This window comes from Homo sapiens, chromosome 10 (genome assembly GCF_000001405.40).
Source record: "Homo sapiens chromosome 10, GRCh38.p14 Primary Assembly".
In the NCBI taxonomy this organism is placed as follows: Eukaryota; Metazoa; Chordata; class Mammalia; order Primates; family Hominidae; genus Homo; species Homo sapiens.
In genome coordinates, this window is record NC_000010.11 from 74,813,095 (window position 1) to 75,378,712 (window position 565,618).

The 565,618-nt window shown below is 44.0% G+C and overlaps 8 protein-coding genes, 2 long non-coding RNA genes, 1 other non-coding gene and 4 pseudogenes across 68 annotated transcripts in view, besides 58 other annotated features; 6 read left to right on the forward strand and 9 right to left on the reverse strand.

Moving 5' to 3' along the window:
- Positions 11,632-11,681: a silencer, noted in NCBI's record as "silent region_2500". NCBI's record gives its function as "represses an Ori minimal core promoter by ATAC-STARR-seq in GM12878 lymphoblastoid cells {active_cell/tissue: GM12878}" and the evidence as "EXISTENCE:reporter gene assay evidence [ECO:0000049][PMID:35858748]".
- Positions 11,813-12,584: an enhancer, noted in NCBI's record as "H3K27ac-H3K4me1 hESC enhancer chr10:76584665-76585436 (GRCh37/hg19 assembly coordinates)". NCBI's record gives its function as "activates a minimal SCP1, AML or CMV promoter by ChIP-STARR-seq in primed H9 embryonic stem cells {active_cell/tissue: H9 hESC(primed)}" and the evidence as "EXISTENCE:reporter gene assay evidence [ECO:0000049][PMID:30033119]".
- Positions 11,842-219,530, forward strand: KAT6B (lysine acetyltransferase 6B). 35 transcript variants are annotated; one of them, XM_047424912.1, is made up of 18 exons: positions 11,842-12,266; positions 25,589-25,689; positions 29,506-30,384; positions 146,876-146,984; positions 156,566-156,681; positions 156,926-157,007; positions 159,413-159,545; positions 162,305-163,236; positions 164,222-164,343; positions 166,130-166,245; positions 168,693-168,834; positions 171,986-172,147; positions 175,925-176,018; positions 207,488-207,719; positions 208,032-208,191; positions 208,787-209,137; positions 211,864-212,155; positions 215,395-219,530. In XM_047424912.1, the coding sequence occupies exons 3-18, from the start codon at positions 29,764-29,766 to the stop codon at positions 217,950-217,952; spliced, it is 6,222 nt and encodes a 2,073-aa protein (XP_047280868.1). In that variant the 5' UTR covers positions 11,842-12,266; positions 25,589-25,689; positions 29,506-29,763; the 3' UTR covers positions 217,953-219,530. The 35 variants fall into 35 exon arrangements, with proteins under 35 accessions (XP_047280868.1, XP_047280875.1, XP_047280883.1 ...); XM_047424919.1 differs by having other exon boundaries at positions 162,305-162,687; XM_047424927.1 differs by having other exon boundaries at positions 162,305-162,360.
- Positions 12,192-12,361: a silencer, noted in NCBI's record as "silent region_2501". NCBI's record gives its function as "represses an Ori minimal core promoter by ATAC-STARR-seq in GM12878 lymphoblastoid cells {active_cell/tissue: GM12878}" and the evidence as "EXISTENCE:reporter gene assay evidence [ECO:0000049][PMID:35858748]".
- Positions 12,472-12,571: a silencer, noted in NCBI's record as "silent region_2502". NCBI's record gives its function as "represses an Ori minimal core promoter by ATAC-STARR-seq in GM12878 lymphoblastoid cells {active_cell/tissue: GM12878}" and the evidence as "EXISTENCE:reporter gene assay evidence [ECO:0000049][PMID:35858748]".
- Positions 12,585-13,356: an enhancer, noted in NCBI's record as "NANOG-H3K27ac hESC enhancer chr10:76585437-76586208 (GRCh37/hg19 assembly coordinates)". NCBI's record gives its function as "activates a minimal SCP1, AML or CMV promoter by ChIP-STARR-seq in naive H9 embryonic stem cells {active_cell/tissue: H9 hESC(naive)}" and the evidence as "EXISTENCE:reporter gene assay evidence [ECO:0000049][PMID:30033119]".
- Positions 12,682-12,881: a silencer, noted in NCBI's record as "silent region_2503". NCBI's record gives its function as "represses an Ori minimal core promoter by ATAC-STARR-seq in GM12878 lymphoblastoid cells {active_cell/tissue: GM12878}" and the evidence as "EXISTENCE:reporter gene assay evidence [ECO:0000049][PMID:35858748]".
- Positions 13,572-13,971: a silencer, noted in NCBI's record as "silent region_2504". NCBI's record gives its function as "represses an Ori minimal core promoter by ATAC-STARR-seq in GM12878 lymphoblastoid cells {active_cell/tissue: GM12878}" and the evidence as "EXISTENCE:reporter gene assay evidence [ECO:0000049][PMID:35858748]".
- Positions 42,976-43,186: a silencer, noted in NCBI's record as "fragment chr10:76615828-76616038 (GRCh37/hg19 assembly coordinates)". NCBI's record gives its function as "represses an EF-1alpha promoter that drives an FKBP-Casp9 reporter gene in an ReSE screen in K562 erythroleukemia cells {active_cell/tissue: K562}" and the evidence as "EXISTENCE:reporter gene assay evidence [ECO:0000049][PMID:32094911]".
- Positions 57,357-57,591: a silencer, noted in NCBI's record as "fragment chr10:76630209-76630443 (GRCh37/hg19 assembly coordinates)". NCBI's record gives its function as "represses an EF-1alpha promoter that drives an FKBP-Casp9 reporter gene in an ReSE screen in K562 erythroleukemia cells {active_cell/tissue: K562}" and the evidence as "EXISTENCE:reporter gene assay evidence [ECO:0000049][PMID:32094911]".
- Positions 58,811-58,880: an enhancer, noted in NCBI's record as "active region_3600". NCBI's record gives its function as "activates an Ori minimal core promoter by ATAC-STARR-seq in GM12878 lymphoblastoid cells {active_cell/tissue: GM12878}" and the evidence as "EXISTENCE:reporter gene assay evidence [ECO:0000049][PMID:35858748]".
- Positions 58,891-59,020: an enhancer, noted in NCBI's record as "active region_3601". NCBI's record gives its function as "activates an Ori minimal core promoter by ATAC-STARR-seq in GM12878 lymphoblastoid cells {active_cell/tissue: GM12878}" and the evidence as "EXISTENCE:reporter gene assay evidence [ECO:0000049][PMID:35858748]".
- Positions 94,223-94,423: a silencer, noted in NCBI's record as "peak1019 fragment used in MPRA reporter construct". NCBI's record gives its function as "represses an SCP1 promoter by STARR-seq MPRAs in K562 erythroleukemia cells {active_cell/tissue: K562}" and the evidence as "EXISTENCE:reporter gene assay evidence [ECO:0000049][PMID:32103011]".
- Positions 169,460-169,509: an enhancer, noted in NCBI's record as "active region_3602". NCBI's record gives its function as "activates an Ori minimal core promoter by ATAC-STARR-seq in GM12878 lymphoblastoid cells {active_cell/tissue: GM12878}" and the evidence as "EXISTENCE:reporter gene assay evidence [ECO:0000049][PMID:35858748]".
- Positions 203,802-203,969: a silencer, noted in NCBI's record as "fragment chr10:76776654-76776821 (GRCh37/hg19 assembly coordinates)". NCBI's record gives its function as "represses an EF-1alpha promoter that drives an FKBP-Casp9 reporter gene in an ReSE screen in K562 erythroleukemia cells {active_cell/tissue: K562}" and the evidence as "EXISTENCE:reporter gene assay evidence [ECO:0000049][PMID:32094911]".
- On the forward strand, positions 208,639-208,697 carry SNORD172 (small nucleolar RNA, C/D box 172). The gene has a single exon (NR_145812.1). It is a non-coding gene; the product is annotated as a small nucleolar RNA, C/D box 172 (small nucleolar RNA).
- Positions 209,296-209,405: a silencer, noted in NCBI's record as "silent region_2505". NCBI's record gives its function as "represses an Ori minimal core promoter by ATAC-STARR-seq in GM12878 lymphoblastoid cells {active_cell/tissue: GM12878}" and the evidence as "EXISTENCE:reporter gene assay evidence [ECO:0000049][PMID:35858748]".
- Positions 217,031-217,530: an enhancer, noted in NCBI's record as "H3K4me1 hESC enhancer chr10:76789883-76790382 (GRCh37/hg19 assembly coordinates)". NCBI's record gives its function as "activates a minimal SCP1, AML or CMV promoter by ChIP-STARR-seq in naive H9 embryonic stem cells {active_cell/tissue: H9 hESC(naive)}" and the evidence as "EXISTENCE:reporter gene assay evidence [ECO:0000049][PMID:30033119]".
- Positions 220,151-220,200: an enhancer, noted in NCBI's record as "active region_3603". NCBI's record gives its function as "activates an Ori minimal core promoter by ATAC-STARR-seq in GM12878 lymphoblastoid cells {active_cell/tissue: GM12878}" and the evidence as "EXISTENCE:reporter gene assay evidence [ECO:0000049][PMID:35858748]".
- Positions 223,066-223,225: an enhancer, noted in NCBI's record as "active region_3604". NCBI's record gives its function as "activates an Ori minimal core promoter by ATAC-STARR-seq in GM12878 lymphoblastoid cells {active_cell/tissue: GM12878}" and the evidence as "EXISTENCE:reporter gene assay evidence [ECO:0000049][PMID:35858748]".
- On the reverse strand, positions 224,378-260,548 carry DUSP29 (dual specificity phosphatase 29). Of its 3 annotated transcripts, NM_001384909.1 has the most exons (5): positions 260,475-260,548; positions 260,008-260,139; positions 245,221-245,454; positions 230,703-230,923; positions 224,378-224,983 (listed from the first exon to the last, which is right to left on the reverse strand). In NM_001384909.1, the coding sequence occupies exons 3-5, from the start codon at positions 245,418-245,420 to the stop codon at positions 224,742-224,744; spliced, it is 663 nt and encodes a 220-aa protein (NP_001371838.1). In that variant the 5' UTR covers positions 245,421-245,454; positions 260,008-260,139; positions 260,475-260,548; the 3' UTR covers positions 224,378-224,741. The 3 variants fall into 3 exon arrangements, with proteins under 3 accessions (NP_001371838.1, NP_001003892.1, XP_016871665.1); NM_001003892.3 differs by lacking the exon at positions 260,008-260,139; XM_017016176.2 differs by lacking the exons at positions 224,378-224,983; positions 230,703-230,923; positions 260,008-260,139 and adding an exon at positions 230,955-231,728.
- Positions 230,752-230,941: an enhancer, noted in NCBI's record as "active region_3605". NCBI's record gives its function as "activates an Ori minimal core promoter by ATAC-STARR-seq in GM12878 lymphoblastoid cells {active_cell/tissue: GM12878}" and the evidence as "EXISTENCE:reporter gene assay evidence [ECO:0000049][PMID:35858748]".
- Positions 231,082-231,191: an enhancer, noted in NCBI's record as "active region_3606". NCBI's record gives its function as "activates an Ori minimal core promoter by ATAC-STARR-seq in GM12878 lymphoblastoid cells {active_cell/tissue: GM12878}" and the evidence as "EXISTENCE:reporter gene assay evidence [ECO:0000049][PMID:35858748]".
- Positions 245,127-245,678: an enhancer, noted in NCBI's record as "H3K4me1 hESC enhancer chr10:76817979-76818530 (GRCh37/hg19 assembly coordinates)". NCBI's record gives its function as "activates a minimal SCP1, AML or CMV promoter by ChIP-STARR-seq in primed H9 embryonic stem cells {active_cell/tissue: H9 hESC(primed)}" and the evidence as "EXISTENCE:reporter gene assay evidence [ECO:0000049][PMID:30033119]".
- Positions 256,287-256,786: an enhancer, noted in NCBI's record as "H3K4me1 hESC enhancer chr10:76829139-76829638 (GRCh37/hg19 assembly coordinates)". NCBI's record gives its function as "activates a minimal SCP1, AML or CMV promoter by ChIP-STARR-seq in naive H9 embryonic stem cells {active_cell/tissue: H9 hESC(naive)}" and the evidence as "EXISTENCE:reporter gene assay evidence [ECO:0000049][PMID:30033119]".
- Positions 263,171-263,754: an enhancer, noted in NCBI's record as "OCT4-NANOG hESC enhancer chr10:76836023-76836606 (GRCh37/hg19 assembly coordinates)". NCBI's record gives its function as "activates a minimal SCP1, AML or CMV promoter by ChIP-STARR-seq in naive H9 embryonic stem cells {active_cell/tissue: H9 hESC(naive)}" and the evidence as "EXISTENCE:reporter gene assay evidence [ECO:0000049][PMID:30033119]".
- Positions 266,300-266,861: an enhancer, noted in NCBI's record as "NANOG-H3K4me1 hESC enhancer chr10:76839152-76839713 (GRCh37/hg19 assembly coordinates)". NCBI's record gives its function as "activates a minimal SCP1, AML or CMV promoter by ChIP-STARR-seq in naive and primed H9 embryonic stem cells {active_cell/tissue: H9 hESC(naive and primed)}" and the evidence as "EXISTENCE:reporter gene assay evidence [ECO:0000049][PMID:30033119]".
- Positions 266,862-267,422: an enhancer, noted in NCBI's record as "NANOG-H3K4me1 hESC enhancer chr10:76839714-76840274 (GRCh37/hg19 assembly coordinates)". NCBI's record gives its function as "activates a minimal SCP1, AML or CMV promoter by ChIP-STARR-seq in naive and primed H9 embryonic stem cells {active_cell/tissue: H9 hESC(naive and primed)}" and the evidence as "EXISTENCE:reporter gene assay evidence [ECO:0000049][PMID:30033119]".
- Positions 269,250-269,750: an enhancer, noted in NCBI's record as "H3K4me1 hESC enhancer chr10:76842102-76842602 (GRCh37/hg19 assembly coordinates)". NCBI's record gives its function as "activates a minimal SCP1, AML or CMV promoter by ChIP-STARR-seq in primed H9 embryonic stem cells {active_cell/tissue: H9 hESC(primed)}" and the evidence as "EXISTENCE:reporter gene assay evidence [ECO:0000049][PMID:30033119]".
- Positions 271,758-272,258: an enhancer, noted in NCBI's record as "H3K4me1 hESC enhancer chr10:76844610-76845110 (GRCh37/hg19 assembly coordinates)". NCBI's record gives its function as "activates a minimal SCP1, AML or CMV promoter by ChIP-STARR-seq in naive H9 embryonic stem cells {active_cell/tissue: H9 hESC(naive)}" and the evidence as "EXISTENCE:reporter gene assay evidence [ECO:0000049][PMID:30033119]".
- On the reverse strand, positions 275,938-276,676 carry PPIAP13 (peptidylprolyl isomerase A pseudogene 13; annotated as a pseudogene).
- DUSP13B (dual specificity phosphatase 13B) lies at positions 281,340-296,097 on the reverse strand. Of its 6 annotated transcripts, NM_001320842.2 has the most exons (7): positions 295,915-296,097; positions 294,898-295,115; positions 290,800-291,003; positions 288,773-288,867; positions 284,618-284,791; positions 282,481-282,701; positions 281,342-281,784 (listed from the first exon to the last, which is right to left on the reverse strand). In NM_001320842.2, exons 3-7 carry the CDS (start codon positions 290,980-290,982, stop codon positions 281,582-281,584), a joined length of 876 nt encoding a protein of 291 aa, NP_001307771.1. In that variant the 5' UTR covers positions 290,983-291,003; positions 294,898-295,115; positions 295,915-296,097; the 3' UTR covers positions 281,342-281,581. The 6 variants fall into 6 exon arrangements, with proteins under 6 accessions (NP_057448.3, NP_001307771.1, NP_001007274.1 ...); NM_001007273.2 differs by lacking the exon at positions 294,898-295,115; NM_001320843.2 differs by lacking the exons at positions 290,800-291,003; positions 294,898-295,115.
- Positions 286,499-369,029, forward strand: SAMD8 (sterile alpha motif domain containing 8). 7 transcript variants are annotated; one of them, XM_011539312.4, is made up of 6 exons: positions 286,499-286,634; positions 337,420-338,012; positions 351,551-351,646; positions 355,447-355,564; positions 362,972-363,122; positions 363,294-369,029. In XM_011539312.4, the coding sequence occupies exons 2-6, from the start codon at positions 337,435-337,437 to the stop codon at positions 363,596-363,598; spliced, it is 1,248 nt and encodes a 415-aa protein (XP_011537614.1). In that variant the 5' UTR covers positions 286,499-286,634; positions 337,420-337,434; the 3' UTR covers positions 363,599-369,029. The 7 variants fall into 7 exon arrangements, with proteins under 7 accessions (XP_011537614.1, XP_005269598.1, NP_001167627.1 ...); XM_005269541.6 differs by lacking the exon at positions 286,499-286,634 and adding an exon at positions 298,562-298,684; NM_001174156.2 differs by lacking the exon at positions 286,499-286,634 and adding an exon at positions 298,562-298,628.
- Positions 290,348-291,192: an enhancer, noted in NCBI's record as "H3K27ac-H3K4me1 hESC enhancer chr10:76863200-76864044 (GRCh37/hg19 assembly coordinates)". NCBI's record gives its function as "activates a minimal SCP1, AML or CMV promoter by ChIP-STARR-seq in primed H9 embryonic stem cells {active_cell/tissue: H9 hESC(primed)}" and the evidence as "EXISTENCE:reporter gene assay evidence [ECO:0000049][PMID:30033119]".
- Positions 291,193-292,037: an enhancer, noted in NCBI's record as "H3K27ac-H3K4me1 hESC enhancer chr10:76864045-76864889 (GRCh37/hg19 assembly coordinates)". NCBI's record gives its function as "activates a minimal SCP1, AML or CMV promoter by ChIP-STARR-seq in primed H9 embryonic stem cells {active_cell/tissue: H9 hESC(primed)}" and the evidence as "EXISTENCE:reporter gene assay evidence [ECO:0000049][PMID:30033119]".
- DUSP13A (dual specificity phosphatase 13A) lies at positions 292,575-296,063 on the reverse strand. The gene is made up of 3 exons (NM_001007271.3): positions 295,915-296,063; positions 294,898-295,115; positions 292,575-292,774 (listed from the first exon to the last, which is right to left on the reverse strand). The coding sequence occupies exons 1-3, from the start codon at positions 296,061-296,063 to the stop codon at positions 292,575-292,577; spliced, it is 567 nt and encodes a 188-aa protein (NP_001007272.1).
- Positions 292,883-293,726: an enhancer, noted in NCBI's record as "OCT4-NANOG-H3K27ac-H3K4me1 hESC enhancer chr10:76865735-76866578 (GRCh37/hg19 assembly coordinates)". NCBI's record gives its function as "activates a minimal SCP1, AML or CMV promoter by ChIP-STARR-seq in primed H9 embryonic stem cells {active_cell/tissue: H9 hESC(primed)}" and the evidence as "EXISTENCE:reporter gene assay evidence [ECO:0000049][PMID:30033119]".
- Positions 293,448-293,497: an enhancer, noted in NCBI's record as "active region_3607". NCBI's record gives its function as "activates an Ori minimal core promoter by ATAC-STARR-seq in GM12878 lymphoblastoid cells {active_cell/tissue: GM12878}" and the evidence as "EXISTENCE:reporter gene assay evidence [ECO:0000049][PMID:35858748]".
- Positions 297,372-298,321: an enhancer, noted in NCBI's record as "H3K27ac hESC enhancer chr10:76870224-76871173 (GRCh37/hg19 assembly coordinates)". NCBI's record gives its function as "activates a minimal SCP1, AML or CMV promoter by ChIP-STARR-seq in naive and primed H9 embryonic stem cells {active_cell/tissue: H9 hESC(naive and primed)}" and the evidence as "EXISTENCE:reporter gene assay evidence [ECO:0000049][PMID:30033119]".
- Positions 298,309-298,648: a silencer, noted in NCBI's record as "silent region_2506". NCBI's record gives its function as "represses an Ori minimal core promoter by ATAC-STARR-seq in GM12878 lymphoblastoid cells {active_cell/tissue: GM12878}" and the evidence as "EXISTENCE:reporter gene assay evidence [ECO:0000049][PMID:35858748]".
- Positions 298,309-299,270: a biological region, named in NCBI's record as "H3K27ac hESC enhancer GRCh37_chr10:76871174-76872122".
- Positions 298,322-299,270: an enhancer, noted in NCBI's record as "H3K27ac hESC enhancer chr10:76871174-76872122 (GRCh37/hg19 assembly coordinates)". NCBI's record gives its function as "activates a minimal SCP1, AML or CMV promoter by ChIP-STARR-seq in naive H9 embryonic stem cells {active_cell/tissue: H9 hESC(naive)}" and the evidence as "EXISTENCE:reporter gene assay evidence [ECO:0000049][PMID:30033119]".
- On the reverse strand, positions 306,549-310,605 carry LOC124902460 (uncharacterized). Its single transcript, XR_007062202.1, has 3 exons — positions 310,557-310,605; positions 310,173-310,307; positions 306,549-306,622 (listed from the first exon to the last, which is right to left on the reverse strand). It is a non-coding gene; the product is annotated as an uncharacterized LOC124902460 (long non-coding RNA).
- Positions 312,522-312,777, forward strand: RPS26P42 (ribosomal protein S26 pseudogene 42; annotated as a pseudogene).
- Positions 325,898-326,065: a silencer, noted in NCBI's record as "fragment chr10:76898750-76898917 (GRCh37/hg19 assembly coordinates)". NCBI's record gives its function as "represses an EF-1alpha promoter that drives an FKBP-Casp9 reporter gene in an ReSE screen in K562 erythroleukemia cells {active_cell/tissue: K562}" and the evidence as "EXISTENCE:reporter gene assay evidence [ECO:0000049][PMID:32094911]".
- Positions 328,593-329,092: an enhancer, noted in NCBI's record as "H3K4me1 hESC enhancer chr10:76901445-76901944 (GRCh37/hg19 assembly coordinates)". NCBI's record gives its function as "activates a minimal SCP1, AML or CMV promoter by ChIP-STARR-seq in primed H9 embryonic stem cells {active_cell/tissue: H9 hESC(primed)}" and the evidence as "EXISTENCE:reporter gene assay evidence [ECO:0000049][PMID:30033119]".
- Positions 380,776-380,976: a silencer, noted in NCBI's record as "peak1024 fragment used in MPRA reporter construct". NCBI's record gives its function as "represses an SCP1 promoter by STARR-seq MPRAs in K562 erythroleukemia cells {active_cell/tissue: K562}" and the evidence as "EXISTENCE:reporter gene assay evidence [ECO:0000049][PMID:32103011]".
- Positions 393,963-394,712: an enhancer, noted in NCBI's record as "OCT4-NANOG-H3K4me1 hESC enhancer chr10:76966815-76967564 (GRCh37/hg19 assembly coordinates)". NCBI's record gives its function as "activates a minimal SCP1, AML or CMV promoter by ChIP-STARR-seq in naive H9 embryonic stem cells {active_cell/tissue: H9 hESC(naive)}" and the evidence as "EXISTENCE:reporter gene assay evidence [ECO:0000049][PMID:30033119]".
- Positions 394,877-395,171: a silencer, noted in NCBI's record as "tiled region #10124; K562 Repressive non-DNase unmatched - State 6:EnhF". NCBI's record gives its function as "represses a minimal TATA promoter and a strong SV40 promoter by Sharpr-MPRA in K562 cells {active_cell/tissue: K562}" and the evidence as "EXISTENCE:reporter gene assay evidence [ECO:0000049][PMID:27701403]".
- Positions 397,025-397,606: an enhancer, noted in NCBI's record as "NANOG-H3K27ac-H3K4me1 hESC enhancer chr10:76969877-76970458 (GRCh37/hg19 assembly coordinates)". NCBI's record gives its function as "activates a minimal SCP1, AML or CMV promoter by ChIP-STARR-seq in primed H9 embryonic stem cells {active_cell/tissue: H9 hESC(primed)}" and the evidence as "EXISTENCE:reporter gene assay evidence [ECO:0000049][PMID:30033119]".
- Positions 397,025-397,631: a biological region, named in NCBI's record as "Sharpr-MPRA regulatory region 7934".
- On the forward strand, positions 397,076-418,354 carry VDAC2 (voltage dependent anion channel 2). 8 transcript variants are annotated; one of them, NM_001184783.3, is made up of 12 exons: positions 397,076-397,118; positions 397,448-397,844; positions 398,040-398,095; positions 398,388-398,565; positions 399,136-399,204; positions 400,927-400,976; positions 405,969-406,121; positions 406,210-406,262; positions 407,649-407,876; positions 409,158-409,308; positions 416,550-416,607; positions 417,804-418,354. In NM_001184783.3, the coding sequence occupies exons 4-12, from the start codon at positions 398,490-398,492 to the stop codon at positions 417,893-417,895; spliced, it is 930 nt and encodes a 309-aa protein (NP_001171712.1). In that variant the 5' UTR covers positions 397,076-397,118; positions 397,448-397,844; positions 398,040-398,095; positions 398,388-398,489; the 3' UTR covers positions 417,896-418,354. The 8 variants fall into 8 exon arrangements, with proteins under 8 accessions (NP_001171712.1, NP_001311016.1, NP_001311019.1 ...); NM_001324087.2 differs by lacking the exon at positions 398,388-398,565 and adding an exon at positions 404,794-404,897; NM_001324090.2 differs by lacking the exon at positions 398,388-398,565 and adding an exon at positions 404,852-404,897.
- Positions 397,276-397,585: a silencer, noted in NCBI's record as "silent region_2507". NCBI's record gives its function as "represses an Ori minimal core promoter by ATAC-STARR-seq in GM12878 lymphoblastoid cells {active_cell/tissue: GM12878}" and the evidence as "EXISTENCE:reporter gene assay evidence [ECO:0000049][PMID:35858748]".
- Positions 397,337-397,631: an enhancer, noted in NCBI's record as "tiled region #7934; HepG2 Activating DNase unmatched - State 1:Tss, and K562 Activating DNase unmatched - State 1:Tss". NCBI's record gives its function as "activates a minimal TATA promoter and a strong SV40 promoter by Sharpr-MPRA in HepG2 and K562 cells {active_cell/tissue: HepG2 | K562}" and the evidence as "EXISTENCE:reporter gene assay evidence [ECO:0000049][PMID:27701403]".
- Positions 397,606-397,975: a silencer, noted in NCBI's record as "silent region_2508". NCBI's record gives its function as "represses an Ori minimal core promoter by ATAC-STARR-seq in GM12878 lymphoblastoid cells {active_cell/tissue: GM12878}" and the evidence as "EXISTENCE:reporter gene assay evidence [ECO:0000049][PMID:35858748]".
- Positions 409,357-410,112: an enhancer, noted in NCBI's record as "H3K27ac-H3K4me1 hESC enhancer chr10:76982209-76982964 (GRCh37/hg19 assembly coordinates)". NCBI's record gives its function as "activates a minimal SCP1, AML or CMV promoter by ChIP-STARR-seq in naive H9 embryonic stem cells {active_cell/tissue: H9 hESC(naive)}" and the evidence as "EXISTENCE:reporter gene assay evidence [ECO:0000049][PMID:30033119]".
- Positions 410,867-411,622: an enhancer, noted in NCBI's record as "NANOG-H3K27ac hESC enhancer chr10:76983719-76984474 (GRCh37/hg19 assembly coordinates)". NCBI's record gives its function as "activates a minimal SCP1, AML or CMV promoter by ChIP-STARR-seq in naive H9 embryonic stem cells {active_cell/tissue: H9 hESC(naive)}" and the evidence as "EXISTENCE:reporter gene assay evidence [ECO:0000049][PMID:30033119]".
- Positions 413,133-413,886: an enhancer, noted in NCBI's record as "NANOG-H3K27ac hESC enhancer chr10:76985985-76986738 (GRCh37/hg19 assembly coordinates)". NCBI's record gives its function as "activates a minimal SCP1, AML or CMV promoter by ChIP-STARR-seq in primed H9 embryonic stem cells {active_cell/tissue: H9 hESC(primed)}" and the evidence as "EXISTENCE:reporter gene assay evidence [ECO:0000049][PMID:30033119]".
- Positions 418,355-420,546: 2,192 nt separating the features above from the next.
- On the reverse strand, positions 420,547-422,863 carry COMTD1 (catechol-O-methyltransferase domain containing 1). Its single transcript, NM_144589.4, has 7 exons — positions 422,741-422,863; positions 422,522-422,649; positions 422,173-422,278; positions 421,966-422,084; positions 421,844-421,898; positions 421,516-421,649; positions 420,547-421,131 (listed from the first exon to the last, which is right to left on the reverse strand). Exons 1-7 carry the CDS (start codon positions 422,832-422,834, stop codon positions 420,979-420,981), a joined length of 789 nt encoding a protein of 262 aa, NP_653190.2. The 5' UTR covers positions 422,835-422,863; the 3' UTR covers positions 420,547-420,978.
- Positions 420,812-420,961: an enhancer, noted in NCBI's record as "active region_3608". NCBI's record gives its function as "activates an Ori minimal core promoter by ATAC-STARR-seq in GM12878 lymphoblastoid cells {active_cell/tissue: GM12878}" and the evidence as "EXISTENCE:reporter gene assay evidence [ECO:0000049][PMID:35858748]".
- Positions 421,092-421,271: a silencer, noted in NCBI's record as "silent region_2509". NCBI's record gives its function as "represses an Ori minimal core promoter by ATAC-STARR-seq in GM12878 lymphoblastoid cells {active_cell/tissue: GM12878}" and the evidence as "EXISTENCE:reporter gene assay evidence [ECO:0000049][PMID:35858748]".
- Positions 421,592-421,821: a silencer, noted in NCBI's record as "silent region_2510". NCBI's record gives its function as "represses an Ori minimal core promoter by ATAC-STARR-seq in GM12878 lymphoblastoid cells {active_cell/tissue: GM12878}" and the evidence as "EXISTENCE:reporter gene assay evidence [ECO:0000049][PMID:35858748]".
- Positions 421,982-422,271: a silencer, noted in NCBI's record as "silent region_2511". NCBI's record gives its function as "represses an Ori minimal core promoter by ATAC-STARR-seq in GM12878 lymphoblastoid cells {active_cell/tissue: GM12878}" and the evidence as "EXISTENCE:reporter gene assay evidence [ECO:0000049][PMID:35858748]".
- Positions 422,402-422,481: a silencer, noted in NCBI's record as "silent region_2512". NCBI's record gives its function as "represses an Ori minimal core promoter by ATAC-STARR-seq in GM12878 lymphoblastoid cells {active_cell/tissue: GM12878}" and the evidence as "EXISTENCE:reporter gene assay evidence [ECO:0000049][PMID:35858748]".
- Positions 422,642-422,781: a silencer, noted in NCBI's record as "silent region_2513". NCBI's record gives its function as "represses an Ori minimal core promoter by ATAC-STARR-seq in GM12878 lymphoblastoid cells {active_cell/tissue: GM12878}" and the evidence as "EXISTENCE:reporter gene assay evidence [ECO:0000049][PMID:35858748]".
- Positions 422,817-423,111: a silencer, noted in NCBI's record as "tiled region #13796; K562 Repressive DNase unmatched - State 1:Tss". NCBI's record gives its function as "represses a minimal TATA promoter and a strong SV40 promoter by Sharpr-MPRA in K562 cells {active_cell/tissue: K562}" and the evidence as "EXISTENCE:reporter gene assay evidence [ECO:0000049][PMID:27701403]".
- Positions 448,346-449,993: an enhancer, noted in NCBI's record as "VISTA enhancer hs1437". NCBI's record gives its function as "enhancer in: limb[4/4]" and the evidence as "EXISTENCE:transgenic organism evidence [ECO:0001131][PMID:17130149]".
- On the reverse strand, positions 456,106-456,500 carry RPL39P25 (ribosomal protein L39 pseudogene 25; annotated as a pseudogene).
- On the reverse strand, positions 462,042-463,442 carry HMGA1P5 (high mobility group AT-hook 1 pseudogene 5; annotated as a pseudogene).
- Positions 466,631-565,618, reverse strand: part of ZNF503 (zinc finger protein 503) — a 122,192-nt gene continuing 23,204 nt past the window's right edge. The window contains exons 2-4 of the transcript NR_120651.2: positions 470,179-470,289; positions 466,964-467,026; positions 466,631-466,817 (exon numbers count right to left, since the gene is read on the reverse strand). The gene's annotated coding sequence lies outside the window, so the exon portion shown is untranslated. The remainder of the gene's footprint in view (positions 466,818-466,963; positions 467,027-470,178; positions 470,290-565,618) is intronic.
- Positions 481,990-482,099: a silencer, noted in NCBI's record as "silent region_2514". NCBI's record gives its function as "represses an Ori minimal core promoter by ATAC-STARR-seq in GM12878 lymphoblastoid cells {active_cell/tissue: GM12878}" and the evidence as "EXISTENCE:reporter gene assay evidence [ECO:0000049][PMID:35858748]".
- Positions 482,120-482,169: a silencer, noted in NCBI's record as "silent region_2515". NCBI's record gives its function as "represses an Ori minimal core promoter by ATAC-STARR-seq in GM12878 lymphoblastoid cells {active_cell/tissue: GM12878}" and the evidence as "EXISTENCE:reporter gene assay evidence [ECO:0000049][PMID:35858748]".
- Positions 483,289-548,584, forward strand: ZNF503-AS1 (ZNF503 antisense RNA 1). Of its 4 annotated transcripts, none has more exons than NR_038226.1 (4): positions 483,289-483,557; positions 485,858-485,980; positions 545,416-545,613; positions 547,527-548,584. It is a non-coding gene; the product is annotated as a ZNF503 antisense RNA 1 (long non-coding RNA). The 4 variants fall into 4 exon arrangements; NR_038225.1 differs by lacking the exon at positions 485,858-485,980 and adding an exon at positions 545,845-545,955; NR_038223.1 differs by lacking the exon at positions 485,858-485,980 and having other exon boundaries at positions 545,416-545,955.

The following is a 565,618-nucleotide window of genomic DNA, read 5'->3' on the forward strand; positions in this document are numbered from 1 at the left end:
CTGGTCTCGAACTCCTGAGCTCCAGCAATCCTCCTGCCTCGGCCTCCCAAAGTGCTGGGATTACAGGCATGGGCCACCGCGCCAGGTAAACTGTTGATTCTTAATAAATCCCAGTAGAGACGTGCGCTTGCGTGGGCAAAAGCTCCTGCCGAGGCCATCAGACGCGTTGTTGAGGCTCCGGGTCCTTGGCTTTACCCTGGAGACCCAAGTCCAGGGGCCTTGGGTGCACTCAGATGGAGAAAGGTGGCAGCAAGGAGTTGGATGTGCCACTGAGACAAAAACCAACGCTAATACTCACCATCCGTGCATTGCCTTCTGTAAGCGTAACAAATGCCTGGGGCCACGGTCACCGGAAAGCCCCTCTCCTTGTCCGCGCCTGGGGTGGCTTCGGGGCTCGCCGCTGAGACGCGGGGCCAGGAGCGAGTCTGGCAACTTCCAGAGCCCTCCGCCCGCCTCCCCTGCCTCCTGCTTAGGTCGCTGCTCCGGCGGGGTGAGGCCGGGCGGGAGCGGGCAGGCTGGGCATGGCCCGCGAGGCAGGGTAGCCGGCTTGGAGCGCGGGGTCCGGGAGGCAGGCGCGGGGAAGGAGGCCGAGCGCGCCTGCCGGGAGGGCGAGCAGGAGGCGGCGGGCAAAGCCTACTTCGCTTAGTTTTGTGCGCCTGACAGCAGCCCTTCAGCAAGGTGAATTCTTTGAGGAAGGGTCTCATTCACAAGCTGCCAAGACATCCGCGACCTATTCTTGAATTCACACAAAAATTAAAGGAAAAACAACAGCCCAACTAATTTAGCAACTTGCAAGAGGCAGCTGGTGCTCCTTTCCGCGCCCCTGGGGCCCAGTCTTCCCCTCCCCACCGCCTCCCACCCCGCCCCCACCCCCGCCTCGCCTCTGAGAGGTCTCCCCAGAGTTATTTTGTATCCTGCAGCTCCAGGCCTCATTGTGACAGCTGAGTGACTTAGCTGGCACCGTGGGATGCGGAATGACAAAGGCGCAGAGCATCGGAGGCCCGGTGGCAGCAGGGGATGGCAAGGGATGGCGGAGGCTTGCAGCTCTGAGGACCCCCCATCCAGCAGCCGCCTGAGGTGCCCAGTCGCCCATTCCACCTCCCTCTAAAATAATGCTTCTATGAATTAAGTGAGAGGCTTTTGCAGTCCAAAAATTGGTACTTCCAGTGTCCTCGCAGGCTGGAGATGGTGGGGTCTCAGGCTTCTGCATGTCCTGGCCCTGACAGTTCTTTTTCTGTCGCTGCCAGTAGCACCTTCTCTCTATCTCATCCATTAAGTGCCAGGTCTCCTGCCTTCTGTCCCCGAGGCCACTTCGCTCTCCCTGGCTTCCCCATCTTTGTGCCTCCTTGGTGGTGCCAGCTTCCTCTCCAGCCTGGGAGAGGTCATGGGTTCCAAAGGCCTGTCCTGGCAGTGCCGGCCTGGACTCCTGAACCGCCCCCAAGGGCCATCCTTACAGAACAGTGACTTCAGGCCTGGACTCTGAATTCAGACCTCACTGAGGGGCAAGTGGAGTGCAATGATCAGCTGCTCAGTTGGGAATTCTGACCTCCCTGAAACTGCTTAACACCTCAGAGCACAGTTTTCTTGTCTGTAAAATGGGGCATAATAGCAATATTTAAAGAGAATGGTTATGAGGATTACATGAGCCAATTCAGGGAACTCACTTAGGTTGTAAGTGCTCCAAAAGTGTTAGCTATTATTAATAATATTGTTCTACCAAACACTAAAGACATGTTCAGCAAATATGCTCCCTCAGTCCACTTCAGCATCTTGAGTTCCCACACTATCTTCCTCAGAGGTTTTGAGTGGAGCCACAGAATTACACAACACTATCCCCAATATCAGTCCCCAACTCCTTTAATTGGCAGGAATAAAGTGTTCTTTCCCTAGCCACCCTGTAAATCAGCTCATAGGTCATTAACTGTTACTAAGAGCTCCAGACTAGGCTGAGGAAGCTGCAAAGAGGCCACTGAACAGATACTGGGCAGAATTTCTTTCTCTTCAGATACAGCTGTACTCCCAAGCAACATCCTTGTTTCCAAAAAATTCTACTTACACTTATGAGAAAGCTAATTATTTGGAAGCCAATAAGCCAATTTCTGTCTTAGTCCATTTTGTGTTGCTATAAGAAAATATCCAGGACTGGGTAATTTATACAGAACAGAAATTTATTTCTCACAGTTCTGGAGGCTGGGAAGTCCAAGATCAAGGTGCTGGCATCTGGTGAGGACTGCTCTCTGCTTCCAAGATGAAGCCTTGGTCGGGTGAGGTGGCTCATGCCTGTAATCCCAGCACTTTGGCAGGCCGAGGGCAGCGGATCACCTGAGGTGAGGAGTTCGAGATCAGCCTGACCAACATGGTGAAACCCTGTCTCTACTAAAAATACAACAATTAGCTGGGCATGGTGGTGCATGCCCGTAATCCCAGCTACTCGGGAAGCTGAGGCAGGAGTATCACTTCAATCTGGGAGGTGGAGGTTGCTATGAGCCAAGATCACACCACTGCACTCCAGCCTGGGCAACAGAGCAAGACTCCATCTCAAAAATAAAATAAAATAAAATAAAATAAAATAAAATAAAATAAAATAAAATAAAATAAAGATGAAGGCTTGAATGCTGCATCTTCTGCAGGGGAGGAGCACTACGTCCTCACATGGCAGACGGCAGAAGGGCAGAAAGGTATGGCTTTAAGAAAAATATTTGGGTCGGGTGCAGTGGCTCACCCCTGTAATCCCAGCATTTTGGGAGCCGAGGCAAACGGATCACCTGAGGTCAGGAGTTCAAGACCAGCCTGGCCAAACTGGCGAAACCCTGTCTCTACTAAAAATACAAAAAATTAGCCAGGTGTGGTGGAGGGTGCCTGTAATCCCAACTACTTGGGAGGCTGAGGCAGAACAATCACTGGAACCTGGGAGGTGGAGTTGCAGTGAGTCGAGATCACACCACTGCACTCCAGTCTGGGTGACAGAGTGAGACTGCATCTCAAAAAAATGAAAAAGGAAGATATTTGGGTCGTATTGCATTTAGGGAACACAGTGGTTCTCCCTGCCATCCATGGCTTTGCTTTCTGCAGTTTCAGTTACCTGAAGTCAATGTGGTCTAAAAATATTAAATGAAAAATTCCAGAAATAAACAAGTAGCATGATGAAATCTCACACCATCCCTCCATCCTTTCTTCATCACAAGAAGGGTACAATAAGATATTTTGAGAGGGAGACTACATTCCCATAACTTTTAGTACAGTATATTATTATATTTTTTCTGTTTTTAAATTATTAATAATTATTTTGAGATAGAGTCTCACTCTGTCACCCAGGCTGGAGTGCAGTGGCATGATCATGCTCACCACAGCCTCAACCTTCCAGGCTCAAGCTGTCCTCCCAACTCAGCCTGCTAAGTAGCTGGGATTACAGGCATGTGAACAGCTAATTTTTAAATTTTTTGTAGAGATGCTACAATAAATTTTGTTGCCCTGGCTCTATTTTATTATTAATTGTTGTTGCTAATCTTTTACTGTGCCTAATTTATAGATTAAACTTTATCATAGATATGTATATATAGAAAAAAAACCATAGTATATATAGGATTCAGTACTATCTGTGGTTTCAGGCATCCACTGGGAATCTTGGAACATATCCCCTGAACACTACTGTTTGTTAATTTAGGTTAAGCAATACCACCTGCTATAGCAGAAAAACTTCAGCATCTCTTCGGCTTAACACAATAAGGTGTATTTCTCCTGTTACATATCAGAACAAGTGGGAGGAGTCTGCTCCATGCAGTTACTTAGGGGTCCACGCTAATGGCAGCTCTGCTAACTTGTAGCTCATCATCTGGAACACATGGCTTCTGAGATACTACCGAAGGGGAAGAGAGGAATGGAGAATGACTCACTCTGGTTCTTAACTCTTTGAACCAGAAGTAACACATATCATTTCAGCTTCTCATCCATTGGCTGAAACTAGCCACATGGTTCTAACCTAATGGAGGGGAAGGCTATGAAATGCAGGGGTGCACAGGGACTATTTGGTGAACACTAATTTTTCTGCTACAGAGAAAGATATTACAAATTACAAATAAGCTGAACTTAGAGTTATTTCATGTCATCAGTTGCAATTCAGGAAACGAAATCTAGGAATTATTACAGACTGTTTACCACAGGTTATGACTCCATGTGTGGCATTGGAATTGGTAGAAAACAGATCTCAGTCTCGGTAACAGATATGCCAAGTCACATTGGCCATGGAAGTGAGGCACATGGAGCAGATGAATAGGCTGCAAACACCAGAAGGGGCAGCTCAGATAAGAGGTCCTCAAAATATGATACTTGATTTTGGAAAGAGAAAAGGTACAATGGGAACAGTTCCAAGACTATGTATGTACATATATACCACAGAAAAAAATAGCAAATGTAGTACATGTAATAAAAATAGAACACTCCATTGGTCAAATGCTAAGATGCTACGTGTTTAAAGTCACTCTTCAACAAACACACACAGAGTAGAAAAAGTGGTTTTAGACTGGGTAACAGGAAGTACTACTTTACGGTAGTTAGGAAATATATTCATGCAGGCTTCATGTATTTAATGAATGTCTATGATGTGTTTGACATTTACAAGAAATCTGTAAGCATATGAAGTTTACAGTCTAATTTCTGAATTTAGACAGATAGATCTTAGATAAACAGATAACAGATCCTTAACCTTTTATTTTACTTAACATTATTTATTACTACTATGTGCAAGACACTTTGGAGAATATAAAGATGAACCAACCCCAATCCCAACCCTGAAGCAATTTATAGGCAAGGTTGTAGGCTGAGTGCGGTGGCTCACTCCTGTAATCCCAGCACTTTGGGAGGCCAAGGTGGGCGGATCACTTGAGGTCAGGAGTTCAAGACCAGCCTGGCCAGCATGGTGAAACCCCATCTCTACTAAAAACACAAAAATTAGCCGGGTATGGTGGTGCACGCCTGTAGTCCCAGCTACTCAGGAGGCTGAGGCAGAAGAATTGCTTGAGTCTGGGAGGCTGATCTGAGATTGCACCACTGCATTCCAGCCTGAATGACAGAGCAAGACTCTGTCTCAAAAAAAAAAAAAAAAAAAAAAAAAAGGCTCAGGTGTGGTGGCTTACGTCTGTAATCCCAGCACTTTGGGAGGCTGAGGTGGGTGGATCACGAGGTCAGGAGTTCAAGACCAGCCTGGCCAAGATGTTGAAACCCTGTCTCTACTGAAAGTACAAAAATTAGCTGGGTATGGCGGTAGGTGCCTGTAATCCCAGCTATTTGGGAGGCTGAGGCAAAGAATTGCTTGAACCCGGGAGGTGGAGGTTGCAGTGAGCCGAGATCGTGCCACTGCGCTCCAGCCTGGGCAACAGAGCAAGACTCAGTCTCAAAAAAAAAAACAAGGCTGTATGAAGCTGAGCTATGCCCTCTTACAAGCAGTCTCGTTACTGATACCAGTAGGTATCAGAGAGGTATCAAGCTGGTGAAATGGTTCACCAGACTGATCCCCTTGGCCTTCCTTGGGATGCAACTTGAAAGATGAACTTTAACCTGAAGTTCAATAATGAACCTGCCACTTTGGGAGGCCAAAGCGGGAAGTTCGCTTGAGCTCAAGAGTTCAAGACCAGCCTGGATAATATAGTGAGACCTTATCTCATTTTTTTTTTAAGCCGGAGTCTTGCTCTGTCACCCAGTCTGGCATGCAATGGCCTGATCTTGGCTCACTGCAAACTCCGCCTCCCAGGTTCACACCATTCTCCTGCCTCAGCCTCCCAAGTAGCTGGGACTATAGGCACCCGCCACCACGCCCAGCTAATTTTTTTGTATTTTTAGTAGAGACAGGGTTCACCAGGTTAGCCAGGATGGTCTCAATCTCCTGACCTCGTGATCCGCCCGCCTTGGCCTCCCAAAGTGCTGGGATTACAGGAGTGAGCCACCGCGCCCAGCCAACTTTATCTCATTTTTAAAAAATACATTTAAAGAGGAAATAATGAACTTGCCAACTTGAATGACCTGATGCTGTCTGCATTGGTTACCTTATAGCTGGAAAGGCAAATTCAGGGCCCCTGTCTGCAATTATGGTGAAAAATTGGCCAGGCGCAGTGGCTCATGCTTGTAATCCCAGCACTTTGGGAGGCTGAGGCGGGCGGATCACCTGAGGTCAGGAGTTCAAGATCAGCCTGGCCAACATGGCAAAACCCCGTCTCTACTAAAAATACAAAAAAGTTAGCCGAATGTGGTGGCTCACGCCTGTAATCCCAGCACTTTAGGAGGCTGAGGCGGCCGAGGAAGGTGGATCACTTTGAGCTCAGGAGTTTGAGACCAACTTCGGCAACATGGCGAAACCTCATCTCTACTAAGAATACAAAAATTAGCCAGGCATGGTGACATGGGCCTGCAGTCCCAGCTACTTGGGAGGCTGAGGCAGGAGAATCACTTGAACCGAGGAGGCAGAGATTCCAGTGAGCTGAGATCGTACCACTGCACTCCAGCTTGGGCGACAGAGTGAGACTCTGTCTCGAAAAAAAAAAAAAAAAGAATAAGAAAAAAAACCTCTTTCCAGTTAGATGCGCACATTAGGTTGCAAAAACTGGAGAAAATTGTTAGTAGTTAAATTAAACTTGACTTATACTTCCTTACCCCTGTAAATTTATAAAGTAGTCCAGTGATTCTTAAATGTACTCTGGTCAGTTAACCAGATACGAAGATAGTTTCATTGTCTATATTGAAATAGAAAATAAAAAAAGAAGAAAAAAGTGAGAAAATGAACATATTGATATAAAGTTGCCCACTCTTTTTTCATGGGAAGGGCTATCTTTTATTCAGGGAGTATGTTCTTCTTACTATTTTGGGGGATAAAATGTCCTTTATTCTGTGAAATGATGCTGATAGTAGATAGCCATTAGTTCTTTTTAAAAATGTCCTTATTATCAAAATTAAAAGTTGGTGGCCGGGCACGGTGGCTCGCGCCTGTAATCCCAGCACTTTGGGAGGCCAAGGCGGGCAGATCACTTGAGGTCAGGAGTTCAAGATCAGCCTGACTGACATGGAGAAACCCTGTTTCTACTAAAAATACAAAATTAGCCAGGCATGGTGGTGCATGCCTGTAATCCCAGCTACTTGGGAGGCTGAGGCATGAGAATTGCTTGAAACCAGGAGGCAGAGGTTGTGGTGAGCCGAGATTGTGCCATTGTACTCCAGCCTGGGCAACAAGAGCGAAACTCCATCTCAAAAAAAAAAAAAAAGTTGGCAACTCTCAGTTTCCTCAAATTCTTTTTGAAGTGTTACTCTCCTACAAAATCCAAAAGACTGTGAATCGCAAAGTTAAACACTGGGGTGGTTCAAATTTTTGTTTTTTAGAGACAGGGTTCTACTCTGTCACCCAGGCTGGAGTGCAGTGATGGAGTCATAGCTCACTGTAGCCTCCAACTCCTGGGCTCAAGTGATCCTCCCACGTCAGCCTCCCCAGTAGCTGAGACTACAGGTGTGTGTCACCATGTCTGGCTAATATTTAAATTTTTTATAGAGATAGGGGTCTGGCTATCTTGCCTAGGCTGGTGTCAAACTCCTGGCCTCCAGCCATCCTCCCATCTCAGCCTCCCAAAGCATTGGGAATACAGGTGTGAGTCACCATACCCTGTCCAAATTTTCTTTGGTATAGCCTGGTGCTAAAAACTGTCTTTATTAAGACTATTTGGACATCACTAATTGATATGATTAGTGAAAGGCCACCTCACCTTTGAGTCTCAAAACAAAAACCAAAAGATCCCCGACAACTTTGTTCTTCAACAATCTTTAGCTAATTCTACAATCTCTTATCACTCTCCTGTCTTCCTCAGAATCTCTCATTTGAGGCTGAGGCATGTTTCTGGTTTATAGAAATCAATGGTCGGGCTAGTCTTGACCTCCTGGGCTCAAGCGGCCTCCCAAAGTGCTGGGATTACGGGCCCTGTAATTCCAGTACTTTTGGAGGCTGTTTGAACCCAGGAGTTCAAGACCAGCCTGGGCAACATGGTGAAACCCTGTCTCTATTAAAAATACAAAAAATTAGCCGGGTGTGATGGCATACTCCTGTAGTCCCAGCTAACCGGAGGCTGAGGTGGGAGGATCGCCTGAGCCTGGGAAGTTGAGGCTGCAGTGAGGCATGATTGTGCCACTGCACTCCAGCATGGGCAACAGGAACAAGACCCTGTCTTAAGATAAATAAATAAATAAGAAATAAATCAATGGTTGTTCACCCTGACTGCACAGGGTGATTTGGAAAAATGCTGATGAAGGGCCCCTCTCCCCAAATATTCTAATTTAATTGGCCTTACGTGGGACTTAGGCTCTAGGCTGGTTCAAGAGCTCCTCAGGTGATTGCTACGTGTGGCCAGGGAGGCAAACCACAGGTATGAATGGTGTGTCTTCATTAAGTAGCTTTTATGGCACTAGGGCAGTTACACAGATGAACAAACTGGTCCATGCAGTAGAAAAGCTAATTAGGAAAACAGGCAAAATATGACAAGAGAGTAGGGTAAATGCTTTTATTTATTCCATAATTCAACAAATATTAGCTAAGCACTTAACAAGCGCCAGTGCTGGAGTGAAGCCAGGCTCTCAGTCCTGTGGGCTACCTGCAAAAACCAGGAAAACTTCACAGAGGAGGCAGCAGCCAAGCAGGAATTGGGAGGAGTGCTTAGCCAAGGTCTTTATCAGATAAGGCAGGGAGTGAGGGCATCGCAGTGAGGACAGGGTGTGCTGGGCACAGACAAGTGGCAGGCTCGGGAAGCTGGAGATGAGATACTAGTGAGGTGCAGATATGCATACCTTTAGAGGACTAAGGGGTTTAGGCTTGGTCCAGAACGCATTTAAAAGACGTTAAAGGTTTTAAAGCAGGAATGCATAAATTAGATGTGGGTACAGAATACTGGTATTTGAGATAACCCCAGCTGTTCATAAAGGCAGCTGTAGCTAGAATTTCCTAACCAGTTTAATGCTTTGACTGATCATCCCCCATCCCCTCTGCCCTTGACTGAAGTAACCAGACATTGTGACCTTGTGGGGTCAGTTTCTAGTCAATGAAGGGAGAGGATTCCATGTGGCAGTTGGAAGGGAGGTGTAGATCAATGTTTTTTAAGTGACTAATTGAATGTAAATAGAATTCACCATGGGCTGGGCCCTGGACAAATACGTTTAGCGTCCTTGCCTGTGCCTCCTTACCCAATTTCCTTTAGAAGGACTTGGTAGTGCCTCTGTGGATGTGGTACCTCTTATCAGGCTGTTTGTCTGACTTGCTTCAGAGCAAGTAAACAAACCCAAAAGATCAAACCATCTGGGTTCCCAGAGGTTCCTGCAGCTCCTCTGCACTTTATTATTCTTGTTCAGAACTCAAGGACAAATAGGTCAGATCATGAAATCAGCCCAGTACTAGGGACTATAACCTTTTGGCTAAGACACTCACAGAAGAAGTAACTTCCTCGGTTGGGGAAGAAGAAGATTTAGCCTAGGCCAGTGGTTCTCAAATTTAGTGACTGTAAGCTTCAAGACTAGTCATGAGCTAAAAATATATTTTTGGGAGACTCGCTTCAGACTTACTGAATCAGAATCTCTGGGGTTGGGCCAAGGAAACTGTCTTTCAAACACTCATTCCCAGATCATTCTGATTCCAGTGATCTGTAGATTGCATGGAGCAGTATAACTAGTCAGTGGTTCTGGTCTGTGGTGGTGGCTGGCAGCTGTTTTGGGGTTGTGGGGGACAGGTCAGATAAGCTTCTCCATTCATAATCCTCCAGCCCAGTAGGCTTGCAAAATTTGCACCATGCTTGGTTTTCAATTCAGGCTATTTCTAGGTTAATTTCTTAATTGAGCTATTTAGCTCAGCAGAGGACCTGAGATACCACAGATAAGAGAGCGGTTTAGGAGTAAGCATTAAATATCTCTGACTGTGTCTCTTATTATCCTTTCCAGTCCCACTTATCTGAAGAGCCAGATTTCTCAAAGGACAAGTAACCCTAGAGGGGAGTATCAATGGGAAAGCTATGGATTCCTTGCCACATCCCCGTTACAGAACTATGCTTGTTAAGAACAGAATCTCAAGAAAACATATCAAGAGGTTGAATGAAGACATTTCTCTCTTCTGTATTCCTGATCTCCTGGGGTTACAAGAGCACAGGTTTAGGCAAACATAGCCGATTTCTCTCTAAGGTGTCTCTTCACTTCTTGATGCACTGGAGATCCTTGTGGAATAATACATTAGTGATAATGAGTGTTGGGTGCTCACAAATCACCCACAATTCATTGGCTGAAGGCATCTTAAACGTGGACTTTTTGGCTTTTATTGTCTTTAGCTGCTTCTTTTAACATACTTTAGTTTGAGTGTACAGATTTGGGGTTTTCAAACTTGTTTTTAATTAAGGCATGGTTTATTTTTATTGCTTGAGATAAAATGCAGTCTGAGGGTCACAAATGTAATTTACAAAATAAAGTGCATCTGGGCAGACCATAAGAAAAAAAAAGAACAGAAAGCCTAAATAAAGAGTGGGCCAGGATTCTTAAGTTTATTTAGTAACTTCTTGGAGAATAAAAATCCCAGCACCTGCATTATAAAAAAGCACACCTTATAAGTGTCCTTCTCTTCGAAACACCTAAGTGAACTACACTGAATTATGAACTAACTAATGGTTTGTAAAAATTCGCCTTGAGCAAGCTATTGAAGATACTAAATAAACGAGGCTGAGACAGAGTCTGAGGAAACCCAACCTGCTGTTTGTTTTATCAGTAATGTAACTCAAAAGTAGCCAAGCGGATGGCTGGAGTTTTCTCTGTGTTTTGTTTCCCTGGGCTGAGCCTGTGAATGCCAAGATTTAATCTAAAGAGGTTTGTGTTTTAAAAAACTAACAACCAAGTAATAAAACACCTATAAAAACTGTTTATAATGGAACCGGTGACAGTTTGTAGTGTAGTATTACAATTCTTCTGCTCCCCCTCGACCTTTCTCTATCCTTTCATCCAACTCTGTGCCCTTTGTCTAAGTTCCTTTCTCACCTTGCTGCCAAGAAGCTCAGGAGGAGAGGGAGCTCACACCCCAAAGCAGCAGACCATCTTTAAAAAATGAAGTGTGTGTTGTGGTCTGCATTTGAAGACAGGGCTGCGTGTGCTGCTTGTTTTGTCTGAGATAAGGACGAAGATAAGTTGTCCTAACAAAGTACCTACCTAGTTGTACAGTGGTTTCTAATGGGAAGGTGAAGATGCCGCTGCAGTGTCAGTGGCATGAGGCTGCAGGAGTCAACCAGGGCAGGAAGCCTGGGGCCTCCCCTCCCTGGCACCCGGCATAGCCATGCCCAGGCCCAAGATGGCCCTGACTCCAGGGACAGACTTCAGGCAACAGGTGGTTTTCCACCCAGGCCACCATGCCTGAAACTTGGTTCTTTTGCAAAGCCATAGTTCTCCTCCCCCTCTCAAAGAAATGGCGCCTGGGAGGGAAACTTCGTGCTCAAACTCTCTAGGAGCCATTTCTCAGCCCACCTTTCCTATTTTCTGAAGTCTCCCTTGCCAGCATCCCATTCACCTCCGGAAAGAACCAGGGGCGCTCTCTTCAGAGTCCAGAGAGCTCTGGGAGGCATGTGGGCAGCGTCAGAGTGGCCTCGCCTGGGCGGCCAGAGGAGCCCCCAGTCTCCCTCAAGTGGGCCTCAGGAACTCGGGGGGCCCAGGGGAAGCCTGGAAAACCGAACTTCGCCATCAGCCTTCCTTACAGCGCTGGCTAAAAGAGAGGGGGGGAAGGGCCCCCCAGCGGTCTTCCCCGCCCCCCTCCCGCCTCAGCCCCTCTGCCATCCGCCTGCACCGCCCAAGAAAGCACCCAGAACGCGGCTGAGCTCGCCAGCTCCTCGCAGGCAGGGAGAGAGCATCCTGGGGGGCAGCTTCCCCCTCCAGCCCGCGTCTGACATCCCCACTCCCACACAAGGATGCCGCCGCCGTGCCCTGTCCGCAGTCGCTGAATGTCACTGCTCCCTCTTCCTCCCGATCAGGGTAGACACAGCTCCCGAGGCGTCCCCCACCCCAAAACTGCCGCGATCGCCCGAAGGCGCAAAGCCTGGGCGAAGGACGAAGTTTGGGGCCCACAGCGACGGGAGTGGGGACGCGTTGGCGAGGACCGCACCTCAGTCCCAGCCCTGGCGGGCACACTCCCCGCCCCAAACGGCCCAGGCGTCCCCATCCTCCCGCGGACACCAGCGTCTCCGCCCTCCCCCGAGGGCGGCGAGAGGAGCCCCCCGGGGCGGAGGCAGGTACCCCCGGGGCGGAGACTGGGGCGGGCGGGGTCCGGGCTGCGCCCCCGGCCAGGCCGGGCGGGCTGGCGGGCGGCGCGGGGGGAGCGGGGCTGGGCGGCGCTGCCTCGGGCTCTGTGCGCTGCAGCCCGGAGCCGAGGAGGAGGAGGCGGAGGAGGAGAAGGAGGCGGCGGCGGTGGGTCCCGGGCGGGGGGAGCGCGGCGCTGCGGACCCGGGCGGCTGGCAAAGGACGAGGCGGAGGCTGAGGAAGGCAGCGGGGAGACCCAGGCTGCAGCAACAAAGGGCAGCGAGCGATTGGCCGGGCTGCAGGCGAGGTTAGCCGGGGACCCGGGTGGCCGGAGGCAGCGGCGAGCGGTGCACGTGCTTGCAGACACGGGCGAGTGTGGAGCCGGGGGGTGCACGCCCGGTGGGTAGGGGCTTGCTCCCCCGAGGCATGGGATGGCGAGGAGGCTGCAGCGACATCGTTCTGCCTGCACCCGGCCTGGGGCTGGCAGGGTAGGGGTGTGTTGGGGGGGGAAGGATGCGAGCCAGGGGGCGGGCGAGTAGTCGCCCGGGACGGGACGGGACGGGAGAGAGGGTGGAGGAGGGGGCGGGATGGAACGCTCCGGGCGGCGCGCCCGTCCGCACACTCCACCGAAGGAGCTGGCGACTGAGAACCTCGAATTTTAACTTCGCGTGCCCGCCCGCGCGCGCCCGCCCGCGCCCACCCCTAAATCCTGCGGCCGCCGCCAGCGATCAGCTCTCACACAAACTTTAGCTGCGGGCTAGGGGGTTTGGGGTTGAGTGGGGGAGGGGAGAGGGAAAAGGCCTCCTGATTGGCGTCGTCTGCAGCCAATAAGGCTACGCTCCTCTGCTGCGAGTAGACCCAATCCTTTCCTAGAGGTGGAGGGGGCGGGTAGGTGGAAGTAGAGGTGGCGCGGTATCTAGGAGAGAGAAAAAGGGCTGGACCAATAGGTGCCCGGAAGAGGCGGACCCAGCGGTCTGTTGATTGGTATTGGCAGTGGACCCTCCCCCGGGGTGGTGCCGGAGGGGGGGATGATGGGTCGAGGGGTGTGTTTATGTGGAAGCGAGATGACCGGCAGGAACCTGCCCCAATGGGCTGCAGAGTGGTTAGTGAGTGGGTGACAGACAGACCCGTAGGCCAACGGGTGGCCTTAAGTGTCTTTGGTCTCCTCCAATGGAGCAGCGGCGGGGCGGGACCGCGACTCGGGTTTAATGAGACTCCATTGGGCTGTAATCAGTGTCATGTCGGATTCATGTCAACGACAACAACAGGGGGACACAAAATGGCGGCGGCTTAGCTCCTACCCCTGGCGGCGGCGGCAGCGGTGGCGGAGGCGACGGCACCTCCTCCAGGCGGCAGCCGCAGTTTCTCAGGCAGCGGCAGCGCCCCCGGCAGGCGCGGTGGCGGTGGCGCGCAGCCAGGTCTGTCACCCACCCCGCGCGTTCCCAGGGGGAGGAGACTGGGCGGGAGGGGGGAACAGACGGGGGGGGATTCAGGGGCTTGCGACGCCCCTCCCACAGGCCTCTGCGCGAGGGTCACCGCGGGGCCGCTCGGGGTCAGGCTGCCCCTGAGCGTGACGGTAGGGGGCGGGGGAAAGGGGAGGAGGGACAGGCCCCGCCCCTCGGCAGGGCTCTAGGGCAAGGGGGCGGGGCTCGAGGGCGGAGGGGGGCGGGGCGGGATCGGGTGGGGGCGGGGTTCGGGGAGTCGGAAGGCGGGGGCTGAGAGGGAATTTCTGAGTGGGAGTGAACTGGTAGGAGCGGTGGGGGGCCGGCGAGGGTGTGAGGAAGACTAGTGAGGGTTGGGTGGGAGGAGAAGCTGAAGGTGTAGAAGCAGGTGCAGAGGGAGAGTTAGGGAGGGATGCAATTTGAGAGAAGTGGAAGGCGGACCGAGGGGTGTGTGAGGGCAGGTGAGATGATACCGAAGGCGAGATTGCAGTTGTCTGGGCGCAGAGTAGGTGGGTTTGGGTGTGGTGGATGTGGAGTAGAGTTGAAGCGGTGCAGAGTGTTGGGTTTGGGGAGGCGTTGAGGGGTTTGGGGAGGCATTGAGGCGCATGTGAGGAGCAGGTACGATTGCAGTGATGGGAAAGAGGTATCTGGGTGGATCGCATGTTGGAATAAGAAGGAGGTTTGCTAGCTTTGGGGTATGAAGTATTTTTTAAAAACGTGGAAGGATGGGATGGTTGTGCTTGGGAGAGTTTCTGAAAGATGATGCTAAGACAGCAGAGCAAACTTAAATATGAAGGAAGGGGAGAGAGGCTGCTTAGAACTTGCAAAATCTGTGGCAGAAAATCTCCTGGGGACAAGGGATTGGTAGGGGTGGGACAAGGCGGCAGGTGTGAAGAAAGTGGGTGGAGCTGTACAGTAATTTTCGGTGAATGTGATTTGGTGGACTGTGCCAGGGGTGAGGATGGGGCAGAGAAAGGTGTTAGTTTGGGAGACAAGTTGTTTGATAGGCTGTATTTATTATTTTTTATAAAAATGAGAAAAGGGTCTCACTATGTTGCCCAGGCTGGTCTCGAACTCCTGGCCTCAAGTGATCTGCCCACCTCTGCCTGACTGATGGGATTACAGACGTGAGCTATGGCGACCCGTGATACGCTGGATTCATTATGTTAAACTTGATCTGGAGTCTTCAAGGGAGTGTCCGGCAGCAGGGTATCCCAGGAAGAGACATGCACCATACCTTGGGATAGGACATTTTGCATAGCTTTGAATTTGCTAGTACTTTGCTGTGGGCAGAGTGCAGGGAGTGGTAGGAGATGACCAGGCAAAGGCAGAGGAGGGGTTAGATTACAAATGGTGTCCTATGCCCCATGAAGGAGTTTAAGCCCTGTAATTGGTAGAAGGTGTTGGGACGTGTTAAAGAGAGTGTTAGACAGAAGTTGTGAAGGGGTAGTGATAAAGAATTACAGATGTGGGAAATAGGAAATGAAGACCAACGAACCAAGTATGTTTGGGGTTGGAGGTACCAAGGAAATTCAGGGTAGAGCATATGAGGGCCCCTCCTATATGGACAGAAGGTGGAAATAGCAAATGGAAATTAGTTGTGTTCGAACAGTCTTAGTTCTATGGGGCCCCAAGAAGGTTTTTTGTGTTTTTTTTTTTTTAAAGTGCATTCTTCCTGTCTTACTTGTATACCCTAGATTTTTTGGCATAGCCTTGAAATAAAACACTCCATTTTTTTCTTACTCATAAGTTCTTTTTTTTTTTTTTTTTTTTTTTGAGACGGAGTCTCAGTCTGTCGCCCAGGCTGGAGTGCAGTGGCGCCATCTCGGCTCACTGCAAGCTCCGCCTCCCGGGTTCACGCCATTGTCCTGCCTCAGCCTCCGGAGTAGCTGGGACTACAGGCGCCTGCCACCACGCCCCGCTAATTTTTTGTATATTTAGTAGAGACGGGGTTTCACCGTGTTAGCCAGGATGGTCTCGAACTCTTGACCTTGTGATCTGCCCGCCTCGGCCTCCCAAAGTGCTGGGATTACAGGCGTGAGCCACCGCGCCCGGCCATTCATAAGTTCTTTACACATTTATCAGAATGAATTTGGACAGTATTTTATGTTTTTAAGAAGGAAAGGATAATGCACATGTTTTTTCTTTTCCGAGAACTTCTACTGAGAGTTAAAGGTTGGAGTGGTGAAGTGATGGTTTAAAAAAAAAAAAAAAGAAAAGAAAAGAGAGAGACAGAGGAAGATTTTAACATTAAAAGAGGAATTTAGGGAATGGCTGATGGTCATGACACGGTCGGCAGAGGAAGTTTTGCTTACTAGCCACACTTAGGCTTCTGAGTAGAGTGGATATTATGTCATTGCTATTATAGCATGTGTTTATTTCACACACTGCTTTTGAAGATTGGGTGGAAACTGTCAGATGTGAGGCATAGCATGAATGAAAGGTAAATAGCATGAGTATTAGAAAGTAGATGAGGAAGTTTAATAATTTTAATGTGCTTCATAAGCTCTCATGGACTTTCACGTATCAATTAGTAAAAGACGTAACTAAGTGATCTGGCTTTCAGTCTCCTAGTTCTCTACAGTGTACCCTCAGTTTTCCACGTGCTTACACATGCCTACATTTGTACTGAGAGAAAAGGAAATAGTTTTTTTTTTTTTTTTGAGACAGTCTTGCTCTGTTGCCCAGGCTGGAGTGCAGTGGCACGATCTCGGCTCACTGCAACCTCCACCTCCTGGATTCAGGTGATTCTCCTGCCTCAGCTTCCCGGGTAGCTAGGATTACAGACATGTGCCCAGCTAATTTTTGTATTTTTAGTAGAGGTGGGGTTTCGCCATGTTGGCCAGGCTGGTCTCAAACTCCTGACCTCAGGTGATCCACTCACCTCGGCCTCCCAGAGTGCTGGGATTAAATAAATAGTTTTATGTGGCTGGGTGTGGTGGCTCACGCCTGTAATCCCAGCACTTTGGGAGGCCGAGGTGGATGGATCACGAGGTCAAGAAATCAAGACCATCCTGGCCAACATGGTGAAACCCCATCTCTACTAAAAATACAAAAAATTAGCTGGGCATGGTGGCGGGCGCCTGTAGTCCCAGCTGCTCAGGAGGTTGAGGCAGGCGAATCACTTGAACCTGGGAGGCGGAGGTTGCAGTGAGCTGAGATTGCACCACTGCACTCCAGCCTGGCGACAGAGCGAGACTCTGTCTCAAAAAAAAAAAAACAAAAAAAAAAGAAAAATATTTTATGTAAGTAGGGATGTGTAAGCTGTAGTGATCAGTCTTTGTTGCAGAATGGTAAATGATGCGTGGATGAGAGAAGTGGGGTGATGGGATATTTCTTCCCTTTAATGCCTTAATTTGCATTTCCAAAGCACCTTTAAGCATCTTTTTATAGAACTCCCATGATCTTCTGATACCTGTCTTCTCGCAGACCCCAGAAAGAGAATACACCAATTTTCGTATCATCTATTCCATTGTTGCCGAATATTTGAGTTGTTTCAAGTTTGGGGCAATTGTGAACAAAGCTGCTATGAGCATTCCTATACCTGTCATCTGGTGCCCATGTGCACAAGTTTCTCTAAGGTATACACCTAGGAATGAAATTGCCGGTTTATAGCTAGGGTGACCATTTGTCCTGGTTTTTGCTTATTTTCCCAGCGTAACTGTAACACTTTTAGTTTTCAAAAGTATCTAGGGTTAGATGATGAATTGTATGGTCACCTAGTCATAAGGTATGCTTGTCTTCATCTTTACTAAGTACCAAACTCTTCTAAAGTATTGTACCAGGTTACACTCCCTCCAGCAATATATGAATTCCCTTGCTTCTCGCCCTCTCCAATCTCAGCCTTTTTAGCTTTTATGATTTTAGCCAATATGGTAAATTTTGCGTTTACCTGATTAGTAATCAGATTGCACAGCTCTTCATATATATATATATATATATATATATATATATATATATTTTTTTTTTTTTTTTTTTTTTTTTTTTTTTTTTTTGAGACGGAGTTTTGCTTTTGTCACCCAGGCTGGAGTGCAGTGGCGTGATCTTGGCTCACTGCAACCTCTGCTTCCTGGGTTCAAGCGATTCTCCTGCCTCAGCCTCCTGAGTAGCTGGGATTACAGGTGCCCACTACCACAACCAGCTAATTTTTTGTATTTTTAGTAGAGATGGGGTTTTGCCATGTTGGGCAGGCTTGTTTCAAACTCCTGATCTCAGTTGACCCGCCCGTCTTGGCCTCCCAAAGTGCTGGGATTACAGGCGTGAGCCTCTGCACCCGGCCAGCTCTTCATATACTTTTTTAGCCATTTAGATAGCCTCATTTATAAAGTTCTGTTCAAGTCTTTCCCACCCTGCTTTTAAAAGTTGGGCCTTGTATCTTTTATTGCTATTTAGAAGTTCTTTATTTACTGTGAATACAAGTCCTTTGTCATGTGTGTGTGTTGCAAATACTGTGGCTTGCCTTTTCACTCTCTTTATGGTGTCTTTTAATGAACAGAAGTTCTTAATTTTAATGGAGTCAAATTTATTGGTCTTTACTTTATGGTTAGTGCCTTTTGTGTCTTGTTTTAAGACTTTTCCTACCCTGAGGTCAATAAGATATTCTCCTATGCAGTACTATCTTTTTAAAGCTTTGTTGACCTTAAACAATGTATAACTATGAGTAAAATACACTCTTCTTGACCCCAGCCTCACCATTACAATCTATTTTTGCTTTCCTTCACTTTTTTCTGTTCTCTGTCTTGAATTTTTACTTCTCTGCAGCTATAACTAAGAGCCAGGTGCTGACTTCTCCTGTCTCTTAGGAGAAAATGGTCATATAGACAGAAGTTCAGCCAGATTAGATTTTACAGGTCTCCAGCTGACTGTATTGCCCTTTTTCCTTTTATGAGCTAGCATTTTATTGTGTTCCTGCTATGTGTCTGCCATCATCCTTGCTGCTTTCATATTTGTTATCTCAGTGATTCCTCTTAACGGTTCTGTAAAACAGAGAAGTATTCTCATTTTTACAGAAGAGAAAACAGAGACTTAGATTGATTTAGTAGCATGTCCAATATCCCCTAGCCTAGGTAGCTAGCAGAATGGGGACTGGATCCCTGACTCTGATACTTCCCATCACAGCACACCTACTTGTTGATTAAAATGTCAGAAACCTGTTTTTTGATAACATCCAAAACCAAAAAGAATAACTTTCTTACTCTTGATGTAACATGCCTTAAGTAAAGCACACAAAGCTAACTATTGTGAAACTGGATAAAATACCTCTCTGTATATAGCCAGTGGACCTTAAGTGGTCCATGGCTGGATGACAGAAGGTCTGTTAACCCTTAAAAATGTATACCAGTGTATATGGGTACATGTGCTTATTTTTTAGAGTAGAGCTATAATATTTATGAAACTCTCAAAAGGGAACCTGAATTTTTCAGGGTATCTGGATATCTGGTCTGAAGACATCTGTAATACAGTTAACAAAGAATCCTGTAATAATCTCTCTTTCAAAAGAATCATAAAAAAGTTAAGATGTCAGATTTTTCTCAGCCAGGTGCAGTGGCTCATGCCTGTAATCCCACTACTTTGGGAGGCTACAGTGAAAGGATCCCTTGAGCCCTGGAGTTCAAGACATGCCTGGGCAACATAGGGAGACCCCCGCCTCTATTTTTATTTATTTATTTAGATTTTTTGGTATCTTCATTTTATCTTATTTATTTTGTTGAGATAGAGTTTTGCTCTTGTTGCCCAGGCTGGAGTGCAATGGCGTAATCTTGGCTCACTGCAACCTCCACCTCCTGGGTTCAAGCAATTTTCCTGCCTCAGCCTCCCAAAGAGCTGGGATTACAGGCATGCGCCACCACGCCTGCTAATTTTTTGTATTTAGTAGAGATGGGGTTTCACCATGTTGGCCGGGCTGGTCTCAAACTCCTGACCTCAGGTGATCCACCTGCCTTGGCCTGTCGAAGTGCTGGGATTATAGGCATAAGCCACCAAGCCTGGCCTTGTATCTCTATTTTAAAAAGTTTTTTAAAAATCACATTTTTTGGCCGGGCATGATGGCTCATGCCTGTAATCCCAGCACTTTGGGAGGCTCAGGCAGCTGGATCACAAGGTCAGGAGCTCGAGACCAGCCTGGCCAACATGGTAAAACCCCGTCTCTACTAAAAATAAAAACAACAACAACAAACAAACAATGGCATGGTGGCATGTGCCTGTAATCCCAGCTACTCAGAAGGCTGGGGCAGGAGAGTCGTTTGAACCCGGGAGGCGGAGGTTGCAGTGAGCCGAGATCACGCCATTGCACTCCAGCCTGGGCAACAGGGCAAGACTCTGTCTCAAAAAAAAAAAAAAAAAAAAAAAAATCACATTTTTTCCCTTAATACATTATTCTCGGTCTTTGTCATCAAAAACCAACTAAAGCTAATTTGTAATTAGGGAGAAATCTAGGATTGAATAGGAATTTTTAAATGCCAAAAAAAGACACTCTAAATTTAGTTGATTATTTCTTAAGTGAAAGTGCTTAGTTATAATACATCATTACTAATCAGTGTACCCTGGCTCCAAAGACCTGATGACTTCAAATGACTTTTCATCTTGTCTCTAAATTCCTCTGTTTTACAAGGGATCAAATTTCCTGTGAGGTTCCTAACAGTGTGATTAAATTTTAGAGACTGAAACTATTGAGCACTTAAATGCAGGGATAACTATGCAAACCTAATTCATGGGTTTCACCAGGAGATTTGGGACCTGTCTCTACTAATTTATGATGATGATGTTGAAACTAATCTTTGCTAGGGATTATGGAAACCATAATAGTTTATTGATGGTTCAGTTATTGTTTGTTGAAGCACATTTACACAATTATAGTTTAATGACATAACAAGGATATTGTCAACTAGGAGAGCATGACATGAAAAATTAAACTTGCAATTAATATAATATGTATTAGTTGAAATGATAATTTTTATGGTGATTTAGCCTCTTAGAAATCCTTGGAAAACATTATTAGCTTATGAATTGAAAACTCTCTTTGTTAATGAGTAGTGGGAAAGAACTTAGTGTTACTCTAAAAAGATGGGGAATTAAATATTCAGTTCAACCAGCGTTTTATTGAGTGCCTGCTCTGGGCTTGCTGCTGAGTTAGGCTCATAAATATAAGTTGAACAAGATTGATGTTTGCAGAGATGAAATACTGGTTGCTTTTGTTTTTTCTTTCAATCACCCTTCCCTCCAGAGTAGATGGCTACTATTGCCAGAGTGATTCAAACATTCAACAGGTTTGTGTGTGTATGTGCATGCCCTTCCCTGTGCATTATGGTGTCACCTGCTCCTGCAGTGGCTTCCTATTCATCTGTCACGTTCACACACCACAGCTTGGCTTTTTTCACAGCCAACTTTATTTCTGTTTTTTTTTTTTTTGAGATGGATTCTGGCTCTGTTGCCAGGCTGGAGTGCAGTGGCGCGATCTCGGCTCACTGCATCCACCACCTCCGGGGTTCAAGCAATTCCCCTGCCTCAGCCTTCCGAGTAGCTGGGACCACAGGCATGCACCACCACGCCTGGCTAATTTTTTGTATTTTAGTAGAGATGGAGTTTCACCATGTTGGCCAGGATGGTCTCAATCTCCTGACCTCGTGATCTGCCCGCCTTGGCCTCCCAAAGTGCTAGGATTACAGGTGTGAGCCACTGTGCCTGGCCTATTTCTGTTTTTCATTTTTAAATTATATTTGTCTTTTTTAGAGACAGAGTCTTGCTCTATTGCCTAGGCTGGAGAGCAGTGGCACAATCATAGCCCACTGTGGCCTCAACCTCCTGGGCGGCTCAAGAGATCCTCTTGCCTCGGTCTCCCGAGTAGCTGGGTCTACAGGTGTACACCACCACAGCCACCTAATTTTTTATTTTTGTAGAGGTAGGGTCTTGTTGTGTTGCCTAGGCTTGTCTCGAGCTCCTGGCCTCAAGTAATCCTCCTTCCTTGACCTCCCAAAGTGCTGGGATTAGAGGCATGAGCCATTGTGCCTGGCCCAACTTAATTTCTTTATCCCTTTTGAGCATATACCTGTTCTAGTCAGGCACATGGACTTGGTGTCCCTTTTGTTTGACAGCTCATTCTTAGCTTCTGTTATTTCACTTTGATTTCCTTCATTCATTCCCCGATACATTTATTTAGCAAATAGGCATTGAAACCCTCTTATGATCAAGTTGTGGTCTTGGGAAATCTTAGGGTATACAAAGATGAATCAAGCATGAATCCTGTTTTTAAGAATTTTATAGTCTAGTAGGGGTGACAAGGTTAATACACAAGTAAGCATAATACTAAGTGGGAAATGAATGTCAAAACAGTAAAAAAGCTAAAAGCTTCCTGTTAGACAAAGATGTTTGGGGCTTTTGAGAAGTTGTTTGCACTGGGCCATGAAGGATTTGAATTTGGGCAGAGGGACGGTGGGGCACTTATCCAGGCTCAGCATTATCTTTCAAGGTTCAGTTTCAGTCCCATCCATCCAAGAGATGTTCATCCATCCTCCACGTGGTTTCAGCAAGGTAGTATAGTCACAGTTGTTTCCAGACTTCTTCCTTCTGTAATCAGAGGAACACTTCCTTTAAAGCGAATCTTATGGGGAAGACAAATATATGTAAAACAGTTAAAGTGGAGCTGCACTGTTGGGTTCAAGGTGCTGCAATGGCCCAAAGTTTAACCCACAAGGGGTACCTGAAGGTAATACCCGAAGTAACTCCTTGTCACAGAGATCTAAAGAGCCTAGTTTGAAAACCTCTGGAGAGACAGAAAGAGTTTGGGCTTTGGCATCTGAATTAAAATCCTTCATGACTTAATGGCTCTGAGATCTTGGCTAAGTCAAGCCTGTTTTCCTTTTGTAAAAACAACAATGCTACCTTACAGAGTTGTTTTAAAGTTTACTGATAATCTATGTAAAGTACCTGGACCACAGTAGGTGTCAGGAAATGGTTGGTATTATTATTATTATTATAGTTTAGTGCTTTGTTATTTCTTTTTTTTTAAACAATTTATTGAGGTGAAACTCACATAACATAAAATGAAAAAACCATTAAAAAGTGAACAAATCAGTGGCATTTAGTACATTCAGTGTTGTGTCACCACTGCCACTATCAAGTTCCAAAACATTTTTATTGATCCCAAATAAAACCCCTTACCCATTAAGCAGTTTCTCTAGATATGTCCCTGAGACTCCACCAATCTGTGTTTTGTCTATGGATTTATCTATTCTGGATGTCTCATATGAATGAAATTATATGATGTGTGGCCTTTTGTGTCTGGCTTCTTTCACAGCATAACGTGTTTGAGGTCCATCTACATTGTAGTAGCATGTATCGAAACTTCATTGCTTTTTATAGTTGTATAGTATTCTAGTGTATGGATATACCACAGTTTATCTGTTCATCTGTTGATGGACATTTGGGCTGTTTACACCTTTTGGCTACTGTGAATAGTTTTGTTATGAACATGGGTGTACGTGTACTTATTTGAGTATCTGTTCTCAATTCTTTTGAGTCTATACCTAGAAATGGAATTACAGAACCATATGGTAATTCTGTGTTTAACTTTTTGAGGAACCGCCAAACAGTGCTTTGCTATTTCTTAATTGCTTCTTATATGTTCTGTCTCTAGCTTTGCTTTGTATTCCCCATAGTACCTACCACAGGGCTGCATGCAGGGAGCATCAGCTCGCTAAATATTTGTTGGTTTTTCTTTGATTAGTATTTATAACCTCACCTCCCAGTTCACATGTTTTGGGCCTGAAGCATTGATTTCAGAGGAAATAGATGCATCCAGGATTTGAAAGATAAGAAATATCACCATATGGATGGCGTTTCATGTTGTCAGACAACAGATATTTGTTAACCAAGGACACTATTTTGAGCAACTCTGCCAATAACCTGAGCTGGGTGCTGATAGAAGAAAAATAAGTCAAGGTCCCTTCCCCTAAACAGTTCTGTTCTGTTTCGGAAGATACTGCTTAGATTTGTGGATGCTCACTCAGTTACACAATGGGCTTTGAAAAAATCCAGGTTTTCCAACAGTGATCCCTTTGGGGAAAAAAAAGAAAGAAAAAGCCAGGACTTATGAAAGTAAAATAGTTAAAAATAACTGTTAGCAAGTAAAACTCAGGATGACAAAAGTGTAAACTCTATTATTAATCTTTGTTTTTTTCTACCACTGTTTTTTGCCTCATCCATAATCTCATGACTTGAGTGTTATGACATTGATTTTGAAACAACACACACAGCTTTAGTAAAAGCTTAGAGGAGGCCTCGCATAATACTTATGATCCAGGATATTTTGACTCTTCTTATGCTGACATGAATATTTCTGAATAGTGTTGATGTTTATGTAATACCAGTGAAGCTAAAAGCTCAGTGCTGGACTAAGCATTTCTCTAGATATGTTTAGAATATTTGTAATGAATGATGTAAATAGTGTTATATTATAAGACCGTATGATACAACCATATAATTTACTGATATTTTGTAGTTAAAAATAAAATGATTCACAACCTTAGAAAATAGAATAATTTAATTTGATGTAGCACAAATCCCCAGAATTAATTTAGGATGATTTGCTACCTTTTTGATAGCCTTTTAGTCCAACCTTCAAGTTTTTATAGAAAAAAAATGAAAAGAGAATAATGATTTTAGGGTTTTCGCTTGTGATAGAATGTCCTATCTACATGTGAAGCAAATCCCCATGCTCTGAAAAAGAGAAATAGTGTGGATAATTCCAAATCAGGAAAAAAAAAATCATTTCTATTTGGCTTTTGAATGAATTATGCATTTTTTTTTCCTGTGGATTTGTCTTTCCAGTTAGATACTGCTTAGGCTAAAATGAAATTGGTTTTCAATCTATTCTCTTGCTTATATGAATTTACAGTGGGGCCAGTGGGATGTTGGAAACAAATCAGCCTAAGATTAAAAAATTTGCGGTGGATAATATACAAAGTGGATAATATACATGTGTTTAGTTGAGAATTGGCTACAGATAAGAGACTTCTGATTTTGTTCCTCTCCTAGCTGTGTATTTTTTTTTTTTTTTTGAACACTGTGATTCTGCTTGTAGCAAAGAGCTGCTGAGTTACATCTGCTTCTGCCTAATTAACTCTGTTGGTTGGTGTCAGATGAGAGCTAATTTTGAGATTAAATCGAGGAGTGGGGTGTGTGTCGTGGCTGGGGGAGGGGAGAAGGAGGATCCAAGGTTGCTTGATTGTTTTACGTAAGATCAAAATGCAGTTATTCACAATTGTTCTTTTAAATTTATTTTTTGCTTTTCAAGTAAAAATAATCACTGCTGTCCTAAAATGTGACTTGTGTCAATACATATTTACTATTATGTAAACTGGTACGTTTTTCTTGTAGGTGAGCTTATTGGTCATATCTGGGTAGTCCATTCAGTACCTAGGTGCCTGGTGGCCTTTGGGACAAACAGCGAATGCTGCCCAGGAATGTGAATGCTGACCTTAAAACAACTTTTGACTGTCTTTTTTTCTGATAAATGTTATATCTGTTTGGCTATTTGAGTAGTAGTGGGTTTTTGTTTTTGTTTTGTTTTTCCATGATGAGATTTTTTCTTAGGAATCTATCACAAACCTGATTTTTAAAATTTGAACAGGTCTGGGCTTAGGGATGAAATTTACTTCTATAGGCACTTGGCTGGGTCCTTGGGGCTTCATTTTCTGTCTCAAGTTTCATATTTATAAGAATCCTTCAGTGGTCTAAAAGAATTATTATATCACCAAATGTAGTATAATAACTCATTGGAGCTGTTTGTCTTGAATGGTTGTGGAGATACACGGATGGTTGCTGAATTTAAGGATGTCCTTATGTCCAAATGAACATTTCCTTTTTTCTTTTGGCAGATTTGCCTGAAGACCTGGATAATCTCCATTTTTGTCATGGACTGTTAAAACGTTTGAAGTTCCAATTCTGGTACTTTCCCTTATTTTATTACATTTTTAAGGTATAAAATGACAATCTTATTGAAATGTGTTGGTAATGGATATAAACAATTGTTTTATGGATATAAATGATTGTGGGTAAAGATTTGTGGGCTGGGTGCAGTGGCTCACGCCTGTAATCCCAGCACTTTGGGAGGCCGAAGTGGGCGGATCACGAGATCAGGAGTTTGAGTCCAGCCTGGCCAACATGGCAAAACCCTGTCTCTACTAAAAATTCAAAAATTAGCTGGGCGTGGTGGTGGGCACCTGTAATCCCAGCTACTTGGGAGGCTGAGGCAGGAGAATTGCTTGAATCTGGGCGGTGGAGATTGCAGTGAGCCGAGATCATGCCATTGCACTCCAGCCTGGGCGACAAGAGCAAGACTCTGTGCCCCCCAAAAAAAAAAAAATGATTGTGGTAAAAGCTTGTCATGAAGGTATATTTTAGGTATCTATTAGTTATGAAACACATTTTTTTTTTTTTTTTGAGATGGAGTTTCGCTCTTGTTGCCGAGGCTGGAGTACAATGGCGCAATCTCGACTCACTGCAACCTCTGCCTCCTGGGTTCAAGCGATTCTCCTGCCTTAGCCTCCTGAGTAGCTGGGATTACAGGCGCATGCCACCATGCTTGGCTAATTTTTTGTATTTTTAGTAGAGACGGGGTTTCACCATGTTGGCCAGGCTGGTCTTGAACTCCTGACCTTGGGTGATCCACCCGCCTTGGCCTCCCAAAGTGCTGGGATTACGGGTGTGAGCCACCACGCCCGGCTATGCATTTTGTTTTAATGTACGTTCGTTTGCTTGTGTAACAAAACACCTAAAAGCAACTTGGCAATATTGGGCACTTTTCCTGTGACCTCTTCTACTTTCTGCAGTTGTATTTTGTGCAATCAAATTAAATTAGTTGTGATTCATCCTGAATAAATGATGAAAGATTAAATAATTACTTGGATACAGTGAAATATCTTCTAATGAAATTTTGCCCGAAACCATTTTACTTGGGAAAGATCAATTTCCTGTTCTAAACTAACTGACAGAGAATGATTCTGTGTTCTATCCTGAAAGTGGTTGCACTGTGAAAGCCAGTGATTTCATTCCTAAACACACTGTGTTCCAAGTCTAACATTTTTGTCAAGGGTTTATATAATGAAACAAAAGTGAGTACTTATTAGATTTGTAGATGACATAGATGACAGAATCAAGATTCAAAACAATCTTTAGCAGGTTGGAAGATAGGCTTAAATCAACGAGATGAAATTGAACGGTAATAAACGTTAAATTGCAGCATTTCAATTTGCAGAAGGAAAGGGGTGGAAAGACTCAACTTGACAGCACTTTTTGAAAAAAGATCTGGGATTTTTAGTTGGACTGCATGCTCACCATGACCACTTGTGTGGCAGGGGTATTGAGGAAGTTCCTGTAATTTGGGTTGCATTTATAATTGGATAATGCCTGAACTGTCATATTTTAAGATGGCCAATAGCCAAACTAGTGAGCAACCAAGAGAAAGTGGTGCTTTGAAACAATGTGATATGTGGAAGGGTTAAGAAACTGGGATATGAGTGGTCTAAGTTATGGCTGGAGGTAGCATGGGGTTTTGTCGTTAGTGGTTTTCAAAAGGTACTTGTTTTTGGACATTTGAAGGCCTCTCATACTGAAGAAATACTAAGAATTGTCTTGGGATCCTTCCAGGGAATAGGACTAGTTAGGAATAGGAATAGGGTCGAAGTTATGGGGTGGCAGATTTTTGCTTCTCTGAGCAAGAAATTTAGCTAGAGCTGTGCAACAGTGGGGTGAGCTGCCTCAAAAAGTGACAAATTATCAATCACTGGAAGTATTTTAAAAATGTAAAGACTCATTGCCCATCTATTTGGGATATTGGGCAGGGATCTTTTATTGGATAACTAGAGGTTGGACTGGATGACCTTCAGCCCCAAGTTTCTGAATCTGAGGGGAGAATGAGTAGAGTGAATTTACAGCTTACTGATCACAGGGACAATCTTGTTTAAATTGCCTCCTTTAAGGTGGCATTTTGGGTTGGCATTTAAAACTGTACTGTTTGAACAAGTATAGTTCAATGACCCAGCTGTTTTTCAGCAACATTCCAGGATCTCTGAGAGCAAATACTATATTCTTCAGTATGTCTGGCTAAAGTTTTTAAGGAAAGATATTATTTTCTTCTCTTAGGTATAGTCTGTCTAAATAAATAACCAGAGATAACTTTAATTTTGTATTTTGTTATAAAAATTTCAAAGTATATAGATGTTGCATTTGATGAAAGTGATAACTATATATTGAATATTAGATAATGTGTTTATTTAATCCTCTCAGTAGTCCTGTAAGGGATATACCAGTATTGCCTACAAGTAAAGTGATGGAAGCTTAAGTTATCCAGGGTTCCTCCACTGGACATTGTGGTAGGGCTGGGGTTCAGACCCAGGTTGGTCTCTTTGCAGAGGCAGAACTAGCTAGAGCAGGCAGTTGTGGCTCAGGTGAGAACAGTGATGGACTTAGTTGGATTTTAGAATTGGCTGGGCACAGTGGCTTACACCTATAATCCTAGCACTTTTGAGAGGCCGAGGTGGGCTGAGGTCAGGAGTTTGAGACCAGCCTGGCCAAAATGGCAAAACTCCATCTCTACTAAAAATACAAACATTAGCTGGGTGTGGTGGCACATTCCTGTAATCCCAGCCACTTGGGAGGCTGTGCAGGAGAATCGCTTGAACCCAGAAGGCAGAGATTACAGTGAGCTGAGATTGCGCTATTGCACTCCAGCCTGGGTGACAGAGCGAGACTCTATCTCAAAAAAAAAAAATTAATAAAAAAAATTAATGATGTTCGACCCTTTAATCTGTTATTGACTCTTCCCTTGGGTGAATTCCATCTTCTCCCGAGCCTCAGTTTACCCACAAAGTTCTGCAGTTTAAGTGACAAGTTATATGTGAGCACACTCTGTACAGTTTAAACTATAAAAAGAATTAAGAAGTGGATGTTATCATTGGACACCAAGATTAGAGCTCAGGTTTGGCCCAATTCCCAGGCCAAGGCTCTTTCTCCTTGTAGCCTCTTTGTAGATGTACTCAATACCAGATTGGAGATCTAGGGTGGTTTTTGTATATACCAAGCATCTCTCAGAACAAATGCCACTGTCCACCTGGAATCAGATTTGTATATATCTTCTTTGTACTGAGCTGTTTAATGAGCTAACTGGGTATTAAGATAACTAGAATGCTCTACTACTTAAAGGTGAAGGGTTATGTTACTGTATTATTTTCAGTTTTCCAATTTGTGGGTTAGAGGGTATCATAGACCTCTGTTAAAGGGATGGGGATGTGATTCCATAGAAGTAGCTAGATGGGAAGTTTTTTTACGTATGAGACTTGGGAAATACAATACCTAGCTGAAAGCTGGATTATTTACTCTTTTTTTTAAGTTTAAGATTTTTTGAAATAAGTTTAATGTACTTTCATCAGATTTTTTATATCATAGACTTATTCTTTGATGTGTATTTTATGTTTATGGCAGACATATACCTCAAACCACTTTCATATAATTTTGTTAATTTCAATAAATATAATTAAATGTATAATTTAGATGTGATTATGCCTCATAAATGACTTCATATAGAGAAGTGAAACATTCTAAAAACAATTTCTTCTCAGACTGTGACCCAATTTCTTGTTGAAAAATATAGTCACTGTGGCTGTGTTATGTAATACCTGCCTGTCATTACTTCTTGTGGTCATTCTGTGTCTGAAAAAGTCATGCTAAAGAATCTTTTAGTTTATTTGTGTAAGCTTCATTATTAAGAGACTTTCCCCTCTTTTTATCCTTTAAGGTCTTGATTTCCCAGTTAAAGATGTTCTTCACCCGAATGCAGTCTTTCCTGTTGGTAAAATAAGACAACCATCAACATTGCCTGTTTGTCTGCTTTTGAATCTCTTAAGGATGGATGTTTGTAAGATGTTGCTTAATACAGTCTGGAATACTCTGTCCATTTGTTGAATTGTAAATGACTTTCAAATGTGCAAGTTCTGTTAAATACAAAGAGAACCTCTATGGGTAACTTTTGTGTTGAAGAAGTCATTTGTCAACCATGGTAAAACTTGCAAACCCACTTTATACAGAGTGGATTCTTGAAGCTATACAGAAAATAAAAAAGCAAAAGCAAAGGCCCTCTGAAGAGAGAATCTGCCATGCGGTCAGTACTTCCCATGGGTTGGATAAGAAGACAGTCTCTGAACAGCTGGAACTCAGTGTTCAGGATGGCTCAGTTCTCAAAGTCACCAACAAAGGCCTTGCCTCCTATAAGGACCCAGACAACCCTGGGCGCTTTTCATCAGTTAAACCAGGCACTTTTCCTAAGTCAGCCAAGGGGTCTAGAGGATCATGTAATGATCTCCGCAATGTGGATTGGAATAAACTTTTAAGGAGAGCAATTGAAGGACTTGAGGAGCCGAATGGCTCCTCCCTGAAGAACATAGAGAAGTATCTCAGAAGTCAAAGTGATCTCACAAGCACCACCAACAACCCAGCCTTTCAGCAGCGGCTGCGACTGGGGGCCAAACGCGCTGTGAATAATGGGAGGTTACTGAAAGACGGACCGCAGTACAGGGTCAATTATGGGAGCTTAGATGGCAAAGGGGCACCTCAGTATCCCAGTGCATTCCCATCCTCGCTCCCACCTGTCAGCCTTCTACCCCATGAGAAAGACCAGGTAAGCGAAGGAGTAATGTTCGTGCATTCTCACTACTGTCCTTTTGTCTTTTACGGTTTCACTTAAGTTTTATGTGGACAAAAGTTCTGAATAAAGTTTGATAAAATTGAATGTTTTGCCTTAGAGCAGGCTTTTGTATTTTAAAATGTATATATTGTACTGCATTGTGTGGAGGACTTCCTCACTGGTTGGCCAAGAATTTAATGGAAGAGTCATGTGGTTTGTTTTTAAGCTCTAATTGCTAACTGGTTGGTGTCTGAAGGGACCAGGAAGGATAATATTGATCTTTCTTCATCCAGGCAGGGTCATATATATTTCAGAAATCTACGAAAAGGCCATCGTATATTTTTCTCTTTATTACTATTTTCAAAGAAGAATCTACAGACTTCTTATTTTACTATTATTATTTTTTTGAGACAGAATCTAGCTCTGTCGCCTAGGCTGGAGTGCAGTGGCGCAGTCTTGACTCACTGCAACCTCTGCCTCCCAGGTTTAAGCGATTCTCCTGCCTCAGCCTCCCAAGTAGCTGGGATTACAGGCACCTGCTACCACACCTGGCTAATTTTTGTATTTTTAATAGAGACAGGACTTCACCATCTTGGCCAGGCTGGTCTCAAGCTCCTGACCTCAAGTGATGCGCCCGCCTCGGCCTCCCAAAGCGCTGGGATTAGAGGCGTGAGCCACCATGCCCAGCTAGACTTCTTATTTTAATGGTGATAATCTATGCTTTTTTTTTTGAGATGGAGTTTTGCTCTTGTTGCCCAGGCTGGAGTGCAGTGGCACAATCTCGGCTCACTGCAACCTCTGCCTCCCGGGTTCAAGTGATTCTTCTGCCTCAGCCTACCTAGTAGCTGGGATTACAGGCACATGCCACCATGCCCAGCTAATTTTTGTATTTTTAGTAGAGACCAGGTTTCACCATGTTGGCCGGGCTAGTCTCGAACTCCTGACTTCAGGTGATCCACCCGCTTTGGTCTCCCAAAGTGTTGGGATTACAGGCGTGAGACACCATGCCTGGCTGATAATCTATGCATGTAAGAAGTTATTTTAATACGTCACCTAAATCCCTCATTTCAATAAAAAGTCATTTTTTATTGTCCACTTCTCTGTGTTGTAGGTGAATGTTTATTTTGTCTCATACAGTATCTTTTTAAAATACTCTGATTTCTTGGGCCTTATGTTATTTCTATAGTATTTATAAATATATGGCAGAATTCTCCTTACATTACTGCTACCACTTTAAGTTTTTGGTTGAGTAAGATTTGTCTTTGTTTCAAAGCTACAGTATTTACTTCCCAAACTAAACACAAAGTAGAGCAGCAGAAAGTTATTTATAGTTCATGTCTAGTTTTGGGGTTTATTCTCTGTCTTTTGGGTGAGCAGATATATTGATATCAGTTAATTTTATTAATACATGTTATAAAACATTAATCATTGTTGATAGAAAGGTGGTTTTGGCTGGGCAGGGTGGCTCCTGCCTGTAGTCCCAGCACCTTGGGAGGCCAGGGTGGGAGGATCACTTGAGCCCAGGAGTTCAAGACTAGCCTGGGCAACATAGTAAGACCCCTGTCTCTACAAAAAAATCAAAGAATTAGCCAGGCTTGGTGAAGCACATGTGTAGTCCCAGCTACTTGGGAGGCTGAGGTGGGAGGATCACTTGAGCATGGGAGGTAGAGGCTGCAGTGAGCCTTGATTGTACTCCAGCCTGGGTGATAGAGTGAGATCCTGTCCCAAAGATAAAGAAAGGAAGAAAGAAAAGGTGGTTTTGGCCAGGCACAGTGGCTCATGCCTGTAATCCCAGCACTTTGGGAGGCTGAGGTGGGCCAATTGCCTGAGTTTGAGACCAGCCTGGCCAACATGGTGAAACCCCATCTCTACTAAATATACAAAAAAATTAGGCAGGCGTGGTGGGGGGCACCTGTAGTCCCAGCTATTTGGGAGGCTGAGGCAGGAGAATCCCTTAAACCCGGGAGGCAGACGTTGCAGTGAGCTGAGATTGTGCCACTGCACTCCAGCCTGGGTGACAGAGCGAGACTCTGTCTCAAAAAAAAAAAAAAAAACAAAAAAAAAAAGAAGGAAAGAAATGGTGGTTTTATTCATGGTTTACTGCAGCCTTGACCTTTTGGGATCAAGTGTTCCTCCCAAGTAACTGGGAATACAGGTGTATGCCACCATGCCCAGCTAAGTTTTTAAATTTTTTGTAGAGATGGGGTTTTGCCATGTTGCCTGGGCTAAGTACAGTTTAGAAACAATTGAAACATGCATGTTAGGAAAAGTTATGCTCCTCTTGTTTGGATACCATGAACCCTTGAAATGGAACCTGTTTTCCTCAATGCTTTAGATCAGATCAGCCCATGGAAAGGCAAACCACCTGGTCCTACAAATTGGATAGGACCAGGTGGTTTGCCTTTCCATGGGCTGATCTAAAAGGCTGGAGTGCAGTGGTGTCACCTCGGCTCACTGCAACCTCCACCTCCCGGGTTCAAGTGATGCTCTCACCTCAGCCACCCGAGCAGCTGGGACTACAGGTGCACACCACCACGCCCGGCTAATTTTTGTACTTTTTGTAAAGATGAGGTTTCTCGATGTTGCCCAGGCTGGTCTCGATCTCCTGGGCTCAAGACATCCTTCCGCCTCGGCCTCCCAAGGTGCTGGGATTATAGGCATGAGCCACTGTGCCTGGCCAACATTTATTTGTTAACTATATTTTTATTTTGTTAGTCTTCTGCCACATTTATTTGATCCTTAGGTGGTTGTTGTGTTTGTGTAACCAACCTCTAGTTCTCTGTGGCAGAATGTGGGCATAAAGAAAGAAGTAAAGTTATGAAATTTTCTTCTTAATAACATTTGTTTAAAAGAAAATACAAAAAGCCACTTAAATCCTAATTCATATGTCTGACACAGCCAAATCAGGGACCTCTGTTTTTAATTAAATACATATGTATATATATATTTTTGTTTTGTTTTTTTGTTTTTTTTGAGATGGAGTCTTGCTCTGTCACCAGGCTGGAGTACAGTGGCATGATCTTGGCTCACTGCAGCCTCTGCCTCCCAGGTTCAAGTGATTTCCTTGCCTTAACTTCCCGAGTAGCTGGGACTACAGGAGCGTGCCACCATGCCTGGCCAATTTTTTGTATTTTAGTAGAGACGGGGTTTCACCATGTTGGCCAGGATGGCCTCAATCTCCTGACCTCATGGTCCACCTGCCTTAGCCTCCCAAAATGCTGGGATTACAGGCGTGAGCCACTGTGCCCAGCCTTAATTAAATATTTTTTATAAAAGCTTATACTGTGAAGAAATTCCTTAAGGGACTATAGAGCCATTTCTTGATGGATTTGGATATCTTTGTTTTTAAAAATATGTACACTACCCTAAGGTATGTTAAGGTTTTATAATGAACAGGTACGTGGACTAATTCAGGTAGCTTTAGGCAATTTAATAGTATGTTTCAATAATTTTGTGATCCAGGGGATACTTTTTACTTGTGATGGAAGAGTCAGTACAAATTTTCCACAGTATCTTCTGATCCTTCGCTTTAACCTTGCCCGTCATTTCTTGCCAACCTTATCATATTTTTTTCAGGCAGCATCTGTACAGAAGTATTTTTAGTCTAAAGGAAAATTCATGTCTGAAAGTGTCTAGGATTGAGAGCAGAGTAATTTATTGCTTAGCAGGCAATTGTTACTGCTCTTTTTATGATGCTGATCTTTAAATTGTTTAGTTAGCATCATGCTATAATGAGGAAAGCTGAGAAATGTTTTCTAGAATTTTTACTTGATGAAATTTGGAGACTAATTCTATTAAGTAATCATTTGATTCTTAAAAAACAAAAATAAATAAAAATCAGTTTAAACAAAGTTGGCAACATGTTTGTATTCTTTAATGAAATAGCATTTTTTTCCAGCTGGGTGCAGTGGCTCATGCCTGTAATCCCAGCACTTTGGGAGGCCGAGGTGGGTGGATCACCTGAGGTCAGCAGTTCAAGACCAGCCTGACCAACATGGAGAAACCTCGTCTCTATTAAAAAAATACAAAAGTAGCCGGGCATGGTGGTGCATGCCTGTAATCCCAGCTGCTGGGGAGGCTGAGGCAGGAGAATTGCTTGAACTTGGGAGGCAGAGATTGCAGTGAGCCGAGATTGCGCCATTGCATTCCAGCCTGGGCAACAAAAGCGAAACTCCATCTCAAAAAAAAAAATAAATAAATAAAATAGCATTTTTCCTTAAAAAATGTGAGAAAATTACAACATAATATATTACCCTTTGAAATTAAAAGTGATTTAATAGTTTAAAACCATGTAAACTCGCTAAGTAAATTTAATAGAAATTCTTAGCCCGGGATCCACAAATGAACTTGGGTGGGTATCCCACAAATCCTCTGAAATAGAGTGTGAAGTCATGTGTGTGTATCCATGTTTTTCTTTTTTTTTCTTTTTCTTTTTCTTTTTTTTTTTTTTTGAGACATAGTTTCACTCTTGTCACCCAGGCTGGAGTACAATGGCACAATCATGGCCCACTGCAACCTCTGTCTCCCAGGTTCAAGTGACTCTTCTGCCTCAGCCTCCCTAGTAGCTGGGATTACAGGCGTGCGCCACCATGCCTGGCTAATTTTTGCATTTTCAGTAGAGACGGGGTTTCACCATGTTGGCCAGGCTGGTCTTGAACTCCTGACCTCAGGTGATCCACCCACCTCAGCCTCCCAAAGTGCTGGGATTATAGGCATGAGCCTCTGTGCCTGGCCTCCACATGTTTTTCTATGGCTAGGGTCTATAGCAAGCTTGTCCAACCCATGGCCCATGGGCTAGATGCGGCCCTGAATGGCTTTGAATGCAGCCCAACACAAATTCGTAAACTTTCTTAAAACATAAAGAGATTTTTGGCTTGCGGCGTGGTGGCACACGCCTATAATCCCAGCTACTCAGGAGGCTGAGGCACAAGAATTGTTTGAACCTGGGAGGCGGAGGTTGCAGTTAGCTGAGATTGAGGCACTGCACTCCAGCCTGGGCGACAGAGCAACACTTCGTTTCAACAACAACAACAAGAACAACAACAACAACAACAACATTTTTTTGTGGTTTTTAATTTTTTTTTTTTTAAGCTCACTAGCTATTGTTAGTGTATTTTATATGTGGCCCTAGACAATTCTTCTTCCAGTGTGGCCCAGGGAAGCCAAAAGATTGGACACTCCTGGTCTACATCTTTTGTCAAAGGCACCCAAAATGCCTAGTAGCCATTTTAAAATAGTTTGAGTTTCTTATACTAAATCATAGTATGCTAATTGTCGACCTATGATGATTCTTCCTTTGGCTGCTGAACTTGGATTCATATGTAGATTGATTGTACTATAATTTCCTATATATAAGACTTTTTCTAATATATTTGAAAAGATTATCATTGTTCTTGATGTGCTTGAAGTCATAGGATTTGCCTTGCATTGTGGGAGGAAATTTATGATATAAGTGAAAACAGTTCAGAAATGGAGTGATCTCAATTACAATCTAGTCAACTAATGCCTTTTTTTTGAGACAGAGTGTCACTGTGTCACCCAGTCTGGAGTGCAGTGGCATGATCTTGGCTCCCTGCAACCTCAGCATCCCAGGTTCAAACAATTCTTGTGCCTCAGCCTCCCGAGTAGCTGGGATTACAGGTGTGTGCCACCACACTGGGCTAATTTTTGTATTTTAGTAGAGATGGGGTTTCATTAATGTTGGCCAGGCTGGCCTTGAACTCCTGGCCTCAAGTGATCCGCCTGCCTTGGCCTCCCAAAATGCTGGGATTATAGACGTGAGCTACTATGCCCCATGCCTGGCCTAACTAATGACTTTTTTTTTTTTGAGATGGAATCTCACTCTGTCATCCAGACTGGAGTACGCTGGTGCCATCTCAGCTCACTGCAACCTCCGCCTCCCAGTTCAAGTGATTCTCCTGCATCAGCCTCCCAAGTAGCTGGGATTACAGGCACGCACCACCAAGCCCGGCTAATTTTAGTATTTTTAGTAGAGACAGGGTTTCACCATGTTGACCAGGCTGGTCTCGAACTCGTGATCTCAAGTGATCCGCCTGCCTTGGCATCTCAAAGTGCTAGGTAGGATTACAGGCTTGTGAGCCACCGTGCCTGGCCATGACTTTCAAGAAGCTGTTTATTCTGGTTACTTTTTTGAGCAGTTACATTAAATGTAAAACAAAATAAAAATAGTAAGAATAATAACTAACGTTTTGTAAGTGTTAAATGCTGGCACTATTCCAAGTGCTTTACATTTATTATCTCCTTGACTTGTCACAATAACTGCAAGGGAGGTAGATTATTACCCTTATTTTACAGATGAAAAAATGAGGCTGAAAGCTTAAGTGATTTGCCCAAGGTCACTGATAGAGCTAGTGAGTGGTGAAGCCAAGATTCTGACGAGACAGTCTGACCTCAGAGCTCTTTACCACTGGGCAGTACACTGGTCAACAGTGGTGGCTTTTTTTTTTTTTTTGAGACAGAGTCTCGCTCTGTCGCCCAGGCTGGAGTGCAGTGGCATGATCTCGCCTCACTGCAAGCTCCGCCTTCCGGGTTCACGCCATTCTCCTGCCTCAGCCTCCTGAGTAGCTGGGACTACAGGCGCCCACCACCACGCCCGGCTAATTTTTTGTATTTTTAGTAGAGACGGGGTTTCACCGTGTTAGCCAGGATGGTCTCAATCTCCTGACCTCGTGATCCACCTGCCTCGGCCTGTGGTGGCTTTTTATTAACAGTAAAAGTATCTCTTCCAGTTCTTCAAATGATTAGAAGCAGTTTTGCCCCAACAAATAGATTTCCAGCATTTTAAATTTGGTAGATGCAATGAGCTTATTATAGTTTTTAAAGTAGATACTATTTATAATATTAGCAATATGGAAAGGCAGTAGAGAAAGTAGTAAGTCTGTGTCTAATTAGATTGAACATCATCATCATTCCGATGCATGACTGCTAGGAGGAATACAATGCAAGTTAAAATAGAAGGGCTCCTTCCTTTCTGAAATGTAATTGCACATCTTCTGATAGTCTGGAATTCAAATTGGGTATTACCACACTGGCTTCTTAGCATAAATTCTTTGTATTTATTTAAGAAAGCTCTCTTCGGTGAGGTGATATGGAAATGAATTAAACCACTGAAGATAAAACTTTATCTTTGACTTGGTGAGGGAACTCCTAAAGGATAGTATTAATGTTTCTCATTAAAAGTAGTAAAGCTCAATTAGGTCAGATTATGAGGACTTTGGAAAGTCACATATTCTAAGAGAGACTTCCATTATCACTGCGCACTTTGTAGCATTAAGATTCCATTTGAACATTTGAGCTTTAGCATTTTTATAAAATCAGTTTAGTTCCATTTAAAATAAATTCCATAGTATTTCACTTTAGTGAGAATGTCTTCATAAAATTTATTAAGTGTCAAGTCTTGGTCTGTTTCCAGTGTAGTACATAATGTGGGAATTCTCATTCTAGGTTGGCATCGTAATTGGAAGGTGGGACACTTTCAGTATCAAGTAGGGCTTCTGATGTTTTTTCTGTTGAAGAAATATTTGTATTAGAATCTTACAAAAAGCCTTCAAACATAAACAAAATTACAAAAACAGTGATACTGTCAATAAGAAAAAAATCAAAATGATTTTTTTTTTTTTGGATACAGAGTCTTGCTCTGTTGCCCAGGCCGGAGTGCAGTGGCGCAATCTCGGCTCACTGCAGCTGCCGCCTCTCGGGTTCAAGCGATTCTCCTGCCTCAGCCTCCTGAGTAGTTGGGGATTACAGGCATGTGCCACCATGCCCGGCTAATTTTTGTATTTTTAGTAGAGACAGGGTTTCACCATGTTGGTCAGGCTGATAAGAATGATTTTTTTTTTTTTTTTTTGGAGATGGAGTCTTGCTATGTTGCCAGGCTGGAGTGCAGTGGCGCGATCTCGGCTCACTACAACCTCCGCCTCCCTGGTTCAAGCAATTCTCCTGCCTCAGCCTCTGGAGTAGCTAGACTACAGACGTGCACCACCACGCCCAGCTAATTTTTGTATTTTTAGTAGAAACGGGGTTTCACCATATTGGCCAGGATGGTCTCAATCTCTTGACCTAGTGATCCACCTGCCTCGGCCTCCCAAAGTGCTGGGATTACAGGCATGAGCCACTGTGTCTGGCCACAAAATGATTTTTAAAAGGAGTTCAGATGATCAGAAATGGGGTTGAAAGACAAACGTAGGACCCTTGTTATGTGTGGTCTTGGCTTATTCAGTTGTTTATTCTATTTCTCCTGCCCCTTTTAGAGAGATACGTTGTTAGGGTTTTTGGCACTGTTATTAATATGAAATATTTCTACAAATAGAAGATAAATGTACATCCTACAGCAGTTGCTTGAGTTGTTTACACACATGAATTAGATAAGTTTATTTTTAGATTTTCTTTTCTTCTGTTTTCTCCATTCTGTTTTCTCCTCTTCAGTCCCCTTAACCCTGCCCTAGAGCAGACCCTCCTCATCTGTTCTGGGACTTTTCCAATAGCCTGTACTTTATGAAGGACTATTCATTAGTCCATATTGTTCTTTGATGTGGCAGGCTTCCAGAAGTCTCTCAGCCCTAGGGGAATTGTTCATAGTCTCAGGCAACTCTGGATCTTTTTTGGCAGAAATGTGTATATTTTTTATCTGCTAATTATAGAGCCTGAATGTCCTCCTCTCTGTTGACCTTCTTAGTTTTCCTTTGAATTGGTATCCTTTGTGTTGCAGATGTCATCTTTCTTGAAGAGTGCTTGATTATGTGTATTTAACTGAAAATCGAATAAATCTCTAAATATTGTAAAATATGCTCTTCAAAATAACCTGCATTTTGGAATTGGTATGGATAAAGTCAGTTTTAGAATCACTAAAGTCAGACAGAAACCTATTGTAATGTGAAAGACGAGGTGGATCAAATACTTGCTGTTCCAGGGTCATGGAAGGAAAAAAATTGCAGTTCATGTTCTTCTTATAATTAAGCTTCAGAAGTTCTTCACAATAGCAGTGTCTGAGGACTGCTTTTGTGAGCAGGTAGTACCAGTTGTTGAGACATTGTTGAGAGAGCACATGAATTGTCTCAAACTAGTTAGTTGGGTCAAGGGAAAGATAAAATGAAGGGTGAATGAGTCTTTCTATTGTACTCTGAGGCATGACAGCGTGTTCCACTTTTGAGCTTTTATCAAGATGGGACTTGTCTAGACTTCTAATGAAATGGGCTTCAGGTAAAGTAGAAACATTATGTCAAGAGGATTTTTGGTTGTTCAAATGAATGTTAAACATTCTTTTAACTCTTTGGATCTTAGATAGATTTGATAGTTGTGATACCTTTACTGTATGTAACACATGATCCTGTCCTGAATGATCAGCAGCTTTCAGGAGTTACTCTTGTATTCCCAGCTACATTTGTGATACTTTCAGTGCTAAGAAAATCTATATTCTGTAGCTTTGAAGTTATTTAACAGTTAAGTACTATTTGCTGGTTTATTCTGATTTTGTCTTAAATGACAAATATTTTATTCATCCTTTCTCTTCAAACATTATTTAACAAATGTACGTTTTAATGTTTCTCAAAAATGAAGGTCTATATTCTTTTTATATGTTTTATCTTTGTATGTTATTTCTTTCATCTTTTTTTTTTTTTTTTTTTTTCTGAGACAGGGTCTCACTCTGTTACCCAGGCTGGAGTGCAGTGGTTTGATCATGGCTCACTGCAGCCTCGACCTCCCGGGCTCAAGTGATCCTTGATCCTCCCACCTCAGCCTCCTGAGTAACTGGGACTACAGGTGTGCACCACCTTGTCTGGCTAATTTTTTTTTTTCTTTTTTTTGAGACAGTCTTACTCTGTTGCCCAGGCTGGAGTGCAGCCGTGTAATCATGGTTCACTGCAGCCTTGACCTTCCCAGGCTCAAATGATCCATCCTCCCACCTCAGCCCCCCAAGTAGCTTGGACTACAGGCACACACCACTACACCCAGCTAATTTTTGTATTTTTTGTAGAGATAGGGTTTCGCCACGTTGCCCAGGCTGGTCTTGAACGCCTGAGCTCAAGCAGTTCACACACCTCGGCCTCCCAAAGTACTGGGGTTATAGGCGTGAGCCACCGTGCTCAGCCTTTTATTTTTAATATATAAGAAATGCCTTTTTTTTTTTTTTTTTTTTAATTTGAGATGGAGTCTTGCTGTCTTGCCCAGGCTGGAGTGTAGTGGCATGGTCTCGGCTCACTGCAACCTCCGCCTCCCAGGTTAAAGCAATTCTCCTGTCTTGGCCTCCCGAGTAGCTGGGATTACAGGCATGTGCCACCACTCCTGGCTAATTTTTTTGTATTTTTAGTAGAGACGGGGGTTTCACCATATTGGCCAGGCTGGTCTCGAACTCCTGACCTTGTGATCTGCCCACCTCGGCCTCCCAAAGTGCTGGGATTAGAGGCATGCCCCACCACGCCCAGCCCATTGTTTTATCATGACAGTAGCAATGTGTTTTAATTGTAAAATTCTTGACTTTTTGTTTTGTTTATAAACTTCCTTTTCTTGGCCCTGTGCCTTAAACTACAGTAGATTAGGTGAAACTGTTCTCTGATCACACTAGCATTTAAAATATGAACCTGAATCTTCTCAGGTACTTTGATCTCTCCAATCTATTAATGTTTCTGAGTACATAAACATCAATTAGCTCACCAAATTAAAGTTAGCAAATGCGTCAGCCATGTAATTTGCATGTGACATTTTGAGTTAGCAGGGCCAAGAGGGAAGTATGTTTTTGTGAGTGGGTGTGCTTATCTCTCTGTCTTCAGGTGGTGATGGAAAGTTGTACATGTAAGAGAAGGAGTTGTGGCAGTGGATATGTGAAATGCTAACTGTACATATGCCTCTGCTTGGGGCAGAAGCACTTTACCAGAGAAGTCTCCAACAGTTGCAAACTACATATTCTTTTTCCTTATATAAGTGAATCTTTTAATTAGTGTAATATTATGTAGAGTGTATGTTTTTTCTGTTTTTTTTTAATGAAAGGTGATATTTTGATAAATCTGCAAAATGAGCAATATAGACAACATTTTAGAGTGAATGATACTAGATTTAAACTATGAGGCTGGTCTCTGCAAAGATACAAAGTAAATACTAATCACTGGTCTAAGCAAAATCCAGGAAGGATTTTTGTTAATTTGACAAGTGGGTTTAGAATTCTTTAGCCACTATTTTTTAGAAACCAGCTTTGTTCATACATCCTTTCTCTAATTTGCCTCACTTTTGATCTGTGATAAACCAGCTGCAATTTGGTTTCATTAACAAACTTAACTGGTCAACAGATGTTTTGGCTCTATTTTGTCCTTTCTATTAGAAACAGCATAGGCGTACACAGAAACCATGCTGGGCCTTTTCCTGTCTGTAGCTCGACAGGCGTTACAGAAGAGCAACCTAACTTTACTTACAAGTTCAATTTTTCTTCCTCAGTATTTTTATTATAGGTATACAAACATTGTAGTTTTGTCTCCCCCATCAAGTCGGTCTTTTGTTGTTAATCTTCCATCTGTTAGTCCAGTATACACTTCTCACCCTGCTTTTTAGCATTGCAAAATCTTAGCATGCAGGGAAAAAGGTACTATTGCAGGAGAGGTAATTGAGATATCAGCGACTCTTCCACAATTCAAGGGAAGGAGTGGAACTAGCCTGGTGAATTTAGATAATTTCTTCCGTCTTCTTTGATGTCAGTGAGCTGCCATATGGAGAGCAGTGAGGCCTGCAGGAAGGAGGTGAGCCTTGGTCTGGGCTGCCTAGGGTGTTCAGAGTGACATGGGCTGAGAGCCAGAGGCAGAGCTTGACTGTTTCTGTTAGTAGTTTCTGATGTGACCAGCCCTGCTTTTTGTCCAAGGTTTCCCTGTCATGCTTGCCACCCTATGGGTATGATGAAGTTTAAGAAACAGATCATAAACATTATCTTGGGAAAGAGAAACATAAGAACATATTAAAATCTAGTAATAAGGCCATTAAAAGATGACTCCCATTTGATATTTGACCAACTTGTTTTCAAAATTAGTATTGTAAACACTTCTGTCTTATAACAAAACCCAGCTTTAGCTGTTGAGCCTTGAGTTGTGAGTAAAGCAGCAGAAAACAGGATCTGCTAGTGGAAGAGTATTGGCTGTTTGAAGAACATCAGCTGTTCCAGGTAGACTCCTGGCAGTGTGTGAGCAGACCTGGGAAAGGCAGGCATGGAGGGAGCTAGGAAAATACTTCTCTCCTAACCTTTATAATTTATAAAATTAGAGTATTTCATAAATATTAAAAGAGTAGTACAGTAAACACTCTATTTCTTTCACATAGATTCACCAATTTTAACATTTTGCCACATTCTTTCTCTTCCTATATGTGTGTATATGTATATGTTTTTATACATGGGTGTGCGTATATATACAGCACATTTATATATTCACAATTTTGACTAAACTGTTGGAAACTAAATTACAAATATTATATTTCACCCCTAAATACTTAATAATATATCAAAAATGTTCTCTTATATACTATACTATTACGCAAAAAATTCGGCAGTGGAATGAGTGTTAACTGACAGTCCATATTTCCCCAAATGGCCCCAAAATCTCATTTATAACTTTTGACTTTTTTTGAGATGGAGTCTCGCTCTGTTGCCCAGGCTGGGGTGCAGTGGTATGATCTTAGCTCACTGCAACCTCCACCTCCCAGGTTCAAGCAATTCTCTTGCCTCAGCCTCCCGAGCAGCTGGGACTACAGGTGCGTGCCACCATGCCCGGCTAACTTTTTTTATTTTTAGTAGTGATGGGGTTTCGCCAGGTTGGCCAGGCTGGTCTTGAACTCCTGACATCAGGTGATCTACCCGCCTAGGCCTCCCAAAGTGCTGGGATTAAAGGTGTGAGCCACTGCGCCTGGCCAACTTTTGACTTTTCATCCAGGATCCAACCAAAGATCATATATTGCATTTGGCTGTCATGTCACCTTTAATAGAGAACAGTTTTCCCTCCTTTTTGCTTCTGAAGACATTGACATTTTTGAAGAGTCTAGGGTAGTTGTCTTGTAGGATGTCCCACAATTAGTATTTGTCTGACTGTATCCTCATGATTAGATTCAGAGTAAACATTTTTGACAAGAATAGCGTGTGGGGGTCTGGGAGTGGTGGCTCACACCTATAATCCCAGCACTTTGGGAGGCTAAGATGGGTGGACTGATTGAGCTCAGAAGTTTGAGACCAGCCTGGGAAACATGGTGAAACCCCGTTTCTACAGAAAATACAAAAAAATCAGCTGGGCGTGGTGGCATGTGCCTGTAGTCCCAGCTACTTGGGAGACTGAGGTAGAAGGATTGCTTGAATCCAGGAGATGGAGGTTGCAGTAAGCCAAGGTCACACCACTGCGCTCCAGCCTGGGTGACAGAGTGAGACTCTGTCTCAAAAAGAAAAAAGAAAAGAAAAAATACTGTATGGGGGATGTTGTATATTTCTTCTTGTGAGATACCAGGAGATAAATAATTTCAGCTTGTCTCATTACTGGTGGTGCTTAGTTTATCAGTTGGTTAAGGTGGCATCTGCTAGATCTTCGTTTATAAAGGCGCCTTTTCCCTTTTGTAATTAACAAGTAATCTGTGCAATGATACTTTGAAAGCATGTGAGTAACCTTTCACCCAGTGTGTATTAGTTTTCTATTGCTGCTGTAACAAATTACAGCAACTTAATGGTTTAACACAACACAAATGTATTGTCTTACAGTTCGGTAGGTCAGAAGTCCAACATGGGTTTCTTAGGTTAAAATGAAGGTGAGGGCAAGGTAATGTTCTTTTCTGGAGGCTCTAGGAGAGAATCTTTTCCCTTGCTTTTTTGAGCTTCTAGAGGCTGCGCATATTCCTTGACTCATGATCCCTTCCTCCATCTTCAAAGCCAGCAATGTTGCATCTCTCTGACTGTTCTTTCACAGTCACATCTGCCTCTTACCACAGCCTGGACAGTTTTTCAGCTTTTAAAGGATGCATATTATTAGATTGAGCCCATTTGGATAATCCAGATAATGCCCTTATCTCACAGTCCTTAACTTTATCATATCTGCAAGGTTATTTTGCCAGGTAAGGTTCTGGGCATTAGGAAGTAGACATTTTTGGGGGAGCCCATTATTTTGCCTGCCACACAGGGTTTAGTATTGTCACCTAAATCAAATTTTGCATTGGGGGTTGCAAATCATTGAAGGTTTTGGGCTATGGTGAACCATGATCAAGTCTGTTTAGAAAGGAAAGAGGGCCAGGTGCAGGTAGCTCACATCTATAATCCCAATGCTTTGGGAGGCCAAGGCAGGTGGATCACTTGAGGCCAGGAGTTTGAGATCAGCCTGGACAACATAGTGAGATCCCATCTCTAGAAAAAATTTTTAAAAATTATCCAAGTGTGATGGCACAGAACTGTAGTCCTAACTACTTGGGAGGCTGAGGTGGGAGGATTGCCTGAGTCCAGAAGTTTGAGGCTGTAAGTGAGCTATGATCGTGCCACTGCACTCTAGCCTGGGCGACTGAGCAGGACTCTATTTCTTAATTAAAAAAAAAAAGGAAAAAATAACCAGAAAGGAATTAATCACAGTTTATGGGAGTAATGCTAGCTGAAGGCCGGGGGTCAAGAGGCCTGAGTTTTGAGTCTCATGGTACATCCTGAGTCATTTCCAGGAGAGCAGGAACGGGGGCGTGCACTCTTGCCTCCACTTCATGTCCCTTTACTCACTAGTTGAAGAACTGAAGAATGGATTTGGCACTAATAGCTTCAGAGTTTTTAACAATAGAAGTTTGGATGGGCAATTTTTTTTTTTTTTTTTTTGAGACAGGGTCTCACTTTGTTGCCCAGGCTGGAATGCAGCGGTGTGATCATGGCTCACTGCAGCCTTGACCTCCTAGGCTCAAGCACTCCTCCCACCTCAGGGTCCTGGAACTACAGGGGCGTGTGCCACCATGCCCAGCTAATTTTTGTATATTTGATAGGCATGGGTTTTGCCATTTTGCCCGGGCTGGTCTCGAACTCCTTGGCTCAAGCAATCTACCCACCTTGGCCTCCCAAAGTTCTGGGATTACAAGTGAGAGCCGCTATGCCTGGCCCAAAATGATTTTTGAGAAGTACATTTAAAGTTGTAGAGAAGGGTCTTTCATTTAAATGCCCACAGGGTGCATGAAAAATACAAGGTGATTTATCAAGATAGGCTCTTTGGCTCATGCCTGTAATCCCAGCATTTTGGGAGGCCGAGGTGCATGGATCACTTGAGGTCCAGAGTTCGAGACCAGCCTGGGCAACATGGCGAAACCCCATCTCTACTAAAAATGTAAAAATTAGCTGGGCATGGTGGCTCACGCCTGTAGTCCCAGCTACTCAGGAGGCTGAGGCAGGAGAATCGCTTGAACCTTGGAGGTGGAGATTGCGGTGAGCCAATATTGTGCCACTATACTCCAGCCTGGGCAACAGAGCAAGACTCCATCTCTGGAACTCCTGATCTCAAGTGATCTACCCACCTTGGCCTCCCAGAGTGCTGGGATTATAGGCATAAGCCAGTGTGCCCTGCCTTTGATGATATTTCAAAGACTAAGTAACATCTGAAGAATTTTATGTCTTTTATTTATTTATTTAGACAACGTCTTGCTCTGTTGCTCAGGCTGGAGTGCAGTGGCACGATCTTGGCTCACTACAGCCTCCACCTCCCAGGTTCAAGCAATTCTCATGCCTCAGCCTCCTGAGTAGCTGGAATTACAGGTGCCTGCTACCATGCCCAGCTAATTTTGTATTTTTTTTTTAGTAGAGATGGGGTTTCACTGTGTTGATCAGGCTGGTTTTGAACCCCTGGCCTCAAGAGATCCAGCCACCTCAGCCTCCCAAAGTGCTGGGATTATAGGCGTGAGCCACTGTGCCCAGCATATATCTATAATTTAAATTAGAACCCTCAATCAGAGAAGTCTAAATAGGCTGAAAAAGAAACTCATTTATTTAAAAAAGAAAAATGACATGCAGATGGATGTATATTATATTCTTTTAGTTTTTAGTAAAAATTCAGAAAAATAAACATGAACTTGAGGTAACGAGCCTCTAGAATTCTTCATTTTATTTCATTTCACAATGTTTCAGCAGTCTTCTGCAGTTAGTTGGAAGGTTTTGGAAATTCTGACTAATCCAGTTGTTGAAGAATAACTAGTTAGCTTAATAAATATGTTTTCTAGAGCTGATAAAAAAGATGATTTTTTCATCTGATGAGCTCTGACCCTCTATAAACCTTCTAACTTAACTCATTTTCCACCAGCTACAGAAATGTAACAAGATGCCAACAATTACATCCTCATGGAGCATGTATACTAGCTTATAAAATCACCCCTTTGTTGGAAAATTGTGTAATATCTTGATTTCAATTTAGCATGGCATGTTGGTTAGCAGTAAATCTTGCTAGTGTATGAACACAAGCCTGCAGGCAGTTTGGAGAACATTGATCAGGTGTAAATTGTATGTATTTTTCTCGCTTCTAAAAATTTTATAGCAGAATGAAATAAAGAGCTAGCATTGAGAACACTTTTTCAGTTGTTTTTTATTTTTTATTTTTATTTATTTTTATTATACTTTAAGTTCTAGGGAACATGTGCACAAGTGCAAGTTTGTTACATATATATACATGTGCCATGCTGGTTTGTAGGTTGTTTTTTATTTTGACATGTATCTTGTGGAAAGTGCCTTCTCTCTCCTGAAATCCATGATTTGTGTCTCTGACCACTTAGGTTCCCCATTTAGTATGTGACACATAGCAAAAGCAAACAAGCATAGTTAAAACGTGTATTTGTGCCTTGTGAAATGTGCATTATAAGCAGTTAATACTAGATTTGAAGGCTGTACAAAAAACATGCAAAAAGATATTAATATTAAATACTTAGTGCTTATTGTGTATATTAAGCATTTAATATATACAATATAATTTTGCATGAACTCTGAAAGATAAGTACTGTTATTAACTGAATTTTACAGATGAAGAAACAGGCCAAATAAGGTGACTTGCCCAAGAGTACACAGGAAGTATTGGAGCTGGTGTTTCAATCCTGGTGCACAGGCAGAGTGTAGTGTAGTCACTTTATCACCTTCTGCCTCTCATTTCTTCGGGCGAAATCAACACATACCTAGTGAATTCTTGCAATATATAAAACACTGTATTAGGCACATAATATGGAAGTTACCACATATCTAAATGGTAATAAAAGTGATCAGTTGAGGCTAGGCATGGTGGCTCACGCCTGTAACCCCAGCACTTTGGGAGGCCAAGGCAGGAGGATCACTTGAGGCCAGGAGTTCGAGACCAGCCTGGGAAACATGACAAAACCCCATCTGTACCAAAAATACAAAAATTAGCTGGGCCAGGCGCAGTGGCTCACACCTGTAATCCTAGCACTTTGGGAGGCTGAGGCGAGTGGATCACCTGAGGTCAGGAGTTCGAGACCAGCCTGACCAACATGGAGAAACCCCGTCTCTACTAAAAATGCAAAATTAGCCGGGCGTGGTGGCACATGCCTGTAATCCCAGCTACTCGGGAGGCTGAGGCGGGAGAATCACTTGAACCCGGGAGGTGGAGGTTGCGGGAGCTGAGATCGTGCCATTGCACTCCATCCTGGGCAACAAGAGTGAACCTCCGTCTCAAAAAAAAAAAAAACATTAGCCGGGTGTGGTGACACACACCTGTAATCCCAACTCCTCAGGAGGCTGAGGCAGGAGAATCACTTGAATGCCGGAGGCCGAAGGTGCAGTGAGCAGAGATCACACCACTGCATTCCAGCTTGGGTGACAGAGCGAGACTCTGTCTCAAAGGTAAAAAAAAAGAAACATGCTAATACATACAGCTGTTATTCCTTTTCAAACGATCATTGGAGTGATCATCACTTTTAGAGCAATTGAAATTTTAAGAATGAATAATAACAACCAACATTTATAAAATGCTTTACTATGAGGCAGGCACTACTTCAAGTGCTTTGTGTATAACCTGTTTGTAAGGTAGGACTATTCATTCTTCGTTTACAAAGGAAGAAGCTGAGGCATGTCAGGTGAAAGGACTTGCCCAAGATTACCTAGCTATTAATGTGGTAGAGCTGGAGCCAGGATTTAGACCCAGGCATCCAAGCTCCTTGATCTGTACATGTAACCATTATACTACATTACCTCTCATTTTCCTGATGAAGAAAACTTCTTTTAATGAGAAGGTATTGAAAATAGTTTCATATTAGGTTCTTATAAACATGAGCCTTTAAGTGCCTTTTTACTGTTTATAATAGACGTCACTGAGAAGATTGTTAAAATTTATAATATGATATCATTAAAGTAGCTTTTCCCAAATGATGTTCTGAGGAAGAAGGAAGTACTCTACAAGAAATTAATGATGCTAATAATAGTCTGAGATTTACAGTACCTGAGTAGTTCTAAAATTTACCTTGCCTAACCCAAGATGATTTGACGATGGGCCTCTCTCCTCTTTGTCTTCATAGCAGCCATTCACTTGTCTAGAAATCTTTGCATTTGGTTAAGCAGTTTGGATAGTGCTGATGTAAGGTTATAGTGCTAATTCCTTTGCTTATTTCTTCTAAATACACATCCCAAGGGAAACCATTGATTAATTAAACTTGGAGTTTGTCCTTCAGAATAGAAAACCAAAAATCATCAAATTCACCCCTTGTCTCTATTAATGTATTGATTTAGTAATATTTATGTAATTCTTTAAATGTAGTATAAAACTTTAGAGTTGCAGGAGATCTTTGAGATCACCAAGTCCAGGGTTTTAAGGCTAAGGTTCAAGGAGCCCTTTTTTCTGGGGTTTGTAGACCTCTGAAATTATATGCAAAAAGAGTATTTTTCTGGAGCTTCTTGCCCCTCCTCTCCTTCAGCAGGTCATTTGACCTAGGCCAGTGGTTCCCAAACTTTGCTGCACATTAGAATTACTGGAGGAGCTTTTAAACGTTAGATGCCCAGATCACACCTCCATGCTGCTTAAATAAAAATGTTGGAGTGGGAGTCAGGCATTAGAACTTTTTGAAGTTTCCTTGTGATGCCAGCATGCATCACATGCTTTCTTCTTTAATAGATGAACAAGTAGGATCTACTTATGTGGCTGAGGAAGCAATCTAGAGATGTTAATTGGTCAGGGCTCTGCTTCCTGCTAAAAGAGATTTTAGAGATCGTTCTGAAGGAGTCTTGTGGGGAAGTGGCTCTGGAGCTAGAATGCTTAGGTTCAAATCCCAAGTTTTCCTCAGCTGACTAATAGGGATGATAATATAGCACTGACCACACTGGGATAGTCGCTGCCTGAGCTACAGAGGTGGTGAGCTTGTCCTCAGCCTCAACAGAAAGGTCAGCTGAACAGACTCCAAGGCAGTGGAGGGACGGCAGCCCCCAGCACTCCACTCTGCCATACTGTTTGGGAAGGAAAAGCTGTAAACCGATGTCCTCATTACCTTCTAACGAAGACCTCCTCTCCTCTTGCTCTCTTACGCCAAGAATGGCTAGAATCCGTTTCTCTTTGTGGCTCCTTCCACCCCACCTCATGTTATTTAAGTAATCAGAAAAGGAGTCTATTATTTTCAGAGTAACACATGCTCCTTGTACAGACTTTGAAAAACAGAAAGATTTGGAGATGATACATTATCACTGCAAATTTGACTATAAAGATAACTACTGTTGAAAGTGTGTATTTTCTTCCAGTCTTTTTTCCTTTTTTCCTACATGTAAATATGTATGCTATATTTAAATAAAAAGAAGACTGTGTGAGCTATATAATTTTGTATCTTCCTTTCTAAATTTAAAATCTGTTGTGAGCCTTTTCCCATATTCTTGATTATTCTTTGAAGCTGACTAAATAGCTGCATAGTATTTATGTCTTTATCCTTCAAAATTTAAGGTGCTCCTAAATCTTCTGCTATTACAAATAATACCGCTACTAAAAATTTGTGCATGTGTGGATAATTATTTCCCATAGAATAGATTACTAAAGGAGGTAATACTGAGGCATGACTATGAATTCTTTTTCTAAAGCTTTGGAAGCATATTATCAAAAACTGTTCCAAAAAGATAGTACCAATTTATACTTATGGGCAGAGTATAAGGGAGTGTGGGCATCTAATTGATTCTTAATGCTTACCTTTTGTCATGTTAATGTAGTAGAGGGAAGAATGGATCCTTAGGAGTTACTTTGCATTTCTTTGATTACTAATGACTTGGACATTTTAAAATGATTAATGGCCATTGCTAAATAACAGTGTTGTGGTTATTTCCCCATCCTTATTCCTATGCCCTGCAGATAAGCATCTTCAACTCTTTCAACCACATTTAGTCTGGCTTCTTAGGGAAGTTGGAGGTCTGTAATATTCTTACGCTGTTGTTTCTTATTTTTAAATTGTAGACATTATCTGTTGACTTCTTGCGAGTGTAGATAAGGATAAAGGTCCCTCATACACATACACTTTTCTCTTTCCCTTTGCCCCTCTTATCTCAATATACACTACTTTTATGTAGGTAAGTATATGTATTCAGTGCTTATATTTTTATGAGTTTGTAAATATTATTCACACTTGAGCCATCAAAATTTTTTGTTGTTGTTTTTTTGAGACAGGGTCTCTCTCTTTCAGCCAGGCTGGAGTGCAGTGGCGCGATCTCAGCCCACTGCAACCTCCACCTCCTGGGTTCAAGTGATTCTCTTGCCTCAGCCTCCAAAGTAGCTAGGACTACAGGTGCACACCACCATGCCCAGCTAATTTTTGTATTTTTTGTATTTTTTTGAGATGGAGTCTCACTGTCGCCTAGGTTGGAGTGCAGTGGCGCGATCTCGGCTCACTGCAACGCTCCATCTCCCAGGTTCAGGCGATTCTCCTGCCTCAGCCTCCTGAATAGCTGGGATTACAGGCGTGCTCCACTACGCCCGGCTAATTTTGTGTTTTTTAGTAGAGACGGGGTTTCACCATGTTGGCCAGGCTGGTCTCGAACTCCTGACCTCAAGTCTGTATAAAAAAGCCTGTATATGTTCTGTAAAGACGCAACCATCCACTTTTTTCCCCTCAGGTATTTTATTTATATATTTGGAGACAGGGTCTTTCTCTGTTGCCCAGGCTGGTGTGCAGTAGTGTGATTTCAGCTCACTGCAACTTCCGCCTCCTGGGTTCAAGTGATTCTTCCCCCTCAGCCTCCTGAGTAGCTGGGATTATAGGCATGGGCACCACCCCAACCCTCGACTACCCCAGGTGTTTTGAATTGAGGTTAGTTGACTCCACACATACAGAGGTCCAACTGTATATAAAGTAAAGAGTAAAAGTTTTACCTCATTGGCCCTGTGTGTTCTTCTCTGAAAACAGCTTTCCAAAGGCAGCCACACTTGGTGGTTTGTATGTATTCTTACAGGGCTTTTTAAAGCACTTGTAAGCTAATATTATACCTACGTTTATGTATTTCTTGTAACAGAAATTGGGATCGGACTTTGGTATTTTTTCTTTTGAAAAGTTTTTAGATATATAAGACATATATGAGTACATTCTTCTTGAAAAAGTTCTAATAGCAGAAAGAAAGTGTCACACAAACTCCCTGAGTCTCACTTACCTTATCTGTAAAATGGGAAGGATTATATATTCTTCATAGGGTTGTTAATTAGAATTTAATGAAATTATGCATTTAGGTGGCCTAACACAGTGCCTATTCAATAACAAAAATGAGCTAGTTATTTTGAACATGTATCAGCTTTGGAATTTTTAATGAAGAGCATTTTGGCATATTACTGTATAGTTTGACAGTGGTCTTTTGATTTGCTCAGTCCTTTTTCAGGGTCTTACAGAAGAAAAGGAGAGTCTTACATGTTTTCCTTCATAGCTTTGTATGCTGTAAATATGAGTTTAGTTTAATAGCAGAGTTTTTCTTTCTTTTTTGAATTAATTATTTGGATTGCTTCCTCTCTACTGCCTTCAAGCCAAAAGCTCAGAGTTTCCCAAACCAAAGTGTGCCTCAATCACAATTTTTACCAGTTTTATACAATCTGTATTAATTATTTTATCTTTTTTTTTTTTTTGAGATGGAGTCTTACTCTGTCACCCAGGCTGGAGTGCAGTGGCACAATCTCAGCTTACTGTAATCTCCACCTCCCAGGCTCAAGCGATTCTCCTGGCTCAGTCTCCCAAGTAGCTGAGATTACAGGCGTGCACCACCACGCCTGGCTAATTTTTATATTTTTAGTAGAGAGGGAGTTTCACTGTGTTGCCCAGGCTGGTCTTGAACTGCTGACCTTAAGTGATCCTCGTGCCTTGGCCTCCCACAAGTGCTGGGTTTACAGGCATGAGCCACTGCACCCAGCCCCTGTATTATTTTCTTAATACTTGCTTTCACATTACCGCACTAAAGAGGCATAATAACCAAATGCCGTGCATGGAAAACAGTACAGTTGACCCTTGAACAACACAGGTTTGTGCTGCGCTGGTCAACTTACGTGCTGATTTTTTTCAACCAAATCTAATACAGTATTCATGGATGCAAAATGCACACATACAGAGGGCTGATTTTTTGTCTCTGTGGGTTCTTCAGGGCCAGCTGCAGGACTTGAGTATGTGTGGATTTTGTTATAGTCTGAGGTCTTGGAACTGATCCCTCATGTATAACAAGGGATGACAATATTAAAAAATTACTTATTTGGGGGATAATTGGATACATTTGAATTTGGATTACATATTAAGGGAACTTAATGGCATTAATGTTATTGTTCTTCAATATGATAATGGCATTTTGATTATCTAGGATGTCTTTATGAGTTGGGAGATGCCTTCGGAAGTATTTAATGGTGAAGTGTCTTGATGTTTGCAGCTTACTTTCAAATGGTTCAGCAAAAATCATACTAAAATATGTATGTATAAATATATGTGTGAATATAGACAGATATAGATAAAGATATGAGGCAAAAGATAGGACCCCTAATTGTTGAATCTAGGTGAAGGGCATACCAGTGTTCATTATGCTACTTCAACTTTTCTGTAGGGCTGAAAGTTTTTCAAAGTGTAAACTTGGAAAAATAAATGTAATTAGAATATTTACTTAAAATTAAATTGCCTCATTTTCTTTATCTTAGTAGATTTACTAAAAAAAAGGAGTCTATATCATTATTGTAAGTGGAAAACAAGCATTCCTTGCCATAAATAGAAGATAACTGTAAAAGTTATTATTTTAAAAAGTTTCAGCTGGATATTGTTGTCTGCCAAGGCTCTGAGCCTGAGGCCTGCTCTCTCAAAAGAAGATTAACAAGCATTAGAGGCGTTAAACACAATATTAGCACCAAAATGAGACTTTCTTCTTGACTTAATGGGAAGGTATGAAAGAAAATTGAAAAGGGAACAAGTTTCTCATTCTGTGTGATTCAGCTCACCTCATAACATCTCAAGTCTCACCTCAAGGCATCTTGAGTACCACTAGTGATAGAATCCCACACTTGGGGAAATACTGTATCAGGTGATTTCAGTGTAATGTGTTAGAATGAAAGTAAATTTTTATATTAAATACTGTTTATAGTGCCCATTATGTCTTTTTTAAACCTTGTATGTTGGTTTATCATCATCATTATTATTATTTGGTAGTCTCGATAACTAGAGCTAGCTGCATGGTTAGCTGCGTGATGTCCTGGCTTAGGGCAGATGTCAGATATTGCAGTCTAAATTATTATTGGGGTATACTTATTCTATTTTATGATATGCAGTGTTGCCTGACTCTCGAAGCATAATAAAGCCAATTGAGATCTTTAAAAAATTAATTATTATTGATTTCTTACTCTGAAGTTGCTCTTGTAGTGGGTTTTTGCTATATATATTTTTTCTTTCCTTCTTTTTTTCTTGCTACATTGTTCCTGCTGTTATTTGGAAGGCACTAGGACATTTTGCCTCTTGAACAATGAAAGGATCCAGATCGTGTCTGTCTCACATTTTGTTATCCCAGTACAAGACTCAATTGAATAAAACATATTACCCATCTGGCCTGGAAATCTCAGTGGCACTCAAAATAACTTACTAACAAGTTGTTGGATCATGATATCTTGAGATTTTCTGAAAGTTCAGCTTCTTTTTAGCTGTTGCTAAGAGAGAAATTTCATTGACATGAGGGACACGAGGACATGTCTGCACACTGCCAGTTGTTTTAGAGGCATTTGGCTCTGCCGCCTTGCAGATGGTTAGACTCTGGGTGGTGGGTGAATGTATGCTGATTATCTTATTGAATTAAGGTAACCTTTTGTCATTCATTGAATTCTGCAGACCAGTTGGTCAGTGAGCAGCTGCTCCATGTGGCTTGGTTTGGGTTTTGAAGTACACAAAAACTATCTTAAAGGGTGGTCAGTCTAATCCAGGTATTCAACAAAGCAATATTGAAAGCCTTCTTCCCCTTTTGACACTGTTTTCTGTTCTGATGGAAGTGAATGAGCAAAAATATTTTTACTTTTTGCTCAATTAACTAAATGATTGAAGCAAAGGTTTATGGAATGGCCGAATAAGAATTTTTTAACCTAGTGCTTTAAGTTGAAGAAAATACACTTTCATAATATTTGGTGTCAGAAACATTCTACTTTTATGGCATGGTCTTATGTTTGAAGATACGTGGTAGAGTTTTTAAAGTTTATTTTTACAAATATCTAGAAACTAAAAAGCATTCTTTTTTATCATGCATGCTTAATAACATCATCTTGACAAATACTAGCTGCATAACTTTTGGTTTGTAGGGTTGTTTTAAGATCAGTTTTTTGTTTGTTTATTATATTTTAAGAGACGGTGTCCCTGTCTTGCCCAGGCTCGTCTTGAACTCCTGAGCTCAAGCAATCCTCCTGCTTCAGCTTCCCAAATAACTGGAATAAATCTGCCATATTTTTTCTATATGGCTTCCATTTCAGTTTCTAGAAACTCTTTCAGGAGGCTTCATTTTAAATAAAGAGGTTCTTAATTGTTTTTAGTAAATTGCTGAAATTGTATGGCTCATTTCTCTTCTCAGAGATTTTTATCTTGAGCTGATCCTTTTGGTTTTACTGAAGGTGCAATATAGGTAACCTCAGAGAAAGTGACTTTAGCCACTAGTTGATTTGCTTATTGTCAGAGAGAAATCATTTAACAGTGATTGATGAGGAACTGTTTAATTTCTCCAGTTTAGTCACCTGTTGGGCCCTAGAGCCTTTCGATTCAGAGCTCACTGTTTCATTTGCATTTATATCCTAGTAACTATCATAATGTCTACCAGTATTTATTAAGCACATATTCTGTGCTGGGTGTCGCCGTTTATATATGCTCTTTCATTTTGTCCTCACCACAACTTTATGAGGCAGGTCTTGTTAGCTCCATGTTAGAGATGATACAGCAGCCTCCCAGGGATGTTCATTCACTTGTCTGGTATCATGCAGATAGTTAATGGCTGGGCCATATTGGAGTCCAGGGCCTTCAGACTCTCAGGCTCATGCTCCCTTCTGCCCTGCTGCTGTTTTAATGAAAATCAGCCTTGTTCTGAACCACAGTTTTACAATGAAGCTTAAGATTAAACTGAAAATGCTCAAGTTCTCTGTTAGGGCTTCAGATTCTATGTCTATACTTGTCTTATTAATGGTAAAAATAATGTAACAACATTAAAGAAAAATTTTGAAGGGTGAAACACTGTTTAGACTCTTGCCACCTTAATACAACCGTTTTGTTTTTGCTTATTTCCTTCCAGATTTGTTTATGCGCGTGTCCTTTCACACAACTATAATCAAAGCATATATACAGCTATGCAGTTTTTTTTTTAAACATAGTGTTATTTTATACATATTTTCTTTTTAAATGTTCTTTTTTGTTTTTGAGATGGAGTCTCACTCTGTTGCCCACCCAGACTGGAGTGCAGCGGTGCGATCTCCCCTCAGTGCAACCTCTGTCTCCTGAGTTCAGGTGATTCTCCTGCTTCAGCCTCCCTTGTAGCTGGGATTGGCCATGCCTGGCTAATTTTTGTATTTTTAGTAGATACAGGGTTTCGCCATGTTGGCCAGGCTGGTCTCGAACTCCTGGCCTCAAGCAATCTGCCTGCCTGGGCCTCCCAAAGTGCTGAGATTACAGGCGTGAGCCACCACGCCTGGCTTTAAATGTTGTTCTTTAAAAAGACTTTTCCCACCTCTTTGAATTTCCCAATCTCAACGAGGTCCCTTTTATAATTCGAACAAAGGACCATATGCTTTTTCTTATTAGCCTTTATTATAGTCTAATTATGTATTTATTTGTCTGGCTATTTTGTAACTTAAGTTGTCCCCTCTAAATGGAAAAGCTTCATGAAGACAGGGACCTTATTTCTGCTGTATGGATGCAAGCAGTTATTTATTAACTAAGATTAAGCTTCTGTTTATCTGTTACCTCATCTGTCAGAAACAGTTGGACAGATTTTCACCAAACTTAGAAGGTTTTTGAAGGGCATCTGTGGTGATCAGGAGACACATGACATATATTTTCTGATCCTGTGTCTGAGATAACATACAGAGATTTCAAACATGAGACCTGGCTGGGTGCAGTGGCTCATGCCTATAATCACAGCAATTTGGGAGGCTGAGGCAGGAGGATCAGTTGAGTCCGGGAGTTTGAGAACAGCTTGGGCAACTTAGCGAGACCCCACCTCTACAAAAATACAAAAATTAGACAGGTGTGATGGCATGCCCCTGTAGTCCCAGCGACTTGGGGGTGCTGAGGCAGGAGGATCAATCACTTGAGCCTGGGAGGTTGAGTCTGTTGAGTCTGCAGTGAGCCATGATCACACCACTGCATTCCAGCCTGGGAGACAGAACAAGACTCTGTCTCAAAAGACAAAAAACCCCACGAAAAACCAAATATGAGACCATGAGACCTATATTGAAGGGCCCAAGGGCAGATTGTCAAGATGGCAGACCTTGGTTTGCACTTTAGAGTTGGGTAGCTTCTTAACTTGGGCTGTTCCACATCTTAATCTAGGATGAGCAGCAACAAGGATGTCTTTATTTAATAATGACCAACAAGTCTCCCAGTCACATACTGACTAATTTCAAATAAATGCATTTGATCTTTTCATTTTCATTTTGCTTGTTTAAATATAAATTGTCTATTGAAAGAGTTTTTTTTTCTTTTTGAGACAGAGTTTTGCTCTTGCTGTCCAGGCTGGAGTGCAATGGTGGATCTTGGCTCATTGCAGCCTCCGCCTCCTGGGTTCAGGCGATTCTCCTGCCTCAGCCTCCTGAGTAGCTGGGATTACAGGCATGCGCCACCACGCCCAGCTAATTTTGTATTTTTAGTAGAGACGGGGTTTTCCATGTTGGTCAGGCTGGCCTCAAACTCCTCACCTCAGGTGATCTGCCTGCCTCGGCCTCCCAAATTGCTGGGATGACAGATGTGAGCCACCATGCCTGGCGTTTTTTTGTTTTTTTTTTTGATATGGAGTCTTACTCTGTCACCCAGGCTGGAGTGCTATGGCACGATCTCGGCTCACTGCAACCTCTGCCTCCCGGGTTCAAGTAATTCTCCTGCCTCAGCCTCCCAAGTAGCTGGGATTACAGGTGCCCAGCACCACGCCCAACTAATTTTTTTGTGTGTTTTTAGTAGAGACGGGGTTCCACCATGTTGGCCGGGCTGGTCTCAAACTCCTGACCTCACGTGATCCACCTGCCTGCCTCAGCCTCCCAAAGTGCTGGGATGACAGGTGTGAGCCACCAAGCCTGGCCTTTTTTTTTTTTTTTTTTTTTTTTTGATATGGAGTCTTACTCTGTCACCCAGGCTGGAGTGCTATGGTGCCATCTCAGCTCACTGCAAGCCCTGCCTTCTGGGTCCAAGTGATTCTCCTGCCTCAACCTCCCAAGTAACTGGGATTACAGGCACACACCGTCATACCCGGCTGATTTTTGTATTTTTAGTAGAGATGGGGTTTCACCATGTTGGCCAGACTGGTCTCGAACTCCTGACCTCAAGTGATCCACCTGCCTTGGCTTCCCAAAGTGTTGGGATTACAGGCGTGAGCCACCATGCCTAGCCCTCATATGGTTTATGAGTACTTAAGACATGTTTGATTCAATTTAAAAAATAATTACAAGCTGGGCATGGTGGCTAATGCCTATAATCCCAGCACTTAGGGAGGCTAAGACAGGAGGATTGCTTGAGCCCAGGAGTTTGAAAGCAGCCTGAGCAATATAGAGATACTCTGTCTCTACAAGAAATTTAAGAATAGGCTGCAACACTCACTCTAAGGGGAGCATTGTGAGGTATACCAAGATGAGTAAGAACAATATGGTTTAGCATGCCAGAACAAGGAAGTTTCAGGTGCTAGAAACACAGACATCCTCAGCTCAAACAGGAACGCCCAGAACAGTATACAAGAAAGCCTGGAGCTGGAGTCAGAAGACTGGCTCCCATGTGTGGTGTCCTAACTCTCTCTAGACCTCAATTTCCTCATATGTTTAATAAGGATAACAACCTACTCTTCAGCCCACCTGAGAGGACAGGATGCTTCAAGAAAGACAGTGAGCAGCAGGTCCTTTAAAAATCAAAGGAAAACAGGCTCCTGGATAGGTGTGAGATAGAAGTGAATTATGGCACATACGAGAGCAACAATAAATTATCCTTTACTAACAGTAACCTAAGGGAAATGCCCGGCATTGTGTCTGGCACAGACTAGATACTCAGTAGTTCCCTTCTCACACTTGCTCAGCCCTGTTTGAACCCAGACAGAGAGCAGCTCAAAATATGCAAGTATTACATACTCACAGAACCTGGAGACAAGAGAAGCGGCTTCTAGGCACATGGGCTCCCATCCTTGCAGCAGCTGGTATAGAGGTTGCATGACAACTTGTGAGGATTCTGCAGTAGCGTGGGCTCAGCTACATGACCTAAATAAAGGTCTCTTTCAACCCTGAGATTCTGTAAGTTTCTTTTTCTTTAGACAGAGTCTCACTCTGTCACCCAGGCTGGAGTGCAGTGACACGATCTCGGCTCAGCGCAACCTCTGCCTCCAAGGCTCAAGTGATCCTTCCACCTCAGCCTCCCGAGTAGGTGGGACTACAGTTGTGTACCACCATGGCTGGCAAAGTTTTAAAGTTTTTTTGTAGTGACAGGGTCTCACTATGTTACCCAGGCTGATTTTGAACTCCTAAGCTCAAGCGATCCTCCCACCTCAGGCTCCTGAGTAGCTGGGACTACAGTCTTGTGCCACCACTCCTGGCTAATTAATTTTTTTTTTTTTTGTAGAGAGGGGGTTCTGCTATGTTGCCCAGGCTGGGTGAACTCCTGGGTTCAAGTGATCCTCCCACTTTGGTCTTCCAAAGTGTTGGGGTTACAGGCATGAGCCACTGTACCTGTCTTAGTTTATGTTTTAAAGTCATCGAGAGACATGAAAACTAAATGGTCCTAGGTTGGAGGAAGAAAACTTACTGTAAAGGACAGTATTGGGGAAAACTGGCAAATTTGGAATATGTACTGACTGTTAGATGATACTCTTATATCAATGTTAAGTGTCCTAAGTCTGATAATACATTATGGAAATGAAGAGAATGACCTTGTTCTTAAGCGGGGTGAATGATCATGGTCTTTACAACTTATTCTCAAATGATTCACAAAAGAGAGATAAAGCAAAAGTGGCCAGTTTTAAAGGGCATATGGGTGTTTATTGAATTATTCCTGCAACTTTTCTATAGGTTTGAAATTTTTTCAAAATAAAACTTTTTTGCCCAGGCATGGTGGCTCACGGCTATAATTTCAGTGCTTTGGGAGGCTGAGGTGGAAGTATCGCTTGAGGCCAGGAATTGGAGACCAGCCTGGGCAACATAGAGAGATCCCATCTCTACAAAAAATGAAAAAAAAAAAAAGCCAGATGTGATGGCATGTGCCTGTGGTTCCAGCTGCTCAGGAGGCTGAGGCAGGAGGATCGCTTGAGCCCAGGAATACAAGGCTGCAGTGAGCTATGATCATGCCACTGCACTTTAGTCTGAGCAGCAGCAAAATAAATAAATAAATAAATAAATAAATAAAATAAAACTTTTTAAAGGTCACCGAGGCTGCTGTGTGGCCAGGGGAGCTATAGAGGAGCAAGGGTAGAGGAGGGCAAGCCTGGGAGGAGGCCTTTGTGAGGATGGAGGCATAGACTGGGGTTTTGACAGTGGGGATGGAGAGATGAGGACAGATCTGAAATATGTTTTGAAGAACATATTTAACAGAACTTGCTCATGGATTGGAAGAGATTTTAGGGGAGAGAGAGGGAGGTAGATGTTCCCCACTTGGTGCACCCTGATGGTTGCAGACTGAATTCCAATAGAATCTTCTCCCCAAGGTCTTTTTATTCCCTCTCTCTTTTCCTCAATTCAGCCACTCTATGAGTAGTTAATACAGGTATTTATTTCACAGATGAGGTGAGACTCAGGGAGATGAAATGACTCATTTAGAGTTATCAGGTGCAGACAGAAATTTTACTCTACCCAGAAAACCAAAATATAGGCATGAAATCAGTGTTCTTCAAACTGAATTGTCTCTCATTAATTGATTGTGAAATCAACATAATGAGTTCCTATCAGCATTAAAGAAAAAAAAAAGAGAAACAGAATAAAAATATAGCATGCCTTGTGTAAAAGGGTAAGTAATGTTTCATGAAACTTCTATTTTAGTTTAATATTCACATATGTGTATAGTAGGTCATGATGTGAACGTATTTCTTACTTGAAGTTATGAAAAATTGGAAAGGCACATACAGGATCATTGTAGAAGGAACTTATGTTATCACAGAGGTCCTGTAGTCCCCATGGGAATAAGAAAGCAAAAGACAAATTCACTTGGGTGGTTACTGTAGGTTGTCATATGTTGTTTATTTCTTCAGTGACTGATAGGCTGTAAGTCTGTCAGTTTCTTAGTTGTTTTCTTAGTTGATTTTTCTTTTCTTTTCTTTTCTTTTTCCGAGACAGAGTCTTGCTCTGTCGCTCAGGCTGGAGTGCAGTGGCGCAATCTCGGCACACTGCAACCTCTGCCTCCTAGTTCAAGGGATTCTCCTGCCTCAGTCTCCCGAGTAGCCAGGATTACAGCCATGCGCCACCACACCCAGCTAATTTTTTGTAGTTTTAGTAGAGACAGGGTTTCTACCATGTTGGCCAGGCTGGTCTCAAACTCCTGACCTCAAGTGATCCACCTGCCTCGGCCTCCCAAAGTGCTGGGATTATAAGCGTGAGCCACCATGCCCAGCCTTTCTTAGTTGATTTCATAGTCATCCTGTACTTCCAGTCTTGCCATTAGCAAATATTGAGTACTTGCTGTGTGCAGGGTTAGAAGTTACTTCTTTGTGTGAGATCTATGTTTTGTGTGTGGGTGGTGTGTGTGGGGTGTGTGTGTGTGTGTATGTGTGTGTGTGTTTGTGTGTTTAAAAGTAGACTTTTTTTTGAAGAGCAATTTTAGATTTACAGCAAAATTGAGTGGAAGGGGCAGAGATTTCTCATGTACTCCCTACCCCTACACATGCACAATTTTCCCCATTATCAACCTCCCCCACCAGAATGGTTGTTACATCTGATGACACATTGTAATTGCACAGCCTTATCACCCAAAGCCCATAGTTTACATTAGGGTTTACTCCTGGTGTTGTATATTCTATGGGTGTGAGATACATGTTTAAAAATATTTTGTATTAGATAAATTGGGGATAATAGTCATTTCAAGAACAAAATGTTGGATAAATTAAATTAGCTAATAAACACAGAGTGCTTTAAACATTCCTAGTGCAAAATAAGATCTTGTTGTTTGTGGTGGTGGTGGCTATTCAGGCTTAAGGTCTAGATTCCACTTAGTATGTAAGTAAATAATAGCAATCCTGGCTGTCATCTGTATGTGTAATGTAGTAATCAGTTTTGTTTAGCTAGTTCTTATGTGTAGCACATTAAAGCAATCTTGAATAGTGAGGGGACCTCATTACTAGATTACCATTAAATGGTAATGTTAAGTGACCCTGAAACCAAAGTAATGGAAAATTGTCTTCCTTTTTTTCTTTTTTTTTTTTTTTCCCTTGAGATGGAGTCTTGCACTGTCACCCAGGCTGGAGTGCAGTGGCTCATGGCAACCTCCACTTCTTGGGTTCACGAGATTCTCCTGCCTCAGCCACCCAAGTAGCTGGGATTACAGATGTACGCCACCACACCCGGCTAATTTTTGTATTTTTAGTAGAGATGAGGTTTCACCATGCCGGCCAGGCTGATCTCGAACTCCTGAGCTCAAGTGACCTGCCCACCTCAGCCTCCCAGAGTGCTGGGATTACAGGCATGAGCCACTGTGCCCAGCCTGTCTTCCTTTTTCTCAAACATTTAATTTGCTGTTTCTTGATCACATATCATCCTTCTTTCCTTTCAAGGTCAGGGGAGATAATTTTTTACTGTATGTACTGCTGCATCTTCACACAAATTATCATCTGAAAAGCCTTCTCAGATTTGACAAATGAAGTCTCTTTTCATTCCCAGGAGGAACTTGTTAAACCAATGAAGTTCAAAATTCTAATTCCTGTTCCTTTCTAGTGTGCACCACTTTATTCATCTTGAATAAACATACAACCTCAAGCATCCTACAAGGCAAATAGATTCCTTTTTAATTAGTGGCTCTATACACAGAGTTTTATCATCATGAAATTTATAAACCAGGAAGGGAACAAATATTTACACTTGCAACTTCATGTCAACATTGCCTACTATTTGAAGAGCTCTGAAATTGTAAATGTATCACCCCCTCCTTCTTCCCCCACTCCCCACCCCTGCCGGCTTTTAAACTATGGCAGTAGAAAAATAGGTTTCAACTTTCTAGGAGCACATCTCTCCTATGTGGGGAATGTGGCAGATTCTTTATATAAGTGCTCTTTCTTTGTGACTGGCATTACTTTTTTTTCTCACAAAGATTTGTTTCAGAAGCTAATCTTCATTTTTTTGGTTGTTGCTTTTTGTAGTACTATTTCTAAGGCATCTCCAAGTAGAAAGGCAAAATTTTATTTTGAGAAGTTACTGCTTTCATAGTTACACAGAATTATTTCTCAATTTAAGTAGGCCTTTTATTCCAGGACAAAATTAAGCCAGTCAGAAGGTTTCTGGGAGAAAAATAATGAAGAGCTGAGGTTTTGTATGTTAATGTGGGCAGTCTAATGCTTGATAAAAGAAAACTTTTGGCTGGGTGTGGTGGCTCATGCCTGTAATCCCAGCACTTTGGGAGGCCGAGGTGGTCGGATCACCTGAGGTCAGGAGTTTGACACCAGCCTGGCCAACATGGTGAAACTCCATCTCTACTAAAAATACAAAATTAGCTGGGCATGGTGGCGCATGCGTGTAGTCTCAGCTACTCGGGAGGCTGAGGCAGGAGAATCGCTTGAACCTGGGAGACTGAGGCTGCAGTGAGCTCAGATCGCACCATTGCACTCCAGCCTGAGTGACAGAGTGAGACTCCATCTCAAAAATAAAATAAATAAAATAAAGAAAACTTTTTTTTTGTTTGTTTGGCCCTTGTCAGGGACAGATTCCGTCTCAGAAAAGTCTCGCTCTGTTGCTCAGGCTGGAGCGCAATGGTGCAATCTCGGCTCACTGCAACCTCTACCTGCCGGTTCAAGCGATTCTCCTGCCTCAGCCTTCCCAGTAGCTGGGATTACAGGCATGCGCCACCACGCCTGGCTAATTTTTGTATTTTTAGTGGAGACAGGGTTTCACCATGTTGGCCAGGCTGGTGTCAAACTCCTGACCTCAGATAATCTGCCCACCTCCGTCTCCCAAAGTGCTGGGATTACAGGCATGAGCCACCACACCCAGCCAAGAAAACTTTTAAAGATGTGTAAATATGCAGTGATTTAAAAATCTCAGTTGAAGCTTGTTAAAATGTATCAAAATAATTTAGGAAAAGGGGGGCTGATTTTGCCAAAATTTGGGAGATGCATACTTTTTTTCAAGGCTTTACTGCAGTTTTAAAAAATATTTTATTGTTTTGTAGGCAGCTTCTGAACCAGAGTAGGCTCAGAGACTCCCTTTATTGCAGTTTTGATGCTGCAGAAAGTGACTGCTTAATTTCAGCTGTTGAGGATGTTGGTTATACTATGCCTGGATCAAAAAAATGATTTTACATTGCTTAGTTTGTTAAAATATGTTTAATAGGTTAATCTTTTTTTCAAAGCATCAAAAATAATTAAGATGAAATATCAGATAAACCCTATGTCTAGAATGAATAATTTAGTTCTAAACATCCTGGATGCTAAGGAGAAAAGAACAAGATGTTGGTTTATAAAATTCTTATTGTCAAATAAAGAAGCATAGAAGTTTGAAGAAAGATAATTTTTTTGTTTTTATTTTTTCTCTCTGAATTTAGGAGTAATTTATGTTTGGGTTCTAATCCTATGTTATCATCAAAGAGTAATAACATTGGCAATCTTCCCTCCCATTCTGCTTCATCCTCCCCACTAAAGGGAAATACCAGATTGTAAAAGAAAAAAAAAAAGCATGCTGGTTGTATAAAAAGAAACATTTTAAACAAATAAGAAATATATATATTGAAATGCAGTCTCCCTGAATGATGCTAAACCCCTGTCCAAGTAGGCATTTCTCAGCCCACAGAAAGGGATGGCATTAAATCACAGCTCAATGGAGACATTTTTATGAGGAGCTGTGATGGTTTGTGTTTAGCAAACATGTATTGGGCATCTCAGATTTGCCTGTTAGGGATGCAACAGTGAGTGAGATACTATTTGTTCCCTTAAGAAACTCAAAGAGGAAAGGGGTTGACTTGTTCAGTCAGTGACTTATGAAATATTTCATACTCATTCATTTACAGAGTACTTTTTGTAGGTATAGTACAGCGTGGTCAGCCAGGGAGACTATAGTGGGTGCATTAGTAACTAACCATACAACTAATGCTAATGTTGCGGGCTGACTGGGTTTGGGGTGAACAAATGACCCCTAAAGCTCAGGAGTTCTAGACCAGCCTGGGCAACACAGTGAAACCCTGTCTCTACTAAAATACAAAAAATTAGCCGGGTATGGTAGCATGTGCCTGTAATCCCAGCTACTCGGGAGGCTGAGGCAGGAGAATCACTTGAACCCGGGAGGTGGAGGTTGCAGTGAGCCAAGATGGTGCCGCTGCACTCCAGTCTGGGTGACAGAGCAAGACTCCATCTCAAAAAAAAAAAAAAAAAAAAGACATTTGTTTTGGCTGGGGAAGGCTTTGCAGAGGGAGGTAACTTCTAGATTGAGATTTGAAGTCAGAGTCCATCCAGAAAGTAGGGAAGACATTTTATGTAGAGAAGTAACAAGCTACAGGGATCAGAGGTATGAACCAGGGTGCATGTTTGGGTTATGGTGAGTGGTGTCTGGCCAAACTGTGTGGCTCAGGGTCTTTCTGCTTCACCATCTTTAGCATAGAAGCCTTCCTTGTGCTCACTTGCTCATCTCATTCTCACAAAATAGCTGCTTCATATCTAGGCACCATCTCTCTATTCCCACAGGGGAAAGAGGGAAAGTGCCAAGGGTAACAGCGGAAACGTCTTCCTTTTTATTCAGGAAATGAGGGACTCCCCAAGGCTTCTGCTTATATTTCATTGGCTTGAGCTGAGCCGTACAACCATCACTAGTGGCAGGTAGTCTGGGATGTCAAGAAAGTAGCTTCCCAGTCTCTTTGGTTAGAAGGCAAAGGAGAAGATGGTGGGAATCGGTTTGCATCAGTCACTCTACACATTATCTGCTTTGTTAGGGCAGCATTATCTTAGTATTGTTACCAAGTTCAGGGTCTTTTCTGGGGTGATCAAGCATCCTGGGTCGCCTGGGACCAAGTGGTTTTCTGGGTTGTAGGACTTTGAGTGCTATAGCCTGGAAAGCCCTAGGAAAACCAGGATGGTTGGCCATCCTAGTCTTTCCCCATATCCTCTGTTGTCCAAAAATATGGAAGCAGGTCATTTCTTGACATAGGAGCTGCCTTGACTGGGCTTAAAAAGGCCTGAAAGGCAGCTTAATAATTTACAATGAGAAATAAATGATATTGGATCAGGGGAGGATACTGGAAGAAGAGCTCCATGGGATTTGCTTGGTGCTCGTGAGATTTTGACTGACAAGAGATCTTAGGGCTACTATATTACCCAAATTCAGGGGACTCTGTTCACTTTGCCAGCAGCCTGGGATTAATTCTGTAGTGCTAATGCCATTCTGAGAAGCCTTTCAATGAATCTGAGCTCAGGGTTCTTAGTCCCCCTGTTACTGAAGCTTCTCCCCAGACAGTGTCGTTTTTGTTTTTTCCTTCCTTTCTAAGCTTCTGGTGCTGACTAGTCTCCCCTTCTAATGGACAGTGTTTAGATACGTTATTGTCTAAAGGTAGATCTGGCCAGGCATGGTGGCTCACACCTGTAATCCCAGCACTTTGGGAGGCCAAAGCTGGCAGATCACCTGAGGTCAGGAGTTTGAGACCAGCCTGGCCAACACGGTGAAACCCCGTCTCTACTAAAAATACAAAAATTAGCTGGACATGGTGACAGGCACCTATAGCTGAGATCCATTGTGAGTGCCATTGCACTCTAGCCTGGGCGACAGAGTGAGACTCCATCTCAAAAAATAATAATAAAAATAAAGGTAGATTAAAAAAAAAGAGACATAATTTGCGTTATCGTAAAATTTACTTTTTTAAAGTGTGTAATTCAGTGGTTTTTAGTATGTTCACAAAGTCATTCACCACTGTCTAATTCCAGAACATTTTTCTTACCCCAAAATGAAATCCTATACCCATTAGCATCACTGCCCATTTCCTGCTTCCTTTAGACTGTGGCAACCACTCATCTATTTTCTGTCTCTATAACTTTGCGTATTTTAGACATGTCATATAAATGGAATCCTATGGTATGTGGCCTTTTTTAAAAATCACTGGCTTCTTTCACTGAGCATAATTTTTCAAGTTCTTTTAAGCTGTAGTATGTATCAGTACTTCATTCTTTATAACTGCCAAATAATAGTTCTTTGTATGGATATACCACATTTTATTTCATTCATTCATTAGACATTGATGGTTCTACTTTCTGGCTATTATGAGTAGTAGTACTATGAACATTTGTGTACATATTTTTGTGTGGACACGTTTTTACTTCTCTTGGCTGTATACCTAGCAGTGGAATTGCTGGTCTTCAGGTGTGTCTTACTGATGTTTTTTTTTGAGATGGAGTTTTGGTCTGTCGCCTGGGCTGAAGTGCAGTGGCGCAATCTCGGCTCACTGCAACCTCCACCTCCCAGGCTCAAGCAATTCTCCTGCCTCAGCCTCCCAAGTAACTGGGATTACAGGCGCACGCCACCATGCCCAGCTAATTGTTGTATTTTTAGTAGAGACGGGGTTTCACCATGTTGGCCAGGCTGGTCTCGAACTCCTGGGCTCAAGCAATCCTCCTGCCTTGGCCTCCCAAAGTGTTGGGATTACAGGCGTGAGCCACTGTTCCTGGCCTTATCTTACTCTCTCTTTTTTTTTTTGAGACGGACTCTCACTCTGTCTTCCATGCTGGAGTGCAGTGGTGCAGTCTTGGCTCACTGCAACCTCCACCTCCCAGGTTCAAGCCATTATCCTACCTCAGCCTCTGGAGTAGCTGGGACTACAGGTGCAGCTAATTTTTGTCATTTTAGTAGAGATGGGGTTTCACCATATTGGTCAGGCTGGTCTCCATCTCCTGACCTCAGGGGATCCGCCTGCCTCGGCCTCCCAAAGTGCTGGGATTATAGGTGTGAGCCACTGTGCCCAACCATCTTTAAGCCTCCTTAAGGAGGCTGTGTCTCTAACATGCCCTGTTGGTTTTATAGTTGGACTCTCACTGGACAGCCTCGTTTTTCTAAGATTTGGGGGTTATAAGGATCAGAGTTGTCCCCAGTTGGCTCCTTTCACCTCGTCCATAAGGTTGTTGTGAGGCTTCACTGAGGTAATCTGTATAAAGTAAGGTGCTGGCCTGTACCCTGTACATCACTCAGTAGTGGTGATTTCACTGCCCTTTGCCTCCTGCCTTTGGCTTCTGGCTATCTCCAAACACCCCATGCCTTCTGTGCTCCACCCTCTGTTGAAACACAGGAATCTAAAACCATTCATTGATACTTTTTGAGTGATTATACTGAAAACAATTGCATGTTGTCTCATGCAGAATTTTCGTGTTAAACCCTGTGTTGCAAGGATGCCATTAACCAGCACACAGATGGCGGTGGAGATTGATTGATTGAGATGGGGTTTCGCTGTGTTGCCCAGGCTGGAGTGCAGTGGTGTAATCGTAGTTCACTGTAACTTTGAACTCCTGGACTCCAGTGATCCTCCTGTGTCAGTTTTCCAAGTAACTGGGACTACAGTCTCATGTCACTGTGCCTGGCTAATTTTTAAAATTATTTTATAGAGCTGGGGTCTCGCTATGTTGCCTAGGCTCTTCTCAAACTCCTGGCCTCAAAGCGATCCTCCTGCCTCAGCCTCCCAAAGTGTTGGGATTACCAGCGTGAACCACCACACTTGGCTGGGGATGGAGTTTTAGACACCAGAGGCTTCCTTCCGAGGTTGACCTAGAAAGCACCCTTGGTGGGTGCCATGGGATGGGGGAATACAGTCAAAAGGAACCTGCTCTTCCCGCTGCGCCTCCACCTGAGGTGGATGTGTCTGCTGGGGCTGCTGGAGTCTCCATCTTCCACTTTAACTTCACTTAAGAGCTGAAAGCTCTGCCCCTTCTTCAAGATTTTCCCTGCTGTCTCCCCTTCCCTGCTCAACCAGAGATTCCTCTTATTCTTCCTCTTGCTATTAGTATTAATCTGGCTCACTGACTCTTTTCCTTAACCTCATCCTAAAACTGTCTGATGCATATTTTATATTTTCTTGCATGTTTGACTTTTAGTTAGTATTTTACAGTAATTTCGTTCTGCAGCCATCCTCTTATCTGATACCCTGGAACTCATTCCTGTGCCTATCAGTTCTCACCTCTGGTAATTAAACTTTGTAAAAAAGAAATGTGACATTTGGACATATTCTCTTATTAGTAAAGGTATTATTGTGTATGAGACTAATGCTGTGCATCTATAATAAGTTGTTTCACCTTGTGAATACTAATGTAATTTGGAAATAAACCTTTCTTTGTTAAAGACTTTTTCTACATGGGCCACGTTTTTCCAGACCTATTTCCTAATAATTTGTGGTTTTTAAAGGTATGTCAATAGAGATGCTGTAGCCAGCATGGCTGGATTCTGTTAGATAAACATTTTGTGAGATTGCTTACCTTAAACAATTGTCTTTAAAAGTTAATTTCTTCCCTAATGTGTCAGTAAGGAAATTCTATAGTATTTAAGAAGCCTGATAAAGTCCAGTTAAAACATTTTGCATTGCTCTTTAAACATCTTTTCTGAGGGTTGATGTGTTCGTGTTTGTTTGGTTCACATAGTTTCTTCTGAATTTTAAGAAAGCTTTGTCAGAATCAGTAACTTGCCTATAGTGTATTTTTCATGACCATATGGCTTTCTTCATCAAAAACAGCTAAGTAAAAATTTCAGTGAATAATAGTATATATATATGGGAATGTATTCCTCATCATTTGTATGCTCTTGAGAGAGTGACTCATGTACTGTTTTCTATTGAGTTCCCGAAAGTTTATAAAGAGATGACAAACAATTGGCTATGGGATTGAAATAATGCACATGTAAAATGGAAGGGAAAACATGGAAACAGTTTCTTCCTTTGTTCTTCCCTTACCTTGATGAAATTTTTACCACTTAACGTTTTTCAGTAAAGTCAAGGTCAGTATCAGAGCCTAGTACGGTTCTGCTTGCCGCTGTCTGAGGATTACCTGTCTTATTACAGAATGTACATGCTCCCAGAGGAGAAGATACAGTTTGATTTCAGGATGACAAACAGCTCTTCTGGGACAATAGTGTCAAGTATAAAAGGATTATAAAGGTTTTAGGACCATGGGATGGTTTGAAGGGGAAAGGGTGAAATGACAGTTAAGGTTGGCATCACCGAGGTCCCAGTTGTTGGCTGCCCCCTACTTCTCCTGTTCCCCTCTGGCAGTATTTTACAGATGTATTTCCTTTGACCTTTCCTTTAGTAGGAAGTTGTAGGCTTTAAGATCCAGCAGAAAAAAATTATGAGCCATTTGTGACCCTCTTGAGCAGTCCTTCAGGTAGAACACATTTCATAAGAGCTAGTGAATGGTCTTGGGTAATTAAAGCTCACTTTATGATTATACAGTGTGGTGGCCAGCCCAGAGGGAACATCACAAATACACATTATGAATGTATAGAATTGAGACTTTATACCTGGAGACTGTTGGATGACCTGGTCCTCTGCCCCCAGGCCTACCCTTCTGCCCATCCTCATCCAATTCTGTTTTGATTTTTAAAAAGTATGTGCTTCTTAGCCCTCTCATTGCTTCACTGTGAGGGGAAAAACTTTTCTATTGAGGTGCTGAAGCTGTGCTTTCCAGGACTCATACTTATGTGCTGTTGAATGAGTCTCAGTGCTCCTAGGAGTCTATAAAAGGAATAGAAGACTTCTTTTCTCTAACTCCCTTATGGTTTGTATTTTATCTGCTAAGAGACACTGGCATTTCATGGAGATGGGAGAGAAAAAGACACAGCCTACTTAGACAGTTCCTTTATTCCAACATATATACTCACTTCACATATTCATAGACACCTTCCACCTAGCATCAAATTCTGAACTCATAGAAGACTTAGGTGTTTTTGGTTTTGTATGCATAGCTTTTGAAATCCCTGGGTTGAAAATTTTCTAGGTGTTGTTTGTATGCTCTAGTCAAGCCCAGGACATAAAGGGTTATGTTAAAATTACTTTCCTTAGTGACTATTAACCAGAAATTTTATCTGTCAGGAGAAAGGATTCATGCAACTCTAAGAATGCATTGCCCTCTGCATAGGCTATTAGCTTTGGCAACCGAAGATAGATGAGACTTAGGCTGTGTTTAAATTTTTCATTGTGATGAGACAAATCTATTATTATAAAAGCCCTACTTTATCAGTGAGAGTGTTTCCTTATGTTGTTTTAATTAAAGGAGCAGTGTGTTTTTAAATTTAATTATGGTACCTTGAAGATCTGATACTAGCTGTAAGCTAAGGATTCTTTGGGTTTTCAAGATTTTTTTTTTGGAGACGGAGTTTCACTCTGTTGCCCAGGCTGGAGTGCAGTGGCGTGATCTGGGCTCACTGCAACACCTGCTTCCTGGTTTCAAGTGATTCTTCTGCCTCAGCCTCCCAGGTAGCTGGGATTACAGGTGCGGGCCACCATGCCCGGCTGATTTTTTGTATTTTTAGTAGAGACAGGTTTCACCATGTTGGTCAGGCTGGTCTCGAATTCCTGACCTCAAATGATCTGCCATCTTCAGCCTCCCAAAATGCTGGGATTACAGGCGTGAGCTACAGTGCCCAGCCAGTTTTCAAGATTTTTAATGCATTTGGAGCAGCGCTATCCTAAAGAACCTTCTTTGATGATGGAAATTTTCTCTATCTGCACCATCCAATATGGTCTGGTAACCACCAGCCACATGTGGCTATTGAGCACTTAAAATGTGGCTGAGACTGAGAAACTAAAATTTTAATTTTCTTGAAAATGTAAATTAATTAATTAATTAATTTATTTATTTATTTAGAGACAAGGTCTTGCTCTGTTACCCAGGCCGGAGTGCAGTGGTGCAATCATAGTTCACTGCAGCCTCGACCTCCTGGGCTCAAGTGATTCTCCTGCCTTAGCCTTCTGAGTAGCTGGGATTACAGGCATGTACCACCATACCTGGCTAATTAAAAAAAAAAAATTTTGTAGATATGGGGTCTCTCTATGTTGCCCAAGCTGGTCTGGACTCCAGGCCTCAGCCTCCCAAAGGAGAAAATGTAAATTTATATAGTCGCATGTGATTAGTGGTTATTGTGTTGGACAGCACAGATTTAGAATCTGAGGAAACTCTCCATTTAGTATAATGCCATCTGAAGCTCTTAACCAGTTGAGGCTGGTTAAATCTGAAGTTGATATTGGATAATATTGCTATTAGGCCAATGAGAGATTTCTTTAATAAAGATGCAAGTTTATCAAACTTAAATATGCTAGATATGAACTTTGGGAAGGCAAAAATTAATTCCAGAAATAATTCCAATATAATTAATTGAACAAATATTTAGAAAATGTTATCTAGGATAAAGAAGTGTAGTAAATATTGTGGAGGACTCAGAGGTGAGTGGGACTTAGGTGAGGCTGCCTATTTTGAGTCCTGCTGGGGAGGCCTTGAAAGGTCAAGGAGAAGTTCTTTTTTTTTTTTTTTTGAGATGGAGTCTTGCTCTGTCACCAGGCTGGAGTGCAGTGGCACGATCTCAGCTCACTGCAACCTCTGCCTCCCAGGTTCAAGCGATTCTACTGCCTCAGCCTCCCGAGTAGCTGGGACTACAGGTGCACGCCACCACATCCAGCTAATTTTTTGTATTTTTAGTGGAGACAGGGTTTCACCATGTTGGCCAGGATGGTCTTGATCTCTTGACCTTGTGATCCTCCCACCTTGGCCTCCCAATGTCCTGGGATTACAGGTGTGAGCCACTGCGCCCGGCCAGGGGAAGCTCTTTCTAAGGGAGTAGCTTAGAGCACAGAATGCCAACTGGGTTATCATCAGGCTGTAAACAGTAGGATTTCAGTTTGTGCAAGCACGATGGTTGGGGCTGTAACAGGAGAAGGGGGAGCTGTTTACATCAGGGGAACATTAGGTTACATTTGGCTCTGACAGGCAAGATTAATTTTGTCTGAGAGAAGGTTGAGGTGGGATTGGAATTTTCCCAGGTATGCCCTGCGATGTTCTGCTGAGTTTCATGTGTGTTGGAGCAGGCCTCTCAGGCCATCACAGTTCTGGGAGATGGACTTTCCAAAGATTGGGAAGCTGGAGGCAGGGACACCTGGACACAGAGCCTTCTTCACCCCCACCTGCATCCCAGGTGAGGAGGAATTCTTGAAAATGCCGAGTTTGACTCACCAACCAGGAGTATCTAATGTATATAAATATTCCTTTAAACGTAAGTATAGTGATGAGTAGATAAGCCAGAGTATTTAAAAGCCACAGCAAAGATTCAGCTTCCTCTCCGCTCCCCCGTGCCCCACATCTGGGAGGACCCCACCTGAGCTTGGTGTTATAGTTGGCTGATGCTCTTAGGTGGAAACCCAGGGGCAAAGGACAAGCCACAGAAACATAGGCTGCATCTGCTCCTACTCTGTACTTCCACCTTACCTGCCCATTAAGTGCTATGTTCTTGACTAAATAATTCATGTATCGCAGAGAGGGAAGGTATGTGTTCCCACCAACCTCTGACCCATCCATAACCCAGTGTATTACACTGACCCAGGAACCAGAGCTCACTTCACCCTGCTTGGAGTCAGGGAACTCGGAACCTAACTGTCCTGGGCCCTCTTTCTGGTAGTTGGGTGAGTCCTGAGGGCCTGATACGTGAGGTTTGGACAGGCTGGGCAGTAGGTTATGGCATATCTTGTAAGGGAGACCATGTCAGCAGTGGGGAGCAGAATGCAGAGGAATCAAAGACCTGATCTCATAGTGCAGGTGTGAAGGGAGAAGAGCCAGCCTTTCTCCACCGTCTCTCTGGGGACAGGGGACTGTCTCGCAGGGACTACACCTTGGCATTTGGGCATGTCAGACCAGGATCTAGTCATCAGAGTTACCCAATGCCCTGGGGTTGGTTTCTACCAGGTCAGGGATGCAGTTCTGCAGGCAGTATGTTACATCTGAGACTACAGGAGAGAGGGGTGGGGTGACAGTCTTTCCATAGGGTGTCCAGACACTCCTGGCCCAGGGACTGAGCCATGGATAGTGGGATGCTTGCCTCTCTGTGTGGCAGGGCTTTCGTCTCTGTTTTTTGTTTTTGAGATGGAGTCTTGCTCTGTTGCTCAGGCTGGAGTGTAGTGGCGCAATCTTGGCTCACTGCAACCTCTGCCTCCTGGGTTCAAGCAATTCTGCCTCAGCCTCCTGAGTAGCTGAGATTACAGGCACATGCCACCATGCCCAGCTAATTTTTGTATTTTTAGTAGAGATGGGGTTTTACCATGTTGGCCAGGCTGGTCCTGAACTCCTGACCTCAGGTGATCCACCTGCCTCAGCCTCCCAAAGTGCTGAGATTACAAGTGTGAGCCACCATGCCCAGCCTGGTCTCTGGTTTTGAGCCATGATGTCAGGCTGACCAGGCTGGCACATTTAGCCTGGAATGGGTTAGGCTTCTGGCTTTGATGTTAAGAAAGGAAACTAGTGCCAAGTGCAGTGGCTCCTGCCCATAATCTCAAGACTTTGGGAGGCTAAGCCAGGAGGATTGCTTGAGCCTAGGAGTTTGAGACCAGCCTGGGCAACATAGCAAGACCCCACCTCAAAAAAAAAAAAGGTAGTTTGGTGTGGGGCATGCGCCTATAATTCCAGTGCTTTGGGCTGAGGCACTTTGGGGAGATTGAGACTGCAGTAAGCTATGATTGTGCCACTGCAGCCCAGCCTGGTTGACAGAGTGAGATCCTGTCTGGAAAAAAAAAGAGAACTGGCTGGTCCTTCCTGAAATAGTGCCCACAGGCTGGCAGAGCACTGACTGACACCTGCCTCTTTCAGAGGTGGGGTCAGGATAGCTGTATGGAAATTCTCCAATGTGTGGGTTGTAGGAGTGTATCTCATATCCCTTCAAGCACTGCCAGGCCAGAACCCAGTGGAGTTTGCAAAGAATGGGTTTCTTGTTAGAAGAAAGTATTACGTACATGTAAGTAATCTTGGGTATAGCTGGGAAGTGATGAATAAATTTGACCATTAAAAGATTGTAATGTCTGTATCACCAAAGACAAAATCACAAATATAATTAAAAAACAAATAACAGACTAGGAGAAAATAGACCATGTGCAATACACAAAGGATAAATACAGAGTATATAAAGAAGCTTCTGCATATTAATAAGAAAACACTAGAATAAATGGGCAAAAGATATAAAAAGGCATTGACAGAAAGGGAACAAATGGCCAATAAATACAAAGAGATGCTTAACTTCATTAATAATTAGTGAATTACACATTAAAGCAACTAGATATGATTTTATCCCATCAGATTGGCAGAAATTAAAGAGAATAATATTCTTTGGCGGCAATGAGAAAAAATGGGTGTACTTTCATATTCTGAGCATATAAATTGTTCAGACCTTTTTGGAGAAGGTAGTTTGGCTGTATCTTTGAAAATAAAATCACATACTTTTAATTTGGTAATTTTGTGTCTAGTGAAATACACCTGAACACATGCTCATTCCAGCACTGGAATGGTGAAATATTGGAATGATTAAATGTACAGTGGTACAGCCAGCATATAGAATGCGATACCTAAAAAGTGTGTAAGAGTGTGGTATAGATCTTTATGCAGCTGATGTGGGAGGCTCTCTCAGATACGTTTTTAGTGAGAAAAAATATAAAATTATTACATTTATATTTGTAAACCTCAAAATTTATATGTATTTGTAAATTCTAAAACATGCTTTTCAGATTTTTTAACATTTCTGAAATCAGCGTATCTAACAATTGGTGACATAGTTTACTAATTTAAACTCTTGGTGAAGCATAGTGCACATTACAAGTGATAAGATCTTAGATTTGATGAAGGATGATATGTAAATACGTGGATAAAGGACTCTAAGACAGACATGGGACGAGATTGAGGAAGTGTCAGTGGAGACTTTGTCTGTGTCATCTATGTTGTCAAATTTTTTTTACAGTGAAATTATATTCCATTATTGTGTAACGAAAAATTTTAAAAATACATATTTATATTTTTTAGACAAGATATAATTTTAGACAAGATAAGGTTGCCTGGATGTCTCTGATGTCTGATCCATTTCTCTACTTGGGTGATTATGCTTGATATTCAGCTTTGAGAACTTTAAGGCCTGGATGGTTGATAGAGCGTTCAGCTTCATTAAGAAGTTAAGTAGCTGTGAAGATTCAGTGGGAGAGAATTGAGAACTGAGGTCCAAGAGAAGGGAGGAGCCGAACTCCAGAATTCAGGGCCAGTTGCCTCATGGGGACCTTTGCATCTGTGTAAAGAGGTTGAAATTCTCTCCCCACAAGGTGGTGCCAGGCTTTTTATACTGGACTGGGCATACCCTGGAGCAAGGCTCAGTGGATGGGAGGCAGAAAATAGATCAAATCAAGGAGCCTTATCCAATGTCATTGAAAGGAAAATTCATTGTTTTGGGAGAGAGCTAAGCCCTAGTGGGAAAGAGCCAAAGGAATAAATGGGCTTTTAAATCTGAGGAATTTACACAAGGCAGGCAGGAGATGACCTGCCATAGGTTGGAGGCAGGCTCTGCTTGGATCCTGTGTAAACAGGGCATAGTGTGAGTGTCTCCCCATAAGTAAAAGCTGTGTTGTGAAGATGAACTCACAGTTTAGTAGTGACTTTTTGACCAAAGATGACTCTTCAAGAAGGGATAAGGTGTATGGAGTATAGCTCATTGCCAGGACTGTGGGAGGCAGAGGAAGGAGAGGACACTTGGCCAAGATGCCATTTGAGCTGGTCACTGTAGGAAAGGGAGAATTTGGACATGTAATTTTTTTTTTTTTTTTAAGACAGAGTCTCACTCTGTCACCCAGGCTGGAGTGCAGTGGTGTAGTCTTGGCTCACCACAACCTCTGCCTCCTGAGTTCAAGTGATTCTCCTGCCTCAGCCTCCCCAGTAGCTGGGACTACAGGCACATGCCAGCTGCCTGGCTCATTTTGTATTTTTAGTAGAGATGGGGTTTCGCCATGTTGCCCAGGCTAGTCTTGAACTCCTGACCTCAAGTGATCTGGCCTGGACATGTAATTTTTAAGGAGATATTCAGAAGAAAAGGGAGGTGAGCCCACCATTTACAAATGCACACAGGAGGCCGGGTGTGGTGGCTCACACTTGTAATCCCATTACTTTGGGAGGCTGAGGCAGGCAGATTGCTTGAGGCTAGGAGTTTGAGACCAGCCTGGCCAACAATGCAAAATCCCGTCCGTACTAATAATATAAAAAATTAGCCGGGCCACTGCACTCCAGCCTGAGTGACAGAGCAAGACTCCGTCTCAAAACAAACAAACAAACAAACAAAAATACACACAGGAGAATGTGAGGAGCTGAGTAGTACAGTTTTCTCGGAGTACACGTCTATTAAAGGGAAGCAGTAGGAAGTAAAATAGAAAAAGGTAGGCTAGGGCCGGACCATGAAGAGCTGAGAATGCCAAGTTTAGAAATTTGACCTTGAGTCAGTGAACTCATGTTTTACATTTAATCTTTTGGTTACCAATTTTTTTTTGTACCATCATTGGTTTGATTTTTAAAATACAGTCACTTTGTTTTCTAAGGATTTTATGATATATGTTCAAATCTTGAGTTAAAGGTAAATAGAACACAGTTTGGGTTTTTTTTTGGCATATAAATGGTTGAATTTCAAAATTATATTTGTGTTACAAACTTTGTTTTTACTCTCTGCCTTCCAGCATTTGCAAATAACCATTTCTCTTTCAAAGGAAATTCTAGTATGTATTCCCATTCAATAAAAGCAAAGAGCTGAGCTCTATATGAATAAGAGGTAAAATTGAACATGAAAATTACTGAGCAAGATTAGTGGGGGATGAAATGGATGAACATTGGGGAAAGCTGTGATCCTTGTTACCTTTGCTATAGTGCAATTTGGAATGGCTTCTTTATTCCTGGCAATTCCTGACAGCATTTCTTTTAAACCTGGCCACCTTTCCATTGCCAGCTCGACCTTGATGTTAGCTGGTGCTGCTACTGCAAGGGCTGCCTTTGGCAGGAAGCCTTCAGTCAACTTTCTGGGCTCTGGTTTTGGCTCTGCACATGCCTTGCTGAGAAGACCTTAAGAATCTGAAATGTGGAGGGTCATTTTGGGGTAGGGAAATGTGGTGGCAACTCTTGAGTTTTCTGCCACGATGTAACTTAACAGATCCTCTTGTTTTTCCTTAAATGGTACAAGGGTTTGCACCGAAATGGTAATTCATCTGTGTCTGTGATGCTTTAAAAAATAACAGTTTCACTAATGTGTCACAACATGTATTATTTATCATTTTAGTAAATGGATATTTTAACAAGCAACAATTTGCAAATTTAAGCATGGCAGTTAACATGATCTGACATTAAAAAATTAAATAATCTCCTGCCATCTTTGTTATCAGCCTTGCATTAAGGATTTTAGCCCTTCTGGGAGCTTTTATTTTTTTGTTGACTCTGACTGATGATGGCAGATTGTGGTAGTGATCAGAGCTATGCTTTTATAAATTATTTTTTAGTTGGAACAATATTGGCATGTAACGTGGACTGGCAGAATTAACATTGTTTATCATTACCAGTGTTGTTTTGACAGATATTCTCAGTTCTTTAAGGAAGCAGATAGGGAATGTCTGTAATGGACATCTGCTGTCCACTATAGGTTGCCCAATAATGAGTCCTGGTAGGTTCTACCTTCTGCTGTGGAAGCCAGCAGAGTTCAAATGGGCATTTTCTGTTCTTGCCTCCTAGGAACTGCAGGGGTGGACATGCTTCTTAGGCTTAGCCTGTTGACTGCTTCCACCTGGAGTTTGAATCTGAACAGTGTTAGAAAATGCAGGGACAGGCTGAGTGTGGTGGCTCACGCCTGTAATCCCAGCACTTTGGGAGGACAAGGAAGGAGGATCACTTGAGCCCAGGAGTTCGAGACCAGCCTGGGCAAAAAAGCAAGACCCAGTCTCTACACAAAGTAAACAAATTAGCCAGGCATGGTGGTGTGCACCTGTAGTCCCAGCTACTTGGGAGGCTGTGGTGGGAAGATCCTTTGAGCCTAGAAGTTTGGGGTTGCAATGAGCTATATTTGCCCCACTGCACTGCAGCCTGGGGGACAAAGAGAGACCCTGTCTCCTATAAAGGCAGCGACAGTTAGTAGTGGCACTAGAGTTACTAAAATTATCAAGATTTTCTTCCTGGATAGTCCTGGTTGCACACATCAGTGTTACTATAGGTGGACTTAGCCTTTACTTTTGTACATTTCGCACTGATACCTCTAACCACCTTTTGTGCACATAGCAGCTATTATACCCCCCATAGCATAACCAACCTGTGTAAGAGAAGAGTATAAGTCAGTTGCTTGCAAGGAACTCTTAGGGGTAGGGAGCTCTTGCCTGGGGGAGGTGGGGGTTTCTCCTCTTTCTGTCCTCCCCTAGTCATTAGAGAAAGGCCTCAAGAGAATAACTCAGAGATTACGGTTGAATTCAAGAGGGTAGATTGACATCTCATTGAGCTGCACAGAGGTACCAGCCAGGTGCTGCTGTGGGATTAGAATGGACTCCTGAGAAAGCGTTCTTGAGTGAGTGTGGTGTGGCTTTCCTGGAGTTTGGGGATGTCTGTGAATACAGAGGCAAGTATCTTCCTCTCATCTGAAAGCCCCCCATGTGGCTGGAGCTGCCCCTGGGGACAGTGTATGGAGAGAGGACAGCAAAAACGCTTGACATTTCCTGTGGGCCTGGTGGTCTACATGGAGGACAGCTGGCCTGAGTCTTTTTGAAAGACTTGTCCTGCCTGCGAAGGCTGCCTGCCAGGGCTAGGCCCGCAGCAGAAAGAGGTTGTGGGTGAACCACAGAGGCAGGAGCTGAGAGGAGACTGAGAGCTGAGTCAAAGGGCACCCGTTGCCTGCATCAGGCAGCATGGAGGTCCCAGCAAAGGGGTCTCACTAGAGAGAGCTGGCATGTGGACTCCTGCAAATGGTGGAAGATATTTTACAGGCTGCAGGACTGGACCACAGAAAAGTGGGCAGACCTTTCCCTTTCCTCACACTTGCCGCCTTTCATTCCTTGGACCCCTCTCTTTTTCCTCACTGCTGTTCTTAGGGGAAAAGCTTGACATTGGATAAAATGAATTTGGATTTAGACTAAATAGACTTTTTAATAACTGAAAGTTTGGCTTTATTTAAGATAATATTTTCTTTTTAAAACACTGTCTAGAAATCAGTGGGTTTTTTTTTTTGTTTTTTGTTTTTTTTTAAAGACAGAGTTTCGTTCTTGTTGCCTAGGCTGGAGTGTGATGACGCAATCTCAGCTCACTGCAACCTCCATCTCTGGGGTTCAAGCGATTCTCCTGGCTCAGCCTCCCGAGTAGCTGGGATTACAGGCATGCACCACCACGCCCAGCTAATTTTTGTATTTTTAATAGAGATGGGGTTTCACCATATTGGCCAGGCTAGTCTTGAACTCCCGATCTCAGGTGATCTGCCCACCTCAGCCTCCCAAAGTGCTGGGATTATAGGCATGAGCCACCACGCCCAGCCAAAATTAGTGGTTTTAATGTTACTAAATCCTGAAATAGCTTTCCATGATGACAAAATCAATCAACAATCTCAACCCCAGTAGACTGGAGTGGATTTTAGAATTTAGCACACTTTCCCTTATTTATACTCTGCAGGTTTCAAGCATACAACTTGCCAGCAATTACTGTGTTGGCTGAGAAATTTGAAATTTTACTAGCTTGAACACTAAATTTGTTGATGTAACATACAGCTAATAATAAAGGTCACGTCCCCATATTGGCATGAGGGACCCCTTATGAATTAGCCTGAAACTTTGCAGCCTTTAATCATATTTTTCTCTCTTTTTTCCCTTGAGACGGAGTCTCCCTCTGTCGCCCAGGCTGGAGTGCAATGGCACGATCTCGGCTCGCTGCAACTTCGCTTGCCGGGTTCAAGCCATTCTCCTGCCTCAGCCTCCCAAGTAGCTGGAACTATAGGCATGAGCCACCACGCCCAGCTAATTTTCGTACTTTTAGTAGAGACGGGGTTTCACCATGTTCACCAGGCTGGTCTCGAACTCCTGACCTCAAGTGATCCACCCACCTCGGCCTCCCCAAGTGCTAGGATTATAGGCATGAGCCACCGTGCTCGGCCATGTTGTTATTTTTGGTTTGTTTGTTGATTATGGTTTAAAAAAACCACATAACATTAAATTTACCATCTTTGCCATTTTTAAGTGTGTAGTATGGTAGTGTTAACTGTATGCAACAGTTAGTGCAACAGATCTTTAGAGTTTTTTTATCTTGTAAAACCGAAACTCTGTACCCAGGAAGCAATTCCTGATTCCCTGCTTCTGCCAGCCTCTACCAACCACCATTCTACTTTTTGTTGCTAAGAGTTTGATTACTTTCGATAACTCACATCAGTGGAATAATGCAGTATTTGTTTTTTTCTTACTGGTTTATTTCACTTAGCTTAATGTCCTCAAGGTTCATCCATGTTGTAGCATGTGACAAGATTTCCTTCTTTTTAAGGATGAATAATATTCCATTGTATGGATAGACCACATTTGCTTTATCTAGTTGTCTGTTGGTGAACATTTAGGGTACTTCTACCTTTCGGCTCCTGTGAACACTACTGCAGTGAACATGGGTAAGCAAAAATCTCTTTGAGATCCTTTTGGCTATATACCCAGAAGGGGATTGCTGGATCATCATTCTGTTTTTAATTCTTTGAGGAGCCGCCAAACTGTTCTTTATAGCAGCTACGCCATTTTACATTCCCACCAGCAGTGCACAGAGATTACCATTGCTTCATATCCTTATCAACACTTGGTTTTTTTTTTTTTGCCATTTTAATGGGTCTGAGGTGATATTTCATTATGGTTTTGATTTGCATTTCTCTAATGATTAGTGATGTTGAACATCTTTTTATATGCTTCTTGCCCATTTGTATATCTTCTTTGGAGAAATGTCTTTTGAAGTGCTTTGCCCATTTTTTAATTGCATTAGTTTGTTGTTTTTTTGATTTGTAGGAGTTATTTATATATTCCGGGTATTAATGCCTTATCAGATATTTGGTTGAAAATATTTTCTCCCATTCATAAGTTGCCTTTTCACTTTGCCCTTTAATCATATTATTATTATTATTATTATTATGGTTAAAACATTAATTGTGTAATACTGAAAAGTTTAGGAAATAATATGACAGATTTTGATCAGGTCTTAAATATCTTCCCAATAGGCCCTATGAGTAAGGCATAAAAAGCTTGAATTAATTCCATAGTTTCACCAAAACGCTCTTCTTCTTAATCTTATTCCTTATTTTTTTGAGGCAGAGTCTTTCTGGCCCAGGCAGCCTGGAGTGCAGTGGTGCAATCTCAGCTCACTACAACCTTCACTTCCCGGGTTCAAGCGATTCTCGTGCCCCAGCCACCTGCGTAGCTGGGACTACAGGTGTGAGCTACCATGCCTAGCTAATTTTTGTATTTTTAATAAAGATGAAGTTTCACCGTGTTGGCCAGGCTGGTCTCGAACTCTTGGGATTCGAGTGCTGGGATTATAGGCATGAGCCACCATGCCTGGCCCTTAATCTTGTTCCTATCAATCTTTCCAGCTTTACCTTCCCCAGCATGACTTCCTCTTATCCCCTTCCTATGTCCAAAGATTCCCTAAAAATATTCTAGCTCTGTACCATTCCACACACTGCTTTTTTGTTGTTGTTGTTGTTGTTGTTTTTTTTTGCCTGAAATATGGGATATGTACCTTTCCCTCTTGTTTAACCTTGTTTTTCAGACTCCTTCTTTTTCTTTTCCTTTAAAGACTCAGCCCAGATGTGAAAATGTTCCAGTCAGCCAGTCAGCTGCTTTTCTCTCCTATAGCCTCTTAGGTACAGCCCAGGTTAGCACACTTGTCTGAAAGTATTGTGAGGACTTTTATAAACCCCCTCTCTCCAGGACCATATGCTGCTAGATCACCTAGCTTAGCTTTGCCTTTTTATTCCTCTTTGTCATGGGCCTACCATAATATCTAGTCCATAATATTTGTGTACTTTAGTTTTTTATTTATTTATTTATTTTTGAGATGGTGGTCTTACTCCATCACCCAGGCTGGAGTACAGTGGCACGGGATCTCGGCTCACTGCAACCCCCGCCTCCTGGGTTCAAGCTATTCTCCTGCCTTAGCCTCTGAGTAGCCGGGACTACAGGACACGCCACCACGCCCAGCTAATTTTTGTATTTTTAGTAGAGATGGGGTTTCACTATTTTGGCCAGGCTGGTCTCAAACTCCTGACCTCAAGTGATCCACCTGCCTTGGCCTCCCAAAGTGCTGGGATTACAGGCATGAGCCACAACACCCGGCCTATTTGTGTACTTTAAACGATTATGGGTAGAAAGAAAGAGCAAATGCCTTTTTAGAAATAAGATAACAGAACTTTTTACCAATTGTGCTTCCAAATATGCTTTCTCTTCTAATTTTATCTGCTAAGATTTTGGCAGCTAATTGTAGATTTTATGAACTTACATTGGGTTGCCTTTGTCTTCTGTTATAAAAGCAATAATTAGAGGAAATGATCCTTTTGAGAGGTTGTTTAATGAATTCTGCTTGTTTTAAATGTGCTGCTTTAAATCTTATTTCACGTAAACTGTACTAATGCCCAAATTATCTCACCCTAGATCAGCATTGAACCAAAGTATTATGATGATTAATTTCCTTCTGTTAAATCCCTTATAGTCTTTTCTTTGGTGTGTGTGTGGGGTCAACAATCAAAGAAAGAATTTATTGACTTTACATTTAATATGGTTTACTCTACTTGATTATATTGTTCAAGTGTGAATTTGTGTATGGTATAAGATTATGCCATACTGGGATTCTATTTTCTGTTAAACAAATAGCTTTGTGTTTTATTAACTGCCAGTGTTTAAATTTAATGGTTTAAGATTTCAGAGAGCCCTTTTTGTAAGTATTTGAAAGTTTTTATTATAATCCTGAGCCTAACCTTCTTCTGGTTTCACTGCATCCTTCTCCAGCCTTGAAACAAGCCCTGGCACAGACGCAAATCCTGGCGTGCACCACCTCTTCCTCTCCCCCGCTCCCCACTCTAACATGACAAGAAGTGTCTGTCCCAGAAGTAATCTGATTGTGCACCTAGAGTACCTGTTTTCTGCCTGGGGAAGAATGCACACTGCTGGACCTAGAGCGGTGGCAAAAGTGCCCTCTCCACTGTGGGGGCCACAGTGGTAGGCACAACCCTTATCCCTCAGCCCCATTAGTTAATTAAGTCATTTTACCTGCATTAAACTTTACGGGCAGAGAAAATTCAGTAAGTCACCACTACCAGGTGACTTTCTTTTTTATGTTACCCCCTAGCAAGGCATGTAGTTTGCATCCTACAGAATATAAAAGATGGGGCCAGCATCTATTCTGTGTCTTAGCAGTGAACTTCATCCAATAGATACTTGATTTTTAAATACTTTCACCTTGTGTCATGATTAAATCACTAAACAGGAAGTTTCAGCTTTTCTTTAAAGAAGTACATCCTATTAAAAATTTAAATGTCTTCATAACTGCTTACGCTCAGTAAATGAACACTAGGAATCTATAAACAGGAATCTATGGCTCTAAAAATTGAAATTTTGGGGGCTGTTTCATTCTTTAGAACTTGAAAACGCCATAGGCAATTAGCTATAATTCATTTGCAGATTATTTTTGCCATGTTAAATTAGGAATTTTAGCCATAGCAAGCATAACAGACAAGCACACTTTTAAATTATTTTGTTCAGCAAAACACCATAGGCCCTTATATGTGTTTGCTGGAATTTTTCTTTGTCAACAATAAATCTATATGTTTCTTTAGTTAAAAAAAAAACAGCAACAAAGTGTTTATTGTAGAATGTTTACTTTTTAAACAAACGTGAAAGGCATTGGTACAAAAAGGGAAAAGCACCTAGGATTTGGATCCTCAGTGGGTCCAGGAGTACAGCTTCCTTGTTCTGCAGTTACTGGAGGCAGTGTGGTGAGGGGAAGGATGTGGGCTTTGGACTGAGCTGCTGCTTCTACCTGTGCTATGACTTTGCACAAGTTAGGAGTAGCCTTTTTGAGCTTTGTTTTCTCCTTAGAAGATGACTAAGATCATGTTTGCACATAGCACATGACACAAACTCATGATACTGGTTTTGTTTTTTCTAACATTGTCTCAGTGGGTCTTCACTGCCTTCTTTCTACAATTTTTTTTTTTTAAGGGAATAGGGTCTTACTCTGTTGCTCAAGGCTGGAGCGCAGTGGCTGATCATTGCTCACCATAGCCTCAAATTCCTATTCACTGCCCTCTTATATAGTGGATAATGTGGGCGTTAGTCTCATGCAGTTAAGAGAACAGGTTCAAAAGAAGTTTTGAACTGTCTGTTTTATTTTCACAAGGCCAGTCAGTGACAGAGAAAGAACTTCCACTTGGGTGTCCTGGCTCTGTGTCCCATGGTTTTCCTACTGAAATACTATTACTGTGCTATAGCAGAAGAAAGAAGGCTAAGACAGTTCTGTGCTTACAGTCACCTTCAGTTTCAAATGTAATCATATCCTGGGGGAGGGGAAATGAAACTTTGAGTTTCATCTCCCAAATCATTCCTTTATTTAGAATCAACCGGCTGGGCACGGTGGCTCATTCCTGTAATCCTAGCACTCTGGGAGGCTGAGGTGGGTGGATCACTTGAGGTCAGGAGTTCAAAACCAGCCTGGCCAACATGGTGAAACCCCCGTCTGTACTAAAAATACAAAAAAAAAAAAAAATAGCCGAGCATGGTGGCAGGCACCTGTAATCTCAGCTACTTGGGAGGCTGAGGCAAGAAAGTTGCTTGAACCCAAGAGGCGGAGGTTGCAGTGAGCTGAGATTGCGCCACTGCACTCCAGCCTGGGTGACAGAGCAGTACTCCATCTCAAAAAAAAAAAATAGTATCAATGAATTCAAAGAAATAAAATGTTTTTCATGTACTCATGGAAACAACTATTTCTAAAATTCTAAATGAATTATTATTATTATTATTATTATTATTATTATTATTATTATTTGAGACGGAGTTTCTTTCTTGTCAGTCAGGCTAGAATGCAATGGCGCGATCTCGGCTCATGCAACTTCTGCCTCTTGGGTTCAAGGGATTCTCCTGCCTCACCCTCCCCAGTAGCTGGGATTACAGGCGCCTGCCACCATGCCTGGCTAATTTTGTATATTTTTAGTAGAGATGGGGTTTCACCACGTTGGCCAGGCTGGTCTCGAACTCCTGACCTCTGGTGATCCACCCACCTTAGCCTGTCAAAGTGCTGGGATTACAGGCATGAGCCACCGCGCCCGACCTCTAAATGAATTTTTAAAACTCCAGCATCTCACAAATGGTTCTTGAATAATTTTTCCTTAGCCTGCAGTGTTTAAGTTGGGTTTTGAAGGTTTTGTTACTCAATAGTCACCCTTTTTTGGGTGTAAGTTTGTCCTCTACTCCTGAGTAAGTAAGTGACCTTAGGGCAGTATTACCATGAAACAGATCTCACAAATAACATTGATACCAACATCATTATTTTTGGTCAAATGTTAAATAGTTAAAATTTGTCATCCTAGTCTATATTGAACTAATTTGAAATACCTTATATTTAAGCAAACTTTATTGTTTTTAACATAGCAAAACAATTAATAAAACTTTAAATCAATTACACATGAAACAGTAAGAAAGCAGTGCAAGATTAAAATCTCTAGGTAAGTGTTCTATAGTGTATAAGTAAGTTCTGTAGAACTTCAGAAAAAAGAGAGGTCAGTAGGATTCTTAGAGCAAAGTGTGATTTTATCTGTACTTTGGGTCAGAATAACTTTTCTGATTTTTTTTATTACTAACATACCTAAACACAGATAATGTTAACATTAATTAAGTGACCTTAGGGCAGTATCACAATGAAACATCTCACAAGTAACATTGATACTAACACAATTATTTTTAGTCAAATGTTAAATATTTAAAATTTGTCATCCTTGTCTATATTGAACTAATTTAAAATATCTTATTGAAATATATTATTAATTAATTCATATCAGACTTAGCTAGAGACACCTAATGTTCAAAACAGAAAGTAGAGGTGGATTGGGCCCAGTTGGCTCCAGTTGCTCAGAGGATGTGGTCAGTGCTGTTTTTGTACATCTTGAGCTCTGCTCACTCTGTCTGCGAGTAGGTTTTGCGTTTTGCTTGTTGGCTGTCTTGTTGGGGGTGGGAAAATGGCTGCCCATACCTTCTGCCAGGTGGGCAACCCCAAAGACTTTTCTTTTCCAGCGCACGTGTAGGAGCAGCCTGTTGGAGGCATGTGCCCATGCTTTAGACTGTCACCCAGGTCATGAGGACTGTGGTTTGAAGAGTGTGCTCACTCAACTGGCTAGGGGGTGAGGGCACTGTGTTTGACAACTGTCAAGGACTAGCGAGGTTCCCAGATGAAAGGGGGTGATATACCAGAAGAAGAGGCATGGGTGGGAAATGTGCATAGCAGTCCCAGCCAATAGCTATCACTGCCTACCACATAGTGCTACAAAACAGCGTAAGAATTATTCATTGAGTGCAAATGTTGGGGGAGTGGGGGTTAAACAGAGACCTATTCTAAGTGATTCTTGACTGTTTGTCCAGGTGTCATTCCTTGTTATAGGAGTTTTAAAAGCAGAAAATTCTCAACTGCTCATTCACCTAATACTCCATGAAAGTATATATTCTTGAGTGTCCTAAGTGTGTGTCCTTTGAAATGTTTATATATATAAAAGATATTTTAAGTATAAAATCTTAAATATCTTTTACACTTAAAATATCTTTTATATTTTATATTTGTGCTTTTATAAGTTAAAAAATGTGATCACCATGACCCTCTACTTGGATGTGACAACCCTCCATTTTATAAAATAATTACCGTTGAATCAAAATTTTTGCTCAACGTATGCTATCCAGTTACCTGTCAAAGCCAACTGAATGAATGATGAAAAGGTTCAGATCAAAAGCAACTGGCTTAACTTCACGGAGGTTTTCATGCTTTAATTTAAAATGTGTCTATGTCTAACTGATTATCTCTCACATTTTATAAAGAAATATTGACGTTCTGTAAAGTATGTAGTGACCTCACTTCTGGCTGTGTGGGCAGGTTTCACTGCAGGCCTCTGAAGCATTGATATTCCTGTAACCTTTGAGGCAAGATGTGTGTGTAGTGTATTAATGAGCTGATTGAAGTGATGTACAGTAATTTCATCCTTGGGTAAAAACAGATGTGAAAGATTCTGTTTTAATATTTAATCAGCCTCCAAGCCTCTGTTGGCTTGTTTAAGTTGACCTGACAGCATTATACCTGGAAACACTTTGAATTAAACTCTGAGTGCTTGACCTTGTTCAAACAGTTGTAATTTAATAAGGCTGCTGTCTTGGTGGAGATAGTGTCGCTAATAGGCAAATCCTCTTCTGACTGGGATTGTTCTGTTTGTGAGTGCTGGGGTTGGAGAGATTCAGAGATTCTCATCAGTTTGTGGGGAGGAACTGGGATTTGAAGAAGTAAAAACAAATCTAAATTAAGAAAGTGTCTTTTAGAAGATCTTTAAAAACTTTTATTTTAATTTTTAGACATATAGAAGTAATGTTTTTAATGTCATTTTGATTAGGCTCATTTTGGTTGAAAGGAATGGAAAATCATTTGTTAAAAAGAGAGCTGGAAACTTGTCAGAAATCAAAGAAGTGCTAGGAGGACTGCATACTCACTCTGGCTCTCCTTGTCCTCCTGTCCACCCATCCCTCCACCCACCCATCCGTCCCTGCTTTTCTCTGTCTCTGTCTTGGGCGTCCTCTGCACGATAGCCTGTCTGCTCTCTCCTTTCTTCTGTTGGCTCCCTCAATCTCTGTTTCGTGTACTTCTCTCTAGCCCATAGCTCCTCTTTACTAATCATTTCTGTTCTCTCATGCCATCAGTTTGCAGGGGCTCTTGGTAGTTTCAGCTCTCTTGTATCCTTTCAGCTCTAAGTCTTGCTGTCAACAAGTTTGTTTCCTTGTTCACGTTCCAGTTAGCTGGGTCTGAATGGCTCTCCTGATCTTTTTTGTGCCATATCCAAATTGCCCATGCTTTCCAAAGCAGGGGGAGCTGTGGACAAGACAGTTTTTGGCTTGAAGGAAAGATTAGTTGGGGCAAATACCATGATTTGCCCAATATAAATGCGTGTAGATATATATTTTCTGGTTCTAAGAGTACCATATGCTTACTGGGGAAAAATGAGAAAATTTAAAAAACTAATAAAAATACAGTTAAAATCTCCTGTAAACCGACTATTCAAATAGCTAAACTACTTTGGTGTATTTCCTCTGATTTTTTTTGCTTGTTTATACATAAACATAATATACACAGTAAACATCCCAAAATTTTAGAATCATAGTGGTAACATTTTAAAGATCTTCATATCTACTTGTTACCAGTGGCATCTGTAGGAATACTCTGGCTGTCAGGCCTACGTTAAAAACTGTGGTAATTTGGTGTGAATCTTTTATTAATTCTTTCCTTTTGACTAATATTAAGTGTGGCATCATTAATCATGTTATATTATCTTCACTTTGGCTTGCATTACTTATCAACTCCTTTGAGAAGAGTTAATATTATTTTCATATTTCACAGTACTTGACATATTGTCTCATACTTAGTAGATGTTCAGTATTTGGTCTATAGTTTCTGCTTAATTTTTATGAAACTTGATTTCTGTGAGTGGGCAAAATACATTCATAAGGTTCCAGCTCAGAAGAAGGAAAAAGTAACAATGTATAGCACTAAGAATATTGGAAAACAACGGGGAAATATGCTAATTGCTTTTAAACGAACAGGGATTTTGGCAGTATTGTGGTATATGAAGGGTCTCCTGTAGGAAGCTGACTGGCTCTTCTCTTTTAGGAGCCCTCCCAGGGTGGCATTCATTACCTTGTCGGATTGCCATGGTCCAGTGTGGGTAGCAGAATCCTGAGAGACCCCCAGTGACCCTGCCCTTTGTATTATATCTTCCCCTTTGAGTATAGGTGGAACCTATGCATGTTTGAGATATCACCCATGATTCTACTACCTTGCTTGGCAGAGGGAGACTATCCAGGTGGGCTGATCTAATCACACAAGCCCCTTAGAAACCATATTCTCCAGCAGGTGGGAAGAAAGAGTGATCTGAAGCATGAATAGGATTTGATGTTGACTGCGAAGATGAAAGGGACCATGTGCCAAGCAATGTGGGTAGCTTCTAGAAACTGAGCATGGTCCCCAGCTGGCAGCCAGCAAAGAAACAGGGACCTCAGTCCTACAACCGCTAGGAACCGAATTATTCTAACAACCTAAACGAGCTTGGAGGTGAATTTTTCCTAAGAGCTCATGGATAAGAGCAGAGTCTGGCTGACACCTTGATTTTGGCTCTGTGAGACCCTAAGCAGAGAACCCAGCTGAGCCTGACTGGATTTCTGACCCACTCAGCTGTGAGCTCATGAATGGGTGTTGTTTTAAGCCACTGTTTGTGGCAGTAAGACTAATATAGTCCAGGGTCTGGCTAATTCTTAGCTTTGTCAGATTTTAACTTGATTTTCTGTGGATATCAAGGGTGGAGCTGTCTCTCAGGGGTAGACTTACAGGAGCCTAGCTGAAGAAACTGGTGTATGGAATCAGGAGGCCAGCATATTTATTTGTTTATTTACCTGAAAAGTAAATGTTCCAGGGACTGAGATACTCCATGTGGATGGTCAGTACATTATCTCCCTTAAGGCAGACCTGTGTAGGAGGCCAGGTGTGTATTAGTGAGCATGGCATCCAAACCATGAGTTAGATGAGCACAGTTTCCATGGCATCAAACACCTGTCTCACAACAAGGATGGCCTTCTCTATGTCTGGACAATGTTTAGATGGGTACTGCCAGCTTCTCTGGAGACTCACTGTATTAGTTTTCAATTACAGTGTAACACATAACCACAAGTTAGCAGCTTAAAACAATGAAAGTATATTATCTCACAGTTTCTATGAGTCCAGGCACAGGTAACTGGGTCCCCTGCTCAAGGACTCACCAGGCTGAAATCAAAATGTCAGCAGGGATGTGGTCTCATAAGCTCACTGGTTGTTGGTGGAATTCAGTGCCTTATGGTTGTAAGACTGAGGTCCTCTTCTCCCAGAGGCTGCCCTGCCACATGGCCCTCTCTACAATGTAGCATTTTGCTTCTTCAAGGTCAGCTGGAAAATCTCCCACACACTTTTGGTCTTTACAATCTCTGACCCCCTTTAAAAGCCTAGCCCTGTGTATGCTCATAGGGAGAGATTGTACAGGGGCCCAAATCTTGAGGGCATTGTAAAATTCTGCTCCCACACTTGCTTTCCCCTCAGCATCCCTTGATGACTGGCCAGCTTTCTGTTTGACACCTCCTTTCTTTAGCTGTGTTAATATATCCAGTCTTTGGGAGTCCAGGCTTGGTTGGATATTTCACATCTCTGAAGTGACTACATAGTTCTTCTCACATTCAGTATGTATTGATTTTTAAAATTTAAATTTGTGAACTTAATCACACCTTTATTTCTGTGATCCTCCCCCCTTTAGTAACTGGGGAATGGGATGAGGAGGAATTTCTTCATCTTAGTTTCAGAAGTCTTCACAGCAGTGGCCTCTATTTGTAGTTTGATGGTCTAAGGAGTTTAGATTGTTAGAGAACTTCTACCTTCACTAGAATTTTGAAGACGTAACTTAAAATTACACTTACTAGATGTAGAAACTGGGGAGACAAAATGAGTTATTTGCACAGTTAAATTATTAGCTAGTGAAGAAGGGTTTTTATTTCTTATTTATATCCTGCCTTCTCTCAATATGATGATGTCCAGTAAAAGGCATAGATAGTCTAAAAGTGAAGCAATTAAAAATTTTTCTATTATGGGAATTTGACAGTACAAAAAAACACAGATGTCCTTGCCCATTAAAGTGAACACCAAGGAGTCCAAAATATTTTCATGAGGTAGTTTTTTGCCATTGCCTGTCAGTTGTGAGAGATCATTGCCTCAGGCCACAGCGACTAGGTGTGTGGCAGAGTTAACCTGCCTGCTCTCTAGGGAAACCGTCAAGAAATGGGCAATAAATTAATAAGTAGAAAGTGTTCTCTGAGCTCCAGGCAGTTGTTGATTGACTGATGGAAAAGGTAGGCGGTAGGCTAATAGACGATGACATCCAAATTCAGCTGTTGCCTCTCAGCTGAACCCAACCCTGGGCTTCTGCTGCCTTTTGCTCCTTTTCCCTGAGTGGTGGTGGCCTGCAGGTTAAACAGGTGGGCTTGGGAATTGGGCTGCCTAGGGTAAATCCTCATTCCCCCATTTAACTCAGTCTGCCAGACTCTGTTTTCTTGTCTGTAAAATGAGGGTTAAAAGAGAGTCTCTGTAAAGCATTTAATACGTTGTTGGGCACTAGCGGTGGATTAAGGAGAAGAGGGCTGTGATGGGAGCTGTCAGCCCCAGCAGGCAGGAGTTAGAATTGTCTGGAATTGCCGGTGTAGGGTGATAATAAAAAGCAAACTGACTCTTGGTCGGTTTATTACTATTTTTAAATTCCCTACTGACAAGGCCCTCCCTATTGCCTGCACTCTGAGTGGACCACTCCTTCCATCCATGCCTTGCAATGCCACTGTCTTGCACATAAGGGCTCAAAAGTGTATGCTGTTGTTGCCCTTCTCACATTTCGGCTGAGGTGTATATTTTCATTAAAGAGGATTATGTAGAAAAATTGGTTTAATAAAAATGATGAGACTTTTTAATATGGTTTGTACACCATTAAGAGTGAAATATGGCAAAATCTGGTCTGAAAAATAGGAAAAAATATAGCAATAACTGATTAATAGAAAACCATAGGATTGGCTGGGCACAGTATCTCACACCTGAAATCCCAGCACTTTGGGAGGCCGAGGCAGGTGGATCACCTGAGGTCAGGAGTTCGAGACCAGCCTGACCAACATGGTAAAACCCCGTCTCCACTAAAAATACAAAAACTAGCTGGACGTGGTGGTGCACTCCTGTAATCCCAGCTACTCAGGAGGCTGAGGCAGGATAATTGCTTGAACTCAGGAGGCAAAGGTTGTGGTGAGCCAAGATCGTGCCACTGCACTCCAGCCTGGGTGATAGGGACTCCACCTCAAAAAAAAAATCTTTTTTTTCCCTTTTTATATTTTTGTCTGGATCCTAAATATTGGGACATTTGAAAGATGTGCATATTTAGTTTAAGCAAATTCTGGTGGATTTGGTTGGTTCTCTCTGTAGTAAGAGTAGAGAAGAATGGTAGATGTGAAAAGAATATATTCTGAAAAGAATATGGGATAAGAGAAAATCAAGAAGGCAAGAAAATAATCATTTCCACCCTTTTATCTACTTTGAAATCACCACTTTTCTTACTTTGGTCTTCTGTTTCCTCTATAAACTATGCTTAAGAGACCAGAGTGAGCAGACTTCTTCGTGAAAACCTGAGCTTGGGAGTTGGGATGGTTTACAGTCTTGGCTTCAGTCCACTTTTCTGACTTAACACCCAGACCCCTTTCCGGCTAAATTTATTGTCTCCTGTTCCTGCTGGGCCTTTCTGGAGCGTCCGCCTCTGGAGTGCCCTCTGCTCTTGAGGTCCCAAACTGCCCATCCCACACCTACCTGGTCACAGCTTTGCAGTTTAAGTCCCCACATGCCAGTGACTGCTTCCTTTCTGGACCCCTTTACTGCATTTCAGCAGTGCTGTCAATCCTTCCTTTAAATTTATGTCACTGGTTTGTAGGGCTCATTCTTCCAGCCTGCAGACGTCAGTTGAGATTCCACTGTGATCAAAGCAGGATATTTAAGTTCTGCAGCGGGTGGGCTGCAAGTGGTAGAAATAGTTATTTTCTTGCCTTCCTGAATTTCTCTTGTTCCATTCTCTTTTCAGGATACATTCCTTTCACTACAGAGAGTTGTCTGCTCTCACTACAAACAGAACCAGCCAAACCCACCACGATTTGCTTAGACATAATGGGCAAGAACTTTCAGAACATTTGGAACTTTTCAGAACATTGGGTGGTCTTAGAGACTAGCCAGTACAGAAATCTCTTGAGAGGGTGTTACTGTGTTCCTTCTGGACACCTCCAGTTTCTGATTTGGCTGTCCTGTTTGTCAGCAGTACATCCTTCATATTGAGCCCAAAACCTCCATTCATTCTGGTGTTCTTCAGTGCAGTCACACTGCTTCGTGATGGCTTTTCTTCAGTGCAGTCATTTGCTTCATGTGACTTTTCTTTTTTCTTTTTCTTTTTCTTTTTCTTTTTTTCTGAGGCAGAGTTTCACTGTTGTTGCCCAGGCTGGAGTGCAATGGCATGGTCTCGGCTCACTGCAACCTCCTCTGCCTCCTGGGTTCAAGCAATTCTCCTACCTCAGCTTCCCAAGTAGCTGGGATTACAAGTGCCCACCACTATGCCCGCCTAATTTTTGTATTTTTAGTAGAGACAGGGTTTCACAATGTTGGCCAGGCTGGTCTCAAACTCTTGACCTCAGGTGATGCATCTGTCTTGGCCTCCCAAAGTGCTGGGATTACAGGCGTGAGCCACTGCACCCAGCCATGATGGCTTTTCCAATGCAAAACATTGCAATAGTTATTCCTTTGAACCTTATAAAATTACTGATTGTTATGTTTTGAATATTTGTCCCCTCCAAAACTTACATTGAAATGTAATCCCCAATGTGGCAGTATTGAGAGGTGGAGTCTTTAAGAGGTGATTGGATCACCAGGGCTTTGCCTTCATGAATGGACTAATCCATTCATGGATTACTAGATTAATGAGTTAATTCATGAATTAATGGACTGATGGGTTATCATGGGAGTGGACCTGGTGGCTTTATAAGAAGAGTATGAGAGACCTGAACCAGCACATTCAGCTTCTTGCCATGTGATGCCCTGCACTACCATGAGATTCTGCAGATTCTTCCCCACCAGTGGGAAGGTCCCACCAGATGTGAGGCCCCTCGAACTTGGACTTCTCAGTCTTCATAACTATAAGAAATAAGTTCCTGGCCAGGCACAGTGGCTCATGCCTGTAATCGCGGCACTTTGGGAGGCCGAGGCGGGCAGATCACGAGGTCAAGAGATTGAAACCATCCTGGCCAAAGTGGTGAAACTCCATCTCTACTGAAAATGCAAAAATTAGCTGGGCATGGTGCTGCGTGCCTGTAGTCCCAGCTACTCGGGAGGCTGATGCAGAATCGCTTGAACCTGGGAGGCGGAGGTTGCAGTGAGCCGAAATTGCACTCCAGCCTGGGCAACAGAGCCAGACCCCGTCTCAAAAAAAAAAAAAAAAAAGAAAGAGAAATAAACTCCTTTTCTTTATAAGTTGCCTAGTTTCAGGCATTCTGTTATAAGCAATAGAAAATGAACTAAGACACTGATATTCAATTGTTTTAGCCTATAAAAATGGGAATTTTATGTGGGTCAACCTAGTATATTCCCCCTGATTCTCTGCTTTTCCAGCTCATATACTTTTGTAGTTTAGATAACCTCCTGTCAGTTAAATCATGATATAAGTTCTTCGTTCCTTTTTTTTCCTTTATAGTTTAAAAATTATTTTATGTGTATCTTTCCTCTGGTAGCCCCCTGAGACTTGCTTACTGCAAGCCCACATGCTGCCTTGACTCCTTTTCCCTGAATCAACTGTGAATTGTTCCGCAGCTTCTCTCCTTTTTGGTCTCTGAACCAAGGTTTCTTAATTAGAGTATCCACAAGTCTATATGTGAAGAGGTTGAGGGAAAAGTAACCACTGGGGACATGAGAAATCTGAAAAGTAATAGTTAGAAATGGCCATCTTAGCCTTATTAAAATGTAAGTAAGGCCGTGTATGGTGGCTCACACCTGTAATCCCAGCACGAGAGGCCAAGGTGGGCAGATCACCTTAGGTCAGGAGTTCGAGACTAGCCTTGCCACAATGGCGAAACCCCATCTCTACTAAAAATACAAAAATTAGCTGGGCGTGGTGGCATTTGCCTGTAATCCCAGCTACTTGGGAGGCTGAGGCAGGAGACTCGCTTGAACCTGGGAGGTGAAGGTTGCAGTGAGCTGAGATCGCATCATTGTACTCCAGCCTGGGAGACAGAGCAAGACAACATCTCTAAATAAATAAATAAATATAATGTAAGGCAAGGCCTTTTCCCTTATATCTATTTTAGGGTTTACCCTTGTGTATACAGAAAAATTGTTCCCTGTCCAGCTTATTATGGGCTGGATAGCAGGCAGAACTCCTCAGTTTGGGTTAGCATTGCATTAACAGAACTGCCACATCTTTCTGGATAATCTTCCTTTGTGCATAAGCTCCAGGCTCACCTTCTCTGCCTCACAGCTGTGCGCTGGTTTCCCTTAGCTTTCTTGGGTTCTGGATGGATACTGGCCTTCTGGGTGAGAAGGGGGTTCTTTGGCAAAAGGTGTTTTTGACATAATTTAGGACCTTCTTAAGTTCTACAGCAGACCTAAATTTCTTCCCCCAAGTTCTTTGTCTATATAGAGTACTCAGCACTCATTACCCATTCTCAGTTCTGAAGGAAATCTTATGGAGCAGTTGTAGTATTTATAGGGTAAGCAGAGTGCCCAGTTTCCATGCCCCACCCCAAACCATTTAGATTTCAGTCATGTATGTCAAGGGAGGAGTGAGTACATTTTTGTGGTCAGCTGCCTCTTCTTTTCCCTAACATTCTCACTTTTTCATCTTTCCTGCTTTCTTGAGGTCATTTATCTATTGAATAGGATGTCTATTGAAAGGAAAAACCTCCCCTAATCGCCTTTAAACTAATATTTCTTACTGGGCATGGTGGATCACCTGAGGTTGACAGTTTGAGACCAGCCTGGCCAACATGGAGAAGCCCCATCTCTACTAAAAAAAAAAAAAAAAAAATATTAGCCAGGCGTGGTGGCGCATGCCTGTAATCCCAGCTATTTGGGAGGCTAAGGCAGGAGAGTCGCTTGAACCCAGGAGGCGGAGGTTGCGGTGAGCCAAGATCGTGCCATTGCCCTCCAGCCTGGGCAACAAGAGCGAAACTCCATCTCAAAAAATAACTAAACTAATATTTCTCTTTTCTCAATAATAATGGCATGAAAAGAATTTTTTCTGTGCCTTTTCAAAATCCCAATACCCCCTCGTGGCATTTCCTATGTTGAAGTTTTCAACAGCCTTATCAGGAGGAGAAATGAGCTTAATTTTTGAGTTTTAGTGCTTAGGGACTCTGTCTTGGCTTCTAGAGATAACTTCACTGTGGGCACCCACAAATAATATGTTTAATTTTTTTTCTAAACCTTTTGCTGATGGTCATTGCAATATTTTCTTGATTTTAATTTCCTGAGTTTTCTTCTTTCACATTTTTTCTTTTTTTTTTGGTGATATTTTTCCATATTCCATTATCTGCATCCTTCTCACTCTCCCTGATTTTTCAAACATCATGGACTACAGATCTGCAACCTCCCTGGTAATTCCTCTTGGGTTTGAGAGGAAGTTTGTCAAGTACTGGAAACTTGAACTTGTATAAAACAGATGTCACCACTCATTTTAATGGAAGAAGGCATGGAGTAAATACAGATAGCACATAACAGCTATATGCATTCTCTTAAATTTCTTTCCCGATCTTGGGCTTGAGGTATTTTTATCTAATCTAGTCTACCCTTGCCATTTTCAAGATCTTTTTCTTTGATACTTGATAGAGAAGTGTCTTCTGTATTTTTCTTCCTTCTTGGAAGAATATATTTTAAAAAATGTATTTTGAGATTGAGTATTTTGTGAAACATCTTTCCTCTAAAATCCTCAAAGTAACTTTGCCTCTCTTTGATTTCTATGGGTAGTCCAGCGGAGAGTGATACACATAAGGATATTTCATAAACACTGCTTGCATTCCTCTGGGATTTGTGCTCCTAGATGACAGCATATATATGCATGTGATTCTGTGTGTGTAAACATGCTTTAAAAAATTTATTGAACATAGTTTTCAGCTGTCTTCACTCACTTTAAACCTTAGTCTACTTTCTTTTTCTTTTTTTTTTTTTTTTGAGACTAAGTATTGCTCTGTAGCCCAGGCTGGAGTGCAGTGGCGCAGTCTCAACTCACTGCAACCTCCTCCAGGTTCAAACGATTCTCCTGCCTCAGCTTCCTGAGTAGCTGGGATTATAGTTGCCCACCACCATGCCTGGCTAATTTTTTGTATTTTTAGTAGAGACAGGGTTTCACCATGTTGGCCAGGCTGGTCTCAAACTCCTGACCTCAAGTGATCCGCCTGCTTCAGCCTCCCAAAGTGCTGGGATTACAGGTGTGAGCCACTGTGCCCAGCCTTTAGTCTACTTTCTGTTTTTACAATTCCATGCCATGTTTATTGAAAGCATGTTGTTGGTTTCTTTTGATGCCTCCCCTGTCTTTCTTCTCATCATGATTTTAAAAATTAATACTTTGTAATATTTGAGATTTTTATATCTATGTCAAGTTAACTTTTCCTGAAAAATATTTTGATACATTTTCTAGAATGTTAGTGTATTGTGTTTATAACATGGGGGAAAATGTACTGTTTCATTTTTAAATTTATTTTTATTTATTTTTGTTATTATTATTTTTTAAGAAACAGGGTCTTGCTCTGTTGCTCAGGCTGGAGAGCAGTGGCATGATCCTGGACTCAAACAATCTTCCCACCTCAGCTTTCTGAGTAGCTAGGACTACATGCGTATGCCACCATGCCCACCTAATTTTTAATTTTTTTGTAGAGACAGAGTTTTACTATATTGTCCAGACTGGTTTTGACCTCCTGGGCTCAAGGGATCTTCCCACCTTGGCCTCCTAAAGTGTTAGGATTATAGGTGTGAGTTATCACAGCCAGGTGCAATAAGTGTTTATGATTAATTTAAAAGCAGATGCTGTGCTTTTCAAAAATTATGCTCAATTTTTTTTTTAATATTACAAAGGACTTTTAGACTGGCTTCCTCCTAAACATTTCTTCAACTCCTATCAAGTTCAGTCTGCAAATATCCTAATTTCTAGGTTGTTTGGGAATGTTAATTGATTGTCTCATGTATGTATGTATGTATGTATGTATGGATAGACAGATAGATGAAGGTTGAAGGATGGATGGATAGATTAAATGGATGGATGGATAGATAGATAGATAGATAGATAGATAGATAGATAGAAAGATAGATGAAGGTTGAAGGGTAGGGCTGGAGGAGGAATTCCAGCTTTCCAGTAGATTTTCTATCAAGCAGTCATTCATATATATAACTTCCTATATTGTTAGCCAAAGTTCATCCATGTCTCTTGTATTTAGCTCTCTGTCTGTATTGTAGAAAGCTTATTTATTATGTGAGCATTTTGCTTTCTCCTATCCCTCCCTCTTTCTTTAACATCAGTTATAACAGCTGTGAATACAGTTTATAATATGAGCAGCCATATTCAGTTTTTAGGCTTTCAAAATCACAAATACAAAGGAGGATATAATACATAGTCCTATATTTTATACAAATTGGGACACTTTTCTTCATTTCTTATTTCGTGGCATTGCCTAACTATAGTCAAGCTAATGACCCATGTAGATGTAGTGTTGTACCTGGTGTCCGTGTCCCTGTGAATGTGTCATGTTGTGCTGGCCTGATTCCCCAACATCAGCCCCAGGGAGCCAGCAGCTGGAGCAGCTGTCATCTTGTGAAAGCAGAGTGTCCTTGTTGCTATTGATTGGGTTGTTCAGTCAATTGCAAAAAAGTGGATCTAACTGTCAATGGTAGTTATATGATAATCCTGGAGATAAATAAGTGTCAAGTGAAGTATTACTTGAATTTAGGACTTGAAGAGAGAGAAAGGGGTATGAGTAGTTGGAGGGGAAGATTTGCTATGACAAGCTATTATTCAGTGTGGTTATTTTGTATGACAGGTAAGTCTACAGGTATCTTTTGTTAGATAAATCAGAAATTAAGCATTCCCTTTGTAAACTCCAAACAAGATTTTGAAACACCATGGTCCCCCCTTATCCACCTCCAAGATCTCCAGTGGATGTCTGAAACCACTGATAGTACTGAAGTCTCTATATATTATGTTTTTCCCCTGTATGTAATACATACCTGTGATAAAGTTTAATTTATAAATTAGGCACAGGAAGAAATTAACAAAAATAAGTAAGAATAGAACAGTTATAACTATATGTTCTATTAAAAGTTATGTGAATTTGTTTTCTCTCTCTCTCAAAATATCCTGTTGTGCTGTGTGTTCACCCATTTTTGAGCTGCCGTTGACTGTGGATAACAAACCACAGAAAGTGAAACTTCACATAAAGGGGGACTACTGTATTCTCATAATGTTAATTGCTTCTAGAATTCACAAGGATTGAATTCAACTTGAATCTTGCTAAAGAAGTACTTTATTATTCGATGTTAGTCCAGCAACAACTTATAGTGTAGAAATTTGCCCTTTTGAGGGTGAATACACAAAGGGGAAAGAAAACTTGTGTGCCCACGGTCCACTAACAGATAAGCTTCTGGAGGCCAGGAGTAAACCGCCCTGCAGGGGAGCCATCTCCCAGGGTTTCCCCAGCAGAGAGCTGTGCCCAGTGCCGGGGTCTCATGCTTACCTATTTCTCTGTGCCAGTATAGTAGACCTGTTTTCAAGCCTAGCATGAGCCTTAAGTATTACTGGCTGGGAGTGGTGGCTCATGCCTGTAATCCTAGCACTTTGGGAGGGTGAGGCAGGCGGATTGCCTGAGCTCAGGAGTTTGAGACCAGCCTGGGCAACATGGTGAAACCCTGTCTCTACTAAAATACAAAAAATTAGCCGGGCGTGGTGGCGGGCACCTGTAGTCCCAGCTACTTGGGAGGCTGAGGTAGGAGAATTGCTTGAACCCAGGAGGCAGACATTGCAGTGGGCTGAGATCACGCCAGTGCACTCCAGCCTGGGTGACAGAGCGAGACTCTGTCTCCCACAAAAAAAAGAAAAAAAAAAAAAGTATTACTTATTTAGTAAGTCCATAGCATTTTGTTCACACAGTGTATCATTGTGCTTTTCTGTTTCAAAGTGTAATTATTTAATCTAGAAATTTTAAGTCCTGTGACAGAAAACAAATGCTGTTCTCACAAAATATGAGAAATCAAATTCCATCTTATTATTTAAATTAATTCTTTTTTAACTGAAGAATTGTTATGTGGGTAGCTTTCAACATAATTTTTTCAATATTAGATGCTTATAACTAATGTGGATTTAGTTAATTCGATGTTTATCACATTTAATTCTTATTTACTACAAAGGTTAAAGCAATTTTATTTCTTCTGGAAACTTTTAGGATCTTGTGAGTGAGGGACGTCAGCCAAAATTGGCAACTTTTTCAAGCAACTGGCTCAAGAAATTAGGAATTTCTCTAATAATGAGCCATCGTTTTTTGAATTCAACAATTTAAAAGGGCTGCATAGTTAGGATATGATTCCAGTTTCCCCTCAGTGCAAATTGATATTTTTTTCTGTTGACACATTCTACTTTGTTTTCGAAGACTAGTTTATAGTGTTCTTTTAAAAGCAAAGAAAATATCTTTAAAAATCCCAGCTTTTTGGCTGGGTGCGGTGGCTTCATGCCTGTGATCCTAGCACTTTGGGAGGCTGGGGTGGGAGGATCACTGGAGGCCAGGAGTTTGAGACCAGTCTGGGCAACACAGGCACTCCATCTCTTTAAAATAAAAAATAAAAAAATAAAAATAGCCAGGCTTGGTGGCCCACACTTGTAGTCCCAGCTACTCGGGATGCTGAGGCAGGAGGATTGCTGGAGCTCAGGGATTCAAGGTTGTAGTGAGCTATGATTGAGCCACTGCACTTTAGCTTGGGCAATGGAGCAAAACCTTGTTTCCTTTAAAAAAAAAATTTATTAAAACATGCTCTTACTTTGGCAAAAATATATGTTTCTTCATAGTGATGATAATCATAATGATACATTATTACTATATGCAGCTTATAAGAATCAGTTGTCTAATGTATCCGTGTAAGTTTCTCTGTGGTTTTAAGAATCATTCCATAGGCTGATAAATGCATACTCTCTTCACCCCATTGCACATCCAGCATTCTGAATTTTTCTCACTTCCTTGAATATGCCATGTTCCATGCACTTGTAGATCTTCCATCACAGAAGGTGCCTCATCTGTCCAGAACCCCTGCCATACCTCTGCTCCCTTTGTCTAGCTAACGCTCACTCATCCTTTAGATCCCAGTGAAATGTCACTTGCATCTGGGAGGACTTTCTGACTAGGTTCTGAGCTTCCTTTGCATTCTGTTTTTCATTGACATAATGACATCACATTTATTAGTATTGTCTCATTGTAAACCCCAGTAAGGCAGGAACTGTATCTCTCTGTATCCCCAACACTACCACAGTGCCTGGTGCATGTTAAATTGCAGTTAATATTTCTAGAATGAAAGAGTGCTTCCATCCTTCATCATCCGTCTTTCAGATAAAGAAGTATCTAGTTACCTTTGTCTTAAATTAAAACAATTTCAAAAGGTTGCATGTGCTGGTGGACCAGTTGAAATCCACAGCTCCCATATTGCTGCTCATTGCCACTGTTATTGATGCCCTGGAGATGATTTAAAATTCAGTTATGTTGCTTGTGATGGTGGTATTTAAAAATCTATAATTTTGGCTGGGCGTGGTGGCTCATACCTATAATCCCAGCTCTTTGGGAGGCCAAGGCAGGTGGATCACAAGGTCAGGAGTTTGAGAATAGCCTGGCCAACAGAGAAACCCCGCCTCTACTAATAATACAAAAATTAGCCGGTCGTGGTGGTGTGCACCTGCAATCCCAGCTACTCAGGAGGCTGAGGCAGGAGAATTGCTTGAACCCGGAGGCGGAGGTTGCAGTGAGCTGAGATTGTGACACTGCACTCCAGCCTGGGCGATAGAGCAAGACTCTATCTTGAAGAAAATAAAAAATAAATAAATAAAATCTATAATTTTTATACTCATGTGCTATTATAGTGACCCTGTGAGACATCATAATGCCTTAATGATAGCTTGTCTTGTTTTTACTTTCACTTACATCTATAGTTCCAAATGTTTTATTGAATTGTGCTTTATTTGATAATTCATAGTTGTAAACTGACCTCATCCCATATTTGTATTTTTACAATCTCAACAGTTTTATCAGGGACATATTTTTATATTCTGTAGCATAATACAGTGCCTTCTGTAGAGCTTAGTTTCATGTGCAGTGATGTGTCAGAATGAAATATCTGCCCAGTGGTATTGAATTTCATGTATTATGATTTACATATTCTTCTGTGTATCAACTGGTTTTATATTACCCAGAGAATGCTTATGGTGGTGGTTGAGAGTTGTGTATTGCTATTGACTGTACGGGCCATAGACATATTTGTAGGTATATTAAATTTGCTTTGTACTTCTCACACAATTGATTTGGTGGGCATTCTTCTTAATTATACTTGATGGGTGCATACATAAATTCATTCTTGGTTAAAAAAATTCAGATAGTGTAGATATGGCAGTGGTTCCTTTAATCCCTCCAATTATTTATTTACCTTATATATCTGGGAACTTTGTATAAAAACTAAACACTGGCCTGGCACGGTGGCTCATGCCTGTCATCCCAGCTCTTTGGGAGGCCCAGGCGGGTGGATGTCTTGAGCTCAGGAGTTTGAGAACAGCCTGGGCAAAATGTGGCAAAACCCTGTCTCTACAAAAAAATACAAAAGTGACCCAAGTGTGGTGGTGCACACCTGCAGTCCCAGGTACTCGGGAGGCTGAGGTGGGAGGATTGCTTGAGCCTGGGAAGTGGAGGCTGCAGTGAACTGAGATCACACCACTGCCCTTTGGCCTGGGTGACAGGCCGAGACCCTGTCTCAAAAAACCTGAACACTTCTTTGTTATGTTTCTACAATTTGACACAATAATTCAAGTCAGCCAAGCACTTTAAAAATTATTTTGAAATAATTTTAGATTTATAGGAAAGTTGTCAAAATAGGGTAGAGTTAATTATATATAACCTTATGCAGTTTCCCTGATAACCACTTATATAACCATAGCACAGTTATAAAAAAATTATCAGGAAATTCACTGGTATAATACCATTAACTAAACTGTGGCCCTTTTTGACTTTCACCGGTTTTTCACCTCCTGTATTTTTCTCTGTTCCAGGATCCCATCCAGGATCCCACATTACCTTCAGTTGTTGTTTCTCCTTTATTTCCTGCAATCTATTAAAGATTCTAATCCTTTCTTTGTCTTTCATGACTTCAGCAAACAGTTTTAGTTGGATGCTTAGTATATACCAGTCACTGAGATTGGTGCTTGAGGGAAGGGAGATAAATGAATGGATGAGACATGGCCCTTACCTAATGAGGTGAGCCAACACATAGACAAGTAATGCTAAAACAATGTAGTGCCTTTAAAAGGCCTTTGTACTATCTCCCTAGAGAAGAGAGAGTTGCTGACTCACTGAATAACAGTGTTGAGGCAGCATTTTCAGAAGAAATGACATTGATCTGGGTCTTAAAGAATGGGGAAACTTTTCCTTGTGGAGAAATGGAGTGGAAGAGGAGTTCATCATGGACAGGCAGGGGCATTTGGCATGAAAGTGTGAAAGACTGGCTTGTTTGCAGACTGGCAAATCACTTGATAGGAATGGAGCATAGGGTATGTGAAGAACACAGTGAGGCATGAAACTAGAAGAGTAGTTACAAAGCTACCTTTTTTCATTACTTTTTATTAATAAATATATCCTCATATTTGTAGGGTAAGTTTTGGCTTAAATTTTTTTTAAATCTCATTATTCATACTTAATGAGCATTTAATTGTAATCAGTGTTTCTAGTTTTAAACTGCACAACATTAAGATTGTTACTGTACTTTTGGAAAGAAAAAGAGAACAAATAATTATGCTTAGCTGTTGCAATAGCATCTAATAGCATTTAAATTCTGTTAATAAAGAATATGAATTTATTCTGTAATGCCTATTGGGCACCTATTATATGGCAGGCACTGTTTGAGGTGAGAGAGATATAGCAGCAAAGAAAAGAGAAAAACTCCTGCTCTTGTTCTAATATATTCTAGTGGTCCTAGTTGCAATATGTTTGAACTAACATGGTAGTTCAGTCAACAAGTCAAATGTTAACTGCCTAGCATGTTATCTAGATGCTCAGCAGATTTTTAAAAAATGAATAGATATATGACTGGGTCTTGAAGGAGTAAAAGAATTTCAGGCTGGGCACGGTGGCTCATGCCTGTAATCACAGCACTTTGGGAGACCAAGGCAGGCGGATAACCTAAGGTCAGGAGTTCAGGACCAGCCTGGCCCAACATGGTGAAACCTTGTCTTTTCAAAAAATACAAAAATTAGCCAGGTGTGGTGGTGGGCCCTTGTAATCCCAGCTACTTGGGAGGCTGAGGCAGGAAAATTGCTTGAACCCGGGAGGCAGAGGTTGCAGTGAGCTGAGATTGTGCTGTTGCACTCCAACCTGGGTGACAAGAGTGAAACTCCATCTCAAAAAAGAAAAGAATTTCATTGAGTAGAGGTTTGCTGGCATGAGTAATTTTTGTTTATTTCATATGCATTCTTGGAGATTATTCTTAGGTAGTTAGAACACATTGAAGATATTATTTCATTGTCTTTTGACTTCAATTGTCAATCTCAGGTAATTGTCTTTTCCCTGGCTGTCTTTAAAAATATTTTCTCTGGGCCGTGCATGGTGGCTCACGCTTGTAATCCTAGCACTTTGGGAGGCTGAGGCAGGTGGATCACCAGAGGTCAGGAGTTCAAGACCAGCCTGGACAACATAGCAAAACCCCATCTCTACTAAAAATATATTAAAAAAATGGGCCAGGCGTGGTGGCAGGTGCCTGTAATCCCAGCTACTTGGGAGGCTAAAGCAGGAGAATTACCTGAACCTGGGGCATGGAGGTTGCAGTGAGCCAAGATCGCACCACTTCACTCCAGCCTGGGCAAAAGAGCAAAACTCCATATCTATCTATCTATATATATATATTTTTTTCCTCTGGTTCTTATTTTTGAAGTTTTTGTACAATATATCAAGATACAGATTTATTTTTATTTATTCTGCTAGGTATCTGAGGATTGGTATTTTAGTTCAGGAAAATTCGCAGCCATTATTTCTTCACATACTGTTTGTGCTTCATCCTCTTTTTTTGTTTGTTTTTTTGAGATGAAGTCTTGCTCTGTCATCCAGGCTGGAGTGCAGTGGCGTGATCATGGCTCCACTGCAACCTCTGCCTCCTGGGTTCAAGCTATCCTCCCACCTCAGCCTCCCGAGCAGCTGGGATTACAGGTGTGCTCCACCACGCCCTGCTAATTTTTAAATTTTTTTAGTAGAGATGGGATTTCATCATGTTGGCCAGGCTGGTCTTGAACTCCTGATCTCAGGCGATCCGCCCACCTAGGCCTCCCAAAGTGCTGGGATTAACAGGCATGAGCCACCATACCCAGCCTGCTTCATCCTCTTTTAATCTCATTTTCAGTCTCCAATTAAACATATGTTAAAATTTCTCACTGTATGCTCTATGCCTTTACCCTCTTTTGTGTTTTTCTTCTTTTTCTGAGCTGTACTCAGTTTACTGATTCTCTCTTCAACTATATCTAATCTGTCATTAGTTATAGAATTTTTATTTAGTTATCAAATTTGTCATCTTTTATAGTTTATAGTTCCCTGTTAAAACCATTTAGTTTGGTTTTTATCTCTTTGAATATAGTTAATGTCATTGTTTTTAAATCTTTACCTGTATTTTCAATATCTGAAGTTCCTGTGGGTCTTCTTCTGTAGTTTCTTGTTTCTGCTGGTTCTGACTCATGGTGTTTGTTTTTTCCTGTGCCTGATTACATCCTGGATGTTGTTTTTGAAAAAGTATTTATAGAAATAATTTGAGGTTGAGAATTTTCATATGCTTCTGCCTTCTGCCTAGGTTGTACAGTTTAAGGCCTCCTCAAGCCAAGTTCATGATTCAGGTATTGTGAGTTGGGCTGCAAACCTGTGTGCAGGCTGGTTACTTACAGTTCACTTTCCCTCTTTGAAGCCCCATTTACAATAGGGGTTGGTATCCTTGAGACCCCACCTGCTTAGGCTCCAGATGTCACCAGAATTTCACATCAGCTTTATTTCCTGGATTGGTAAATATAACCCCATGATAAAAGTGGCTCTGAGTGTTGGGTTTACCTCTTGGACTTCCTGTCCTCACCAATTTTTGACCGAAAATTCAACCCTATGTTGTTAGCTCTTTGAATTACCTATTCTGTCCTCATTAGAAGAGTGCCTCCAGCATTTATTGCCTAAACATGACAGCTGAGTATTTTTAGTTTGATTTTTTTTTTAACATTTGCTAATAATACGTTTTCAACCAGATCATAAACTTTGTGGATAAGGTCCCTGTCTGCTATTTCTTTACCCTTCTCATATAGCATTTAATACAATGATAGGTGGATAATTGGTTCTCTTGGCCAGTTGACTGATCAAGGGGCAATTCTCCAAACTCTGGTGATTTCTCCTTTTCGTTCGTAAGACTGCTTTTATACCCCAACAAAGAAACTTGTTATAATTTAATAGTGGCTGTGTCCATTTTTCTTTTCTTCTCTGCTGTTCCATCCCAAGGTGGGATGGCCCCAATTAGACTAACCACTGAAACCCTGGGCATAAAATGGTGCCCAGGGAGCTTTTCTTCATATTAATTTGTGTGTACTCTAAAAGGAAAGATTATTTGGCTTGCTCATAAATCCAAAATTTTGGTGATGAAAATATGTTTATAATTATTTCTTTTGAGCTTGATTTGTTGTGGATTTTTTCCTTTATTTTGGTTTAAGATCAAATGGTTTCCTAATGTGTATGGGTCACTGTAGTCTAAATTTTTTTTTTTTTTTTTTTTTTTGAGATGGAGTTTTGCCCTTGTTGCCCAGGCTGGAGTTAAATGGCGAGATCTTGCCTCACTGCAACCTCCACCTCCTGGCTTCAAGTGATTCTCCTGCCTCATCCTCCTGAGTAGCTGGGATTACAGATGCCTGCCACCACGCCCAGCTAATTTTGTATTTTTAGTAGAGACAAGATTTTATCATGTTGGCCAGGCCGGTCTGGAACTCCTGACCTCAGGTGATCCGCCTGCCTTGAACTCCCAAAGTGCTGGGATTATAGGCATGAGCCACCGTGCCTGGCCTCTAAATATTTTTAAAGTATAGATGTTTTTAAACTTGTAGCTCCTGAGTGTGAACTGTCCCTTGCTGTTTTTTGGGCATCTATCAAGGCATTTGTTCTAACCACTGAGTAAGAAGGACATCACTAAGGGGGTTGTAGCTATACCTTTCTTCTTTTTATCTTTAATTAACATGCATTGACTGCCTGGTATGTTAGAAACAGACCTGCCTATTACAGTCTCATTCCCTTCCATACTCATCCTTGCTTGTGTGGCTACCTCCCAAGCTAGGACTGCAAGACCCTTATCACTCCTGCTTACTATTGGTTTTTGTGTCCTTTTGGCAATTTTCTAGTGGCTGCTTGAACTATTGGTTGTCAGATTGACCTGATTTGTTTCACTTGTAAACAAAATGCTTAAGCCACTGTTGATTTTTGTGACAGCTCAGTTGCTTAGAGCAAGGTGTTAATGAGACATCGGTCATAGGTCCAGGCTCTGGGTTGACTGGTAAGCTTTGCTCTGGCCCATGGCCACAGACCCTGACTCCCCCTTGCCAGCTGTCTTGCACATGTAGCTATGGCTCATTATGGGGACACAGCAGGGGGTGGAGATAAGACAAGGCAAATCTGTCATCTCTGCCAGAAAAGACAACTCCTACTGATAGGTCAGTAACCTTTTCATTGGAAGAACAGCACGTTAGTATTAGCTTCTGTAGATGTGTCTAACTGAGTCTTTTTCTTAAAATAACTCATGTGATTGTATGGGTTGTCTGCAGCAAGTTTAGAATACTGCTCACATTTTAAAGCATGTTTGAATATAAGGATGGCTTTTTAGTTTGTGAAGATTATTGTCCTTAATCAGGGATTCTTAATATCATTCTCTAAAGTAGAAAAGTGAGCTTTAGAAGTCAAATTTGATAAAGCTCTAGAAAACAACTGCAAAATTGCTGTTATAAAGAAACCTGTCAAATTTAGGAAGTGCCCTCCAGGAGCCCTTCATCCCAACCAATCCTCTCCTAAAAGAAAGGAAAAAAAGAAGAAAGATGGCTAGGTAGATGGAATAGTGATCAGAAAAAAAGAACTTTTCTAGAAAAGCATACCAGTGTGCTCTTTACCAGAGCATTTTAGCAGGTAATATTTTACAAAGGACCCAGCAGATAATTGGGCAGGTTTTTTCTTTAGGAACTTAGTGTTGATGGCCTGAATTAATCTGACTAGGAATTTAGACATTTCTTCATGATATATTTTGAGTCCATAGATGATCTGATTCTAATGTGACTTCAGTTTTTAACTTACATAGCGTTAAGCAAAAGGATGTGTGTGTATGTATGTGTGTTTGTTTTACATCCTAAAGGTATTACAGGCCCCATGGTAAACTTTTTGGCTCAAGTGAATCCAGAGTTTGGTATATGTAACCTCCAGTGGTGGTTCATGAACAAACACTTCATTTCTGTAGTCATATTTTTTTTTAAAGAATAAAAGTGAGCCAGGTTTAAAACTTGTTAAGAAAATAATAGCACAGGTGATACACAGATGAAGCAAAATTGCCGTGGATGGTCTGGGAATGCCTGAGGATTGAGAAACACTGGCTGAATTATACACTGTGGCAGAAGAAATTATAGGCCCTTAGAAACAGGTAGAGGTTATTGGAAAGATTCAAGCACCTAATGTTTAGTTAGAAGGTAAGTAAGCTGGTTTCTTAAGTTCTTGTTTATTTATTGGGTGTGGGCTCAGGATAAGTTAGTTTGAAATAGATCTTAGAGAAGTAAATGCAAGACAACTTTATCAATGAGTCATGGGCAAACAATTCTATTATTAGAAGTAGTATAGAAAAGGAGTAGGAGAAGTAGAAGGGAGGAAGTCTAGTATTCATTCATTTATTTATTCATTAATTCAGCCACTATTTCTTGAGCACCTGGTGTATGTCAGGCACTGTTGTAGGCACTGGGGACACAGCAGGGAGCAAAACAGACAAGTCTCTGCCCTCATGAAATTCATTTACATCCTAATGGGAAGAGACAAATAATGTAAGTGAGTATATAGCATGTCAGCTGTGAGAAATGCTATGGAGAAAAATAAAGCAGAGTAAGGGAATTAAGGAGTGATGGGATGGGGAGGCATTGCTTTTTTAAATAGTTTGATGAGGAAAGACCTCTCTAAGAAAGTGACATTTAACTTGACTTCTGAGGGAAGTGAGGGAGCATTCCAGGCATGGAGAAGGAGTGTTCTAGATGGAGGGAACAGCAAGTGCAAAGAGCCCTTGACATGTCTGAGAAACAGATAAGAGGCCAGTGTGGCTGGCGTGGAGAGAGAGGGGAGAGTCGTCAAGTAGTAAGAGGTGAGAGCAGATGGGAGGAAGGTCTCAGCACAGGTCAGGCCTCTGGCTTTGCTGAGAGTGATGGATGCCTTTGCAGGGTTTTGAACAGAGGAGGCACATGATTTGACTTAACGTTTTAACAAGCTGTTTCCTGCTGCTGTGTTGAGAATAAGCTGTAGGCGGCACCAAGGTGGCAGCTGGGAGGGTATTGCCACAAAACAAGCAAGAGATATGATGGTTTAGGCCAGTGGTAATGGTGGAGAGTGTGAGAAGAGGACAGATTCTGGATGTATTTTGAAGTAGAGCCCGCAGAATTTGTTGATGAACTTGATGCAGAGTGTTAGAAAAAGAGAAGACTTCAAGGTTATTGGCCTGAATAACTGGAAGGATGGAGTTATCTATCACTGAGATAAACAGAGGTAACAGAAGTAAAGGGGAGAGATGGCCATGGTAGAAGGTGGATTACACCTTTAAATTTTTAAAACATATTTTTATTTAAAATAGCCCTCACTCCCTGGCCCAGTGCACACAAAGGACCTGATTTGCTTTTACCCTGAGTTTGTCACTGTAGATATCCTGGAATACTTCGTTAAAAACTATAAATAAAGTGGCCATAATACGGCTCATTTTGTTCAGATTCTAAAAAAAAATTCCTTCATAAGCAGTTGGCTTCCAAATAGCAATGCATGCTGTCAGTTTGGTGACTAATTGGGTTAGAGGTTAATAGCAAGGCAGTCCTATAAACATCAACGGGAGTGGTGTATCCAAATGAAAGCTTGCATTAGGCAACAATTCAAAGAATGAGAATGACTAAATACCATGTTACAAGCCAAGTGAATTATATTAAGAGTTTTAACTTTGAGAGAAAGGGACGTTACCCCTGAAATAACTATCTTAGTTGGATCTTCCCTACTTAATACTCATAGTTGGGTTGTAAAAATGTAAAGGTTACCATCAAAACAGCACTTCTTAACCATGAAATTGACTAACTTTGTAAAATTAGAAATTCTGTTACTTACTTCCTACTATGCTGATTGGACATTCCTTCTTTTGCCAAAAGAACAGAAAGTTGGATTTTGTGCCTTCTAGCCAAGAGAACCACACACCTCTCTCTCTGTAGACCAGCTAAATGCTTCCTACTGCTCGGTGATGAAATCAGATCATGGAATCAGTCAGTTTGCTATACTGAATTTTTTTTTTTTCAGCTGTGTTCTAATTGAACCTTTGGGGAATAAACTAATTCTTAACATCTGAAAGTTTAAAGGTCTGATACTAGAATTTATGGGGTGGTAGAGGAGACCTTTTAGTCTCTGTATCCAAACCAAAATGTAAATTTACTTTTATTTATTTTTTATTTTTTGAGAAGGAGTCTCGCTTAGGCTGGAGTGCAGTGACATGATCTCGGCTCACTGCAACCTCTGCCTCCCGGGTTCAAGCAATTCTCCCTACCTCAGCCTCCCAATTAGCTGGGATTACAGGTGCTCTTCACCACGTCTGGCTAATTTTTGTATTATTTAGTAGAGACAGGGTTTTGCCATGTTGGCCAGGCTGGTCTTGAACTCCTGACCTCACGTGATCCGCCCACCTCAGCCTCCAAAAGTGCTGGGATTACAGGCGTGAGCCACTGAGCCTGGCCAATTTCTTTTTTTATTGTGGGATAATCATTCCATACTTCTCCCTCCTCTCTAGTCCCCACCCCCACCCCCCTTTTTCCCCCCACAAGTGAAGATGATTTCCTGTGCTGGTCTAGGATTAGTTTTGTTACAGTCTGTCTTTATAAGAACATTTCTTTTCCATAATCCAGAAGCATTTTGTAAAACCTATGCCTGGAAATTGAGTCACTTTTTATTGCTTAGATTTTCTTCACAGAAAAACATAGGTTCTGTTGGATGAGTATTTGTTGTGAAAGCAAATTATTAAGGGGTGAAAATTGTCTATACAAGTTGATGTATAGGAGGATATCTGAACTGGATTAGTTGCTCTTTTATCTGTGTTTTCAAAGCTCTTTAATAGTAACTCTTATAACACTTATAACAGTGTTATCACTATTGTTTGGGCATCATTCCATTCTGCTAGACTGGGAATTCTTTTATAATACAGTGCCTGATAGGCATCCATTCATTCCTTGAAATAATGTATTGAGTGCTCATTATGTGCTTGAAATAGAGTGTGTGCAGGAGCCAGAGCAGTCGGCAGAACAGATGCAGCTTGTGTCGCATGTGCGTACAGCCCATGGCAGGGTGGGGGGCAGGGGACCCAGCAAACAAGATACAGATAACTGCGCAGTACAGTGCCAATATGCACAGGAACAGTGACTGTCCCCTACCTACATAAATGCATAGACCTCATATGTGTATTGTGAATCCTCTATAATTGTTGAATTTGACTTTGAAATTAAACACTTGATATTTTAGACTAGTCAAAAATGGGATATGTTATTATTTTAATAAAAACACCATTGTATCCAGCCGGGCACAGTGGCTCACGCCTATAATCCTAGCACTTTGGGAAGCCGAGGCGGGCAGATCACCTGAGGTCAGGAGTTCAAGACCAGCTTGGCCAACATGGCAAAACCCCGTCTCTACTAAAAATACAAAAATTAGCTGGGTGTGGTGGCACACGCCTGTAATCCCAGCTACTTGGGAGGCTGAGGCAGGATAATCACTTGAACCCTGGAGGCCTAGGTTGCAGTGAGTCGAGATTGCACCACTGCACTCCAGCCTGGGCAACAGACTGAGACTCTGTCTCAAAAAACAACAACGACAACAAAAATAACACCACTGTATCCATATTGCCTACAGGAGAAAATGCAGATCACTTATTTTATGTATGTGTTGAATCATTTTAAATAACCTGACGGAGGTCCTTTCTTGGGCCCATGCCTCTGCACATGTTGGGCATGTTGTAGTTGTCGTTACTAGCAAGACACACCTACCCTTTAAGACCAGTCTAAATGCCACCTTGTTCCCTCCATGTAATCTCAGAACTTCTTTAAGGGCAAGGACCAAATTACGTCTGTGAAACCCTAGAGTTTGATCTACCACTTCACGTGGAGGCATGGGACAGAGGTTTTGTTAATGAGTGAATGTATCCATTTAATAAGTTCCTTCTTCAGTACACTCTTGAGACCTATTCTGGCTTTCCCAGGAAACAGCTGAAGGAGTGACCTCCAATCAAGTCAGCTCTGTGTCAATCCTTCATTTTCGGATGTTTTTTCTTCCTTTTCTCACAGGGTCATAAGGATCAAATGTAATAATGATGTAAGAGTTAAGCGTATTCAATAAAGGGAGGCAGTGGAATCATCACAATGTTGATCATCACAATCAACATTATTATTACTGCACCACTATAGTTCCTTGTAATACACAGTCCAGAAATATTATCACAAAATCTCACTGAGGATGTCATTGTTCTGGGTTTGACCTAGATGTTGATGTAATGAACAGTTCTCTATCAGTTAGTGTGTTGGCCTAGCACAGGTGCTTGACAAAGGCCCTATTCAGACTTCTGTGCATTACTTCAAACCCCTCCCTTTGCTCCCATAGTATAGTAATGAATTAGGAGTCATATCTTTTGACTGGCAAGGGACTGCCTAAAGCAGATCCCTGCAGATTGGGGCCTCACTGTTTCTGTGGGTATAAAGAACCTCTCGGGAGAGCCTGAATGATCAGGAGATCTGAACTGGGGAGCCATCGGCCCAGCAGGAGGTGCCTCTGCTTGGCCAACCAGAGCCTGCTGCAAGAAACCTTTTTTTTTTTTTTTTTTTTGGTTCTGACAGGCTTGTTGGGGAAATTGAAAATCTCCTGTTTGAAAGCCAGATAATTTAAAATCCTTTCTGATTCAGAATCTCAGCAAGTAGTGAAGGGCTAGGTTATTGATTGTGGGAAATGGGGCAGCCTCAAAGGGCTCTGGGCTATCTCAGTACCCCATCTCCCTCACCCCTCACGCTTCCTCAGGTTTCTCTCTCATGCTAGCTTGGAATGGATGGTGTATTTCCTACCCAGTTGCCTTTGTTTATAAGCATCCACCACCGCTGCAGTAGGGTCAGGAAACTGGCAATTTCCTCAGTGATCCTTGCCCTTGAACCCTATCTCCTCCAGCCTAGGAAGTATTCAGACCAAGTACTCATGTGTGACTCTCCAGTGCTTCTGGATAGAGAAGACCCTCTGAGCTGCCCTAAACTCGCAAGAGAATACTCCACAGGCTTATGTAAGCCAAACCAGATCATGAGTCAGACATCTGAACTCATCAACAAAAAGTGCTCCAGGAAAAAGAAATGGTCTACCTGGCATATTATTGTTTGAAAATTTATTTTAAGTCAATCCTCTATTTCATTAAGGGTAATAATAATCAGTCTACAATGCAAAACTCAGGGAAAAGTAAATTTCATTTTGTATAGCTGTAATATAACATTTTTTACTCTGCTCAAAATTCTTGAAATTGTTAATCCAACTCTATAAATTAGGATATTTGAGTAAAGTAAGTATCCATTGTTTGACTGTGCCAGAAGCAGGAGTTAACTTTTTCTTTCTCTGGTTAAAATTATCACTTACTTGATAGCTAAGTAATTTTTTGAAAGTCTCTTATATCCTGATGGTACACTAAGGCCCTGAAGAGAGTATAAAGGTGCAAGATTCAGTCCCCTCTCTCAAGAAACTAGCAGTATGATTGGATGGATAAGATTTATGCATGTGAAACAGAGAATGCTAGATATTTTGGGTGGTAATCAAGTGTAATAGTATGTGATTTTAGTTATAAGCGTGATGAGTGCAGGAAGGGAGATGAAAAATAAATAATATTTAGTGAACTCCACTACTACAGAATAAATATTTATAATATTTTCTATTTCATCAGGAAGAACAATTTGAATCACTGGCTTAATCACTGGTGGGGGGCCTGGTTTTTAGTCTGTGTCTTAAAATTCTTAGCTCACTTATGTCATTTGTCATATGAACTTTTTGGAGAAAGAAATATTTAGTTTTTATACGTAGTTTTTAAGACTTTAAAGGTTTTATAACCCTTTTCTTGAAAAATTAAGACATCAAATCAGCAAGTATTTATTGAGCACTGACCTTGGTCTGAGGCATGTACATTTTTTAGTTTTTAGACAACAGTAAAGTAACCCTGAAATAATGCCTACAATGACTTTGATAAGTACAAGATGGTGAGTTGAGGTTTTAGCCAAGAACCTTTGTTTTCTCTTGCTGAATATTTTTCTCTTTGGTTATGTGGTAGAATTTAGAGCTCAAAATGTTCAGACTGTTTCTGTCCAAGTAGCATTCTCACCATGGTCAAGATTTGTTTAGTGATTTATAATTAATTAGATAAAAGTACGCAAAGCTTTTTGGGCTTTGTACTGGGAAGTGCTACATAAGACTGCGTGGTAGTGGTTTGGGCCTCATTGCTTATATCTGACATAGCTTCCAGGATTTATGCCTGTCTCCACCAAGATTCTTTTCCTCTTTAATGAATTTGAAAGTAACTATTTATCTTGAATGAAATTAGTTTTTTCTACCTAGAGCTGGGAGTTTCATTTTCTAATCAGAATGTCTGATTTATTTATGTGCCTGCCAAAAAAATCCCAAAATACTGGCCGCCTGAGTTCTGGCTAATGTTTCCAGGTGCTCTGTTTTGAAAACATTCCGTTTCTACCCTGTATTACAGATGCTCTTGCGTACAGTGAAATCTTGTGATAAATATTTTTCAGTGAACATAAAGTATTTAAAAAATAAACGAATGGCAGTATTAGTCATACATTGACCGAATGCCACCAGTGTATTATTTATCATCATATACAGGACATAGTCCAAGACACAATCCTTATTTAGTGGTTCTGTAGTCTAATTATCTGTAAAATGGTCATGTCAAAAAAAACCAAGGAACCATCAGTTGGGCAAATTGTTTGCAATTATGATTAATAACTTGCTGTGGTTAATTAATGGGAAAATATATATGGCTTCTAACGGGCTGCTAGTTTCACATATATAAGCAGTGTGTATTCAAAAGAATTTATACCAAGTAATTATTTATTACTACATTCTAGGTTTAATTCTTACTTGTGTTTTCAAGCCATTCAAGGAAAGTGAGCACAAGTAGGTGATAGCCACCATTCTTTATGGTAATATTATTTAGGTCTTAAAATCAGTCAGAGGCAAATTATATTATTTGAAAAATGATTGCTTTTCACAGACTAAATTATCCTTATATTATTTTTCCTTTTTTTTTTTTTTTTGAGGCTTAGTCTCAAGCTGTTGCCCAGGCTGGAGTACAGTGGCATAATCTCGGCTCACCTCAACCTCTACCTCCTGGGTTCAAGCGATTCTCCTGCCTCAGCCTCCAGAGTAGCTGGGATTACAGGCACCTGCCGCCATACCTGGCTAATTTTTTTTGTATTTTTAGTAGAGATGGGGTTTCACCATGTTGGTCAGGCTGGTCCCGAACTCCTGGCCTCAGGTAATCCACCCACTTCGGCCTCCCAGAGTGTTGGGATTATAGCTGTGAGCCACTGTGCCCAGCCTCTTTTTTTATTATTTTAACATACTTTGAAAATACTTAATACCTATCTAGACCAGACCTCTTTTGTACCAGATATATTTATTTTGGTCTAGAGAAAATGAAGACAACGTATTAAAGTTGGGTGTACCCAATGCAAATATCTGTTTAAATTCAGTGTTCAGATTGGAGTTTTGTGGGCAAAATATTTAACAAGAATTGTATTTAACTTACCTGTGATTTTGACTCACATAGACTTAGCTGAAATGAAACATAGTAAGTACAGATTTAAATATGTATGTATTTGAGTAGAAATCTTTCCACCTGTATGCAGGTAGTTTTTTGTAATAATGAAAGAAAATGATTTCATTTTAGTTCTTTTATTTGATGTGACAGGAATTGATTGGTTAGTCAAGAAAGTTGGTTAAAAGCAGGGAATAAAAATGTGCATCCACTCTCTGTATGTGTTAAATATTTATTAATATTTTAACTTTTGAAATATATCATGTATGTGTATTTGCCACTTGTTTGATGGAGGTTCCAGGCTTTTCTTTGAGCATGGGTTGGAGTTTCCATCTTTTTTCTCAATAATTTTCAGTCTCAGTTTCTTTAAAGGCATTTGTGAAGAATCTGAATGTAGAGTTCTTCTAGATTGTAATTTCCCCCTCGACCTTTTACAGTTTTTTTCACTGTTAATCAAATCCATCTAAAAGCATTCAGCTACGTGTCCATAGAGACTGCAAGTCTTTTTTTGTGCACATAGCTTATTGGATGTTGGATAACAATATTTAATTAAGGTTCTTGATTATAGTAACAGGCATAACTGACACAAACAGGTTTGAGAACAAGCGCAATTAAGCACAGAACTCAACAGATGGAAGCAGAAGTGCCTGGGTGCCCTAGACAATAGCTTATTTGCCACTAGTGTTGAGGATTTTGTGGGGAAGTAAAGAGCTCTGGGCTGGTGAGGCTGGTAGGGGCGGTCAGTGAAGAGGGCTTTGTTTTCCTTGTCTGAGGCTTGTCTCCAACTGAAAGGCCTCCTTTCCTCTCCTGTCCCTGGGTGAATCTTTGCTCAAGTCCCCTGTATTTTCATCACAGCCATCACCCCTCCCCTTTCCACCCGTGTCTACTGCCTTTTCCTCTGCAGTTTGTTTCTGAACTGACTGAAATCTCTGTCAGTCTCCGTGTTAAAATTCCCTTCAAGACTCACCTCCTTAGAGAAGCCCTGTGGATGGACTATACCCAGCTTTTACCCTTCTATTGATGATTTTTGATCCATCTATATAGCTTTAATGAAATAAAACTTCAAAAACCTGAATTTTAGTATTAAATATGCTGCCACTCATATAATAAGTGTTCAAGTATTTCTTTAGCCATGTGAACTTACATTAGAAAATAATGAAATTCTTGAGATGGTTAATTTTTAAAGCTGTTTACCATACCTTTCTTTTAAAAGGGATGGAAGATCTGGCCTTTTAGAATATGATTTGCCAGCCTTCCATAGAGTATACTATTGAAGAAAGCAAGAAATGTGTGTTTGCGGGATTCTGTTGCTCAGGCTGGAGTGCAGTGGCTCAAGCTTGGCTCACTGCAACCTCCGCCTCCTGGGTTCAAGCGATTCTTCTACCTCAGCCTCCCCGAGTAGCTGGGATTACAGGCGCATGCCACCACGCCTGGCTAATTTTTGTATTTTTAGTAGAGACAGAGTTTTGCCATGTTGGCCAGGCTGGTCTCAAACTCCCGATCTCAAGTAATCCTCCTGTGTTGGCCTCCCAAAGTGCTGGGATTACAGGCGTGAGCCACCACGCCCGGCTGAAAGCATGTTCTTGAATGTATATGTGTGTTCTCTCCCCATGTGATTTGTAAACCCTCCAAGGCTTGGGTCTCACATTCTCATTCTTTGAATCTTTTATGGCATAATGGATAGAGAGTCTGTGCTCTTGTCCAGTTGAAGTAAGTAGTGGGCGCTCAAAAAATGTTGATTGGCCAAAATATCTACATCAAGTACAGTAACGACTCATAGCTGCTAACATCTTTTGAGCAATTAACATGCACCGTACACTGTCTTAAGCACTTTATATATGTCACCTCATGTAATTCCCACAACAACTATAGTTATCCCCATTTCACAGATGTAGAAACTAAAACTTAGAGGAGTCAGATACTTGGCCAAGATCACACGACCAGAAAATGATAGAGCTAGGAAAGTAGAGACAGGAATCAAACTCAGTGAGTCTGATTCCAGATTCTGCAGCCTTGACTCCTTTACCCCATGCCTGGTGGATCAGTAACCTTTCAGAAAATTTTTGTAACAAGTTCTGAAAACATAGATGAAATAGGAATTTTCCCTTAAACTAAATGGAAAACTAAAAAAGTAATCATTAGATGGAGCAGATTTCTGCTAAATGGGAAGTCTTGGGAGGGCCTCATTAGAAAATGAGGGAATGGGGGGCCAAGCATGGTATCATCTGCTACCCAGTGAGAAAAATATCGACTTACGCTGTGAACCCTTTTATTTTATACATGTACCACCTGAATGAGGATGGTATATTTATGAGCTCTCACATCTCATTGCTGGGTGACATCAGGGAGCTCTTTTTTGGGATAGCTGTCCATCTGTTCTCCTCCAGGAACTCCTGGATCCGTGCCACTGCCACTTGGCTGCTGGCTTCAAAAGAGCCTGAATCAGTGAGTTGCTTACACCAGGGAGAACAAACAGGCTCTTCTCCTTAAAGTGTCTGTAATTATATGACCATAATTAGAAATAAAACCTTCTTTATACAATTTGAGCTCACAAGGAAAGACTTTCTGCATACACACCATTTTTTCCTGTGTTGTTTCACATGCTGATCAGGAAACAGGTCACTTGGCCTAATCATCCACCATTGAATAGAGTGGAGAGAGCCAGATTCCCCACAACCCCCTAGGTTGCTGCATGTCCTTGAGGTAGTCTCCTGCCCTCTCTAAACTTTTGTAGCATTATGTATGATGAGGTTAGTATAGCCATGTAGGAAATGTTATGAGAACCTTAGTGCCTGCTATTAGTTCCTTGGAAAAAAGAGATAGCCTAGACATAAGTAACTCATGAGTAGAGACTACCAGTTTTGGTGCAGTTAGGGTTTTGAGTTTGTTATCATTTTAAACAGTAACATTGTTTGGGTGGTTCTGTGGTGTTCGAAGAGATGTAGGTCACCGTTGATTTTTGCCTGATGGGTTTTGAGTTTGAGTAGATGTTGATTAATTCATGAGCCCCAACTGCAAGATAGATGTTCAGTATTGATTAGACACATGCCCCTGGTTGTATGCTGTTAAAAAGGAGTCAGCTGTGAAATACTCCTAAAGCTAAATCAATAAACTACTAAAGTTGTTTTCCCCCAATAAGTGTTTGTATTTTATCCCTTTAAGTGAGAAAGGCTGTTAGGAATTTCTGTGATCTGGCCGTTAAGAAAACTAGCTGTATCTTTGGAACAATATGCTCATATGTTAGCCATTCCAGGTGAGTATAAATTATTCATATATACATCTTCGCTGAGGATAACAATGGCTTAATGGAGGAGAAAACACAACAATTTTCTTTGAAAAATTGTCTTTATTCTGGTGACATAGGTAGACAACTTTGCTGAGAGCACACCTAAGTACTAATAAAAATTTCAAGGGATTGAGACATACATCCTCACAGAGTAAGAGTTTAAAAATGCCTACAATTGGCCGGGTGCGGTGGCTTATGCCTGTAATCCTAGCACTTTGGGAGGCCGAGGCGGGCAGATCGCCTGAGTTGAAGAGTTTGAGACCAGCCTGGCCAGCATGATGAAACCCTGTCTCTACAAAAAATAGAAAAATTAGCTGGGCGTGGTGGCAGGTACCTATAATCCCAGCTACTTGGCAGGCTGAGGCAGGAGAATCGCTTGAACCTGGGAGGCGGAGGTTGCAGTGAGCCGAGATCGCACCATTGCACTCCAGCCTGGGCAACAGGGCAAGACTCCGTCTCCAAAAAAAAAAAAAAAAAAAGCCTACAATCCCTGTTATAATCATGGCCAGTAATTGCTAAGCAATTAGCTGTACTATTAGAATGAGTCACTACCAAGTTTTCTGCCTTGGCAATTTTTTTCTGAAAACTTTATTGAATTTAGAACAATTTCTGGATGACTTTTTTTCTCTCAACATACAGACATTGACCAGTCTTCATAAAATCCACTAAACTCAGCACCTTCTAGGCTTGTCTTTCTCCTTTCCTTGCCTTCTCTTCCAAATTCCTAGAATGGGCCGTGTGAACTTCCTGACTGACCATGCCGGCTGCATCCTTTAAATCTTTACAGTGGCTTCTCATTTCCTTTTGCATCTACTCTGGCTGTTCACGCCACACATCAGAATCGATCACCAGCAGGCTCTGGAGTCTCATTTCCCTCATCTGCTGCGTGGGTCTCCAGTCTTCTCCCTCCATTCATTCATTTTCAGTTCCTCTAGGCAGCACCTTCTTCCTTGAGCCTTTTCTCAAGAGCTATCGTTTTCTTAGACTCTGTTCTCTTTTTTTCCTTCTGTTCCAAGTAACTCTTGAAATCCCGTCTTCCCTAAAAGTCTTTTTGAATTAACTAGAGAGTTGCTGATGGGCTCTTCTTCATTCAGGTCTGACAATAATAGACCTCCCATAGCTTCTTCCTCTAACATCCACCCCAATTATACTCACCTCTGCTTCCCACTTCCAAAATGACCCTTGCTCTTGACTTATATCTACTGACAGAATCCCTTCCCTGTCCTGGTTACTGTTTCTAATTTAGAGATCCACACAGGGGTGAAGAAAGCAGGTTCTGAGATGAACTGCCTGAGTTGGATTCTGAGCTCTGTCACTTGCAGCTATTCTCTTTGGGCCCATTATTGAACAATTTCTGTGCTGCACAATTTCTGTGCCTCAGCAAGACTCGAGCGTAACACTGACCTCACAGGATTGTTGAAATAATTTAAGCACTTAACACAGTACATGGCATGTAGTAAACATGCAATAAACATTTACTGTTATTTATTAATTGGAGAGAATGAAGAGCACACCCGATATTATACATATGTACATACATTTACATACACACACATATATATATATACACACATCTGTGTACTCATATATAGCTACATAATTTGGAAAAGTATTTAGAATTATATCTTTTTTAGAAAATGAAAACAATATATCTTTTTTTTTCATTTTTTTTTTGAGACAGAGTCTCGCTATGATGCCCAGACCAGAGTGCAATGGCATGCGCCACCATGCCTGACTAATTTGTAAAACTTTTTGTTGAGACGAGATCTTGCTATGTTGTTGCTCAGGCTGGTCTTGAACTCCTGGCTTCAAGCAGTCCTCCTGCCTCAGCCTCCCAAACTGCTGGGATTACAGGCATGAGCCACAGAGCCTGGCCAAAAATACATCTTTTTAAATGCAAAACATACCAAGTAAAATTGAACAAAATCCTGGCTGGTGAGGCAAGAGTTTAAACAAGGGAGGAGAAGCACTGTACCAGTTGTTTCTACACACCTATGAAAGATCTGGCATGAATGGCTTGGTCTTTGTTTAAAAGCATAGAGCGCCATGTGTATGTATGGACACTTGCATGCTTTTGAGTGATGATGATTAGGGTGAGAGATTTTCCTTAGGAAAGTTTCAAAAGTAGTCACTTATCTACTCAGTTTTAAGTAAATAGAAAATAATTTTTTTTAAAAGGATAGTGTGAGGAAGTAATTTTGTTTTTAAAAGGATAGTGTGAAGAACACCCTAAAAATGTTTGTAGAAGAGGATTATTCAGATAAATCTGTAGTGAGTTTATGCATACCTCCTTTAAAATCTATCTTTAGTACAGCCATTATTTAGCATGAAGATGATTTGTTGCTTTTGTTTTCCAAGTTTTGTTGCTTGTAAATAATCTGTTAAGAAATTTTGGGCCGGGTGCGGTGGCTCTTCCCTGTAATCCCAGCACTTTGGGAGGCCAAGGCAGGCGAATCATGAGGTCAGGAGTTTGAGACCAGCCTGGCCAACATGGTGAAACCCTGTCTCTACCAAAAATACAAAAAAATTAGCCGGGCATGGTGGCAGGCGCCTGTAATCCCAGCTACTCGGGAGGCTGAGGCAGGAGAATCACTTGAACCCAGGAGGCAGAGGTTGCAGTGAGCCAAGACTGCGCCACTGCACTCCAGCCTGGCAGACAGAGTAAGACTCCATCTCAAAAAAAAAAAAAAAGAAATTTTGTAAAACATGCTGAAGGGAATCCTGGGCCAACAGGTATTTTTAAAAAATAATATACTATTCCCAGGTTTATGTTGATTATTTATATTTGAAAATGTTGATTGTAGATACTGGTAGATTACTTTCAAATTAATCATTTATTCCTAATTGACCAGGGATGAGTGAGATGTTTATTTAGAAAACAAATAATTTTAGATAGGAAAATTGAATCTTTAAAAAATAATGGTGATTTAATATATCAATGTGTGGTTTTTGTGTGTATGTGTGTAATATTGGAGCATCCAGGAGTGTGCGGTGTGTATATGACCTTATTTTTCTACTGTATCTTAGAGGTTGCCACTTCCATGGGTATAAAACTTAATTGGATTTCTCGATTTTTATTTTGTTTATGCACTTTTACAACTTATGTCATTTTAGGTTGTTTATTAATGCCAGTTTTGTATAATAAAATTATTAGAGAAGTTATGAAGGAGGATGGCATGAGAAGGGTGGCCAGAGTTTCACTGTTTCATGTTTGTAACTTTCATTCCTTTTGAAGTGTACATTTATTCCTAGTGATAGAAATTGATGTTTTCTTTGGCAAGCATTAGAAGCAAGTCTATGTGAAATTATGTAATGTCTGAAAAGTTATATTCATGATTAATTGGCCTATCCAAGAATGGTATTTGTGTGTGTGGAATAAGGCGATCATGCTTTTTATTTGGCAGTGAGTTAAAGTGCCCCTGCTCAGATCGGGTTACTCCACAGGGCTTTTTGACTGAGAATTGTATGTTTAGCTTAATCTCTAAAAAGCGTAAAATGTAGCTTCGGAGCCAAATATGCTGGAATTCATATTGTAACCAAAGTTAATCTTAGGATAACTTTAAAAGCAAGCTGTTCCACTCTCACACCTTAGTTAACAAATAAAGCCAAGAGGTTTAAAACAACATCATCATCATAATAGTCTCTGAAAGCACAGCCAGCCTTCATTACCCAAAGCTAGACTGTCTGCACTGTATTGTCAAATATTAATTTAAAATCTTCTTGACCTTGACCTAAACTGATAAGTTATAATGATCTATTTATTTATCCAAGCTGGACTTTACAGGAATGAGAAAAAGAAGGTCTTTAAATAATTGCCTCCTCCTGTGTGTCAGCTTGAGAAATTATGACCTCCATTACTAATATTACAGTGATGGTGAACTTGATAGATAACTAGAGACAGGGTAATGCAATGGTTCTAAAGCCTGACTACCCTGGGAAAGTTAACTTCAGTTTCTCATGTGTAAATGGAGATAATGTTACCTCTCTTCTTGCATTTTAATCATTAACTAAATGCTTACCAGAATATCTGTTCATAGTAAGTGCTCTTAAATGTTTGCTTTTGCTCTTAAATTATTGCTGTCGCTGCTTCTGCTATTACTGCTATGATAACTACTACTAACTACTGCAATTGCTGTCACCAGCAACCACTACAATTACTATTATTCCAGTTCCTCCTCCAGGGCTTTCACTATAGGGTTTAACTCTTTGGTGAATCCTCATATCGAAATGGTAAAACATACCCCAAACATACCCCAGAGTTGAATATGAGTTGTTTTGGCAAGATCATAGCTCACTGTAACTTCAAACTCCTGGGCTCAAGCCATCCTCCCTCCTCAGCCTCCCAGAGTGCTGGAATTATAGACATGAGCCGCCTCACCTGGCTGTTTCGTTGTTGTTGTTGTCGTTGTTGTTTTTAAATGACCTGTATTCTTACCATTCAAAAATGTGGACCGCAGGTCAGCAACATCAATCTAACCTGGGAGCTTGTTTGAAATGCAGGATTTTGGCCCCATCCTAGAACCACTGTATCAGAATCTGCATTTTAACAGGACGTTAAAAGATGTTCTGTTTGCATATTAAAGTTTAAGAAGCACTGATCTACACCATCCTCCCCACCCCCCAGCTATCCCCCAAATCATCTTAATGATTTAGGGATGGCTCCCTACATAGACTACCAGCAGTATCATGTGAACCAGGCCCTCAAAGTAGATAGGGCAGGTAATTGGAAAGAAGAGAAGATGAAGTGGAAAAAGAGAAGAAAGAAGGGAGAGAGGAAGAAAAACCATGCCTGACAATACTGATATTTTACCTGTATAGATGGGTCTATGCTTACTGATTATTCTTTGAGTCTTTAGATTATTCTTTGTTGTGACACTGAATATGGAAAGGAATACTGAAATTTTATGGGCTGGTAAAAAATTTCCATGCCCTTGTAATTTCCAATGATCTGTCAAACATACATGGAGAGTTTCCTGTTAACTCATGGTCTCAGATAAATTATGCACCCTTTATTTTCTCTTTTTTTGTGAGACAGAGTCTCACTCTGTCACACAGGCTGGAGTGCAATGGCACAATCTCGGCTCACTGCAACCTCTGCCTCCTGGGTTCAAGCAATTCTCGTGCCTCAGCCTCCTGAGTAGCTGAGATTACAGGTGCCCGCCTCTATACCTGGCTAATTTTTGTAATTTTAGTAGAGACAGGGTTTCACCATGTTGGCCAGGCTGGTCTCGAACTCCTGACCTCAGGTGATCTGCTCACCTCGACCTCCCAGAGTGTTGGGATTACAGGTGTGAGCTGCCGTGCCCAGCCCCTTTATTTTCTTAACACACACACACACACACACACACACACCAGTCCCCTTGTATTCATGCTTTAGTTATCTTTTTAGTGTGAAGATGGTGTGCTTCCTATGCTGATCCTGCAAGATCACTGGATAGGAGAGCAGAGTTTGGTTTACTACTCTCTGCCTGTTTGGTAGTGCTTCTACTGCTGTTTGAGTTGATTCTTCCAATGTAAAGGCTGTGAGGATGTATGGGAACACTAATCTTTGATATTAACTATGAATTATGGGTGCTTGTGGAGGTACAGCTTTATTTGTATTATCACATACTAGGGGCTAAGGAAAATTACCCCTTTTTGACTTAAAATATGACCTTGGAGTCTGTTTTTTTGTTGTTGTTGTTTATTTGTTTTTTGAGATGGAGTCTCTGTTGCCCAGGCTGGAGTGCAGTGGCACAATCTTGGCTCACTGCAACCTCTGCCTCCTGGGTTCCAATGATTCTTCTGCCTCTGCCTCCCAAGTAGCTGGGACTATAGGTGTGCGCCACCACGACCGGCTAATTTTTGTATTTTTAGTAGAGACGGGGTCTCACCATATTGGCCAGGCTGGTCTCAAACTTCTGACCTTGTGATTCGCCCGCCTCGGCCTCCCAAAGTGCTGGGATTACAGGCGTGAGCCACTGTGCCCAGCTGGAGTCTATTTTTTAAAGTTGATTTGAGAAACAAGTTTATGGTATGATTTTAAACAACTAAATTGGCAAAGGGAAGAAATTTGATAAAATATGTTGGAAGTGTGCAGTGATACAACCTGTCGCAATTTAAAATGCCTGTTTCCGTTACCCAGCAATTTCACTTGTAAGAGTTTATCCTATAGATGTATTTGCACATGGAAGTGTACATGTGTACATTTTTATGTAGAAACAAATGAGTAGTAATAACATCAATATTAATTAGGATGAGACTGGGACTGGGTTGAGAAGTTGAGACTGCTGCAACTTCTTTTTTTAAGGTGTTATTTGTGTGTGTGTGTCGGGGCTATTAATGAAAGTGTCTTAATGAATCTGGTTACAATAACTACCTTTGGAGACAGGATTTGAAGGTGTTAGACCTTCAAATGTGAGGGACACTTACTTTCTATTAAAATGTCTTTGTACTGTGTGGAATTTTTTAAGAAAACCATGTGTATGTATACATTAAAATCAACAAAATAGTGCTCACATTGAGGAGTTTAAAGCTATATGTACTCGTAATTACACTTACATATTTTTCCCCTTTTTTTTTTTTTTTGAGACAGAGTCTCGCTCTGTTGCCCAGGCTGGAGTACAGTGGTGCCATCTCAGCTCACTGCAACCTCCACCTCCTGGGTTCAAGTGATTCGCCTGCCTCAGCCTCCTGAGTAGCTGGGACTACAGGCACGTGCCACCATGCTGGGCTAATTTTTGTATTTTTAGTAGAGATGGGGTTTCACCATGTTGGTCCGCCTGGTCTTGAACTCTTGACCTCGTGATTCGCCCGCCTCAGCCTCCCAGAGTGTTGGGATTACAGGCGTGAGTCACCGTGCCCGGCCTTTGTTTTTTTTTTTTTTCTTTCTTTAAAGAGAAGTTCTTGCTCTGTCGCCCAGGCTGGAGTGCAGTTATGCAGTCAGCTCATTGTAACTTCAAAATTCTGGGCTTCAAGCAATCCTCCCACCTCAGTCTATCCATAGCTAGGACTACAGGTGTGCACCACTGCACCCAGCCTTTCCCCCATTTTTAAAACATGTTTATGTACCTAAGCTCATTTATGCCTTTGAGTCCCTAAATTAGGTGGTAGGCAACAAATTCTTGGTCGCCTCACTGCTCTGTATTTTCTCTCCAACTCCTTAGACTCTTCTTAGCATAAACTGTCCAGTGTTCTGATGATTCAGAGCTGTGATTCCAAAGTTGGGGTACCATCAGAATTCTTGAAGATTGGTTACAAATTAAGATTCCTAAGTTAATCCCAGACCTATTGAGTCAAAGTCTGTGGGTGAGACTTAGGCATGTGCATTTTTTTTAGAAGATCCATGGGTAATTCATCAGAATCAGGTTAAGATTCTTCGCACCTGGTTAAAAAGCACTGTCTGGAGAGCAATTCTTGGTAGGAATCTTCTTCTACTAAAATGCCAGCTGTTATCTGTGCACCCGCACCCCCAGATCCCAGGAGTGATGTGCATGTGGCATATCACCAGGCTGAATGAGCAGATCCTCTACATCCAAGGAAAAGGGAATGTTATTCTGAATAGTCACATGGTTCTCTCTATTGAATTAGAATAATAATGGTAATGACAGAGATGATACCAAATAAGATGTCTATGTTAGAACCAACATTTTCTGCCAATAACATTACAAGTAAATAGGAGAAATCAAGAGTTGGTCCTTTGAAACATCAATAAAATTTAGAAATCTGTAGCTAGACTAATGAAAAAGAAAAAGACAAATTATCAGTAACAGGAATGGGAGAGGAGATAGCATTGAAGACATAATAAGGATAATAAAGGAATATTATGAGCAAGTTTATGCTAAAAAATTGGGTAACTGAGATGAAATCAGAATTTGTGGAAAGCCCAAATTACCACCAACACACAAACACACACACATGCATGCACACATGCACAATCTGAATAGGTCTATAGCGAGCAAAGAAATTCGGTTCATAATTTAAAACTTAGCTACAAAGAAAACTCCAGACTCAGACAACTGACAACATAATAGTGATGAAATCTATCAAATCTTTAACAATACAAATGTTAAATTCTTTCAGAAAATAGAAGAGGAGGGAACACATCCCATTTCACTTTATGAGATTGGCTTTGCTTTCATACTAAAACTAGCCAAAAACTGGCCGGGTGCCACGGCTGTAATCCCAGCACTTTGGGAGGCCGAGGCGGGCAGATCACTTGAGGTCAGGAGTTCAAGAGTTCAAGACCAGCCTGGCCAACATGGCGAAACCCCATCTCTACTAAAAATACAAAAATTAGCCAGGCATGGTGTCAGGTGCCTGTAATCCCAGCTACTCAGGAGGCTGAGGCAAGAGAATCACTTGAACCTGGGAGGCGGAGGTTGCAGTGAGCTGAGACCATGCCAGTGCACTCTGGCCTCGGCGACAGAGTGAGATTTTGTCTCAAGAAATAAAATAAAAACGAAACAAAGACTTTGCAAGAAAAGGAAACTATGGAACATTCCTCATGAACATAAACACAGATTTTTTTAATTAGCAAATTAATCCAGAAATATATAAAAAGGATAATACATTTTGAGTTTTACCTAGAAAAGGGTTTATCCAGAAATACAGTTGATTTAATATTGTGACATGAAGCAAATATATGATCATCTTATTAAGATAAGGAAAAACAATCAACAAAGCTAAAAATCCATTAATGATATAAACTCTTAGCAAACTAGGAATAGAAGAAACTTTTGTCAACCTGATAAAAGACATTTATAAAAAGCCATATCTGGCTGGGCATGGTGGCTCATACTTGTAATCCCAGCACTTTGGGAGGCGGAGGCAAGCAGATCACCTGAGGTCAGGAGTTCGAGACCAGCCTGACCAAAATGGAGAAACCCTATCGCTACTAAAAGTACAAAATTAGCTGGGCATGGTGGCACAAGCCTGTAATCCCAGCTACTCGGGAGGCCGATTCAGGAGAATCGCTTGAACCCGGGAGGTGGAGGTTGCAGTGAGCCGAGATCGTGCCATTGCACTCCAGCCTAGGCAACAAGAGCGAAACTCCATCGCAAAAAAAAAAAAAAAAAAAAAAAAAAAGCCATAGCTAATGTCATTATTAACAGTGAAAGACTAAATACTTTCTTCCTAAGGTCAGAAATAAGACAAGAATATCCCCCTTTCATCATTTCTATTCAGCATTGTACTGGAGTTTCTAGCCAGTGTAACAAGGTATGAAAAAGAAATGAAAGTTTGGGAGGAAGAATAATAATGTCTCTTACAGTATTAAGTATTAATGATAATACTAATACTATGTCTTACAGCATGCAGATTGAGAGGAAGAACTAATAGTGTCTCTAGTTTTAGACCATATGGTCATCTATATCAAAAATCCTAAGGAATCTTTAAGACAGCTGCTAAAACTAGAGAGGATTTAGCAGGGTCCTAGGATACAAAATGATTATTTTTAAAGTTGCATTTCTATATGGTAGCAATGAAGATTCAGAACCTGAAATAACATTTACAATAGCATCAAATACTATGAAAATATATACAGATAAAGTTAGACAAAATATAGGCAAAGCCTGTACCCCAAAAACTGTAAAGCATTATTGAAAGAAATTAAGGCAGCCCTAAGTAAATGGAGAAGTGTCCCATGTTCATAGAAGACTGATAATGTTACAATGTTAGTACTTCCCAAACTGATTTATAGAGTCAAAACAAGCCCAGTAAAGATCCCAAAAAGCTTTTTCCTAAAAATTGGGACGTTGATGAACAAATTTGTGACAAAGGATTTGAAATAGTTTAAAAATTTTTTGAAAAAGAACAACAAAGTTGAAGGACTAGTTCAGTGGGAAGAAGAAAATCTCAACAAATGATCCTGGAATAACTGGTTATACATATGGGAAAAAAAATGAACCTTGACCCTTATCTCACCTCATACACAAAAATATACTAAAAATGGTGTATAGACATATAAAAAACTAAAACTATAAAACTAGAAGAAAATGTAGGATAAAACCATTGCAACTTTGGGATAGATAAAAATTTCTTAGATTGAACACAAAAAGTAGAAAAATCGATAAATGGCACTTTATCAAAATTAGAAACTGAAGTTTTTCCAAAAGAAATTGGTAGGAAAATGGAAAGGCAAGCCACAAACTGGGAGAAAATATTCACAACACTTATATCTTATGTGTTATATACATACATACAAAGGACCTGTATCCAGTATATGTAAGGAACTCTTACAACTGAATAAGACAAACAACCCAATTAAACAATGGGTGTTACAGGTTGTGTTCCTCAGGAAGCAGCTACGGATAAAGCTCAGGTATGGGATATTTAGTAAGGGATGCCCTTGGTATTAAGGCTTTTGAGAAGGAGGGCAACAAAGCAGCACTGGATGGAGGGAGATGTTGAGCAGTGATGCGGCCCAGGAACAGCCTTGGATGACTTCACAGATTGCTCTGAAGCTGGACTGGACCTTCGGAATTTCCCTGAGTTGGGCCCTGATGGTGCCTTTTTATTTCTGCATCACTCAGTAATGTGGGCCTGTATCACTGGATATGGCCCATGCTAGGAAGGATATATCTTGGCCAGTGTGATTCTCTGCAGCTTGAGGCAATCCCTGGAGGGAGTGATAGCTGAATACTGATTTCCCATAGCATTCTTAGCTGAGACAATAGGTTTTTCACTGAAAGAGGATCTGACAATATATTGCAGTGACCATTGTAATGGGCAAAAGATTCTAACAGAAACTGTACAAAAGAAGATATATGAATGGCCATTAAGCACATGAACAACGTCATTAGTCATCAAGGATATGCAAATTAGGCCGGGCGCGGTGGCTCACGCCTGTAATCCAGCACTTTGGGAGGTCAAGGCGGGTGGATCACGAGGTCAAGAGATCGAGACCATCCTGGCTAAAACGGTGAAACCCCGTCTCTACTAAATATACAAAAAATTAGCCGGGCGTAGTGGCAGGCGCCTGTGTTCCCAGCTACTCGGGAAGCTGAGGCAGGAGAATGGCGTGAGCCCAGGGGGCGGAGCTTGCAGTGAGCCGAGATCGCGCCACTGCACTCCAGCCCGGGCGACAGAGCGAGACTCCGTCTCAAAAAAAAAAAAAAAAAAAAAAAAAGGATATGCATATTAAAATCACAATGAGACACTTCCATACACTCGAATGGCCAAAATTAAAAACACTGATAATACCATACCAAGTGCAACTGGAAGTGTAAAATGGCACAAGCACCTTGGAAAACACTTTGCCTGTTTCTTATAAAATAAACCTACACTTAACCGTATGCCTAGCAGTTCCACTCCTAGGTATTTACCCAAGATAAATGAAAACATGTACACAAAAAAGACTTGCATGAATGTTCATATGAAGTTTATTCATAGAGCCCCAAACTGTAAAGAACTCAGATGTCTGTCAACAGGTAAATGGATAAACAAATTTAGATATATTCATAAAATGAGGCACTGAGTAACATTAAACGGAATAATCTACTCACACATGCAACAACATGGATGAATCTCAAAAATATGTCAAGTGTAAGGTTAAGTCATAAAAGAGTACGGATTGTATGATTTCATATATGAAATTTTATAACAGGCGAAACTAATCTGTCGTGACAGAAAGCAGATGAGTGATTGCCTGGGTCTGAAAAGGGAAGAGAATGCAGGAAGGAACATTTTGGGGTGATGAGAGGGATTTATGTCTTAATTGTTAGGATTATTACATGGATGTATCATTTGCCCAAACTTTTGTTTTTTTCTTTTTTTTGAGACGGAGTCTCACTCTGTCATCCAGGCTGGAGTGCAGTGGTGCATCTTGGCTCACTGCAACCTCCGCCTCCTGGGTTCGGGAGATTCTTCTGCCTCACCTGAGTGAGGGATTACAGCCACCACACCCAGCTAATTTTTGTATTTTTAATAGAGACGGGGTCTCACCATGTTTATCAGGCTGGTCTCCAACTCCTGAGCTCAAGTGATCCGCCCGCCTCAGCCTCCCAAAGTGCTGGGATTACAGGCATGAGCCACTGTGCCCGCCGGCCTGCCCAAACTTTAAAAGGTTGCGTGTTTTTGCAAATAAATTACACCTCAATGTAATTATACTTAAGTAAAGGTGAGTTGTTTTTTAAAGTAAAACTTTTCATAATGGAGATTATTTTCATGAAGGATATTGACTGCACTTTTAATTTTCTTTTCTTATAATGTCTTCATCTGATTTTGGTATCAGAATTATGCTGGCTTCATAAAACCAATTGAGAAATATTTCCTCCTCCTCTATTTTCTGAAATAGATCGTGTAAAATTGGCATTGTGTTCTTAAATCTTTGAAATAATTCACCGCTAAAGTCATCTGGGCCTGGTAGTTCTTCTAGGGAGGTTTTAAATAATGAATCATTTTCTGTAGTAGATTTAGGGTTATTCAGATTTTCTGTTTCTTCTTGGGTTAGTTTTGATAATTTTGTCTATCAGTGAAGTCCATTTCTTATCTCTGTTGTCTAATTTATTGGCATAAAGTTGTTAATAATATTTCCCATTATTTTACCGTCTTAATGGTCTGTAGTTATATCTCTACTTTACTTCCTGATATTGGTGATTTGCATTTTCTTTTTCTTAATCAGTCTAGTTAGGGGTTTCTAATGAAGTTAAACATATACCCATCTAATGACCCAGGTGTTCCACTCCTAGGTATTTAATCAAGAGAAATGAAAGCACATATTCTAAAAAATAATGTTCATAGTGATTTTTAAAATTTTAGCCCTGAACTTAAAACAAATGCTAATCAATTATAGAGAGAACAAATAAAATTTTGTATATTTACAGTAAAATACTACTCAGTGATAAAAATTAATGAAATACTGACAGATACAACAATGTATGTGAATCTCAAAAATATTGTGGAGAGTGGAAGAAGCCCTACATAAAAAAATCATAGTGTCTGAGTCCACTTAAATGAAGTTCCAGAACAGACTTAATCAAATCGTGGTGGTAGAAATCAGATTTGTGATTGCTTAGGAAGGGAAGTGGAAAGGTATGAGCAGGGAACTAGCAGGAGAGAACTTTCTGGGTTATGGAGTGGTCTGTATTTTGATAGGGGTGTGGGTTACCAGTGTATGCATTTATTTAAAGCTCATCAAACTGTACATTTCATTGTATGTAAAATATGGCTCAACTTAGTTGTACAACAACGGGAATGTAGTCAGTGCCACTTAACTGTATGCTTAAAGATGGTTAAAATGGTAAATTTTATGTTATTTATATTTTGCCACAATTGAAAAAAAAACTGTTTGTTTGTTATATTTGGTTTTTTTTGAGACGAGTCTTACTGTGTCGCCCAGGCTGGAGTTCAGTGGCACGATCTTGGCTCACTACAACCTCCACCCCCTGAGTTCAAGCAGTTCTGCCTCAGCCTCCCTAGTAGCTGGGATTACAGCCGTGTGCTACCACGCCCAGCTAATTTTTGTATTTTTAATAGAGATGGGGTTTTGCCATGTTGGCCAGGCTGGTCTCGAACTCAAGTGATCTGCCCGCCTTGGCCTCCCAAAAAAGTACTGGAATTATAGGGATGAGCCACCGCTCCCGGCTGAAAAAACAAAAACAAACAAACTAAAAACAACAACTGTAAATGGGAAGATGTGAAGGTTCTAAATGTGCAAACATTTAAAATGTGTATTTCCCCCCATAACCGTGTGCTGTTCTATTATTATTTATTTACCATTTATATGCTAAAGTAAGAATGTAATTTAGAAACTGATAAGAAAGTACCAAGTATGAGAAATGTTACATTCGTATATTCAACAGATATTAATCAAACATCTACTGTGTGTATAATTCTTTATTATGTATAGTAATTAAGATAAACCAAACAAGGATCTTCCAAGAGCTCACCATGTACTAAGCTATTTAAGATATGCAAAATTTTACCAATGTCACCAAAATAATGGGCTTTTTCTTCCTTCTTCCTACAGTTTACCCTTAGTAGGCTTTCTACTGTTTACCCTTAGTAGGCTTTCTACTGTTTACCCTAGTAAAGATCTAGGAAATTAAGTTTAAAATCTTCACCCTCAGGGGAAGGCCTTGTCATGCCTGGTATTTCTTCTCCTGGCTTTGCTGCAGCTTGTATTAGTATGCAGGGAGGGGCTTTGGTTTTGTGCAGTTCCAACACACCTTACAGTGAAGCTGTGGTGCCAGGGAGCAGAGTCTGTCCAAGATAATGCTCATGTAAGTGCCCAGGGTGGTGCCTGGCCTAAAGCATAAGGAGATTTAGAAACTCTGCCACAAAGGGGGTCTAAGAATGAGTCTTCTGCTACACAGAATTAACTCCAAAAAACAAGGTCAGAGCTCTTGACCTTCAGGTAGTAATTATCCACATAATCCTCTTTTCCTACTGCTTATGAATACTGCAATTGAAAGGGTCAGAGGTAGTCTGAAAGCAGGGAAAACAAAAGAAGTCAGGAGCATGGAAATTCTGCACACCAGATGGTTTGTGTGCCCAGAGGGCAATTGAGAATTAAGTGTAGTAATGGAATTACACTACTTTTATTGGTTCTATGAGGACAAGCACTTGGAGTACCAATTATATTCTGCGTGGCATACTTTGGGTGCTGAGTAAATATTAGTAACTTATTGAATAGCACATAACATCTCAACTGCCATGTAAATCTCTGTGAGTGCAGGGCATTGTCAGAGGTGGTGGTGATAATATTATTGAGAAAGTGACTAGTGTCTGACTTTTCTAGCTTGTTAATAACCACTTACCTATGTCCCATCTCCTCATTCTACTTTCCTGTTTGGATCTAATTACATTCAGTTGAGTTGCCTGTGTCTCCTGAGCAGTTAGAGCAGGTTTCTCTTGGCAGGATTAATAGTAAGAATGTCTACATTCAGTTCACAGTGTGCCTAGGCAGTGTTTTGTAGCACCATATCTAAATTAAAATGAATGCCTTGGGGCAACTGCAGAAGCTCCTAGCTGCCTCTAGCTGATACACAGCTCTACTAAGTATCAGCTCTTGCTTGTGTTTCTTGTAAATTGTTGTTATGCCTATCCTTTAATCTATGCATTACTATTTTGCTTCTAGCCTCACTTGGAAAACATTCCCAAGTCATAGAGATGAATTACAATACAGAATTTCTACCAATGGCAGTACTTGCATTGTTTTCAGAATCTAGTGCCCAGGTTTTCCTACTGTTTTTCTTGCCGTCTTTAAGACAGAATTTCTATTTACATCCTTGTCGATTTTTGTATCCCTAAATAAATTATAGTCTTGAAGTCTGGACCTGCTCCAGTGAAGGTTCCTACAGCACTGAAGTTGGGAATCACTAGAGAGGCACTTTGTTAATTTTCTTTTTAAAAAGGAATGACTAAAGGTTTGTGACACTTGAATGTAAGTTGATTTTAAAATTCCATTTTTCTAAATCCAGAGTAGGGTTTATATTGCTAATATCATGATATGCTTGCCAAAGAGAATAGTTTGTAAATCCTAAACAGACTTCCTGTAACCATGTGTTGAATTTCCAGCTGTGTTGAATCAGACTTTGGTCCCTCTTCAGAAGATAAATCCAATACCTGCAGTTTCTAATGGCAGAAGTGGAGGAGAGAAGTCCCTGTCCAGATAAGAAACTGAAGGCCCTGGGGCAAGCAATTGTTTCATGAATGTCCTTTCCCCAGCCCCGCGCCCCACCCCTAAGAAATTTGTAGGCTTCATCTACCAGGAAAACAAAACAAAACAAAACAAAAAAAACAAGAAAACACACACCACACAAATGAGATGCTATTGTTAAATGCAGTATGTAGGATTAGATTTGTTTCCTTCCAATAGAATCACTTTCCTTAATCAGCACTTTTATAAATGGCACACCTGCCTGATTAGAACAAGTTCTAGACTACAGGATACAGTGTGAGCATTTCAATTAAGTCCACACAATTAAAAACTGTTGTGGTTGATGTTCTTAGAAAGACTTTCCTTCTCTCGTCTTACTCCGTTATGGCTAAGCTTTATTATTTTATACTTCTGAGTCAGCCTTTGATCATGGGACTTTCCCACTGTGTGGTCATTTATATCTTTTTTTGTTTCTAAATGATTTCTTTAAATGAAAAAAGAAGCGATGTATTTTAGGGATATATGTAGGGATGCTTTTGAATATTTTTATTTTATTAGATTTTCCTGCTTCCTTACTGTCACTTAAAATATGGAGAACCCTCATCCTGTGACAAGGAGGTAAAAATACAGCAGTCACATTCAAGATCTCCATACATTAACAATAATAAATCCTTTTGCCCTGAGTAATACAGATACTTAATCCACAGAGCTCGGGGGGATGATATAGTGCTCCCTCACAGAACCAATTACCCACAGAGAAGTATAATGAGCAGGGGAGGTGATACAATAAAAATCTATATAGGGAGAGTAGAATTATGATGACAGTGTTGCCTGTGTAAAGTCTTATAGTAAGTATATCTCCAATTATCTTTTAGAAAAAAATTGTTTGGTGTCTACTTATGTCCAATTCATGATGAAATTGCAAGAATAGCCATGGAATAAAACAAAAGGGTACAGGAGTATAGAGAAAATGGCGATAGACTTGTCGTAAACAGAGTTCTGTTCTACCCCGAAGGATGTGAAGTAGACCCAGGGCTGCTCTGAGGGAGTGCTGGGCATGAACCTCCCTGCAGAGGAATGGCTGTCCTGACCACAGTTACTGTTACTGCAGATGCAGACGGGAACAAAATAACGCTCTGGAAAAAAAATAAGATGATTTAGATCATCACAGGAAATCCCTACTTTTAGAGTTAGTGTGTTTCCGAAGACCATATCTGAAGCAGATTGCTGTGAGGGAAAATCCTGAGTGTGCATGATCTCTATCCTAATTAGGAGCAAACTTGATCTGTTCCGACAGACATCAGTTGCATAAGTGGGTTAAGTGGCAAGAAATAAAGTCTAGTTCTTTATTAGGTAAGTGTCAAATAGAGTTCTGAAGTAGCAAACAAAAAAACCTTAGTAACAACAGGAAGCAGTTTTCAGCCTTTGTTGCAGTGCCATCAGTTGTGAAGTTTGTGGACAATAATTCATTACCAGTAATAAGGCACCAAAATTTGTAAAATATTTTTCTTTTAAAAATAGACCATAACAGGCCAGACATGGTAGCTCATTCCTGTAATTCCAGCACCAGCCGAGGCAGGTGGATCACTTGAGCCCAGGCGTTCGAGATCAGCCTGGGCAACATGGTGAAACCTCATCTCTACCAAAAATAAAAAAAAAATTAGCCAGTCTCAAAAGCTTGTCTCAAAATAAATTGAATAGATTGAAATGAAAATTAAATTTAAAAAGACTAAACCGATACATAGTCTTGTTATAATTTTGTTACCATTGCAGTGTATTCATTTTACTTGGCTTCCTTCTTTTTCTTTTTTTTTTTTTAATTTTTAATTTTTGTTTCTTTTGAGACAGAATCTTGCTCTGTTGCCCAGGCTGGAGTGCAGTGGCATGATCTTGGCTTGCTGCAACCTCCCTCTCCCGGGTTCAAGTGATTCTACTGCCTCAGCCTCCAGAGTAGCTGGGACTACAGGTGCGCACCACCATGCCCAGCTCATTTTTGTATTTTTTAAGTAGAGACGGGGTTTCACCATGTTGGCCAGGCTGGTCTAGAACTCTTGGCCTCAAATGATCTGCCTGCCTTGTCCTCCCAAAGTGCTGGGATTATAGGTGTGAGCCACCACGCCCAGCGACCCTTTTTTTTTTTCTTTTAATAACCTTGTATTCTTTGTAGAGATGGAAAGAAATAGCGGGACTGGGGAGGGGGAGTGCCACCACAACTAGGTGCTGGCAACTGGTCATGCTCCAAATCTGTCTTATATAGTGACTATTACAACCTATAGTGACTATTACTAAGCAAGCCCTAATAGTGAATACTGGGCAGATAATTTTCCTCCCAACTGATTTTAAAATTTTGGTCCCGTCTTGTCAGTTTATGCCCAGGGAAGTATATAGCAAACATAAATGTCGTTTATTATGTGTGTCAGAGTAAAAAAGGTTTCAGATTAGACAATGGTGGAACCCACCTTGCCATTGATGGTTTCTTTACATGTCGTGTTTGTGGTCATTGAGGATATACATGAAAATAAAAGACAGTTGACAATATTTTGGGACCTGTGAATTGGAGAAACCAGTTCCCAACTTCAGAGCAGTTTATTCATTTGTTTATTCATTTATTCAATAGATACACTTTTGAAGCTGGGGCTACAGCAATGAACAGTCTCTGCCATCATGATGGAACTTATGGTTTAGTAAGGGAAACAGACAAATAAATGATATGCAATATTTCAGATAATGGTCAGTGCAATGAAGAAAAATAAAGCCAAGGTATGGAGCCGAGCACAGTGGCTCACATCTGTAATCCCAGCACTTTGGGAGGCCGAGGTGGGTGGATTGCTTGAGCTTAGGAGTTCGAGATGGCCTGGGAAATGTTGCGAGACCCCCATCTCTATGAAAAGTTAAAAAATTAGCTGGGCGTGGTAGTGCGCCAGTATAGTCCCAGCTACTTGGGAGGCTGAGGCGGGAGGATCACTTGAGCCCCTGGAGATCGAGCTGGAGTGAGCTTTGATCACGCCCCCGCTCTCCATCCTGGGTGACAAAGTGAGTGGTGTCTCCTAAAAAAAAAAGGTATGGAGATTCTGGAGTGGTGCCAGTGGAGTACAGTTTCAGAGAGGGATGGTCAGGGACAGCCTTTCTGCTGAGGTATATCAAGCTCCAAGTGAAAGGAGGGACAAACCATGGGGAAAGCCAGAGAGTGAAGGGCTTGGCATCAGCAGGCTGGAAGTTCCTCCATCTCACTAGTTAGGTGACCTTAGAGAGGTGGCCTTGTAGCATGGCATTCGTATTTGGGACTTGGGAAAAGCATTGTGGTAAACAGCAAAGCATTACCTAAACTTCACATTTCAGTACAGTGTAACAAGGGAGAGCAAACTAAAGAGACACAGAAGAGTCTTTTTTTTTTTTTAAGATGGAGTTTCATTCTTGTTGCCCAGGCTGGAGTATAATGGCGCGGTCTTGGCTCACTGCAACCTCCGCCTCCCGGGTTCAAGTGATTCTTCTGCCTCAGCCTCCTGAGTAGCTGGGATTACAGGCACCATGCCTGGCTAATTTTTTTTTTTTTTTTTTTTTTTTTGTATTTTTAGTAGAGCCGAGGTTTCACCATGTTGGCCAGGCTGGTCTCGAACTCCTGACCTCAGGTGATCTGCCCACCTCGGCCTCCCAAAGTGTGGGGATTACAAGCGTAAGCCACCGTGCCCAGCCAGTATTCATCTTTGCTTGCTTTTGTAGTATTATTCATTTAAGATTTTGTATTTGTTTATGCTTTTCTTTCTCCAACATCTTTTTCTTTTCATTTAGTTTGAGTTTTCCTTTTATTAAATAGTTGCAGGCCTTTTGGCTCTCAGTGGAGGCATTTTCTACTCTGTTCCTGTACTCCCTGATTAATTCATTCTTTAAAAAAATCCTCTAAGATTAATATTCATCATGGGGGCTCAGAAAATGAAAGTCTTTTATAGAGTAATTCTAAACTCCAGAATAATTCATTTGTTCTGATGCTTATTAAGGACTTGAAGTTGTTTGTTTGCTCTTTCTGTTTTTATAGCCAAATAAAATTTTGCAATACTCATAATAATATTTGAGTAGAACTTTGTAGTTTACAAAATACTTTCCACACTCACTCACATTTGAACTTTAACAACCCGAGAGCTAGACAACACAGACACTATTGTGCACTTTTACAGATGAGGAAACCTGAGGCTTAGAGAGCAGCGTTTAAATCTGGGTCTTTCTGTGGTGCAAATATGAACATATGAATGAAAAATGCTGAACTGTTTTGTTTTTAACACTTGGGATTACTAAAATGGTATGTTTTTTTAAGCAGTCTCATGAAAGATGTAGATGACTTAAGAAGTATGGATCTATAGGGGATTATGGAGAGAGAGGGTTATATGTCCCTGATCATTGTGAACAGATACCATGGAAATGGCTTACAAAACCCCTTTTTGTGTCATTGTCAGGAGGAGGATATGAATCTAAATACTCCTGGCTCTGATTTTGTGCAGGAATTTTCATTTATTTTTGTCCAGTTACTTAGACTAAGGCTAACAAATATATAGTTTCCTTCTGGGCAGAAACAGAAGTAATCACAAAGTAAAATAAAGCTTCTTAAAAATGCATTGTCCTAGATTTAAAGAATGTTTCCTTAGAAAATGCTATCTTATTTTGAGATCAAAGGTCTTGAAGACTCTTAAAATTTCTAAAGTATTATAGAATCAATAAAAATTAGAACTGGGAAAGTCCTTAGAGATTAACTCTAGAACCGTTAAAATATTTGATCTGGAAGGAACCTTTGAAGAGTCCCAGATCCCCAAATTGTGTGAGGTGAAATTGTATACTGTTGTGTCCTCAGCATCCTGATGGGGCCCATCCAGTCTCTCCATGGCCTCTTGATTATAGGGGCCTCTTATTGCCTCAAGAATAATCCATTCCACAAATACTGTATGATTTCACTTATATGCGATAGCTAGAATAATCAAATGCATAGAGACAGAAAGTAGAATGGTGTTTTCCTGGGCTGGGGGAAGAGAATATGGGAAATTATTGTTTAATGGATACAGAGTTTCAGTTTTGCAAGTTGAAAAGAGTTCTGGAGATAAATGGTGGTAATGGTTGCACAGTATTGTGAACTTACTTAATGCCATTTGAACCACAATTAAAAAAATAAAAACTAAGCAAATGAAGCGGAAAAAAAAAAGAATCCATTCCATTGCTGGACAGCTGTTGGAAAGGCTCTCTATGATGACTCCTATTGGTGTAAGTTTTGTACTCTGTAACCACAAGAACGAATCTAACCCTTTCACCTGGATGAAGACACCCAGCGAGTCCACCCCAGTCTTTTAAAGCTAAGTAGCCTTTGTTCCTTCACTAGGTCATAATATTTTGTTTTGTTTTGCTTATACTTTGTTTGAATCATGATCAAGATATGGTTCACACATTGTGATTGGCTGATACGCCCTTTAAATGTCTATTAATCTAGCGATTCTTCTGTATCTATTTTTTGCTCGCCTATTCACTTGGTCTCCTGTTTAATTTGTTGAAGAAACTGGGCCATTTTTTCCGTAGTGTTTTGGTACTAGCATCTCCCCGCTCTATAGATTAACATATTCCTCTGTCCTCTGTATTTCCTCTGAGTCGGTAATGGGCTTGAGAGACCTTGATTTATAAATGTTTGTAGTCCAACTACTGTCATCCTTTGGCATCTGTGGGGGATTGGGTACAGGACCCCTCCCTCACCCCTCTACCACCACTGATACCAAATTCCATGGATGCTCAAGTCCCTTATGTAAAATGGTGCAGTATTTGTGTATAACCTATGTACATTCTCCCATATACTTTAAATCATTTCTAGATTACTTACAATAACTAATACAATATAAATGCTATGTGAATCATTCTATTGTCTAGGGGATAATGAGAAGAAAAAAACATATATGTTCAGTACAGACAAAACCATCCTTTTTCTTTTCAAATATTTTGCATTCATGGTTGGTTGAATCCACGGATATTAATCCCGCAGATATAGAGGGCCTACTGAAAATAATGATTCAGTTTAGATCTTTTTTGAGAGTAAAGGGACACAATTTTATCCCCCCCCCCCCAACTTTTTGTTTGGAAAAGTTGTAAAGATGAGGAAAAATTATAGAATGAACACCCATATGCCTTTTACATAGAATAATGTAATGAACACCTATATGCCTTTTACATAGACTCCCCAACTGTTAACATTGTGTCATGTTTACTCTCTCTCTCTGTGCACATTAACATACGAACACCCTTAGGTTTGTTTTTTTCTGAATCATTGGAGAGTAAGTTACTCTCCAATCATAACACTTTACTCCTAAATTTCAACATAAAGACATCATAACACTTTACTCCTATATTTCAACATATATCTGCTAAAAACGAAGATATTCTCCTACATAATCAGAATTATGTTCACTCAAGAAATTTATATTATATCTAGTTTATATATTGCCTAATTCTGAGTATACATTACCCTAATTATCCCAATAATATCCTTCATAGCTGTGGATATTTTGTAAAAGTCCAGAATCCAACCACGGATCACAGATTATATTTATATTTAGTTTTCATGCCTGTTTAGTCACCTTAATTGGTCCTGCCCCCTGCCTCCCTTCTTTTGAGAAACAGGGTCTTGCTCTGCCACCCAGGCTGGAGTGCAGTGGTGCAATCACGACTCATTGCAGCCTCAACTTCCTCAGCTCAAGCCGTCCTCCCACCTCAACTCCCCAAGTAGCTGGGACCACAGGCATGCGCCACCATGCCTGCCTAATTTTTTTATTTTGTAGAGCTGGGGTCTCCCCGTGTTGCCCAGGTTGGTCCTGCCCTTTTTTGGGTATTATATGACATTTTTTCAAGAGTACAGAAAAGTTGTTACAGAGAATATCCCCCAATTTGGATTTGCCTGATTGTTTCTTTATGATTGGACTCAGGATAAATGTTTCTGGCAAGAATACTATATAGGTGGTGCTCAGTCCTTTAGGATAGGCACTTGGAAGGCACATGATGTCACTTTGTCCCATACTTGTTTATAAAGTGTCCACCAGATTTCTCCATTGTAAAGGTACCTTTTCCCCATGGTAATTAATACATAATCCATGGTGTTTAGTGGTTACCTTTTTAATAGTTTTAAAAACCATATGCCATTGGTCATGGGAGAAATTGTATGGAATAGATTATGAACACATTAGTAAAGAGTTATTGCCACTGATGGAAAGATAATTTTAGACATTTGTTATTCTGAGGAATGGAGGGGAGGTAGCAAAGTAAGAAATGGGCTCTCATGAAGACAGACTTGTGTTTGAGTACAGCTCTACACCTGAACCTATGCAACCTTAAAAATGTTACTTAACTTCTTAGATGCTCAATTTCTTTTCTAAAATAGAGATAATACTCATACCGGGCAAGATTGTTAAGATGATTAAATGAGATAGTGCAGGAGCAGCCTGTAGCCTAGCAGCTGCCCCAGGGCCATTGCATGGGAGACAAGGAGATCCTTCCAGAGCACAGTTTGCTGGATGTATTCATCTTTAGACTTATTCATGAGCCTTCCTTCTTGGGATTAGTTTAAAATATTCAGGCATGTTGTTGGGAAAATGTGATCAACAGGTTAGGTGCCTTTGTGAAATTTCAAAGAAAGGAATTAAGAATTTGGAGATTTTTGGTATCATTTTCAGACATCTTAAATATAACTTACCTGTAGTAGATTTGTATAGAATCAAATTGCCATTTACTCAGACCTTTTTCTGACTGGAATCCATTTTACTTTATTATAAGGGATTTTTTTAAACACAGTTTATATGTAGTCTGATTGAGAACAGTGAATCATAATAATCCTGTGACCCATTTACATGCGTTACTGTAAAAGTTTCATTTCGTACAAGTGACAATTTTTAAAAGTTAATTAGACTTGGCTACACGGAGGTTAGCAAAAAGTGCTTTGAATTATCAATAATTCAGCAGGGCAGACATTTCTGTATAATGCAGTGGTTTTATAGAGTATTGTGAGATAGTTATCCTTAAAATAAATGGTTGTGAGCATACATCAGCATGGCGGGGTTCGCTTGAATGTAGCGTGAAGTGATAACATCTATGCTTTCTATTATTGGACAGAGCGCGGGACATCAGTCTTTCTGGCCATGAACTACTAGCAACCTTTGTCCTTTGTGTTACCTTTAGTTAAAAACGAAAAATGAGCATGAATGCTGGCTGATGGCCATGTCTCTCTCACAGCTAAAAATTCATCTGGGAAAGAAAAATGGGTTTGGAGATTTGGATTTGTTTCATTGCATGAATGATATGTGACATTCTGTAAATTATTTATCAGTGCAAGGATGACAGCAGTAGCTTGAACATTGTTATATCAAATGAAAGCAGGAATCCCGTTAGTAAGAGGACCGGGTTTTAGCTCAAATCTATCAGGGGAATGTTGTCACTTTAAAGCCAGATTGTTCTTTTAATTGCTATTTAAAGGAACAAAAGTGTTCCCAAGGTACTGCAGTTGAGCAGTTGCAAGTAATAACTATGGATCCATAATTATGCAGTGCTGATTATCTGGCATTTAAAAAACTGTGGCTACAGTCAGTGACCAATTTGTTATAGCTTGTCTCTTTTCGTTTTTCTAGTACAGAATGTTTTATAATCTACTTTTTAACTGGGGCTACAGAAATACATTTGCATAGCTACCTCAGAACGTAAAGCCTGTGCATATTATAAGAACAAATTAAGCTGAAAGTAAAGGGAAGATAATGAATGCCCTTGTAAGATGAGATTTGCAGTCATATTAAACAATTTGTGAATGTTTGGTCATGAGATGGTTTTTTGTTTTTGATGACATGTTGTCCCAAGGAACTAAGGCATTTGTTGGAATCATTATAACCATTGATTTTTTTTGTTCTTAACTAGCATATATTTCCTTCATGTATTCAGTTAGCAGATATATTTTGAGTGCCTACTATGCACCAGGAAATGCATTAGGCATTTGGGCTAGAGTGGCTGAACAAATGAAGTTTATTCTATGCTGATGTATATTTAGAGAGTTAGACCTAGCAAAATCTTGTTTTTAATTTACATTTAAAAACATTTGTGATTATGTTGGGTGTTCTTGCTCTGAATTTTTGATTCATGAGATTCAAATATAGAGACATCATAGTAACATTCAGATGGCTAGCAGACAACATGTGTGAAGGCTTGGAATATGCGGTAAAATTACAGTTTTCGTAGTTTTGGCTGTTGAAAATAATGTGACCAGATCTGTAGGCACTGTCAGCTATTCCTATGGATGGGAATACTAGCATTGCTGATAGTAGTAAATAACAATGGAAATACTAAAATGTATGTAGATTTATACATTGTTAAAAGCAATTTTCATACGAGAGTTAAAGGGTGCTAGGGGACTAGACAAATGTTTTGTTGTTTCTTATATAAAGTGGGAATGTCAGGCCGGGCTCGGTGGCTCACGCCTGTAATCCCAGCACTTTGGGAGGCTGAGGCGGGCGGATCATGAGGTCAGAAGATCGAGACCATCCTGACCAACATGGTGAAACCCCATCTCTACTAAAAATATAAAAATTAGCCGGGTTTGGTGGCACGCGCCTGTAGTCCCAGCTACTCAGGAGGCCGAGGCAAGAGAATCACTTGAACCTGGGAGGCAGAGGTTGCAGTGAGCCAAGATCACACCATTGCACTCCAGGCTGGCGACAGAGTGAGACTCTGTCTATAAATAAATAAATAAATAAATAAATAAATAAATAAGGTGAGAATGTCAGAGATTCAAGGTTTATCTTTTTTGTTTGGTATGGTGTGGTTTACTTTTGAAGACCTTCGTGGCACAAAAGCCTTGTTAATAATGACCTTTTCAAGTGTCCCACAGAATCCTGCTCATTCTATTATTCTGTCACCTAAAAACATATAGATATTTTATGTCAAATATTTAGTAGGTGAATAATAGCAATCTGCGCTGCAATATTTAATAAAGTCTTAACAGTCTATACATGATATTCATAGACTATAATGCTGAACGAATAATTTATTTTAAGCATATAGATAATAGAAACAATTGAGATGTCCAATGAATCCTTAATTATGTTCATTTCAGGCAAGCTATATAATATATAAAGGTATTAGATTTCACTGGTTTAATAAAAATGACTTCTGAGTCATACATTATACTGAAATGTATTCAGGTAGTACTTTAGTGTCAAATAATTTAAGAGATTTATCCCAGCACTTTGGGAGGCTGAGGCAGGTGGATTATGAGGTCAGGAGATCGAGACCATCCTGGCCAACATGGTGAAACCCCATCTCTACTAAAATACAAAAAATTAGCCAGGCATAGTGGCGCGCATCTGTAATCCCAGATACTCGGGAGGCTGAGGCAGGGGAATCGCTTGAACCCGGGAGGTGGAGGTTGCAATGAGCCGAGATTGTGCCACTGCACTACAACCTGGCGACAGAGCGAGACTTCGTCTCAAAAATAATATAAGAGTTTTTTTACTAGCAGAAAGTGTTTATTTAAATACGTTATTTAGCAGTTTTTCTTTGTTAAAGAAAGAAGAAGCTTTAAGTGAAAAATGTAAAAAGCTTTTGATTTTAATGTTTTTACTTTTGAAATGGAAAAGTGACAGTATTTTTTATTTTAATTTTGTCATAGCCCCGTGCTGATCCCATTCCAATATGTAGCTTCTGTTTGGGGACTAAAGAATCAAATCGTGAAAAGAAACCAGAAGAACTCCTCTCTTGTGCAGATTGTGGCAGTAGTGGTAAGTTGTGTTTTTCCTATGTGTTGTACAATGACTTCCCATTATCATAGCTTCATGCTATTTGTCTCTCTATTAAAACTGTATTGTTATTTAAGGCAGTTATATGGTAATAGCATAGGCTTTAAATTTTAAAAGAAAAAGTAAGGAATAGAGAAAAAAGCGTGAGTATGTTAGTACTGACATATGGATATTATATATGCTTATATAATACTATACATATTTATGATTAAGCTTTTATTTTATACCAGCATTGGTAATTCAGTGTGGAGATGTCTGCATTATAGGTAAATTCCATGTAGAGAATTCTAAGCTTTCAAGCTGAGTACAACCCCATCTTTAAAAATTAATAGCAAAAAATAAGTAAAAATTAAGCTTTTTCTGTTAATCTTCAAATTTTTTCCCCAGACTACCCAAACTTTTTTCTCCAAAGTCTTGTTTTAAAATTCATGACTATTTCTCTAGTTATAGTAATCTCTAAAAAAAAAAAACAAAAACAAAAATCGACAGAACACCATAGCTAATTCTTGTTTGGGAAGTCTTGAGATATACTGGCTAGGAGCAAACTCAAGAGCCAGCCATAGCCCAGTTCCTCTGCCTTGAGTTAGTTACTTGATCATTCTGAGCCCCTGTTTCCTCATTAGAAAATTAGAGATAATGGCAGCACCATCCTCTTGGGTTTTATGGGAATGAAATGTGAGGGCACAAGTAAACACCCTGGCACAAGGTCTGCAGAACTATGGTAAGTGTACTACAAATGTCAGCAGTGTTATGGTTTAGCATGTTTGATATTGTTATCCTTGATTGCTGCACGTAATTTAAAATCTTATCATCACTTATGACAGCTGCTTGATGGTTGGGTAGAAGAAATGTTTCATGCTGAGGAATGACAGTGTTGTGTAATGATTCTTATTCCTTATATGAAGGTTTAACGTGATAGGCCCTTTGTGGTTCAGCAGCTTTCAGGTGCTGACTAGAAGGGAGAGCCTTGGAAATAAGACATTTCAAACCCTGCTTGAAAAATGCATTCTGACAGTCTTTTTGATGGGCTTTACAGATTCATTAAAATTCTTTTACCTGGCCATGGCATCATGGATAGTGACAAAAGGGCATGGAAACATTATCTGTACGTTCAGTTTAATACATTTCAGCCCCACGATATCCCTGTTTTATGCTGGTGAGGTAGTGCCTCACTCATCAGTTCTGACTCTGTCGTTATCTTTTGGGTTTTCTCACGAGGCTCATTCTGAATGAATTATTCTTTTGTGTAACTGCCTGATCAATTTAGTGGTGTTCACTTGTCTAGGGTTTACCCTTTGTGGCTTTTAAGGTGGTACTTTAAAAACACCCTTCCCTGTTTTTATTTCTTTAGGATCTATTTGTCTGGGTGCCTAGACAGATTAAAGATGTACTTAAATGTGGGAAGAAAAGTTCCCTTCATATATTTCCTTACCTCTGGTGATACACTTACTTGAGTTGATAAGAAGTTCGAGATCATTATCTTCTAGATCATAACTTCAAGGCCTCCTTCACAGGGTATAAAGGTGTAATTCTAAACAGGTAGATCTTAGATTTTCTGATGTAATCAATCTCCCTTTGTCTTTCCCGGATTGAAGACCTGCCAGAGGGGAGGTTGATCTCCTTTATGTTTGAGGTCACTGAAAATTTCTTTCCCCTGGTGTTTCTTACTTTTCGCTCAGACTTTTTCAGGGTAAAGCCAGGGGTGTTTAGGTACAGTGTTATGTTTTCTCTGTTCAAAAATATCCTCTTGTTTTCTCTTTTAACAAATGGAGAATAATGACTTGAGGATACTGTCCAGAGGGTTTATGTGGCTGGTGTGGTTTTGTGAGCCAGTCTTCAAGTGGAGAGAGCCAGAGGCTTTGGGGCCAAGGTATGGGTCATGGCAGAAATTCAAGCCCTGGGGTCACCATGTCTCTTTGTTGGGGATAAAGGATGCCTCAGAGTGCTTCTCTGGACTCTGCGATGGGATCCGGCTCTAGTGTTGAAGTTCACTTAATCTTCCCTTGAGTGTGCTGTGCCAGCCTGGATTTGGCTGCTTTAGTCAAAAAAACTATTGTTCCTAACGCAGGGAAATGCTTTGTACATATTTATTCATCTGATAAATCAGAAGAATAGACTTTGTTGTTTTTTCCTCTTTAAATTGAAGGGTCAAAATAAAATATAGTTCATTTTAGGGAGTTTGGGGGTTCTTGTGGTTCTAAGGCTCTGTTTTGACACCTTGGTAATTCTAAGGAAAAAAGAAAACAATAGGCCAGCATACCTCAACAGTGTCCTCAAATAATGGCGGGAGCCCTGTTGTCACAGTTCAGCATTTCAAGTGGGAATTACAGATTAGTTGGGACTCCTAGTTGACCTTATGGAAATGGCTGCCTTCTCACTCTCAGAAGAGTCTATTGGTTCTGGGATTGAATTGAGACCGTTCATAATGTTCAAAGGGATCCCAAAATGTAAGTTGTTTATGTGAAAAAATACCCATAGCAGCATAAAACCAGAAAAAGGAAATATAGATGGCAGCCTGTGGGGAGGATCATTCTTAAATGTGTTTCCCATATGTGCCTGATGCTTTTCAGTCGTCCCTATCTGAAGTACCATTCATATGATGTCACATTTAGACTCCGCTTAGATTTCATAGATGAGAGTAATAAATGTATCCTTCTGCTTACATCATAAAGTAAAGCCAATTAGAAATTTATCTGTTTTTAAAGGGGCTCGATGCTTTAAATGGGCAGTATTTTCTTTAACAGTTTTTTTTTCTACTAAAAATTCTTTAAAAAAAAAAATCATTCAAGTTTATATGTAGTAAAAACGTGAGGTGAGGTATGTAGTGCCCGGAGCTCTGAATGTGGTGTCCCTAGCCTGGGTTCCAGTTCTCTTCCGCCACTTGCTGGGTGTGTAACTTTGGTTTTCCTCATCTGTGGGGTGTAAAGGAGAATGTCTGCACCCTCCATCCACAGAGCTATTGTGGGATCCAGTGAGAAAATGATAGGAAGATGATCAGTAACTGTAAAACATGAGACAAATGTGAAGGATTATTCCAGCCACTAATATGAATGTGGGAATCATCAGATAGTCTAGGTCTGTGGAAGTGTTAGAAATGATTTTACTTGACTTTCATGGATCAGCCTACTTTGAAATTAACACTGTTATATTCTCTTTGCCTCATTAAGACCAAATTATCTTTAATTAGCTTCACATAAGTATTAGATATTATACCAAATGAAATTTTGTGTCTGCTGCTCAGATTGCTGGGTGGTTAAATCTTACTTACAGATGAGTTGTGTGCATGTGTGTTTTCAAATTAGCAAATCTAAGATAAGTGTACAGTTCAAAATTACAGCATCATTCTAAGTGGAAGCTCATTGAAACGGGAGACAGAAGAAAGGCTGCTGTGATGCAGCTGGGTGAGTGAGAGAAATCCCTTTTGTACAATAAAGGGAGCAAGAGCCGTGGAGTAGAATATCAGTGCACCCTCGGGAGACCTGAAGTCTTCCCTGGGTTTGTCTTTATTTGTGTGTTAACCCTGAACAAAATTTGCATGCTCATGGAGGGAACTGGTAGGGGCAGTGTGTGGATATATGGACATATAAAAATATTTTAAAAGACCACTAGTTTCTTAAGGTCACCCCAGGAGTTGGTTGCTTAGTCATCCAGTTTCACATTGACTAGATGCAGATTGAATCATTAGGTTGGAAAGAAGACTCTTGACTAGAAAGAAACCTAAAGATATGATCCAAAGAAGAAAAGAGGCCAGGCGCTGTGGCTCACGCCTGTAGTCCCAGCACTTTGGGAGGCCAAGGCAGGTGGATCACCTGAGGTCAGGAGTTCAAGACTAGCCTGGCCAACATGGTGAAACCCCATCCCTACTAAAAAAAGGAAAAAAAAAAAATTAGCCGGGCATGGTAGCGCATCCTGTAATCCCAGCTACTCGGAAGGCTGAGGCAGGAGAATGGCTTGAAGCCGGGAGGCGGAGGTTGAGGTGAGCCGAGATTGCACCACTGCACTCCAGCCTAGGTGACAAGAGTGAAACTCTGTCTCAAAAAATAAAAATAAAAAAACAAAGCAGAAAAGATTGGGGGTTGGGGGAAAGAAGGTGAGCCCCATCCCTGCAAAAGCCCAAAGCATGATTGACCATCCAAAGAGATGTAACTTCACTAAAACTGTGCTTGTCTGGGTAATAGTGACCTCTTTGTAGCAAAATCTAATGATCATTTTTAAGTGTTTATCAAAATCTAATTGGTATCTTTTAATCCACACCAAATAATTTCTCTTAGTCATATTTGATCTTGTAGAGAATCTTTTTTCTTGAAGTGTTCTTTTCCTTTGGCCCCTGTGACACCATATTATCTGTGTTTTTTCTCTACCACTTCTTTCCACATATTTTTGTTAGCCCCTTGGTCCTCTCTCCATTCCCTAAATGTTTCTTCAGATGTCTGTCGTGGCCCTGTGTTTGTTACTTTGCCTTGTAGCTTCTACTGAGCTTCTGACCCTAGATACAAATAACTATAGAGCTTTTCCAACGAGTCTACCCCCGAGGCACCTCAAAGTTAATATCCAGAACAGCTCATCAACCTTGCACTGCTTCCTCCACCCAAAACAACAGCCACAACAATAACAACAGAAATCCCAGCAAACAAACAGTATCCCACCTCTCCTGGAGGATTTCCTATATTCAGCAAGTGGCACACCGTTCGCTACTCACTCAGTTACACAAACTAGACATTTGGAGCCATCCTCTGTCCTATTCTTTCACACCAAGGAATCACCAAAAACACATTGATTCTAAATCATAATATGTATCTTGAATGCTAAATTTATCGATGCATCCCCACCAGCCAGCCCCACTCAGATCTGCTGTTATAATGACCTCAATCTAGGCTTCACCCTTTTTCCTCCAATCCATTTTCCATACTATAGCCTAAGTTACCTTTTTAAGTTATAAATCTGATCACATAATTTCATAAGTGGCTATCAGTTGCTCTTAGGAGAAATCCATATTCTTTAATATAGCCCCCAAAAACTTCTGGATTGGGCTCTGGTTTAACCCCATCTTACATCACTATTCTGTTCACATTCTGCACATTGGTTACATTGAACAACTTCTCTCTCCTTGGATATACCTCGTTCATCTCTCCCTCTGTTCATGCCATCTTCCCTGCTCTTCCCCTCTTCTGGTCCCATCCAATCACATTCATCTTTTGGGTCTCTTTTTTAGGGAGGCCTTTCTCTAACTTCCTGCTAGATTCTCCCATATCCCTAAGCCACCCCATTGTAAGGCATTAATGCTCATTCTTGTTTAATGTTTGTCTTTCCTGCTGGGCTATGTGATCTGGAAGGGTGGGAACCATGCCTCTCCTTTTCCTCACTGTATCCAGTGCTCATTAAATATTAGTTGAAGGGAGGAGAGATGGACAGATGGATGGTCAGGTAGCCAGTCTGAGGGGCTTAGTGTCTGAGTCGTTATTAGTTTTCCATTGCTACTGGAATAAATTACTACAGACTTAGTGGCTTAAAAACAACACATTTTTAATCTTATAGTTGTAGGTTGGAAGTCCATCATGGGTCTCACCAGATTAAAATCGGGGTATCAGCAGGGCTGGCTCCTCTCTGGAGACTTTAAGTGAGGATCCATGTTCTTTTTTTTTTTTTTGAGATGGAGTCTCACTCTGATGCCCAGGCTGGAGTGCAGTGGCGTGATCTCGGTTCACTGCAAGCTCCGCCTCCCGGGTTCACGCCATTCTTCCACCTCAGCCTCCCGAGTAGCTGGGACTACAGGCGCCCGCCACCACGCCCGGCCAATTTTCTGTATTTTTTTTTTTTTTTAGTAGAGACGGGGTTTCACCATGTTAGCCAGGATGGTCCTGATCTCCTGACCTCGTGATCCACCCGCCTTGGCCTCCCAAAGTTCTGGGAAGGAGAGGATCCATGTTCTTATCCATCTGGGTTATTGGCAGAATTCAATTCCTTGTGTTGACAGGACCGAGATCCTGGTTTTCTTGCTGTCAGGTGAAGGTCATGGCCAGGTTCTACAGGCCACCCACATTCCCCGGCTTGCAGCCCCCTCCCCATCTTGAAAGCCTGTGATAGCAGGTGGAGTCTCTCTCATGCTTTGAACCCTTCCTCCTCCTTTTGCCATTTCATTTCTAACCAAGTCCGTAAAAGGTTCTCTGCTTTTAAGGATTAATGTGATTAGATCAATCATGCCCACTCAGATAATCCAGGATAAACTCCCCATCTCTAGGTCGGTACCCCTAGTCACTTCTGCAGAGTTCTTTTTGCTACAACAGGTATAGTATGTTTACAGGTTATGGGAATTAGAGCACAGATGGCTGGGGCGCTGCTGTTGTTGTGCTTACTACAGAGCCTGTGTTTTTTCTTCCTCAGTACTTTCTCCAAAAAGCTTTTCCACTGGTTTGTAGTTCCATTGGTACTTGTTTAATTTTAAATAGTATTCCTTTGGTTTTGCTAGATAAAACTATTGTAAGCTACTAGTACTTGACAATGTATTTGTGTAAAATTGAATGAGTGAATGAATATGTATTATGGCTCTCAAATCTGATAAATTGCAAAATACAATAGTAAAACAAACTCCAGAAAGACAAAGCACCATGAAACGTGTCAACAGAGAGAACAAGAATTTTAGAGGAAATTAGCTGGACGTGGTGGGGTGTGTCAGTAGTCCCAGCACTTTGGGAGGCCAAGGCTGGTGGATTCTTGAGGCCAGGAATTCAAGACCAGCCTGGCCAACATGGCAAAACCCCATCTCTACCAAAAAAATACAAAACAATTAGCCGGGCTTGGTGATGCGTGCCTGTAGTCCCAGCTACTCGAGAGGCTGAGGTGACAGCACTGCTTGAGTCTGGGAGGCTAAGGTTGCAGTGAGCCGTGATCATGCCACCGCACTCCAGCCTGGGCAACAGAGTAAGACCCTGTCTCAAAAATAAAAAAATAGGCTGGGCGCTGTGGCTCACACCTGTAATCCCAGCACTTTGGGAGGCTGAGGCAGGTGGATCACAAGGTCAGGAGATCAAGACCATCCTGGCTAACACAGTGAAACCCTGTCTGTACTAAAAATACAAAAACAAAATTAGCCAGGCATAGTGGCGGGCGCCTCTAGTCCCAGCTACTAAGGAGGCTGAGGCGGGAGAATGTCGTGAACCTGGGAGGTGGAGCTTGCAGTGAGCCAAGATGACGCCACTGCACTCCAGCCTGGGCAACAGAGCGAGACTCCGTCTCAAAAAAAAAAAAAAAATTAAAGTGTTAGAGGAAATTGTTGAGTTTATGAAATCGCTAAACCAGAGGTAAGGAATTACTTGATCAGTAGCATTGCTTTCCTTTATCTAATTACTATAGATTGTGCAGTAGTATATCAAGACACGTTACGGTCTTTTGTGTTATTTTAAAGTTGGCCATGAGAAAATAAAATGGAAATATTTCTTCATCCCTCAGCATCCTTTACAGAATCATAGAAATTTAGAACTGTAAGGGATCTATGGCCAATTCTCTTGAGCTAAATAAAGGTAAGATTGCTGCCTAAAGGAAAGATAGGCTGAAGATTTTAGAATTTGATAGGGTAGCTTAAATAGTAGTAGTTGAGATACAGTATTGCTTAAAGTGAGAGAAACCATTAAGAGAAAGAATATTCCTTGCCCCTGATTGAAAATGGCTGAAATCCACTAATTTTCAAACTGCATAATTATTAAAAAGTCTGTCTTTCATAAGATACCTGTGAGAATAAATAGTAAGCTGTAATATGATGTGAATTACCTTAGTTACTGAATATTAAGTCACAAAGTACAAAAGCAGATTTGAATGTAGAGAAAAATTCAGTGCGTGAAATTGAGGTCATATGTGCCCATGATATATGCCTTACAGGAAGTAATAAAAAAGAGGGGGGAAGTAAGTGGTATACTTTTAAGCTGATGGGATCCATTTTAAGGGTGGAATTTAAATTGCTGTTCTTTAAAAGTTAAGTTTTTACCCTCCTCACTATATAAGGGGACAGAGGGGAGGGCTCTGATCAAAGTAGACCTCTCCCCTCCCCGCTTCAGTGTGCTTCTTAGAAGTCGACAAGCAAGCTGTCTTTGTTTGCCGTTCCTGAGCAGAAAGAGGAGATTGATACCATTTTTATCTATTCAGACTTTTTCCTTGCATTCATTTGAATGAGAGAAGCCTCATAAAAGAACAGTGTCACAGGTTAAATGCATCTGCCTGGGTGTCTCTCCTGCCTGAGGTCATAATCCTGTGACAATATTTTATTTTCTCAACATCTTAAATACAGATGTTTAGAGTTTTTTTTTTTTAACTCAGGAATAGTGTGCTTTTATTAACGGTATTGGTGATTGATTTTGAATGTTTTTACTTCAAAAAGCCAAATCTCCTGGTGGGTGGAATTTTATGAAGCACCTGTTAAGCTTTAGGGAGGAGGACCTTTTTGGCAGCAATCCAAAATACATATTTAAACAATGAGCCTGCCAAAGTCAGGAAATTATAAAACAGTTTTGAAATTGCAGAATCTGCTTTTTTTTATTACCCCTCAGGTTTCCTTTGCAGCTTGGTTGTAAGTTCTTTCACATGGGATTTACTAATGTTCTTACTATTTAAAGACCAGGTTTAAAAAAATAAAATCAAGTTTGGAGATCTCTTCGGGTTTATGTGATAAAAGACCATTAGATTTTAAACTGTACAGCCTTCCAAAGAATCTAGGCTCACGCTCCGCACACCTCTTGGAGGAATCTATTACACACTGGCTCATGGCTGGCTCCTTTGAATGGCATTGCCCCTCAGGGTCTCCAGTTTTCCTCTGTGAAGTGAGCAGTAAGACCTGGTGTGTGGAGCGCTGCTAGGTGAAAAGTGTGCCCCAAACAGGAAAATGGGGGAACCTGCTGAGGCCACACTTCTTGGTGGGTCCTGTTTAACCTGGATCTCTCAGCTTCTTAACTCTGTCTCTCAAATTCACTGTTTTCTGCTCCTGCTTCCAGAGTTTAAACTCAGTGACCCAGGGGCAAGATGGCAATGGAATATCCTCTGTCTAGCCCAGCAATGGGATGTTCTTTGTGTGCTATTGGATTTGGGTGGGGGAGGGCATCTGTAGTTATGTTAAGCAGCCTCAATTTTTTATTTAGTTATCTGTTGAGTTTTATGATTTCATCACACACAGAGAGCAGGAATTGTTTGAACTTTGGCAACTCCCCTCAGTGTGTGGCAAACCAGGACCCCCTGGGTAGATGGTGGTTGATGAAGACGGCAAGTACAGGTGCAGGAGTAAGAATGCCTGAGCCTGTGTTATCTTCAAGTTCTCAAAGGCTTCAGATTGGAATTGGTATAAATTAAGTTCTCTTAGGGAAAACATTCGTACAGTCATTTTGTTACATACAGGGAAAGAAGGCAAGGGGAAAAGGCAGAAAGGAAAATCTGTAATTCGGATTCTCTGATCTGTTGGCATTTTCAAGTTCCTAAGGTTCATTGGCTAGCCTCATCAGCTATCTATTAAATATTAGGGAATGGGAGTTTAAAAAAGTCAAAGGCACCATTCCCATCAAGCAATTTGCTTTTTATTCTCATAGGACACCCATCCTGTTTGAAATTTTGTCCTGAATTAACAACAAATGTAAAGGCCTTAAGGTGGCAGTGCATCGAATGCAAGACATGCAGTGCCTGTAGAGTCCAAGGCAGAAATGCTGTAAGTATGGCTCCCGTAATCCGCCTCCAGGTAACTCGCTAATTTCCAGTGTTAAGGTGTTTTCATTTTTATAGAGTATGGCTACTTTCTTTCTAAAGCTTTAAATACACATGATGTCAAACTGCAACCAGGATCTTGGTGCACTTTCCTTATATTGTATTAATGTTAATCCAGTAACAAAAGAATTTTTGGCCTTTTACAGTTGGTTTCAGTCTCAATTAGTCTCTAATATGTTATATTACAGGATAATATGCTTTTTTGTGATTCCTGTGATAGAGGATTTCATATGGAATGCTGTGACCCACCACTTTCCAGAATGCCAAAAGGTGAACTTCTAAACTGTACTAAAAATGTATTTTATTACATATTGGTTAGCTTTGTCCTGAGGTCTGACAGCTCAGAGGTATACAGGTTCTTTAAGCATTTTTTTCATCCCTCCCACCTTCCCTATACTTCTGAGTTTAGCACAGGTTGTGAATAGAGGAGTATAAAAGCATAGAAAAAAATACATATATATATGTGTATATATATACATATATATAAAATAAAGGCTCTAATTCAGACCCAGGGATGAAAAGACCATCTCTCTCTCCAAACCATTCCCCTATTAGAATAAGATTAGATTATTAAGGTCAAAAGTTTAGAACACTTTCCATATTATTCAGCACAGTGTTAAGAGCTTAACAAATTTTATATTTTTGAGGATGATAGTGACTCCAAAGTCCTACAACAGGAAGCCATCACCATTTTCTTGGCCATTAGTTGATATTTTGAACACGAGCATCTGAATGATCTTATAGCTGATTGTGTCTGATGGAATGTGGATTTTCTTCTGTTTATTGTGTAAATCAGCTAAGCTCAGCCTTTTCCCCTCATTTTGCAATATATTAAACATTTAAAAATAACTTTGCCTTTTTATTATAAAATCCATAATTTACATTGTGGAAGATTTAAAAAGTACAGATAGACAAAAAAGGAATAAAAATAAAAATGAATTGGAAATTTCCTTCTCTGCCTTCACATACCCTTTGAAGGGAAATGGAACATTCTGTACATGTTTTTGTAATGTACTTTTTCCTCCCTCTTAATAGATTATAAGCATCCCCTACATCATTAAATATTCTCCTAAACATAGTTTTTAATAAGTATGTAGAACTCCATAGTATAGAGCAGGGATTACAAACCTGGCAACTATGGGTCACAGATATGCTTTGTTGGTACAATATTTTTACAAGTTTGAATCTGAGTCCTCTGGGTGGTGCGTGTGTGCTCCAGTTTGCCACAATCTCACTACTCCCTGCTGTCTTACGTTCCAATTTGCTTCAGTCACATACATTATACAATCTAGGTCCTTCCTGGAGGTATTTGATTTTCCAACCCTCTATATAAATGAACTCTAATTTATTTAACCAGTCCCTTAGGGTGGATATTACAAATGTTTCCAATTTTTTCCATCCACAATTATTTCCTTGAAATAAATTCCTAGAGGAGGAACTGTTGGATCAAAGGCTAGATACATGAAAGGCTGTATCAGTTTTCAGGCTGTCCAGCAGTATAGAAGGATACCTATTTTCCTGTATTGTGACCAGTACTCACCGTTACTATATCTCCTTGAGTCTAAGACACATTTTTTTAATGTTTTAATATTTTTGAAGTCAGATGCATCATACAGTATCTTAGATTTGATTAGAGTATTATTATTTTTAAAATTTTACCAGTTTGATAATAGAAATATGTCTGATTATTTCTTTTTAAGTAGTCAGATTGAACATTTCTTGTGTTTTATTCTTGGCTGTTTGTATATCATCTTTTCTAAAGTACCTCTTTTTATCCATTAATCATTTTTCTCTTGGGATTTTTACCTTTTTCTTCCTGATTTGCAGAAGCTCTTTTTTTGTGTGTAGTCATATTCATGAATCTTTTTATTTATGGCTTCAGTTTTAAATGTCAGTCATGCTTAGATTATATAAATATCCACATATCTTTCCTGGTACTTATAACATTTTATTTTTTCATATTACAATATTCATCTGTCTAGAATTTATTCTTGTAAAGGATAGGAAATAATTCCTCTTCCAGATAGATAGCTATTTGTTCTATCATGCTTATTGAATCATTTCATCCTTTCTCCACTGATTTAAAATATGACCTTTTGATATGCTAAACTTTTCTGTAGGCTTTGGTTGTTCTGGTCTTTCCATTCTTATCCATTGACCTATTTCTCTATGCTAGATGTATAGTTTGAATCATTGTAGTTCTGCAGTACTCAAAACTTTTATTTAAATTTTAAAATTATATTTTATACTGATAATTTTTTTTTAGTGTTGGAACTTTCCAGAAAGAGATGATAAGACAATTTTTTTTTCTTCTAGAAATTCCAAAAATGGACTGATTTGAAAATGTCTCCCTCAAATCAAAAGATATAATATCTGACAGGGGCGAGTTTTCATGTGTGTTTATGTGTTGGTGAGAGGCTTAATGACATGTTGGGAACAGCTTCATGGAAGGATTCTGAGAGAGGGGCCACCTCTGCCCTCACCACCTTCACTCCAGGGAAATTGACCTTAGTGATGGCTTCCTAAGGAAAATGACAAAGGGAATGACGCATTTTTTGGAGTAAAGTTCAGCATACAGGCATCCTTGAGCAGCTTATTACAGCTACAACTTATATTTAATATCTTCTCTTAAAATGAAACATTAAAATATTTTTCTCATATATATATTAATTCAGGGATGTGGATTTGCCAAGTCTGCAGACCAAAGAAAAAGGGAAGAAAACTACTTCATGAGAAAGCTGCACAAATAAAACGACGATATGCAAAACCCATTGGACGACCGAAAAATAAATTAAAGCAACGATTGTTGTAGGTTGAGATCTTATCAAAAGAAATCATTTATGTTTTGCTTTAAAATATAGGTGATTGTTATTCTCTCAGATTCCTTTAGGGGTTTTTTGGCATCATTTTTTCAAACTCAAGGGTTGAAAAATACTTTTCCTTTTGCATAAGCTGTGGAAATTTTTTGAAAATAACATTTTTAATTACCATTGGCATTTTGGGGTCTTCTGTTGGCAGTAGCTGTGATACTAAGTGACATTTTTCAAGCAGCAGGATGGAAGCAGAATGTAAGAATTGGAAACAGTCATTCAGCCTACTTTATTACTGGCTGAGCATTAGAGCTTAATTATGTAAATATTTTCATAGGAATTTTAAAACGAGAGGGATTTGTCCATGTCTATAGCAAATCTCTTTTGTCACTCCAGATAACATTTTAGAAAAATACCTCTCTCTTCTGATAGTAATGTAGCATTACCACTTTTTAAGATCTCTTTTATGAAATAGGAGCTTCTGAAAAACCTGCAGATGACCACTTACCTCTGAAGAGTTAGACAGAACTATTTGACAACTGCACTAGTGCAGACATATATATAAAATAATATATTCGCAGTGGCCTGGAAATCTACTATGATAACCCCATTTTCACTATCTTGTTGCTGTATAATTGCCATTAAAGCCCAGTAGAGCATTTAGCAGGAGTTAGTTGGAAAAGCAGAGAAAAGATAAGAGGTGAAATGAATTTATTTTAACCTGTGTAGAGTATAGATTTGACTATCAGCATTAAGGTGTTTACGAATGGGATCAGTAGACTTGCACATCTATAGCAGTTCTACCAACAGACTACCACCATCTTTTCAGGCTTAGTGAAAGGGTCATTGTGATGGAGAAAGAATACATGCTCTGCACACACCTTGAACAGACTCCAAGAATCTCACTCCCTTGCTTACTCCTTTTCCCCTAATTTTATCTGAAGCTGCTCTCACTATCTTATTTGCTCTCAGAAAAATAGTATTCTCCCGCACCTTTATCTCCTAAGAAGAAGTAAGAAATGCAGGCTCCTTTCTAGAGTTTTCTATGAAACTTTGCAAAAACCCTTTAACCAGTAGACATTTTCAATAGATTTTGAAAAAATTTCTAGAGGCAAACATGAAACATTTATGAATAAAATCTTTCATGGTAGTATCATTTGAAGTAGAAATTATATGTTTTTGCATTCATCCTGTGTAAGCATTGTTCCCAACATGGGTCCATATCCTCAGGGCCCAATTAAAAAAACCAAATTAGGATATAAACTTTCTAAACAGAGGACACAGCTGAAAATTGCATCTGGCACCAATCCTAACTTTTTGTTTGTCCAAAATTGTCCTTTGAGCTTAGGAATTTTTAAGACAGTCTAGGGAGTTTTCCTTTTTACATGCTTTATAAGCATATTATCCTTTCTGGGCAATCGATTCCAGATACAATCCAAATGCAGCTTTCTGATGTGAAACATTTTTGCCTGGATGAGTTCCTTGTTGGTAACTCTCACTGTGTCTCTAGTGACACTAGAGATCTCTAGCGTTCACCTGACTTGGCTGAATTGGTGGTGCCAGGCAGAGTCCCTGGCAGTAGAGCCACCTCAGATGAGCCTGGTAGCTGCACCTACCTCCCCTTCAACTAACAGCTGAAATCTGGTCATTAAATCTTTGTATACAAGATGATCACTAAAATATACTCTTGTATTTGTAATTACTTAAGATATTTTTATAATTCAGTATTGTATCTTTTTAAGGCTTTCATTTTGTCATTATTCACCTTTAGCTAAATTGATCATTTTGAAAGTACATTCTTGGGCCCCAGCATTGTCATAATTCATCTGCAAATGTTTCTCTATTGTATAAAACTCTGCTACAAAATGGGTAGCTTCGCAAACCCTAGCCTGAGGTGAAGACAGTCGGCCGCTGTTCATGTAAGCAGCTGTGTTAGCGAGTGACCTCTAGTTTCTAGAACTACTCAACAGTATGGGCAGAACCAGGGTACAAAGATTCTGACGCCAAGTGTCTGATAATGACCATGGTAAATGTGCCGCTTCTTCACCAGACTCTCCATGTCATGTCTGACCCGCTGTAGCTTTTCTTTAATCATTTCTTCAGTTTTTTGCTATTGTTGTCCTTTTTTCAGCAATATTTTATGCTGTAGTTAATTGTCTTCTCTCCTAAGAGAGTATTATTGGTTATCTTACCATCCTAAGCACAAACTGCTGAGAGGAAGAGGATGTCTTTTTATGTTTTCTTAAAAAAAAGTACAAATTTATAGCCATATCCAAACTCTATTTATATAAGTTTGCAAATTGAATTAAAAATTACTTTTAACTAGAGATTAGATAAGCTTCTTCTTTTGCTTCTGGATAACACATATGACTTATTTCCTCCTAATACTTTAAAAAAGACATTTCAGGAAATCATAACTACTTGTGACAACACCAAAGGATAGCTTGTTTTTATTTAATTATAATTAAAGCATTGGGTGTTCTTTTAGTCTCTTCAGCATTTTTCTTGCTTATATTGCCCTTGGGTCCACATGGATTCTTCCAGTACCTGGTGGATGGGCCCTGGAAGAACCATGACATGTAAATGCAGTTGCTGCTGCCTTTCCAACAGAGAAACATCTAGGTGGTGGCACACACAAAAAATACAGTTCTTAAGTTTAAGCCCATTGAATGCATCTAGTTGCAATAAATTTGTTTTTAGATACCTTTATAATTCTATTTATTAAATGCTGATACTATTCTCTAAATTTCTGCCTAGGTCTGTAACCAGTGATGAAGGATCCATGAATGCATTCACAGGAAGGGGGTCACCTGGTAGGGGTCAAAAGACTAAAGTCTGTACCACACCTTCATCTGGTCATGCTGCATCTGGGAAGGACTCAAGCAGCAGATTGGCTGTTACAGACCCCACTCGGCCTGGTGCCACCACCAAAATCACCACCACCTCCACCTACATTTCTGCCTCTACACTTAAAGTTAACAAGAAAACCAAAGGGCTCATTGATGGCCTTACTAAGTTTTTTACACCATCACCTGATGGTCGCAGATCACGAGGTGAAATTATAGACTTTTCAAAGCACTATCGTCCAAGGAAAAAGGTCTCTCAGAAACAGTCATGCACTTCTCATGTGTTGGCTACAGGTACCACACAAAAGCTAAAACCTCCACCTTCTTCACTTCCACCCCCAACCCCCATCTCCGGTCAGAGCCCCAGTTCACAAAAGTCCAGCACGGCCACTTCTTCTCCCTCTCCCCAGAGTTCTTCCAGCCAGTGCAGTGTGCCCTCCCTGAGCAGCCTTACCACTAACAGCCAGCTGAAGGCACTCTTTGATGGGCTTTCTCATATCTATACCACTCAGGGACAGTCTCGCAAAAAGGGACACCCGAGTTATGCACCACCCAAACGTATGCGTCGTAAAACTGAATTATCTTCCACGGCAAAATCTAAAGCCCACTTCTTTGGCAAAAGAGATATTAGAAGTCGGTTTATTTCTCACTCCTCCTCCTCTAGCTGGGGGATGGCTAGAGGAAGTATTTTTAAAGCAATTGCTCACTTCAAGCGAACAACTTTCCTTAAAAAGCACAGGATGCTAGGCAGATTAAAATATAAAGTGACCCCTCAGATGGGGACCCCCTCACCAGGGAAGGGGAGCTTGACAGACGGAAGGATTAAACCTGATCAGGATGATGGTAAGCAAAAGGTCAAAGCTCCAACCAAACCTGCGTCCCGTCCCTTTCTCCCCAACCCTGAAAAAAATCAACCAATCAATTCCTATTTGTCACATAGGTCTTAGCTATTTCTCTTGTTCTCACTTCACTTTCATACAGAAGCAGTGAAACTTTGACCTTTTTCTAATGCTGACTAAACCTCCAAAATGTTGTTTTTCCAACTAATACTCTCCCACCTTTTATTATTTATTTCCATTCGTAGTGACACTAGGACCCCCAGATGCCTTCATAGCATTGCTTATGGCTTTGTAGTCCCGCATGAGTAGCCACTGCCATGCTTCTGCCATGCTCTCCCCCATGTCACCTCTGCAGCCACAGCGCTGTTCAGTTGTGTGCTGTCAGTGCTTCCAACAGGGGGTGTTTCAGCTCTTCCCTCTGCTCCATTGCTTTCTCATGACAAAGTTCATCCTGCTTCCGTCTCAGCAAAGCCTGATCTGTGACTCTGTGATGTGTGCTTTTGGATGTGAGTGTGTCTGTGTGTGTATCCACCTTAGGGAGAAAACGGATTTCATAATTTCATTGAACAAATTGGCCCATTACATTTGCTACCCTTTATCAAACAAAAACCGAAACTGTGTCATTTGGACAAAGTGGTAGAATTTATTATCTCAAAAGTGATAATGGGAATGCTATAACTAGACATCGATAAAACTTCTAATCTTGGTTGAAAAATATGATTTCACTTTGTATTGCTCTTACTTTCCCTCATATATTTATTAAAGCTGTAAAAAGATGACAGTGATAAATTCAAATAAAAATTTGAGTATAGCAGGGAAAGGATACTGCTGGATCTATGAGCAGTGCTTAGATGTAAAAGCTTATTTATAAAGCTTTAAAAAAAATCCCTATTTGCCCAGTATGCTAATTTGGTGCCATTTTGGTAATATATGGTGGTTACTCATGATTCAAGTCAGTGAATACACTTTCTGCTGGTTTTAAATGACAGATACTGAAATAAAAATAAACATCAAACAAGAAAGTGCAGATGTAAATGTGATTGGAAACAAGGATGTCGTTACTGAAGAGGATTTGGATGTTTTTAAGCAGGCCCAGGAACTTTCTTGGGAGGTAAGGCGAGGATCCCACATTGTAGTAGCAAGTATAAGATGTGGCTTCTAACTATTAATATGGAATTACTGTGTTGATTTTATAGAGAATCCCTTTCAACATCCTTTGTGATTCTTTAGCCGTTATCATGCCCATTTCTACTGACTGTACATTCAAAAGCAATGACTTAGTAGAATTGTCGCCACTCTTAAAAGTAGGTATGGACTCAGCTGGTCTCACAAAATAAAACAGAGTAGCATTAGTTGAGGCAGATTTTGGAAAACATTTCTAGGTGTGAAGGAATAGATTTCTGATGAGTTTTGCCTAAATTTAGAAAATAACAATTTAAAATCATTAACAAAAAGAAGAACATCACTGTTAAATTCACCGATGTTTCTTCCAACACAGATGGCCAGCCATATGAAAAATGTCTCATATTTTTAGCTCTTCTGCATTGATGAAAACAATATTTTGTTTCACAATCAGTTGTAGTCAGTTTTATTTTTATTGTCCAGTAATTTCTTTAAGTGATTCCACTTTAATTCTGCTTAAGTTATTACCACCCAGATATTGACAGGTGAGGCTGTCAGACTTCTCAAAGACGAATCTAATATGAATTGTGAATTTGTTGTGTCAGTGACTACATTCGGTTTCTATGACCAGTGTGGTCAGGTAGACTCCCTACCCAACCCCACTTCCTGTTTTGTGGGGAAGGGGTTTTCTGTAGGCTCTTAACGCTTTATTTTTAGTAGCAGCCAGTTGGGCTAAATACTCCTGACAGTTTCTACCTTCAGAGCTATTGGGTATTTCCAACCCTCATTCTGCCCCGATCTATCAGGATGCCTTGTATCAGCTTTCCTTTGGCTAAGATAAATGTCAGATTTCCCCCAGTTATTAAGGTTGGAAGTCCTTGAACCAGCCCAGGTTGGAAATGGAGCAGGTCAAAACTCCTACGTTGATCAGTAGTGGGATTGTGCCCTTGAATGGCCACTTTACTCCAGCCTGGACAACACAGCAGGATGCCACCTCTTTTAAAAAAAGATTCGAAGTCCTTAAATATTATCTTTTTTTGGCCTACTTCTGACATTCATATGTAAACATGAACAGTAGGCCATTATCTGAAAGATACTGCTAATTCTAAAGTTTTTTCATTCCAACATGGTAAAACTGGCTTTTTTTATTCAAGAAATATTCTTGTTCTGTGTCAGGCACTGTACCAGACACCAGGGATACCACAGTGAATCTGGCAGGCAGAGTTCTTAACCTCGTGTGGCTTACTACATGGAAATAAGGGAAATAAGAGGAGACAAATGCTAAGCTGCAGATTTCACAATTGATTATTTAATTACAGTTGTGATAAATACTACTTCGTGGAGGAATAGGAAACTGTAAGCTTCTGTAATAAATAAGCCTGTGTAATAGCCACATCATTTATAATCACCTAATTTCTAATCTGTTACAACAGATTGTTAAATCCAGTTCTATCGACATTTGTATGTATTTATACCATACTTATTTCCTTTGCTATATTGTTTCTTAGGGTATTCGTTTGCTGTGAATCTTACACAAAGGTAATGTTAGGTTGGTGCAAAAGTAATTGTGGTTTTTGCCATTGAAAAAATTATAAAAACAGTAATTACTTTTGCACCAACCTATTTCATAAGGGTCTATAGTGTTTTAAGGCCATGCAAATTCACAATTAAGATTAGTGTTCTGATCTTGATAAGTTTTGATAGTCACTGGTGAAAGAACCAAAATGTAAGTGAAGTATATATATTATTATTTTCCTTTTCTTTCTATTTGACAGAAAATAGAGTGTGAGAGTGGGGTGGAAGACTGTGGCCGGTACCCTTCTGTGATTGAATTTGGTAAATATGAAATCCAAACCTGGTACTCCTCGCCTTACCCACAGGAATATGCAAGGTAATGGAATAAGTCTGGCAGGTGTATAACTTGAATGTCACATATGTGAGAAAGGAAAATTCTTGATTCTAAAGCAGGAATTAGGGATGATTTTAGGAAATAAATTTTGGTAGTCAATGCCAAGTGCTTCCCAAACTATTGCTTTTGCCAGCACCTTTTTATGGTATTCCTTGTTCTCGGTAAATTCCTTATGCTCCTTAGTTACATGGGCATTATAAATTTTGCCATTTAGCTTCTAGATTGTGCTTTCTTTCCTTGGTTAATTGGGGAAATGTTGGTTTTGTATGAAACCAAATTAAAAAAAAAAAAAGAAATTTGCCATGGTGAATTATTGGGTAGACTTTCTTCTCCAGTTGTCTTTTATATTTTTTAATTAGGCCTGTTACTTTTATCTCTGATTTCTGGCATTTTATTTTCAAGTTTTTAATAGAAATTTAGCAAAAGAAGGAAAAATGGGAGAAAGTAAGTGGGAATGGGTAGTCTTAAGAGACCCTTCCCCAAATTTTTACTTTAGAACATTTGTGACTTTGAAGAGAAGGCCAGGCCCGGTGACTCACTCCTGTAATCCCATCACTTTGGGAGGCCAAGGTGGGTGGATCACCTGAGGTTAGGTGTGCAAGACCAGCCTGGCCAACATGGCAAAACCCCATCTCTACTAAAAATACAAAAATTAGCCAGACGTGATAGGACATGCCTGTAATCCCAGCTACTCGGGAGGCTGAGGCAGGAGAATCACTGGAACCCAGGAGGTGGAGGTTGCAGTAAGCCGAGATTGCACTACTGCACTCCAGCTCAGGTGACAGACCAAGATCCCATCTCAAAAAATAAAAAATAAAAAGGAGAAAATAATGGTATCCAAGTTTTTGTTTGTCTTGAACTCAAGATTAGCCTGTGAACGAATATATCCCAAAATGGGTACATTGAGAATAGATGTCTTCCATAAAGTATGTCAGGGTACACTTTACTAGTATCTTCAAAAATTTTTTAGTCTGCAAAGTTTTCAGTATTTATAAACTTGATTTTCTTATAGAATAGATCTTATTTTTTTTCGTTAGCATGTGAGTGTCTGGCCAATCACGTAACTGGAGAAAATGCTAAGTGTTTTCTAAAAGTTAAGTGACAAAATAAGAGTCAAGAATTTTGGTTTCTCCTTCCTTATACCATTTGGTTGTGTGTTCTTGAACAATTTTAAAAGACTATGAGCTTTAATTTGCATAGGTAATGATAAGCCATGTGCTCTGAAAGATTTGAATAAAATTTGTACATAAGTGCAAGATTTGAAAGTAGTCTCACCTGTGTCTGCCTCTCTCTTGAAAACCTTTTTCCCCATTCTTATACTCCAAAGACCTTGCAAGTGCTTCTAAACATTTTCTTATAAATACCAGCCATGTTCATTAAGATATGGAAATAAAAAATGTTCTGATTTTTAAGGTGGAGAAAAAGTCAGCAGGGAAGAGAGGTGTTTGTCTTTTACTCAAAGTAACAGTGGAATTGGTAGAAAACAAATTAGGTCTTTTGATTTTCAGCCGTGCTATTTACTGCATTTAGACCATATATAAATCTCTGATAATAACTTTAAAGTTACCTCTTCCAGAGGTGGAAATGGTAACAACTAAGTTTGAGGACTTTTCAGCCTCATATGTATGCAGATTGTTTAAAATAATAAATTCACTTCTGAGTAAGATATTATATCTATACCACTAACCATATATAATTGGAAATAAGATAGTAAATGTGAATTTTGAAAAATATGCTTGGTCCCTTGACAGGATGATATCCTTATTAAGTTGATTTTTTAGGGTGGTGGTTCCACATCTGTAAAGCTTTCTTTATATAGGATATTTTTAAGGAAACAAATTATTTGTTCACAAAGTAAAGGGAGCACATATTATGGATTATATTAAAAAATAATGTATGGTTGTTTTTACATTCTGTCTTTACTATTGGCTGGCTTTCTTTCTTTCTTTCTTCCTTCCTTCCTTCCTTCCTTCCTTCCTTCCTTTCTTCCTTTCTTTCCTTTCTTTCCTTTCTTTCCTTTCTTTCTTTATTTTTTTGACGGTGTCTCACTCTGTTGCCCAGGCTGGAGCGCAGTGGTGCAATCTCGATTCACTGCAACCTCCGCCTCATGGGCTTAAGCGATCTTCCTGCCTCAGCCTCCCAAATAGCTGGGACCACAGGCATGTGCCACCACGCCCAGCTAATTTTTGCATTTTTAGTAGTGATGAGGTTTCACCATGTTGGCCAGGCTGGTCTCAAACTCCTGATCTCAGGTGATCTGCCTGCCTTAGCCTCCCAAAGTGCTGGAATTACAGGTGTGAGCCACTGCACCCAGCCTCCAATGTTATTATACAGCCTTTTTATGATGTAGAGAAAATTGAACAATATTTAATCTTCCCCCCAACAGTATAATCTATCTGATAGATTCTATGATTTTTAAACTTTAACAGATTACCAAAGCTTTACCTGTGTGAATTCTGTCTTAAATATATGAAAAGTAAAAATATTTTGCTAAGACACTCCAAGAAGTGTGGATGGTTTCATCCTCCAGCAAATGAAATTTACCGAAGGAAAGACCTTTCAGTATTTGAGGTAAGCGCGTGTAAATAAAAAAATTCAGCTTTTTGAAATCTAGTACTCCTAATTGTTGACTATGTGCTGATTTGTGTTTAGAAGGTACAAAGTATACTTAATTTTGGCACTGAAATTCAGACTGCCCTTTAAAACATCTCCATGTTTTGGAATGTTTATCTAACCATATTAAGCAACCATTTAGACTGATGAAGAATCCCTACTTCATCACATTAACATTTTTGTCTTCCCCAAAATCCCTGTCTACACTAGATATATTCACCATGAATTTATGATCTCCTCAGCTCTTTGTAAATTCTACTTTCTTTGGCAGGAGAAATGAGCTTTGTTCAGCAGCTCCAGCCAATGTCTGGCAGGTGCTCACTCTTCCAGGGAATTGAGCAGCTGTACATATCTCCTCAATACACAACCACCTGTGTTTCCATCCACTTCTTGGCAGTGTGGATAATCCTTTTGGTGAGACCCTAGCAGATGTTGGGACTCCCTCCCATCTGGGTAGATGGCCACCCCTGAAGAACTCTGCTGTTCACAGGAACCCCTTGTGGCCATATGTCTGTCATTGTGGGTTTCTTGAAGACATTTTGTATTTCCAGAATTGATTTCGTAGCAGGCCTTTGCCTCTATATAGTTGCATTGTTTAATTATGTATCTGTTGTCAGTTTCAGGGATTCCGTTAAGCTGAGTCAGTTTCACCTTGAGGAGACCATGCCTTTCTCACAGGTTACTGTCTGTCTGCAGGGCTTTTCACGTTTCTCCTTTATGCTCTTCCCTCCACTTGCACACTTCTGTTGTCTGCTGCATTTTCTCCTCTGTGACCCATTGTGGTGTGCATTGGTGCTCATTCCTAGGTGCTTGAAACAAGCCTACCTTGTACAGCAAACGTGATGTCCTCTTTCTCTGGAATATAGTTTCACTTCTGGATTTTCTTTTTCTGAATTGTTCAGGCTGAAACTTATTATTCTGCCTTACAGTTCTCTTTATTTCTGGCCTGCAGTGTCTTGCCATCCTATTAAATAAAGGGAAGGTTGTAGGTTTCTCACATGGACCAGGCTCCTTCTCAGACAGGTCTGGGCCCACTAGTTTTTCCCCAAGACTGATCAGAGAACATGGGAAACTCCAGTTGTGTCTTATGATTTTTTTAAAGCTTTCTCTTTTTCTATCAGCTCTTTCGGTAAGCTTGGAGGAAGAAGGGTATTGTTGCTGGGAAGATTAGGTGATATATTAGTTCTTACTAAAAGCTAGGCACTTTTGACATTTCAAGCTGGTTAGTTCTTTGTTGTAGGGGCTATGCTATACAGCGTAGGATGTTTAGCAGCATCTCTGGCCTCTGCTAATTGGATGCCAGTAGCACCACCACCCCTTCCAGTTGTGCCAACCAAAAATGTCTCCAGACGTAGCCAAACATCCCCTGGGGGCGCAGAATCACCCCCAGTAAGAACCAGTGGGCTAGAAGGAAGGCTGAATGCACGTTGCCTGACCTTCCTGTTGGTATGCTATCCTGCCAGCCCCAGCCAGCTGAGGTGACAGAGCTGCTCACAGTTGAAGCTTAGCTAATGTCACAAGTTCAGCTTTCCTATTGGCTCCTTCCTTGATGCCTTAGATCTTTTCTTCCAACCAAAACATTGTTTCTCAAAGCTCAAAACACATTGTTGGCCTTAAGTAATTATTTCATAAATCAGCATGAGTCAGCACTGGGATTGAAGCTCTCATAAATCCATGGAACGTCTTCTCATGGGCAAGGGAATCAGTCTTGTTAGGATGGTAAGAATGGGCTGTTCTTTCAGGGCAGGTGCTTTTGGACCATCCAGAGATGAGAGGGGAGACATCAGAAGCATGTATGTAAAATTCACTTATACGAATAAGGAGTTGGATTTGATAAGTACCGAGGTCCCTATTCTAGAATCTGAGTTAATAGAGTATAACATTTGGGCAACTTTTCTCCTAGCAGTTTCTTACAAAACTTATAAAATAAAGGAGGAATAATCACACATTACGATTTTCTGGCCTTCCCTTTCTTTATTCCTCTTACACTTTTCACAACCAATCAGAATTTTCTTCAGCACTGTCATCTCTGTATTTTTCTGGTTCACAGTTATGTATATCTCCATCTTTCCTTTTTGTAATATACTACCATTTCCAAAAGGGCCATACTCTCAAATACATGTAAACTTCCTTTAATTAAAGGGAGAATTGTATCCTCTGTGCCCATTGCCCATATTTGATTGTGTTGCTATGTATGGGACCTAGGTTCCATCCGAGGGAAATAGTTATATGAAATCTAAAAATAATTTGTGCAAGATGAGAACCCGTATGGTCCACAGGAGACCTGAGAATGGTCAAGTTCATTGTTTCAGAGCTCTGGTTAGCAAATATCCATTTCCCTTAAGAAAAGTGCTAGGGAAATTCTTCTTGAATCTGCTGTGTTTTCTATTTTCAAAGAGTAACTACATTTGATCAAAGAAATTGGCATCTGTGCCTAGCCTCCTGTCTATAGCCATCAGTATCACAGCTTGATTCTTTTATTTTGAAGAGAAGTAGACTGTAATCATAGTGCTTATTGTAGGTTGAAATTCATATCACTTTCTCTGTAAGTATTCCCAACATAGATATTTTATCTTTTCCAATTATATTTAAGATGATGCTTGGGATAAAACCAAAATGGAAACCTCTTTGCTAATCCACACTTCTGAGGAATCAGAATAATACAGTTCATTTATTTTAGTTTTATGTGAAACCCTTTTGAAACAACATAAAGTTTAACTTACTTGAGAAGTATTTTGATCTGTTTATATTTCCTTAATACAGATTTATTCGGTTCAGATAGAGAGGACATGCCTGATCATTTTTAGCTCAGAATAAATTACAAGTAAAAATTACTCCTTTACTAGTGGTTTGGCCCTTCTTTGGTAGCTTAAAGAGAAATTTTAACTACCTTAAATGTACCCTAATTTAAGAGAAAATGTGGAATTCTGATTTGCCAGTGACAGCTGTTTTCTGGTTAAAGCTGTACTTGCTTAATAGAGTGTTTTAATCTCTCAGTTTAGGATTTGGAAATAAAATGATGTACTTTCTGAAATACCATATAGAAGAAACAATTTTATATGGTGCAGTATTTTTATGTTAAATAATGTTGTCTGTTTCTTTTTGCTAGGTTGATGGGAATATGAGCAAAATTTATTGCCAAAACCTTTGCTTGTTAGCCAAGCTCTTCCTGGACCACAAAACGTTGTATTATGATGTCGAGCCATTCCTTTTTTATGTCCTTACAAAAAATGATGAAAAGGGCTGTCATCTGGTTGGATACTTCTCTAAGGTAAAACAAGAGCCAGCATGACCTTCATTTTCTTTTTCAAAATGTTTTTGGTAGAGCCCAATTCTTTGAACAGGGCTTTTTCATTACTATAATTTGAATAAGTGACATGTGTTTTTGAAAAGCTCAGGTTCTTGTTCAGAGCTCATTTTAAAAGATGAAAACAAAAAACATGGTGCCTAGTAAGTGTGTAAAGGACCTCAGCACTGTGTGCCGCCTTGATGACACTCTAATTGCTGCCTTGTGGACCACTTAGCGTCTTTGATTTTCTCAGTGTTTAGCTTATTTCCGTTTTCCCTTTAAGTGGTGTCAACATGAAGGTTTCAGTTTAGTGTAGCATTTAAGAGAGAATTCTCCTTTCTCCTTGTTGCCTTCCCTCTGTGGTCAACAGTATCTCAGTGAGTTAGGACGCTGGCATTTGGACAGTCAAGCTGATAAAATGACTGGTTTTACACTTTTGTCTCTTATTCTCTGTGCTATGGTTTTAAGTTCTAAAGCAATCTCACCTTTAGAAAGCCTAAGTATCAGCCGGGCTCAGTGGCTTACGCGTGTAATCCCAGGACTTTGGGAGGCCGGGGTGGGCGGATCATGAGGTCGAGAGATAGAGACCATCCTGGCCAACATGGTGAAACCCCATCTCTACTAAAAATGCAAGAAATTAGCTGGGCCTGGTGGTGCACGCCTGTAGTCCCAGCTACTTGGGAGGCTGAGGCAGGAGAATTGCTTGAACCTGGGAGGTGGAGGTTGCAGTGAGCCGAGATCGCGCCACTGCACTCCAGCCTGGCAACAGAGGGAGACTCCATCTCAAAAACAAAACAAAACAAAACAAAACAAGAACAAAGAAAGCCTAAGTATCTCTGGCTGTTAGAGTGGGGAAAACAATCGACATATTGAGGGGACGGATATAGCTTGTCCTTTTTACTGGTTCAGAGCAGTTCACTCACATTCTTCTGCTCAAAGGCTTCTAAGAAACAATAACTCCTTTGCAATAAAGGAAAACTGAGTTTGGAGATGTTTACCAGGTAATGACCTTAACTTTTCTGAGGTACCTAGGAAATAGTTAAATGTACCAGGATGGTACATAAATAGAGACAATAATTATGAGACTTTTAGATAGAAGGTCCAAACTCTCTTATTTATGATATTTTTTTATATTAGGTGATACATGAATTTTAATGAATCTGCTCTTGCACAATGTAAATGGGATGCTTTATAGAAGTGCCATTTTAATGAAGTTTCAAAAGATAGAATATATGTGAAGGTACTTGCAAACTATAGCTATCCTAAATTTAAGAATCAACCCAAAGATCATAAACAAAAATAAGTAACAGCATTCATGGAAAACTGTCTCAGTGTTTTAATCCACATATTTGGTAAAGCTTTAAAATGAAAAAGAAGAAAGTTAATTTGCACATTACAAATTCAAAAGATGATAGAGAATTAACACTGAATAAAACAATAAATAGGAAATCTATATGATTAATAAATAAAACACCTTACCTTTTATGTAGGTTTGTCAAGATCATTCTTCTCCAGAAACTTAAAAAGAATAGTGGTTGCGTCCTTGCTGTTAGAAAATGGTGTTTCTTTCATTGTCTGTGGATTTAAACATAGGCTTAACGGTGCCCACCTTCCTCGTGCTGCACTGACCATCCCACTCCTGGGTCTTGTGTTGGCTGCTGAGTAGCAGCCATGTGTAGAGTTGGTGGTGATTCTTGAAGTTTGAATTTCTGCCTCTCTTCCTGCCAGGGTACCCAAAATTTTACTCAGAACTAGCTCAACTTTTCTCATAGTTTCTTCTATAGCATGGCAGCAGCTGCTGTTATTTCCTACTATTCTGGAATACTAATATGCCTTGGCAGTATAGTGAAACAAAAATTAATCTAAAAAATAAGCATGTTAAAAGACTAGATGAGGCCGGGTGCGGTGGCTCACGCCTGTAATCCCAGCACTTTGGGAGGCCGAGGTGGGCAGATCATGAGGTCAAGAGATCGAGAGACCATCCTGGCCAACATGGTGAAACCCCGTCTGTACTAAGAATACAAAAATTAGCTGGGCATTGTGGCACCCTGTAATCCCAGCTACTCTGGAGGCCGAGACAGGAGAATCCCTTGAACCCAGGAGGCGGAGGTTGCAGTGAGCTGAGATTGCACCACTGCACTCCAGCCTGGCAACAGCAAGACTCCATCTCAAAAAAAAAAAGACTAGATGAAACTAAACCATATTCTCATGTGTCAGCTGGAATCTAGAGGACTCTGGCCCTTTGGGGCTATTCTTGAACCACATTCTAGAGGTTATTAGAACTACAGTTCAAGGATAGCCAGAGAAGGGCTGGAATGACCTGGAAAGGTTCAGTGCAAATTGTTACATGCATATGACTTTCCAAGCACATAATAGATGGCTGTAAACAGAAAGGAAAGAAGGATTAGTTATTTTATTCATAGCTTAGAATTTAGCTGTAGTAACATGTTAAGCTGCACGGAGGGGAAGAAGGATCACTACTATGTTGGATCTCAAAAAACTCCGAAAGGTGGAAATGGTTCTGGACAAAGCAAGGAATGGTATCAAGGATGAATTCTCTTAACCCAGAGTACATTTCTTTTTAGAGAGAGTGACCCATTTGTCTAACTTTGCAAAACAGACGAATTACTTGAACCTTTGCCATTGATGTGCACATCCAGTGAGGGACAATTCATCTTCTTAGAAAAACTGACACACATTGCTTCATCCTCATTTTTTAGAGGCTCCATAGACAACTACAAATGTGCAAAAGTTGGGAGTACATCTTTTTCACAAAGAAATCTTCAATTCTGCCCTGTAGGGTTTTTTCCACAACCATCTCCTGTGATCTTTCAAATTGGTTCATTAAAGATCTGGGTGTTCTGAAGTAATTCTTTGGTGTGGTCTGTACCATTTGTGGTCAGTCTTATTTGTGGTTTATATTTGGCCAGAGCATCCACGACCTCAAAAGCCTTTTCCAGATCTCTGTGTAGGTTTTGGCAACTTCTTTGTACTCTGAATAAAAAAATACTGCCCTGATGCCACATCCCATGAAAGTTGCAAATTCTTCTTTAACTGTAAGAGCTGTTTCTTACCATGTTCTACCCAGTCTTCCTCCTGGTTTCAAACTGTTCGTAATATTTTGGTCTAACCTTTGTTTGGAGGCTTTAGGGTTTCTTGTTGTTGTCTTTTTGTTTCATTTTATTTTGTTTTCCTGGTTTGAAATGCAGATTATTTCTCTAGCTTTTTACATTGACTTTTTATTCATAGGAGAAATATATGTGTGCACATCTACCCACACAGATACTGTTTTAGTTTCACTGGGACATTTGCCCAAAGGCAGAAGACAGATTGCTGTTGCAGAGTTGTAGATTATTATTATATTTAGCAAGATAGCCAGCTAAATCCTAACTTACTCCACTGGGTGACTCCCTGGGATGTTATTTTCTCTATCTCTGAAGTTATTTGAGCAAGGAAAGCATTTCTTTTATGCTGTCTATATTCTGTTTTATTTGGTTCATATATTTCCTTGGATTCTTTATGCATATTTTATGGCACTGACTTTCAAGAATAAAGATGTAGTTGAGAGGCATGTCAGAGTCGATGGTTTGTTGTTAATTGATAGTTTGATTGATTAATATAGTAGGATTTTTCTGCTTGATCCTGACCTAACCCATTGGCTTTCTTTAGTGGACAGTTTTACAAGGACAGTGGCAGGTGCAGGGAATTGCCCACTTCAGCAGGGCTCTGACATACTTGATCTGTTTCTCCTTCCCTCAGGAAAAGCTTTGCCAGCAGAAGTATAATGTCTCCTGCATAATGATCATGCCCCAGCACCAAAGGCAAGGATTTGGACGGTTTCTCATTGATTTCAGTAAGTGAAGTACTTTATTTACTTTCATGATCCAGGAAGCTGATGGCCGTTACAGGAAACAGTAAAATATAAAACTTTATTTAACCTGCATTGTTGTTTTTATCAATAGATAATGGGCTTTCTATTTATATTTACATAGGTTAGAACATCTTCCTCAAGTGAAAAATGTACTGCTGCTCAGTGATTGTACTCTAGGAAATTGAGACTAGATCTCTCGGCAGCAGGCCTCATGCACAAAGCCATTACCCTGAATGAACCGACAGAATTACATTCCATTTTGTGGTGCTCATGCTCATTAGCACCAAAAGAGGCAATTATTTGTGATTAAAGCTAAAGGAAGTATTATTTGAAAGGATTTTCAGCTCTCTGAAATTTTGCCTATAATCTTGTACAGTACAAAGCAGAAAAGGTATATTTCCATTTAGAAAAATAATTTTCTAGGCAGCTTATCCTGGGCCTTGCTAGTAGAAATAACTCTTACCTTATTTTGTTAATTTCCCTTTTCTATTATGGAAATTAATACAGTGTTTGTATCTAGAGGTTTCCCAAGAAATATTTATCTTATATGCACTCATATCTTCTGAACCTTCTCAGTTAAAACCGGCATAATATATAAAAGTATGCACATGGATAATGTTTTTAAAAATGGTAGTTTTTTTTTTCCTCCTTGTTTATATTATACTGGATGTGTAAATGTTGTGTTAGGGGTACATTTGGAGAATCAATTCAAAATATCTAGATAACATGATGACCAGATAACCCATGATAATAGTCATTTCTCGTCATGTAAAAATCTGTCACTGGCCGGGCGTGGTGGCTTATGCCTGTAATCCCAGCACTTTGGGAGGCCAAGGCAGGTGGGTCACAAGATCAAGAGATCGAGACCATCCTGGCCAACATGGTGAACCCCATCTCTACTAAAAAATACAAAAATTAGCTGGATGTGGTGGCACACACCTGTACTCCCAGCTACTAGGGAGGCTGAGGCAGGAGAATCACTTGAACCCGGGAGGTGGAGGTTGCAGTGAGCCGAGATGGTGCCACTGCACTCCAGCCTGGGTGACAGAGTGAGAGACTCTGTCTCAAAAAAAAAAAAAAAAAAAAAAAAAAAAAAAAAGTCTGTCGCTAGGAACCAGGTGCTTCTTGATTACCAGATTGCAGTTTATCTGATTATTAACTGAAAGGAGGAAAATTTAGGACTTTGCACAATCTTCATCAGCTACATCAGATGCAAAAACCACAATGTAAATGCGCTTACAGAAAACCATGAAGAAATATAGTGAATCTAAATCTATATTGTTAGGTATTAAAAGATTAAGGTCTGATTAAAGTGTAAAATAACTGAATAGCAGTTTTGGACTGATTTATATGATTTATTGACATTGAAGAATATGATTCTTTTAAAAGAAGAATTTTGATTATTTTTCTCTTTTTAGATAATATTTTTAGTTATTTATTAATTACCCTAGTCTTATCTATACTTTCCTGACCTAATTATCCATGAAACCAGTAATCCCAAGGAGGGCCACCTTACCAAATGCAGTGTACCATTTTTATTTTTATAGAGTCCTAGCTGTAATCATTTCTGAGGGCAAAACCATTTATCTTGTTCTCTAGTTTTGTGTGGCTACCATTCATAAGTAGTTCATAAATATAGTTTCTGGTATGCATAGCAGCCATTCAAGCCTTAAATGTTTGGTCATATCTATATGCCTACAGAATAAGGCAAACTCCTTAGCTCAATATTTAACGTCTTCCAACATCTAGTTCCAGCCTGTCCTTTAGGCTTTTTCATCTACTAATCTCCTTTTTCTCAAATAGTCTGAGCATGGTCCTATACCTCTATTTTTTTGTCTATTCAGTCCCTTCCTTGAAATGATCACCTCGTCCTTTCCTAGACTCCGTCTGTTCAAAATCCTGCCCATTGTTAAGAGCCAGCTCAAGAATCTCTGCTTTTTGATCCCACCTCCTGGAATTTTATCTCATACCTTTATTTTATCTTATACCATATTCTATATGGTATCACACTTACACTCTGTTCACCCTTTTATGATAATTATTGATGGAGGTTTCATACTTCCAACTTCTCTGTATCCACTAGGACAGTTTCCTTTATAATAATATGTATTAGATGATATAAATTAAATTTTATTGATATAAACTAAATTTCCAAATTGATATATGGTTGCTGTCCACAATCATTGTCTACCTAAAATTAAAAAGGAACTGGTACTTACTAGGTAAAAGTTCAAGCTCTAAATTCAGTAGTATCTTATTTGTACAGCATGATCTGGCACTAAGGCCTTCTACATAAGAGAACAATCTGGGTAACAAATACATTATCTTCAAATGCTATGTCTTTTTTTTAACCATTTTAGTGAAAACTGTTACTAGAAACTACCTTGTATTATTAAACTACAGAACACATTGAAACCTTTTCTCAGTGGCTCCAGGCCACCATGATGAATGCTGTCCACCAGGATGTGAGCAGGCAAAGTAGTGCTGAGGGTGTGGTTTTTTTCTTTTCTCTTTCCTGTACACCTAGCATTGCCCCTACTGGAGTGAGTTAAGAAGTGCAGTGAAAGATTTGAATAAAGTTGAAGAGACTGGTGTTATTCCCTCAGAGAAGGGGAAACTAGGGGAAGAATTTTATAGCACTCAAAGAAAATGGGAACTGGTGTAAACCCAATAGAAATTCAGTTTAAAACCAAAAGAATTTCTTGGCTATAAAAGTTTTAAGGAAGATAGAGTAGGCTGCTGAAGAAATTAATAGCACCTTCTCTTGGAAGTTACTTAAAGTAATAGTAGATAAATATCTTTCCAAAATGATTGAAATCCAGCCTTTGAAGGTAGGGATGAGTCACATGACCTCTCATGATCATTTTTGATCTCATAATTTGGAGCCCAGGATAGAAAGCTAACTAGGGTTACAGGTTTTCTAAAATCTGCTCTGGTTTTTTAAAGGACTTTTTAATGGTTAAATTTATTTTATTTCTATTTGGTAAATGAGCCTGGGGCCTTTTGGTCAGGGATGTATTTTCAGTAAGTCAAATGAGGTTGTAAATCAGGTAGATCTTTATAATTGCCAGTTTAGTAAGCTGAAACACGATACGAGCAGGGAGAAAGATATAGCCGCCCACTTGCACACTTGATCACAGACATGGGTGGAATGTGATGCACTGTGTGTATATACATGCTCCTAGACTTACAGTGGGGCTGTGGGCTGATAAACCCATCATAAAGTGAAAATATCATAAATTAAAAATACATTTAATACACCTAATCTACCAACCATCATAGCTTAGCCTGGACTTTAAATGTGCTCAGAACACTTACATTACCCTACAGTTGGGCAGAATCATCCAACACAAAGCCAATTCTATAATAAAGTGTTGAATATCTCATGTAAGAGTGTTGTACCACATATCGCTAGCCCAGGAAACGATCAAGTATGGTTTTTACTGATCATACCATAGTAAAGTTGAACCAAGTTGTAAGTTGTAAGTTGAACCAGTTGTAAGCCAAGGACTGTCTGTATAAAGAACTGCAAATGCAGGGCTTTGAACACTGTTCTTCAGGGCAGCAGAGTGAGGTGGAATGGTCATCCATGGGACCATGTGCTGCTTGCAGAGTAAGTCATTTGTATATCACTTCCTAGACCAGCTTCTCTGGGATTTGTCAGAGCAAGGCTCCCCAGGAGGCCATTTGCAGAGTTTGGCCAGAGTGAGTAAAGGGCACCAACTCCCAATCTGGTTATAAACTCCCTAGTGGGTTTTATGACTCTTTGCCCACAATTGGAATGGGTGGAGGAGAGAGTGACTATCGTGGATTGGTTGAGAACGCATTCCTTCCTCTTGGATTCTAGGATTCCCTTTCTCAGTCAGAAAATTTGAAAGTCTTCCCCATCTCTGTCTGTAAAGTCTTTCTATCTCTCTCTCCCTCCGTCCCCACCAGACATCTCAGAACTTCAGAGAACTCCCTTGCCCACAAAACATTTGCAGTTCCTACTTCAGAGCCTCACACCGTCAAGGCAAGGAGCTCTTCTTCTCCCAGCCACTGCTGAGCACTGGGGGCCCAGAGTGCTCCCTCCCAAGCCCTGGACTGCTTCTGCTGCTGGGGCTGCCCAGCAATGCCTTATCCATCTCACTATTTTTTTCTTTAATTTTGAAATAATTTCAGACTTAGAGAAAAGCTCTAAGAATAATACCAAAATTTCCCGTACATTGTTGCACATGTTCACATTTTATCACATCTGTTTTCTGCTCTATTATTCTCAATCTCTCCCTTTGTTTCTCTTCTCTCTCATATTTTCTTTTCAGAATCATTTGAGAGTAAGTTGAAGATGTGTTGCACCTTTACCCCTAAATATTGCAGTTTTTCTACAAAGATGCTCTCATATATAGCCACAATACAAATTATTAAAATCAAGATATTAAAGTAATTTATGCACATTTGTTCAAATTTTAAATTTTGCGAGATTATACTGATGTTCTTTCTGGAGGAAAAGAAAAATCTCCTACTCCAGGATCACATGGAGTATGTAATTATGTCCCTGGGGCCTCCTTTAATCTGGAATAGTACCTGCTTTTTTGTTTTGTTTTGCTTTGCTTCGTGTTTTCCATGATTTTGATATTTTTTAAGCATACAGGCCATTTATTTTGTATGGTGTGCCTCAATTTGGGCTTATCTGATGTTTCCTCATGATTAGATTTAGGCTGTACATTTTTTGGCAGGAATACCATAGAAGTGACCGTATGTCCTTCCCAGTGCATTTCATCAGGATCATATGATAATACATTTGTCTCATCACTGGGTTAAGGTGGTAACTGCCAGGCTTCTTCACTGTGAAATTACCATTTTTCGCTTTGTAATCAGTAAGCATCTGGTGAGAAGATACTTTGGGATTATATAAATATCAATTCTCATCCAATTTTCACCTCCTAGTTTTACCATTCACTTATGGCTCTTATCTAAAATAATTATTACTATGATAATTACCAAATGGTAATTTTCTAATTCCATTCTTTCTACAACTTACTAATTGGCATTCTAGAAGGAAGAATTATTTCTTCTTCCCCATTTATTTAATTTTTTTGTATAATTGTGGGTTTTAATTTTATTCTATAGGTTATAACCTGTCATTACCATGATTGATTTTGATGTTCCCCAAACATCAAATTGTCCCAGATTTATTTATCAGCAAATGTTTCAAGTGGGTTCTTGTGCCTTTTCCACATGCTTCCATCCTGTGGATTCTTCCTTCCTTTCTGCCACAGCATGATGTTCCAGGTTTAGCTTATCCTTTTCTTAAGCCAGCCCTGGAATCATCCATTTCTCCCAAGCCTTGGTTCCTTATGGTGGAGAACAGTAGTTAGGAACCAGGATCTGGGCTGGGTGAGGTGGCTCATGCCTGTAATCCCAGCACTTTGGGAGGCCGAGACAGGCGGATCTCTTGAGGCCAGGAGTTCAAGACCAGCCTGGCCAACACGGTGAAACCCTGTCTCTACAAAAAAAAAACACAAAAATGAGCCGGGCTTGGTGGCAGGCGCCTGTAGTCCCAGCTACTTGGGAGGCTGAGGCAGAGAATTGCTTGAACCCGGGAGGTGGAGGTTGCAGTGAGCTGAGATTGCACCGAGCTGAGATTGCACCACTGCACTCCAGTCTGGGTGAAAAAGCAAGACTTCATCTGTTAAAAAAAAAAAAAAAAATGGAGGAAACCAAGTTCTGATCACTTAAATGTGCCCATTGCTGCTTGGGTGTCACTGCTTCTAGCCCTCTCAGAGGACAGAGCTAGGATAGCATGCATATTTATATCCATGTATGTGCACATATACATATGGGTGTTATAAACACATATGCGTGTACACACACACTCCCTTCATGAGTTCAGACCATTCCAGATCTGCGCCACCATACGGTTGTATTCTGTCTTTCCCTCTTCCCATGTAATTCCTTTCTCTGACAGTGAGAACCCTGACTTCCATTACCCACAATATACTTATGTGCTACACCCTAGAATACACAGTAAGTAGTTTCAGAATTACTAACTCATGCCATTGTGAAAAACAAACCTCTTAAGTGGAGGTCAATATTTATATATGGTTCCTTTTGGCTTTACCCCAAGTGTATTTAGTCAAAACACTGTGTTTAAATGTTACTAGAGTTAGTTTTTCTCCCCCTTCAGTGTTACTGTAGTATTCATTGGAATACAATTAGGCTTATTTGTTTCTGTTTGTTTTTTATTTTATACTTGTTACCTTTTTAAATTAGAATGTAAAACATTAACATGATTTTAAAAATGGAAACTGTATTAAAGGGTATTCTCAGTGAATGTGCCCTCTCTACCCATTCCCATTCCCTCATCCTTTCCTGCAGGTCTCCAATCTCATTAGCTTGTAGTTTATCCTTCCTGTTTCTTTGTGTACAAATGAGCAGATAGATGTGCATTTTTCTAATTTCTCCTCCTTTCTAACACAAAATGTAGCATACTATAGGTAGTCTTTTGCATTTTGATTTTTCCAGTATATCCTGGAAATGACTTCATAGAGATTTCTTTTCTTTGACAGCTGCACTCTACTCCGTTGCATGCATGTATACAGTTTGCTTACCTGCTTTCCTATGTATGGGTTTATAGGTTGTTTCCAATATTTTGCAGTTTAAAAAGTAGTGTCATGAGTAATCTTGGGCATATTTTGACTGATAGATACTTAGGTAGCAGTTATTGTATATTAGATATCCTTTCAGTTGTTAGGACTCTGTTTGGCTAGGTAATAAGTGAGCAGATAATGAATTGTCTTTTACTCGGGCCTGCAGAGCCAGAACCCTGGCTGATGGGCAGGATACAAAACCCGTTCTCCTGGGCTCTGACCCAGGAGAGACCGAGGGAACACCAACTGATTCAGCAGTAGGTGAGAGAACCAAGTGCCAGATGGTGGTGAGGGAGGTGGCACCATCACTCACATGTGTGTTTGTGTATATGCATTTATCTGATGCCAAACTGGAGGATAAAGGAAGATGCGAAGAGTCATGTCCTTCATTTTTTACCTCTTTACTTTAACCTTATTGATTGGGATACCACACTCTACATTCTGCTAAACATCAGCAACCAAAAGGGAAGAAGACATAGCTCTTGCTGGGCTGTCAAGTTCACTGACAAATCAACAAATGTTGCATAGTATTTTGGACAGTATGCCTTGAGAGCTCATAAGAAGTTGAAATGAAAACATTCTAGGCAGAGGGGAGCAGCATATTCACAAGCATGACTGCGTGAGGAAGCATGTTACATACCTGGGTAACTACAGCAGAAACTCCAGGTAGATTAAAGACTTGATTACCAAAAAACAGACACACAGAAACACTTAAAAAGCTAGAGGAGAGGTGGGGTGCGGTGGCTCACGCCTGTAATCCCAGCACTGTGGGAGGCCGAGGCAGGCAGATCACGAGGTCAGGAGATCGAGACCATCCTGGCTAACATGGTGAAACCCCGTCTCTACTAAAAATGCAAAAATTAGCTGGGTGTGGTGGCACACACCTGTAGTCCCAGCTACTCGGGAGGCTGAGGCAGGAGAATCACTTGAACCTGGGAGGCGGAGCTTGCAGTGAGCTGAGATCGCACCACTGCACTCCAGCCTGGGCGACAGAGCGAGACTCGGTCTCAAAAAAAAAAAAAAAAAAAAAGCTAGAGGAGAGATTATGTATAATTATTTATCTGATCTTTGGATGGTCAAGGACATCATAACCATCAAAGCAATGAAAGAATATGCAGATAGACTTGACTATATAAAAATATAGAACTTCTATCTAGTAAAAAGTATTAATATTTAAAGCAAACATAATGAGAAAGATGTTTGATGTTTACAACATATGTGCTAGGCAAAGTTTAATATCTATAGTGTTTAAATAAATATATATATACTTTTAAGTTTGGTAGCATTAAAACAAAAACCCTAATAGAGAAATGGGCAGAGGATCAGCTATGGTGGCTCATACCTGTAATCCCAGCACTCTGGCAGGCCGAGACAGGAGACTCACTTGAGCCCAGGAGTTCAACACCAGCCTGGGCAACACAAGGAGACCATCTCTCTCTCTTTCTCTCTCTCTCTCTCCCCCTGTTCTCCCCACCCCCCCATTCCCCTCCTTCTCTCGTCTCTCAATAAATACATAAACAAATAGGCAGAGGACAGGAACACAGAATGTACAGAAAAGGAAAATCACTGGTGGCCACGACATTGCTGACATTTACTGAGTGAGTAACATGTGCCAACCCCTTTCCTAAGAGTCCTGCATTTATTGATTGATTCATTCAGTCCTCACGGCAACAGTTGAGATATGTGCTTTTAGCCCCATTCTATGGGTGTTGAAATTGAGGCACAGTTACACAAATAAGTTGCACAGCTGCAAATTGAACCCAAGCACTTTAACTGTTAGCCACTCCACTCCGAAGTCTCTTAGGTATAATGGCTAATTCAAATATGAAAAAAAAATTGTTGGTGGTTTAAAAATGCAAATTTAGTAACTGCAAGATTACAATTTTTTGCCTACCACACTAACAAAGAGTTTACAACTTACCCAAATCTAACTAAGCTGGTGGAAAATGGACACCTTATTTACACTGAAGAAAGTGTATATTGGTAGGCATTTTCTGGAACTTTGACAGTGTGTATCAAAAACATCTAATGGTTTTTTTTTTTAATAAAATTTTATGTATTTAAAAACTAGGCTGGGGACAGTGGCTCACGCCTGTAATCCCAGCACTTTGGGAAGCCAAGGCAAGCAGATCACCTGAGGTCAGGAGTTCGAGACCAGCCTGGCCAACATGACGAAACCCTGTCTCTACTAAAAATACAGAAAATAGCCGGGCGTGGTGATGGGTGCCTGTAATCCCAGCTACTCGGGAGGCTAAGGCAGGAGAATCACTTGAACCTGAGCGGCGGAGGTTGCAGTGAGCTGAGATTGTGCCATTGCACTCCAACCAGGTGACAGAGTGAGACTCCATCTCAAAAAGTAATACATAAAACAAAAAATAGAGACAGGGTCTTGCTATGTTGCCCAGGCTGGTCTCAAATTATGGAGCTCAAGCATTTCTCCTGCCTTGGCCTCCCAAGTGTGGGATTCAGGTGTGAGCCACCGTGCCCAGCCTCCAATGGTTATTTTCTAAAGGAATTCATTCTAGGGAAATCAGCATATTTTAATCAACAAACATTATTTTCATAGTTAATATAGCAACATTATTTTGTTTCATATTATTATGTTTTAAATAGTGGACTTCTCTTTTTGCCTCCCTCCCCCAGCCCCTGATTATAGCAATATGGACTCATAGTAGAAAGTTAAAAAAAAAGGTGTAATTAATAGAAGAAAATGTCACCCAGAGAGTTAATGTTTTGGTATATTTGTCCTTCACACTCATTATTTACAACAGGTAAAAAACTAAAACAGACTTGATATTTCAAAGGCAAGAGAGAACCATTCCCACGAGAAAGTTATGGCACATCCATATAATGGAATATTATTAGCTGCTGAGAATTATGTTCTGACCAGGTGCAGTGGCTCATGCCTGTAATCTTTGGGAGACTGAGGCAGGAGGATCACATGAGCCCAGGAGTTCGAGGCCAGCCTGGGCAACATAGTAAGACCCCATCTCTACAAAAATAAATAAATGAAATTAGCTGGGCCTGGTAGCTTGTGACTGTAATTCCAGTTACTCAGGAGGCTGAGTCCTCCATTAAGGATGGCTTGATCCCAGGAGGTCAAGGCTTCAGTGAACTATGATTGCACCACTGCACTCCAACCTGGGCAATAGAACCAGACCCTGTTTCTTAAAAAAAATTATCTGGGAATTTGTAATGCTTGTGATAAGCAAGTGGCTTTCAAAATTATATATGTAATATGTTCTCAATTATGTAAAAAATATGCAAAGCAAAACAAATACATTTCTAGATGACCTCTGGAATTAGAATTACAGATACTTTTTATTTTCTTATTTATACTTTTTGCTGTAACTAAAAAGAAAAGAGGCCAGAGTCAATGGAGGCCTGACAGTGAGGATGCATGGAAAAGAGGCAGGTCCTGTTCGTTCCGTAGCAGGAGCATGCCTGGTGCAGAGTGGTGCTCAGAAAATACTGGTATTTATTGAATGCATAACTGAGCTTGGAGAGATAGTGAGCGCAGCTTTATGTAGCTTTCACTGTGCGTTTGGATGTCTACGTGCACTTTGCACAGACTCCAGAGCTCAGCAGGGGGTCTGCATTAGAGGGAGCAGCTGGGAGTCGTGGACATGCGGTGGTAGCTGAAACCATGGATGTGGGTGAGGGCAACCAGGGGGAAGTGTATAGGGAAACAGGGCTGAGGGTGGAGTGCTTGGAGTGTTAACATCTAAGGGACTAATAAAGAATGAGGAGCTCGCCAAGGAAATTTGCAAAGGGCCCAGAAGTCAGAAGAAAATTGGGAGATAATGGTGTTAGGAAAACCAGAAGAGGTCAGTATTTCAACAGTAACAGTCACAATAATCATCATAGCTGCCACTTCTAGAGCCCTTGCTATGTGTCAGGCACTGTTACCGGAATTACACACATTTACTCACTTAGTCCTCACGGAGACCCTATGGGGTAGGTTACTGTGACCATCTCTCTTCTGGGACGAGACACTAAGAGACTTGTCTAAGATCATCCCCCAGAGATTCAGTGCCCCAGAGAGAAAGTCATAAGAAGTATTCTTTGGACAACTGTATATTAAGTGCGATTAAAAGTAGATTCAAAAAGCTTTTGACTGTTTTATTCTGTTTGGTTGGGCGTAGCGTCTCACGCCTGTAATCCCAGCACTTTGGGAGTCTGAGGTAGGTGGACCACTTGAGGTCAGGAGTTCAAGACCAGCCTGGCCAACATGGTGAAACCCCATTTCTACTAAAAATACAAAAATATGGATGTGGTGGCATGTGCCTGTAGTCCCAGCTACTCAAGAGGCTGAGATAGGAGAATCACTTGAACCTGGGAAGCAGAGGTTGCAGTGAGCTGAGATCACCCCACTGCACTCCAGCCTGGGCGACAGAGCAAGACTCTGTCTTTTTTTTTTTTTCTTTTTTTAAAACAAAGCAAAACAAAACAAAACAAAAGCTTGACTGTCAAGGGCTGGGGACACAGGAACCTAGTTGTCTTTATTTTTAAGCTGGAGAGCCTGGAGCATGTGTATGTACATCAGTAGGGAAAAGAAAGAGCAGCGCTGATGGAAAAAATCGAGGGGAAAACAAAAAGCAACATCCAGGCAGGTGGTTTATTACAAAGTCTGATCTGGCATTTGATGAAATTCAACATTCTCTCCTAACTAAAATACTTAAACCTACTAACTAGAACTATAAGGGTTCTAAATCTCAGATTAACTTTTTCTTTTTTATCGGGGGCAGACGGACGTGTAACTAACGCTATAAAGGGTAAAGGACAGCTGGATCCAAGTCTACAGACTTACGTCTATAGTTTTTAGAGACCAGATAAACTTGCCATTAATATTAATTAATGGCAAGTTCGTCAGTTAAGTTAAATATCAGTTAATTGTACATTCAGGCATTTCTAAAATTAGTATGTTTGTGGAATAATCATAAAAATGTGTCAGCAGTTTCAATTTTTGGCTTTCTTTATTCAGTATTAAAATATTGGGCAGTCCTTCATGGAACAAGGCTGTAACTATAGGAAGCAGAAGTGATTGAATGAATTAGGCATTCACTTCGGGGAATTCCCTTTGCTGGCTCTTCATATGTTGAGGGTTTCACCTTAGCTTTTGTGAGGTCCGTGTGCTATTTAAAAACTGAGTCTATAATTAATCAGCGCTGCTAGAAGATGGTGCAAATGGCCCAGTTTTGTGCCTCCAGGTTATGAATTTGGCTCTTGTCTTCAGTGTGGTTTGCAGCGTCCTTCTACATGTCCCCTTTTTTAGAAATGATACTCCCCTCCACCCCTGCCCCCCACACACATATACAGCCAACCGGATTTAAGGAAAGCAGGAACTACAATAAACTTTTGAGGAAAGATGCTTTAGGGTATGATTTAGTACCTTAGTTCCTTTCTCACTTGAGTATTAATCAGTGTGGTTTTCTGCACCGTCGTTCTTTCCTCCTCTGGTTTAATGACAGAGATTTCTTCTTTAGGTGCCACAACCACCCACGTCCGTAGAGATCCCCGGGCTTGTTTCTCCTTTAGCCTCTGAATAGTTCTTGGCTGATTTCTTGAGGAAGCACCGCATTGGAAGAGAAAAGCATCTTCTCTTTGGTTTCCTGCTCCCTGCTTCTCTGCCCTTTTAAGTCCATAAAGCGAATTAGGAAGAAAGCCACATACTTCATTTCTACCCAGGGGGGTATCATGTCAGGAGGCTAATCATATCCACTCTCTCAGAGAGAAAGCTGCTTCTTCCCAGAATCTTAGATGCAAGCTACTGGTTTAAATGTTGTATTATATGATGGCTAAATACAGAAGTACGTGTCATAGTAGTTCAGGTTGCCAGCTACTACTAGTTTTCACAGTCTGCCTTCAGTGGGCTATTTTGTTTAAAAGAGCTTCCACTTACAAGCTTTTCAAAATACAATTTAAGTGAAACTTAAGAGTGTTTTTAAGTAGAGACTAAGTGGTTTCATCCTACCTGAAAATTGCCTTCTTGAAATAAATGTTTGATACCCACTGGCCTATCTCCTCTGGAAAACAGGAGTTTTCATTTAGAAGTCCAGTTGGTTGGATTCCAGTAAGCCGTTTCACCTGACTGTATTACGCCCCCTGGAACCAGGGCTGTGCAGGAGCCACCGGCTTCTCCCAGAGGGCAGGGTGAGCACAGTATCAGGGCACATGGCTTACCCTCAGGAGCTGCATCCCAGCCTCAAGGCCCTGGTGAGAAACTGTGCTCTCCAGCAAGGGTCTCTGGCCGTCTCTGCACCGTGTGGTCAGCTTAGGGCTGTGCCTCCCAAGACAGGACCTGAGGATGGGTATGGGTAGCAGAGATATTGCTCCCTTTGCTCCTGGGTGTCCAGAGCTCCAGTGCCTGTCACCTCACCTCTAGCAGCCTCAGGAGCTGTGTAAATTCTGTCATATACATGATGAGGGAGATCATGAAGCACTCACTTGAATCATAAAGTCTGTCTGGGGGAGGCTGCAGAGTAAATATTCCACTTTCCCCACTTACAGGCCCCACAAACAAGCCTCAGAAATGTGTTTGGAGGGACCATGACAGCATCTCTTAGGGACTTGTGTTATTTAGTTTTCTCTCTCTCTCTCTTTTTAGTGGCACTAACCAAAAAAAAAAAACAACAACAAACTAGGCTAAGCAAGTGCAGAGTCATTTATAAACTTGCATAGGTCTTTTATATACAGTCATTTATCATTTAAAAACTGAGATTCATTTTGAGAAATGCACCATTAGGCAACTTCATTGTCGTGTGAACATCATAGTGTATGTACTTAGACAGACCTAAGTCGAAGTCTATAGGTTACTACACACCTAGGCTATGTGGCATAGCTGATTGCTCCTAGGTGACCAACCTGGACAGCAGTTACTGTACTGGATACCGTAGGTGTTAGTGGTTGTAACATAATGGTATTTTTGTATCTAAACATATCTAAATATAGAAAAGGTACAGTAAAAATATGCTGTTATAATCTTATGGGACTACCATTGAATATGTGGTCCATCGTTGACCTAAACATCATTATGTGGTGCATGACTGTATTTATTGTTGATTGCCCATGTCTTTCACCAAAAGTAAGCTTCATGAGAGTGTGGACTTTGCTCTTTGCTGCATTCTGATCTTCTAGAAGAGCCTGGCGCTTAGTAGGTTCTTATTAATTGTTGAACAAATGTTAAATTAATTATGACGGGAAGAACTTTTAAAATGTGCTTTCCCTTCTAGTGTGTGATTCTTAGGGACAATTTTATTTTATTAGAACATAAACCATCAGCACTGGTTTACTTACTTCCAAATGATGCTAGGTATGCCCTGTCTTCTTTCGAGGTCTGGTACTTTTGCTGAAATGCAGCCTCTATCTTAAGATCATTTCAGTTGCATCAGAAAGAAGATGTCACTGCCTGCTCTAAACCTTGGGCGGAGAAAGCAGAGCTGTGACATAATCCACATTTGTACATAGCAGGTTGAAGAGACACTTAAATCTTTTGCTTACTTTTTCTCTTATCAGATAATTCATTTCTTGATTGCATTTATTTTTGAAAGGAAAATACCAGCTTTAGCCATAAGAAGCTGTCAAGAAAGCTTCTCTTTGCTTAGCCTTCCCAGCAGCTACGCTCCTGGGTGAGTGCAGTCAAGGCAATCATTAAAGAATAATAAGTTATGCTTTTGAAATGGTGCTCAAGTACTTCATAGCCTTTTCTAAGATAAGGAGCCTCCCACCTTTGCCCCCATGACACTTGTTGGAAAATACTGGACCAGCAGCTATATCCTTGGGCTTTTGCTGGGTTTTGGAAGACACATTTTGACCTATGTAATCAAGTATAATGATGACATTTATTTTAATAGGATTCTAGTCTGTAATATAATAAGGAAAATGGCTATTTTTCCTTATTTTCTCATTATAATATGTTACACTAAAAGCTTCTGCCATTACTGTTTTATTATATTGGTCTGAGGTACAATATATTTTAATATGCTAAAGATAACATCAAGGTTGAAAATTGAGCTCTCAGTGATTTATTCAGAGGTTGACTGTTGCTGAATGCATTGAAATGAGTTGCATGAGACAGTGCGGCTAACGATTTATTTGTGTATCTTTTTTTAAGCTAAGCTTGTCATAAATAAGAGCAAATAAATAGCTCTTATAGAATAGTTTGTATTCATTGCCTCAATGAAAACATTGTAAATATGAAACATACGGTCTGCAGTCTCTCTCATTTTTTCTGAAAGCTAGTGTTTTGCCTTACATAGCTCAGAATTTTTTCAAGTTTTGGCATGCAGGTGGTTGGTTTTTTTTTTTTACCAAACAAATTTTTTGTCTGTTTGGATTTCTAACGTTGACTGGCATTTGCATTGAGTTATTTTGAAATCCACTACTGGACAAATTCCATTCAAATAATTGGTATGAGAATAACCTAATCTTCAGCAGAACTGGAACAAAATGAAACCTTAGTGGGACCATCAAGAGGGCAGGAACTTGGTCATTGCTAAACTCCAAGCCATGAGCACAGTGCCTAGCACATAGAGGATACAGAATAAAGGATTGTTGGGGGAAATCAATGAATGCCTGAGTCTAGTTAATCCACTTCTTTGTATGACTGTCAACACCTGCCAGATGCATCCAGCTAGCTTTTGACCAGTAGTGCTTAAACTCAGATCTCCTCTCAGTCTTTGTTTTTTACACTTTATTTATCCCTTCATCCCATCCTTCAGCAAACATGCTTTAAATACACTGTGCCAGGGATGGTCTAGGTGATGAGGACATAAGGATGAATGATTTAGTCCTTGCCCATAGGGAAGTAGAGGGTCAGACACAAAATTCTTCCCAGTCCTGCAATTTCAAATTTCAGAGAGGCTGTGGCAGTGCAGAGGAGGAAATGCTTCCAACTCTATTTTCCATTTACCCAGTTAAGATATATAGAAGAGACGCATTTTTCCTTGCTTTTCTTTTTAAAGACTGGGTCTCACTCTGTCACCCAGGCTGGAGTACAGTGGCGTGATCATAGCTCACTGCAGCATTGAATTCCTGAGCTAAAGTGATCCTCCCATGTCAGCCTCCCAAGTAGCTGGGATTACAGGCACATGCCACCATTCCTGGCCATTTTTCAGGGGGAGGGGTGGGGGGTCAGCTAGAGACAGGCTCTTGCTTTGTTGCCCAGGCTGGTTTCCAACTCCTGGCTTCAAGTTATGCTCCTGCCTCGGCCTCCCAAGGCACTGGGATTACAGGTGTGAGCCACTATGCCCTGAGCTGTTGTTAAAACAAGATCAAGAAAGATTTTGCTCTGCTTGGTTGAAATTAGTGCTATACCTCATTTGGGTTTCAAGAGAACTATTCCCCCTTGAACATATATTCCAGCTTGTAATAGAGACATTATGTTTGAGATAGAATATTCTAAGATAAAAGTTTGCTTCCACTTACCCCTCTCATGATGGCATTTCGTTTTTTTGTTCTTTTTTTTTTTTTCTTTTGAGACCGAGTCTTGCTCTGTTGCCCAGGCTGAAGTGCAGTGGCACGATCTCAGCTCACTGCAGCCTCTGCCTCCCGGGTTCAAGCAGTTCTCCTGCCTCAGTCTCCTGAGTAGCTGGGATCACAGGCACGTGCCACCATGCCCGGGTAATTTTTGTATTTTTAGTAGAGACAGGGTTTTGCCATGTTGCCCAGGCTGGTCTCAAACTCCTGAATACAAGCGATCCACCCACCTCAGCCTCCCAAAGTGCTGGGATTACAGGCATGAGCCACCACGCCTGGCCCTAAACAACACAACTATAACTTCAGCTGGTTGTAAGGTAGTTTTTTGGTTGGTTGGTTGGTTGGTTGTTGGTTTTTTGTTTGTTTGTTTTTAAATATAATTTCATATTGGGTAAAACAAAAGGTTTTCCTTAACTTGTTTAGAATTGTTTAGGAAAATACTAGTTAGGAATCTGATTTTTTTTCTCCCCCATGGATTTGTGGTTAGCATGTTTGTACTCTAATATTCATGCTACATTTTCATGTTTACCAATATAAAAACCTTTTTTGTAATTATTTATATGGAGTCCTGCTTTGAGTTAACATCATAGAGGAACGCTTTTTTTCAGCAAAATTGTTTTAAATTAATGTTTCTAAAGTGTATAAAAATGGTTGGGTGGATTAAAAGCAATTCAGTTTCACATGAACCATTTGTCCACATGGAAATAAATATGCAGCACAATTACACGGCAGAAGGTACGAAAAGGTGTTGCTGAAATCATGAGAAAATGTAATACAGGCGGACGTCAGTCTCCACAATAAATTTGCATATGTCCTTTTTTGGGGGCAAATACAGTCATCATTTTAAATGAAGTCGAAGAGTTATTTCTGTAAACAAAACAAAAGTCCTCCTTGTCATACTAGACAGCAAGGAAGCAAAAATTGTTAGGGTCATGTCAAAAAGACTCAGGAGTCAATTTGAAGAGGTTCTGACCAGACAATAAATATAATAATAAAGATAAAAAATTGCAATTTATTGCAACTTGTCAAATGTTTAAATTCACAAGTTCATAATGATACTAAAAAACAAACTGATTTAGAGGATAATAGGAACCAGTTTATTTTCTTGAAAGCTGCAAAAATTGCAATTAAAACATTTATCCTGCCTTTCTTACATAAACTGTACAGTGAAGTAATCAAGTAGTAAAGGAGGGGAAACATCATTTTATTTTTTAAATTTTTAAAAATTTTTTGAGACAGGGTCTTGCTCTATCACCCAGGCTGTAGTGCAGTGGTGCGATCTCAGCTTACTGCAGCCTCACCTCCTAGACTCAAGAGATCCTCCCACCTCAGCCTCCTGAGTAACTGGGACTTCAGGTAAACACCACCATGCCCAGCTGATTTTTTCATTTTCTGTAGTCTCTTTATGTTGTCCAGGCTGGTCTTGAACTCCTGCGCTCAAGCGATCCATCTGCCTTGGCTTCCCAACGTGATAGGATTACAGGCATGAGCCACTGCACCTGGCCAGAAACATCTTTTTATAAACATATTCCAGCTAACCAATGAAAATAAAATGTACGGTGGCTCACACCTGTAATCCCAGCACTTTGGGAGGCCGAGGCAGGCGGATTGCCTGAGCTCAGGGAGTTCACGACCAGCCTGGACAACATGGTGAAACTCCATCTCTACTAAAATACAAAAAATTATCCGGGTGTTGCGGCATGCACCTGTAGTCCCAGCTACTTGGGAGGCTGAGGCAGGAGCATCCCTTGAACCCGGGAGGCGGAGGTTGCAGTGAGCTGAGATCGTGCCACTGTACTCCAGCCTGGGCAACAGAGTGAGACTCCATCTCAAAAAAAAAAAAAAAAGAAAAGAAAATGACAGAATTAAAATATAACCATTTTGTAATCCCCACCACCACCATGAATTAATGGATCTAGACAATGAACAACATCAACAGTTGCAAAAAGGACAACCAGAAATTATCTATCTTCTGATCAAGGATATTTGTAGTCTTGCCAGTGGATGGAACCCAAGTCTAATCAATCAAGCACTGGATCTAGTTACCATTTTGCAAGAGATACAGAGTAAAGAGGAGCATACTGAGCTGCAGTGCAAGTAGGAGATCAGCAAAATCCAGAGTGAGGACAGTATAGGTCAAGTGGCCCCAGTTCAACCACAGATAGATTACAAGGAAAAGAAAGGGGTGAAGGTGGAACCCCTAGATTAAAATGACATTAAGATTTTTTTTTTTAATAGGCAAGACTGTTCTAGTGCCTGGACTGTTTTGGTGATGAAAGTATAAAAAAATGCAAGAGATTATTGTGAAAGTCAGGATAGTGGTTACTTATGAGAGAGAAAGGAGAGGTGATTGGCTGGAGCGGATAGAAAGTTTTCTGGAGTAGCCGGCAAACTTCTATTTCTTGATCCTGGGTGATAGTTACAAGGACAGTTGCCTTATAATAATCCATTAAGCTGTGTATTTGTTTTTTGTCATTTTATGTATCTCTGTTTTATTTTTGTTTTTTAGAAAGCAATCATCTTAAAATGGGAGGTGACATCCTATGGTATCTTAGTGCTTGGGTTTTTGTAACTCTTGAAACTGAAAACTTACTCGATTTATTGGTGGCATCCTACTAGTCATGTTTTAAAGAGAGACACAGTTTTCACCTTGACTGCTTGAAAATGAAAACTTGAGTGCACAAGTATTTAGTGTACGGGCATCAACTCCATGTCAGCCTTTGCAGAGCCATTTTTATGTGAAGGAAATGTACTGAAATTTACTTGAATCAAATCCTCTGAAGTGTTGAGTCTAGTTCATTAGAGAACAGCATTCCTGTAAATTTCACTTTCACTCTTAAACTTAGAAAAACATAATTGAAGGGTTGTGCGTTAACAGAATGAGGATGAAATGGAGGATTCGGACAAGGAATGGTGATGCAGAGTGAGGATGGAGTACAGAGAAAATATTTAACTGTGAGCCCGAGGAGAGAAAGAAGAGACACTGCAGCATGAGAACTGTTTTCCCATTTTTCTTTTTTTGTGGGAAGAACAGCACCAGCAGACACTGTAAGATGTGTACAGGAAAATTGCTCTTTCCTCCTCCTAGGTTGCTGAGCAGTTCTAAAATTTGTGGTAGATCTTTAGGCACTAGAAACAGAACTTAGAGAAAAGATGTTAAAAGTTAGATTTTTAAGAAAGGGAAGAAAAAGGCTACGATGACTTAAAATGTCCTGAAATGAGGCTCTGCTATTTATCAGAAAAACAGGCTTCCTTCTTCTTAAGAAGGTGATTGTCTGTTCATAGACTAGGAGTCCTGCCCTGGGGTTCACCCAGCGTTGGAGCTTTTCTCCATGAAGTTAAGGACATTAATAAGATTTTTCTCTACCAAAGCAGAAGATGCTCTGAAGACAGCCTTTCATCCCTGTAGCTTTTGAGTTGCATCCAGTTAAAAACTTGTAGAACATAATGAATGTTTTTAGAGAGGAAATAAAATGAATGATGCCCGTGAATTTGTTTTAAACATTGTTTATTTTACCTAATAATTTATATAAATCTTCCTTGAAGAGGAAGAGAAATTACCAGATTTAATTAATAATTGGAAGCTTTTTAGAGGATTTACTTTGAAATACCTCCCTGCCAATTTTTCATAAATTAAGCATAAACTTTCTTTGACCTCATCACACATAATTAAATAGCTGTGGAAGGGTTAAAACCAACTAAAAAGCAATTCTGTATCTCAATCTCCATTCTCCTGCAAAACTTATACAGGAAGTTTGTTTCAGTTCTCAAGCAGGGTAATTACAAGAGACAGTTACATAATTTACACTTCCAATCTACTTGTCTATAATCACACACTTCTACCTAGTTGTATATACCCCCATGAGTATGTGTGTTGTACTTTGATTTGTAAATGATGATTGCAGTGTGATTGATTCCTTGCAATGTAGCATATTGAATTCATTTTTTAAAAATGAACTTTAGCTGTTAACATGTCTATTTGAGTTCCTGTTATTTACGTAGTTTGTGGTTCTTGTGTTCAGCAGTTGCATACCAGCTAACAAATTAAACTCCCAGAGCTTTTTTTCTCATTAAATTTGGAAAATAGAGTGTCTGTATACAACCTAAATAGAAAAGTACCTAGTACCTAGTAGGCACTCAACTGTTGGACATAGCACAAAACCATTTCAAGCCTTTGCAGGTGGAATGGAGATTCTTTGATTAACATAATATAAAGTCTCATGGGGATAATATTAGTATATTGTGGTGAAGCTCTGCTAATATTAATGTATTGTTACTGAAGTCTAAAATTTAGCCAAACAGTGGACAGAATAGCGGTTCATTCCAGGGGCTTAGAGAAATGTGTCATCTACAACCTAAGAGGTAGTCATTGCTGTCTTTAATGCTGCTGGTGACGATACTGCATATGTGTTTGTTTTTCTAACAGCTAACATCTACTGTAGCCAGTTTGGACTTTAAGATTCCCTAAGATTAAAGGCTAAGTCCCTGGCCGGGCGCAGTGGCTCATGCCTGTAATCTCAGCACTTTGGGAGGCTGGGGCAGGCAGATCACCTGAGGTCAGGAGTTCGAGACCAGCCTAACATGAAGCAACCCGATCTCTACTAAAAATACAAAATTACCCAGGCGTGGTGGTGCATGCCTGTAATCCCAGCTACTCGGGAGGCTGAGGCAGGAGAATCACTTGAACCCGGGAGATGGTGGTTGCAATGAGCCGAGATCATGCCATTGCACTCCAGCCTGGGCAACAAGAGTGAAACTCCATCTCAAATTAAAAAAGCTAAGTCCCTACATGACACCAAGTCCATGGGCAAACCAGCCAGTCACTTGTCTGGCCCCCCTCCCACCCTAGCTCCGCTACCCAGGGTGCCTTTGTGCTGCACAGCTTCAGAGGGGGCTCAGCAATAACCCTGGGGGGACACAACCATTGATCTCCAGAGGCTTCTTACCTCAAATCACGTTTCAAAGCATTTGGGAGATAAATAAAAAATAAGCGAAAAGAAAAGTAGACCAGTGGAGTGGGATTGTTTGTCTAGATAACCTGAGGACAACTAGCGACAGTTTCTCTTACATTTCCAACAGTGGTTGATCAGTCAGATTAGGTGATGGGCTGTACTTTGATTTTAGAAAGTTATCTCCAAAACTGACAGATTCCTTTTTGAAATGTACTTTGTTTGAAAACAAAGAAAATTTCTAAGGAGATTTGTATTCTCATTTTTTCTTTCTTCAATCTTGCTGTGTATTTTTGTTTGCTGTGTGAAAGCTCATCATCCAGAATTGGAATTACAACATACTTTGTCCTATTTTTAAAAATTACAGCTGGTACATACACACAACACTCCCTTCCACATATACACACAGCATTTTAGGGGGCTTGTAGGAGAGCAAATGGAAAGGCAAGTTGCTATTCCAACCATCCTGTCTCCCAAACCTGGTTCTGAAATCAGTGGTACTGCCATGATTATGTAAATAGCACCCCTCTCCCACCCTCCACCATCGGTCTGTGGGGTTGGACCAGACCAGATGACTAGATATTAGAATGAAGTGTCTCAGCTGCCTCAGTAGAACCTCAGACCTATAAAAGTAGGCAAAAGAAGTCTCAGTTTTTGCATTTAGTGATTTAGTTAAGGAAAATGTTCAATCGCAGTGTTTTCGCAGCAGGAGAACAATCTTAAAGGTAAAGCATTTTAAGTGCATGCAGTCATTTGTTTGGCGCAGATGCTTTATTTAAAGTGTATATGTGTTCGATTAAGTTTGCCATCTTAAAGCCTTTCAGTGGTAAGTTCTTGTTACCAGAATTTTGTAACTTAGACATGAAAATTTTATCCAAGTTTCAACTTGGGGAGCAAGCCTAGGGGGAGCCAGGTATTTAAAATGCTTTCTTTTAGTGAAAACTGAAGAATTAAGTTGTCTTCTATTTCAATTGTGTTATTTTCTATTTCAAAAACTATTTCTTTTTTTAATGAATCTCTAATGTAGACTTTTGCCTATTTATAAGAGAGGAAATAATTTTAAAATGCCAAATTACTTCATCTTTAAATTTTTAAAAATAAATGTGTTTTTCCTAAAATATCCTAGAATTTAAAAGTGGTTTGAACTGTGGAAAACTTAAAAGGTCAAAGAGGAAGACCTTCCTCTGCATGCCTTTCTAATTTCTGTCATGCTGAAGGCCATAGCACTGGGGCTTTCTCATTACCTAACTGAAAGTGCCTCTGGGTCACAAATCAGAGCATTAACTTAGTTTGGTGATAGGCAATGGGCTTCGTGAACAATTTGGTTACTTCAACAATTTGGTAAGCTATTCTTACATCAACATATTTTTAAAAATTCTTGCCTTCCCCAATTTTAGTTTGGGCATAAATGATACTGACAGAGTATAACATCTCTCATTCCATGATCATTTTATCTGTGTGGCAGGTGCCTCATTTTCCTAACAAGGAAATTGAAGGATGAATCTATATCATAGTCAGTCACCTTATTAAAAAATTTTTATTCTTCTAATCCACTAGACCAGGAACTCGGTTGTGGTGACACACCATACACTCACAAATACTCCTCAGTTGAATGTTTAATGAAATGAAACTCTGTGAAGTGTATCACACAGTTGTTTACGGAGTGGCCATCCTCCCCTGCGTCAGTTCAGAGATTTGCCTGCTGCTGGGATTTCTCATTAGGCACCACTGCTACCACTATAGCCCTGTGAGGTGGCAAAAATGAAGAAGTGGTGCTGTACCCCATTTAATATTCTGGCCCAAGTATAGTCCCCCAAGGCCCTTTCCTTACTGGGACCCATAATATATCTGAAACCAGGCAAGTCATGAGGTTGGGTGGAACACAGACATCTGTGGCTTTTTAAAGCCCCAAGTGAGTCTGATGTGCAGGCAGGGTCGAGAACCACTGGGCTATACTTGAAGACAGAAGAAGGAACAATAGGCCAGGTGCAATGGCTCACACCTGTAATCCCAGCACTTTGGGAGGCCGAGGCAGGAGGGTTGCTTGAGCCGAGGAGTTTGAGACCAGCCTGGGCAACATGGTGAAACCCCATCTCTACAAAAATACAAACATTAGCCAAGCATGGTGGTATGCACTTGTTGTCCCAGCTACTCGGGAGGCTGAGGTGGGAGGATTTCTTGAGCCCAGAAAGTTGAGGCTGCAGTGAACCAAGATCACACCACTGCACTCCAGCCTGGGTGATAGAGTGAGACCGTGTCCAAAAAATAAAAGAAAAAGGAGCAATTAATTCTCTCACTGGGTAAGAGAATCAGGTATAAATGCCATCTCACACAGATGTCTCTGGCCCTCAGGCTGCTTCCATGTGGCACGTGCTATCCTGGCACCTCCGGCTCAGGAGCACATCCACAGAGGTCTACGCTTCTCAACACAGGGGCGGTGCAGAGGGAGGGAAGTCCCCTTTCGTGCTGCCTGATGCCCTACTTGTGAGTTCATTTTCTTTCTGAGCACCTGTACCTTTCCCTGGGGGACTGACATGCAGAATGACCAACCCCGCAAGGGAGTCCACACCTACCCACAGAACCATGGAACCATCTGGTAAATCCCAGCATGGTCAGTCAGCTCAGAGACACAGGCACACCACACGGCATCGGGGAGTCACACTCCTGCCATACATCTTCCACTGTGGGAGTTGAAGGAAGACCATTCCACTCTGGAATGGACTTGAAAGGATGGGGACATTCAGTAAGAAAAATCAGTGGCCCTTTGGGGAAGAGCTCAGCAGTGGAGGTCTGCTGAGGAACTTGTGGGATCCCAGAGAAGAGAGATCTAAGAGTGGGGCTTAGAGTAACAGGCTGGTATGTGACCCAGGGCAGCCAGCCTCCTTCCCCAAAGACATGCTGTGTCCATGCTCAGGGTTTCACTGGGTCAGGCCATTTTCCCAGAGACACACTTGAGTCTTGTTGAATATTTGAGTCTTTCATCTGTCTTGGGACTGTCCCTGGGCTCTGCTGAAGCCCTAAGCAGTCATTGTTTCTGTGGTTGGATGGGCTAGCCATTTCCTAAGGGTAGTCCTTGAAGTTAAGGACTAAGGGGCCAAAGGGAATTTGGGGGCACAGAACTGTGTTTGCTGGGAACTTTGTTGCCATTTCTTAAGACCACTCCTGAGGCAGAATTTTTTTTCATAGCCTCTTTCTTTAATTCAATTGATATCTGGGTGGTTAGCTGGGGGGAGGGGAGAGGAAGGAAGGGTGGGATGAGAGGAGAGCTTCTGTCTGAGTTCATGGAATGGTTTTTAGGTTCCTCAGGCAAAAGTAGGAAAACAAAGTTAGCTTTTCTCAATCTGATTCTATAGAGCAGTCTGTCTCTGTTGTTTCCCTTCTGTCCAAATTTTATTTCTTTCCCCTACCTTAAGGATGTTTAGTTACCCAAATGATCACCTTGAGACTTGATTCATTCAGTATGTTGAATAATAATCATAGCTAACACTTATTAGGATTACTGTGATGCGTCAAGCACTGTTCTGCATGTTTCATATTAACTCAATCCTTACCAGAACTGTAACAGTTAGGTACAGTTATTATTCACATCTTATGGATGAGGGATCTGAAGCACAGAGAGGTTAAATAAAATCCCTGAGGTCACACAGCTGGTACATGGTGGACCCCAGATTCCATTCTGGGTAGTCTGGCTCCAGAGCCCATGCTTTCCACCCACCCATAGAGCCTCTCACGATCTGTCGTATTGTATGCAATATATGACATATTGTTTTAAAATACGGGTGCCCTGTTACCCAGCTTTAAAAAACTCATCTTTGTTTAGTGCACATGGTCTCAAAGTATGGTTCAGGGAGTCTACAAGGTCATAATTATTTTCCAAGTAGTACTAAGATACTCTTTTTCCTTTTTACTTTCATTTTCTCATGAGTATACAGAGGAGTTTTCCAGAATGTCATGACCTGTGATATCACAGCAGACTCAATACCAAAGCAATCTATGAAAATCTAGCAAGCTGGGTGCAGTGGCTCACGCCTGTAATCCCAGCACTTTGGGAGGCTGAGGTGGGAGGATCGCTTGAGCCTGAGAGTTTGAGACCAGCCTGGGCAACATAGGGAGACCCTGTCTTCTTGAAAAAGAAAAAGAAAGAACAAAATAAAGAGAGAAAGAGAGAATCTAACTGGCTTCTCTTAAGCCAGAAGTTAAAGAGATTTGTAAAACATGTAAAATAATGCCACTCTTTTCACTATAAATTTTATTTATATTTTAGAAAGTATAGGATTTTTTTTAATTTAAAAAAATGTTACATAATGGGTTTATCGTTATCTTTTAGATGAATTAATAAATATTTGTCAAATTTCTCAGTAAAATTAATAGATAGAGCCCTTAAAAGCAAAAGCTCTCTGAGTGCTGAGGCCAAAGCATTTGAAAACTACCGATTTAAAGTATAAACCATTGCTATTCAAGTGTGGTCCATGGCACAGGAAGTTGTTAGAGGTGCAGAATCTCAAGCCCCACCCCTGACCTACTGAACCGGAGTCCATGCTGTTAACCAGAACTAGTTTGTCTGCACAATGGAAGTTGAGAAGCAGAGGTGTAGAACATCTGCACGAAGCGATTTGGCAACTCAGTGACCTCTAGCCAAATTTCAGTCTGGTGGGGCTTTGGCGAGTCCATTCTCCAATTATCTTGCATCCAAGGAGCTGAGTGAGGTCTTACCTATTTGAGATTCTTCAGTCCTACTGTCTCTTAAGTGGCCACACCCTCATCAAAGCCAGCAGCTTCAGAGCAGGGTTCTAGTGGTGGTTTTCAAACTCGGGTACATCAGAATCACCTGGGGGACTTCTGAAAGCACAGATGCTGGGCTCTGCCTCTCCCCACCAAAGATCCTGATTCAGCAGGTCTGAGATAGGTTCTGAGAATTTAAAGTTCTAGCAAGTTCTCAGGTGATGTTGATGCCACAGGTCTCCACACTGAGATCTTGATAAACAGCATTTATTCAAGTTCTTATATAATTATGTCATGCCCATAGGACTTATGGGAGAGAGGTCTTAAACTTGTTTCAACACCAATCTCTTAAAAGTAAAATATATGAAAAATTCAAAATTTCCGTCTTTGCCAAGGAGGCACCTGTATCTTTTAATAAGTGGAAAGCAGTAAGATATCAGGCAGGTCACAGGTCATTTAGAGCACGGCTGTTCTCTTAAAATGATGTGAGAACTAAGGTTCAGCATCCTTCTGCACTAATTGCAAAATCACCACAAAATTTAAACGAGGAGATATAAATAGCCTGTCAAGTTCATTTGTCATTATTTAAACTGATAACATGCCATTCATCCAGTTGGTCAGTGCTGCTCTGCACCAGAAACCAGGAACAGATGAGCGTACAAACCAGTGAATTGCCATCTCCAAGCATGAGATAACTTGGTTAGAGTCATCAGATTTCCTGTGCTCAAAAGCTGCCATAAATCCCTGGCCTCGTGTCTGTTCCCAGGCTTGCAAACCCAGTGCCGTCGACTGATACAGACCTTTCAGCAGGATTTGCTGAGCTAAACAGGTGTCTGATGAAAAGTGTGTAATCCTCAAAGATTATCATCCCCTAAAAGCAGCTGGTGACCCCAAACTCACATAATCCAGAGAGATGGAAGTTGGGAGTGAGTAGCTTGCCAAAGTTTACACTTTGGTGTTTGAGGAGGTTCATATGGTTTGGTTTGGTTCCAGGTAGTGGAAGATGGAGGTGTGCAGGGGTGAGGGTGTCTGCCCCTGTCGGGGGAGATCCCTGTCCCTATCCATGCCCTTGCCTGAGAACATTATTCTACTATGGTCCATTTACACTCTTGAATACTCCTAGTTTAAAGGGAAGGAATTTTCATTTTCAATGAGCGTTAACATTACAGTTATTATGCTGGGAATTAAATTTAATTTGGGAATTTGGGTCTGCAAAAACATATCTTGACCTTGTCTAGATAGTTCCTTCCTTATCCTAATAGATCTGTCTACATGAGATAACTCTCTACCACTTTTATTTTCTCCCACTGGGAGAGAGTTAACCATTTCAAACTCAGGGCTAGTTAACATGAGATTTGATTCTTTTACTGCAAGTAGTTAAGCCTTAACAGAGGTGAGGCACACTCGGGTTCCATGCAGTACAGCTTAGAAATGCTTACTTTTTATAGACAGAAATCACATTGTTCTTCCTTTCCCTTTAAGCAGACATCTTGACAATCCTTTGAATTGATTATGTGGCCTGTATACTGAAAGTCAGATGTCACCTTCCCCAGGATAAGTACTTCCAGTAAAGCAAAAGAGGAAGCCAGCTTTTGCTACGATCAAGATAGTTGATGTGGATGAGGGGTTTATGGGCTACCCCGTTTTCAATTACAAGGCTCCCACTCACAGAGTAAGTGCTGTTGGCCAGCACCTCTGGCTCACAGACAAGTTCCAGGGAATAATTTCACCAGCGATTAATTATACTGCAGCTACTGGGATTTGTCCTCCAAACATCACTTTGTTTTCCATCTGAAACAGCCAGGTTTCTCCAGGGAGAGCTGAGGTTTTCTGATTGAAAGTATCCCGAGTTAAGGAGAAGTGTTAGAGCACCATGGGAATCTATTCACCAGGGGTGTACTGTACTTGTTTCAGATGCTTCAGGATAATACACCAGCTTCTAAGATAAGTGCTTTTTTTTTTTTTTTTTTTTTGAGATGGAGTTTCACTCTTGTTGCCCAGGCTGGAGTGCAATGGCATGATCTCGGCTCACTGCAACCTCTGCCTCCCGGATTCAAGTGATTCTCCTGCCTCAGCCTCCCGAGTAGCTGGGATTACAGGCGCACGCCACCATGCCCGGCTAGTTTTGTGTTTTTAGTAGAGATGGGGTTTCTCCATGTTGGTCAGGCTGGTCTCGAACTCCTGACCTCAGGTGATCTGCCCACCTCAGCCTCCCAAAGTGCTGGGATTACAGGCATGAGCCACCGCGCCCAGCCAAGATAAGTGTTTTTTATTTCCCTGCATCTTAGATCAATTATTTGGAATTTTTTTGGTAAGTTAAGAGCTGTAACTTAAACCACCACATCTCTATGATGTACTCAATAAGTGAAATGTTCTTACCAAAAATTTTTCTTCCAATGGGCTATATCATAATTATGTTGTGAAGAGCCTAGAAAAAAATAGAGGCCGGGCACAGTGGCTCACGCCTGTAATCCCAACACTTGAGGGACTGAGGTCAGGAGTTCGAGACCAGCCTGGGCAAAATGGTGAAACCCTGTCTCTACTAAAAATGCAAATCTTAGCCAGGCATGGCCACTGGCGCCTGTAATCCCAGCTACTCAGGAAGCTGAGGAAGGAGAATCGCTTGAGCCTGGGAAGCGGAGGTTGCATCGAGCCCATATCGCACCATTGCACTCCAGCCTAGGCAACAGAGCAAGTCTCTGTCTCAAAAAAAAAAAGTACAAAGAAACAAAAGGTGGCAAGAAATTCGTTTTTTAAAACATCGCATGTTATGAGGGTCAGAGTAGTGAAGTGCCACCAGCTGCAGCCTTCTGAGAGGAAGTGCTGCTGCTGGTTCAAATGGAATTCTGTCCTACATCCACCAAGCACGCCAGTGGAGTGGACATGACACACACTTTTCTTCTAAGCTGTACAGTTTAACATATTACAAGTGAGTTCATTTAACTAGTAAGGAATCAGAAATGTATCTTTGTTCATTTTGATCGTTTTGATGGATTCTGTTTTCTCTTACGTGAGTAGACTTTGTGGACTTCCAAATGGCTCCTGGCATAAGTGCCAGTTCCTGCTATTAGTTCCTTGAGGGTCTCATGAGTCAGAGAGGAGAGGGAAAAACCCACTGCAAGCCATGCAGGGGTCCCTTCGGATAGTGGCCTTGTGCAGTCTGCAGTGTCGGTGCACGTCATCCCTGCACACCCGCCTGCTGTGCTCTGGCTGGAGCTTGGGTTTGCAGTTGTCTTCTTTACAGCACCCAGGGAAGCATGGCCTCCTGGCAGGTGTTGGCCACTCCCTGCTTTCTCCTGGCCTTTGCAAGCACAGTGCAAGGGTGTTTGCTGAAAAAGACCACTGGGCTTTCAGTGTACCCACACCCATCAGGGCTGATCACCCTGCTGCCACCTCCCCAGGACTCTTCCGTGACTATCAGTCATAGCCTGAAGTCTGTGTCCAAGGGAGTGTCTCAGGAGACAGCCACTTAACATGGTAGGAGTAGCAGGTGCTAAAAGGTTTATGCCTAAATGCTCCCCATGGACCCCAAGTTGCCTGCTGGTTTGAGTGGCCTAACCCATTTAGGCTCAGGCCCTGACAGGGTGTGTGTGCACCACTTCGGGGTGTGAAAGCATGAACAGCTGCGGAAAGCGTGGGTTTTCTGATGCTGGCTGCTGCTGCCTTCCGGATTAGGGACTGTAGCGGGGAGACAGAACAAAGGAACACATGTGCTTCTGGGTAAGCTGGCCCATCATAGTGGGGGACATAAGGTATGGGGGGGCACATACCACCTTGGTATGAACACTTTGGTTGTACAGAATTCTTTCAGCAAGGCTGAGAGGAGTGGGGCTTTCTGTCCTTGACTGCTGGATTCAAATAAGCACCAGTAGAGGACCTGGGGACTTTCACACTCACTGCAGGGGACTTTCAATTGTGGGATCTCATGGACAAAAGGGAATGGTTCTATATCCACGGCTCTATGGTTCTCACCCCCCCAGGAGTACAAAGCTGGGACCCCCCAGCCTCCTGGGTACGTTTCTCAGCATGTGCCAAGCACTTTGGAGGCAGGTGACGGATGTGCCAATTATCTGTATTCTGAGGTGTGGGCTCCCTTCATACTCTGGCAACACAGAGACGTAGAGAGCTCTTCTTCGTGTTGACAGGACACAATATGGGCTGGCTTCGGCACAGTGGCCATCACTGTGTTAGCATTCCTGACACACTGCTATTGAAAGCCCCAATCTGCTGCCAAATTACATGTAGACAGTGGTTTCACTGTAAAATGTTGCGGTGCTTGTTTGCATTCAGTCAAATACTTTGCACTTAAACATGGGTTAAAGAGACAAATAAGTCAAAAGACCTTAGCAAAACCTGAAGTTAAATTTACGCCTATTCTTCATAATGGCATTCAGATTAAAGCCATCAAAATGCAAAATGCTGTGATTATACCCTTCGAGGGTTCAGGCTGGATTCTTGTTTTGTATTTCTGCATTACTGTATTTGCAGTGATTTTGAGATGCAGGAAAATGCATCAGAGGCATTGATTTCTTCTTTAACAAAAAATAACCCTAAAATTGAGAAAATTCTTGAGAATGCAGCCATTTTGGAAATGTAGATAAAGAAGAAAAATGCTGAAGATTTGGGTGGTTTATGGAGCCGTATGATTTTGTCATTGCTGCCACCTACTGTATGTGGTTGATGTTTGTTTAAACTTAGGAAGTTCATGAAGGTGAGGCTGTTGAAATAGATAATTAGAGCAAGGTAGACATCATTAGCTTATAGCATTTCTTTTCTACCCCATAAGTGGCTCTTAATTACTGAGACAGCCGCCAGCTTTCATTCATTACCTTCAAGTGGATTTAAAGGGCTGGTTTCTTTTTTTTTTTTTTTTTCCATTTTTAAAGTTCCTTTGCCAAGGAACCTTCACAGTAATGCTGTAAAATGCGTTCAAAAGCTTAAGATGCTGGGGGATTTTCTGAGCATACATGCAATAGGTTGTTTTAAGGAGTTTGTTTTGTTTTGTCTTAATTTGTAGGAGCAATATTCTGGGATTGGATTGTAAATTAATTTCTATGAAAGAGGTGAAAATGGAGCTAGTGGAGCTGATGGGAGTTGCAGCAGTTGACTTGAAAGACATTCTTTTATTAGTCCTAAAACAAAGCTTCAGATCAACCTGCTAGTTAAATGTAACAAGCAATATAGACTCTGAGTCAACAGAGGTCCTTCTCTTTTTATTAAGACCCAGCTGTCAAAGGGTCATTAGGTCCTTCCTGTGGAAAACAACTTGCCCATTAATGTTGGGGGTGGTCCCTCGACAGGATTTCTGAGTAAGTGCCTGACATTTCGTTTTTGAAAGAATCTAAAGCTGTGGGAGACTTAGATGTTGAGACTTAGCAGGAGTAATGTCTTCAACCATAGCTTTTAGTCTTTGTTAAATATGTCACAATATGTGTTTGGAATGCTGCTGCTAGCTGCGTGAATTGACTTAGAGTGCCACTGTCAAAGATTCAGGAGCGTAAACTTCACGGAGATCAAATCACTATAACTGGGAAGAGGCTACATTCCTAAAGCGAATGCACTTCTCTGTTGTGATGTTTTTACCTTGTCACTACTCATATTATTTCTAGTGGCTCCTGTTCTAAGCTCTGGGAATGCCACAGTGAGGAATGCCCATTTATTTTTTCTGCCCTAGGCTATTTGCTTTCTAGAAGAGAAGGCCAAGCAGGGTCTCCTGAAAAGCCTCTCTCCGATCTGGGCCGTCTCTCCTACCTGGCATATTGGAAGAGCGTCATCTTGGAGTATCTCTACCACCACCATGAGAGGCACATCAGCATCAAGGCAATTAGCAGAGCGACGGGCATGTGCCCACATGACATTGCCACCACTCTGCAGCACCTCCACATGATCGACAAGAGAGATGGCAGGTGAGTCCTGGGACCCTGGGCAGCTCCGTGGCTCAGGCATCCCACACCAGAAAGGGTCCCTGGAGATAGGTGCATTCATTCCAGTTAAAGACTGAGGTTCCCTAACAGTATTATCAAACCTTTTCTCCTAAAAATAACACATGAAATGACACTTTTTTACTGGTTGGATTCCAGTGTTCTGTACCCTCTCATTGAGGTGCTTTCTGATTTTTCCTAACGCAGATAACATTAGTGCTAGCATATGTCCGTATGTGAAGCTGAAGTGAAATTTCAGCTTGTGATTACATCTTGTTCTGCCTTATCACATTACAGATTTGTCATCATTAGACGGGAAAAGTTGATATTGAGCCACATGGAAAAGCTGAAAACCTGTTCCAGAGCCAATGAACTTGATCCAGACAGTCTGAGGTGGACCCCAATTTTAATTTCTAATGCTGCAGTGTCTGAAGAAGAGCGAGAAGCTGAGAAAGAGGTAATGATTGTCTTTATCATCCTAAGTTGTGTAACTTCAATCTTGTAGCATTCTTAAGCTAAGAAAGTCATTAAGATCGTTGTCAAAAGCTTGGTTATGTAGAGATAGCATGTGAAATGATATGGCACTAATTTATCCTAACTGAGGTTGCATGGTAAGACATGATAATTTTATTGAATTGAGTATGAAAAATGAAACATTTATCATTGATTACAAAGCAGCATTTTTCACTACTGAGAGCATGTAATCAGATCAAATTCGGTGCTGAGCTCCAAGGCTGCAGTGTCAATTGATTCTTTGTGTTTATGAACTTGCTTAAAGTGCTCCTTGCCAGTGAGCATGTAATGTAGTGATAAAGGACTCAAATCAATTCGCTGCATCATTAATACTGTTAAATATCCCATGAAACCCAATCTTCTTTGATTTGTTATCCTAACTGATGCAAAAGGTTCCTGAGATGATGCAGCTGGAATGTGCTTGGCTGGCTGGCTGTCCTGATCAGAACCGACTTAGAGACACTTTGCCATTGATCCTCAGAGGCTCTGGCTGTGTAACTGCCCTCTCACTGGCCACCATTTTTACCCTCCCCACTTAGGCTGAGCGGCTAATGGAACAAGCTAGCTGCTGGGAGAAGGAGGAACAAGAAATCCTGTCAACTAGAGCTAACAGTAGGCAATCACCTGCAAAAGTACAATCGAAAAATAAATATTTGCATTCCCCGGAGAGCCGGCCAGTCACAGGGGAGCGAGGGCAGCTGCTGGAGCTGTCTAAAGAGAGCAGTGAAGAAGAAGAGGAGGAGGAGGACGAGGAGGAGGAAGAAGAGGAGGAAGAAGAGGAAGAGGATGAAGAGGAGGAAGAAGAGGAAGAAGAAGAAGAAGAAGAAGAAAATATTCAAAGCTCTCCCCCAAGATTGACGAAACCACAGTCAGTTGCCATAAAGAGAAAGGTAGGTGTCTGTTTAGATTTTCTGTGAGTCGCGTTCAATCAAATCTTATTTGTCATTGCAGACATTCTGTCTATTAGTATTTGTTTCACTCTCTGTTCTTTAGTCGTAGTTTATGTGTACCCAGTCCCGCTGATCATATATCATAATCGTTTATCTCACAGTCATGATTATGTTTACTTTTCAGGTTTGTTAGTGCGGTGACAGGAAACCAGGGACAGGCCAGCCTCCTAGTCTAGTAGTCACTGCCACCTGCTGGTCTGCAGGAGTAGAGTAACTGAGGTTTATGGGAACAAAAAGGGGCCCCAGAAAGCACTTAAACCACCCTCCAAGACCTAGAGGCCAGGAGACTTCTCTAAGGTCATATGACTCATTAGAGATGGAAGCAGAACCAAATGCGTGCTCAAGACTCTAAGCCTGGGTTGGGCGCAGTGGCTCACGCCTGTAATCCCAGCACTTTGGGAGGCCAAGGTGGGCAGATCACCTGAGGTCAGGAGTTCAAGACCAGCCTGGCTAACGTGGTGAAATCCCGTCTCTGCTAAAAATACAAAAAATTAGCCAGACACGGTAGTACGCGCCTGTAATCCCAGCTACTCGGGAGGCTGAGACAGGAGAACCCAGGGAGGCAGAGGTTGCAGTAAGCCGAGATCGCACCATTGCACTCCAGCCTGGGCAACAAGAGCGAAACTCTGTCTCAAAACAGAACAAAAAGACTCCAAGCCCAGTGCTCTTCATGCTGTTTCTTTCTCTTGTTCTTGGCACAGAATTGTTAGAAAGCATTTTAGGCCCTTAATTTTGATGGTGATATTTTGCATTTGTGGCCAACTGCGCATTACTGAATCTCCTCAGATCTTAGTAGCCCAGTGATGTCTCTAGATAGACCATATCATCTCCAATGGTACAGAAAGTAAAGAATTGACTTTGTTTTTAGGTAACTGCTCACCCAGATCTGATATCTTTGTCTTCAGTATCTATCTGGGACATAGAGGAGAGCCAAGACTGATAGAGATATCACAATACAAGCTAAGGCTCCGCCCCAAGGCCATCTGATGTGGCATCTGTTAGGGAACTTGCTGTTCTAACTCCCAGCTCAGCGCTCTTCTAGGCCTGGCAGTCTTCTGGAAGGGTCTCCATGGGGAGGTGGTAGAAAGGAGCATCCCACAAAGTAGACTTCAGGCTTAAGAATAATGTTTCCATTTCTTAGGAGGAGTGTGTATTCATGTGTTGTATATATAATAAAAGAAATTTGTTCTAAAACTATCAAAAACCAGAATCATCCAAGGCATGATCTGAACTGGACTCAACCTGAAGAAAACCAGTTCTCTACCTTGGCTTCCCTCATATTAGGGAAAATTCTCATGGATTAAAGAGGGCAGGCAGACTGGGGGGAATAATAACCGTAAATGTTTAATTACAGAATATGATTAACTGGCTACGTGTGTGCTTCAGTGAGCATTCAGAGCGTTAACAAAAGTAAGACACAAGAATTCTTGGAGGCCGGACACAGTGGCTCACGCCTATAATCCCCACACTTTGGGAAGCTGAGGCAGGAGGATCATTTGAGCTCAGGAGTTCAAGACCAGCCTGGGCAACAAAGCAAGACTCTGTCTCTATAAAAAATAAATAAGTATTTTTAAAATAATAATAATAATAATTGAATACAGTTTACCTGAAGGTTAGCTTTTAACCAAGCATATTGAACCCTTCTTTGCAGTGTATTTTCAATAATTTGGGGGGCAACAATTACATCTTAGCAGCAAATCTACCTGCTATTCCTCTATTTGAATTTTGTGTCATTAAAAACTTTTTTGCTGGGCGAAAAACATTTTATAATTACAATTATGGACAGTCATTTGTGCCAACCTTTAGTGCAAACAGAAAAAATATTTTTAGGCCAGGTGCGGTGGCTCACACCTATAATCCCAGCACTCTGGGAGGCCAAGGCGGGTGGACCACTTGAGCTCAGGGGTTCGAGACCAGCCTAGGCAACATGGCAAAGCCCTGTCTCTACAAAAAAGAAAAATAAAAGAAAAAAATATTTTTATATCATACAAATAAGACATCTGGCATGTCTTTAACATTTTTAGATTCCTTCTATTAAAATATTTTGCCAGGTTATCAGTTGCTCACATCTCAGCAGCCACCAATACTTGACTTTGTTAACATTTTAAACAGTAATCCTTTCTTCAGGTACCTTTCCTTTCCTTTTCATAGCCCTGAAGTCCTATGGAATGAGAAAAAGTAGGCTGGTCTTGTATCATATTTCCCAGTGCTGTCCACATAGTGGGTGCTCCTTCAAGAGTTCTCAAGTATTAAATGGGTTAACCCAGTGGCTAGTTAATTACAGCACCATTTATAAAGACATTAGAGTCTGTGATGACCTTAAATGTCTGTGATGTGAGGAATATTGAAGCCAGCAAGTACCATTGGAAAAATATATGCTAGAAAAGCAAAGCTTAGTTTTTAAAATCTCCAGTCAAGCTGCTAGGATGTTCCCTCTCAGAGCATCTGCTTGAGTAAACAACTGTTTTATTTGGAAAACACTTGCCTGTGTAGTTGGAGCCCGAGAGGGATGTTAGACATCAAATGGAAGGTTAAGTACAAAGGCATTACAGAAGTCACCACGTGTAAGATTCTCAGACACGCGTTCAGTACATGTCTACTGCATATCGACTCAACCATTTAATTTCTCATGAGCTCTTATGTGTTATGTTTGGAATTAATTTCAGAGGCCTTTTGTACTAAAGAAGAAAAGGGGTCGTAAACGCAGGAGGATCAACAGCAGTGTAACAACAGAGACCATTTCAGAGACGACAGAAGTACTGAATGAGCCCTTTGACAACTCAGATGAAGAGAGGCCAATGCCACAGCTGGAGCCTACCTGTGAGATTGAAGTGGAGGAAGATGGCAGGAAGCCAGTCCTGAGAAAAGCATTCCAGCATCAGCCTGGGAAGAAAAGACAAACAGAGGAAGAGGAAGGAAAAGACAATCATTGCTTCAAGAATGCTGACCCTTGTAGAAGTAAGTAGAGGAATGATAAAAACCTTACCCTTGAGAATGTCTGTATCTGACTGGGTGCCAAAGAGCAGGCCTCTGGCGTGATGCCCAGAGGCACCTGCGAAGTGGTGCTGATGCACCTGGAGCAAGTGCCCATCTGCCCTTTCCCATCCTTACAAGCTTCTCTCCCTTCTTCCTGGAATTGGATTTTATGTTAAACAACTTCTAAGGCCAGAACATTCCTCTAGGTGGGTTCATCTTACTTACCAGAAATTGGCTTATCCCCAAAAACTTTGAAGTCTGTTGACAAGAAACACATTACATTTCTTTGATTCTAATATGTACTTTTTTTTTTCACATTTAGTTATTTCTGAAATCAAGGTATATATTATTATCAGTGTGAGCATTGAATGGAATCGTTTCTTTTTTCCTGGAAAACAAATATTAGTAAATCAATAGTACATTTTATAATCAGTAGTGTCGTAGTATATACTACTATAAAGATTCATCTAAACTAAGCTGGGCATGATGGCTTACACCTGTAATCCCAGCACTTTGGGAGGCTGAGGCAGGTGGATCACTTGAGCCCAGGAGTTTGAGACCAACCTAGGCAACATGGCAAAGCCCCTACTCTAAAAAAAATACAAAAATTAATCAGATGTAGTGGTGTGCACCTGTAGTCTCAGCACTTTTGGAGACTGAGGCAGCTGGATCACTTGAGCCCAGGAGTTTGAGACCAGCCTGAGCGACATGGCAAAACCCCATCTCTACAAAAGATACAAAAATTAGTCAGCAGTGGTGGTGTGTGCCTATAGTCCCAGCTACTTGGGAGGCTGAGGTGGGAGGATCACCTGAGCTCAGGGTGAGCCATGATCGTGCCACTGCACTCCAGCCTGGGTGACAGAATGAGACCCTTTCTCAAAAAAAAAAAAAAAAAAAGGAACCATCTAAACTTACCCACACATCAATATTAGCTTTGATAATATTGCATAACATAAAAATCAGTAAACTGACTTTCCTTTTAAGTTGACAGGGACACCTCTACCCCATCCTCTAAAAAATACACTGAACACCAGTGAATCGTCTTTAAAAGCACCCATCCTTGCCTGTCAGGTTGAGAACGTGTGCTCCCAGCTGAATCATGAGGGTTTATGGTATACTCTCTCTATTCCCTGGCCAAGATGACTCTATTCAGAACTTACTTTAATCTGGGGAACAGGCCATCTCATTTCCCTGGGAACCACAGGATCACTCTAGCTTTTGAAAAGCCACAGTTTTAAGAACATATGCAAGCATCTTCTTGATTTTCTTAGTTCACAGAAATGCTATTCCTGCATACAGTATTTTGCTGAAGGAATGACTTCTTACCCTGGGTATAGAGAAACCAAGCCTTATTCTTTGGGTTTTTTTTTTTTAAACAAATAACAAACTGCAGTGAGCGATCATTTTGTGTGTGAAAATGAGGTTTATTTCCCCTTCTTGGCTGTCTTCTCATATTATGCCTGATTCCTTTCAGGATGTCCTTCTTTCTTAAAAATAATTGTCAGAAAGCTCATCTTCTGATTTTGGGAGGTGTTCCAACAAAAGCCGGTAGGTCCAGTAGCACGTAGAATAAGAATGCAGAATCCAGCCAGGCATGGTGGCTCATGCCTGTAATCCCAGCACTTTGGGCGGCCGAGGTAGGCAGATCACCTGAGGTCAGGAGTTCAAGACCAGCCTGACCAACATGGTGAAACCCCATCTCTACCAAAAGTACAAAAAAATTAGCTGGGTGTGGTGATGCATGCCTGTAAGTCCCAGCTACTTGGGAGGCTGAGGCAGGAGAATCGCTTGAACCTGGGAGACAGAGGTTGCAGTGAGCCGAGATCATGCCACTGCACTCCAGCCTGGGCAACAGAGCAAGACTCCGTCTCAAAAATAAAAAGAATGTGGAATCCGGGGGCACTGGCATGGCTATTACCTGCCATTGTGAATAGAAATGTCCTGAGATGACTCTTAACTCGGGCATGGTACTCGGCACTTCTCAAGGAAACATTCTACATCACATATGTGTTCTTTTCAGCTGGTCGGTTTGAATGTAATACTTGCAGGTAAGTTTATCTGTAATCCTTTTATTACCTAAATCAGCCAGTGCTTACTCTGCTGTCCACCAGTTGGACTAGAACTCACTCTATTCTGGCAGAAGGGATATCTGTTTTATGATGATTGTGAGATCTTATTTTTATTCTCCAAAATAGAGTTTCTAATAAGACTATTGTTCTATATAAAGCTTTTCCTTTAAATTGACCACTGATTCTAGAAGATTGGTGTAATCTAAAGATCTTAAGAATACTTGGGTGCTTCATGCATATATTTATTAATATATATTTATTAATATGTATATAGCTATTCATCTGCTTGTATAAATATGTACATATTTACATTTATATTAACATGTGCATATAGGTTCAGTAAAAAGCTCACCTGAACTGAAATGAACTTCACAATTATGGTTTGTTTCTAAGTGTCTTTAATATGCAAACCTTACATCAGCAACATATTGATCCAGAATTCAGTGTGGACAGAATTAGTGTTAAAAAGAATACCTGTATTTTAAATGTTCAGGAATTTGCTAGTAATTACATTGTAGTTTGTATCATGCAAAAATGATGATCCTAAAAATGATGATTACAAATGCATTTGTTTTGGGTATTTAGTTATTTACTGATTTGTTTCAGAGGTACACAGCTTATTTTTATGCCAGAGAGAACATTCAAATCAAAGTAAATAAATCATGTCTTCCAAGATCATTTACATCCTATAAATGTCCACAAACAGAGGTTTACTTTCTCTAGGTAGATATGAGAGTTAAGGCTTCTAGTCATTTTTCCAGGACAGTAATGATTTGTATATAAGCTAGCATTAATTCCTTTCCCCTATATTTCCTAATTTGTAAATGTTCAAATTGATTTTTTTTTTTACACTGTGGAACTCTGGGCTTTTGCATCAGAGAATGTCTTGTTCATTAAATTCAAATAAGCACATTAGCATTGCCTATATCCATGTGTTCCCAATATGTTACTCTCCCAGGCCTAGGTTATTTACTTGGTTTATAACACAATATTATTACACATTAGCCTTGATTATGTCTTTACCATCAACTTTTAACATGCCAAATTGAAAGCAGTGTTTGCTAATTAATTTAGAGGAATGAATTCAAGTTGCCCATGGTTATGCTTTCTAAGACTGTTTTTTTTCCTTCCCGTTTTTGTCTCTTCACTAAGACAATATGAATGATGATTCAAGTAACTTGAAAGAAGGCAGTAAAGACAATCCCGAACCTCTAAAGTGCAAACAAGTGTGGCCAAAAGGAACAAAGCGCGGTCTATCTAAGTGGAGGCAAAACAAAGAGAGGAAGACCGGATTTAAACTGAATTTGTACACCCCGCCAGAAACACCCATGGAGCCTGACGAGCAGGTAACAGTGGAAGAACAGAAGGAGACTTCAGAAGGAAAAACCAGCCCCAGTCCCATCAGGATTGAGGAGGAGGTCAAGGAAACTGGGGAAGCCCTGTTGCCTCAAGAGGAAAACAGAAGGGAAGAAACATGTGCCCCTGTAAGTCCAAACACATCACCAGGTGAAAAACCAGAAGATGATCTCATCAAACCTGAGGAAGAGGAAGAGGAGGAGGAGGAGGAAGAGGAAGAAGAGGAAGAAGAGGAAGGGGAAGAAGAAGAAGGAGGAGGAAATGTAGAAAAAGATCCAGATGGTGCTAAAAGCCAAGAAAAAGAGGAACCAGAAATCTCCACGGAAAAAGAAGACTCTGCACGTTTGGATGATCACGAAGAGGAGGAGGAAGAGGATGAAGAGCCATCCCACAACGAGGACCATGATGCCGATGACGAGGATGACAGCCACATGGAGTCTGCCGAAGTGGAGAAGGAAGAGCTGCCCAGAGAAAGCTTCAAAGAAGTACTGGAAAACCAGGAGACTTTTTTAGACCTTAATGTGCAGCCTGGTCACTCGAACCCAGAGGTCTTAATGGACTGTGGCGTCGACCTGACAGCTTCTTGTAACAGTGAGCCCAAGGAGCTTGCTGGGGACCCTGAAGCTGTACCCGAATCTGACGAGGAGCCACCCCCAGGAGAACAGGCACAGAAGCAGGACCAAAAGAACAGCAAGGAAGTCGATACAGAGTTCAAAGAGGGAAACCCAGCAACCATGGAAATCGACTCTGAGACTGTCCAGGCCGTTCAGTCTTTGACCCAGGAGAGCAGCGAACAGGACGACACCTTTCAGGATTGTGCCGAGACTCAAGAGGCCTGTAGAAGCCTACAGAACTACACCCGTGCAGACCAAAGTCCACAGATTGCCACCACGCTCGACGATTGCCAACAGTCGGACCACAGTAGCCCAGTTTCATCCGTCCACTCCCATCCTGGCCAGTCCGTACGTTCTGTCAACAGCCCAAGTGTCCCTGCTCTGGAAAACAGCTACGCCCAAATCAGCCCAGATCAAAGTGCCATCTCAGTGCCATCTCTGCAGAACATGGAAACCAGTCCCATGATGGATGTCCCATCAGTTTCAGATCATTCACAGCAAGTCGTAGACAGTGGATTTAGTGACCTGGGCAGTATCGAGAGCACAACTGAGAACTACGAAAACCCAAGCAGCTACGATTCTACTATGGGAGGCAGCATCTGTGGAAACGGCTCTTCACAGAACAGCTGCTCCTATAGCAACCTCACCTCCAGCAGTCTGACACAGAGCAGCTGTGCTGTCACCCAGCAGATGTCCAACATCAGCGGGAGCTGCAGCATGCTGCAGCAAACCAGCATCAGCTCCCCTCCGACCTGCAGCGTCAAGTCTCCTCAAGGCTGTGTGGTGGAGAGGCCTCCGAGCAGCAGCCAGCAGCTGGCTCAGTGCAGCATGGCTGCTAACTTCACCCCACCCATGCAGCTGGCTGAAATCCCCGAGACGAGCAACGCCAACATTGGCTTATACGAGCGAATGGGTCAGAGTGATTTTGGGGCTGGGCATTACCCGCAGCCGTCAGCCACCTTCAGCCTTGCCAAACTGCAGCAGTTAACTAATACACTTATTGATCATTCATTGCCTTACAGCCATTCCGCTGCTGTGACTTCCTATGCAAACAGTGCCTCTTTGTCCACACCATTAAGTAACACAGGGCTTGTTCAACTTTCTCAGTCTCCACACTCCGTCCCTGGGGGACCCCAAGCACAAGCTACCATGACCCCACCCCCCAACCTGACTCCTCCTCCAATGAATCTGCCGCCGCCTCTTTTGCAACGGAACATGGCTGCATCAAATATTGGCATCTCTCACAGCCAAAGACTGCAAACCCAGATTGCCAGCAAGGGCCACATCTCCATGAGAACCAAGTCAGCGTCTCTGTCACCAGCCGCTGCCACCCATCAGTCACAAATCTATGGGCGCTCCCAGACTGTAGCCATGCAGGGTCCTGCACGGACTTTAACGATGCAAAGAGGCATGAACATGAGTGTGAACCTGATGCCAGCGCCAGCCTACAATGTCAACTCTGTGAACATGAACATGAACACTCTCAACGCCATGAATGGGTACAGCATGTCCCAGCCAATGATGAACAGTGGCTACCACAGCAATCATGGCTATATGAATCAAACGCCCCAATACCCTATGCAGATGCAGATGGGCATGATGGGCACCCAGCCATATGCCCAGCAGCCAATGCAGACCCCACCCCACGGTAACATGATGTACACGGCCCCCGGACATCACGGCTACATGAACACAGGCATGTCCAAACAGTCTCTCAATGGCTCCTACATGAGAAGGTAGACAACGTGGGCAGTCCACAAAACCTACGGGGCATCACTATTGGATTGATCTGCACAAATACCTTTGAAGAGTACGATTTCAAAACCAGCAATTGGTGTGAATGCAAAAACATTTGTTGGCACCATTTATTTAAAAAAAAAAAAAGCTGTATGCAGCAGAAAGCCTTATACAAGTTGTTTTTCTTTTTTTCCTTTTTCTTTTTTTTGGTACCTTCATTTCTGTTACTTTTATATAAAATTCTCTGCAAAGGAAGGCCTCTCTTTGGACTACAATTTGGAGGCAGCCACTTGTTGTGCCTGCTTCTGTTAAACAATGTGGATATCAAGCCCCCCCAAATTATCTGTTTTAATATTGAACCTAGAGCTTTTTTTTTCCCTTCCCTGTCCACTCCATGTAAATGCCTTTAGCATTTCAGTTATTGTATATTTTGTTTAAGGTGACACTTCAGCATGCCGCTAATGTCTTTGTTAGTGACAGTGCATTTTGTAGTACTGTACAAGTGTTGTGCTAACAGTAAGCCATTTCTTAAGTTTTTTGCCTTGATTAGGGTGCCCTAATTTGAGGGTTTTAAAAAAAACTATATTTTTGTTAATTATAAAACTGTAAAGAGCTATAAAAGCTATTCCCATTTGGTTAGTCAAAAGGGTTTTATTGCTAAATGTTTGGTGTAAAGTTGAGACCCTTTTCCATTTTGGTGACAGATTTCTTTGGGGAAAAAAGGCAGCTTTCTGTTTTATAAATGCAGACTTCTGTTTATTGAATGAAGCATATCTCAGTGTTTATCTGTCAGGTTTTGAAACATTTCATATATGTCCAAATACTTGGCAGGATTTAAAAAAAAATAGTGAATTTGGTGTAAAGTTGCTATTTTATGGAAATGCCTCTAACTTTACATTTTCATTCCATCTGTAGATTTTTCTATCTTTATAAAATATTGGAGTTATTTTTTAAGGAAAAATAGAAAAGTAGCTTGTGAATAGCTCAAACTAAGCTTACAAATCGCATGTAAAAAAGCAAAAAAGTTATTTGTGTCTGTTTATATTGCTTCCTTTTTTGTAGCCTTTGTACCTGTACAGGGTGACAGTAAGGGCCAAGCAGGAGAGGCGTAATCCTTGTATAAAATAGGATCCAGCGACACTCTTGTATTTATCTGTTCTCTTTTTAGTCAGTCACTTCAAAAAAACAAAAAACAAACAAAAAAAAGCTGTACATTTTAACATAAAATAAATTATGATGAGCCATTTTTAGCCTCTTGTGTCCTGTCATATTATGATTGATAGAGAATGACCAATGGAACTGTATCATGTGTCACGCCTCAGAACACATACACATTTTGGGAAAATAAATTATTTAGTGTAAATTGGAGTTATGGGATTTTCTGATTTGTTTTGACTTTGGGGGAGGGGTTGGCAATAAATAAGAGTAATATCTAATAAAACCATCACATATACCAAATACCTATTTAATAAATTAATTTATAATGGATTTTAATGCTTTTCATGAAAGTTTATTTTATGCGAGTGCATACCTTCTGTATGCCAATCATTGTCTTTAAAATAAAGTGAAATTGTTTTTTTCTTTTGGACTTTGATCTTCATTTGCAAAGAGATCCCGCACAAATATCCAGCTGCCTCACTCGCACAGTCTGTAGAAACATCCCTCCAAGCCTCGCACCAGGGTAGCAAACTTCCTTTTTATAAAGATTCATACCAAAAAAAGCACCCAATTTGGGATTGTATGTTTGAAAAATCATTTTCTTTTTAAAAAGTGTGAACGTTTTGCTCTGTTGTGAATGATTAATTGTATGTTTTCTTTAGAGTCTAAAGTTTAGACCCCCTGCCAAAAGTGAATATTCACAAGTATAGCGTTCAGAGAAAGTTCTGAGTGTTGCTTGAATTTGGTTATTTGAGCAACAAGTCTAGAAATGAATGCTTGACCTAGCACCCGTGTGAAACTAGCCCGTTAAGCTCTCCAGGTGTCTGAACACGTGTGCTCGCAACTCCTCTGTTAAGCAGGTCACTACCCTGTGGAGGAAAAAAGTTGCTTTTGCACTGTTGATTCAACACACACACACAAAAATTAGATGTTTTACAAAGCATAGACATAAGCCTTAAAGTGGACCCAAAATCGTGCAAGGGCAGGATAGAGCGTACACACCAGAATAAAAGGCCTTGTGCAGACAGAGGGTGCCCAGTGGAGTTCTGCCTTGTACTCTCACCCTTATCGTTATTTTCTTTCACAGTTACAAAGTGTATTGGGTTTAGTGTCACAATTTTATCTTTTAGTCCCTTCCTTCCTCAACTGCAAAGTCAATGGGGGTAATATATGTAACAGCTGAGGGAGGGCTTTCAAGAAGACACGTCTGAAGGGCCGTCAGCACAAAGGGAAAAGATCCATTTAAGCTGCTGTGCTAATAGGAAAAGAAACCTATCAGCCATCCTCAGAGTAGGAAGTGGTGGTCTATGCCTGCACAAATCGAACACTGCGTCCATTCAGGAGTGGCCAAGGACTGGGCAGCCCAGTGGGCCACACATCGGGCAAGAGGCTGCCCGAGCCCTGGAGGTGGGGTTGGGGCCTGGAAGCAATCTGATCGGGAAGCAGAGCCCCGAACGGGCTCCGACCTGTCACATATTTTGTCTCTTTCCTCTTGGGTTAAGATTCTCTGGGGGCTGAGATTCCCCTCTGTGTTCCCTTTGGCCATGACCTGCTAATCACACCTTGTGGTTTGTGCGATGTCTGAGTTCCCATACCCTGCCAGCCTAACAGCCCTCTAAAGGAGCTTGTGGAAGAGTCCCAATCATTGCCCCAGACCTGCCAAACCCTAATCTTAGAACAGTCCCAGGGACACCTCGGTTGCCCAGGCTCCTTAAGGACTGCAGCATAGCTAGGACTAGGAGCTTCCGTGCTGGCCCCAGTCCCAACATTCCTTGATGGAACAGAAAGGCTTAGCATAGGAAGGAAACTGCTGATCTGAGATGGCCTCAGAACACCCTGCCCTCCACCTCACCCACTCTCACTAGAGAAATCAGTTCACATCTGAATGTGACGCCAAGGATTTGGCGAAACAGGAACTTGGATTCATCAAAGCTGAATTCATTCGATTGAGATTCATTAACAGGCCACATCATTTAAACCCTAACTGTGTTCTATTATTTGTAAGAGTCGTACCAAGTGGTGGTCAGTTGCCAGCCTCACGTTTTAATAGTTGCAAGTGGTGCCTACGCCAGGTGGGAGGGCATCCACCTTCCTCACCAACATTCTATTTTAGAAGTAATGACTCACAATATCGTCACAAAGCTTTCACAAACTCCTCCCACACACCCACCCTGTGCAGGAAATGGGGCCATTCTTTCCAATGTACAGATCAGGATGTTGAGGCTCAGATTAAGCTACATTAATTACCCAAACTCACCCAGCTAAAATGTGTGAGCTGAAACAAACCCAGGTCTTTCCAAATCCCAGCTCTTTTTTTCTAGGACACTGTATTCTGAAAGGCCCTAATTTGTCACCTCTCTGATTTAAAGGCTTGGCTAATGAATACATGTTGCTGTAAAAACTGTTAAGTGCTATATAAATACAGATCCCTTTGTGGCTGCGAGCAAGCCTTGGTCTACAATCAATCTTCGATACTCAAAGTACACGTACTGTTACATTATGAAGCAGCACCTTCCATTTCTCTGTACCCAGGTTTCCATCGTTCCTTCTACCTTCTCCATCCCCTTTCCTGGACCTTCCTCCTCCACCCAGGCTTACCTATAAACATTGATGTTCTGCAACACTCAGGCCGGGAGTGTTCTCTCTGTTTTCTCTCATCATCTCATCTAGTATGATGACTTCAAATTCCACCTCTCTGCAGGTGACACCCGGAATTACATCCCCAGTTGTGAATATTCCTCTGAGCTTTAGATGCCACGTCAAATGACCTGGGACACCTTTTGTACATCTGCATGACAACCGAACTGGTGATTTCCGACCGCTCCTCCGTTCCTGCTCTGGTCCATCCCATCTCAGTGTTAAAGCACTGCCGAGAAACCTCGATCAGTTAGCCCTCATTTCCCTCCCCATCTCGGGAGGTCCCGTCCGTTTTCTGGGTTAATTCCAAAATAATCTTGAATACTAATCCCCTGGTGCTGTCAGTCCAGCCCATTTCCTTTCCTGTCAACAGCCTCCTAACTGCTCTTGCCTCGCTTCTTAACTCCCTACAACCTGTTCTCCATACTTCAGCCAAAGGATCTTTCCAGAGTGATCTTGAAACAGATCATACCATTCCCCGGCTTAAAACCCTTCAGTGAATCTTCTGTGTACCTGGAATAGAATCAAGTCCCTCTGCCCCTCTCCTTCCACTCCCACTCTCAGCCACCAGCTCCAGCCTTACTGATGGGCAGTTCCTCAGCCTCGAATGCTCCGGCACATTTGGAAGGTTTGTGCCTTCAAGTCTAAGAGAGGTCTTCCTTGACCACCCCGCCTAAAGAGGGTTTCTCCCCTTTCCCCACTTTTCTCTGCCTCCATGCCTATTTCCTGCATTGTGCTCTATCACAATGTGCATTTTCATTTTTCCTGTTGGCCCCTAACCCAGGTTTTGGCATGTGGTAGGTTCTCAATAGACACTTGGTGACCAAACAAATATTTCATATCTTATTTCTGAAGACTTGAAACACTTTTGCAAAAACTTCTGTTCCTCCTTTCTCCTGCTTCTGGCTCCCAGGAGTCATGTAGAAGAGACCAGAACCGCAACTTTGCCATTCTCAGCTTCTGTTGCCTTCAGCAGGACCCAGAGTCCCACAAAGAGATGAGAGCATGAGGAAGGTGTGGGGTGCTCAGGAAACACCAACAATGCACCTAGCTACACTCTATCCTCCCTGATGTGAATTCATCTAAATGTAAATATTCATTAAAATAGAAATATTGGCTTCTCTCTGGACATGGAACAGATCAGAGCTAAGCAATAACTGAGTTCAGACCGGGGTAGCAGGATCCTGATGGGGAAGCCTAGGTTGGGGCCACTATGACCCTGGATCCCTTTTGGCCTGCATCTCTTTCCCAAGAGCTGGAATATGGTCCTCTCACACCCAAGTATGAGTCACTAAGCAATTCCATCATCCGTAGTCGTCATACACCCAGTATTGCTCTCTCCCTCACAGCCACATGAGTTGTGACTGATACACCCAATCTCTGTCCAGTTCAGGACTGTCGCGCTTTCAGAGGGAACATGTCCCCCTTCTCTGTCTTAGCACCAGGACATACCAGTTCACTGCACATTTCTATTTCTGTATCATCTCTGCCTTTTTGCTTTGCGACCCCTTTGCAATGTTTCAGGTTTCAAAATGTATTAGAAGACCAGTGCTCTTACCATGAGGGAGTCCCCGGGGAATGCCCCCCCAAGCCCTGTGTGCATGTTAACATGAGGGCCTTGGCTCCTCCTGGGCCAAGGCGACTCTCAGAGCAGACTCAGGGCAGTCCCAGGAAGCCAGGCCTAGCCACAGGGGCACAAAAGCAGGGCATATCCCCAAAGGTCACAGGGTGACTCTCAGGTGGCTTACACTTCTGCTGAGGCCCTGGACTCTCTCCTCCACCCATCAATAACTTCCTCTTTCATTCTGCTGAAAACTACAACCAAACTGAAGAACCGGGCCCCTTTTCGTTTTTTCCTAGAAGGCCTTTATCACATTCTGGTTTCTCCAGGCCATTTCCATGCCTGGTCCTTGACGGCCGGCATCTCCAACAGCAGCAACTCTCTTTGGTTTCTGTCTGGTTTGGGATTCCTGGCCCTGGAAGCTGTCACTACCCGCTTCATGTCTGCTGCCGTTTTCTCCTTCAGAGTGGAAATCACGCAGCCATCGTGCCTGGCTTAGCTCTCAGGGAGGCAAACTCCACACCTGAGCTTACCTGGCTGCCCCATCGTCCCATTCCACAGCAGACAACAATTTGCAAATACTTTCTGCTATGACTGAAAAGCAGCTCGTGTTGCTTTGACTAGAACCCACGTGAAAAGAGCCTCCCTGAGGTCCCCGCTAGAGAGGGTCTCCTCCCTTTTTTTCCCCAAAATTAGAAAGTCAAACTCCTACTTGTCCAAACTCACCACAATTCATTGAATTTTTCTGAGTAGTGGCAGCCCTGGCTAAGAGTCTGAGGAGCCCTGCGTCCCTTGGGAAAGTGGGGGAAGCCTAAAGCAGGGGCCTCTGTACAGAGGTTCAGGACCCCTCCCCACCCTGCTGGAGGAGCACATCTAGAGATGGTGGCGTGAGCCTAGGGGTTCCGCTGAAAAGACAAGCGGCGTGCAAGGGATGCCACAGAAACGCAGGATGCCCGGGAAGGAGCCTCCACAGCTACGCAGGCACTCCCGTGACACTGCTCACCTGGTACGGTTCTGTGGTTGGAAAAGCAATTTCTATTTTAAAATACTTTTTATAAGAAGATGACTTTCCTTTCAGACAAAGCCAAACGTTTAATCACAACATACTGCCTACACATTTTAAAATCTTTTCCCTCTTCCTTCTCACCAAAAAAACAAAACCAAAGCAGGAGACTTGGTGCAGCGTGGCATGCTCCTCTGTGACCCAGAGCCGGGGAGCCCGTCCCTCCCATTTTGCTGAGAGGCTGAGCGCTCAGCTCTGCCCGGGGGCAGCTCTGGGTCCTCCCTGTCCCCAGCACACATGGGGAAGTTGAACAAGATGGTTTGGAAGAGTCGAGCTTCGGTTTCACCATCCCTTCTCTGGAGTCCTAGGCCAGGGCTATGTTCTGCCTCTCCCCTCTGTCCCCAAGTGCCTCTGCTGGCCCTGTGAGTCGGGCCTACAGCTCCCTGCCATCCTCCTCCTCACCGTCCTGGCGCTGGGACCGTCGCCTCTGCTGCACCAGCTGCTTGTCCAGCTCCCGGAGCTGCTTCAAAAAGCCCCGGTTCGGGAGGACGCAGCGGTTCTTGGCCACTTGCTGGATGGCGTCCACCAGGGTCATGTCCTTGTGGATCATCAGGTAGGCCAGGACCAGGGTGGCTGACCGGCTGCGGCCCATGACGCAGTGAACCAGGATCTTACCTGCAGATGGAGCAGGGAGGAGAAAACCCACACTGAGGGGCAGGTGTTGGGGGCACAGGTAGGGCCCACTCCCATCCTGACTGTCACCCTCTCGCCCACAGAAAGTGACTCAGCACTGTGCCCCACAGCTGCCTCTGTAGAACGGGGACACTCTCGGTGTCTTCTTCATAGGGTTGTTGAGAAGGCAAATAACCCTGTAAATAACTCGATTTTAGCACAATTTGTTTGTGCTAATGAATGGCTGCTGAGCTCCTACAGTGTGGCTGGGCTGCCTTTCCCCTGAGCACCATGGCCAGAAAGCAAGCACCCACTTCTTGATTGCTGTTTCGGATCTGGGGGAGGCTGGTCCCAGGTTCTCCCTGGCATGACCGCGCTCCTGGGGTGTGAACGTGTCCAGCTGGATGAATGTCCACCCCTGGCATTCAAATCCCACGGACCTTTCTGGAGGCTGCCGGGCCTCTGGCCAGCCCTGCTGATAACCAAAGCGTTTCTTCCTCTCCCAGAAAACAGGGTAATTCTTTCTGTCATGACTCAGTACTTGAAACAGATGAAAGCTGTAGTTCATTAAGCCTTTTGGGGGCCTGAATTCTGTTAAGTGGCAGAGGGGAGGGGAGAAAGAGTTGGAAGGGAGATGGAGGGGGTGGGAGGAGAGGGGGAGGTGGAGGGAGCAGGAGAGAAAGGGGAAAAGGAGGGACAGAGGACACTAAGCTCTGGTAGGAGTTCCAAGAGCTGAATTTTGTTTCCAAGACTAGGGCATGAGGCCGGGCGCGGTGGCTCACACCTGTAATCCCAGCACTTTGGGAGGCTGAGGTGGGCGGATCACTTGAGGTTGGGAGTTCAAGCTGGGTGAATGCACATGTGTTACTATTGGAGGAGTCAGGCCTATTGAGAAGAATCAAGGTCCAGGCAACACTTTTGTTCCTTCTTGTGGTCAGATTAGCTGAGACCCATCATGCCAGAGCACATCTCTTACCATCACAGGGGCCAGCACTATACCTGTGTTGGGCTTTTATTTCCCAACTTCTGTCAGAGCTCCTAGGGTCCCCCTGGCCAGAGCACACTTGTTGCAGTGGGAGAGATCAGCGCCCCTCTCATGCTTGGAGATACTTTTCTTCATGACTACAGTCAGAGCCCTTGAGGCATGCCTGACCACAGTTCATCTTTAGGAACAGCAGCAGCTAGTGCATACCTATGCTTGCAGGTCCTTATGTTCTCACATACAGTCAGAGCACCTGGAGCCCATGTGGTTAAAGCCTGGCCAACATGGCAAAACTCCATCTCTACACAAAAATTAGCCAGTCGTGGTGGTGCACCTGTAGTCCCGGCTACTCAGGAGGCGGAGGCAGGAGAATTGCTTGAACCCAGGAGTTAGAGGTTGCAGTGAGCTGAGATCGCGCCACTACACTCCAGCCGGGGCGACAGAGCAAGACTGCATCTCAAGAAAAGGAAACCCAAATCCAGAATCTCTACTGCTCCTCAATTGCATGCTTTTAGGAGTGACTGGAAGGTAGGCCTCTGTCACGAAAATCAGACGTAGGCTAAGACTGTTACCCTGCACCACGCTCCGCCCCGCAGCCAGGTGTGCTCCTTGCTAAGCAGACTCCTTCCTTGCTTTCAGGAGATGCTTTCTGCCCATCTCCCATGCACTATCTGGGAACCTGCCTTTCTTAGTAACTTGCAAAGAAATTCTGGTAGAGCCCTTACTTCTTCCCAAGAGGTTCTAGGTGTGTGGAAGTTCTGAGAAACAAGGTGCAAGGTGTATTATGAACTGCCGGGGCTGGAGGGAGATAGGGCAAGAGACCCTTCCAACAGTGAAAATCGGCTGGGCGTGGTGGCTCATGCCTCTAATCCCAGCACTTTGGGAAGCCGAGGTGGGTGGATCACTTGAGGCCAGGAATTGGAGACCAGACTGGCCAACATGGTGAAACCCTGTCTCTACTAAAAAATACAAAAATTCACCAGGTGTGGTGGTGGGCACCTCCCAGCTACCTGGGAGGCTGAAAGAGGAGAATCGCTTGAATCCGGGAGGTGGAGGTTGCAGTGAGTGGAGATCACGCCACTGCACTCCAGCCTGGGTGACAGAGCGAGATTCCGTCTCAAAAAAACAAAAACAAAAACCAAACAGTGAAAATCTGGTCGGTTAAAGCTTATTAGAAGCACCAGAGAATCAACCTCCTGCTTGAAAGCAGGCTTCATTTATTTATTCATACTTCCCTTATCCATAATATATTTTAAGATGCCTTCAGAAGCAGGCCATGGACTGCCAAAAGGAGAGCGTGATACTAAAGTCTGATCTTTAGCGCCTCGTGGCATTTGCCCTGGAGTTTCTTAGAAGACTTCATTAAATTAAAACCACACTAATTCACCTCGGAGGATGCCGAATCGGGGGCAGTTAAAGCAACCCAAGTGGGGTTCCTGTGACAGTATTTTGTGAGTACTTCTTTTTCTGATGAAGAGTGACAAATTCAGTTTTTTCAGATCCTATAACCAGCTGGCATGACTCGCCCTCCATGATATTCGGTGACCTCTTATACAGCAAAGTCACCAGGTGCTCAAAATAAGGGCAGAGGACTCTTCTGTGAGGCCTCGGTGACAGAAGGAATCCCCGCTGGTAGGCAGGTGTCCTGATGGCGCTGCCTCTGATTAGCTCTGTGACCCTGGGCACCTCACTTGTCTTCTCTGGGCCTCTGTTTGCCCAGCTGTCAGGGCAGGACCAGGGACTGGATTATCTCCGAGATATTTTAAGAGTGACTGAGGTTGCCTGGGGAGTTCTTTATAAAGGGTCAAGTCAGGGTAGTGATGGGATGGGAGAGGGCCCCAGGGGCTGATTACAGCCCACGAGTACAGCTCCACAAGGAACGCTTTTCAAAAAGAGTGAAAATGACCGGCTGTGAGAAGCCAGGTAGGGGGAATGGTGTACACTTGGCTGAAACCAGTCAATGAGAACAAAGAACATAGACAAGAGGAAGCAAGGAGTGATGCCTTGCTTTTTGGCCAGACTGTCTATCCACACCACTTACATAGAGAGTGTAAGAAACATACAAGTAGGTCCAGCACTAAAATGCCAAGCAGTGTCCCTTGCCTAGACACAACTGCATGTGGCAGGTGGGCTGAGCACCTGCCGTCCACTGGGTATGAAGTCTGTGGCATTGCTGCTGCTGAGCTAGCGGGCATTTTGTTTGGTTGCTCTGGCCACTCAGGGCACAGGTTACAACCTGATGGCCATTGGGTTGCTTTAGTCTGTCCTTTGCAGCATTTTAAGAAATTTCAATCTGTTGCCAAGACCTAAAAATCGAGTGATTTTATAATCCAGATTGGAGACTTCTGAAAAGTCAGATCTCCCACATTTGCACTGACTCTCACAAGACAAGCATTAGCTGAGGCTGGGTGGCAGGTGCCCCTCTGAAGGGGTACAGGGCTCTCTGCTTAGCCACAAGTGCCCCCTACCCACACCCCTCCGCTGTACATGCAGCCATCTTCATTTGTTTACACTCTGCATGGTTCTGCAGGGTAGGCGTTTGAGCCCTGACTTGAATTATTTAGATATGCCAGTGCAAAGGTGCTGAGAGCAGAGCCTACCCTGCCATCTCCAGTGGGGTCATGTCCTGCTCCCCATCCCTAGCCATCTGGTCGAGTCCCGGCACCCCCATCCATTCATTCTATCCCACTCATAGTCTCTGATCCAAGTATCTACTCTCCTCCGTTGGCCCTTTGTTTGCTAGGTGCCACCTGGTCTAACAGTCATGATCCACAGCAGCCTGACACCTCCTCATAATGTTCTGTCATCTGCCTAGGCCTAAGCTTCAACTTGAGAGCCTGATTCTTTCTGGATTTGGCAGTGGGGGCAGACCCTAAAATTGAGTGCCAGGAACCTACAACAAGCTTTCATGTGAGTATATCTTACAGTTCAAAGTTGGAATGTCTTTTTTTTTTCTTTGAGGATTGGAAACTTTACGATGATGATGTGCACATGCTGGCGTGGTTATATGCTTCACAGTGTATGACCACGCTTTATCAAATACATCCGAGAGCCTGCTGTCCACCAGGTTCTATGCTAAGCGCTTTACGCGCGTTACTGCTGATCCTCATTATAACCTCTGAAGGTAAATATTTTTATCACCGGATGGAGAAACCAAGGCTCAGAGAAATCACATCGTTAGTAAATTGTGTGACAGAAATGTAAACCCAGCCCTGTCTTCTCCGAAGCCTGCCAGGCCCCTTCCATGAAGGGTAAGGTCTAAAATATAGTAATGGCAAGTGAGTGCATTAAACAGAAACTGAAGGATTAGGTTGTTGCAGTCTTTGTTTTTTTCATGTCAAATGTGTTTTCAGTTAACTTCAAATACTATGAGGCAAATTTTACCTTGTGGTGATGACTCAGTTCAGTTGTGTTTTTGATCCTGCTTGGAAACCCAGAATGTACACAGCACAAAAGATGGTTCATAAATAGACTCATAAAAGGAAGGCCTGGAAATGAGGCATCTTCTAATACAGGCATGTTAGCTCTAAGGGTTTTTTTTCATTGTGACATTGCTTTCTGAGCCAAAATAATGACAAATTGTTGGTGGCTATGGTTGGCTGTGGGGCCAGGGCCACCTTGGGATGTCCATTAAGGTCTGATATTGTCCAGCAGACCTGGCCTAGGCCCAGCCCCAGGTTGCAAGTTCCTGCAGCAGACTATTTGGTCAGTCACTGAGCCTTGTAATCACAACCTCTTGTGGCAAGAAAGGCTTTCAGTAACCAGATACCCTGAATTATGTGATGGCTCCACAAAGGGGTGTGTGACACATTGGGCTGAAGTCAGAGCACAGATTAGGGAGCTGAAGTCCCTCTGGCCTCTGTGGAATTCCACTGAAGTACACCCTGCAGCAATAACTGTATATTGTCTTACCCCCGATGCGTCCCTAAGCTGTGCCCTTCTCTCCAAAATAGCCTTGTAGCCTTTGCTGGATTAGGGTAGCCAACAGTGCATTCTGAGCACAAAGACTAGCACTGTGATTTAAAAGCTGGATAATTAACACTGGGAAAACTTGGACGCTGGGGGTGCAAAACCCAAATTATACCTCAAATACAGCGTGCCAGTAAAGCCCAGCTTGTCAGCTTTCTACTGGAGGCCTCACGAGGCTGAGTGTAACTGGGGAGTGTAACTTGGTTGGTGGGCAGGAGAATTTAAGGTCTCTCCATGGATTCCCACTCAAGTCAGCTCCCTGAGGGTTTTCTGGCATCAAAGCCCTTGGCTACTAGTTGGGTTCAGGCCCAGGCACAATTAGTGTCTCCGGCCGCAGTCCCAGCTTTGAGAGCTCCCAGACCGCCTCCGCCTTTTGAAGGATGGCAAATGTTCTTTAGCAAAGACTCCGACCAAAAGGCCTTTTATTCTTACGCCCTATTTCCATTCCCCAGAGCTGCAATCAAGGCCCGAACCCCACCAGCAGCACGCTGGGTGGTGCAGGTCCTTAAACCTTCACAGCTTCCAGGGGCTCGGACCTTTACCCTCGGCCACAAGCAGCCCCAGTGGCCCAGCTTTGCGACAAAGATTTCGCACGCGCACATCCCGCTTCCGGCCTGGGCCTCAGACGGGGAAACCTTGGGCTAAGGGCGGAGCCTAGGCTAGGGGCGGAGCCTTAGTGGGGCGGGGAAGGGGCGGGGCCTAAGCTACGGGCGGGGCGAGTCGGGGCGGGGCGGGGCGGGGCCGATCGGGGCGGGGCCGCGGGTCTCTTACTGTGGTCGTCGCTTAGCGCTCTGTCGATGAAGGCTGCCGCCGGGTAGAAGAAGACACTGAGGTCGAAGGTGGGCAGGTCGTCGGCCTCCACGCCGTGGTACTGGATGTCCATGTCGCGGTAGTAGTCGGGCCCAGTGTCCACGTTCCAGCGGCCGTGGGCCGCGTTCAGCACGTGCGTGAACCCCGCCTTCTGCAGCCTATAGCGGTCCAGCGCCGTCGCCCTGGGCGCAGGGGAGAGAAATCTGTGGGCGCGCGGCGCCCTGCCCCGGGTCCGGGAAACTCAGGGGCCACCCACGCTTTCCGCTGTGGATTCCAGTTCCAGAATGAGGACTAGTTATTGCAAATGAAGTCCCAAAGCTCTGCTCTTACCCGGTCCCCTAGGCCACCTGCACTGTTTTGTGATTCTGGCTCGGCTGTCTCAAGAAAGGACAGGGTGGAGGCTGGGGTAGGCAAGCTGAGCTATTCGTTCGTCCATTAGTTCTTTCATCATTCAGTATACACAGCGGAACCTGGTGCTGGCCTCTACGGTGGTCGCAGATCTGGACCTGCCAAATCGCCTGAAAGCCCTCCAGAATAACCTGTTCATCAGGGCTGCCTTCTCCCAACCTCTGCTCTGAACCTGCTGGATGTTTTTAGGGTTTGGAGATGGACGCTCAACTGAATGGTTTAAAGCAAGGCCTTCCATAAGAGGATTGGATTGGGATTGGGCAAAGTTCACAAATTCACGTTGGCACGATGTGAACGGGAAAGTGTTGCTTTGGGGAGCTGTTGCCCAGCTGGGCAGAGCATTGTTCTGAGAAGGAGGGCTTTTTGAGCCATCTGTTGTTTGAATTGATTGCAGGGAAGTTCTTGAAGCCAGCAGTGAAGTTATTTAATGGGCTACAGCTTTATCTTTCTAGGCAAGAATTTCCAGGAACAGTAAAGTCCTCTTGAAGTAGGTGGCTCTGAAATATGACTCGATGAGAAGGCAGCATGGTGGGGCCGGAGTGGAGATGGGCTGCCAGAGGAAACACGGGTTCTTCCTGCCTGTGGGGTGGGGCAGGGAGAGGCCTGTGTCACTACAAGTGTCAACATTTGGTGATGGAGGGGAAGAAGGAGGCAAGCGCGGGCCAAGCCAAGGAAACAGCACCACCTGAGGTATGGAGGCTGGAGACAACGAAGGCCTTTCAGGAAGCATTGTCTATTTCCTGTAATCAATTATCCATCCCCAAATAATTATTTGCAATCTATTATGTGCCAGGCACTGTGCTGGGTGCTGATGGTAAAGAAATGAACAGGGGCCGAGCACAATGGCTCACGCCTATAATCCCAGCACTTTCGGAAGCCGAGGCAGGCAAATCACATGAGGTCAGGAGTTCGAGACCAGCCTGGTCAACGTGGCGAAACCCTGTCTCTACTAATAATACAAAAAGAAAAAACAAAAAACAGCCAGGTGTGATGGCGCATGCCTGCAGTCCCAGCTACTTGGGAGGCTGAGGCACAAGAATCGCTTGAACCCAGGAAGTGGAGGTTGTCGTGAGCTGAGACCACGCCACTGCACTCCAGCCTGGGTGACAGAGTGAAACTGTCTCAAAAAACAAAAGAACAGGTTAGTGAAGTTCCCTCAGGAAGGTCAGATACTAATGGGGGTAGGAAATAAACAAAGATAATTTTAGATAGCAGTGAGAGCTATCCGAAGGACCTAAAACTTCATGACATGATACAAAATGACTGTGGTCCTGCTTCAGGCAAGGCGGTCAGGAAAGGCCACTGTGGGGAGGTGGTGTTTAAGCCAAGACTGAGGGATGAGAAGGCTGAGGAAGAGTTGGAGAGAAAGCGTTTCATCCAGGCAGAGGGAACAACTGCTGAGAACAGAAAGGAAGCCAGTGTGGCTGAAGTGGCAAGGGGAATAGGAGTTTGGAAAGGTAGAGGGGCTGGAGCATGGTGGGCCCTGCCCGCCATAGGAAGGAGTATTATTGCAAGTGTGGTGGAAGTCTGCTAGAGGATTTTAAGAAAGAAGTAAGCATTGTTTACTTTTTTAAAGATCAATCTGGCCAGACAAGGTGGCTCACACCTGTAATCCTAGCACTTTGGGGAGGCCAAAGCGGGAGGGTGGCCTGAGACCAGGAGTTCAAGACCAGCCTGGGCAACATCATGAAACCCCATCTCTACAAGATATAAGGGAAAAAAATTAGCCGGGCATGCTGGCATGTGCCTGTAGTCCCAGCTACTGGGGAGGCTGAAGTGGGAGGATCACCTGAGCTCAGGGAGGTTGAGGCTGCAGTGAGCTGTGATTGCACCACTGCACTCAGTCTGAGCAGCAGAGACTCTGTCTTTAAAAAAAAAAGAAAAGAAAAAAGAAAGAAAGAAAAAGAAAAATCAATCTGGCTGATGTGTGGGGATCCTGGATGCTAGGATCTGTGTTTGGGAGTCAAAGAGAGCTCTAGAGAGTGTTTAAAGAGAAGTGATACAATCTGGGTTTAAGAAGACACTTCCCTCAATAGCATGAAGACCAGGACTTCAGCTCAGGGAAGATGTGACAAGGGTCTGGAGCCGTACCAGTAAGAGGGTAAAAGTGGCATTGCACTCCAGCTGAGGGCTCATCTCAAGGCCACTGGTAAAAGCATGTGGACAGAAGTGACCATGTTAGATGCTAGCAGGGACCAACACCCTGAGCCAGGAGGAAGCCTCACACCAGAAATATATGCCATGGCCCCTCGGCCAAGGGTGCGCTTGTCTTTCATTGGTTTCCTGGAGCTTTTTATTTGGCATGAGAACCATGATGGTGTCCAGTGTTTGGGAAGGGAATTGAGCATTTGGAAACATTTGCAGACAGCCCATCAGAACTGTGGCATGGGGAGGTGGGGAGTCCCACTGAGCCCCCCTCCACTTGGCTCTTAGTGTGGCCATTCTGACTGTGGGACACATTGTGCTTTCCATTTTTCCTTAGAAAGGTCTGCTTTTCATTTTTCGTCTTGCCCCAAAGTATGTGTACAACAAACATTATGCTTTGGGGACGTAGATCTGCGCCCAATTAAAGCCGCCGCTAATGCAGTCCATCTTGCTGAGTAGCAATCAACCTCACTTTGAGGTTGAGCTCAGTGGAAAAATTAAAATTAACTCTTCTTGACAGGAAGCTCCTACCCACCATGAAGACTGTTCTCTCTGGGTTCAGTAACTGGCTTTCAACATAATCAAGTGGCAGTTTGAATGAATAACAGTTTGCACTTTGCCACTTTTGGGGAGCGGGATAGATATGCAACAAGACTCATTGCCTGACACCTCCATATCCACCACACCAGGCTGACGTTGGTTGTGCCTGAGGCAGAGAAAGGGGCTCGTGAGGACCCTGAGACCCGGTGGGTATTTGAGGCCCACCACAAGTTTTCAGGGTCTTGGCTCCCTGGACGGGAAGGGGAGTTGGTATCCTCACACATCACTCTGGGGACTTCCCCCAGCTTCATTCACTCAGAGTTCAGTTGAGGGCTTGAAAGAGCATCCACAGCAGAATGGGAATCTGCAAATAAATGGAGTGCCTCTTACACAGATGTTGTGGGGGAGGCAGAGCCATCATCACAGACACCCATCGTCCAGTCCCCAGATGGGACAGATGCCCAGCTCAGCAATTATTGGGAGTGGGGCAGGCTCAGAGGGTGGTGTCTGACACTAGATTGCTTTGGTTTTGTTTTTAAATTTCAGGGCCACATACATTATCTGCTCACATATGTTAAAAAGAGACTAAGAAACACAGGGGCATTTTGAGGTGATGGGCATGGAGAAAAGGCCGTGTGCCCCACTCCTGGGTCCACATAAATGCCTCTGCTGAGGGAGAAAAGACTTCAGAAAGAAAAACAGATTTAAGAATGTACTTCCAGAATCTAGATGACACAGGAGCTTTAGTTTCTGGTTAGGCACAATCCTAGATGTGATCAGTCTGTTCAATTTTTAAATAATATGTCGTCTCATGACAAAAATAACACATGCTCAATGTAGAATGTAGAAAACATACTCCCCCCTCCAAAAAAATCACCTGTATTTCTACTCCCCTGGAGATAAAGGCTATTGTTAGCTTTTGATGTAAGAACCTCCCATTGTTTCTCTATGCATAGATTTGTATATTTTATAGAAAGGTTTTTTTTTGGTACAATACTATATATATAAAGTTTCAAAACCTTTGACGTGATATATTGTAAACATCTTCCTGTGGCAACATATAAGACTTCAATAACTGCATGCTATTTCATTATATAGGTATGTCCCAATTTTTTCTTACCAAACATTTTGATGTGTTTCTTTGGGCACTCCTCTGTTTATGTCCGTAGGAGACATTTTTAAAGGTGAAATTGCTGGGTCAACAGATATGGCCATTTTAAAATACATTTGATACTTGTTACTAAATTACCCTACAGAAAACTTGCTAAAATTGCTAAAAATTGCAGTCCGTATTCTTTGTCAATTTCATAGACAAAAAAAATTAATGGTGTCTTGTTTTCACTGATTCATTTTAGCAGTGATGGACATTGTTTACACATTTGTTGGACTCATGCAGTTTACTTTTTTTTTTTGTAACCTTTTTTTTACTCTTCCCAGTTCACTGGAATCATGTAGTTTACTTTTTTTTTCTTTTTTTTTTTTGAGACAGAGTCTCGCTCTGTCGCCCAGGCTGGAGTGCAGTGGCGCAATCTCGGCTCACTGCTCACTGCAACCTCCACCTCCCAGGTTCAAGCAATTCTCCTGCCTCAGCCTCCCGAGTAGCTGAGATTACACGTGTGTGCCACCATGCGTGGCTAATTTTTGTATTTTTAGTAGAGACAGGGTTTCACCATGTTGGCCAGGCTGGTCTCAAATTCCTGACTTCAGGTAATCCACCTGCCTCCACCTCCCAAACCCAGTGGAGTCTTAACCGTGCAGTCTTGAGTGTGCCCGTTCCTTGCAAGTGGACTTTAAAACAGTGGGCACATTTCTGGCATCTGATCTCGGTTAGTTCACCTGATGGGAAAGTGAAATGAACCGGCCTTCCGGTGTCTTGGGTGTTCTTGTTACTTGAGGGTGAAGCTCCTCCGTGTTGAGGCACCTGAGAAAACATAGGGCTGACAGCTGAAACTGACGCATGAACTGAGGTGGCAGAACTGCTGGGAGCCTCCGTTTTCTTTGTTTGCTAAATAGTACCGATTACACTGGCAGTACTTTCCTTGTGAGAGTCTTGTGAAGTTGAATGATGCAATACTGAAGCTTCTTTGAGAGGTTAAAAGATGACTCCAAGGGGAAAAGGCAGTGGAAAGATTTATGTCAGAATGTGCTTATCCCATGACAAAATGTGGTAATGGGATTATATGTAGTTTAAATTTTCTTGTTTTTGTCTTTCTACATTTTGTACATTTTCAGTAATGAACGAGTCATATATTCATTTACTATGTAAATATAGCATGATTTGTATTGTTATTTCCTTAGTTTTCAGGAGAGACCATTGTAAAGGCATAAGGTGGCCTCGGGGTTTTTAACTTCTACTGGAAATCTCCTGTCTGCCCCACTCTCCCAAACTCTATTCCTCCAAGGATGGAGGTGAAGAGAAGAGAGTACCCAGGAGGTCTGGTTTTGAGAAATGATGTCGTGTGAGTGATTGGACTCGGCATTTGCCTAACCATGCAAGGAGATGGTTTATGTTGCTTGAGGCCTTGACTGCTAAGCCGTGTTCTGGCAATGAGAAGGCCAGGCCAGGCCAGGGCCTCAGGCTTCTCTCCCCGACCGTCTTGCCTGTGACTGCTGCCCAGCTATGCCTCAGTTGCCTTCAGTAGTTGGAAGTCCTAGTTATTTCAGGTAACGCCCAGCATGTTAAATTCGCAACCTTGACTGTTTTTTGCTGCATCCTAAACTGGCCACACCACCCACACCTCGAAGAAGCAGGTTAATTTCATTCGTGCTCGGTGCCTTAAGGCGGAATTAGTTCCTCCTTTTCGGGGAGAAGGAGCTGTCTCAGCTGACTGACTTGCCTTCACTTCACTTCCCAGGCTCTCAACGCCAGGCCAGCTGTGGCGATGCCTCTGGCTTCTGAGGCTGTGGGTCTGGTCAGAAGCAGAAAAGCAGAAAGGACAAGACAGAGGTTCCCTGGAAAGCCAGCTTGGGCTGGGTGGGTGGGGCAGGCTGCAGGCCTTGGCAGGAATCTGAGCCCAAATGCCGGACCTTGGAGGCAACTGTAGTTTACACAAAAATAAGGAGCTCCTGAGGGCCCGCACCATTCCATGAGCAGCAGAAGTTTAACCTCACCCTGGCACTGGCTCTCCGACACCCGCATTGTGGAGAGGGAAGAGAGATTTCTCAATTATCCCGTTTCAGCCAAGCCTTATCACTGGAGGCTGCCCTGCCTAGGAATTTGCAATCACTTTGATGGTAGCCAGGATATTTCCCCTCCTGCTGACTATAGGGAAAAAAAGGACTGAAAAAAGATTTTGCTAAGCAAATGAAAGATGTGAACGAGATTAAAGTGAGAATATTTAAATTACAGAAACTTAGTGCTTTCGAGCGTACTCAAGCATTTTTGAAGCACCCATTTAGGGACTGCTGATTGATAAGAGGTGATGAATTATTCTTATCTCATCATTGACGCCAGTCCCTGGCTCTCTGGAGGACAACACTTGGTTAACCTAATTTGAATCTAATTTGAATGACTTAAAAGTAATAAAACAAGTGTGTGCTTGAAACTAATAAAGCCTAATTCATTTAATAGGCCATTTCTTAAATAATTTTATTTTAGAGCTGGAAGGGAACCTTCGAAATCATCCTTTATTTTACAAATAAAGAAACTGAGTCCCAGAACAATAAAATGCTTTGCCAAAGGCCACCCATAGTTGGTGGCCACCCACACACAGTGGGGACTGGGACGCTGTGCCGAGTCATGCCTGAGCCCTCCGCTCCACGCTGAGCCTGCAGTTCCACTTGTGGCAGATTCAGACCCCTATCGAGTTAGAGGAATGAGTGGGGAGTGGGTGGCTACACCTTGTGTGAAGAAGACTTCCCCCGAACCCCAGGAATATCTGCAAGGTGGCCAGCCAGGCCCCACCCCTTCGACCCCTCTGCTGAGCCGGCAGAGTGAGCACCCTCCACGTTGCCCTCCTGTTTGTGGCCTTTTCTCATCAGGCTGCACTGGCAGGGCCACCTTTCCCCTTCCCTGGGCTGCTGAGCAGTGAGGACTTGGAATTACCAGGCAGCCCACTTGGTGAATCCCCTTGAGCTAACCTGGGATGGAGAAAATGCTTTAGCGATTTTGAAACCCGCAGGCCCAAGGAACTTTGATATGGCTGCCTTCTTAGGCCTTAGGTCACCTCCCTGGAAGGCCTAGGAGAGCAGGCCCTCCTTCCAACACTCTGCCCTGGGTCATGATAGAATTCTCATGGGAGAAATCTGACCCAGGGTTGTTTTCTCTCCCAAGGCTTCCCCTAGCATGGGGGACCCTGGGTGGCAAGGCACAGTGACTGTGCTTTACCTTCCTCATACACTGTGAATCGAATTTCCAGAACCTGCCTGATTTGTCATAGTTCAAACTTGATGAATGTACTGGGCACCGTGAGACATGTTTTGCTTGCATTAACGCATAGAATCCACATAGGCGAAGAAGCTGAAAGTCACAAAGCCTGAGTGACTTGCCCAAGGCCACACAGAAACCAGTGTTCAGTCCAGACACTGTGGACCCAGAGCAGATGCTTGGCCGCTCCACCTATCTCCACAAAAAGGAGCAAGGAAAAGAGTGAGCTTCATCTTAGAGGTAAGTATGCCCCGCTGCAGGCCCCACAGTCACTGGCCTGGGCTCCAAGGATAGATAGTAGCTTTGGCCATCCCAGGACATCCATCCTTACTCCTGGGTCCTGACCTCCTTCACTTCCAGAGCCTTGGTACTGGGCTTTCAAAAATCTTAGGTGCTTTTAGGGAAAGGAAAAACCTAACCGAAATGTAAATATCAAATTAAAACTGAGGCTTTGTGCATGAGGAACCAGCTTGGAGCTTTTGGCTGCTTTGGGCAACCCCTGCAAAGAGACCAAGAAACACAGGCAGCCTTGCCTGTTCACAGCCCAGCTTATAACCTTTGCATGGCTGCATTGGCGGTAGAGTTAATTGCTCTTGCAATAAGCGTCTGTGAGTCTCATTAACCTTGTTAAGTGAGTGTCACAGAAATCAGGGACAAGCACACACCATGCTGACTTGAGGCTCCCTCCCTCAGCTGGGGGTGTAAAGTCTCACACACCTGTGTGTGCTTGTATTGGGGCTCGATTAGGCACAGTTGGATTGAATTAAAAGGGCAGTGACATTTTCCATTTTCTTGGTTGAAAGAAGCAAGTTCAAGGTCAAACATCAAGGAGGCAAGCATATTTTATTGTCTAGCACTCGATTAACTAGAACACGTCAGTTCTGCTCAGACACTCAATGGTTTTCTGAATAAAGTCCCTTGGCCGTCATTCACCCTTCCATGAGCTGGCCCTGACCTACCTTTCCAGATTTCTTTTTTGTTAACTATAATATTTGCATTTGTCTACTTTTTTTTTTTTTTTTTTTTTTCTTGAGACGGAGTTTCGCTTTGTCACCAGGCTGGAGTGCAGTGGCGCGATCTCGGCTCACTGCAACCTCCGCCTCCCGGGTTCACGCCATTCTCCTACCTCGGCCTCCCGAGTAGCTGGGATTACAGGAGCCCGCCACCATGCCAGGCTAATTTTTTTGTATTTTTAGTGGAGACAGCATTTCACCGTGTTAGCCAGGATGGTCTCAATCTCCTGACCTCGTAATCCGCCTGCCTCGGCCTCCCAAAGTGCTGGGATTACAGGCGTGAGCCAACGCGCCCGGCCATCCCCGGCTAATTTTTGTATTTTTAGTAGAGGCGGGGTTTTGCCATGTTGGCCAGGCTGGTCTCGAACTTGTGACTTCAAGCGAGCCACCTGCCTCGGCCTCCCAAAGTGTTGAGATTACAGGCGTGAGCCACCACGCCTGGCCAACTATTCTTCAAGTTGAGGAAAAGGTAAAATAACCTGCCCAAAGCCAATGCACCTGACCAGGAGGCTGTGCCAGATGGCATTATTGTTAGAACGTTTGCAGCCCCTCTGGCTGCGCTAGTTATACTTTCCTGCCCCACTGACATGAGGCTTTGGCGTGGACTTGCTTTTGCCAGTGAAATGTGGGCAAAAATGGCATGTGTCACTTCTAAATCAGCTTATGGTTTGCTAGGTCTCTCTTTTCTCTCTGCTGCAAGGCTGGCAAGATCTCAAATCAGGGCTGCTCTATCACCCTGGGTCCTAGAGTAAAGTGGCCGGGAGCGCAGCAGAGCTGGCCCACCATGGACTGCATTGTGAGTGAGAAAGAATCATTGCTGTGGCCGGCCACCAAGATGTTGGGGTGAGCTATTAGACTAGCACAGCTAATCGAAACTGACCACACAGCAGTAGAATTTGGCTTAATCTTGGACCTTCTGAAAGTGTACCACATTCATCCCCTATATTCCAGATGAATCTCCCTGCTTTTCTCACCTCTGTAGCTATTCCCATCCTGCTTCCTCTGCCTGGAATTTCTTTGAAATCCTACCCATCTTCAAAAGTCGAGCCTAGATCCATGTCTTCTGTGATCTTTCTCAGATCCATAATAGCACCAAGCACTTACTGAGCATTTACTACTTGCCAGATACTACTCTAGCATTTGTTTGATTTCATTTAATCTTCACCCAGTGAGATAAGTCCCATTATTGTTGCCACATAAGGTGAAGAGAGGTAAAATAATTTGTCCAAGGTCACACAACTGGTAATTGGCAGAGCCAAGACTCAAACCCCGTGCTCCTTCCCCTCTAGTACTCACCGCTGTTTCTGTTCCCTGTTACATTTCTACCCATCTCCTCCCTCTCCCCTCCTCAACTCTGAAACAGCTTCTTTACCTGACTGACCATGTTTTTTTTTTTTTGATCTGGATTTGAGTATAAATTTTACCCCTTTCTGGTGGTGAGAACTTGGGCTGGTCACTTGATTTCTCTGAGCTTCAGTGTCTTCTTTTTTTCCCCCGCAGCTCCAAGCAAGGTGTCCAGTAAAGGGTTACTGGCTGACTGAATGAATGAATGAACTCTCTGAGCTGTGACTTGTCCATTTGTAAAATGGGAATAATATTTGTAAAATGGTTCCTCCTTTATAGGGTTGTTGAGGAGTCTAAATGATGCCTAGCACAAGGCATGACACCTACCACCTAAGAATTCAATACAACTTAACTATTATTATTATAAGCCATAGGAAAGGTAAATACAGTATATAATATACAGAGAAAAAGCTTACTTCTCACTATGGGGATTGGAGGAAGCTAGCTTCATGGCAGAAGTGACTTGAATGGACTTTGAAGAATGCATAGGATCTGGACTTGGACATGAGGTGCAGGGAAAGACATTTTAGACAAAGGGAACAGCATGGATAAAGATACAGAGACAGTTTAAGTCTTAAAATCTTAATCTTTCCTCAGTTGTACCATTTCTAGGGTCAGATCTAAGGAAATAATTCTAAATATAGAAAAAACATTATGTGTAAAGATGTCCACTGCAGTGTTGTTTATAAAAGTGAAAACATAAAAATAACTGATATGCCCAACAATAAGGAAGTAGTTAAATGAATGCTCTTCTGTTCATCTGATATATTGTCATGTCTATTATAATTAAATATATAAGAAGTAATAAAAGAAAATGTTTATGAATGATGCTATGTGAGAAATAAGAGAAAATGAATAATCATTATAGTTACAATTATATAAAAACAAATTCCAAAACCAAAAGTAATATTCGGAAAGTCTAGGAGGAAATATACCACAATATTAATAGGAGTATCTTTGAAGTAATGGCCTTTGGTGACTGCTTTGGGATATTGAAAGCAATCTTTCTTACATTTATCATTTTTTTATTATCATAGCTAAACTTTACTGAGCACTTCCTATGTACTAGGCAGTGCACTATTTTACACACATTACCCAACTTAATCCATACAGCCCTGTGAGGAAGGTTATCTTATTAGCCTCTTACCAATAGGGAAACCGAGACTTCTCTATTTACACAATGAGCATATGTTACTTTTTTTTTTTGAGACAGGGTCTCACTCTGTCACCCAGACTAGAGTGCAGTGGCACCATTACAGCTCACTGTAGCCATGACCTCCTGGACTCAAGTGATCCGCCCACCTCAGCCCCCCAAGTAGCTGGGACTATAGGTACATGCCACCAAGCCCAGAAAATTTTTAAAAATTTTTGGTAGAGATGGTGTCTTGCTATATTGCTCAGGCTACTTGCAAACTCCTGGGCTCAAGCAATCCTCCCACCTTGGCCTCCCAAAGTTACAGGGTTACAGGGGTGAGCCATCATGCCCGGCCTATTACTTTCATTATAGGAAATATTTACTACATTTATTTAATATTTTGTTATTAAAAGACTAGAGATGTCAGTCCCTCCTTTTTTTTTTTGCTACTTCAAACAGTGTTATAATAAGCATCGCTGCACATATTTTCTCATTATTGCTACTCTTATTTCTGTAAATTACATTTCTTAAAGTGATATTTTGGGTCAAAATATATGTGTGCCTTTTTTATTCTGAACTAATTTTAGACTTACAGAAACGTGCAAATATCACACAGAGATTGGCAATAAAAAGGAATCAAATACTGATACAAGTACAATTTGGATGAACCTGGAAAACATTATACAAAGTAAAAGAAAGCCAGGAACATATTATAACATTCCATTTATACAGAATGTCTGGGAATCAGTAAATCTATAAAAACAGAAAGTAGATTGGTGGTTGCCAGGGCCTGAGAGGCAGGTAGGGAATGGGGAGTGACTGTTTAGTGGGTTCAGGGTTTCCTTTTGAGGTGACAAAAATATTCTGAAATTAGAGAGTGGTGATGTTTGCACAACTCTGTAAATATAACAAAAGCTCTGAATTGTATACTTTAAAAGGGTGAACTTTATGGTCTATGAATTATTTCTCAATAAAGCCAAATTCAAAGAAGAAAACCTTAGAGAGTTTCTGTACACCCCTCTCCTTCCTTCCCCTAATGTTCACAACTGAGAAATTGTGGGTAAATTGTGGCACAGCTAACTATGGATTAATAAAAGTATACAACAGTATGTATATATAGTATGGGGTTTTGTTTGTTTTGGAGACAAACTGTTGCTCTATCCCTCAGGCTAAAGTGCAGTGGCACAATCTTGGCTCACTGCAGCATCACTCTCCTGGTCTCCAGCAATCTTCCTCCCTCCCCAGTAGCTGGGACTATAGGTGTGCACCACCATGCTGGTGCTTTTTGTTTTTTGTGTTTTTTTTGTATAGACAAGATCTCACTATTTTGTCCAGGCTAATCTCCAACTCCTGCCCTCAAGCGATCCTCCTGCCTCAGCCTCCCAAAGTATTGGGATTACAGGTGTGAGTCATAGCACCCAGCCTATGATTCATTTTTAATTGCTTAAAAAATATATAGGCCTGGGTGCAGTGGCTCACACCTTTAATCCCAGCACTTCGGGAGGCTGAGGCAGGTGGATCACCTGAGTTCAGGAGTTGGAGACCAGCCTGGCCAACACAGTGAAATCCTGTCTCTACTAAAAATACAAAAATCAGTCAGGTATAGTGGCAGGTGTCTGTTACTCTTGCTACTCAGGAGGCTGAGACAGGAGAATCACTTGAACCCAGGAGGTGGAGGTTGCAGTGAGCCGAGATTGCGCCATTGAGGGACATCTCAAAAAAAAAAAAAAATTAGCTGGGCGTGGTGGCGCATGCCTGTAATCCCAGCTACTCAGGAGGCTGAGGCAAGAGAATCGCTTGAACCCAGGAGGTGGAGGTTGCAGTGAGTCAAGATGGTGCCACTGCACTCCAGCCTGGGTGACAGAGGGAGACTCCATCTCAAAAAAAAAAAAAAGTAAACCCTTTATATGTGTGTATATGTTTCCTTATGTTGGCAATAGCCCACACAAGGTAGTAGAAGTATGCAAGTAAATTTAACACTGGTTAGTCAGGGGTAGAATTAAGAGGAGACAAAGGGAGATTATGCAGTTTGTCTTTATAACCCTCTACCTCATTTAACCTAGTATAATTAAGCATGTCATATTTGTAACTTTTTCAATTTAAAAAAAGAAAGACGAAAGGCAAGGGATGCTTACCCTGGATCTTCCTATGGCTAGACGATTATCTCCAGGTATTAAGCAGCAAGATATGTATTAAAATCACATATAGGCCGGGCACGGTGGCTCACACCTTTAATCCCGGCACTTTGGGAGGCTGATGTGGGCAGATCAACTGAGGTCAGGAGTTGGAGACCAGCCTGGCCAACATGGTGAAACCCTGTTTCTACTAAAAATAAAAAATTAGCCAGGTGTGGAGGCAGGTGCCTGTAATCCCAGCTACTTGGGAAGCTGAGACAGAGGATTGCTTGAACCCAGGAGGCAGAGGTTGCAGTGAGCCGAGGTCACACCACTCCAACCTGCACTTCAACGTGGGTGACAGGGTGAGACTGTCTCGAAAAAAAAAGAAAAAGAAAAAAAATAAATACAATAATATATGGAGGGGTCCTACAGCATCTGCATCTGCTCCTTGGTGAGATGGAACATGGCTGGAGTCCGGGAGAGTGGAGGGAGGAGCAGTTAAGAACAAGCCTCTGGGTTGGGCAGAGCTGCATTTTAATCCCAGCTCTCTGCCACTGACTGAGCTGTGGGACTTGGGCCAGTTATTTAACTGCTCTGTGCCTCAGTTTCCCTATCTTTATAATGGGAGTAATTAGCCTCTATCACTGGGTTATCAGGAGAGTAAAATGAGATCATGCATGCAGGATGCTTAGCACAATGCCTGGCATACAGTGTTCAAGAAAGGATAGTCGTTATCATTATTAATATTATTTACAGTAGGTGCATCTCAGTTGTGTAGGGAGTGGGGAATGGTGGTTATAAAAATCTAAAGGAGGTGACAGTGACCTAAATTTAGGCTCCCATACTTCCAGGCATATATTGATGTGTTCCTGCACCATCCACCTAAGAACTGATTTTATTCTTGAGGGTATTATAGCTAGCTAAAATAAAAGACTACATTTCCCAGGCTCCCTTGCAGCTAGGGGCAGGGGAAGTCTGGGATGGGACTTTGCTTTCGGAAGATGCCCTTCTGCTCTTTCTTTCCCTCCACCCTCCTGCTGTCTGGGTCCTAGAGTTGATGGCTGGGGTCCTGGCGGCAATCTGGGACCCTGCAGCACCTGGAGGGAAGAAGCCACGTCCCCAGGACAGTGGCGCAGAAACACAGGAGTCTGAGTCCCTGATGACCCTGCAGTGGCCGTGCCAGCCCCAGCCCACCTCCCTCTGCACTTATATGTGAGAGAGAAATAAACCTCTATCTTGCCTAAGACTTTGTTTAGGTTTTCTGTAATGTGAAGGCAAGCCCAGCCCTAACTAATTGAGTTCTCACAGAACGACTACAAATTCCAAAGCCCATGGCTAGGAGGTGGCGCAGGGCGTGGCCTGGGGAGGGGCTGCTGCCTGCTCCCAAGCGAGCCTGGGCCTGGGCACTTACTCATCGCCAATGTAGAGCTTGGGCCAGACCTCGTTGACGTGGGTGTACTGGGGACTGCCCTTCCAGAAGAGCCGCTCCAGCTCAAAGGCTCCAGGGGTGCAGTAGTCCTCCTCCTCCCCTTCCTCCTCCATCTTCGGCGACAGCCTCTTGGCAGATGAGTAGGCATTCTTGAGGCTTGTCTTCACTTCTCCAGATGTCATTTTAGAGCCAAGGGATTTTCTCTCCTTTCTGCAGCTGGTTATGAGAGAGAAGCAGGATGGGGGTTAGCAGGGGACACTGAGGCAGGGAATAGGCTTTACAAAAAGAGGTGGGAATAAGCTTATCTTAAAATTTGGAAAGAGTTTCCCCAACCTGCTATGCCCCGGCTTCCTCTTCCCAGGCCACACAGGTAAACAAGGAAGGCCATGATGGCAGTTAAATGACACTTCCCCAATGTTCCAATCTTTCTAGAGAAGGAGAGCTGGGGTCCTTGGACGTGGGCCAAGGCGGGCTCTGGAGCTAAGAAATCCTGCAAGCAGCCAGTTCCTTCCCACCTTTCTTTAGACTTTACTCCTTTGGTTCCTACTTTTTCCTTTATCTGACTGAAACCTACTGGTTTGGGCCATTTGGGACCCAAAATAGGAAGGCCCAGAAGATTCCTGACATTCCAGGCCTGTGGCCCTCTCAGTGTCTGCAGGGAGCCGTCAGCCAGTGGAAAGAGTACATCGCCAAGGCCATACCTGCCCGGGCCTGGGTCTGGGCCACACGCACATCAGCAGGACTTCAGAAGCCTTGAGAGGGGAGGAAACCTGGCTGCATGAGGGTTAACCTGTCAGAAGAGCTGAAGGCAATGCTCACACTCTCACACTGGGAGCCTGGCCATCACTGTGTTAACTTACCAAGGGGATTGGAAGAGATGCCCCAAGATAGAAAGCTGTGCCTCGAGACTGAAATGTGCATTTGGAGAGCTTGTTAGGCTCTGCCAGTGGAATGTGGGAGAGGACTTTCCATTGTCCCCAAGGAGAGGAATTTGCAGTGGAATTGGACATTGATTGTTTCCTGAGCTGAGTAAATGATGCACCTATGGTCAGCCTGGGAAAGGAGACTGGAGAGAAGGAGGAAAAGGTGGGAAGACTGAGAACCATGGAGGTGAATGCTATTTGTTTATTTATTTGACAAATACTTATATAACACCTATTGTGTGCCAGACACTATTCCAAGTGCTTGATGATTGTAAGCCCATTTAATCTTAACAACACTGAGATAGGGTTATCCTAATACCCTATCATTAGCCCCATTTTACAGATAAGGAGGATCATGAATTGAGGCTGTCTGTAGCACAGGGTCTTAGTGTCAGGGGGAGGGAGATGGGAGGTGCAGTGTGAGGAGGGGCAGGCCGGGGATGCAGAGAATGTAGGAAAGGGTTCATGGCTTCAAAGACCATTAGGAACATGTCAAAGGGACTCAGAATACAACTTGAAGAAGCTTCCACTTATCAAAACTGGAACAATTTGAACATGAAAAATAAAAATAATTCCAGTGGATCAAAACACATCAAACACTTAGGTCATAATAATACTGAAGGCCAGGCGCGGTGGCTCATGCCTGTAATCCCAGCACTTTGGGAGGCCGAGGCGGGCAGATCACCTGAGGTCAGGAGTTCAAGACCAGACTGCCTAACATGGCGAAACCCCATCTCTACTAAAAATACAAAAAATTAGCCGGGTGTAGTGGCGGGTGCCTGTAATCCCAGCTACTTGGGAGGCTGAGGCAGGAGAATCGCTTGAACCTAGGAGGCAGAGGTTGCAGTGAGCTGAGATCGCACCACTGCACTCCAGCCTGGGCAACAAGAGTGAAACTCCATCTCAAAATAATAATAATAATACTGAAAACAGTCCGGGAGCAGTGGCTTATGCCTGTAATCCCAGCACTCTGGGAGGCTGAGGTGGGCAGATTGCATGAGCCCAGGAGTTCAAGACCAGCCTGAGCAACATGACAAAACCCATCTCTACAAAAAAATGCAAAAATTAGCTGGGTGTGGTGGTGCATGCCTGTAGTCCCAGCTACTCAGGAGGCTGAGGCTGAGGTGGGAGGACCACTGGAGCCCAGGAGGCTGAGGCTATAGTGAGCCAAGATCATATCACTGCTCTCCTGGGCAACACAGTGAGACCTTATAAAAAAAAAAAAAAAAACCCAAAACTTATTATGCACGGTTGGAAGATGTTTGGGAACCAGCTCCTTATTTTGAAGATGGATAGATAAAGGAGAAGAATCTGCATGTATTGCTTCTCTCTTTTACAAACTATATACTACTGGGTTGATACGGGAAATGTTCTTTTATAGAAGTATTCCAGATAATGAATAAAGAAGGAAGCACCATTTTACACCACCTGATGAGTTGCTGCATCCAGAGACTGAGCATAAACTGCCAGCCACGTATGAATAAGAAGAGATGGTCAGACATCATATGCCTTCGAATAGAAGAGCACACCACCATGGCGGGAATCATCTCACCAAAGAGGTCTATATCTATCAGCCGACTTGCTGGAGATTCCGAGGACAGTTACGTTATACCACAGGGCCTTATCTTTTAGAAAAACATACTGAAATATTTGCTTCAAAAATAATATAGTTGGAAAATATAAATAATATAATGTTGGGGCAAGGTATTGATGTAGGTGTGAATGAGATGGGCTGGCTATGAGTGATGGTGATTGGGGCTGGATGATGGTTATAAGGTAGTTGTTGTTTCTCTTTTTTCCTTTTTTAAAATAGAGATGAGGTCTCGCTATGTTGGCCAAGCTGGTCTCGAACTCCTGAGCTCAAGTGATCCTCCCACCTCAGCTTCCCAAAGTGTTGGGATTACAGGTGTGAGCCATCACACCTGGCCAGTTGCTGTTTCTCTTCAGGTGTGTTTGAAATTCTCCATGATAGAAATTTAAAAGGAAAGGGTTGAGACCACTGCTTTGGGGAATTGGATTCTCCCAAGTCCATAGCAGATGACTTAAAGGATCACTAGCTAGCCATGAGTGTCTGTAGGGATTGTGGGAAGCCAGGGTTTGTGACTTCCTCCAACAACTTCCTGCTTCCTGGTGAAGTGTGGAGAGGGCAATAGGCAGCAAAGGGGACCCTCCTGTGAAGTCTCTCAAAGTGTGGTCTGAAGACCACGTCTGTCAGAGTCACCTGGCACTAACCAAAAATACAGATATCCGGGCTGCACCCTCGTAGGGGCGCAGGCATCTGTATCTCAATGAGCTCCGAAGTGAGTCTGACGCTTAGTAAAGTTTGATAATAATTGTCTGAGATGTGGCTAGAGAGCCAGGGTGCTGCGGAGTCAAGGGAAAGGTAGTGAGGGTGCTCATTCAAAATGCCTCCCGCTGTCCCAGTGGGGTGGGAGGCCCGGTCTTTGGCCCAGAATGCAGCTGCAGGCTGGGAGGAGAGAGGACCTTGCTTCGGGGCTCCTGAGTGTGGCTTCTCTCTGTAGCCTTGGTGTCTGGCACGTAAGAGGTGCTCAGGAGATATGGGTTGGATGAGGAAGTGGCTTAGTGAATGAATGGAATGAGTGAATGAGTGACTGAGGGGTGAAGGAATGATTAAGGGCTGTGAGGCCTGTGCAAGGGGCTCAGCAAGAGCTGCTAAGGCAGGACTGAGCCTCCAGGCTGATTTGGAGGAGGGAGAAGGTGAGGGGACTGCAGGCGCAGGGTGGGCTGCCCTCCCCCACGGGTGGTCATTCAGGCCCAAACTCTATTCTGGGGCCTGCCTGCTGTGTTTCCAGTCAGGAAGGAAGAAATTATTTTAAGGAGTGGCCAGAAATCTTTCTCACAGAAACGAGCCCAGACCTTTCAGTCCCCTAAGAGCATACGTAGTTATAGCCCTCCTTGCTTCAGGCCCACAGTGTCTAAAGGTGTGAAGCTCAGCTCGTCCATGGCACCCACTCTTCTTGTTCGAAGTGAGTAGAAGCTGGGCACCATACACCTAAAGGTGGTTTAGGCCATCTTGAACCCTGCCTGCGGTTAATGGAAGCTTCAGAAGAGGTGATTTTCGGGAGACGCTAGAGTCAATTCCGTTCTGAAACCTCCGTCTGCCTCCTTTGATCACTGAAGCTGACCTCACCCTTGGTGAGGCCATTCTTCCTTCATTACACTGTGGAGGGAACCATCCCCGTCTCCATCTCTGTGCTGAAAGCCTCGGCTGGATTTCCAGACAAAGGAGGAAGTGGTGCGGTCTACCCCGAGGAGCTTGGCACGCAGAGTGAGCCCTGGGATCTATTATCCTCCAGCACGCAGATTTGATGGGGAAAGAGAACAAAGTGTGGAACCGTCCAGAAACCACAGACCTGTAATCTTTCCAAATCCTGAAGGCGGCCTGTGTGCACCCTCTCTGCATGGCTCCCAACTCTCTAATTCTCAGAGAGGCCAGGAGCATCTGTTTCCCAGATCACAGCCAACATGGAAGGGAAGACAAATCTGTTCTGTTTGGTTTCCATAGATTCGACCCAGAGATTAACTGCCAAGGTCTCAATGACACACACAATATCAATCACAGGCTAAATGTCATAATGAGAGCTGGGCAGGCTGTCAAGAGAGGCCCCCAGGTTCCTGTTACAGCTTCATATTTAAAGATTTGGTCCCAGGAAATCAAATGCTGTCTCCGAGACGACTTGGCCTACATGCAATGGCAGCCTGTCTCCTCCTTAAAAGGTGACAAACTCAGGCTCCTTCAGGGAGGGGCCAGGCAGATAACATAGAGGAAGGAAGTAGGTTGGGTGTTAAAAAGTAAACAAACAAAAACCTGGCTGTTGGCCTCAGGCAAGAGACATTAGGGAGTGGTGGGGAGTGTGGCACATCAGGGAGCATATGCCTCCATTAAGGGGGCAGCAGCTTGCTGTCCCATGTGGGAATGCAAGCCCAGATTTTCTGGTATTTTTATGATCCTCATAGATTGTTGTGAGAAATCTATTGATTTTTAAATGTAAGCCCCTGTAATCGATGCTATTCTTGCCCTGTTACAAGGATAGCATCTACTACAGGTGCCTACAGGTGCCTCCTCAGCTCAAGTCACTGCAGCAGAAGTGGACAGTTCTTTATATACATAAAAGCCTTCCTACCTCAGATGCCTGTTTTCCTGCTTGAGGGCATTTTCTAGTCCTTGTGCTGGTCAGGCCTGCAGTATGTGGAGTTAACATCCCCCAGAAGTTGTCACCAATTAGAGGCAGGAGTTGGTGGATAAACATCCCCACTTCCTCAACCCTGAGTGGACCACTTTTGAAATATGTCCTGCACAGTCTCCTGGAGGCTGGCCCGTGTGTTGGAGCTCCAGTTGCCCAGAGTGGGACTCTGCTCGCTTACACATCCTTCACTGGTTCTCCTCCCTCTTGGGTGCTCTGCATGCCACACCGTGCTCCCGGGAGCACCTCTCAAATAAACAACATGCACCCAAACTCTAGTCTCAGAGTGTGCTTTTAAAGGAAACTAAACCAAGGTACAGCTAATTTAAAAACATTTAAAGGTGAAAGACACGGTATACATATATCAAAACATCACATCGTATCCCACAAATACAATTATTATTTGTCAATTAAAAATAAAAATGTAAGGAGAAAAGAAAAAACAAAGCTACCATGATAACAGAAGATGCAAGAGGCCGAGCAGTACTTGACCACTAAGGCCTGGAGTGCCATTTCCTTCCATGAAAGTGACCTTGCCTTTGAAGAGCTATCAGCACAGGGACTCCTCATTAACTCAGACTCTAGTTCAGACTTTTTTTTTTTTGAGATAACGTCTCACTTTGTCACCCAGGCTGGAGTGCAGTGGCACAGCTCACTGCAGCCTCAAACTCCTGGGCTCAATATCCTCTTGCCTCAGCCTCCCAAGTAGCTGAGACCACAGGTTGCACCACCACACCTGGCTAATTTTTTTTTTAAAGTTTTTTTGTAGCCGGGCACGGTGGCTCACGCCTGTAATCCCAGCACTTTGGGAGGCCAAGGCAGGTGGATCACAGAGTCAAGAGATCGAGACTATCCTGGCCAACATGGTGAAACCCCGTCTCTACCAAAAATACAAAATTTAGCTGGGTGTGGTGGCGCATGCCTGTAGTCCCAGTGACTTGGGAGGCTGAGGCAGGAGAATTGCTTGAACCTGGGAGGCAGAGGTTGCAGTGAACCGAGATCGCGCCACTGCACTCCAGCCTAGTGACAGAGCGAGACTCCGTCTCAGAAACAAAAAACAACAACAAAAAAAGTTTTTTGTAGAGATGGGCTCTCACCATGTTGCCCAAACGGGTCTTGAACTCCTGGGCTCAAGCGTTCCTCCTGCCTCAGCCCCACAAAATTCTGGGATTACAAGCATGAGCCACTGCACCTGGCTTATTTCAGAATTTTCTATTGCAAGGCTTGCATTTAGTTAAAGGTTTCCTTTGCCCAAGTAGGAAAGGTTTTAATCTGAATTTGAAACTGTAATTTGACACCATTATTTTACTTTATGCATAAAAAAACCCAAACAAGCAAAAAACTTTTTATAGTTTTTTTTTTTAACTAGGAAAAAAATACATCAAAATGTCAATACCATGGGTGACTTTTTCTTCTGTTTCCTAATTTGGGATTCTTTTAATAAATAGTGATATTTTATAATAAATAACCATGTGTATATTTTTAAACTGTGCTGGCCAAGCAGAACAGTCTTGGCAGGAAGCTGCTTGTGACTTCTATTTTGCGATTTCTACCCCATCTCACTTGCTCCTGGGGCCTGGCACTGTCACTGGCCCCAGCAATCACTGAAGACCCTCAGATCTACATGTTCCATCCTCCCTGAGCTCCAGTGCCTTCTTTGACAAAAATGGAGCTAAAGCTAGAGGGGCAAAATGCTTTTTAAACAAACAAACAAAAAAACAAAAAAATTTCAAGCTGAACTCTTTTGCTTGCTAAGGTGGCAGATGGGAGAAGCGGCCTGGAGAGATGCATAATTCATTTCAGTGGGAAAATTAAAATCTCTAAGTAGAACCCTTGAGGCTGCAGAGATTGGCTAGGGAGCAATGCCTAGGAATGAGAGCATGTGTCAGGAAAGAAGGCTTATCTTTTTTCTTTTTTTTTTTGAGACAGAGTCTTGCTCTGTCACCCAGGCTGGAGCTCACGGGTTCAAGCGATTCTCCTGCCTCAGCCTCCGGAGTAGCTGACACTACAGGCACCCGCCACCCCACCCGGCTAAATTTTGTATTTTTAGTAAAGACAGGGTTTCACCATGTTGGCCAGGCTGGTCTCAAACTTCTGACCTCAAATGATCCACCCACCTTGGCCTCTCAAAGTGCTGGGATTACAGGCATGAGCCACCGCGCCCAGCCATCTTAATATTTTGAAGAGCCACATACAGGCTTCTTGCTTAACAGAAAGCACAATTTAAGGATTTTTTTTTTTTTCCGTAGAGACAGGGCCTCACTCAGTTGCCCAGGCTGTGGTGCAGTGGTTCAATCATGGCTCGCTGCAGCCTCAATCTCCCAGGTTCAAGGGATCCTCCCACCTCAGCCTCTAGAGCAGCTAGGACTGCAGGCATGTGCCACCACACCCAGCTAATTTACTATTATTATTATCATTTATTTTATTTTATTTTATTTTATTATTTTATTTTTGTAGACATTGTCTTGCTATGGTGCCCAGGCCTGTCTCCAACTTCTGGCTTCAAGTGATCCTCCCATTTCAGCCTCCTGAAGCACTGAGATTACGGGTGTGAGCCACTTTGGCCTATTTGAGGGTCCCTTTGATGGGAAAAACATGAGTTCTGTGGCATGGCCCAGAAAGAGGTGGAGTGAAACAAAGAGAACTAAATTGTTCTGTACAATAAAGCAAGAGACTTTTGAGTTTCCTAGAACATTCTAGAAGGAGTATGAGGGGGCCCTGCGGCAGGACTGAGGAAAGGACCAACTGGGGCCAGAGACCACCAAGTGAGGAGTTTCTGGGGGAGGAATAGCCACGAGATTACTGAGAACGGGGGTTCCCAACCTTCAACTTGGCAGTGCCCCATAGCTGTGGCAGCCCTCTCATTGGGACCCTAACCCTTCAACAGAATTGTTACACACAACAGCCATGTTCTCGGTGACTCCAAGAAATCAAAGGGAAAGAGGCTGGCGCTGGCAGAGAGAGAAAGCAGAAGTTTGTGAAGCAGCAGATACAGAACCATCCCCTTCTTGTACAAAAATAAATTTCCCCAAAATATTAACACTGGCTACATGCTCGTTTTAGGGTGACGAAATTATATGTGATTTTTGTTTTCTTTTTTTAAAGTAACCATCTTTTCTAAATTTTCTGTGCTAGACATGTTTTACTTGAGCATATGGAGGGAAAAAAACAAAATTCCATGAAAGTTCTATTTTAGAAGTGTTCTGCACGGAGTAGAAGCTCACCCAAAACCCCCGGGCCGAGGCAGGAAGGTGGCCCTCAGGACAAGGTCTGACCCTGCTCCTTACATCTCTCCAGTGGCACCGAGTGCCTCCTGTCAAGTGGGAGCCCCCCGAAGGCAGCTCTGTGTCCTCCCCGAGGCTGCCCATGGCAGCAGTCAGGCCTCCGTGGTGTCAGAAGGTCATCCTAGCCGCCTGTGCCTCCTGAGAAAGCAGGAGGAATCTAGGTTTTGTGGATCTTGAAGCTTATTCAATTTCTTTTTTCTTTTTTTTCTTTTTCTTTTTTTTTTTTTCTTTGAGACAGAGTCTTACTCTGTCGCTCAGGCTGGAGTGCAGTGGTGCAATCTCAGCTCACTGCAACCTCTGCCTCTTGGGTTCAAGCAATTCTCCTGCCTCAGCCTCTCCCAAGCAGACACGACTACAGGTGTGTGCCACCACACCTGGCTAATTTTTGTATTTTTAGTAGAGATGGGGTTTCATCATGTTGACCAGGCTGGTCTCGGACTCCTGATCTCAAGCAATCCTCCTGTCTCGGCCTTCCAGAGTGCTGGGATTACAGGCGTGAGCCACTGCACCCGGCCTGAATTTCTTTAAGTAAAAGAAAACCAAACAGGTATAGGGCCTTGGAAGCGGCTGGTGCAAGTGCAGGGTTCTGAAGCTTGGGGTAAATCCACCTCGGAGTAGGGGGGATCTTCCTTCCCCTCTGACTTCAGATGAAGAGGGCAGCCCCCCTCCCCACCCCATCCCTTACAGTGTCAGAGCCAGCATCATTGATTCTGCTTAGCTTGGTCTTAGTCTAACTCAGCTGACATGGGGGTGCTCTGGCGGGTCACGAGAAGGAATGAGGAGTGGCATCGTTCCCTCCTTGACTTCCCCTCAGAAGTTAGGCCTGGCCCTGACTCCAAAGCTTTACCGTGTATGCCCCTGTGTAGGGTTGGGCTGGGCCAGGCCAGCATGGGAGGGGATCGGAAAGGGGTGTGCTGAGCTAAGCCAGGGAGGTCTCTGCCTTCTAGAGGTTTTTAGCTGAGTAGAACAATTTATAGTGTAAACATTTAAAAAATTCTCCTCTCCCTAGAGGTCAAGACTAGCCTGGGCAACATTATGAGACCCTGTCTCTATAAGAAAATATTTTATTTTATTTTATTTTATTTTGAAACAGAGTCTCACTCTGTCGCCCAGGCTGGAGTAAAATGGTGCAATCCAGGCTCACTGCAACCTCCGCCTCCCAGATTCAAGCGATTCTCCTGCCTCAGCCTCCAGGGTAGCTGGGATTACAGGCGCTCACCATCCCGCCCAGCTAATTTTTGTATTTTTAGTAGAGATGGGGTTTCACCATGTTGGCTAGGCTGGTCTTGAACTCCTGACCTCAAATGATCCACCCCCATCAGCTTCCCAAAGTGCTGGGATTATAGGCATGAGCCACTGCACCTAGCCTTCTGCAAGAAAATTTTTAAAAATTATATACATATAACAGAAAAGTTACCACCTTAGCATTTTAAAATACAGTAAAGGCTGGGTGCAGTGGCTCAGGCCTGTAATCCCAGAGCTTTAAGAGGCTGAGGCGGGAGGATTGCTTGAGTCCAGCAGTTCAAGACCAGCCTGGGCAACATGATGAGACTCCCATTTCTACAAAAGATAGAGAAAAAAATAGCTGACCATGGAGGTGCATGCACCTGTGGTCCCAGCTACTTGGGAGGCTGAGGTGGGAGGATTGCTTGAGCCCAGGAGTTTGAGGCTGCAGCGAGCTATGATCATGCCACTGCACTCCAGCCTGGATGACAGAGTGAGAACCTTCTAAATATGAAAAATCCTCCTCTCCCTTCGAAGGCATTCTGTATCTGTGCCTGTGTGTAGATCCATTGCATTTTCATGTTTCTAAAGCATGGCGCTCATGGGGAAAGCTGGTCTGTGTTTAAGTGCCTGTGTACCACGTTTCTTCCATGACACCACCCAAGTTGGGCTTGGATATGCTTGGAAAGAAGGGGGAGAGTAAAAATGTTATTGTGGTTGGGTGAATTACTCTATTAGGAGAGTAATACCTACTGCTAGGGTACGTGGGGAGGGGCGGAATTTGGCAGCAGTGTCCATATGTAAATATGTACATATTTTTAACTTAGTACAAGTTAGTGCTTGTCTTTACGCATTTTAGATATACAAAAATGATCCCAACTAGGGAATGAAGTAAGTGGATTTTTTTTAAAAAGAAAACTTGGACGTAAAAACTCAGGAATTTTTTGTGGCCTATAATTTAATTCCTAATGTATCAGACATATTCCAAGTTTAACAGATTTTTTTTTTTCTTTTGGATTCTGGCAAGTATGTTAACAGGAGGCAATTATGTGAATTAATATAAAATCCTTTTATTAAAAAATACAGAAGAGCCTTCATTTTAAAAGTAATTTAATATTCCTTCTCTGATGGTGTTGATGTCATGAACTTGTTTGATTAACTCTTCAAATGGTTTCAAAGCGCTTGGGGTTGTAATTTATGAACTTCTAATTGATTTCCCCAATCTTGGTTTGGCAGAGGAGGGCCTCCCGGAAGCCCTGAGGAGGCTGGAGGCCACACTCAGCTTCCTTCTCAGACAAGGGAGCCGGCCGGGATGGACTTTCTCGAGCGGCCAGGGGAGAGGGAGCTGTGGCACTGGAGACCCAGACCATGATGTCTGACCAGGCCCGTTGTGGTTCCTGAATCCTAAGCAGCTGGGCCTTCACTCCCTCTGAAGATGTGTGGAAACACCACAGGCGGTTTCACAGGAACCATTTCCCACTGGGCCTCACCTCAGAACAAGCCTTCCTTGTTCGGGGAAGGGCAAGACTCCGCAGGTGCAGCCCTCACCATGGTCCTGCCGCTCCACCACTTCCTGTCCAGGCCACTTATTCGTCACTGGTCCTGTCTCAGATGCTACACAGAGGACGCTCTGGGCCTTGGGAAGGCGAGGGGCTAAGGCTGCCACCTCTTAAATCTGCCACCCACAAAAGCTCGCAGAGAAATCAAGGCCTTGGCTGGACCCAGGGAAATGATTGTGTTGCTTTTATTGTGTGCCCAGTGATTATCTACTCTCAAAACCTTGTAGATAGTGGCTGGGCACGGTGGTTCACACCTGTAATCCCAGCATTGTGGGAGGCCAAGGCAGGCGGATCCCTTGAGGTGAGGAGTTTGAGACCAGTCTGGCCAACATGGTGAAACCCTGTCTCTACTAAAAATACAAAAAAAAAAAAATGAGCTGGGCGTGGTGGTGTGTGCCTGTAATCCCAGCTACTAGGGAGGCTGAGGTATGAGAATCACTTGAACCCAGGAGGTGGAGGTTGCTGTGAGCCAAGATCATGCCACTGCACTCCAGCCTGGGTGACAGAGTGAGACCTTGTCAAAAAAAAAAGAAAGAAAGAAGAAAGGAAGGAAGGAAGGAAGGAAGGAAGGAAGGAAGGAAGGAAGGAAGGAAGGAAGGAAGGAAGGAAGGAAAAGAAAGAAACGTTCTAGATAGGGAATAACTGCCTCCACTTTACAGATGAAAAAATGAGGGTCAGGGAGGTTAAGAAACAACACACCAAGCTAGTAAAGGGTGCAAATAGGACTCAACCCAACAGCCCCACATCCCAACCCACCACAATAGATACTTCACTATATTCTTGGTCACAAAGTATAAGCTCCTGAGGGCATGCCTGGGCCTCTCAATTCTGTATGCTTCCCTCCCTAGAGTGGAGCACACAGTCATGTAAATTTGCAGCAAGCAGCTCTTATGGGCCTTGGAATCTCACTACCTGGGCTTCGGCTTCCTCATCTGTCAAATGGGGATAACTTGCACCTCACTGGTTGCTGAATTAAATGAGATAATGTAAGCCCTTGGCACATCCGCATGAGCTCAAAGAGGGTTTCAGGGAGCAGAGACAAGGAGGCGGCCTGGAGGGTGGGTGGGGAATTCCCAGCTGTACTGGGAGTTGTGTTCCCAACCGAGAATAGGAAAGAGTGGGTGGAGCAGTTTGGCCGGGGCGGAGGTCTTGGTAGGGAAGCTGTGGCGGAGGAGATGGACTCATGTGAGCCTGAGCATTGTCCTGTGGGTGACAGGACCCATCGCCTCCTGCGTGACATGCAAGAGAGTAGGAGAAAGGACTCTCCCCAGCTAGTCAGCCTCTGGTCGCTGTGTCAGGCTGCTAGGAGATCTGACCCCCTCGTTACTGTGGAACGGGTAGGCCCAGAAACGTGAATGGTCACCAGAAGAGGAGATTAAAACACCATCTGCTCTGAAATCAGGCCGAAGAGGACAAACAGCTAACTCCTGGCCCAGGAACCTGGAGTGGCTGTTTCCAGGCCGGGCCTCCCTGAGACAGGGGCCCTGGTTGGAGTTTAGGGGTTGAGAGGAGTAGGAGAGTGAGATGCCACCAGGCCTCTACCCCAATGAGAGGCACCAGAGCAAAGGGGCTACACCCCGAAACTCTGAGGCACGCTGGGTTCTGGCCTCTGCCCCTGTTTAGGCTGCATGACCTTGGGCAGAACACTTAGTATTTGTGTCTCCGTGTCCAATCTGAAATGGGGCTGTGCTGTCCATCCCTCATTAAGCTGCTGCAATTCTGAGGAATAAATGATTCCTGCTTGTCAGGAAAGCTCTTGGAACAGTGCCAGACACATAGCACAGGAAACACCGCCAGGCCTCGGGGCCGCAGTGTCTGGGGAAGGCTTGGTGGAGGCTGCTCACCCCCACCCTGGTGGACTCAACTGGGCCTCCCTGGGGCTGCTGGAAGATGCTCACAGCCCAGCCCCTGGCCTCAGGGCCTCCCCTAAGCCCCTCATCTACTGTGGGGTCAACAACAGCCACGGGAGTGCCACCCGCAGACAGGACCAGGTTCCCACCCAACCCAGGTGTCAGCCATGACTGAAATGTCCCCAGTAAGGGCTCCAGTTTGTCTGATGGCAGAGGACCACTGGCTCTCTCCTCACCCTCAGCGCAGATCTGCCTTTGCCCATGAAGATCCTTCAGAGCCAAGTGAGATCCTGATACCGGAGGAGGGCCAGGAAGTGCTGGGTAGAGAAAGGCAGGTCCCTGGCCAGGGCTCCACCTCCACAGACCCAGGTGAGGACAGGCACTCCTGCCTTCGCACCCAAATGTTATATTTTCCAAGACCACCCTGGCCCGCCACACCCCAATCCTGTGCCTATAAAAACCTGAGACACACAACCGGCTGGACGTACTGAGGAACACATAGGCAGAAGACACAAGCGGCTGGTTGTCAAAAGCGCGCCGGCAGAAGATCACGCCGACAGGCACTGGCAGGCCTGCAGGCCATTGACAAGCGGAATGATGCGGAGTTTGGCCAGAGCGGTTGGAGGAGAAGAGTCGGCTGCTGAGTGGCCCAACTCCAGGGAAAAACTGTCTCCCTTCTGGCTCCCCCATCTGCTGAGAGCTACTTCTACTCAATAAAACCTTGCACTCTTCTCCAAGCCCACATGTGATCTGATTCTTCCCCTACACCAAGGCAAGAAACCCCAGGATACAGAAATCCCTCTGTCCTTGTGATAAGGAAGGAGGTCTAATTGAGCCAGTTAACACAAGCCGCCTATAGACAGCAAACTAAAAGAGCACCCTGTAACACACACCCACTGGGGCTTCAGCTGTAAACATTCACCCCTAGACACTGCCATGGGGTCAGAGCCCCACAGCCTGCCCGTCTGTATGCTCCTCTAGAGGTCTGAGCAGCTGGGTACTGAACAAGCGAGCCACACCCCCGTCGCATGCCCTGTGAGAGGGACAAAGGAACCTTTCCTGTTTCACTCCCACTAACTCTCCTCAGACCCACCCCATGTCCACCCCAGCCTCCATGCCCAACGCGCCTTCCTTGTTAAGAACTCAGCTCAGAAGCCCTTCAAGTGTTGTTTATTAATGTCAGAGTCCTCGGATTTGTCGGTGGGACCAAATGATATTCTCATGATGAGAACAAGGAGGGATCACAAGCTAAAGGTGGGGGCAGCGGAAAAAACATCCAGGGCCAGGGACCCTCAGGTGCTGGCGGCCGTGAGTGTGGCAACCTCTCCAGACATCCTCCTCGTGCCCTTCCTCCTGTTCGCTGGAGCATTTTCCGCTTTCCCGAACGATCAGAGCCCCCGGGCCCAACTGTTCTTGGGTTCCAGGCCCATGAAGGGACCCCTGGGGTCACAGCACAAGGGCACCAGGGTCTAATGGGAGAGCCCTGGTCTGAGACGCAGGCCCGTCCCACTTCCTGCCCACACAGGTCTGAGACACAGGCCCATCCCGCCTCCTGCCCACACGCGGTACAGCCTACACTCTTGGTCCAGTGGCTCTGATCCTTCATGACCCAGTCCCACCCCCCATCTCTACCACGGCAGCGTCATCCCCAACCCCATCCTCCCACCAGGACTGAGAAATGCTCCCAAACCCGCCACTCTGTCCAAATGACGCTTTTGTGTTACCTGGGACACAGGGAGAATTCTCATCCCTGGAGCTTTAAGTACTTTCTTGTCTTTGATGCTGCCCTACACAGGATCCGAGTCACTCCAGGGCCTCTCTCTCTCTCGCCCCCGAGATTTCTCCCCCTTTACTGGCTAAATGGACAAACGTAGAACCTCGTTGGAATGTGGAATATGATACAATACATCCAATGCTTCACAAGGGCTCGATGAGCTTTAATCCACCCCATTATCCTTTAGAAATGGTCGTTGAACTGGAAGTTCAGATTTGGAGAAAGGGAAATGGAGAAAATTCCATGGTGTCTCTCGTAAAAGGACAGCAAGAAACCTTTCACACTAGAAGGAGGTCGGCTATTCCCCACAGCACCAGGAACAGGGTGGAAAAGGGGCTTCTAATCCCCACACCCAGGCCCCCAAAGAACACGTGGGTGAACCCAAGGGGTGCCGGCCTCCCCACCCAGCGGCCTTACCTGGGTGTGCCGGGGCCTGGCCGCGTCGGGAGGTTCTGGTCCGTGGGGCATGTAGCAGCCGCACGCCCAGCCACCCCCACTGGCAACAGAGGCCTATTTTTAGGGTCAGATCTGCTGACGCTGACCTTGCGTGCCGTCCAGTCTAAGAGGAGACCTATGACATCTGCTTGCAAAATGATTTTCCAGTGCGACCTGAAACCCTTGACTTAGGAAGCCCTGTACCTGAAGCCTACACGCTTGTCCCCGGCCCAGCCACAGAGGCAGGACATGTGGCCACCAGGGCAGGGACAGACAGGAATTTTCCAACTTTGTTTTCCTGGGATGGACGAAGCCAGGTGTCTACAGGCCCTGCCCTGAGCCCTGTCCCAGAACAGCTAGAACAGGGGAGGTTTGCCCACTGGCACAGCTCTCTATTCCAGTCTTTTCTGAGAGTTTGTGGAGCTATCTCTGGGAGGCCAATGGAATGGATGCCACATCACACAGGGTAATCAATGAAACTCTGGGCAGAGTTTGTGCTGTGTGGCTTCCAGTGAGACCCCAGCAAGCACCCAACCATGCTGGGCTTCAGTGGGGATAATGATCATAATATCCTCCTCTTACATTGCTATGAGGACTGAATGAGATAAAGAATTTGGTGGTATTAGAATATTTAACAGTCTCCAGTGAGCCAAGATTGTGCCACTGCACTCCAGCCTGGGTGACAAAGCAAGACCCTGTCTCAAAAAAAAAAAAAAAAAAAAAAAAAAAAAATATATATATATATATATATATATATATATTTAACGTTAACAGTCATTAACAGTCGTTCCCAGGTCTCTCTTCTTGGCCCTTTCTTCTGTCAACCTTCCTCCTCAATGGCTCCAGAGTTCTTTGCTCTGGGATCCCTCCCACCAAGCCCTACCAATGTAGCCCCGCTTTTTAATACTTACGGGCAAAATCCTGCCCAGTCTCCTCTAATTTTCTAGTAAAATCTTCCCAGGGCTTGCTACAGTTCCTTATAATGAATGACGTGGTTCTCCATTCGTATCCATCCTTGTCATCCTCTCTGGGGCATGCTTTAGTGTGTGAAGGACTGGGAGAAGTAGGGAAGGAAGCACCAGGCTCCCACATCTTTCACTTAACACAATCTTCTTGCATTGGGGTCATTATATTGTCCTCTGAAACTTTATTCACCCAACCAAAGATCTTCCTCACAATTTGCTACATTAGCTACTGCCAGTTTAATTTATAGCAATTATTTCTACTAGTACTATTCATTGCTAAGTGACTTAGCTTTTATTGATTTCTTGGTGTGAGGAAAATTCCCAAGGCAAATACACAGAATCTGAGTGTACAATGAAGTCAGAATGTCAGAGTCCAAATGTCCCTGCTGTCAAGTGCTGGAGTCAAAACAGCAAGGTCGAAAGGCCCTTCTGCACTTACCCCAAGAACTAAGGGAGTCAGAGATGCTGGAATTGCCAAAGATAGAGAAGAAAGATTTCTCCTTAGCTGAAAGCCTGGGGGGCAGCCCCAGCCCCAGTCAAGGGCTGAGGAAGCAAAAGGGAGCTCTGAAGATGCAGCTTCAGCAGGGAGCAAACATAACATATCTAAAGACATCTGAGCTAGCTAGATGACTGAGAGAGGGAGAGAGAGAGTATTTCACACCATCTAGGAAACGTTCAATGACTTAATTTACAGGAAGTCAAGAGGAGAATTTGGTGGGTTGTTGGATTATCACCTCCAGTAAAGTAGACCCTACATGTGGTTAACCAGAAGACTGATGGCCCCTCCTCTAATCCTTCACACATTAAAATAGGCCCAAAAGAGGGTGACAAGGATAGAGAAGGGTTAAAAAAAAAACAACCATCATTTACTATGGGGAACTGAAGGAAGCCCTGGGAAGGTTTTCTTAGAAAAGAGTGGTGGTGGTGGTAGAGGATACCTGGTCTGTCTTCGAGGAGCTAAGGGGAAACACCAACATTCTCTGCACAACACTAAGGGCAGAACCTGGACCTTGGGAGACACCCCAAGAGCTGCCTCATGTAGATGAAGGAAACACACCATCCCATCAAGATGGGAGCGAGCCAGGTAAGCATCAGTTGGACTGAGAGATGTGTCCAATTGTTCCCAACTCCAAGGAGATTTCCTAGGATTCTGTGAAAAAGCAAGCTCCATTCATGCAGGTCAAGTATAATCCTGTAGAAACAACTGTTACTGGCTGGGCGCAGTGGCTCACACCTGTAATCCCAGCACTTTGGGAGGCCGAGGCGGGCAGATCACTTGATGTCAAGAGTTCAAAACCAGCGGCCAACAGGGGAAACTAACATATGAAGTTTGCCGTCCTGGACCCAAACTTTTCTGGGTCCAGAAGATCCAGAGGCTTTTAGTGCCCTGTGGATACCTGAATATGCATGGAGGCTGAGTCCAGCTGCAGCCCAGGGGAGAGGCCTCCCTGCCCACCCAGAGGCCGGATCCAAGGGCTGTAAGTCTGCAGCTCTCCCAGACGGCTCTCTTTTCCTTCACATTAAAAAGCAAAGCAAAGCAAGAGAAACTGAGGCCTATGTTCTGCAGGAAGTCCAAAGCCCTCTCCAACATCTCAGAGGACTGTTTATCCCTGGGAAAAGAATAGTAGGATGGCTCTCATTTCTCCAAAGTCAATTCTGCTGTGGCCTCTCCACCCTTGCTGGCACTCTCTGGCCTATCACTCCTACAACCTCATTCTGAGCTTGACACCACCATCTTCTATTATTCCTCCATCACTCACCCAAGGGATTGTGTGGGGCAGAGGGATTGCAGCACAGAGCAGGAGACAAGTCCACATTCAAGGTTTAACCTCCCCATTCTTTGAAAATTATTGGCTAGGCCCCATCTCCAAGGACTTTCTGTGTCCTGCTGTGTTCATGAGGCTCCTCTCTGTACATGCGATTGTCACAGCCTTCCTTTTTCTTCATTCGTCATCTCTCCCCTCCTCTCTAGAGCCGAGTGCCTCAACAGGCTCGAGAGTCCTCCTATTGTCATGCAGAGCAGCTCAACTCCCTCTTAGTCTCAACCTCCCAGGCAGACTAAGCCTAGGGTGCCCCCATTCTCATCCAACAAGCTCACCCAGGTGGCTTGGTGGCGGGTGCTTGTAATCCAAGCTATTTGGGAGGCTGAGGCAAGAGAATTGCTTGAACCCGGGAGGCAGAAGTTGCAGTGAGGTTGCAGTGAGCCGAGATTGTGCCACTACACTGCAGCCTAGGAGACAGAGCGAGACTCCGTCTCAAAAAAAAAAAAAAGAAGAAGAATATGTAGGTGCTTTGTTCTCTTGGGATCTGGCTTTCAGCAGTGGCAAAGTGTGACTGTAACTCTACCCATTTTTGTAATTAAAACCATCCACAGGCCACAGAGAATGCTTTTCCCTTTCTCTTGCTCTGTGTTCTCAAAATCAAAGGTAACTAAATATGAATTAAATGAAGGTTGGTGGGCTGTGCTGCCACTGACCTTGGAGGTGGACACTGCTTTGGAGTACTAGGAGGATTTGAGCTATGGAAGGGCTTCCCGGTGAAGAAAGGGGGCTTATTCTATTTGTCAAGTATATCTACTCAGATAGTATAAAGGACCTGGTAGCGCTGAGCGTCCTGATGTCTGTGTTTCACCTCACAGTTCTGGGGGCACTCCAGAATTAGCATGGTATTCTGACAGTTGCAATAGCTGAGAAATATTTTCGTATATTACACAGTTCATAGTGGTTTTTTGTTTGTTTGTTTGAGACAGAGTTTTGCTCCTGTTGCCCAGGCTGGAGTGCAATGGCACAATCTTGGCTCACTGCAACCTCTGCCTCCCGGGTTCAAGTGATTCTCCTGCCTCAGCCTCCCAAATAGCTGGGATTACAAGCACCCGCCACCATGTCCAGCTAGTAGAGACGGGGTTTCACCATATTGGCCAAGCTGGTCTCGAACTTCTGACCTCAGGTGATCCACCTGCCTCGGCCTCCCAAAGTGCTGGGATTACAGGCGTGAACCACTTCACCCGGCCCCATAGTGTTCTTTAAAGCATATATATGTAGGTCTAGATGTAATGAGCGTAACACATAATGACAGTTCTTTACATTGGCTACTAGACTTGTAAATAGTTTCATTTTTATAATATTTTATTTATTTATTTATATTTGTTGAGATAGGGTGTCATTGTATCACCCAGGCTGGAGTGCAGTTGTGTGATCATAACTCACTGCAGCCTCGACCTCCCTGGTTCAATCGATCCCCCCACCTCAGCCTCCCAAGTAGCTGGGACCACATCCGTGCACCACCACGCCCAGCTAATTTTAAAATTTTTTTGTACAGATAAGGTCTCCCTATGTTGCCCAGGCTGGCCTTGAATTCTTGGGCTCAAGCAATCCTCCTACCTTGGCCTCCCAAAGTGCTGGGATTACAGGCATGAGCCACTACACCCAGCCTATAACAAAATTTTATGAGATTTAACAAAATTTTCAAAAAAATGACAAGATTTTCAGGTTCATTTAGATCATTTTGTCTTAAAACTTCGATAGTCAATGATTATATTTCTTTTTATTTTTAATAGAAACATTGAATATCTTAGAAAGAAAAGAACGCTTGAAAATTATATGAAAATAATTTTAGGTTTTTATTGTTTTTATTTAATTTGCTTTTTTTTTCTTCTTCTTGAGACAGAGTCTTGCTCTGTTACTCAGGCTGGAGTGCAGTGGCGCAATCTCAGCTCACTGCAACCTCCGTCACCTGGGCTCAAGCAATTCTCCCACCTTAGCCTCCCGAGTAGCTGGGACTACATCTGTGCAGCACCATGCCTGGCTAATTTTTGTTTGCATCTTTATGTAGAGATGGGGTTTCACCATATTGCCCAGGCTGGTCTCAAACTCCTGAGCCCAAGCAGTCCACCCAAGTGCTGAGATTACAGGTGTGAGCCACCATCCCCGGCCTAATTTGGTTCTGATAAAGAATATGTTCATATTTTTTTTCACTTTGAATTCAATGAATCATTTTGTTTTTGATCCTTCAGAGCAGCACTGTCCAATAGAAATATAATGTAAGCCATGTACACAATTTCAAAATTTTTAGTAGGCACATTCAAAAGCGTAAAAAGAGCCAGACATAGTGCCTGTAATCCCAGCTACTTGGGAGGCTGAGGTGGAAGGATCACTTGAGCCCAGAGTTTGAGTCCAGCCTGGGCAACATAGTGAGACTCTATCTCCAAAAAAAAAAAAAAGAAAGAAAAAGAAGAAGAAAAGAAAACCTAAACTTAAACAGGTGAAATTAATTTTAATAATACAAATTAAACAGGTGAAATTAATTTTAATAATACATTTTACAAGGCCAAGCATGGTGGCTTACGCTTGTAATCCCAGCACTTTGGGAGGCCGAGGTGGGCAGATCACCTGAGTTCAGGAGTTCGAGACCAGCCATGACCAACATGGAGAAATCCTGTCTCTATAAAAAATACAAAATTAGCCAGGCGTGGTGGCGCATGCCTGTAATCCCAGCTATGTGGGAGGCTGAGGCAGGAGAATCACTTGAACCCGGGAGGCAGAGGTTGCAGTGAGCAGAGATTGCACCATTGCTCTCCAGCCTGGGCAAACTCCGTCTCAAAAAAAAACAAACAAATAAATAAATAAATAATACATTTTACAAAATCTGTCCCAAATATTATTTCAACATGTAATCAATATGAAAAAATTAGATATTTGACATCACTTTTTATTTCATACTGTGTCTTTGAAATCTGTGAGTATTTGATACTTATAGCACATTTCAATTTGGACCAGCCATCTTTCAAGTGCTTAACAACCCCACAGTGCTGGTGGCCCCCATGCTGGACAGCCCAGGTCTAAATCTTTGAGAATGGGATAAGTCAGTGTGGTGATGGGAATATGGGGTGGCGCGGCTTCCATTTATCCTCCGACCAAGGCCTGACCTACCTTCCTCCCACCAGGAGGACAAGTTTCCTCAACTGATTACAAACCTTCCCTCCTGCCCTGCCTGGGTTGGCCACAGTTCCTAAAGTCTAGCTGTGGGTGCCTTTGGAGGTTTCAGTCACTCTCGAAGGAGTTTGCCAGCAGCTGGCCTGGCCCCGTCTGCTGTGAAGCTGTCACTTTTGACTCTGATGGCTGAGCTATGTGAGGACATTGTGTTTGGCGAGAAGGCCTAAGGGCCAAGGATATTTCTCTGAAATCGATACCTCTGTTTCTCTCCCTGGCTGTCAAAACACTGGGAAAGCTGCTGTCAGTCTTCTGCTGGGGGGCTCTGAAGCACTTAGGACCCACAGCAGGGGCTATGGGTAGGGGTCCTCACCAAATTCTGCATTTCCTAAGGGATGAATGCTTTGCTCAAGCTTGTCAGTGATCGCAGCAAATTGGTCAATTGTGTCTCTATTAGCACCTCTGTCTGCATGCCAAGACTTGTTTATTTTACAGATAGATGGCTGTTTCCTCTTCACGGCCTGTTAGTGCATCAAAGTGACACTGGTGAGGATTGACAGGGTGATTGCTTGCATGGGGGAGGCAGGAGAGCAGAGGAGTGAAGGACGTGTACTTTCAAACATAAGGAATTGGGTTCAAATCCTGCCTCTCCCACTTACCTCTGAACTTGTGCAAATTCCTTAACTTCTTCAAGCTCATCTCTCTTTACGTTGGGCATAATAACAGGAACAGTAACAGGATCCACCTCTAGCATTATGGTGCAGGTTGAATAAGATAATGCATATAAAGCTCTTGGCTTGTCCTAAGCAACCAGTCTGTGCCAGTCACTACTGTGCTTTTTCTTGCTTTCCCTCAACTCTGGTTCATTGTCTTAGCTCTGATTGGACTAAGAAATCCCTAAAGAGGATTAAACTAACCGACCAATGGGGGCTGAAATCTCCCCATGGATTCAGCAGTTGACCCAGGTAAGGCCCTACTCTGTGTCCAGGCCCTGTTCTAGAAGCAGCCAGCAGGTCAGGGAGGCAGGAAATCGGGACCTGTCTGGGGTGAACTCACAGTCTGGTGGGGAAATGCACTCCTGAGCACATGCTGGTGGCTCAGTGGATGCGGGCTGTGCTGGGGGTGCACACAGGGAAGGGCTGTCCCATAGAGCCGGGAGATTCCATAAAGACTGCTCAGAAGTGGCCAGTTTGGCACTGGATGGGAGTATCCTATGATGATGTGCTGGTCATCCATGAACCCAGTGGGCACTCAACAAGTCAAATACTTGTTGCACAGAGAGTGATGTTATTCCAAACTGCCGTGGGCCTTTTGTTCAGAGGCAGACATTAGCCAGTCTGTGATCGTTTGGTTTTTTGTTTGTTTGGTTTTTTAGAGACAGGGTCTCACTCTGTTGCCCAGGCTAAAGTGCAGTGTTGTGAACATAGCTCATGGCAGCCTTGAACTCCTGGGCTCAAGCAATCCTCCTGCCTTAGCCTCCCAAGTAGCTGGGACTACTGACGTGCACCATCATGCCTGGCTAAGTTTTTGTTTTGTTTTGTTTTGTTTTGTTTTCATTTTTTGTTGAAACAGGGTCTCATTTTGTGGCCCAGGCTGGTCTTGAACTCCTGGCCTCAAGCAATCCTCCCACTCAGCCTCCCAAAATGCTGAGATTACAGGTGTGATTACAGGTGTCACCACACCCAGCCAACCCATGATAGTTTAGTCATGACAGGTACCTTGAGCCCACCCCAGTTAAATTTCAGGGACTTTATCTCGAAGAGAAAAAAGATGATAATGTATAGGCTGGACTGAGTTCAGTTTTAGGAAGGGGTTGACTTTGATACATTGTGCAGAGGATCCTCTACTGGTCAGGAACCAGCAAGGAACAGAATTCACCAGGGTTGCTTTAAACAATAAAATATTAATGAAGGGACTACATACAGAGCGTGAACAAGGTTAAGGGAATAAACAAGGAATGCTGCAGCATCCAGGAAGTAGCAACAGTGGAAAGCCATGGGATATAGATGTGGCTGTGCCCCAGCTTCAATCCAGCAGATAAAGACAACATTCTCGGGGACAGCAGAGCAACAAGGTGGAAGGAAGCTGGGTCCCTGCATGACCTTGTGGAGCCGAATCACTTTGCCAGTCTAGACTGCCCACCTACCTCTGTACAGTGACATGAGGGAGAAATAAGCAGCTGTCTGTTTAAGCCACTGTATTCTGGAGTCTCTGTTACAACAACTGGCCTGTGCCCTTATGCGTTCAAAGACCAATGCAGCTGGAATAGAGTGAAAGAGGGTGTGAGCGTTAGCAGATGAGGGCCAAGATCTCATAGGGCCCCGCAGGCCAAGGTAAAGAGTTTGGAATTTATTCTAGGGAGCGATGTTTACACGATCTAATTTGCATTTGAAAAAGAACATTCTGGTTTGTGGAGAATGAAATGCAACGAACAAAAGTAGAGGCTGGGACACTAGTGAGGAGGTTATTCTGGATGTCCAGGCAAGAGCTGCTGGTTGCCTTCGTCAAGGGTGGTAGCAGCAGAGGTTGTGAGAAGTGAATCAGATTCTGGATATGTTTTGATGGTGGATTATAAAGGATTATCTGACGATTTTGACTTTGAGGGGTTTGTATATTCAAGAATAAATGAAATAATACACAGTGCTTAACACAGGCCCTAGCACATAACCATTGTTGTTTTAAGAAAGGCTTTCTAATCCTACTGCTGTAGCTTTTCCCACAAGATGCTGGTGGGTTGGGCTAGCAAAGCAACTCACTACTTGGGTGTCTGGGCACAAGGTCTGGGACTGTCCCCGAGGCCAGTTTCAGGAGGGAAGGATGTCTGCGGGCATGACCCAGGAATCTGAGAGACCCTCGTGGCTGCAGTTGGGCTTGAAACCAGTCAAAAACTCACTCATTCTACCCATTCCTGTACAGCAAATAGTGACCCATTGCCTATTACGAGCTGAAAATTACTCTAGAATCTGAGTGAAAAGTACCAACAAGAGACACTGTGCACTGCCCTCATGTTGCTGCTATTCTTTCCACTGGGATGTGCAAAGAATGTGAGGTGTCTATTTTTCTTTGGCTCTTCTACCTTTCCCCACATGACCGGCCCCACCCTGCTGGGAATTGAGGACATTTAAATGGCTAAATGATAATGCCACAGTCCCTTCCCAGTTAAAAGCTCAAGTGGGCTGGGTGCTGTGGTTCATGCCTGTAATTCCAACACTTTGAGAGGCCAAGATGGGAGGATCACTTGAGGCCAGGAGTTCAAGACCAACCTGGGCAACATCTCTACAAAAACAAAAAACAAAAAAACAAAAATAAAAAACCAACCAGTTCTAGTGGTGCACGCCTGTAGTCCCAGCTACTCAGAAGACTGAGGTGGGAGGATCACTTGAGCCCAGAAGGTTGAAGCTGCAGTGAGCAGTGAATGCACCACTGCGCTCCAGCCTGGGTAGCAGTGAGACCCTGTCCCAACAACAACAAACAAACAAAAAAACAACACCTCAAGCACTTCAAATTCCCTTCTCCTGCCCAAGATGGATTATGGATGACATCAGGGTTTATTGCAAGAAGCAAGGTGGCAAGAAGGCCTTGATGCTATGGGCCCCTTGAGTCTGGCTGTTACACGTTTACGTTGGTGCAAAATGATCTTCCAGAAGCCTGAGTAAAGAGCAAAGTCCCCCTCTTTCAGTGTCTTCCTCGTTCTATATGGCACCCCCACCTACATCTGGGACACTGTCTTAGAGAAGGGAGGTCACCCTCCATAGACCTCTGTTGCTGCCCCTCCTCACCTCCCTCTTCTTCAAGCATCCTCTTTCTTTTCCTTTCTTACCAGAATATCCTCTCCTCTTGGCCTCCTCCTACTGGATGTGGCCCCCCTTTCCCATTTTTCTGGGACAATAATGACAAAATGACTTCCAGGTAGGGTTGAAAGATTTACAAATAAATGGGTTATTGTGTTTTGTTTTTTGAGATAGGGTCTTGCTCTGTCACCTAGGCTGGAATGCAATGGCACGATCACAGCTGACTGCAGCCTTGACCTCCCAGGCTCAAGCAATCCTTCCACCTCAGCCTCCTGAGTAGCTGGGACTACAGGCATGCACCACCACACCTGGCTACTTTTTTTCTTTATTTTTTGTAGAGATGGGGGTCTCATTTTGTTGCCCATGCTGGTCTTGAACTCCTAGTCTCAAGTGATCTTCCTGCCTTGGCCTCCCAAAGTGCTGGGATTAGAGGCATGAGCCACTGCACCGGCCTACAAATAAATTTTTAGATTAAGTTTGTCCCATGCTTCTTTGGGACGTATTTATGTTAAAAAGTTATCTGTTGCTTATCTGAAACTCAAATTTAACCGGGTGTCCTGTATTTTATCTGGCAACCCTACTTCTAGACAACCTAATTGTCGGCGAGAGGAATGAAAAGTACAGCCATTCAGTATTTTCAAAATATTATGCTTAATACAGGGCTTACCTCCTTCTGGCCTCTTGTCTGGACAGACTTACACAGGCTTCAGAAAGAAGGTAGGTTTCTCCCTACCTTCCCCCCTAGCATGGGCTATTCTGTTCCTTAGAGGAGCCCATTGTGTCTGTTGTGTGTGAGGGGGGTGGAGTTGGGGGGAGGATGGAGGAATCAACTCTGGTTTTCTGCCCTTCCTCCCCCAATCACACCAGGCAGGCTTCCCTGGGATGTGGGTAGCCCCATCCTGTCGGCAAAGCAATTGCTTACCTAGGATTTTATGAGGACATTTTTATTGAGCTGTAATTGAAAAAAAAATTCCAAGACATTCCAGATTTTTCTCATAAGCCTGCTTCAGGTGTGTATGCATGCGTGTGTGTGTGTGTGCGCATGTATGAACATGCATATACTTTGGCCAGACCACACCGGCGTCTTTGTTGAAAAAGTGAGGAGGTTTCATGTAAGGCATTTTACTTTTCTCTCCTTTTCTCTAAATTAAGGATCAGAATAAAGATCAGTAGGGATTCTGGAGAGCCTGCAAGAATCTTTTCATTAAGCAAATACTGCAGTAGCTGGAGAATCTGAGTGTTACGTAGGAGGGCTGTGCTTGTCATGACAGCCTAATATCCTAATGGAAGTTGACAACCATAGTTACGAAATCTATAATAGAATGCAGAGCCTGTTATCTCTGTGAAACTGCTTGGCAAAAGTTTGTAAATTATATACATATATTTAAAGAATGTGAAGTAAAGCCAGATGAGGGTCTTTTAGACTCAAATGGCCCTGTTATGTCCTCCTGCCTCACTCACGCACCTCCCCCCACTGCTGTTCTGAGAAGCTGCAGGAAAAGACAGCGTCTCTCTTGGGGTCTGTGTTACCAGCCCTCCCACCGCCCACTCAGGAAGGATGGAGATACAGGTCTTCCTTCTGTGCTCTTGATTGTCTCAGCAGAAGGAGAGATACTCAAGCTTGTACTGAGCGCCTACTATGTGCCAGGCACTGGGCTGCTTTGTTATTTCCACCCTCCCAGCAGAGCTGCGCAAGGCTGTTAATCCTTCCCACTTTGACACTTGAGGAACCTGAGGCTCAGAGGAGTTCAATATCTGCTCAGGTTCACACAGCTGGTCGTAGCTCCTGATCGCAGGAGGAGTCGCAGCGAAAACCCGAGTCCACCCGTGTCCAAGGCCCGGTTCTTTCTACCTTTCAGTTCCTGCCCCAGGCAGCGGCGCAGCTTGGTGGTGGCGGTGCGTGGGTGGCGGGGTGTGTTACGATCTCCTTGCTGGAGACATGTGGCTGCTTCTCAAGAGGGACAGCGCTGGATGGAGAGTGAGTGAGATCGGCCACATACCTCTGTGTGGTGCCCATTTCTGGGACAGTCCTGGATCCATCGACCCGCCATCCTCCCAAAGGTGCTCCCTCTCTTCAGGTGGTGCCCATGGTCCTATCAAGGTTCAAGAAGTGAATGATGAGTTTCTTTCAGATGCCACAAGGTGGACCCCCACTCAGGTGACCTCAGAGGTTCATGAGTAACACACTTAAGAGCAAGGACTCTGCTGGGCAATGGGAGTGCCTCCCGGCATGGCCATGGCTCCCTGGCCGGCTCCGCATGGGTTCTCAAGTGCAGACTGCTCTGCCTCCCAGTGCTCTGGTTACGGAGACTCTCCTCTGCTTTGCCTCTGAGGTTCCTGTGGCTGCAGCTGCCTGCCTCTGGTTCTTGGTGACTTCTGCTGCCTTCTGGCTCCTGCTTCCTGATCTCTCTCTCCAGGCACCTTCCAACCCAACCTGCCACCTCTGACTCTGTCTCCCATTCAAACTCTCCCAGAAAGCGCCTCACTGGGTGGGCAATTCCCCGTCCTGTCAATGGCAGCTCTTACATGAAAGGGCCTCACAGGCCTCTGGCTACCTGTGGGTCAGGAGACAGAACAGTTAAGACCAGGTTTGGGGCAAGTAATGGAGACTTCAAAAATAGTGGCTTAAACAAGATAATCATTTCTCTCTCAGAAATTATAAACTTTGCTTATTTCTCTCTCAAGATAATCATTTCTCTCTCGCTCGTCCTGGACTGCAGAGGCGGTTCAGGACAAGCAGGGAGCCCCACGCTCACATTCACACTCCAGGCAGCACCACGGAGGTGATTTTTTTCTTTTTTTTTGAGATGGAGTCTCCCTCTGTCGCCCAGGCTGGAGTGCAGTGGCACCATCTCAGCTCACTGCAACCTCCCCCTCCAGGATTCAAGTGATTCTTCTGCCTCAGCCTCCCTAGTAGCTGGGACTACAGGTGCCCACCACCATGGCCGGCTAATTTTTGTGTTTTTGGTGGAGACAGGGTTTCATCATGTTCGCCAGGCTGGTCTTGAACTCCTGACCTCAGGTGATCTACCCGCCTCGGCCTAGTCTTTCCCTTTCAAAGAGACTTTTCACAAGTTCCACACAAGAATTCCACTTACGTTTCATCTGCCAGAATGTAGTCATTTGGTCACACTTACCTGCAAGGAGGCTGGGAGATGTTCTACTTTAGCTGGGTTCATGGCCACCCAGATAACACTCGAGGCTCTTTGCCAAAGTAAAGGGGAGAATAAATATTGGGAGGCAAGTAGAAGTCGCTATCCAGCTCCAGACAAAGATTCTTGGCTTGACCAAACTTCAGTCAGGCTCCTGAACCTTCTTCTCGGCCCACCTGTGCACTTCCTGGTAAAATTGAGTTTTAGCAACAACCCTGCTAAGTCAGTTTATCAGGAACTCCTCCCTGCCCCCGCTCCCTTGCATATCTGATCAGGTTTCTCCTCCTCCACCCTTCTTCAGGTGATATCGAGCCATCCTGGCCTGTTTTCAGCAAAAATCCTATTAGGCTAGTTTAGCCAAAATCCCTCTTATCCCTGATATTTCCTCTTGGTAATTTTCCTTCCACTAACTCTACCCCTCTCCTTGTCTATAAAGTCCCACTTGTCCATGCCGTATTCAGAGTTGAACCCAATCTCTTCTTCCCACTGCAAAATCCCACTGTTGTGGTCCCCATACCCATCTCGGTGGTCCTGAAGTCTTCCTTTCTGTGCTTTAACAAGCATCACCAATTTTTTTTTTTTTAACAGGGCTCATCCTAATGCAGCCGTCTCTGGCTAGGACAGCAGATCCACCCTGTAAAGAGTTTGTGAGGCCAGGAATCCCTCAGAAAGGGGTGCTGGCACGATGGGTGCCTTGCACAGGCTGGACAGAGTGCTCATTCATATTCATGTGGCATGGCTGCAAAGGAACCAGAAGAGCCTCTTCACCCCACTCCCAAGCTTCCCCCTTAGCACTGCTGCCTGCAAGTTCATCACTCAAATGAAGTGATGCCTTCTCCAGCACTCCTTTTAAAGTGTGCCCCTGATCCTGGGCCCTCCCTCACAATCACTATCCAAGTCAGGATGGTCCTAGCAATCACTATCACTAAGCTGGAGCCCACAAGCCTAGTCTGACGGGGTCATAGTCATGGGTCCCAGGAGCCCCATCACAGGCTCAGAGGGTCCAGGAGGCAAAGCCCAAACACCTGCACAGGTGTGAAAGGGAAAGGGTTCTGAGGAGGGAGCGGGAGGGTGGGGGTGGGGGAAGAATGGGCTGATGGAAGGCTCTGAAGTAGCAGCCGGAGCGCAGAAAATCTCAGAGGAGGGGAAATGCTAGCAGCTCCCAAGGAGAGAGACCAGGCTGACCTGACATCATACGGATCAAGAAGCACGGATGAGGAGATGAATGCAGACACCTGGGGGAATGAGCTGAGAAAAGCAGAGTGATCTGAGGCAAAGGAGAATAATGGTGGTGGTTCCTCCTGCTTGGCAGGGAGGGTAGTACCTGGGGAGGATGTCATGGGGTAGGCCAGTTCCCCTTGAGTTTTCCCCAACCAAGTTTCCCCCAAGGCCTCCCTGGTTACGGAGTCCACACTGCAACTGCCCTCCCCACCCCAGGGCAGAAAGCAGAGGAGGCAGTCATCAAGGACTGGCTCTGAGCTAGAGGCCAGCAGAACCCCCAGGAGGCCTTGCCGAGGGCAGGAAGGAGGTCTCGGGCCTCTCAGCTGGAGTTTATTGTCCTGGGAGGAAGGTAGGATGGCGGGAGCTTAGGAAAGAGCTGGGGATGTGGATGAGGAGTGGGGAAAGGTTCTCTTTCTGGTAGCCTCTCCACCCTCCCCATCTCAAGGCCTTTGCCACCAATATCCCCCTTGGGCCCCTAACATCTTTCCTGGTCTCCAGTGGAGCTCTATTGCCGTCTTCATTCCCCTGTAGACACAGGGCCTCTCATCTCCATGCACTCAGCACCGGGGTGATGGATGTAGCCGCCCTGTCGCTTCCTCACTCACACACTCCTCTGGAGGCTAATGAAGTGGCTACAAGCCAGGGCTGCTGGTCAGACCTGGCTCTGCCCCTGTGCTGCTTACCCATTGATGTGTAACAAACTACCCCAAAACTTAGTGACTCCAAACAAGAGCATTTTCTGATATCTCATTTTAGGTCAGTAATTCAGGAGGGTTCAGTAAACAATTTTGCTGTTCCATGTGGCATTGACAGAGGTCACTCTGTGGTATTTCGCTGGCAGATATGCTGGTATGGAGTAAACAAGAAAGGGTCACACAAATGTCTAGTGTCTGGGCTCAGTGAGGCTGTCAACCAGTTGGCCTACCCATGACCAGTCCAGCATGGCAGAGTGGGGCACAGGCCGACTTCTACAGGGTGGCTCAGGATTCCCAGAGAGCACATTCCAAGAGACCCAGGTAGAAGATGCAAAGTGTCTTATGACAGCCTCGGAAGCCCCAGAATGCTGCTTCTGCTGCATTCTCCTGGCCAGCAAGTCACTAAGGCCAATCCAGAATGGAGGCTCACGAAGTGTTTAAGAACACAGGTTCACTGACTGAGTTGGTAGTATGATTCTACCCTGCTAGCTAAGCAACCTGAGAAACTTTACTTAAGCTCTTTAAGCCTCAGTTTTCTTATCTGTAAAATGGGAATAACAACATTATCTACCTCTTAGGGTTTATGAGAGTTTAATTGTATATACATATATATAATTTCTAAATTAATACAAATGTAAAAATTATACATATAAATTATACATGTGTGTATGTGTATGTATATATTTTGTTTGTTTGTTTGGCATTTAGTTTTTATTTCATAATCATAAACTTAACTCTGCAATCCAGCTGGGCATGGAAGGGAACAAGGAAAACATGGCACCCAAAGGGAACTGCAGTGAGAGCACAAAGATTCTAGGATACTGCGAGCAAATTGGGTGGAAGGATGCTCTCCTGAGTTACAGAAGGAATGGTCTGGAGGTTAAGATAAAACACAAGTCAAACTTATTAGAGTTGTCCACAGTCAGCAATGGTGATCTTCTTGCTGGTCTTGCCATTCCTGGACCCTCCATGGCCTCCACAATATTCATGCCTTCTTTCACCTTGCCAAAGGCCACATGCTTGCCATCCAACCACTTAGTCTTGGCAGTGCAGATGAAAAACTGGGAACCATTTGTGTTGGGTCCAGCATTTGCCATGGATAAGATGCCAGGACCTGTATGCTTTAGGATGAAGTTCTCATCATCAAATTTCTCCCAGTAGATGGACTTGCCACCAGTGCCATTATGGCATGTGAAGTCACCACCCTGACACATAAACCCTGGAATAATTCTGTGAAAGCAGGAACCCTTACAACCAAATCCTTTCTCTCCAGTGCTCAGAGCACGAAAGTTTTCTGCTGTCTTTGAAACTTTGTCTGCAAACAGCTCGAAGGAGACACAGTCTAAGGGCTCGCGGCGATGTCAAAGAACATGGTGGGGTTAACCATGGCTGATAGTACAGGGCTCCTGCCAGTGGCTGTGGCGTCTGCAAAGCCTGTTTTTGTTTTTTTTAATGCCCGCTGTAGAAAGCTCATGATCATCAATATCTGCAGTTTCCTCTTCTTCTTGGGCACCACCCTAGACTATTTCCTGGCTTCCCCTGCAGTTAGGTGTGGCCATGTGACTGGTTCTGGCCCATGGAACTTGAGGGGCAGTAGTAGACCTGGCCTCCATTCCTCCATGCTTACTCTCCTGGCCCTCCATCTACCTGTGTTTGAATAAAAAATAAAGCATGGCCTGGCCAGGTGTGGTGGCTCATGCCTGTCATCCCAGCACTTTGGGAGGCCAAGGCAGGAGGATCGCTTGAGTCCAGGAGTTTGGGAACAGAGTGGTAACATAGGGAGACCCCGTCTCTACAAAAAGTCAGCTGGGCGTGGTGGCATGTGCCTGTGGTCCCAACTACTTGGGAGGCTGAGGTGGGAGGACCCCTTGAGCCCAGAAAATCGAGGCTGCAGTGAGCTGTGATTGTACCACTGGACTCCAGCCTGGGCAACAGAGTGAGTCGCTATCTAAAAAATAAAAATATCAATCAATCAATAAAGTGTTGCTGAGTTTAGGTCACTCAGGTTTTGGGGCTGTCAGAGTCATTGGCCTAGCCTGACTGACTAAGGCACAGGTAGATAATAAAGTTCTCAATCAATACTAGCTGCTGTTCTGGCCTAATCTCCCTGGGCCTGTGTTCTCACCCATAAAATGGTGTTCACACGACCCACCCTACAGGATTGAGGAGTGAAAGAAATGATGGAGAGTATGACTTACTGGCTTAGCTTCTCTTCAACACGGTTACTTTATCTAAATACTACCAACTGAGTCATCATTACCTTTTTTCTTAAGCAAGATTATTTGTAATATAGCCTCTTTAAAGTTTTATTTTTATTTATTTAGTTTTTGGAGACAGAGTCTCGCTCTATCACCCAGGCTGGAGTACAGTGGTGCAATCTTGGCTCACTGCAGCCTCTTCCTCCCAGGTTCAAGCGATTCTTGTGTCTCAGCCTCCCAAGTAGCTGGAACTACAGATATGCACCACCACACCACGCTAATTCTTGTATTTTTAGTAGAGATAGGGTTTCACCGTGTTGGCCAGGCTGGTCTCCAACTCTTGACCTCAAGTGATCTGCCTGCCTCAGCCTCCCAAAGTGCTGGGATTACAGGCGTGAGCCACTGCGCCCAGCCCAGAATACTTCCTAAAATCCATTTGACTTGATGGTTTCCAAACCTAAATACAGAGTAGGATGTTCCTAATTTAGAAGTTAGTAGATTTATTTATTTTTAATTTTTAAAGTGATGAAATTTTTTTAAATATAAAAAATCATATAATAAACACCTGTATTCCCACAACTCCATAAATATGGTCAAATCTTAACATTTTGCTGTATTTGATACTTGATTTTTTTTTCCTTTTTAGAGACAGGGTCCCACTCTGTCGCCCAGGCTGGACTGCAGTGGTGCAATCACAGTTTGGCTCACTGTAGCCTATAGCTCCTGGGCTCCGATTCATGTGTTTTCAAAAGACATAAAACATTATGGATGAAATTTGAAAAAAAAAAATTTGTATCTAAAGAACTTGGCACAGTGCCCGGCATATGCAAAGCAGTTGGTAATTGTCAGCTAATTTTTTTATTTTTGAAATAATTTTAGATTTACAGCAAACTTACAAAGATAGCAGAGACATTTCTTGTATATCCACTCAGCTTTCTCTGATGTTAGCTTCTTACATAACCTTGCTACCTTTATCAAATAAATTAACATTGCTATAACACTATTAACTAAACCACAAACTTTATTCAGATTTCACCAGTTTTTCCACTTATGTCCTTTTTCTGTTCCAGGATCCAATCCAAGTCCAGGTGGGGTGGCTCACTCCCGTAATCTCAGCACTTTGGGAGGCTGAGGCAGGCAGATCATTTGAGGTCAGAAGTTGGAGACCAGCCTGACCAACATGGTGAAACCCTGTCTCTACTAAAAAAAAAATAAATAAATAATATGCCAGGCGCAGTGGCTCACACCTGGAATCCCAGCACGTTGGGAGGCCGAGGTGGGCGGATCACCTGAGGTCAGGAGTTCAAGACCAGCCTGGCCAACATAGTGAAACCCTGTTCCTACTAAAAATACAAAAAATAGCCAGGCATGATGGCAGGTACCTGTAATCCCAGCTACTCAGAAGGCTGAGGCAGGAGAATCACTTGAACCTGGGAGGCGGAGTTTGCAGTGAGCAGTGAGCCGAGATTGTGCCACTGTACTCCAGTCTGGGCAACAGAGCAAGACTCCATCTCAAAACAAAAAGCAAACAAAAAAAACCCAGGATCCAATCCAGGATACCATGTTGCCTTTAAGTCAGCTAATTTTTACTCATTCATCCATTCGTTCAATGCACTGAGAATGCTGCCAGCTTTCAGTCCAAGACTGGAGCCCCAGTACTATGTGCTGTGATGATGATTGATCACAGCTATCATTTAATTATGTATTTTATTATTTTTATAAATGACATGGGGTCTTGCCATGTTGCCCAAGCTGGTCTCGAACTCTTGGGCTCAGGCGATCCTCCTGCCTTGGCCTCCCAAAGTGCTGGGATTACAGACATGAAGCACTGCACCTGGCCACAGCTACCATTTCTGGGAACTCACCACATATTGTGCAAAGCACTTTCTATATGCCCCACTTAATCCTTACAGCAATCCTATGTGGTGGCTGTCATTAATCCTGTGTTATGGATAGGGAAACTGAGGTATGGAGAGATTGAGATCATACATCTGACAAGGGGCAGAAGTAGGATTTGCACCCAAAGAGTCTGGCTCCAAAGTGGTGCTCCTCACAATACACCACTTCTTTCACAAGGCTGCTCTATAGAAGAGGGAGATATGTTATTACAGGCTGCCCTGGGTGAGTGTGGCAGGCAGGAAGGCATCCCAGAGGAGGTACCAGCCTGGAGCTCGGCCTCGATTTCCTCAGTACTTGGGGAATGTTTGGCTTCCCCTCCACCTGCCTCCTCATGGCTTCCTTCAATCTCCCCCTGCAGCCTCAGATTCTGCACCCAATCCACAGAGACCCAAGAAGGTGACCTGCTGGAACCCAAGCCCCAGGCCCAGAGTGTGGCTCTGTCGCAGCCTCAGTGCATCCACCCCAGCCAACAGGGGCAGGCTGCCCATACTCAGATGGGGATGACTGGCTTCTGGAGCCACTATCTTGGGTCCCACTGATGGTGCATGAGCAAGAAACCGCAACAAGCATTGAGTTGTCAGGTGGAAGAGGGATCCAAGGGAATTGGGAATGGGCAGGTGGGGCTACTGAGCTGGAACTGGGTTTGTCTGCTCCAGAGAATCATAGACTCCATCAACCCCAGGATGAATTGAGAACAGTCTTCCATTCCTAGGGTGGGGAGCCCAGGGGTGTTTGCACCTGCCAGGAGGGGGCTGGGCCCTGTGACTAAGCTAGACACGGCAGCACCAGCCCTCCCACCATCCTCCACCTAAGACATATGTATATCCTCTGTAAAAGACCCAGAGAGCACCTGAGGCAGCCAACAGCAATGTGGGATTGGGAGCAAGTGTTGCAGAGAACTGAGAGAGCAGAAACACTGCAGGAGAGAGGAGGCAGAGGATGGAACTCTGAGAAACCTTGATATTGAAGGGCCAGCCAAAGGAGGCAAGGGGCCAGGCACAGTGGCTCACACCTGTAATCCCAGCACTTTGGAAGCCTGAAGCAGGAGAATCACTTGAGTCCAGGAGTTCAAGAGCAGCCTGGACAACATAGTGAGACCTCATCTCTACAAAAAAAATTTAAAATTAACTGGGTGTGGTGGCTCACGCCTGTGGTCCCAGCTACTTGGGAGGCTGAGATGAAAGGATTGCTCGAGGTGGGGTGTGGGGATCAAGACTGCAGTGAGCTGACTGCACCACTGCACTCCAGCCTGGACCACAGAGTGAGACCCTGTCTCAAAACAACCAGAAAACCCAAACACACACACACACAAACAGAGGAGGCAAGACCTCACTAACAGCAGCCAGAGAGGTAGAGGAAAGCTGCCCATTTAAACCCCATAAATACCTTGGGTTTTTATGATGTATTTTACAGGTGAGGAACCTGGGAGGGGGCCTTTCTTTATTGTTTTATTTTATGTTGTGCCAAGATAAGAACTAAGAAACTCAGAGCTATTTTGTTCCATCATATAACTGTCCTTTGCCTAGTATTTCTGGTATGTCTCCTTCCCAACCCCATCATCCTCTTGTTTAATGCTTTAATTTGTTAGGAGTCTAATTTTAAGCAGTCCGTTTGAAAGCAGAGTGCTAGTGAAAAGACTGACTGGTTTCAAGAGATGCTACTAGTGGACAGTGAATTTTGATATTTAGCCTTGGGTAGGATGGGCATGGAGATAATGGTGATGCATTGAACTTGGGTCTTTATCAGACAACCTAACTATTGGGTGAGGGTATGAGGAGGACAAGATGAGGAGGACAAGATGAGGACGAGGTTATCTAATCCTCACACTTGTACCCCCAAACCTTCCTCCTGCACCCAAGGCAGATATCACGAATTATTCCCACCTGTACTCCTCCCCGAGGCTGCCATCCCACTGAATCAGAGTTGGCAAGCCATCTGGAACCTTGTGACCATCCCGAGAGTAAGTCCTTGCCCCACAGACCACCAAAAGATCACCTGTCTTTATGACGATGAATATTTTATTATAGAGATGGACTGAACTCACTTTTGCATAAAGAATCTCTGAATTGGGTCAGGGAAATCCACCCGCTAAGAGGTCACCACCCAGCTATCCCTGCCTCTGCCTCAGCCCCCACTTGCTGTTTACATCTCAGGGTCACTAGAAACAGCAGAGCCTGCTGTTCCCAGGGCCAGGCTGGTGGGGTTGGGCCAAGGGTCAGGGATCCTGGCTGCCTGCCAGATCAGAACCGCCCCGTCTCCCGCCCCAGTCGGTTGTCCAGAACCTGGAGCTGCCGGAGGAAGCCTGAGTTAGGGCAGATATTGCGGTGGGCCTGCACCGTCTGGATGGCCTCTACCAGCGTCATGTTCTCACAGATCATGAGGAAGGCCAGGACAAGTGTGGCAGAGCGGCTTACCCCCATGGCACAGTGTACCAGCACGCGGCCTGTAGGGAGAACCAACTTAGCATCAGCTACCTGCCCTTGAACCACCCACCCCTTTGGGAAGAAGAGACACCCATGGCCATCCTCTACAGTATCCTGGAATACTGACACTGTCTACTCTGTCAAATGGGGCAACTGAAGCCCAAAGAGAGGAGGCTGGCTCAAAGTCACATAGCAAGTTAGAGGCAGGGTTTAGGTTAGCAGCCGGGATTTCCTTCTTCCAGTCCAGGTGCTTCCTCAGGCATCCTTTGCAACTCTGGGCCAGGGGAAGGGGGTTTACTGAATTCCTGAGGTCACTGGGTTTGCATCAGATTATAGGGGGTGTCCATCTACCTCCCTTTCCCCCGAGTTCTGCCCTCTCGACTGCCCCTGCAGCTCTATGCCAAGGCCTCATCTTAGAGGAACCCGCTCAAGAGCTTCACTGGGTCCTATACCTTCTGTCCAGTGCCTGGCCTCTTATGGAGGGATGTGGTGATGCTGATGACCACACTGCATCTTAGTTATGTCTGCAATTGCTAGCCTCCAGGGTGTCCCTGAAGGGGACACTCACTGAATGGTAGTAGCTATTTTCCCTATGGAGTGGGAGGGTTACTGAAAGGGTTTGTCTCTCTGGACTCCCACCCACCAGTGCTACTGGAATAATGGAGAGTCCTAAAGCACACCCTCCACCCTCCACCATGCCTGATCCAGAAGTGCACCTTGGGGAACACTGAGGGCAGCTCGGATGTATCGAGCAACAGGCAGAAAGTAGACACTGAGGTCGAAGAAGGGGTTGTCGTCCGCCTCGATGCCATAGTACTCCAGGGACATTCCACGGTAGAATTTGGCACCTGTGTCCACCTGGAACTTGCCTGCAGCGGCATTCACAACGTGGGTGATTCCCAGCTGGATCAGCTTGCTCTTGTCCCGGGCTGCGTACCTGGAGGAGAGGGCACAAGGGGTTAGGAGAGTGGAGGTAGATCTCACTGTGGCAGCTCTGGCTGGGTTGAAGTTTGCAAACACCCCCGCCCACCACCCACCAAGGGTAGAGACAAGAGCCTGCAAATTGGCCCAGGGTGAAGGGGCTCCTCCTGTTGGAGTTTAAGACTCCTTTTCGGGCTGGGTGCGGTGGCTCACGCCTATAATCCCAGCACTTTGGGAGACCGAGGTGGGCAGATCACTTGAGGTCAGGAGTTTGAGACCAGCCTGGCCAACATGGTGACACCCCATCTCTACTAAAAATACAAAAATTAGCCAGGCATGGTGGTGGGCACCTGTAGTCCCAGCTACTCAGAAGACTGAGTCAGGAGAATCACTTAAACCCAGGAGGCGGAGGTTGCAGTGAGCCAAGATTATGCCACTGCACTCTAGCCTGGGCAACAGAGCTAGACTCCATCTCAAAAAAACAACAACAACAACAAAAAATAGACTCCTTTTCAGGCCAGGCACTGTGGCTTATGCCTATAATCCCAACACTTTGGGAGACTAAGGCGGGAGGATTCATTGAGCTCAGGAGTTCGAGACCAGCCTGGGCAACATGGCAAAACCTTATCTCTACAAACAATGCAAAAATTAGCCAGGCATGGTGGCATATGCCAGTAGTCCCAGCTACTTGGGAGGCTGAGGTGGGAGAATCACCTGAGCCTGGGAGGTTGAGGCTGCAGTGAGTGGAGATTGCACTACTATACTCCAGCCTGGGTGGCACAGTGAGACCCCGCCTCAAAAAAAAAAAAAAAAAGAAAAATTAGCTAGGTGTGGTTGTGCAAACCTGTATTCCCAGCTACTTGAGAGGCTGAGGTGGGAGAATTGCTGAGCCTAGGAATTTGAGGTTGCAGTGAATGATGATAATCCCTGCATTCCAGCCTAGGCAACAGAGAGAGACCTTGTCTCTAAATAAATAAATAAAAATTTTAAAATGAAATATTACTAGGATCACTGTTCATAATAGTCAAAAAGTGGAAACAATTCAAATGTCCATATTCAGTAAAATGGATAAACTGTGGCATAATCATATGATGACTCCAGCAGTGAAAACATGAATGAACTTCAGGTACACATAACAATGTGGGTGACTCACAAATTTGAGCAAATGATCCCAGGCACAAAACACACACAACATGATTCCACTCATATCATTTTAAACAACAGGTGAAACTAACTACACTGTTTAGATATATAGGTGGTAAAACTTTACAGAAAATAATTAATTCAACAGATAGTGATTAACCACAGAGAATAGAAAAGTTATAATGAGAAGGATTCAGTAGGGGCTTCTGGGAGACAAGTAATATCCTTTTTCTTCACTGGGTGATGAAGCTGTTCATACGTGCTCTGTGCACATTTCCTTTTTCCTTTTTTTTTTCTTTCTTTGAGACAGAGTTTCGCTCTTATTGTCCAGGCTGGAGTGCAGTGGCACGATCTCGGCTCACTGCAACCTCTGCCTCCTGGATTCAAGTGATTCTCCTGCCTCAGCCTCCTGAGTAGCTGTGATTGCAGGCGTCCACCACCACACCTGGCTAATTTTTTGTATTTTTAGTAGAGATGAGGTTTCACCATGTTGGCCAGGCTGGTCTCGAACTTCTGACCTCAAGTGATCCACCTGTCTTGGCCTCCCAAAGTGCTGGGATTACAGGCGTGAGCCACCGCACCCGGCCCTGTGCACTTTTCTTATGTGCATTCTAGTTCCACAGTTAAAAGCAGTAATAATATAAAAGGAAAGAAACATAGGGAAAGAGACGGTGGGAGGCAAGCGTGCCACCTCTGCCCTAGAGGGCTCTGAGAGAGGCTCATGCCCCCATTCCCGTGTGAACCTCACACCCTTCCGCCATCCCCACTCCTAACGTGGGTCTTACTCACGCATCTCCCAGGAAGAGGCTGGGCCAGACCTCATCGATATGGTTCAGTGTGGCAGCCTGACGGACCCACAGCAAGCGCTGCAGCGAAGCCAATGTGGGCGGCTGGTAGGGAGATGCCTGGACTGCCCCATGGATCTTGGGCCTCCGGAGGTCCTGCTTCTGCAGTGAGTCCATCCTGGAACAGAGTGGACACCGCAGTGGCTGGAGGCAGGCTCCCAGAGGGTGGATCCAGCTGATGGGGAAGCCCATGGTGCAGTGCCTAGGTGCCACGGGGATGCTGCAGGAAGGGCTTCATCTATTTCACATGAGGTATTAACAAGCTCAGCTGGGGCTGAGGCCTAGAACCCTTCCCCAGGGAACAAGGGAATCAAGCCTTTGTCACTGCTATGGAGCTGGGCAGACCTCTCTCCTGCCCTCTGCTGAGCTGCAGATGTATGAAGCTTTGGCCAAGGGGCCCTTGGAGTTCCCTGTTTGTGGCACTAGTCAGTGCAGATCTCATCCCTAAATCAGCTTGGACTTTGTAGGGATGAAAGCCCCAGATGGCTGTGGCTCTCAGGGCACCCAGGAAGCCCCCACCAACCTAAGCAGCTCATCTCAAGCCCCCTCACCTGCTACTTCCAGTACTCATCCTCAGACCCCCGTCCCCTCCCACTTTCAGGGGCTTGGAGATCAGAGCCTATCTCCAGGTAAGAGGCCAGGACTGTGAACTGGTATTTGTTAGCAACTCCGCATGGAATGAGCTAATGCCTCTTATAAGCCTGATGCCTCTGGCTGGGCACGGTGGCTCACACTTGTAATCCCAGCACTTTGGGAGGCTGAGGCAGGCAGATCAACTGAGGTCAGGAGTTCGAGACCAGCCTGGCCAATGAGGCAAAATCCTGTCTCTACCAAAAATACAAAAATTAGCCAGGTGTGGTGGTCCACTCCTGTAGTCCCAGCTACTAGGGAGGCTGAGGCAGGAGAACCTTTTGAACCTGTGAGGCAGAGGTTGCAGTGAGCTGAGGTCACACCACTGCACTCCAGCCTGGGCAACAGAGCGAGAGTCCATCTCAACAACAACAAAAAGCCTGATGTCTCACTCGTGGGATATCTGTTCCTATTTTACCCAGGAGGAAGCTGAAGCTCAGAATGTTTTAAAAGTGATGCCCAAAGCCATACGGCTCATGAGTAGCAAGGCTGGGGTTTTAGTCCATCCCCAAGCCTTTCAGTTACCATCTTTGGGGCCTCCAGAGAGTGGTCACTAACCCATCTGCTTCCTCAAGGGAGCCTGGTACTGCTGAGCCACACACCTGCCTACAGGCCCTGGGTTTTCCTCCTTACCCCCACGACTCAGGCCAGCACTGGATGTCAGGCCCCACCCGGGTCAGGTAGCTTGTTTCAGGCATCTGCTGGCTGAAGGAGTCAGGGACCCTGCGGAGCTGGATTTTCAGCGGCACCAGAATATGGGCCTGGTGCCGTGTTGGAGAGGGGGTCCTGTCTTTGCTAACTGCCCCTGATCCCCTGGACCAGTGACTAGGGAAGGTGCATACTGGGAAGAACATCTTTTCCCTTTGGTAGGCAGTGCCAGGACCAGAAAAAGAAACAGGCACCCAGGAGGCTGCCGGCTTGGCCAGGCTCACCCAGTGGGAGGCTGTCGGGCAAGGCGGAAGTGAAGACCAAGCTGTCCTCCTCATCCCCCACTGTGACCTCTCCAGGTGGCTGAGTGGCCTGCCACCTACCTGGGGCATGGCCTGGGGCCGGGAATGGGGGAGTGGGTGCAGGGGCAGGACTCTGCCTGAGCGGAACAGGGCTGGGCAGGTTCTGCCCAGAACACAAACACTGTGAAGCGGCTAGAATTCCAGGTGCTGGCTGGGGCGCCCATGGGGGGTGGGGCCTGAGAGCCGACTGAGGCCTTGTGGACTGCAGTGGGCCCTCCGGTCCCTCTAAACCCCCAGGCCTCCTCTCTGCTTGGTATCTGTTTGGGATTGAAGACCGTTGGTTCCATAAACCTCCATGAAGATGGGAGTCTACCTGAAGAGGTGGGAAGAGAACTTCTGAGGCAGGGAGGAGAGCCTGGCTCCCCCAGCACTCTGCCATAACTCATTCTGTGGCCACGAGCAAGTCTTTGCTCCCATCTGGACCACAGTTTATCTTCCCATGCTAGGGATGCTGGACTTAATTTTCAGGATGCTCTGGGGGTCTGACCCGAGAATGAGAGAGGAGTGTCTGGATATGCGGTCACTGCAGGGCAGAGGGCAGTGTAGTGTGGTGGAGTTGGGGAAGCCCCCAGGACCCAGAGGAGTCCAACAGCCACACTGGTCTGGAGCCATCAGGTGGGGCTGCACCACCCCAGGCAGGAGATGGGGCTTTGGGAAGTGGGACAGGCTCCGGGCTCAGGCCTGCGGAGCTTGGCATGGGGTGAGGCTGCCCCCTGGTGGCCAATGGGTGTGTCACAGCCCAGCCTTGCCAGGGAGCAGGCAGCCAGGCTCCACCCCCAGGAGGCTCCAGAGGGGTCAAGGATTTGGGGGCTGGTAGGCCACAGTGCATGCCTCTGCCTCCGAGGGGACCTAGGCCCAGGTCTGAAGAACGGGGCTCTCCCCTGGACTTAGCGCTATGCCTGGTCAGGCTCCACCTAATGCCTTGCTCCCGATGCTCAGGGTGTTGCCCCACCTGTCCACTCTAACCCACTGGGACCCAGCCCATCCCATCAGTCAGAGTCAGGCCCGGCCACCCCCCCAGGGACTCGTCCTTTAAGCCCCAGTCCCTCCCAAGGAGGGGAAGTCGGTGGTTGTGGCAGCTCCGCCGGTTTCTGACACCTGAGACTTGGTCTTCGGAGGGCCCTGCCTGACACTACATTCCATGTCTCCTTGTCCCCAGCTGGGTGAAGCACAGGCCCAACGTCCAGCAGGGCCAGGGCCCGGCCGAGCTCCCCTCCCACTCCCTGCAGTCTTCCTTCTCTCCCTGATCCCGTGCTCCTCCTCGCCCCCTTCCTGCCTCCCCCGCTCAGCAGAGCAGCTGCCTCTGTAGGCAGGGCTTTTCCTGGCTGCTCCTGTGCTGCTGCTGTTTGCAAGTCCATGCACTTCTTTTCTGTGTTTGCATCTCTCCTCCCTGGGTCACTCCCCCGTTTGCCTCTGTCTCCCATCCTCCCCCAGGAAGCTCATGTGCCTTTGCAGCCTCCCATGACGCTGCTCTGTGTGCCCAAGACATCGGGCAGAGGCACAGGCTTCCTTGGGGCAGGGGGCAGCTGTTTGCCATCCACCTCTCAGCTGCAGTTTCAGATAGTCCCCTGGACTTTCTTCCTGCCCATCCTTTCTGACTCCACTCCAGGGAGGCCAGACAGAAGTGTGGCCACAGGCCATGTGGGGCTGGAGATCTCAGGGCAGGACCAGTGAGGAGTGTGGGGAGAAGGCCTGCAGAAGGGTGGCGTGTGGCTGCCAGTGGGGAACAGCTGTGGGTCTCTGTGCTCAGCCTGAGGGTCTTGGGGAGGGCAGACCTGGGTAGAAATCTCAGGTCTGGTACTTGCAGCTATGTGGTCTTGTCTTCACCAAGCCAGTTTCTTCAGTGGGGCTGCTGTGAGAATTCCATGTAATAATTAATGTAAAGCACCTCCCACAGGGTCTGTCTTATGGTAGATGCCCAATAAATGGCACGTCTTACTATTATTATCACTACTATAATTACTCTTACCCTTTCCAGCCCCAGCCATATCCTATGTGGAGGGTAACTTCCCTACGGGACAGTGAGATTTCTTCTCTATCTCTGTATTTCTTGATATTTCTTTCTCTGTCCAGCAATAATTGTTATATTTAGCACTCATCAAGGATGTACTATGTGCCAGACAGAGCTAGGTGCTCACATTTTCTCATTGAATCCTCACAGTGCCTTTATGGAGCAGGTAATATTATCATCCCCATTTTACAGATGAGGAAACCGAGACTCAGAGAGGTTAAGCAACATACCCAGAGTCACATAGCCAATTGATGTGGGAGTCAGGATTCAAACCCAGGTCTCTCTGACTCTACTATACCTTGTCTGCGCCTTCATCTCTGACCCAGTCGGTTCTCTACCCAACCCAAACCCCACCCCTCCCCACACAGGCACAAGTGTCCTGGCCCTCATTACCCAGCATGCTCAGGGACCACATCCTACCCCCCCCAAATTAGGAGCACTCACCCACCTGTGGGAGTATCTGGCCCAGGCTGTGCACTTCTCTGACGGGCAGTTCGTGCTGCTGGCTTTCAGCCGCCTGTCTCCGCACACTTGATGCTGTTTCTATTTTTTGATTTGAGTTTAATTATAAAGCATGCTGTCTACTCCCCTCTTCCAGCCTCCCCTGCCACTCCCAACTTGTCCACTGGTTCCATGGCATGGCCAGTGCCAAGCACAGTCAGGCACCTTTCCCTCCAGGCCCAGGCCTCTGTCCCAGCACTGCTAAGAATCAAGGCAGCTCAGCCCAGGTCTGACTGTGGCATATTGTGTACATGTATGTTGATAGTGGGAGAAGGGGCCGGGCGCGGTGGCTGAAGCCTATAATCCCAGCACTTTGGGAAACCGAGGAGGGTGGGTCATGAGGTCAGGAGATCGAGACCATCCTGGCTAACAGGCTAGCCGGGCGTGGTGGTGGATGCCTGTAGTCCCAGCTACTCAGGAGGCTGAGGCAGGAGAATGGCGTGAACCCGGGAGGCAGAGCTTGCAGTGAGCCGAGATCGCGCCACTGCACTCCAGCCTGGGCGACAGGGCGAGACTCCGTCTCAAAAAGAAAAAAAGAAAAAACAAAAAGAAAAAAAGAGATAGTGGGAGAAGGAAGATCAAATAAACCATTTTAAAAGGTCCCTTGGCCGGATGCAGTGGCTAATGCCTATAATCCCGACACTTTGGGAGGCTGAGGTGGGAGGATTGCTTGAGCCCAGGGGTTCAAGACCAGTCTAGGCAATATAGCCAGACCCTGTCTCTACTAAAAATACAAAAAATTAGTGAGTTGGGCTGGTCGCGGTGGCTCATGCCTGTAATCCTAGCACTTTGGGAGGCCGAGGTGGGCGGATCACCTGAGGTCGGGAGTTCGAGACCAGCCTGACTAACATGGAGAAAACCTGCCTCTACTAAAAATACAAAATTAGCTGGGCGTGGTGGCGCATGCCTGTAATCCCAGCTACTCGGGAGCCTGAGGCAGGAGAATCATTTGAACCCGGGAGGTGGGGGTTGTAGTGAGCTGAGATCACGCCATTGCACTCCAGCCTTGGCAACAAGAACGAAACTCCGTCTCCAAAAAAAACATTAGCTGGTTGTGGTGGCACACACTTATAGTCCCTCCTACTCGGGAAGCTGAGGTGGGAGAATCACCTGAGCCCAGGAAGTCAAGGCTGCAGTGAGCCCTAATCCTTGACCATGCCATTGCACTCCAGCCTAAGCAACTGGAGTGAGACCCTCTCCCTTGGCCTTCAAGGGTATTATAGAAGAAGGGCAGGAAGTTCAAGTTGGAAGGATGTTCTGTGGAGGAGGACAGTGAAGAGGCTAGCCAAAAATCACATGTAAACTGGTGGCATTGCCAACAGCAGGACCCAGGTCCGGGGCCCTCAGTTAGGGGCCAAGGCCGATGGGACAGGTCCAGGATAAAGACCTAGAAGACTCAGGCTGAGGGAAGCAGCACAGGCCCACACACAGACACAGGTGTAGAGCAGGTCTTCAGACAGCCCTGGGCTGCAGGCAGAAGCAGTGTGTCCAGGGCCACTCCCACCCTCTGCCAAGCTCCTCCCCCAACCCAAAAGGCAGGGACACCCAGGCCCCACTGTCCCCTGAGGCCAGAGAGATGGTCTTTAAGGTCTCTCCCCATGCTAACTGTGGTCAGCTAGGACCTTCAATTGGGCCTACTAGAAATCTTCTCTGTCATCCACAGACCTTTGTCATACACACATACCTTGATACTACTCCCCGCTTGCACTCCCAGATGGTGGGAACAGGGCACACCCATGCCTGCAGCCATACCTGCACTGGGTCTCTGAGGTCTGAGCTCCAGGGAGCTAAGGCTCAGCCCCTCCTGGGGCTCTCTGAGCCCTGAGGGGAGCTGCTGGAGACAGCTGTGGCCAACAGCTATCACAAATATCTGGAACCCCCTTCCTCTCTCCTCCCCTCCCCACTTTCCCAGGGAACTTGGGGTCCCTGGCCAAGAAGCCTGAGGGCTTGGCTGAGAGGGGAGCCCACTCCCACCTGTGGAGACTGAAGACAGTGGCTGAGAGGGGGTGTAGGCGCCAGGAGGAGCCAGATGGAGTAGCAGGCTCTAGGGCCGACCCCACGCTGGGCTTCCACCATCTTCTGTGTGTCCGCCTGGGCCAGAGCCTCCAGCAGCACCAGCAGGATCAGTGCCAGGGTGGCAAAGTGGCAGAGCCCCATGGCAGGGAGTAAGGACCAGCTCTGGAAGAGAGATGAGCTCTGTGTTACAGGCAGGTGAACCAAGGCCCAGGCTGGCTGGGACTTGTTGGGGCAGGGATAAGAGCTGTCACCTAAACCTGCTTCTGCCTTGAGCCCTGTGCATAAGGTCAAGTGAGTGCAGCTGCTGGGAGAGATGAGGAGGTAGATTTGGTATCCATGGCTTAGGGACAGAGATGACCTCTCCCCATGGGCCCCTTATCTTTCAGAGTACCTGGACCCAGAGCTGCTCTGTATGGCTGCACAGGCTGCACACTGCATAACTCCTGGGGCCTCCAGTTGCACAGTTTGGTGGATGACACCTCCATGAATTGTGCAATGCTGTACCCCTGCCTATCCAACTTCCCCAAAGTCAGCTGCCTGATGGGAAAGATGCTGAGGTCAGAGGTCAGGGAGCCTAAGGCCCCAGGCTGAGGGAGAAGGGTGACTGGGCATGGTCCGAGATCTGATGCTCCGCCAGGTTCCTGGGTCCTGTCTAGAGGAGAGAGAGCAGGCAGGGAATCTGCCATTCCATGGGAAACATGCCCCCTTCAGACCTTCTACCCACAGAGCTCCATGCCACAGCTTGGCTACAGGCCAATCTCAAGCCCAGCTATAACCCAAAGTTTCTTATCACAGTCACCCCCAAACTCTAAACTTAGCCCCTGATCCTTCCCTAATCCTGCTCCTCAAGATGCTTATCCTCCAGCCAGCACAGGGGAAGGGGTCGATGCTGCTGAAGGGCCTCCCTTCTGCTTGGGCTGGCTATGCCTTCAGAGACAGGAACTGCTCTTAGGGGTGGGAGGCAGGGAGAGAGTCAGGCCCTGCCCTGGGAGGTTTCTGGGAGGAAAAAGCTACTGCTGTTCCAGCTCCCAAGCATGCCCAGGCCAGTCACCCACCCCCAAATGGCAGCCCGTCTGTGGCATGGGGTGGTAGGGACAGCCAAAGACAGGCTTGAGGCGAGACAGGCAAGGAGTTGTAGAGGAAGCAGAGGTGGAGGCAGGCCCTGCTGGGTGGGGAGCCACCGTGGAGGCCTGGCCTTAGCTCACTGATGAGAATTAGCTAAGCCTGGAAAGTTTTCTCTGTGGCACTGTACCTGGGGTCCAGACCTAGGGGGAAGGGGATGTGGAGGTTCAGGAGGGTCCAGGCTGGCTGTGCAGATGCCTCAGTGAGATTTAGGGGAGCCCCCACAGGCTTTCAGCTGAGGCAGGGCAGGTTGGCCCCAAGACCAGGTAGGAAAGTCTCCCCTCTTCCATTTTATGCTTTCCACACCCTCGCATCCTAGTCCTTCTCTTCTCTTTGGGGTCTGAAGGATCCAGGTGGGGTGGGGGATATGGGTTGGGGGTCCTACAGGAGAATTGCCTAGGCCAGGCCCTTGGGTGAGACCCTGGGTAGGTTAAGGGAACCCAGCAGTTTGGAGAGAGGGCCAGGCCCCCTTTAATCCTCACTTCCAGCCACACACAGCCCTGCCAACCAATCCTGGAAGAATCCAATCCTATGTCTGCAGCCTAGGCCCTCACCTGGCCTCTTCCGGCCAACCACATCCAGCTTTGCCCCCTGAGGCCTCACCTGGCCCCTCAGCTCTGGCCGGCACCCCGCAGTTGCTGGTCCAGCCTGCAGAGCTGGTGCAGGAAGCCTCGGTTGGGGAAGACCCATCGGTGCTGCCTCACGGTGATCACCGCCTGGCGCAGGGACAGCCGCTGGTGCAGCATGAGGTAGGCCAGGACCAGCGTGGCAGAGCGGCTCACGCCCACCACACAGTGCACCAGGACCTTGGCTGAGGAAGACATCCTGGTGAAAAACCCTGTCCCACACACCGGCCCACCCACGGGCTGGGATGGGGACCCAAGTTCCTTTCCTGACCCTGCCTTGGGTGCACTCTGTGATCCTGAGCAAGTCACTCAGCCTTTATGGACCTCAGTTTCCTGATCGGTAAAATGGGTAGATCAACACCTGTTCTGCCTACCCTTGGGATAGGGTCCGAATTTCTTTTTTCTTTTCTTTCTTTTCTTTTTTTTTTTTTTTTTTTTAGTAGAGACAAAGTCTCACTATGTTGCCCAGGCTGGTCTTGAACTCCTGAACTTAAGTGATTCTCCCACCTTGGCCTCCCAAAGTGTTGGGATTACAGGCGTGAGACACCGCTCCTGGCCTCCAAACCTTTTTAACACTTCAAGAGCTGGCCCCTGTCGCCTCATCTCAGATTGTCCCTCCCCCACCTTCAGCTCGAGAAACATGGAGGAACTTGCAGTTCCTTGAGGCTGCCATGGTTTCTGACCTCCAGCCTTACCACATGCTATTCCAAATACCTGCAAATTGTTTCCCCTGGTCTCGGTCTGACTAACTTCCACTACTCATCCACCAGGTTTTGGCTGAGACACGGCTTCCTCCACAGGCTTTCTTGACCGCTCAAAGTATTGCTTGAATCACAAAGCAGCTCATCTTTTTTGCATATTACCCATGGATACCTTTGTAGAGGGAAGTCCCCCCACCTTCCCGATCCTCTGGGCTTAGCACCCCCGCCGTGTGCTCCCAGAGCCCTCCACACTGGCCCACTCTTATGAGTAGCTCTCACTATACTATTCGCAATTTGGCTGTCTTTCCACCAGTTCCAAGAGGGCAGGGATCCTGCTTCTTAAAGTCTGGATTCCCAGTATTTAGCTCAGTGCCAGGCACGTAGTGGATACTCAGTAAATAGCTGGTGAATGAATGGATAAATAGCAAAAGAATGTCAAAGTGTGTTGGATACTAAAAAGTCATGTGAGCTGTAATCTTGTCATTCCTGTCACATAGATGAGGAAACTGAAGTCCAGAAAGGGACACTGGCTTGCCCAGGGTCACACAGTGAGGGACACAGCTGTCTTCTAGGATGGACACAAAGCCAGGACACCAGCCTCCCTGGGCTCCTATGCTGTATCCTGAGTATTTGAAGATATATTTCTTTTCTAGTTAAAAGTACTTTGGGGGCCGGGTGCGGTGGCTCATGCCTATAATCCCAGCACTTTGGGAGGCCGAGGCAGACAGATCACTTGAGGTTAGGAGTTCGAGACCAGCCTCGCCAACATGGTGAAACCCTGTCTCTGCTAAAATACAAAAATTAGCCGGGTATGGTGGCGGATGCCTGTAGTCCCAGCTACTTGGGAGGCTGAGACACGAAAATTGCTTGAAGCCCAGAGGCAGAGGTTGAACCCAGGAGGCGGAGGAGCAGAGATCGCGCCACTGCACTCCAGCTTGGGTAGCACTGAGACTCTGTCTCAGAAAAAAAAAAAAAAGGAGAAAAAAAGTACTTTGGGGCAGACATCTAGGTACCAAATGGTGCTTTCCCAAAGTTGAGTGTTGCAGAGAAAGAGCTGTTCTGCTGTTTGGGAGAAATGGCTTTCAGCCTCAGGGTTGCTCCTAACTCATGGCATGACCTTGTATTCCAGGCCTCAGTTTCCCCATCTGGGAAGGAATCGGGTTCGACAAAATGCTGGAGCACTAAGCAGAGGACTTTTTTTTGGCGGGGGGGGATGGAGTTTCGCCCTTTTGCCCAGGCTAGAGTGAAGTGGCATGATCTCGGCTCACTGCAACCTCCGCCCCCCATGTTCAAGCAATTCTCCTGCCTCAGCCTCCAGAGTAGCTGAGATTATAGGTGGGTGCCACCATGCCCGGCTAATATTTGTATTTTTAGTAGAGACGAGGTTTCACCGTGTTGGCCAGGCTGGTCTTGAACTCCTGACCTCAGGCGATCCACCCACCTCGGCCTCCCAAAGTGCTAGGATTACAAGCATGAGCCACCACACACGGCCTAAGCAGAGGATTTTTAAAAAGCAGGGATGGGAGGGCACTGATGACTGAGAGGAAATGAGGCATCCTCCCCATGAATGAGCAAGATGGGATATGGGCTTGGACCCCAAGTCCTACCCCCAGGCGTGTTGAGGGCACGGTGGATGAAGTCAGCCGCAGAGGAGAAGTAGGCACTGATGTCAAAATCAGGGAGGTCGTGGGCTGGCACCCCCAGGTAGCTCACACTGCTGCCGTAGAAGTCAGGGCCGCCCTGACAGTAGAGGCCCTTGTGGGCGGCGTTCAGCACGTGGGTGATGCCCAGCTTCCACAGCTCAAAGCGGTTGTTTGCCGTGGCCCTGGGGAGGGCAGGAAGGGCACTTGATGCCGGCCAAGCCATGGGACCAGGAGGGAGGCTGTGCCTGGCCCCCTGCTGCAGAGGGACCGAGCCATTAGGGTCCAAAGAGAGTCCAACCCCAGCAAGCTCCAAGTGGGGTCTGACTCCACAGCCCTATACCCAGAGCCCCGCACTTTCTGGTGGCTGAGCCGGCGGTGTGTGTGTCGGGGGATCTTTAGACCCTCTTTGCTTCCTCAATGCATCTGTCCCTGCCTTGGCCAGGACAGGAAGGAAGGGATTGCTTCAGCCCTGGAACCTGGCTGCCCCTCCCTTCTTGCCCCATGTCCTCCCACGCATATCCGTCCTCTACTGGCTACCACCTCATACCTGCTTCTAACCTACAAATGTTTAGAGGCAACACCTTCTCTGATTCACCTTCAGTCAGGCTTCTCCACCGTCTGTATCCAGAGGAGGGAGGCTGGGCCCAGAAACAGGGGGCTCTCTGTCTACCTTATCTCATGCCCCAAATACTATTTCCTGGGCCTCTGCCTCTACACTTGACAGTTGTCCTGGAAATGTTTCCTGGAACTCCTGGGAGACTCCCTGCTTTCAGGCAGGCGAAGTCCCTGCTCTCCCTGGTGGCCATACCTGGTCACTGCACTGACCTCAGCACCCCCGGGGGTCCTGGAGAAGGTCCCTGGCCTGGGATGGTCAGAGCAGAGCTATTTCTCCTTGTTTCCACCCTCCTGTGTCTGGTAAAGCGACCAAGAACTGCCTCTCCACGTCCCCACCCCCATGCCCCTTGGCCAGCTACCACTCACGCATCTCCTATGAAAAGGTTGGGCCAAACTTCGTCCACACGGCTGCAAGAAGACTTCCCTGCCCGCAGGAGCTCCTCCAGCTCCAGGATGCTGGGGCAAGGCGTGGCTTTGTCCTCTCCCCCCAGCTCTGGGAGAGAGGTCTCAGCCATGGGCCAGCCCGCCCACCCCTCTGCCTCTGTGGTCACTCCTCTCTGCCTCTCCAGTGTCATTTCTCCTTCCCAGAGATTGACAGGGACAGGTGACAGAAGCAAGTGACTCAGCAAGTCACAGGGGCCTCTGGAGTGGACAAGACCTTTTCCTCCCCAAGCCTCCCCCCACCCCCAAACTCCATGAGAACACAGAATCAGAGAGACCTCTGCAAGTCAGCTACCACCCTGAACCTCAGTTTCTTCATCTGTAAAGTAAGGATAATCACACCTACCTCAGAGAATTTGAGGATTAGATGAAACAAAGGACATGCTGGGTCTGACACATAGTAGGTGCTTAGAAACATCTGTGGAATTAGTAGATGTAGAGCCCTGCCTAAGGCTATTAGGTTCTGAGGACTGAGTTAAAGTAGAGATCCAGGGTGCAGAGGAGGTGGCTGGTTCCAAGGATGAATGATAGAAAGAACTGAAAGAAGTGTACAGTCTAGGTGGGCCACAAATTGGGCAGGAGCTGGATTGGATGTCTGTTGGATGAGTCTCTGAATTACGGAGGTCAGGGACAGTTTTCTGAGTTGTAGAGTCAGAGAAATATGGGTAAGAGACATGGAGAGCTTCCTTTAAAGGGTGCCCACAAGATTCATGGGGGGAGGGGGAAGGTGTTTTTTTTTGTTTTGTTTTGTTTAGACAGGGTCTCACTCTGTCACCCAGGCTGGAGTGCAGTGGCATCATCTTGGCTCACTGCCACTACCACCTCCCAGGTTCAAGTGATTCTCCTGCTTTAGCTTCCTGAGTAGCTAGGATTACAGGCATGTGCCACCATGCCACACTAATTTTTGTGTTTTTAGTAGAGATGGGGTTTTGCCATGTTGGTCTGACTGGTCTTGAACTCCTACCTCAAGTGATCAGCCTGCCTCGGCCTCCCAAAGTACTGGGATTACAGGTGTGAGCCGCCGTGCCGGGCCAATGGGGCAAGGTTTGAACAATGGTCCTGTAGTGAAGATGGCTAACTTCTCAGAAGAGAAGGCTGAAGAGGGCCTTGTATGTCAAATGGGGAGACGGGAGGTGAGTGTTGCCCTAGACTTTGAGAGCCAAAGGGGCTAACTGTCATCAGAAACAGTGGGAGGGAGATTCCTCTGCCTATAAGGGCTTTGGGTCCCAAAATAGAAACTGAGAAAGGTCAACCTGTCCTTCTGCCAGAGCTGGTTATCAGCAAGAGAGATGAGATGTCTCACCCTCTCTCATGTGACTTCTCAGTGGCCCTAATGGAGCTGGGAAGGGTATGAGCTGCAGTGGGGAGGTTCCCAGCTGCCCTTGGCCTTAAGACCAGTTTGAAGGGAAAGGCCACACCAGGGCATCCCATGGAAGCAGTCTACACTCATGTCTATCCCATTCAGAACCATTGAAGTCGGCCCGGCACTGTGTGGGGAGGCAAGACCAAGGAGGGGCTCGTGTCCAGGTTACAGCTGGGTTTGGACTTGGTTTATGCCAATGCTAGACCTGGCTTGGGAGGAGACCTTCCCTCAGGGTGGTGCAGCATGGTGGAGTGAGGAAAATACAGGATCTGATGTTAGAGAGATTTGGGTTGGAATATCAGTTTGCAATATGTCAGGCAGTATGTTTCTTTACTTTTCTGTGCTATAGGATCCCCCTTGCAGAATTAGCACTAGGATTTTTTTTTTGAGATGGAGTTTGCTCTTGTCGCCCAGGCTGGAGTGCCATGGCGTGATCTCGGCTCATTGCAACCTCCATTTCCCGGGTTCAAGCGATTCTCCTGCCTCAGCCTCCCGAGTAGCTGGGATTACAGGTATGCACCACCACGCCCGGCTAATTTTTGTATTTTTAGTACAGACGAGGTTTCCCCATGCTGGCCAGGCTGGTCTCGAACTCCTGACCTCAGGTGATCCCGCCTCAGCCTCCCAAAGTGCTGGGATTACAGACGTGAGCCTCCGCTCCCGGCCTTAGCACAAGGATTAAATGAGATGTTTATATGGCGTTTGGCATAGACACTGTCAAAGAGTAAATGGGCAATAAATTATAACAATGATCATTGGGGGCTGGCTATTGGAGAAGAGCTGGCTCTCTCCAGAGGAATTCGGATTACCTCCTTCTAGGCCCTAACCCCATTTACTGATCCCACAGGCCCCGCCCCGGCTCCGCTAGCCCCGCTTCCTCCTGTCGCTTTGGCCTCCGGCATGACGCATGCGCCCTCGGGCTCCTCCGCGGCAGCATCTCGGTTCTCCTCTCGGGCCCATCTGGAGCCTCGCGTCTTTTCCAGTGTGGGCCCCGCCCCCTGCCGGTAGAACCCCGTCCCCGGCCGGTAGGGCCCCGCCTCCCGAAGCAGTTCCGGTTCGGCTCCGAGCAGCTGCCGGCGCGGCGGTGACGGCGGCCGGGACGATGCCTGCGCGCAGTCGCCACCGCCCCCGCCTCCACTCCGGCTCCCCGCCCCGGGCTCCGCCCCCGCCGCTTGAGGCGCTTCACTCCGGCGAGGCGGGGAGGGCCCCGGACTCCGACGGCGGCTCGGACGCCGACTCGGAGGTGGGTCCGGGGAGCCCGACTCGGACCGCGGAGGTGAGCGGGAGCTGAGGCTGAGGAGAGGGGAGCTTGGGGGGCGCCTGCTGCCAAGGGTGAGTGGGGAGTCTGGGATGGAGCCGGGGGCTGCCGAGGGACCGCGACCTGGAGGGGCCCCGGGGAGACGGTTGAGGGAACCGGGATAGTCAGCTCTGGAATGGAATCTGAAGCAAATGGAGGTTGTCGAACTGAGGGCCTGAAGGCTGAGGGATAAGTGGAGGCCGAGGAACGAGAGGGAGAGAGCGAGAGGGGGAGGCTTGAAGAGCCCAGAGCTTGGGGGCTTTTGAAAGCTGCGCAGTGGGGGAAAAAGATCGAAGGTCCTGCGGGAATGTGGACCCGGAAGAAGAGATGCTCTGGGTTTGGCAGCGGGGATGAGGAGTCAGAGGAGCAAGACCTGGGCCGGTGTTCCCTTCCCAGGGCGAGGGAGGGCGATCGGGGCTGGGACTGGAGCCCTCTCATGGGGTTCTCCTCTTACGGAGCCCTCTTATCCGCCTCCCACCCCGGGTGGGGCTGGTGGTGATGGAGGGCAGGATTTAGGTTTGACTAGAAGGAGGAGGGCTGTTGGATGGGAAATCGTCTGGCCTCAAGGGGTGAGGGAGGCACTGAAAAAGAGAAGTGTGGTCAAGAAAGAAAAGGAGCCCTTGGGGATCTAATTTTGGGCTTTGGCATTTTTACAGGTGCCTTTTAAAACATCAAAGATCACTAGGGCAATGTACTTGGATCGTGGGGCTTTCTCGTTCGTGCACAGTGGATCATTTTAAGAATCTTGGGTGGAAGGGGCGGTGTGAATCACTGATTTGCCTAAAGGACTGGGGGAAGTAGTGGAGAGGAAGTGATGTTTGAAGAAGGTAGTGGAAGACGTGATTCTGAAAATGAAGATATCATTTGGATTTATTGACAGTAATGGTGTCCTTTTTTTCATTGTAATTTTTTCGTAGCTAAGTTTAAATACCAGACATGTTAAGATCCTAAAAATTTACTATATTACCTTTAAGTTTTAAAAACTTGAAACAAGACTTTGGATACTCAGATTTTAAAAATTAAACTTGAAACAAGAATTTGGACACTTGGATTTTACAGATACTCAACATGGACTGGTTCCACTTTCAAAGTTTTAAGTTGACACATGTATTTGCCACATAGTAAATGTATGGTCAATGCAAGTTTCTGGGTGAAGGGGGCACAGTGAACTTGCCACAGTCTAGGCGCAATACCAAATCTTCCTCTCACTGATAACCCCAGGATTGGACTTATCTCTTGAAAATTGGAGAGGTACCTTTGACTGATTGGCAAAACCAATATTGAAATACTATTTTGCAGGTATTGTGTGAATAGTATTTTTAGTAGAGTGATTTGGAAAAATAAGGACAGAGGATGCTTGTAGTTGGCAGCCAACACAACTGGGACAGGTGGGTATACAGATGCTTTTTATAGAAGACATAGTTCCAAAACATAATTATGCCAGAAAAAGAATGATTGCAATATTTATATTCACTTTAGTAGAGATAAATTGACTTCCTTTTGTGATTGTTAAGTCATAACATGGTTCCATGAAGTCTTTGACTTTAGCCACATGTCTCATATGTTTTACAACTTTTTATGTGATTATAGGTTTGTAAAGTTGTTGGCCATTTCTTTTCTCTTCCTTCTTTTCTTTTCTTTCCTTTCTTTTTTTTTTTTGAGACAGAGATTCGCTGTGTTGCCCAGGCTTAAGTGATCCTCCCACCTCAGCCTCCCAAGTAGCTGGGAGTAGCTGGGACTGCAGGTGGGCGCCACCATGGCTGGCTAATTTTTGTTAGCATCAAGCGTTTTCTAAATGCTTGATTAAATCTAAATGGATATCTACTGTTTAATCTTCATGAGATGATAATTTGATTTGCAACAGCTTTTAAATTAGTTTATGTGTATGGGCTATGTGACATACCCTCAGATGCACAGTGGAATAGTAATTGTTTCTTCAAAGGATATGTGAATTCTTAGCTAAAAATGCTGAGATTGTTAAAGTATTAATTCCCTTTTCTTTAACTTAATACAAATTATCTTCAGTTGAAGTTTATGTAATATTACTGTTTGTTGGTTTTATCTTTAGAGTGAGATCCTCTGGAGACCTTATCTTCATACTTAGTTGTGAATAAAAGTCATGGCATGTAAAAATTTGCTGAACTGCAATATAAGAACTCTATTAAGATTACAGCTTAATGTTATTGCAAAATTAAAGAGAAACTGTTAGATGGAGTTGTACAATTAACATATTAGCATGTCTAATAGTTTTTTAATTTTTGTTTCCCTTTGTCAGTTCTCACACCCATTGAATAAAGAAAATCAGTTTTTGGCTAGGTGTGGTGGCTTACTCCTGTAATCCCACCACTTTAGGAGGCCGAAGCAGGCAGATCACTTGAGGTCAGGAGTTCAAGACCAGCTTGGCCAACATGGCAAAACCCCATCTCTACTAATACTATAAAAAGAATTAATCAGGTGTGGTGGCTCACACCTGTAATCCCAGCTACTCAGGAGGCTGAGGCAGGAGAATCTCTTGAACCCGGGAAGCAGAGGTTGTGAGCTGAGATCACACCACTGCACTCCAGCCTGGGCAACAGAGTGATATGTCTCAAAAAAAAAAAAAAAATCGGTTTCTCTAAGGCAGAAGAAGCCATCATGACTGCGATGGCAGAATATGCAGACATATTTAGGTAAATCAGTTTTGATTTCAGTACCATAACCCCCCTTCTGCAAAAGCTTATTCACATTGCACAGTTGCTTATAAACATTTTTTTATTTTGTTAATCATTAGATCCTCAATACTTCTTCAAAACTTTGCTGTTACTGATTAAGACATTTTCATGGCTTTTCTAAGAATTGAAATTTGAACACTTTTTTTGAGAAACTTAAATCACAGATGTTTCCATGAATAGTATTATTATTGTTTTATAAGAATGCCATGTTAACAAGCTATTCTTTCAAGATTTTTACTTCCAGGCCTGATGTAATATATGGTGTTAATTGTTGGGTGTACCTAGCATGCCCGTTAATTTATGGATGGAAATCTTTCCTGTCTTCAGATTCTACCCCCTTCATTTTTCATATGCCAGTGGATTGTTAATGAACTAAGATTGAATTCACTTTTTAATTTTAAAGCTTCTGTAGCTTTGATTCTCTTTGGACATCAAACTGATTTATACGAGATATGAATACAATTGCATATTCTGCTAAATTACCTATGAAGCTCTTTTGAATGATTGTGGTATTTGGTGAAAAAATACAGTATGAGCTAATCAAAATTCTTTTAAGGGATTTAGGTTATAGAGGAGGACTATACTATTTCATTCCCAGATTAGATTAAATGTTTTACTTATTTGCAGAGATGACAGGGGAGAGCCTTGATTATTTTCACGTCTCATGTATTTATATTTGTTTACAAATAAAGAGTTACTTATTTGCAAAATGCCGTATCTTTAATACTTGCTTACATGTGATTTTGGGAATTCTTTTGGAACCAGTTTTTGTTCTTGTTTTTGTTTTGCTCTAAGGGTATGATGTAACACATTGAGGGGTTAATAGTAGGGCAAGAACAGAGAAAGCCATTTGACAACAGATATCATCAGGACAGTGATGCTTACTTTAGGTCTTGTGGTTTTCTTGGCCTTGAGAAATCAAGATGTTAACTAAAAATAGGAGAGCATGGGCCAGGCACACTGGGAAAACAGATTGGTGTTTACATGCTACCGCTGTTGCTTCCTGGTAATTTGCCATATGAATGTGTGGGTATGGATTTGTAACAGACCTGTGATGTGAATATTCCTGAACCCCCTCCTCCCATACACACAGTACCATCATCACAGATCTGAAGCCTAACCTTTAGCTGAGTTCAGTGACTTCATGTTTCCGTATTGAAATGTTCTGTTATTGGGTCCTCACAATACTATAGAATGTAACATACTGCGGGCACGGTGGCTCACGCCTGTAATCTCAGCACTTTGGGAGGCCGAGGCGGGCGGATCACGAGGCCAGGAGATCGAGACCATCCTGGCGAACACGGTGAAACCCCGTCTCTACTAAAAATACAAAAAAATTAGCCGGGCCTCGTGGCAGGCGCCTGTAGTCCCAGCTACTCAGGAGGCTGAGGCAGGAGAATGGCATGAACCCGAGAGGCGGAGCTTGCAGTGAGCGGAGATCACACCACTGCACTCCAGCCTGGGCAACAGAGCGAGACTCCGTCTCAAAAAAAAAAAAAAAAAAAGACTATTAACTAAGAAAAACTTGGTTATAATAGTTTCACCACAGTGTTTCACCATAAAACAATGTTTTATGATATGTACCTCAGAAAAGAGTGTTGTGGGGCAGGGCAGTGAATTATATTTATATTTGTCTAAGTATTTTTTGGTAGTTTTTTTTTTTTAAAGATAGGGTCTCACTGTCTCCCAGGCTGGAATACAGTGGCGCGATCATGGCTTATGCAGCCTTGAACTCCTGGGCTCAAGCAGTCCTCCTGCCTCAGCTTTCTGAGTAGCTGGGACTATAGGCGTGTGCCACCACACCTGGCTAATTTTTTTAAATTTTTCTTTTGTAGAGATGGGGTATCAGCTATGTTGACCAGGCTGGTTTAGAGCTCCTGGCCTCGAGCAGTCCTCCCACCTCAGCCTCCCAAAGTGCTAGGATTACAGGTGTGAGTGTCTTAAATTTTTGAAGTGCATTTAGTTAAGCTTATGAGTTGTGGCAGAGGACAAGAGGTAGTAACATGAGTATCTGTTATCTTGATACTTGTTCTGTTGTCTTGAAATTTTTGACAGATAAATTCTAGTTGGAGGTGAGAACCATGGATTCTGCTAATTTAGGGCCTTCCTATAGGTTAACTGGTGTCACTGAGTTTTTGGAAATACTTGCAAATCTGTTTTAGTTTGGAACTTTGAGATTAAATGGAATTGATGTCAGTTCCATCAATATAATATTAGCATGAAAGCCAGAGATTTCCAAAACCATACATTAAAATTTGGCTGCAAATCCAATCCATTTTCACAATATTTAATGGAGTTTGAAGTCTTGAGCCAGTTTCTCATTTTCCATTATATTGATTAGATTTTGGATGTAGCATATTTATTTATTTATTTAGAGACAGAGTCTCACTTCGTTGCCGAAGCCTGGTGCAGTGGCGTGATGTCAGTTCATAGCAACCTTCGCCTCCCGGGTTCAAGCAATTCTCCCACCTCAGCCTCCCCAGTAGCTGGGATTACAGGCGCGTGCCACCATGCTCGGCTAATTTTTTGTGTTTTTAGTAGAGACGAGGTCTCACTATGTTGCTCAGGCTGGTTTTGAACTCCTCGGCTCAAGGCATCCACCCCCCTTGGCCTCCCAAAGTTGGGTTTACAGGCGTGAACCACCGCAGCCTGCCAGTGTAGCATATTTAAAAATAAAGATTTTACCAGCTGGGTGGGGTGACTCATGCATGTAATCCCAGCACTTTGGGAAGCTGAGGTGGGTGGATCCCTTGAGCCCAGGAGTTTGAGACCAGCCTGAGCAACATAGTGAGACCTCGTCTCTACTAAAAATACAAAAATTAGCCGGGTGTGGTGGTGTGCACCTATAGTCCCAGAACTCAGGAGGCTGAGGTGGGAGGATCACCTGAGCCCAGGAGGTCAAAGCTGCAGTAAGCTGTGATTGCGCCACTGCACTCCAGCCTGGGTAAAGAGTGAGGCCCTATCTTAAAAAAAAAAAAGGGTGGGCGTGATGGCTCACACCTGTAATCCTAGCACTTTGGGAGGCCAAGGTGGGTGGCTTACTTGAGGTCAGGAGTTCAAGACCACCCTGGCCAACATGGTGAAACCTTTTCTCTGCTAAAAGTACAAAAAAATTAGCTGGGCGTGGTGGCACGTACCTGTAATCCCAGCTGCTTGGGAGGCTGAGGCAGGAGAATTGCTTGATCCCAGGAGGCAGAGGTTGCAGTGAGCCGAGATTGCGCCATTATACTCCAGCCTGGGCTACAAGAGTGAAATGCTTTCTCAAACAAACAAACAAACAAAAAAGATTTTACCAAATTGATATGTTAAACTGCTAGCCTGGTTAGAATAAAAATTAGAATTTTAGATACTTAGCTTCTTTACTGGTTTGCTGTGGCATTGCAGCCAGGTCAGGAACCCTTTACCAAATTTATCACCAAAGTCCTATCATCGTGGAAAAATTTTTGGTATAACTGAGAATATAAAATGGACGGTAATATCTGTCAGATTCTTACTCATTGAGGGGAGACAGTTCTGGATTTGGTGTAGATAACTTGGTGCAGCCTGATAGTAGAAGTTAGTTTAAAGGCTATTTGGAACCAGAAAAAGATGTTATTTGGTATATATGACAACTTTTTTTGAGTGAAATTATAAGAGTTCACGGTTAGAGCAGCAAAAAAGTCCAAGAACTGAAGTGCAGCCAAGAGAATGATGATGTAACTGAGGAGGGAATTTAATTCTTTTAAAGATGCTGCCCTAAATTCTACTGCTCAGAAGTGGGACATAACAAAACAGAAAATCACCACTAAAGAGTTTCAAAATGGATGGTAGGAGTTAGTGCAAGGTCTTTGAAACTGTTTTGTAATTATTGCAGATTTTATCGATGTTTTGGAAACAATACCCTGTGCTTGCTAAGAAAATGCAAAATAGGCTGGGCACAGTGGCTTGCGCCTGTAATCCCAGCACTTTGGGAGGGTGAGGCAGGCAGATCACTTGAGATCAGAGTTCGAGACCAGCCTGGCCAGCATGGTGAAATGCTGTCTCTACTAAAAATATAAAAATTAGCCAGGTGTGGTGGTGTGCCCCTATAGTCCCAGCTACTTGGGAGGCAGAGGCAGGAGAATTGTTTGAACCTGGGAGGCAGAGGCTGCAGTGGGCTGAGATCACGCCGCTGCATTCCAGCCTGGGCGACAGAGCAAGACTCCGTCTCAAAAAAGAAAAAGAAAAATATCTTTCTATAAGTATAAAGAGAAAAGAGTAGTTTTTGTTTGCTGAATGAAAATGTTTTCATTTATGGTAAAAATTTTAAAATAGTATGGAAAAAAGTTGGATAATCCCAAATACTATAAACTACAGAGTTATTAATCACAAAGTTTAGCCATATATGCCCAAATTAAACCTTATCCTCCTACATCATAGTTTAGGCTTTTTGCTTTCATAAGAATTGTTTTTATGTTCTGGTTTATGGATCTGCAAACATGTAGTCTTTATTATGTGGATATTAGATAAGCTAAATGTATTTGATTTAGCTGTATTTCAGCTTCAGTGCATCTATAATATATAATTGCCCTAAGAAAAATTTATTAACTCTAGCTTTATATAATGTTTGAAGTCTCTTCCTCAGTGTTTATCTTGGGATATGGATCTTAATTTTTTTACGTTTTATACATCATTTGGAAGCTGTTTAACTTTTAAATTTTGTAAACTAAATCAGTAATGATTTGTTTTTTTTTTTTAATTTGAGACGGAGTTTCGCTCTTGTTACTGAGGCTGGAGTGCAGTGGTGCGATCTCAGCTCGCTGCAACCTCCGCCTCCTGGGTTCAAGCAATTCTGCCTCAGCCTACTGAGTAGCTGGGATTACAGGGGTGCACCACCATGCCTAGCTAATTTTTTTGTATTTTTAGTAGAGACGGGGTTTCTCCATGTTGGTCAGGCTGGTCTCGAACTCCTGACCTCAGGTGACCTGCCCGCCTTGGCTTCCCAAAGTGCTGGGATTACAGGCGTGAATCAATAATAATTTATACAAATAGCACATATTGTATTTATGAGTCAAGTTTTATCAGTTGTGAATTCCTTTAGGGGCATTTGAATGTAGGGCTTTTAAATACAATCACAGAATTTAGAATAGAGGACAGTTGCTTCAGCTGGTTGTACTCCAATATTTTTGATGATTTTCTGCACACACATGCACACACACGTGCGCACACGTGAGAAGTGAAACTACAAGAAAAATCCAGCATGTTTAAGTCACTGTAATCACCATCTGAACATGGATTTTGCTTCTGTAAAAGTAAGCATATTGTAAAGGTTTCATTTTGTTGATATATTCTCTGTATTTTAAATATTGTTAGCTGGGCACGGTGACTCACTCCTGTAATCTCAGCACCTTGGGAGGCCGAGGCAGGCGGATTGCCTGAGGTCAGGAGTTCAAGACCAGCCTGGCCAACATGGTGAAACCTCGTCTCTACTAAAAATACAAAAAAATTAGCTGGGCGTGGTGGCGCGCATCTGTAATCCCAGCTACTCGGGAAGCCGAGGCAAGGGAATCGGTTTAACCTGGGAGGTGGAGGTTGCAGTGAGCCGAGATTGTACCACTGCACTCCAGCCTGGGCGACAGAGTGAGACACTGTCTCAAAAAAAGTAAAGATTGTCCAGTGATGGATTAGAGGCTATTTTGGTCTCTTGTGTGTTGGTATAATTAAGCCCAGTGGAATAGCTGTGTCTTTCTAGTTTTTAGTGCCTATCACTTTAGGAAGTTTCCCAATTCCCAAACTGTACAGAAGTGCTTTCAGGTATCAACAGTAATCAGTTACATCACTGACATACTTTTTATTTTATTTTATTTATTTATTTTTGAAATGGAGTCTCGCTCTATTGCCCAGGCTGGAGTGCAGTGGCACGATCTCGGCTCACCGCAAGCTCCGCCTCCCAGGTTCATGCCATTCTCCTGCCTCAGCCTCCCGTAGCTGGGATTACAGGCGCCTGCCACCATGCCCAGCTAATTTTTTGTATTTTTAGTAGAGATGGGGTTTCACCGTGTTAGCCAGGATGGTCTCTATCTCCTGACCTCGTGATCCGCCCGCCTCAGCCTCCCAAAGTGCTGGGATTACAGGCGTGAGCCACCGCGCCCGGCCAGCGTCATACTTTTTAAAATGTTGGTGAGTGGTATGCTCCTGTGGAAATATTTATTAATAGTTAAATTTTATGTTAAGTCGTTATATGAGCAGTGCATATTGATGTGTAGAGCAATGCATTGAGTAACTAGAACCTCTATTTTATATTATTGTTTCTCAGTTTATGTAGCTTAATTACGTTGTTATGTTGAAAAGTAATTTCCATCTTTTTTTTTTTTTTTTTTTTTTTTGAGACGAAATCTCACTCTGTTGCCTGGGCTGGAGTGCAGTGGTGCAATCTCAGCTCACTGCAGCCTCCGCCTCCCAGGTTCAAGCGATTCTCTTGCCTCTGCCTCCCGAGTAGCTGGGACTACTGTCGTGCACCACCACACCTGGCTAATTTTTGTATTTTTAGTAGAGGTGGGGTTTTATGTTGACCAGGCTTGTCTTGAAGTCTTAACCTCAGTGATATACCCACTTCGGCCTCCCAAAGTGCTGGGATTATAGGCGGGAGCCACCACACCCGGACTTTTGAGCAGTTTCTGTTTGCTAAGCATTATTATAAGTGCATTATTGTAAGTGCATTACATGTATAATTCCATGCAATCTTCACAACAAGCCTATGAAGTAGGAATTCTCCTCATTTTACAGATAAAGACAGTGAGGCCCAAGAAAGTTATGTAACTTCTGCAGGGTCACATAACTGTGAGTGGTAAATCCTCAGTTTGAACCTAGGCAGTTTAATTCTAGAGCCAGTACTCTTTACTTTCTGGGCTGTATATCAGATGTTGTTGGCAAATAGCTTATTTATCTGAAGCTTAACTCTCTAGCCTTAGTTTCTTCAGCTGTAAATTGAGGAATTGTACTAGATCTCTCAGGTCACTTCCATTTCTAACCTAAGAACTCTGTCATCCTGATTTACAAAACACAACACGTTTAATGTTTCAAATTACTTTCTGTTTGTAATCTCTGGATCCCTTATGAGATAAAGGTTAAGCTGTTTCCAACATCACACTGTTAATGGGTCATGGAACTGGATCAGATCTTTTCTGGGACTTCCTGGTTTTGCTGGTTGCCTCATGCATATACTTAGTGTGTATATGCATATATGGGTTAATAATTGAATTTAATTGACCTTCTTAATTTTTTTTTCTTCTTTTTTTTGACTGAGTCTCACTTTGTCGCCCAGGCTGGAGTGCAGTGGTGCGATCTTGGCTCACTGCAACCTCTGCCTCCCAGGTTCAAGCGATTCTCCTGCCTCAGCCTCCCAAGTAGCTAGGATTACAGGCATCCACCACTATGCCCAGCTAATTTTTGTATTTTTAATAGAGACAGCATTTCACCATGTTGGCCAGGCTGGTCTTGAACTCCTGACCTCAAGTGATCCACCCTCTTTGGCCTCCCAAAGTGCTGGGATTACAGGAGTAAGCCACCATGCCCAGCGACTTTCTTAATTTTCTATTTATATCTGTTTAAATGAGATTTGCTTCAAACAGTGAAAAATAATACTGCTTTCATTTTCTTTCTTTTTTCAAAATCATATCACATCATTTTCTTAAAAAAACCTTTTCTCTCTGATTATAAGTATTACATTCTTATTGTATGGAATATAGAAATTTTAGAAATTTTTAATGTAGACAGTGAAAGGGCCCATTCAAGGAGTAAATATTACTAGTTTGATATTTATTTATTTAAAAATATACACATATACCATATTTGCTATTTTTTGGGACATTGTGCTTCTTTTAAAATTTTCTCAGTTTTTATTTTGAAATAATTATAGGCTGGGCGCAGTGGCTCACGCCTGTAATCTCAGCACTTTGGGAGGCCGAGGCAGGCAGATCACCTGAGGTCAGGCATTCGAGACCAGCTTGGCCAACATGGCAAAACCCTGTCTCCAGAAAAAAAATAGAAAAATTAGCTGAGCGTGGTGGGGGCACCAGTAATCCCAGCTACTTGGGAGGCTGAGGCATGAGAATCACTTGAACCCTGGAGGCAGAGGTTGCAGTGAGCTGAGATTATGCCACTGCATTCCAGACTGAATGATAGACGGAGACTCTGTCTCAAAAAAAAAAAAAAAAAATTCTTGGCTGGGCACTGTGGCTCTCTCCTGTAAACCCAGCACCCCAGCACTTTGGGAGGCTGACAGGAATGGATGCTTGAGCCGTGGAGTTTAGCCTGGGCAACATAGCAAGACCCCGTCTCTTACCCCTTCCCCAAAAAATCCTCCTCTGTTAGCAGTTTTCTGACAATTTGTATTATAAATGGGTATTTGCGATAAAAATTTTGTTAGATGCTTTTTTTATTTATATGCTCCTGTGTTTTTTCTCCTTTAGCAGGTTAACATGGTGAGTTACGTTGTTTGATTTTCAAATATTGAACCAGCCTTGCATCCCTGGAATGAACCCTGTTTGGTCATGATATATAATTAATTTTATATATTGCTGAATTCTGTTTGCTAATATTTGGTTAAGTATTTTTGCATCTATATTCGTGAGGGATATTGGCCCTTCTACAGACACCATCTCCATAGTGCCAGGTGGAGAAGGGTTAAGTTTTGTACCTTGCTTGCTGGGAAGGAAATGGACACCTCATGCTTGCTTCCCACCCCACCTCACCCCACCCCACCCCACCCCACCCCACCCCACCCCACCCCACCCCACCCTGTGCAGGGGGTTGGGCGGGTAAAGGAGATGAGGGTTGTGGGTGGCTTTGTTACCTCCGATATACCACTGAGTGGTGTTAATCCTGAGTCTCCAGCAGGCTTCCTCTGGTAGTACCTCGGCAAGGAGCAGGAGGGGTGCCTCATAAGTGCTGTTTGGGTTTGAAGTCCAAGTTCCCCAAATGGACTCCTCTGACAGCATGTTAAGAGAGGGGGAGAGACTTGTTACTGCTAGACAATGATGACAATCCCAGCTCCCTACTTGGTCTTCTCTGATACCACCCTGGTGTGGAGAGAGATATGGCCGGATTATAACCTGACAGGCTTAAAAATCAAGGCTCTCCATTTGGCCTTTCCTGGTGAGGGTGGGAGTGGAAATGGGGCTGGTTTTTTATGTGGTGTTTGGCTGGAATAGAGTGGGTTATTGTCTAAAAGTCTTACATCTTGCTAGGCTGTCTCTTTTTCTGGTCCTTTGGTTTTTCTTTTCTTTCTTTTTTTTTTGAGGTGGAGTCTCACTGTCTCCCAGGTTGGAGTACAGTGGCATGATCTCGGCTCACTGCAACCTCTGCCTCCAGGGCTCAAGCGACTCTCCAGCCTCAGCCTGAGAGTAGCTACTCAGCCTCAGAGTAGCTACTCAGCCTCAGAGTAGCTGGGACTACAGGCACACTCCACCGCGCCCAGGTAATTTTTTGTATTTTAGTAGAGACGGAGTTTCACCATGTTGCCCAGGGTGGTCTCAAACTTTTCAGCTCCAGCGATCCGCCTGCCTCAGCCTCCCAAAGTGCTGAGATTACAGGCGTGAGCCACTGCACCCAGCCGGTCTTTTGTTTTTTCTTGGAGCTTTTTTTATCTGCACCTTTGACATTTCCAGGTTGCTAGCTTCTCTAGTATCCACTTTGGGATATATATGGCAAAATAAACAAACAAAACACCCAAAGAGCTCACTACTGTGTTGTTCCTTGGGTCCCAAGGTGCCTGGCCAGTCAGTCTTCCTCTTCATTTCTCAGAGTCTTCTTATGTTTATTTTATATATAATGTCCATAGAGTAATAGGAAAAAGTATGTCTACTCCATCTTCCTGCAAGCAGAAATCCATTTATTTTTTAAAATGTACCTGTCAGAGGCCAGGCACCATGGCTCATGCCTGTAATCCCAGCACTTTGGGAGGCCAAGACGGGCAGATCACTTGAGGTCAGGAGTTCGAGAGCAGTCTGGCCAACGTGGTGAAACCCTGTCTCTAGTAAAAATACAAAAATTAGCCAGGCGTGGTGGCGCACGCCTGTAGTTCCAGCTACTTGGAAGGCTGAGGTGGGAGAATTGCTTCAACCCGGGAGGCGGAGATTGCAGTGAGTTGAGATGGTACCATTGCACTCCAGCCTGGGTGACAGAACGAGACTCCATCTCAAAAAAAAAAAAAAAAAGGTACCTGTCAGAAAAATCTAGAGAGCAAAACGGTACACATACTGAAGAGTAGCTCTCTCTTCTGTTCCTCTACTTTTTAGAAGCTGTTTCCTTCATTCTGTCTTCATGTCTGTCATTATATTCCATCCTGTCTCACAATCTGTTTTACACTCTTAAGACAATTTTTCTTTCTTTTTTTCTTTTTTTTTTTTCCTAAGATGGGGTCTCACTCTGTCACTCAGGCTGGAATGCAATGGCACAGTCATGGCTCAGCTTCCTAAGTAGCTGGGAGTATAAGCACATGCCAGCACAGCCAGCTAATTTTTTTGTTGTTGTTGTTTTTGTTTGTTTGTTTTTTACAGAGATGGGATTTCACGATGTTGCCCAGGCTGGTTTTGAACTCCTGGCCTCAAGTGATCCTCCCGCCTCCAGCTACCAGAGTGCTAGGATTATAGGTATGAGCCACCACACCTAGCCAATTATTCTTTCTAAAACACACTCTGATTATGTCATCCTCTTTTTCAGCTATCTGCAGAGAATCCCATTGTGTGTAGAATGTTTTTAACTTGACAGAGGTTTCCATGGCTCTCTCAGGTCCTCGTTTCCAAGAAGGAACAACTGTTGTGTCTAAAAGGGCTACTGCCTTATGCAGCCTATTTGCTGCATGAACTGTGCATGATGTATGCCCAGGGACAAGCCTTTTAAGAAGTTCATCATTTGAGGCTGGGTGTGGTGGTTCACACCTGTAATCCCAGCATTTTGGGAGGCTGAGACGGGAGGATCACTTGAGCCCAGGAGTTTGAGACCAGCCTGGGCAACATGGCAAAACCCTATCGCTACAAAAAAAAGTACAAAAATTAGCCCAGCGTTGTGGTGCACACCTGTGGTCCCAGCTACTTGGGAGGCTTAGGTGGAAGGATCACTTGAGCTCAGGAGGCAAAGGTTGCAGTGAGCCAAGATTGTGCCACTGCACTCCAGCCTGGGTGACATAGTGAGGCCCTGTCTCAAAAAAAGGAAAAAAAAATAAAGTTCATTATTTGAAACATAGTCGAGCCCACAGCTATCAGGGACATTTCTGAAACAAGTACCTTGGGCACCTATGTGCTTCCAAAGCTGTATGTGAAGCTACATAACTACATGAGTTGTGCCATTCGCAGAAAGGTAGTCAAGAATCGAACTTGTAAAGCCTGCAAGGACCAAACATGTCTACCTGACTTAGACTTTTGAGTGCTGCCCCATGACCTCCACCAAAGTCCGTATAAGGAGCCGACTCCTTAAGGACTGAAGAAAAACTATCTTCTGGAAAAAGATAAAGTGGAGATTATACTAAAAACAAAAACAAAAAGGTTTTCATCATCTGGCCCCAGTTTATATTTTCAACTTTTTATCTTGTTATTCCCCTGTGCCTTTTACATACTGATGGTTCACCACTGTTTCCTGCCTTCATACTTTGGTCATGCAATTTCCTCTGCTAGTATACTTTTATTTTTATTTATTGATCTATTTATTTATTTTTAAATTTTTGCTATTGTACTTTATTCATCTCTATCCACATAATTTTACTACTCCTTTAACGCTTAGCTCAAAAGTCACTTCCAAGAACTCTTTTCTGATTTTACCAACTGGAAATAACTTCTCTTTTCCAACTCCTTTAACTTTCCAATTTTTAGCAAATTAGATAAATATCCACTTTATTAGTCTTTTGAGGATTGAGTGAACTAATTATGACTCTCTTTAATATCCCTTTCTAGACTGTAGAATCATTGAGAGCAAGATCTGATTCAGATTCATTTGGATGAATGCCACATTGCCTAGTGTAATACCCTTCATATAGTATGTGTACAGTAAATATTTAATAGATGAATAAATGTAACATATGAGTGCTTTTGCTTTTTTTTTTTTTTTTTTTTGAGACAGTATCTTGCTGTGTCATCCAGGCTGGAGTACAATGGCATGATCATAGCTCACTGAAGCCATAACCTCCTAGGCTCAAGTGGTCTTCCCACCTTGGCCTCCTGAGGACCTGGGACTATAGGCACGTGCCACCACGCTGGCTAATTTTTTTTTTTTTTGTAGGGATGAGGTCTCCCTATGTTGCCCAGGCTAATTTCAAACTCCTAGGCTCAAGCAATCCTCTGGCCTTGGCTTCCCAAAGTGCTGAGATTACAGGCCTGAGCCACCGGGTTGGCCGGATTGTATCCTCAGTGCCTTAGTGTCTGGCATCTCTATATAATAGACACTTAGTAAATGTTTGAGACTGAACAGTGCAAAATTGTGATTCAAAAAGTCTTCATTAGGCTGCGCACGGTGGCTCACACCTGTAATCCCAGCACTTTGGGAAGCCGAGGCGGGTAGATCACCTGAGGTCAACGGTTCGAGACCAGCCTGGCCAGCATGGTGAAAACGTGTCTCTACTAAAAAATACAAAAATTAGTGGAGAGAGGCGGCTTGTGCCTGTAGTCCCAACTACTCGGGAGGCTGAGACAGGAGAATCGCTTGAACCTGGAAGGCAGAGGTTGCAATAAGCTGAGATTGCGCCACCGCACTCCAGCCTGGGCACAGAGCGAGACTCTGTCTCAAAAAAAAAAAAAAAAAATCTTTGTTATGTAATGTAACTTTGATACATTCTTCTGCTGATAACTAGAAAATATTTAGTATTTTATATTTGAGATTTAGTTCTTGCAGAAGTACAAGAGCCCTCAGTTCATGTGAGGCAGTATATTGTCATGGGTAAGAATATGAACTTTAAAATGAGATTGCCTAGGTTGAACAGTTCTCTGTACTACTTGCTAGTACAAGTTGATCTTGGGGAACTTAACCCATTTATATCAGTTGTCACATCTATAAAATGAGGAAATTAATAGTACCTACTTTATATAGTTGTGAGGATTATTTGGGCATATAAGTCAAACACGTAGAACAGTTCCTCAGACACTGTAAATGCCATGAATGTTAGCTAATTTATTGTTACTTCCTGAAAATGCACTGAACACGGTTCAGAACTTGAGTTTGTGAGTTAGGGTGTACATTCTTTTTAAGGAATAACACTCTGCTGACATCACATATCCTCTAGCTGTACATCCTGTCTGCTTCCTACTATTTTAACTAGGTATTGAATGGATAGCTGATAATCCCAGTTACATGACAGACAGTATTCAGCATGTAAATGTTAAATAAACAAGTCCTCTTGAGACATTTTAACTCAGAAAGGATTAACTAGTTCATGCTAAGGAACAACATGTACTTTTGTTCACTGTATTTCCTTTGAAGAATATTTTATTTGTTCTGGTTGAATATACTTTCCCATTCAGTGCAGTTAACTCTTCCTAGGTGATAAACCCTTTACCGGTCTTTACTGACAAATTAAAATGACTATTTAACGTTCCCTGTATTATTTTGAACCTTAAAACTGTTTTAACAGCCCTCTAAAATTAATCTGGCTCTGATTTTTTTTTCTTCTTTAATTTTTTTTTTTTTTTTTTTTTGAGACAGAGTCGCTGTCACCTAGGCTGGAGTGCAATGGCGCGATCTTGGCTCATTGCAACCTCCGCCTCCCAGGTTCAAGCAATTCTCCTACCTCAGCCTCCCGAGTAGCTGGGATTACAGGCACATGCTACCACGTCCAGCTAATTTTTGTATTTTTAGTAGAGACAGCATTTCACCATGTTGGCTAGGCTGGTCTGGAACTCCTGACCTCAAGTGATCCACCTGCCTCGACCTCCAACAGTGCTAGGATTACAGGCGTGAGCCACCGCACCCGCCCTTCTGTTTTTTTAAATTTTAATAAAAACAAGGTCTCCATATGTTGCCCAGGCTGGTCTTGAACTTCTTCGCTGAAGCAGTCCTCCTGAGTTCGCCTCCCAAAGTGTTGGGATTACAGAAATGAGCCACCATACCCAGCTTAGATATTTTTAATAACAGGTGAATTCTGAAATCTACATTGGTGTAAGATTAAAAGAATACATATGGTATTGTTCCATTCATATAAAGTACAAATGCAGGGAAAACTAAACTATATTGTTTATGGATATATGCTTAGGTAGTAAAGCTATAAAGAAAAACAAGGGATTATCATGAAGATAGGTTTGTGGTTACTATGGGTGGTCGGCAGGGGGTGGGGAAGGGAATTATTGATTAGAAGTGGTACACAGTGATACTGGGCTGGTGCCTTGGGGTGATTACAGATTAAAGGAAGTGAATAGTTGCAAGCCTGAGATGAAAAGATTTGCTTTTTTATCCAGCTGTTTGTATTGCATTATTAATACATGCATATAATTGGTTTTAGTGCCTAAATAGCAAAATTTCAGACACATACTGACGAAAATGTATTACTTCTTCTGCAAAAGGGTCTTTTAACAAAAGTTGACACTTTCGTAATATAGAAGCCCTACTTTTCCTCCATACTTCTTTCTGTATTCTGAATCACCTAAAAAAAAACCATCTCAACTGGATCTTTTTTCCAGTGTGCTTTTCTTCTAATTCTAAAGATATTTATTATATCTTCTTTGTACTTCCTCTTCTTCTTCTTATTTTTTTTTTTTTAAAGACTAGGTCTTGTTCTGTTGCCCAGGTGCAGTAATAGCTCACTATAGCCTGGAAGTCCCCAGCTCAAGTGACTCTTTTGGACTTCTGGGTTTTTTTGTTTGTTTTGAGATGGAGTCTTGCTCTGTCACCAGGCTGGAGTGCAGTGGCATGATCTCGGCTCACTGCAACCTCCAACTCCCTGGTTCAAGTGATTCTCCTGCCTCAGTCTCCCAAGTAGCTGGGATTACAGGCATGCACCACCACACCCAGATAATTTTTGTATTTTTAATAGAGACAGTGTTTCACCATGTCGGCCAGGAGGCTCTCATCTCCTGACCTCGTGATCCACCTGCTTCGGCCTCCCAAAGTGCTGGAATTACAGGTGTGAGCCACCGCACCCGGCCTGGACTTCTTTAAAGTTAAAATGATTAGCTAGTTTCATTTGGCATCTTTAGATTTGAATTTGTCATCTACGTAGGAAAAAGAAGTTATATAATCTTAGGGACAGTAGAAAATGGTTTGTTTATATAGCCTTAGATACATAACAAAGCCATTAATGTTTTAAGAAACACCCCAAAGCCATCTGAGTAGCTACATGAATACATATGATTGGAGATTTGTGTTAGGTTTAGCTGTGATCTTAACCCTTGACATCATAGTATAGTGGTTAAGAGTAGAGGAAATAAACAACTAGGTAAATCTAGAATACAGGTTATTCTACAAAGAACTACCCTGAACTTGTCTCCCCCTAAAAAGAAACAAGAGCTAGGGCACTGTTCTAGACTAAAAGACACTAGCAAGATGTGATGACCAAGTGTAATACATGAACCTAAATTGAATCCTGATTTTTGGAGGAAACAGAAATAAAATAAATTTGAGGGGCAATTAGGGGAGATATTATGGTTAATTTTCTTAGGTGTGGTAATGTGTATTGTACTTATTTAGGAAGTTGTCATTATTATTAGAAGATGAATAACAACTGGATGCCGAAATATTTATGGTGAATATCATAATGTCTTTATATTAAACAGTTAAGAAGTGTCTTCAAAATAAGATATGAATGCTTAAAAAAAAACACCTATGATCAGCCAGGCACGGTGACTCACGCCTGTAATCCCAGCACTTTGGTAGGCCGAGGCAGGCAGATCACCTGAGGTCAGGAGTTCGAGACCAGCCTGACCAACATGGAGAAACCCCGTCTCTACTAAAAATACAAAAAAAAATTAGCCGGGCTTGGTGGCACATGCCTGTAATCCCAGCTACTCGGGAGGCTGAGGCAGGAGAATTGCTTGAACCGAGGAGGTGGAGGTTGTGGTGAGCCGAGATCGTACCATTGCACTCCAGCCTGGGCAACAAGAGCGAAACTCCATCTCAAAAACAAAAAAAACACTATGATCATTCTTTAAATCTCTGGTAGGATTTAGTAGCTTTATTTTCAACCCATCCTTTAGCTCCAAGGAAAAGCAGCATGAAGTGATGGAAAGAGTACTGAATTTGTTGTCAAAATTCTTGGAGTTTAATTTCAGCATCAATATTAACTCTCTAGGTGACTTTAAATCATTTAAATTATAATAATTTAAATAATTTGTGTAAAGCAAATCTGGCAAAATGTTTGAATCCCAAATTTGAATCCTGGCTCGGACAATTTCAAGTAGGACCTTGGTCACTTCACTTAACTTTTCTGTGCCTTCATTGTCTCGTGTAAAATGAAGATAATAGTAATGTCTACCTCATAAAAGTGTTGTGAGGATTAAATAGTATTATAAAGATAAAGTGCTCAGAATAGTGCCTGAGCATTCAACAAATGTAGCTGCTGCTGCTGTTATTGTTTTATATTTATTTTATTATCTATTACTTTGAAGAGAGCTTGGAAGACTCAAGAGGTAGAAAATATAAAACAGAAGTCCAGGCAGGCAGAACCCTCAAAACAACTAGGCAAAGATCAAGCAGTTGTTGTTATAATTAGGAAATGAGATCCCACATGAAATCACCCTGCAGGGTCTAACCTGTAGTAGGTATTCATAAATGTTAGTTTCCTTCTGTTATCCCTTTCTTTCCTTCCTCATTTTATAGTATTATTTAATCTGAGGCTTGCAGAGCACTATGTGACCATCCATTCTAATTCTGCTTCTTCTCTGCTTCTGGTTTGTATAACATTGAGTCTTCGAGGTGCCTTTGCACACATCTTATTTCATCTATTACATTTTGATTTGATGTTGGCTTGTTGCCTCTACTAATTACTACATAATACAGTTGAATAAAATATAGTTTAAGCATATACACAGAACTGTCTGAAAAGAAAAATCACGCTCTAGTGTTGACTGAAGATATATAATATTAAGAAAAATTATAGGTTATTTTATATTAAAACATATACTAATTAGAAGCTTAGAATCTGTCTATAATACCAAAATCTAATAGCCAGAAAACAGAATTTTGATTATTAAAAATAACTGATCAAATTTATCTACAATTTATATATTTCTGATAATTAAAGAAATAAGTGAGTCTCCAAAATATGGTAAGAATATTTTTTAAAAATCTATAATAAATCTTTAAATCTCTGTTAGAACTTGATAGCATTATTAACTCATCCTTTAGCTCCAAGGAAAAGCAGCATGAAATGGTGGAAAGAACACTGAATTTGTTGTCGAAATTCTTGGAGTTTAATTTCAACACCAATATTAACTCTCTAGATGACTTTAAATACTCTAAACATCTTGGCATCTCAAGCCTCACTGTGCATTAGAATCACGTGGGGAGCTTTTTAAAAAATGCAGATATAAAATTTCTGTCTCTTCTGAGATTCTGATTCAGTTGTCCTAGGATGAGGCATGGACATTGATACAAATACACTGTAAAATTTCAGACTATTCTAATGTATAGCCAGGGTTGAAAACCTTTGTATATGTAGTTTCCTTGGAAGCCTAGGCAAAGGAGGCATCAAAGAGAATTGGCTTTTTATATCCTACACTGTCTAGGAGAGAGAGAGACTGAAACTGGGAGATGCAAACAACCTTTTCTAGACAGGTACTCTCTGCTCTGTGGCACTGATGTTACGTTAGGTCTCACAGGAAGCTGGATTAGATTTTGCCCAAGACGATCTGTTTTTCTTTGCCCTGATTACTTGCTCTACAAGTAGCGTTCTGATTATTAAATCAGCCTCCTAGACACTTCAGAATTATAAAAGGATGTGCCTGAGATAATGCTTGAGCATTCTTTTTAGACACTTGAGTGTCTAGAATTGGTTCTCTAGTTTATCCATTAGTACCTTGTGAGTTTGCTTTTAGTCTCTCTTGGTTTGACCAACTCTGGGGAACTGACAGGGTCAAGTTTTGATCTCTAAGGGTGAATACCAGATCCTGATTCCTGGTAAATTTACCAAATTAGTGACCCTGTGTTATCTCTTGACATTTGGACATTTTAAATTTATGGATATAAAACTCCCTGAAGCCGTGAAGAATTTGTAATAAAGTATTATAATAAAAATATAAATAAAGAGAAATATGTAATAAAATCTTTCCTGTATACTCTTAAGACTGAAATAGCTGTCCAAAGGCAGATTTTTTTTTTTGCCAGCTATGGTGGCTCACGGCTGTAATCCCAGCACTTTGAGAGGCCAAAGCAGGAGGATCACTTGAGCCCAGGAGTTCAAGACCAGCCTGGGCATCCTAGGGAGACCCTATCTCTACAAAAAATAAGAAAACTAATTGGGCTTGGTGGTACACACCTGTGGTCCCAGCTACTCAGGAAGCTGAGGTGGGAAGATCCCTTGGGCCTGGGAGGTCAAGGCTACAGTGAACCGTGATCACACTACTGCACTCCAGCCTGAGCAACAGAGCAAGAGTCTGTCTCAGTCAATCAATAAAGAAAGAAAAAGGCAGGTTTTTGTTTTGTTTATAATGATCCTGATTGACTGTTGGTGGAAATGTAAATACAGCCATTATGGAAAACACTGTGAAGGTTCCTCAAAAATTAAAATAGAGGCTGGGTGTGGTGACTCACGCCTGTAATCCCAGCACTTTGGGAGGCTGAGGCAGGCAGATTGCTGGAGCTCAGGAGTTCAAGACCAACCTGGGCAGCATGGCAAAACCCCATCTCTACAAAAAAAATACAAAAATTAGCTAGGCGTGGTGGTGCGTGCCTATAGCCCCAGCTACTTGGGAGGCTGAGGTGGGAGAATTGCTTGAGCCTGACAAGCGGTGGTTGCAGTGGGCCAAGACTGCACCACTGCACTCCAGCCTGGATTACACAGTGAGACCCTGTCTCAAAAAATAAAATGAAATAGAACTACCATACGATCCAGCAATCTCTCTATTGGATATATGTCCAAAGGAAATGAAATCAGGATGTTGAAGAGATACTGCACTCTCATGTTTATTGCAGCACTATTCACAATAGCCAAGATAAGGAATCAACCTAAGTGTCCGTCTACAGATAAATAGAGAAAATGTGTGTATGTCTGTGTGCATGCACCATATTCATATTCAGCCACAAAACAGAATGAAGTCCTGTTATTTGCAGCAACATGGATGAATCTGGAGGACATTATATTAAGTGAAATTAGCCAGGCACAGAAAGACAAATACTACATGATCTCACTCATATATGGAATCTAAAAACAAGTTAATCTTGTAGAAGTAGAAAGTAGGATAGTGGTTATCAGAGGCTAGAGAGAAAGGATAGGAGAGGAGGATGGATAGAGGTTGGTCAGCAAGTACAAAATTACAGTTAGCTCCATCCATGTCCCTGCAAAGAACGTGATCTCATTCCTTTTTATGGCTGCATAGTATTCCGTGGTGTATATGTACCACATTTTCTTTATCCAGTCTATCATTGATGGACATTTGGGTTGATTCCATGTCTTTGCTCTTGTGAATAGTGCTGCAGTGAACATACGTGTGCATGCATCTTTATAATAGAATGATTTATATTCCTTTGGGTATATACTCAGTAATGGTATTGCTGGGACAAATGGCATTTAGTGGGAGCTGAACAGTGAGAGCACATGTACACAGGGAGGGGAGCAACACACACTGGGCCTGTCAGTGGGGGGCAGCCGGGAGAGGGAGAACATCAGGATAAATAGCTAATGCGTGCAGGGCTTAATACCTAGGTGATGGGTTGATAGGTGCAGCAAACCACCATGGCACACGTTTACCTGTATAACAAACCTGCATGTCCTGCTCATGTATCCCGGAATTTAAAATAAAATAACAGGCCAGGCGCAGTGGCTCATGCCTGTAATCCCAGCACTTTGAGAGGCCGAGGCCGGCGGATCACCTGAGGTCAGTAGTTAGAGACCAGCCTGGCCAACATGGTAAAACCCCATCTCTACTAAAAATACAAAAATTAGCTGAGCGTGGTGGTGGGCACCTGTAATCCCAGCTACTTGGGAGGCTAAGGCAGGAGAATTGCTTGAATCCAGGAGGTGGAGGCTGCAGTGAGCCAAGATCACGCCACTGCACTCCAGCTTGGGTGGCAGAGTGAGACTTTCCCCCCCCCAAAAAAAAGATTACAGTTAGATGAGAAGCGTAACTGGTTTTCTGTTGTACAGTAGGGTGACTATGACTAATAATAATGTATATTTCAAGGTAGCTAGAAGATTTTGAATGTTATCACCACAAAGAAATGATAGATGTGACTGGTGTGGTGGCTTATGCCTGTAATCTTAACACTTTGGGAGGCCGAGGCAGGAAGATCACTTGGGCCTAGAAGTTTGAGACCAACCTGGGCAACATAGTGAGACCCTGTCTCTACAAAAAAGTAAAAAAAAAATTAGCCAAGCATGATGGCACATGCCTGTAGTCCCCGCTACTCAGGAGGCTGAGGTGGGAGGATCACTTGAGCCCAGGGGTTTGAGGTTTCATTGAGCTATAATTGTGTCATTGCTCTCCAGCCTGGGAAAGAGAACAAGACCCTGTCTCTAGAAAAAAACAAAAAACAAAAAACAAATGATAACTTTAAAATTATATATGTGCTAAGTATCTTTATTTGATCATCATACAGTGTATACATGTATTAACATATTACACTGGGCCAGACGCGATGGCTTATGCCTGTAATCCCAGCACTTTGGGAGGCCGAGGCGGGCTGATCACCTGAGGTCGGGAGTTCAAGACCAGCCTGACCAACATGGAGAAACTCCGTCTCTACTAAAAATACAAATTTAGCTGGGCAGTGGTGGTGCATGCCTGTAATCCCAGCTACTCAGGAGGCTGAGGCAGGAGAATCGCTTGAACCCGGGAGGCAGAGGTTGCGGTGAGCTGAGATCGTGTCACTGCACTCCAGCCTGGGCAACAAGAGCGAAATTCCATCTCAAAAAAAAAAAAAAAATTACACTGTACCCCATAAATGTGTACAATTATGTGTCAATTATAAATAAAGTTGAAATTTTAAAAATGATCTGTGGCTGGCCGCGGTGGCTCATGCCTGTAATCCCAGCACTTTGGGAGGCCGAGGCGGGTGGATCACGAGGTCAGGAGATCGAGACCATCCTGGCTAACATGGTGAAACCCTCTCTCTACTAAAAATACAAAAAAATTAACTGGGCATGGTGGTGGGCGCCTGTAGTCCCAGCTACTTGGGAGGCTGAGGCAGGAGAATGGTGTGAACCTGGGAGGCAGAGCTTGCAGTGAGCTGAGATCGCGCCACTACACTTCAGCCTGGGCGACAGGACAAGACTCCGTCCGTATCAAAAAAAAAAAAATCTTGTTTAGAAGGACATTGGGGAACTGAATGAATTATTATTTTGATTGCTGCTTTTTTTTTGCACATTTATTTAATAAATGTTTATTGAGAACCTACCATGTGCTAATCATATAGGCCTTAGTAATCATCTTGATTACTCTATCTTTCCTAAAAATAAAACAAAAATAACCTAACAAAAACCCACTAAGCTCTTCTGCTGCACTGAGTGCTACTTTTCTTTTCTTTTCTTTTGGTTTTTTTTTGGCTAGATACACTCTCATTTTGCCTTTCCTCCCTTTTCTTTTTCTTTAATTTGTAGTATGGTACTTGTCTGCTTTCATGTTCTTACTACTGTTGAACCTGCTTGGTAGATGAAGTAGCCAGATCAGAGCTTTTGTTTTGTGTAAGTTACTAATAGGTTATTTTACTATTCAAGTCTTTTTCCCCTGTCACTAAGTACTTGGTTGAGAAAAAATAATTGAATAGCTTTTTGAAATAAAACATGTCATTCATTCCAAAGAATGCAAAAGTACATATAGTTAATGAGAAGAGAGCTGAAAAACATATCCTGCTTAGTTTCCCAGGAAGCTAAGGGGAAAAAACATAAACTTACCTTGCCTTACCTAGAATTGGACCAGAATGTGGACCTTATATGAGACAGCTTGAAGCCTTGACCTTTGGGTACTTAGCTTGTTCTGAAATCAACAATTCAGAGGACTAAAGAGCCTTTGGTAATCAGTCAGGGTTCACTTGCAAGAGAGAGAAACTTCTTTGGTCTGGGCTAGGAATGACTTCTACTACAATATTTAAATTGGCCTGTCAGAGGAATGCTACCTTTGCTACAGTCAGAAGGTTGGCATTAGGAGGCCAACATGAAATGCTGAGTTTGAGAATGCGCCATCTCAATACCAAAAAAACCCAGTAAAAACATAGGCAAAAGACTTGAGTAGGTGTTTCTCCAAGCAAAATATACAAAGGTCTAGTAAGCATATGAAAAGATGTTCCACATGGCTAATCATTACTGAAATCAAATCAAAATCACAATGAAATACTACTTTATGTCATAAAATGGCTACTATTAAGAAAAAGAACAGAAAATTACAAGTATTAGCAGGAATATAGAGAAATTAGAACACTTTGTGCATATTTCTAGTAGGAATGTAAAATGGTTCAGCTGCTGTGGAAAATGATATGGTGACTCCTCAAAAAATTTAGCAGAATTACTGTACAAGCCAGCAATTCCACTTCTAGGTATATACCTGAAGTAAAAGCAGGGACTTGAACAGATATTTGTTTACCCATGTTCAAAGCAGTATTATTCACAATAGCCAGAAGATGAATGCAGCTTAAGTGTCCATGGATGGATGAATGTGTAAACAAAATGTGATATATACATAGAAGGGGATATTATTCAGCCTTAGAAAGAAAATTCTGGGCTGGGCGTGGTGACTCATGCCTGTAATCCCAGCACTTTGGGAGGCCGAGGTGGGTGGATCATTTGAGGTCAGGAGTTCGAGACCAGCCTGGCCAACATTGTGAAACCCCACCTCTACTAAAAATACAAAAATTAGCTGGGTGTGGTGGCAGGTGCCTGTAGTCCCAGCTACTTGGGAGGCTGAGGCAGGAGAATTGCTTGAACCCGGGAGGCGGAGCTTGCAGCGAGCCAAGATCGTGCCACTGCACTCCAGCCTGGGTGACAGAGTGAGACTCCGTCTCAAAAAAAAAAAAAAGAAAGAAAATTCTGACATACACTACAACACAGATGAACCTTGAAGCCTAAGTGAAATGAGACACAAAAGAACAAATATTGCATGATTCTACTTATGTGAAATATCTAGAATAGGGAAATTCATAACAACAGAATATAGATTAGAGAATACCAGGGACTGAGCATGAGGGGGATAGTGAGTTATTGCTTAATAGGTTACAGGGTTTTTGCTTGGAGTGATGATGAAGTTCTGAAGTTGGATGGTGGTAATTGTGGCACAACATTGTGAATGTATTTAAGGAAACAGAACTATAACACTTAAAATGGTAAAAATGGTAAATTTTATGTATAGTTAACCACACACACAGAAAAGAGCATGTATCTGTTATGCAGGTATTAGGAAACCACTACTACTTGCCCCACAACTGCAGCTGCTTCATGACCCTTACAAAGTTAGTGACTGAAACCTGGAGAATTATGTGCATGTGGTCAGCATTTCCATAATCCTTGTGGATAGCCAAAACTTCAGTAAAACAACTCCCATTTCACCATCTGTTTTCCATATCTCATGAGCATCTCATGAGCATCTAGTTGGCTGAACCTGATTCACATTTGAATCCTAGTAGCAAGGGACCCTGAGGAATAATGATTAGCTTTTCAGACTGTGTAGTAGGAGGAAACGACTAGAGGGAGACTAGAAAGGATACTGAGTGCTGCTTCATCATATCTGCCACAGGCACTGAGTCAGAGGTGATTCGTAGATGGCAGTGCTCCTTTTAGTCAGGTCACCATTTCCAGTAGTATTGAGAATGTCCTGCAGCTGATAAGTTGGAGAGGTAGGGTGGGGACAAAGTCATTATCTCTTTTTGCAGTTAATGGGCTGATTGTGCTATGGTATTTGCAGTTTTAATGTGGTAGAACACATTTGGATTATTTAAATTATTGTAAAGAGATTTGGGTCACTCTAATGGGATGCATTAAAGACTCATTGACTAAAGACTATCTGGGCTAATGTTTAGGAGTACCAAATGTAAGGTTGTTATGTTTATGATAAGCTTTTTTCATTTCATCAAGTATGGATATAAGAATATAATAGAAAATATACTGAGTTCTTTTGCTCTTAGGCTGCTGAAATCTCTAATTAGTATGAACTAAATTTGTTTGGAGAGAAAAGAAACAAATTTACTAGTAAAGCATTTACTTGCTGAAAATTGCACTTCTTAAAAACAGTTTTCAAAAATTCTAACCAGAGGTCACCCAAAAGATAAGATATTTCATATTGTTCAGAACAGTCCGGTGTTTTTATCTGTTATCTGTGACTTAAAACTAAGTTTGAATAATTCCTGTTGATAATCGGATTCTGCAGGAATGACTGTTCTCTCAGCACCTTGATAGGTATTGACCTTTGATGCTTAAGTGGTTTTTTCTTTTTTTTTTTTTTTTTTTGAGACGGAGTTTCGCTCTTGCTGCCCAGGCTAGAGGGCAATGGTGTGAACTCAGTTCACTGCCACCTCCGCCTCCCAGGCTCAAACAATTCTCCCGCCTCAGCCTCCTGAGTAGCTGGAATTACAGGCATGCACCACCACGCCCGATTAATTTTTTTTTTTTTGCATTTTTAATACAGACAGGGTTTCACAACATTGGCCAGGCTGGTCTCAAACTCCTGACCTCAAGTGATCTGCCCACCTCGGCCTTCCAACGTACTGGGATTATAGGCGTGGGTCACCACCCATTAACATTTTGGACAAGTACCAAGCTTTGCATGAAATGCTTTTTAAGGTGGACCACGCTTTAATGGTGTAATAAGAGTTAGTATTTAAATCAGATTTGTTGATACAGTTATTCCACTTCTAGAAATTTAACCTAAAGCAATGCAATGCCATTTATAATAATAATAAAATAGTGAACAATTGTTAACAATGGGGAGATGGATAAATTATTGTATAGTCATACAATGGAATGTTTTAAAACTATCTTTTCAAAAGATATTTAATAGCATTAGACAGGACTCATGCAATAATGTTAAGCAAAATGATACAGAATTATGTATGATGTGATTTCTCTTTATAGAAAATTTTGTGTGTGAGAGAAATATAACAAATTATAAGGAGTGATCCTTTAGGGATTAGTTTTCAAATTTTCTGTTCTTCAGTGAATATATATTGCTTCTATATATTTGGCTTTTTATTATAGAGAGACTTAATTATAAAAGATTCAAACCATGCAGAAACTTGCAGACTAAAAACCCTAAAAATCCTTCCTCTGTCCCCGACCTAGAGAAATGGAGACCAATTCATCAATTTGTTTTTATATGGATTTTGTTTTTGGTGTCACATCTAAGAGATCTTTACCTAACCCAGGTCAGAAAGATTTTCTCCTAGAAATTTTCTAGTCTTAGGTTTTATGTTAGGTCTATGATCCATTTTCAGTTAATTCTTATATGTGGTAGAAGTATGAATTGAGGTTTTTACATATGGGTATCCATTTGTTCCAGCATCATTTAATGAAAAGACTGTGTTTTCTCCACTGAATTGCCTTTGCACATTTGTAGAAAATCAGATATCTATATATGTATAGGTTTGTTTCTGGACTCTATATTCTGTTTCCTTGATTTATGTTAACACCACTTTGTCTTGATTTGAGTACTGAGATAGGCAGAAGTCCCCGGGTTCAAGCAATTCTCCTGCCTTAGCCTCCTGATTAGCTGGGACTACAGGCAAGCACCACCAAGCCGGGCTAATTTTTGTGTTTTTAGTAGAGACAGGGTTTTGCCATATTGGCCAGGCTGGTCTCGAACTCCTAACCCCAAGTGATCCACCCGCCTCTGCCTCCCAAAGTACTGGGATTACAGGCTTGAGCCACCCCGCCCTGTCAAGATACAGAATTCTAAAATGACTCCTAATGACCTATGCTTTTGTATAATGGGAGGGACCTGTAATCCCACCTAATCATGGGATATCACTCCCATGGTGACTAAGAAAGGGAGATTATCCTCAGTGGACCTGATCTAATCAGACAAACCCTTAAAAGGGACTGGGCTTTTCCTGGAGAAATAATCCAAGTACAAGGGAAGGGAATTCAACACAGAAGAAGCTGCTGATTTTTGGGAAAAGAGGAGGCCATGCAGTAAAGAATTCGAGTGGTCGGTAAGCTTACGGTAATTTGTTACAAAGCAATAGAAAACAAATACAGGTAGTTGTATAATAAGTGTTTAAATCAGCTGTTTATGAAATGTATCAATATCTACAAAATTAAAGGCCCGTTGGGATTTTGATTGGAATTGGGTTGAATGTGCAGATAAGTTTGGGGAAAATTGTCCTCTTAACAGTATTGATTCTTCTGACCTACTCATTTCTCATTTTTAGGTGTTCGTCTTAGCAGTGTTTTTTGTTGTTTTCAGCATATAGGTCTTGCCCATGTTTTGTCAGATTTATCCCTGAGTATTTAATATTTTTTATGCTATTATAAATGGTATTTTATACATTTTAATTTTTGATTGTTTGTTGCTAGTATATGGAAATACAATTGATGGCTGGGTGTGATAGCTCACGCCTGTAATCCCACACTTTGGGAGGCTGAGGCAGGTGAATCTCCTGAGCTCAGGAGTTCGAGATGGGTCTGGGCAACATAGCAAAACCCTGTTTCTACCAAAAATATTAAAAATTAGCCAAGTGTGCCAAGTGTGGTGCGCATGCACCTGTGGTCCCAGCTACTTGGAAGGCTGAAGTGGGAGAATGGCTTGAGCCTGGGAGGTGGAGGTTGCAGTGAGCCGAGATCGTGCCACTGCACTCCAACCTGGGTGACAGAGTGACACCCTGTCTCAAAAAAAAAAAAAAAGAAAGGAAGACAATTGATTTTTGTTTGTCGATACTATATGTGGCAATCTTGCTAAACTGACTTATTCTAGTAACTGTTTTTGGTATAGTCTATTGAATTTTCAACATAAATAATCAAGTTGTCAGCAAATAGAGTTTTATTTCTTCCTTTTTAATCTGTATGCCTTTTACTTTTTTTTTTTTTTTTTCCTCGAGATGGAGTCTCACTCTGTCTCCCAGGCTGGAGTTCAGTGGTGCGATCTCCGCTCACTGCAAGCTCCGTCTCCCGGGTTCACGCCATTCTCCTGCCTCAGCCTCCCGAGTAGCTGGGACTACAGGTGCCTGCCACCATGCCCGGCTAATTTTTTGTATTTTTATTAGAGACAGGGTTTCACCGTGTTAGCCAGGATGGTCTCGATCTCCTGACCTCATGATCCACCTGCCTCAGCCTCCCAAAGTGCTGGGATTACAGGCGTGAGCCACCACGCCTGGCCTGCCTTTTGCTTCTTTTTTTTATCTTATTACACTGACCAGAACTTCTGATGTTTTGTAGAAGTGGTGAGAGTGACGGTCTTGCCTTGCATCTTTTTTTTTTCCTTACACTTGCTTTTTAAAAAAATTTTATTTTTATTTTTGTTTTTGAGAAAGAGTCTCACTCTGTTGCCCAGGTGGCTCACTGCAGCCTCCACCTTCTGGGTTCAAGCAATTCTCCTGCCTCAGCCTTCTGAGTACCTGGGATTGCAGGCACCCACCACCATGCCTGGCTAATTTTTGTATTTTTAGTAGAGATGGGGTTTCACCATGTTAGCCAGGCTGGTCTTAAACTCCTGACCTGAGGTGATCCGCCTGTCTCAGCTTCCCAAAGTGCTGGGATTACAGGCATGAGCCAACATGCCCAGCCTTTGTTATTGATTTCTGCCCTCATCATTATTATTTCCTTCTGCTTTGGGTTTAATTTTCTCTTTAGCTTCTTGGTGGTATTATTTTAGCTGATATTAGTGGATTTCCATTTCTCCCAACCTTTGTGCTATTGTTAACATATGTTTTACATATGTTATAAATCCCACAGTACATTGCTTTTTGTTTAAACAGTAAATTATCTTTTTTTTGAGACGAAGTCTTGTTCTGCCACCAGGCTGGAGTGCAGTGGCACGATCTTGGCTCACTGCAACCTCCGCTTCCCAGGTTCAAGCGATTCTTCTGCCTCAGCCTCCTGAGTAGCTGGGACTATAGGCGCGTGCCACCACGCCCAGCTAATTTTTGTATTTTTAGTAGAGACGGGGTTTCACCATGTTGGCCAGGATGGTCTCGATCTCTTGACCATGTGATCCGCCCGCCTCGGCCTCCCAAAGTGCTGGGATTACAGGCATGAGCCACCACCCGGCCTAAATTATCTTTTAAAGAAACTTAAGGCCGGGTGCAGTGCCTCCCATCACTTTGGGAGGCCGAGGCAGGCAGATTACCTGAGGTCAGGAGTCTTGAAAAACCAAACAAAACATCAATACAAATGAATATCCTTCTATCCTGAAGGACAAATGAATGAGGACAGCATCCTCTTCCTTTTCCCACAATGTAATAATTCTTGATTTGAGTGTTTATCATGGCCTTATAAGTGCATTGTTGGCTATTAAAAACTTTCTGTGCTTCCTTACAACAAGCAAAGTTAAAAGCTGGTACTGCGGCTGGGCGCGGTGGCTCACGCCTGTAATCCCAGCACTTTGGGAGGCCGAGGCGGGTGGATCACAAGGTCAGGAGATCAAGACCAGCCTGGCCAACATGGTGAAATCTCGTCTTTACTAAAAATACAAAAATTAGCCTGGTGCAGTGGCACGGGCCCATAATCCCAGCTACTGGGGAGGCTGAGGCAGGAGAATCTCTTGAACCCAGAGGCAGAGGTTGCAGTGAGCCTAGGTCATGCCACTGCACTCCAGGCTGGGTGATAGAGTGAGACTCTGTCTCATAAATAAATAAACTAACTAACTTAAATAGTAAGAAAAAATGTATATATTTATGCATGTGGCTACCATTTTGGTGTTCATTTCTTTGTGTAGATTCATATTTTGGTATGGTAACATTTTCTTTCTGCTTGAAGGACCTTAAATTTTTGTAGTGCATGTCTGCTGGTGATGAAATCAGCTTTTGTGTGTCTGAACAAGTATTTGCCTTTGCTTGTGAATGATATTTCACTGGGCCTACGGTTTTAGGTTGTTGTTTTTTTTTTCTTTCAGTACTTTATGTTGTTTCACTGTATTCTAGCTTGGCTTGAGCCCAGTAAGAAATCTCTTATCATTCTTACCTTTGTTCCTAATGTGTCTGTTTTCTCTTTTTGCTTTTAAGATTTTCTCATTGTCACTGTTTTTAAGTAATTTGATTTTGGTATGCCTTGGTATAGCTTTCTTCTTGTTTCTTATTTTTGGAGTTTGTTAAGCTTCTTGGATACACATGTTTATGGTTTTCACCAAATTTGGAAAATTTTTGGCCATTGTTACTTCAAATATTTTTTCTGTTCTCTCTTGTCTTTTGGAAGCTGTTTGATGTTGTTCCACCTCTCACTGATGTTCTTTCTTTGGTGTGTTTGTGTGTGTGGTAAAATATATACAACCAAATTTATAATTTAAACTTTTTTTTTTTTTTTTTTGGAGTTGGAGTCTTGCTCTGTCACCCAGGCTGAAGTGCAGTGGCACGATCTCGGCTCACTGCAACCTCTGCCTCCCGGGTTCAAGTGATTCTCCTGCCTCAGCCTCCAGAGTAGCTGGGATTACAGGCACCCGCCACCATGCCAGGCTCTTTTTTTCTATTTTTAGTGGAGATGGGGTTTTCACAGTGTTAGCCAGGATGGTCTCCATCTCTTGACCTCGTGACCGCCTACCTCGGCCTCCCAAAGTGCTGGGATTACAGGCGTGAGCCACTGCTCCCGGCTGAAATGATTTTTTTATATAGTTCAGTGGCATTAAGTACATTTACTGTGTTGTGCAACCATTATCACCATCCATCTTTAGAACTTTTAAAAAATCTTCCCAAACTGAAATTCTGTACCTATTAAAAAATGACTCATTCTCCCTGCTCCCAGTCCCTGACAGCCACCATTCTACTTTCTGTTTCTGTGAATTTCACTACTCTAGTTACCTCGTATAAGTGGAATCATACAGTATTTGTCCTTTTGTGACTGGCTTATTTCACTTAGTATAATGTCTTTAAGGCTCATCCATGTTGTAGCATGCGTCAGAACTTCCTTCCTTTTTAAGGCTGAATAATAGTCTCTTTTTTAAAGTTCTCTTTTTTTTCTGTGTTTTATTTTGAAAAGTTTCTTTTCTTTTCATTGTTTTTTTGAGACAGGCTCTTGCTCTGTTGCCCAGGCTGGAGTGCAGTGGCGCGATCTCAGTCCACTGCAGCCTTGAACTCCTGGGCTTAGGTGACCTTCTTGCCTGAGCCTCTGAGTAGCTGGGACTACAAGCATGGGCAACCATGTCTGGCTAATTTTAAAAAATTATTTATAGAGACGAGGTCTCACTATGTTGCCCAGGCAGGTCTTGAACTCATAGGCTTAAGCAATCCTCCCACCTCAGCCTCCCAAAGTGTTGGGATTGCAACCAGCGCCCTTGAATTGTTTCTATTGTTACTTAGTTACATTTATTGCTCTTACCTTCTGCAGTGGCTCAGCAGCTGTTAGTCCCATCCAGGGTATTTTTCATCTCAGATTATTTCATTTTATCTCTAGAACTTGGAGTTGCGTTAGTCTTTTTTTACTTATCTATTTCCTTTTTTGTTGAGATGGTGCAGGGGCAGGGGACATCTCCCTTTGTTGCTCAGGCTGACCTTGAACTCCTGGCCGCAAGGGATCCTCCTGCCTTGCCTCCCAAAGTGCAGGGATTACAGGCGTGAGCCACCACCTGGCCATTATGTGTCTATTTCTTCATTTAACTTTTTGGACAAATGTAATACACAATTATCATAACTGAGTTAATTTCCTTATCTGCTAATTTTATTAAATGTGTCAGTTCTTGATTGATTGATTCTTCTCCTCATTATAAGTGATACTTTCCTGCTTCTTTGCATGCCTGACAATCTTTGAATAGATTCCAGACATTATGAATTAGTTGTTGGACATTATGAATTCATTGTTGGGCTCTAGATACTTTGGTATTTCTATTAATATTCTTGAGCTTTTTGTGGGATGCTGTTCAACTACTTGAACAGAGTTTGATCCTTTTGAGTCTTCCTTTTAAGATTTGTTAGGATGAACCCAGAGACATGTTTAGTCAAGGGTAGGGTTTCTCAATAGCAGCACCATGGCATTTGGGGCCAAATAATTCTTTGTTGGGGGAGGGGATAGTCCTGTGCATTATAGAATGTTTAACATCATTCCCCCCCAAAGTTGTAACAACCAAAAATGTCTTCAGACATTGCCAAATGTTCCAGGAAGTGGGGAGGATTGCCCGCAGTTGAGAGTTGCTGCCTTAGGGTTAGTTTTGCCTTACTACTATGGCAAGATCTTTCTGTGTACTCTACCCAAAGCTGTTCATGAGACCTTTTTTCAATCTGGCTCTTTGGAATAGGTACTTTTCTTGGCCTCATGTGAGTGCTGGGAATTCAATTGGGTGGTCTTTCCTTGGTCTTGGTTAGTTTCCTTACATACATGTGCTGATAGGCATTCAGCTAAATATTCAAGAGAGACCCGCAGATCTCTGGAGTTCTTGTCTGTGTATCTCGTCTCCAGTATTGTGCCCCATAAACACTAGCCATCTTGATTGCCCCAAACTCTCAGCTCCATCTCTTCAACTCAGTGAGCCTGCCAGGCCTCACATGAGTTTCCCATCCTGTGCCTCTTGTGGCTGGGAAACTCAAGGCCGTAACCTGGGGCAGTAGGGTTCACCTTATTTGTTTCCTGGCTCTCAGGGATTTTCCTGATGTCCAGTGTCTTGACACTTTTTTTTTTTTTTTTTTTTTTTTTTTTGGAGACAGAGTTTCGCTCTTGTTGCCCAGGCTGGAGTGCAATGGCACGATCTCAACTCACCGCAACCTCCGCCTCCCGGGTTCAAGCCATTCTTCTGCCTCAGCCTCCCAAGTAGCTGGGATTACAGGCATCTGCCACCACACCTGGCTAATTTTTTGTATTTTTGGTAGAGACAGGGTTTCTGCATGTTGGTCAGGCTGTTCTCAAACTCCCAACCTCAGGTGATCCGCCCACCTCAGCCTCCCTAAGTGCTAGGATTACAGGCGTGAGCCACCGCACCTGGCTGAAACTTTTTTTTCCCCATATATTTTGTTTGTTTTTTGGTTGTTTCAGGTCAGAGGATAAATCTGGTTCTTGTTAGTAAATCTTGGTCAGAAGCACATGTCCTTTAACAGATCATTTATTTGTATTAATTATTGATAAAAGCTGAATTCTTAAACATTTACTAATCTAATTTCCTTATTTTATCAATTTGTATTTATCATTCAAAGTCTCCTGTTCCCTGTAATTCCTTTGGTACAACATAAATATTAAATTGGCCCTAAAGCTTTTTATCATCTTTTAATATACCTCTTTCATGCAGGCTTTCACAGGGTTAGCTAAGTAGTGATTTAGTATGGGCCTCTTAACTATTATATAGTAGCATACAATTAAAGGGCATGCACTGACCTGATAAAGCAGAACAGTGAAATGTGTCATGCTTTTAGGGCATTCCCACAGCAGGCTCAAAGACTTCCAAGAGACTTCCACGTATAACTTATATTTTCTAGCAGCTAAAACGTCAGCATCAAAGCCTATTAGCCTGATTGAGGTTGTAAAGAACTGGTGAGCTAAGACAGTGGAAAAAAACATATAAAAGAAGAGAAGAATCATTTTGAACAGAGTATGAGAGGAAACTGTCCTAACGAATAATGCTACAAGAATGGGAGTGACATGGAACCCATTGGTGGTAAGCTGTTAGAGAAAGGGGAATGTTAACAGACTAGAAATAATGTGACTGAAGAAATCTGGCCTTGTATTTTTTATTTATTTTTTTTTATTTTTGAGACGGAGTCTTACTGTGTTGCCCAGGCTGGAGTGCCGTGGTGTGATCTCTACTAACTGCAACCTTTGCCTGCCAGGTTCAAGCGGTTCTCTGCCTCAACCTCCCTAGTAGCTGAGATTACAGGCGCCCGCCACCATGCCTGGCTAATTTTTTTGCATTTTTAGTAGAGACGGGGTTTCACCATCTTGGCCAGGTTGGTCTTGAACTCATGACCTCGTGATCCACCCGTCTCAGCCTCCCAAAGTGCTGGGATAGGCGTGAGCCACCATGCCCGGCTGGCTTTGTTTTATGTGAAGGAAACTTGTCTCTCAGATTTGCTATATCATAACCACTACAGAGATTATAGCATGTGCTTGTTGGATATCCAAGGATGAAGTAATTTAGTCAGAGATACTTTGGGTAAAAGAAGATATGTATAGTAGGTAGGGTGAAAGCATCTAGTTATCCATGTGAACTAAAACAGCAAAATCATATTTCTAATGGAATTGTATATATGATATAATAAATGATATAAAATAATATAATAAATGTATAAGTTCCATGTGTTAAAGTGAATAAATCATAATTCTTTGACATTTGAGGTGGTGATGATATGCTACAGCTAAAAAGAGTTAAGAGTTTTTGTTATTCCATAATGCATAAGAATTAGACAACTTTGTAAAAAATACAGACTCCTTGTAAATGGATGTTATAATAATTTTCAAAGACAGGGAAACTATGTGGGTCAATAATATAAGTTCTTTTGTGAAACAAAATATGACTTAAGTCTTCCAAAAATTACGATTGCTTTTAGTAATAAAGAAATAAATACTTAATGTTTAACTGACACTTCCCTGACATTCATCTGTGGGTGGATTTTATCAAGCTTATTTCTTGTTTTCTAAATAGTTTTGATGATATAAATGGTGCTCATGTAGTTAGTGTCTGCCTTTGCCAAGTTACTGTAAGTCTTCGTGGCAGGAGTTTATGTGGGTAGGGAAAGAATGCAGAGCAATACCAGCTTTTTTTTTTTTTTTTTTTTTTTTTGAGACAGAGTCTTGCTCTGTCGCCCAGGCTGGTGTGCAATGGCACAATCTCGGCTCACTGCAAGCTCTGCCTCCCAGGTTCACGCCATCCTCCTGCCTCAGCCTCCCAAGTAGCTGGGACTACAGGCGCACGCTGCCATGCCCGGCTAATTTTTTGTATTTTTAGTAGAGATGGGGTTTCACCTTGTTAGCCAGGATGGTCTTGATCTCCTGACCTTGTGATCCACCCGCCTCGGCCTCCCAAAGTGCTGGGATTACAGGCGTGAGCCACCGCGCCCGGCCGCAGTACCAGCTTTTAACTTTGCTTGTTGTAAGGAAGCACAGAAAGTTTTTCATAGCCAACAATGCATTTATAAGGCCATGATAAACACTCAAATCAAGAATTATTACATTGTGGGAAAAGGAAGAGGATGCTGTCCTCATTCATTTGTCCTTCAGGATAGAAGGATATTCATTTGTATTGATGTTTTGTTTGGTTTTTCAAGACTTTGAAAATAAAGTTTAATCTAACATATATAGAGAAAAGTATAGATCACAATTATACAGCTTGATGAATTTTCACAAAAGGAACAAACTCATGTAACTAATATGCAGATTTTTAAAAAAGAACATTTGTATTAGAACAGTTTTTCTTTTTTTCAAGCTGGGTAATAGGCACATAGGTGTTCGTTGTATCATTTTATTCTTTTATGCTTTGAAGTTTGCCTACCATTTTTAAAAAATTATCTCAGGTGGAAATACAATCTTCAGAGGTCTGGAAAGTGTCAGAAAACCTACAGGCTTTAATAGTTGAGAAAGTACTTTTGAGAAATAGTGTTTTTTTCCATGTAGGCCTTTGTCTCCTATGTATCTGATATACTTTATAAACCTGAGAAGGCCCAAGTAACTGAATGTTTTACAATAAAAGAAGAACATAAATAGAGCTGTGTGAAATCAAAGTAGTAAAAATTATTGGTACTTTTTAAAACATAGCACCTTATTGGCCTTTTATTCTGCAGTATAAAGTCTGGGTCATCAAATTTGTGAGTACATGGAAATGACAGTTTTCTTTTAAAAATTTTATTGCTAAAGTCCGTGATAGTTTAAGAATAAAATGCCCTATTCAGTTCTATAATGTAATATTCAAAGCTGTAGAAAGAACTGAGTTATTATTGAGATTCAAATATATGTCTAGTTTAAAGGCTTCATATCTGTTATAGAAATCATTATGTGTGCAGTAGTTAGAAATACGCTTAATCTAAAGGGTTCCCTGGAATTACAGTTATCTACTTTCCTTTATGTTTATTTCCCCCCAGGTGGGGAGATACGTTTTCCATGAACATGGAGATTTCAGAAATCGGATTTTTTTCTCTTTTCTTTGATTTTTAAAAATATAATAAATCTTCCTATATTTCTTGATTTTATGAAAAGTATTAAAATGGGATTTTTCTCAGTTCTCGAGTAGGCTTTTTAATTAAATTGTGACTCATGCAGTGGAAAAGCCATTTGTAAAATGTCGTTCTGTAAAAATGTTTGGTTATTAAATTTTCTTCTGCTGTTGGAGTCATATGCATAAAATTATTAGTGTGTTAATCTATTGAAAACCATTCATTATTGAATAATTTTTGTTTCTTTTACTCTAGAAACCAATAGGATAGTGTAGGTAAATTACTGTTTCTGGGGTGCGTGTGTGTATATACATATGTGTGCGTGTGTGTGTGTGTACATCTCTCTCTCTCTCTCTACATATATATATATATAGTTTTTTGTTTTTTTTTCTTTGAGACGATCTCCCTCTGTTGCCCAGGCTGGAGTGCAGTGGCACAACCATGGCGCACTGCAGCTTTGACCTCCCAGACTCAGGTGATCCTCCCACCTCAGCCTGCCAGGTAGCTGAGACTATAGGTGTCCCACCATGCCCAGGCTAAAATTTTTTTTTTTTTTTTTTTTTGGTAGAGATAGGATCTTGCTACGTGGCCCAGGACTGGTCTCGAACTCCTGGGCTTAAGTGATCCTCCCAACTCAGCCTCCCAAAGTGCTGGGGATTGTAGGCATGAGCCACTGCGCCTGGCCTGTTTCTGGTGTATTTATGTGTGTTTGTCTTTGAAGAAATTGTTAGGACATACTGAAGCTTTTGTTTTGTTTTCCTGTTTTCTCTCTACAGGCAGCGGAGGAGGAAATGGCAGGTCCTAATCAACTCTGCATTCGCCGCTGGACTACCAAGCATGTAGCTGTGTGGCTGAAGGATGAAGGCTTTTTTGAATATGTGGACATTTTATGCAATAAGCACCGACTTGATGGAATCACATTGCTAACATTGACTGAATATGATCTCCGGTCTCCTCCTCTGGAAATCAAAGTCTTAGGGGACATTAAAAGGTTAATGCTCTCAGTCCGAAAATTGCAGAAAATACATATTGATGTTTTAGAAGAGATGGGCTACAACAGTGACAGTCCCATGGGTTCCATGACCCCTTTCATCAGTGCTCTTCAGAGTACAGACTGGCTCTGTAATGGGGAGCTTTCCCATGACTGTGACGGACCCATAACTGACTTGAATTCTGATCAGTACCAGTACATGAATGGTAAAAACAAACATTCTGTTCGAAGATTGGACCCAGAATACTGGAAGACTATACTGAGTTGTATATATGTTTTTATAGTATTTGGATTTACATCTTTCATTATGGTTATAGTCCATGAGCGAGTGCCTGACATGCAGACCTATCCACCACTCCCAGATATATTCTTAGACAGGTAAGTTTTGTTTCTAGTTGCTAAGTTTGTAGGATGTTGCTATAATTAACAGCAATGATACTATATTTATGATAATTATATTGTTTCTTATTGTGGTAGATGTATACTTTCCATTTGCTTTATCTGGCGGTATAAAATGCTTTGAAATTACCTTTTTCACTTAGAGTAAATTAGGCCTTAAGCCTAGGTGTGTGAGAAAAACCACTGCTCTTTTAATTTTTCAATTTAATTTAATTTTAATTTTAATTTAATTTTTTATTTTGAGACAGTCTCACACTGCACTGTCACCCAGGCTGGAATGCAGTGGCATGACCATGGCTCACTGCAGTCTCAACCTCCCGGGCTCAAGCAATCCTCCCACCTCAGCCTCCCAGGAAACTGGGACTGTAGACATGTTCCACCATGCCCAGCTAATTTTTAAGTTTTTTGTAGAAATAGAGTCCCACCGTGTTGCCCAGGCTGGGTGAACTCCTAGGCTGAAACGATCCTCCCACCTTGGCCTCTTAAAGTGTTGGGATTACAGGCATGAGCCATCATGGCCTGGACTGCTTAATTTATTTTTGTGTAGTTATAGCTCCTTGGGTACTTTAGATTTTTTGAGACAGAGTCTCGCTCTGTCACCCAGGCTGGAGTGCAGTGGCATGATCTTGGCTCACTGCAACCTCCACCTCCCTGGTTCAAGCCATTCCCCTGCCTCAGCCTCCTGAGTAGCTGGGATTACAGGAGCCCGCCACCAGGCCCAGCTACTTTTTTTGTATTTTTAGTAGAGATGGGGCTTCACCATATTGGCCAGACTGGTCTTGAACTCCTGACTTCAGGCAGTCCGCCTACCTCGGCCTCCCAAAGGGCTGGGATTACAGGTGTGAGCCACCGCGCTTGGCCAGGTACTTTAGATTTTAAGAGGGTATCTGGAATGATGTTTGTAATAAATGGAACTTGGCTGCCTTTTTTTATTTTTTTTTAAATGAAGAATAGGGTTCTGCTTTTTCAAAAATATTGATGGTGTCATATCACCAAATGAATTGGAACTATCACAAAGAGGACAAGTGGATTCAGTGATAGCATGCTGTTTTATTAAATATTGAATACATAAAAAAATGTAGTATATGTGTAACATATGAAAAATAAGAATAGGGCCGGGCGCGGTGGCTCACGCCTGTAATCCCAGCACTTTGGGAGGCCGAGGCGGGCGGATCACGAGGTCAGGAGATCGAGACCATCCCGGCTAAAACGGTGAAACCCCGTCTCTACTAAAAATACAAAAAATTAGCCGGGCATAGTGGCGGGCGCCTGTAGTCCCAGCTACTTGGGAGGCTGAGGCAGGAGAATGGCGTGAACCCGGGAGGCGGAGCTTGCAGTGAGCCGAGATCCCGCCACTGCACTCCAGCCTAGGCGACAGAGCGAGACTCCGTCTCAAAAAAAAAAAAAAGAAAAAAAAAAAAGAAAAATAAGAATAGAACAGTAGGCCAGGCATGGTGGCTCATGCCTATAATCCCAGCACTTTGGGAGGCCCAGGTGGGAGGATTGCTTGAGTCCAGGAGTTCAAGACTAGCCTACAAGTTCAAGACTTGCAACATAGCAAGACCCCCATCTCTCCAAAAAATTAAAAATTAGCCAAGCATGATGGCACATGCCTGTAGTCCTAACTACTCAGGAGGCCAAGGTGGGAGGATCACTTGAGCCTAACAGGTTGAGGTTACAGTGAGCTATAGTTACACCACTGCACTCCAGCCTGGGCAGCACAGCGAGACCCTGCCTGTCTCCAACAACAATAATAATAATAAAACAGTAAACAAGTACTCAGAACTGTTTTCACATTTTTGATTTTTAAATCTTTTAAAAATTTGGGTATTACTTTCTTGTTTGTTAGTTTTTGGTTTTGTTTTTGTTTTTTAGATGGAGTCTTGCTCTGTCACCCAGGCTGCAGTACAATGGCACGATCTCAGCTCACTGCAACCTCCGCCTCCTGGGTTCAAGTGATTCTCCTGCCTCAGCCTTCCGAGTAACTGGGATTACAGGCACCCACCACCACGACCGGCTAATTTTTGTATATTTAGTAGAGACGAGGTTTCACAGTGTTGGTCAGGCTGGTCTCGAACTCCTGACCTCAAATGATCCGCCCACCTCAGCCTCCCAAAGTGCTGGGATTACAAGCATGAGCCACTGCGCTTGGCCCCTTGTTTGTTTTTTATAAAACATTTTGCCCTTCTAAAAGTGCCTTTGCTGGGCATTAGGGCTCATACCTGTGATCCCAGCACTTCGAGAGGACGAGGCTGGTGGGATCACCTGAGGTCAGGAATTCGAGACCAGCCTGGCCAACATGGTGAAACCCCGTCTCTACTAAAAATACAAAAACTAGCTGGATGTGGTGGCGGACACCTGTAATTATCTCAGCTACTCAGGAGACTGAGGCAGGAGAATTGCTTGAACCTGGGAGGCAGAGGTTGCAGTGAGCCGAGATCGCGCCATCGCACTCCAGCCCGGGTGTCAGAGTGAGACTGTCTCAAAAAAAAAAATACATAAAGTAAAATAAAACTGCCGTGTAGTATTTGTATTTGAAAATGAAATGAATTTAAAATGTCCGTGTTCCTATGCCAGAATAATGTATACATCTCATTTTGCTCCCTGTCAAACCCCAACTAAAACTATAGTAAAGAGGTTTTTTTTTTTGTTTTGTTTTTGTTGTTTTGAGATAGAGTCCAGGCTGGAGTGCAGTGACACAATCTCGGCTCACTGCAACCTCTGCCTCCCGGGTTCAAGCTATTCTCCTGCCTCAGCCTCCCAAGTAGCTGGGATTACAGACATGTGCCACCATGCCCAGCTAATTTTGTTGTATTTTTAGTAGAGACAAGGTTTCACTGTGTTGGCTAGGCTGGTCTCGAACTCCTGACTCAAATGATCCACCCACCTGGGCCTCCCAAAGTATAGGGATTACAGGTGTGAGCCACCATGCCCGGTGAGCTGTAGTAAAGAGTTTTTTGTTTTTGTTTTTTAAGTAAGCCCACAGGATGGAGTGGATAAAATAGGAGAAAACAGCCATACATTTTTGGAAGTTGGAAGATGGATGGATGAGTGGCAATTGACAAACCCAAAATTAACCTAATTATAAAATTTGAGCAATGGGGAAAACTGAGAACCAACCCCGTTTATATTGCAGATTTCTCCAAAGTAAGGAGAACTTACTGAAAGCTGTTTAAGAAGTTGTTATATCCGTGTATCTTGTCTCCCCTTCTATACAGTTTTTCCAACTGTAAACAGAAGACCACTAGGAAGTAAGGAAGAAATCATGTGGCTGTCTGGGGAAAATAGTACTTTAGGCAAAGCAAACAGCTGGGTGCAAAAATCTGAACTGGGAGTGTTCCTGGCAGGTTTAAGGAACAACCAGTGAGAGATGAGCAGATCTGAGAGGAGACAAGAAGCCAGGTTGTGTAAGGACTTGAGGACCATTGTAAGGACTTCAGCTTTCATTCTAAATGAAAAGGGAAGGCACTGGAAAGTACTGAGGACAAGAGTTGAGGGATCTAACTTCTATTTTAAAAGGTCATTCTAGTTGTTGTATTGAGAATACCCTGGGGTGTGGGTGGGGATCTAGAGATCATTTAAGAATTTATTAAATTCATCTAGACAAAGATTTTAGATTGGATGAGAACAGTGGTAGAGGTGGTATGAAAGAGTCAAATTCTATATATATTTTGAAATTAGAAAATTAGAGCTAACAGAATTTGCTGATGAATTTGGATTTGATGAATTAAGAGAGAGAAATCAAATATTATTCCAAGATGTTTTTTGTTTTTTGTTTTTTTTGAGACAGGGTCTCACTCTGTTCTCCAGGCTGGAGTTTAGTGGTGCATTCATAGATCACTGTAACCTCAAATTCCTAGGCTCAAGTGATCTCCTTCCTTAGCCTCCCGAGTCACTACGACTGCAGGTGTGTGTCACCACACCTGCCTGATTTTTAAATCTTTTGTAGAGATGGGGTTTTGCTATGTTGCCTAGGCTGGTCTCAAACTTTTGGCCTCAAGTGATCCTCCCATCCCTGCCTCCCAAAGCACTGGGATTGTAGGTGTGAGCTACCACCCCCCAGCCTATTCCAAGATTTTTAACCTGACCATCTGTAAAGATGGAGTTGCCATTTACAGAGATGGGAAAACTGTGGAAGGAGCTGACTTGGAGGGAAAATTAAGGGTTTGGTTTTCGACATGTCAGGTTTGAAATATGTTTTGTAGCAAATTCAGATGTCAAGGAAGAGATGGAAATATGAGCAGAAGTTCAGAGAGATTGAGAGAGACAGAAATCTAGGCTAAGATTTGGGAATGGGCAGAGAGAGAGAACAGTATGCCAGAAGCCAAGCAAAAAAAAAAAAAAGTATTTTAAGAAGTTTAGGAACAATTGGCTGTAGCAAATGCTGCTGAAAGGTCAAGTAAGATGAGGATAATTGACCATTGGCTTTAGCAACATGTTGGTCATCAGTGACTATGACAAGAGTTAATAAGGGCAAAAATGGGTTATAATAGGTTCAGGAGAGAATGTGAGATGTATTGGAATTTACATGAAGGTACTCCACAAATGTGAAACAACATGAGCACAACAGTATTTGTTGTGACATTGTTTGTAATAATTATAAATATTGTAAATAATCTAAATGCTTACCCATGGGAAGCTGGTTGAGTAGACTATCATACATCTATACAGTGGCATACTATTTAATCATAGAAAAGAATGAAGACAATTTCTGTGAGCTGATACAAAATGATTTGCAGGAAAAACTCAGCAACAATAGCACTATGAGCACACAGATCGTGGTTTTAAAATACTGTTCCCAGGCCAGGTATGGTGGCTGACTCCTGTAATCCCAGCATTTTGGGAGACCCAGGCGGGAGGATTGCTTGAGCCCAGGAATTCTAGCCCAGCCTGGACAACCTAGTGAGATCCAGTCTCTACAAAAAATTAAAAATTAGCTAGGTGCGGTGGTGTATGCCTGCAGTCCCAGCTACTTCAGAGGCTGAAGCAGGAGGATCACTTGAGCCCAAGAGATCAAGGCTGTAGTGAGCTGTGATCATGCCACTGCACTCCAGCCTGGGCAACAAAGCGAGACCTTTTGTTTGTCTCAGTAAGTAAGTAAGTAAACAAATAAATACATACCATTCCTCACGAAAATGAACTAGACCAGGGCTGAGACCAAGCAAACAAAAATTGTGGGGTGAGAGGGGAAGCTCTTCAAGAATAATACGAGCAAATAAATGTGGGCAGCATGATTATTCTGCCTCCTCCAGTGTATTCAGGCAAGTCATCAGTAGATGATAAAATCTATTAGGTGAAAGGCCACTGAGGGGGAGCTTATTCACATGATCTGAAAGTTTCATCTCACCTATTACTTAATTACAGAGGGAATGAGGTAGCTTTACAATGGCAAGATCTGACATGCATCACCTTAACCAAATGATCAAATGTAGTAGCATCACAGTGGGACAAACAGACATTATGTGCATTGGACGTGATGTCCACAGCATCACCTATGTAATCATCTTGTCCAAAAAAAAAAAAACTTTAACCTATATCTAATCACGAAGAAACAATCAGACAAATCCAGAACATGGAACATTCTACAAGACAGCTGACATGGACTCTAAAAATGTCAGTGTCATGGCAGGCAAAATCCAGGGGGAAATGTAAGGGAAATTGAAGAGACAACCAAGAGCCACGTGAAATTTAATTAGATCCTATATCAAGAAAACAAAAATAATGCTATACAGGACATTTTTGGGACAATTAGGAAAATTGGAATATGGACTGCATGTTAAATAATGGTACTAAATCAGTGTTACAATGTCCTTGGTGTAATAGTATATTGGGTTATGAGGAGGATATCCTTGTTCCTAGAGAAACAAAGGGGAGAAGTGTCATAATGTCTGCAACTTACTTCGGGGAGGGGTTCACCTCCCCGAAAAGAGTATGTGTGTATATGTGTGTAGGTATGTATAGAAAGAATGAAAGCAAGCAAATGTGGCAAAATGTTAATTATTGTAAATGATGAGTTTAGGTGAATAATATAGTGTTGATTCTTTTAACTTTTTTTGTAGATCAGAATTTTTCACGTTAAAAGAATTAGGCAAAGAAATGATGAGGGGGAGAGAGAGAGAGAGAGAGAGAATAGGAACAGAGAAATTGGAGACATATGCTATATGATAGCATGTTTGTTGTATTGATAATAAGAATGACTCAATGTAGGGGGGTAATGATGGTAGAGGAAAGAGAGGGTATAATGTTAGAACAGTGCCCTTGAGTAGATGAAAAGGAATGGTACCTTGTGGCTGGGAGAGGCTGGCCTTAGGCCCTTGGGCTGTTCCTTCATAACAGAGGGGAAGGTAGAAAATAGGAAAATAGGTGGAGGTTGCCATATGTGATGGTGGAGCACAACGAAGTGCTCTCCTGATTGTTTTTATTTTCTCTGTTTAAAGACAAAATGGAGAGGAGGATGGAGGCTTGAGGAGGAAGGATGAGATGTATAAAATAAGCCATCTAGGAGAGTAGGAGAGTGAATAGACTTGTGTAATGCATTAGCAGCACTTAATGGTCTCCTTGAGGTTAGTAGTCATATTAGCATTGTGTGTTTTTACCAGCCTCATTCAACAGCAGATACAGGTATGGAATAGGTGGAGAACTGGATTTAAGCAGGGTTGAGTATTGCTAGGCAGTACAATGAAGGGAAAAGTGGCAAGGGAGTGGTTTTAATGAGGGACCATGGACTGATATGGATGAGGAAAGAAGTAAGGCCGGGCGCGGTGTCTCACGCCTATAATCCCAGCACTTTGGGAGGCTGAGGCGGGCAGATCACCTGAGGTCGGGAGTTCAAGACCAGCCTGACCAACATGGAGAAACCGCATCTCTACTAAAAATTCAAAATTAGCCAGGCATGGTGGTGCATGCCTGTAATCCCAGCTACTCGGGAGGCTGAGGCAGGAGAATTGCTTGAACCTGAGAGGCGGAAGTTGTGGTGAGTTGAGATCACACCATTGCACTCCAGCCTGGGCAACAAGAGCAAAACTCTGTCTCAAAAAAAAAAGAAAAAAAGAAGGAAGTAAAGGATATAAGGTAGATGAAAAAATAATAAAAAACAAGCAAAAAATAAAAAAACAAAGCATAGTGGGAGAGCAGGAAATGGTCCAGCAGAACAATGAGGCTTTTATTATTTTAAAGTATACAGGCTGAGTGCGGTGGCTCATGCCCGTAATCCCAGCACTTTGGGAGGCCGAGGCAGGTGGATCACCTGAGGTCAGGAATTCGAGACCAGCCTGGCCAACATGGCGAAACCCTGTCTTTACTAAAAATATAAAAATTAGCCGGGCGTGGTGGCATGCTCCTTTAGTCCCAGCTACTCCAGAGGCTGAGGCAGGAGAATTGCTTGAACCTAGGAGGTGGAGGTTGCAGTGAGCCGAGATCATGCCACTGCACTCCAGCCTGGGTGACAGAGCGAGACTCTCTCAAAAAAAAAATAATAATAAAGTATACAATTCAGTGGGTTTTAGTGTATTTACAAAGTTGTAGAGCCATCACCACTAATTCCAGAACATTTTCATCATCCTGGGAAGAAACTCATACCCATTAGCAGTCATACTCTATTCCTTCCTTTCTCCAGACCCTAGCAACCACTAATCTACTTTGTTTCTATGAATTTGTCTATTCTGGACATTTCGTATAAGTGGAACCATACAATATCGGGTCTTTTTGTGTCACTCAGCATAATATTTTCAAGATTCATCCGTACTGTAGCATGTATCAGCACTACCTTCTTTCTTATTACCAAATAATATTCCATTGTATGGATGTACCAATTTTGTTTATCCATTTATCAGTTGATAGGTGTTTGTGTTGTTTCTACTTTTTGGCTATTATTAATAATGCTGCTATGAACATTCATATGCAAAGTTTTGTGTAGACAAATTTTTTTTTCTTTTTCTTTTTTTTTTTTTGAGACAGAGTCTCACTCTGTTACCCAGGCTGGAGTATAGTGGTGCAATCTCAACTCACCGCAACCTCCATCTCCTGGGTCAAACGGTGCTCATGCCTCAGCCTCCTGAGTAGCTGGGATTACAGGTGCACACCACCACACCCAGCTAATTTTTGTATTTTTAGTAGAGACGGGGTTTCACCATGTTGGCCAGGCTGGTCTCAAGCTCCTGACCTCAAGAGATCCGCTCATCTCAGCCCCCACAAAGTGCAAGCATTACACGTGTGAGCCACCACACCCAGCGGGACATGTATTATCAATTTGCAGTGAGGATTTCAAACCAAATTTTGCCTAATTCTTTTTACTTACTATGCCACTCACTAAAACTCCATGGTCTTAAACATCTAAACTTTATTCATAGGAGAATGGTAGCAGATGCTGTCAGTGTTCCTTCTATATCCCCTCAGATCCCTTTTCCATTTTCTTGCACATGGATACTCCCAACATCCAGCAGATACGTCTCCGTTGGAGGGCTGCTCTTTGCCTACTTGGAGAGAAAGCCAAAAAATACTTGGAAATTTACTTCCCACCAGCAGCTGTTCTTAACCAGTGACTCATTTCTCTTTGCCCTAATTGGGACGACATTTAGATTGGACCTACACTGTCCCAAATTACCCATAAGCCTGAGCGAAAGTTACCCTTTCCTGAGTTCTCCACAGGGCTTTGCTTGATGTCTCACCCTTGCTTTGCTTCCTTGCCTTCTAATCTCATAACCCACTACCCTGTGGGTTTTCTTTGAGAACATTTCCCTGTAATTGACTTTCACACTGATGTTTGTTTCAGGGTCTGCTTCTGAAGCTTATTTTACACAAATCCAATATGTTCAGCATATAGAAACAGAAAATTAGAAGAAGATAGGAATGTTTCTAGAAGCAGGCCCACCTACAGCAGTGAGAAGTGAGAGCTGATAACCATAATAGCAAGGGAGGAAACAAAACACTATAAAAAGCAAACATAAATAATGGAAAAACTGCATCAATCTGGGGCTTAACTGCCCTTCATTTCTCAGTAGTCTCCAAGGTCATTACCATATACAGTGTAATAATCAGTGTTCATAGTGATGACTCTAAATTACTAAAGAAAATTAAATTTTTTTTTTTGAGACAGAGTCTTGCTCTGTCGCCCAGGCTGGAGTGCAGTGGCGCGATCTCGGCTCACTGCAAGCTCCGCCTCCTGGGTTCACGCCATTCTCCTGCCTCAGCCTCCCAAGTAGCTGGGAGTACAGGCGCCCGCCACCACGCCAGGCTAATTTTTTTTTTTTTTTGTATTTTTTAGTAGGGACGGGGTTTCACTGTGTTAACCAGGATGATCTCGATCTCCTGTCCTTGTGATCCGCCCACCTTGGCCTCCCAAAGTGCTGGGATTACAGGCGTGAGCCACCATGCCCAGCCAAGAAAATTAAATTATATCCAGAAAAAAGACATATCCATGTATAATGCATTTTAAAAGCTTAGCTCAAAATAATATAAGGGATTGAATACACATTTGACAGGTTCCTCACAACAGTCCACTAAAATGGCAGTAAAAGAGTGAAGAAACTGTATAATCCCATGAAAGCAAAAACAGTGCTAATAATGAAAGTTTGGAAAGTAGAACGCTAAGTACCTGTTGTGAGGTTGTGGGTGGAAGGTGGCCCTGCCCAAGAGGTAAGTTTATTTGTACTTCAGAGCTCCCATAAAACAGAAAGTACCAAGCATCACTCAAGGCCAGGTACAGATAGGAGCTAAATAGGGGAAAGTTGGTTAAAAATCTTCTTAAGCCTGGGCAACATGGTGAAACCCTTTCTCTACAAAAAATACAAAAATTAGCCAGGCATGGTGGAGTGTGCCTGTAGTCCCGGGTATTGGGGAGTCTGAGGTGGGAGGATGGCTTGATCCCAGGAGGTGGAGGTTGCAGTTAGCCGCGATTGCGCCACTGTACTGCAGCCTGGGCCGCAGAGTGAGACCCTGTCTCAAAAAAAAAATCTACTTAAGCTTTTAGACCTGCTCTACTCTGACAGAAGACTAGTGGTCTGTTCTCCAGAGCAGTTGAATATGAAGCACTGTTGACTTAGGGATACCGTGTCCAGATGAGAACAGAGCTGCCATGTTTTAAAGAGGATTCATTAAAAGTCTATATACCAATCACAGAGACTTCTAGCTCCCTTCCTTAAGTAGCCAGACTTATTTCTCATCTCCCCTCCTACCCAACCCCAGCCTTCCAAGAAGGGTAAGATTCCTTTCCTTGGAAAACCTGAAGAAAAACAATGTAAATAGCTGGTTGGGATATCCTTTTCTAATCAACCAGATCTCTGCGCACCCTGAGTGCGCAGAGAAACCCAAAGCTTGACAGAGCTCAGTCTATGCCCACAGAATGTCTCATCTTTTTTAGTACTTTACTGTCAAATATGAATGGTCAGTCAAGAAACCAGACGTCTGAGAAAAACATAAGCGCAAACAGAAAAAAAAAAGTAAATTGGAAAACAAAATAAGGAGCAGACGAACACTTAAAAAAAAACTTTCGTGTTTTCAAGAGAAATAAGAGATGTTGCATTCTATGTGACAGTAATGAGAGGCCCAAAGAAAATTCAGAGAAAAAGAGCTTTTGGGGGAAAAAAAAAAAGTAGAGATTTAAAATCCAGCAGGGGCTGGGCGTGGTGGTTTACACCTGTAATCCTTTGGGAGCGCTTTGGGAGCACTTTGGGAGGCCGAGGTGGCCAGGTCACCTGAGGTCAGGAGTTCAAGACCAGCCTGGCCAACATGGGAAAACCCCATCTCTACTAAAAATGCAAAAATTAGCCAGGCGTGGTGGCAGGTGCCTATAATCCCAGCTACTCGGGAGGCTGAGACAGGGAGAATTGCTTGAACCCAGGAGGCAGAAGTGGCAGTAAGCCAAAATCACGCCACTACAGTCCAACCTGGGCAACAGAGCAACACTCCGTCTCAAAAAAATAAATAAATAAAAAATAAAATCCAGCAGGATTGGCCAGCCACCATGGTTCACACCTGTAATCCTAGCACTTCTGGAGGCCAAGGCAGGTGGATCACGTGAGGTCAGCAGTTTGAGACCGGCCTAGCCAACATTGTGAAACGCTTTCTCTACTAAAAATACAAAAATTAGCTGGGCGTGGTGGTGGGCACCTGTAATCCCAGCAACGCGGGAGACTGAAGCACGAGAATTGCTTGAACTCAGGAGGTGGAGGTTGCAATGAGCCAAGATTGCATCATTGCACTCCAGCCTGGGCGACAAAGCGAGACTGTGTTTCAAAAAAGTGAGGCTGGGCACGTGGCTCACGCCTGTAATCCCAGCACTTTGGGAGGCTGAGGCAGGCGGATGACCTGAGGTCAGGATTTCGAGACCAGCCTGACCAACATGGAGAAACCCCATCTCTACTAAAAATACACAATTAGCCGGGCCTGGTGCTGCATGCCTGTAATCCCAGCTACTTGGGAGGCTGAGGCAAGAGAATTGCTTGAACCCAGGAGGCGGAGGTTGTGGTGAGCCGAGATCGCGCCATTGCACTCCAGCCTGGGGAACACGAGTGAAACTCCGTCTCAAAAAAAAAAAAAAAAAAAAACTGAATTGCCAAGATGAGAGTTAATTTTATTCTAGGAAATAACCATGCAGGAGGATTGGAAAATACAACCATTCTAAATTGGAATAAAAGGGAGAAGGCTCTAGGAGAGATTGCCCTGGAGGAAAAATTGAAATTGATAGTTTGGGGATGAGTTAGTAATAAGCACTCAGGAAACACAGAGCAAACTAAAAAAAAGAAGAATTTATTAGCTCCAGAGAATTACAAAAAGTTGTACAAGAGAGGAATTTTTTTTTCTTTTTTTCTTTTTTTTTGAAACAGAGTCTCGCTCTGTCACCCAGGCTGGAGTGCAGTGGCAACGATCTCGGCTCACTGCAACCTCCGCCTCCCGGGTTCAAGCAGTTCTCTGCCTCAGCCTCCCGAGTAGCTGTGACTACATGTGCCTGCCACCATGCCCGGCTAATTTTTTTGTATTTTTAGTAGAGACGGGGTTTAACCATGTGGGCCAGGCTGGTCTTGAACTCCTGACCTCGTGATCCACCCGCCTTGGCCTCCCAAAGTGCTGGGATTATAGGCGTGAGCCACCGTGCCCAGCCATGTTTTCTTTTTTTAAATACCTTTATTTCCCTAGTTATAAAATTAACATGTCATTGTAGAAAAGTTTTTAGTAGAAATGTACAAAGAATAAAAGAAACGTCAATAATTCTGGCACCCAGAGATGACCTATTGGACTATTTTGTTCGTTTCAGTCTCCTTCCCCTTCCTTTCTTCCTCCCTTCCTCCCTACCTTCCTTCTTTCTTCCCTCTTTCTTTTTTTCTTTTTTGAGACAGGGTCTGGTTCTGTCGCCTAGGTTGGAGGCAGTGATGAAACCTCGGCTCACTGCAACCTCTGCCTCCCAGGCTCAAGCCATCCTCCCACCTCAGCCTTCCAAGTAGCTGGGACTTACAGGCGCGCAGCACCGCATCTGGCTAATTTTTGTATTTTTTGTAGAGACCTGGGAGTTGGGGTTGTTCACCATGTTGCCCAGGCTGGTCTCCTGAACTCCTGAGTTTAAGTAGTTGGCCCACCTCAGCCTCCCAAAGCACTGGGATTACAGGCGTGATCCACCATGCCCAGCCTCTTTCTTTCTTTTTCTCTCCCTCTCTCTCCTTTTTCTTTCTTAAAGTGACCTGTCCTTTATTAGTGGGTAATCATAGGAGCTGTTTGGTGGGGAGGAAAAAGGGACAAATTGAAAATAGAAAAAAAACCAGGGTTACAAAACAAGGGGGGATAGAGAGAAAGAGGTAAAACAAAAAACAAAAACAAGGGGCCAGGCGCTGTGGCTCACACCTGTAATCTCAGCACTTTGGAAGTCTGAGACGGGAGAATCACTTGAGCTCAGGAGTTTGAGACCAGCCTGGGCAACAAAGTGAGACCCCATACAAAAAATACAAAAAGTTAGCCAGGCATAGTTTCACGGGCCTTGTAGTCCCGGCCACTTAGGTGGCTGAGGTGGGAGGATCACTTGAGCCCTGGGCTGTCTAGGCTGCAGTCAGCTGTGATGGCACCACTGTACTGCAACCTGGGTGACAGAGCAAGACCCTGTTTCAAAAACAACAACAACAATAACAACAAAGCATCAAGTTCAAACCCTGATTGTTTGCACTCTGAAAAGAGCACTTCATGCAAGAAATGGGCCTTTCTCCCATTGTCCTTTGTGGGTAGTCCTATATCCAGATCTGCTGTGCTATAGGATGGGAGAAAAGGGTTGCCACTTCTTTTTTTTTTTTTTTCCTCTGGTATTTGCTGTCAGAGAACCCTAACTGGGAATCAATGGACAAGAAACAGGTTCCGATAGGTGGGGGTACTTTATGACACAGATTTTTTCTCCCAGTTTCTCCAAATATCATTTTCTGTAAGAGATAAGTTATATAAAACCAATTTTAAGGTCATTATTAAAAGAGCACCTTACTGAAAAGGGTGGCATCATTCACATGTATACTTCTTCAATTCAAAATCATTTTTTTCTGTTCCAGCGTTCCTAGAATCCCATGGGCCTTTGCCATGACGGAAGTATGTGGCATGATTCTGTGCTATATTTGGCTCCTGGTTCTTCTTCTTCACAAGCACAGGTACCTCATTACTCCATTAAATGACTGAAAATGTTTTGACTCCTGTATCAAGATCATAAAATCTTAACCTTTCTCTTTGCAGTTTCCTTGTTAATTTCCTTCTCTGGTCATTGTGACATAGTTATTAACAAAGGATTTTGAGTTTGATCAGTAAGAGTCAGCCTAAGATAATATCTACATATTTAGTAATAATCCTGAATGCATTTTGCACGGAAAGATCAGAGATGCCCTATGGCTGATCGTGCTCATCTCTGATCTAAAAAAAAGAGGCTGGGCGCGGTGGCTCATGCCTGTAATCCCAGCACTTTGGGAGGCCGAGGCAGGCGGATCACCTGAGGTTAGGAGTTCGAGACCAGCCTGACCAACATGGAGAAATCCCGTCTCTACTAAAAATACAAAATTAACTGGGCGTGGTGGCGCATGCCTATAATCCCAGCTACTTGGGAGGCTGAGGCAGGAGAATCGCTTGGACCCCAGGGTCGGACATTGTGGTGAGCTGAGATAAGAAAGCCTTTTCTTTCCTTAGAAACAAACTGGAAAAGTTACTTTCTGTAGGATAGAAACTCTTCCAAGGACATTCTTTGGTCACATGTTTAGATGGAAGAAATTTTCTCTGCTTTGAGGAGGCCCATTAAAAAAGAGATTATTGGCCGGGCACGGTGGCTCATGCCTGTAATCCCAGCACTTTGGGAGGGCAAGGCAGGCGGATCACGAGGTCAGGAGATTGAGACCATCCTGGCTAACACGGTGAAACCCTGTCTCTACTAAAAATACAAAATATTAGCTGGGCATGGTGGCGGGTGCCTGTAGTCCCAGCTAACTTGGGAGGCTGAGGCAGGAGAATGGCATGAACCCAGGAGGCAGAGCTTGCAGTGAGCCGAGATTGTGCCACTGCACTCCAGCCTGGGCGACAGAGTGAGACTCTGTCTCAAAAAAAAAAAAAAAAGATTATTAGCCAGGCACAGTGGCACATGCCTGTAACCCCAGTACTTTAGGAGGCTGAGGTGGGAGGATTGCTTGAGCCCAGGTGTTCAAGACCAGCCTGGGAAACATGAGGAGACCCTGTCTCTACAAAAAATTTAAAGATTAACCAGGTGTGGTGGCACATGCCTATAGTCCCAGCTTCTCAGGAGGCTGAGGTGGGAGGATTGCTTGAGCCCAGGAGGTCAAGGTTGCAGTGAGCTGTGATTGTGCCACTGCACTCCAGCGTGGGGTGACAGAGCCAGACCCTGTCTCCAAAAAAAAAAAAAAAAAAAAAGAAAGATTATTTTGTACAACATGTACATATAGTCTGTGTGGTTTACTTCAGATGGTATGGGAAGTTGCTAAATTGGAAAGTGTGTCTTGGCACTTTCACCAAAAAATATAGACGAAAGAATTTATTTACTTTCATTTTATTTACTTTTACTGCTTCTTGTGGAGCAGGGCTAACTCACAGGCAGTGTACCCAGAGTCAGCCAGGAAAAATTTTTTAATTAAAAAAAGGAAGCCTGGGGGGCTCCTTTCCTAGTTTAATGGGCAGGAAGAATTAGTGGATTTAAGTAAAAAACAAGGCATTGTAAACAAAAAATTTAAAGATAAAATTAGTAGATATTGCATAAGAGCTCCTGAGGGGCTTTTTAAAAAACTGTAGATATGTGAGCTTTTGAGATTGCTTAAAAAAAAAAAAAATTGTAGCTTCTGCTCTCCATTGTCTTTGGAACACTGGAGAGAGGAACAAGGGTAGTTGCTTGAGGTTTTGACCTTTCTCCTCACCAGGAAGTGCTTGAGGTAAACCACAGTGATGAGCTTTAGGTCCTAAGCAGCAGTTATTTCAGTGTTCTGAAGGTGAAAAGAAAGGTTGGTGGTTACTATTCTTATCATACTTTTAGGCCACATTGAGCCATATTCTCTCCCATTTTGTCCTGTTTTGCAGCAATATTTTAAATTCTGGATTGCTTAAAACCAGAGGTGGTTTTAAAACATGTGTATCATTGCTGCTTTCTGGTTAACTTTGCCTCACAAGATCTCATGAACTTGAATTTATCTACTCTTCAAAACTGGAGTTTACCTTACAGGAAACCTTGGTAGGTTTAACAAAGCATAGAGGTAACCCGTTAAATCCAAGTGTTAATGTTTACTTAGTCAAAGAAAGTGTTTCTCAAAGTGTTTGTACCACTTTCATTAGAATCACCTGGGTGCTTGTTAAAATGCAGATTCCTAGGTTCCATCTCAGGAGTGCACACTAATGCTTGAAACATACCTAGCCTTGTGTTCAGTGCTTTCTCTGAGGGTGGGAGGATCATTTCAAAAATATGTGATGTATGGTCCCTGTCCTCAGGAATATTAGTCCAACAGTACTGGTGTTGTCACAGTGCAGTTCATGATTACCCAAGTGACAGTTACTCAGAATTTTTATTTGATATATACTTGATATAAACATTTTTTTTAAAACATAGTGTTTTATAGCTTAAGTTTAAGTTAAGAGAAGTTAGAATGAGTATTCGATAGCTACTATCATTAACTAATTTACAGTGGGTTTTTTTGTTTTGTTTGAGATAGGGTCTTGCCCTGTCACCCAGGCTAGAGCACAGTGACATGATCATGGCTCACTGCATCCTTGACCTCCTAGGCTCAATCAGTCCTCTCCCCTCAGCCTAGGACTGCAGATACACACCAACATGCCTGACTAATTTTTTATAGACAAGATGTTACTGTGTTGCCCAGGCTGGTCTCAAGCGATCCTCCTTCCTGCCTTGGTCTCCCAAAGTTCTGGGATTATAGACATGAGCCACTGCACCTAGCCTACAGTGTTATTAATGAGCAAAAAATTCCCTGGAATCACAGGTGTTTAACTTTACCTCCTTTTTTTGTTTTTTATTTTTATTTTTTGAGACAAGTCTCATTCTGTAACCCAAGCTAGAGTGCAGTGGCACAATCATAGCTTGCTGCAGCCTCCAACTCCCAGGCCCAAGCAACCCTCCCACCTCAGCCTCTCAAGTAGCTGGGATCACAGGTGTGCACCACCACATCCAGCTCATTTTTAAATTATTTGTAGAGATGAGGTCTGGTTATGTTGCCCAAGCTGTTGTCAAACTTTTGGACTCAAGCAATCCTCCCACCTTGGCCTCCCAAAGGGCTGCAATTACAAGCATGAGCCACCATCCTCGGCCAACTTTATCTCTTATAAATAATTTAAGAGCAATTTTCAGTAATAGGACTAACACCAGGCTTACTTGTCTTCTGTCTTGTATAACTCTTTTACTTTCTTTTAGCCATATTTTCTTTTTTTTTGAGACGGAGTTTCACTATTGTTGCCCAGGCTGGAGTGCAATGGCGCAGTCTTGGCTCACTGCAACCTCCACCTCCCGGGTTCAAGTGATTCTCCTGCCTCAGCCTCTCAAGTAGCTGGGATTACAGGCACACACCACCACGCCTGGACTCTTAGCCATATTTTCTTATCAGTGAAATGATGCTCTTAGAATCTAATTTAGGTCTGTATTGTTCATTATGGCAAAATTTAAATTAACTAAAATGAAATAAAATTTAAAACTCAGTTCCTCAGTCATACTGGCCACATTTCAAGTCCGTAAGATCCACATAGTATATAAATAGCTTCTTGGACAGTATATGGAACATTTCCGTCATTGCAGAGAATTCTGTTGGACAACGATGCTTTTGATGGTCTTTAAGATTTCTGTCCTCTTCAAAGAGTCTAGTGATTTTTCTGTTTGCTCTTCCTTGAAGTAAATATTTGATGCCTGGGGTTTTTTGGTTTGTTTTCTTCTGATCTTTCCCCCTTTTTGGTTGATCTGTTACAGGTCAATACTTCTGCGAAGGCTCTGTAGTCTGATGGGAACTGTATTCTTGCTTCGCTGCTTTACCATGTTTGTGACCTCCCTCTCCGTGCCAGGACAACACCTGCAGTGTACTGGAAAGGTAGCCTGCTACCTTCTTTATCATTCTTGTTTTTGGTGGGTTGATGGCACACTATATGCAATAGGGCTAAGATTTTGCTTATAGTATTAAAATGTGCTTTTTAGTATCTGCAATGTCTATAAAAAAAACTATAGAAATAATTTGGTAAAAGTCTTAAGCCAGATTCTACCTCTCTCTTATTTCTGTTGAAACTCGTTCTATGCTATGGAGCTATAGAAAACAAGTTTCTTTCGGCCGGGCGCAGTGGCTCATGCCTGTAATCCCAGCACTTTGGGAGGCCGAGGCGGGCGGATCATGAGGTCAGAAGTTCAAGACCAGCTGGGCCAAGATGGTGAAACTCCGTCTCTACTAAAAATACAAAAATTAGTTGGGCGTGGTGGTGGGCACTTGTAATCCCAGCTACTCAGGAGGCTGAGGCAGAGAATTGCTTGAACCCGGGAGGTGGAGGTTGCAATGAGCTGAGATCGTGCCACTGCACTCCAGCCTGGGCAACAGAGCGAGACTCCATCTCAAAAAAAAAAAAAAAAAAAAAAAAGTTTTTATTTTGGCCGGGCGCAGTGGCTCATGCCTGTAATCCCAGCACTTTGGGAGGCCAAGGTGGGTGGATCACGAGGTCAGGAGTTTGAGACCAGCCTGGCCAAGATGGTTAAACCCCATCTCTACTAAAAATACAAAAATTAGCCAGGTGCAGTGGTGGACGCCTGTAATCCCAGCTACTCGGGAGGCTGAGGTTCAATCGCTTGAACCTGGGAGGCGGAGGTTGTAGTGAGCCGAGATCGCACCACTGCACTCTAGCCTGGGCAACAGAGCAAGACTCTGTCTCAAAAACAAAGAAAGAAAGAAAGAAAGAAAGAAAACAATTTTCTTTCAATTATCATTTTCCCTTTCCCACCATCCTTAGCATTTTAAAAGTTTCTCATATGGCATGCTCTGGTTCCTTCACTGTCCTCCTCACTCCTTTAAAAATGTTGCCGGCCAGGTGCAGTGGCTCACGCCTGTAATCCCAGCACTTTGGGAGGCCAAGGCGGGTGGATCACCTGAGGTCAGGAGTTAAAGACCCAGCGTGGCCAACATGGTGCAGTCTACTAAAAATACAGAAAATTACCTGGTCGTGGTGACGGGCACCTGTAATCCCAGGTACTCGGAAGGCTGAGGCATGAGAGTCACTTGAACCCAGGAGGCGGAGGTTGCAGTGAGCCAAGATGGCACCATTGTACTCCAGCCTGGGCAACAAGAGTGAATCTGCATCTCAAAACAAAACAAACAAACAAACAAAAAGAAAGTTGCAGTTTGACGACATACTCAGCACTCTAAACTTTACTCTTTCTGAGATAAACAAAATAATGGCTGACTTTTGGTTTTCATTTTATATTTTGTGGATTTGTTTTGGTGTACTGTAGACATCTCTTCTCATTAAACAGAAGAAATTATGCAGATGGGAACAAAATAAGACTGTTAAAATCGCCTGTACTTTATATACAAAATTGGCTAAAATCTGTATACAAATTTGCAAAGAATTTTGTCCAAATTATATACAAATTTGGACAAAAGAACTCTACTTTTCTAGGCCTCTATGCTTTAATTCTGTGTTCTCACATATTCAAATAAATGTATGTGTTAACACCTTTGTAATTATTTTAATGTTGTTTGTAACAGCATTCACGTTCACTTCTTGTACTGCAATATCATAGCTGAAATGCCAACAAGGGAAGATTAAGCAGCCAAAGGAGATCAAGAGCTAAAAATATACCCCTGAGCTGAAGGGTGACAAAACTTTCTCCTGGTATTAGGAAGGCTTAGACTGACCAGTAAGAAAGGGGGAAGGGTTGATATGACACAGGATTTCATGTAAAGGAAATGTTTTATTTTTAAGGTAAAAGCTGTTTTGAGGTCTTTTTTTCTTTTTCCAAAAAGGAAAAGTAATTTTTTCAAATTATAAAATTATATGTTTATTATAAAAATTCAAATTATATAGAAATGTATATATTAAAAAGTAAAAATTCACCTGATTCTTTTTTACCACACCCTATAAATAATACAGTTAACAGTTGTGTGTATAGCCACACAGACCATTTTTAAGCATACTTACACACTCATATAAGTTTTTTTGGGTTTTTTTTTTTTTTTTTTTTTGAGGTGGAGTCTTTCCCAGTCGCCCAGGCTGGAGTAGTGTGGCACAGTCTTGGCTCACTGCAACCTCCTCTTCCCAAGTTCAAGCCATTCTCCTGCCTCAGCCTCCCGAGTAGCTGGGACCATCACACCTGGCTATTTTTTGTATTTTTAGTAGAGATGGGGTTTCTCCATGTTGGCCAGGCTGGTCTCGAACTCCTGACCTCAGGTGATCCACCCGCCTTGGCCTCCCAAAGTGTTGGGATTACAGGTGTGAGCCACAGCGCCTGGCCCTCATATAAGTTTTCATAGATACTTTTGAAACAAGGTAGGATTATATTGCAAACATTGTTCTTTAACCTAGTTTTCCTTTTCTTTCTTTCTTTCTTTTTCTTTTTTTTTTTTTTTTTTTTTTTTGAGATGGAGTCTCGCTGTGTCACTCAGGCGGGAGTGCAGTGGCACAATCTCGGCTCACTGCAAACTCTGCCTCCCAGGTTCATGCCATTCTCCTGCCTCAGCCTCCCGAGTAGCTGGGACTACAGGCGCCCGCCACCATGCATGGCTAATTTTTTTGTATTTTTAGTAGAGACGGGGTTTCACTGTGTTAGCCAGGATGGTCTCGATCTCCTGACCTCATGATCCGCCCGCCTTGGCCTCCCAAAGTGCTGAGATTACAGGCGTGAGCCATCGCGCCCAGCCTCTTTAGCCTATTTTTCATTTAATAGTATGTTGTTTACTTTTTTCTGAAGAAGTACATGTGGTCATATTCATCTTTTTAACAGTATTCCATTGTGGATACCAGGCTCCAAATGATGTACATTTTGGTTGTTTCAAAATTTTAGTATTTATAAACAGTGCTATAGTAAACATTCTTGTACATTGTGCTTTTGCACTTACTCAGTTATCTCCTTAAGATAAATTATTGCAAGTAAAATTATAGAATTAAAGGACATGCACATTAAAAAATATAATATGGGCTAGACAAGGTGGCTCATGCCTGTAATCCCAGCACTTTGGGAGTCCAAGGTGGGCGGATCACTTGAGGCCAGGAGTTCAAGACCAGGCTGGCCAACATGATGAAACCCCATCTCTACTAAAAATACAAATAATTAGCTGGGCATGGTGGCGGGCACCTGTAATCCCAGCTACTCGGGAGGCTGAGGCAGAAGAATCACTTGAACCTGGGAGGCAGAGGCTGCAGTGAGCTGAGATCACACCACTGCACTCCAGCCTGGGTGACAGAGCGAGACTCCATCTCAAAAAAAAAAAAAAAAGTGGTATGTGTTGCTGAAATACACACTTGAAAAGATGAGTTTTTCACTACTGCCAACATGTATGCGTGTCAGCTTTCTCACCCTCTTGCCAGCAGTGCCATTCTGATTGATGAAAGGTAATATCTAATGCTTTTATGTTCTTATTTTTTTATATTTTACATGTTTAATTTATTTTGAATTTGTTTCTGTGCATGGTGTGCGCAGTTTCTTCAAAATAGTATGCTGTGTACATGGTATGAAGCGTTTCACCCAAATAGTATTCTAGTTGATTAGGGGAGATTTTATTGTATTTTAGTCATTGTTTTTTTAAGACAGATTCTCGCTTTGTCACCCAGGCTAGAGTATAGTGTGGCATGATCATAGCTCACTGTCAGCCTAAAATTCCTGGTCTCAGGCAGTCCTCCTGCATCAGCCTTCTGAGTAGCTGGGACCACAGGCACACGCCACCACAGCCAACTGATTTTTTTTTTTTTTTAGACGGAGTCTTTCTCTGTCGCCCCGGCTAGCGTGCGGTGGTGCGATCTTGGCTTACTGCATCCTCCACCTCCTGGGTTCAAGGGATTCTCCTGTCTCAGCCTCCCAAGTAACTGGGATCACAGGCGCCTGCCACCACACCCAGCTAATTTTTGTATTTTCAGTAGAGATGGGGTTTCACCATCTTGGCCAGGCTGGTCTTGAACTCCTGACCCCATGATCCACCTGCCTCGACCTCCGAAAGTGCTGGGATTACAGGCGTGAGCCACCGTGCCTGGCCTAATTTTAATTTTTTTTTTGTAGAAACAGGATTTCACTTTGCTGCTCAGGCTGGTCTCGAGCTCCTGACTTCAAGTGCTCTTTCCATCTCCACCTCTCAAAGTGTTGGGATTACAGGCATGAGCCACCATACCTAGCCAGGACAGATTTTAAAGAAGAAAAATATAAGCTTATTACACTGAAAAGAGAAAATTTTCCATAGCTAAGGGATTTAATTGTAGGACAGCCACTGAGGAGAGGGATATCCGTGCATAGGGCTGCAACATATGCTGCAAAAATAAATTAGATACCATCCTTCTATGGTATAAACAGCCCTTTTTCTGTCTCTAATGACTGTTTTTATCAGTTGGTTATATATAGATATTTCTACTCCAATCTGACCTAAATACTGTTAATTGCTTTGAATTATAATATAACCTACTTATTGACCCGTATTATTTGCAGTAATTGTTATAAATAGAAATCAAATCCCTTACAGTGAATTCCATAAGGTAGTTTCATTATAATAAATTAATTGCTTGAAATTGCATTCCTGGAAGTAAGGGGTTTGAGGACAGAACCAATAACATGCCTATTTTTGAAATTTAGAAACACTTAATGCATATTTCTACACCTTCTCTTGTCAAAACATCCTATTCATTCTGCTCCGTTGTGTTTCAGTTTTTATTTTTTGGAAGGATATATGAGACATTTAAGATGGGAAAGGATGGAGAGATAACTGCCTTTTGACTGGCATCACTAGTTTCCTATCCTTGGTTGAGACATTTTCCTACCAGTCTCTTCTGTTTATTTACTACATGATTTTTTACTTTCTCAAGAGTAATATATCTCTAAGCCCGTGTTCATAGCGATCACAGAAGAACCAAACCCATGTGTATTATCTTTCTTTCTCTCTAATAATAAATTCTTCTTCCTTTCTTTCCCTCAAATGAGGCAGAAAGGGAAAGCTGGGCAGTGTATAATCAGCAGGTGAGATTCCTAATGAGATTGTGATATCTATGAGGTTGTTTATTTTGGTCATATTTGATAGAATCTTTAAGACATAGGGCTTTGGAATTGGGTTCCCTGGGTTCACATCCTGACTGTGTTACTTACTAGCTATGTGACCTCTCTAAGCCAGTTTCCTCATCTGCACAATTAAATCACTTCATAGGATTGCTGTGGAAATTAAATGCAGTAACATATAAAGCACTTAGCAGCATGCCTTGCACATAGTAAATGTACATAAAATTTTAGCACCTTTTTGTACCATTATTATGTTATTATTAAATTGTATTATTATAATAATACTAGTATGCCTTTTTGTGTGTGGTTTTTGTTGTTGTTGTTGTTTTTTTGAGACGGAGTCTCGCTCTGTCGCCCAGGCTAGAGTGTAGTCAGGCTAGAGTGCAGTGGCGCGATCTCTGTTCACTGCAAGCTCCACCTACCGGGTTCACGCCATTCTTCTGCCTCAGCCTCCCGAGTAGCTGGGACTGCAGGTGCCCGCCACCAAGCCCGGCTAATTTTTTGTATATTTAGTAGAGATGGGGTTTCACCGTGTTAGCCAGGATGGTCTCAATCTCCTGACCTTGTGATCCACCCACCTCGGCCTCCCAAAGTGCTGGGATTACAGGCGTGAGCCACCGTGCCTGGCCTCTTTTTTTTTTTTTTTTTTTTTGAGATGGAGTTTTGCTCTTGTTGCCCAGGCTGGAGTGCAATGGCACGATTTCTACTCACCACAACCTACCCCTCCCGGGATCAAGAGATTTTCCTGCCTCAGTCTCCTGAGTAGCTGGGATTACAGGCATGTGCCACCATGCCCAGCTAATTTTTGTACTTTTAGTAGAGATGGGTTTTCCATGTTGGTCAGGCTGATCTCGAACTCCTGACCTCAGATGATCCACCCACCTCGGCCTCTCAAAGTGCTGGGATTATAGGCGTGAGCCACCGCACCCTGCAGTATGCTTTTTTTTTTTAAGTGACTGTCCCTCTTTTGTAAAGCAGTTGTCACTCAAGGTCTTCCTCAAAATGGACTGCTTTTTTAGGCGTATGTGTGGGAGTTGGGATTAGGTTTGGCTATTGATAACTGGAAATTCAAAGTGGCTATGGTTTAATAAACACACAATGGTTTATTCTCTCTCAAAAAAGAGTCTGAAGGTAGGTACACAAGGTCTGGTATGATAATTTTACGAAGTCATCCAAAAAAACCCCATAATTCTTCTGTCTTTCTGGTCTGCTATCCCAATACTTGGCTTGTATCCTCAAGGCCACTTTGTGGTCCAAGATGGTTGCTGGAGTTTCACCTCCAGTTGAATGAGTCTGAGTTGTAGACTAAAAAAAGGAAAGGTAAAAAGTTAGAAAAGACTTCCTCAAAACTGTTGTCTCTTACCTTGATAAGTAGCCTTCCCAGAAACCCTTAACACTTCTACTTAGATCTTATTGTACAGAACTTAGTCACGTGGCCACACCTAGCTACAAGGGAGGCTGGGAAAGGCAATATTTTGGCTGAATTCATTGCTGCCTCAATATATTTGAGATTGTGTTACCAGTGAAGAAGGGGAGAGTGGATGTTGAAAGGTAGACATTGATCTCCGTCTGTCATAGCCTATGTCTTATTGGCAAGAATAGCCAAGCAACTACTACTGTGATATTGGATTAAAAACTTGGAGATGTTTTTGTATTATAGAGAACTTTTTATTATAAAGGAACTCCTAGTAAAGGAGTTCATGTTACAGTGATTTCATTTATTTATTTATTTATTTATTTATTTTTAATTAATTAATCAATTTTTTTGAGACAGAGTCTTACTGTGTCGCCCAGGCTGGAGTACAGTGGCGCGATCTCGGCTCCCTGCAACCTCCGCCTCCCAGGTTCAAGTGATTCTCCTGCCTTAGCCTCCCTAGTAGCTGGGATTATAGGTGTGCACCACCATGCCTGGCTAATTTTTGTATTTTTAGTAGAGTTGGGGTTTCGCCATGTTGGCCAGGCTGATGTTGAACTCCTGACATCAGGTGATCCACCCACCTCAGCCTCCCAAAGTGCTGGGATTACAGGCATGAGCCACTGTGCCCAGTCTGATTTCATTTAATTACCAAAATATTTCTGAGTACAGCCAAGCTTTGCCCACCCATTCTTGAAGTCTGGCTGGAATTCATTAGACTGAAGGCCTAGATGCTTTGGCTTAGATCTTATTTCTAAGTTATTCAGCATTTGAATTTCAATAGGAATGGATGTTGGGAAGTTCCCACCTCCCTAAGCATTTGAAGCACTAATTCATAACTTTTCTTCATAGATATATGGCAGTGTATGGGAGAAATTACATCGAGCCTTTGCCATTTGGAGTGGCTTTGGTATGACCCTGACTGGCGTTCACACATGTGGAGATTACATGTTTAGTGGCCACACAGTCGTCCTAACTATGCTGAATTTCTTTGTCACCGAATGTAAGTATCTTTTTAGTGCTTCTATGCGTATTAGGTAACTAGCTGCAGTGAAGGCTGTGGGAAGGGTGTCAGATCCTGTGAAGAATGGCAAAACAGCCTGACCTGAGAAACGTGACTGAGAAGCATTGGAAGGAATGTAGCTTTAAAATGATCTTTCTGTCCTTTTCCTAGATACACCAAGAAGCTGGAATTTCTTGCACACTTTATCCTGGGTTCTCAACCTCTTTGGAATCTTCTTCATCTTGGCTGCCCATGAACATTATTCTATTGATGTGTTTATTGCTTTTTATATAACAACAAGACTCTTTTTGTACTACCATACTCTGGCCAATACCAGAGCATATCAGCAGAGTAGGAGAGCAAGGATTTGGTTTCCCATGTTCTCTTTTTTTGAATGCAATGTTAATGGCACAGTACCTAATGAATATTGTTGGCCATTTTCAAAACCAGCAATAATGAAAAGACTAATTGGATGAATACTATCTTTCTAATGAATTTGTGATTAAATATATAATAGTTGTTGAAAATGAGTAACTTTGCGTTCTCCCCCTAGGTTGTTCTTAGATGCCTGGCTTATGTGTTGACAAAGTAAAGTTTTCTGTTCTGAGCAAAGTTATGATTATAAAAAGCAAGAAAGAACAATCAAGAGTCCTTATGTAGCTATTTGAACAGAAAGCTTAAGTAGATGTTTTCTGCCCCTTCTCTTTAGGAAGACTTAATGTTGTGATTGAAGTCAGGCTGTACCCTTACCTGTTGAGTATTTGCTTATTGAACTTTAAACAAGTCAACTTGAGCAGTTTGCTGGTTGAGGAATTTTCATTGATTTCCAGTAGGGCTCTAGTCAAGAAATAATATGTTTTGAAGCTCCTTATTACCTTTAGAAGAAGAAACCCTAACAAGTGACAGTACTTGTTCTTTGGACTAATCTTTGTTTCATTTTAAAAAATGCAACCCTGGGACATGATCTGTTTTACTGACAAAGAGTTTTTGCCTTCTGAACCATCTTTAAATATACTGAGCATACCAGGATGCCTGAAATAAGAAGAGAATGAAAGAGGCCATAGATGACGTGACAGAGTACTGGCTAGGATGCCATTGGTCTCCTCATTAATGCAAATGTAGGGCTGGCATATTTCACCAAAGATGCAACAAAAGATGCAGTGCCAGTGTGACCCTCAGTGAGTATTCATGAGGGAAAAATGGCTGCATCCATAAAAATAAATGGGCTTAATGTTAGTGGTATAGGTACCCAGAATAACTTCTTTGTGCTATAGTTGTTAGATGACAGTTCAATTTTATGCTTTTTTAATGGTGTTATTAAATGAGCCAAATAGGAGTGTTTTACCAGATGTTAGATAAAGTTCTTAATGCCGTTAAGTAGGGAGGTATGCATGCAAAGAATTGTTTTCTCCTGAAAAGAAACTTACAGCACGCAAAATATAACTTTTTGGTTTTTGAAATTTATCATTCTTGGCTGTTGGAAGTAAACAGTCTCAGACATACTTGGATATGAAAAAGTTTCGTTGTTTTTTACTTTTAAATATAATGGTGTATATACATTCTTTCTATTTAGTCTTAATTTGGCAGTCAGGAAGTGATATAACTTAGCTGCTATTTACAACACTAGAAATTTAGTACTTTAAGTAATTTCACATCTATGATAACATTTGTTACTTTATTTTTAATGATTTTTTTACAGTAGTTATGACAGTAGGATGGTTATGGAATTGGAATTTAAACTCCCAACTAATGAGCTTAAGCTGCTTGGAATATTAATTATGTAGTTTTTACATTCCATTTTAAAACAAAAACTTAGAAAAGGTGCTGGCATTCTGAGGCCTGCAATTAGGCCACATAGCAGAAGCTTGCTCCTTCCTTATCTGGGTGAAATATTTTATTTTTGCACTTTGAGTCATATTCCCACCCCTGTATAAGCTACATAGGAGCCTGAATGAATTGGGTAGGAAAGGAAATTATGCAAACAAGTCTCAGCTAGTGCTGAATGACCCCAATTTGGGTCTGCTGTGAACATCATTTTTGTATTTCTCACTTGAGAAATGCTGCAAGGCAATTCAACTTTTATGCTTTTAAATCTCACAACTCAGAATCTGATATCTTAAATCACTGATTCTGTTACATGCTAGGAACAAAATGCCAACATCTCATGTAAAGAAGTTGCATAATCATGAAAAATAAAGGATGTTTCCTATGCCAGTTAGAGTGGTTTGACCCTTCAGGTAAAAAGATATGTTACTGTTATTTTTCTACGTGACAGAACAGACTGAATTTAGCTAGGGAGGCAGTGATGTTGGCTTTTGGGAAAGGGTTCAAAAAACTGTATGGCAACATTAATGCTAAAATGTTAAGCCGAGTGCAGTGGTGCAAGGCTATAGTCCCAGGTTCTGAGGAGGCTGAGGCAGGAGGATTGCTTGAGGCCAGGAGTTAGAAACTAGAGTGTGTTATAACGCCTATGAATAACCACTGCATTCCAGCCCGGGCAAGGTAGCAAGACCCATTCTCTTAAAAACATGGCTGGGTGCAATGGCTCACGCCTGTAATCCCAGCACTTTGGGAGGCCAAGGCAGGCGGATGGCTTGAGGTCAGGAGTTCGAGATTAGCCTGGCCAATATGGTGAAACCTCATCTCTACTAAAACTACAAAAATTAGCTGGGCATGGTGGCACGCACTTGTAATCCCAGCTACTTGGGAGACTGAGGAACAAGAAACACTTGAACCCAGGAGGTGGAGTTTGCATTGAGCTGAGATCACTCCACTGCACTCCAGCCTAGGTGACAGAGTGAGACTCCATCTCAAAACGAAACAAAACAAAACAAAACAAATTAGAGTGGGTGCAGTGTCTAATGCCTGTAATCGCAGCACTTTGGGAGGCTAAGGCAGGAGGATCACTTGAGCTCAGGTAAAAGAGACCAGCCTGGGCAACAAAGTGAGACCTCATCCCCACAAAAAGTTGTTTAGAAAATTAGCTGGGCGTGGTGATGCATGCCTGTGGTCCCAGCTACATGGGAGGCTGAGGCAGAAGGATCACTTGAGCCCAAGGAGGTTGAGGCTACAGTGAGCTGTAATCATGCCACTGCACTCCAGCCTTGGGGACAGAGTGAGACCCTGCCTCAATCAATCAATCAATCAATAACAAAAACTTAAATAGCTATTAACCTCAGTCTTCTTTCCTTCATATAAATTCTATTCTAAGACCAAATAGAAAAATAAATGTAACTAACTTTGCAGAGCTATTGACATTGAGAGACCTAACAACAGACTGCAATGGGGATTGTAAAATAACTTTTCAGCCTTGCACTTGCTCATATATGTTTTGAGAAAAATGTAAGTTAGGTATAACTTATTGTTTTAACTATTATAAGGCAGTGTTTACATAAATTAATCATCTCTTTCTTGGAAAACATTGAGACAAATTTATTTTCAGTTTTACTTAAACATGAAACCTGTATTTTAGTTGCTTTTTGTTTTGTCCAGAAATTTCCAGATTTTGTCTTCATTTTTTTTCCTGGTTAAAATCTAAACCATAGTGAAGATAGTATTTATGTTTACATTTTATCTGTGAATGTGGCTAAGCAGAGAAGCTACATGGCTTTGGTCTACATATTTTTTGACCTTGTATTTGGTTCTGTAGTTGCAGACTTGTGAAGGCTTACATCATCATGGAGACTTTAGTAAGGAAGGAACCAAAAGGTTTTTGGTTTGGGGATGCAAACTGGAGGTTATGTTACAAGTCTTCAATGCATTTTCTGTGTTCCTGGCAGCAGTGTTGCCTTTTTTTTTCTTTTCCTTTTTTTTTTTTAAAGACCAGGTAGGGTAGTGTTATTGAAGGGTAATTGAAGAGTGGTAGAGAGTAAGAGGTTTTGAAGGAGGCAGGTTTGCTGTTATCACAAAATAATTTGGGGGAAACCTTTCGTGGCTGTGCTGCAAGAATTCTTTATGTGGCTATCCTCTCCATAGTTTTCTGACCAGAATTGCAAGGGCAAAAATAGAACTTCTAGCTCTATTTATTTGTATCCTTTGAAATCAGAACTTATCCTTAGAACCAGTCAGTTAAATAATGCGGACTATGCCTATAATCCCAGCACTTTAGGAGGCTGAGGCAGGCAGATCACGAGGTCAGGAGTTCGAGGCCAGCCTGGCCAATGTGGTGAAACTCCGTCTCTACTAAAAATACAAAAATTAGCCGGGCGTGGTGGTGCACGCCCATGCCTGTAGTCCCAGCTACTCGGGAGGCTGAGGCAGAAGAATCGCTTGAACCCAGGAGGCGGAGGTTGCAGTGAGCCGAGATACTGCCACTACACTTCAGTCTGGGTGACAGAGCGAGACTCCATCTCAAAAAAACAAAACAAAATAAAATAATAATGTGGGCTATTCAGAAGAAAAAGTCAGTGACAGAGAGACCAGAACCCATTGGATCAAGAGACCTGCAGGGATTATAACTCTTTACTCTGTGAGCAGCGGTGTTTCGTGCCCTGTCTCTGCCTGTGTGTTTTTACTAAGAATTCCAGAAATCCTGTAATTTGTAAATGGGAAACAGAGGAACCAGATTGTTTTATAGCTGATAAGAAACAGTCTGTTTTAGAAACATCTGTTTGGAAAGTATTACTCATGTATTCACAAAGTCATATTTATAACACTAGTCTTCTTTGACTGTATTCAACAAAAGGCAGTTTCACCATTAATTTCATAGTAAGCTTTTTTAAAGGATTCTAGATCTAAATTGCCTAAGAATGTTAACCACATTCTTGTTTTAAACTCTCTAATTTAATAAATGTAATTATTTTATAGTCTTTTATAGACTTACATTTTCTTCATACTAAAGGTAATGATAATATAGTCATTTGCCAGTACTTTAAGGTATTCAGGCATTTGAGACAAGAAAGCTGTCTTGTAGAATAGTCCAATTGCTTTCTTAAACAGTACTGGTTTCATTTAGACAGTTTCTAAGCCAGCAAAGGTGTCAATTTTAATGCCAACTTGACAGTTTAACAGTTAGTGTTTGTAAGCAGTTTAGCCTGAATTATCCCATACTGCTGTAGAGGAGAATTGTTAGTAACATCAAAGGTCAGAATGCTTCAGGTGACTAATAAGAATGGAAAGAGACTGAGTAGGTTTTTTGTTTCTTTTCCCTGTCTTTGAGTAACTTTGAATGACTAAAATTAGTATGAAACTAGGTTTTGGACCCCCTTCTCACCTCACCCGGATGTAATGCCACCAATTTCAAATAACTAAAATGTGACCAATTACTTTGCTTCAAGTTCTATACAAATATCTCTGAAATCTGTAAGCCATATTTCAGCTATTCTGGTTTTTATAATACATTCTACCCTAAATTAACCAAAGGACTTTTTATTCAGTGTATTCCATGTTTCAGCATAAGGAAAGTTTGTGCCTGATATGGCAGGAGAAAGAACACTATGGTAATTTCATTGTTACTTCAGGTCTCTTTCAATCTGAAGAACTGGGTTGTCTGGAGAATTGAACATAGCCAAGCAATATTATCAATTAGTAATGTCATCTTAAAAATGTTCACTTTTACTAAGTTTTATTCAGAGGATCTATGTATTATTAGAAAAATGAAGTATTTCTGACATGGAACAAAGAAAGTGGAAACTGGTACTTAATGGGGGAAGCAAAATTAGCTGGGACTAAAACGGACATGTTTTGTTTTGTGAATTCTACCTAAATGTCTCTCTATCCACAGAGAAACTAGTATTACTTGAAGATGTGAAAGTTCCTGTGGTAGCCATACCTTGAAGCACAGTGTTTGTACATAAGTAAATATCTTGATTCTAAATTAAATCCAGATTTAACTAATATATATTATTTTATATCTTTGTTGTATTAAAATGTTTAAAAACACTAAAAATAAAACATTTGAAAGTTGGATTACAGTTTCTTATTGAAATGTCTTTGCATTATTAATGGAGCTGGTCAGTTTTTTATATAATGAATTTTAGTTTTTGCAAATGATTGGCCAGGTGTGGTGGCTCACGCCTGTAATCCTAGCTCTTTGGGAGGCCAAGGCAGGCTGATCGCTTGAGCCTAGGAATTTGAGACCAGCCTGGGCAACATGGTGAAACCCCGTCTCTACAAAAAATACAAAAATTAGCCAAGTGTGGTGGTGCGTGTCTGTAGTCCCAGCTACTTGGGAGACTGAGGCAGGAGGATCGCTTGAGCCTGGGAAGTCGAGGCTGCAGTGAGCCGAGATGATGCCACTGCACTCCAGCCTGGGTGACAAAGTGAGACCCTGTCTCCAAAAAAACAAGCAAATGATTGAGCTCTGCAACTTTAAATCTGTGGAACTTAGTCCAGAACTGTGGAGTAGTTAGAATGCTAAGCATTGTCACAGGTACAGGACCGTATCAGCTTGATCCGCAACTGAACTTGTCTTCTTGATCACTGCTAATATGTAGCCTCTGTAGCGCTGGCCCAGCTAGTCTTTTTGAGAACTCTGGGAAAAAAATAGTCCAGAAGAGACCTCAAGGAGCTTGGTGGAGTAGAAAATGCACTGGGTTTAGGCTCTGATGACCTGGGTATGAGTTGTGTTTCTGACACTGATTAAGTTTTTCTTCAAACCTCCACTTAACCTTATTTAAGTGGAAAAAAGTGCCTACCACATAGGTTGTATTAAGGGCCAATTTATGAAAGTACTGTAGCCTTGCTCACGGAGATGTTAAGATGAGGGTGCTGAGTTAAGAGAGTGCCTCAGAGGAGCTCAGTTGCCACCTTCAGCTGGAACTTTGAAGATGCACAAATGATAGTTTTAAGGCTTCTGGTAGAGTAGCATGACATTTAAATGCCGTATATTCTCAGTTCACGGGGCTCCCATGAGAGCCAGAAATACAGAACCACCAAGACCTGCTCATATTCCAGCTTTAGGAGCCCTGGGTCACATTATGAAGTGAATGTCTGTACCTGATGGGTTTTTTTGTTTTTGTTTTGTTTTGAGACGGAGTTTTGCTTTTGTTGCCCAGGCTGGAGTGCAGTGGCATGATCTCGGTTCACCGCAGTCTCCACCTCCCAGGTTCAAGCGATTCTTCCGCCTCAGCCTCCCAAGTAGCTGGGATTACAGGCATGCGCCACCACACCCAGCTAATTTTGTATTTTTGGTAGAGATGGGGTTTCTCCACGTTGGTCAGGCGGGTCTCAAACTCCCAACCTCAGGTGATCTGCCTGCCTCAGCCTCCCAAAGTGTTAGGATTACAGGCATGAGCCACTGCGCCCAGCCTACAAACATATTTTTTTAATTTTAAAGGTTTACATTATTTTACTCCAATTGTAGCATATACATATATATGTACATATACATGTGGTTTCATACCTTGCTTATTTCACTTAACATGTTCCAGTGCCTTCCAGCCAAGGATGAAGGACACACCTTAGTTGAATAAGTTGGGTTTATTGTTTGTTATAATGGAGAATACACACCATGGGGAGTTGTGGGGCGTCTCAGTGGGAAGGTGTTGGAAAGGATAGGATGTGGGCTTGAGTTATGCAGCTTCTGGGGAAGGTTTAACTGAAGTGGGAATCTGTTCTGATTAGATGGGGGTATTTCTATTATTGAATATCTTAATATATCTTAACAAGGCAGGAGGAGCTGGGTGTGGTGGCTCACGCCTGTAATCCCAGCACTTTAGGAGGCTGAGGTGGGCGGATCATGAGGTCAGGAGATCGAGACCAGCCTGGCCAACATGGTGAAACCCCGTCTCTACTAAAAATACAAAAATTAGCTGGGCGTGGTGGTGCACACCTATAGACCCAGCTACTCGGGAGGCTGAGGCAGGAGAATTGCTTAATCCACACCATTGCCAAAGCAATATATTACAGAATTTTTTTATGTTTGCCAATTTTATAGATTTTATTTTATTTATTTAGTTTTTTGAGACAGAGTTTCGCTCTTGTTGCCCAGGCTGGATGCAATGGTGCTGTCTCAGCTCACTGCAACCTCTGCCTCACGGGTTAAAGTGATTTTCCTGCTTCAGCCTCCCAAGTAGCTGAGATTATAGGCACCTGCCACCATGCCCTGCTAATTTTTGTATTTTTAGTAGAGACAGGGTTTCACTGTGCTGGCCAGGCTGGTCTCAAACTCCTGACCTCAGGTGATCCACCCGCCTCAGCCTCCCAAAGTGCTGGGATTACAGGCGTGAGCTACTGCGCCTGGCCTAAATTTATAGATTTTAAAATGATATCTTAATTCCCTAGCTACAAAAGTAATCTTCAAAAGTGTTTCTTCTTTTTTTTTTTTTTCTGAGACGGAGTCTTGCTCTGTCGCCCAGGCTGGAGTGCAGTGGCGCGATCTTGGCTCACTGCAACCTCCGCCTCCCGGGTTCACGCCATTCTCCTGCCTCAGCCTCCCAAGCAGCTGGGACCACAGGCGCCCGCCACCACGCCCGGCTAATTTTTTGTATTTTTAGTAGAGATGGTTTTCACCGTGCTAGCTAGGATGGTCTCGATCTCCTGACGTCGTGACCCGCCCGCCTTGGCCTCCCAAAGTGTTGGGATTTCAGGCGTGAGCCACCGTGCCCGGCCCAAAAGTGTTTTTAAGATACAGGGCGCGGTGGCTCACGCCTGTAATCCTAGCACTTTGGGAGGCGGGCGGATTGCCTGAGCTCAGGAGTTTGAGACCAGCCTGAGCAACACGGTGAAACCCCGTCGCTACTAAAATAAAAAAATTAGCTGGGGTGGCAGCGTGCGCCTGTAGTCCCAGCTACTCGGGAGGCTGAGGCAGGAGAATTGCTTGAACCCGGGAGGTGGAGGTTGCAGTGAGCCGAGATCGCGCCACTGTACTCCAGCCTGGGTGACAGAGCGAGACTCCGTCTCAAAAAAAAAAAAAAAAAGTGTTTTTAAAATAGTAAAATGATAAGGAAATTGGTGGAGTGGTGACAACTTGGTATACAAAACTTTCTAGAAGACTAAACTGCCAACTATGACTTATTAAAGACCATATGACTGTAAGATGTTGAGGGGGAAAAGAAATGATTTTCCAATTATACTTTTTAATCTTTTTTTGTGTGTGTGGAGATGGGGGTCTCACTATGTTGGCCATGCTGATCTTGAACTCTTGGCCTCAAGCGATCCTCCCACCTTGGCCTTCCAAAATGCTAGGATTATAGGCATAAGCCACTGTGCCCAGCCAGGAAGATGATTTAGCAGATTGAGGAGTGTTTCTCCTGTTTAATTTTTAACATAGTCTTTACATTGGCCATCTCTTGTCATTCAAAAGTAGCATTTTTTTCTGATCATTGTCTTCCTTGAGCACCTGTAGGAGGCTAAGTCCTGTCTGGCCCAAGGGAAAGGCCAGAGGACTCAGTTGCTCTCTGTTTTAAAGTTCTGTAAAGAGTCATGTTGATACTGGTCTGCCTGCAGTAGCTATTTTTGGCCCTACCATCACCTGGAAGACCTTCCAAAGACCCAGCTTTACCTGTGGAGGGCTTCATTATAGATGTGTGAGATCTGAGCTATGGAAGATGTTTTGAAAGAATATTTATTAAACATTTATTGGGTACCTATTCTATGCCAGGCACTGTTTAAGTGCTAGTGGTTCAGTGGTAAACAAAACAAAGCCCCGGCCTTCAGGAATCTTACTTTCTAGACAATAAACACATATATGAGAGAGAGAGAAAAAAAAGCATTCCTGGCAGTTGTCAACTAGTAATTGACCTGGGTACAGTGGCATTCTCCTACTGAACATAAGCAATTCTATAGAATATCATCATCAGATGAGGACCCTGCCTGGCTGTAATGGATCCTCTTCACTTGTAATCATGCCTGAACAGCAATAAAGACACTGTGCAGCCATAAAAATAGCCATACACGCCGCTCCTGATTAACATGGGCAACTATTACTTTGTTCCTTCATAAGAATTAAGATTCCGAATTGCCCCAGGTTTCTGAAAGCACTCAATCCAGAGCAGCACCCTACTTGGTTGCTTTCCTAAACCTTCCTTAAGAACACCTAACACAAGCCCAAATCCTGTACCAGCCCCACCTAACACTCTCTTACTGAGATTCCCCTCCCTTCTCCAGGTGTTTAGTCTTTCTCGCTGCAGGAAGTTTAATTAAAAACCTACCTTTGGCTGGGTGCAGTGGCTCACACCTATAATCCCAGCACTTTGGGAGGCCGAGGTGGGTGGATCATTTGAGGTCAGGAGTTCAAAACCATCCTTGCCAACGTGGTGAAACCCCGACTCTTACTAAGAATACAAAAATTAGTCGAGCATGATAGTGCACACCTGTAATCCTAGCTACTTGGGAGGCTGAGGCAAGAGAATCACTTGAACCTGAGAGACAGGTTGCAGTGAGCCAAGATCATGCACTCCACTCCAGCCTGGAGGACAGAGTGAAAGTCTGTCTCAAAAAAAAAAACAAAAACAAAACCTAACTTAGCTTTACTAAGGTGTGCTCCTGGTGATATTTAGCTAGCAGAAATTGCCTTCAGGCAGCCCAAACAGCTATGACAAAAAAAAAAAAAAAAGAGAACAGCTAAAAGGATAGAGTGATAGGGAATGCTCACTACTGAGATAGCACTAACGGAAGTCCTTCTGCAGAGGTGGCATTCGAGCAGAGGCCCTGGATGAAGTGAGGGGCCATGTGGGGCAGAGGGAATAGCAATTGCACAAGCCTCTGGAGCAGACTTGGCATGTTCTACAAACAAAAAAGAGTTTGGTTTAAGAGTAAACAAGTGGAAGAGTCATTGAAAGTGGGTCGGGCGCAGTGGCTCATGCCTGTAATCCCAGTACTTTGGGAGGCTGAGGCGGGTGGATCACTTGAGGTCAGGAGTTCGTGACCAGCCTGGCCAAAATGGTGAAACCCTGTCTCTACTAAAAATACAAAAATTAGCCAAGTGTGGTGGCAGGCACCTGTAGTCCCAGCTACTTAGGAGGCTGAGGCAGGAGAATCGCTTGAACCTGGGAGGCAGAGGTTGCAGTGAGCCGAGATCGTGCCACTGCACTCCAACCTGGGCGACACAGCAAAAACTCCATCTCAAAAAAAAAAAAAAAAGTGACTGAACATGAACTTAGAGAAGTAGCTAGGCTCTAGTCTTACAATCCTTGAAGGTCCTGGTGAAAATTTAAGTTTTGCTTCAAGTGACATGGGAAGCCATTGGCGGATTTGGGTTTTGTGCAGGGGAGTGACTCACATCCCCACCTCACATCTCCATTGTAGCTGGAGTGACATGTGTAGGCCAAGGCAGAGAAGGCCTCCCCCACCCAGCTCTTTCTGCGTAGGCCAGTTTGCCTGGCCCTGGACCTTGAAGGTTTCATCAAATGCTTCTGGGTGCTTTATTAGGAGCATGGAAGAATTGAAGGATGCTCAAGGAGACGAAAGCTGCAGCAGAGCCAAAGGAAAATACAGCGTGATCTCAGAAGTGCTGCAGTGGGACGAGGCAGCCCTGGATAGAATGGCAAGCAGGATTTTTTTTTTTTTTTTTTTTTTTTTGAGCTCTGTCACCCAGGCTGGAGTGCAGTGGCGCAATCTCGGCTCACTGCAAACTCCGCCTCCCGGGTTCAAACAATTCTTCTGCCTCAGCCTCCCGAGTAGCTGGGACTACAGGCGCCTGCCACCACGCCTGGCTAATTTTTTGTATTTTTAGTAGAGACGGGGTTTCACCGTGTTAGCCAGGATGGCCTCAATCTCCTGACCTCATGATCCGCCCGCCTCGGCCTCCCAAAGTGCTCAGATTACAGGCGTGAGCCACCGCGCCCGGCCGGAAAGCAGGATTTTTAACTTTTCTTTGCTTAAATTTTTTATTTTTTTAATGCACAGGCTGACAAACTAGAGTTATGAGAACCTTTTTTTGGTTCAGAAGTCAACCTTTGCTGTTGGTTACCAGCAGAGGGTGCCACAAACCTCCAGCAGCCCTTGTGCCTTTGTCACAGGAAGTCACTGGTTTGAACAACATAATAGGTGTGCATCAGAATCACCTAGCTTGTTAAAACACATTGCTAACCCCTACCTTCCGCCTAAGTGGGAGGAATTTTTATTTCTGACAGGTTCCCAGGTGAGGCTGAGGCTCCCAGTCAGACTGGTTCTTCCTCAGGAAGTGATCAGAACCCCCTGAAGAGCCTTTCACCAACACCCACAGCTTGAGGCAGCGTCCCCCAAAGGCATTTCAGAACAGGCTAGAGTGAAGACGCAGGTGTTCCCCAAGCTCCTGGGTTCCCTCCTCCCTCCCCTGGGCTGTTGTGAAAGTACTGAACGCTGTAAATTAGTAATCTCCATACAGATGATCACTGCCAGCATCTTAGCTTTTTATTCCTCCCTCCTATGCTTTCATTTTGGTATCTAATTGTGCATTTTTAGTGTATAGAAATAGAAGGGTTTTTTTGTTAGTTTGTTTGTTTTGGACAAAGTCTTACTCTGTCACCCAGGCTGGAGTGCAGGGGCGTGATCTTGGCTCGCTGCAACCTCTGCCTCCTGGGTTCAAGTGATTCTTGTGCCTCAGCCTCCCAAGTAACTGGGACTACAGGCGTGCGCCACCACACCTGGCTGAATTTTTGTATTTTTAGTAGAGATGTGGTTTCACCACGGTGGCCAAGGCCGGTCTCGAATTTCTGACCTCAAGTGATCCACCTGCCTTAGCCTCCCAAAATGCTAGTACTACAGGCATGAGCCACCGTGCCCGGCTAGAAATACAATTGATTTTTAATTGCTGGCCTTTTAACCTGTGACAGTGCCAAAGTCATGTTCTAGGAGTTCTTTTGTAGATTTGTTAGTGTGTTTACATAGTCATAGACAATCACATCATTTCTGAATAGGAACAGTTTTATCCTTCCCCCTATTCCATCTTGAACTCTGGTTTCTCTGGTGGCCAGAACTAGATCTGCCGACCACATTCTGTCATGATATTTAGGGGCAGATAACACACTAGTTCACAAAGCAACTTGACAGTATTCTGAATCCTAGCAAAGACCACTAAGGACAATGAGGGGGAAAACATCTGAAATGATCAGGCCACTGTCCATGAAATGAGGGAGACCTAGCCTTGATGAAATAGTTTGTTCTCATTGGCCAGAGCTAGCGAGTGGAACCCCTACCTGCCCACAGTGGGGAAGTGCCTAGCCCTGAGCCTCACCTTGAGCACAGTCCTGCTTCTCTGAGCCAGAGTTCCTGAATGGGTCCAGTATCTGAGCTGTGGCATCCGAGGGGACTCTGAGGCAAAGCCTTGGGTGGAACAGGGCTTGGCAGAGGTGGAGGTGGCCCTCAGCCCACTTGATAGGTCAGTGGGAATCGGGAGCTGCTCTCTCGGAGTGCTTCAAAAGGAAGGCAGGAGACGGGGCTTCTGATCTAGGCAGCAGGGAGAGTGAATTTGCCCTTTCCTGGACAGTAGTGAAATGGGGGCAGATGGCGTCTGGCGAGGGGGTGGCAGTGTAATGTGTTTGCGCCCTCTCCCCCATACGCTGCTGGGCGTCTTCACAGAGAGGCACAGGGAGCATCGCCTCCCTTGGCCCAACCTTTGCCAAACCCCCATCCTGTGGACTGGCTTCCCGGGTCAGCTCACCAAGCAGCTCCTGTTTACACAGCTTCATCCACCCTCTGCTGCTAAACCTAAAGGTAGCCATTGTCTTCTCAAGGCAAATATCAGCAAGCCTTTGGCCTCCACTCTGGACTCAACCCCTCACCCTCTGCAATCCTTCCTATTAAGAAAGCCATCTAAAGTAGAAATGGCTGCTAATCTCAACTGCCACACTCTAATGGGGCTTGGCTTTCAAGGGGAAGACCTGGGTTCTGTCTCTTAGTCATGATGTAATGGGACTGTGTATGAGGTCAGGCAAGTCACCAAACTGCACTGTCTCAATTTCCTCCTTTGATATAACGCATGATAATATTTGGAAGGCAGATAGCATAGTGGTTTAAGGACACAGACTCAGAAGCCAAGTGCCTGGATTCAAATCTTGGCTCCCCCACTTACTAGCTGAGTAACCTTGGGCAATCACGTAACCTCGCTTTCTCTCCGTTTTGAGGTGATTATAGTACTTACCTTCATAGGGTTATTCTGAGGATAAAATGCAAAGGATGTAAAGTGTTAAATATTATTATTATAAATGTTAAACATTGCTATTATTAGCATATTTTAAGGATATTATAAGGACCTACTGAGTTCATATTATAGAAGTACTTTGAGGCCAGGCGTGGTGGCTCACGCCTGTAATCCCAGAACTTTGGGAGTCCGAGGCGGGCAGATCACCTGAGGTCAGGAGTTTGAGACCAGCCTGACCAATATGATGAAATCCCATCTCTACTAAAAGTACAAAAATTAAGCTAGGCGCGGTGGCTGACACCTATAATCCCAGCACTCTGGGAGGCCGAGGCAGGTGGATCACCTGAGGTCAGGAGTTCCAGACCGGCCTGGCCAATGTGGTGAAACCCCGTCTCTGTTAAAAATGCAAAAATTAGCTGGGCATGGTGGCAGGCACCTGTAATCCCAGCTACTCGGCAGGCTGAGATAGAATTGTTTGAACCCAGGAGACGGAGGTTGCAGTGAGCCGAGATCATGCCACTGCACTCCAGCCGGGGCAACAGAGCAAGACTCTGTTTCAAAAAATATATACAAAAATACAAAAATTAGCTGGGCGTGGTGGCATGCACCTGTAATCCCAGCTACTCAGGAGGCTGAGACAGGATAATCGCTTGAACCCGGGAGGCAGAGGTCGCAGTGAGCGGAGATCGCACCATTGCACTCCAGCCTGGGCGACAAGAGTGAAACTCTGTCTCAAAACAAACAAACAAAAAAACCCTTCTCTCTTTTTTTTTTTTTTGAGATGGAGTCTCACTCTGTTGCCCAGGCTGGAGTGCAGTGATGCAATCTCGGCTCACTGCAGCCTCCGCCTCCCAGGTTCAAGTGATTCTCCTGCATCAGCCTCCCAAGTAGCTGGGATTACTAATTTTTGTATTTTTAGTAGAGATGGGGTTTCACCATGTTGGCCAGGCTGGTCTCGAACTCCTGACCTCAAGTGATCCGCCTGCCTCAGCCTCCCAAAGTACTGGGATTACAGGCATGAGCCACTGTGCCCGGCCTAAAAAAAACCCTTCTCATTGGTCTCCTGTATCTTGAAAAGCCTAGCTCTACTGCATAAAGAGGTCAGAGTGTATTTTTCCAGTCTTCTTGGATGGCATCCATTTCCATAATTCCACACTGTTTTGAAGTCTTTTTTTTTTTTTTTTTTTTGAGAGGGAGTCTCGCTCTGTCACCCAGGCTGGAGTGCAGTGGTGCGATCTTGGCTCACTGCAACCTCCGCCTCCCGGGTTCAAACAATTCTTCTGCCTCAGCCTCCCGAGTAGCTGGGACTACAGGCGCGTGCCACCACACCCAGCTAATTTTTGTATTTTTAGTAGAGACGGGTTTCACCATGTTGGCCAGGATAGTCTCGATCTCCTGACCTCGTGATCTGCCCTCCTTGGCCTCCCAAAGTGCTAGGATTACAGGCATGAGCCACCGCGCCCAACAAAGTCTTTTTTTTTTCTTTTTTTTCCCCACCAATACTTGCTATTTAATTAGTCTTTTGGTTTGGAACAAAAGGTAAAGAATTCATAAATGCCACCAACTAAGCACCTGTTTCAAATAAAGCATCAGTATTCAGCTTGCAAAATAATTTCTTTATAATTAAGCAAACAGTGCCAAAAGACCCACGTCATTTGCTTCTTTCTTCCTGGAGAAGTGGGCAGGAATACTGCATCCTAGTGGACTCTCTGTGTTCAATCAAGTCCTGAGTTGAGTTTTGTTTCCCTTTCGAGATGACTATAAAATCACCTAAAGGTCAAGGAAAATGGTCTTCCTATGATAAGGAAGTTTTGCTTTAGTGTAGATGACCACTCTCCTGTGTAAGGTAGGGAGGGAGAATGTTCCGTTCCTTTCCTCTGCTACATATCTTCTTTCTTCTTCTGCATGAGATGAAAAAATTACTCTGCCTTCAGTCCAGCAGATGCACTCGGCTCCCCAGAGGTCAGCGCACCCCAAGCCCAGAGGCCGGCTGGCCTCGGCACGTCTCACTCCACTATCTTCCCTCCTCCCTGAACTCTGTTTACACAAGGCTGGTCTTGGCTCTGAGGCTGCTAGATTTTAAATGCAATCTCACTGGTGACTCACTGGTGCATCGTCATTTGGCTTTGCCTGGAATTAAGTGGAGCAATGCAAATGATTTTTACATTTTTCAATTGAGAAATCACAATTTTTTTTTTTTTGAGACAGGGACTTGGTCTGTCACCCAGGCTGGAGTACAGTGGTGCAATCATGGCTCACTGCAGCCTCAACTTCCTGGGATCAAGCAATCTTCCCACCTCGGCCTCCTGAGTAACTGGGGATACAGGTGCACACAACCACACACAGCTAATTTTTTTAAAATTTAATTTAATTTTTTTTTTTTGAGATAGAGTCTCGCTCTGTCGCCCAGGCTGGGGTGCAGTGGCGCAATCTCGGCTCACTGCAACCTCCGCTTCCTAGGTTGAAGTGATTCTCCTGCCTCAGCCTCCCGAGTAGCTGGGACTACAGGTGCACGCCACCATGCCCAGCTAATTTTTGTATTTGTAGGAGAGACGGGGTTTCACCATGTTGGCCAGGCAGGTCTTGATCTCCTGACCTCATGATCCACCTTCCTCGGCCTCCCAAAGTGCTGGGATTACGGGTGTGAGCCACTGCGCCCAGCCCACGCAGCTGATTTTTAAATTTTTTGTTGTTGTTGTTAGAGAAAGGGTCTCACTTTGTGGCCCAGTCTGGTTTCAAACTCTTGGGCTCAAGCGATCTCCCTGCCTTGGTCTCTCAAAGTGTTGGGATTACAGGCGTGAGCCACTGCACCCAGCCAGCAATCATATTTTTAGACATCTGCCTATGGCCCAGACAGAGTAACAGGGATGAGATTTACTCTTTTGCCTCATCAATGCCCCCTAATTTGTCACTGAGGCCCTAAATATGATCCTCCAGATGCGATATGGGTCTGGTGCTGAGGACAGCCAACCCGTGCTCTCCCTTGACCTGGACTGGGCATATATGGGTCATGACATGGCTGGGGATATGGGCTAAGCAACACCTGGGGGTCTATGTCTTATTTCATGCTTGTAATTTCATGAGGAGGTAGAACTTGAGCAGGCACTGTCTTGCGTAGGTTCCAATCGGGCCTTAGCTGACCTCTCCAGCCTGGTCTTGCTGGGTAACCTTCTCCCCTAATATCCCATCCATTGTCATTTTCATTCTTGCCATATTGTTTGCAGCTGGCTAAATATGTCTTGCAGTTGCAGTATCAGGCCCGAGCACCTTTCCTTCATGTGCTGCCCTTCTTCTCCCTGTCTGCCAAACACATTCTCCTTTTTTTGAGACAGACTCTCGCACTGTCACCCAGGCTGGGGTGCAGTTGGCACGATCTCGGCTCACTGCAACCTCCGCCTCCCCGGTTCAAGTGATTCTCCTGCCTCAGCCTCCCAAGTAGCTGGGACTACAGGTGCCCGCCACCACGCCCAGCTAATTTTTGTATTTATAGTAGAGACAGAGTTTCACCATGTTGGCCAGGCTGGTCTCGATCTCCTGACCTCGTGATCCACCCGCCTCAGCCTCCCAAAGTGCTGGTATTACAGGCGTGAGCCACTGTGCCTGGAGCATCCTCTCTTTTTTTAATAGCCCATGGTGCAACTAAATATATCCTCCTTTTTTTTTTTTTTTTGAGACTAGAGTTTCCCTGTGTCACCCAGGCTGGAATACAGTGGTGCTATCTTGGCTGTTGGCCAGACTGGTCTCAAACTCCTGACCTCAGGTGATCTGCCTGACTCAGCCTCCCAAAGTGCTGGGATTACAGGCGTGAGCCACCACGCCCGGCCTTATGGCCTCCCCACCCTTTTTTTTTTTTTTTTTTTGAGACTGAGTTTCGCTCCTGTTGCTCAGACGAGTGCAGTGGCACGATCTCTGCTCATTGCAACCTTCACCTCCCGGGCTCAAGTGATTCTCCTGCGTCAGCCTCCTGAGTAGCTGGGATTACAGGCACCCACGACCATGCCCGGCTAATTTTTTGTATTTTTAGTAAAGACGGAGTTTCACCATGTTGGCCAGGCTGGTCTCGAACTCCTAACCTCAGGTGATCTACCTGCCTCAGCCTCACAAAGTGTGGGTATTACAGGCGTGAGCCACCGCCCCCAGCCGTATCCCCCATTTTTAAGAATCCATTCAACGCTGAAGCCTTCATGAAGCTCCCTAGGTGAACTGACTCCTCTAACCCCACTGTCCTCTGTTCATACAGCTATCCTTGTACCTACAGCACTTTACAATACTTGCCCATTGTTCATGTCTGTCTCCCTTTCTAGACTGTGAGATTGTTGACTGTTACTTAGACCCCAGCACAGTGTCTGACACATTACTAGTTCCTTAATAAACATTCATAGAAAGGAGGGAGAAAGAATGTGTGTCACAAAATATGAAAGAATAGGGCCGGATCCCCAAACCCCCACCCCTGGAAGAACAGCCCATGCAAAAGCTAAGTATTTCTTTCCAGTGATGGGTACAATGATTTTTTTTTTTTTTTTTTTTTTTTATTGTTTTCCTTTCTTTTTTGAGACAGGATCTCCCTCTGTCATCCAGGCTGGAGTGCAGTGGCGTGATCATGGTTCACTGCAGCCTTGACCTCCTGGGACCAAGTGATCCTTTTCACCTCAGCCTCCCAAGTAGCTGGGATCATAGGCACATGGCCACAAAAAATAATTTGGTCTATTTTTTGTAGAAACGAGGTCTCACTATGTTGCCCAGGCTGGTCTCAAACTCCTGGCCTCAAGTGATCTTCCCACCTCGGCCTCCCAAAGAGCTAGGATTACAGGTGTGAGCCACCGTACCCAGCTGGTACAATGACTTTTGATTTTATGCTAACAGAGCCATTGAGGCATTAGTTGGGACTTCACTAATTTAGAGGGAATGACAAGATGGATAGTTTATTTTAAACCATTTATAAACACAGGGTTCATTAAAATACTGATTGTAAACAAGAGCAAGCATTTCAAGTAAACTTAAACACTTGATGAGTAACCCTTTCTATATAAACAATGGATAGACTGAATTAGGAAATATTCTCATCTGTTCATTAAAGCATATTTCCCTTAAGATCTACACAGAGGAGCAATTTATTAGCATAGTTCCACTAGATTCCTGAGGTAATAAAATGGAGTTTCTTTAAATATACTTTGATTCAGACAAACCAACTCTTGTTAACTGGACCTAGTCATTCTGAATTAACTATGCTTGAAGTTCTTGGCACTGCAGAGAGCAGAGTGATTCATCTAAATGGTGTATCTTTGTAGCTTGTCTCATAAAATTGCTGGAAATGCAGATAAATCGATGTTGTTTTGGAGGTGACGGTGGCGTCCCTGGTACATTTTGGCCTCTATATTTGAATTTCATAAACCCGGTGGCTTTCTACTTGTAGGGCAGCTGTGGCAGCAGCCTCAACTCTCAACAAGAACTCCTCCTACCTTCCCCTCCTCCAACCCCCCAAAAAAACTACAACCACAAAAGCCCACATCTGTATACATACACATACACGTAGAACTTCCCTGTTACATAAGGGCTTAAATGAAGAAAAACAGAGACTGGTCATGGAGGATCATCCAGTTAGAACAGAAGAAGGATCCTGTGGGGAGGAGACCTTGCTACACATGAGCTCCCTTACCTATAAGAGCGAGGAGGTGGCCGGTGCGGTGGCTCACACCTGTAATCTCAGCACTTTGGGAGGCTGAGGCGGGTAGATCACTTGAGGTCAGGAGTTCGAGACCAGCCTAGCCAACACGGTGAAACCCCGTCTCTACTAAAAACACAAAAATTAGCCGGGTGTGGTGGCGGGCACTTGTAATCCCAGCTACTTGGGAGGCTGAGGCAAGAGAATCGCTTGAACCCGGGAGGTGGAGGTTGCAGTGAACCAAGATGGCGCCACTGCACTCCAGCCTGGGCAATAGAGCAAGACTCAGTCTCAAAAAAAAAAAAAAAAAAAAAAAGAGCAAGGAGGCCTTTAGGGCTGGGCTATGCCCCCAAAGTAGGGCCGTAGGCATTTCTTCCTGCTGTGACTTACAGCTGGAAGTAAAATGTCCTGGTGCTATGGTTTCAAGGAACTAATGAGATTTTGGGAAGAGCTGGAGTAAGTGAAAATAACCTTTTCTCCCCTCTGAGAGCAATGCTGGACTCCTGGGACAGAGTGAAGCCCTTAACTGAGCCTCCACAGAGGCCAGGCCACAGCTAGACACATAGGCAGAAGATCTAAGAATTCCAGTAGCTTCCTCCTACAAAGACCTGCAACAGGTTAGTTTGGGAGCCACCACTCCTGAGCTGTGGTTTCCCTTGCCAAGTCAGACTCCTTGGGAAAACTCTAAAACTAAGGTGGCCTGACATGCTGCACTAATGGAGAAGGCCAGGAAAGCCTGGATTCTGTGTGTCCTCATTGTGCTCCCTCATCGATACACTGTCTCTCACCAGCCTTTGGAATTTCCTTCCTTTGGTTTTCTGCCATTTTTTTCTACTTTTGCTGAACTTGAGTCTGAGGCTTTCACTGCTCAAACCGCCCTTCCAGGTTGTATTTAACAGGGCTTAACAAGCACCACCAGGCTGGGCGCAGTGGCTCACGCCTGTAATCCCAACATATTGGGAAGCTGAAGTGGGAGGATCCCTTGAAGCCAGACCAAGCAACATGGTAAGACCCTCTTGTTCCTGGACCAAACTGAGGGTTGGGCTGCTATTTCTCATGGCCCAGTAACAAGATGCAGATGAACTAGGGAGGAAGAGAGTTTTTATTTCTGCAACCAGTGCAAAGGCCTGGAAATTATCACCAGACCAACTCAAAATTACAAAGTTTTCCAGAGCTTATATATGTTCCAAACTATATGTCTTTGTGTAAGTGTGCACATTGTGACACAGGAAGGAGGGGAGATAAAGTGGGAAGAGCCTCAGATGGCAACACAGTTCTAAGAAAGTTCAGCCAGGACAAAAGGTCATCCTCAAGCCAAAGCTGCAGCCTGTTAGAGGAGTCCCGGGTTTTGCAGGGGTGGCCCTGCATGAGTGTAGGTCTTTGGCGGGGAGCAGCCTGCCTGGCATCAGTAGGTCCAGAGCCCAGCAGCTGCAGCAGTCAGCCCTCTGCTCCTCACAACAGCAGATCGGAACAGCACCTTTCTATGATTGCCACAGTGGGCCTGGAAGAACTGGTTAAATTTCAGGGTGGGAATGATATTTAATGCAGCATACTTTTTTAGTCTCTCAAGATCCTTCTGTAAAAAACTGGAGCCATACTGCATTCTCTCAGAGACTCATCCTGCACAAAAGTGGGGCTCTGAGAAGTTACACTTACAAAATGGGTTAATCTTGGTTTAATCCAAAGTTTCCCCAACCTATTTGATCACAGAGCTCTTTCTGTATATGTAAATTATATTAATGACATGTGTAATTATTCAACAAAGCTGTGCTGGCTTAGAAAGTTAAGTTTAGGCCATGCCGTGGAGAGCTTTAACCTGTATGTTACCTGGTATGTGGGTTGCTTCATGGAGAGGTTCTGAAAAGGGGAGTCATGTACTCAGAGCTGTGTTCATCTCGCAGTGGGGTGTAGTGGGGATTGGAGCGAGAGGGTGGTCCTCAAAAGTCCTCAAAGTCATGGCTGATCAGTCCTTACAGCCATAACTAGCCCTGACACTGCCTCAGTTTCCAGACATAGGATGTGACTCATTTGAAATCCAATTGCTTTACTTCCCACCAAAGCTCTAGGAGAACTCAAATTGGTGGGAGAGATGGTGGGTCACCCAGTATCAAACTGACCAAACTCCTACAGCCAGAATAATGGCCCTTTGTCCCTCTGGCCTCCTCATCAGCTTCCCTCTGTATTGAGTGTCCAGGCGGCTGCCAGCCAAATTGCCTGTGTGACTTTCCCAGGCTTCAGAATGCTCCCTTTCCCTCCTTCCATTGCCTCCCACACTGGCCCCAGAGACACAGGGCAGCCACATAGTAGATTCAGGCAGCTGTGGGATGTGAATCACGAGACATTCTCAGTGGTGACCCAGTGAAAGGTCTTGGAGAAGCCCCCTCCCTGCTGCCCAATTTACCCTCACTGTGGAAGCTCCTGTCCTCACTACAAATTTAAAAGGAAAGAATTTTGAAGGCAACTCTGTCAATGGATGCAAGTCATGACTGGAATAGTCCAAAGCAGTGGACTCTTTAAATGTTGTATAAATATTACTAGTCACCCTCCATGGGGAAGGCTTTGACAATGAGGAGGCAATATAAGTGGTGGCTCAGAGTATGCGCCTCACACTCAGAGAGAGCTGGCTTAGATTCTGTCTCTAGCTCTTGAAGAACTAGCTATGCATCCCAAGCCAGGCCTGTGCATCTCCGTAAGCTTGTGTTTCACGCTTAATGGTACCTGTCTCATAGGGTTGTTATGAGAATTAAATAGGCCGGCCATGGTGGTGGGTGCCTGTAATCCCAGCTACTTGGGAGGCTGTGGCAGGAGACTCACTTGAACCTGGGAGTCAGAGGTTGCAGTGAGCCACGATCGTGCCACTGCGCCCCAGCCTGGGTGACAGAGCAAGACTCCATCTCAAAAAAAAAAAAAAGAGAGAGAGAATTAAATAAAGCACATGAATTGTTTCGAGCAATGCCTGGCACAAAGGAAGTGCCTGATATGTGTTAGCCATGACTACTTTGATTGTGTTTATTATTCATGACTAGTGTCATCATTATTAGATATTTGGTGGGTGGTGGGGATAGAGTTGAGTAAGAAACAATTCTCAGCCGGGCGCGGGGGGCTCACAATTGTAATCCCAGTACTTTCAGAGGCTGAGGCGGGTGGATCTCCTGAAGTCAGGAGTTTGAGATCAGCCTGACCAACATGGAGAAACCCCATCTCTACTAAAAATACAAAATTAGCCAGGCGTGGTGGCACATGCCTGTAATCCCAGCTACTTGGGAGGCTGAAGCAGGAGAATCACTTGAACCTGGGAGGCGGAGGTTGTGGTGAGCTGAGATCACGCCATTGCACTCCAGCCTGGGCAACAAGAGTGAAACTCTGTCTCAAAAAAAAAAGAAAGGAGGGCAGGACAGGGCAGGGCAGGGCAGGGCAGGGCAAGATTCTATTGAAGAGCTTGATGGGGAAAGCAGAGTTGTGGTTTTTGGTTTTTTTTAGTATAAAAAAAAAAGTGGGCTGGGGATAGTGGCTCATGCCTGTAATCCCAGAACTTTGAGAGGCCGAGGCAGGAGGATCACTTGAGCCCAGGAGTTCAAGACCAGCCTGGACAATATAGAGAGACCCTGTCTCTACAAAAATAAGAAAAATAGCCAGGTATGGTGGTGCACGTGCCTGTAGTCCCAGCTACTTGGAAGGCTAAGGTGAAAGGATTGCTTGAGCTTGGGAGGTTAAGTCTGCAGTGAGCTGAGATTGCGCCACTGCATTTGTTTTGAAAAATAAGAGAAAAGAAAAAAAAGAAAAAAAGAATATAAAAAGGAAAGGAAGAAAAGAAAAACGAAAATATTGTGTTAATGATGTTCACTCGGAAAATTAAAAAAAAAAAGAAAATATGTAATAAATGTTATAAGGTAACAAATTCCATAGAATTTCAGAGGAAATAAAATGAACTTGTAGCTGGTAAGACAGAAGAAAATTGTGGTGGGAGTATATTTGAGCTGGGCTTTATAAGGATTCAGAGAATTTAACTTAAAACAGTGGGGACAAGGAGGCATTCTAGGTACAGTGAGCATAAGCAATGGCAGTGACACTAAACAAACCGTGATTTGGGAATTGCCTGTGACCTGAATTGGCACAGGTGGCAGGTGGGAAACATGACTGTGACAGAGGCAAGATAGGATCATGGTTCCATCATCATTGTGTCAGGGACCTTATCCTATGGGTAAATGGGAGCCACTGAAGATCCTTGAGCAGGAGTCTCTGCGTTATCCCCACTATTGGGGCTAAGCATTCCCACAGAATGTGCTGAGCTTTTTTTTTTTTTTTTTGAGATGGAGTTTCACTCTTATTGCCCAGGCTGGAGAGCAATGGCGCTATCTCAGCTCACTGCAACCTCTGCCTCCCAGGTTCAAGTGATTCTCCTGCCTCAGCCTCCTGAGTAGCTGGGATTATAGGTGTGCGCCACCACGGCCCGCTAATTTTTATATTTTTAGTAGAGATGGGGTTTCACCATGTTGGTCAAGCTGGTTTCGAACTCCTGACCTCGTGATCCGCCTGCCTCGGCCTCCCAGAGTGCTGGGATTATAGGCGTGAGCCACTGCGCCCAGCTGTGCTGAGCTTTTTAAAGAAACAAAACAGTGTTTCACCAGTGTTCCAACCAGAACTCTGAGCAAGGCCACAGGTTACTGACTGAACAATGAATAGGAAAGCCTTTTTTTTTCTCTTTTTTGAGACAGGGTCTCACTCTGTCACCCAGGCTGGAGTGCAGTGGCGCGACCTCAGCTCACTGCAACCTTCGCCTCCTGGGCTCAAGCGACCCTCCCACCTCAGCCTCCCAAGTACCTGGGAGCACAGGTGTGTGCCACCACACCCAGCTAATTATTTTGTATTTTTTGGTAGAGATGGAGTTTTGCCATGTTGCCCAGGCTGGCCTCAAACTCCTGAGGTCAAGTGATCTGCCCGCCTCAGCATCCCAAAGTTTTGGAATTACAGGCATGAGCCACTGAGCCTGGCTGGAAAGTCCCTTTTTTTTTTTTTCTTTTTTAATTGAGACCGAGTCTGGCTCTTGTTGCCCAGGCTGGAGTGCAGTGGCATGATCTTGGCTCACTTGGCTCACGATCTTGGAGGATCAACCTCCACCTCCTGGGTTCAAGCAATTCTCCTGCCTCAGCCTCCCAAGTAGCTGGGATTACAGGCATGCGCCACCACGCCCAGCTAATTTTTGTATTTTCAGTAGAGATGGGGTTTCACCATGTTGGTCAGACTGCTCTCGAACCCCTGACCTCAAGTGATCTGCCCACCTCGGCTTCCCAAAGTGCTGGTATTACAGGCGTGAGCCACCGCACCCGGCGGGAAAGTCCTTTTATATCAAACTTTATATCAACTCTGAATGGTTAAACTGGGATATCAGTTGAGAGGAGCTGCATGAAGCTTGTACTTAACTTGTGTCCTGACTGTTGAGCTATAACTCCATTATCTGCTTTAATAATCACATTGTATATTAAAGACTAAATCGGGCAGATTAACCCTGAATGTGATCTGGAAAGCCGCAGAATGCTCCTCCTTTCTCCCAGTCACTCCTAGGATTTGATAGACAGTCTAGATCAGTGGTTTTCATGTTTTAGTGTGGCTAAAAATGGCAGCCCGAGGTTGTATACCCAAAACCAGGCACACTGTCCTTTATGCATGATTTAATGGATTTTCACAGGCACTGGCTTGACTTTTGAGCCCACTGAACCCTAGCATGCCCCGCACCTCTGGCCGTTGGCCCTAACTCCCCAAAATATGAGTTCATCTGTTCATTTCTGCTCTTCCTAGTTTTATCCCAGTCTTGTCTGCACTTCCTTCTCCTTGGTTTGAACTTCTACTGTTGCCCTCCTCACCCCATCCCATTGTGCCCCTCTAGAAGCCTGTGCTGTTGTTAACAAACTACCCTAAGTTCTCAGCTGCACCACTGAATGCTCTTTCACTCTCCTCACCTTTCCCCGTGGATACTGGAGCCCAGGGAAGACTCCCTTCCACACCCCACGACTGGACTGGGGCTGGGAGGGGGCCACTTACTTCGCTCGTCACCTCCTATAAGATCACCTGCTTCGAGGTTCATGCCATCAGCTCTGCCATCCTTTACTTCCTGCCATCCTTTATGGCCAGCTTCCTGGTCACACCTCCATGTCCCCTGAAGACTTTGGTACCTGACTCATCGTTGTCCTCCTCATCTCTTATCCTGGCAACACCCTGGTGACATCAGTACCTCTGTCAATAACCTGTGCCGACCCCACCACTGTTTGCTGGGTGTGTGTGGGGGGGGTGCATAGCTTCAACATCTTAGCCTCAGCTACAGCCCTGATCACCTCAGCTCCACTGGGCTTCACTTCACTCCACGCTTCTACAGCTGCTCACCACCTTGAATGTGCCATGGCGAAATCTTGCCTCCCTGTGTCTCACATTCTAACCATAACCCCAGCTTGCAGTCCTCTCTCTCTCTCTCTCTCATTTCATCCTAACATGTTTCAATCACAGGAAGATTCTCAGTCCCTAGCCCCAGTATTGCCCTTCAACCTAGGAAGAGGGGCCCCTCCCCTGGCCCTCATGTTTTGGAGGGCCCCCCCTGGGTCTCATGTTTTGGAGGGCCCCTGCCTTGAGTCTCAGGCTTTGGAGGGCCCCCCTGGGTCTCATGCTTTGGAAGGCCCCACCAGAACCCTTCTCAGGTTGTGCCCATTCCTATGAGGTGAGGAGCCTGCAGGGCCCAGTGAACATGCCCACCAGAGCCCATGCCCACCCTCTCCATATCTAGACCAAACTCTGCATACAGGAGACCTCAGAATTCCTATTTGAAGCCATCCTGAGCCTGCTTCTGGGGCCTGCATGGACTTTCCCTCAGAGTCCCTCCTTCAGAAGATGGACTGAACTGCCAGTGACATACCCCTAAGCCGTTGGGGTGGTCAAGCAGGGTATGTATGTGATGGGGAGAGAGCTTGGATGTGCAGGCTAGGGTGTGCCCCTCCCAGTGTGGGACAGAGGCCAGGGGCAGGAAGAGGAGTGTGTGTCTAGGGCTGGCTCTCCCTGCATGACCTCATCTGGCACAGGCAGGAGGAGGACTGAGTCCTAATAAGGGAACCTCCAAGTTTGCCTGGCTGGATTTCAGAATCTCTGTGGACCTGTGACTTCTGGGTACCTCCTGTTTCCCCCTTTTTGAACAGGGGTGTCTGTAGCAGTTATGCTGTGCCTATCCCACCATTGTGTGTTGATATCTCTTTAGTTCACAGGTCTTCAGATGGAGAGGAACTGCTGTACTCAAGGAACTACACCCAAGGAGCCTCATGTGGCTACCGTGAAGGCTGGGATCTCGGGGAGGTTTTGGGAGGGAGTGAGTATGTTTTCCATGTGGGAGGAATGAAAGTAAATGTGACCATGGCATAGGCTGTGAGGATTTAAAGAATATCCACAAATTGACACTCCTTTCAAAAGATAGGCTGTGGGGGCCTGGTGCAGTGGCTCACTCCTGTAATCCCAGCACTTTGGGAGGCTGAGGTGGTTGGATCACGAGGTCAGGAGTTCAAGACGAGCCTGGCCAAGATGGTGAAACCCTGTCTCTACTAAAAATACAAAAAATTAGTCGGGCGTGGTGGCCGACGCCTGTAATCCCAGCTACTCAAGAGGCTGAGGCGGAGAATTGCTTGAACCCAGGAGGCAGAGGTTGCAGTGAGATCGTGCCACTGCACTCCAGGCTGGGCAACAGGGCGAGACTCCAACTCAAAAAAAAAAAAAAAAAAGGCTGTGGGGATTTAAAGAATATCCACAAATTTTTTGATACTCCTTTCAAAAGCTAGAGCCTAACTTCCCCCTCTTGAGTGTGATCTGGTCTTACTAACTCACTTCTAACAAACAGAATAAGGCAGAAATGATAGTGCGATTTCTGAGGCTGGATCATATAAGACATTGTGGCTTCAGTGTCTCTCTCGGATCACTTGCTCTGAGAGAAGCCAGCGGCCATGTCACAAGGACACCCAGGCGGCCACATGGAGAAGCTCACATGGCAAGGAACTAAGGCCTCCTGCCAAAAGCCACATGAGGGTGCCATCCTGAAAGCAGGTCCTTGAGTGCCGTTAACCCTTCAGATGATTGCAGCCCCAGCTAGCATCTCAACTGCAACCCCCTGAGGGGCCCCAAGCCAGAACCACCCATATAAGCCAGTCCTTAATTTTTGACCCACAGAAACTTTCAGATAATAAAATGCTTGTTTTAGGCCATTAAATTTGGGGGCAATTTGTTACACAGTAATCGCAGCTAATGCTGCTATTTCTTTTATTTATTATTATTATTAAAGACAAGGTTTTGATCTCTCGCCCAGGCTGGAGTGCAATGGCACAATCATAGCTCACTGTAACCTCAAACTCCTGGGCTCAAGCGATCCTCCCAGCCTTAACCTCCCGAGTAGCTGGGACTACAGGCACGTACCACTGTGCCTAGCTAATTTTCATTTTTTGCAGAAATGAGATCTTGCCATGTTGCCCATGCTGGTCTCAAACTCCTGGACTCAAGTGATCCTCCTGCCTTGGCCTCCCAAAGTGCTGGGATTATTGGTGTGAGCCACTGTGTCTGGCCCTAATGCTCTCTGCCCTTGCCTCACTTGACCTCTCCTCAGTTTGTGACACTGTTGAGCACTCCCTTCTCTACCCAGTGCTCTCTTCCTCTGGCTTCCACGAAAATGCTCCTCTTGAGTTCTCTTTTTATCCTCCTGGCTAGTCTTTGTCAGTTCTCTTCATTAGCTCCTTCTCTGCTGCTTGCCCCTAAAAGACTAATGCTCCAGGCTGGGCACTGTGGCTCACACCTGTAATCCCAGCACTTCAGGAGGCCAAGGCAGGTGGATCACGAGGTCAGGAGTTCGAGACCAGCCTGGTGAACATAGTGAAACCCTGTCTCTACTAAAAATACAAAAAAATTAGCCAGGTATGGTGGCACATGCCTGTAGTCCCAGTTACTCCGGAGGCTGAGGCAGAGGTTGCAGTGAGCCAAGACAACGCCATTGCATTCCAGCCTGGGTGACAGAGTGAGACTCTGTCTCAAAACAACAACAACAACAAAAGACTAATGCTCCCCATGGCCTCGTCCTTTAGGCTGCTAGTGTCTTTATTCCTATCCCATAGCTCACTGACTTAAACCACACCCATGGTTAGTCATAATTAAAACTAACTTTTACACCCATGCTTCTGAGCCAGACCTTTCTCCAAAACTTCCTAACTGCCTATTGGACAACTGCATTGCGATGTAGACCTGGCTCCTCATATTCATCCAAAATGGTATCATGGTCTTCACCATTACACCTGCCCCTCTTCCTGCAGACTTTCCCACAGTGGGTGGAACCTTTGTCCTCCCCATTGCTTAAATCAGAAATATTGCTCCCAGCCACCCTAGACTTGTCCTCACTTGCTGCTTTCAGGACCTTCAGCATTTGGCTCCAGCCAACATCTTTAGTCTAATTTCTCAACTTTTTTGATAGCTTGTTCCAGCTTTACTTAATTACTTGTGGTTTCCACCAGGCCCTGTGGTACACACCTGTAGTCCCAGCTACTCATGAGGCTGAGGCAGGAGGATCGCTTGGGAGTTTGAGAACAGCCTGGGCAATGCAGGGAGACCCTGTTTCAAAAACAAACAAACAAAAAACTGGCTGGGCGCAGTAGCTCACACCTGTAATCTCAGCACTTTGGGAGGCCGAGGCAGGCAGATCACCTGAGGTCAGGAGTTTGAGACCAGCCTGGCCAATATGGCGAAACCCTGTCTCTACTAAAAATACAAAAATTAGCCGGGTATGGTGGCACGTGCCTGTAGTCCCAGCTACTCAGGAAGCTGAGGCGGGAGAATCACTTGAACTCGGGAGGCGGAGGTTGCAGTGAGCCAAGATTGTGCCACTGTACTCCAGCCTGGGTGACAGAGCGGGACTGTGTCTCAAACAAAAACAAAAACAAATCAAAAGCAAAAAAATCATATGTGGTTTCCAAACAATTCTTGCCACTTCAAGCACTCCTATGATTTTGCACATCCTCTTTCTAGAATTTTGCCTTCCCAGCCTCCACCTGTTGGCTTTCTAATTTTGGTAAGTCCTGCTTTCAAACTTTAGTGCAAGTAGCTCCTCCATCTGACTGTGCTCAAGGTTCTCTGTATTTACATCTTAGAACTGTACTTGCAGGAGCCGAGTGTGGTGGCTCACACTTGTGATCCAGCTACTTGGGAGGCTGAAATGGGAGGATTGCTTGACGTCAGGAGTTCAAGACCAGCCTGGGCAACACAGCAAGACCCTGCTCCCCACAAAAATACTGTACTTGTGACATCTTGAGCTTGTCTTTCCCATACCCCATCCTTTGTTGGGGCCAATTCTCCATGGTGTTTCTACCCATCTTATGGCAGCTTTTGTCTCAGACTATCTTTCCAAGGATGTTTACTTAGCAAACAGCCTTGGAAGATAGTATCTCTCTCTGGGGCAGAGAAAAGATTTTATTTCCTGAGCAGTATAATAATCTCCCCCTCAGGGATTGTGAACCCCGAAAATTTGAGAAATTTCAGAATTTAGAATTTAAATTTGAGAATTTAGAAAGTTTATTTTGCCAGGTCAGGCATAGTAGCTCATGCTTATAATCCTAGAACTTTGGGAGGCCAATGTGGGTGGATCACCTGAGGTCAGGAGTTCGAGAGCAGCCTGGCCAACATGGTGAAACCCCATCTCTACTAAAAATACAGAAATCAGCCGGGTGTGATGGCAGGTGTCTGTAATCCCAGCTACTTGGGAGGCTGAAGCAGGAGAATCGCTTGAACCTGGGAGACGGAGGTTGCATTGAGCTGAGATTGTGCCACTTCACTCCAGTGTGGCAGTGTGGGCGAAAGAGCGAAACTCTATCTCCTCTGTCTCAAAAAAAAAAAACAAAAAGCAAAAAAAAAAAAACCTGGCGCCGTGGCTCACGCCTGTAATCCTAGCACTTCGGGAGACCGAGGTGGGCGGATCACCTGAGGTCAGGAGTTTGAGAGCAGCCTGGCCAACACAGTAAAGCAGCCATCTCTTTAGTGTGGTAAAATTACAAAAATTAGCCGGGCGTGGTGGTGGCGCTCCTGTAATCCCAGCTACTCAGGAGGCTGAGGCTGAAGAATCGCTTGAATCCAGGAGGCAGAGGTTGCAGTGAGCAGAGATCACACCATTGCACTCCAGCCTGGGTGGTAAGAGCGAAACTCAGTCTCAAAAAGAGAAAAAAAAGAAAGTTTATTTTGCCGAGGTCGAGGACACTTAGCCTTGACACAGCCTCAGGAGGTCTTGACGACATGTAACCAAGGTGGTCAGAGCACAGCTTGGTTTTATACATTTTAGAGAAACGTAAGACATCAATCAACATATGTAAAATAAACATTGGTTCGGTCAAGAAAGGCAGGACAACTTAAAGTGGTCAGGAAGGGCGGGACAACTCGAAGTGGGGAGAGGGCTTCCAGGTCACAAGTAGGTGAGAGACAAATGGTTGCAATGAGTTTCTGATTAGCCTCTCCAAAGGAGGCAATCAGATACGCATTTATCTCAGTGAGCGGAAGGATGACTTTGAACAGAATGGGAGGCAGGTTTGCCCTAAGCAGTTCCCAGCTTGACTTTTCCCTTTAGCTTAATGATCTTGGGGGCCCAAGATATTTTCCTTTCACAGTATGAAGGTTGGGCAGATTTGTTAGCAGCTCCTTCTAAGACACGTGGTTTTGTAAGCTTAGGGTTCCTTGGCTGTGACACGAATGCATGCTGTGCACAGCATCCACCTAAGCTGCTCTGGCATCATCCTTGAGGGACACAGAGGACAGGGGGAATTGAGGCAAAACACGAAGCTTACACTGCCTGCTGGGCCACAAGTAAGAGAGTCTTTTGTCCTTGACCCATACGTCTCATGTCTTCTGCTAGCATCTGTGAGCCTCTGAAACTATGGCAGACTAACTTGATAGTTTGCAAGTAGGGTAAACTTTTGGACCCTCCCCTGTTCTTGACATCTTTACACACACTTGACTGTTAAGTGCCTTGAGAGTAGGGACTGTGTCTCAGTGGACTTTGCTTACCCTGTGGATGACACAAAGTAGTTGCTTGTGGTAGGTAGTAACTACCTACTAATGCCGCTTTGGTCTAAAGGACTTTGGATGTAAGCACTCATATTTATTTACTAAATTCAGCTCTGGAAAAAACTGCCATTATTCCCCTGTTTAGCCACAGATCTTCTTCCCCTGGTCATTAGGTATTGTGTACATTCCTTGGGTTTGCAGAAGGTGAAGCCACAGAGAAAGTGAAGTGCAGGGGGCTACAAATTGCTACAGAAAATTCACATTGTGAATAAGCCCTGCTGCAGGTAGTGGAGGTGACTCATTTATCAGACTGGGTGTTTCGGGGAGGTAGGGTGCTGTGGTGCAGTTGGGATGGAAATGCCGGTCTTTGTTGTTAGCCTCACAATAACATCAAACATACCAGACTATTTCCCAGAAGAGCCAGGATGACTGCAAACCGACCTGTCTGAGCTCGAATGAAGGAATGAATGAGGGCTTCTGGTGCCTGATGTCTTAGAAGTAAATTCTGCTAACCTTTTGCAACATGAGTAAGCCCAGTCATGACCAGGCAAGACAGCTGGCTGGGCTTGCTCATGGGAGGGAAATCTTCCAGGCTGCAGCTTTCATCTGGGTTTTGAACTGTGGAAGCCTATCCTTTTCTGGTTTAGGAGGAGGGTAGAACGTTGAGAGCATTTGAGCAGACATGGCTTTCAGAGCCAGAGAAAGTCAAGGGGGAAAAGGCTTTGCTCAGAGACTATGGCTGATGGCTATTAAAGATCACTTCGTTTCATTTGTCATTTTATAGATTAAAAAAATGAGGTAGGCCGAGCGCGGTGGCTCACACCTGTAATCCCAGCACTTTGGGAGGCCGAGACTGGCAGATCACGAGGTCAGGAGATCGAGACCATCCTGGCTAACATGGTGAAACCCCGACTCTACTAAAAATACAAAAAATTAGCCGGGCGTGGTGGCAGGCACCTGTGGTCTCAGCTACTCGGGAGGCTGAGGCAGGAGAATGGCGTGAACCCGGAAGGTGGAGATTGCAGTGAGCCGAGATCGCGCCACTGCACTCCAGTCTGGGCGACAGAGCGAGACTCCGTCTCAAAAAAAAAAGAAGAAAACCCAAAAAAACCACTGAGGTCTACCGGCGACATTATTGGATAGATGACTGCTTTGGGAGTTCCAGTTGAACCCATTTCTATTTCATTAGACTGCTCATTTTTTCTTTTTCCTTTGGCTCTGTTAAAAGAAAAAATTACAAAGAATTTAGTTTAAACATCTTAACTGGCTTTTAGTTCCAATTCTACAATTGGGCAACGCTTCATTCTGTAAAATGGAATGAATGTTCCAATGAGAAGAGGAAGTTGGTATTACAGACAGAAAAGGACCGAGGAAAGCAGAAACAAAAAGTGGATTAGTTGGTAGAAAGTTACTTTTCTTGTAAAGGTTAAAGAACACGGGACTTCTTCATGCCAGCTAAAACTGACCTGTTTGGGGATTTTTGTTTTGAGACAGGGTCTTACTCCAGCGGGCAGGCTGGAGTGCAGTAGTGGCACCATCTAAGCTTACTACAGCCTCAACCTCCCAGGCTCAAGCGATCCTCCCTCCTCAGCCTCCCAATTAGCTGGGACTACAGGCGCCAGCCACCACGCCCGGCTATTTTTTTTTTTTTTTTTTTTTTTTTTGGTAGAGGCAGGGTATTACTATGCCTAGGCTGGTCCGGAACTCCTGAGCTCAGGCGATCCGCCCACCTCGGCATCCAAAAGTGCTGGTATTACAGGTGTGAGCCACCGCGCCCAGCCTGTTTGGGGATCTGGCTAGCATCTGTTTCTCTCCTGATTTCTTGGAAGGTCAGATAAAGATCCTAGCTTTGGCGTGGTAGTGTGAAACTTCAGCATGAGTAACCCCATTTTGGTTTGGTCTGATGGGCCTAATGCAGGAGGTCAGTCTAAACTAACGGTCTCCCATATACATTTTATCTAATAGCTCTGTCACCCTTCCTGCACACCCGGGGAACTCGGGTGCGGCATTCTAACGCCTGCTCAGCATGATTCCACATTTTCTCCAGGCCCATAATCCAGAGGAGGTTGGGCCCGGAGCAGGCTTGCCTCGCCAAGCTCCGGCTCCGTGCGTGTGTGAAGCAGTGCCATGCCTGAGTGGGGAGGAGCCGCGGAAGAGAAAGCGTAAGGCGGCGTGGAAATGGGTGGGGCACGCTAGGACCCGCTCACATTTGTTCAGGGAGAGGCAGTCCCAAAAAGCCTCTCAGGCACACAACCCAGCACAGCAAGGCAGTCACACCAAGGTGGGAAAAGAGGGCAGAAGAGCGCGAGGGGCTGGAGGTGGCGCCCCTGTGTCCCACTCGTTCTCCCTGGGCTGGGAAAGAGAAGCGGTCCCTCAGAAGCGCAGGCTGCGCTAGCTTAGGATGGACGTGGGTAACGCTCAGCTGACTCCCCGCAGGCACCCTATGCAGGGCTTTGTTTCGGGGGGGAACCCGCACCAGCGCGTAAGGGGAGTAGGAGAGATCTACGTGACCCTGGTGCGCAGCCGCGCCCTATCGCCCCGGCCACGCGCCGACGCCCCGCCCCGTCCGTGACGCGTTCGCGCGGGGCCTCCGCCCCATCCCCCTCCCAGGCGGTCCCCAGCGCGCTGCCTCCGCCGTTCCCCGCCCCCTCGCCTCTGAGGCTGCCCGGATAGCTGCCTGATCCAAGGCCCAGCAGCTTCTGCCTTCCGGATCCCCACCGACGGACGGAGGCAGCCCACCTGCAGGACCGGGGCGCTGTCGGTCCACGTGGCCGCTCTGGAGCAGGTTGGAGTTGGCAGCGGGCTGCGCTGCAGGGACAGGCGCGGCGGACAGCCCCGGGGGCAGCGGCGGGGTCCTGTCTGGGAGAGGACAGGGTTGCGGCGGGCGGAACGGTGTCTCCTTCACTTCGCCCTCCAGCTGCTGGAGCTGCAGCCCGACCGCGAGCGTGCCAAGCGGCTTCAGCAGCTAGCGGAGCGGTGGCGGCGGCCCCCCTCAGGACACCACCAGGTACCGCCGCGCCCGCCTCACGCCGACCCAGGGGCCTAGGCCGCGGCGGCCAAGCCGGAGGCCCGCGCCGGACTCGGAGTCGGCCCTGGCTTCCTAAGATGGCCGCGCTGCCCCGCGGCCCCTCGCCCCTCTCTGCCCGGGATCTCCCTTTGGCCCTTTGACCCCAGCTTACCGCACTTCTTGTCCCTCCCGCAGATTCCCCTCTTCCCGCGGCCTCGCCATGGCGACCCACGGACAGACTTGCGCGCGTCGTAAGTAAAGCTGGGATCTCTGCGGGATGGGGCGGCGGAGAGTCGAAGCCTGTCGACCAGAAACCCAGTTTGTTTCCCCCTATCTTTCCAAGAACTTGGAAATTCGGCTGCTTTTGGTGGTCGCCCCACCGTCTGACCACCTCCTCTGCGGAGGAGGGGCTGGGCTGCTGGATTTCAAATGGGGAACAAGGCCCGGGGAGTTGGTCTGTGGCCGCATGGACTTTTCAGCCTTTGTACATGTCTTTGACGTATAGAAGTAAAAAGTTGTTAATTGGGGATTCTGCCTTTGGAGGATCGGATCAATCACTTTTCTAGAGGAAGTAGCAGTCCCTCTTGTGAGAGCGCAAGGTCATTACTTGTGCTCCTAAGGGCGTGGACGTGCTTTGTGGAATGAATGAGCTGGTGTAATGAGCTCAGATTGCCTGCCCTTAAGCAGCACAGCATTGGCCGAGGACTTGAGAGTCACATTAGTAAGTTTGAAGCGCTATTTGATATTTAGTTGATGTAGACATTTGAGTGAAACACACATGGCAGTATTTTTTCCAAGTTTCAATATTTAAATTCCCAGTATTAAATTCTCTTCCCACTCCAGGGTGTTGGTTTTCCCCTCAGCGAAGATATTAAAGGACGTATCAGGGTAAAGGGCCTAGTCTTAGGTTTCGGTTTTATCTAATTTAGTTAAATCAGCTCATCTCAGTGAATTTTGGCAGATACATAAATATCCATACACACAAATACTTGTTTGATTCTTTGTACTTGTCCAGTCCTAGGAAGTGAGGCTGTAGGTAATAGACTGTTTTTCCGTTTTGAAACGAATTCCCCAAGTTTGTATAATCATGGTTATCTGTTTTAGAAATAATTCGTTGGTGGTATCTCCTTTATGGGTCGTTATAGTTCTATTGTAGCTCCTGACCGCATAAAAAACATTCCAACAAATGGGATTGCTTGAATTTTAATATCAGCAGTGGGTCATGCTCTTGTTCTTGGATAGAAGGTGGGAGAATAGAGACATTAACACTGGAATGTTTTTTTTCTACCAGCAATGTGTATTCCTCCATCATATGCTGACCTTGGCAAAGCTGCCAGAGATATTTTCAACAAAGGATTTGGTAAGAACCTTATTTTTAAAACGTTTTAGATAAAGAGTGAAAATGTATGTTTGGGTTGCTTAGCGAAATCAGATCAATCATTGCAAATTGTAAATATCTTGCTGCTTTAAATTTAGAGTTACTTATTTTTTTGAGACAGGGTCTCCCTCTGTTGCCCAGGCTGGATGCAGTGGCATGATTATACCTCACTGCAGCCTGGACCTCCTGGGCTCAAGCGATCATCTTTCCTCAGCCTCCCACGTCCCAAGTAGCTGGGACTACAGGCACGCTCTGCCACACCTGGCTAATTTTTTTTATTTTTCGTAGAGGTGGGGTCTCACTGTGTTACCCAGTAAACACAGTGGCCTCTCAAAGCCTGGTTGGATTACGTTACAGACATGAGCCACTGTGCCCAGCCTTGTATTAATTCTTCTATTAGAAACTTAAGATACTTAGATTAAACTTATGTGAAAATAGTTCTTTTACAGTCTACATCCCCCTCCCCCAATTTCCCAAAATTTTTAAAAACTGTACTTAGAAGATTTGAGCCTTTAAGAAAAACGGCTCGTGCTTTAATTTTTTTTCAGTTATAGCTTAGGCCCTGGTTGACTAGAGTTACGATATATTACTGTTTTGCTTTTGTGGTGACTCCTAATACTTTATCTAGAGTTATGAGCTTTTTCAGGTGAATTTGAGTTTTCTTGAAAATTTTGTTCCATACCCTCCTCCCCTTTATTTAGACTGTTGGAAATACCCCATTGGCATAAATGTCCTAAATGTCTGTATTATGATAAGTTGGTTTTGTTTTTGTTTTTTTTTGAGACGGAATCTCGCTCTGTTGCCCAGGCTGGAGTACAGGGGCGTGATCTCGGCTCCCTGCAGCCTCTGCCTCCTGGGTTCCAGCAATTCTCCTGCCTCAGCCTCTCTGGTAACTGGGATTACAGGCACATGCCACCATGCCCAGCTTTTTTTTTGTATTTTTAGTAGAGACGAGGTTTCACCATGTTGGCCAGGCTGGTTTTGAACTCCTGATCTCAAGTGGTCTGCCTGCCTCGACTACCCGAAGTGCTAGGATTTCAGGCGTGGGCCACCGCACCTGGCCATATCATGATAAGTTATTAGCTATTCTGAAATTTCAGTTGAATGATTTTTTAATCTGATATTTAAGTTTAAGAATAGTTTGGGGGCTGGGCGTGGTGGCTCACACCTGTAATCCCAGCACTTTGGGAGGCCGAGGCGGGCAGATCACGAGGTCAGGAGATCGAGACCATCCTAGCTAACACGGTGAAACCCCATCTCTACTAAAAATACAAAAAATTAGCCAGGCGTGGTGGCACGCACCTGTAGTCCCAACTACTCGGGAGACTGAGGCAGGAGAATCGCTTGAACCCAGGAGGTGGAGGTTGCAGTGAGCTGAGATCGTGCCACTGCACTCCAGCCTGGGCAACAGAGTGAGACTCCGTCTCAAAATAAATAAATAAATAAATAAATAATTTGAAAGCATTCTTTTGTGTACCAACTACCAAAAACTAGACAAAGCAGCATAGGGATAATTCTGCCCTTTATAAGCCAGTTTACAAAAGACGAATTTGTAACAATTTCATTTAAATATTGTATATTAACACATTTTTATCCACCTCTGAATATGTGGAATCTTTTTGTTTTTTATGTATAGTCAACAATTGCTATGCATCTTTCATACAAAGGAATCATTTTGTTTCTTTTGCTGTCTATTTGTTGAAGGTTTTGGGTTGGTGAAACTGGATGTGAAAACAAAGTCTTGCAGTGGCGTGGTGAGTGTTACTGTTGAATAAGTTCTATTGAACCTTTATAATTTTTCAACTTGTAAAATGGTCATAACTGAAAGATGTCTACCTGTTTTGTCTTAAAGAAGAGGCAGAAGTTAACTTTGTTTTAAGAGATTTGCGTGTAACCTGATTTATTTTGGCCTTGAATGTGATTTCTGATTTTCATGTGGTCTTTCGTCATATTATGTATGCACAAGGAACTTAGGAAAGACCAGTCAGGTGGTACTCTTTACTCGTAAGATTACACATTTGAAGGCAGGGAACCCATTATTAGACTTTTTTGTAACCCTTTGTCAACAATGCTCGTCAGAGTTATGGGCATAAAAATATCAGGAACTCATTAATTTGAGTGTACTAATCATTTATATAATGTCCATTTTCTAGCAGTTCTCCCTGGAGAAGATTTCCACATGTATTTTATGAGTTTAGGGAGTCCTGATCTGAATTTTTTTTTTTTGAGACGGAGTCTCACTGTGTCACTTAGACTGGAGTGCAATGGTGTGATTGTGGCTCACTGCAACCTCCGCCTCCTGAGTTCAGGTGATTCTCTTGCCTCAGCCTCTCTAGTAGCTGGAATTACAGGTGCCTGCCACCACGCCTGACTGATTTTTGTATTTTTAGTAGAGCTGGGGTTTCACCATGTTGGCCAGGCTGGTCTCCAACTCCTGACCTCAGGTGATCCACCCACCTTGGCCTCCCAGAGTGCTGGGATTACAGGTGTGAGTCACCATGCCCAGCCAAGAATATTTTTAAAGAGGTTAATATTTTGGTATTTGGGTGTCTTGATAGTTCAATGAACTGTTTACAAAGGGGATAAACTAATATTTAACTTTTTTCGAGACAGGGTCTCACTCGGTTGCCCAGGCTGGAGTGCAGTGAGTGCAGTGGCACAATCTCAGCTCACTGCAGCCTCGACCTCTTGGGCTCAAGCAATCTTCCCACCTCAGCCTCCCAAGCATCTGGGAGTACAGGCCGTATCCATCATGCCTGAGTATTTTTTGTAGTTTTTCTAGAGATGACGTTTTGCCATGTTGCCCAGGCTAGTCTTGAACTCCTGAGCTCAAGTGATCCACTTGCCTTGGCCTCCCAAAGTGCTGGGATTACAGATGTGAGCCACCATGCCCAGCTAGTAAAATTTAACTTTGTGAAATTTTTTTTACTTAAAAAATTTTTGTTTTGAGATTATTTTAGGGGTGGGTGTGTGTGCACATTAGAATACTATAGGTTATTTTGATATATGTATGTATGTATATATATAGAGAGAGAGAGACTTTTTTTTTTTTTGAGACGGAGTCTTGCACTGTCACCCAGGCTGGAGTGCAGTGGCATGATCTCAGCTCACTGCAAGCTCCACCTCCCAGGTTCATGCCTTTCTCCTGCCTCAGCCTCATGAGTAGCTGAAACTACAGACACGGGCCACCACGCCCAGCTAATTTTTTTGTATTTTTAGTAGAGATGGGGTTTCACCATGTTAGCCAGGATGGTCTCAATCTCCTGACCTCATGATCTGCCCACCTCGGGCTCCCAAAGTGCTGGGATTACAGGCGTGAGCCACCGCGCCCGGCCTATATAGACATTTTTGATGTAGTGCATGTAACTGATATTTATTTAATCGTATTGTAGTTTTTTTGTTTTGTTTTTTTTTTTTTCCTCTGAGACGCAGTCTTGCTCTGTCGCCCAGGCTGGAGTGCAGTGGCATGATCTCAGCTCACTGCATCCTCCACCTCCCAGGTTCAAGTGATTCTCCGGCCTCAGCCTCCCAAGTAGCTGGGATTACAGGTGCTTGCCACCATGCCCCGCTAATTTTTGTATTTTTAGTAGAAACAGGGTTTTGCCATGTTGGCCAGTCTGGTCTTAAACTCCTGACCTCAAGTGATCCCAAAGTGTTGGGATTACAGGCGTGAGCCACAGCGCTAGCCCTGTAGTTTAAAAGCCTAGGCCTGTTGGATTTCTGGGGATTTACATTGATCATATCTGTCGCTTGGTTTTTTTGGTCTGAAAGGAAGCTTAGGTGTTTAGTTATGATTGGATGACTTATTTGGCCAAGTTAACAGGTTACAGAGCAGTGATTTTTAGTGTTTTTTAATGTTCCCATTGTTAGTCTATTGAGGCCCCTAGTGTATTTGTTGAAACACAAAAGGCCTTCTAAAAAAGATTCAGTCCTTGTGTTTAAAAAGCTTACTTTCTAGTTGGAGAGACAAAATAAACTGAGAGTACTGAGGTAATTAATATCAAATATTAGATCGTTGGATAATCAAATCTTTGTTGGAAAGGAATAGATTGTTGTGTATAGGGTTAGGGAAAGTTTTATGGAAGTAGGTTTAAGAGCATGAAGGATATGTAGGAGCTGGATTAGATATAGCATGTTTTTATTCACATTTAATACATGTAACTCAACAACCATGGTATTGATCCTATAGTATGTCTCTGGCCCCAGATAAGTCCCATTAATACCTGGCTCTGTTTTCTTACCTGAACAGCAAAGCTACTGAAGCCACCCCAGAATGTAGAAGCCAAAATTTCTGGTGGTAAAGGGTATGAGCTGTAATCTGGCCCAACTCTGGTCCCACAGGGTGGTGTTGGCTTTGTTTCTTGAGGCTTCCTTGGCATGTGTATATAGGCTGGCTCTTGATCTGTGGGCTGATGAATGGCCGTAGGTGGGGCCCCAAGAGTCATTAATGTCATTCAGGATTAAAAATAGCTACTCACACATTCCCCATTCAAACTGCTAGAAAAACCTGTTCCATATATATTGTTTTAGTAATGCTTTCCTTTTCTGTGGAGCATATGAAAACGTACAAACTTTCACAGTGTCAGTTCAATTTAATCATTCGGAGGTAGGCTTTGTAATTATAGTTGCAGAAACAGACCCAAAAAAGTTAAGTGAGGCTGGTCACAGTGGCTCATTCCTGTAATCCCAGCGCTTTGGGAGGCCAAGGCAGGAGGATCCCTTGAGCCCAGGAGTTCTGAGACTCACCTGGGCAACATAGTGAGACCCCGTCTCTACAAAAAAATTTAAAAATTAGCTGTGCTTGTTGGTGGGTACCTGAAGTCCCAGCTACTTGGGAGGCTGAGATAGGAGGATCGCTTGAGCCCAGGAGTTTGAGGCTGCAGTGAGCTATGACTGTGGCACTGTACTCCAACCTGGGCGACAGAGTGAGACCCTGTCTCCAAAAAAAACCGCAAAATGTTGTGTCCTGCTCAGTGTGATGCATTTAGTAAATGACACGAAGAACTGGACATCAGAACTCCTAATTTTTATATCTAGTGTTTCCTAACATGATCCAGTGCTTTTTTGTTTAATTGGAAATGGAGTCTCACTCACTCCATCACTCAAGCTAGAGTGCAGTGGTGCCATCTTGGCTCACTGCAACCTCAGGTTCTCAGGTTCAAGTGATTTTCCTGCCTCAGACTCCTGAGTAGCTGGGATTACAGGGATGCACCACCATGCCCGGCTAATTTTTGTATGTTTAGTAGAGACGGGGTTTCACCATGTTGGCTAGGCTGGTCTCAAACTCCCTACCTCAAGTGATCGGCCCGCCTTGGCCTCCTGAAGTGCTGGGATTACAGGTGTGACCCACCACACCCAGCCAGTCCAGTGCTTTTTAGTATAGGTATTGAGGGCTATGCTTTGACTTGAAATTCCTGTTAATGAAAGGGTCTAATTTAGGAGAGTGATGTAAGACCTAAGGATTTGTCTCTAACAGCAGAGCAATAGTTATACAAATGTTCTATTTTCTGAGAGAAGGTTGACTGGCCTTTCCTCCTATTGATACAATTTTTGATATTTCTCACTCTACAGATATCACAATTTCTGGCTGTAGTCTCTTTATTATTTTCACATCAGCTGTCTTCCTTAGGCTTGGCGTGGTGATGCTTGTGATCCCAGCTACTCAGGAGGCTGAGGTACGTGGATCACTTGAGCCTGGGAGGTTGAGGCTGCAGTCAGCTGTGATCACATCATTGTGTTCCAGCTTGGGTGACAGAGGCAAGATGCTGTCTCAAAAAAAAAAAAAAAATTCAGATAAGCCCTCCGTATTTTTTCTTTTTCAGTTCGTGTGCAACCAGGGATTGGCACATTATTATTTTTAGACAGGGTCTCACTGTGTCACCCATGCTGAGTGCAGTGGTGGGATTATGGCTCACTGCAGCCTGGACCTCCCAGGCTCAAGCAGTCCTCCCACCTCTGCCTCCTGAGTAGCTGGGACTACAGGCGCACACCACCACGCTGAGCTGGTTTCTTAATTTTTGTAGAGACATGGTCTTGCTATGTTGCCCAGGCTGGTATCTAAGTGCTGGGATCACAGGCATGAGCCACCACACTCAGTCCCCCATTGATTTTTGAATCCCAAATAAAATCACCTTAGCAAAACCTTCCTTAAAAGATGTACAGTTAGCTGGGGTGGTGGCTTACGTTTGTAATCCCAACACTTTGGGAGGCCGAGGTGGGTGGATCACCTGAGGTCAGGAGTTGGAGACCAGCCTGACCAACATGGTGAAACTCCATCTGTACTAAAAATACAAAAATCAGCTGGGTGTGGTGGCGGGCACCTGTAATCCCAGCTACTTGGAAGGCTGAGGCAGGAGAATCACTTGAACCTGGAAGGCGGAGGTTGCAGTATGCCGAGATCACGCCACTGCACTCCAGCCTGGCGATAGAGCGGGACTCTGTCTCAAAAAAAAAAAAAGGTGTACAGTTTGTTCACTTGAGAATTCACTACAGGTTAACTTGTGATTGATTGGAAGTGTCAGCTGTGTATGTAAAGTGGCAGTCAGTTGCTCAAAGGCTTATTTGTCACTCTTATATATGCTTAGAGAGTAGCACAGTGCAGAAGGATACGAGTGTTTAGGAAGCTAGAAAAAGGATTCATGAATTTACCAAATGTTTCAGGGGGTTTGTGTGTGTGTGCGTGTGTAAGGCAGTGATGAATTCTAGGCTTATGAGAATGTTCATGAAGTTATTGATTGTCTTGTTAGGAATTTTCAACGTCCGGTTCATCTAATACAGACACTGGTAAAGTTACTGGGACCTTGGAGACCAAATACAAGTGGTGTGAGTATGGTCTGACTTTCACAGAAAAGTGGAACACTGATAACACTCTGGGAACAGAAATCGCAATTGAAGACCAGGTAACATTTTGAAAATTTTAGTATTAATTTTATTAATTTATTTTTGTATTTCAAAAAAAGAAAACAAATTACTTTTCTTTCAAAATAGATTTGTCAAGGTTTGAAACTGACATTTGATACTACCTTCTCACCAAACACAGGGTAAGCACAGACATTTTTATCTGTATTACATTTAAAAGTATTTCTCTTTTGTATATTTAGAAAAGGTGTACATTTACTGTTTGATAGCTTATTAAGCTACCTTGTGGTGGTGAAATCTCTGTATCTGCTTTTATTTATTTATTTGAGATGGAGTCTTTGCTGTGTCACCCAGGCTGGAGTGCAGTGGCATCATCTTGGCTCACTGCAGTCTCAGCTTCCTGGGTTCAAGCGATTCTTCTGCCTCTGCCTCCCTGAGTAGCTGGGACTACAGGTGCGTGCCACCACGCCCAGCTAATTTTTGTATTTTTAGTAGAGGCGGGGTTTCGCCATGTTGGCCAGGCTGTCCTGGAACTCCTGACCTCAGGTGATCTGCCCACCTTGGCCTCCCAGAGTGGTGGGATTACAGGCATGAGCCACCACGCCCAGCCTTTTTTTTTTTTTCCATATTTTATTTTATTGTATTTATTTTATTTTATTTTATTTTCATTTGGGACAGAGTCTTACTCTGTCACACAGGCTGGAGTGCAGTGGCGCGATCTCGGCTCACTGCAACCTCTGCCTCCCGGGTTTAAGTGATTCTCCTGCCTCAGCCTCCTGAGTAGCTGGGATCACAGGCATGTGCCACCACGCCCACCTAATTTTTGTATTTTTGGTAGAGACAGGGTTTCACCGTGTTGATCAGGCTGGTCTTGAACTCCTGACCTCGTGATCTGCCCACCTCAGCCTCCCAAAGTGCTGGGATTACAGGTGTGAGCCACCGCTCGCAGCCTGTTTGTTTATTCTCTGTCACCCAGGCTGGAGTGCAATGGTGCGATCTTGGCTCACTGCAACCTCTGCCTCCTGGGTTGAAGCGATTCTCCTGCCTCAGCCTCCTGAGTAGCTGGGATTACAGGCATATGCCACCGTGCCTGGCTAAATTTTTTTGTATTTTTAGTAGAGACGGGATTTCACCATGCTGGCCAGGCTGATCTTAAACTCCTGACCTCAGGTGATCCGCCCGCCTCAGCCTCCCAAAGTGCTGAGATTACAGGCGGGAGCCACCATGCCTGGCCCATATCTGCTTTTAGAATACTATGGTTGCTATCATTGGCTTGCCTTCAAATATTTGCCTCTTTGTTGTTGCACTAACTTGGGCAACTAATGTGTTTCTAACAGGCTTTTGTGACTGATTGTTTGTTCTGCAAAGCAGTTTTCCTAGATGGCTGTCCAGTTGCTTCATGTGTCCTTGTCTTGTAGTTCATTGAGCTGACTTTTTTACTCCCTGTTATTGTATTGCTGATTTTTACTCCCTGGTCATACTGCAGTTTATTTAAGTCTGTTTTGTGCTCTCTTGTGCAGAAGTGTGTGTAAATTTTTCCCAATGACATCAGTTTGTTCTTTTTCCAGAAAGAAAAGTGGTAAAATCAAGTCTTCTTACAAGAGGGAGTGTATAAACCTTGGTTGTGATGTTGACTTTGATTTTGCTGGACCTGCAATCCATGGTTCAGCTGTCTTTGGTTATGAGGGCTGGCTTGCTGGCTACCAGATGACCTTTGACAGTGCCAAATCAAAGCTGACAAGGAATAACTTTGCAGTGGGCTACAGGACTGGGGACTTCCAGCTACACACTAATGTGTAAGTATTTCTTTCATAGGATACTGTGATGTGGGCCCTCAGAGGATGATTTTGATGTCTGTCATCTTATTGATCTGGGTGCACCCTAAAGGATTTCTCATAACATTTAAAAACAAAATCATTCTTGGTCATTTCTAGGGTGCCCCTTGAAAGTTTATAGTAGAAGACTGTTAGTCTGACCTTTGGTGCTGAGAGAGTAAATGTTCATTTTATATGGGGTTTAATGTGCTTTGTATTTTTACAAGAGGCATTATATATTGGCAGACTGCTACCAGTACATTCATTTTACTTAATTATTTTGATGTGTGAGATGCTGACTTGATAGGATTGCCTAAAATGTATGGTGTTTTGTGGTTGGGTTTTTTTTTCTTTTTCTTTTTTCTTTCTTTTTTTGTTTTGGTTCAGACAGAGTCTTGCTCTTTTGCGATCTCGGCTCACTCCAACATCCGCCTCCCGGGTTCAAACAATTCTCCTGCCTCAACCTCCCAAGTAGCTGGGACTACAGGCGTGTGCCACCATGCCTGGCTAATTTTTGTATTTTTGGTAGAGACGGGGTTTCACCATGCTGGCAAGGCTGGTCTGGAACTCCTGACCTCGTGATCTGCCAAAGTGCTGGGATTACAGGCGTGAGCCACTGTGCCCGGCTATTGTTGTTTTTTTGTTTGTTTGTTTTTAATTATTTTTGTAGAGATGGGGTCTTGCTATGTTGCCCAGGCTTGTCTCAAACTCCTGGCCTCAAGCGATCCTCCCGCCTCAGCCTTCCAAAGTGTTGGGATTATAGGCGTGAGCCACTGCATCCAGCCTGGTGTTTTTACCTAGCCCAAACTAGATAGATACATAGAAAGTACTTAAAATGTTTTTCTTTCCATTGTAAAAATTCATTGGTAAATAACAGAAGCACAAAGAAGAAAACCTACGTTTCTTACAATCATGCCAGCTAGGTATATAATCTTTGTTAATGTTGTGGTTCACCTTTTTATATGTGTGTGTATATATACTTATATATAAAATACGTAACCAAAAGGCTGTTTGAGAACCTCTTGCATGTTTAATACAGTGTGATAATTCCACTGAATGGATATTCTGTGGTTCATTTTACCAATCCCTGTATGGGTATGGGTTGGGGAAAAAAACCTGTTAAAACTTGCAAGTTTTCAGTGGAACACTAAAGACCCACTTGAGCTGTGGTTTTTTATTTAAATGTAATGCTACAAATCAGCCTGTGCCTTAGACATTATTACATTGTCTATTCTAGATCTACTAATTTAAAATATCTTATAGCAATGATGGGACAGAATTTGGAGGATCAATTTATCAGAAAGTTTGTGAAGATCTTGACACTTCAGTAAACCTTGCTTGGACATCAGGTACCAACTGCACTCGTTTTGGCATTGCAGCTAAATATCAGTTGGATCCCACTGCTTCCATTTCTGTGAGTACTTTTGTGGACTTAGAATGGGGGTTTTGGTTGTGGGAATGAGTCTTTGGGTATACTGAATTATGTTGAAAATTTGAACTGATTTCACACAGTCCCCAGTTTACAGATAGATTAGTTTTAGATTTTGAAATGCGCTTTTTTGATGGATACAGTGTTAGACGTTTTATTTCCAGGCCAGGCTGGTGGAGTTTGTTTAACCTCAAAAGCTGCCGAGTTAATGTTGATGATAACCTTGAGCCATAGGCCTGTCTAAGTCCAGGTATAGCTGGTGTTTGGTCCCTGAGTGGTTCTTACTGTGTCAGAAATAATAGTGCTTTTTTAAGGCTCTCTGTTGTCGAGGCTGGACTGCAGTGGCACAATCACGACTCCCGGCACCTTGACATCCTGGGTTCAACCTCAGCCTCCTACTATTCCCAACTAATTTTTTGATGTTTTTTTGTAGAGATGGGATCTCCATATGTTGCCCATCCTAGGCTCAAGCTATCATCCTGTCTCAGCCTCCCAAAGGAGGCTGTTGGGATTATAGGCATGAGCCACTGCACCTGGCTAGTATTTTAATCATCACTTTGTCTTTTTTTTTTTTTTTTCTTTTTTGAGATGGAGTCTCTGTCGCCCGGGCTGGGGTGCAGTAGTGCGATCTTGGCTCACTGCAACCTCCGCCTCCTGGGTTCAAGCAGCTCTTCTGCCTCAGCCTCCTGAGTAGCTGAGATTACAGGTGCCCGCCACCACACCTGGCTAATTTTTTTGTATTTTTTAGTAAAGATGGGATTTGTTGGCCAGACTGGTCTCAAACTCCTGACCCCAAGTGATCCACCCGCCTCAGCCTCCCAAAGTGCTGGGATTACAGGCATGAGACACCACAGCTGGCCGCCTTCTCCATTTCTAATTGCACTACAGCAATAAAAACCTCAAGATTCATACAGTACACTATTCTGTTACTTACATTGATGTTCTTGGATGTCTGTGGCATTTTAACAGATTTAATGTAAGTGGAAGAAGCTTCTCTCAGCTACTAGGAGTTCATAGTTAAAATGGGAAGGCAGCTTGGGACCCCTGTGTCATTTAATGACTCCTGGGAATTAGTTTGGAAATGTACCTAGCCTTTCCCACTTCAGTAATGTTAGCTGCCACTCCAATTCAGCAGTACCCAGAAGCATTGCTTAATGCTCCTTGTGATATTAGGAAGTATATATTTGGTTCTCCTTCCCTCTCCTGGCATAGAACTCCTAAAAAATCCTTGGAATCCCGAAAGTATTAAGTATCTTTTTGTATGCTAATGAGTTTTGACTGGTGGCTGGCCACCTTTAGGTAGCTTCGGGCTGGAGGCTAGTCAGTGGAGAGACCAAGGTGTGATTAGAGGGGGTGGGGAGAGGGGCTGTAGGTTTAATTGTTCACCAATGGCTAGTGGTTTAATCAGTCATGCCTGTATAATGAAGCCTCATGAAAACCCACAAGGACAGAGGTCAGTGAGCTAGGTAGCTGAGGTTACTGGAAGGTGGCATGTCTGGAGAGGGCATTGAAGCTGTGTCCCTTCCTATGTTTTGCACTGTACATCTCTTCATCTGTATCCTTTGTAATATCCTTTATTAAAACTGGTAAATGTAAATAAAGTGTTTCTTGAGTTCTGTGACCTGCTCTAGGAGATTAATTGAACCCAAGAAGGGGCTTGTGGGAACCTCTGTTTAGAGGTGCCAGGTCAGAAGCAGAGTTAAAACAACCTGGGGCTTGCAGTTGGCATCTGAAGTGGGAGGAGGGCAGTCTTGTGGGACTAAGCCCTTAACCTGTGGCATCTGATGTCTCCAGGTAGAATTAGAGGACATTTAGCCAGTGTCTGCTGCAGAAATTATTGCTTGCTTGGTGTGTGAGGAAAGCCCTCACACATGTGGTCACAGAAGCATTCTGTGTTGTGAGAGAATAGTAGGAGAAACTGAGTTGGTTTTTTTCTGTATCCTCAGAATTGATGTCAGGATTGGGATTTGCTAGAGTGGCTCTAGCTAGAGTGGCTCATCGAAGCATGGTTTAGGAAGAAAAAGGATAAATGGATGGGAAATGAGGAACTTTTGACTCCTGGGTGGTCAGATGGTCACCCCTGCTATGGAGCCACAACTGTGCTGTGCTCAGGTACTTAAAAATTACCAGTGGAATTCAAAGATAGATCCAACTCCAAGGGAGTTGGTTCACTGGGTGCATAAGGAAACGCAAACAATAAGAAACAAACAAAATATACAATCCCTTGATTATTGTTATTTGTGATAGCTAAAATCAAAGTGAAAGAGTGCTGGATTGTACCTTGATGCTAGACCAAGCTCAGGTTTCATTTGGTTTAAGCCTTGGCCACCAGCCTCAAAGCCACCTTGCAAGGGTAAAAAGTACCCCTAAGACCTGTATTTGCTGTATTTTGCCCAGTTTGGAGAAATTTAAAAAGTCAGAAGTTAGAGATTACATTGAGAAATGTGATCTGAAATTGCCTGGGGCAGTAGTCAGGCTTATTAATCAAGATAAAGGCTGACAAATGGGGAAGGGTAGATTTCTGTTGGAAAGGCAAAGCAAATATCTCTAATTCTTACTGATCTGTAACGAAACTGATTTTTTTTGTACCATGCTCATACTGCCATATGGTAATATTGTTGGCAGATTAAACTCCCTTGTGTAAATAAGTCTTATAATACTGATTGATGATTATATGTATTGTGAAATTGAGTTGAAGCCTCCTCAGGATATAATACCTATGGAAAGTGACTGGCCTGAGGAGGAACTGGATCTCACTATCAGCTGATTTCCATCCTGAATAGTTCTGCACAAGGTACAAATAACAGTAGATCAAGGGAAAAGAAAGCTGGTACAAGATGATAAAGATGTTTCTAATGGCTTCTGTCAACCTAAAGGAAGAAACTAAGGCACAAAATACAATTTTAAAGAATTTATTTGCACCATAATGAGGACAGCTGCCCAGCAGACTCAGATCCAAGTGGATTTGAGCTCCATTTGGCCCTTGTTACAAACAGGTTTTTAAAGGCCAAAAATTCGGGACAGGATGTGGGCTGATACAAAGTTGTTTGGCAGGAATTCTCTTTGGTTTACAGAAATAACATTGATTAGTGATTGGCTATACATTGTTCTTTGTATCACAGATTCCAGGAACATGAAGATAATGGGTGAGGGTCACATTGTGCAGTAACACTTTAGATATTTGCCAGCGAGCCTGGAAACTACAAGGAAGGAAAAAAAGAACAAAGTGTTTTTAAACAATTTCCCCTAGGCATGGGGGTGTGTCCTGTGACTAAAGTCTCATTCTCATGTCTCTCTGGGCCTGATAAACTTTGCATACCTCACATTCCTCATACTGCTGAGCTATTTTTTTTTCTCTTCATAGGACCGAGTAGGTTTTTTTTGTTTTGTTTTGTTTTGTTTTGAGACGGAGTCATCCAGGCTGGAGTGCAGTGGCGTGATCTCGGCTCACTGCAACCTCCACCTCCTGGGTTCAAGCCATTCTTGTGCCTCAGTCTCCTGAGTAGCTGGGATTATAGGTGCCCACTACCACACTCGGCTAATTTTTGTATTTTTAGTAGAGATGAGGTTTCGCCGTGTTGGCCAGGCTGGTCTCAAACTCCTGACCTCTGGTAATCCGCCCGCCTCAGCCTCCCAAAGTGCTGAGATTACAGGTGTGAGCCACTGCGCCCATCCTAGTTGCTTCTTTAAACCTATCCCTATCCCACAGTAGCTTCTCCAGATGATAGGCATATTTGTGTTTGTACTCTTGTAGATATGTCTGTTATATAAATGCAACAAGTGTAAACATCCTTGACAGATATATGGACCTTTTTGCTGTAAGGGATCCCTGTTTGAAACCAGGGGGTGGCCTATGATACTATGGTGTATATATTTTGGTTTTTGTCAAGTTCCTGGCTCACAGCTTCTATAACCCTTGCAATTTCCCAAGTGACTAGAGCCGTAAGAGTGTATTTTGTTGAGATATTTGGCCATTTGTCCTCGGTTCCTGAAACAGCTCCAGAGCATAAAAGTGAAAGACAGTCTTTTGTGGGTTTTTTTTTTTTTTTTTTTTTTTAATGAAATCTCACTGTCATCCAGGCTGGATGGAGTACAGTGGCACCATCTCTGCTCACTGCAACCTCAACCTCCGCCTCTCGGGTTCAAGCAGTTCTCGTGCCTCAGCCTACTTAGTAGCTGGGTTTGGAGGTGCCTGCCACCAAGCCCGACTAATTTTTGTATTTTTAGTAGAAATGAGGTTTCACCGTGTTGGCCAGGTGGGTCTCCAACCCCTGACCTCAGGTGATCCACTTGCCTTGGCTCCCAAAGTGCCGGGGTAACAGGAACGAGCCACTGCGCCCTGGGCTATGTTGTTATTTTTAACAGGCCTCTTTCAACCACATCTGAACTTATGTTAATGAGGTGATTTTTGGATAGTCCCTAGATGGCCACATGGTAGGGGGTGCTGGTTGCTAGGGAACAAACCTTCTGCCTTGGGGAGGGCATAGTAGCTAAAGGTTGAGCCAGTGGCCAGTGATTTAATTAATCGTGCCTTTGTAATGAAGTCTCCTTTGTAATGAAGTCTCTGTAAAAACCCAAAGGACTGAGTCCAGGGGGCCTTCAGGAAGGTAAACAATAATACATTCATGTCATGGGAGGGTGGGGCACCCCAGCTCCACAGGGATGGAAGCTCCTGTGCTTGGGACCCTTCAAGACCTCACCTATAAAGGAAAAGATATATAAGTATCTTTTCATCTGGCTGTTCATTTATATCCTTTAAAATATCCTATATAACTGGTAAATGTGTTAGTCCCTGAGTTCTGTGTGCCACCCTAGGAAATTACTTGAACCCCAGGGGGTTGTGGGAACCCCAGTTTATAACCAGTCTGTAAGAAGCAGAGGCAAAAGAACCTGGAGCTTTCAGTTAGCATTGAAAATGAGGGCGGGGCAGTTTTATGAAACTGAGCCCTGAACCTGTGTGATCCGATGCTCTCTCTCCAGGTAGATAGTATCAGAATTGAATTAGAGAACATCTAGCTGGAGTCTGCTGCAGAATCGTTTGCTTGATGTGTGGGAAATTCTCCCTAGGCCTTATGAGAGTATAGAGGGAGAAACTGAGTTTATTTTTTCTACTCCTTATCACAGTTTCATGGTTTAACTCTTACTGTTAAATAATAGGAATTTTTTTTTTTTTTTTTTTTTGGAGACAGAGTCTCACTTTGTTACCCTGGCTGGAGTGCAGTGGTGCGATCTCTGCTCTGCTCACTGCAACCTCTGCCACCCGGATTCAAGTGATTCTCCTGCCTTAGCACCCCGAGTAGCTGGGATTACAGGCGCCTGCCACCGTGCCTGGCTAATTTTTGTAGTTTTAGTAGAGACGGGGTTTCACCATCTTGGCCAGGCTGGTCTTGAACTCCTGACCTTGTGATCCTCCCAAAGTGCTGGGATTACAGGCATGAGCCACCCAGCCCGGCCAATAATGGGAATTTCTTTCTTTCTTTCTTTTTTTTTTTTTTGAGGCGGAGTCTCGCTCAGTAGCCCAGGCTGGAGTGCAGTGGCAAGATCTCCACTCACTGCAACCTCCGCCTCCCGGGTTCACGCCTTTCTCCTGCCTTAGCCTCCCGAGTAGCTGGGACTATAGGTGCCCACCACCACGCCCGGCTAATTTTTTGTATTTTTAGTAGAGACGGGGTTTCACCGTGTTAGCCAGGATGGTCTCGATTTCCTGACCTTGTGGTCCGCCTGCCTCGGCCTCCCAAAGTGCTGGGATTACAGGCGTGAGCCACTGCGCCTGGCCAATAATAGGAATGTCTATCCAGCTGTCTGAGGCTCTTATTTGTAGGGTACAAGATGGTCATTAGTGAGGTATTTTTCTTTCTTTTTTTTTTTTTGAGCTTTGTTGCCTAGGCTGTAGTTCACTGGTGCAATCACAGCTCACTGTGCCCTCAGCCACCTGGGCTTGAGATCCTTCCACTCACCCCCCACTTCCCTGGTAGTTGGGTAGGTGTGCACCATCATACCAAGCTAGGAAAATTTTGTACAGACAGACAGGGGTCTCACCGTGTTGCCCAGGCTGTTGAATTCCTGGGCTCAAGTGGTCCTCCCGCCTTGGCCTCCCAAAGTGCAGGGATTACTGGTGTCAGCCACTGCGCCAGGCCTGTTTTTTTCTTTAGATGGTCATTGGTAGCTCATGAATATTTGGCTGTAGTGCCAAGTGAATACAGGTGTTTTGGATGTGGTTTGTGTCTGTATAGTTACATCATTTCTTTCTCTGGATTGGGCTCTTTGGATGTTACACATTATAAGAGTATAGACATCGAATCATTTGGAGATCTGTTTTGGTCACATAGTCTGTTTGTTACCTTTATATTGTAGCCCTCAGAATGCTGAAAGCAAAGCAAAGTTGCATGTCTAGGCAACCTAGGCCCTGGAAATGAAGGCAGGTGTTCCTGGCCTCTGGTGTGTCTTCATAATGTTAGGGGTGGTAGAGAATGGAGCTAGAAAGAATCTACTCTTTACTATGTCTTACTCTTCAGGGTTCATTCCAGCCCTTGAAGTCGGTAACTAAGTCCTAAAATGTTGGGATTGTGCAAGGAAGGCAGGGGCCTGGATTGGTACATGATACCTCACTGGGACCTCCTCCCAAACGCAGTGGTTACATACAGCCAGAACTCAGCAGCACCGGCATTTATGAGAGGTGTAAGAATGTGAGGATAAAGGATTGTTTGATCTGATTCTTCAGAGGAATTACTTGTCGTTTGGAGATTTTTTTTTTTTTTTTAAACATTCATGGTTTTGATTCTTTAGGAAGAGTCCTGGAAGTAGTAATGTGTGTAACTAAGTCATGAATTTAAACTTTATACCCTGTGCTTTAAGGCTGCTGTGTGTCACCTCTAGTGAGCCTGACTTGTACCACATTTTGGTCTGGTTTGTTGTGCTAGACTAGAATTAACAAAGATGATTTTTATGAGAGTGCTTAGGCTTTTGTGCTGTATGGACAGTTTGGGGTCTTTGGATACATTCCAGTGGCTATCAAGAGTATTGTGTCCTACTGAGAATTTGATTTTTGAGTTGAATGGATACGAATTAAATAGTACCTGGTTTGTTTGGCTTAATACATAATATTGAATTTTATTGTCTCACGTGAATAAAACTGAACACTTCATGATTACATGATGGGGAAACATGTAGGGGCTTTGTCTCTATTGAAATATTTTTCTTACAGTTGTTTTTGTATTTTATTTTAGGCAAAAGTCAACAACTCTAGCTTAATTGGAGTAGGCTATACTCAGACTCTGAGGCCTGGTAAGTATTCTTGATAAAGTAGGATTGTTTTGATAGTATTAAAAAATTTAGTTTTCATTCTTCAGCTTACTTTTCAGACCTTTCAAGCACACAGAAGAGTTGAAAGAAGAGTACAATAAATACGTGTTTACCTTTTACCACAATTTTTTATTTCTTTTTCTTTGCTTTTTTTTTTTTTGCTGGGCCATTTGGTCATGACACTTCTCTTCAGAATAAGGCCCGTCTCTTCTTTTCTGCATAACTATAATACTATCACACCTAAGAAAGTTAGTGATTCCTTATTATTTAATACCCACTTCCTGTCAGTTTCCTCGCTTGTATCTGAAATGTTTTGTAGTAATTTTTATTTTGTTGATCAAAGTTCACTCATTGCTTTGGTTCTGCCTATAGTCTTGTTGACTTTATATAATATTTTGAAGCGTGCTGTGTCTAGAACAGCGCTTCTCCAACTTCAGAGTGCACATGACTCATCTTGGAATCTGCTTAAAGTACTGGAGACTTCCCCCTTCAGATAGGGATTTTCCTCCCCAAAGTTTATTTTGGTGATTTTGAAACCTAAAGAAAAGTTGGAAGAATGGTACAATGAACATCATATGTCCTTACCTTGCATTGACCAATTATTAACAATTTATTAACAATTATTAACATTTACTACATTTATTTTATGTCTGAAACTTCACATACTTTTAAAAAAATGTATGTTTTGCAGACATACAGACATGGCAGCCCCTAGCATGTGTATCCTAAGAGTAAGACATTTTTCTTTATAAGCACAATACCATTGTCGCATCTAAGAAAACTAACATTAATGTAATACCAAATACATATTCAGATTTACCCCCGTTCCCAAATGTGTCTTTATTGTAGGTTTTCCTTTCTAGGATCGAATTATGATTATGTCTTTAGTCTCTTTTCATCGGGATAGTATACTCAACATTATAGTATATTCTAGAACACTTTGAAGTTGTTATTAAAACATTTCTCTGTGACTTGGTGCCTTAGCTAGAATGGTAACCCAGTTCTTCTGGTGTCTCAGATACTTCCAAGCGCCCTCTGGTGGCCAGCACTAGTAGGTCAGCTGACAGGCTGAGGAAGTGACAGGCAGGCTCTGGGGATGACTGTGAAAGAAGGCCCAGACTGAGTGACGTGCCAGGTACATCACGGTTTTTTGTTTTTGTGTTTTTTTGTCTTAATAGGTGTGAAGCTTACACTCTCTGCTCTGGTAGATGGGAAGAGCATTAATGCTGGAGGCCACAAGGTTGGGCTCGCCCTGGAGTTGGAGGCTTAATCCAGCTGAAAGAAACCTTTGGGAATGGATATCAGAAGATTTGGCCTTAATATATTTCCATTGTGACCAGCAGCAGGCTTTTTTCCCCCAAGAAGATGATCAAAACAAAGGATGATCTCAACAAGAGCTGTATTTTAAGTATTTAGACAGTTCTTTGTTAGCTGGTTTCTAGTTGGTTATCTAGTTACCAATGCTGCAGTCCTGCAGTCACCTATACATTATTTAAATGTATTTAACTGTTAAATGCGCTACCCACCAATAATGAAATAGACCTTTATGAAAACTGTGCAATTGTGTGCATGTTTGTTTTTATGTTCCTTTAGAAAACATTGACTGTTACCATTGAATGAGATGGATCAGTGGATATTAAGATGAGGTTACAAATTTTGTTAAGTTCAGCCATTATTACTTTTGGTATCCCAGAACATGACAAATTATGAATAAAACAAGTATACATAATTAATGGCTCCAAGTATTTGCGGAGTTCCACGTTTGCCAGCTAGGATCAAATCCCCGTGGTAGCTAGCCAATACTTGATTTTTCCAGTGAGTATTTTGCTCTGTACCTAAATCTGTGCCACAGAATCTTCTGTGTCCCTAGATTCCACGAGCTTTTTAAGACTACAATAAGAGGATACATGCTTTTACACTTTTACATGCACAGTTTGTAAGTCTGTGCAGAATTGCCCTGCATCATTGAAAGGAAAAAGAGAAGGTGCTGAAAAGTTACACAAACACACCATACCCCTGTGAGCTACTGCTAGGAACATAAAGTAGGCCCTGGTTTGGTGAGATGGTGTTAAGCATACAGAAGAGGAGTAAGGTGTAGACAGTGAGGGTAACCTGAGGGACTGTGAGAGGTCATTACTCATTTCCTTCTAGGCAGACACACTGAAAGGTGGGTATAGGTAGGAGACCAGAGACAACCCCTTTAGGCTGCGTGGCATTGGCCTTCATCTGGGCATGAATGAGACATTAATAGGTGGTTCTGGCTGGAAAAGTAGGTAAGAGTACGTTTTCTGATGGGAGAAGATAATTGGATATGATTAAAGGTTGGAGAAGATTTGTTCAACAAATCTGTAATAGACCTGAAGAATGGTAGAACCTGAGTGATAAGAAATGGGTAAGAAAATGGAAGGACTTATCACCCAAGAAATGATACATGCTACAAACTTCCAGGTTGAGAAGAAGCTGGTGAGAGACCAGAGCTCAAGCAAGCTCTCCACACAGGAGGGTTGGGGGCATGAAGACCCCTCTGGTCCCACTATTCCTAGGGGACTGGCTTGAATGGCCCATGTGAATCATGGTTCTCTGGAAGGCCCTCTCCAGACAGACATGACTTAAGTGACAGAGGGTTAGAATTTGAGCCAGCTTGAGTCAGGTAAGAGGAGAAACATGAAAAGATGTCCATGCAGGCTAGGCCTGAAAGCAACTCCAGCAGTGTGAAGTAGACCCGCAGGCAACTAACCACTGCTGGTGGTCCTTCAAAGAGAAAAACCCTAGTCATGGGGACTGCTGCCCCTTAGCTAATGGGTGGCCCTTTATTGGGCAGTGGCTACAGTAATTTGGACTGAGGTGTGGCACGAGTGAGTTAACTGTTTTGTCAAGGATTTCCTTAGAGTAAATTGAACCTATTCACCCACATGCATCCTAATATGCTTTTATGAGTTAGAAAAGGGTAGGTTTCCAGCCGTGGTCTTGCGTAGTGTCCAAAATGCAAAGTTTGTCCCAGGAGCTGTGAGCTCGTGTGGCTTTTTTTTTTTTTTTTTTTTGAGACGGAGTCTCACTTCGTTGCTCAGGCTGGAGTGCAGTGGTGCGGTCTCGGCTCACTGCAACCTCCGTCTCCCGGGTTCAAGCAATTCTGCCTCAGCCTCCCGAGTAGCTGGGATTACAAGCGTGTATCACCACACCTGTCTAATTTCTGTATTTTTAGTAGCGACCGGATTTCACCATGTTGACCAGGCTGGTCTCGAACTCCTGACCTCAAATGATCCACCTGCCTCAGCCTCCCAAAGTGCTGGGATTACAGGCGTGAGCCACTGTGCCCAGCCTCATGTGGCTCTTTTAGCTCTGCTTCCATCAGTCTCCAGGGACACTTCCCACCACCGAGGCTTACCAGGTAGTGGCAAAAGCTGCTTGAATTCCAGGCTAATGCCACTTATGCCTGAGGCAGTGTCAGTGGAAAGAATTTGACCATCTGCCAGTGGAGATAAGATCTGTGAGGTTGGGGAGATTTAAATAAGCAGAGCACCTGGGTCGAAGGTGCTCCATGAGGCCTGGTTCCTTCTCCACCTCCCCTCATAGGCAGATGGTTCAGGAAAGCCTGAAGTTCTCTTCATCCTCTAGGGAGTGTAGTAACAACTGCTGTACCTATAGGCTTGTCTGCTTCACGCCTCCCTGGCCAGTGATCCCCCTCACTTAAGAATTTCAAGGAGACGGCAGGATACTCAAGTCAACCCCACGGCAGGATACTCAAGTCAACCCCGAGGTCCTCAGGTCCAGGCCAACTGGCCTGGCTCTTAGAGGTGATGTTCCCCCACCAGGGCCTCCACTGGAGAGGTGAGGCTGGGGAGCTGACTGTGCTGTGAAGACATGAGCAAGCCGCCAGCAGAACTGGCATCACCTACAAAAGCACACAAGTGACACCCGTGGTCCCCTGCAATCCTCTTTCATGTTGTCAGACACCAGACGTGGCTCTCTACCAGTCCCAGCTGCTCAGAACCAGAGCTTCGCCTGCCCTGAGGGAGAGATGTAGGAGGCAGACAAGCCCGAGGTGCTGGGGTCTCTGGCCATTACACGTGGCCAGGCCAGTTAAAACTTTATAACCTGCCTCCTGCCAGCTGGAGGTTCCTGCAGTTGGGCCACAGACCTGGCGCCAGGGAGGGGACGAATCTCAAGGCCCCTTTCACTGAAGGCAGGAGCTGTCTGTGCTGGGCCTTCCCTCCCTTCCCCATCCAGCGCCACACACGGAGGCTCAGGAGGTCGTGTGTCCCAGCCCCACTTTATTTTCGAATTTAAAACTCAGGGTCAATTCCTGGGGTTCCCAGGCAACCCTCCCTCGAGCCCACTCACTAGGGGCCAGCCCTAGATCTTGAAGGCCAAGGTGAGTCCATCGCCCAGGGGCAGGAGGCTGATGTAGACCCTGACGTCCCGCCGGATGCGTTCGTTTAGGTTTCGCACACACTCGGCCGCCACGTCCCCTTTCGGAGGTTGCAGCACCTTCCCGCGCCACAGGACCTGCGGGAGGGCGGGGCCAACCGGGCCGTGGGAGGCGGGGCTTCGGAGGGAGGTGCTCGGGCGGAAGGCGGGGGACTGGGAGGGAGGTGCCCGGGCGGGAGGCGGGGTCTTGGAGGGAGGTGCCCAGACGGAAGGCGGGGTCTCGGAGGGAGGTGTCTGGGCGGGAGGCGGGGCCTCGGAGGGAGGTGCCCGGGCAGGAGGTGACCAGAGCTGGAGACAGAACCAAAGCGGAGGAAAGCCTGGGTACCGGGGCCGGAGCCCCGGAGGGGGTGTAGCCTACGTGACTGGACTGGGTGGGGCTTTGGGGTATAAGAGGAGTCAAGGGAAAAGATGGGGACCCGGCCCGACAGGGTGCTTTCTCCTCCCCCGCAGTGGATCCCTTACTCTGAGGACGGCGAGGATGCCTCCGGGTCGCAGCAGCTGCAGGCAGCGCTCGTAGTAGGCGGAGCAGTTCTCCTTGTCCGCATCCACCACGGCCACGTCGAAGGTGCCGGCCTCGCCCGCCGCCAGCAGCTCGTCTTGCGGGGGGAGGGAGGGCAGGTGCGGCTGAGTCCGCGGCCCCGGCGGCCCTGAGGCCCCTCCCAGGCCGGCCCGGGCTCTGTGACAACCGGCCCTGCCCTTAACCTGCCCGGCAGGCCCAGTCACAGCTCGGCCACACAGCAGCCTCGTTTGCAATGAATGGCTTCAAAGCCCTTCCCGCTTCGGTGCTCACCCAGGGTCTCCAAGGCGGGCTTCAGCCGGAGGTCGATCTTGTGCTCCGCCTCGGCCTGCGGAGGGAGCGGGTCAGCCGTTGCGCCCCCGCCTGGGGCTGCAGAGCTAGGCGCGGGCGCTCACCTGCCTCCACAGGGGCCGTCCCAGCTCCGGGGGCTGCGCGTCCACCTCGCAGGTCACCACGCGCCCGTCCGCGGGCAGCGCCAGGGCCAGGGCCAGGGCGGAGTAGCCCGTGAAGGTGCCTGGGACCAGGACACAGACGGGCTCAGCCCAGAGTGGGGGTCGGCCCGGAAACCTCGGCCCTCCGGGATCCCGGCCGCGTGCCCCTACCCAGGTCCAGCGCCTTCTTGGCCTGGATGAGCCGCGCCAGGTTGGCCAAGAGCTGGGCCTGCTCGCAGGTCATCATAGAATCCCCCTGCGGCTGCTCCAGGGTCAGCTGCGTGAAAGGAGAGGGTGGCACCAGCCATGCAGGTCACCCACCTTCGCCCTGGGGGTCCCAAGCCCCAGGGGCGCGGTTCTGGGCGTGGCCTGGGGGACTGGCCCTTCGGAACGCCCACCGCACCCGGCCCAGGGAAGCCGGAAGCCCAGGGAGGGCCAGGGCCCAGCCCAAGGTCACACAGCCACGTGGGACCCGCAGGGGTCGAGAGGGACGCCCGTTTCCGTCCCGCGCCCTGCTGACCAGCCTCAGGCTTCGCAGCGCCGGGTGCTCCCGCATGGAGCGGCTCAGAAGATACTGCCACAGGCGGCTGTCCTCGGGGGGAAGCAGGCACTGCTCTCGCCGGCCTCGCCATGGGGGGCACCGCCTCCCTGACGGGGAGAGGGTGTTGGATTAACCTGAGCCACGCCGCGCCCTACTCTGCGCCCGCCCACCCGCCCGCCGGGACCAGGTCCTGCTCACCCAGGAAGAGGCCAGTGGCGAAGGCGGCGCCCAGTGCGGCTGAGCCCAGGGCCAGCGCGGCGGGCACGGAGAGCCGGGGCACCGGCTGGGTCATGGCGCGGGCAGGAGGCGGCGGGAGGCAGTGACAGGTCACGTGAGCTGGAGCTCCTGGGACAGGTCTCGGACTCGCGGGCCCGCCGGGCTCCACCTTGTCGGGGCACTACCCGCGGAGCCGCGGTCTCGGGCATCATCTGGCGGCCACACAGCCTTACTGCAAGCCCCGCCCGAGAGAGCCGGGCGCGATCTGGTGGCCGCGCCGGGAACTGCGCCCCTGCGGGGAGCAGGCCAAGCGCCTAGATCTGAATTTTCCCGCCTGTGCCCGCAGTCCAGGTGCCTGCCTCCATTCCCCTCCTGCCAATGCTTTTTTCTCCTCGCCACCATTTATTCTGAGGCCCCTTGGGGGCATATGTGAATTGTGTATGGAGGGCGCCAGTGTAAGTTACAAGATAGTCACAAGTACAAGAGATAGAGATTAAAGGGGGAAGGCCTCCTGGACAAGATGCCCCAAAGCATCAGGCTGAAGGAGTGAGGGAACTGGTTTGAGGGCATGCAGCCTCGAATTGGGGTTCAGGAGCCCTGGGGTGGGCCTGTGGAACTGAGACCATATTCTTAGCTGTTAAAATCCTGCTTTTGGGGGCCAGATGGATACGAGTGTCTAATCTTGGTCCTGCCAGTCTCTCTGAGCCTCAGTTTCCTTCCTGTAAAATGAGGCCTACAATCTTACCATAAAAGGCACCAGATCCCACAGCTTCGCACACAGTAGCACAATACATAAGTGGCAGCTGCTGTTATGTTGGTAGGTTGGAATGAAGACATCTTGGGGAGAAAGCCGGTGAAGCTCCCTTGCAAGGTTGTTCTGTTGAAACACTGTCCAGAGAACACTGATTGAACCCCTACCATGCGCCAAACTCCGGAGGAGGTGAAAGACGCTGACGCTGTCCTTTTTTTTTTTTTTTTTGAGACTGAGTCTCGCTCTGTCACCCAGGCTGGAGTGCAGTGGCACAATCTGGTCTCACTGCAACCTCCACCTCCTGATTCAAGCGATTCTCCTGCCTCAGACTCTGGAGTAGCTGGGACTACAGGCACGCACCCCTACACCCAACTAATTTTTGTATTTTTTGTAGAGACGGGTTTTGCTATTTTGGCCAGGCTGGTGTCAGACTCCTGGCCTCAAGTGATCTGTTTGCCTCGTCCTTCCAAAGTGCTGGGATTACAGGCCTGAGCCATTGTGCCTGGCGTTGGTGTTCTTTTTTTTTTTTTTGGCAAGGTCTCTGGCAAGGCTGAAGTGCAGTGGCAAGATTACTGCTTATTGCAGCATCGAGCTCCCAGGCTCAGCAATCCTCTTGCCTCAGCCTCCCAAGTAGCTGGGACCACAGGCGGTCACCACTGTGCCCAGCTAATTTAAAAAAAAAAATTTTTTTTTTAAAGAGAAGGGGTCTTACTATGTTGTCCAGGCTGGTCTCGAACTCCTGGCTTTAAGTGATCCTCCTGCCTCAGCCTCCCAAAGTGCTGGGATTACAGGTGTGAGCCCCCGTGCCTGGCCTCTGGTTGGTATTCTTAGTGAAGCTGGTTTCAGAGATGCAGGTCACACACAGCTGGCGGGTGGCCTAAGCTTCACGACTTCTGCCTCTGTGAAATGGCGTTATGAATAGTCCCAACCTCCTAGGGGACCAAATGAGAAAATCCAGGCTGAGGACTTACACAGGGGACCAAATGAGAAAATCCTGGCACTTAGTGAGCTGTCATGTTACCTTTAAAAGGAGTCAAAGTCCGAAGGGCAGCCGGTTATCTTCCTGCTGCACTGCAGATGTCCCCTGGGGTGGAGGCTGTAAGAGCCTTTTTTTTTTTTTTTTTTTTTTTTTGAGATGGAGTCTTGCTCTGTCGTCCAGGCTGGAGCCCAGTGGCGCGATCTCAGCTCACTGCAACCTCCGCCTCCCAGGTTCAAGCGATTCTCCTGCCTCAGCCTCCTGAGTAGCTGGGACTACAAGCGCCAGCCACCATGCCTGGCTAATTTTTGTACTTTTAGTAGAGACGGGGTTTCACCATATTGGCCAGGCTGTTCTCGAACTCCTGACCATGTGATCCGCCCGCCTCGGCCTCCCAAAGTGCTGGGATTACAGGCGTGAGCCACCGCACCCGGCCAAGAATCCATTTTAACAACGCTGACTAGGCATTGAGCTCCACTGGGGGGCTTCCCAGGCGGGGGCTCAACCTGAGCGAGGCCCAGAGGCCAGCTTGTTGAGTAGTTAATGAGAGAGTGGCTTGGCTGAGGATGAAGGCCAGAAACTTGCAGTTTCTTGATCTGAGCTGCAGGAACCTTGGGCCTAGCGGAAGCGAGGAAGGAGGAGGCGGAGCTCTGGGGTGAGGCTACGGGCCGGCCTCTAATCAGAGACAGGGTGGGGCTGGTTCTTTGACCAACCAGCCGGCAGCCCCCGAAGCACATGGCTGTGTGGGGGCAGAACCTGCTGTCTCCGTGCATGCGTGCCCTTTCGGCCCTCCTGGGACTTGCCTCCGGGCTAGCAGCACTGCTCGAGGACAAGCTCCTTGCCCTTTACTCTTTGACCCTCTACGTCCCGCTTGGCCTCTAACTTGACCGTGAATCTCATTCTGCGGGTAAGGACTGAGGCTGCTGGTCTCTCCTTCCCAGGCCTGAGCATACAGCAGGCGCTAAATAAATGCTCTTGACTAGAGTTCTGGCGCTGCCTGGCGCTCCTTGCTGCCAGGAGTAAAAATAGTAACAGCAGGGCCCCTTTATTGAGGACCTGCCGGGCACCAGGCACAATGCATCCAGGATCCGGGGGCGGCTGTGATCTTGTTCCCATTTTCCAGAGCAGGAAAGCTCAGAGACCACCGCCCAGACCCTGCAGCCAACAGAGGAAACGCGCGTACCTCTCCCTTGAACCCTGGGACCCAGAGGGAACAGGCCTTCTTGGCTCCTCTGCTGGGACGAGGGCCCAGCTCGAGCTGGCCTGAGGGCCCTGCGCTCAGGTGGTGCCGCTGACCGCTCTCTCCCTTCAGCCCGGGGGTCCAGGTTGCAGCAGGCCCCCAGCTCACACTGAAACTCCCTCCTACAGCCTGGCTTTAGGCCGGAGCGGTGGAGGTTGAGGGGGAGCGGGTGGGGAGGGGAGGCATGTCACCATCTATCCCCGTCAGATTAAAAAACTAATTTGAAAAGATTAATGTATTCCATTCTTGTTACGCTGGCTCTGATACCTCTGGGCCGGCGGCCGCTCTGCTTCCTGATTATTGAATTTTTATGGCCTGGTAATTAATTGCAGATTCCCTGTTTTGTTCTATTTCTTTTTCTCTGACATTTTAATTTCAACAAAAAGCAGTGGTCTCCATGCAGGTTCTCTCTGGAGATCCTAATGGTCTATAAAACAGAATGACTTATAGACGTGGCACCCACTTCAGTTGGCGAGCGATTGTTTGAAACCTTGCTGATGACGCAGAATTTAATTTTTCCACCCCCTCCCCTTTTTGCTACTCATTTCTTGTCTCTTGCATGGCGGCACCAGTATCTCAGCTCACCAGGAAGGGAGCAAAGTGTCGCCTCCGAATCTGTTCTAGGGCTTTTTCCTAGAAGCCTGGGGGCTGAAGACAGAGTGGGTTTTGATTCTTCTCCAGGCAGTGGGCCTGGTAGAGGGTGGGGGGAGCTGAGCCTCCCCAAAGGGCCTTGTGGATGTGGGCAGCAGCCCCCAGGGGAGGGAATGGGCAGGGGAGGTCATTTCCACCTGTCTCAGGTGCGTTTTGGCCAAATGCCATTGCCCCATTAAGCACCAAGGAACCTGAAGCCTCATCAGGGCAGAGAAAATGGGCATCAGCACCTGCACTTAGGCCCCCACCAGGCAGAGAGGGGGCAGGCTGAGTAGACTGATACAGACAGACGCAGATAGCCTGACAGTCTTAGCTGAACTGGGTCACTGGGAACAGCTCTCCACACAAACAGGTCTGGAACAGACCCCTGAGTTTCCATCCTACTGGTCCCACTCCTATTTCTCATAGCCCTGCTAGCATCACACAGGCTGGGCGCTGTCGCCCGAGATCCCCCGGGACTGAGCAGGGCAGGAGGCAGAAGGTAAGGTCGTAGAATCAATCCTAAGGGATTGGAGTTCAGATGTTTTTTGGGGCCAGGCAGGTGAAGTAAGCAGGGCAAGGTGATAGGGGGTGGTGGGTACTGGAGCACTCCAGAGCTCACCCTCCACCAGGGGACATGGTGGCCACTTGGCTTTAGCCTTGGATGCCAAGTGGGAAGATGGGCCCAGTATGGCCAGAGCTTCCGATTCCCCAACAGAGGTTGGCAATATGGCTTTCAGTGTGAAACTTCACAATTTTAAACATCGGGGTGTGTGTGTGTATGTGTTTAAACACTGTTGGCCAAACTGAACACATATTTGAGCTTCATGTCTGCTCTGGCTCATGAGGCACCAGTTTCCTCTGACTCTGAGCATGAATGAGAGAAGTTAGGGCTTGAAGTGGAGTCCCCTAGAGTGAGAAGGGCCTCAGTGGCCAGCAGACCACCGCCGATGTCTGGGTGAGGTCTACTGGGCTCCCCAAGGAGGACAGTACCTTTTACCTAAGACGTCGGGAGGCAGGGCTGTAACTCCAGGGGCTTTAGGACGGTTCAGGCCAAGTGCACTGACACAGGTAGACACAGACAGATGGCGACTTGGGGGCTCCTGGGGCTCCTCACATGAGCTGGGAGCATGACGGGGCCACAACCTGGTCCCACCTCCTCTGTGCTGAGATCCTGGGGAGCTGACCCTGGCAGCGCCCCTAGTGACTCACTTTCCTCATCTGGAGAGGCTGAATGGGAAAGCTACAGCATGGGCTTTAGAACAGATGGACTTGGGTTCAAACATCTGCCCCACCACTCACTTTGCAGCTGAGTAAGCTCAGAGTTTCTGAGAAACTCTAGAAAACTAGGAAATGGGCATGAACCTTCTGTCTTCGTTTTCCATTGCTGTACAGCAAACTGCCACAAAGTTAGTAGTTTAAAACAACACCCACTTGTTATCTCGCAGAGCGTAGGTCAGAAGTCTGACAAGGCCGGGTTGGATTCTCTGCTCAGGGTCTCACCAGGTTCAAGACAAAGTTCTCCCCTGGGGCTGTGGGGCCTCTGCCAAGCTCACCAGTTGTTGGCAAAATTCAGTTCCTTCTCTTGAAACCTTTCCATCTTCAAGGCCAGCAGAGGCACCTGGCATCTTTCTGGTGCTCCCAATTGCTGTCTTCCTCTTTTGCTTTTTTTTTTTTTTTGAGATGGAGTTGCGCTCTGTTGCCCAGGCTGGAGTGCAGTGGTGTGATCTTGGCTCACTGCAAGCTCTGCCTCCCGGGTTCACACCTTATCCTGCCTCAGCCTCCTGAGTAGCTGGGACTACCGGCGCCTGCCACCACGCCCAGCTAATTTTTTTGTATTTTTAGTAGAGACGGGGTTTCACCGTGTTAGCCAGGATGGTCTTGATCTCCTGACCTCGTCATCTGCCTGCCTCGGCCTCCCAAAGTGATGGGATTACAGGCGTGAGCCACCGCGCCCGGCCTTTTTTTTTTTTTTTTGAGACTGTGTCTCTGTCACCCAGGCTGGAGTGCAGTGGCACAATCTCAGCTCACTGCGACCTCTGCCTCCCAGGTTCCAGTGATTCTCCTGCTTCAGCCTCCTGAGTAGCTGGGATTACAGGCATGCGCCGCCATGCCCAGCTAACTTTTTATTATTAGTAGGGATGGGGCTTCACCATATTGGCCAGGCTGGTCTCGAACTCCTGACTTCAGGTGATCCACCCACCTTGGCCTCCAAAAGTGATAGCATTACAGGCGTGAGCCACGGCACCTGGCCCCTCTTTTGCTTTTAAGGGCTCCTGTGATTACATTGGGCCCACTCAGATAATCCAGGATAATCTCCCTATTTTAAGAGAGCTGCCTAGTAAACTTGGTTATATCTTTGAAGTCCCATACCTGTAACCCCAGCACTTTGGGAGGCCAAGGTGGGAGGATCACTTGAGGCCAGGAGTTAGTGTCTAGCCTGGGCAGCATAGTGAGACCCCTTCTCTACAAAACAATTTTAAAAAAAATAGCCAGGTTTAGTGGTGCATACTTGTAGTCCCAACTACTCAAGAGGGTGAGGTGGGAGGATTGCTTGAGCCTGGGAAGTGAAGTGGGAGGATTGTTTGAGCCTGGGAGGTCGAGGCTGCAGTGAGCTGTGGCTACACCACTACACTCAAGCCTGGGTGACAGAGCGAGACCCTGTCTCAAAAAACAAAAAACAGGCCAGGTGCAGTGGCTCATGCCTGTAATCCCAGCACGTTGGGAGGCTAAAGCACATGGATCACTTGTGCTCAGAAGTTCGAGACCAGCCTGGGCAACATGGCGAAACCTGTCTCTACTAAAAATACAAAAATTAGCCAATCGTGGTGGTGCACGCCTGTAATCCCAGTTACTCGGGATGCTGAGGCATCAGAATTGCTTGGACCCAGGAGGCAGAGGTTGCAGTGAGCCGAAATGGTGCCACTGCACTCCTCCCTGGGCGACAGAGTGAGACAATGTCTCAAACAAAACAAAATAACCAAACAACACAAACAAGGGAGTGACATTGGTGGCAGAGATTATGGGGTCAAAATACTGCCTGCCCCAGCCTCTAACTGCTTGGGATGATTGGAAGGGTGAAAATGCACCACCTCCATCCCGTCCCCCATCCTTGAGAAGTGCTGGTATTAGACATTTAAATACATGGTCCTTGCTCCTGCATAATGCACTGGGTGGTGGGACTGTTCCTCTCAGCAACTCTCTAAGGGAGCTAGCATGGTCTCCATCTTCCAGATGTGCACACCAAGATCCCAGCCATCAAGGAACATAGGTGGCAGAGCCAATATGTGAAACTGTCTCTGTCTCAGCTTCACATAAAGGCTTGTCATCTCACCATGGGCCCAAGTCCAGGGCTCCTGAATCCTTTGGAAATTTAGTCCTTCTGGGAGGCATCCACCATGTACCAGCAATGTACATGTGATGCAGCTTCTCTGGTTCAATTCTGTCCTGGCACGTAGGTGTTAATAGGAGTCCCCAGTGGATGGCTTACATGTGTGTGTTTTCTGGTTGTGCTGTTTTTTTCCTTTCTTACCTGGAGGTGGCCAGGGCTGCATATCACGGCCACTCTTGGGTATCGTTGCTTCTGCCGGACACCTCAGCTGATTCTCAGGCACCTTCCAGTGGTGGAGACTTCATGGGGCTCTTTGAAAATTAACAAAGAAAGTCTTACAGCTCTGTTTTTGTTTGTTTGTTTGTTTGTTTGTTTGTTTTTTTCCCAGATGGAGTCTCCCTCTGTTGCCCAGGGTGGAGTGCAAAGGTACCATCTCTGCTCACTGCAACCTCTGCCTTCTGGGTTCAGGCGAATTCTCTTGCCTCAGCCTTCCGAGTAGCTGGGATTACAGGTGCCTGCTACCACGCCCGGCTAATTTTTGTATTTTTAGTAGAGATGGGGTTTCACCATGTTGGCCAGGCTGGCCTTGAACTCCTGACCTCAAGTGATCCTCCTGCCTTGACCTCCCAAAGTGCTGGAATTACCGGCATGAGCCACCATGCTCGGCCCCCTTGCAGCACTTATCTCTCCACATTGAGACACGGGACTACATTGTGAGTCCCTCCTTCCCCCAAAAGAAGATAAACACACTTTGCAGACTCCCCTGCAGGCACATGACCTAGCTTCCACCGATCAGATGCACAAGACTTGGAAGCAAGTAAACGTGGGCAAGGTGAGCTAGCTGGGCGTGGAGGAGAGTGATCTCCCGGCAAGCAGGTATGACGCGGTGCAGGTGCCTGTTTCCACTGGGGTGGCTGTGGTGGAGCCTCTACCAAGAGGCAGGCTGTGGCGGTAGCTGTGTTGTAGTTAGGACAGTCCTGTGGTGAGATTGGGTGGGGCTCCCCGGCTGTATTGTTCCTGGTAGTGGATCATCCAAGCCTGCTTCTCTGGTCTTCCCAGAGTCTGCTGTTTGTAACAAAGTGAACTTGCTGTTTGTAACAAAGTGAATTCTGTTGTTTGCAACAAAGTAGAATCTGTCCTTTACCACTGAGTGGCTTCTGTGGCTTATAATTAAAAGCCCTGCCCGGTCCACTCCCATTGATAGAACTCACTGGAGTCCTGGACCTCCAGCCCACACTGTTACTGTTCAGCTCGGAGCCATTCCTCCTCCTGCCTTGCCAACATGGGCCTGATATTGTTTAAGCAGCAACATGTGCAACTCTGTGGGGGAACTATGATCAGTCTCAGGCTGCCATAACCATCCTAGTCCTTTTCCCAGGATACTACTTTCTTACCCACATAGTTGCTAGGGGTGACTGTGTGGTTCGTTCCTGGCCACAGATAAAGGGGGGCTTCTCAGGACATTTTTCTTTCTGATAATAAGAAATCCTCTTTTCCTGCTTAGTCTCTTCTTACCTTGAATGGAGTTGTATAAAGATGAAATGCTTGCAGCCATAGCAGCCATTTTGTGGCCATGAGGCAACAAAGTTAAGGATTAACAACAAACAAACAAAAAACACCAGTGAGGATGGCAAGAGGAAATACGGTTTATTGGTTCTCAAAGACATTGTCAAGCCCTTGAACCAACATCAGCAGCATCTACCTCCACACTCTGTTCTAGGAGAAAATGGAGCCCTTTGTGTTTAAGGAATGATTAACTGTATACATATCCTTTTAGTTAAGGCTCAGAGCTGTCCTAACTTATTCCAGTCCCCAGGCAGTGTGGCTCATGCCCACAGGGATGGTTTAGAGTTGGTGCTGGATAACCCTGTTTGCTTTTTCTTCAGGCTAGAGTGGCAGATTCCACAATGAACTTTGGAATCGTGCCCTGCATGAGTGAGGCCTCCATTTCCTCAGGAGTGAGTTTGCCCAGTCCCCTTGCAGACAGATTTATGGCAAGCCAGTCCCTCCCCTCCCTGAGAAACCCAATTGCCAGCCCTGGGCAGCCCACCCTCACCCTATGGCAGGCCCGTGGGGTCTCATGGCCCCTCTGGATCTCCCTGTGGGTGAGATGAGATCCCCACATTCTGCAGGTGAGGCCCTGGCGGAGAAGTGACTTATCCAAAGTCCCACGGGCAGGGTGTAGGGGCTGGCTCCAGTTTTGTAGGATCCAAGCTTGGGGGTCCCACTCCAGTAGGAGTCTCTCTATTTGCCCCAGGGCCAGGGTCACAGGGACTTCTGGGACAGTGGATGACCAGGTGGAGTGGGCGCTTCCGGGCAGCAAGCTGAAGCGGGCTTGAGGAAGCCTGTGTTCTCCTGGGCCTGAGAAACAGGTTTCTGTTGCAACAGTGCTGTAACAGCCCTGGACCTCAGTGGCTTCCAAAATAATCATTTACTTTCTCTCTCCTGGTTCAGGAGTCAGCTGGCATGGTTTTGCTTCAAGTTGTGGGTCCAGATCATTTGGGAAGCAGCAGAGACCTGGGGATGCTCTTGCCTGGTGGGCAGCACAAGCACGAGAGGTGCACCACACAGGTGCGTTGAAAGCCCCTGCCCGTGCCAAGTCTGCTGAAGTTCCATTGGCCAAAGCCACTCACTTGGCCAAGCCTGTAGTATCAGGGTAAGTGAGTGTGTTCTACCCGCTCTGTGGGGTGGCCCTGCAAGGCCACCTGTGTAATCCTATTACAGGTGGATGAGTGAAAGGTCAGGATGAACAATCCAATCTAACAGGTCCCACATGCTCCACAGTGACCCCAAAGCCACAGTAACACTCTAACCCCACCTACACCACTGGGCAGGATCTCCTCAGGGCAGGGGGGCGGGGGTGCTGCCTCACGCAGGAGCTGCCTTCAGGTCTGGCTGGCCCCAGGGCCTCTGCAGATCCATTCTTGCTCAATTCCTAAGAGTTCAGGGTTTCCCATCTTGCCTCCCATCAGCTCTGGGAAGCCAAAGACTCCGTCTGTTTCTCAGAGGAAGAACTTGAAGTTCAGGGAGCCAGGGTGTGGCTGAAGATTGCAGGGCAGACTCCCTGCCTCTGCCCAACCCCCACTGCCATCCTGAGCCCAGCAGGGAGGTGCTGAGTGGTCAGGCTCGCCTCCCTGAGCACCTGCCTCCCAGGAGGGACACACTCCCAGCCACTTGCCCCTTTCCTCCATGCCACCCCCACGCTCAGCCTATGCCCTCCCTGCAGAAATGCAGGGAAATGCAGCCGTGGACTGCAGGGTGCAGCCTGCCCTGCTCGGGGGACCTCTCAGCTCTTGTTTGCATTTGGCAGCCCCTGAGCTGGCCTGGGGACAGATTTTTATTTGCCTTGCTCAGGGTTTTATTTGTTTCAATGGAGCCAACACTAAACAGTCAGATTTCACAAAGAATTCAGATTTAATTTCTATTCCTTTTGAAACAGTGAAAGATTTGCCTACATGGGGCCCACTTAGCTGCGGAGCAGGTCTGCTGGGGCTGCCTGGTGCCCCACCCCCCACCCCCCACCTCAGATGGGTTAAGGACCCCTGCCCCAGCCCCCACCACTCCCTGCTGCCTCACACCCAAACAACTTCACTCATTTTCTATATTGGTCTTTATGCTGCTGGCATATGAGCTGTGACCTCTGATTTAATCCAGTTCCCAGAGGCCCAGAGAGGGGAGACTCCTGTCTGGGGTCTATGGCCAGTCAGGAGACCTTATTTCTCTTTCTCTCTTCCCAAGAACTTCATCTGGATCCCTCCTGTGGACTCCAACCCAGAGGCCCAGTCTCTGCTTCCTGCCCCCAGTGGCTCAGGCTAGGGGCTTTCTCTCCAGGCAAAGCTGTTTGTGTCCTGGCTTAATAAAGCTCCCTGGCATTGCTGCCCCAGGGGTACACTCACCCGAGGAAAAAGTCCAGACTGACAAGAGGCTCTGGGAGACATGGGGGGCAGGGGGGCTCATATCTCTGAGCTATACAGCGAAGCCCTGCAGATGTTTAATATTGGATCGTTGGCTGGGCATGGTGGCTCACACCTGTAATCCAAGTACATTGGGAGGCCGAGGCGGGTGAATCACCTGAGGTCAGGAGTTCAAGACCATCCTGGCCAACATGGTGAAACACCGTCTCTACTAAAAATACAAAAATTAGCTAGGTGTGGTGGTGGTGCACACCTGCAGTCCCAGCTACCCAGGAGGCTGAGGCAGGAGAATCACTTGAACCCAGAAGGCACAGGTTGCAGTGAGTCGAGATCAAGCTACTGCAACCCAGCCTGGGTGACAGAGTGAGACTCTGTAGCAAGAAAAAAATAAAAATAAAAATAAAATAAATGAAATAAAATGGTATCATAACAGCCGACACATATATTACACTTCCTGTGTACCAGCCACTTCTTATGAAGCCTTATTCCCCATGGGACGAGGCTTCATATTAACCCACTTACTCCTCAAGTCAGCCCTGTAAGGGGGGAGGTACCACTTTTATCCCTGTCTTACAGAGGAGAAAGCTGAAGCATAGAGAGGCTAAGCCACTTGCCCCAAGTTGCACAGCTTATAAGTGGTAGAGCAGGGATTTGAAGCCAGGTCCTCTGGTTTCAGGGCCCACAGTTCCTAACCACTGAACTATCCTGGAGGACATGCCATCCTCATCATGTGACTTCTCCTCATTGAGTAAGATAGCTGTTTGAGCTCTGGCCTTACACCTCACTCCAGTTTTCAGGGAAAAGGCAAGGGACAGCACAGGACTCACCCCTTCCTTTAAGGATCCTTGCTGAATGTTTCACAGGGAGCTCCTGCTTGCCTCCCTTTGACTGGCATTTAGTCACACAGCAACACCTCAGCCAAGAAAAGGTCTTTATTCCAGTGATTATGAGCTCAATGAAAAAATCAGCTCTACTCTTACAGGGGAGAATGGAGATGGAAACTTTAGCATCATTGCTGCATTTCACGGATGAAGAAACTAAGGCTCAGAGGGGTGCATGACCTGCTGGAGGTCACGCAGCCAGGAAGAAGTGGAGCCTAGATCTTCTGTCCCTGGGCTTTTAGGAGCCAGTGGGGCCCCAAAGGCACACCCTGCTGATTTCCTGGGGGTGAGAAGGACTGGGCTTTGGTGCACAACCCCCTCCCCTGCCCCAGGAACACCTGGGGCCCAGGCCCTGCCAGCCAAAGCCTCCTGTGCCTTCCAGCCCTGGCAGCCTCTCTGGGCCCAGATCCGTCACACTGGCACCCATCCTGCCCCGGGCCTGGCCTGACTCCATCCAGTCTGCTCACACCAGCATTGACTGTGCTTGGGCAGGTTACTGAAGCAGCCTCAAGAGCACTGAATAATTCAGGCCCACGTAATGGGATAATGAATTTACCGACAGCCTGGTGTGGTCTCTGTACTTACATTTTGAGAAATACTGACTCCGTAGGCCCACTGGCAGGCAAGGGAGGTACACACCCCGAGAAACTGTTGCGTCTGCCTATTCGTGGGGTTCAGGCCTGACAGAGTGGGGACCCAACTTCGGTCTCAGTGGTTCTTCCCCTGCTTGGGGAAGTGGGGAGTCTGGGGCAGGGGGAGGCCTGAGTGGAACTTTGGGGAGAGGTGGAAGCAGAATCCCAGGAGTTCAGAAAGGCAGAGCTTGAAGGGAGCCTGGCTGCCCTTGGTCCTGCACGCCCATTTCATGAACAGGGAAACTGAGGTGGCAGGCGGGACTGCCTATGCCCCTGGACACTGTTCTGTGCTGACAATACCAGGGATGACTCGTGGCTCTGGGGAAGAGACCTGTGTATTTTCCTTCTAGTCTGCAGTTACCTGTCCCCCAGCTGCTGGGGGGAAGGGGGTGTCACTGCTAATGCCCCACAGCTGCCCCTTCACTGGAGATGTGTCCTTAGCCAAACGAGAGCCACCGCCACGTGGAAGGCCACGCTCTGCCTGCCAAAACCTGGGCACACTGTGGCTGACTTCCATGGTGGTACAAGAGCGGGAGTAACTGTGTGACGCTCTCTATGCTCCAGAATCCCCGGGGAATAAGGCTACTGTGGGACTCCAGCTGAGACCACATTCCAGCTTCGCCTTCACCCCCTTCCCTACCCTACTTCTCTCACTCCCCTTCTCCTCCAAACCTCCACAGCAGATCATTTGAATGGAGTTCGGTCTCAGAGTCTGCTTCTGGGAGTCCACCTAAGACCCCATATTTCCTGGCCCAAGCCTCCCTTCTGAGCACCGCCCCAGAGCACCAACAGGGCTCAGAGCCAGGACTCCTTGGCCCTGGCCCTGGCTCCACTACATGACTGTGAGGAAATCACTGGTCTGCCCTGGGCCTCAGTTTCCCCATCTGTGTGATTGGTTGGCAGGAGGATCTTTCAGGGTCCCTTCCAGCTCTGAAGTTCTGTGACGTGACCTGAGGTGCCAGGAAGCCTTCTCCCTCCCCCGCCTAGCCCCACAGGCACATGGAATTCTGCCACTGGGGCATCACTTTTTCCTCGAAGGAGTTTTCACAATGCAAAAGCATCTGAGATGAGAATGAGCATCCAATCAGGTGATCACACCACAGGGCAGAATTTCTCAGTGTGGGGTTCTTGGATCACCTGCAATGAGTTCTTCACCTGAAGGGGTGTTTATTATTATTATTAATTTCCCTCTTCTGTCTCTCTTTTTCTTTTTGAGACACAGCTGTCTCCCAGGCTGGAGTGCAGTGATGCAATCTTGGCTCACTGCAACCTCCACCTCCCAGGTTCAAGCAATCCTCCCACCTCAGCCTCCTGAGTAGCTGGAACTACAGGCCTGCAACACCATGCCCAGCTGATTTTTGTATTTTTAGTAGAGACGGGGTTTCACCATGTTGGCCAGGCTGGTCTCGAACTCCTGACCTCAAGCGATCTGCCCACCTTGGCCTCCCAAAGTGCTAGGATTACAGGCGTGACCCACTGCGCCCAGCCTTCCTCTCCTTTTCTTGGATGTGATACCTTGGGCTGGCTGCAGCAGCTAGCTTTCAACCATGAGGAAAGAGCATGGCATGCAAACAACAAGCTAAGAATAGTGAAGCAGAAACATAAAAAGAAGCTGGGTTTTCGCTGGCATTTCTGAATCATTGCACCAAGCTTGAAGACCCTTACTTCCTATATGAAATAATTAAATATCTATATTGCTCAAGCAAGTCTTGGTTGACTCTTCTGCTATTTGCAGCCCAAAGCATTCCAAATGGAATCAACTGTCCTTATCACACTGAATTGTAATAGCAACCCTCTAGGGAGGGGATTATTATTGGCTCAGAGAAATGAAGTGACATAGTTAATGTCAGCTGGCAAGTGGCAGTGCCTCTTTGGGCAGGAGCTTTTAGGTTGGGATGATTTGATTATTGGTAAGAATTTAATTTCTGTCTCCTTCATTGCATCTGTCCTATCATAGTCTGACCATGGGGCATAACCTCCTCCCTTGCCATTCTGGTCTTTGGCCTTCTCTCTTTCTCTATCCATCCCACTCTGGGTCTCAGACTAAAGACCCAGGAAAAGCCATTGTGGAGTAGAGGGGAGGCAGCAAGTCACCATGGTGCATTCCTCGATGGACTTTCCCTAATGAGTGTGGCCAGATTCTGGTACCAATGACTGTGGAGAAACCCAAACCCAACTCAGAGATAATTCTGGCCTCTAAACAGCCCCTCTTTCGGGGAGGTGTTATAGCAAAAGAAAGAAAGAGCTCAGGGACACAAAAACAGACAGACAGAGGAAAGGAGGGAAAAACAGCAGGAGAAAGAGTAGAGAAGGAGGAGGGTGAGAAGATGGGAGAAGAGAGGATCTCAGGTTAGAGTTTGACAGGCCTGACATTGAATCTCAGTCCAGACACTGACGAGTAGGTGACCTAGTAGGGTAGGGAGATTCGAAGAGGTCCTTCAGAAGGCAGAGAATTTGAGAGCCACAGTGGGGTGAGCAGGGGGAGAGTAACTGCTCCAGACCCTGCAACTGATTCCCCAAACCCTGGGTGGTTGTTGTGTGTGTAGGGAGCCCTCTCTGAGGGCTGCCCCAGATTCATGGGGAAGGCAGGGGCAGGAATGGCCTTAGACTAGGGAAAAAAAGGAGGGCCTGTGTCCTTTTTCTAGCCCAGGTGTCGGATACACTCATGAAGGCACAGAAAGCACCTGAGCTTCGCCTCCACCGCCTTTGGGCAGTGGCCAGAGAGGAGCCTAGGGATGACCTTTGGCCTGGGCAGTGGGCAGAGAGGAGCCTGGGGTTGGCCTTTGGCTTGGGTAGCAGGTAGAGAGGATCCCAGTGATGACTTTTGGCTTGGGCAATAACTGGGGAGGGGCTGGATCATATGCCTTCAGGGCCTGGCATACAGCCAGTGCCCTCAGCTGAAGTACTGAGCCTGGGGCTGGTGGGTGAGGAAAGGAAGGAGCAGTTTTCCAGCATTAGTCAGGAGGCGCAGGGCTGGGGGTAGAAGGGGAGTGGCTCCTCTCTCTGGAACTTGCCCTGCTCACCTGTCTAATGCCTCATGCCTATGACTTCAGGCTGGCAGACATTGCTGTTTCCACAGAGCTTTCCCCAATCCCTCGGGCCAGATGTCTCCTTACGGAGCTGTTGTGGGGGTTTAAAGCATGTCAGGGAATTCGGCCCAGCATGGTGGCTCACATCTGTAATCCCAGCACCTTGGGAGGCCAAGGAGGGGTGGGCGTGGATCACGAGGTCAGGAGTTCGAGACCAACCTGGCTAACATGGTGAAACCCTGTCTCTACTAAAAATACAAAAATTAGCTGGGTGTGGTGGCATGTGCCTGTAATCCCAGATACTCGGGAGGCTGAGGCAGGAGAATTCCTTAAACCAGGGAGGCAGAGATTGCAGTGAACAGAGATCATGCCACTGCATTATAGCCTAGGTGACAGAGCAAGACTTCGTCTCAGGAAAACAAACAAACAACACAAACAAACAAAAAACAGAATTTTTAGACACTTATCTCATGAGGAGATGGAGTCTACGTCCCTTACCTTGAACTAATCTGATCAGACAAGAAAGGCCTCTACGACAGCCTTTTTGAACAGAATGTAGTGGAAGTGATGCCGTGTGACTTCCGGGGCTGGGTTAGAAAAGGTCACATCGCATCTCCCAGATTCTCTTGAGCCCTTGATCTGAGAGCCATCAGGTGTCCTGTAAGAAGTCCATCTCCCCTGTGGAGGCCTCCATGTGTAGAGACCACACAAAGTAAGAGGCAGACAGGGGCCCCAATTCATTCAGCCCCTGCTGTTTGAGTCTTTCTAGCCCAGGTGTCAGACACACTCATGAAGAAGCCCTTGAGATGACACAGTCCCAGCCCCAGCCACTCTGGAGCTGTCTGCCATGTGTGAGGTCCAGAGTGAGAACTGCCTAGTTGTGTCCAGGTAACCTCCAAATTCATGAGCAGAATAAAATGATAGGGTATTAGTTTTCAAGGCCTTCCTAGGTAAAACACAAATTGGGTAAAACAACATAAATTAATTTTATCACAGTTCCAGAGGCCAGATCTGAAGTCAAGGTGTTGGTGGGGTTGGCTCCTTCTGAGGGTTCTGAGGGTAATTTGTAATTCTTTTTTTGGGTTTTGTTTTTGTTTTTGGAGATAGAGTCTCACTCTGTTGCCCAGGCTGGAGTGCAGTGGTGTGATCTTGGCTCACTGCAACCTCTGCCTCCTGGGTTCAAGCGGTTCTCCTATCTCAGCCTCCTGAGTAGCTGAGACTACAGGTGCACACCACCCTGCTTGGCTAATTTTTGTATTTTTAGTAGAGATGGGGTTTCACCATGTTGGCCAGGCTGGTCTTGAACTCTTGACTTCAGGTGGTCTGCCCGCCTTGGCCTCCCAAAGTGCTGAGATTACAAGCATGAGGCACTGCACCTGGCCTCTGAGGGTAATTCTGTTCCAGGCCCTTCTCTCACCTTCTGGTGGTAGGTAATGCTTGGCATCCCTTGGCTTGTAGCTGTATCACTCCAACCTTTGCCTCCATCTTCACTTGTGTTCTCTGTGTGTCTTTGTGTACAAATTTCCCTCCTCTTATAAGTATACAAGTCATATTGGATTCCCTAATCCAATATGCCTCACCCTATCCCAGTATGCCTAATCTTAACTCATTACATCTACAATGATTGTATTTCCACATAAGTTCACATTCTGAAGTACTGGGAGTTAGGACTTCAGCATATCTTTTGGGGGGACACAATTCAATCCAGAACAGACAGTTATCATTTGAAGCCACTGTTTTGGAGTGCTTTGTTATGCAGCAGTAGTTACCCAGAACACTGGAAGTAAGGGATGGCTGGGGCAGCAACTAAAATACCAGTGTAAATGTAGTGAGATGAAAAAAATTTACCAGAACATCCTCTGGGAGGCTACTGTACGTGGCTGGAATAATTTATTTTCTGAGTAGTTTGGGGTTGAGGTGGGGCACCAGATCTTCCCCCTAAAAAGTGTATGTTTCAATAGCAACATGTAGTTGAATAATAACAGACAGCTTCCCTAATGCCTTCTAAAGTAGGAAAAGAACCTGGGTTTTGCTTTGTGGGATAGTCCTTTCTCTTAAATAAATGTTGAATTTTTATAGAAAGAGAACCAATTTGAATATTAGAGTGTTTCTGGCCTCTACATATCTCAGAATGGTGTTGTTTACTAATGCTTACTCCATCAGAACACTGATTAACTGTGAGGTGCAGTTGCCTGGTTAAGTGTTGGGCTTCCCCATAGACTGTAAATGACCCTGTGGGGAGGGACAGGCTCAGTCTTGCTCCCCACTAAATTCTCAGAAGTTCTTGGCACAAAGTAGGTGGTTCATAGTTATTTGCTGAAAGCATGAACATTGGAAAAGGAACAAATTGGATTTAAATCTATATGATGACTAAAGACACACAAATCTATTAGCTGCAAAACATCTAACAATGCTAGAAAAATTACTTTTGAAATCCCTTCAGTTAATGGAAGAGCCTTTAAGAAGGTAAGGGAATTACCAGAGGCCAGAAATGAACTGGAAACATCAGTCCAGGAAGTAAGTGATTGTGAAACTGCTGCACACCCTGAGGACATCTACCTCACTGGGCCGCCTGAAACCTCCACAGCTTCTGAGGCACAAGAAAGAAGCAAGAGGTCTTAAAAATTACCAGGAAGATTTAAAAAAGAACCAAACAGAGCTTCTAGAAATTTAAATATATCAGGTATGAAATTAAAAACTCAATGACACAGTTAAATAATTGAATAGACACAGCTGGAGGTGGAATTTGTAAACTGGAAGATAGATCTGAAAAAATTACACATAATACAGCATAGAAAAATGGAAAGTATGAAACAGGTTAAGAGGCATAAAGGATGGAATAAAAAATATTTAATATACATCTAAGCAGAGTTTTGAAAATTATAAGTAAAAAGGGAGAGAGGCAATATTCAAAGAGACAGTACCTGAGAGTTTTCCATGATTATTAAAAAACATGAATCCTCAGATTCAGGAATTCCAATGATCTCAAACAGGATAAACAGAAAGAAATCCATACATACTTCATAGATACATCATATCTATAGATACATCATAGTCAAAGTGAAGAATACCAAAGACAAGAAGATCTTAAAAGAACCAAAAAAATAAGTTTTTTTTTGTTCACAACTTTTTTTTTTTTTTTTTTTTAGAAAGGGTCTCACTCTATTGTCCAAACTGGAGTGCAGTAGTATGATCTCAGCTCACTGCAACCTCTGTATCCTGGGCTCCATTGATCCTCCAGCCTCAACCCCCCAAGTAGCTGGGACTATAGGCACATACCACTGTGCTTGGCTAATTTTTGTATTTTTTCTAGAGGTGGGGTTTTGCCATGTTGCCCCTGGACTCAAGCGACCTGCCGATCTTGGCCTCCTAAAGTGCTGGGGTTACAGATGTGAGTCACTGTGCCCGGCCACACAACTTCTATAATTAGAAGAAATTAGACTAATGGCTGATTAGTAATAACAGCATCAATATTAGCAATGAAAGACAGAATATTAATTTCAATAGGCTTTTAAAAAGTCACAAAACTAAGGACTATACACCCCAGTGAAGAACTACACACCCCAGTGAAACTATCTTTTTGGAGTAAGTGTGGATCCTAGGTGTATACTCAAGAGAATTAAAAACATATATCCACATAAAAACTTGGACTTAACATGTTCATAGCAGCATATTCATAATAGCCAAAAAATGGGCCTGGTGTGGTGACTCACACCTATAATCTCAGCACTTAGGGAGTGTGTTAGTCTGTTTTTATGCTGCGGATAAAGACATACTTGAGACTGGGTTATTTATTTATTTATTTATTTATTTATTATTTTTTATTTTTTTGAGTCTTGCTCTGTTGCCCAGGCTGGAGCGCAGTGGTGCCATCTCACTTACTGCAACCTCTGGCTCCTGGGTTCAAGCAATTCTCCTGCCTCAGCCTCCCAAGTAGCTGGGATTATAGGCATCCGCCACCATACCTGGTTAATTTTTTTGTATTTTCAGTAGAGACGGAGTTTTGCCATGTTGGCCAGGCTGGTCTCAAACTCCTGACCTCAGGTGATCCACCCGCCTTGGCCTCCCAAAGTACTGGGATTACAGGCATGAGCCACTGTGCCTGGCAAGACTTGCTAATCTATAAAGGAAAGAAGTTTAATCGACTGACAGTTCCACATGGCTGGGAGGCCTCACAATCATAGTGGAGGGCAAAAGGCATATCTTATATGGTGGCAGACAAAGAGGGAAATGAGAGCCAAGTGCAAGGGGTTTCCCTTATAAAACCATCAGAATGGCTGGATGTGGTGGCTCACGCCTGTAATCCCGACACTTTGGAAAGCCGAGGTGGGTGGATCACCTGAGGTCAGGAGTTCGAGACCGGCCTGGCCAATATGGTGAAATCCCATCTCTACTAAAAATACAAAAATTAGCCAGGCGTGGTGGTGTGTGCCTGTAGTCTCAGCTACTTGGAAGGCTGAGACAGGAGAATTGCTTGTACCTGGGAGGCAGAAGTTGTAATGAGCTGAGATCACATCACTGCACTCCAGCCTGGGTGACAGAGCGAGACCCTGTCTCAAAACAAAACAAAACAAAAACCTATCAGATCACATGAGACTTATTCACTATCATGAGAGTGGTATGGGGAAAACCACCCTCATGATTTAATTATCTCCCACCAGGTCCCTCCCACAACATGTGGGAATTAAGGGAGCTACAATTCAAGATGAGATTTGGGTGGGGACACAGCCAAAGCATATCAGGGAGGATGAGGCAGGAGTAGCGCTTGAGCCCAGGAGTTTGAGACCAACCTGGGAGCATAGAGGGACTCCATCTCTACATTTTTTTTTTTTAATTAGCCAGGTGTTGTGGCATGTGCCTGTGGTCCCAGCCACTTGAGAAGCTGAGGTGGAGGGGATCGCTTGAACTAGGGACATCAAGGCTGCAGTGAGCTGTGATCACACCACTGCACTCCGGCCTAGGTGACACAGCAAGACCCTGTCTCAAAAAACAAAACAAAACAAAACAAAAACAACTGAAATGTACATGAACTAATGAATGAATAAATAAAATGTGGTATAGTGGCTGGGTGAGGTGGCTCACACCTATAATCCCAGCACTTTGGGAGGCTGAGGCAGGTGGATTGCTTGAGCTCAGGGGTTTGAGACCAGCCTGGGCAACATGTTGAAACCGTGTCTCTACAAAAAAAACAAAAATTAGCTAGGCGTGGTGGTATGCACCTGTGGTCCCAGCTACTCAGGAGGCTGAGGCGGGAACATTGCTGGAGCCCAGGAAGTCGAGGCTGCAGTGAGCTATGATTGCACCACTGCACTCCAGCTTGGGTGACAGAATGAAAACCTGTAAAAAAAAAAAAAAAAAAAAAAAAAAAAAAGGGGTATAGCCATACAATAAAGTATTACTTGTCATGAAAAGGAATAAAATTCTAATTCATGCTACAACATAGATGAACCTTGAAACCATGCTAATTGAAAGATGCAAAGGCCACATGTTGTATGATTTCATTTATGAAATGTCCAGAATAGGCAAATCCATAGGGACAGAGAGTAAATTAGTAGCTGCCAGGACCCAGGGTATTGGAGGGGAATAGGGATTGACTGCTAATGGGCATGAAGTTTCTTTTTTGAGTGATGAAAAGTTCTGGTGTTTGCAAAACCTTATAAACATACTAAAACCACTGAATTATATGCTTTCAAAGGGTGAATTTTATGGTATGTGAATTATATCTCAATAACAAATGCAAAAAACAAGACTAAGTTTGGAAATAAAGACATTTTCATTTACGCTAAAACTGAGAGAAGTTATATACAACAGACCCCATGCTCCCCCAAAAGAATTTCTGACGAATGAACATGAAGAGAAGAAAAATGATCTCAGGGAGAAAGTCTGAAGTATTAAAAAAAAATGATGAATTGAGAAAACAATAAAAATATGGGTGAAACTAAACACCCTTACTGTCCAAAAGAATGTCTGTTCCATGGGGTTAAACAAGAGATGAAGCTAAAAGGCTGGGCCTGATGTGAATGGAAGTAAAGTCTTCAAAGTGCCCTGCCTTGTCCAGGAGAAGGCTACGATATTGGTTAATATTAGACTATGTTAAGTTCAGTAATCATTCTAAAATTTGAAGAGTTGGCTGGGCATGGTGGCTCAGGCCTGTAATCCCAGCACTTTGGGAGGCCAAGGAGGGCAGATCACCTGAGGTCAGGAGTTCAAAACCAGCCTTGCCAACATAGCAAACCCAGTCTCTACTAAAAAAAATACAAAAATTAGCTGAGTGTGGTGGCACATGCCTGTAATCCCAGCTACTTGGGAGGCTGAGGCAAAATTGCTTGAACCTGGGAGGCAGAGGTTGCAGTGAGCGGAGATCACACCATTGCACTCCAGCCTGGGTGACAGCAACACTCCGTCTCAAAAAAATGAAATAAAATGCCAAGAGTCATCAATAAAAAAATAAGAAATAGAATGCCTGTCTTCCAAACTAGCAAATGGGGGAAAAAATGGGATAAGTGTGAAAGCTGAATCAATTCAAAATAATGCAGCAAAGAAGAAGAAAAGAAATCCGTAGAAAGCAGGACAAAAACCAAAACCTTCCGGGCACGGTGGCTCACGCCTGTAATCCCAGCACTTTGGGAGGCTGAGGCGGGCAGATCACCTGAGGTCAGGATTTTGAGACCAGCCTGGCCAACATGGCAAAACCCCATCTCTACTAAAAATACAAAAATTAGCCAGGCATGTTGGTGCACACCTGTAATCCCAGCTACTTGGGAGGCTGAGGCAGGAGAATTGCTTGAACCTGGGAGATGGATGTTGCAGTGAGATGAGATTGCACCACTGCACTCCAGCCTGGGCAACAAGAGTGAAACTCCATCTCAAAAACAAACAAACAAACAAAACCCCAAACCCCAAACCCAAACCAATGCCCAAAATACCACAAAATAAGATCATAGAAATAAAGTCAGGCTGGGCGCGGTGGCTCATGCCTGAAATCCCGGCACTTTGGGAGACCAAGATGGGTGGATCACCTGTCAGGAGTTTGAGACTAGCCTGACTGACACAGTGAAACCCCATCTCTTCTAAAAATACAAAATTAGCTGGGCGTGGTGGCGCATGCCTGTAATCCCAGCTACTTGAGAGGCTAAGGCAGGAGAATTGCTTGAACCTGGGAGGTGGAGGTAGCAGTAAGCAAAGATTGTGCCATTGCACTCCAGCCTGGGCAGTAAGAGTGAAACTCCATCTAAAAAAAAAAAAAAAAAAAAAAAGAAAGAAATAAGGCCAAATACATTTGTAATCTCTAGAAATACAGACTGAACTCTCCAATTAAAAGGCATAGACTATCAGACTGCGTTAAAAAAGAGACTAGCTAAATGCTGCTTACGTGAGATGCATCTAAAACATGAGGACAGATTAAAAAATTCTAAGTAAAACAGTCAAAAACAAAAAACAACAAAAAAACAAAATCCTCAAAACTACTGACCAAAAGAAAACCAGCATAGACATATCAGTATAGACTAAATAGACTTTAGGGCAAAAAGGTGTTACTAGAGGTACAGAGGGTTGGCCTGATGTGGTGCTCCTGCCTATAATCCAAGCACTTTGGGAGGCTGAGGCAGGAGGATCTCTTGAGGCCAGGAGTTCAAGACTAGCCTCGACAACATGGCAAAACCTTGTCCCTACAAAAAGAAAAAAAAAAAAAAGAAAAAAAAAAAAGAAATCCAGGCAAGGTGGCATGTGCCTGTGGTCCCAGCAACTTGGGAAGCTGAGGTTGGAGGACCACTTGAGCCCAATAGTTGGAGGCTGCAGTGAGCCAAGACTGGACCACTGCACTCCAGCCTGGGTGACAAAGCAAGACCCTGTCTCTAAAAAAATAATAAATTAATTAAAAAAAGAAATATAGAGGGTGAATAACAAAATTTAAATTCATCAGGAGAAAATTATAATTCTAACTTCATGGATACCCAATAATATAGCTTCAAAATATATGAGGTCTTTTATCAGATATATGATTTACAATATTTTCTCCCTTTCGGTGGGTTGCATTTTCACTTTATTGTTGGTGTCCTACGGGCATAAAAGTTTAAAGTTTTAAGTTCAATTTGTCATTTTGTTTCTTTTGCTGCTCATGATTTTGGGGTCATTCTGAGAATCCTTTGCCAAATCCAAGGTTATAAAGATTAAATAATTAGCCAGGCAGGGTGGCACACGCCTGTGGTCCCAGCTACTTGGGAGGCTGGGGTGGGAGGATCATTTGAGCCCGGGAGGTCAAGGGGGTGCAGTGAGTCTGGACTGAGCCACTGCACTCTAGCCTGGGTGACAGAGCAAGACCCTGTCTCAGAAAACAAAACAAAACTAAACAAAAAACTCTATGTTTTCTTCTAAGAGTTTTTTTTTTGTTTTTTTTTTTTTTGAGACGGAGTCTCGCTCTGTCGCCCAGGCTGGAGTGCAGTGGCGCGATCTCGGCTCACTGCAAGCTCCGCCTCCCGGGTTCACGCCATTCTCCTGCCTCAGCCTCCCGAGTAGCTGGGACTACAGGCGCCCGCTACCACGCCCGGCTAATTTTTTGTATTTTTAGTAGAGACGGGGTTTCACCGTGTTAGCCAGGATGGTCTCGATCTCCTGACCTCGTGATCCGCCCGCCTCGGCCTCCCAAAGTGCTGGGATTACAGGCGTGAGCCACCGCGCCCGGCCTCTTCTAAGAGTTTTACAGTTTAGCTCTTACATTTAGGTCTTTGATCCATTTTGAGTTAATTTGTGTAGTCCATTGACTTATATGCCTATTTTTGTGCCAGTACCAAACTATCTTGATTACTCTTGCTTTGTAGCAAGTTTTGAAATCAAAAGTGTGAGTCCTCCTACTTTGTTCTTTTTCAAGATTGTTTTGGTTATTTTGAGTCCCTTGCAGTTCCATATGAACTTTAGAATCAGCTTGTCAATTTCTATAAAGAGGTCAGCTGGGGCTCTGATAGGGACTGCGTTGAATCTGGACTCTATAGTCTTACGTCACTATGTAGGGTGACCACAGCTCCAATCAGCCAGTCCTTCAGAGGACAAAGGGCCTTCTGCCTAAGTTGGTCTGCCATGCCCCCATGTGTATGTCCTCAAGTGGCCCCATTAATGTGAGTGCTATTCGGACTGAACATGTGTATTCAGAGTCTAGATAGCTGAAATAGAAACCCAGGCTTTTGAGACCCTTCTAAGATTGTCACCATGACTGTAGTAATGGATGATCTTAGGTTGGGTCCTCCAGGAAGCAGACCCTGAGATGAAGATTTGAGGGAAAATAGTTTTGTGGGATGTAGGCCCAGGAGACGCTGGTAGGGCAGTGGGGAAGTGAGCTGGGTGGGGGGTGGGAGAAAATCAGGAGAGTGTGCCTAAATGAGCAGGGCATCACTGTGGGCATCTGAGGCTCAGTCCCTCTGGGAGAGGGTATAGAACAAGGCTTCTCAACCTTGGCCCTACTGACATTTTGGGCCAAATGTCTTGGAGACAGAGTCTTGCTCTGTCGCCCAGGCCGGAGTGCAGTGATCTCAGCTCACTGCAACTTTTACCTCCTGGGTTCAAGCAACTCTTGTGCCTCGGCATCCCAAGTAGCTGGGATTACAGGTGTGTGCCACCATGCATGGCTAATTTTTGTATTTTTAGTAGAGATGAGGTTTCATCATGTTGGCCAGGCTGGTCTCAAATTCCTGGCCTCAAGCAATTCGCCTGACTTGCCCTCCCAAAGTGTTAGGATTACAGGCATGAGCGACTGTACCCGTCCTGGGCTGGATGGTTCTGTGTTACAGGGGGCTGTCATGTGCACAGTAGGAAGTTTAGCAGCATCCTGACCTCTACCCTCTGGATGCCAATAGCAACGACTCAACCAAAATGTCTCAGATATTGCCAAATGTCCCCGGGAGTCCAAAATCATCTCAGATTGAGAACCACTGATGTAGGACATGTCTCAGAATTGTCCCATCCATGAGGTGAGGGAGCTGGGGTATTTATACTCCAACTCCCATTCGTCATTGTTTTAGGGCTGCTTTGTGGGCATCAAGTCCCTAGCACCTCTAGCTTGTCCTGAGGGTTGACTGAACATGATCCCAGGCCAGAGGGAGCTCTCAGGCAGTATTGTAGGCACCCATAGTATGAAGCCACCAGTGTGTATGGAAATATTGAGGACTGAGGGGGTGTGGGCACTCATAGTGCAGCTACATGGATCTTGCCATGCGTAGCATTGGAGACCATGATTCCTCCTAAGATTTGCAGCTCAGCCTGGAAGCCCGTGTTCCTGGGGCTTTGCAAAAGGAGCATTGCATGTGCCAGGGCATACAGTGTTGAAACCAACCTAACCCTGGGCAAGCCGTTGGCTCCTTGGCTGATTCTTGGTTCTGTGCTCTGTCACAGGCCTGGCCCAACTGCTGCAGAATGAGGAAAGATGGCCTTGGAGAATTTCAGATTGAAAATCTCTAAATGATCTTGTTTGCTGGGTAGAAGGCATTAGGGGAAGGAAGTGCCCATAGAATTCTCTTCCTCTCCCTCCCTCCATCTCAGCTCCATAAAACAAGTCTCAGCTTTCTGTACCCACCTCTGACCTCTAAGGGTGCTCTCCTTTTTCAGTATGCTGTGTGACTCTGGGCAAGGCATACCTCCTCTCTGGGCCTCAGTCTGTCTTCTGTAAAACATGGGGGTGGGGTGGACCAGATGACCTTGAAATATCCTGCCAGCTCCAGTGGCTGCTGAGAGCCCACGGAGGCAGCGGGGAGCCTCCAGGCAGCCAGAGCCCGGGGGCCAGCGGAAAATGTGACTTCGTTACAGCTCGGCCCCCAGTGGCGCTGCTGGCCTCTGATCTTTGAACATTTCCATAGTGCACCCGACACGTCGGGCCCGGTCATAGCCCGGCGCAGCCCCTCGCTCACTCAGGAACATCTGCTACAGCATTTACCACGTTAATAGATTAGCTTTGAGAATCGGGCAGGTGTTTTCCAACCAAGCCAGAAAACATCAAAATCACATTGCTCTCCAAGCCTTTCCGCACAGGCAATCGAGTTAGAATGACTCATATGGTCTAACAGATAATAAAACACACATAACATTTGCTTTAAGGTACAGGTGGGGGTATTTTGTCCCGCACATAGGAGAAACAAAAACTCACTCTATTTGGGAACAGGGTAATTGAATACAGATGGGAGGAGGTAAATGAAAGAATTTAGCAAATATCTCAGTGGAATAGCTAATGGGAATGAGACAGAATAGGAAATTAAAAATTATTCGAAGCAGATGGACCATTCTTTGAGTTTTTAAAAATTTATTAGGGCCGCGAGAAAATGTGTCTGTTTATTTTCTGCGGCCATGAAATTAATGACTTGGTGAGTTTTGCTTGTGCAATTTTATGACTGCCATGTCATCTGTCATAATTTGGGGACTGTTTGATATGGATTTATGAGTGTCCCCACCCCCCCGCCCCTCCCTGATTTATTGGTGTGGGTCATGCGTGAATTAGGCTGTCCCCTTTTGAGGGAGCAGCTCGGATGGTGGCGTAACCTCGCAGGCCCTGGGCAGGGGCTCCGGGGAATTCCTGGCCAAAAGGTGAGTGGAAAAGCTGTGAGGAAGCAGCAGGCTCACCTGGCTGAACTTCCTCTACTCGGGTGACCTCAGCCTGCCCTGGCCAGGGAGGAGGTGTCAAGACCGGGAAAACCAGCCCAGGCTGCTTGTGCTTGGCTGGGGCTAGGGTGGGGCCGTTGCTGTAGCCTCAACCCAGTGTAAGGGCCACCTGGCTCCTTGTCCCTCCAGTCCTTACAGCCGTGCTCACCTGCCCCCAGACCTGAAGCTCAGGGAAGGAGAAAAATATTCACAGTTATTTGGGGTCTGGTTGTGCCTGGCCAGGTGCTGGGGTTTAAGTACATTTTCTAGATGGTGGTTAACATAGGGCTTTGCAACCCGCAGACATGAATTCAGTTTTGCTTTGATTCTTCTGAGCTGTGTGTCTCTGGGCTGATCACTACCCTCTCTGAACCTTGATTTCCTCATCTTTAAAAAACAAAATAGGGCCAGTGCGGTGGCTCATGCCTGTAATCCCAGCACTTTGGGAGGCTGAAGCAGGTGGATTGCCTGAGCTCAGGAGTTCAAGACCAGCCTGGCCAGCATGGTGAAACCCAGTCTCTACTAAAAAGTACAAAAAATTAGCTGGGTGTGGTAGCACGAATCTGTAATCCTAGCTACTTGGGAGGCTGAGGCAGGAGAATCACTTGAACCTGGGAGGCAGAGGTTGTAGTGAGGCAAGATAGTGCCACTGTGCGCCAGCCTGGGCAACAGAGCCAGACTCCATCTAAAAAAAAAAACAAAAAACCAACCAATCAAACAAAAAACCAAAATAGAAGCATCTAACATTAGGGAGTTTTTGAGGATCAAATGAGATATTGTAACAACCCCTGCCCCCAAACACACATAGCAAAGAGCTAGTAAGTGGTAACTATTATTATTCTTAATAATCATCCCATCAACATCTTACAGTAGATATTATTATTTCCCCCTGACAGGTGGGGAAACTGAGGCTCAGAGAGTTTGAGTGATTTGCCAGAAGTTACACAGTTAAGGGGATGAACCTGGGCTTTCTTCCATAATGCTGGAGCCCATCTTGTTCTGAATTGGGATATGCCAGGCCTCAGTGGCACAGTTCAGGGCTACAGACTCATGACCTTGTCCTGTAGTTCCTCTGGCTGGGGCCTAATCTCATTCCATACCCAGCCTAGAGGTCTACTGCAAACTCTGTCCTGGTGACTAGTCAGGCAGCAGAGACAGAGAGCCTCTTATCAATCCCATTGCTGGGGCCAGCTGGGCACCTTGCCCAGGTGAGGGTGGAGGAGTCTGTCCAGTCTCAGGAACAGGCCCATCCCAATCCCCTTACCTATTCTGACCCAGCTCATTGGACATTGGAGAGCAGGGCTTGCAATGGCAGGGCTGGAGGCCCCACTCAGGCCAGGGAGTTCTCTGACGGCGAAGCCCCGCTTTTAACTAAATGTCATGCCCGGTGGTGTTTGACCTCAGAACAGGCTGTGGGTAGCATTGGGTCTCATCTAAGTTCTTCTTTTCAGCTCCACCTGTTCCCAGAAGCCCAGTCCAAGCCCGCTCTGTGCCTCTCTCAGCATCTCCAAATTAGAAACAAAAAAAACTATTTGCTGGACGAGTGCGGTAGCTTATGCCTGTAATTCCAGCATTTTGAGAGCCGAGGAGGGCAGATCACTTGAGGTCAGGAGTTCAAGACCAGCCTGGCCAACATGGTGAACCCTGTCTTTACAAAAAATACAAAAATTAGCAGGGCTTGGTGGCAGGTGTCTGTAATCCCAGCTACTTAGGAGGCTGAGGCAGGAGAATCGCTTGAACTCGGGAGGCGGAGGTTGCAGTGAGCCGAGATTGCACCACTGCACTCCAGCCTGGGCGACAGAATAAGACTCTGTCTCAAACATACAAACAAACAAAAAAACTCCTATTTGCTGAGCCCCTGTGGTGGTCCAGGCACTGTGCAAGGTGACTTGTTCATGCAGGCAGTCATTTATTCTTTCATTCGTTAAATATCTGCTGAACACCTATTACATGCCTGGCACTGTCCTAGCACTAGGGCTATGGCAGGGAACAACACAGACGAGGTCCCTGCCCTCACTGAACTGACATTCCAGTGGAGAGGATGGGCAGGCAACAGCACATCACTCTGTAACGTGTCAGGTAGCATTAGGAACTTTGAAGAACGTTAAAGCAGAGTAAGGGAGAGGAAAGGATGGGCCTGAAGGAGCAGGGATCTATTGTAGATAGCCTGATCAGGGAGGCCTCTCCGAGAAGGTAACATATGAGCTGTGGCTAGCCATCCAGGGAGTTTCCAGGCACAGGGAATGGCAAGTGCCTGGGCCCTGAGGTGGGAGGATGGCTGGTGAGTTTGAGAACAACAATGCCAGGGTGGCTGGAGCAGAATAAACAAGGAGAATTATTTTATTTTATTTTATTTATTTATTTAGAGATGGAGTTTCACTCTTGTTGCCCAGGCTGGAGGGTAGTGGCGCGATCTCGGCTCACTGCAACCTCTGCCTCCCAGGTTCAAGCAATTCTCCTGCCTCAGCCTCCTGAGTATCTGGGATTACAGGCACGCACCACCACGCCCGGCTAATTTTGTATTTTTAGTAGAGATGGGGTTTCACCATGTTGGTCAGGCTGGTCTCGAACTCATGACCTCAGGTGATCCGCCTGCCTCGGCCTCCCAAAGTGCTGGGATTACAGGCGTGAGCCACTGCAGCTGGCTTATTTATTTATTTTTTTGAGACAGTTTCACTCTCGTCACCCAGGCTGGAGTGCTGTGGTGCGATCTTGGCTCACTGCAACCTCTGCCTCCCAGGTTTAAGCGATTCTCCTGCCTCAGCATCCCAAGTAGCTGGGATTACAGGCATCTGCCACCACGCCCGGCTAATTTTCGAATTAGGAGAATCATTTTAAATTACATTATCTCATTTAATCCTTACCACAGCTTCTCAAGGAGGGTGTTATCAACCCCAATTTTACTGATTGGGACAAGACTCAGGGAGGTCAGGTTACTTGGCCAAAGTCACGCGACAGAGCCAGGTTCCACACTACCACATGACGTCTCTGGATGTTACAGCTGAGGGACACCAGCAGAGCAGGACCAGGGGTTCAGAGGCATTGGGGGGGTGGGGCGGGGGGCAGATGTCTGGAAGGTACAGCTGTGAGCACAAGTAGGGCCTGCTCCTGTGGCCAGGAGCCTTATGGCAGCCCCAGCTATAAGGATTCTTTAAGGCCCCAGTGCTGGGCTCTGACAGGGCAAGATGGATGGGAGCTGTGGGCTTAGTACCCGGCTGAGTTTCCTGAACGGTTTTCTCCAGATGGTCTCTAGGAAGATGAGGTTTAAGAAGATTGATTCCCTGAGAAGGGAGGACGGGAAGGAGAGGGGGCTCCTAGCTGGCCTGCCGCGGTGAAAACATCTCTTTTCTTTGAATAAAGAAAACTCCTGCTTTAAAAGGTGTGGCTCCTGGGCCTGTGTGATGTGCAGGCCTTGGGAGAGGGGCCGAGGACAGGAAAAGGGTGCCGGGGGCACGGGACTTTCCTCCTGAGGCAAGTGGCTCCACCCCCCTGGGCAGGGACACCTGCAACCCCTACAGTGTTGTGGGCTTGCTTGGGTCCAGTCTCCTTAGCCAGCTAGGATTTCTCCATCTCCTGCTTCCTCCCTCTTTCACCTTTGAATGACTTCAGGTTCTTGGAGATCCCCTGCACTCATAGCTTCATGCCTTCAGGTCTTTGCTCATGCTGGGCCTGCGCCTGGAAGGCCATCATTCATTATTCTGTGGTAGGGTGACCAGTGAGGGGACATTACTGTATGTATGTAAGGTGGATGGTACATGGAATGTGTATCATTGCAAGAGAACTGGTAGAGAAGGTCTACCTGGGAGAGAAGGTAGAGGGGTCTCCTGGGAGAGAAAGGATCAAGACTCCAACTCCTTTTGTGTAAGTTTGGAAGGTATTAAGAACTGTCGGAGTGTGTGTCTGATAAAGACTGTGGCAATATTCTAAAATTGATGGTGGGCTGGGCGTGGTGGCTCACGCCTCCCAGCACTTTGGGAGGCAGAGACTGGTGGATCACCTGAGGTCAGGAGTTCAAGACCAGCCTGGCCAACATGGCAAAACCCTGTCTCTACTAATAATACAAAAATTAGCTGCGCATGGTGGCGCATGCCTGTAATCCCAGCTACTCAGGAGGCTGAGGCAGGAGAATTGCTGGAACCCAGGAGGTGGAGGTTGCAGTGAGATGAGATTGAACCACTGCACTCCAGCCTTGGCGACAGAGCAAGACTCCGTATCAAAAAAAAATAAAAAAATAAATTGACGGTGGTAAGGATTGCACATATCTGTGACTACTCCAAGAACCATTGAATTGTATACTTTAAATGGGTGAATCATATGATATGTGGATTATATTTCACTGAGCAGTTATTAAAACGACAACAAAAAGACCCGGTGACAGGGAAAGCTATTGAGGTCCTTGAAATAAAATCACCACAGGAAAGGGATAGGAGCAGTGGCCTGACTGGAGCATGGGGAGGTGGTGCTGGGGGTGGTGGGGGAAAGCAGGCATGGAAATCTGCCTTGATTCAGTTGTCTTGAGTTGCGCTCTGAAATTTTGTATGTGGTGAATTATATATATATATATAATTTTTAATTTTTTGAGAGGATCTGGCTCTGTTGCCCAGGCTGGAGTACAGTGGTGTAATCTGGGCTCGCTGCAACCTCCACCTCCCAGGGTCAAATGATCCTCCCACCTCAGCCTCCTGAGTAGCTGGACTACAGGTGTGTGCCATCATGCCAGGCTAGGTTTTGTACTTTTTTGTAGAGATGGGATTTTGCACGTTGCCCAGGCTGGTGTTGAACTCCTGAGCTCAAGTGATCTGCATGCCTCAGCCTCCCAAACTGCTGGGATTATAGGTGTGATCCACTACACCCAGCCAGTGGTGAATTATATTTTTTTGAATTATTTTAGAAAATTTGACTGGGTGTGGTGGCTCATGCCTGTAATCCCAGAACTTTGGGAAGCCAAGGTGGGCAGATCACCTGAGGTCAGGAGTTTGAGACCACCCTGGCCAACATGGTGAAACCCTGTCTCTACTAAAAATACAATAATTAGCTGAGCATGGTAGCGGGTGCCTGTAATCCCAGCTACTAGGGAGGCTGAGGCAGGAGAATTGCTTGAACCTGAGAGGCAGAGATTGCAGTGAGCCAAGATCGTGCCACTTCACTCCAATCTGGGTGACAGAGCGTGACTCTGTCTCAAAAGAAAAAAATTTTTTTTTTAGAAAATTTCAAATAGATACAGATGTCAAAGGATTCTTTAAAAAAAAAAGTCAAAAAGTAGCTTTCAAATTTCAAGACAGAAAGAGAATAGTGTAATAAATCCCTGTGTATTTATTGCCCAGCTTCAACAAGGATCAACTCTTGGCCAATATTTTTTAATCCACATCCCCGCTCATTTCTCCCTTCCCAGATTATATTGAGTAAATCCTGCACATTATGTCATTTTATCTTAAAATATTGTTATGCCTAAAAGAACTAATAGCACTTAAGATAATCAAATATTCAGGCATTGTCCAACTTTCCAAATGTTTCATAAACAGTTCTTTAACAAAAATCTAGTATGTATGAATGAGGATCTAAATAAGGCCTTCACATTGTTAGTTAATATATCTCTTTTTCAAACTATAAGTTTCTCCTCTATTTTTTCTTCTTCTTGAGGTTGATTTGTTAAAGAAATGGATTGTTTGTTAGGAAGAGTTTCTCACAGTTTGAATTTTCTTTTTTTTTTTTTTTTTTTTTTGAGATGGAGTCTCACTCTGTCACCCAGGCTGGAGTGCAGTGGCGCGATCTCAGCTCACTGCAAGCTCCACCTGGATTCACGCCATTCTCCTGCCTCAGCCTCCCGAGTAGCTGGGACTACAGGCGCCTGCCACCACGCCCGGCTAATTTTTTGTATTTTTAGTAGAGACGGGGTTTCACCATGTTAGCCAGGATGGTCTCCATCTCCTGACCTTGTGATCTGCCCGCCTCGGCCTCCCAAAGTGCTGGGATTACAGGCGTGAGCCACCACACCCAGTCAAATTTTTTTGGAAGTATTTGTTAGGATATTGGTTTGGCTGCATTGATAGAGGGTTTATTTCTCTCTTTTCAAGAGAGTAAAAATATAAGATGATAGGCAGTTGGAGCAGGGAAGGCTGCTCCTCAAATTTGTCCAGGAACCCAGCCTCCTTCTTTCTTGCTGTTGTACATTCTCTAGGACAGTGCTGTCCAATAGAACCTTCTGTGATGATGGAAATGTTCTCTATCTGGCTGTCCAGTACAGCAGCCAATAGCCACATGTCCAGTGAGCACTTAAAACGTGGCCAATGTGACTGAGAAATTGAGGTTTACATTTTATTTAAATTTTACTATTGATTTATTTATTCAAACAAAAGGGTTTCACATATTTATTTCTGAACCAGCCTACTAGTGCAGCACATATAAACAAAGAGAAAACACATTTTCTCAATCAAACATGTCTGACTGTCTAGATAGTGGTGACCTTGTCAGCTTGATAGTGTAAGATAGTGACCTTGACCCAGCATTAATATGTGTGCCATCTCATGTGCAATTCCTTGCAGGCCTAGCTTGGTTCTTCTCCAATGTCTCGTCTTGGAGTTGTGCCTGATTTTATTACCAGTTTTCATCTGAATCCACTGGGGAATGGGACGATTTTGCTTTTGTTTCTTGGCCAGGAATCACCTGACCCTGAAAAGTCTTGTGAGAAGACATGGCGAGAAACAGTCAACTTCACACACCATGATGGCGGAGAAAGGAAGAGCTTAAATTTTATTTAACTTTTATTAATTTAAGTAGCCACACGTGGCTAGTATCTCCAGTATCTGGCAGCACAGCACTAGACCCCCTTCATCTGCGAGGCTAGAAGGGCTTCTCCCCTATCCACCTTGGAGATTTCTGGCCGGGGCCCCCAAGCAGCTTCCTTTCAAGAGCGTCATCACTTCCTCTCACACCCCATTGGTCAGGACTTACGTAGATGGCCACCCCCTCCCCCAGCTGCAAGGGAGGCTGTGAAATGAAGTCTCTAGTTGGATAGCAGTAAGTCCTGCTGAGTTCAGCAGTTGCTGTTCCTAAAAGGAAGAAATGGGTAGAATGGATATTGGTGGACATTTAGAGACAAGGAAACTGGACAACTCTAGACTGTTGCCAGGAGTCAGGAGGTGAGGAAAGCTGATACTCAGGCTGTGAGGCCTCAGACATAAAGCTCAAAACTGTCGTTGTGGTGCAGATACTGAGTCCTGCTCACCATGAATCCCCAGCACATAGCATTCTGGGACACAACTGAAGGGTTAACATTGCCTCCCTGAATCTTCAAACAGGACCTCCGAGCTCCACAGCTAACTGTACATTCATCTGCCTATCTAACTTTTTTTTCTTTTTCTTTTGAATTTTTCCCCCAAGGCCCTTCAGGAATGAATTTTTTTTTTTTTTTTTTTTTAGAGACAGGGTCTCTTACTCTGTTGCCCAGGCTTGAGTGCAGTGGTGTGATCATAGCTCACTGCAGCGTCAAACTCCTGAGCTCAAGCCTCCCGAGTAGCTGGGACCACAGGGGCACGCCAACAGGTCTGGTTACTTAAAAATTTTTTTTGTAGAGATGGGGTGTCACTATGTTGCCCAGGCTGGTCTCAAATTCCTGGGCTCAAGTCATCCTCCCACTTTGGCCTCCCAAGGCACTGGGATTACAGCTGTGAGCCACCATGCCTGGCCTGTGCATTCCTTATTTTATCCTCGATAAAACGTCTAGGAGAGAGGAGTGATCACTATTCCCAGATTTAGAGAAATTCACTACTTTCCCCTGGTGTTATCTTCCTGTGGTTGCTGTAACAAATTGCCACAAATTGGGAGGCTTAAAACAACAGAAATTTATTCTCTTACAGTTCTGGAGGCTAGAAGTCTGAAATGAAGGTGTCAGCCCGGTTCTACTCCTTCCAGCGGCTTTAGGGGAGAATCCTTTCCTATGCTCTTCCAGTTTCTGGTAGCCCTGGCATTCCTGGGCTTGTGGCTGCATCACTCCAATCTCTGCCTCTGTCTTCACATCACCTTCTCCTCTGTGTGTCCACGTCTTCTCTTCTTGTCTGTCTCCAATTGTTCTCTGCCTCCTCTCATAAGGACACTTGTCATTGTATTTACGAACCACATAGATAAACCAGGATAAACTCTTCTTAAGTCATTTGATTATTCGCATCTTTCACCATAGAAGGTAATATTCACAGGTTCTGGGATTAGGACACAGACATATCTTTTGTGGGGGTCACCACTGATCCAACTACAGCTCAATTCACATAACTGGTCAGCGGGTCCCTGGGTTGCACAACTCCAGGGACACAGTGTTTAATGCAGTGGCCTTGCTGGTGACAGCAAAGCTGGGACTTGAATCCAGGCCAGCCTGAGTCCAAAGCCCACTGTGTTTCCATCTAGAATTTAAATTCTTTTTTTTTTTTTTTTTTTGTTTGAGATGGAGTCTCGCTCTGTCGCCCAGGCTGGAGTGCAGTGGCGTGATCTTGGCTCACTGCAGGCTCCGCCCCCCGGGTTCACGCCAGTCTCCTGCCTCAGCCTCCCAAGTAGCTGGGACTACAGGCACCCGCCACCTCACCCGGCTAATTTTTTGTATTTTTAGTAGAGACGAGGTTTCACCATGTTAGCCAGGATGGTCTCAATCTCCTGACCTCGTGATCTGCCTGCCTCGGCCTCTCAAAGTGCTGGGATTACAGGCGTGAGCCACCACGCCCGGCCCCCCATCTAGAATTTAAATTCTAAAGGTTTGTGAATCAGAGCAGTTCAACATGGTTGTCTGTTTATCAGTATTGAAGGTTGGATACCCGACGAACCACCCAGTACCAGGCTGATGGCTTTTCCTTTTAATCTCTCTTTCCCCCTTTACTGGCTCCTCCCTTGCCCTGGTGGGGTGCGCTTTGCCTCTGAAAGGATAAGACTTCCTCACATCTGTAAAGTGCTTTACCCTTTATAAAGCAATTTCACATAATATATAATATGAGAACTTTTTTTTTTTTAAGCATTGGTGCCATTTACTGTTCTTGATTTAAAAAGCAGAGGAGTTGAGTTCCTTTGTTATTTTTCAAGGAAAAACAGACCCCAGATTAAGTTGATTTTTGCATATAACCCCTGCTTGATTTCTTTTGGAGGTCACTGGCCTTTGATAGAAAAAAATCTCCACACTCTTGCAGCCTGAGGAAATGGAAAGACAACAAAAGACTTGAGCAGCCCAAAGAAAGAAGAAATCAGACCAACGCTTGGGGCCTCCTCCTCAGGGCAGAGGGCTGCGGGGAAGGAGGCTGCCCAAAGAACTGGCTTTCCTCTATGGTGAGGGTTGTCCTGGGCTCCTTGGAGGGCACCAGGCTGCTTGTGGCAGCTGTTTCCAGAATCCCAGCACATGTACCCTCGAGGTGCTCATGCAGTCTCTGCAAAGCTGCCCACATGTCCGTACTCATAACCCACATGTGTGCACACACGCATACACATCCCATCTCTCTCACGCATATGCACATGGATACATGACAAATGTTAATGCTAACACTTATTAAGCACTTTCTGTGCACCAGCACCATTGATCAAATGCCTTCTTGAATCATTTCAATCCTTACAACAGCTGTGAGACCAGTAATATTATTTTCTCCATTTAGCAAATGTAGAAACTGAGGCAGAGAAAGGCAAAGTAACTTGTTGGAGTTAGATTTCAACCCAGTCCAGCTGGGCCCAGAGTCCACACTGCTTCATCCAGACCCCCACCTACCATAGTACGACACACACTTGTGCACACACGTACACACAGACCCATGCCTGCACATGTGGGCAAACACACCTGCATTCCATCACACACATGGCCAGACCTATGTGTGTGCAAATGCACTGACACAACACTCACCCACCGACCCCACACGTACTGTGCTGCTTCCTCTCCTGCCTGTCTTCTCAGGAACCGGTTTTCTTTTTCTTTTTATTTTTAAGAGATGAGTTCTCTCTATGTTGCCCAAGCTGGTCTTGAACTTCTGAGCTCAATTGATCCTCCTGCCTCAGCCTCCCAAAGTGCTAGGATTACAGGCATAAGCCACCATGTCTGGCCATAGGAACTGGTTTTTTTCTGAAGCCAATGACTGAGGCCAGGCTGGACTGGGCATCAGAGTGAGGATGGGGGTAGGGTGGCCACTGACAGGGTGATGGAAAGCAGGAAAGTCACAAATAAGCAAACAGCCCCGCCTGGACACAGTTTCGGCTGGGCGTTTCCTGAATGTCCAGGGACATGTTTATTTTTTGATGACTGTCCAGAGCTGACCTCAAGTCTCTCCCTTCCCGAGTGGCCATCATGATGGAGCTGTGGCGCTGTGGGTCTGGCTTAGTTGGGAGTGATGTTTACAAATGTCTCTCTTCTCCAGCGGAGGCTGGGAGGCCCTCGAGGGTAGGCCCCATCTACTTCTCAACTTCATACCCCCAACTCAGGGTGTTCCTCGGATGCCAGCTCTCTGACCCCAGGAGGTTGGATTGGGCTGGAGAGTGTTCACTCCAGCCTCCTGGCCTTTGCTCAAGCTGTCCTTTGCCTGGGATACCCAATTCCTGTTCTCAAGGTAAATCCTATTCTCCTTCCTGAATCTCAATCAAATGACACCTCCTCCAGGAAGCTGTCTAGGTTCTTTCAGGGTCTAAGAAATCTCTTTTTTCCCCGGCATTTAATTTTTTTTTTTTTTTTGACAGAGTCTTGCTTTTTCGCCCGGGCTGGAGTGCAATGGTGTGATCTACACTCATTGCAACCCTGCAACCTCTGCCTCCTGGGTTCAAATGATTCTCCTGCCTCAACCTCCCAAGTAGCTGGGATTACAGGCATGCACCACTGCCTGGCTAATTTTTGTATTTTTAGTAGAGTGGGGTTTCACCATGTTGGCCAGGCTGGTCTTGAACTCCTGATCTCAAGTGATTTGCCCACCTCAGCCTCTCAAAGTGCTGGGATTACAGGTGTGAGTCACCACGCGCAGCCAAAAAAAATTTTTTTTTGGTGTAAAATACTTCTTAACTTTCCTCTAACTCATTTGCAGCATAAATGTCTGCCGTGGAGGGCTATTTTTTTTTTTTTTTTTTTGAGATGGAGTTTTGCTCTTGTTGCCCAGGCTGGAGTGCAATGGCACAATCTTGGCTCACCACAACCTCCGCCTCCCAGGTTCAAGCGATTCTTCTGCCTCAGCCTCCCAAGTAGCTGGGATTGCAGGCATGCACCACCACGCCTGGCTAATTTTGTATTTTTAGTAGAGACAGGGTTTCTCCATGTTGGTCAGGCTGGTTGCGAACTCCCAACCTTAGGTGATCCGCCTGCCTCGGCTTCCCGAAGTGTTGGGATTACAGGCATGAGCCACTGTGCCTGGTCAGTGGAGGGCTAATTGTGGTAAAATACGGATAATATAAAATTTACCATCTTAACATTTTAAGTGTCTAGTCTAATACACTTAAATATATCCACACTCTTGTATAACCATTGCCACCATTTATCCACATAACTCTTTTCCTCTTGCAAAACTGATTAAACCCATTAAATGATAACTCACTGTCCTCCTTCCCCCCAGCCCCAGCAACCACCATTCTACTTTCTGTCTCTCTGAATTTGACTACTCTAGGTCCCTCAGAAAAGTGGAATCATGCAGTATTTGTCTTTTTGTGTCTGGCTTATTTCACTTAGCATAATGCCTTCCAGGTTCATCTGTGCTGTGGCATGTGTCAGAACTTCTTTCCTTTTTAAGGCTAAATAATATTCCATTATATATATATATATACACCACATTTTTCTTATCCATTTATCTGTGAGTGGACACCTGGGGTGCTGCCACTTTTTGGCTATGTGAATAATGCTGCTCTGGACATGGGTGTACAAATATCTCTTTGGCACTTTGTTCTTTTCACACATATTTATTCATTCATCTGTTGACGGAAATTTGGGTTGTTCCCAGTTTTTGTCTATTACAAATAAAGCTGCTATAAACATTCATCTACAAATCTTTGTGAGAACATAAGTTTTCATTTCTCTTAGGCAAATATCTACCAGTGGACTGGATCATTATATATATATATATATATATTTTTTTTTTTTTTTTTTTTTTTTTCGAGATGGAGTCTTGCTCTGTCACTCAGGCTGGAGTGCAGTAGTGTGATCTTGGCTTACTGCAGCCTCTGCCTCCCAGGTTCAAGAGATTCTCCTGCCTCAGCCTCCCAAGAAACTGGGATTACAGGTGTGCACCACCATGTCCAGCCTGTTAGATGTACATTTAAAGACACTGTTAAATTGTTTTCCAAAGTGGTTGTATCCTTTTTTTTTCCAGAAAAGGATATTTTAAAAATTCAAGTAACTGCAAATAGGAAACCAGAGGGGGTCCCTGGCCTGGGACCTACTCACACCCTGGCAGAACAGGGGAAGGCAGCTCCTGTACCTGCTATGTTCAGTTCAGTCCCCTTTGTCACTCTGCTGCAGCATCTGAGGGTCCGGGCCCATCTTCCCTGGGACTGAGGTGGTTCATAAGCAGCCTGACACATGCAGCCCCTCTTGCCTGAGAAGACTATCTTGGGGGAGGGGAATGTGAGCAGAATAAGAGGTAATGAGGATGGACATTCGGTTCTGGGAGCAGCAGCCGTGATAGATGTTAAGAATGAAACACTGAACAAAAAACAACTGTCCAGAGGTAGTTTGTGAACGGGAGCCTGGGGGTGGCGCTCTCGAAGGCCGAGCTCTTTGTTATTGGCACCCCATCTGAGGAGGGAGAAACAGGCTGAGTGGTGGAAGCAGGTAGGGTTGGGGCACAGCCCCAGCTCACCTCAGGTGGCTGCCACAGGCAGCCTGGGCCTCACCTGGACAATAGGTGACCCTGCATCTGCATCACTGCAATAGAGACTCGGATCCCAGACTGAGGGCAAGGGGGCTGGGGCCCCTGTGAAGAAGGGTAGGTGGCTCAAACCCCTCCTGCCTTCCTTTCTGTACCCCAAAGCAGGCCGTGCAAAGGAGTGCAGGGACTAGCAAAAGGAGGGAAGGAAGAAAAATAGGTGTGAGCTCCACGTGGTGACAAAGACACAAGTTGGCTGGGAGCATCCTGGGGGCCAAGCGTCCCCCTCCACTGGCCACACCTGTTGCTGCCAGGGCAGTGGAGTAGGGTACGCCAGAATAAGAGGGGCTTGGGCTCCTTTTAAGGCCAGGGAACCCTCCCAGGCCCCTCTCTGGGAAACCAAAGGGAACAGTGGAGAAGCAGAGCGGGGGGTCCCCAAACCAAAAGCCCAGAGAGCAATGTCCGTACCGACATGCGCGTGGGGACGCAGGAGGGGCAGGGTGTGGCTAAGTGGGACGCAAGGTGTGGCGCAAGTGTGTGCATGGGTTGGCGGGGTGGCTGGGAGCTGAGGCCAGAGAACTGCTCCCCAGTCGACCGGCAGGGGCCCTGCAGCGGCTGCTGCGCGGCGCAGGGGGTGGTGGTGAGAGGGCAGGGTGAAGCGGTGGGGAGGTGGGCCTGGGGGAAGGAAGGGGACAGCGTGAGCGAGCAGAGCAGTCCAGGCCCAGGAGGAAGCTGCTCCTCCTCTGAGCACTCCGATGCCCTCCTCTCCCTCCTTCCCGGTTTTTTGGGTCGGCCCCTTGGTTTCCTTCCTGGAGTTGTGGTGGGTTTCCGGGTGTCAGCAGCGCCCCTGATTTTGTTGCCCTTTGGTGGCCCCGGGTCTCCCAGGTGTTGGCCGGGCTCCTACGGAGGCTGCCTGCGGCCTGCCCTGCCCCCACTGCTCAGTGTAGTCCTTTTCCTGGTTGGAGGCCCACGGCCGGCTAGATTTCGACCTGGACCCTCTCATCTGCCCTTCTCCACCGAGCAGGTGGAAGAGTGGTGGCGGGAATGCGCCAGCTCTGACCTCCCTGCGGTGCGCGCTGCGGGGCTGGGAGCAACTGTGCTGGGTTCTGAGGCCCATGCGGGTGCCTTCTTGGAGCCGCGCCAGCACCAGAAATCGCCCGGGCTCGGAGTCCCAATTAGAGGCGATGGTATCGTTTTACATTCCTAGCATCAGTGTACGAGGCCCAGTTCCTCCACATCCTCGCCAACACGTGGTATGGTCAGTCTTTTACATTTTAATTATTTTAATAGGTATGTAGTGGTATCATTGAGATTTTAATTTGCATTTCCCTAATAACCATTTACCGTTTGTAAATATTTTTTCATAAAGTGTCTGTTCCAATCTTTTGCTGATTATTTTCATATTGGGTTGTTTGTTTTCTTATTATTGAATTTTGAGAGTTCTTTATATACTCTGGCTACAAGACCTGTATCAGATATGTGATATGCAAACATTTTCCCAATCTATTACTTACCTTTTTGTTGCATTAACAGTTTTTTTTTTAATTTTATTTTTATTTTCTTTTTTTCTTTTTTTTTGAGATGGAGTCTTACTCTGTCACCCAGGCTGGAGTGCAGTGGCACGATTTCGGCTCACCGCAACCTCTGCCTCCTGGGTTCAAGCCATTCTTCTGCCTCAGCCTACCCAGTAGCTGGTATTACAGGTACACACCACCACGCCCAGCTAATTTTTGTATTTTTAGTAGAGATGGGGTTTCACCATGTTGGCCAGGTGGGTCTCGAACTCCTGACCTCATGGTCTGCCCACCTTGGCCTCCCAAAGTGCTGGGATTACAGGCATGAGCCTCTGCACCCGGCCTATTTTAATTTTTTTTTTGAGACGGTGTCTCACTCTGTTGCCCAGGCTGGAGTGCAATGGCATGATCTCAGCTCACTGCAACCTCCACCTCCTGGGTTCAAGCGATTCTCTGGTCTCAGCCTCCTGAGTAGCTGGGATTACAGGCGCCTGCCACCACCCCCAGCTAATTTTTGTATTTTTAGTAGAGATGGGTTTTCACCATGTTGGCCAGGCTGGTCTGGAACTCCTGACCTCAGGTAATCCGCCTGCCCCGCCCTCCCAAAGTGCTAGGATTACAGGTGTGAGCCACCACTGTGCCCTGCCCTGATTCCATATCTTAAGGGAAGATCATTCAGTCTTTCACCACAAAGTGTGATGCTAACTGTGAGCTTTACAGGGCCCTTCATCAGGTGGAGGAAGTTCTTTTTATTTCCAGTCTGTAGAGAATTCCAGCATGACTGGGTGTTGAATTTTGTCATTTTTTTTTCCGCATCTATTGAGGTAATCAGCTGGCTTTTATCCTTCCTTTTATTAAGATGGTGTATTACATTAATTGATTTTTGAATGTTAAATCAACCTTGAATCCCTGGAATAAAACCCTACCTGGACATAATGTATTATCATTTTTATGTATTGTAATTTGCTAAAATTACAATATGTACAATGATTGTACACAATAATTACATTATCTAAAATTTTGTTAAGAATTTTTGCATCAAGGTTCATGAAGTATTAATATATTGGTCAATACTTCTCTTGTTTTGGTATCAGAATGATGCTGGCTTCATAGAATGAGATTAGAAGTATTATCTCCTCAATTTTCTGGAAGAGTGCGTAGAATTGGTGTCATTTTTTCCTTCAACATTTGGTGGAATTCACCAGAGAAGTCATCTGGGCCTGTAGTTTTCTGTGTGTATGTGTGTGTGTGTCTGTGTGTGCTTTTCTTTGTGGGGAAGTTTATAACTACAAATTCAATTTCCTTAGTAGATAAAGGAATATTCAGGAAACCCTATCTGTACAAAAATACAAAAATACTAGCTGAGCATGGTGGTACACTCCTGTAATCCCAGTTACTCAGGAGGCTGAGGTGGGAGGATTACATGAGCCTCGGAGGCGGAGGTTGCAGTGAGCTGTGATTGTGCCACTGCACTCCAGCCTGGGTGACCCAGGTGACACAGTGAGAACCAGTCTCAAAAAAAAAAAAAAAAAAAGAAGGAAAAGATAAGAAAATGATTTCCCATATTTTGTATGGTGTTTTAGTTGTTTCGGCTGAGAGGGAAAGGGGAATCAGTCTGTTACTCTGCCTTGATATAAATGGAAGGCCCTCGATGCTCTTTTGCTTTCGGCAATAGTGCTGATAAACTGAGAGGCTAGCTGTGCTGGAGGAGACTGAGGTGGCTGGAAGAAGAGTCACTTTATATGACAGGGTGTACATCTCTGTGCCCATAGTTGTCCTCCCCAATTGCACATCTTCCTGCACATGTACCTGCATATCTATCTGGAAATCTATCTGCACATCTGTCTGCATGTCTGAAAGCATTCTGCTGGAGTTTGGGAAGCTGTCTGTGGCTGGGACACAGTCTGTCCTTTTTCCTGCTCAGGGGAAACTCCATGCCACCCACATGATCATCCTGCTACATTTCTTGATGTCCACACTCGAGTCCATCAGGCCTGGGCTGGCTGTGTACAGGGTGCAGATGAGCCAAGTAATTGCCTTTTGTAGTTCTAGTTAGGAAGACAGTATAGGGTCTTCCTAACCAGAAGGGCTTTTCTGTTTTGACTCTGCTGGTGCTGATCTGGGCTTCTGCCTCCCGCTTCCCTTCCACAGTGATCCCATAGGCTCTGGAGACCCACCTGTGGCTTCTGGCTGAAGTGTGGGTCTCTCTTGGACTGGGAAGGGTCTGGTTGCTGCTATAAGCCCAGCCCAGGTCTTGGAGGAGCACAATCTAGTGTTCTACACAATGGGTTTTTCCATGGGTCTCCAGGAGAGCTATTATACACCCAGAAGATCCAGCCTTTACCAGCGCTCTCTCCTTTTTCTCTCTTGCTCCCCTTCCCTATGCCAAGGAGTAGGCAAAGGTTGACATTTCGCACCTCCATTGCCCAGCTCATTCTAAGGCCTTTATTTAAAGGGTGGATAATGGCACATAGAAGATGTGTCTATAACAGGTAGCACATTTCCTATGGTGCTTGGCATATGTCTTAGTCTTTTCGGGCTGCTATAACAAAATACCATAGACTGGGTGGCTTATAAACAACAGAAATTTATTTCTAACAGTTCTGGAGTCTGGGAAATCTAAGATCAAGGTGCTGGCAGATTTGGTGTCTGATGACGGTCTGATTCCTAGTAGATGGCTGTCTTCTCACTATAACTCACATGGCAGAAGGCACAAGGGATCTCTCCGATGTCTCTTTGATAAGTGCACTAAACCTATGCATGAGAGTTCTACCATTAGGACCTATTCACCTCACAAAGTCTCCACTTTCTAACATCATCATCTTGGGGGTTAAAATGAATTTTGTGGGGACTATACATTTAGTCTATTGCAGAAAAGAAAGGTATATTTATTTTTTTACCAGATTAAATTTGATTCAAGGCCTCCTTTGTCAAGATGGATAATCAGTCCAAGAATTCTAGAACTTGTACAAGCCAAAAGTAAAAAAAAAGAAAGAAAAAAGGGGGATTAATTCAATTAAGAATATACATCCCCAATGGCCCATCAATTCAGCTACCTGGGACATCTCTATTCCAGGGGAATTTTCACATGAGTCCATAATGGGACACATACAGAGATGTTCACTGTGGTGTTGAATGTGGTGGTCTGGAGTTGGAGGTAATCTGGCTGCTGTCCTGTGTGAGGGAGGATGAGAATCAATCATGGTTCAGAAGCCTGCAAGGCAATATTCCTCAGTCCATGTGTCTCCTTTCCTGACAGATGGCCCTTGTTTGAACCCTTCATGGGGTAAGCAACTCAGAGTGGCGTGTTTTGCTGCTGGGAAGCTCAGATTGTGCCAGAATTACATCTCCCTGGAGATGATTGTGGTGGGCTTGGTATCTTGGAGGGGTGTGTATGCGTGTGTGTGTGTGTGTGTGTGTGTGTGTGCATTTATGGGAAACACTGTGTTTTCATTCATCCATTTATTCATTCATAAAACATACGGTTATGGGGCAACAGCCCCATGCTAGGTTCTGGAGATACAATGACCTCTGCCTTCATGGTGCTTACAATCTAGTGGGGGAAACAGATACAACTGATGATTCTGGCACTATGAGAAATAAGCATTTGTATGACAGGAGAGAGGGAGGACCCAACTTAAGGTTGATGGGCCATGAAGGACTCCTCTGAAAAAAGGAACATCTAAATCAGGCCTGAGAGCTGAGTAGAAATTAGGCAGGGGAAGAAACAGGGGTAGAATGTTCCAGGTGGAGGTAATGTGTGCATGAGGGTGATGTGGTGGGCGAGAGCGGCTGCTTCAGGGAACTTCTCTGCCTGGCTGGAGCAAGGCAGGTAAGCAGAGCCAGCTGGAGGAGAGGAGGCTGGGGACACACAAAGCCTGCTGTGTGATAAGGTGACCATGTAATTTATCATCCAGACTAGAATGCATTGAAACTGAAAGGTCGCTCTCCTAATAATATTGTTGGGATGACGGTCACTCTACTTGTAGGTCAGGGTAAAGAGTTTGAGTTTTAGTCTCAGGAATATGGGAAGCCACTGGGGCCTCAAGGAAAGAGAGATGTGACCTAGTTTGCACCCGGAGGGGCCTGAGATGGGGCTATAGGACTCAGAAACCTCCTACCAGCCTTCCCATCTGCATGGAGGAGACACCTGAAGAAGATTTGGAGAGTATCAGAAGTCTTGGGGTAAATGAGCGAGGCAGCCAGGAGCCCAGAAATGGCCTTTGTAATCCTGTGGGACAGGTGATGAGCACATTACTGTCGAGTGTGCCGCCTGGTTCCTGCCTGCTTCCTGACAGATGCTCCTCCTAGCAAGTGAATCTGCCCCCAGCTGAATAGGAAGGAGACAGTGATAAGAACTTCCTCATGAGTACCACGACTGGGGGATGCTCTGTCATGCCCCAGCTGCAGATGGAGGTGGGAAGGGAACAACCCCCTTCCCAATGATTTTACAAAGCAGGAGTGTGAGATGTATGGATAAGATGTCCAGGCTCTCATTTTGATACCCAGGCACACTGGTTTCCAGAGTTAACCACTCAGGACATTGTCTGTCCAAAGAAGAGGCCACAGCTTGCTCTGGAGCTTACACATGGGGGAGTGATCATGGGGTCACCCCTGTCCACTCACACATAGATCCATAGACCCGGGTCCAGAGGACAAAGCACAAATTCTCCCCCTCCCCCTTAGGGGTGTTGAGGTAGGCAGACCCCAGAAATAGTGGTAGCTTAGAAGGGAACCAAATTTCCAAAACTCCTCAAAGCTGTCTGTGCACATACCCAGAATATCAGAGTCATTCTCCAGTTGGGACTCAGGTCTCTTCCATCAGACCAAGAGGTGGCTAAGGATAATAGCTGGGTGTGGCAGACACTGTCCATTGCATATCCAACAGCCATCCCCGCTCCTTCCCTGTTAACAATGTGACTTGTGTAATTAGCAACTGGAGATTCTTTGATCTTAGGGAGGCAAAGATCAAGGGCCCTCTGGCAGTCCCAGGAGGTGAATCATGATTGGTCTAAACAAGTCATGACAACTCATTCCCTTGGCCAACGACTGGTGTAGGTGGGGAGAAGGTGAGAGAGATGGGATCTGGCCAATCACAGGCAAGGGGAAGTCTGCTGGGGAGGGTTCCTCTTCCCAAATAAAAAGACAAAGCCTTGGCTGGGGGAATTCCTTTTATCCCTTTTTTTTAAACCCTCTTCCCTCCCTGGACTGAAGATATGATGCTTTGTGTTGCAGAGGTCTCTTTGCAACCAAAATGCAAGAAGTTAGAATGCAAGGATGGTGAAGCAGGAAGATAGAAAGAGTCTCAGTTCTTGAAGTCATCATTGAGCTGCTCCAGCTCTGGATGGCCCTGCCTCTGGGTTTCTTGTTATGTGGGACAAGTAACCTGCACCATGTAAGCTGCTGTAGCTAGGCATTCTGTGATGTGCAGCTGGAGTCTGCCTCTGACTCCCACCCTCATGGGAAGGAAGCTTCCATTTTCGGGGATTCCTGCTTCCATCCTTGAAGGAGGAATTGAATCGCACAAAGACATAAGGGGCTCTCAAGATCTCAAGACCATGAATCCTAGTTTGGGCTCTTCCCTAACAGGATGACCTTGGGTAAATTAGTCGTGTTGGGTCTTGGTGTCCTTGTCTGCACAATGGATGCAGTAACAGTACTTGCCTCATAGGGTTGTGGGAAGGAAGTGAGCTAATCAATGGAAATCACTGGATATAAAGTAGGTGTTCAATAAAAGTCAGCTCCCTTCCCTCTCTGGGAGTCACACAGAACTGCCCCTCCAAACTGTCAGGTTGCCTACATGTTCAATGTGCATGTCACCCTTCTTACCAGGAGAAGATTTGCATTATGGAACCTTGAGTTTTAAATTAAGTGTCAAATATAATTTGATAGTTCTAAGAATTAATTATGTGACTGCCCTTAGAAAAGCCAGGAAGGGAGAAAAGCACAGGGAGGGAAGCTAGGGAAGCTCCCTTACTCACCAGGGAATTGGATGGAAGAGGACAAGGATGGTGCTTTGCACATTAGTGCGTTTCCCACCCGGGACTTTCAGAAGCAGGGCTCCTTGAGGAGTGATGAAAGGGGCAGGTGTGAGGGATAGAGAAGAAAATCTTACCAGGAGGTGTCCCCCTGTCATGGGCGGCTCTGTCCTGCCTGGCCCCGCCCTCCAAGGCGTGCGCACATTTGTCAGCAGCAGACATACGTGTGGCTGGTGTCAATCCTCCTCCTATAAGAGAAGAGAAGCATTTCCTGCAAGAGTGGTGGGGGAAGAGAGAGACATGCAGGCCAGAAGGGAGGCCACATTTGTCTCGATGACAAACCAAGGACAAAAGCTCAGCCTGGAGCATTCCAGGAGGGGCCTGCCTCTTCCTGAGGGTGGAGAGAACTGTCGTCCCCTGTATGTTTCGAGGGGGGAGACAGAGTGCAGGGAGGGAGCAGGTTGACGTGGGCATCGGGAACCCAACCCAAGCCAACCGCCCCCACCCCTACCCCAGCCTCCTGCCACCCTCTCCGAGGAGTCTGGGTTTAATTTTCTGGTCAGTGTGAAAAGGAGGAGGAAGATGATGAGGAGGAGGAGAAGAAAGGAGGGAGTTAAAGTTCTAATGCAGTCGGCTGGGATCTGTCATTCAGCGTACAGCTCACTGACGACTCAGGGCAGCTTCAGCTGTAAGCAGCCTGTGATTTATGGACACCGAGTGAACTCCTGCGGCAGAAACCAGCCTTGAGATCAGAGCAGCAATAGGGCTCTTTTTTGGCAGGAGACAGGGCCTGCATTTTTCTCATTCATGCCAAACTGCTTTGCACGGCAATTAGCTCTGTCCTCATTTAGTCTCCAGTCCCAAAGGGTAATGAAAGTCATATATCATCTTCAGGACTGCTAATTATTGAGCTCGCTTACAGGTAGGCTTTGTAACTGTGAGAAGGGCCTGTCTGACCAATATTTATTACTCTTCCAATAAGTAAGCAAAGAAGGAGGGGGTGGGTAAGGGAGCAGAGAGGGGAGGGAGAAGAAGGGAGGGAAGGAAAGAAGGGGGAAAAACAACTTTCTTGAAAGACCGCCCAACCCCAGCCCTAGGATCTCTGACATACCTTCTGCAAATGTGCTCATCAGAGGGGAAACATCTTTATTCCACGGAGCCATCTTTCATGCCATAACAAACCAGCCTAAGAGAGCAGACAGTAGGGAGGAGAGGCCCAGAAGAGGGAGCAGCAGGCGGGGAGGGGGCGTTGGTGGGGAGGGTTGCTCTGGAGAGTGGGGAAGGGTACTGGGTTGGGGGAAGGGGACTGGAGGGCGATGGGGAAGAGAGGACAGGAAGGGAGCAAAGCAGAAATAGAAGAAAAAAATTCTCTCAACCCCTACCCAGGTCCAGAACCTTCTATCATCATTCCTGGGCCTGATGTGGGGAATGGTAGTGGTGGGTCAGGGCTTGGCCTGGGATTAGCTATGTCTGTCGCTTCCAGGTGTGGAGTGTGTAAGGCTAATACCAGAAAGGGTTTCATCTGGGCCCTTCACCTTCAAGCTGATGGTCTCACCACCAGGTGGATGTAGTGTCTGGATTATAGTCTGCCCAGCGATTTCCATGGGTGTGGTTAACTAAGGGGAGAGTCAGTCTTTATTTACACTCAAATGGACTCTAAAAATACAATTACTATTAGCTGGGGTTACTGATGGTTATTTTAAACAGAGAATGCAATTAAAGCAAGAGCTAAAGAAATACAAGTATTTAAGCACCATTAGATGCCATAATCCTAATATTCAACATGGAACCAATATTTGAGTGCCTACCTAACAGATAAGTCAGGCATACTACACTGACCAAGATGGACAAGGTTCTTGCCCTCATGGAGCTTCTAGTCCAATGACCCATTACTACTTATTGATCATGGTTTGTTTTCCATCTCCACTTAAATGATAATAACAGCCAACAACCCTGACTTATCAACATAACTAACATCTGTGTTTATTATTTGTTATTATTAGTGCTTATTATGTGCCAGGCACTGTGCTGCAAGCTTTGTGTTCACATTTCTCATTGAATTCTCACAACCACTACAGAGTTGGTGCTGGTACCATCTCCGTTTTACAGACAGGTTAAGTTACATGTCCAAAGTCTCACAGGTAGTGAGAAATTGAACCCATACCATCTGGCTCCAGAGTCTATCCTCTAAACCCTGACACCAGATTTTCCTGAATTCATTCTGAATCATTTGAATTTCTAGTTAATGACATTGGTGCCTTGGTCTGCTTGGCAGCAGATGCCCTCCTAGACAGATTTTTCTCTTCTGCTCTCAGCATCCCTCCCACTCAGCCTCCATGGATTGTGAACTCATTGACTTCAAACTAAATTGGAGAGAGACTTAAGTTGACTTGCAAGCCCTTGCAGTTAGCACCTGCTAATCTGGAATCCTTCCTCAACTGTGGGAGAAACGGTGACGTGGGTGAGTCCTCCTGATTCCATTCAGGGACATCATGTTGAAAGCCGGACACTGACATGATAGGAATATTTACACTATGGAAAATGGCAAATGCTACAAGTCAGGTCTTTGTGTTTGTTTATTTTCCTGAAGAGCTGGTCATTAAGCATTGACCAGCACACTGCTGGAGAGGACCCAAGGGGTCCTTTGGAAGGGGAAAACATTAGGCTGTAGCTGATGGCAACCTCCTGGCAGTCTGTGTCCATGGAGGAGACAGCAGGGAGCACCAGAGAAGGAGACAAGAGAATCATGTTCTAGACCTGGCTTTGCGGCTGAGGGAGCGGGTCTTGAGTTGTTTTTTCTCATTTGTATCGGGTGGGCTCAGCCATAGGAATAGGTATAGAACTATTTTCAGAAATAGCCTGGATGGCCGGGCTCAGTGGCTCACACCTGTAATTCCAGCACTTTGGGAGGCCGAGGCAGGTGGATCACTTGAGGTCAGGAGTTCAAGACCAGCCCGGCCAACATGGTGAAACCCCGTCTCTACTAAAAATGCAAAAATTAGCTGGTCCTGGTGGCACGCGCCTGTAGTCCCAGCTACTCAGGAGGCTGAGACAGAAGAATTGTGTGAACCCAGGAGGCGGAGGTTGCAGTGAGCAGAGATTGTGCGCCACTGCACTCCAGCCTGGGAGACAGAGCAATACTGTCTCAGGAAAAAAAAAAAAAAAGAGCCTGGAGCTAAGAAATAAACTTACTTGAATTTAATTATGTTTTTACTCAAATATAAGGCAGTTCCACTACATGATTAAATACTGGGCTAGGGCTGTGGGTCTGTGTGTGGAGCCCATGTTGCTCTATGAGCCCCACTGGCATGGGTCATGTTCCCGTGGCTTCCTCCTGCTTTCTTCTCCAGCCTTGGAGCAAGATAGAACGGAGCCAGAAAACTGCCTCTTCTCTTCTCTGTGACCTTAGACAAGTTGCTTAGCTTTTCTGTGTCTTCATTTTCTCTTCTGTGAGATGAGGATAATGGATTGTACCTGCTCGTATGGGTGCTGTGAAGCCTGACTGAGATGCACATCAGATGCTGGGAAGAGACTTGGTGCATGAGAAGCCCCCAGTATATGGTCAGTGTTGCTGCCATTTCTTCCTTGTATTGTCTCTTCTTTTGGGGGAAAGGTGTCCCACACCAACCTCCTGGCTTCCAGGGCTTACAGGGGGCCAGGGCTGAGACAGAGGGGCTGCGTCGCCTCTCCAGAAGAAGCTGGCATCCTCAGCTGAAGCCACACATCCTCATAGTTGTGTGTGAACTGTGTCTTTCTAATTTACTTATGACACTCCTAGCAGCTATTGCAAATCTTTTTGTGTTCCTTAAGCTCCCACCACTGGGAGTGAGGTGTGATCCTGGTGTCTCATGTGCCCTGATGTGGAGGTTCCAGCTGAAGGGGCATGACCCTGGAATCTGCAGGTGGGTCAGCTGGGAAGGATGCCAGACAGGTATGTGGGACTCCACAGCCTCTACTTGCTTTGAGCCAGTCTGTCTCTGTCCCCGTGGGGTCAGAAGTGCCCTCTGCATGGTCAGCTTCTGATCCTAGCAGGAGGGGATCCTGGTCCTCTCCTTGTGCTTATGGTGGTGACCATCTGTTGGGTGGCTGCCACCAGTCTGCCACCTCCCATGCTGCAGCTCCCTGGACCCAGCTCAGGGAGATTGTAATGCTCTTCTATCACGTCTCTCCCCACTACAGGCTTCTCCCCTACAATATCTGAACACAAGCACACTATGTTCTCTCCCATCTTCCAGTTGCTGCTGTCCCCTGGTCCTAGGGGACATATCCATCTACCAGCCTGGATGCATGCCTGCTCCCCATCCTTTCCTGACCCCCCTTCTGGCTTTCTTTCCAGCCTGCCCTGGAGCCCACCCTCTACTCTCTCCTGGGCTGTCTTTCCATTTCATTCCTCAGTCTCCCATTCCTGTTACCTACCCTCCCATACCTACTTACCAGGGTCTGGCCTTTGTGATACTTTCTGGACCTGTGACTTAAGGCTTCCTGAGGGTAGGTTGAACAGAGTGAGCCTTGAGCAGGGCAGGAGTGAGTGGACCAGGGCCTCTGACAAGATCAGGGTCCAGGTCTCCCTCCTCATTCTGCTGCTCCATGTTGATTTCATTCCCTCCGCCCAGCTTTTCCTCACATCAGGTCATGGCTGCCAAAGCTATGACCTCATATCCATGCCCCTGGAGGATGAAGGATATCTATCCCTGAGTCTAGTTGCAAATTCCTCAGGAAGGACTCCAGTTGTCCAAGTTGGGGACATGTGCTTAACCCTGGACCATTCACTGTCCAGGATAGGGTACTGGGGTCAGTCTGCCGGGGCCCCTTCCCACTCTTGTGCATGGTTAGATATGGTGTTGTCCAGAGGAAAGGAGATGCACGGCTGAGCGAGGAAAACATCACTGCCCTGCAGGTGGAGATGGATGGCTCTGACATTCCAGCACTAGCCATAGCTGTGAGCCAAGCCACACAGGGCACTGAGTTCAAACACAGATGATCCTGCCCTGTCGGGATTTGTCTCAAGAGAGCCACAGTTACATTGGCAGCAAGATCATAATCTTTTTATTTATTTAATGAACCGGAAGTGTTAATTGCAGAAATTTGGGCAAAGTTCTGATGGGGTGGCCCCAGCCAAGGTTTGACCAAGGTGCACTGCCTAGGTCTAGGCAGATAAGACAAGAGTAGAGGAAGTGTGCCTGGGCCTGGGGCCTCAGAGCTGCGAGATGATGTCGGGACCTGGGCAGCAGGTGAAGTCTGTGCAGTTGGGCTACATGTCCAAGGCCTTTACCACGCTGTCCTCCATCACCACGGAGAACTCTTGAGCCATCAATTCCCAAACAGTAGCAGCAACAAGTCATCTAGTAACAAATCAGACTGCTTCCCAAAGGCTCCAGTGGGGTCAGCTGGGAGCTGAACCTTGCCTTTTGTGTTGGGGCTCCCTGCCACTCACCAGTCACAGATACAGTGGACACTCCGATTTGCCACCACCTGGACCCACTTGGCCTGCAGAGCCCCAGCTTGCTCCACAAATCCCAGCAGGTGGGCTGTGGAACAACTCAGGGTAAGGGGGTGACTCAGAACCTGTGATGATGCAGGACAGTTGCCAATGGGAAACTGGGCTCAGGATAAAGAGGGAAATTCACTGACACTTTGAATTCATGGGTGGGGGTCTCAATGGGAGTCATAGAACAAAAAGTATTTTTCCCTAAACTTTGCTGCATGTGTTAATTTCCCCTCCATCTAGGCATCCATGTTTTTTTCTGTGGTCTGCCTGCACCAGGTACAGTAGGGACCAGGCGCTTGGTTGAGGGGGGCTGATCTGGCTTTGTCAGCAGTGGTCCACTTCCATGGACCTCTCTGAACTGGCCCAGCTCTCTTGTGAGTTACCATGGGGAAGGCTGGAGGTGTAGACAGACTGCCTCAGGGCTATGGAAAGAGGGCGGCCCTGGAGGGTGAATCTTCCCATGAGTACAACTCCTGCACTTGTAATACTTCTTGCTACTTGGGGGGCCAGAGCAGATTTCCAAGGTGAGAAGGAGTGGGAGCAAAGACTGTTTATGTTAGGGGCAAGGCTTGGTTTTGAATCGTAATAAAATCTGGTGGGACAGAGGGCCATGCTGGGGGAGAGGAAGGGCCAGGGCATAATAGAGGGTGATAACTGAGTCATGGACCAGTCCCAGCCCTAGATTTGCCGCCTGCCCACAGGCCTCTGGGCATGTCCTGACCATCTTGCCCCTATTGTTCGGTTACTACTGCTGCATAATAAACCACTCAAAATCATTTTATTATGTCAGTTTCTGTGGTCAGGAATTTGGATAGGGCACACTGAAAATGGTTTGTCTCTGAGACTTCATCAGGGCCAACTCGAAGACTGGGGCTGGAATCTTCTGGAAACGTCTTCATTCACTTTTTCAATTGTTTTTATTGTGGTAAAGTACACATAACATTTACCATGGTAACAATTATTATTACTATTATTATTTTTAGATGGAGTCTTGCTCTGTCACCCAGGCTGGAGTGCAGTGGTGTGATCTCAGCTCACTGCAACCTCCGCCTCCCGAGTTCAAGTAATTCTCCTGTCTCAGCCTCCCAAGTAGCTGGGACTGCAGCTAACTTTTGGATTTTTAGTAGAGACGGGGTTTCACCATGTTGACTGGGCTATGCTCGAACTCCCAGCCTCAGGTGATCTGCCCGCCTTGGCCTCCCGAAGTGCTGGGAATACAGGTGTGAGCCACCGCACCCAGCCTGTAACCATTTTTAAATGTACAGCTCAGTGTTATTAAACACATTCATAGTGCTATGCAGCCATCACCACCATCCTTCTTGAGACCTCTTCACCTTGTAAAACAGAAACTCTGTACCCACTAAACAATAATTCCCCATTCTCTCTTTCCTCTGCCCCTGACAACCACCATTCTACTTTTTGTCTCTATGAATTTGACTACTTTAGGTACCACCTGGAAGTGGAACCGTGCAGAATTTGGTTTTGTGACTGGCTTATTTCATTTAGCATAGTATTTTCAACATGATGTATCATGTTGCAGAATTCCCTTCCTTTCAAAGGCTGAATAGTATGCCATTGTGTGCATATACCCCATTCTGTTTATCCATTCATCTATCGATGGACAAGTGGGTTACTGCCATATTTTAGCTATCAAGAATAATGCTGTTATGAATAAGTCTTCTTTCTCTTTTGGTGAATGATGTTGGCTGTCAGCTGGGACGTTGGCTGGGCTGTGGGTCAGATACCTCTGTTGGCCTCTCCATGTGAACTCTCTGTACAAGCTAGTTGGGCTTCCTCACACCATGGCAGCTGGATTCTAGGAACCAGCATTGCTGGAGAGCTACCACAAGCTGCATGGTCTCTCTATGATCTTGGAAATCACTTAGTGTCACTTCTGCCACATTTTATTGGTGGAAGCAGTCACAAGTAGGCTCAGATGGAACAGGATGGGAATTAGCCTCCTTCTCTTCATGGAGAGAGGCAAGGTTATGTTCTAAGAAGAGCATGTGGAATGAGAGATACTGCTGCAGCCATTTTTGAAAACACAACCAACTACATCTTTGGAAAATCCATCTACCACATCCATAAACTTAGGAAGATGAGAGGAGTTGTCTCAAATGCACTTCACAGAGTGAGAAACTGAGGCTGCCAAAGTCGTTGAACTGAAAAAGAGCCCTGAAAGCCCAACATCCATTCAATTTAGAGATTCCTTCTATAGCATTTGTGGGAGCTAATCATCCAGCCTCTGCTTGAATATCTGTAGTGATGGGGAGAGCATTACCTTACAAAGGGACCATTTCAATTGTTGCATGGTTGAGATTGTCAAAAAGTTCTTAGATTGTGATAAAAACTGCTTCCCTGTAAGGCCCTTTCATTGTCTCTGATTTTGCCTCTGATGAATGAGGACCAGATAAGCTAGAAGGAAATGTCCGCTCTTTAGTGCTAACCATGTGCCAGCCTGTGCCTGGGGGTTTCACAGCCATTTCATGGAGAAAAAGCATGTGTCAGGCCTCTCAGTGTTGAGGGAGATGTCACTTTGCCATCCTGAAGTCTTTCTTCTTTTCCTCAAAGACTGAATTTCCTGACTGCTCATCACCTTTGCCTGTGTTACAGTTTCTCAGAATTCCTAAAACATCATTTGGACATGATGCTCTAGTCTAACCTAGCTCATCTTTTTAATTTTATTTTTTAAAGAAGCCACATCATGGCTGGGTGTGGTGGCTCAAGCCTGTAATTCCAGCAGTTTGGGAGGCTGAGGCAGGAGCATCTCTTGAGGCCAGGAGTTCAAGACTAGCCTGGCCAACATGGTGAAACCCCATCTCTACTAAAAACAGAAAAATTAGCCAGGCATGGTGATTTATGCCTGTAGTCCCAGCTACTTGGGAGGCTGAGGGGGAGGATTGCTTGAGCCCAGGGGTTCGAGGCTGCAGTGAGCTGTGACTGCACCACCACATTCCAGCCTGGGCAACACAGTGAGACTCTGTCTCAAAAAAAATCCCCAAAAAACCTTATCACACAAGGCTAGCTCATCTTAAACTTGTAGTCAGCTGAAACCCTCCAGTCATTTTTCACTGTAACTGCTGCTGCTGTGGTCTCTCCCATTGGTCCAGGAATCTTGTCATCACACCAGGACTAGGATAAGGATGAACATCCAGAGGTCAATTTTTGGCCCTGGAGGACTTCTGAGATTAAAATGTGTCTGAAGATTGGGACCTGTGGTCATGTCCAAGGTAGAGGAGGGGTCAGCTGCAGCTCTGGCTTTCTGCTGGATGGCAGTGGGGACAAGACAAACAGCTTCATTCAGAGGCTGTGAGGACTGCCAGACACTTGCAGTACCCAGTACCTGTTCCTGTCTTGCTTGGGGATGGGCACAAACCACACGGATAGGGAAGTACCATTACTGACAGGCTCAGAAGCTCAAGTGGTTTGGCCCTGGCCTGGAAATAGCTAGATCCATGCAGACTATTCAGACTGACTCCCTGGCATGAGGGGTGAGGTCACAGAGGGGACCATGGGGGAGGAGAGGATCAGAAAAGGCCATCACAGCCCTCCTTGTTCTCTGCCTCAGTGGGTTCTTACTCATGTACATATACATAAAAAGAGGGTAGAATCATGTATTTATTTTAGGTGAATCCTCCTAAATTGACATGTTCCCTGAACACAAGTCTGAGGGCTCTCTTTCATTGCAAGAGACAGAAAACAAACTAAACTTAGAGTAAGCAAGAAAGAGAATGCATTGACTCACTTGTTGGGAAGGCCAAGCATGGAGTGGGCTTCAGGCTTGACTAACTCTATGGACTGGAAAAAGGCATGGGATTTGTCGTCATTTGCTCCTGCGATACATTGGCTTCTTCCAGATAGAAGCTGCCATGCTGCTAGAAGCTCTGGGGTCCTAGCCTTACTATACTCAATTCAAAAGGATTGAAGAGCATATCTCTTTTGGAATCAATATACAAAAATCCCAGAGAAGGACCCTGATTGGTCCGACATGGTTCACATGCCTATTCCCGGGCCAATCATTACTAGCAGGAAGATGGGATAGAATGATTGGCCAGGCCTGGGTCATATGTTTTTCCCAGTGGCCAGTGATTCCACAGGCACCTAAGGGCAAGAAACAGGATACCTAGACCTCAGGGAACAGGCAAGTCCAGCAGTTTAGGAGGAGAAACAGAAGCTAAGCTGTCTTCTTGTGGTCTCCCTGGGATCTCGTGTCTGCTTCTTTTTGCCTACCTCCTCGTTCTTCTGTTTCCTTGTGAACATTGGCTTTGGTATTTTTTTCTTCCTCAGCATGTATGTACATGGCTCAAAATGGCTGCCCCAGCCCCGAGCCCTATGTGACTTTCGAGAGCTCCACACCACCTGTGGCTGAGTTCAGATGTTCAAGGAAGAGAGAATCCGATGGGTTGCAGGGATAGGTGTTAAATACTGGACCCATCAGTTGTGGCAAGGGTTAGGGATTTGTAGTATAAACACGGCTTCCGAGGTCTTCTTCCCCTTTAGCTGGCCTGTAGGGGCAGTTCGTTGGAGAAGGGGGCTGTGTGTGGGGCAGGCATTTCAGAACAAGATATCTTGCTCGTCCCAGGTGACCCAGAGAACAGCAAAGCATGGCACCATCCTGCCCTCAAGTAGCTTCAAGTCTAGCTGAGCAGGTGAGAGGCTCATCTGGGCCAGGGGTCATAGGACATCAGAGGAGGGCAAGGTCATTGTGGGCCAGGACAGGTGGAACAAGTTGCCTGGAGCCAGTGGGAGTGCAGCTGGCCTTTCCAGGTAGGCAGGAAGGAAGGGACATGACCCTGTGCCATGAGGAGGAGACGTTGCCTCAGCAGATGCTCTTTTCTTCACACCTGAGCTGGCCCTGCTGAACAAATATGCAAATGGATTTGAAGAGTCCTGTCCATTAGGGAGCTTTTCCTCAGAGCATAAGCACTGGTCTTCCTGAGGCTTCTGTTTGACTTCTCATAACACCCTCTGTCCTGGGATTACCAGAGTGCCCCCCCCGTCCACTCACCATCTGTGTGTGTGCGTGTGTGTATGTGTGTGTGCGCATGTGTGTGTGTGTAGGTTATGGGGAGTTTTTCATGATGTTTTGGAAAGTCAAGGAGTTTCTTCTCTCCTCAAAAGCCAAGAATGGAAAAAAAAAATCTCCAAGAATAAAAGGAGGGAAAAATAACCCTTTGCATTTGGAGAATGTAAAGAGATCTGTAAGCATCCTAAGGTGGAGACTTCTGTTGTCATGCTGTGGTCCAGGAAAGTCCTGGACTTGCCCAAATTCTCATGGCTGCGACTAGAACCCTGGCTTTTACTGCCAGCCCAGGGCTCTTCTCTGAGCCCTCAGGGACAGTGGGGAGTGGGCCTGGCAGGGGTGGTCTGTATGTGACAGGAGTGGGGGAATGCCCCACCTTCACAAGGACGCAGTAGAGGCTCAATCCTAAAAAACACAGCCCAAACCAAGTCCAGAGAGGATTTGGAGGCTCCGGGGAGGAGCTAAGAGGTTACCAGCGTCTCCTTTGGGAAGTGGGTGAGAGTCCATCCCACATGCCTTATCTGGGCAGATCTCATTTCCTGGTGGAGGAAAAGGAGGAGATCTTTGTGTTTCTCCTCTGTTTTTTCCCTTTCAGACAGACCAGACATCAGATCTCAGTCAGATAAATCCAGCTGAAAGAAAGGGGCTGAGGCCAGGGCTGGCACAAAGAAAAGGATCCCTTGCCAAAGTCACACAGGAAGATACTCCAAAAGACCCTCGCCCAAAGAAGAGGGCGGACGGGGTTCCCCTGGAGCTCCCTTTCCCTAAGGGCCTGGCGTTGGGCTTTCGATCCTAGTTCCACATGAGGTTTCATGTAAATGATTGTATTATTATTATTTTTTTGCATGGGTGAAAAGTCACAAATTATTAACGCTGAATTTCAAAGACTGCAGTCTTCTCACTCTGGGGTGGCATCTCTTCACTGTTCAGGCACGGGCAGCCTCACAGAACGGACGTGGCCCAGACCTCACTTGACCTCTGAGAGGCCCTGAAGGCAGTCGCCCAAGGGCAGGGGCAGGGGACAGGGCGGAGGGGGAGGACACTGAGCGGAGCGGGGAAGGAAGAGAGAGGAGGGGTGGGGAAGGAGAGGAGGGGCGGCGGGGAGCCCGGAGAGAAAGAAGGGAGACCCCGGAGAGGAAGAGGGGGAGGCCCGGGAGGGCGCGCGGAGGGGGTGTCAGCGAGGGGCCGCCTGTCAGGGTTCTATCTGCGCGATGATTGATGCGGGCCCGGGTTTTTCTGTCAGCCTGTCACGGCGCAGGAATGTTTAATGTTCTCATTATTGGTTACGCTGTTGTGTATATTTCTCTGTCAGCACCGCGGACCCAGCTGAACTGGCAGAGCACTTCAAAGGCCTACGGGTCATTCATCATCCCCATGACGCTCCGGCAAATGCTCAGCTTCAGCCCCGCGCCAGGGATTTGTTATGACTTGCGAGCCGCCTGACAGACAGGGCTGCGGCGGCCGGGAGGGGACGCGCGGGAGGCGGGCTCCGGGCCCTTCCTGTCACGCCGGGCCCGCGACTCCGACTCGGGGGGCAGGCGGCACGGCGCGGGGCGGGCCCGCCTGGGCGACCCCCGGGAGGGGTGGCAGGAGGAGGCAGGGGCGCGCCCCCTCATGGGCCCCGGGGCGCCCTCACACCTCTCCCTGCAGTCCCGCCCTCCTCCTCCTGGCGGGCGGCGGCCTCTCCCAAAGTTGTGCCGCAGACCCAGAGGTTGAGGGGGGGAAAAGCGAAACTTGCAACCGTCCAGGGCCAGGGAGGGGCGGGAGCTGGGAGCGAGAGCAGGAGAGTATCGGAGCTTTGTTTCCTTTCCCAGGCCGTGACATGATTAATCGTTTTCTTCTGATCTAATTTTGGAACATGAAAAACAGCACATTTGTCTTGAAGAAAAATGATGTGCCGAACTGCGCAGATGGAAATTTCGAGCAATGAGAAAGATTAAAGTGAAACCCCACTCCTTAGACCTAATCATGAGTTGTAGATTATTCTGTCGGCCCAGCCAGATGGTAGCTCTGATTCCACAGCCCCTTCTTATATTAATGAATACTCGACTGTTATATTTGACTTAGGTAAGTGAAATGTCTATCAGAGCTAATGGACTGCCAGCCAGCATAACACATGTTGTACCGCTAAGGGTCCTTCTGCATTTTTCATGTTTTATACTAATGTAGAACATTTTGTTTCCTACTGTTTTTCATCATTGTCACTGTTTGCTAAATATTTTCACATGGAAGGGGGGAGAGAGAGAGACAAAGTCAGGAGGAAAAAGAACCCCCCTCCAAACTTGTGTCCAAAGCTAATTTCCTCCCGTTGGGCTTGGCTATAACTCTACAAGTAAAACAGTCACCCCGAGCAATACGTACAGGAACTCAATAGTAACGTGATTAAGTTCCTAGTCAACAAGACTACACTCGACTGTATGTTAACAAACCTAATTATAGCCCCGTGGTAATAAATTGGGCCAGGGCCCTGGCTGCACATCTCTGAGGTCATGTCTAGGAGAGCTGTTTGACCCTCTTGTCTCAGGGAAGAGAATTGTCCTGGAGAGGGGTCCCTGTCTCAGCATGGTAGAGGGGCTGTTTTCTCCCTGACCTAGTTGTCCAGCCCCTGGGAGGATGGGTGGATGCCAGGAAGCATTTCAGAGCGGAAGGTCATCGGCATGAGAACTGGGTATTAGGATTTGCTGGAGGAGACCGGAAGGGCAGTGGCTTCTGAGCCATTGGCCCCTTTCACGTTGTGAGTGGCATCAGGATGTCTGAGAGGAGAGCATGGTGTTTTTGCTTCATTGGATCCATGCAGGTCTTGGAGGGTGGTGGCCCACTCTTTCTGGGCCAAGTAGAGGGTGGCTCAGACACCCCCCCTTCCTCCAGGCTTCTCATCTGTAACTGGTGAAGCCCGGAAGAGCTTGTTGTTCAAGAGGAAATCTTGTGTTACTTCTTTATGAAGGACTCCAGCCTGGTGGAGATGAATGAGTCCTGAAGATGGAATCGAAGCTGTTTGGGCACAAGTAAGCTGGAAGGGGTTGAGGGACATTTTCAAGGAGTGATGTCTTGAGAGAAAAATGGAAAGAAATCCACAGGCAGAAAAGAGATATCTAGATATGAAAACATGGGGCAGGGGGAGGGAGAGAGAGAGAAGAGAATGCAGAGAAAGAGAGAGACATACAGGAGAGGACGTGTAGGTACCAACAGAGGAGATGGCCCATGAACTCAGAGGAGAAACTCTTCTTGCCTCAGCCAAAGTGAGCTTCCTAAAAAGCCATTTTGACCCCTGCTAAAAATTCTCTCCTGGCTGTGATTCCTACGGGAGTCAGTTGCAGTGTCTTGGCTGGGAATAGGTGAGCCTCTCCATCTACCCCCAGTTTCTCTCTCCAGCCTTATCTCTCACTTGTCCTCAACTGTGACCTTGCCCTTCTGCCACATGAGCCTTCTTAGGATCCCCAAGAGTGCCAGCCTCTTTCAGAACAGTGTGATTTTATCTGTGTTTATTTCTGTCTATCCTACTCTCCTGTATTCTTTCCCTGGCAAACTCCTACTCATCCTTCAAGACTCAGCTCTCAGATCTCCTCCTCTGTGACATTTTCCTGACATTCCCAGGAGGCATTATTCATCCTCTGACCCCCACCCCCGACTCTAGCTAGGCTGCATTGAAAAATGTCTGTGTTTACAAGTCTCTTGCTCTACACCTTCCTTCCTCTACAGCTATTCCTCTGCTCATTCGTTTACTCATTCAAGAAATGTACATTAAGACCTTACTGTGTGACAGATATTGTTCTAGACACTGGGGATTTAGCAATATACAAAATCCCCTGCCCTTCTGGAGGTGTATTTGTGGATTTCATTCATTTCAGTAGCTGTATTTGTGGATGTATTAATGAGGCTCTTTTATAGTAAGAAACAGAAACTTGCTCAGGCTAGCTCTAGAAATGGGTATTACTGTAAAATGGTGGCAATAAGGAAGGCAGAAAATCTCACAGAGACCCAAGAGCAGCTGCACAGCTGAGCTTCACAGCTTCTGTAACTCGTTAATTGGCTCATTCATGGCCCTTCCTAGGCCCATGTCATTTAAGAAACTTTTTATTGTGATATGAAATACATACATAAAAGTGCATATATCACAAAAGTACAGCTCAATGAATTTTCACAAACTACAACCCATAAAGAGGTGAAGAAACATAACATTCATTACCCCAGTACCTCCTATCCTCCTTTATTTCATTTTTAAGATACATTCTCATCCCAGCTTCTCCCCAACTGTTTACCATGTGATGTTTTGATTTCTGTTTTCACTGGATTCATTTTATAAACAGCTTTATTTAGGTGAAACCTACATACCGTAAAATCATCCATTATAAATGAACAATCCAATGATTTTTTAGTAAGTTTATAAAGAGCAACCATGATCACAATCCAGTTTTAGAACATTTCCATCATCCCAAAGAATCCTCCTGAGTCAATTTTCAGTCAGTACTCAGTTCCAGCCCCAACCCCAGCCCCAGACTACCAGGTTTTACGTTTAGGTCTGGGATCCATTTTTTAAAAATAATTTTACTAAGATATAATTCACATACTGTAAAGCCTACACTTTAGAAGGTAAAATTATGTGTTTCTAATATATTTACAAAGCTGTACAAATATCACCCCTATTTAATTCGAGAACATTTTAATCACCAAAAAGAAACCCCATATCTATTCATAGTCACTCCCCACTTTTCCCTCCCTTTAGTCCTGGAAATCACTACTCTCCTTTCTGTCTCTATGGATTTGCCTATTCTAGACATTCCACATGAATAGAGTCATATAATATGTGGCCTTTAACGCCTGGCTTCTTTCACTCAGTATAATGTTTTCAAGATTCATCCATGTTGTAGTATGTATGAGAACTTCATTCCTTTTTATGGCCAAATAATATTCCATTGTATAGATTCACAATATTTTGTTCATCCATTCCTATACTGATAGACATTTGGATTGTTTCTACTTTTGGCTCTTATGATGAATAATGCTGTTATGAACATTTATGTACAAGTTTTTATGTGGCCATGTTTTCAGTTCTTTTGGGTATATATGTAGGAGTGGGATTGCTGGGTCATGCGCTGACTAGGTTTAACTTAAAATTTTTTAATATAAATTAAAAAATGTTTTATTTTTTATTAAATAAACAGAGATGGGGTTTCACCTTGTTGCCCAGGCTGGTCTTGAACTCCTGGACTCAAGCAATCCACCTGCCTTGGCTTCCCAGAGTGCTGGGATTGCAGGCATGACCTACCATGCTTGGTGTATGTTTAACTTTTTTTTTTTTTTTTAGACAAGGTTTCACTCTTGTTGCCCAGGCTGGAGTGCAATGGTGTGATCTAGGCTCACTGCAACCTCCACCTCCCGGGTTCAAGTGATTCTCCTGTCTCAGGCTCCCAAGTAGGTGGGATTACAGGTATGTGCCACCATGCCCAACTAATTTTGTGTTTTTAGTAGACATGAGGTTTCACCATGTTGGTCAGGCTGGTCTCGAACTCCTGACCTCAGTTGATCCACCCGCCTCGGCCTCCCAAAGTGCTGGGATTACAGTTGTGAGTCACCATGCTCAGCCTTGTTTAACTTTTTGAATGTGATCTATTTGAAGTTAATTTCTGTGTATGGTATGAGGTAAGAGTTTAAGTTTATTTTTTTGCATATGGATATCCAGTTGTCCCCCATAACGTTTTTTAAATCATGAATTTGCATGGGATTTTGTCAGGTGTTTTTTCTGCATTTACTGAGTGAGCTATTGAACTTTCTGAGTATTACTGTCGAATTATCTATTTCTCCTTTCAATTTCATGAGTTTTTGTTTTACGTATTTAGGGGTTCTGTTGTTCAGTGCATATATATTTATAATTGGTATTTCCTAATGTATTTACAATTTTATCATTATAAAACATCCTTTGTCTCTAATTATCGGGGGAAATTCAGCCAGATATCGGGCAAAATTCACCCCCAATATTTCACGTAGGTTCTTTTCTATTTTCCCTAAGCGCTGGCCAGTTTGAGAAATAAAGGGACAGAGTACAAAAGAGAGAAATTTTAAAGCTGGGCATCTGGGGGAGACATCACATGTCGGTAGGTTCGGTGATGCCTGCCGAGCCGTGAAACCAGCAAGTTTTTATTAGTGATTTTCAACAGGGGAGGGAGTGTGTGAATAGGGTGTGGGTCACAGAGATCACATGCTTCACAAGGTAATAGAATATCACAAGGCAAATAGAGGCAGGGCAAGATCACAGGACCACAGGACCAGGTTGAAATTAAAATTGCTAATGAAGTTTTGGGCACCATTGTCATTGATAACATCTTATCAAGAGACAGGGTTTGAGAGCAACTGGTCTGACCAAAATTTATTAGGCAGGAATTTCCTCATCCTGATAAGCCTGGGAGCGCTATGGGAGACTGGGGCTTATTTCATCCCTACAGTCTCAACCATAGAAGACTGGCACACCCAAGGGGGCCATTTTAGAGGCCCACCCTCAGGGGCACATTCTCTTTCTCAGGAATGTTCCTTGCTGAGAAAAAGAATTCAGCGATATTTCTCCCATTTGCTTTTGAAAGAAGAGAAATATGGCTGTGTTCCGCCTGGCTCACCGGCGGTCAGAGTTTAAGGTTATCTCTCTTATTCCCTGAACAATTGCTGTTATCCTGTTCTTTTTTCAAGGTGCCCAGATTTCATATTGTTCAAACACACATGCTCTACAATTTGTGCAGTTAACGCAATCATCACAGGGTCCTGAGGCGACATACATCCTCCTCAGTTTACGAAAATGACGGGATTAAGGGATTAAAGTAAAGACAGGCATAGGAAATCACAAGGGTATTGATTGGGGAAGTGGTAAATATCCATGAAATCTTCACAGTTTACGTTTAGAGATTGCAGTAAAGACAGGCATAAGAAATTATAAAAGTATTAATTTGGGGAACTAATAAATGTCCATGAAATCTTCACAATCCACATTCTTCTGCCATGGCTTCAGCCAGTCCCTCCGTTCGGGGTCCCTGACTTCCCGCAACATCTAATAACATTTCTTTCTTTCTTTCTTTTTTTTTTTTTTTTTTTGAGACAGAGTCTCACTCTGTCACCCAGGCTGGAGTGCGATGGTGCGGTCTCGGTTCACTGCAACCTCTGCCTTCCGGGTTCAAGTGATTCTCCTGCCTCAGCCTCCCGAGTAGCTGGGACTACAGACGTGTGCCACTACTCTCTGCTAATTTTTGTATTTTTAGTAGAGATGGGGTTTCACTATGTTGGCCAGGCTGGTCTGGAACTCCTGACCTCATGATCCACCCCCCTGGGTCTCCCAAAGTGCTGGGATTACAGGTGGGAGCCACCACACCTGGCCTCTCTAATAACATTTCTTACATTAAAATCTATTTTGTCTGATACTAATATAGCCACTCTAGCTCTCTTATGGTTACTGTTTGCTTGGGATATCTCTTCCTATTTTTGTGTCTCTTGTTGACAGCATTTGGTTGGATCTTGCTTTTTCATCCAGTCTGACAATCTCTGCCTTTTGAATGGATATTTTAGTCTATTCCCTTTTAATGTGATTAATGATATGGCTGGGTTAACACCTGCCATTTTTCTTTTCTTTTTTTTGAGACAGTCTTGCTCTGTTGCCCAGGATGGAGTGCAGTGGTGTGATCTTGGCTCACTGCAACCTCTGCCTCCTGGGTTGAAGCAATTCTCATGCCTCAGCCTCCTGAGTAGTTGGGACTACAGGCATGTGCCACCACACCCAGCTAATTTTTTGTATTTTAGTAGAGATGGGGTTTCACCATGTTACCCAGGTTGGTCTCAGACTCCTGAGCTCAGGCAATCCACCCACCTTGGCCTCCCAAAGTGCTGGGGTTACAGGCGTGAGCCACCATGCCCGGCCATTTCTATTTGTTTTGTATTTGCTTATTGTCTTTTTTATTTCTCTTTTACTGCCTGATTTTTTGTTGAATAATCATATTTTTAGTTAAAAAATAACAATTTAAACTATCTTCATTTTATTTTCTCAGTGGTTGCTCTGATGATTACAATTGCATTTAATTTATCATGATCTATTTCAGAAAAATGCTACTTTAATTCTGGTGAAATATAGAAACTTTGCTCCAATACATCTCCTTTTCTTCCCTTCTGCTCTATACTGTTGTCATTTATATTACATCGAAATATGTTATAAACCTAATAATACAATGTTATAATTATTTTTTATTGCAATCTTGCATTTTAAAAAGAAGCTAAGAGAAGAAGTAAGAAAAAATATACACAAAGAGTCTTTTATATTTACTAACATATATATCATTTCTGGCACTCTTTGTTTCTTTTTGTAGAGTTACCATGTGGGGTCATTTCTGTTTAGCCTAAAGGACTTTACTTAGTATTTCTTGTAAGGCAGACATGCTAGCAACATATAATCTCAGTCTTTGTTTATCTGTGAACAACTTTATTTCCCTTCCATGTTGAAGGATTATTTTAGCTGTATATGGAATTTTTAGTTGAACATTTTTCTTTTCATGTAGCACTTTAAATATGTCATTCCATTGTCTCTGGCCTCCGTTGTTTCTGATGAGAAGTTAGCTGTCCATTGTATTGTTGTTCTTCCATACATGTGATTTGTTTTTCTCTTTCTGCTTTCAAGGGTTTTTCTTTGTCTTAGGCTTTCAACAGTTTTACTCTGTGGATCTAGGTGTAGATCTCTTTTTATATATCCTACTTGGGGTTTATTGAGCTTCTTAGATGTGTAAAGTTATATTTGGGAAGATTTTGGCCATTTTATCTTCAAATACTTTTTCTGCCCCATTCTCTCTACTCTTCTTCTAGAATGCTAATTACAGATATGTGGGTACCCTTAATATTTCTTTACATCTCCTCTGCACATGTGCACAGGCTCTGTCAGCCAGGGATGTGTAGGTACCTTTGGTCCTCTTTGGTGTCTAGTATACATACACACAGCCTCTGGCTAACCCAGGATATGTGAGGAATCTCCTGTGGCTTAAATTTTACCTTTTAAAACTTCCTGATAAATCCCCTCTAGTCCATCAGTCCTTTGCTTAGCTGAAACAGAACTGCAACCTCAGATTGATGGAGCCACTGGTCCTTCCTGTTTGCTTGCCATTGAGATCACTTATCTGACAGTACTCTAAACCAAGTGTGTCCTTTCCATTATCAGTGGCAAAGCTGCTGGTTGTCATGGTGCTGGAAGGAGCTGGGGTTAGGGACATGGGGTGTGGGCAGTTATAGACTCATATTGTTCTTACCTAAAGTTTAGTAGTCTTCATTAAAAATATTTCTCAGTTTTTGTATCCCTTTGGTAGAATTCTAGAGTGTTGAAGTGGTTTTTGACAATTTTGTTCAGCTTCGTCCTTGCTTTCTGGGGAGAGGTTTTGTAGACCTCCAAACTCCATTATGTGAGAAGTCAGAAGGCCCTTGGTATATTTTCAGAGCTTCTAGTTCTGTTACTTACTAAACACCTCTGTCCTCCATATTTTCAGTTCAAATTTCCAATAGAAAGAATCTGACTGGTCTAAACAGGCTTGGGCAATGCCCCTCCTCCAAGCCATTTCATAGGTGGCTGCTTGGCTCTGCCTTGAAAGAGGTGGGAAGGCTAGGGGAGAACTTCAGGTGAGAGAAACAACTGCATGAGTCCAGGGCCAGGTGTATGTCACAATTTGTTTATTGTGGTTTCTGCCCCAGTCTAACTGATCCCACATATAGTTGGAAAGTGGTTCTGGGCAACTTTAGTGATGTAAATAAGGATTGGGTGAGGGTCTGCTTCAGGGAGGATTGGGATAGTGGATAGCAAGGCTGTTGGATCCACGTTGTACCATGTAAAGCCAGGATAAGGCAAGCAGAGTGGGCCTGTCCAGGCTGAACTGCTCTTGCCTCACTCTTGCCCTGTCCTGGCCCTGCTCCTGATTCTTTCTTAATTCACACTTGTGTCTGTCTGGAGTGAGTAGACACTCTAGTGTTGAATATAGGTTCTACACTTTTCTGCAAGCAGTCATTCACTTATTTATCCATGCATGCATTTAAGCAGTATTTGATCACCCACTTGTGTCAGATGGTGTGCTAGAGGGTGAGAATGTTACGGTAAGCAAGGCACAACTGGCCCTTACCCTCCCTTACAGCCTACTGAAGGCCAAGGATCCTTTCGCTATGCTGGATGACAGTGGCTAAATCTTTTTTTTTTTTTTTTTTTTGAGACAGGGTCTTGCTCTGTCACCCAGGCTGGAGTGCAGTGGTACAATCTCAGTTCACTGCAGCCTCTGCCTCCTGGGTTCAACCAATTCTCCTGCCTCAGCCTCCTGAGTAGCTGGGATTACAGGTGCATGCCACCACACCTGGCTAATTTTTGTATTTTTAGTAGAGATGGGGTTTCACCATGTTGGCCAGGCTGGTCTCGAACTCCTGGTCTCAAGTGATCTGCCTGCCTTGGCCTCCCGAAGTGCTGGGATTACAGGCGTGAGCCACCACGCCTTTTGGCCAAAGCAACCTGACTAAATCTTTATAGACAGGTTTGGTTGTTCTTTTTGGTCTCTGGTTTGTTTTTTTTGGTCTTTGTTTATCAGGTGAACAGCATAAACAAGACTGCAGAGAATACATTTAAACTATTTAAAATACCTTACTTTGTCTAAAGCCTCTAACATTTTCTTCAAATTAATCTTGCTAGTTACTAATGTGTATCATTATTCATTAAAGCAGGCCCAGTGAGACTCTCATTTAGTAAACTTGGTTATTAGTGAAAATATCATGATCTCCAAATGTACAGTAGAAGCTCTGTTAATTGACCTCCTTTTAAATATTTCTTCATTCTCTCTGTAAAACATATGGAGTCATGCCTTTAGTACAATAAACACTCGTGACTGGTTTACTACTCTCAATATGTCCACCAGTTGGGCTGGATGCTACTACAAATCAGTTGTGTATGTTCCTAAACCTGCTTATGTCAATTGTACTTGTCATTTTAATAATTTGTTTAAAGATCATGTAAATAATAAAATTTAACTATACCCAGAAATAAATATTTTCTATGTTAACTAGATAAATGTTTTAGAAAGCCTCAATAAAGACAAGTAGCAAAAATACTATTTTGAATTTAGAGTGCCATGAAAACTAGAAAAGATTGGAGAAAAAAATCACAAATATCCAGAAGGAATTTCCATATGTAAAGGATTCTGCATAAAGATTATTTCTAAATTCTCACTATGCCTTAAAGAATACAAAACTAGAACTCACAGATGACTCATTAAAGGTTTAGTTTTTCTGTAGGAAAAGCTATGTAGAAATCCAAACAGTGGAACTATGAGGGGAAAAAAGGTCTTAGGCTTAGATGAAAAGATGGCTAGATAAATGCATAATTGTATACTTTAACTGAAAATGTGTAAGATTACACTGCTTTAACTTACTTTAAATATTTAAAAATATTATCATAAATATTATCCGGTTGCTATCACTATCAAAATATTATTATAAATTTTATCATTCTGAGTAGGCATCTTCCTCATTCCTTTCCCTAAAGGTAGCGAATGATGTCAGTTTCTTATTTATTTTTTCATAGACTATTCATGTAAAACCAAAAAGTCTCCTTCCCTGTTCTGTAACAAATTAACAGACTTTTTTGATAAATCAACCAAATTCAAATCCAAGTTGTATGGAATAAGAAGGCCTCTACTGTATAAAGCACCATTTCACTAAAAAATGTCTTTATACATGTTGTCAAATAAGAAGTGTAACATACTGGTAGAGATCACATGATCACATTATGTTTTCTACTTTTATTTTAAAGTATATAATTAATTTCTAGATATTTGAGGATTAACTATTTATCTTTTGTTAATACAAGTTTTTTTGTTTTGGTAAAATATAAATAACATTAAATTTACCATCTTAACCATTTTAAGTAGTATACAGTTAAGTAATGTTAAGTATTCATATTGTTATACAGCCATTACCTCCATCCATCTTCAAAATTCTTTTAACCTTACAAATCTGAAACTATAACCTTTAAACAGTAACTTTCCAGTCTCCCCAGCTGTTGACAACCACCTTTCTCCTCTCTGTCTCTATGAATCTGACTACTCTAGGTACCTCATAGAGGTGGAATCATACAATATTTATCATTTTGTGACTTTTTGTGTCTATTCATGGTTTATTTCTGTTAGCATAACATATTCAAAGTTCATCCATGTTGTAGCATGTGTCAGAATTGTCTTCCTTTTTAAGGCTGAATAATATTCCACTGTATGGGTATACCACATGTTGTTTGTTAATTTATTCATCATAAGTGGTTAAGTGGACAGTTGGATTGCTTCCATGTTTTAGCTGTTGTGAATAATGTTGCTATTAATATGGGTGTACAGATATCTCTTCAAGATCCTCCTTCTATTTCTTTGGTGCATACATGCAGAAGAATTGCTAGGTCATGTGGTAATTCTATTTTTAATTTTTTGAGAAACTGCCTTAATGTTTTCCATAGTGGCCCTACCATTTTAATTTTCACCAACAGTGCACAAGGGTTTCAATTTCTCCACATCCTTGCCAACAATTTTTAATTTTCTGGATTTTAAAAAATAACAGTCACCCTAATGGGTGTGAGGGTAGTATCTCATTGTGCTTTTGATTTGCATTTCCCTAGTGATTAGTGATGTTGAGTGTCATTTCATATACTTATTGACTATTTATATATCTTTTTTTTGGGAAAAATGTCTATTCAAGTCCTCTGTTCATTTTTGAATTGGTTTGTCTGATATTTTTGTTGTTGAATTTAGTAGTTCTCTACATATTCTGGATATAAATCTCTAATATGATATATGACTTGTAAATATTTTCTCCCATTCCATAGGCTATCTTTTTACTTTGTTGATGATGCCATCTGATGCATAGAAGTTTTTAATTTTCATGATGTTGAATTTGTGTATAGGCATACCTCATTTTATTGCGCTTTGTTTTATTGTATTTTGAATGTGTTGTGTTTTTTACAAATTGAAAATTTTTGGCAATCCTGCATCAAGCAAGCCTATCAGAACCATGTTTCCAATGGCATGTGTTCATGTGCTCACTTCGTGTCTCTGTGTCACAATTTGGTAATTCTTACAGTATTTCAAACTTCTTCATTCTTATTGTATCTGTTATGGCGATCTGTGATCAATGATCTTAGGTGTTATTATTGTAATTGTTTTAGGCACCGTGAACCACGCCCTTGTAAGATGGTGAACTTAACTGATGAATGTTGTGTGCATTCTGACTGCCCCACCAACTGGCCATTCCCCTATCTCTTTCCCTTTCCTTGGACTTCCCTATTCCCTGTGACACAATAATATTGAAATTAGGCCAATTTCAATATTAGGCCAATTCAAATTAGGCCAATTTCAATATTAGGCCTGAAATTTCACTGGCTTCAAAATGTCCAAGTGAAAGAAAGAGCCGCACACTTCTCCCTTTAAATCAAAAGCTAGAAATGATTTAGCTTAGTGAGGAAGCCACATCAAAAGCCAAGACAGGCTGAAAGCTAGGCCTCTTGCACCAGATAGTTAGCCACGCTGTAAATACAAAAGAAAAGTTCCTGAAGGAAATTAAAAGTGCTACCCTAGTGAACATATGAATTATAAGAAAGTGAAACAGCCTTATTGCTGATATGAAGAAAGTTTACTAGTCGGGTAGAAGATCAAAGAAGCCATGACATTCCCTGAAGCCAAAGCCTAATCCAGAGCAAGGCTCTAACTCTCTTCATTCTATGAAGGTTGAGAGAGGTAAGGAAGCTGCAGAAGAAAAGTTGGAAGCCAGGAGAGGCTGGCTCATGAGGTTTAAGGAAATAAGCCATCATCTCCAAAACATAATAGTGCAAGGTGAAGCAGCAAGTGCTGATCAAGAAATTGCAGCAAGTTATTCAGAAGATCAAGCTAAGACAATTGGTGAAAGTGGTTACACTAAACAACAGATTTTCAACATAGATGAAACAGCCTTCTAATGGAAGAAGATGTCATTTAGGACTTTCATAGATAGAGAAGTCAACGTCTGGCTTCAAAGCTTCAAAGGAAAGGCAGGCTGACTCTCTCATTAGGGACTAATGCAGCTGGTGACTTTAAATTGAAGCCAATATTCATTTACCTTTCTGAAAATCCTAGGGCCCTTAAGAATTATGGTAGGCCAGGCATGGTGGGACCATGCCTATAATCCCAGCACTTTGGGAGGCCGAGGCGGGAGGATCACTTGAGGTCAGGAGTTCAAGACCAGCCTGGGAAACATAGCAAGACCCCATCTCTACAAAAAAATAAAAAAATGAGCCAGATATGATGGCACATGCCTGTAGTTCCAACTACTTGGGAGGCTGAGGCAGGAGGATCACTTGAGCCTAGGAGTTAAGGGGCTGCAGTGAACTATGATAATGCCACTTCACTCCAGTGTGGGCAACATAGCAAGACCCTTGTCTTTAAACAAAGGAGTTATGCTATGCTGAAGAGAGGCAATGATAAAAATGACTTATGTTAAATCTACTCTGCCTGTGCTCTTTAAATGGAAAAACAAATCCTGGGTGACAATACATCTTTTTTTTTTTTTTTTGCCTTTACTTTCATTATATGGAAAAATTGCAAGACAGCACATCTGTTTACAGCATAGTTTACTGAATATTTTAAGCCCACTATTGAGACCTACTGCTCAGAAAAAAAGATTTCTTTTAAAATATCACTGCCCATTGACAATGCACCTAGTTACTCAAGAACTCTGATGGAGATGTACAAAGAGACTAATATTTCCATACCTGCTAACACAACAACCATTCTTTAGCCAATGAATTAAGGAGCAATTTCAACTTTCAAGTCTTAATAGTCAAGAAATACATTTTGAGATGCTATAGCTGCCAGAGATAGTGATTTTTCTGATGGATCTGGGCAAAGTAAGTGAAAATCTTCTGTCAAGGATTCATCATTCTAGATGCCATTAAGAGCATTTGTGATTCATAGGAGGAGGTAAAAATATCAGCATTAACAGGAGTTTGGAAGAAGTTGATTTCAACCCTCATCTGATCTCATAAATGACTTTGAGGTTGTCAAGACATCAGTGGAGGAAGTAACTGCAGATGTGGTAGAAATAGCAAGAGAACTAGAATTAGAAGTGGAGCCCGAACATATGACTGAATTGCTGCAATCTCATCATAAAACTTGAACAGATAAGATAAGTAGTTGCTTCTTTCTTTCTTTTTCTTTTTTGAGATGGGGGTCTCACTCCGTCACCCAGGCCAGAGTGCAGTGGTGTGATCTTGGCTTACTGCAACCTCTGCTTCCTGGGCTCAAGTGATCCTCCCACCTCAGCCTCTTGAGTAGCTGGGACCACAGGTGCATGCCACCACACCTGGCTAATTTTTTTGCATTTTTGGTAGAGATGCTGTTTCACCATGTTGCCTAGGCTGGTCTCAAACTCCTGAGTTCAAGTGATCCGCCTGCCTCAGCCGCTCAGTGTTGGGATTACAGGCATGAGCCACCATGCCTGGCTGAGTAGTTGCTTCTTATGGATGAGCAAAGGAAGTGGTTTCTTGAGATGGAAACTACTCTCAGTGAAGATGCTGTGAACATTGTTGAAATGACAACAAAGCATTCAGAAAATTTCGTAAACTTAGTTGATAAATCAGCAGCAGGTTTAGAGAGAATTGACTCTAACTCTGTAAGAAGTTTTACTGTGGGTGAATGCTATCAAACAGCATTACATGCTACAGATAAATCTTTTGTGAATGGAAGAGTCAATTGATGCAGCAAACTTCATTATTATCTTATTTTAAGAAATTGCCACAGCCACTGCATCCTTCAACAACCACTACCTTGATCAGTCACCAGCCATCAACATTGAGGCAAGACCCTCCACCAACAAAAAGATGATGATTCATTGAAGGCTCAGAAGATCATTAACATTTTTTAGCAATAAAGTGTTTTTAAGTTAAGGTATGTACATTGTTTTTAAGACATAATGCTATTGCACACTTAATAAACTACAGTATAATTTGAATATAACTTTTATATGTCTGGGAAACAGAAAATTAATGTCTTGCTTTACTGTGATGTTCACTTTATCATGGTGGTCTGGAACTGAACTCGCATTATCTCTGAGAGATGACTATATTTTTTATTTTGTTGCCTATGTCTTTGGTGTCATATCTAATAACTAATTGCCAAATATAATGTCATGAAGCTTTTGTTCTATCTTTTCCTCTAAGAGTTTATAGTTTTAACTTTTGTCTAGGTCTTTAATTCATTTCGAGTTAACTTTTGTATATAGTGTTAGGTAAGGTACTGGTTATCTTTTTGTTACTGATTTTTAGCTTAATTCCATCATGGTGAAAGGACACATTCCATATGATTTTTATACTTTAAAATTTCCTGGGAGTTGTCTTATAGTCCATCTTGAAAAGAAAATGAATTCTGAAATTTATGAATACAGTGCTCTAAAATATGTCCATTAGATCAAGAGCATTTTGTACTTTAGATCTATATTCTAGAACTTCCACTTAGAGGAATACGAAGTAGGCTTACTTTTCTCTAAGTATAGTTAAAAACCATGGTCATTATATATAAACAAATATTAGAAAACTCTGAAGGGTGGATAAAAGAAGAAAGACACTCAATGGACTCAAGGGACGTTTGGGACCTGAGAAATGATCTGGTGAGCTCTCTACGTTTGTCTTATATATCCCAGGCTGGGAGCTAAAGAAGCTGGCAACTCAGAATTGCCAAAGAGCGTAGACTAAAAACAAAACAAAATAAAACCTCAACAAAAGCCTACTCTTTCCAGTCAAAGGATCAGGAAAAGGGTAGCCTAGCAAGATAGGAAACTTTCAGACAATAATCATTCTACTCTAGCTAAACACCACAGAAAACATAGGGCTCCACTCCCAGTAGCAAAGGCTAAGTGAGGAGCTTATATTTAATCCTTGGAAGTCTGTAATAAAGTACTCCAAAACCCTACCAGAATGATATCAGAAAATGCTAAGTAAGGAGCAAGGACTTTCATTTTCATCAGCTGGTAATGCAGTACCTTCCTGCAGTCTAGTGGAGACCATGTGAGAAGCTGGAAGTCCCACCCCTGCCTGTAAATAATGAGGAGCTCTCATCTTCAGGTATCATGGATTCTGAGTGGAGAAACTAGACTACTACCTGCACCTAGCAATAATGACATGGTGTTCCTCTCTCCCCCAACCAGAGCAGTGTCAGAAAAAGTCTGTTAAAACAGAAGGTTTAAAAAAGTCCCATAGTCTCATAACATAATATGAAATGTTCAGGTTTTAATAAAAAAACTAAAAAGTATTCTCAAAAACTAGGAAGATGTCAAACTGAATTTAAAAAGACAATTGTTTTAGCCAGGGTTCTCTAGAGGGACAGAACTAATAGGATAGATGTATATATAAAGGGGAGTTTATTAAGGAGTATTGACTCACACAATCAGAAGGTGAGATCCCACAATAGGCCATCTGCAAGCCAAGGAGCAAGGAAGCCACTCCAAGTCCCAAAGCTGAAGAACTTGGACTCCAATGTTCGAGGGCAGGAAGCATCCAACATGGGAGAAAGATGTAGGCCAGAAGACTAAACCAGTCTACTTTTTCCACATTCTTCTGCCTGCTTTTATTCTGGCCATGCTGGCAGCTGATTAGATTGTGCCCACCCAGTTTGGGGGTGGGTCTGCCTTTCCCACTCCACTGACTCAAATGTTAATCTCCTTTGGCAACACCCTCACAGACACACCTGGGAACAATACTTTTCATCCTTCAATCCAATCAAATTGACACTCAATATTAACCATTGCAACAATCAATAAATATCCACACCAAGAGGCAGAGATGCTAAAATTATCTGACAGATTTGAAAGCAGCCATGATAAACATGCTTCCATAAGCAATTACAAACATTCCTGAAACAGGCTGGGCACAGTGTAATCCCAGCTGTTTGGGAGGCTGAGGCAGGTGGACCACTTGAGGCCAGGAGTTTGAGAACAGCCTGGCCCATATGCCGAAACCCTATCTCTACTAAAAATACCAAAAAAAAAAAAAAAAAAGCCGGAAGTGGTGGTGCACACCTCCCAGCTACTTGGGAGGCTGAGGCCTCCTTTATAAACCTCTTTCCTTTATAAATTACCCAGTCTCAGGTTTGTCTTTATTAGCAGTGTGAGAACAGATTAATACAGTTGTTTTCTCATCAGAAACCATAGAAGTAGAGGCTTCAGCCTCCCAAGTAGCTGGGACTACAGGCGTGCACCACCACACCCAGCTAATTTTTTTTTTTTGTATTTTTAGTAGAAGTGGGGTTTTGCCATATTGGCCAGGCTGTTCTCAAACTTCTGGCCTCAAGTGGTCCGCCTGCCTCAGCCTCCCAAACAGCTGGGATTACACCACGCCCAGCCTGTTTCAGGAATGTTTGTAATTGCTTATGGAAGCATGTTTATCATGGCTGCTTTCAAATCTGTCAGATAATTTTAGCATCTCTGCCTCCCATCTACCCAGAAGGTGGAGGCTGCAGTGAGCTGAGATCACGCCACTGTACTCTAGCCTGGGTGACAGAGTGAGAACCTGTCTCAAACAAAACAAAACAAACATTCCTGAAACAAATGACAAACTAGAAAGCCTCAGTCAAGAAATAGGATATAAAAGGAAAAAACAAATGAAAATATTATAACAAAAATACAATAACTAAAATAAAAAGTCAAGTGGATGGGATTGAAGGAAAGTGGAATGGAATCAAGAGAAAAGAATCAGCAAACTAGAATATGGAAATATGGAGATTACCCAATCTGAACAACACAAATAAAATAGACTAAAAAATCAAAAATGAGCAGAGCTTCAGGGACATGTAGGTATATCACAAAATACCTAACATTCAGGATACCAGAATCCAGTAAGGAAAGGAGAAAGAGAGTGGGCCTAAAAAAGTTTGAAAAGAAATAATGGTGGAAACCTTTCCATCACTATTTGTTGAAAGACATAAACCTACAATTCAAGAAGCTGGGTGAAATCCAAATAGGGTAAACCCAAAGAAATCCATGTTAAGATACATGATAAGTAAACTACTGAAAACTAAAGAAAATGTAAAAAATCTTGAAAGTAGACAGATTAAAAAAAAACAAAAAACATCACCTTAACTATATGAGAAAACAATTAGAATAGTAGCTGGTGATATGGTTTGGCTCTGTGTCCCAACTCAAATCTCACCTTGAATTGTAGTAATACCCATGTGTCAAGGGTATGGCCAGGTGGAGATAATTAAGTGAGTTTCCCCATACTGTTTTTGTGATAGTGAATAAGTCTCGCGAAATCTGATGGTTTTATAAATGGGAGTTCCCCTGCACATATGCTCTTGCCTGACACCATGTAAGATGTGACTTTACTCTTCCTTTGCCCTCTGCCATGATTGTTAGGCCTCCCCAGCCATGTGGAACTGTGAATCCATTAAACCTCTTTCCTTTATAAATTACCCAGCCTCGGGTATGTCTTTATTCGCAGCATGAGAACAGACTAATACACTTGGTTTCTCATTAGAAACCATGGAGGTAGAGCGATGTCAGCAAGATGGCAAAATAGGGGTTTTTTTGCAATTTGTCTCCATCCACAATGAGAATACCTTTGTGGGAGTTCAGAAATCCAATGGACACGTTCCAACACACCACTGAGCAACAAATCCAATAATAGACTCATTCAGAAGGGTAGGAAGAACAGTTGTATTAGATTCATGTCACCCCTCCCACAAGGTAGCACAGCTCAGTCCCAAGAGAGACCCCCATAGGCCTGTGATTTTGTCAGTAGGGAAAAGTGAGAGTGTAGTGAGTGAGCATTTGGTTCCCACAGCCATGTAGGATGCTGCTCACTTCTTTTTTGCACAACCCAGGATACAGAGGTGATCAGCAAAACTAAGTGGGTGGCAGAGGCTAGGAATAGGAAGGAGAGTCTGGGGACTCCACTAAACACTATGGACCTTGTCAAGAAGCTTCCACATGAACCCACTTGGGATGCCTTGCCTGTGGTCCCCACTGGGCTTGTGGGCACTCCAAATGCTCTGCAACTCTTCCCCCAACCTGGATTCCTGGGCATGCCCCTGCAGACAGCAGGTGCAAATATCTCATGTAAACAGCCAGCTCAAATCTGTGGGATTGGGAGAAGGGACATGAACTTGAGCATTTCAGGGCACTGACCTAAGGAAAACAAAAGAGAGAACCTCAGAGTCTTGGCTAGCTTTGCAAAATATAGAGAAAGCATACAATCTTAAGAATTTTGCCACTCCTAAGAGGGAACAAGAGATGTGGAGGAAACACATGAGTGAAGTCATTTCTCTCCCAAAGCCAGCCGGTAGAGTGGAGGCTTTTTCAAATGTGAAGATACCACAACAGTGCAAGACTTCAGGGAACATGAAAAATCAAGGAAACGTAACACTGCCAAAGAACACAATAATATTCCAGTAACCAACCTCAAAGAAATGGAGATCTGCGAATTGCTAGACAAATAATTTAATTGTTTTAAGAAAGCTCAGTGCGTGAACCCGGGAGGCAGAGCTTGCAGTGAGCCGAGATCGTGCCACTGCACTCCAGCCTGGGCAACAGAGCGAGACTCCGTCTCAAAAAAAAAAAAAAAAAAAAAGAAAGCTCAGTGAGATGCAAGAGAACACAGACAACTCAATGAAATCAGAAAAACAATATAAGAACAAAATTAGAAGTTCAATAAAGAAATAGAAATCATAAAATAAACCAAACAGAAATTCTGAGGCTGAAGAATACAGTAAATAAAAAATGCAATAGAGAGCATCTACAGCAGACTTGATCAAGCAGCATAAATAAATCTGTGAACTTGAAGATAGGTCATTTGAAAATATCCAGTCAGAGGAGAAAAAAGAAAATACAATGAGAAAGAATGAAGAAATCCATAGAAATTATGGGACACCATCAAAAGATCTAACATTCACATTATGGGAGTCTCATAAGGTGAACACAGAGAGAAAGATATAGAAAGATTAGGTAATAAAATAAGGCTGAAAACTTCACAAATCTGGGGAGAGATACGTACATCAATGTAGTTATCTATGAGCATCTACCAGCAGATTTCTCAAGAGATACCTGGCAGGCCAGGAGAAAGTGGAATAATATATTAAAAATTGCCAACCAAGAATACTTTACCTGGTAAAACTATACTTCAGAAATGAAGGAGACATAAAGACTTTTTCAAGCAAAAGCTGAGGGAGTTTATTACTACCAGACCTGCCTTACAAAAAATGCTAAAGGGAGTTCTTCAAGCTAAAATGAAAAGATGCATATTAATAACATGAAAACATGAAAGTATAAAACTCACTGGTATAATTAAGTATATAGTTAATTCAGATTACCCTAATATTGTAATGATGGTGTATAAATTACTTATAACTCTAGTATAAAGGTCAAAAGACAAAAATATTAAAAATAACTATAGCTGGGCATGGTAGCTCATGCTTATAATCCCAGCACTTTGAGAAGTCAAGGCAGGAGGATTGCTTGAGGCCAAGAATTCGAGACCAGCCTGGGCAACATAGCAAGACCCTGTCTCTACAAAAAATTTAAAAATTAGCCAGGCATGGTGGTGTGCACCTGTAATCCCAGCTACTCAGGAGGCTGAAGTGGGAGGGTTGCTTGAGCCCAGGAGGTCAAGGCTGTGGTGAGCTGTGATCATGCCACTGAATCCCAGCCTGAGTGATAGAGTGAGACCCTGTCTCAAAACAAAAATGAAAACAAGCTATAGCTTTAATATTTTGTTAATGAATACAGAATATAAAAAGATGTAAATTGTGACATCAGGAACTTAAAATATAGGGGTTGGAAGTAAAGTGTGGAGTTTCTATATGTGATTGAAATGGTGTTGTTATCATGTTAACATAAACTGTAATAGCTATAAGATTTTATGTAAGTCTTATAGCAGCCAAAAAGCAAAAACCTATAGTAGATACACAAACAATGAAGAGAAAGGAATCAAAGCGTAACACTACAGAAAATTATCAAATCACCAAGGAAGACAACAAAAGAGCAAGAAAAGAACAAAGAATCTACAAAATAGCCAGAAAACAATTAATAACATAGCCATAGTCACTTATCTATCAATAATTATTTTAAATGTAAATGAATTAAATTCTCCAATCAAAAGACATAGAGGAACTGAATGAATAAAGAAAGATAACTCAACTCTAGGCAGCCTACAAGAAATTCACTTCACCTTTAAGGACACACACAGATTGAAAGTGAAGGGATGAAAAAGATATTCCATGTAAATAGAAACCAAAAGAGGGTGGGGTAGACATAAATCGACTTTACATCAAAAGCTGTATCAAGAGGCAAAGGTCATTATATAATGATAAATGGGTCAATTTATGATGAAGATATAATGGTTATAAACATATATATGCAGCCAACAGTGGAGTACCTAAATATATAAGCAAATATTAACAGATCTAAAGGGGGAAACAGACAGCAACACAATATTAATAGTGGACTTCAATGCCCCACTTTCAACAATGGATAGAACATCCAGACAGAAAATCAATAAGGAAACATTGGACTTGAACCACACTTTAGACCAGATCAACCTCATAGACATATTCAGAACCTTCTATCCAACAGTAGCAGCATACACATTCTTCTCAAGTGCACATGGAGCATTCTCCAGGATAGATGATATGTTAGGCCACAAACAAGCCTCTTCTTTTCTTTTCCTTTTTTTTTTTTTCTTTTTCTTTTTTGAGACAGTCTCACTCTGTCACCCAGGCTGGAGTGCAGTGGCACGATCATAGTTCACTGCAGCCTCAACCTTCTGGGCTCAAGTAATCTCCCCACCTCAGCCTTTTGAGTGGCTAAGACTACAGGCACATGCCACTGTGCCTGGCCAATATTATTTTAATTTTTTTGTAGAGACAAGGTCTCTCTGTGTTACTCAGACTGGTTTTGAACACATGGGCTCAAACAGTCCTCCTGCCTCAGCCTCTCAAAGTGCTAGGATTACAGGCATGTGCTACCATACCTAGTCTCACAAAACAAATCTTAACAAATTTAAGAAGATAGGAATCATATAAAACATTTTTTATGACCACAGTGATATGAAAGTAGTAATTAATAACAGGAAGAAAACTGAAAAATTCACAAAGATGTGGAAATTAAACAACACATTCTTCAACAACCAATGGGTCAAAGAAGAAATCAAAGGGAAATTTAAAATATCTTGAGACAAATGAAAATGGAAACATAACATGCCAAAACTTATGAGATGAAGCAAAAGCAGTTCTTAGAGGGAAGTTTTAAAACATTATTTTATATTTTTATTTTTTTGAGACAGGGTCTTGCTCTGTCTCCCAGGCAGGAGTACAGCAGCACAGTCATAGCTCACTGCAGCCTCAAACTCCAGGGTTCAAGCCATCCTCCCACCTCAGCCTCCCTAGTAGCTGGGACTACAGGTGCACACCACCACTCCTGGCTAATTTTTGTATTTTTTGCAGAGGCAGAGTTTCGCCATGCTGGCCAGGCTGGTCTCAAACTCATGAGCTCAAATGATCCATCTGCCTTGGCCTCCCAAAGTGCTGGGATTCTAGGTGTGAGCCACCACACCTGGCCCAACATCCCACACATCCCACGTCTTTTTTTTTTTTTTTTTTTTTTTTTTTTTTTGAGACGGAGTCTCGCTGTTTCACCCAGGCTGGAGTGCAGTGGCACTATCTCGGCTCACTGCAAGCTCCATCTCTCGGGTTCACGCCATTCTCCTATCTCAGCCTCCCAAGTAGCTGGGACTACAGGTGCCCGCCACCACACCTGGCTAATTTTTTTTTTTTTTGTACTTTTAGAAGAGACGGGGTTTCACCGTGTTAGCCAGGATGGTCTTGATCTCTTGACCTCGTGATCCGCCTGTCTTAGCCTCCCAAAGTGCTGGGATTACAGGCATGAGCCACTGCTCCCGGCCCCCATTTCTTAATATGGTTACAATAGAAATTAAATTTCAACATAAGTTTTGGAGATGACAGAGGTTCAGATCATAGCAAACAAGTTCTGGAGACCTAACATATATCATGGTTATTAAATAATGTCTTGTGGCCAGGTGTGGTGGCTCATACCTATAATCCCAGCACTTCGGGAGGCCGAGGTGAGCAGATCACTTGAGGTCAGGAGTTTGAGACCAGCCTGGCCAACATGGTGAAACCCCATCTCTACTAAAAATACAAAAATTAGCTGGGCATGATGGCAGGCACCTGTAATCCCAGCTACTTGGGAGGCTGAGGCAGGAGAATCTCTTGAACCCAAGAAGTGGAGGTTGCAGTGAGCTGAGATCACACCACTACACTCCAGCCTGGGCAACAGAGCGAGACTCTGTCTCAACAAATACATACATACATACATACATACATAAATCTTTTATACTTGAAATTTGTTGAGCGAGTAGATTGTAAGTATTCCTACTACACACATAGAAAGGTAACTATGTGAGGTGATAGATATGTTACTTAGTAAGATTGTGGTAATAATTTCACAATGTGTACATATATCAAAACATCATATTGTATGCCTTAAATTATATAATTTTTATTTGTCAGTTATACCCCATAAAGCTAAGAAAGAAAAAAAGAAAGCCACAGTGGCCAAAAAGGAGTAGCATAATATTTCCAAGAGCTGCAAGTAAATAACTGCCAACTCAGAATGCTATTCTCAGCAAAAATATTCTGGAATGAAGGAAAAAGTCAAGACAATTGCTGATGATGGAAAAGTAAGAGGCCAGGCATGGTGGCTCACACCTGTAATCCCAGCACTTTGGGCAGCTGAAGCAGGGATCACTTGAGCCCAAGAATTTGATGCCAGCCTGGGCAACATAGTGAGACCCTGTCTCTAAAAAAAATAGAAAAATTAGCTGGGTATGGTGGTGCATGCCTGTAGTACCAGCTGCTCAGGAGGCTGAGGCAGGAGGATCGATTGAGCCTAGGAGTTGGAGGCTGCAGTGAGCTGTTATTGTGCCACTGCACTCCAGCCTGAGTGACACAGCAAGATCCTGTCTCAAAAAAAAAAAAAAAAAAAGTAAGATAATTTGTCACTAGCAGAACTATTCTAAAAAAATAGCTAAAGGAATTTCTTTAAACAGAAAGGAAATAATAAACTGAAGAAAATTGGAACATTGGGAAGGAAGAAATAACACAGTAAGCAAAAATATGTAAAAATATAATAGGCTTTCCTCCTCTTTTTAAAATCTTCCCTTCCTTCCTTCCTCCCTTTCTTCCTTCCTTCTTTCCTTCTTTCCTCCCTTTCTTCCTTCCTTCTTTCCTTCTTTCCTTCCTTCCCTCTCTCTCTCTCTTTCTTATTTCTTTTTCAAGACAGGATCTTGCTTTGTTGCCCAGGTTGGAGTGCAGCGATGCAATCACGGCTTACTGCAGCCTCGACCTCCTGAGGTCAATCAATCCTCCCACCTCACCTTCCTGAGTAGCTGGGACTACAGGTGTGCACTGCCATGCCTGACTAATTTTTATTTTTGTATTCTTTGTAGAGACAGGGTTTTGCCATGTTTCCCAGGCTGGTCTCAAACTCCTAGACTCAAGCAATCCCTCCCAAAGTGCTGGGATTACGGGCATGAGCCACTGTGCCAGGCCAAATTTTCAAAATAATGTTTGATGATTAAAGTAAAAATTATAACACCATCTTAGTGGTTCTGATGTATATAAAGGAATTATTTAAAACAACTTTGTTGTAAACAGGGGAGAGAAAAGGAACATAAAGGGAGGTAAGTCTCTATACTTCACTTGAACTGGTACAATGACAACATAAGCAGACTGTAGCAAGTTATGTATATATAATGTAATACCTAGAGCAGCCACTAAAAAAGCTATACAAAGAGTTACTCTCAAACACCCTATAGTTAAGTTAAAAAGGAACTTCTTTTCAAAAAGTCAAGTAACTGCAGGAAGGCAAGACAGAAAAGAGATAAAAAATAGAAAGAACAAATGAAAAATAAAGTGGCAGACTTAAGTCCTAAACATATCAATAATTACATTATATATAAATGGTCTAGATATAATTAAAAGACAGAGATTGGCTAAACAGATTTTAAAATATTAGGCAACTATGTGCTGTATACAAAAACTCCTTTCAAATATAATGATATAGTCAGGTTTACCGTAAAAGGCTAGAAAATGATGTATCATGCATACATTAATCACAAGAGAGCATGTGTAACTTAGATGAAATGAATCAATTTGGAGGAAAACAATGACCATAACTCACCCAATATGAAGGAATTAATTTGAAGTCTTATAACTATTGGTATGGTTGAATTTATAATTTTTTAAAATCCCAAATAAGAAATCTCCAGATTCAGATGGTTTCACTGGAGAATTCTACAAAACTTTAAATAACATTAATTCTAAACAATCTCTTCCAGAAAAATAGAGGAGGAGGGAAAATTTTTCAGTTCATTTCATGAGGCTGGTATTATCCTGTTACTAAAACTAGATAAAGAGAGTACAAAGAAAGAAAACTACAGACCAGTATTCCTCATAATTATCAATGCAAATAAACTTTTAAAAATTAGCAAATAGTGGCTGGGCATGGTGGCTCATGCCTGTAATCCCAGCACTTTGGGAGGCTGAGGTAAGCAGATCACCTGAGGTCAGGAGTTTGAGACCAGCCTGGCCAATATGGTGAAACCCCGTCTCTACTAAAAATATAAAAATTAGCTGGCGTGGTGGATTGTGCCTGTAATTCCAGCTACTCAGGAGGCTGAGACAGGAGAATCACTTGAACCCAGGAGGGGAAGGTTGCAGTGAGCCGAGATCGCACCACTGCACTCCAGCACGGGCAACAGAGTGAGACCCTGTCTCAAAAAATAAATAAAATAAAAATAAAAAATTAGCAAATAGATTACAGCAATATATAGGCTGGGCATGGTGGCTTATGCCTGTAATCCTAGCACTTTGGGAGGCCAAGATGGGAGGATCAGTTGAGGCCAGGAGTTTGAGACTAGGCTGGTCAACATAGCAAGACCCCATCTCTAAAAAAAATTAAAGAAAAGATAAGAAAAAGAATACAGCAATATAGAAAAATAATTATATACCACAATCACATATGTTTTTTTCCTCAGGGATGCAAAGTTGTTTTAATATTTGAAAATCAATTAATCAATGTGATCTACCATATTAACAAGATAAAGAAGAAAATCATAATCTTATAATTCTTGGTGACAGGAATTTGATGAAGAAAAAGCTTTTGATAAAATTTCGCATTCATTCATGGTATAGTTTTGCAAGATGTTACCATTTGGGGAAGTTAGGTAAAGGGTACTGACATGGTTTGGATCCCAAATGTCATGTCAAATTGTAACCCCCAGTGCAGGAGGTGGGGCCTGGTGGGAGGCAATTGGATGATGGGGGCAGTTTCTCACGAATGGTTTAGCACCATCCCCCTAGTGCCATTCTTGTGATAGAGTTCATGAGATCTGGTTGTTTCAAAGTGTGTAGCACCTCTCCTGTCTCTTTCTTCCTCCTGCTCTGGCAATGTAAGAGGAACCTGTTTCCCCTTCACCTTCTACTTGGATTGTTAGTTTCCTGAGGCCTCCCCAGAAGCTGAGTAGATGCCAGAATTATGCTTTCTGTACAGCCTGCAGAACCATGAATCAGTTAAACCTTTTCTTCATAAAACACCCAGTCTCAGGTATTTTCTTGTAGCAATGTGAGAATGGACTAATACGGAAAATTGGTACCAGAATGGGGATATTGCTATAAAGATACCTGAAAATGTGGAAACAGCTTTGGAACTGGTTAACAGGCAGAGGCAGGAACAGTTTGGAAGTCTCAGAAGGAGAAAGGAACATTAGGGAAAATTTGGAACTTCCTAGAGACTTGTTGAATGGTTATGAGCAGAATGCTGTTAGTGCTATAGACAATGAAGTCCAGGCTGAGGAGGTCTCATATGGAAATAAGGAACTTATTGGGAAGTGGAACAAAAGTTGCTTTTGTTATGGATTAGCAAAGAACTTGGAGGCATTGTGCCCCTGCCCTAGGGATCTTTGGAACTTTGAACTTGGGAGTGATGATTTAGTGTAGCTGGTGGAAGAAATGTCTAAGCAGTATAGCATATAAGATTTGACCTGCTGCTTCTAACAACCTAAGCTCATATGCATGAGCAAAGAAATGACCTAAAACTGAAGCATATTTAAAAGGGAAACAGAGAGTAAAAGTTTGGAAAATTTGAAGCCTGGTCATCTGGCAGAAAAGAAAAGCCTATTTTCAGAGAGGAATTTAAGGAGGCTACAGAAATTTGTATAACTAATAACAAGTATTTTTCTTGTTGTTCTTCTAGTATCTTAATATACATTCTCTTAGAATTATTTTAGTAGTTGCCATGGAGCACTCAATATACATCTTTGATTTATTAAAGCCCAATACGAAATAGTACTTTTACCACTTCTCATTCTATGCAAGCACCTTGGAATACTTTTGGAATACTTTAGCTTTATTTACCACCACCAATTTTTTTTTTTTTTTTGAGACAGAGTCTTGCTCTGTCACCAGGCTGGAGTGCAGTGGTCAATCTTGGTTCACTGCAAACTCCGCCTCCTGGGTTCAAGTGATTCCCCTGCCTCATCCTCCTGAGTAGCTGGGTCTACAGGTGTGCGCCACCATGCCCTGCTAATTTTTTGTATTTTAGTAGAGACAGGGTTTCACCATGTTGGCCAGGATGGTCTCTATCTCCTGACCTCGTGATCCGCCTGCCTCAGCCTCCCAAAGTGCTGGGATTACAGATGTAAGCCACCACGCCCGGCCCACTGCCAATTTTTTATGCTTTCGTGTATATTAGTTTCATGTTTATCGTTTTCATGTATATTAGTTCTACATATATTTTAAACCACACATGATATAATTTTTCTATGGAAACAATGTTTATTTTTTGGCCAGGCACTGTCACTCATGCTTATAATACCAGCACTTTGGGAGGCTGAGGTAGTAGGCTCACTTGAGGCCAGGAGTTGGAGACCAGCCTGCGCAACATGGTGAGACCCCATCTCTACAAAAAAGAAATTAAAAATAAAAAAATTAGCTGAGCATGGTGGTGCATACCTGTAGTCTCATCTACTCTGGAGGCTGAGGCAGGAGGATTGCTTGAGCCCAGGCATTTGAGGCTGAAGTGAACTGTATCATGCCACTGCACTCTAACCTGGGCAGCAGAGTGAGACCCTGTCTCAAAACCAACTAACCAACCAACCAACATGTAATTTTTTTGTTGTAATTTGTATTTCATTTTGAGTTTTCCCCACATCCTGGTCGATTTTTCAAAATTTACATACAGTAAATTTTATTCTTTGTTGTGTACTCTTCTACAGGTATGTGAAATTCACAGAGTTGTACCTCCACCACCAGTCTTGACTTAGAACAATCCATTACTCCAAAATTCCCTTGTTCCGTGTTTTCCCCTTGCAATCAACCTCTCTCCAATTCTAACCCCTGGATGTACCTGTTTTCCTGTGTAGCCTTCTGGCTCTGACTTCTTTCACATAGCAAAATGCATTTAAGATTAATCATACATGTTGTATGAATCGATAGTTTGTTCCTTTTATTGCTGAGCAGTGTTTAATTGTATGGTTGCACTATATAATGTTTATCCATTTGCCAGCTGAAAGACCTCTGGGTTACTCCCAGTTTTTGGTATTTATAAATAAAGCTCTTAAAAATTATTTATTTTTATAAACATAGGTTTTCATTTCTCTTGGCCAAGTACGTAGGAGTGGAATTGTTAGTTCATATTGTATGTGTATGTTTAATTTTTAAGAAACTGCCAAATTGTTTTCCAAAGTGGCTGTACCATTTTGCATTTCCACCAGCACTATTTGAGGTTTCCACCAGCAATATTTGAGGTTTCCAATTGCTCCACACTTTGGTAGTACTTGATATTGTCAGGTTTTGTTTGTTCATTTGTTTTTTTAGTATCTCATGGTGGTTTTAATTTGCATGTCCCTAATGACTAATTGTGTTGAGCATCTTTTCATGTGCTTATTAGCCCTCCATATATTTTCTTTGGTGAAGTGTGTGTTCAGAACTTTTGCCATTTAAAAAATTGGGTTGCGGCCAGGCACGGTGGCTCATGCCTGTAATCCCAGCACTTTGGGAGGCCAAGGCGGGCAGATCACCAGAGGTCAGGAGTTCGAGACCAGCCTGGCCAACATGGTGAAACCCCATCTCTAATAAAAATACAAAAAATTAGCCGGGCATGGTGGTGTGCACCTGTAATCCCAGCTACTTGGGAGGCTGAGGCAGGAGAATTGCTTAAACCTGCCTCAGCCTGCAAGATTGCACCATTGCACTCTAGCCTGCGCAAAAAAGAGCAAAACTCCGTCTCAAAAAAAAAAAAAAAAAAAAAAGGGTTGCTTGTTTTCTTATTGTTGAATTTTGAGCATTTTTTATACATTTTATATGCGTTTGTCAGAAATATGATTTGCAAATATTTTCTTGCAATCTATGGTTTGCTTTTGTATTCTTTTAACAGTGTCATTTGCAAAGCAAAATTTTTTAATTGTAGTAAAGTTAAAATTGTCATTTTTTCTTTTATGGATAATGCTTTTTTGGATCATGCTTAGGGTCATGATTATTTTCTCCTGTATTTCTTCTAGAAGTACTGTAGTTTTACATCGTACATTTAGGTGTATGATCCTTTTTTTTGTTTGTTTGTTTTTCTGTTTTTTTTTTGAGACAGGGTCTCGCTCTATCACCCAGGCAACCAGGCTGGAATGCAAAAGTGTGGTCATTGCTCATTTCAGCCTCAAGCTCCTGGGCTCAAAGGATCCTCCCACCTCAGCCTCCCAAGGTAGCTGGACTACAGACACATACCACCACACCTGGCTAATTTTTAATTTTTTTAGAGACAGGGTTTGGCTTTGTTGCCCAGGCTGGTCTCAAACTCCTGGCCTCAAGTGATTCTCCTACCTCCACCTCCTAAATTTTTGGGATTGTAGGCGTGAGCCACTGCATCCAGCCTATGATCCATCTAGAATTAATTATATCTGTATATATATTTGTTTTATTGAGATATAATTCACATACCATAATATTCACTCCTTTAAATTACATAATTCAGTGATCTTTAGTATATTCACAAAGTTGTGCAACAATCACCACTATCTAATTCTAGGGCATTTTATTCCCATGCTTATTTGCTGGAATTCCTAGTTTCTCCTCCCCTCAGCCCTAAGCAACTATTAATCTACTTTTTGTCTCTGTAGATTCTTTCACTTAGCATAATATTTTCAAGGTTCATCCATTATGTAGCATGTATCAGTACTTCATGACTTTTTATGGCTGAAAAGTATTTCATTTTATGGATATATCAATTTTACTTATCCATTTATCATTTGATGGACATTTGGGTTGTTTCCACTTTTTGGCTATTATGAATAATCTATGAATATTCATGTACATGTTTTTGAGTACACATATGCTTTTAATTATCTTGGGTATATATCTAGGAGTGTTGAGTTAATTTTTGTATAAGGCGTGAGGTATGGGTTGAGGTTCATTATTCTAGAACCGTTTGTTGAAATGACTATCTTTTCTCCATTGAATTGCCTTTGCACATTTGTCAAAAATCAGCTGACTCTATTTGTCTGGGTCTATTTCTAGACTCTGTTCTGTTTCACTGATCTACATGTCTATCTTTTTGCCAATACCATATATATATATATTTTTTTTTTTTTTGAGACAGGGTCTTGCTTTGTTGCCCATGCCAGAGTGTAGTAGCACAATCAGCTCACTCATTGCAGCCTTGAACTCTCAAGCTCAAGTGATCCTCTTGCCTTAGCCTTTTAAGTAGCTGGGATTACAGGTGCAAGGCACAGCACCCAGCTCCACACTGTCTTGATTACTGTAGCTTTAGAGTAAGTCTTGAAATTGGGTGGTTTGAGTTCTTTAACATTATTTCTACTTTTTGAAATTGTTTTGGCTATTCTAGATCTTGTGCCTTTCTCATATACATTTTAGAATCAATTCGTTGTTAGTGATAATAAAAAGTATATGGAGATTTTGATTGGGGTTGCAATGAATCTACAGATCAATTTGGGGGGAATTGTCATCTTAATATTTGATTCTTTTAATCCATAAACATGGCATATCTTTCCATTTATTTAGTTCTTCTTTGATTTCTTTTGTCAGTATTTTGTAGTTTTCAACATACAGATCCTGCACATATTTTGGGGGTGCTGTTGTAAATGGTATTGCTTTTTTTTTTTTTTGAGATAGGGTCTCACTCTGTCACCTGGGCTGGAGTGCAGTGGTGTGATCATAGCTCACTACAGTCTTCAACTCCTGGATTCAAGTGATCCTCCCGCCTTGGCCTCCCTCAGTGCTGGGATTGAAGGCATGAGCCACTGTGCCTGACTGCAGTATTGCTTTTATTAGGTTGGTGCAAAAGCGATTGTAGTTTTTGCCATTGAAAGTCATGGCAAAAACATCAATTACTTTTGCATCAGCCTAACAAAAATTGGAATTCCAATGTTCATTGCCACTATGTAGAAATACAATTGATTTTTTTGTATATTTGCCCTGCATCTTATGACCTTGCTAAAGTCACTTGTTAATTCTAACAGTTTTTTGGGTAGATTCTTTGGAATTTTCTATATAGGCAACATATCATTTCGGTTTTACAGACATCTTTACCATTCCTTTAGCTCTTCATTCTTTTCTGAATATCTGTGATCTTAATCTGGTTATTTTCCTTCTGCCTGCAGATCTTTCTTTCTTTCTTTCTTTTCTTGATATAAGTGTGCTGGTTATAAATGCTTCAACTTTTGCTTGGCTGGAAATGTCTTTATTTTCCATTTATTTTGGGAAGATATTTTTACAAAATATATAATGATGAGTTGGCAATTATTTTTAACTTAGGACTTTCCAGATATCTTTCATTGTTCTGGCCTTCATTGTTTTTGTTGAGAAGTAAGTTATTGCTACTACTTTGAAGGCAATCTTCCTTTTTTTTTGTTTGACTTTTAAAATGTTTATTGTTTTATTTTTTTTTCTTGACACATAATTAATTGTACATATTTATGGGGTACAGTGTGATTTTTTTTTCAGACAAAGTCTCGCTGTGTGCCATCTCAGCTCACTACAACCTCTGCCCCCTGGGTTCAAGTGATTCTTGTGCCTCAGCCTCCTGAGTAGCTGGGATTACAGGCTCATGCCACCATGCCTGGCTAATTTTTATTTATTTATTTTTATTTTTTTAGTAGAGACACGATTTCACCATGTTGGCCAGGCTGGTCTCCAACTCCTGACCTCAGGTGATCCTCCCACCTCGGCCTCCAAAGTGCTGGGATTACAGGCATGAGCCACCACACTCAGCCCAGTGTGGTATTTTTGATACATGTATACAATGTGTGATGATCAAATCATGGTAATTAGCATTCCATCACTTCAAACATTTATTATTTCTTTGTGTTAGGAACATTCAAAATCTGCTTTTCTAGCTATTTGAAAATAGACAACAAATTGTTGTTAATTATACTTACCCTGTAGTGCTTTAGAATGTTAGAACTTATTCCTCCTGTCTAGCTCTACTTTGATATCTGTTAACCAACCTTTGGCTATTCCCACCCACCCTGCCCCTGGCCCCTACCCTTCCCTACCCTTAGGAATCACTATTCTACTATTCTGCTCTCTACCTCTGTGAAATCAACCCTTTTAGATTTTACAAATGAGTGAAAACATTTAGTATTTGTATTTCTGTGTCTGGCTTATTTCACTTAACATAATGTCCTCCAGGCACATCCGTGTTGCCATGAAAAACAGGCTTTTTCTTTTTATGGCTCAATAGTATTCCATTATGTAGATGTAACATATTTTCTTTATCCATTCATATGTTGGTAGACACTTAAATAGATTATATATCTTGGCCATTGTGAATGGTACTGCAATAAACATGGGAGTGCAGATAATCTCTTTGACATACTGATTTCCTTTTCTTTGGATATACCCAGTAGTGGAATTGCTGGATTATATGGTAGTTCTATTTGTAGTTTTTTGAGGAAGCTACATACTGTTTTCCATAATGGCTGTCCTAATTTACTTTTCCACTAACCGTGTGTAATAGTTCCTTTTCTCTGCATCTTCACCAGCATTTTTAAAAAAATCTTTTTGATAATAGCCATTCTAACTGGGGTGAGATGATATCTTATTGTGATTTTGATTTGCATTTCTCTGGTAATTAGTGATGCTGAACATTTAAAAAATATACCTGTTGACCATTTGTATGCTGTCTTTTGAGAGATGTCTATTCAGCTCATTTGCCCATTTAAAAATCAAATAATAATAATTATTATTATTTTGCTGTTCAGTTGTTTGAGTTCCTTGTGTATTCTAGATATCTTGTCAGATAATAGTTTGAAAATGTTTTCTACAATTCTTCAAGTTGTCTCTTCACTCTGTTAATTGTTTCCTTTGCTGTGCAGGGGCTTTTTAGTTTGATGTAATATCATTTGTCTATTTTTGCGTGTTGCTTATGCTTTTGAGGTCTTCTCCATAAAAACTTTGCCCAGACCAATGTCTGGAAGCATTTCCTTTATGTTTTCTTCTAGTAGTTTCATCATTTTGGGTCTTACATGTAAGTCTTTAATTTATTTTAATTTTTTATATGGTGAGAGATAAGTGTCTAGTTTCATTTATTCTGCATGTGGATATCTAGTTTTCCTAACACCATTTATTGAAGAAACTCTCCTTTCCCCAGTGAGTGTTCTTGGCACCTGTGTTGAAAATCAGTTGGCTGTAAACACATATATTTATTTCTGGGTTCTTATTCTGTTCCATTGACCTATATGTTTGTTTTCTGCTGTTATGCCAGTACCATGCTGTTTTGGTTGCTATAGCTTGTAGGATATTTTGAATTCTGGTATTATGATGCCTCCAGCTTTGTTCTTTTTGTTCAGGATTGTTTTGGCTATTTGGGGTCTTCTGCGGTTCCATACAAGTTTTAGGATTTTTTTTTCTATTTCTATGGAGAATGTTATTGATATTTTGAGAGGGATTGCATTAAATCTGTAGATTGCTTTTGGCAGTATGGTCATTATCACAATATTAATTCTCCCAATCCATGAACATGAAATGTCTTTTCTTTTTTTTTTTTTTTTTGAGACGAAGTCTCGCTCTTGTCTCCCAGACTGGAGTGCAGTGGTGTGATCTCGGCTCACTGCAACCTCTGCCTCCCGGGTTCAAGTGATTCTCCTGCCTCAGCCTCCTGAGTACCTGGGATTACAGGCACATGTCACCACGCCCAGCTAATTTTTGTATTTTTAGTAGAAACGGGATTTCACCATGTTGGCCAGGCTGGTCTAGAACTCCTGACCTCAGGTGATCCACCTGCCTCAGCCTCCCAAAGTGCTGGGATTATAGGCGTGAGCCACCGTGCTCGGCCTGTCTTTCCATTTTTTAATATCCTCTTAAATTTTTTTCATCAGTGTTTTATAGTAAAAGATCATAGAGATCTTTTACCTCCTTGGTTAAATTTATTCCTAGGTGTTTGATTTTTTTGTGTAGCTATTGTGAATGGGATTGCTTTCTTAATTTCTTTCTTGGCTAGTTTATTATTGCTGTATGGAAACACTACTGATTTTTGTGTGTTGATTTTGTATCCTGCAACTTTGCTGAATTCATTTATCTGTTCTAAGAGTTTTTTTGGTGGCACTTTCAGGGTTTTTTTTTCTTTTTTCTCTTTTTCATTGAGACTATCATAAAACAGCTTCTTTCTTTCTTCCTTCCTTCCTTCCTTCCTTCCTTCCTTCCTTTCCTTCCTTCCTTCCTTCCTTTCTTTCTTTCTTTCTTTCTTTCTCTTTCTTTCTTTCTTTTTGTTACAGACAGAGTTTAGCTCTGTTGCCCAGGCTGGAGTGCAGTGGCGTGCTCATAGCTACCTAATAGCCTTGACCTCCTGCACTCAAGTGATCCTCCTGCGTCAGCTTCCCAAGTAGCTGGGACTACAGGCATGCACTACCACACCCAGCCAATTTAAACCATTTTTTTTGTTTTTTAATAGAGATGGAGTGTTTCTTTGTTGCCCAGGCTGGTCTCAAACTCCTTGCCTCATGCAATCCTCCTGCCTCTGCCTCCCAAAGTGCTGGGATTACAGGCATGAGCCACCATGCCTGGTCAAGCTTTTCTATGTGTAAGATCATATCTGCAAACAGGGACAGTTTGACTTTCTCCATTCCAATTTGGATATCCTTTATATTTTTTACCTTGCTTAATTGCCCTGTTTAGGACTTCCAGTACTATACTGAGTAGAAGTGGTGCAAGTGGGCAACCTTGTCTTGTTCCATATCTTAGAGGATCTTTTCCCTGTTCGGTATGATGTTGGCTGTGGGTTTGTCATTTATGGTCTTTATTGGTTAAGGTATGTTCCTTCTATACCTAACTTATTGAGAGCTTTAATTATGAATGAATGTTGAGTTTTATCAAATGCTTTCTCTGCATCTATTGAGATGATCATATGGTTTTTGTCCTTCATTCTGTTGATGTGATGTACCACATTTATTGACCTGCTGATATCAAATCATCCTTGCATCCAGGGGTTGCATGGTCACTTGATCATGGTGAATGATCTTTTTATTGGGCTGCTGGATTTGGCTTGCTAATGTTTTATTGAGTATTTTGCATCTGTCTTCATCAGGGAGATTGGCTGAGAGCTTTGGTTGTTGTGTCTTTGTCTGGTTTTGGTGTCAGGGTAATCTTGGCCTCATAGAATGAGTTTGGAAGAATTCCTTCCTCTTCCATTTTCTGGAAGAGGTTGAGAAGAATTAGTATCGGTTCTTCTTTACAGGTTTGGTAGAATTCTGCTGTTAAGCCATTGGGTCCTGGGCCTTTCTTTGATGGGAGGCTTTTATTACAGATTGAATCTTGTTACTTGTAATTGGTCTATTCAGGCTTTTTATTTCTTCTTGAGTCAATCTTGGTAGGTTGTATGTGTCCAGGAATTTATCTGCTTCCACTAAGTTTTCTAATTTGTTGGCATATAGTTGTTTGTAATAGTCTCTAATGATCCTTTGTATTTCTGTGGTATCAGTTGTAATACCTTTTTGATTTTTGATTTTATTTATTTGAATCTTTTCCTTTTTTTTCTTGGTTTGTTTAGCTAATGGTTTGTACATTCAATTTATGTTTTTAAAAAACAAATTTTCATTTTGTTAATATATTGTATTTTTTGGCCTTAATTTCATTTATTTCTGCTCTGACCTTTATTATTTCTTTGCTTCTACTAATTTTGGGGTTGGTTTATGCTTGCTTTTCTAGTTCCTTGAGATGCATTGTTAGGTTTTTTATTTGAACTTTTTCTACTTTTTTGATGTTGGGATGTATTGCTATTAAATTCCCTCAGCACTGCTTTTGCTGTATCCTATAGGTTTTGATATGTTGTGTTTTTAAAACTTTCTTCTTAATTTCTTCATTGACCTATGTTGTTTAATTTTCAGGTATTTGTACAGTTTCAAATGTTCCTCTTGTTATTGATTTTTAGTTTTATTTCATTGTGGTCAGAAAAGACACTTGATATGATTTCAATTGTTTTACATTTGTTGAGACTTGCTTTGTGGCCAAACATGTGGTCTATTCTGGAGAATGTTCCATGTGCTGATGAAAAGAATATGCATTCTGCAGCTTTTGGATGAAATGTTCTGTAAATGTCTGTTAGGTCCATTTGGCCTAAAGTGCAGTTAAAATCCAGTGTTTCTTTGTTGGCTTTCTGTCTAGATGATTTGTCCAATGCTAAGTGCGGGATGTTGAAGTCCCCAACTATTTTGTATTGGAGTCTATCTCTCCCTTTAATTTATTTTATTTTATTTTTTTAGAGACAGAATCTCACTTTGTCACCAAGTGGGAATGCAGTACCATGATCATAGCTCACTGCAGCCTTGAATTCCTGGGCTCAAGTGATTCTCCTGCCTCAGTCTCCCAAGTAGCTGGGACTACAGGTGTGTGCCACCATGCATGGCTCAAAAAAATTTGTTTTTAGAGATGGGGTCTCATTTGCTTCTTGGCCTTTTGGCTAAGATCAAATGTAGAGATGAAGTCTTGCTATATTGCCCAGGCTGGTCTTGAACACCTGGCCTTAAGTGATCGTCCTGCCTCAGACTCCCAAGTAGCTGAGATTATAGGCACAAGCCTTGATGCCTTGCTACTGTATCTTCCTTTATATCTAATAATATTTGCTTGATATAGCAGGTGCTCCAGTGTTGGGTGCATGTATATTAACAATTGTTATACCCTATTGTTGAATTGATCCCTTTATCCTTATATAATGATACTTTTGTCTCTTTTTACTGTTTTTGACTTAAAGTTTGTTTTATCTAAGTATAGCTACTTCTGCTTGCTTCTGGTTTCTGTTTTTCTTGGAATATCTTTTTCTAGCCCTTCACCTTCAGTCTATGTTTCTGACTGTTTTTAAAGGTTTTTCTTTGTCTTTGAGCAGTTTTACTCTGATGTGCCAAAAGTGTGGGTGTAGTTTTCTTGTATTTATTCTACTTGGATGTCTTAGCATTTTTTGAATTAGTGGCTCGATGTTTTTTGTTTTTGGAAAATTCATAGTCAATAATCTCTTTAAATATTACTTTTGCTCTATTTTCTCTCACCTCACCTTCTGAGACTTCAATTACACATATGTTATGCCTTTTCACTGTGTTCCAAATCTTTAATTTTGTTTTCTTTTTTTCTCCTTTTGTTTCAGCTTGTATGTTTCCTACTGATATTTTTTAGCTTTCTAATTCTCTCTTCAGCTGTGTCTACTCTGCTGTTAAGCCTATCTATCTATTTCTTAATGTCAGTTATTGTGTTTTTCAGTTTAAATTTTTCTTTTTTTTTTTTTAATTTATTTTTTTATTGATAATTCTTGGGTGTTTCTCACAGAGGGGGATTTGGCAGGGTCATGGGACAATAGTGGAGGGAAGGTCAGCAGATAAACAAGTGAACAAAGGTCTCTGGTTTTCCTAGGCAGAGGACCCTGCGGCCTTCCGCAGTGTTTGTGTCCCTGATTACTTGAGATTAGGGATTGGTGATGACTCTTAACGAGCATGCTGCCTTCAAGCATCTGTTTAATAAAGCACATCTTGCACCGCCCTTAATCCATTTAACCCTGAGTGGACACAGCACATGTTTCAGAGAGCACCGGGTTGGGGGTAAGGTCACAGATCAACAGGATCCCAAGGCAGAGGAATTTTTCTTAGTGCAGAACAAAATGAAAAGTCTCCCATGTCTACTTCTTTCTACACAGACATGGCAACCATCCGAATTCTCAATCTTTTCCCCACCTTTCCCGCCTTTCTATTCCACAAAGCCGCCATTGTCATCCTGGCCCGTTCTCAATGAGCTGTTGGGCACACCTCCCAGACGGGGTGGTGGCCGGGCAGAGGGGCTCCTCACTTCCCAGTAGGGGCGGCCGGGCAGAGGCGCCCCTCACCTCCCAGACGGGGCGGCTGGCCGGGCGGGGGGCTGACCCCCCAACCTCCCTCCTGGACGGGGCGGCTGGCCGGGCAGAGGGGCTCCTCACTTCCCAGTAGGGGTGGCCGGGCAGAGGTGCCCCTCACCTCCCGGACGGGGCGGCTGGCCGGGCAGGGGGGCTGACCCCCCCCACCTCCCTCCCGGACGGGGCGGCTGGCCGGGCGGGGGGCTGACACCCCCACCTCCCTCCCGGACGGGGCGGCTGGCTGGGCAGAGGGGCTCCTCACTTCCCAGTAGGGGCGGCCGGGCAGAGGCGCCCCTCACCTCCCGGACGGGGCGGCTGGCCGGGTGGAGGGCTGACTCCCCCACCTCCCTCCCGGACGGGGCGGCTGGCCAGGCGGGGGGCTGACCCCCCCACCTCCCTCCCGGACGGGGTGGCTGGCCGGGCTGAGGGGCTCCTCACTTCCCAGTAGGGGCGGCCGGGCAGAGGCGCCCCTCACCTCCCGGACGGGGCAGCTGGCCGGGCGGGGGGCTGACCCCCCCACCTTCCTCCCGGACGGCACGGCTGGCCAGGCGGGGGGCTGACCCCCCCACCTCCCTCCGGGACGGCACGGCTGGCCAGGCGGGGGGCTGACCCCCCCACCTCCCTCCCGGACGGGGCGGCTGGCCGGGTGGTCACTTCTCAGACGGGGCAGCTGCCGGGCGGAGGGGCTCCTCACTTCTCAGACGGGGTGGTTGCCAGGCAGAGGGTCTCCTCACTTCTCAGACGGGGCGGCCGGGCAGAGACGCTCCTGACCTCCCAGACGGGGTCTCGGCCGGGCAGAGGCGCTCCTCACATCCCAGATGGGGCGGCGGGGCAGAGGCGCTCCCCACATCTCAGACGATGGGCGGCCCGGCAGAGACGCTCCTCACTTCCTAGATGTGATGGTGGCCGGGAAGAGGCGCTCCTCACTTCCTAGATGGGATGGCGGCCGGGCGGAGACGCTCCTCACTTTCCAGACTGGGCAGCCAGGCAGAGGGGCTCCTCACATCCCAGACGATGGGCGGCCAGGCAGAGACACTCCTCACTTCCCAGACGGGGTGGCGGCCGGGCAGAGGCTGCAATCTCGGCACTTTGGGAGGCCAAGGCAGGCGGCTGCTCCTTGCCCTCGGGCCCCGCGGGGCCCGTCCGCTCCTCCAGCCGCTGCCTCCCGGGCGGCCTAAATTTTTCAATTGATTATTTTTAACAACATATTTAAGTTCTCTGTTGAAATTCTCCACTTGGAATTAATTTTCTTTAATGTATTAATGACATTTTAAAAAACTGTATCTGAGAACTCCCATGTATAAGTCACCTAGAAGTCTATTTTTATTATTTAGTCTTTCTCTGGTTTTTGGTCACTTGGTCTTGTCCCCTGGTAAGTCTTATAATTTCTTATTAAATGCTGGACATTGTGGATAAGAAATTATAGTGCAGATTTGAGGCTCTAGATAACACTTTCTTCCTCCAGAGAGGATTTTCTTTTGTCTCAGGGTCAAATTGCATCTCATCTTGGATCGGGCTGGTTTAAATCTGTGCTTCAGCTTTTGCAATGGCTGATTTATTTATATATTCTAGAAATAAGGTTAGGCCTTATTTTAAAACTATATCCCATTAGGAGTCCCAGTGCAAAGCTGGAGATGCTTGCTAGGTTCCTTTGCTTATGCCAGCCCAGAAGTCTTTTTTGTTTTCTCTAACCCTGAGTCCCAGGAGACTGCTGAAATCTCTGCTCAGCTTCTGGATCCTTCAACTGTTTGTGTGCAAATCTGCAAATTACTTCTGGAGAAAAATGCAGTCAGATGTCTGCTTCACATGAATGACCTCATTTTTCTTCATGATCTTTGTCTTCATTTCCCTGTTAACTTTTCTTCATTTTCAAACCAGATTTCCTAGTTGGTTTTGGCAAGGAGGTCGGTCTGATATGAGGCAATCCACCATATCCAGAAGCAAAATTAAGAGTATGGACTTTGGAATCAAACTTCCAGGATTCAAATCTCAGTTCCATCATTTACTTGCATTGTGATCATGAGCAAGGTATTAACTTTTCTGAGCCTCAGTTTTCATATCTCTAAAATGTGGATAATACAGTATCCACTGCCTTATAGGGTTGTTGTCATAATTTAGAATGTGTGTGTGTGTGTATGTGTGTAAACTTAGAAAAGTGCCCAGAACACTGAGATGCAAAAAATGCTATATTGGCGTTTGCTATCATTATTTTTATTTGACTAAATTTTCCTTCCAATTATTTTCCATTGTATAATTTCAGTGACACATCCTTAATAGGCCTCCACTGGCTACTGGATAAAGTCCAAACTCTACATCTGCTGTTCTCAGCCCTGGTAGAATAGCAGGGTAATCTGTGGTGCTTTTAAAACTCTTGAGAACCCAGCCAAACCAGGCCAATTACATTAGAATTTTTGAGATAGGATCTAGAAATCAGTAGTTCTAAGAGACCCCCAGGTGATTTCAATGTTCAGCCAAGATTGAAAACCTCTGGCTTTCAAGATCACTAACAGTCTAGCCCCAACCTATCTTTCTAACCATAATTCTCCTTTATCCCAACATGAGCATTTCCTTGTAGCAAGCCTATCTATTCAAGGTCCAGACTTCCACCTATATGATCTCCTGGTGGCTCATGCAAGGCTCAGAAGCTGATGGTTTATCTCTTCTCCCTCCCTTCCATGGTGGTGTGGGTGGGGACACAGGCATGAACCTCTGTCTTTGTCCCTCCCTCCTGGCCTTCATTTCCAGTTCACCATAACTTGAATCTGTTTCATAGCAATGTTTCCCATGTGTTCTTTTGTTTTCTGTTCTTCTACTCATCCTTCCAGACCTTTTGCTGAAGACTTTTAACCTTTCTCTGTTCAAGACTAAGACATCTCCCATTCCTCACTAGAAACACACTTTTCATCTATTTCCCTGACATTATCAACTGGCAGCATGGCATGGTAGCTAGTTTCCAATCATAAGACTGGAGAAACCTGGCCTGCCCTCAGGAACTGACTTTGGCCAACATCATTCTCATTTCTACTTCTGTTTCTTTGGGCTACCTTATTGGCCTAGAATATCTCTACTCCTTCCTGTCTGTCTGCTAATTTGCAGTCTATTCCACCTCAAAGTTTCACTTCTTCTATTACACCTACTAAGCATCTCCAATGCAAACTGTTCTTCTGCTTTTCCTGTGCTTCTACTCACCCTGTCTATTCACAATTTTAGGTCCAAATTACATGTTCCAATGGAGGACTTGGAAACACATTAGAAACTCAATATTTAATACTTCCTTGTTAGACCTATACAGAATTGTCAAAAAAAAAAAAAAAGCCTAAGCTGAAAATTCCCAAAACTGATTTTCAAATCATCATCGTTATTATTATTATTATTTGCCTTAGAAGTGAGGCACATTTGCTAAATGTTAGGGAGCTCTGGAAAGGAGCATGGGTTGGTAGGAATAGGGTAGGGAATTGCACTCACTTTCTTCTTCTGCATAACAGATGACCACAATCACAGCAGCTGAAAACAACACCGGTTTATTATGTCTCAGCTCTGTGGGTCAGATGTCCAGGTGGCTTGTCTGATTTCTCTGTTTTGGATCTCACAAGGCCAAAATCAAGATGTTGGCCAGGCTGGGATCTTCTTGGAGGCTCTGGGGAAGAATCCATTTCCAACCTCATTCAGGTTGTTGGCAGATTCAGTTCCTGGTAACTGTGGGACTGAGGTCCCCATCTTCTTGCTGGCTAGGGTGTCACTCTCAGCCTATTGAGGCCACTCTCAGATCCTTCCATGTGGCCCCCTTAATCTCAGCAACAGAGAATTCCCATGCATTGAATTCTCCTGCCTTATTTTTCTGCTACCAGCTGGAGAAAACTCTCTGCTTTTAAAAGGCTTGTCTTACTGGGTTAAGCCCACCCAGCTAATCTCTCTATCTTAAGGTCAACTGACTTGGGTCTTTAATTATATCTGAAAAATTCTGGCAGGGTGTGGTGGCTCACACCTGTAATCCCAGCACTTTGGGAGGCCAAGACAGGTGAATTGCTTGAGCCCAGGAGTTTGAGACCAGCCTGGGTAACATGGTGAAACCCCATCTCTACAAAAAACACAACAATTAGTCGGGCGTGGTGGTGCGTGCCTGTAGTCCCAGCTACTTGGGAGGCTGGCTTAAGGTAGGAGGATGGCTTGAGCCCAGGAGGCCAAGGTTGCAGTGAGCCGAGATCGTGCTACTGCCCTCCAGCATGGGCAACAAAGTGAAAACCTGTCTTAAAAAAAAATTCTCGGTGGGGCACGGTGGCTCACACTTGTAATCCCAGCACTTTGGGAGGTCGAGGTGGGCGGATCACGAGGTCAGGAGTTCAAGACCAGCCTGGCCAACACGGTGAAACCCCATCTCTACTAAAAATACAAAAATTAGGGTGGTGGCAGGCGCCTGTAATCCCAGCTACTCAGGAGGCTGAGGCAGGAGAATCGCTTGAACCCAGGAGGCAGAGGTTGCAGTGAGCCAAGATCGTGCCACTGCCCTCCAGCCTGGGTGAAAGAGCTAGACTCCGTCTCCAAAAGAAAAAAAAATTCTCCACAGCAGTACCTAGATTAGTGTTTGGTTGAATAACCAGGGTATGGGAGTCTTGGGGAACCATCTTTAGAATTTTGCCAACCACAGGACTGATGAAGCAGAAAGCCAGAGAACCAATAAGGAAAGGACCACTTAGGTTCAGTGGACCAGTGGCTTGCAGAGCAAAAGCACCCTTCAGGATCACCTAATCTAGCCCTTTTATTCTTTGGATTGGAACACCAATACCTAGAGAGGGGAAGGGAATTTATAACTAATCTTCTATACATTCACCCTGGGCCAGATGTTGTACTAAATGCTTATGGAGAATATAGAGATAAATAAGACCCAGCATCTGCCCTTAGGATTTTATTACCCATGCATCCAAGGTCCGTGGAAGTTTATCTTAAGAAAATAGCTACTTAATCCTTGGAAATTATAGAATTGTGTGCTAGAAATGGACCTCAGAGATCAAATGTTCCAGTGTTTCTTAAGAATAGAAACAGTGACTTTAGATGACATGTAGACCAACATTTTAAATTGTAATCATAACGTCTTTATGTTAATGTTACCTTCTACTTATGGCAAATGATGCTATATTCCCTGCATTACAATGACATAAAGTTTCCTTCTGCCCTCTTTCCCTCACTCTCTCTTTTTTCCTTTTTTCACCTTGCATTTATGGAACACTTACTGTAGAAGACAACAGACGATGGTACTTAAGGCTTTGGCTTTGGAAAAAGAGATACCTGGATTCTGATCCTGAAGTCTCTCACTTAAACTTTACAAGTCTCACTTTCTCATCAGATAAGTAAGGAGAAATATATTATTTAAATGACATCATGTGTGTAAAGTGCTTAACAGAGGGCCCATAACATTGTAAGGATCTAATTGATGTTAGCAATTATAAAATTAACCCTTTTCTGGTCCAAGGGGAGAGGGGATTTCTGGTAAGGGGAGCTGGGCCTTGTTTCCCTGACCTCTCTGGGGAGTGGCAGCAGTGCTCAGGGCCCTCATCCCTCTCCTCCTCTCTCCTGGGACTTTTGAGAGTCTGGGAAGGTGCCTGAGATCTGGAACTTTCTGGAGAGAGAGCAAATGGATACAGAAAGTAAAGGAAATAATGGAAGGTGTCGCCATAGGGACATGCCTGTGGGAATCATCCATTCTTTGGAGAAGGAACACACACAGATTGGGCACCAGCGGTGTGCCCTGCTTCGAGAATCTTGCAGGGAGTGAGGCAGCTGCAATAGTTCCTATTCTGTCTCTACCCTAAGCCTCCTCCCAAGTCACTCTCGCTCTTTGCCTCCCTCTCTTTATTGAAAGAGTTGTTGAAGGCCGGGCACGGTGGCTCATGCCTGTAATCCTAGCACTTTTGGAGGCCGAGGCGGGTGGATTGCTTGAGCTCAGGAGTTTGAGACCAGCCTGGGAAACATGGTGGTGAAACCTCGTCTCTACTAAAATACAAAAAATTAGCCGGACATTATGGTACACACCTGTAATCCCAGCTACTAGAGAGGCTGAGACAGGAGAATTGCTTGAACCTGGGAGGTGGAGGTTGCAGTGAGCCGAGATCGTGCCATTGCACTCCAGCCTGGGTGACAGAGCGAGACTCCGTCTCAAAAAAAAAGAAAGAGTTGTTGAAATATCTCCTCCCTCTAAAAAATCTTCTTGCTCTGTTTGGAGTAGGAAGATGTTTCTCTCATGTATAAAAAAAAGGACTTCAGGTGGCCGTCAGAAGAGGAAAATGGGGGCTAGAGTCAGGCATTCAGATGGCCAAAGGCACCGGGTCACTTGGCAGTACATGAGAGGGGAGCTTCGGAAAGAAGATGGGAGAGCCTCCAAAACACTTATTAGCTCATAAAATGTCACCTGAGATAACCTCTGAATGTTTAGAAAACTGCTTGTTGTATGCCACCAGTGGTAGACATTCAAGGTGCTGTGACACGCTGGTGGGGGAGATATTTTGTCAAGAGCTAAAGAGAGAGCCCAGTGATAGGTGCCTATTCTGCCAACACACGGGTGGGTGTCGCCAGCGAGGAGCCAAGCCACCTGTGCCTTGGTGATGCCCCAAGGAGGCGGAGTCCCTGGGGGAAAAGTAGATTGGGGGGCAAAGGCGAATGGTATGGTAGAAGATGGTTTTATACATCTTGATGCTATTTAAGTTATGAAGACATAGCCTATAGGTCTTTTGCCAACCAACCATTGATTCGTCATGGGAAATGGGTTGTGAGACTCTCTGGTTCAGAATGTTTTTCTGGGCCACCTCTCTGCTTAGACTAGGGAGTGAAAACAAGTGACATAGATTTAAAATAATAATAATAAACTGGGCGCAGTGGCTCACGCCTGTAATCCCAGCACTTTGGGAGGTAAGGCGAGTGGATTACTTGAGCCCAGGAGTTTGAGACCAGCCTGGGCAACACGGCAAAACCCTATCTCTACAAAAAATACAAAAATTAGCTGGTGTGGTGGTGTGCGCCTGTAGTCGCAGCTACTCAGGACACTGAGGTGGGAGGATCACCTGAATGGGGGCCTGGTGGTGGGGGCCGGGGGGAGGGGGCGGGGGGTCGAGGCTGCAGTGAGCCGTGATCACACCACTGCACTCCAGCCTGGGCAACATAGTGAGACCCTGTCTCAAAATAACAACAATAATAATAATAGTCACACACACAGCAGTGAAACAAGACTTTCAACTCTACTGGTGGGAGTGTAAATTTGTCTGGTCTTTCTTGAGGCATTTGGGCAGTATCAAAGTCTTAAAAATGTTCATATACTTTATCCCAGCAATTCCACTTCTAGGAATGTGTTCTAAGAAAATAGTTGGACAAGTGCACAAAGATCAGCATATAATGATATCCATGATAGTTTTGTTCACAATCGTGAACAACTGAAAACAACCAAAATATCCAGCAATTAGAGATTGGATAATAAATGAAGGTAACTTCATAGAATACCATGCATCTATTGAAAAGGACACTGCTGCTGTCTCTTTTTTTTTTGTTTTTTGAGACAGAGTTTCGCTCTTGTTGCCCAGGCTGGAGTGCAATGGCATGATTTCAGCTCACTGCAACCTCCACTTCCCAGGTTCGAGCGATTCTCCTGCCTCAGCCTCCCAAGTAGCTGGGATTACAGGCATGCGCCACCACGCTGGGCTAATTTGTTTTTGTATTTTTAGTAGAGATGTGGTTTCACCATGTTGGTCACGCTGGTCTCGGACTCCTGACCTCGTGATCCACCCACCTCGGCCTCCCAAAGTGCTGGGATTACAGGCATGAGCCTCCATACTCCACCTCATATTTATTGATAGGGAAAGATGGTTGTAATATTTTACGTGAAAAGAGCAGATCCCAGGACAATATATTCATTCTGACCCTATTTTTATAGATAAAATAGATAAATTCCTCTATTTCAGTCATTATTTCATTAAAGGTGACTTTTTGCTGAGACTGCACTGTGTGGACGCCCAGTTTTACACAGGTTACTGCTCCAGATTAGTTTATAGTGCCATGTTGTGAAGGTTACAGTTAGACTGTGTACATTACTTTGCATAGTGTCTGATACATAGTAGTGCTTAGAGGTAGAAAAACTATTACTTTCAGAAACTCTTTTAAAGTTGTAAAGAGACTGCCCCTCTAGAACAGTTTGATATTTTAATAGAATAGAAACTATAATATAAACATTGGCAAAGTTTGGTATCCTGAATACATGTAGTTGATATGATCTCAACCTTGAAAAAATAGTATGCACCCATAGGAAAAGTCTGTGAAAATATAAATAAAAATGTTAACAGTGTTTGAGTAATGTTGGATCATGAGTGACTTGTCTCTTTTTTTTGCTGTAACACACCAGCCTCATGTGAATAGAACAGACAATCATTTATGTCTTTCTCTTCACTCAAAGTTTTTAAAAGAGACTTTAATTACTGATATAAAGTAAAACAATTACTTGTGGGTTGGCTGAGAATTGCTAGAATTAATAAATAGTTTGGAAATATTTAGTAAATTCTAATTACTTAGCAAAAGTAATTAAAATATTTATAAGCGAACACCCATAAAACACCACCAAGCAAATACATTACTCAATAAATGGTTTAATTAGTATTTCATTACTAGAAATTAATCTCAGTAACGAAACATTACTACAAATTACATGTAGGACAGACAACTTATTTTACTGCTATTAATGATTTCAATTACTAAGTTTGTGCAAGCCTAATTTCTTCCTGCTTCCCCCACTCCCTCCTCCTGCTCCCACCCAGGCAAGTTCCCACACACTGGGTCTGAATTAGGATGTTTGGGGCTGGTCTGGAACTGCATTGTTGGGAATCCCTGGCACACAGATTAACATTTTCCCTTGGCTTATTTCTTGGTTGTCTTGCTGAAATACAGGTCCTGGGTGCCTCTTAATCAGCTAGAATCAAACTCCAGGGGCTGGTGGGCTTCTTACTGCAGATATACTCTCCTCTGGAGTCTTCTAAATCACTTGGCTGCAAGGATCTATTCCTTCCCCTCTCCTGTGCCAAGGCCTTTCTGGTACTGTCTTGTATCCCTGGTCCACCTTCCAGGCTGGGTGGGGTGGGGTGGGCCAGGCTACTATCAAGTCATCAGAGGCATTGTTATGCAGTTTAGAAAAAGGAGTCCCTTCCTCCAGACAGACGCGGTCACACACGAGGGTGGGTTTCAGCTCCCACTTGTTTTTTTGGTCAGGTTCCCCAAGAAACAGACTCGGGATTTGCATGCAGGAGTCTTATTGGGGAACGCTTTCAGGAACTACCACCCCGTATGGGAGCGAGAGAAGCAGGACTGTGCAGAAGGAGAAGTTGAACAACTCCTGGAAAGCTCTGAAGCTGGGATCATCCTTCCAGAATGTCTTGGATTGAGACAAGGGGTGGGGATTGTTATTTCAAATTGTTAACCACACAGAGATGGGTGCCATCGCTTGGCAGGTGATGGCCCAGTGACCACAGCCAAGGAGGATTTAATAGGGGATTTCATTACTAGTAACAAGTAAAGCTGACACTGGGGATAGTTCTCAAAGCAGTGCCTCCCGGTGGTGGGGCGGGGGGAGGGGGCTTGTGGGTGTGGTTTGCTCCTGGCTTTGATAGCTTTGATACACGAGTTGTCCCAATGTTCTGCTGGCACTGGGGGAAGTGTTACTTTTGGTGTTAGACTGAACCCTTGCTGGGACTTCTGCCTAGACCATAAGCTCCAGAAGGGCAGGCTCATGTCTCACGGTATCCCCAGACCTTAGCCCAGTTCACAGCTCCATTAATATTTGCTGATTGAATGTATAAGACTAAAGACAAACGGTCACTTAAATGCGTTAATGTGAACTTGATACACTTGACAAAGGGAAATAGAGAATCTGATCTAATCTGAGGGGTCAGGGGAGGCTTCTCCAAAGAAGTGACGCTTGAGCTGAGACCCAAGGACTGGGTAAGAGTGAACCAGGCAAAATGGGGGGAAGGAGGTACTTCCCAAGCCTCCCCTGGACAGGTGTTCAGCTTTGCCACCTCCTGTGTGTGTCTCCTGGGAGGAAACAGAACTGAGAAGGCATGCTCACTGAATGTATCCTGTTATCTGTTGCTGAAATGTATCCTTTGTCTGTATCACAGCCTTATCTTGTACAAGATTCATGTGTTGGTGAGCTCATTTCCACCAGAACTCAGCCCAGGCTGCTGTGGGATGGAATCACCTGCACCCGGATGTTCTTTCTGGGCTGGTACATACAGGCAAGGCATCACGGCTGGAGGTGGAGGGGGCCTAACCCGGGGTTGCCCAGGAAGGGGTTTGCACATGGATTCGGTGTGTTGTGGAGGAACCGAGGGTGGAAACAGCTGGGCCACCCCACACCTAAGCCCGTATTTCCCATCTGTCCTTATCTACTCTGCGCCCAACCTTATCCCCTCTGGGCCTGTCTCTACTCCCCACTGCCCAAGGACTGTGGCCTGTACATTTCATTTCTCTTCCACACCTGTTCAGGGGGCCTCCCCTTTCTGCAGTGCCCCTCTTGATGTACAAAATCCACCCAAATCCCCTCCATGGAGCCCTGCCCAGTGACTCCAGGTCCTGCTATGCTCAGCCCTCCCTGGATTTCTGCGGCCCTAGCTGCAGATTCTTTAGGGCAGAGACTTGGTTTGTTTGAGAAATCCCATGCCTGGTGCCAGGCCTGCTCCAGAGCACAGAGGTTGGGAAAAAGCTGCAGGAGAAGTTGAGCCCTGAAAGAAAACCCAGCATGCCCACCCCTGTTACATGATGCCCTGGTGGGTGCAAGGCCTTGTGAATTGTGCGGGGGGTGACATCTGCTGGGCCTCCCATGCAGGCAGACTGTACGGGGGCCACAGGCTTGGCTTCAGCTGGTGGTGGCAGGTCTGATTGTGGAGGGGAAAGGAAGATGGAAAGTTCACATTTATCATGTCTGGGACTTTGCCTGCCTTGTCCTTAATCAGTCTATAGCTAATTAGCTGCCTCCTCAGCTTGGCAGAGCACCATTAATCACCGAAGGAGAAAGCCAGCAGCAGTGCCTTGGGGCTCAGGGGAAATCAGGCTCCTTGGGTGGGCCCTTCTTGTCTGTAGCACTGAGAGGGCCACAGGGGCTCCTCTATGAGGGTCCCTCGGGTGGCTGGGAAGGGGCCCTGGGGCCGTGTGGCGTGGCAGTTGAGATGACTGTCAGAGCAAAGGTATGGCATCTCCTCTTCCTACTTGCTTCAACATTCCACTTACGTTCATGGTGAAAATGTGCCTAGCCCCAGACAAGAAATTCCAGACTCCCTTGCAGCTAAGGAAGACCAGATGGCACAGCTCAGACCAATAAGGCATAAGCTGAAACCTTCAGCCTGGCTCTAGGAAGTCTTTTCCTTTCCTCACAGAAGACATTGGATGCCGCTGGTCCTGCCCCTTCTTGCCCTTTCTCCTTGCTGCCTTGAATGAAGACTTGAAGGCTGGAGTTCCTGCAGCCATCAGCCTCTATGAAGGAAAGACCAAGAGAACTGTAGTGACACCAGCCCTGACATTGTTGCTGATAAACCAATGCCAGTAACCATTCTACCTCTAGATTTCATTATGTGAAAAGAATACATCTCTATTTGTTTAGGCCACTGTTGGCTGGGTATTCTGTTACCTGTAGCCAAAGACATTTCTAATATAGAGGAAATTCTGGTTGGTGCCAGCGTCATTGCAGAGATGCCCAAGGTCCATAGAGTACTTCAGACATCCCCAAGCTTCGCCAGCCATGGGGCATGAGAGAGGCTATGGTGGTAACAGTAACCCAGTGTCACCAGCTCTGCCTCTCCAATCATGTAGCCTCTGCACGTCTTTGTCCTTTAAAGTCTTATTATCCAACCCCTTTAAGCCACCCATGTCATGAAGAAAGTTTCAGAAAGTAGCTGGTGTGACATTGATATATCAGTGATGTTAAACTCTATGCAATGGAGTACCTGGTAAGGCAAAACTAGATTTTCTGGCAGATAAACAATGTTTCCTCTCTTAGTTGTATGACTTTGAGGTAAGTAGGAAATGCATTGCTCTGGGAAAGGGATGTGACAAGGAATGCTGTGATGCTGAGCAGGTTTTGGTGTGCAGAGCTGGTCACAGAGGTTGGGATATTTCATAGGGGCCAGGCAGTCTCCTAGCAGGACTGAGATCAAGACCCTGACTGATCCTTCTCTGTTGGGGTATAAGGTTACTAGAGCCCTTCTGATGAACTGAGTCAGTCTCTCTAAGACCCTCTGGCATGAAAGGGTAGAAAGGACCCCACGGTGGCTCACACCTGTAATCCCAGCACTTTGGGAGGCTGAGGCAGGTGGATCATGAGGTCAGGAGTTCGAGACCAGACTGGCCAACATGGTGAAACCCTGTCTCTACTAAAAATACAAAAATTAGCCAGGCGTTGTGGTGGGTGCCTGTAATCCCAGCTACTCAGGAGGCTGAGGCAGGAGAATCACTTGAACCTGGGAGGTGAAGGTTGCAGTGAACCAAGATTGTGCCACTGAACTCCAGCCTGGGTGACAGAGCGAGACTCTGTCTCAAAAAAAAAAAAAAAAAAGAAAAGAAAAGAAAAAGAAAAAAAAAGAAAGGACCCCAGAGGGGAGCTCACCATCAGGAAATGGGGAGTGGGAATAGGTGAGCCAAGCTGATATCAGGCTTAGATGCTTGTTATGGGGGCTGGCGCCAGCTCAGCATGTAGCAGAGTAGAGATGATCCTGGACCCAGGCATTCCGTGCTGTGGGAACAATGGCTGCACATAGGAGTGTGAAATAAAGGAATTGTAGACTGGAGCGCACGGTAGGGCTCCACTATGCTGTGTGCATCCAGGCATCTGGAGCACAAGAGCGTCACTTGCTGGTGGATATGGAGGGGGTCAAACTGTGCGGAATCAGTGTTCATCAGTAACCTCTTGTGGCAGCTGACTGATAAGACTGTTCAGTTCTGTCTGCATCTGGCTTTCAGAAATGAGAGATCCTGATGAAAAGAGTAAGCATCTCTTGTTCTTGGACAGTTTGGAGGAAGTGAGGTGAGGGGATGGAGATCCTGAGAGGTAGAGGTAATATAGCCCAGTGGTTAGGAGAATGGGCTCTGGAGCCAGATGGCTTCGGTTTGTGTTCCTGCTCTGCTACTTACTGGTTTACCTTGTGTACAGGTCTGGCTTCACAAATGTGCAGACCTGTGCAGTCTCACAGGGCCCTGTCCTTAAATAGATCCCTATGCTTGGCTTGAAGTTTGGTGTCTTGAAAATCTTGGTAATTTTTGAACAAGGGCTCCCTCTTTTCTTTTCTCTTCTCTTCTTTTCCTTTTCTTTCTTTCCTTTCTCTCTTTCTCTATCTTTTTTCTTTTCTTTTTTTTTTTCAGGGTCTTGCTCTGTCACCCGGGACAGAGTGCAGTGCTGCAATCTTGGCTCACTGCAGCCTCAACTTCCTGCGTTCAGGCAATCCTCCTGCCTCAGCCACCACCCCCCTCCAAGTAGCTGAGACTATAGGCATGTGCCACCATGCCCAGCTAACTTTTTGTATTTTTTTGTAGAAATGGGGTTTTGACCTGTTGCCCAGGCTGGTCTCAAACTCCTGAGCTCAAGTGATCTGCCCGCCTCGGCCTCCCAAAGTACTGGGATTACAGGTGTGAGCCACCACACCCAGCAACCTCAGCCTCTTTGAGTAGCTGAGCCTACAGGCGTGCACCACCACAGTCGGCTTATTAAAAAGAATTTTTTTTTTTTTTTGTAGACACAGGGTCTCCCTATATTGCCCAGGCTGGTTTCAAACTCCTGGACTCAAGCGATCCTCCTGCCTCAGCCTCCCAAAGTGTTGGGATTGGGATTACAGGCGTTAGCTGCCGCGCCTGGCCAGGCGCCCCCATTTTCATTTTGCATTGAGCCCTGCAAATTACATAGCCAGTCGTGTCTGGGCCAACTATTTACTTCTCTTATGCCTCTGTTTTCCTATTTCTGAAACGGATTTTTAAAATATTATCTGCCTCGGAGAGTTGTTGTGAATATTAAATGAGTTATATACACATAAAATACTTAGAGCAGGGAATGGCATGTAGTAAGCTCCATGTAAGTGTTAGCAATTGCTATCATGCCTGTTAATTGAGGCAAGTGAGGACTCCGGCAATTAATTTGCAAAATACAGAGATGTGACTATGTTCATGTCTCCAGCTAGTGAAGCAGATCAGATCAAGTACATAGGAAAACAATGAAGGAGAGGAAAATGTGACCCCTCGACTTATTTCTCACACAAGAAGACATGCCTCATTAATCCCACATCCATCTGGGCCCGCAGGGCTGACGAGAGGAGAACGCGGAAGCCCGAGAAGTGTGGAGTCAAGGCCAACCTCCTGCCGGAGGGGCTGGCAGCAGAACTCAGGCATGGCTCTGAGGGGTGGCATAGGGCACCTCCTGGAAGCAGCCTGCATCCTCCCCAAGGGGCCAGCCTAGGGGGCAGGCTGTCCTTAACTCAGGCCTCATTGCCCTTCCCTGAGATGGCACTGCAGTCAAAATGGGGGGCCCAGCCCCAGCCTTCTCTCCCTCGGAGCCTGTCTCACATTTCCAGACAGAGATCAGACAATAGGATATTGTGAAGGATGGTTTATGATGATGATTATTCTAAAAAAGCTTTTTGTTGACACCTAACATACATACACAAAAGAGGAGAAATAATAGGTTCCCACCTTAAAAGTCCTCCCAAATAATGAGATCAAGAAATAGGACATCCTGGAAGTCCCCAGCGAGCTCCCCACCCAGTTACTCCCTTCTTCCCAAATTCACCACTACCTTGCCTGTTATTATTTTTGAGATGGAGTCTTCCTCTGTCCCATCTCGAGTGCAGTGGAGTGCTGTGGCATGATCTCGGCTCACTGCAACCTCCACCTCCCGGGTTCAAGTGATTCTCTTGCCTCAGCCTCTGAATAGCTGGGATTACAGGCACCCGCCACCACACCTGGCTAATTTTTGTTTTCTTTTCTTTTTTTTGTTTTTTTTGAGACAGTCTTGCTCTATCATCCAGGCTGGAGTGCAGTGGCACAATCTCGGCTCACTGCAACCTCTACCTCCCAGGTTCAAGTGATTCTCCTGCTTCAGCCTCCCCAATAGCTGGGATTACAGTCATGTGCCACCACGCCTGGCTAATTTTTATATTTTTAGTAGAGATGGGGTTTCACCATATTGGCAGGCTGGTCTTGAACGCCTGACCTCAAGTGATCCGCCTTTCTCAGCCTCCCAAAGTGCTGGGATTACAGACATGGGCCACCGTGCCTGGCCTAATTTTTGAAATTTTTGGAGAGACAAGGTTTCACCGTGTTGACCAGGCTGGTCTTGATCTTCTGACCTCAAGTGATCTGCCCACCTCGGTCTCCCAAAGTGTTAGGATTACAGGCGTGAGCCACCACGCCTGGCCCCTATTACTATTTTTTTTTTTTTTTTTTTTTTGAGACAGAGTCTTGTTCTGTTGCCCAGGCTGGAATGCAGTGGCACAATCTCAGCTCACTGCAAGCTCTGCCTCCCGGGTTCACACCATTCTCCTGCCTCAGCCTCCCCAGCAGCTGGGACTACAGGTGCCTGCCACCACGCCCGGCTAATTTTTTTGTATTTTTAGTAGAGACGGGGTTTCACTGTGTTAGCCAGGATGGTCTCCATCTCCTGACCTCGTGATCCGCCCGCCTCAGCCTCCCAAAGTGCTGGGATTACAGGCGTGAGCCACCGCACCCGGCCGCCCCTATTACTTTTTAAAACCATTAGATTTCACTTTTCCTAATTTTTTAATTTTTAAAATTGCAAATCTATAAAATAAATTGGAAGGCTAGACTAAGATCACCTATATATTCACCTAATATACCAGTCGTTAACGTTTTGCTATATACTCTCTCTCTCTCTCTCCCTTCCTGTTTCTCTTTTTTCTCTCCCACCACTACACATTTTTTGAATCATTTGTGAGTTACTTGTAGACATTATGACACCTTATTTCTAAATATTTCACATCTCCTAAGAACAAGGGCATTTGCAAAGTGCAATTACCACACTCAAGAAATTTAACCTTGCTACAATGTAACATAAGTTTATATTCACATCTCCCCAGTTATCCCAATAATGTTCTTTATGGATATATGTATTTTTAAAATCAATAATCCAATCTTCGGACACACTTTGCATTTAGTTGGATGTCTCTTCAGTCTTTTTTAATGTAGAACAGTTCTACATTTACAAAAAATCTTTTATGACATTGACATTTTTGAAGAGTATAGGCCAGTTTTGGGGAATGTCTTTGAGTTTGGATTTGTCTGTTTCTTCATGATTGAACTCAATTTAGACATTTTCGGCAAGAATGCCACATGAGTTTTAATGTTAATCTTATTTATTACTTATAATTAATGTATTATTAATAATAGTGGCTGCAACTTATTGAGTGTCCGTCATGTGATGTGGGGATTATTGTGTCCATTTTGCAGATGAGGTAACAGAGGCAGGGAGTGGCTAAGTACTTTTCCCAAAGTCACATAGAAAGAGGACAGGCCGGGATTAGGTCTGTCTGACTCCAATGCCCATGCCCATAACCATTGCAGCCGACTACTGTAGTGGCAATCACTACTGCCAGTGACGGCTGGTACCACTGGAAGAAGACCTGAGGCTGTGCCTGGAGGCAGGGCCTCCACTCTGTTCTCTGCAGAGTGCCAAGCTTATCCAGGGCCAAACCCAGAACCAGGGTCCAAATTGTTTATTGAACAAAAAAAATGAATGTTTGTTCTGTGGACAAAAGTTAACATGGAGTCCATGGACCAGTGTCACCAGAGTCACCCAGAAAGCCTGTCGGAAATATACATCTGTGGGCCCTGCTGCCAACCCACTGAATCTGCACCTCAGTTGGTGGGCCCTGAGGATCTAGTGAATTAGGTTTGCCTGATGATCCTGATATAGACAACATTAAGTGAAAAGAGCAAGTTTTAGAACAGTGCATACTGCATAATCACGTATTTCTCTTTCTCCTTTTGAAGCTTATGTGGTTATATATGGATTTACAGTTTCAGGAAGGACACTAGAAAACTGTTACCAATATTCACCTCTGAGGAATGGGGCTGGGAGCCTGGAGGGCTGGAGGAGGACTTTACCTTCTACCTTATGCATTATTAGACATGACATAAGTGATAAATTAATACATTCTTAGTGTAAAAAATTAAACATTGCAGATAAGTAGGGTCTATATAATTTATCACTGAAACTGAACACTTTGGGGAGTGAAAGGCAGTGCTGTTGTTAGTTTCACCAGCAACAGAGAAAGCAGAAGCCATCCTGGGCAAACCTGGACAGGTGGTCACCGTGTGAAACCTGAAGTCCCCTTTGATCCTCCCATCTGGTTACAACCACCCCCAATCAGAGGTAACCACTGTTATCAGCTTGATGTGTATTTTGCAGACCCTTTAAGTACAATATGTATCCATTGAAAGTGCTTTGGCCATTTCTGTTTTCCTTGTTTTTTTGAGACAGGTACTCTGTCGCAGGCTGGAGTGTGGTGGTATGATCATAGCTCACTGTAATCTGGAGCTCCTGGGCTCAAGCAATCCTCCTGCCTCAGCCTGCTAAGTAGCTGGGACTGTAAGCCCACACCACCAGGACTGGCTGTTTTTTTTGTTTTTCTTTTCTCTAGAGACAGGGTTTCACTATGTTGCCCAGGCTAGTCTTGAACTCCTGGCCACAAGTAATCCTCCCGCCTCAGCTTCCCAAAGTGCTAGGATTACAGGCATGAGCCACCGCGTCCAGCCTGGCACTTTTTCTTTTTACATAAATAATATCACACGTAAGGTGTCTTTTTTCACTCAGCAGTATGTCTTGGAGATTTAGCCATGTCCTGCCACATGGGGCTACTTCATTTCTTTGAGCAATGCATGCTGTATAGCATTCTACATATTCCACAGATGAGTCATCTACATCCTCTTGTGGATGGGTATTCAGGTTGTTTCCAATTCTTTGGAATGATTAACAGTGCTAATGATCATGATGATGGGGATCTTATCTCAACAGTGGAACAACCTAGTATCCATCAGAAGTCAGCCTAATGTTAAACTATTATCAGGAGGTGGCAATTTTTTTTTCTTTTTTGAGATGGAGTCTCCCCCTGTCACCAAGGGTGGAGTGCAATGGCGTGATCTTAGCTCCTGCAACCTCTGCCTCCCAGGTTCAAGCGATTCTTGTGCCTCAGCCTCCTGAGTAGCTGGGATTACAGGCATGCACCACCACACCCGGCTAATTTTTGTATTTTTAGTAGAGACGGGGTTTCACCATGTTGGCCAGGCTGGTTTCAAACTCCCGACCTTCAGTGATCTGCCCATCTCGGCCTCCCAAAGTGCTGGGATTACCGGTGTGAGTCACCATGCCCAGCCAGGAGGTGGCATTTTTGAGGCACAACTGAATTTATGCACATGGTCCCTCACTGGGGCTGAGGACTCTCCACTTTTCATACCCAGGGAAGATACAGATGGGGTTCAGAAGTGGGACTCTCCCCAGCTTCACCATCAGAAGATCCTCAGAAGGTCTTTGGCCTCTCCAAATCTTTCCTGCAGTTGAGGTTTAGCAGAGGCTCCCAGGAGAGTCAACTCCTCCATTCTTACTCTTTATTCCTCATCTTCCCTTCCCTCTACTATTCATGAGCCTCTTTTACTTATCCAAGGTGGCATTTGGATACAGTGGAAAGAGCCTGGACTTTAGAACGGGACAGACTGTTTGATTCCTAGTTCCACCACCAACTGGCTGTGTGACTTTCAGTGAATTGCTTTACCTCTCTGGGCCTCCAGTTCTTCCCCATTTTACAAATGGGGAAATATTATCCACCTCCCAGGATTATGAGTTTATAGGTTGAATAACAGAACAGGTCATGTGCATGCCCCTTGCCGCCACAAGGTGAGCACTCCCTAAGTGTTCATTCTAGTCCCCTTCCCTCTCTCGCCATTGCTCTGTGTGGATTAGTGCCACTCCAATATTGAAATGCCTATGGGTGCTCCAGAGAGCAGGGATTGTCCTTCTCCCCATTTGTCACTAACCCATCTTCCCAAGCCCTGGCACAAGTTTGGGGCACATTTGGAGCCCCCAAAAGGAGGCAGAGATGCAAAGGGGCTGCTGTAGGGGCCAGGCTTTGTCTTTATGCAGGGTCCTGGGAGGGCTACCCAGCAAAGGACAGAGAGGCAAGGCCCTGCCCTCGGATAGATCTCTGCCTCATGGGATTTTCAATCTGATAGGAGCAATAGTTCCTAACCCTGGCCTCTAGAGACCTGGTCTTTTTCCCCAGAAGATCTCCTAGCCTGTTGGGAAGGGCCTAGTCAATATCCTCTGAAGCACCTCGCCTGATGAGGGAGACTTGATTTGATATCAATTCTCAGGAAGTTTCCAGGCTGATGGAGGAAACACACTGTCATCTGGAAAGCCATCCCAAGGTTCGGTGAAGACTTCCACTTGACGTGAGCCTCTCTTCAGGCACCACTTCCCTATGTATGAATGCGTGCTGGTCTTGGCTGGACTGAGCTGCCTGAATGCAGGCGTATTATCTTACTTTTGGGATCTCTGGTCCCAGCTTGTTGCTGGCCATCTTGAAGAATGCTTGCAGATTGGGCACATTCTCATGGCCTCCCTATTTAAAGAAGAGTCAAGGTCCTTTAATAACTCAAGGTCCTCTAATAACTCAATAACTCAAGGGCACAGACAAAGCAATTCAGAGCATGAGAGTGAGTGAGTCATCAAGGACAGCTGAGAGTACGGGATGGACCAGGAGGGGCTGCCTGGGCCTAGGGCAGAAGGACCACATGGGAGCCAGGCCTCCGCCTCCCCCAGCCACGCCTGTCTGCACTGCCTTCTGGAAACTGCTACAGTTCTGTAGGGGGTGTTCTAGAGGAGCACCCACACAACCTCTCCCCATGGGAGCTGTGTCCCGAGGGGGGGCACCTCTGTCCTCGTAGGAGGGGAGAAAACACGTCAGACCCTGAGTTGACGGGCAAGTCAAAACTGCTGGTTAAATGGCTTTAAAGTAGAGGCCATTTATAAGTTAATGAAAGAGAAAATAGGCACATTATACGTACAGATTTGTCCTTAATGAGGGGAAAAGGCATTGTTTACTGATGTTCAGTTCTAATTATCCATGCACAGGGCTAGCTTTTTTCCAGCAGTGCCGTGTGCCTCCATTCTCCCATCTTCCACCACGTTCTTTTAACCCCTTCAGTGCCCACCCAGGCTCTCACTCATCCCCCAGAGCATCAGGTTCCAGTGCTGGCTGAGCGGCCAATTCCTGGCTGACCCTGCGGAGACCTTTGACCCTGGCAGACAGCACAGCAGCTGCTTGTGTCCTCTGCTCTCCTCAGCTGAGCAGCCAGATGGAGGGCAGTGCGGCCAGGACCCTCAGGGCAGCCACCCTCGGAAGGAGGCAGAGCTCAGGGCGGGTGCCAGGGAAAACCCAACTGAGGAGGCAGGTGGAGTCTGAAGACTGCAAGCCAGGGACTCCCCAAAAAGCCAGGGCTCGGTAGAACCACCCACCAGTCCCATCCTTTGCAGTTTTTCTGAAACTGTCAAGAAGGGAGGGGCTCCCCTGGAAAAGGCAAACAGCAGGGTACCTCCCAAACGGGCAGCTCACTGAACCATTGCTAAGGTGACACCTGTCCATCCTCACTTCAGCATGAGCAAATGGGAGATCACTCTGGGATAAACAGATAACCCCTTGCTACCCCATAAGCTCTCCTCTCACCCCAAGATCCCAGCCTGCTAGATGCTGCTTGTCCTCAGTGGAGAATAAATAAGCAATAGATGCGAGAGTGGAACACGCATGACCACTGCTGCCAAAGTGAGCTCAGCGTTGGCTCAGCTTGGGAAATCGGCAAGGAGGAAAGGAGCTACTTGCTGAAAGTGGGGTAGGGAAGATGGCTTGGTCAGACCCAAACCCTAATCATCCAGTGGCACATTTGAGCTGTCTTCAGGAGTCTGTGCTAGGAAGGGATTTGGCTTTTCCTTGAACTTTCTGGGTGAACAGCAGTTCTAACTTGCTGATGCTCAGAATGCATTCTCCACTCTCCCTTGGGAAGCCCAGGAAAATGCAGCAGGTGGCTGCAAGTGGTGGTGGCAAAACCACTACCTCCATGGCCACTAGACAAGAGAACATGGGGTTACCCCACAACACAATTTTGGAGGTTTGATCAAAGAGGGAACTTCCTGGTTGATTAAAAAGGCAGTTGGGCAACATTATGCCAATAAACGTGAAAATTTAGACAAAATGGACAAAGTCGTAGAAAAACATAGATTACCAAAACTGACAAAAGAATAGAAAGCCTGAATAATCCTATAACGATGAAAGAACTTGAATCTTGCTGGGCTTGGTAGGTCACGCCTATAATCCTAGCACTTTGGGAGGCTGAGGCAGGAGGATTGCTTGAGGCCAGGAGTCCAAGACCAGCCCGCACAGTATAGTAGGATCCTATCTCTACAAAATAAAAAAAAAAATTGGCTAGGCATTGTGGCACATGCCTATAGTCCCAGTCCCAGGCTGAGGTGGGAGGATCACTTGAGCCCAGGAGGTTGAGGCAGCAGTAAGTTATGATCATGCCAGTGCACTCCAGTCTGGGAGACAGAGCAAGACCCTGTCTCTTAAAACAAAACAAAACAAACAAACAAAAAAAAACTTGAATCTTGAATGAAAGATCGCTGCACAGAGAATGCCAGGTTCCAATAGCTGCCCTTCCTTTGTTGTTATTGGGCATCTGCTGTGCTTCATTTTTGTTTTGTTTTGTTTTGTTTTTTTGAGATGGAGTCTCACTCTATCGCCCAGGCTGGAGTGCAGGGGCACGATCTCGGCTCACTGCAACCTCTGCCTCCCAGGTTCAAGCCTGCCTCAGCCTCCCAAGCAGCTGGGACTACAGGCATGTGCCACCACGCCCAGCTAACTTTTTTTTTTGTATTTTTAGTAGAGACAGGGTTCCGCCATGTTGGTCAGGTTGGTCTCAAACTCCTGACCTCAAATGATTTGCCCGCCTTGGCCCCCCAAAGTGCTGGGATTACAGGCATGAGCCACGGTGCCCAGCCATCTGCTGCTATTCGTGAAGCCAAAGCTTCAATCCACATCCTCCTCCTTATGCCTATTTTCTACACGTTAAAACCTTGAGACAAGGAGAGTTAGGTTTTAATCTTCCTTCCCCTCCTTAAATCAGAGGCGACAACCTACAGCACCTTTTTTTCTTTTTAAAATAAAAACCTCCTATTTATTTGCAGATTGGAATGGGTAATCGAAAGACCTTTCATGATATTATTTATTCAGAGTCCTTGCATCAAGCTTGCCACTTATTTAATCTGCGCAAGTGTCCTGCAAGAGAGACACTAGGATCCCTGTCTGAAGCCTGTTCTCTTCCCACGATACCTCCCTGCTGCCCCAGAACAAGGCTACTCATCTCTCAGGAATAGGAGGGTCATGACTGAGTCCTCCCCACCCTCCACTCCCATCTAGCCATCAACATCTAGGTCAGAGTTCCAGGCCCCTCTCCCCTGATAACAGTGCTTGGGAATTTCTTCAGTTGGTCAATGATCTTCTTACACAGCTGTCCCCAGAACTGAACCTGGCATTGAAAGGTACATTTGGCTATCCTGGTTATGTATTGCTGGGTTAGAAATTACCCCAAATTTAGTGGTGTAAAACAACCATTTATTATGTTTATAGGTTCTATGGGTCTGGAATTCAGATGGGGTACAGCAGGGAAGCTTTGTCTCTGCTCCACAGCATATGGGCCTCAGCTGGAAGATTCGAAGGCTGAAGGTGACTCAACTTTTGTGGGCTGGCATCATCAGAAGGCTTGTTCACTCATGTGTCTGGTGGATGGGGCTGGCTGTCAGCTGAGACCTTAGATGGGACTCTGGGCCAGAATATCTTGTGTGTGGCCTCTCCAGATAGCTTGAGCTTCCTCACAGTATGGCAGCCAGGTTCCCAGGAGAGAGTGACAAGTGAAAGCCACATTACCTCTTAGGATTTAGCTTTGCCAGTAGTGCAGCATCACATCTGCTACGTTTCATTTGCAAGTTCTGCCCAATTTCAAGGAGTGGGGATGTCAAGATTCTAGAAAAGGGGGTGGCACTGGAGATACTATAGTGAACCTTTTTTAAAATTTTATGTATTTATTTTTTTGAGATGGAGTCTCACTCTGTCGCCCAGGCTGGAGTGCAGTGGCGCAATCTCAGCTTACTGCAAGCTCTGCCTTTCAGGTTCACGCCATTCTCCTGCCTCAGCCTCCCAAGTAGCTGGGACTACACGCACCTGCCACCAGCCTGGCTAATTTTTTGTATTTTTAGTAGAGATGTGGTTTCACCATGTTAGCCAGGATGGTCTCGATCTCCTGACCTCGTGATCCGCCTGCCTCAGCCTCCCAAAGTGCTGGGATTACAGGCGTGAGCCACCGCCCCCAGCCTACAGTGAATCTTTTAAGAAAACATCACGTAGCTCATCTGCCTAGCTCAGAGGAAGCTCTCCACGTGAGAGGGTCTGGGAGGTGCTCAGGGTGTAAGAACATCATTCATTCAGTCAGCACAAGTGTCAGAGTCTACCGTGTGCCAGCTGCTATCCCCTCATGCCCCTGGTGGTCCATAGCTGCATTGCCTTTCAGCCCCAGCCCCACCCAGGTTCTCCCATTGAGGCCCTGACAGATTTTATCAAGATGAGAGAACTTTGGGCTTAATTCTCTCCAGCCTCCTGGGAAACATTGCTCTGGGTCACTGTGGCTATAGCCCAGAGAATAACTCCTCCCCCGGGAGGCTGCTGTTGAATGGAAGGTTTTTACTCCCATTTCTCAAGGTGTAGGCGTGTCGAACAGTTTCTATTTATTGAAGAAGAAAACAAGTTGTTTTTTTATTTATATATAGCTCTTGTTTTTGTTCATCCCACAAGAAAAAACAGGGTTCCTCAATTGGAAATAGATTCCTGCCCTTCCGTAAGACTTGGAAATGGGAGAATCTGTGTGTGAATTAGGTCACTGTGGTATAGAGAAAGAAGTTGGGAGAACTCCTCTAACCCCTTTTTTTTTTAAGCACAGGAGCATGGTTTGTATAGCTGGTTCACTGGCTATTATACTGGAAAGCAGAATGAGTGGGTCAAGACAAGTAGAGGTATAGCTAGCATCATAATCACAATAGGGCCGGGCACAGTAGCTTACACCTGTAATTCCAACACTTTGGGGGGCAGAGCTTTGAGGACTGCTTGAGCCTAGGAGTTCAAGATTAGTTTAGGAAACATAGTGAGGCTCCATCTTTACAAAAAAAAAAAAAATTAGCTGGGCATGGTGGTGCATGCCTGTTGTCCCAGCTACTCGGGAGGTTGAAGTGGGAGGATTGCTTGAGCCCAGGAGGTTGGGGCTACAGAGAGCCACGATGGCATCACTGCATTCCAGCCTGGGCAACAGAGCGAGACTCTGTCTCAAAAAGAAAGAAAATAACTAATCACAATAATAACCAATATATATCATATTCTGGACTCCAAGCATTTTATGCAGCATTGTGAAAATGATATTAGTACCTTTCTGATGGCATTGTTAGCAGATTGAATGGCGCAAATGAGGAAAGTAATTTCTCTAAGGCCCAGAGATGTTAAGTAATTTGCCCAAGAGCACACAGCTAAGATGTGGTAGAATTGGGATTTGAATCCAGGCCCATGGGCTCCAGAGACTGTCCTCTAATATTGGGCCATGATATGCAGCTAGCAGGCCTGGTAGCTTAAAGGGAGGGGCAGGAATTGGAATATAACAGGCGAGGCGCACAGGCTCTGGGTGTTGGGTCTCTCTTGGTTAGACACCAAAGACTCATTCTGCAGCCTGAGTCTCCTCATCTGGAAATGGGGATAATACCTACCCCAGTGAGTTATGTAAGGCACTAGCACAGCCCTCCAGACCCAGTGGGTGCTCAGTGCACCATTGGAGAGTCCCTTTCCTTTTTTCCTTCCTCCATATTTTGCCGTGGGCCACTCTATGGAGAGAACTTTCCTGCCCAGGGAAGAGGGAGATGGCCAGGATGACTTTGCTATCTGTGACAACTCTAAGGGAATCCTGGTTCCCTAAGCTTTTGCTGGATGTCAGAATTCCAGTGCCTCTCCACTGTGCTTTTCATTGGCAGAACTTTAAATGATTTTATAAAACTGCAAATGTACAAGGTAATTGAGTCTTCTGTTTTATTACCCTGAGCTGCCTGGACCTTGCCCGGCCTCCTCCTCACTCACCGAGCCACCGGAATAAAGTTGGAAGTGTTTGTGCTGGTAATATATAGGACTTAATTAACCTGGCCTTTTATAGCATTTCCAATGGAGGGTTGGAACGAACTTTGAGGCAGCTTGAGAAAGGGAAAGGGGGGCCTGGGGTGAGAGCGTGTATGTACATACAACACTTGATGTTGGTTTTTTCTTTTGTTCTTTTCTCCAGTACTTTAATCAGCATTTAATGACCCAGTCGAAAATTCATTGTTTGGACCCAAGCACTGGTGGGAAAGGCAGGAGGGGAGGCCTGCCTTCCTTCCTCCCTCCCGAGCCCTACAGCAGGCCATGGAGTGGTGAGCGAGTTCGTACAGTGCCAACCACATTCCCAGAAACTTCCAGCAGAGGTTAATCCTGCTCCTCTCAGGTAGGAGACAATGAATGGATTTTAACAAATGGACTCCCTGTGTTAGCTAATGCCAGTCCCTACTCAACCTAGGATGACTCCAATGGCGCATGTCCCCATTCCCGGGCCCTAAGGCTGCGCTAACATGCTATCCTGCCTGCCCCTTCATTCTCCACCCTGCCACATTCCCACTCCTTTCCCCTCCCAACACGAAGCCATGCCTGAGCTGGACACCCTTCCATACCAACCCAGGAAAAAGTGATTCAGCTCCGGTCCACCCTGGGTGCAGCGGTCCTTCTGCCAAGATGCCTTCATATCATACAGCTATTATTTTCGGGAGGATTCCAAGTGAGGGCAGTCAGGGTAAGTGCCTCTCACCAGCTGCCTGCTCAGACCATTGCTCCACATACCCTAGCTCATAAATCCTGCCCCAACACTGCAGAGTGGTTACATCATCCCCAAACCTCATGCAACAATTCGATTTGGAAATAAAAAGGCAGGTGTTAATTGACTCACTCCCTCTGCCCCTTTGTGGTGCCCCTGACCCTCGATAGCTTTTAACCCTGCAGTTAATAAAAGTTTTGGGCCCAGCCCCAGCACAGTTCCTCATTCATTCTTTCATAACATCAGCAAATTCTTCCTGAGTGACTGTAATGCACAAGTCATTGGCCAGAGCCTTAGGGAAGAGGGTTAGGTGGCTAAAGATGAGCAAGAAGCATTTTAAGCATTTCATGCCTTAGGAAAGCCTACAGAGGAGGCCCACAAATAACGCAGATTTGGGCAAGAGTCCTGTGGGCCTCCAGAGAAGCCAGAGTTTTAGAAGCATCTCCGGCTGTTGAGTTGACTGCTCTTGAGTTTGCCTGTTCAGCACCCATCCCTCCTACAAGAGCAACCAGATTCTCCTTTGGAGAACCCACATCTTCACTAAATCTATGTGGTTCCAAATGTGGTTGAATGTCTGGGGTCCCCAGGAGTCAGCCCATGAGTAGAGCTAACCATTCAGGGCAGGTTAGTCCCCAGCCACAGTGATCATTTCAGCCATGGGCATTAGACTTGGGCTGGGCCAGTGAAAGCTATTGCTGCAGCTCCTGGGAAGGAGGAGCTCTCTTTTTCCCCTGGGACTGGCCAGAAGTAAGCCTGGAGCTGCTAGTAACCCTCTTGTCTTCACCTGGGAGAGGCTTCAGGAACCTGAGAGTGAAGCCAATCACTTCATTTGCTCCCGAGGGACAGCCTCTGACTTCAGGCCCCTATTGTCTCCTGCCCTGCAATGAGAAGCTCTTGGTTTTTAGGTGTGTTTATTACCCAGGCCCAAGAGACTCTCTGTCTCCCTTCAGCTAGTCTGTGCCCAAGCAGAATATCAAGGAACGCAGAGCTGAGAAATGGAAAGGAAAAGATGGTTAAGGATGTTGGATGGCTGCCAAAGGTTTCTTTTTTTTTTTTTTTTTTTTTTTTGAGACAGAATCTCGCTCTGTCACCCAGGCTGGAGTGCAGTGGCTCGATCTCCGCTCACTGCAAGCTCTGCCTCCTGGATTCACGCCACTCTCCTCCCTCAGCCTCCCTAGTAGCTGGGACTACAGGCGCCCGCCACCACGCCTGGCTAATGTTTTTTTGTATTTTTTTTAGTAGAGATGGGGTTTCGCCGTGTTAGCCAGGATGGTCTCGATCTCTTGACCTCGTGATCCACCCATCTCGGCCTCCCAAAGTGCTGGGATTACAGGCGTGAGCCACCGTGACCGGCCTGGGGGCCCTTGTTTTTCAGGTTTGCACTTGTGCGACTCTGAGAGTGGGTGCCTCCTTACATTTTGTACCCCAGGTGCCTCTCTCCTCTCCCTATTCCTGGCCCTGCTTAGGCTGCTGGAAGTCCACCCCTATCTGTCCCTGAACCCAGCCTGAAGAATTCAGAGTTGATTGCTACTGTCTTTCTTCCCCCACAGGTGGGCTTGGCCCATTCTCTAGACTTTGGAAGGTAATGTTCTATAGAGGCCTGTTCTGAAGCTTTACCAGGTCAAACCGGAGAAGAACCCAACAAGTAACTCATCCCAGCCTAACTATTCTTCAAGGGCAATCAACCTACAGCATCCAAGCACAGAGAAATCAAATCCATGGAGAATCTTCAAATTAGGCTCAGAATCCATTTGGGTCAATGAATTTACTGTTATTAAGATCTTAGTTGTGTTCAACCATGATTTGACATACCTTAGAGTGAGAAGATATTCTTCCTGGCCTCAGACTAGTTGAAGGTAGAGAGAGAGACAGGCCCTTGGGTGTGGGGAGACCTCTCCTGGGATAATACACACAAAAAACCAAGAGCTGCTCACTGTGGTGCAGGAGACAGCAGGGCCTGAAGCCAGAGGCTCTGTGTCCTTGAATACAATGTTTTACTCCTCTGACCCCTGTTACTGTGATTTGGAGAGGCAGACAATATAGGATGGGCTTTGCAGGCAGGGAGGTCCAGTTATAATCCCAGCTCTTACTAAGTTGGGTAAGACTCACTCTGAGACTTAGTTTCTTCTGTCATCTCTCAATAGAATCATAAAGGTACTTTCCTCTTAGTGTTGTTTTAAAATTCAGTAAAATAATGCAGGCTTAGCACAGGGTCTGATGTAAATTTTCAATGAATTATCGTTGTCAATATTGTTCTGGAAAACAAGAGGGCATATTAGAAGATCAAAAGTACTGCCAAGCATTGAAGTGCCAATTCTAGATCCAGTCTCAGCCCTCTGAGAATGGATATCATTGTTTTCAAGCCATTCAGAAACCAATGTGAATTGAACACCTAGTATGAGCTCTCTGAGGGAAGAGCCAAGTCATGCATTTTTTATCTTAAGGGGTCTTCAATACCTCTAGCCCAAAACAGTATCTCCATCAGGATTCTTCTCTGATAGTGTTCATTTCTTTTTTCTCAATGGATGCCTTAAAAAAAAAATCCTACAAGGAAACCTGTACTCCTCAAATACACCACTCAGGTGACCATTAAATCATTTACATTGTTAATTTCTTTTCAGATGTGTGTCTTTTTCCCTAGTTACATCATCAGGACCTTGAAGGTAGGGACAGGTCTTAGATTTCTTGATGCCCCCATAAATCTAGGTACAGAGTAGGTCTCTGGACATCAGTATAAGGCCCATGAGCCTGATAGCTGCCCAGGTGGGTGCTGTGTGCCTGGGCGTGGGAAGGACAAAAGAGAGGTCACTAAAGGGGTTCCTGGGAAGGAAGAGCCCCTCTGACTTTAAAAGGGAGCCCATACACTTTTTGGACAACTGGAATAATCAGAAAGCTGTTTTTGGGGAGGCAGCAGCCAGAAAAACCTGGGGCATTGGGTCAACCAAAGCCCTTCCCAAGGCTGCAGTGGCTGCAGCTAGTTAGCCCAGCTTCCCTACCAGCCCCAGGGCTGCAACTGAACAGTGTTGGCTTCTTAATAAAAACAGCACCAATGCAAAGCCCTAACTTCACTGGAGAAATAGCCCTGCGCCCTTCCATCCATTAACATTTTGCACCTTAATGCGGCCATATTTTGGGAAAGCCAATTCATATTGTCTGAGTAGCTTATTGGTATGCAGCTCTGGTTAGGGGTGGGGGATCCTGGGAGGGGGGCACTCTGCAAAGGGGTTTTAATTAAGCCTCAGAATGTTCCGTATATGCCCCAAAAGGGGGGCGGTACTTGGGGGACCTAGAGCAAGGGTGATGGGCTTGTCCAAAAGGTTTGTGTGTATGAAGGCTTGACCATTTCTGGGAAGTCCCACCGTGACTGCCACCCTTGCTCACCCCCAGCCCACACCAGAGCAGGGCCACCCACTCACCCTTTGGGTCTCTAACTTCGAATTTCCCAAGCAGACCCTATCAGGCAGCTCTTCTCAGATAAAATACATCATCATTTGCTCCATTAGAAAATAAATGTATGGCTATATTATGGGATTTGCATTCCATTACCTTGGTTTGCATGCCATAAAACATTTATTACACCCTTGGGCTAAAGTCTTAATAATGACTGGGTATGAGGCACTAATGTGGTGCTGGTCTTGCTCAGGAACCAGAGATTAATGCCTTTTGATGTCACTCAGCTAATAGTTGTGCTCACCAATTTGTCCCATCAGAAGACATTAGAGTCAGGCCCTGTGCGAGGGTGGGGGAACCACTGCTCAGCTTCAGCTGGGAATCGAGGCTCCCCGTTCCTTCCTTCCTACCTGGTCTTGTTCAAAATGGCCGGAATGAAATCTCAGTTCCCCCTCTTCAATCTCTCATTCTACTTCTACCCCCACCCCAGCCTTGGCCAAGTCCCCACCCCTGGGTGTGAAAGCTGCAAGGAAGGGTTTAAGTGTCAGCCCTCCTATTAGACAGCAGCGGAGGTGGCAGGAGTCTGTGTGTGGGCATGGGTGTGTGTGTGCATGCATGCATACACACACACACACACACACACACTTCTCCCTTCCCTCTTAAGGAATTGCTTTGCCAGTCCTGCCAGCTATGGAAGCCCAGCAGCCCAGAAGAGGAGGCTCCAGTCCACCTTTACCCCACAGCTAGGCTTAGTCACAGCCCCCAGCCCGGGAGACAGGCCCAGGATGGAGCTGAGCAGACCTCTGGGGCTGTATTGTGGGTCTTTCTTGTCATCAGCTGACTTGGCTCGAGCAGTCCCTGTGGCCAGGCCTTGGAGAATGTCCTCTTGTGAGTTGTTGTGATTCTCTGTGGGGTCCAGGAGCATCCTTCTCAGAGACCGGAGATGCCCCCCACCTCTTTTGCTCAAAGCCATGGCCAGGAAGTGACCAGTTACTTAACCCTTCTGTCTCTGTTTATCCACGTGGAAATGCTGGCATTTGGCATATGTGTGTGTGCTGTCTGGATCCTGCAATGTTCAGGACAGTCTCGCCCAGCAAATAATTCTCCCGCATTCCATACAACTTTTGAAATGCCCACCCAGGTCGCTGTGTACTCCACAGCCCTAGGGGGCACTATTCATTTCCATGATGAAGTAAATGGCTGTGCAGTGCACAACCTGCACAACCATCAGAGAGGTCCTAAGTTTGACAGTCATCCCAGTGGAAAAACCTGTTTACAGTGACCAGAGCTCTAAACCTAGCTGTTTTACATATAAGCACTGAGTATTGTTGCATGGCTCTAATATACACTGGATTTTCTAGGATTGCAACTTTTGTGACAATTGAGAAGGAAATTGTCCTCTGTTCTGCACAGATCCTTACCAAGAGTTGTGTACCATTTCAGAAACCACCATTCATGCAGCCATACTGTGGCCCTTAAGTCACCAGGATGCTGCTCCATGGCAGGTGGCACTGACTACAGTCCCACTGGGAGGGTTTGTCTTTAGGTGCAAGCATTCCACTTTTTCATTATTCCTGAGCATTTACATATTGAAATACATATTTTATTATAACTGACTTTCCTTTGATTTCTCCTTTATCTTACAGGTGGGTCAATATATTGACTTTTTAAAAAATTCCATGGGTAGGTTGCTTATGTTATCTCTGCTTTCCATTCTGAGATAGTAAATGGGGCATGACAACAAACTTGGTAATAAAAGAAAGCTGTGGGTCTGATGGACTGGGTGCTGAAGCCAGAGAATTCCAGCCTCAACATCTCTAGGAAGCCTCTTCTGACCACTTTTACCCCACACTCCCACCCAAAGCCTGCTTTCCTTCCTCCCTGAAATGAAGTACTTCATTATGCCTACTTTCTATTTTTTTTTCCTTGATCATCTCAGGGACAATCATGTCAACTGTGTCCCAAGAAACATGAAAGCTCTCTAAGGACAGCCTTGAGGTGGTCACTGTTCATGGCCCTGACCAGGCCCTGGAGAAAAGGACACTAGCTTGGTGTGCTAATCTGAAATACACAAGTCTGGCAGCGGTAGGGCCCCTGGGAGCAGAAACCAGAGACAGGCATCCCCAGCAAAGTAATACAAAGTCCAGAAAGCCCCATCACCCAGCTTGAGAGAGCTGGGGCAAAATAGAGGGCCCCAAGACTCTAGAAGAGACGTTTCATAAGTCTCATCAAATTAAAGACTAATTAGAAAAAAAAATTTGTGGGAAATCATTGAAAAACAAGTAAACCATCCAAAGCCTGAGACTGTTTAAAAATAGCTTATTGGAAATCCAAAGACAGGACATGTTGAGGAATGAAAAAAACATCTTGTGTGGTAAGATGGTGACTTTAAAGCGACTTCTGTGGCAAAGAGGCATCCTTTGTAAATGGGCAGATTGGCCAGGCTCAGAGAGCAGGTTTAGGTAAGTTAATGGATGATAGCACCATAAAAGGTTATTAAGGGGAACTTGGCTCCACTTAGGAGCAGCACTTGTGATATCTGGGGGATGACTGCGCATTCCCGAGGCAGAGTCCTTGTGTCCTAACCTGAGACAGACCATGGGCCCAGAACCTGGAAGGAAGGAGGCACTGCTGGGTCTCGGGTTATTTCTAGGGGTCCCCCATATGGATGCAATAGTCCATCTCAGTTTTTCCTTTTTTTTCTTTGAGACGGAGTCTCGCTCTGTCGTCCAGGCTGGAGTGCAGTGGAGTGATCTCAGCTCACTGCAACCTCTGCCTCCCGAGTTCAAGCAATTCTCTGCCTCAGCCTGCTAAGTAGCTGGGATTACAGGTGTGTGCCACCACACCCGGCTAATTTTTGTATTTTTAGTAGAGACGGGGTTTCACTATGTTGGTCAAACTGGTCTCAAACCCCTGACCTTGTGATCCGCCTGCCTTGGCCTCCCAAAGTGCTGGGATTACAGGCGTGAGCCACCGTGCCCGGCCCCACTTCAGTTTTTCAAAGAAAGAAAAAAGAGAAATGATCGGATTCAAGCTGCATTTTTGGAAAGTCAATTTTTAAATGTGTGTGTATTTCAGGTCAGAAGAATCATGAAAGAAAACCCAGTAGGAGTATAGTGGGTTGACTTCATCCCTGGGTTCCAGACACTGCCTGAGTTCATGTCCTAGCCCCACCACTGCATAGCTGGGTGACCTTAAGCAAGTTATTTAACCTATCTGTGCTTCAGCTTTCTCCCCTCTGGAATGGGGTTGGTAATATTACTTTGCTGGCTTATGAAAATGAAATGAGTTAATATGGTATATGAAAATGCTTAGAATAGTGCACGGCCTATGGTGAGTGCTCAGTAACTGTCTGCTTAGGTTGTTGTTACTTTCAAGAAAAGGGCCAAGTTGTATTAGTTCCCACTCCCTTCCTGCTGATTAACCAATGAAGGGTGGCTCTGGGAACATAAGGGAGGAATCAGGGCAGGCATGCGTGCCTCTCGCTTTCCCAGAGGAGCCCCAGTGAGGAGGTCAAGTGCTCTGGTCCTGGTTCTAAATCCACTGTTTAGAGTAGCAAGTACATTTGAAGTGGAGATTACCCCCTTGGCCGCAAAGATTCAGTTAGTAGGTGACAAGGAGTGACTGTGTCACTACATAGTTATCTACATAGGTAATCTGTGCCCCCCAAAAGATTTTGATCAGAGAACATCGTGCTTAGGAGGAATATTCCCTCTAGGCCATGGCAGCAAATAGGTTTGAGCTCTTTTGTATATACCATTGCTTGATAACAGCTGTGGGCTATATCCTATTGGGGATTCTGAATCCACATCTGGATGCCAGGGAAAGGGTGCCAAGATCAAATAATTAGTGATGTCGGCCAGGGATACAGGAGACAAAAGTGTCAGCATTGGCTGGAGAGTAAAAAACACCGTCTGCTCATAATAGCCTGGCTAGAGGTAGCCTGGGTTCCCACGTCCCGAGCAATGGTGTGGCAGGATGGTGATTGCCTGCTACCAAAAGGTAGGCGACCTGACTTTTCAGCTCTCCTCCATCAGGCGTGGGGAACTTGGGTGCTTCACCCCACTTAACCGCTCTGCCTCTGTGTCCCCACATGTAAGTGCCTCAGAGGGACATCCAAGGGGTACTGGGGAAATTGTAGGATGTTTGAACTGTACAAGGTCCTGGAGGCTGTAGCAGACACAGTGCCCCAAGGCCTTTGCCCTTACCATGTCTGTGCTCCGAGCCTGATTCCAGCCACCAGCATCTGCAGTTCTTTGAGAGCTTTCTTCAGCCTTTGGTCTGCCTTTACAAGGCAGGTTGGAAGCAGTCCTCAACCAGTGACCAACAGGATCATTGTGTAAATATCCTAGCTCCTTCGTCCCGCGGGTGAGATAACTCTGAAATGTAGGTTCTACAACGTCTCCCAGAGTTTCCCAATGGGAGAGAGCTCCAGGTACCCGCACTACTAGCTTGCTTAATATATCTCTTACTGGCTCCTCCCCTTTCCTGATTCACTTCCCACTCCTAGGGTCACCTCCCAAATCCTCATCTCAGAATCTGCTTCTGCCAAACTAAGGCAGAGGTTAGCTGGCTGCACCACTTTGTGTTACTGAAGCAAGATAATTGCAAACACACTTGCCCACCAGAAGGGCCTCGTGTGAAGGTCATGATAAGTATCCATCTAGCAGGGCCTACAAACAGCCCAGAAAGAATCAGAACTTTTGCATCATTAGGAAGAATTTCCCTCCCCCAGCTCAGGAAATTGTCTCTCTACCCCCCACCCAGAAAATCTTGTAGCCTGTGATGAGACCTCCCTCTCTGGCTTCTCTCTCACCAGCTGTCTGTTCCTAACAACCCCACCCACGCACGGGAAACTCTCTAACTTGATATTGCAGGATGCTGTCACTTGAAATTAATTGCAACTAATTAAAAATGATCTGGTTAGGACAATTGCACAATGGCGCTCCGGAGACTGCTTCATTCCCAGAGGTTTGGTGGCGTTTGTGGCTGCTGCAGCCCTGGTCTGCCGGACGGGGCCATACATCATCGTGTCATTTTACATTGTTATTTCTCTGAAAGCAGCAATTTAAAAGAGTCTCAGATGAACCTTGAGCAACTTCGTGCTAAAAAGAAAAATGTTACTGTCCAAGATATGTAAAATATAACATATAGGCTCAAAGAAGCCTCTTGACATGAAAAGAGGCCTTGGAAGTTTGTGCAGCGATTTGCATATAATATATAATGTTGTAGTAAAAGGACACACAAAGCAGAAGGTGGCTGTGGAGCATCGATCCTTATCTCCTTTGTTCAAACTGGGTCACCTACTATTCCTGGTTATTATTTTATCACAGCCATTCCTCACATAAGGTGACAGGACAGTATCTAACCTACAGGGTTCGGGGACTGCCACACCTCCCCCTTATTTAGTGGAAGACCCAAGGGTCCTTCCTGGCTCTGATTCTGAAAGCATTTCAAGTCCTGCTTGGCCCTGCCTTTTTCCAAGCTGATCCCAGGAGCAGTAATCCTGTAAGGAAGAGCCACTTATTGGGCTTGGGGAAGGCCCAGTAAACCTCGAGTTAGGGCATTGAACCTCGATAAGCATCTGGAATGTCCCCACACATCACTAGGAGGGAGTTCAGGCACCTCAAATGAATTTTGACCCCATGTCCTTGAGCTACAAATCATTCCTCTTAGGCTACCCACTGCCCTATCTAGCTCTGTGGTCTCCATGGTGCCCTTCAAACCTCTCTGCATCAACAATACAGGGGAGAAGCAGGCATTTGAGCAGAAAGTGGTATGCCCCAAAAGCATTTTCCACAATTATTCTTCTAATGCTCTGCAGCTCATTCTGCAAGTTTAAAAAATAAGCAGATTTTCAAGGGTACCAATAAGAATAACAAATCTCTGCAAAATAGAAAGAGAAGGGTTCAAAAATAAAAAATCAAGATCTTTAACATTAAAGATCCAGGAATAGAAAGGAATAGACAGATAAGATGAAAGGAGAAAGAATAGTAAACAGATATGCAGATAAATCTTATGTAATTACTAAACTTTGGCTCTGGGCTTCCTGGAGGCCAAAGCAAAGAAGGAAAATAAGACATATGATTACTTACAAATGTTATGCAATTTTTAAAGAAAAAGCAGACCACCTTCTTAGCAGAAACAAGGTTCTTTTGCATGACCTCATGTGGATCATGTACCTGGCATCATCCTCCACAAACCCTCATAGTTAAGGCAGGGGTAAGGCTCACAGAGATCCCTGCATTGGAAATGGATGACCTGGCAAAGCCAACTCTCTGGGAAATCCAGGAGATATGCATCAGATAAGTGGTTTACTAATGGATGGTTTCATTCAGGGGTGAGACTTTAATACTGGAAAAGTGCAAGGACTAACTCCAACCTGACCTCCAAATTATTCTCCATACAAAGTGATTCTTTCAGCTCTGCTTTTATTGGAAACTGAACAGCGGATAGTTTAAGGTTATAGTTTCAGTCAAAGACTGGAATGCAGGTATTCCATATGACTGAGAATTGGATTTAAATACATCAATTACAGCACATCTGTATAGTGGGATACTATGCAAACATCAATAGGAACAAGGGAGACTTTACACGCTGTTAGGAAAGGTTGTTTAAGATACATTATTAAGTGGGGGGAAAAAGCAAGTTGCAAAACAGTGGGTATAGTATGATCTCACTTGTATCAAAAATTAATAATAAAACACGGGTATAGAAAATTTCTAGAAGGATACACAAAAATTGGTAAGTGTTTAACTTTGAGCGAGAATTTCATAGCTTATCCAAGCCCTCCTTACTATAATTATGTATTGTTTTTTGATATGGTTTGGCTCTGTGTCCAGACCCAAATCTCATCTTGAATTGTCATAACCCCCATGGGTTAAGGGTATGACAAGGTGGAGATAATTGAATCATAGGGGTGGTTTCCCCCATGCTGTTCTCGTGATACTAAGTGAGTTCTCATGAGATCTGATGGTTTTATAAGGGGCTTCCCCCTTCACTCGGCTCTCACACTTCTCCTTCCTGCCATTATGTGAAGAAGGACATGTTTTCTTCCCCTTCCACCATGATTGTAAGTTTCTTGAGGCCTCCCCAGCCATGTGGAACTGTAAGTCAATTAAATCTCTTTCCTTTACAAATTACCCAGTCTCAGGCAATTCTTTATAGCAGCGTGAGAACAGACAATTACACTTTTAGATTTAAAAAATAGTTTTTGAAAAGCTAATTGAGAAAACAATGCAGTTTTGTTAAAAAGAATGAAGCATATTAGTGTTACTGAAGAAGTAAGATATGAAGGGAGAATCTGGATAGATATGAAGTAGTTATCTTGGTGGCCGGGCTAACACCTGTAATCCCAGCACTTTGGGAGGCCGAGGTGGGCAGATCACTTGAGGCCAGGAGTTCGAGACCAGCCTGGCCAACATGGCGAAACCTCGTCTCTACTAAAAATATAAAAATTAGCCTTGCGTGGTGGTGTGTGCCTGTAGTTCCAGCTACTCGGGAGGCTGAGACAGGAGAATCGCTTGAACCCGGGAGGTGGAGGTTGAGGTGAGCCAGGATTGCACCACTGCACTCTGGCCTGGACGAGACTACATGTCAAAATAAATAAATAAATAAATAAATAAATAAATAAATAAATAAAATGAAGTGGTTATCTTGGGGAGGTTAGAGTACAACAGACTTCCACCTTCTAAGTTAATTTCTGTAACATTTTAATAAGTAGGTATTTACGTTTATAATAATTTTAAAAACACTAAGCTAATACTGTTAAGTTGACTGTCTTTTATGACAATGAAGAAGCCTAACCAAGACTTGTGCAAATGAATGGCCACCCTACCCCTTCAGGGCAGGGGCCAGGAAAGAATCTGCCAGCAAGACAATAATTTTTCTTAAGAAAATAGTGGGCTATCTATTCTGGCACACAAATCAATGAGTGATCTTCACATTAACATTCTGGCCTCACAAACACGGATGCTCATCTGGGAAGGTGCTTGTGGCCGAATCCTGCGGCTGGGGTGCTTTACATTTAAAAATTCCCAGCCGGGCATGGTGGCTCATGCCTGTAATCCCAGCACTTTGGAAGGTCGAGGCAGACGGATCATGAGGTCAGGAGTTTGAGACCAGCCTGACCAACATGGTGAAACCCTGTCTCTACTAAAAATACAAAAATTAGCTAGGCATGGTGGTGCATGCCTGTAATCCTAACTACTCGGGAGGCTGAGGCAGGAGAATCGCTTGAACCTGGGAGGCAGAGGTTGCAGTGAGCCAAGATTGTGCCACTGCACTCCAGCCTGGGCGAAAAAGAGAGGCTCCATCTCAAAAAAAAAAAAAAAAAAAAAAAAAAAAAAAAAAAAAAATTCCCATTGTTTTACAGTGAGATACATTGGAACTATTAACTAATTTTTAACAATTCTGGCTGCTTCCTTCTCTGTCTCTCTCCAGCCTGCAACCCCTTCAAGTGAAGCTGTTTTATGCTGGATGCCTCAAGGAAGAGAGGACAGCAGAAAGAGATGTCCTGGCTTTCGACTTTTAGAAACCTAGCTCAAAGTGAGAAAAGTGAGGGGCAGGAAAAAGGGTCCAGGGAAAGAAGTAAAAATGATGTAAGAGAATATCTCACTGCCAAGACTAGCAAATGGGGACCTGGGAGGTTCAGAGGTTAGGATCTGAGAGGACCAGGACTGGCCTCCGAGGCACTGTGCCTGGAGCGGAGACAGCATCCAGGGAGCTCCAAAATTCCTTGTAGAGAAGCTGAGTCAGCACCCCTGGTCCACAGAGTCTCCATCTAAGGGTTAAGATGTGGATCAAGAAAGGTCTGGAAGGCTGCAGGGCTTCAGGAGGGAATACAGGAGGCCACTCAGCCTGGGACAGAATTGTTCAATGGTTTGAACCCAAACACTGGGAGCACTCAATAGAAATCTGTCATGGTTTGGCAAGAGTGGGTTGGTGTTTCCAGAGCTGACTGGATCCCTCTCTACCTCTTCTCTCTCTCTCTGCACCTGCTTCAGCCTTTCCTGTCACTGCCAAAGATCTTTTCCTGCTCCTCAGTCTATACGGCCTACCATGGCTGCTCTCAGACTCTCATACATCCTTGATTTCACACCCAGAGCCAGACTGACTTCTTTCTCGGGTCTCAGCACCTTATTCCTGAAGCCATTTGTGATTGGCCCAGCTTGGATCAGGTAGGTGCCCATCAGGCATTCATCCCTGGACCAATCTGCTGCACGTGGGGGTGAAGTCCATTGTATTAAGTCCGCAGATACTCCAATCTATGATGGGAGTGATGAGATGGTAGGGGTGGGGTGGTCTCTGAGCAGACCAGGTAATTTCCCTTAGGCTGCTCCTGGGAGACCATGAATATTCCCCCTGGCTTTCAAGGCTTGCCACACCTACCATCTTACCTCTGCCACTGTCTGCTCAACATGCCTGCCTGCCTCATTCAGTCTATCTTTCAATTAAAAAGAGGGTTTTTTGTTATTGTTTTGTTTTTGAGACAGAATCTCACTCTGTTGCCCAGGCTGGAGTGCAGTGGCACAATCTCTGCTCATTGCAACCTCCGCCTTCTGGGTTCAAGCCATTCTCCCTTCCTCAGCCTCACGAGTAGCTGGGATTACAGGTGCCCGCTACCACTGCCCAGCTAATTTTTGTAGTTTTAGTAGAGACAGGGTTTCACCATGTTGGCCAGGCTGGTCTCGAACTCCTGACCTCAGGTGATCAGCCCGCCTTAGCCTCCCAAAGTGCTGGGATTACAGGCGTGAGCCACTGTGCCTGGCCTAAAAAGTTTTTATTGTGTATTTTTCTTAACACAAAAGCAGCACATGTTCACTGTAGAAAGACAGACTCTTATGTGCCCAGAAGCACAAGTCTCTTGGATTCAGAAAATAAAAAATGATGTGGTCCAGAGAGGGAGGTGAACAAGTAACTCAGTGACATTTGTACTGAGCATTGTGATTGGGCTCGTCTACTCCACTAAAGGGCCAGGCACTCCAGAGCAGAGACAGTATCCACCACAGCATCAAAACAGTTCAAAGTAGTGCACAGGTTTTCTGTAAGCACCTGCCTGACTCAATGAACGACTGTACCCCTAGGCTCAGCCTGGCCAGGGTGGCCAGAGTGGCTGGGAAATCTACTCAACCAGGGACAGGATTGTTTAATGGTTTGAACCCAAACACTGGGAGCACTCAATACAAATCTATTGTGGTTTGATAAGAGTAGGTCGGTGTTTTCAGAGTTGACTGCAAGATCAGGCTAATGTACTGTGGGCAACGACCCCCAATCCAAGCCCGAGTTTCCTGGATTGTGTTCAGGTTTGGGAGAGTTCAGGGGGTATTTTCCCAACTGGAGCCCTCTTTGGGTCCCCATGGCACCCTGAACCCATTTCCATTACAGCCCCCTTAGACTCTTGGGGCACTTTCTCATTCACACCTTGGTTTGCCTCTGGCAGAGACCCAGAGAAGGCAAAGACCTTTTCTTGTACATCCCTGTATCCTTGAGAGCTTCCTTCCAGAGAGATGCAGTGCCTCCCTTCCAGAGGAAGGAAAGAAGGAAGGGAGGCTGGGGGAAGGAAGGGAAGGAGCCAATCTGCTTTTGTACACTGGGAAAAACGAACCTCTTCTTAAGGCGCACAAGCTCCGCCCCTCTTCAGGGTCGTGCACGTATTCGCCATCTTCCGCGACTGTCACCTGTGGACGGCTAACAGCTCAGCCCTTCACTGGGCATTGCGCTTGGCTGCAGGGAACTGCTTTGCCCAAAGTTATGGCTCTATCTGTGTGGCCTGTGGCCAGTGACTGGCAGATGGAGGCACAAAGGCCAGCCCTTTGTCTCAATTAAGGACAACTCTGGAGCATCCTGCAAGACTGGATGAGGTGTCTGTTGCAACCACATTTGGGGTCATTTTCTCTCCGCCCAATCCTGTCTTCTCAGTTTCCTTACAGATATATCTCCTGAGAGCACTCCCCAATAAACCTGCGTGTACCTCCTTGTCTCAGTGTATCTTTCCAACCGAAGACACTCACCTCGCAGACTCTGGGAACCCGCAGGATATCTGGAGCCTCCATTAAAGGCTGTGGTCACTCACCCACCTGGGACTCCCTTTCCTAGAGACCAAGGAAACTCTGCGCACCGTTCTCAACACCAGACCGTGTGAGGCTGAGGGAGAGGCACTGGAATGACAGAATCTGGAAGCCCTGGGTTCTGCCACTGGTGAGCTGGGTGACTTACGCAAGTCCATTAACTCCTCTGACCCACAGGGTTCTCAAATGCAAAACAAGGAGAGGAATTTCCTATCTCATAGGGTTAATTCAGAATTCATAAGTGAATGGGCTTTGCACAGTGCGGGACACAAAGTAGAAATACACAAGTGTGAAAGTTTGGCTTTCAGAGTTTCCTGCCCATCTCCAGCTCCTTACCTCCCTCTATCCCCACCCTCTTTCCACACATCATTCCAGGACAGGTGTGGCCAGCAGCAGAAGGGCCAACTGACCCCCACCAGGGGACCTGTGGCTTTGGCTCTCCACAGTGACTTGGCATACTCTAAAATGCAAGTCACTTAAGGTCTATTAAAAGGTAAGTCATGGGCAGGCACGGTGGCTCACGTCTGTGACCCCAGCACTTCGGGAGACCGAGGCAGGTGGATTACTTGAGGCCAGGAGTTTGATGCCAGCCTGGCCAAGATGGTGAAACCCAGTCTACTAAAAATACAACAATTAGCAGGCCATGGTGGTGCACAACTGTGGATGCAACTACGAGGTGGGAGAATCGCTTGAACCTGGGAGATGGAGGTTGCAGTGAGCCAAGATCACGCCACTGCCCTCTACCCTGGGCCACAGAGCGAGACTCCATCTCCAACAACAACAAAAAAACAAACAAACAAAAAACAAAGTAAGTCACGTCCACTGTTCCCACGGCTTCCTGTCTTTCTGACCCTTTTCTGCAACTAAACCTCTTATTTTCTCCAGCCACATCAGCCTCTAGCTGTGCATCACTCATACCAGATGGACTCCCACCTGGGGTCTTCGCACTTGCCACCCTCTTGTCCTAGAACAGCTTTCCACCCAGCTCACACTCTCCTCTCCTTCAAATTCTTACCCGAAGGTCAGAGAGGCCTTTCCTGACACCCCTGCCCCATTAAAAATAGCAGAACTCCCCAGCCCTGCCTATCCCAACTCTCCACTTCAGCACTCCTCACCATCCAACATGCCGTGTGGTTTCTTTATTCACTGCTTGTCTTTCTCCATTGGAAGAGAGGACAGTCTACTGTCTCCCAGTACCTACAACAGCATCTGGCGTGAAATACATGCACAATATGTTTTGTTAAGTGAATGAATGAGCCTGTTTGTATGCTTCACAGGCAGGTGAAACTGAACAAAGCAAATCCACTAGTGAAACCAGGGAAAATTGATACCAGCCCTTGGAAAAGGAGGGATAAAAGTCCCCAAGCTTGGCTAGAATCTAAAGTTTGTGCCAGGCCAAGGCAGTACCTAGGATCTCTCCTGCCACCCCAACCAGGAGCTTCTTGAGGGCAGGAGCCATTGCCCCACTATCTCTCTATTAGCTGCTCGGTGGCCAGATTGGTCCCTGGCAAGTGGAAAAAAGGCTGTGATCCAATGAGTTTGGGAAGGATTAAGTGAAGTTAAACAAGTTTCCCAACTCCAGGATTTTTCAGAGCACCCCTCTTTTTTTAAAATGGAGTCTTGCTGTGTTGCCCAGGCTGGAGTGCAGTGGTGCAATCTCAGCTCACTGCAACCCCTGCCTCCCGAGTTCAAGCGATTCTCCTGCCTCAGCCTCCTGAGTAGCTGGGACTACAGGCACATGCCACCACACCTGGCTAATTTTTTTGTATTTTTAGTAGAGAAGGGGTTTCACCGTGTTAGCCAGGATGGTCTTGATCTCCTGACCTCGTGATCTGCCTGTCTCAGCCTCCCAAAGTGCTGGGATTTACAGGCATGAGCTACCGTACCCAGCCCAGAGGCTTTCATATGTAAATATAAGTTATAAGTCCAAATGGGGGCTTATGTTTTGAAAAGTTTTCCAAACTATCTGACCATGGAATCCATCTTTCTTTTTCCTTTTCTTTTTGAGACAGAGTCTTGCTCTGTCCCCTAGGCTGGAGTGCAGTGGCACAGTCTCAGCTCACTGCAACCTCCACCTCCTGGGTTCAAGAGATTCTCATGTCTCAGCCTCTGTAGTAGCTGAGATTACAGGCCCATGCCACCACACCCGGCTAATTTTTGTATTTTCAGTAGAGACTGGGTTTTGCCATTTTGGCCAGGCTGGTCTTGAACTCCTGGCCTCAAGTGATCTGCCCACCTCAGCCTTCCAAACTGCTGGGATTACATACATGAGCCACTGAGCCCGCGGAACCCATTTTTCAAGGTGAGTAAAGGATCCACAGAGTATGCTTTGGGAAACAGTGGCATAACCTCACTATCTGAAATGCAAGGGATTCTGGAGGAAATCTAGTGCTCTACATCCTCTTCACAGAGGAGGAAGTGAGAAGTGAGAGAGGGAACCCCAGAGTGGGAACCGGAGGTACTGCACGTCACAAGGCAGATCAGAAGTGAGGCTAGGGCTAGAATCAGCCATCTCTAGCCTCCAGAATACATGCTGCTTTCAGTCCTGACTCTGGGGTTCTGGACCTTGGATTATCAGGCCTGCTTTGCTCACTTGCTCTTAAGAAGTGCCAGGAACTTAAAAGAGGAAAGGCCTCAGAGATGTGGAAGTCCCACTGCTGACATCACTAGGTGTTCTGGCCTCTGCTTCCTGCCATGACCCAACTCTGGGCTTGTAATCTGTGCCTGGGAGCCCAATGTTTCCCACCTACACCTCCTTCCTTGCCCCACCACCCCTCTCTGGCTTAGGTGTCATATTAGTCCATTCTCATGCTGCTATGAAGAAATACCTGAGACTGGGCATGGTGGTTCATGCCTGTAATCCTAGCACTTTGGGATGCTGAGGTAGGCGGATCACTTGAGGTCAGGAGTTCGAGACCAGCCTGGCCAACATGGCGAAACCCTGTCTCTACGAAAAATACAAAAATTAGCCAGGTGTGGTGGCACGCACCTGTATTTCCAGCTAGTTAGGAGGCTGAGGCATGAGAATTGCTTGAACCTGGGAGGTGGAGGATGCAGTGAGCCGAGATGATGCTACTGTACTCCAGCCTGGGTGACAGAGGGAGACTGTCTCAAAAAAAAACAAAAACAAAAACAAAAAAACCTGAGACTGGTTTAATACCTGAGAGAGGTTTAATTGACTCACAATTCTGCGTGGCTGGGGAGGCCTCAGGAATCTTACAATCATGACGGAAGACATCTCTTCACAGGGTGGCAGAAGAGAGAATGCATGCCTTCACTCAGGCGAAGGGGGAAGCTCCTTATAAAACCATCAGATCTTCAGTGAGAACTCACTCACTGTCACGAGAACAGCATGGGGGAACCGCCCCATGATTCAATTATCTCCACCTGGTCCTGCCCTTGACATGTGGGGATTATTACAATTCAAAGTGAGATTTGGGTGGGGATACAGAGCCAAACTATATCAGGTGTTCTCAAAGTGTGGTTCTGGGACCAGCAACATCAGCATCACCTGGGTGCTTGCTAGAAATGCAAACCCTCTAGATTCACCCCAGACCTACTGAATAAGAGACTCTGGGGGTGGGCCCAGCAATCTGTGTCTTCACAAGCCCTCAGGACGTTGTGACTCAGGCTAAAGTTTGGGAACCACTGCCCTCAACCACACTAACTCAGACTACGCAGCTCCAGAGAAGGGCCTTTCCTGGGCCTTTCAGGCGCCCAGTGACAAGGTAACCTCCAGGGCTCTTAGGAAGGATCATGGAAAGCCCAGGGCACAAAATCTCCAGAGTTTCTTATAGAGCTCAGTGGGTTCCAACCACTTGAACTTGTCACCACCTAAACCCTGGAGTTAATTTACTCTCTGCTTCATTTCATTCGTTGGTCTAATCCATAGCTGCAATTTTATAAAACACAGACCTGGGCTGGGGAGTTTTTCAGGGTCCCATTCTGAAATAAATCATGGCAGTTGGTGGGCTATATGACACATGCATGGGGTGTCTGGAAGCATCTGAGTTCTACCTCAGTCCATGTAAGCCGAGGTGGGGTCTTTTTAGTGCATCAAGAGAGGTGCCTCTATTGAGTTCAATAGGTCCTTTTGGGGAATCCATCTGCTTCCCTCATTTCTATCCAGGTTGAAGTGGGCATGTGGGACTTTTGTAAAGAAACTGTAATCCCAGGGTTGCTGCATGGAGTAATTGCAGGGAATACCATTGTGCAATGCGAGGTCTGCATGGCCACACATGATGGTCCCAGAACACTGTGTTAGTCCATTCTTGCATTGCTATAAAGAAATGCCTAAGAGTGGGTAATGTATAAAGAAAAGGAGTTTTATTGGCTCACAGTTTTACAGGCTGCACAGGAAGCATAGCAGCTTCTGTTTCTGGGGAGGCCTCAGGAAACTTTCGATCATGGTGGAAGTTGAAGGGTAAGCAGGTACATCTTACATGGCCAGAACAGGAGGAAGAGAGAGAGGAGGGAGGTTCCACACACTTTTAAACAACTGTCTCATGAGATAGTGAGATCTCATGAGAATTCACTATCTCGAGGACAGCACCAGGCAGGGGAGGCCGGGGAGGATGGTGTTAAGCCATGAGAAACCACCCTCATGATCCTATCACCTCCCACCAGGCCCCACCTCCAGCACTGGGGATTACATTTCAACATGAGATTTGGGTGAGGACACAGATCCAAACCATATCAGACCCCTACCCTCCTTGCTGTCACTCAGAAAAAGGACAACCCCTTCTTTTCCAACCCCCATCCCCAACTGGCTTCACAGATGGGCAGGAAGCTCCTCAAATGTGCCCATCAGAAGGATGGCTGGGCGAAGGTAGGCCACTATCTGCTCCCCACCAAGCACCACAGCCCTGGTGGTCTCCAGATTGCATCTCTGGTCACTGCCTCAGCTCCCATGGCTTATGCTTCCTGGGGGAGGGTGTAGATAATCTGGGTACCCACCCACTCCGCACTTATCCATGACCCACTCTCTCCTCCCTCCCTCCCTCAGCCCAGGCAGCAGTGCCTCTGCTGTGGCAGCCCTCCATCCATCCTCATCATTCAGAGGCCTCTGAAAGTATGCCTGTCAATATAATGCATGGCCTGTTGAGGGGAAGTGACATTTTGAATAGTGGACACTTTCTGGGAGCATTCATCCTAGGTCAGCCTCGTGATAAATAAATACATTT

Bases quoted from the DNA above. Each gene is read 5' to 3' on its own strand.
- KAT6B (XM_047424912.1), top strand. From the start codon at position 29,764: ATGGTAAAACTTGCAAACCCACTTTATACAGAGTGGATTCTTGAAGCT. The intron at 156,682-156,925 runs GTAAGTATGGCT...GTTATATTACAG, and splicing joins GAGTCCAAGGCAGAAATGCT to GATAATATGCTTTTTTGTGA. The intron at 168,835-171,985 runs GTAAGCGCGTGT...TCTTTTTGCTAG, and splicing joins AAGACCTTTCAGTATTTGAG to GTTGATGGGAATATGAGCAA.
- DUSP29 (NM_001003892.3), bottom strand. From the start codon at position 245,420: ATGACATCTGGAGAAGTGAAGACAAGCCTCAAGAATGCCTACTCATCT. The intron at 230,924-245,220 runs GTAAGTGCCCAG...CCCTGCGCCCAG, and splicing joins AAGCTCTACATTGGCGATGA to GGCGACGGCGCTGGACCGCT. The intron at 224,984-230,702 runs GTAAGAGACCCG...CTCCATCTGCAG, and splicing joins AGCGCTAAGCGACGACCACA to GTAAGATCCTGGTTCACTGC.
- DUSP13B (NM_001363514.2), bottom strand. From the start codon at position 286,343: ATGCCCCAGGTAGGTGGCAGGCCACTCAGCCACCTGGAGAGGTCACAG. The intron at 282,702-284,617 runs GTGAGTAAGACC...CCTCTCCTCCAG, and splicing joins AGCCTCTTCCTGGGAGATGC to GTACGCAGCCCGGGACAAGA. The intron at 281,785-282,480 runs GTGCACTTCTGG...TTCTCCCTACAG, and splicing joins TGCCCTCAGTGTTCCCCAAG to GCCGCGTGCTGGTACACTGT.
- DUSP13A (NM_001007271.3), bottom strand. From the start codon at position 296,063: ATGGCTGAGACCTCTCTCCCAGAGCTGGGGGGAGAGGACAAAGCCACG. The intron at 295,116-295,914 runs GTGAGTGGTAGC...TGCCCTCCCCAG, and splicing joins AACCTTTTCATAGGAGATGC to GGCCACGGCAAACAACCGCT. The intron at 292,775-294,897 runs GTAGGACTTGGG...TGTCTTCCTCAG, and splicing joins TGCCCTCAACACGCCTGGGG to CCAAGGTCCTGGTGCACTGT.
- SAMD8 (XM_017015738.3), top strand. From the start codon at position 334,129: ATGGGAGTGACATGGAACCCATTGGTG. The intron at 334,156-337,419 runs GTAAGCTGTTAG...TTCTCTCTACAG, and splicing joins TGACATGGAACCCATTGGTG to GCAGCGGAGGAGGAAATGGC. The intron at 351,647-355,446 runs GTACCTCATTAC...GATCTGTTACAG, and splicing joins CTTCTTCTTCACAAGCACAG to GTCAATACTTCTGCGAAGGC.
- VDAC2 (NM_001184783.3), top strand. From the start codon at position 398,490: ATGAGCTGGTGTAATGAGCTCAGATTGCCTGCCCTTAAGCAGCACAGC. The intron at 406,263-407,648 runs GTAAGCACAGAC...TTCTTTTTCCAG, and splicing joins ACCTTCTCACCAAACACAGG to AAAGAAAAGTGGTAAAATCA. The intron at 416,608-417,803 runs GTAAGTATTCTT...TTGTCTTAATAG, and splicing joins TACTCAGACTCTGAGGCCTG to GTGTGAAGCTTACACTCTCT.
- COMTD1 (NM_144589.4), bottom strand. From the start codon at position 422,834: ATGACCCAGCCGGTGCCCCGGCTCTCCGTGCCCGCCGCGCTGGCCCTG. The intron at 422,650-422,740 runs GTGAGCAGGACC...TCTCCCCGTCAG, and splicing joins CGCCACTGGCCTCTTCCTGG to GGAGGCGGTGCCCCCCATGG. The intron at 421,650-421,843 runs GTGAGCACCGAA...TCCCCCCGCAAG, and splicing joins GCCCGCCTTGGAGACCCTGG to ACGAGCTGCTGGCGGCGGGC.